Here is a 415,763-nt window from a genome sequence, read left to right as displayed (position 1 = left end):
GAAGGTGAAGTTGTTACTCTTTTTTAAAATAACGGCTATAAATATATATGATCTGTATCACCACTTCTCTCGTAAGTTTGCAAGCCAAAGCGTATCTTGTTAAGATAAGTTATGGATCTTTGTATGGCAGTGGTCTAGCATCAAAAAACGAAAAAAAAAAAAAGGGGAAAAAAGCTATAGAAAAAGTTGTCCAGCTATGTTGACTGACCGTATGCAGCGAGGACTCCTGCTCAAGGCTTAAATCTACCTTCCTGTGGCAGATTTACTCTGTACATAAAAAGGACGTTCAGTGTTTTTCCACAGAGCACGCAGACACTAAAAATATTCTCCTCAATAGTTTTAGGCTGCACATGTCAGTGTGAAAACACCTAGTTAACATTTACTGGTTCTAAACAACTTATAAACATAGCCTGGCTAGGTATTTTGCTTTATAAGTAAAATATTTCAAAAAAGCATAAATTGGTTTAAACAGATAAAAACATAAGACATGCAAATGAAGGCTTAGCAATAAGGACCACTCCAGTAACATTAATATGAAAACTACACTTAGCAAGGACAGAATGGATTGGGTACTTACAACATAAGAAAAAAGAAAAAAAGCTTATAATAGTAAAATTGCCTTATTTTTTTGCCAGAATTTACTATTCCTATACCTATATTTAAAACGTTACCTTTTAAGCACCAAAGGAGTTAATAAAAATGGCCAGGAATCAAGTGTTTAACACAGGAGATAAATCTCTCAAATTTATTTTTCAGCCATCAGAGCTGCTTAAAGCTTAAAAACCCCCAAAACAACGAAAAAAAATATAAAAATCATGTATTTACTTTTTTTTTTGGTTGGCAATCGAAATTGTTAACTGCTGACATAGGGTGTGCCGTGACCTAGTTACACAAGACAAAGATGGATCCCGAATCATAAGGGAGGAGAGAAAAAAAAAAAAAAGTCCGCATTAAATTTTTTTTTTTTTTTTGTTAAGGGCTTGGCATTATTTTTATAAATCTTCCTTCTTCAGTGGGTCGTCTGGCACCCGCGCTATGGAGGCTCCCACCACCGCGCGCGGTGCGGATTCACATGGCGGATTCCCCTCTTTGTGGAACAAAGGAAAAGCCCAGTTTGGCCATTTCGCTCCACTGCAGAAAAATGGCTGCGGGTCCCGCGGCCCTTCCTTGGCCGCTTCTGCCGCGCGGCGCTTTTACCCCGCCGTCTAATAACTCAGGCCCCATGGAAGCCGCGCTCCCATTGGCTGCGCCCGCCGCGCTGCCCCGGCCGCAGCCAATGGCGCGGCCGCTCGCGGAGCCGCCGCGGCCCCGCGCCCCGGGACGGCCGCGCCATGCGCCCGCCGCGCTCCGCCCGGCCCCGCGCCCGCCGAGCGCCGGGGGCACCGCGCCGCCCGCCCGCCTCTCGCACCGAAAACAAAATGGAACCTCCCCGCTGATTGGCTGCCGACGGCTCCGGACCTTTAATAAGCAAAACTGCTTCCCCCCCTCATCCTCCATCACACACCCCCCGCCCGCCTTGAGTGTGTGGCCACCCCTCCGCCGCAGCAGCGCGGCGGGTCCGCGCTCCGCCCGCCCCCGCGGTCTCCCGGGCTCGCCGAAGTCTTTCCCTAAAAAAAAAAAAAAAAAAAAGATAGAAAGCAAAGCAAAGCAAAAAAAAAAAAAATCCGACCAACTTGTCCCACCTATAGGTCCATCTTGTTTAGAAACAGTTTGCGCTAAGGTAAATGCAGCGGGCAGATTCCACTCGCCCCCCCGCATGCCGTTAGCCCCGCGGCGGGGAGGGGAAAAAAACCCGCGCGTCCCGGCGGCGGCCCATGCGGCGGCGCTCGGCGGCGGCGGGGCGGCGGCGGGCGGCCGCGGGCCGGGGGCTGCGCGGCGCGGCCGCCGTGAATGTGCAGGCGGCGGAGCGCGGGTAGAGGCGTTCGCGGCGCTCGCAGCGGTGTATTGTGGGATCCCGGCCGCCGCCAGCAGCGAGCACACACAATATGTGGTGGCTCGCGAAAACGGGAGGCAGGAGCCTGGCGGGCAGCCCGCGCCGGTAACCGGCCCCATGTGAGACGGGAGCTCGCCTTTCGCCGCCCGGAGACGATCGGCCGCCCAGCGCGATGTCTTTCCGAGAGACCAAGGCGGGGGAAAAAGCCAAGCACCCTGAAGATCATGGCAAAAAGCAGAGTTCAAGTGAGACTGGGTCTTTTTTTTTTTTTCCTCTTCTTCGTTTTTTTTTTTTTTTCCTTCTCCTCTCCTCCTTCTCCCTCTCTGCCTCTTGTCTGACTGGGGTGGAGGGGGGACCCGGCTGGCAATTCCCCCATTTTGGGGCTCGCTTCGCGGTGGATTTCCTCCCTGCTTGGGTGTGTAGAGCGGGCGGCTCGTTTAAAAAAAAAAAACACACCGAAACGAAGAGGTCTTTGTTAAATATTTTTTTTAACTTTATGGTTTTCCGTGTGATTTTTTTCCTCTCTTCCCATTCCCCTTCCTCTCTCTCCCCTCCCCCCCCCCCCCGTCCAGGTTGGATCAACGGAATGGAGAACAGTACGCAAGCCAGCACTTCTGTCGAGAAAAGAAATCACCATTGGAGAAGTTACAAGTTGATTATTGACCCGGCTCTGAAAAAAGGACAGCACAAACTCTACCGTTACGATGGGCAACATTTCAGCATGCCTGTGAGTGGGGGGCTCCCGGGTTTCCCTCACTGTGTTGTGTCTCCCCCCGCCCCCCCCGCCTCCGTGTTACCGGCGTTTTGGGGGTTGGGGGTCCCTCCGGGTCGTGGTAATCCCCGCCGTGTGTGGGAGGGGGGTCTTGGGGGGACACGCACAGCCACCAAAGTTACCGCCACCTGACACTGTGTATTCAACTGTCAGGAGCCCAAACCTGCGGCTTTTTCCTGTGTTTCCAATCTGTGTGCATTTCCCAGCAGTATTGCAATTTGACACGTGTGTGTGTGTGTGTGCGCTTTCGCCTTCCCATGAGACAGCCCGTGCTTCCTTGGGGTTTATTTTTTCTTTTATTTGTGTCTTAAATTTCAAGCCTTATTATTGCTGTTTCTGTGTTTTCTCTCCTCCTCCTCCTCCTCCTCCTAGAACTCGGGAATCGCTCCTGTGGATTGTGTCAGGGATCCCAGAATAGGGCGAATATGGACCAAAACTAAGGAGTTGGAGCTGTCTGTCCCCAAATTCAAGGTACTGCCCCGAATTTTGGTTTTAGCTCTGTCTTCTTGTTTATCTGGTAGTGAAGCCTCAGTTCCAAATAGTTTAATGGACCATTTAAATGACAGTCATATTCCTGTTAACATTGTTATTTAGCAAACTGTTTAACAGTAATCCTCTTCTATAAGGATAACGAGAAATCAATGCATCTGTCTAACGAGATCACTTGAAGGTTTTGGAGCTGGGGCTTTTTGGGCGGGGGGCGGTGGAAGGGGGCTCTCCACTCAGTGCTGCTCAAAATACATCTTTGTAGCCCAGAAAGGAGCCGGTTCCAATGAATGGCTGCGGCAGCAGAGCCTCTGCTCAGCTCTGAGCTTCATCCCAGAGCCTCAGAAGCGGTTTTTTTCCCCCCCAAAGTTTGCAGGATGTTTTAACCCTCTCCCTCCCGTGCCATCCTTAGGCCCTCCCCCACGCTCATTAAACAATGATGATTGTTTGTATCGCTCCCCACCTTGTGCCCGTTCCAGATTGATGAATTTTACGTGGGGCCAGTGCCTCCCAAGCAGGTCACCTTTGCCAAGCTGAACGACAACATCCGCGAAAACTTTTTGGCCGACATGTGCAAGAAATACGGAGAAGTGGAAGAGGTGGAGATTCTCTACAACCCCAAGAACAAGAAGCACCTGGGCATTGCCAAAGTCATCTTTGCCACTGTCAAGGGTGCCCGGGAGGCTGTCCAGCACCTTCACAACACCTCTGTCATGGGCAACATCATTCACGTGGAGCTGGATACGAAAGGTGAGGAGGCACATTCCGGCCTCACGCGTTTTGGGGTTTACAGAGCCCCTGACCATCCCGCTTCCACCACGGAGGCTGTTGCAGAGGGCAGGAACCTGGTGATTAAAAATACGATGAGAGCCGGCAGCGGGTCTGGTGTCTGGGGCCTGGGCGAGTCACGTGGAGCCAAATGTGTTGTCTGTTGCTAAGAGACAGCCCTGTAATTTGCAAAATGCTGCCATTCTGCCTGTCCCCTGCCCGTCCCTGTCCCCGCTCCCTGCTCTCCCATGTCCCCCATCTCCCTGCCCCAGGCTGGCCCCTCTTGGCCACCTGCCGGGGCTGCCGGACCCCGGGACACCCGCCTTTTGCAAACTTGGGCTTTTTGGGCAAGTCCTGGTGGATGCTGGGACCCGAATCCCTGGGTTCTGGCAGCGGCAGCAGGGCTGGGTACTGTCCTCTGCGTGCCTGGCATTTCATTGATACTTAGAGCACACTGGAGGCTGGGGCAGCAGAGTGCACACGCAGCACTTGTCAGGGTGTGCGAGTGTGTAAGTGTGAGACTGGCTCTTAAAGCGACAGGAACTCCCTGTCCTGGAGTAACCAGCTCCCAGCCTCACACCCGAGCCCTCAGGAGTCCAATAAAGTTTCTGGAAGTGTGAAGGCATTGTGTTTAGTCTGTTCTCTCTCCTCCAAGCGTGTTAGGGAAGGGCTTTGCTAAAATCTGTCTGAATTTTATAAAATATCTAAAGCTGAGGAGGTGTAGATCTGTTGCTGCTTGTACTTCCTTCTAAAGGTGGCATTTCTAGTTTAAAACTGACTTGCTGCACTCCTTCTTGGGAAGAGGACATTGCTAACACCATTTTCTTAAAAATGCTGTTATTTTTGTTCTGTACTAAAAGGTTTCAACAGTTTAGTGCAAGACCAGCACAGCAGTCGGTGTGCCACATGTGATAGACTAGAACAGGATGTTTGTTGACATTACTGACCACTGTTAGAAGAGAAATCACAGTAGTGGTATAATATTTTCTATTGTGAGCTTGACCTTACATGTGTATACTTTGAAATTCTAGTATCATTAATTTTTACAGACAGGCTCCTTCCCCTGCTTTTAAATTTGAAGGTAAAAATCACATTTAAGAACAAATTAACCATCTGCAGATTTACTAATGTAAGCTAAAGCTGGCTCATAAGCGGTGGATGTCTTAATGAGAGTAATTTTAAGCAAGCTGATTGTACTACCTTCCTCCTTGTTCTCCTCCATTTGTAAACTACTCTGCAAGTCTTGACCAGGCAGCTGTTCCAGAAAGTTTGCAGCACATCAGGAAAATGAGGGGGGTTTAGTCTTCTGTTTCCTGGGAGAAAACACTGAAGTCTGTTTTCAGATTGCATTTCTGGGAGGTTTTTTTTGCCAGCTTTATGCTTCTAATGTATTTTTTTCACACAGTTGCTTCTCTTTCATTCTAAAAGAGTAGGACTGTCAGTGTGCTATAATCTGTCAGAATCAAGTAAAAATGGAATTCCTAAAATAGCATTAGCAGGTTAGGGCATACTTAAAATATATATATCGGTTTTAACATTTCTTTCTAGTATTTCACTCTTCAAGAGAAGGAAAGGTTGGTTAAAACCTTTGTTTTCATAGTGTAGAAAAATAAATATTAGGAGCGAAAGTGTCATTTTTATCTGTCTGGAATGAGCATAGGCCTGGGAATCTGAAACTAATAAATCCAGTCTCCTCATCTAAGACAGGCTTGTTTAGAGCAACTTCTTTGCCTCAGTTTATCCATTTATGGGCTGGACACAATTAATAATTGCCTGTTTTAGAGAAATAGATAGAACTCATTTCACATTCATAAACCTCTTTGAAACTGTAACTTTTCCTGCATTATATTGGGGATTCAGAAAGAATTATGAAACTTTGTAACAATTACTGTATATTTTTTCAAAAACCAATGAAAATAAGCCTGACACTTCTATATACACGGCATTGTGTTATGTGTAGGCGGTGTGTGTTAATATTTCAAGCATATCTTCAAGCTCTTGCAGTGAAAAGATCTATTTTGTCACGACTTCAGTTGAGCTAAAACAGTTTATGTAGTTGAGGACGGCCCAGGACTTTTGTGAAATGAGATTTGATACCCAAATAACCTCATCTGCAGCATTTGTTCAAGATAAGTAAGTCTTTCACTACACAGAATTGTGCTAAGGGGTGCTTTGCTTTTGGATTTTATGGGGTGATTCACAGGGAGTTTGAGGTTTAATCGTACAGGACTTCTGCATGAAAGTAGTCCTGGTTTGGGGGAGATATTGCCTGAATTCATTTTCTGGGCTCAGGTGCTGGGTCTGTCCATTTTTCTATGTATTCTTTATCTTTCAGAGCAAAATTCAGACAGTTTCAGGGTTTGATTCTGTTGCCTTTGAAGCTGATGACAGATTTCTTACAGACTGCAGAATAAGTAGGATTAAGTTTTTGTAGTAACGAAAAATTCAGTATTGAGAAACTGGGTCTTTGTAGACTTTGGGAATGAAAAGGCTGAGGGTCAGTAACACTGTATGGGACAGTTTGCTTCTCTGGCTTTGTTCTTCTAAGGATGTTACTGACTACTCCTTAAATTATGGGGGGGGAAAAAGGATTAATTGGTGTGTTTTGGAAAGGCAGCATTAACGGTTTTGTCCTCAGCATTCCCATGCACCGTGTTTGCATTAGTAACAGGCAGTTTCTACGAGCAAGGTGCGCAGGGAGAGCTTTCTGAAGAGGCTCTGGGTGTTGGCAGAGGCTTCTCCCTTGGGTGAGAGTTTCACTTCTCAAGTCTGCAAGCTATTTGCTTGGCACTTTGGAGAGGAGGGAAACGGCTGCGCTCCAGAGAGCATGGTAAGGAGCAGAGCTGCCAAGCAGGCTGAGAAGAGGAAAAAGGATTTAGAAACCTCCTTGTCTTGGCTGGAGAAGGGAGTGTCTGACTTCTCTTGCCCAGCAGATTATTTAAAAATGATCCCTGGGAGCTCAGAGGTGATAACTGCTCCTCTCTTGCATGGATGCAGCGGGCTGGGAGCGATAGCAGGGTCATGTGGGTGTCAAGAATGTGTATTTTCACCAAGATTGTATTATTCCTGTTTAATCAACTCTCACATTGTGGTCTGTGCAGGTGAGACCCGCATGCGATTCTATGAACTGCTCGTTAATGGTCTTTACACTCCTCAGACCCTCCCTGTAGGCACCGAACAGGACGTGTCCCCAACTGGGAATGAAGCTCTCCAGGTAGGTGTGCTTGGCTTTTGATTTCTTTTTAAGAATAACTTTCTAGAAAACTCCAAACATTAAAGTTAGCGTTTTAACACTTTTAATTTAGCTTCTTTTTCCTGTCTTGCCGTAGTTCCAGTGGATGTTGCTAATTCACATTTAAATATAACTTGCTCATAATTGCCATAGCAAATGTACCTCTGAATCAGAGCATGTGGCTGATCTGTGTCTCCATAGCACGGGAAGTGCTTTTTGTCTTTCTGAGTGAAAAATGCCTCCAAAACCGACAGAATGTGCCCTATTAACATCAGAAATTCCTGCAGTTAGGACTGGATCAGATCTGTCCCTGAGATGAGATTATTCCCTTGAAGTCAGGGGAATGATTTACAGTGGTACATTTGGCCTGGTGTCTGTGGTGTGTAATCTCAGCGCTCACGGACTTCAGCCTTGCTTAAAGGCTAAAAGGTGGAAGGAGACTGAGCTTCAATAGTGGCATCAATTTTCCAGAATCTTAATTAGTTGCTGGAATCAGCTGTTAATAAAAGCAGTGGGCAGAATTCCTGAGGGCTTCCAGGGGTCCCTCGATATTTAGGGCACAATTCTCTGCATGGCTTCGTACGATTACCTGCTTCCCTGCAATCCCCACTGGGATGAGAGGGCGAGGGGGAAGGGAAGCCTGTTTGTGTGAAGTTGTCAGCCAGAGAGGCTGACTTGTCTAAATGTACTTTGGCTCCTCATTGTGACTTAAGAACCCACTTTAAGACATCAAATTTGAAAGAGATTTGGCAGGGATTTCTTTTCTCTACTTCTCTGTGCTCTTAAAATGTCACGATTTCATTAATTCTGAGATCAGGCATTCTCAGGACAGGTGAGAGCTATTCCTTGAACATGGAAATTCCATTGATCTGAAAAAATAAATTTCTCCTCCCACCAGCCATCCCAATATCACCAAGGCAAAATCTCAGTATCTTTTTAATAAAATCATGAAGAGGTTGGTTCTTCCTTACCTCCCAGCAAGGTGCTTTTAAAGGCAGGAGGGAGGCAAGTAATGATTTTGCTGGGAGCCCTGCTATGAGCAGGGCCTGGCTGCTCATTTCTGCTGGTTCCATATCTCAAATAAAAATAGACAGATTTGTTCTTACTCCTTTTTCAGGGTTAGCAGCAAATTGATGGTATCCCCCAAAGTAGTCCCTGCTGTAATTATCTTTTAGATTGTTTCTCTAGATGCTGTGTTTTTGTATTATATTATTATCCTGAATTGATTTTTTCCCCAATTATCACCAAAATTATTGCTTTGTGGGTAACTTCAGCTGTTTTGCATCGTGGTTTTGACACTAGAATCCACCAACAAACTTATTTGCTGTTGTAGTTTAGTAAAATACTCCTGACAATTGCCTTCCCCCTCATGCAGAGCAGCAAAGACCTGACAGTTCTGCAGTCCCTGCCTCTAGGTCATGTACAAACCCCACTGAAAGACAGTCTACACCAAAGGTGCAGAGATGTGGTTGTTGTCAAGAACCAGCCACGTGCTTCCTGCTCCTTCCTGTGGGTTTTAGAACAGTTGAGGAAGAAACTTTCCTGATGTCCATGTGGTCATGGTCTCTAGGGGGTCACACCAAGAGCAAGTGCACACTGTTGAGTGGGTGAGACGTGTGTGAGCACAGCAGGCAGGTGAGGGCTCAGCTTGAGTTTGCTGCTGGCATGTTCCACGCAGGTCATTTTACAGGTGTGTCTACCTGCCTGTGCTTGAGAGAGGAGCAGCCAGCCTGTAGCCTCACCAGTTTGCTGTCCTGATGTGATTTTGGGGAGCTCTCTTGCTACCAGGGGGATTCTCACTGAGCTCCTGCTTTGCATTATGGAAAATTGATTCCGGAGCTGATGATTAGTGTGGCACTGTTATGACTCAGCAGAGTCTGAGTTGGAGCAGGGCTGCTCCTAGAAACCCCCTGAACGTGCCTGTGGAGTGAGTTGCAGAGCAATGACTTGGCTGCTCTGTAGGTTTGTGGGGTTTCAGTTTCAAATGCCATAGTCAGTAGTGCTCTGCCTGAGCATTCATCTTCAGGAAGGGCTTTAAAAAGGTGCTTTTGGCAGTTGAGAACTTTTTATGCCTTTTATATGTGTAGCCTTCTCCCTTGTTATAGATGAATGTTTGGGAGAGAGGCTGGTGGGGCAGCTCTGCTGCAGAGGTTTGGCTGCAGGCTGGCAGTTTGCTGCTTTGTATGTTTTGATTTGTTCACAAAAAAAGATAAATTGGTAATCTCACATCTCAGACTTGTTAAATTTTCTTTCCTATATGCAATTTAGACAAGCCTTACATAGTTGATAGAAATTGGAACTCCTTCAGATAAAAGTGGTGTGCAAGTCTCCTGTTCACCTGATGCACTTGGGTGTAGCTTATGAGGAAAACTGTCTGCTTTCTTCTTCCTCCTCTTGCAGACAAGTTCCTCTTTGCTTGCCTTTTTCTTTTAAATCAAAGGGAACTGTTAATAATGGATAATGGTTTGTGTTTTCAGGGACTCTGTAACCTATTTATTTTTTGGTCGTGGAAATCACTGCGAACTCTCGGGTACTCAACTCCTCTGAAAACCAAACGGATTAGACAAATGTCTCTGTAAAAGTGTGTGTTTAGGTGCTTTTCTCTGTTCTGTTTTCACAGTTGACGGATTCCCTGAAGCGCCTGAAAGACAGTAACCTTTCTTCCACGGGCTCCTCTGTTACCCCAAACAGCAGCACGCCCTTCTCCCACGACACAGCCTATTCCAGCTGTCGGCAAGACACCCCGAACTCGTACAGCCAATTCACCCCGCAGTCCCAAGGAACACCTCACACCCCACGGTTAGGGACGCCGTTTTCCCAGGATTCCACCTATTCCAGCCGTCAGACAACGCCTGTGTACCATTTTGGGCAGGACAGTGGGTACAAACCCAGGAGACATGAAACAAAATTTACGGATGCCTACAACCGCCGCCCGGGACATCAACATCACTACGTGCACAACTCGGCGGGTGTGTTCCGAGGCACGGAGCATCAGTTCAGTACGTACAAATCCCATCAGCAGGAGCCAGTTCAGTTCTCTCACACTCCTCCCCTGAGCCACTCTAGTTCTTCGAGCTACAAATCTGCCTTCTCTCCCTACCAACCACCAGCTGTATTTCCCCAATCCGATGAGCAGCAGTTTCCCCAAACTTCCAGGGAAACAGAGTACCGGAGACCTGCGCCCCCTCCCACCGAGATGGTTGTGGAAAGCAGTGCTGCCCCTAGCATCGATTTTGTCCCAGTGAAGGAGAAACCAGAGGAGCCTCCGCCCTTGCCCGACTCGAACTCTGTTCCTGAACCGAGCACAGCATCCTTCTCTCAGACTCCAGAGAGGAGCGAGACCCCTGGCACCCCCACCATGGAGTCTGAAATGCAGCATAACAGTTTAGACTCAAGGATTGAGATGCTCTTGAAAGAGCAGAGAACAAAGTTACCCTTTCTTAACGAGCATGACTCAGATAACGAGATCCGAATGGAAGGTAGCCCTATTTCCTCCTCTTCTTCCCAGCTCTCTCCCATCACACCGTACGGTTCAAACTCTCAGCCCGGTTTCAGGGGGCAGACGCCTTCCTCACGCCCTTCCAGCACGGGCTTGGAGGACATCAGCCCAACGCCGTTACCTGACTCCGACGACGACGAGCCCATCCCTGGGACAGCTTCTCTGAGTCAGAATTCCCGGGGGACATCGGAGGCCAGCATGACTCCCAGTGATCAGCTGGGCAGGACCTCCAAAACTGAGACCTCGGAGGCTAAAGAGATGGTGCCTGGTGACCAGACTCCAACGTCAGAAAAAATGGACGAGGTGAGTGAGCTGGAACTGAGTTGTGGAGCTCCGTGCTTGCCCCTGGAGCTGGACAGGGCAGGGGATTGTGCTCGTCTTTGTGTCTTCAGAGCATGAGGTTTCTGGTGGCTCTTCCTTTTACTCAAGGCAGCTGGAAACGAGTTAGATGTGACACAGAGTGATGGTCTTAACTTGCCAATCTCCAGCTTTCCATGTTTATAATATCAGCCTGCTGCAATTTATAGCTTCAGGAGAGCTCAAGGACTGCACAAGCCACCAAAGTTTGGCCAGTGCTCACGCTGTGTGAATGTCCTGAGTGTTGACAGACACTTAAGCCACTAGAGGAGTTAATGGAGCACTTTCTGCCATTGCTGTGGTCCCTGAGCAGGGGTGTGTATGTAGCCACGCTCTTGCTTAACGGGGCTTTCATGTTGCACTGAAGTATTGAGTGTATACGATGTTTGAAAGCTCTCCAGCTATTTCTGCCATCTGGTTCAAACGGGAGACAGTTGCTGGGTTTTAATACTCCCTTTGCTCGATTGGAAGGGGGAGGTAGTTGACTTGTGGGGGATGTGCTCCACTGAGTCTTCCAATAATAGAGCAGAGCTCGCTGCCTCTGCTGGGGCATTTGTGGCTGAAAGAAGAGGGAGAGCGGAACAGTGTGGAGTGGTGCCAGCAGACAGAGGAATTATGTTGCATGGCCTGTCTGTTTGGGAGGTCTTTTGCAACAAATGTGACTATCACTGCAGTGGACGTGTGGGTCCTATTCTGCTGTGTCAAGGAACAGTCAAAATACAGATCTTTGCAAATGCCAGGCCCTTTCTCCTCAGTGTTTGTAATGGTCATGCAAGGGAATGAAACTGCTGTCCCTGCTGTACAAGAACGCTGCAGTCAAGAGGGCTGGTCTCGTGTACATGTCCCAAGCGTGGTACATCAATTTAATTTTCTCATGAAAGTTTGCCGGGGTTAAGCTGGCAGAATAGATTTCCCTCCAGTGGTTTGCAGTTATGAGGTTTTCACCCAAGAAGCAGCTGCATTTTGGGAGAGGAGGAGCTACTCTTGTAGCTGTGGGCTTTGCAGAGACTGGAGGGAAAGCTCTGCAGCAGTAACAGAGTGCAGGTCTCAGTGCTACACAGTGAAAACAGTGTGACCGCGCTGGATATTTTGTTTTTTCTGCGGGCCTTTCCAAACCTCCTTGTCCTTGCAGTTGCCAGTTTAGCGTTTGAAACAATTCAGCTGCTTGAGTTCTCATTCATCATTGGGGCTGGCCCAGGCTCCCCTCTTGGGAGGCAAGTCCCTGGCCCGTGGGGCCTGATGATGTGTTAATTAGGAATGGAGTTTTGATTCCTTGAGCTTGGTCTGGCAGGCCTGAGAGGGGATACTCTTGGTTTGCCTGAAAAACAGTGAGGAAGACATGCCTCATCTCCTGCCTTTCTGGGTTTGTATTTGCTGTCCTTGCTCTCGTGCAAGTGGGTTGCAGCCAATTCTGAGTGTGTTTAGGAAGGTGGGTGGATGCCAGGGGGGTGTGTGGGGTCAGGCACTTTCTGTAGCGGACACTGGTGTTGGGGGACTGGCTGGGGTGGGATGTTGTGGGCTGTGATGTGGGGCAGCAGTGCTGATGTTGAAGCCCTTGTTAAGTCTTTGTTTCTCCTTAATGAGATGCTGGTGTCAGTAGTTCACATCGATGGTTCTGTGATACAAAATGATGTAAATGTGTCAATCCTCTGCAGAAGTCAGAAGGGTGATAGCAGGGTCTCCATGCAGGTCATTGCTACCTTAACTATCTCCTCCCCCTCCAAAAAAGTTGATGTTTGAGCTGTTTATTCAAACCTCCTCTTGGTTACAAATCACACTAAACTATTCTGGCATGTTTGAAAAGTTGCCTGTGTCTTTCATTGCTCCTTGTGATGCACAAAAAACAATCTCCATGTGTTTTTGCTTCCTTCCCCTGTCCTTCTCCCCCACAGTTTTTTTGCTTTAGAAAAAGGCTCTGCTGGCTTTCCTCTCTCTTGCTGAAGGAGCAGAGCTGAACAGTGACTTAACATAGGCTGAAATTTGAGCTGCAGCTTTCCAACTGAGTTAGAGAGGGGCATTGAGTCTGTCTAAGGGCTGGAAAGCTAAACCTCCGGCTTCAGCCTATTGTGATACCACTATTCAACTCCAGTCCTTCAGAGAATCCTCCAGCAAAACAGAGGGAAGGCAGACCCAAATATTTCTAGTGACTGTGTGGCTTGGGGAGCGGAGCAGGAATGACGTATTAGTGTAGGGAAGGCTCATTAAGTATCATAAGGAAGCAATAAAGGGCAGAGAGTTTGAACTTCTTATTTACTTCATATTTGGCTCTTCAGGGGTCGGAGCAGCCCCAGGCCAGCTCTTTTGGGCGGGTGCTCTAGCTGGGAAAATCTCAGGATTCATAAGGATGCCAGCAGAGTTGCAGGGAAGTTTTTCCTGAGGACCTCATCCTGTTTCCCATCAAACAAGCAGGATTTTTGTCAATGATTGCTAATACAGTAACATCTGCTCTGTAGGTGAAGCGCTGTCAAATCATCAGGCAAATTACCCCCCCCGACTTGCCATGAGTAAAGGAGGTACAGCCCAGCCCCAGCAATTGCTCTGATTTATCGTGCAAGACCCCAGAGCTTGATTTCAAGATCCGGTATGATACTCCTAAGCCAGAGTTTGGCAGGGAGTTTGGGTGTGGGAGAGGAAGGACTGTGCATCTGTCTGCAACACCTACCCCAACTAATCTGGGAGCAGTGATTAAGGTCTGCAGAGAAAGTCCTGCTAAGCTTAGCCAAGGGACAAGGCCGAGGTGTGGAACTGAGTGGGATGTGGGCAGTACGAAGTGAGGGGAGGAAAAGAATCATTTCCAAACAGCACAACCTGCCAGCCAGGAAGACGGGGCAGAGAGGGCTTTTTCAAGAAACTAGAAGATGGCAAAGAAAAAAAAGGAAAGAAAAAAAGTTGAGCTGCATTGTGATATCAGGAAATTTTTGAGGGTAGCAATGTCCAAACTTACCTTCCTGTGTGCTTGAAAAGGTAAAAAGGAAAGAACTGTAATAATTTCTTTTCACAGGATCTTGGCTGTTTCAGAAGTGCAAAGATTAAGTACATACAGTTTGACGTTTTGACATCCCATCTGAGCCAGGTCTTGTTTTGGCTTGGCTTGTGACAGGAAGAGGCCCTGCCTTTGTGCTGGGGAGGGTGACAGAATTGCAGCGAGTCACTTTGTTGTATATTGATGATGTCTTTCATGTTTCAGCTTATGAATGTATCAGTTTGTGTGCATAGCCAGCACGTAATAGGAAGACTGTATGGTTGACAATGGTATTCTTCTAGATGTATAAGTACGAAAGTACTTTTTAATTGAGGGATCAGCAGTCTCTCGTCTTCCTGGTAGTTTGGCTAAGCACTGAGTTACTGTGGAGGGAGGAGTGCCTTGAAAACGCCAAAGATCATCATAAAAACGAAGATCCTGAAATGTGAACGAGGCGAGAGCAGTTCTGCTGTTTGCTGTGAATTTTAGCAGATGGGTTGGGGAGTGAACTGAAAGTCACACAGTGCACAGCAGCCCTGGAGACCCCGAAAGCCACTGCTGTCACCAGCTGTCTCACCCGGCTGTTGTGAATGCTTTTAATGCCATGCTGGGTGCTGAGGTGCCTCTTGCAGGACAGTGTCAGCATCCCTGTGACAAGCTGTGCAGATGCAGGGTCCTCTCACAGTTACCCAGGGAGAATTTCTGAGCTGGGCTTACACACAGACGACGTAGGTCAGGCTCAGCCCTACAGGAAGCTCTGCTGAAGTCTCTGAGGTTACATCTGGGCTGAATTTGCACTTGGTGTAAAAGTATCTTTGGGTTCTTGTGTGGTCACGGCCAGAACTGGAAGAAATTTATGTTGAAGTGTCACATTGTCCCTCCGGACCCTTAGCAGGATGTGATGACATTCTCCTCAAGACACTGCCTCGTGTCTTGTGTGGCTCCTTGCTGCTGCACCCCCATCCAGACCGGGCAGTATTTCAGTAGCTGGTAAATGATTCCTGCAGGGCCAAATTCAACCTTTAGTTGTCACGAACACTTGTGAGACAAACCAGTGCCCCAGTGCCATCGGGCAGCGAGAGGAGCTGCCAGGGGTTTCGCTGCCAGCAGTGCCTGCAGTGGTTGCCCCAGGAGTGGTCTGTGCCCCTTGGAGCTGAGCTGGGCAGGAACACATCTGCGTGCCTGCAGAAGGATGTTCTTGTCCTGTACCCTGCTTTCACCCATGGGTTGTGTGGGTCAGAGGCAGCCCTATGTTCCTGGGACTTTGGTGATGGGTTACATGGAGCCTCCTAGGGATGAACGCAGTCGCACCCTTCTGAGGGATGTTTCTGAGCTGGATGGTGCATAAGTGATTTATTCAAGGTAAATGCACATTAAGGTTGTGAAGGTAGAGCCTTAAGAGCCAGGAAATTTGATACCTTCGTTTCCACAGTAACTGTGCAAGAGCCCTTATGCCCATAAGTAGCTGTTATGTATGTATAATATATATGGGTACACCTGGGATCCAATTTACAGCTGGAGTGGGATTCATCATTCCTGGAGGGAGATGGGGGGAGTAGATGTGGCGAATGGTTGCTCTCAATGTAGTTTTTTAATTGAAGAAGGGAGAAAATCCTGAGAGCTGTGATTTATGCCCAGTCTCATAAACACTTTTTCAAATTTTCCTGCCTCCTGAGCTCTTGTGAATGCAATCATGCCTGACAGAACCGGTTCCTAATGGAAACTCAAAAAATAGGTGTATGTTATGACCATGACTTTCCAGCAATGCAGCCAGCCAATGCCCAGGCAGCAGAGATTTGGATGACTGCTGTGGTTTTACATGTGAATTGCACTAGCCATGCTCAACCTGTGAAATTAAAATGAGAGTGGACTACTTAAGCTGTGGGTTCAGCTCTGCCCTTCCTGACCCACTGCACAGCAGCAGCAAGAAGCCACAGGGACTTCAGGGGATCTTGCAGAGTTTAAGCTTGTTCAGAAAAGAAAGACGGCACACAAATCCCTCAAAAGGTGATTTAAATGTGACACTACACTGATACTGGCCCCTTTGAGAGCTCAGAGATCTGTTCAGCCCCTGTGTCCAGAGGAGGGAGCAGACTGGGGCAGGACTGCAGCCCTGTGTCCTTCTGGGTTGCTTGGGGCTGAGGGTCAGTTCCCATATAACCTGGCCAAGGTAAGGACATCCAGGCTCCCGAAGCAGTGGAAGTGCAAGGTGTTGTTATCTTACCTTTTTTTTCAGAGCTGATACTGGAAGACCCCAGGCAGGGACTGCTTCCTTGTACAGCGGTTCATTTACCACACGACAGCCTGCTGCTCCTGCAAAAATTTGTAGAAAGTAGAGAAGTCCGTTGTGTTTGCTAACTTGTTTCACTTTTGACTTTTTGAATTTGGCTCAGATTCGATTCTTGGAGTGCTTGCAGAGTGGTTAGCAGAGCAGAGGGCTTGACCAGCCAAATATGTTCAGTTGAGGAAGCAGTAGTTTTAAAGTCACTTTTTCAGAGCAGGATTGCATAGGATTCCCCTGGTGTTCCTAGTGATACACCCACTCATACATGTCTGCTTGTTGGGAGGGGGAAAACCTGAACGGAAAAATATTTGGCTGGTTTTGGTTTGTTTTTTTTGGATACTTAACAACTTCAGTAGAGTGAGAGAACATGTCTCTTGTTGATAACAGAGCTGAAAATGGTGAAATGCTCTGGAGTGTAACTGAAAAATAGAAAGCGGGCTGTGGTTGGGAGGCTGAGTGGTTCTTTTACTCTCACACCAGGCCAAGGCTTTGAGGCTTTTGCATTTTGCATACCTGATAGAAATGACATTGCCATTCCTTTTTATAAATCACTGTTGCTGACAATGCTCTCACCACTCAGTTCCTTCTGTTTTGCCACCAGTGACTTTCTGTAAGTTTTCAGTTCCTGGTGGGCTGGCTGTGTACACTTGAATTGCTTGTTAATAGGCAGAGCACTGCTTGTTTTGTGTTTGTGTAATCTGTAGATGCTCTGCTGCACTGGAAACTTAGATCCAAATTACACTGTTTAACCATAGCATATAGCTGAGGGTGCAATAATATCTGCAAATCTGAGCTCTACACACCATCCACAGTTAGAGAACCCTTGGCATCTTCCTTTTGCTGGTTGCAGAGTTCTTCCTATTCTTTCCAGCACTCAGGTTTTAGCAGTGACGGTATTGAATGTTCAGATGTCATAAATGCAGGCTGTGAAGCCTCACATTGAAGTGACACGTTTTCCTCACAGTTTCTCCAACCCATTATCATTCCAGTTGTGTTTCGCATCTGATGGTCGTGAAAAGTGACCAAGGGAATGCAGACAAGTTGCTGGATGGCGACGTGTGTTGCAACATGCAGTGACACTGAGAAAACGTGCCAGTGTGTTAGGTAATCAGTAGAAATATTGAGAAGATAATTGCTGTTAACATATTGTGCTGGCAGCCGCCAGAACAGCACTAATTTCTGGGTCTGGTTTTGAAGAAGCCGGAGCAGCCGCTGTGTTCTATATGTGTCTGTGTCTGACACAGAGCACTGAGCAGACGAGTGCTTATTCAAATTTCTGCTGGCTGGTGCCTTTCCTGGAGTCCTCTAAATAGATGCAGTTCATCAGTAGAATGTTTTTTCCATATTGCACCGATTTTGAGTCCCGTGACTTTGCCGCCCCCCTTTCTATTAATTTTAATTTTCAGTTTGGGGTACTTGTTTGTACCTACTGAAGACGGGGCAAAACTCAACATGAAACTCGTGAGTTCGTTAAATCTGCGCATCACGTACCTGCCCACGAGGGCTCCTTTGACCCAGACGTGTTACTGCTGTCTCAGGATTTATTGTGAAATTTGCAGTGCTTGCTTTTGGAAATGCCCATTCATCATGAGCATGAAAGATAGCTCAGATTTTGTACTCCTAAAAACAAAGTATTTAAAAAAAACCAAAAACCAAAAAAGAAATGGTAAAGGGAAAAAAAAGTATTTTAAAATGTTTTTTTATTTGCATAGCACTGAAATAAAATCAGTATCTGCCCCCATACGTTTCCAGTGGTGCAGACAGGCCTTGTGAGGTCAAGATATATAAATACATAAAATAGCAAGACAGCAAATTGGGGTTTCTCATTTCTCTCCAGGTTGCAGTAGGTGGAATAGGTTTGCTCCTCGGGCTGTTGCAAAAGTGTTGCTTCAGGAGCAGTTTGAGTAAAGGAAGTTGTTGGTGGCTTGGGCTCCGGCAATCGCCCTGTGCACGGAGGGCACCGTGAGCCTGCGCAGCACAGCCCGGGGGGAACCGAAACTGCTCCAGCACGGGGCTGGCAGCAGTTCTTTGGTTGGGAGGGTTGGTTGCAAAAGGGTCAGAGAGCTGGGGCTCAACTTCCAGTTTTCCCTCGTCAGAACTTGGGTGTTTCGACTTCGTCGCTTTTCAGCGGCGTTTGGAGTCACCGGCTGCTCCGGACTGTTTGGAGTGTTTGGAGTCTGTGTTTGTGGGGAGTTGACAACTGTTTACCAGGTGCAATTATCACACACCTTTGACCAGCTCACCTGTGCTTTGCCCAATCTCTTTCTCTCTCCATATCAGGCAGTAGGTCAGGGACATAGTTAGGAAAAAGGCTCTGAGATGGTGAGGAGGGGAGGAAGAAGAGAAGCAAAGATGGTCTCCCCAGTCCTTCCCGTCTTTCCTCCTTGCTTGCACCTTCAGCCGTTCAAGGTGGAATGTCCTCAGGCTCGCCACTGCCCACATTCCCTGTGTCAATGAGTGCAGTGGCACGGAGCCTTGGGAAGAAGAGGGCTAAGGATGGTGAAGAATGGATGGGGTTTTGTTTTTCCTGGGCCTTTTGCTGGCCTGATCAAGGGATTGGATATCTGCTGCTTTTGTGGGTGGTGTGGAGTGGGAGTTGCTGTCTTACATCCATTTTTTTTTTCCAAAAGAGCTGTGTTTTGCAGTGAGCAGATAGAGTTTTGTGCTGCGTCCAAGTGGTGCGTCCTCCTCCAGCAGTGCAGGATTAACATGTGTTGCACACACCAGGGAGACATTCCCTTTGGAGCCTGGGGAGGGATTGCTGAAGTAGGCAGCTTTTTTCCAGGTTTCCCTGTTCCCAAAGGAGCTTGTTATTTCTGGTGCCTTGTGTATCCCAGGCAAAACAAAATATATCCATTTCAGGTGATAGCAGTTGTTTGGTGGAAGCAGGAGCTGGTGTGATGTTGGCACATGGCTCTGGGGACCGTTTCCCAATCCAGCTCTTGTTGCTAAGCAGTTGCCAAACGTGGCATTTTGGTCAGCAGATGTGGCTGAGAGTTTCCAGTGCAGATAATTGACATATTGTCTTTGAAGGATGCAGATAAATGTGAGCAACTGTTATCATGGTGCTACAAGCATTTTGCTATTGTCAGGGAAAAAAAAATACTTGGAAAATGTGAAAATACTTTGTACTGCATGAAATTATTCAAATTACAATAAAACATAAAGGCCAGTCTACTGGTGGAATGGATGCCTTGGAGATGTGCAGGAAGGATGCATTTTGACAAGGGAATCTCAACAAATTTATTGCTTGGTAATACAGTGTCAGGTGGGATGTACCTCCCAAATAACCTCAGAAAAGTGTTAACAGCAGATGGTTTTGCAGTCCTGAGGGGTGTTCCAGGCCAGTGAGAGGCAGGTAGGTGGTGTGGGTTTGGTGGCAAGGGGCAGCCTGGCCCTTGCAGAGCCCCGTTGGAGGATGGTGTCCTGATGCTGGAACTGCTTTTAGATTCCCTGGGAGCTGGCGTTGTGCCGGGAGCACCCAGCCTGGCTGCGAGGCACCAGAACTAAGCTGTGATCCCTGCTGGGTTGGAGGCTCAGGCTGCAGCTTGAGGAAGTCTTGTTGCATGACTTCGTCTTGGCTCATTGCTGGGGCACATGTGCTGCAGGCAGAGAAGTGGCTTTTGGCACAGTGGCTGTGGGGGCACAGTCCTTTGGTGGCTTTTGCAGCCCAGCTCCTCTGGTTGTGTATCACTGTGGGGTCTCAGAGAGGGGGAGGCAGGCAAGAGAACATGAGGAATTTGGGTTTGCACTGTGATGTGAGGAACATGGGTTTTGGGGTCAATCACTGAACAGTAGGTAAAGCTTCCACATGCCTTCTGTTCTTGCTCTGAAAGGGTTTATGTGGAACTGCTTTCAATGTCCCAGTGGAACTTTGGATGGTACCATGCATTAAAAGAAAAAAAAATCCCAAACTCAGAAGGGCAGCTCTGAAGGAGTCTGACTTTGAGTTGCGATGGAGCTTATGTGAGGACTGGATTTTATTGTAAGTGAATTTGGGGCTAAATGTACAAACGAAATTGTAAGAAGGAGGAATGTTGGACTCTGGTTATGACCCAGGTTTTGCAGTACTTTTACTGTTTTAACTGAGCTCTGGAATCAAGAGCATTGCACAGCGCAGTTGTTCTAGTGAGGCACAACCTTAGAATCACGTCCAGTGAGATGTATTGATGATGGTTTGTGCTGTAAGTACCACTGTGCAGCTCTGGTTCTTCAAAAGGTGCTGAGACTAAACTGTCCTAAGTAATAAACTATTAGTTGCAAACCACCAAGCCAGCTGTTCCTGCACAACTGCTTAAAAAATAAAAAGATGCCCGTGCCTTCCAGCTGGTCACCTGGATCAGTGAGCCAGGCATGGAATGCATGAGCACAGAGCTGTGTTTGGCTGGTTTTGTGCCTTTCTCACAACTATTTCACATAACTCTTCAAATGAGTAACCTACCTTTTCGAGTCTTCATATGTAACTTCAGACTAGGGAACCAATCTAATGGGAAAGCTGCTCTAAAAATTACAAGTGAGACTTGTGGGATTGAGAGGGGTTTAGATGTGTCTGCTCAGGTCTGGGCTGTAGAGATGCTGTACTGCCCTGTGCTTCTGCAGGGCTTTGTGCTCATTGCCAGCATTTTAACAAAGCTCTTTAAATCAGCTATTAAGGAAGTGAGTAGAATAAGTGTCACCAACGTGGGGAGGAGGCCTGAAAGAGCCTGAGGGCTGGAGTGGTGGGTCTGAGGAGCAGAACATGGATCACCTGTCACTGGCTGCTGCTAACAGGCTCTGCCCATGTGCATGCAGTCCTTTCACTTGAGCAGTCACCTGTGGGAGAGCTTGATTACAGCTCTGCTGCAAGAGAGAACAGGAGAGACTTTGGACTAACTCATGAGTTAGCAAGGAAAAGGCACATCTTTATCTTTCCTTGGTTGTCTGTGTTGGGGGTTATTTCGTCTGGGTTACTGGGAGTCCTTCAGTGGGAGGTCAGGGCAGTGGGTGCCATCACAAGCCCTCTCAGAGCCAGGCTGTGTGTGGTGATGCTCCCCTGGGGTCCCTCATCTGCTCATGACCAGCAGATGAACAGTGATCTTGTTCAGTAGTTGCTGGTGGACCTGTCTTCCACAAACGTCTAATCCCTTTTTCAACCCATCTGTGCTTGTGAGCCTGCAGTGTCCTGTGGCAGTGAGGTGCACAGCTCAGTTTTGTTTGAGGTGCAAAGCGTTTCCATGTGTTTGTTTAAACCTCCTGCTTGCTAATTAGGGGACAGGTGGGGAAATGGGCATACTTTACCTCTCCTCTCTTCTTTGCATATTTTATGCCTGCATAAATGGCAGTGGGAATGCAGCCCAGCTGGGGGGTATTTCCACTCTGGTGCTTTAGAACAGTTGTGGTTGCATGATTTGTTTTGCATATAGTGGGGATAGTTTAATAGTAAAAGTTTGATATCTTCTAAAAGGCCATGAGAAATGTCATCTACTGCACGGAGATTATTTTTGTTAAGGGATCAGTCAGCAGTTGGCAGCCACAAGGGTTATGTTTCCATCACCTGAGAGGAGTGGTATGGGGAAAAACTTGTGTTTCCCTCACTGAGCAGGTTTTGGACAGGGACAACTTGAAGGTATTTCTGGCTGGATATTGCTCTAGGCTTCGTCTTAGAAAAAGGAAGATTTTTAATGTGTTAATTAATATGTTACATTCCTCAGCTGATGTGCCTGATTGTCTCCCCTCTGACTGCACTTAGTTAAATGTGAGTACAGCAAGAGAGGGAAAATCTAAGCAGGAAATAAAGCAGTGAAAAATTCAAGATGCCTCCAGAGAGAAGAGAAATGTTACCAAAGGGGAACTGTTTCTTGCTGGCCTCACCCTTACTTTTGAGGAAGAACTTCTCTACTCAGCTGCTGGAAATGGGCTCCTCGGAGTGAAGTGTCTCCTGTGGTGTAGCCAGAGTTTAATGCATCCACAGAGCTTTGCTGGGAAGGACTTGTTAGGCTTGTGTTGTAATGCTCAGAAAATGAGGAGCCTGCTAAGCTCATTAGGGTACCAGTCATCGTTTGTGGTCACTGCTGTGACAGTCTGGCCACAGCCAGAGAGGGTTTGTGTCACCTGAGCCTCTCGTTCCCTACACAAAGGTTTTGTGCCTTTCTCACTCTATGGCTGCGTCCCAGAGACCTGGAGTACCTCCACCACCTCCACTGGGGGCCTCATCCAGAGTGGGTAAATGCTTTTTGTCACTCAAGATCACGTGGACTGCCTGAACCGGCTTCTCTGCAGTGGTTTTTCTGGGAATTTCAGAAACACAGCAGATGTCCCATTGTCCTCTCTGGGATGATGGCAGTGCCTGTCTCCAGAACAGAAAGCCACAGGTTTTCTTATTTGAAACCATACTGTGTAGCCACCATGACTGCAGTCAGGATGATAACAAGGTCCTACAGACCTTGTTAACAGTATGTTCCCTCTTTCAAGCTTCCTTATTTCTTTTCAAATAGCAGGTACTGGGCTACAAAAGAGCTGCTGGAAGGAGAGTAGTGCTGAATCTGTGTGACCTCCCAGGCCAGCAGTGGAGGGCTCAAGAAATCTCACCAAAAGTGCTCACGAAAGGTTCACATAAAAATCAGGACTTTAACTCTTTCCCCTTGCTTGTTGCACACTTTTTGGAGAGTAAAGGTGTACTTGTTTGGAAAGGGCTCTTTTGGGATTCCTCCATCAGCTGTGGGCTCCTGGGTTTTCTTGCAGGTGCCAAAACCACTTGGGTTTCTTTGCTTCCCAGCCACGTGGAGAGATCAGGACTGCACCTGAGAAATTCAGGGCAAGAGTGGCTCAGGCTCTTGGAGAGGGGAAGGAGAAGCCAGGCTCATCATTTGGGATGCCTCTGGAGAAGGGAGGCGGGTGACTGAACTGCTGCCGTGGGATATACTAATGGCACCTGGATCTGAGGGCGGATGGCAGTGAGCAGGAGAGCGTTACAGGATGATACTGATCAATGATCTGACAAAACCTCTTTTTTTTTACCTGTTGTCCTTCAAGTCCTCGATTTCTTAACTTCTGCCCTCTCTTTTGAGAAGACTCAGCGTTGCACAGGTTGTGTAGTCGACATCCAGGTCTTGCAGATGAAACCGCTGTTGATACTAACACTGAAATGCAGAGAGCACTGAACAGGGCACTGAAAATGCTGCCCTAACTGTGATAGCCACGTGATTTCAGATACTCAAGGGTGTAGTAATACTATGTAAAAGGGGAAGAGTGTCAAACTGGTCTACTTCTGCTGATTAGAACTTGTTTAAATACAGTATATGTACAACCTATTCTTCAACAGGCTGCTATCAGCTGAGAAGCTAGACTGTTTTCCAAGCTTATCTGCTTTCTTATCATCTTCTTGGTAGCAAGATCTGAATTCATGGTTCCATTTGACCTAAGGTTTAAGTGTGAGGGTGAGGTCAGGGGGATGGCATCTGAGCTCCTGCCTGGCACTGAACTGTGAGGTATCTGTGTACTCTGCACATGCAGTTATTGCAGGGTTTTGTTTTTTTTACTTATAGGTGGACTCTGATCTAATGTTGCCAGTTCCCTTTATCTTTGATTGCAAAGTACCTTCTGCTCTTTAGAAATGTGGGTGCATTTCTGCGCACCAGCGTCGGGAGCGAGACAGAGCATTACAGAATCATTTGGGAAATGAGTTCTCTGTATACAGGGTGATTTCTCATAACTTGTCTGCTTTTCTTTGCATCTTTAGTAAAGGAGATGCTGCCTGAAGCTCTTCATCTTTTGTGTGTGGACAGACCTTAAAATAAAATCTATGGATAATAGCTGAGGTGGCAGAAAATGACAGGGAAGCCCATTGCATGCTTACCACTGCCTTTCTCTTTTCCAGAGAGACTGTTCAGTTCCTCTGTTGGATTTGGCTGGTTTGTTCCCAGGACTCTGTATCACTGAACCTGGTGTCTGAGAAGGGCTTTACCTGAGTAAAGCCAGTCTGGCTGTATGAAAGTCTTTGGGAGAAGCAGAGAACATTCCCTGACTAATTTATCTGTAGGGGGTATTTTCTTGCCACTCTACCATCCTTTTATGCATGACTTAGCTTCCCAGCCGACTGAAGCCTTTGAAGTTAGATTGCAAATAGCTCTTCAGCTGTCCCTTCCCCCCATCTAAAATAGGGACACTACAACAACCATCGCTGTGGAAAGAGCCTTCCTTGTTACATGGCTCCCCAATGTTAACACCCCCCTCTTTTCCTCCTTCCTTTTCCCTACCTCCTCCTCCCCCCCCTAAAGAAACCTTTTTTTCCCCCCTTAATAAGATCTACTTAAGACTTGAGGGAAAAGGCCATGGTTCCATGAGATGGTAAATCCAATTTTAGGGTGTTTCATATGTGATGAAAAACACAGTGGCCACATGACGCAGCCCCTGAATTGGCACACATTCGCCCTGCCAGTTCGGATTTGTTCACATAATGCAGGAGGGGCGACTGTCCAGCCTCACATCGGGGCACACACGGGCTGCCCAGGCATCCCTGAGCTTGGGCTGGGGGCCGCTGACTCCCCACTCGTACTCTCACTGTATTTTGTGATCTGCCCAGTTGTCTTGTCTCAGATCTGAGCAGTCTGGGGGTCTGGAAGTTTCCATTTGAGTGTGGACCCAAATGTGTTGTGTTGGCCTGTCCATGCAGACACCAGAGAGCGTCTCTTGTGCATGGGAAGCCCAGGGGCAACGTCTAGCTTCTCCAAATATCCCTTCTTTGGTGACCTTGCCCACAGGAACCAGTGTAACCACGTCATATGCCATGAAGTTTGCAGTTCAGAGCTTCCTTCCCCTTTCCTGAATTAAGCCATGCCTTTTGTGGAAGGCAGTGCACTTGCTAACAAACAGGGCAATCCCCTCAGTGAGTTATTGCCCTCTTTGCCAGTTCATCTCTTCAGGCTTTCTGCTGAGGCAGATCTGGCAGTTGTTCTCCCACTGGCTTAGTTCCTGGCTCAGAGGATTGCTGTCCTAGGAATTCGTGTTGAAAACTGAACTATGGTGCTGTCTTGCCAAGAGAATGGATTTTTGAAAGTACTGAATGGTGGTTGGGTCTTCTCACACATGAGTCTTCGATCACATTTCTCAAGTGGTTTTGTTTCTGGATCAGTGAAGATCTGGTTATCTCAGACCACACTGCATGAGCTTCCCATCCCTGTCCTCTTTGCTTCACCTGGAGTTGTCTGTCCTTCCCTGGATTGTTTGCTAAGTGAGAGAAGTTCTTAGCCTCATGGAAATGCCTAGAGGCTGCCTAAGTGGGTGTTTCTTACTCCAGAATCCATTTCAACTTCTGGAAGGAAGAATCCACGCATCGTTTCCTACAGCCACTGGAGCTTCTCTGTACAGTCAAGTGAAAATAGTCTGAACCCCTCCTGTTCAATCGTTGCATTAATTTGCTCCTGTTTTTCATGTTTTGTTGGTGTGGGTCATTTCATGCCCTGGGTCACATCAGGGGCCTTAGATCAGAAATACTGATTTAAGCTACTGCCCCTTTCCTTTCCTTGGAGACATTAATGTTATTGCACTGTCCTGTGAGGAGACAGAGGATAATCCCCTCTGGAGTGTGAAACAGGTCCTTGAAATGTCAAGACCCACCTCAGCTGCTCAATGCACGTGAAGGCCTGCAGGAAGCTGGAGGTGTGGGTTTGCCCGAGTGTGGGATGCTGTGTTAGGCACTGCTGCCCGTCCTGCAGGACTCATTTTAGCTCATTTTGTCATCTTAATTTTCTGATGATGGCATGGACTGTTGGGCAGCCTTCCAGCTCTCCTGCTGTCCTTAAAACACAAGTCAATTACTTCTGTTCCTGGTGTCAGGAAGTACTGGAAGTGAGTGAGGAGACCTTTTCTCTTTGTGAGCATTAGCCCCACGTGCTTCCCCCTCTCAAGAGCCCTTCCTGCTGTATGCTGAAAGCCCAGTTGAGCTCCTTCCTTGCATCCTTCCAAATCCCAACTTGTGGCATCTCTCCACATGCAGGACGGTCTAATTAGGGACCAGCACCTGAGGCAGCACATTGTGATACACAAACACAGAATCTTGGTGGGATTTCCTGACTCCTGCCCCTCTCTTCTGGGACTGACAGAGACTTGTGGGGGATTCTCCCGCTGTCCTGTGGTTTGAGGTATTGACTCAAGAGTTCCCTCTTGGCATTAGAAGGAAAAGTAAGTGGCGTAAGTTGGGCTGGTGTTTACAGTGCTGTTTGTTTACAATGAGCACTTGGGTATTATTGTCACTCGTTTTACTCGTTGGGCAGCCCTGTAGGTGTGGGGAGGATTGCCTGTGCCACAGAAGTGCTGCAAGTAAGTACCAGACCAAAACACAACCTGAGCCAAGACTGTGTGTGTGTCAGGTGGGACATTGTCATGGTAGGGAGCTTGAATTCTTTTTTTCAGGTAGAGAGAGGTTCTTTTGCAATCGGTAATAGACGAAAACACCCAAGTAATGTCCTGTGAGAAATCCCTGCTCCATTGCAGCCTTTGTGGTGCCCCTTTTTGTGGGACACAGTGTTGAGTCCATCGCTCTGATCTGTGTGTTTGCAACCTTTGCCTGTGAGTTAATTTACAAAGCACTGTATAAATACGTGACTATATAAAAACCTTGCAGTCTTCTGTTCTGCAGACAGAAATACATGTTGCTGGAGATATTTATAATCACTGATTTGTAATATGTAAATTTTTCCATTTGCCTTTTACTGAGCTGGGCATTTTATTATAGTGCAAACACATCTGAGAGCTGTCTTGTCCCAATTAAAAGCTGCTGTGGTTGCCATTGAGGGCTCTGACAGCAGCAGGAGGATGGGAGCTCTCTCAGCTGCTCAGAGGAGGTGGAAAGACCTGACTAACCAAGGGGGAGGAGGCAGTGACCTAACTCCAGCATCAGTCCAGGCTGTGGTGGTGGTGGGCTGGCCAACACAAGCCCCCATGGGTGCTGGTGACAGCACAGTCACCTGAGCAGGTTTGGAGCTCACCCAGGACCGTGCAGGCAGCAGATTGCTCTGTGTTTTTGTTGCTGCTGTAGCTGAACTGCTGGCAAACCACCTCGAGTGGCTCTGCCCTCCTGTCTTCCACCTCTGCAACCCCAGCAAAGCACCACCCTTGCGTTGTCCCTTCAGAGGCAGAGCTGTAATTATGGTTGGCAAAGTAAAGTCACTCGTGCCCATTGTAAACGCGGTGCCGAGGGTGCCTCGGTCCCGCCTGGCACCGCGAGGTGTGAGCGCTCAGCAGGTCCCTCTGCCGTGTCATCCTGCCCAGTGCTGCTCTCCCAGCAAGCCGGGAGGGCAGCTTGGAGCCACAGCTCCTCTTCACGTGCTTTGCCAAGAACACATGGAGCCTGCAAGCTAAAAGCAGATTAAAAATGAACAAAGCAACACCCTCTGAAGCCCTCGCTGGGCTTGTAGATTTTGGGCAGCAAGAGGTATTTGCTCTGTTATCAGAGTGAATGGTGAGATTCTTTGGGCCAATCTTGAATGAGCTTGTCGTTTTTTGAAGGAGTTTTTAATTGAAATTGTGTCTTTGAGGAAGAGTTGGGGGTGGCTGGTTGATGTCCTCAGGCTTCCTTTTTGTTCTGGGTGGTGGCATAAGAAATGTGTCAGGTTTGAAATGCCTCGTTCTCCGTAAGGAGTCCGGGAAGGGAGAGCTGTGTATTACTGGGCTACTTTCACCAGGAAATCAAGGCAGTAGTGCCATTTCCCTTGTCAAATGCAGAGCACAGACCATGAGGAGCTTGGTGTGAGCCCAGTGTGGGGAGACTACTGGATCTGGGGAATAAGAATTTGGAGGGACCTGGAGTCTGTTCTTGACTCCGCTAGTGACTTGGTGTATGACCCTCTTTGGTCAGTTGTTTTCTCTGGAGGCTTTTTTTTCCTTGCTTTTTTTGTAAAAATACACAGTTAGACTTGATCACTTGTAAATTGTTTCAACCCTTAGATGAACTCAATCCAAAACCAAGTGATGAGTGTTTAACCAGGTTATGAAAACTTTTTGTCCAAGAGTCACTTTTGATTTTAGTTTTGGCTTTATTGAAAAACATTAAAGCTAATGCCCTTGTATTGTGCTGAATGCCATTGATCCTGCATTTCATTATTTTGGTGCACCACAGCTCAGCCAGGCGGTGTCAGAGTAGTTGCTACCCTACCTCAAATATAAGTAACTTGGTACCCAGCAGAATTTTTAAGTGAAATTGGCTGTAAGCTGATGGTATTCAAAACGTGTTCTGAAATTCTGGGTAAATTCTCTATCAGATGGTCTTTTAAAAGGAAATGGAAGCATGTGAAGTTCCTCTGCCTGTAGGAAAGGTACTGAACAGTGTGTACAGTGAAGGTACACATGCAAATGTTAGGATGTAGTTTCTTCTTTCTGCAGGTGTGAACATTTGCTTGCAAAATGGGTGTTGCTCTGAGGTGAGATCGATACCCTGCATGCAGTGGCTCTACCCTGTCACTGTGCAGGCTGATCCAGGAGTGGCATCCCAGGGTGTTCCCTCATTTAATTCAAGAGGCTCTGCACACTGTGCTGGTGTTAAAGGTGGCAATTAGCATTTTGGGTGAACAGTGAATGAGGCCATTTATAACCAGTTACGCTGACATGAATCTCTCCCAACAAATTTGCATCATTAAAACACCTTTGGAGAAATGTGTCATGTGTATAATTAAATACCTGTTTTGCTAACTCTTAATTTAATTAAGGCAAAGCAAAGATGGCAGCACAAATTAATTTAGCTGGAAATGGCTTTTCTCTCAGTGGACTGAAGGAGGTTTTCTGGTGGCATTGTACCAGATGACCTCAGAAACAGGCGGGTGAACTGCAGGACTGACTGACACAGATTTTTTGACAGTGATGGCCATGACATCCTCATGGCACTACATGTGTCATCTATCAGCTCACTTTTTTCTGCTTGTGAGAGCAAATAGGGAGGCCAGCTAGAAGGGGTTTCTTTGAGAGGACAGCATAGCTACTTTTGAGCTACTGAATACCCTGAGAGGTATTCAGTCATAACCGTAGTAAATCCAGGTTCAGACAGGTGAATGAAAAGAAATTCATAGAACAGAAGATATTTCTATGTCTCCCCTTGGTTTTCTGTCTCTACCTTGTTCTCTTTCACTTGGTGCCTACATTTTCCCCCCTTAGATATGACTTTCCTGTAACCATTCATCCTCTTTAAATATTCATTTCTCTTAACTTTCTTTAAAGCCTTCCTTGTAGATGATCTTCTTTTGGTTTGACCTCTTTCCTAACCTTGTGATTCTTCCCCCCACCCTCCTGTGCCTTTTCTGATCTTTTTCTCCCTGTCACTTAATCTCTTTCCCTCTCCCTTTCCATCTTGCTTGGGATAAAACTGGAGCACAGACTGTGTGAACTGTGCAAGTGCAGGTGAGTTGTCAGCCCAGCCCTGTAGGAAGCAGGGAGTCTGGTGTTGCTTCCTGCACACCCATCTGAGCACCAGAAGAATTTAAAAAAAAACTTTTAAATTTTCCAGACGTGCTGGTTTTTGCTTTAGCAGTTCTCATTTCAGCTTAAGTAAAAATAAATGCCCGTATGAATGAAGGAAGCTCTGTGCCCTACAGCATGGAATCCTGCTAGTCCTGCCACCTCTCTGCAGTTTCAGGATTGGCTTTTTCTGTGTGGTATTTCCTTCAAGAGGGAAAACCAAGCTCGTTTATCAGGCAGGATTCATTGGTACTGAGAGTGGGTAAAGGCTGGTGTGGCTGGGAGTGGACTCTGGGTGAGCACGAGGGGTCTCCTGTGGTAGGACTGGCTGAGATGGGCTCGGGGCTGGTGGTGCTCCAGGAAGGGATGATGTGTTGTCTTGGACAGGTCCTTTGGGTCTGGTACTGTGTGCTCACCAGAGACCAGTCCTGAGCTGTGACTCACACTGGTGTTGGGTGGCTCTGGGAGGGTACAGGGTCCTACACGAGGGACTGGGGAGAATTTGTGGCCTGGCACTACCTGGTGCTCCCTTGAGGCTTCATGAGGTGACTTTTCTCCATACCCCATCAGATGAGATGAATGTGAATTTGAAGCTGATTTGGTCTGTCTTTGGTAGCCTGAACACTCCTGACTTTCTGTTCAACGCTGACCTTTAGCATCATCCAGCTTTTGCAGCTGGAGCCAGTGCTTTTAACAGGGCCTTTTTTGTTCACTTACTGAAAAACGGGGTCTGTTTCACAGGAAACTTGTTTACACCTGCCACAGTCATCTTTGCTCTTCCTTTGCTCCTTTCACTGGAGCTGCAGCAGTTGAAACTGCAGAATGTCCTTTCATTCCCTGTCATTCTCGGCGTGGGACGTGACTGCAATAGAGCAGCTGGGGCGAGGATGCAGGGTGTGACACCCACTGGGGAGTGTTAGCCAGATGTGGACACCTCGAGGGAATGATACAATTGGGCTTTGGAAAGACTGAAGTGCAATGGATTATTATTTCTACTTCATTTTTCAGCTGTTCATTTCAGGGTTTTCAAAACAGCCCTTGGAGTCCTCCCTGCACGTAAAGATGCACTGAAGTGACTCTGTGACTACAGGAGAGTCCCCTCTCTGCCACCATTAGCAGAGAGTCGACAGCACTTGCTCGGGGCTTGCCAGGTGAATGAGTGTCCTTGCTGGGCATTTTCAGACCACTAAAACTGCGAGAGGCTTTTTGGGGATGCCCCACACATTCCTCCGTGAGGCTCCGGGTGCTGCTGCAGCGGAATGCGGGGAAGGCAGGCGAGGGGAGGTGCCAGGACGGAGGATTTGCACAGCTGCTGCTGCGAGCGCCGTGCTCAGCCTGCTCTCTGGCGGTGGCTGCTGTAGCAGAGATGACCTTTGATAAAACATGAAGTGTTTGGTATGATTTGGATAGTTGTGGTTGCTCAGCTTCACCCAGTGGCAGTTCATAGCAGAGTCAACTCAGCTGTTCTTTCTTTTGTTCCCGTACCCCAGTGCGAGATTCACAGGTTAAAAATCAAATCACAGCTGCTTCAGGGAGAGAACTGCCAACAAAGCCTGACAGACTTCAAGAAGTGTTTGGACAACGCTCTCAGGCATGTGCTGTGACCCTTGGGGTGTCCTGTGCAGGGCTCAGAGTTGGACTCGATGATCCTTGTGGGTCCTCTTCCAGCTCAGCATATTCCATGATTCTGTAAAGGCTTCTTCCCCAGCAGCTCTCCCCAGAACTTCTCCAGTGTCTGACACTGCTCTTTCCTTTCAAAGTGGGGTGACTGGTGGGAGAGCAGACGGGAAAGGTACCTGCTGGCACAAGACATGGAGAAAATAATAAATATTTCTGGGATCTACAGTCAAATTTGGCTGAAAGCAGCCATCAGGTTCCAAAACTCTTGCCAGGATTGTGACAGAGAGAGGCACTAGCAGACCACTTGATGGTGTTCTTTTCCTGGCTTGGCTGGGCTGGAGCCTGCAGCTCCCAGAGCAAGCAGGAGGGCTCTGGTGACATGAAGATGGTCTTTACTGAGATCAGCAATGTGAGAAATATTTTTGGAGAAGGTTACTGGGACCCTGTCCTGTCTGCTGTCATCACTCTAGTGAGAGATCAGCCCCATTCCTGTTTCCTAGATAAACTGTCAGTGTGTGGATATGTCTTCCAGCAGTGTTGGGTTGCTGTATTTCTTATTGGGGTTTGTTTTAACAGTACCTGAGGGGTGGGACAGTTATGCATGTGGATTCTTGGTGCTGGAGACACCTCGAGGACTGAAGTGCCTGTAGGACACAGTGTGCAGGAGTGACCATGTGCTGTTGGGTTCCTGAGGCTTTTCTGTTTTACAAGACTTAGTCAGGCAGCTTTGAGACTTCAGAGCAAGCAGGAACCCTCTGTTTCAGTCCAGTTTCCATCCCTTTGGCAAAGGAGGTGGGACATAGTTTTAGCATTTTCTATACCTCTGTATTTCTTATGGCTAGGAAAGTAATCCTTTTGCCCCAAAACATGACATATTCTATGTCTTTGAATCCCAGCATTTATCACTTTGATGTTTAAAAGCAATTTAACAAGATTTGTGGCTCTTTTTTTCCCCACCTGAATTGCTGTGGTCTAGTCGAGACAACTTTTAGTAGCAGCAGCCATGTGGAAGTGTTGTCTTCCCTCAATTAGAGGTTAAGAGTTGGCAGCAAATGAGCCATGGTTTATAATTAAAAAACAGGGTAATTCTTTGTGCATGGAGAGACCAAGGAATAAAAACTCACGGTGTAATGTACCTGTCAGTATTAGATGCAAATGAGAGAGAATGTGTCTTGCAGTGAAAGACATTTGAATTGTGTGTATTTTGCTGAGCATGGGAGCAATTCCTACTGTTCCATAGAAGCTGAGGGTTTTGTTCAGTTTGTACTGATGCTCTTTTAGAAGGCTTTTACCTCACTGATTCCTGAGGTCTGACATGGAAGAGAAAAGCTTCAATAGGCACCAGCTGCTCGGGGGCCTGTCTTTTCAGAGCATCGCTGGCTCGCTTTCCCCTATTCCCAATTAAACTGTGTGTTAAACTTAGCTTTTGTTTGAAGCATTCCCGCCCTGTGGTGTTGAACATAAAAGGAATGTGCTGGTCACCTTTACTCTCTCTTTTGTCGCAGGGTCAGCATTCCTCAGGGGAGGACATGGAGATCTCCGACGATGAGACCAACCCAGCGCCCATCACCAGCGCGGAATGTGCCAAAACCATTGTGGTGAACTCCTCCGTCAGCAACACGGCCGTGATGGCCCCGTCGATCCCCCCTCTGCCACCACCGGGATTCCCTCCTCTTCCTCCTCCGCCTCCTCCCCAGCCAGGCTTCCCGATGCCTCCACCGCTGCCTCCGCCACCTCCACCCACCCACCCCGCCGTCACCGTCCCCCCGCCGCCGCTCCCGGCCCCTCCCGGGGTCCCCCCGCCGCACATCTTGCCTCCACTCCCTCCCTTCCATCCTGGCATGTTCCCTGTCATGCAGGTGGATATGATAAGTGTCTTGGGCAACCAGTGGGGTGGCATGCCCATGTCCTTCCAGATGCAAACTCAGATGCTGAGCCGCATGATGCAGGCACAGAACACGTACCAGTATCCCCCTTTCATGACGGGCCGGATGCAGTTCGTGAACCTCCCTCCCTACCGCCCTTTCTCCATGGGAGCTGCTCTTGGCCGTGGGCAGCAGTGGCCCCCACTGCCCAAGTTTGACCCCTCGGTTCCACCACCGGGGTATGAGCCGAAGAAGGAAGATCCCCACAAAGCCACTGTGGATGGAGTCCTCCTGGTCATAGTGAAGGAGCTAAAGGCTATCATGAAAAGGGACCTGAACCGCAAGATGGTTGAAGTGGTGGCGTTTCGGGCATTTGATGACTGGTGGGACAAGAAGGAACGTCTGGCAAAGGTAGGCTTTCACGTGCTCTCTGCTAGATCCTAAACTGTTCTTAGTGCTTGTGGCTAGGGCATGCATCAGCAGGGGTCTGGAAGTGATTTTAAAAGAACCCACAGCCCTAAATTGTTATGGTAACTAAAACGGAAGGAAAAAGTAAAGCCACGGAGTAGCTTTGCTGTGAGGAACCCCATTGCTGGAGGCTGCTGAAATGAAATGGGAGACACACGTGTCCCTGTCCCTCACCTGGCTCCATGCATGCCCGTGGGGCTGGTCTGTGTGCTGGGGTAGGCAGCAGCACCAGACTCAGCCTACCGGTATCTGGAAGGTGCTCAGTCACTACAGGCACCTGCCTGGGGACAGCTTAGCACCTGGATATTGAACCTGGCTTATTTCCATCGTGTCACTCTGTATATGCAGGTATTTCATGCTGCTTTGCCATCAGAACCAAGTTTAGCTCCAAAAAACTAAAGGAGGAGTGTTTGAAAGCACCAAGTTTTGTGTTCCCCACTTCGTGTGATGAGGTCTGTGGGTATTTCCAGTTCTCCCACCTCCTCAGTGCATGTTCACAGCAGCAATTAACTCAAAAGCTGAGCGTTGGCCAAATACGTGAGGAGTTCCAGGGATTAGTTAAGAAAACAGCTTTGCATGAATCATCTGATCCTTTCTCACCCAATTTGAAGTGTACCTCAGCCAGGAAACAGCTCTGTGATCTAATGTGTGGTGAATTTGTCACTACCAAAAAAAAAAGTAACACTGCAGAAAGGTTCATGCAAGCCTCAAAATCACCGTTACAGTGAATTATTGAAAAAGTAACAACAAACCAAGCCACAGCCTGCAGATAGATCTTGTGTCTCAGATGTCAGTTTTCAGAGCAGTACCTTCCCCACCTGCTTTTGTAAACCAGTTGCATGTTAACTCTAGTGCCTGGGAGAGCTGCCTGGCTTTCTGGAAGGTTGGTAATGCTGTTGCTTAACAGCTGTTTTATGACAGTGTAATTTGCTCTGGCTCAGAGCTGGGCTGGTGTGACATGCAGCAAGAAACACCATCACTCTTCTGACTAATGCTCAGAGCTTTTCCCCCTGCCAGCGAGCGTGTGCTGACAGTTTTGGAGGAGGCCCCCGAGTTTCCAGGGCGATGAAGGAAACAGATCCAGTACATAGTTGCAAAAGCAACAACTGAAATACTCAAGAAATTGTTTTAAACCAGACATCTGCACTGAAGAAGTAGAAGCAAGTCAAGGCAGATCTTCAGGCTCTTTTACACCTCAAGCTATGGCTGGATTTGGCATGTTCCTCCCTCACCTGGAATTTGTAACCCGCTTTGGGAAGGGAAGCTGGCTGTACCACAGCAACTCGTCACAGTCCTTGCCACAGGTTATGTTGGATGTGAGCAGTGTAATTGAAAATAGGAAACTGCTGCATGGAAAACCACGTGTGCTTTCTGTCCAGGAACAGAGATGCCAGAACCATTTCTGCCCCAGGGCGCTGCCTGGAAAGGCTTCTGCCAGGCCACATGTTACTGTTGTGCGGAGAAAAACCTCACAGGTTTCAGAGCCTCCTTTCTCTAGGACTGGGCACCCCTGGCATTGGAGTGAGACAGGATTCCTTCTCAGCCATAAGAAAATTAAATACAATTGTTCAGCTTCAACTGTCCCTCTCTACTGTGTATGTGTGAGGATGAGCCAGCTGGGCTCCTTGGTGGCAGCTGGAGGTCAGGTCTCCACGTGCTTTGCCATCACACTGATTTTGGCTGTTATATTCTATCAAAGGAATCAATTCAGGCAGCTGATTGACTGCCAGGAGGTATCGTGCCATAGGTAAAAGGTGGGAAAGCCCAAGGATAAAGCTGGTGTCCCGTGTCAGACAGAATAGAAAATTTACAGGGAGCAGGCTGTGAAGGAGCACGTTGCTAGAGAAGGCAGCACATTCCATGGGCCTTGTCTACTACCTAAGATAGGGGAAAGCTTTTCCCTGTTCCCAAATCTAGTGATGGGTTTGGGTTTGAAAGCCTGAGTAAAATGCATTAAGCAGAGTGCCAGGAATAACCAGTCATCCCTGGCCACGGAGTGCTACCGCTTGGATTCTCTGCTCAGTATTCCCATTAGTCTTATCCCTTATTAGCAGGAGAGCTGAGCTTAGGCTGCCTCCTCGGTGATTACAGCCCACTCCAGCACACGAGCTCTGTTAGTGTGTAAGAAAAAACAGCTTGTTAGATGGTGTTGTGCCATGGGCTGATGCAAATGAGTGTTACCTCCAGTACCCTTCACTCAGGAAGAGGTGGCAGAGCGTGATGTGCCACCACATGTAATGCTCTCCTAGCTCGGCCACCTCTCCACAGCTGCAGGGGTCTGAATTCCTGCTTTTCCTTCACACCTTAGCTCTGATGAAATGGGATTTGTTGAGGCTGTATGTCCAGTGACCAAATTTTGTGTTTCACCCGAATATTTTGATTTTCCTGTTCCCAGTACTGGAGCCTTCTGACAGGTTTTGTGGGCTTGGGCTGTGGTTGCTAAGGAAACACAGGGATGTGTGTGATTTTTGACGCACTATATTTTGCCTTACACTCAAAAGAAGGAGGGTCTTCCCCACTGGAAGGTCTGGAGTTGCTTTCAGCTATGTGGGTTATCGAAGGAGGTAGATAACACACTGGCTGACTTGCCTAAAGAACACTCAAGTTACTTGTAAGAGGTGTGTGTGCAGCTCTGTTTGCTTTCAAGTATGTGGGGCCATGTGGGGCATCTTCATATGCCCTCAAAGAAACGGATGCCTAGGCAGGGCAGTGATATTTTCCAAACTTTGACTGTCTAAATGGCTTCTAGGATTTGTGTCCTTCCCAGGAAACTTCCCCTCTCAAGTGTGCTTTCTCTGTTGCAGGCGTCTCTCACTCCAGTGAAGTCTGGAGGAGAAGTGGAGGAAAAACCAAAGCCGAAGGATCGAATCGCATCCTGTCTTTTGGAGAACTGGAACAAAGGAGAAGGCCTGGGATATGAGGCAATCGGCCTGGGCATTGGGCTACGAGGGGCCATCCGGCTGCCATCCTTCAAGGTGAAAACAGAAAACTGGCATCCTTATGCTGACATTCCCCAGAGGAGCCTTAGGAGGACAGGCCTGGCTGGGTTTGTGCCCCACAGCCCTCAGGCTGTTCACTCTGCTCTGTGTTCACTCACAGGGTTGCTTCTGACATCACTGTAACCCCCCAGTACCAGAGCAAGGACCCTCTGTCCCAGCCTTACTTTTCATCTTCCACCTGTGTGAATTGTCTGTAGAGGGTTTTCCTGCTCTACAAGAGAAATGGGACATTTGCCTGTGTTTAGGGCACAGCATTTCAGCATGGTTGTAAAAATACACTTATGCTTGTAGTGCTTTACACAGTTACTGTTTTGTGTGGCAGTTTGGCAGCTGAGTCTCACCTGAGGCTGGTTAAACTCTGTCTCCTGTGAGTTTGCAGACTGAGACTCACCAACATAGAGTCACCTATTTTAAAGAGCATTTGCGTAAAAATTCAAAGTATCTTAAAAAAAAGTGGGGTGGGAGAGGGTAGAGGGCTTCTCTGAAATTAGGATTTTGAATGCACAGAAGGTGCTAGTGAAGATTTGGAATGAGAAATTCTGCAGTCTTTATTTAGCATAAAACTTGCTTTGAGGTACTTTAGGATGCCTTAGGCTTAGGCTCTCTTTCTGTTCTGCTACATCTCAGACACATGGATTTGTCAAGAGTTTTCTCTGTCATCCTCAAAGTACCTGGTGATGACATGCCCCATGCTGGTACCCAGAGTGTTTTGATGGAAATTGAAGGGGTAGAATTTCATTCGCAGTGAAATTCTGTTTGCAAGCAAATAAAGGGATCAAGAGCTGGGAAGTGGCCCTTGGTTTCTGAGTGTAAGTGACCGTGGCAAAGCAAAGAAGTGGTAATTTGCTTAAGAAGTTGATTTCTGCTGTTTCTAAACTTTCAGAAATGCTAATTGTGTCCTTTGTTCAGGTGAAAAGAAAGGAGCCACCTGAAGCTGCCTCAGCAGGAGATCAGAAGAGAATCCGGCCTTCTACTTCTGTCGATGATGAAGATGAAGGTTTGCAAAGCACATTTGTGTGAAACACAAGAGCAGATGCAAACCACACACAAGCCGAATCCCTTTAAACTTCACAGCAGTGTCCTTGCTTACAGTTGAACACAGAGTCAGGGATCTGAGCCAAGCCCTGCTCCTCACAAAGCTCTGAGAGCTGGGAGATGGCTCCTCTGGGTTCAGTTACCTTAAATTCACTGGTGGGAAATTTAAGACCCACGTTTTAAGAATAACTTGTAATCTATTTTATCTCTGCTGGGCCCCAGCAGAGGGAGCTCAGGTGGGTTCATGGACTGCTTGGGGCGTGTAACAGTTTTCTCTGCATTTGATTTTAAAAGAAAACAAAGGTTTTTTGCCAGAAAAATCTATTTGAAAATATCTTGACACTATTTCCTACAACCAGGGAAGAGTAGAGAGAAGGTAAAACTTTGAATACCTTTTGTTTTGCATAAAAGCATGGATTCAAGTTAAAATTGATTCAGACTAACAACTGGTTTTGAAGCCAGAGTATAGAGGGAGGGTTTTGTAAAACTTAAAAAGGCATTAAATTCAGGTTACCTATCCTGACCTCAGTTGTGCCATGTCTCCTGGCTGTTCTGCCTGGAGTGTGTCAGCTTTGCCCACCCACATTTTGCCATCAGCACTCTGCACCCCTGCACTGTGACATTAGCAAGTCCCTGTAAGCCTGGGGACTGTCACTTCCATCTTCCCAGAGAAAAAGTTTCCTTTGTGTAGTTAACTCTTTCCCTCCCTTGCGAGGTATCTGATGGCAGTTTCCATCCTGTTTTTGCTCCTCAGAGTCAGAGAGGGACAGGGATGCTTCCGATACCACATCTGACCTGTCAAAGAAGGATGGAGAAGCAGTGGGGCTGAGGCGGCGACCAGCAAGGCCGTTGGAGCTCGACAGTGAGGGAGAAGAGGGAGATGAGACATCAGGGAAGGAGGAAGAATCCTCCTCGGAGAAGGAAGAAGAGCAGGAAGAAGAGGGAGGCTTGGTGAAAGCAGCGCCTGGCAAGGTGTGTTGGTTTGTGACTGCACTTTCCGTGCTGTCTGTCATTAAAAGGGGGCCTGATAATGCCAGATGCTGAAGTTCCCTTCTCTGGGAGATGAGTGCTGCTGTTGGGGTCTGTCCTCAGAGAGCCTCTGTAAAGGTCATTCCCTCTTCAGGTTCTCTGATCAGCCTCCTTGGGAGCCACTGGTGGCTACTACAGTGACAGTCAGGTCACAGGGTCAGGCACTGTTCATTTTTGGCAATGCTTTCTTGCAAAGGAGGAAGAGGAGGAGGATGAGGATGAAGATGATGAGGATGAAGATGACGATGACGAGGATGAAGATGAGGAGGAGGAGACGGGCATAGACACAAGTGACAAGGAGGAGGAGCAGGACTCTGAGGAGGGTAAGCAGTTCCAGTGGAAGCAGCAGGGTCAGCTGGAATCTCCCTTCTGCTCTTGTGAGCTGATTCTGTTACTTGTGCACCTTCTTTCACTGAGAGCAATTTTATACAAGATGTAACAGGTATTTTTAATTGTTACCTGCAAGACTTCACGATCCCTCAGTCTGTGGGTCCTTTTGCAGCAGCTCTCCAGCCCCTGAGTGATCTCAGCCCAGCCTGGCAGGAGGGCAGAGTCAGCTGAGTGTGTGCTCGTGTTATGAAACACGAGTGACTGGGAGGAGAAGGGACCGGATTTCAAACAGGGGTAATTTGGCCACTAATAACTTTCTGTCCTACCAATCAGTTCCTGCTCTGGAAGGTGGTAGTTTCTACTTTTCAAATCTGTTTGTAAAGGCAGCAGAAAATCTCAGTAGAAGGTACAATCCCCATGAGCAAGGTGCCAGGCAGCACTGTTCATGGAACTGCCTGCTGTATGGTCACTGCTATAAGCATCCAAAGGCAGGATTTATAAATCTCTGCAAAAATAAATAAATTGAGAGGCCACTCCTTCAAACCCACACGCTGCTGTTGTTGCTGTTTCCACGCCCTTACAGTGTGGAAGGGATATTTGCCCCTGATTTAGGCCAGAAAGTGGAACTAATGGTAATTTGTTCTTGTAGATGTAGCAAGTCCCTCATCTTCCAAGGCTGAAGTTGAATCATCCGATGAAAGTGAGGACTCCTCTGAATTCGAGTCAAGTTCAGACTCAGATGATGATGATGAGGATGATGATGATGATGAAGATGAGGAGGAGGAAGAGGAGGAAGAGGTGACTGAAGATCAAGACCGAGAAGCCATGGTTGCTGAGACAGAGCATGAACCTACCGGTCATGAGATTCCTGACGACGAGAGGGAGACTATTTTGGAGCTGTATCCTGTGGATGACTACATGGATGCAACGGGCTTGGGACTCGCCGAGCCAGCTTTGGCAGTGAAAGATGAAGGCCATGAAGAAATCAAAGCAGGGGAAAGTGAATGTGGCCAAATCACAGGGGCATCTCTTGCTGCTGAAACTCTGAAACACTTGGTTATGGAAAGAGACCAGGAGACAAAACTTGCTCTCTCTCCCATCTGTAGGCCAGGTATGCCTTTCCATGTGCCCTGGCACAGTTTACCACATTTCCAAGTACATTTTCTCACAGTATCCAATATGCATGGGTTTGTATTTCTTATGTTCTCTTCCTTCCTCTTGGCTCTAGGCTGGGATTATCTGTACAGGGAAAAAGGTCTGTGCTGAACTTTCCTTCCTAGTAAGGAGCTTTACACAAGCCATCTGCTACTAAAAATACTGTGGTTACTGTATCCAGAATCTTATCCTGAGCCAGTTTAGTGTCCTACAGGAACCGAACAGTTGTCATCGTCCAAGGGTGACGGATCGGGTGGTGGCTGAAGCTCAAGATAGAAAAGCCATGGCTGCTAAAACAGAACAGGAGTCTGTGCTTACTGTGTCACTACTGGCTTTTTTTTTGGTTTAGTAGCAAAGCAGTTTGTGACAGGGACGCTATATGGGTCTGGTTTTGCACTAACCCTTTCTAGAACAGGTCAGTGTGTAGAAAGGACACAAATTTGGGAACACCTGCACTTGGGTACCTTCACATGTGGAATGAGCTTTCCTGGTAAGCTGTGGGAACAAGCTCAAATTGCCACATTCTTCTTGAGCAGCCCAGACCCTTCTGAGAAGGGCTCAGACTCTTCTCCAGCCACTCTCTGGTTCATTCAGCACAAATGAGGAATTCTTCCCTTCCAGTTCTCCAGGCATTTTCACCTCCTTTTGCTCTCCCACTTGAAAATGTTATTTTGAGCTGCCTAACAAGATTTCACCGATGATTCCTTTTGGACCTGGCCCTAAGTGAGTAAATAAACTCCAGACAAATGAGGCTGCTGCAGGGAGAGCAGCATATAAATTGCCTCATTGATACCATCTGAGTGTCTCCTCATTCATTACAAGGGCTTCCCGTTTCCTTCGTGTGTTGTTCAAGAGTGTTCTGCTCCTCCCTTCACCACTCCCTCCTTGGAGAGCTGAGGGTGCTCCTTGGCCTTGCAATGAGTTTACCTTCCCACATCAGACAAGCTGATAGCTCGAGGCTCCAGGAGCTCTCTTCCAAAGTCCTCGCCCCACAATCCGCTGAATCTTTTTATGTCTGTACAAAAGGTTGTCAGGGATTTTGAAAGCAGAAAACCTTCGTTCTGGTCTGTGTTGTAGCTAATCCTCAAATTAATAGTGCGGGTTTTTTATGGTCCATTAGGAATGCCTGTGGTAGTGTCTAATTACTCCACGCTCCGTGCCTCCAAAATGTAAAGCATTGGCGTTTTTAAGCCTCCCAGTGGAATTGAGCTGTTCTCTAACCGTGGCATCTTAAACATGCCTTTACTGGCAAGTGGAGGCAAAGCTCTTGATTTTCCTCTCTTTTCCCCTTTCAGAGGAAGAATCCGAACCCACTTCCATGCTGGAGCCAGAGGTCCAGGAAGGTCCAAAGCCTGAATCTCAAGATGAGGAGGCGACGCTCTGTATTTCCACTCCAGTGGGAGTCTTCGGAGAACCTCTGCCCAACAAAAGCAGCTTCTTTGGCAAATCTGACGACAGCAGCTCAGAAGCTTGTGCTAAACCAAAGCTGCCCTCGGCAGCGGAGGAGGACGAGCGGCTGCCCCGCACGCCGGGACGGGAGGTGATGATCCACTCGGAGACTGACACTCTTTTGCTTCCAGCCCACAAGGTGCCATCCTCCATGCTTCCCTTGCCATCGACTCCCGGTAAGGAGGAATCTTTAGTCCCTCCAGAAAAGTTCCCTGAACAATTAATGGTGACCAAAACGTCTGTGGAAGAGGAGATTCCGAGGACTCCTGGGCGGGACATTTTGGCCAAGTCTTCACACCCTCTTGCAAAGTCGCAGAGCACGGACACTGTTCCAGCCACGCCAGGAAGTGATGCTCCCCTTACAGGAAGCAGCTTGACCCTCAGTTCCCCTCAAGTCCCAGGGAGCCCCTTTTCCTACCCGTCCCAATCTCCTGGCGTTAACAGTGGCATTCCTCGGACTCCTGGGAGAGATTTCAATTTCACGCCCACTTTCCCAGAGGCTGGTGCTACCATTCCTTGCCTTCTGTCTGGCAAGAAACAGTCAGAGGATGAGCTGGATGAGAAACCCTTTAAAGAGCCTCTTGGTGCTTCCCTTACGATCAGCATGAACAGTGTTCCTTCTCCTATCCCCTTCGCCAGCCCCCCCCAAGCAGATTTCCACATGGACATGGGTTTGCCACCTGATGAGCCAATACCTGTAGCAGCCCTGCCGTGCATGCATGGAGATGGAAGAATGCCCATTGAGGAATGCAAGGCAGAAGTAAAATCTGGTTTGCTCTCACCAGAAGTACCCCCTGGGGCTTCTATTCTTCCTCCCCCCCCACCACCTTCTGTTCTTCCCAAAAGGAGGCCGGGTCGGCCAAGACGGTCACCACCCTCTGTCCTCTCCTTGGATGTGTACTCAGGCAAACCCATAGAACCTCCTCCCGTGCCAGTGGCCTTGGTGGAAGGTCCTGTGGGCAAAGAGCTCTTGAGTGGACATCCTGATGCTTACTATGGACTGAAAGACCCTGAAGCCGTCACCCTGGACTTCAGGAATGACGGTTTCCATGAGAAAATAGCAGCTGAGACAGTTGCGGAGAAACTGCCATTTAAGGAACTGGAGAACCAGTGGAATGAAGACTTCAAGGAAGAAGAAGCTAAACCTAAAAGGCAGTGGCGAAGGCAGAAGAAAACATCTGAGGACCTCCCGGTGATCCCTTCCCCAGAGTATTCCCCACCCCGGCCTCAGTTCAGGCCGCGCTCCGAGTTTGAGGAGATGACCATTTTGTATGACATTTGGAACGGGGGCATAGACGAGGAAGATATCAAATTCATGTGTATCACATATGACCGCCTGTTGCAGCAGGACAATGGCATGGACTGGCTCAATGACACCCTGTGGGTATTCCATCCTTATATCCTTTCTCAGCGTTACACAGCACGTGTGAGATGCACGAGATGGTCACTGGGGAGGACTTCAGGTGCAAAGGACTAATTTTGTTGGTGGGAGAAGCAGTTGCTTACGAGAATAGCAGAGGGGATTTGGGGCTGTTTGTTCTGCGAAGCTGCAATACAAAAATACTGCAGAAGTGGCTGTTCCTGCTGCATGTTCAGACTGGGACTACAGGGACCGTCTGTAGGCACCTCTGCTGGGGAGGTTTCCTTCCTAGTTGGAGAAGCTTCTGTCTGCACATAGCCAGACTTTTTTTCCAGCTTGGCTGTGGAATTTCTGGTCTGTACATACAGAGCTTTCACTTGGGGCTAAAACTTGTTGTAAAAATAATCTCCACCATCTGTGCCCACAATGCTGAGTTAAGAGTGGTTCTAGCAGCTTTTTAACTTGCATTGGGTTTGAAATACTGATAAAATCACTGATTTCTAAGTGGCTCATTAGGGCCAGACACGTGTCCAGGACGGATGGGGAATGTGCTGCTGGTGCTGCAGTGAGGAGCACATGTTGCACCAGCTGGTGCTGGTGGGGAAGGTCTGGCCCCATCCCCTCCCTCCCTGCCCCTGGTCTGGCAGTCAGGGGCTTTGAACCTTCGGGAGCGTTTTTGGGACACACAGGCTGTGTCAGAACAAGACTGTGTGTGCAGCCACCAGGAGTGATCTCCAGAGCAGAGCCTAAAAGGCTGTCCTAAAAACCTCAGAACTCTCCAGTACTGTTTTTAGGAAGGATTTATGTGTTGAAGAAGACAAACACACCACCCCGTGTGTTGCTAGAGATTGTGTGGAGTTCAAATTTCTTGTCCATTGCTCCCTGCAAGACAGGAAAGCAAAACCAAAAAAACCCAAACTGCTTAAAATAGTCAGCGATAACTAACAAAACCCACAGTGTAAATCTGTTTCCCTGTTGATGAAGATTATTGTAACAGCAAAATCATAGTCACTTTTTGAACCTTTTAAAAATCACCTGCAGCCAGTTGCTGGTTCATCCTGTGCCACACTGTGTGATGGATGTGAAAGTTCCTGCAGGTTCACCTGCTTTGCAGCAAACTCACACTCAGCACTCTGGTTTTGAGGCCATCACCTCTTGCTTTTTATGGTCCCTCTGCTTCAATTTCTGCTGTTAAGGATATGTTTTTGGGTCAATCTCAATCATCATAGGCTTTATGGCTATGTTTTTGGGGTGAGCTGGAAGTAGTTTTGCTCCATAGTCCTTCCAGAAGCCAAAGCCCTGAAGGCGCCTTCAAACCTGAAGGTTTGAAATGTGTGCCGAGGGTTTTCCCCTTCCCATCAGGGTCTGAAGGGACTGATTTACCGAGATCTCTCCAAGCCCTTTGGGGTGAGGAGCATCTCTTGCCCCTCTGTGCCGCTCCTGGCCCCGCTCAGAGGGGAATGTTGCTGCTGTGAGGTCCATGTGGTGTCCTCAGAGCTTGGGGTGGCTGCAGGGAGTTCCTGGAGGTAGAAGAGAAGCGAGTCACTCAAACCAGAGCAAATGGTACATCCAGCTGCTGCCTGGGTACGTGGTGGGTGCTGTGGGGAAATCCTTTCTCAAACAGGTTTCTCTTGACAGCTTAACCTTTAAAAGTTAAATTTTTCACTGTTTCTTTGCTTTAGTTTCCCAAGGCATGTGACTAAGAAGGAAAGGCGGTGCTTGGTTTTCCTGTGGGCATGTGGGCTCCAGTGATGGTTTGGTTTTTTTATTTTTCAGTAGTATTGTTATTTTTTGCAGCCCCCCCAAACCCTTCCTAATTGTCCAAGCTCCCAGTGTTAGCTCCATGTAACTGTGGCAATTTAGTCTGGTGTCCGCCTCTGGCTGTTTTCCTCCTTAACTTCTTCCCACCTACTAGCTTTTCTACCCCCAAGAAAAAGAAGCGGGACGATGGGATGCGGGAGCACGTGACGGGCTGTGCACGAAGTGAAGGCTATTACAAAATTGATAAGAAGGACAAACTTAAATACCTCAACAATAGCCGAGCTTTTGCAGAGGAGCCTCCAGCTGACACACAGGTGAGGAATCCTCTGCTCAGTGCCAGGTGTGAATGGGATTTGGTTTTATCAAGTGGGTGCTTCCTGCCTTTTGGCAAGGAGGGAGGGGAAGCTGTTGCTACGCCTGTGTCAAGTTGATCACCCAGGAGCTGCATGGGAGGTGTTAGTGTTTGATGTCACATGTTCTGTGGTGATGTGTTGTAGCACAAGGCGTTGCTGACAGGGAGCCTGCAGGGTGTTGGGTCAGCTTTGATCACCCATTTGTCCTCTCAGGGTATGAGCATCCCTGCCCAACCTCATGCTTCCACCCGGGCTGGTTCCGAGAGGCGATCAGAGCAACGCAGGCTCCTCTCCTCCTTCACTGGTAGCTGTGACAGTGACCTGCTCAAGTTCAACCAGCTCAAGGTAGGTCACCCCAGGCTGCAGATTTTGGACCCAGGGACATCCTTTCCCTTCTTGTGCTGTGGCTAATTCAGGGTTGGGGTTTTGGGGTGTTTTCTTCATGCAGTTCCGGAAGAAAAAACTAAAATTCTGTAAGAGCCACATTCACGACTGGGGCCTTTTTGCTATGGAGCCCATTGCAGCTGATGAGATGGTGATCGAATACGTGGGTCAGAACATCAGGCAGGTAAGCTGGACTGTGGGTGAAATGTGAGCAAAAACCAGCCCTGGAAGAAGTGTATTCCAGTGGGGGTTGGAGTTCTGCTGTAAGGTGTCAGCTCCGTGGGCTGCACAGAGGTTGACATATGGTTTGGAGATACAAGGGTGGGACTTTAAACAACCCATAAAAACTAAGCAGTCAGGAGAATCCTTCTTAAGAAGCCCACCCTGAGCTGTGTTTTGAGTTAGGCCTGTGTTCTCTTGGGGTGACTGTGATCATATTAAATGCCTGTTGCCTGGCACAAGCACAGCTCAGGTTGTGCAGGTCGCCGCTCACAGGGCACTTGTGTGGCGTGTCCTGACCCTGCCCGTGGGGTTTCCTGCAGGTCATTGCTGACATGCGTGAGAAGCGCTACGAGGACGAGGGCATTGGCAGCAGTTACATGTTCAGGGTCGATCACGACACCATCATCGACGCCACGAAATGCGGGAACTTCGCCCGGTTCATCAATCACAGCTGCAACGTGAGTGTCGCGTTCCTGCGTGGGGCTGTGCTCCGGCACACTGAGGAACCCGGGCAGTCCTTGGGCTGTTCAGAAGTGGCAGGGGGTCACAGGGTTATGATTAAACGTTAATGAGCTGCAGCGGGTCAGAGCAGGGTCTAAAGAAGTGTAAAGAGATTGGAGAGACCTGAGGAATGACACACGTGGAGGCAGGGCACTGAGAGTCCTCCTGTCCCTGCTGGACACTGAGGAAGCATCTCTAACAAATATTTCCTTAAAACATACCAAGTTTTAGCACTGTTATTCTGTGGGAACAGTCTCCTTATAGTGTCCACTTGGGAAAAGTATTCCCTGCCTTGGCAGGCAGAGAATCTGCTTTCCCCTCTGCTTCGTGCTGCAATCTGCCCTCAGACTTGGCTGCCTGGCCAAATTGTTAAGCACTGAGCTGCTCTTAACCTGTGACAAATTTGGTGGAGCATCATCCAAGCTCCTTTGCTCCACAAATGACTGGAATGTGGATATTTTGGAGCAGCACAAGGAGGGCTGCTCTATTGTCTGGCTCCATGCCTCCCTCTCCAGGCTTCCCCTGGATCCAGGCTCTGGAAGCATGGCTGAGGCTGTCAAGGGGAAGGACTGTCTTGTTTTATTTTATCTTGGAGTAATTGTGTGGAGTCTGGGAACCTAAATCATTACCTGTTCTGTCACCCTTGCAGCCAAATTGTTATGCTAAAGTGATCACGGTGGAGTCCCAAAAGAAGATCGTCATCTACTCCAAGCAGCACATCAATGTGAACGAGGAAATTACCTACGACTACAAGTTTCCAATTGAGGATGTAAAAATCCCATGTCTCTGTGGCTCTGAGAACTGCAGGGGAACCCTGAACTGATCTCAAGGTTTCTCGTCACACTTGCACCTTCGGCCATGTCAAAACTGTGGTAACCAGGTGTGGTTGCACTTTGCCAAAAAAAGAGGAAAAAAAAAAAAAAAAAACAACAAAGAAAAAAAGGAAGAAAAAAAAATTTAAAAGGATTAAAAAAATACTTAAAAAAAAAAAAAAAAGAGGAAAAAGAGAAGAAGAAAACCAAGCAAGTTTCGCACTTCTGCCGGATCATGAGCGAAAGCAAAAAGCGCACACGCTTACGAGGACTGTTCACGTTTCAGGTGCTCTTTCCTTTTCAGATCCAACACGCACACAAAAAGGTGATAACCATTTTGTGGCATGGTCTATCCAAACACTAGCTTCTCTGTTCAGTCCCTACAGTAATGCTCCGTAATGGGATAATGGTACCTTTTTTTTTTTTTTTTAATTGTTGTTATAAACCTTCATCTTTTCATAAATGCTGCTACCTTTTTCTCATCAGTTTTGTTGGTTGAAAAAGACATTCAACGTTTAAATGTGAAGCAGAGACTGAAAATGCCATATAGGGTTTGTTGGGAGCTTGATTGGCTGAAATTGCACAGATTTCTCAGAGTAAGCTGTAAATAAATGTAAGGTTGATGTTACAGAGCAAGCCAGAGGCTTGAGGGTGTGTGAATGAGCGTGTGAGTGTGCTTGGGGGTGTGTGTGTGTAGATATGTCCACAATGAGACTAGAGGTGAACTGTCCTGCCTTTTTGTTAGGGATGAGCCTGAACAAATCCCCTCAGCCAGACCCCCGGAGGCAGAGTCGGGTCAGCACAGACCTCAACTCTCGGCCTTGGGCTCGTCTCTCATTTTCTATGCCATGCTGGTCTATGGGGGATCCAAACCTCTGCACCCCTGCGTGAGAAATGCTTGGATACTGCAATCACAGTGAGAGCTGGAGTCAGTCGTGTAGCTGTAGCATCGTGGCACAGCGTGTGGCCTTTGGGGATGCCCATTCCTTGGAGATGGGTTTGTCTTGCATGCAGAAGAGGCTGAGATTAAGGGGAGAACTCAGCTGTAGAAATTCTGCCCTGCTTGTAAGCAAAGATTATGGCCCACGTTTGGAACAGGATTTTCTTCCCATAGATGGGAAACAGGCTGATGTGTGTCTCGTGTTCACTTTTCTCCCTTTCATCTGCATTTCCCTGCCCTTTCCAGTGTTTAAGTGGAGTATTTGCTCTGTATTTGAATGTGGGAGATCCTCCTGTGATAGGAGCAAGCTGTGCTGTGCCGCTCTCCTCCCTCTGTTACTCAGTAACTTGGCCTGGGGGTGGTCCCATCCCTCCAGTAAGATCGTGGTAAAAGTGTCCCTGAGAACAATCCTGTCCCCCCCCATCTACAGCATGGAAATGATGAATGCTTCTCCAAATTTGGAAGGCATGTCTTGAAATGATTTCTCGGTATATTTTGTCCTTGTGGATGTGCTGTGTTGCAGTTCTTCAAGGGGTTCCATTTAAAAATGGGGCAAAACACCAAAGAAATAGTTCTTTGGATGTGATCTGGAAATGTTATGTGAGCGTTCAGGTATAGACAGGATCAGTTTTCCAACTTGCATTGAATTTCTCCTGCTTTAAAAGTAGAGATTAGCTGTACTAAACCCTTTTTAATTGGCTTATAAGGGGAAGTTGCAATGTCATTATGAAATGGGAAGATTATCTGCATAACTAAACATCTTCTCCCCACAGAACCAATTACACAGCTGTTTTCTTGTAGCCTTTCAAACCTCCGTGAGCAGAGGTTACAACCTTGCAAAAGAGGTTCCTGGAAGTTTTTTCAGCTGTTCCATGGAATTGCCAGGCCTGCACTGCTGAGTGGAGCTTGTAATGTAGGTTAGACCTCTGCATCTGAATTTCTTCTTCAGATAAAAGGCCTGAAAGGGCAGGAACACACAGACTGCTCCAAACTGCCTTAATACCTCCTGTATTTCTGTCTGAGGGTGAGCAGATTGTTGCTGACAGTCCATAGTCTCATCTCTGCTTTTGTTTTGGTTTGGTTTTGTTGTTTCCCCCCCTTCTTTATAAATCTCTCCAGCAATTGGGTATTGGTGACCCAGAACCTAAAATTGTGAAGCACAACTAGTTTCTGTCACTGACTGTTGGTTGTAACTGCAGTGATGGCATTTGGGAGTTAAACCAGCTGCTCGGTTTAGTTTAGTTTTGGGGGTTTTTTAAGAAGGTTCATTTTGTTGTGTTGAGGCTCCAGTTGGCATCTCTACAGCTTGGCCTTTGACTTTCAAAGCTTTGGAAATGCACAGAAGTTTCCTGTGTCTCAGAACTGAAGCTCATGTGTGCAGCATTTTGGCCCATGGCCTTGGCCTTATCCCTCTCTGGTCCATCCAGCCAGTGCAGTAACAGTGGATTTGTGGGGGTGAGAACACCCCAAATGGCCCAGCCCCAAGAACCTGATGGCAGTTCTGTGTTTCCCAGCATATCTGTGTGCTCTGGATGGGATTAGCCCCTGCAGTTTGTGGTGAGGAAGGCGGGGAGGAAGGTCACAGTCACCTTTGGGACCTTTCGCTGCATTTTTAGGAGCACCAAAGGGATTTGGGTGCCAAAGTCCATGAGCACCTAAATCACTTGGGTACTTCTGAAACTGCCTGTAATCCATCCCTTTTTAGGATCCTGGACAAATAACGTAAGGTTTTGTGAGAGCTGAGCTCTCAGTAGTTCCCCAGAAGGAAACAGAGCTGTTGGATTCATAGCACTTCTGAAAAATCATGTTGGTCTGGTCTCAAAGCCAAACCTGAGGCTTCTCTTTTCTTCCCTGTAAATCTTGGCTTGCAAAGTCCTACCTGGGATATTTGTCTCAGACTGGGAAGCTGCCCCAACCCCAGAACAGATCATTTTATGGTGAGGACTGCAAGTCCAGTGCAGTGATTTCCATGAGCGCTGCGGGTGCCTGTGGCTGCCCTGTCCCTGCGGGGTCTCCTTGGGCCAGGGGAGCCCTGCAGCCACAGATGTGGTTTGGGAAGGCACCCCTGGAGATGCCTCTAATCCCTCCAGGTCCTTTGGCTTGTACTTAGCAAGGGGTGAGATGAGAGGAGGGCAGGAGGTGTGTGGTGCACGCACAGCCTGGGTCACCCCCAGCGTTGTTCTCCCGCGCTCAGCACGGGCACCCCGGCACCCCATGGAAACACAGACAAGGACTAAAGGGAAACCTCACCAGCACGTGCTGCTTTCAGAGAGACTGAAATGGTTTTGTTCACTGAAAAGCCTGTCCCCAGTTTATTGTCACTTAAATTGAAGTCTGAGACAATAATGAGAGAGAGAGACATCGACTGTGCTCCCTGCAAAATTCCACCTCGCTGGGAGAAATCACCCGGGAGAACAATGCAAAATTTTGGAAGGAGAGCTTAAACCTTTAGTTTCCCGACAGGAAGCTGGTGTGAGTTCAGGGTGCAGGTCCCTCCACGGTGGCATCCGTAGGAAGTGCTGCCCAACACCTCCGTTGATCCGTGCAGTTCACACCCACCTGCAGTCCCAGGCTGGTCCCAAAGTTGGTCTGTGACTCTCGTGGATCCAGGAGGGGAAGGGGCTCATCTTGCAGTTATTTATATTGTATAGAGCAGCTTATTTCTACAAGGAAAAAAAGAAAACCAACATTTTTAAACTTCAACAAATTATACAGTAGTTTCAGTTCCAGTTTTTGTGACCTTTTTCAGGGATCATTTCAGTGCATTTCTGTATAAAATAAAAATTTAAGGAAAAAAAAGGATTTTGAAGTATAAAAAAAAATGCATCCTCTGTACATAGGCAAACTCAAGAATCTTCTCTTCAAACACTGTTTCTTGTAGAAACATGTTGAAATTTTTTTGCTGATTTCTTTGTACTTCAAGAGCATGTAAATAGTTTATTAAAAGTGACTATTGTAATTTGGAGTTCTTTTTAAACAGATTCCAGCTCTAAATCATGTCGAGATGGGGAGGAAGAAGGACTGAGTATAGCAAAGGAGCTGGTGGCATTTACAGCTTGTGTCAAGCTTTGTATAATGTAAATTCTGTATAAATATGAGGGTTTTTTGTCAAATAAATAGATGAAATTAGAAGCATTAAGAAACTGAAGTCAAAAAATTGCCAAGTCAAGGCTTCTTCTTTCCCCTGACCCCTCAGTCTGAAACCTAACGTGCAAAATCTATTTATTTCAAGCGAGGAAATGTGTACAGTCTAATAGACACCCTAAAATGTATTTAAGCAGGTTTGCAACTGGATTTTTTCAGTTTAATATTTGTTTTGTTTTTATGAGTTTCCTCCTTAATTGCCACTGTAGGATTTGTCCAACTGAAAAGAAACACATCGAAACGGACACTCTAAAACAACGGGGCAGTTTTAAAAGTGGAAGAACACCCAGCTCCCAATCCTTGCAGTTTTCTGGTTGTTTTAATTCCCAGCGTGGAAATCAAGAGGCCTCCTTTAAAAGTAAGCAGGTCAAATGATTTGCAATAAATGGAAAAAAAAAAACAACTTATTTTTTTTTTTAAGTTCCTTAAAAAAAAAAAGGCAACAACTCTGCTTTGAAGATTTAGGATTTCTGCTTTTTCTTTCGTTAAGCAAATTTATGACTTTAGGGATGTTTTGTGCATATAGAATCTGTCACCAGTATGTATCTTGTTTTGAAGAAAGTGTTTTTGTTGTGGATGTGTCATGCTGTATATATTTGTTCATATTTTTGTGAATTGAATACTATGTACCATTGTATTATAGTAACTTTTATAAAGCAAACCATAAATATACTGACTTTTCTTACAGAAAAATTATGTTGTGCTTAATATATAGCCAGGGCAGCTTTTTGCTCTTAGACCTGTGTTGGGAATTGTCAGAGCTCAAGGAGGCAGATCCAGAACAAGAACAGTGTGAAGAACTGGTTTTCAGCAAAGTTTACCAAAAATACTAATTCTGGTGAGCAGGAAACGAATTTAGGTGACATTATATTGCATGAAAGAAATATGCAAGTGAGTCAAGTCTATAAACTTAAAGAAAAATGTCCCAGTATTAAAAATCCTTACAAACACAGCCCCCCTGCCAGGAGTCCCAAACACATCTGACCTCAGGGCAGGTGAGGGGTCCCTGCTCCTCCAGCCTCTGCCTTGGATTTGTCTGAGTTCATATCCTTCTTTTATTTATTTATTTATTTATTTAACTTTACGAAGGCAAAAGCCCTTAACCACGAAGCAAGGTGTTAGTGATGCTGTAAGGCTATTGGGGCCAGAGGTTTCTTTCTTTTTAAATCAGTTTATTCAACTTGCAAGGAGTTGGACTTCGATGATCACTGTGGGTCCCTTCCCGCTCAGTGTGATTCTGGGGAATCTGAAATGAGTTCTGCTCCCTTGGGCCAACGGGAGGGGGGAACCGGGGGAGCTGCTGAGCTTTGGCAACAGGGGGTCACAGTGACCTCTCTGAGCTTTACAAAAACAAATACCTGGAGCAGACGAATGGAATGGCTGGTGGGGGAGGAAATGGAAGAGATAGGACAGAGCCTGGGCTGCAGGTGATTTCCCAGCTCAGCTCTTGGACTCCATAGGTGACCACGGTGCTGGAGGGACAGGGCTGCAGGACAGCCCAGCCTCGGGGGGCAGGAGGCAGCAGGACTCAACCTGGAAGGGCATGGATTGGGAAGGTGGAAGGATTCATGTCTGAGGAGCCCATTCTGAGCTGAGGGCTCAGGGTTTGAGCAGCTTCCATGCTGGGAAATGGGGAGCAGCAGGGTTTTGGAGGGAGGATGTGCAACAGTGGGGAGACCTGTGGGCCCTGGAGACCCCGGGATGTTCTTCAGCAGCTCTGGGCTGAGGTTTGTGACTCCTTGGGGAGCACTCGACCTGCAGCCCCAGCTAACGGGGTAGGGGGGCTCCAGCCCCCACACGTGGACTCACCAGGCACTTGGGCTGTGTCAGAAAAGGGTTTTATTGTGTCAGTGAGGGAAGTGCCATGCAAAGGACAGTGACAACACCAAAGTGATGCCCAGAGGGGACTTTGCACAGGCAGCCATGATCTGAGCCAAGCAAGTGCTGCCAATGCTAGCAATTACTGCTTGAAACACGGGATAAACCCCAACCCTTCATTAATTTGGGAATTTGCAGGTATTAGAGCAAGTCTGTTGCCTTTGGAAGACTGAAACATGTAAATTAGATTAATTCTCATTCCAGAGTGTTGTAGCTACCCTAAAACTGTTTATTCTCCAAATTTAAGATTTAATCTAAAAGCAATTAAAACAAAATGTTAAAAAAGAGATGCAGAGAAAGCCACATACCTCTGTGCTTTCCCAGCTTCCCGCATAGCTAAAATTAAAACTTTGGATAGACTAAATTTGGGCCCTCCCAGTTATTTCTTCTGTCTCCCTCCATAGCTGAGTGTCTTTGGCACATGCCTTAAATCTGCCCTTTGTTAAGAATTGGATGGTTTGGATCAGATTAAGCTGCTTTTAAAGTCTGTTTACTATTTCCCACGCCCCGGCTCCCAGAAAGCCACTGGAGGGCAGCGCCAGGGCTGGGTCGGGGTCAGTGTTGAGTCCTTTTTCACGTCCAACTTGGCAGTGGCTTCCCTGGGTTTGTGACACTTAAGTCTGGGCTATTTACCAAACCATGAGCTGTTTCCCAGTTTGCTTGGGAATCAGCTCTTTGGGGACGAGGGCAGCACTTCTTGACGCCCTCTACATGCGCTTGGTCTCCCCGTTGGGCTCCAGGATGGTCAGGTTTCCTCTGGCATCTTGATCCATTTCTATTGCTTCAAACAGAGACTTGAAGTTCCCGGCACCGAAGCCCTGTGCAGACAACAGTGTTCCAGACCAGGGGATTTGGAACTGGCTGGGAAAGAGCAGCACTGAGAGCTGGCTCGACATGGGGCTTGATGGCCCTGAGGGCTCTCAGCCAGGATCATCGAGAGATCCTCACACCCACCTGGTGGTTATGCCTCTGGATCACCTCCAGAAACACTGTGGGTCTGTCTTGAACTGGTTTGGTGAAGATCTGGAGCAAGTAGCCTTTCTCATCAAAATCCACCAGGATTTTCAGTTCCTGGAGAAAAGAAGCAGGACAACAGCTCAAAGGCCCAGAGAGGAGCAAGGGGGTGTCTCTGCATCACTCATGTCCCTGCAAAACACTTTGAGGATCCAGTGCAGCCCTGAGCAGACCTTTTCCCTCTTGGGCTGCTCTGACTCACCTCCAGCTTGTCAATGTTCTCCTTCACTTTGATTTTGGCAGTTTTGAGCCTCTCCCGCAGCACCTGGTAGTAGCTGGAGGGCACATCCATGAACTGCATGCCCCGCTGCTTCAGGTTGGTGATCTGCAAGGCACAGGACACCCGGCATGGGTCAGTTTGGGAGTGGTTTGTGCCTGGAGGGTGGCCTGGGACAGGCAGTGTTTGGAGCCAGATGTTTTCCCATGATTTTAGGCAACCTCATCATCTCGCTTCAGGCACCGGGAATGTGAGGGTCCAAGGTGCCCTCTCCGGGCAGTGCAGGGAGCTGACCAGCAAGCAAAGATGCTTCATCCCACCTGACCCCCCCCATACCTCTGGGGGCCCTTTGGTCTGGAGAGGAGCCCAGACCCAGTGCTCAGCAGCAGCAGGGCTCGACCCAGATGTGCCCCTGCCCCAGCTGAGGGCAGGTGTTGGGCTCCGGGGGCTCAGCCCATCAGCCCCGGCTGCCCGAGCTCTCACAGGCCCCCCACTGAGGATGGAGATGCCCTTGGGGGCCCTGCAGACCCCGATTGCTTTAAGCTGGAGGGATGGGTGTCTGCCAGCAGCTCACAGCTGTACACAGGCCCCTTTGCATGGACTCACTGGGCAGTTAATCCTGGTTGTAAAACAACCACGGCACAGAGCCTGTTTGCTCTGCCCGTGTCCTCACACCCTGGTGGGGTCACAGTCCACCCCTGCCCTGTGACAGGGCTGTGCCCAGAGGTGCTGGGGCAGGACAGGCTGGGACAGGGGGTTCCTGGGGGCACTCACTGCCGAGATGATGTCAGAGGTGTTCAGGGCGATGTGCTGCACTCCGGCCCCTCCGTAGTAGTCAATATATTCCTACAGGGAAAAGATTTTAATGACATTTTAATGACAGAGCAGCTGCAACTGCAAAGGGATGGGTGTGGGCTCGAAAACATGAAGGCAAAATCAGCTCAAGGGGACCACAAAATGACAGAAAGACACTGTTGATGAGATCAGGGATAAACTGGCTCTGCCTGGTGGCTCCCCCAGGGTTTGGCAGAGCCAGGATTGCTTTCCAGCAACCACCGTAGCACAACAAATCTGCTCCAAATCACTGACCCTTGGTCCCTTTTCCTTCACCAAAGCCCTGCTGGCAGTAGAGGCATCCAGATGGATCAAACACCAGCATCTGCTCACCTGAATCTGGGATTTCTTCTTGCCTGGTGCTGGCTCGTTAATGGGCATCTTAATGGTCTCCTCGTAGTTGGTGACCACGATGGAGCGCAGGGCACTGAACTCGGTGTGCAGCTGCTTGTCATCCACCGACCAGAAGCGGTGGAAGAGCAGGTTCTTCTGGTACCTGCCCAGGCCACAAAGGGCACAATCAACCCTCGTCCTGTCCCCACACTAACAAAGCTCTCTCTGGCTTAATTAGCCTCAGCCACCACCATGGAAGTGGTGAGAGCAGCAGAGCGGTGCTGTTGCTCCATCCCACCTCCCACCAGACCTCCCCATTCTTACCAGTCTGCCACTGGGACCATCTCGAGGTCAGGCTGGTTCCCCACGACATGGTCAACAAAGCTGAGCTTGGCACTCGGTCTGTGGGGGGAAGCCAAGGGGGGTCTCAGCCGAGCTCAGGGGCACCCCACAGCATGAAGGGCTCCAGGGCAAGGCGGTGGGGACCTGTCCAGCTCCTCAATGGGATATCCATCCCACCAGCACGTGGTGACAAAGAGCCAGCCAGGACCCTCTAGAAAGTACTCACAACTTGGGCAGCAGGGGGTCCTTAAAGAGGGGCGGGTGATACCCGGGTAGGAACAGGCCCTTGTAGTTGAGCTTTTCTATCAAGGTGTGGGTGGTGTCACCGTACTGCGAGAGGGAAAAGCAATTGTGTGGTGGCCTTGTTTATTTTGAGACCTCTCAGGTTCAGCCTGCTCCATGGGCCTCACTCTTCCCTGCCACTTACCGTCTGGATCACCGCAAACTTCACCTTCCCAAATTTGTCCTGCTCCACCCAGGGCTCCTTCACCACCACAGCTCCGCGCTCCTTGGCTTTCTGGACAGGAGAGAGACCCACTCCTGCCACAGCTCCCCTGCGCTGGGGGGAGACATCCCCAGGCCCTTCCCTGCCTCCCCCCTCCATTTCAGGGGGCTGTGCAGGAGGGAGTGGAGGGGCTGCCTACCTGCACGATGAAGTCACAGTCCTCCACTTCGAAGGCGATGTCCTTCACCCCATCGCCGTGTTTCACCAGGTGCTCCCCCATCTCTGCCCGGAGCAAGAGCAGCCGTGGGTGAGCAGAGCTGCTTTGCTTCCCCCTCGGCCACTTCCCACTCCATCCCCCCCAGGACACCTACCCTCATTCCCTGGGTTGAGAGCGGAGGAGAGAACAAAGATGATCTGGTGAGGAAGAGGAGGAGAGGTGAGGGTGGAGCTGCAGCGGTGGGGCTGCAGCCCCAGCCTGGGGCTGAGGCATTGCAGGTGATGGGTTTCATGGTGCAGACAGGGTTTGGCAGCACCCACCACCACCTCATCTTCCCCCGTCCTGACAGTGGCACCTTTGCCAGGTGTACCAGCCCCCTTACCTTGTCCTGCTTGATGACATGTGACACCACCTCCCTGCTGCCGGTCTCCAGCCCCCGGTATGCCAGCTCCTCGAACCCCAGCTTGTTGCAGTAGTAGGATGCAGCCTGTGGGCAGGTGAGAGCCACCCCGGGTGAAGCTGTGGCACTGGTGGTCCCCAGTTCCCACAGGGCATCTCCCGGTTCCCACAGGGCTCCTCCTGCTTCCTACAGGGCTCCCCATGGCCAGGGCAGTGCCAACAGCCCATGGGGAATGGCAACTGCAGCGTGTGCAAGTCACACACATGCAAGTCACACGTGTGCACGTGTGTGGGGGGTGTGTGTGTCTGTGTGCAGGAGCAGCCCAGCTTCTCTGCCTCCCTCCAGCAACCCAAGGGGAACAAGCTGAGGCAAGAAAGGGCCCACATTGAGGAAAAAACCCAAATTCAGGGGGAAGTGCTGCCTCCAGAGCCTCTTGTACCCAAGGCCTAACCTAACCCAACTGAGAGCCACCACCACTCACGAAACATTTCTGCTCATCTCCTGTTCTGCAAGGTTGGGTGAAATGCAGTTCAGGTTTGAAGCAGAGGGATTTTTAACTCCCCACAAGGCCGAACAACTCTGTGGGCTCTGGTGCCCACAGCCCGAGCCCGGCTAAGTGTGCTGGTTTGCACACCCCAGGTCCTGCCCCGCACACCCCCGGCAGCCGCCCCTTGCCTTGCGCAAGGGCCACCAAGGCCACGAGCCCCGGGGGACAGGCACTGAGCCAGGGACGGGCTTCGGGACTGCGGCACATCCCTGGCCCGAGGGGCTGCTGGGACGAACCGCCCCCCCTACAGCCAATGCCCGGAGCGCCCGCCCCGTCCCGGCGGGGCAGGTGCCCGCGGCCACACGTGCCTGGCAGCCACCACCTCTCACCTGCTTGGCATTGCCGACCCAGAAGGTGATGGAGTGGAAATGGATGAAGCGGCCTCGTGCGGGCTAAGAGGAAGGGAAAACAGGGCTGGGAGCTGCTGCTGCTGCTGCTGCTGCCCCCCCTCCCGCAGCACTGCCTGGCTCCAGGGCAGGGAGAAGTGGCAACTGTGACCCTGCAAATGTGTCTCCTGCAAATGCATCTGAATTAACTGGGTGGAACAACCCTGAAACAGCCCTTTTCCAAAGTGCTTTACAATCAAGTCCCGCAGGATTCTGCACTGCAGGTTAGAAGGTACAAAGCCCTGGCTCACCTGGAGCTACAGCCATGGTCCCGGTTCTCCCAGTGCTCCCCACAATTGGCCACCCCAGTGGGCTGCCCATCCGTGAACCCCAGTGTGTCAAAGATTATTTCTGTACCAAAAGCTCTTAAACAACCAACAGTGCCAGGACAGATTCCCCTTAGCTCTGCCCCCCACCGCCACCCAGCCACAATGGGCACGGGTGGTTGGAAGCACTAAAGAAGAAAAAGGCAATGAAAAGATGCAGCATTTGGAAATAAACGTTGCATGAAATGAGGATTCTGCTTAAGCTTCGATCTGACCCATCATCTCCCATTTGTCACTCTCCTCCCAAACCAGAAGGAAACAAAAAAAAATTCAATTTTTAATACTAATTTACAATGAGGAGCTTGTGAGGCCCAGCCAGAACAGTTTTACTTCTGATTTTACCAGGTAATCAAGGAGTAAGGAATGGGTATTATCTGCACTAACACATCAGGCAGTGGGGCAGGACAGGGGCACGATTCAGCTCTTACCTTTTCTCCCTTGTCTGTGTAAGACGTCTGAAAGAGAATCAGAAAAGAGAGACGTTAACAGGTCATGTACTGCAGCCCCTGTGGAGCTGAATCCAAAGGTCGGGAGTGAGGAGCAGTTCTGCTGCACCACTTCCAGCACAGTCACTAACAAGTCCCAATTCAAGCAGAAATTAAAGCTCCTAAGACCTTCCACACCACGGAGCCCTGAATGTTTAATTGAATCCCCATCTGCTGCCCCCTCACCATTTTTGTGACCTGGCAATGTGGCAGCAGCAGAGAGAGCCCGAGTCCGGAAGGGCATTTAATATACTGGGGGACGGGGGAGGCTCCTCCTCTGCTCCACCTTCTCCCACCACCAACCCAGGGATGTGTTTGGTTTGGGCTGGGAACTGCCAGCACCGTCCGGGGGGTGGTGGGTGACACACTGGGGCCATGCCACAGGGTCCTGTGCGACCCTGGCTGTGGAGGGGGTGTGTGTGCAGGGGTGTGTGTGTGCAGGGGTGTGGGTGTGGGTGTGCAGGGGTGTAGGTGTGCAGGGGTGTGGGTGTGCAGGGGGGTGGGTGTGGGTGTGCAGGGGGGTGGGTGTGCAGCACGTGAGGCTCTGCTGACCCCACAGCCAAACCTCTTGCCCCCGTGGGTGCTGGGCCACGGTGGGTGATGCAACCACAGCAGCACATCCCCCTGCCCCCCCCACTGCCCCTAGGGACACTCACCCCATCATGGGGATGTGTCATCCTGGCCAACGTTGAACCAGGACAGCCTGCAGAGTCCAGTTGTGTGTGTGGTGCCTGGGCACAGGGGCATGTGGTGCCACTTTCATCTCCAGCGAGCCCAGCGCTGCCGGAGGCCCCAAACCATGGGAGCAGCAGGAGGAGGGGACACAAGGTGGCCCTGCCAGGGGAGACACCAGTGTACTAACACCCCACAGCTGGAAGTGGTAGCAAGTCAGGCCACTAGCAGGGCCAGGGGGGATGAGCATGGGGGACTTCGGTGGGTGCCAGTGGCATGGAGGACAGGTGGAGAGGTTTAGTGGGGCTGTCCCGTGCTGCCACTCTCCCTGGGGGACATGGATGCTGTGCACCCCCCAGGCACGTGTGCACTGGCTGGAGAGGGGCCAGCAGCAGGAACAGGGTCACTATAGGCAACAGCACAGCTGTGCCACTCCACCAGAGTCACCACGACCAGAGCTGTGTAACCCAGTGGCAGTGACACTGCTGTGTCACCAGATGACACCATCACAGCTGTGCCACTCTGTGTTATTGCCACTGCTGTGTCACTCGTGGCACCACCACAGCTGTGTAACCCTATGGCAGTGCCACTGCTGTGTCACCCATGGCACAATCAGAGCTGTGTGACCCAATGAGAGTGACACTGCTGTGCCACCACATGTCACCATCAGAGTTGTGTAATCCAAGTGACACCGGTACCGCTGTGCCACCCCACATCACCACCACAGCTCTGTAACCCTATGGCAGTGACACTGCTGTGCCACCACATGTCACCATCAGAGCTGTTAAGTGGCAGTGACACTCTTGTGCCATTCCCCGTCACCACCACCACTGTGCCACCACATGCCACCATCAGAGCTGTTTTACTCAGTGACACTGCTGTGCCACCCCATGTCACCACCAGAGCTGTGTAAGTGGCAGTGACACTGCTGTGCCATGCCATGTCACCACCCCTGCTCTGTAACCCAGTGACGGTGACACCGCTGTCCCACCCCGCGCTGTCCCCACCGCGGTGCCACGCCGCGCTGTCCCCACCGCGGTGCCACGCCCTCCCGGTCCCTCTGGCCCCGCCCCCGGCGCTCTGGCCCCGCCCCAGCCCATCTGGCCCCGCCCCGGTCCCTCCGGCCCCGCCCCCGGCGCTCCCGCCCCGCCCCCCCGTGGTCCGTCCCGGCCGCCGTCGCTGCGGGTCCCGCCCGTCGCGCCCGTCCCGGCCATGGCGGAGCCCGGCGGGGGCCGCCCCGTCACCGTCAGCGACGTGCAGCAGCTGGTGCGCAGGAAGGACGAGATCGAGGCGCAGATCAAGGCCTGCTACGAGCTGCTGGAGGGGGTCGGTGCCGGGGGCGCGGCGGGACGGGGGGGGCGCGGGGCCGGGCAGCGCTCCCGGCCCCATCCCAACCCCATCCCGACTCCATCCCAACCTTCTCTTCCCTCGCAGCAAAAGGGCGTCGGGATGCACGAGCCGCTGGTGGACGCCGAGGGCTTCCCCCGCAACGACATCGACCTGTACCAAGTGCGCACCGCGCGGCACAACATCATCTGTGAGCGGGGAACGGCGCGGGGGGCCCTTCCCGGGGCTGGGATGAGCCGGGAGCTCGGGATGTGTGCGGGAACCCGGGGTGTGTGCGGGAACCCGGGAGGGCCCCTGCTCTGTGCCGGCCCCTGCGCTGGGTGAACACCCTGGAACGGCGGCGACACCCTTTAATTCTCTCAAACCCCTCCATCTGCAGCCTGTTCCTTGTAATTCCTCAAAATTACCTGCGCTGAGCCTCTTTCCCAGCGGTTCTGCTCAGTGCTCGGAGCTGGCGGATCGGCTGAGTCAGTAAACGCTTTTGTCCACGTGTTGCTGCGGCAGCAGCATCAAAATTCTGCCTGTGCTGTGGAGCCCTTTGGGATCAGTGCAGAACAGCAAAGCTTTTCTGGGGTGTTTGTAGGATAAACTTTGGGTAAGAAACAGCCTGGCGTTTGTTTCGTCCCTATGCCCTGTCTTTGGGGAGGGGTTTTGCTCTCCGTGTGTAACAGTAGGTGACGTGATGGAAAGAGAACTTCAGCTTTCACTGTGTTTTCAGGGATTGTGGCACTCCCGGCCCTGCTGCCCTCATGTGTTTACCAAAATTTGTAGGGTGGTTTTCTCAGCGTCTGATTTTGGCTGATAAACATCTGCCAAGCTGGCAGGAGGCCCCAGCAGATAGACCAGGACCAGCAGAGGTTCTTGCTGAGCTCAGAGACACCCAGAACACGGTTCTGCAGAGGGACTGAGAGGCCTTGGGTGGAACCTGCTCGTGCTCCCTTGTGCTCACGGTGTCACCCACAGGTCTGCAGAACGATCATAAGGCCTTGATGAAGCAGGTGGAGGAGGCTCTGCACCAGCTGCACGCCCGGGAGAAGGAGAAGCAAGCCAGGGATGAGGCAGAGGCCTTGGCAGAGGCCATGAGCCAGAACCAGAGCCTGCCACAGCCCTTTGCCAAAGTGAACGCTGTGACCCCGGGATCCCCTGCCAGTGTCTCGGTAGGTTGGGGACAGCTCCTGGGGGAGGCTTTGTCTGGAGCCAGAGAGAAAACATAGCTGATGGCTTGGTCTGTCTCTTGTTAGTAAGTGGGAATGAGCTGTAGGTTTGATTAGGGTGTCCCCCCTTTGTTTGGTCACACTGGGGTGTCCTGTGCATAGAGCAGTTGCTGTACAGGAACGAGGTGGGTGCTGTCTCAGCTGTATCTTGGCACCACACAGCTCATCCCACGCCTCACTGACCATTCTAGCCTTGGTATTTTTTTCCCATAAAATAGGACAGAGGAATGAGTACTTCCCTCCTCCTATGGACATGGAGAGGGTGTGATGTAGTTCAGCTGCCTGAGTGGTAAGAAGGGTCATAACACCACTCTGTGCTGGGTGCAGGTCATGCTCCTGTGTTACTCCCTGTGTTATTACCTGCCTTTGGAGAATGCAGATGCTCATCTCTCTTTCTCTGTCCAGGGACTTCAGGTTGATGACGAGATTGTGGAGTTTGGTTCTGTCAATGCAAACAACTTCCAGAACCTGCAGAACGTTGCCACAGTGGTGCAGCACAGCGAGGGGGTGAGCTCATTTCTGCCGTGACTGCATTCTCTGCCTGGCTCTGTTAGCCACAGCTTTTTCTATGGAACTTGGATCTCTGGAGCTATCATTTCTCTGTCAGAAAGAGTGTCAAGATTCAGTCTGTGCTGTTGTAGCCTTGTTCTCTCACAGCATTGAGCTAATTGCTGATGGATGGGAGAGCTGAGTGGTGTGTGCTCTTGGCTGTGGGCATCGTGTTGTCCCTGCAGCAGCAGCCAGCATTGCTGTGCCACCCTTGTGGACTGGCCAAAGAATCTGCCACAGCCTTAAGTGCTTTATAGTGGAAGTGAGAAATTTCCTGGAGATGTCTCCGCACAAAACACTCTCTTCTTCCAGTTACAGCCATAGGAATAGGAATGGGTGCTGCTGCAGAACAGCTCCCTGGGCTTAATGTTCTGGTGCTTCAGGAAAAGAAGGAAGAAGAGAGCTGACTTGCTGATGGAAAAATGAAATATTTCTTTTAATTTTTATTTTTTTCCTCCCTTTCAGAGACCCCTGAGTGTGACTGTGATCCGTGGTGGCAGGAGGGTGCACGTGGGGTTGACTCCGAAGCGCTGGGCTGGGAAGGGCCTCCTGGGGTGAGCTGATGTTTCACTTCCTAGAGGGGATGAGGCTTTCAGCAACTCAGAACACGTTTCCTGAGCAGGGCCAGCTCTGGGCTCTGCCCTCAGTGTGTCACTGTGCCCTGTGACAGACTGGGAGCTGGAGGTTTTGCACAGGAACACAGGGAGTCAAGTTCCATGGGAGGAAGGTCTCAGGGGCTGGTTTGTCTGGTAGAGGAAACCAATGGAGGAGGGTTGTGGAGGGTCTGATTCGTCCCATGTTGGATCTCTTGTTGGAGAACTGAGATTTTCATGTTTCCTTCTATTCTTTTCTTTTTCAGCTGCAATATCATTCCCCTGCAAAGATGACCATCACTTAGAAAACAATAAAGCTGAAGCTTGTGCCTGCTTTCTGGACTCTGATCTGGTTTGAGAACTTCCCCACGTGTTGTTGCTGTGACCTCTGGTCCCAGAGCCTGAAGGGGTTCTGGCAGAGCAGGGCCTGCCTGCAGTTCAGAATTGCACTGGTTGTCAGTGTAGAGTTGCAAGATGTGGATTCTCACCTCTTCTATGTTGTAGCACTTTAGAATAAGGCCCTAGAGAGACCCAAACCTCTCTTGATATAGGCTCTGAAGAGCTTGAAATGCTCTTATTTGGTGATAATGGAACATTCCCTTTTTCCCCCTCTAAAATTCCTCACTGAATATCTTGTAATACCTGCTAAAAACTTCTAGAGCACTTTTTGATGCCTCTTATAGTAGATGACAGGTAAGAAATACGCAAGGTTGATACTTTATCTTCCCCACATTACCACAATTTTTAAAGTCACTGAACATGCTGGAAAGATTTTTGGAATGCCCAGTTATTTTCAGTCAGTGAGATAAGGAATAGGGGTTATAATTCTACTTTTGTTTACTTTTAGTAGTTCATGTTGTTATGATAAAAGTGCTCCTAATCTGGCTTCTCTCTCTCTTTTTTTAAAACTTTTTTGTATTTATTTGTGGGAGTTGGCTTTGGAGTGTTGTCCTGGTTCCAGCCAGGACAGGGGTTACCTTTTTGTGCCTCCCATTCTCCTCTCCATCCATGGGGAGGGGGGGAGTGAGGGAGTGGTGCTGGGGTGTTTTCAGTGGGAACACTAAATTGGGGAATACCATTCCTAACCCACAACAGGTTTGAGGGGATTTCGGGGATGACTAGTTTGTTTTAAGCTTGTTTCCAGTTGAACTTCAAAATACTCTCCCAAAACAATAAAGCTGAGTGTTGCCTCTCTCCATTCTCGTAGAAGTTATTATTTGGGGCAGAGTTGAGTGGGTTAAATGCAAACCTGCACAGACACAGAGTAAGGACTCCTGACCTTGCAGAGCCCAGGTAAGCTGCACGCCCTGCAATAGTGCTTCATAAACAAGTTTTGGCATAAGTAACATATCACTGGTAAGGAGCAATTTTGTAATGATTAACAGACCAGAAACAGACTGAAAAAGTGGACTATTAGAGGTGAGAACAAAAGCAGCATGTGTGAACAAGCCTGATGCACTGAACACGCTGCCTCCTTGCACGTGGCAAGAGATGGGGAGTTATGGTGGTGCATCCCACTCTCCCCCCACCCAAGGAGGGGTAAGGACCAAAATCTGCTTTGGTAGGGACCAAATCCTGCTCCTGAAGCTGCAGAACTCCCTGATTGTGCCACAGAGGAGGGGTTGGAGCAGTCTCTCCAGTTCGGGGAGATAGTGGGAGCTGATAACAAAAGTCCTTTCTGCTCCCAGCAGGGTGCCAGGCTCTTGCTGCGCAGAAGGAGAAACATATTAAGTTTAGAAATTGTTATTATTTGAGCTCAACAGCAAGGCTGGGTCAACAGCTGGGAGCACTTGGAGCTGATTATCTGCAGGGGTGAGGCCAGAGCGAGGAGGGATCCCTGGGATCAGGGTCCCCTGTGCAAGTGCCGTCCTGGCAGAGAGCTGGGGATGATGGGAGGACCTGGCAGGGGATGGGGGATGATTTTTCTTGCTTTGACTCCACTTTTCCTGCTCAGGGGAGCCACGGGAGCACAGCTGCCTACAACTCCCTGGGGGGTTATTGGGTGAAGATCCCTCGGGGCGGGAGTTTGGTCCCAGAGGGCTCCCAGCGATGCCAAGAGGGGCTCTGTCACAGCCAAGAGGGGCTTTGTCACAGCCACGAGCAGGATTTAGGCTCGGGCAGGGCGAAGGGCCCAATGTGTCCCCCCTCCAGGTCCCTGCCTTGGGCGGGGGGTCAGTGCCGCCTCTCCCTGCAGCCGGTGGGGTGAGGAGGGTCCCCCCTCGTCTCCCCTTCCAGCCTCTCTCCCCGTTGTCTCCCGGAGCAGCCGCTGGCGCAGCCGGTGCTGCCGGTGCGGCCGTTGCCTGGGAACGGCGCTCGGAGCCAAAGGGACGCGGGGATCGGTGTGTCGGTGAGCGAGGGGGTCCCAGGGGAGTCTCCAGGCCTGGGGGGGGCTTGGGAACGGCTCTGTGTGACCCCGGTGACACCCGCGGGGTCCCCGAGCGGCTGTTCCCGAGCTCCCGTCCTGCCCGCCGGGGGAGGGTTTTCCCAGGGCCCCTTCCCGCTCCCGTGAAAGTTTTCCGCGGACAAGGTTTTGGTGTTGGCTCGAATCCAGACCCGTGAAGCCGGAGATGAAGCAGCTGCCGCCCAGGAGCTGCCCGGCTGCTTATGGGGACTGGGATAAAACCCATCCAAGGGGTCCACGCCCGGCGCGGGGAGTGGGCGGGGAGGGAGCCTGAGCTCAGCTGGAATAACTGGGGCTGTGCTGGGCTTGCTTGTGCTCAGGGGGAGTGTTACTGAAGCTGAAAAGGGGCTCTGGGACCTGTTTCCCATCTTCACAGGTGCCCTTTCCTCCTGCTGTGCCCAGTTCCAGGTCGCTGTGGTGCAGCCAAGACTCTGGGGAAGTGTGTGTGGGGGAGAGTATTCCAGAGCATCTCCACATCCCAGCTCCCTGGAAGGACAGTGCAGGTGCAGGTGGATGGTTCGTGTGAAGTTACACCAGAGGAGCCCTCTGAGGGAAGACCAGGAATAAGCAGCGAGCTCAAGATGTCCCAGGACAGACAGACGGCTCAGGAGATGGGTGAGCAGGTGAGGGCAGTCCCGTGGCAAGTCCTGCCCGAGACAAGATCTGGGGCAAAATCTGATGGAAACAGAGCCCCTGGATCCAGGATAGTGTCTCCCAGGTGTGGTTTACCCCAAGACATCCCAGGGGAGGGGGTCTGGGGTCTTGGCAGAGGCAGCATCTCCGAGTAGTCTCAGTCCAGCGTCAATATTTGCTGACACTTGAGCTGCCTGGAGCCACCTGAGCGGGAAGGAATCCGGCTCCTCCCTGTGCTGAATGAAATGTTATCTCACCTCCCTCGAACCAGGAACTGTCCAAGAGGGGCTTAGACCTTGCAAGAGATATTGCTACGGGAAATCCAGTAGTCCAGCAGGGAGAGGCAAAAGCTGGTGTGGATCCCAAGAACAAGATTAAGTGGTCAGTGGTTAAACTGGGGAACCCCTGACCAGGGCTGCTGCCAGCTCTGTCCCCAGGGCTGGTTAATACATTTACTGACAGGCTGAGGGGTGAAGAAGGTGGGGGGCTGAAGAAGGTGGTGGTGGGATTTTTAGCCTCCCTTTCTGTCTGCTGGCCGGGCTGGGATTGCTGCAGAGCCCTTCACAGTCAGCTCAGCCCCAGCTCCAGGACCCGATTCCCCTGGTTTTAACCTCAGTTTGCCATTGCTCCCTCTCCAACCCATGACTGTGTGCCCTGTTGCAGCAATGAATAACCATTGCTGGGGGATAGTCAGGGGGTGGACATCAGAAAGGACAGAGTTCACAGGACCTACAGGTTAGTTTTGGAGGAAAACCTGGGCATCTTAGCCCTGGTGATAGGAGCTGAGGAGGTTCTGATGTGAGGTGCAGGATGCTGAGGAGGTGCAAAGAGGCCAAGGTTAGATGTGCAGAAGGAGAAGCAGCAGCTGTTGGGAAACTTTCCATGGAATTTTTCCCCCCCCGGTACAAATCCGTAGGCAATTTGGACAGGAGCAAAGGAGTATCTTTGTATTGGAGCCTACCCTGAGAGTGATGTAGGTTGGATCTGAGACGTGCTGGGGTTCGTTCTCACTACCTGCAGGGCAGTCCCCACCCAGATCAGCCCAGGAGCCAGCACCCACCAAAATCTCTCTCCCTTTCCAAGGATCCCCTTGCTGCTACCAAGGAGAAGGAAGGACCACCAGAGGATGCTGGAGCAGAAGAACCATTGTGTCCCCCATCAACTCCTTCAGGGATGGGGATCCTAGACATCCTGCCCCCCAGCACCTGGGCTGGGAGCCAGGATGCCCTGGGGGAAGACATTGCTAGGACATCATGCCTGAAGGGTGCTGGGCCCCCTAAACCACCCCCAGTACTCTCTGAGCCCAAGGGGGCCATTTCCAGCCCTCACTCAGGCTGCAGGAAGCAGGACACACAGCAGAGGAGCAGTAAGGACAACCAACATGATGGCTCTTCCAGCTTGGTGTGGGGAGCCAAGCCAGGGATGTTATTCCAGAAGGACAGGGAGAGCAGCCCTCACTCTCTTGTGAGTACCAACGAGTACAGTGCCGCTGTGATGGTCCACATGGCACCTGGTGCTCCCACCTTGCTCTCTTCTATCACCCCACACACCTTGTGTGGCTTTTTTGTCCTGTCTGCTAAGAGCCAGGATCTCCCTCTTCCCTGTAGAACCTGTCCTGGGTGTTTGGCTACAACAGCCGCCTGGCTGTGCACGACCTGATGGACGGGGAGGACTGGGTGCTCCTGTACGTGTCCTCCCACACAGTGGTCATCCACGATGTCCTGGGGAACAGGCAGTACCACCTGCAGGTCTGGCACACAACCCATGCGTCTCCTTCCTCCTCCTCCCCTTTTCCCAGACTCCTTCCCTCTGGCTCTTCTCCCAGTGCTCAGGGGTCACCTACAACTTTGCCCGTGCAAAGGGGCGCGTTGGTTTGCTCGCGCACTTGTCGCAGTTCCCAACACGTGGTGGTGGAAGGCACTTTGTGTGGGGTTGCAGCAGTGATCTCGTGAGCAGAGCAGCTTGATGGATGCTCTAAACAGCCCCAGGTCTGGAGCCTCCAAGGCTATTTGCTGCTTCCCTTTCCCAGGGCCATGCAAATGTCATTTCTTGTCTGTGTGTGAGTGAGGACAAGCGCTGGGTTGCGACTGCTGACCGAGGGCCAGACGCTCTGATCATTGTGTGGGACTCCTTCTCTGGGTAAGCTCCCAGGAACCTCCTCTTTGGAAACCCCCTATGTCTAGTAAATCACTTAGGACTGACTCCAGCCTCAGCTGAGGGTGAAATGGGAGAATACAGGGACGGACTAAAGCAGCAAAGGAGCCAAAACCAAACTTCATTGTCCTCGTATCACCCACACCCACAGGACAATGAGATGGGGCAGAACTCCCCCAGACTAAGTATATCACATCTCCAAGCTGTAGTATTTTCTTTAAAAATCCCTGGTGAGTTGTTTCCCAGCACCATTTACTTGGGAGGAAGGGGACACTGAGGACCAGCCACGGTGCTGGCTGCTCCCACAGCAGCACTGGTGTTTGTAGCCTCCCTCCCTCCCTCTCTCCTTCCCTCTCTTCCTACATCCCTTCCTCCATGCAGACCAGGGTGGGCAGTGCCGCAGATTTTGCCAAGTGATTGCCTTGAACCCCTGTGCTGCCTGAGCCCCCAGGAGGTGTTTGCTCCGTAGGGTACCGGTGCGCACCATCTTCGAGAGCCACCCGGGGGACGGGGTCTGTGCTATCGCCATTTCCCGGGATGCGAAGTATCTGGTGACCATTAGTGCTGGCACAGTGCAGGTAAAGAGAATATCTCCTCTTCCACGGCTTTCCAGGATAGAGCCATGGAAGTTTTTCCCAGTGCAGCACAGGGGAGGGGGGAATTCGGATGGGGAGAGCAGAAGAGAAGGGGAGTGGGTTTGCAGAGTGATGGCTTGATTTTGCTGAGCCATTAGAAGACAGACCTGGATTTCATTAAAGTCAATGCTGCAGAGTTGAGAAAATGCATCTTAATTTGGGATAAAAGCCTCTGACTTCATCACTTTCATTGAAGCAATTTCCAGCATTATTTCCTGAAATTAATCTCTCTGCTTCCAGGCCATGCTGGGTTTTACCCTGCTCCAGTCCCTTATGCCCCACCATCCCCTGCAGCAGGGGGGGAATGGGGTTCACCTGGCTCTCCCAAGCTCCCAGAAAGCCACATGTGTTATCTGGGCTTTTCTTCCCTTCTCTCCCAGAGAGTTTGTGTTTGGAGGTGGACTTTGCCCACCGAGAAACCCCTGTGCAGCACAGAGCTGAGGCCTGAGTTTGGGTATCAGGTGAGTGACCACAGCTGAGGGGGGCAGAGAGGCTGGACTGGGCAGAACTGGTCAGAACTGGGCAGCCCCACCCCCCTGCTCCCATCCAGTATGGGGCTGCTGCTAGATACTGGCTGGAGATGGGAGGGAGGATCACACCCCATCCCTGGGGTAACCCAATGCGATGGAGCATCCCAGGGGGTCATCCCTGCTCCTCTGATGCCTGACAGACACGGGGTGCAGAGGGGACCCCAAGGGGGGTGTCCCCGCTCCCAGAGTAGGGAGCACAGGGAATCTGCCCTCTGTTTTCAGTTCAGTGCAGTGGAGAAGTGGTTTTTGGATAAAAGCAGATGTTTTGCATGGAAGAATAAGCAGAAAGCATCACTCAGCTTGGTGCTGATGCAATTCTCACCTTTCAATTTCAGAATTATGTAATTTTTAACCCTCAAGATCCCCATGAGTTTGTCAGCAACAGCAAAACCCAGGTGATATTTTACCTGTGGGTAAGTAGGGACGTGGACAGTTGTGTTTCTGGTACCAGAAAGGAGGTGGCAGGAGGGGAACATGCTGGAGAAGCAGCACAGGCTGTGGGGTCATGTGTCTGCCCATGACTGGAGTCACACTTTGGTTTGCAGAACTGCCCCTGCCCTCACCCACCTTGCCCTCCCCACTCCCTGCCCTCTCTAGACTCCAGGGTGGTCTTGGCAGAGTGTAGCCCTCCCTCTATTCCCACACTGGGTCAGTCCAAGCTGTGGCAGGGATGCTCTCCTCCTCTCCCACTCCTGCTTTCCTGTGGGCCCTCATGTGCCTCGTGCCAGTCAGCAGCTTTTGGAAGAGGAGCAGGTAGAGGGAAAGGGTGATTTTGTGCTCTCTGGAAGGTCTTGGAGAGCTTTTCTGCCTCAGGAGCCCTGCTTTGGTCACCACGGTGTGGTGCCAGTGCCCAGGTGATGGAGAGGGGACATGCTGGCACTGCAGAGCACAGCTCCCAGATCCTTGTCCTGGATGTTTTCTCTGCTTTCCCCAGGGTGATGCTGGTTTGCAGTATGGAACACCGTTCCTGAGCAACAAGGTGAGCACAGGGGGACCACAGCATGTCCCCCTCTTGGCTTTCCTCCTGGCAGCAGCACTGCCCCTTCCTATCTCTCTAACCAAAACCAGTGGCCGTGTCCCCAGCCTGTCCCCCTCAGTCTCTTGAAGGGACAAGCCAGGGTTGCCTGAGCTGAGGTCAGGATGCGCCAGTGCATCTTCTCCTGGGGCTCTTGTCTCTGGTGGTCCTGCCATGGGACAGGGAGGGAATGTCACGTGAGAACCAAGCAGAAACATCCCTGCTTGGGAGGGCAGAGCCAGCACTCAGGATGAACACATGGCCTCGCTGCTCTCCCTGCAGACCTTCAGGAGTGTGGTGGGACGCTTCAGCCAGTCAGTTTTCCATTTTAACAACTCCCAAGCTTTGACGGGCACCTCGGCCGGGAAGGTGGTGGTGTGGGATGCGGTTGATCCCCGAACTGACCCCAAGGAGCAGCAGGCCAGGCCTCTCGGAATGACCCCCACCAAAATGGTGTCTCTGCAGAAGGAGAGTCTCACCGTGCTCCAGGTGTTGGAGAGGTAAGGGGGAGGCCATTTTCAGTAGCTGTAGATACAGTCCTTGTGTATCTCAGCCACAGCAGCAGCAGAGAACTACAGCCAAGTGTTGGAGTTCTAAGTCTCTTGGCAGCGTGAGAGGACCAGGAAAACTCTGGAGGAAAGTGCTGCTGGTTTGTGTGTAATTTTCCGGGGATGGATTTGGCTGGGGGGAAAAATAAGGTTGAACATCACGGTGATGTGATGCCAGCTCTGCTGGGCTGGCTCAGACACTGGCTCAGCCTCCTGGCCGTCACCGGCAGAGGGAGCAGACAGCCACCAAACGCCGCGACAGCTCTGGGGACAGAGCAGGGACAGGGCAGGGTCACAGCCTTGGGGACAGGGCAGGGACACCCAGGGTCGCAGCAGAGCCGGTGGTTTCTGCACAGCCCTGGGCTTTCCCCCGCACATCAATGCAGGGCTCTGCTCGTGTCCTTGTGCCGAGAAATGGGGAAGAGATTTCCTTCTGCCTAAGGGTGCTATGCAAGAAATATTTGGGAGTTGTCAATCAGTGTGTTGGTTAATAACTTTCCTTTCCTTGCAGCTGTATAGTAACAGGTGATGTGAAAGGGCACATTAAATTCTACGATGGGGAGCTAATGCTGCTCAGCCTCTACAGCCACAGCAAAGTGGGTCCCATTCGGTCCCTCTCCTTCTCCACAACCCTTCGTGATCCTCCTGATGCCTTCCCAGCCAGAAGCTGGCCCTTCCTCACCAGGTGAGTGCCTCTTTACAAACCCAGGTCCTCTCCTGTGTTTGCCCTGCAGCTGAAAGCCGGGGAGGTGTCAGTGGAACCTGGGGAGGTGGTTTGTAACAGCTTGGAAGGTGGTCAGTGAAAGCTGCCCTGTGGGCTTCTGCCCGGTCTGGAGCAGGTTTCAACCCTGTGCCCAGGCTTTTGGGCAGGACATGGACAGGGAGGCAGGATGGAAAGGAACGTGTCCCTTTATTCCTCTTTTCCATTTGAGGTGTTTGTCCCACCTACCCACCAGAGAGAAGCATGGGGTCTCTCCTGGGCATCCCTCTCTGCCTGCAGACCACAGGCATCTCCTAGCAGCTGTAAACTCCAGAGGGGCTCCAGCACATCCTAAATTCTGAACTTGATGTGATGCCTTGGCACAGACACGGCATCAGTGCGGGCAGGGTGATGATCAGCTTCTCTGTCACATCCCCAGCACACCAGGCAGTGCTAATGCCGAGCCTCCAGCACTCTCTGGGCCCCTTAATCCCCCCCTTAAGCCCCTCCCATGGATGGCTATATCCAGTTGGATTTTATCATGGCTTGCCAAGCTGATCGGGGCAGTGGCACCAGTGCTGGGTTGCACCACCTCAACAACACAGGAGCTTGGGACAGCCCCAGCCTGGTCACCAGCCCCTCTCTGTCCCTCTGTGTGATGTAACTGTGCCTGAGGATTTATAGGGAGTCTGCAGGCCAGATGAAGCTGTTGTGTGGCTCCATCCAGCCTGCAAACCATATGTCTGTCACTCCCGTTCAGGCTCTCCTGGCAACGTCTTTTCTCAGCCGCACGTGTTTTCCAAAGAGCCATGTGGGACAGATTCCTCTCCAACCTGGAGCAGTGCCCTGGGGAACGGTTTGGTTTCCCTGTCTCTGGTCCCTGTTGTCTCATCCCTCCTCCTGGGTTGCTGCTGCAGCTCCTGCCGCTTGCAGCTGCTCTGGGCAGCACAAAAGGCAGAAAGTCAAAGGGGAAACCTTGAGCCTGTTTGTCTCGGCAGGCTGGTGGGATCAGGAATGGCTGGAGAGCCCAGCTAAGGCACAAAAGAGGCACAGAGTCCATCAGTGCCTGGGCCAGATGTGCATGAAGTGATGGCTGTCACAGGCCAGCTGGCAAAGAGGCTGCTTTTCCCCACTCGTGCAGCCACACCTCTGTCTATGCAACTCCAGGATTCAGCCTGGAGAAGACTCCAAGGAGACCTTATAGCACCTTCCAGTACCTCAAGGGCTCCAAGAGAGCTGGAGAGGGACTTTGGACAAGGATGTGGAGTGACAGGTCAAGGGGGGAATGGCTTAATATTGACAGAGGGCAGAGTTAGGTTGGATATAGGCTTAATATGGTCTAGTGGAAGGTGTCCCTGCCTGTGCCAGGGGGGCTGGAATGAGATGAACTTTAAGGTGCCTTTGTACCCAAACCAGTCTGGGATTTCTGTGTGGTCCTCTCTTATCCCTTTAACTGGGTCCAGACCCTCAGACCTCAGCCAGACTGAGACTATACATATTTGTGCATAATTATTCAGATTTCTGCTTCACACATGCCCAGTGCCACAGCGAGACCCTCTCTGCTGTGTTGGGTGAGCAGACAGGAACCATCCTGTCTGTGCTGTGGGACTGAAACTGTCCTCTGACCTTGTCCGTGGCAGGGTGGTCAATGTGGAGCCACTGACAATGGTGGCGTGGAGACACGTGAAAAGACTATTCAGAGTATCTTGAATTGCTCATTTGTCTGTCTCACACACCAGCAACTTGCAAACAGCAAAAGCTCCCCAGATGTCATTCGTCTTCTGGCTTGCCCAGCCAAGTAGAAAATGGACCTGGCTCCAGTATCTTCCTGTGACGATTTCCCAGGTCATGAATACAAAGTGCCACCTGCCCTCCAGGTCAAGGAGGGTTTGCATGTTGCATATCACAAAACATAAGGGATCGTCCAACTAAGTTGCAAAAAGAGACTGATGTGTAATATAGCTTGGAGGGACATGAGCCAGCGAGTCTGATTCATCAAATTCTGTTTCTCTCACGCTAAACAGGAACTTTATCCTTTCAACCTCTGATGCAACTGTGTTCCATGTTGCAACAGACAGCGCAAACTTTGAAAAAGTCCTGGAAGAGGCGAAGAAAGCTGTGAGTGCCATCGCCTGTCACCCGCAGCAGACACTGGTGGCCGTGGGGAGTCCCTGTGGGCTGCTGAAGCTGTGGGACTACCAGCACACCGAGTACCTGGCTAGCAGGATATTCCCCGAGGCTGGCATCCAGTGCTTAGCCTATGACCCTGAAGGTATCCTGGCCTCGTGACCTCCCTGTGTGACCTCCTCCCGGGCACTGGGCTTCCCGGGAGGAGCGGTGGAGCCGTGAGAGTTTTCTGGCATGTCTTCCAGGTTATTTTCTGGCCGCTGGTTTTACTGATGGAAGCGTTCACATCCTCGATGCGATTTCCCTTCAGTCCAGCTGCAAGGAACTCCGGTTCTCGCGGGGTCCTGTGACTCACATCAGCTTCTCTCACAATTCCGAGTACCTCGCGACCGCTGTAAGCTTGTTTTTTCCGCTCGGTGATTTACATGCGCTGCTCGTCCTGCAGCTTTGGGAGGGACTGGGAATTGCCGACCCGTCCTGCAAGGCACGGAGGGCTGTTCCTCCCCCGAGGCTTCGTGACTCTGAAATGCTTTTCCTGGCTCAAAGAGTCACTCTGTAAAAGCGTCACCAGTCCCAGCTGCTCCGCAGAGCCGCTGCTGGCAGCGTCCCATCGCTAACTTTAGTGACAAGTCTTAGCTCTGTGTCCATCTGTAGGAAGGGCTGGAGCAGGGATTTCCTCCTGGTTGGTGCTCTGTGAGGGGGGCTGCTCCCTCCATCCCATGTATCAGTGTCAAGGCAGTGTTGAGGCAATTTGGCACAGAGATTGTAGCAACTGGTGACGATCTGTTCAAAGAAAAGATTCCCCTTTCCTGCACATATGCCAGGACACAGCAGTGGGAAGCATCTTCCTTGTGATTTCTGGGGAGTCACAGAACTCAATTTACTGCCCCTCTGTGTGAGCACAGCAGGAGATGGCTCGGATGCTCCGGCCAGGCTGAGGACTGCTGTGGTGCTGCTGTGGTGCTGCTCTTGGGAGCAGCTGCCCAAATCTGTCTGGCCCAGTGTTTTATCCTGGCTGTGACTCTAAACCTCCTCATGGGACTTCAAAACTGAAAGGGCCAAGCTAAGCCCAGAGAGGAAGCAGGGGATGAGTGTGGGTATTGTGGCTCGTTGACCTTTGTGCTGTCATTGCAGGATGAGAAATACTCAGTGATCGTTTACAAGAAAGTCCTGCAAAACGGGCGCAGATGCTGGGAACACCTGGCAGGGCTGGACTCCCACTACAAACCCATCCGGAGCATCCTCTTTGGAGTCCAGTCAGGCAGCAACGAGCCCAGGCTCCTGAGCCTCGGGGAGGACCGGCAGCTGGTGGGTGGATGTGAAAGTCTAATGGACAGTAAAGATTTGTGGTTAAAGTGGCAGAGCTGGACAAGGACATCAAGGGAGACTCCGTGTGTGGTTCTGTGGCTCCCAACCCTCTCCCCACCAGCTCGATTGCTGGAGGTTGTTTCTCAGCCTGATCTCAGGGCTGAGGCTCTGCTACTGCAGGCTTCTCCAAGAGATGCTAAATCCAGTTAATCCACAAGGTCCAGGGTGCTGGCAGACCACAGGGGAGTTGTTTCCTTTTCTTCCCTCCAGGTTGAATATGACCTGAGCAGCAGCATCAAGGACCACCTGGTGGTCACACACAGGGACCGGGTGGAGCAGAGTGCGGTGCCCTTGTGCTTGGCCTGGTACCCACAGCTCAGCACCGAGTCCTTTATCCTCACTGCCAACAACTGCTACAAAATGAAGCTCCTCAACACGACAACCAAAATGTGCAGGTAGAGGATTGATTCAGGCCTACAGCTGCCCGGGACCCCCATCCTGACCCTGTGTTCTCCTTGGTCTAATGACCACCCTACTCCCACCCATGAGAATGTGTTTGTACATCCGTGATGCAGATCTTGGGATGACCCCTAGGTCAGTTGAGTCCACTCTGCTGTTCACTACTATGTCATCTAGTAAGGCTGTGGCTTCAAATGGGTCTTGGTCTGCTCATTGGATTTGAGACGCAACTGTTCAACATCAGATAAAGAGACAGGAATCCAGATAAGCAAAGCACAATAATCCTTGAGCACTAAATTAATTTCTGAGCCCCAGTGTGGTCCCTTCTAGCCAGGAACCCTGTCCTGTCCTGTTCTCTCAGCCAGTAGTACAAAGCCTTTGCACCCCCACACCTCCCATATCTACCCATCCTTCCACACAGCAGCTGTTTAGAGAAGGAAAGTGCTTTGTGAGCTCTAGAATGGATAAATATGTTGTTTGCCTTTAGAAAGACCCTTCTGGGACCAACCTATGGCTCCCCATTGGAGAAGATACAAATCCTCCCAGCAACAAGCACTGCGGACCCCAAGCAGTACTACCTGGTGTACATTACAAAGGACAAGGTATGGAGCCCCACCTGCCCCAGCTGTACAAGAGCCACCATTTGCAGAGCTGGTAGTCCTTCAGGAATTTCACTCGAGGTAAAACCATGTATAGGCTGGTCCTGCCTGAGAGCTGAGCGAGCTCCTGGGAGGAGGAGGCAGCACTGCCCCAGTGTGCAGTGCCCCAGGCCTTCTGTAGGACCCCCAGCCCTCCCAGACTCACTCTCTCTCTTTACAGGTGGGCTTGCAGATTTTGCCTGTTGATGGCAACCCCCACAAGTCCTCAGCCTTCATTTGCCACCCAGATGGTGCCTCTGACCTTGCCAGCTCCTATGACGGGCGTTACATCTTTACAGCGGGGGGGAGAGACTGCACTGTTATGAAATGGAAGGTCAACCTAAGGTGAGTATGGCAGGAAGGAGAAAGGAGTCCTGTTACCACTTCCCACAGTTGAAGCAAATGCTCTCTAGCATTTACACTGAAAATGGGGCTTTTGTCCCGTTTTTGTGCCAGGTGTCTGTGTCCAGAGGAGTTAAAGCAGGCAGAGTGGTTGGTCATGGAGAGTTTCTTTGCAGGGCTCTCTTGAACATGGGTCCTCTGGAGGCAGGTGATAAAGTCCTGCAGCTTCTCTCTCCTTCCACAGCATGTGCCCACGACCAGGCCAATAAACTGCATCTGGCAAGGGGGATCATGAGGTGGAGGACAGGCCCCAGCACTCATGGAAGCAGGAGACCCACGACTCGCTGAGGGGAGCAGGAGTGAAGGCTGGCAGCATCTCTGCTCAGTCCTGTGGGCTGCCAGCTCCCAGACACCTGGCATGATACTGGGGTCATTAATAGCTTAGTAAGAGTTCAGCATGGTGGGCACGTGTGACACTGGGGATGGGGGCATGGCAGTGGGGTCAGCTTACATTGTAATGACCTGTTGGGCCCCAAGCAGCTGTGTGGGGTGTCAGCTAAAACAGGAGGGACACATTTTTGGAGGGTTTTGTTCCCCTCCATGTGATGCATCTGCATAGTCATAGTGGGGATTAAGCCAGCAAACCTCGCAGGGGATGGACATAACACATATAAAATATTCCAATCTGGGAAATGGTACCCAAATGGTAAGAAGTTGGGCAGAGGATTCTGTGGTCCTTGTGAGGGCCTGGCCAGTGTGATGGGAGATTGTCAGGGTTAGGCCAGGACCAGAGCAGCAGTACTGGCTGCAGGAGGAGTGCACGGGGTGACTGCTCATACAAAAGTGTCTGCTCTCCAAATGGGATAGGCATTTGCTGGGAAATCCCCCCTGCATTTGAAGACTGGATTTAGACAAGCCACCTTAATCCTATAAAGCTTTGCTTACATGAATAAACGAGCTGCAGTAAATGGGGTGGCTGGAAGAGTGAAGGCAGCTCTAAAAAACAAGGATCTCCAGGCTCTGGCCTGGAACATCCCCGATGAACCCTGCCAGGCTTCTCCCCCCGTTCTCTGCAAGTTTTCCTCTGCCAGCTCCCTCAGCAGCAGTGCCAGACGTGTGCTCCCATGTGGCAGCAAAGGCAGGATATATATTTTGGTTTCTTTGCCTGTCCAGGACGAAAGCTACTGGTTGTAGCACCTGTGCAGGGCAGAGGGTTCCCCTTTGCGGGCGTGGCTGCAGGTGCCCAGGAGATACACCTGACATAGAAAGGAGCTGTGAATGACAGGAAAGCTCCAGGCCAGCATGGAATGACTTCACACTTCAGGGACTGGAAAGGGAGCCTAGTCCATGGCAGAGCTGGGATAGTGTGGCATGATCTCTGTCAGTCTGTGCTGGCTTGTTTCTTTTAAATCCTGCACATCACCCTGCTAACACAGAGCACGTCTCCTGGTTTCTGGCAAATCAACCCCATGGGAGCTGGCTTTTAGCTCTCTCTCCTGTGTTTGCCTTTTGGTGTGCACCTGTGAAACCCTCACCTTCCTAGGACAAAGGCTTTGTGCTTAGGACATGTGCTGGTCCTGCATAAAACACTTCTTACAGGTACCACTCGCTCTGAGGAAAGCCCAAAGGGTGCTGAGCCAGCTCACCTTCATGTGCCAGAACAAAGGAAACCTGGTTGGGAAAGCAATGGGTTTATTTATTTTCTTTTCCACTTTGTATGGCTTAAGCAGTCGGGGGTCAGGATAAGCGACATTTTAAGGAAGGCAATAGAATATAAATGATCCTTCTTTATAATGGTTGGCCAGGGTCCAGGCAACATTGAATTTCTATGTAATTTGTTTTTTGAGCGAAGTTCTTGATGAGCTAATTATCATTTTATTGCTGCTTCTGGCATCTCGTGCATCTCCACTGTGTTTAATACCCAGATAACTTAATTATGAAAAAAGCATGAAGCTTGCAAAAAAACCCCAGTGGAAGCAGCACTGCCGAGGTGTGTGAGAGCTGCAGCCCTGCTGCCAGGCATGGGGTATATTATGTGGCAATGCTACGCCATGGTTGCACTTCCAGGCTTGGTTTCTCTTTACATCTGCACAAGCCAAATGGATTCTTTTGGCTCCAACTGCCTATGAAATTGAAACAAAGAGGTGGCTACTGAGGCGCTTGCAGTCTAATGCCGACTGCACCTGCGACACCGTCACCCACCACAGCTCAGGAAGTGGAGTAATGGATTGCACTGAGTTATTGGGGAAAAACGTGTTAGATCAAGGAACAGGGAGCTTGGGTTTGTGTGGTTTATTGCAAACACCAAGCCCCGGCCTTCTCTGCATGTTCAAAATGCTGATCTAGCTAATTCATCTCCCTCAATGTCTCTATAAGGAAGCAGAAAAGCTAAATGCCAGACACTAAGTTCAAGTCCATGGAAAAGCTCCTGGCTCCCAGCCCCGTACTCATTCCACTAAACAAGAGGACCATTCAGTAATAATTAATTCCCACACTGTGCTATTGTATGTAAAACCTGTGTATGAAATATGCTGTAGAAGTGCAGCTGATGATAAAATAGCACATGGTTCAAGGCAGTGCTTTTCTTTCCTGAATTCTGAGGCCCAGGGATTTTATTTATTGAAAGTGTATGTGAACAATGACTAGAAAGGGAACCGTGAAACCTCTCCTCACATGAACCCTTCCTGTACCTTCTTTTCTCTACTTCTGCCAGTGCCTTGGATGCTGCTGCTTTCCTGGGTGGGGAGGACATGATCCCATTCTACAACCTCCTGGATGGTGGCAGAGAAGGCGAATTCTTCAGGGTAATTATGCTCACTGTGAACACCGTCTGGCCACATCTGGTTGGAGTTTAAGATTCATTTATACAGGCCAGCCATTCCCTTATTTTTTGTCCAGATCACCTTCAACAACAATCCCATTGATATGCCTGTTAGTAAAACCTAAAAGGAGCCTTATCTTCCACGTCTGTTGTTAACTGATCTTCACAGTATTCTTTTGAATCCCTGGCAGGAACTGGAAGACTATTTTTACTATGCACAGATATGCAGCCAAGGTACGAATACACTGGAGAACAGACAGGTGTCAATGCACATTCCCTTGGAGGAAATTCCTTCTGTAATGAGAGCAATAGGATTTTATCCATCAGAGGAAGAGGTTGGTCAGTTGTTTTTATTGTTGTTATTAAAAGAAAAAAGAGCAAGACTGATTGCATTTACCAAGTGTCCCGAGGGCCATATTCTGACCATTGCCATGTTGGATTGCTCCAGGGTATATTTGTTGGCTTTCAATGTATTTAACTGGTCTGCATCAATACAGTAGTGGTCAGAATCTGGCAGCAAATTCCTCAGAAAGTAATGATTCCTTGCTAGCAAGTTGGGAAACCACCGGGGCTGAGCAAACCTGGAGCCTGATGGTTCAGAAGCGTTCAACAGGACAACCTCAGGGTCTTCTGGAGGTTGGGGGCTCTGCCACCACTTCAGAGGTGGGTTTCTTCAGAAGGTGAAAGTAGGGGAATGAATCTTCCTTTGGCTCCCAAGGGCAGCAGCCTCCAACCTTCCAATGTCCGTGGGTAAAGTGCTTTGGTCCCTCTGTGACTTGTACTAGTGGCTGAGCAGCATGTCGTTGGTAGGATGTGATTGAGTCCCTCCAGGTTGGATGGAGACTCAACCAGAATGTCCTATATGTGCTACCAGTGTGGGTGAGAATGTCCAGCTCAATGCAGTCACTCATTTGGATGTTGACAGAGCCTCTCTTTCTTGTTCTGCTTGGGACTGATGAAAGAATGATTTTAGATGAAGACAGTGGCGTTTACTCCCATGGAATGTAAAGTTCTTTCACTAACAGATAAACCCTGCAGAAGCTCCCTCTGAGGTTGCCTTTAAGGTTGCAACAGCAGAGCTTCCTATCAAACATTTCTCAGGAGCTTTTTAGCTTCACATTTAACAGCAGACAGACACAACTGTTAATAAGGGTGCCGTTCCTTCTCCTTTTGTGGCTGTTTCTCCAAGGCAGTTTGTATTGTATACAAACCTCATTTGTAATGTGTAACCTGACAAAAGGGTAATTAAAGCACATACAAAAAAAATTACTGAATCTGATGCAAGGAGATTTAAATAATGGCCTCTTTGCACCAGCCACAGTCCTGTCACTGCAGAGGGGTTCTCCCCAGGGAAATGGTGCATCACTGAGCTCCCTTCATCTGCCCGCAGGGGAGGTTGTTCATCTCTGCCATGGCACATGAACCCACAGGCTGCTGAGACGGTGCTGTGAGTCAGTGCCACCCCATCTGCCCAGGGATGCTCTGCCAGGAGAGCCAGCAGATGGGAGGCAGGACCTTTGTCACAGCTACCATCTAACAGACGTGCTTTGGAGCCCCCACAACCAGCAAATGTTTGTCTGAGCCAGAGCTGCTTTGCCCTGGTGTCAAGCTGTGGCATTATCCCCTCATACTGTGTTAGAGCTTTTCCTTGGGTTATTACATTTTTGCCTCTTGGGGACAAGGAGAATATAGTCCCCTGGGACATGTCTCTGAAAGAATAATTGATAACCCCTCCCCGCCTCCCACCCCAAATTAAAATATAAACAGCGTTTCAGGCATGGAAACAGAGGTGCTAAGCTGTTGTGAAACCAGGCAACCTACAATCTGCTCCTCGAGGCAGGCAGGACAGTAATAAAATCCAGAAAGTTCGTCTCTCTGGAGTGTTTTAATATAGGAAAAGCAGGAGGGAGAAAAGGCAGCTTGGACTGACTAGCAAAGCTTTTGGGAATTGGTGTTTTTCTTTTGTAGTTCAGTGGGATTGATATAAAACCTAATCCCAGCTCAGCCAGAGCTGAGTGAAAATGACTGTTCTTGCTTGGCGTGACATTCGCTACAAGAAAAATATGAGGCTGAGATTTCCCTCTTCCCCAGGCTTCATTCAGTGGAAAAACTTGTGACACAAGGACAAAGGCCCAAGGCTGAATGCAAAGTCCTCCCCGGGGAGATCTTGCATCAGCCTCTCTTCCCGGGGAGCAGCAGGCTTGGTACGTGTTGGCACGGGGAATTCTCCCGGCGTTTCTCTGCTGCCCCTGTACCTCTGAAGGGGCTGCGAGTACAATGAGGGCATGGAGCAGATGCTGCCTTTTGGACACACATCTGCACAGCTGCCAGCGGGGCTGACTCACAGCACCAGACTTCAGTAAAACCACCCAGCATGGCCAGTGCTTGCTGTTTGTCCGAGAGGAGAGTGCAGGCTGTCAGCCGCACTGAGCATGTTTGGATTTGGCTTGTGCGGTGGCAGAACCTCACCAGACACGTGTCAGAAGGGGGGAAGATTGTTCGTGCCAGCCAGGGTGTGCAGCCTGGTTACGTGGGGACTCTCATGCACGTGCTCCTGCAGCAGGGATGGTGTGTTTACCAGTTTGTGGTTTGCCTGCCCGCTGTCCCCAGAGTGGAGGCGCAGCTGTGGCAAAGGTTCCGGTAACAGCTGCAGAGTCACCGAGTGCCCGTCATGAGAGAGGAAATCCAAAATGACAACGTGCGTGCTACCCCCATCTTTACCTTATGTCATCATGTCAGCAAGTGTGTAACTGTTGGCCGTGCCCATCCTCAGCTGCCGAGTGCAGCTTCCCACTGGGATACCCACTGTGGTACCAGTATGTGCACGGTTATGGTACATCGGCATTCACCAGATCGGAAACTGGCCCGATGCTCTGCAAAAAATGTGTAACAATCTGTCTTGTCTTGATCTTTAGATTGAAGAAATGATAAATGAGGTAAAATTCAGCAAGTACATGGATGGTGGAGAACAAGTGACAGAAATCAATTTGGAGGATTTTATCAAACTTTATATAAATCATCGACCTGCGCTTGGCTTGTCGATGAAAAGCCTACAACGAGCGTTTCAGGTTCTTGGTTATGATAACGAGAAGGGAGACAAAGTTATTGACAGAGGAGACTTACTGTCTCTGCTTCAGTGCAGAGGTGAGTTATTTCGCTTCTAATATTAGTTTTATGCTTGCTAGTTCTGCCTGCAATTTCAGAACTTATTCACTGCAGCAAAAAATTAATCTGGAACTATAGTTTGGTAACCAGGGCAGGCGTGGGGAGCCGCTTGCTTTAAGATTTTAAATTGAATAATCACATCTATTGTCTCAGCTGCTCTTCTTTTACTGCTCTGGAAATCTCTGCTGGCCTGAAGTATCTTGGCTGTCAAATGATGAGTATGGATCTTGGTAAAATGTATCCTTCTTCCAGTATGCCCTTATCTGAATCACTGTTCTCTGTTACAGTCAAGCAGGCTTTGGCAAGGTAGTATAAAACTGATAAAAAGGGCACAAGAAAAGAGGGATGAAATTAGTCAGTCCTGAACTGAATCTGTGTGAAAGACTGAAAAGATGTGATGGTTTAGTTGAGCTGAATCAGGAAGAACATTGTAAATGCGTGTGTTAATATAACTGTGGCCAGTGCCATAGAGTGGTAAATAACAAACTTTTATTGTCTTACTCCTGGTGTAAAAGTGCAGCCGAGCATTAAAACAGGTAAAGGGAAATGCTGGTTGACTCAGTACATCACCTGGTAAGACTCCTTGACACAAAGATCCTTGGAAACCAAGGATTCAACCAGTGTGAGAAAGGTTAGTTATTTATATGGATGGTGTGAACATCCGTAAATAGATACATGAGATAGCACAGTTTCATAACAGATCTATAACCTCATGCTTCAGGGCATGAGCCAACCGCTAACTGGGAACAAGTGCCATGTCCACATTATTCCAAGATACTAAATCAAGACTTCTCCACCTTTCTCTTCCTCCTCTATGTGAAAATGGCTACGCAGACTGTGGTCTCTGCCAGGAATTCTCCAGCGGGAATAGAAGCTCAAGCAATATAGCCTAAAGTGCAATATAGCTCAAGTGCAATACAGCCTAAAGAGCTGTCTGCATCAGAATTTCTCCCTTTGATTAACATTTTTCCCCAAAATGCAACAGAGAGGCCGAATCTCCTTTTGAACTGTCCTGTTCTGTTTGTGCACTGTTCCCGTTCAAATTCCTTTCTAGTTTTTGTGCTCTCGACCCCATAACCCACGGGCTGGCCTTGCTCTGTTGTGTACAGGAGAGCAGATGACCGAGGATGAGCTGGCCCAGTGTCTGACCACCCTGCTGGGCAGGCGACCTGGGAGACGAGGATCTGAACCAGACATCTACGATCCCTCAGGTACAGGATTAGCATTCCACACAGCACAGAAGCAGGATTGCTTCAATTCCCAAATGGAACAATTTAAATTTCAAACCCATTTACCCTGTTAGGCCAAGAGAGCTGTCAAAACTGCTCAGACAGGATTGCAAAAATAGTCACAGAGCTACAGATTGTCCTTCATCCACGCAGCAATCACACGGGTGTATCTAAAAATAAATGGACAATGAACTATAACTGGGGCCTGACAAGATTACATTGCTGTTTATCTGCTGGCTGGAACTGAAATTAGAAACACACAGGGAAATCCCAGAGCTGGTTTCACCCAGGCAGCAGTGCCCATTGTAACAGAGCTGTTGGTAACGACTGCATTTGTCTGCAATTTATGTCCCAGTCCACACCAGTCTGGAACAGCAAATTACGGCATCGATTTCAGCCAAGTGGCTGTATTTAATTGCCCATTGTAGTTGGAACCGCATTTTCGTATGATTTGTGTCCCAGTCCCCACCAGTTTGGAATAGCCTCTGTTTAGGGTCATTGGAATGGGCAGCACAGAGCAAAGGTGCAGCTCCCAAAGGGAACTGCCTGGTGCTGCAAAGCAACTTCGAAATCCCTGGATTCCTTAAGGTCCTAAAATCACATTAAATTGCTGGAGTGTAAAAGTTGTCCCATGACCCCTCTCAGGCAGGGACTTGCTGCAAGGTGAGACTTGCAGATTCGACAGGTTCCTGATATAAATACATAAAATGTTAAGCAAGTAAACCATCACTTTTTATGGTTACTTCACTTACAAATTTTACTGACCTGGAAAGCCATTTTTATATCACTACTGTGTGTCTTGTGGTGGTGTTACTGCTCTCCAGGTGCAGCAGCTTTGATTGAAGAAGAAATTCCAGAAGAAATCACAGCAGAGATATTTGCTGCTGACATTCTTGGCTTACCTATTGCTGCACAAGAAAAAAAGAACGGAAGGAAAGAGGCGAACCTCTGATCTACAAAGACTCGGAATCACAGCTGCCACAAGGTTTTCTGTTCGTTCCTTCTTTCCAGACTCCTCTCCTCAAATATCTGCAAAATTTGTGTTTTATGTTTATTAGAAAGTAAAGGTCACATAGTTGCATTTCAGTCAAACTCTAGAATAAACCCCCAGTTTAGCACACGCCACAAACCTGTAATTTCCCACCTATGTAGGGAAACACTGGGGTGGCTGTAGAATGAAGCAGGTGGCCACCCCAGCCTTGGCTGGAGCCTTCCTAGAATTTATTTCAGGTGGGTTTATGCCAGATGCAGTCTATTTTCATTATGTTAAGACAGTATTCATTTGTGAAACCTGACAGCAGAAGAGCGATGTAAAAGTACTGTATTGATTAAATACATTGATAAATGCTTGGATGGGTTAGAATGGATCTGTAATTATAAATCCAACAGACCCCGGTAAAGAAAGGAACGCTGTGATGTACATTAAAATCAGGTTTCCCTTTTGGCCTTTAAAACTGACTTTTTCTTTCTGAAAGTAGTAATTCCAATTAGTAGTGTAATACCAATGGGACGGCATCGCACTGTGTGTATAAACAGCATAATGAGGCTGATACAAGTTGCTGTAGAAAGATCAGTGAAGTGCTGTTGAACACGGCTTCCTTCTTTACATCATCCTCGGCATCAATTTGAATAATAATGTAGGCCCTTAAGAAGCGTTCCTTTCAGAGGCAATGTTTTTTAAACAGAGATCGCTGTTGTGTACTGAGAACATCTGTGATTGTACAATTAGCAAGAGCAGCAAGGTGTGCACTAGGGGGAAGTTAATGAGGGAGTCCAGCAGTAACAGGACCAGAGAACGCAGGTCTGTGACAAACGTCCTGCAGAGCATCACCTCACATGTAACTCTGCCCCTTTACCCTTTATGTTCATGTACTTCCATGGATCTGTGTTGGAGCTGATCCTCCACTGCTTAAAACCAGTATAATTCCACAAAAATCATTGGAATTATTTAAGGCAGCTGAGAAACGTTATAACCACTGGGGGGAAAAAAATCAAAATGTGCTTCTTACAGGTTATGTTATTATTATGATTTATTTATCCCATTTAAGGAGGGATATTTTGCTAACAGAGCGCATCGCCCATCCCTGCACTCGGGGTCTGCCACAGCAACTGGCACAAGGGCGGGATGTGTGTCTGTCACACACAGAGCCCCGGGGCTGCCCTGCACAAAAATAGGTATTATTTCTATGTAAAGTGCTTTGAGCTTTCTAAAAGCCCCTCCAGTTCTGCTTTGCAATAAAATTTAGTTTTGCCCAAGATGCTGTTAGACTGCACTGGTTTATCACAGAATCCATCAGGTTGGAAAAGACCTCTGAGATCGTCGAGTCCAACCTGTGACCGATCGTCACCTTGTCAACCAGACCCCATTATTGAGTACCACGTCGAGTCTTGGATTAAACACCCCCAGGGACGGTGATTCCACCACCTCTCTGGGCAGCCCGTCCCAGTATCCAACCGCCCTTGATGTGTTGAGGTGACCTGAAATTGGACAAACTTTTAAATTTTAAGTTACGGCCTGAGCACGGTGGAGGCGGGGAAGGAGCGTTGCCTTGCGCTCCAAGGGAAAACCGTGGAGTTAAAAACCAGCAACGGGAGCTCTGGCAGCGCCGCGCGCGCGGGGCCGGCGGCCGCCTCCGGACTCCCGCCCGCGCGGGCTCCTTTCCGCCGGGGCACCTCCTCCGCCGGTCCCCGCTGGGGACGGCCCTTTGTGGCCGCGGCGTCCCCTCAGCCCCGAGGGCAGCCCGCGATCGGTCCCTCACACCCCCGACCGCCCTCCCCGCCACCCGCCCTGCCCTCACGGCGGCCACCGCCCGCCCCCGCCCCGCTCCTTCGCTGTCGGCGCCGCGCGTGCGCGGTGCGCGGCCCCGCCGGGCAGGCGGGCGGGCGGAGCCGAGCGGAGCCGCCGAGCGCAGCCGCGCCGAGCCCCGCGCAGCGCCGGCATTGTGCGGGCGGGCGCCCCGACACACGCACCGCAGCCGCCGGCCGCGCCGAGCGCCGCGTTCCCCGCCGAGCCCGCCGCCCCCCCCCTCCCCCAGCAGCATGTCGGGCCGGTCGGTGCGGGCCGAGACCCGGAGCCGGGCGAAGGATGATATCAAGCGGGTGATGGCGGCCATCGAGAAAGTGCGCAAATGGTGAGCGGGCCGCGCCGCGCCGGGACCCCCCGCGCCCGCGTCCCCCCCGCGCCTCCCCGCGCCCCGCGCCGGCCCCGCGCGGGGCCGGGGCTCGGCGGCGGCCGCGGGGGGCGGGGAGCCGGCGGCACCCAGCAGCCATTTCGCTCCTCCGCGAGTCACATGAAGGCGGCGGCGGCGTGTGAGGGCGAGAGGCGGCTCCATTGTGCGGCCGAACCCCCTCCCCGCCGCCCCCCGCCGCCCCCCGCACCCCCCGGCCCATCGCACACCCCCGCGGGTCCCGGGCCGGGCGCCACGGCCACGGGCGGGCGGAGAGTCGGGCCCGGCACCTCCCGCCGCCTGCCCCGACAAAGGGCCCGGGGAGCGGGCCCGGGGCTGCCCCGCCGCCCGCGCCGGGGGGAAAGAGCGCTCCAAGAAGTGTTCCGGGAAGAAAAAAAGCCCCACAAAACATGTTAAAAATACCCCCGTAAAGCTCCCGAGAGTTTGTTTTGGTTTTTTGTCGCTGCCTGTTTGTTTATTTATTTTACCTCCCAAGTTCCCGAGGTTTGCGCGTAAAAGCGCAGCAAAGCCGAGCGCGATCGTCTCCCACCGGCGCTCCGGGAGAGAGCGCGAAACTGCCCCTGGAACCTCCCTTAAATCGTGTAATGAAAGGTTATACCCCGACCGAATAAGTCCTTTTTGTTAGGCCTTCAGCTTGTTTTGGCCTTTTCCCGCTTTTGTCTCTTTTTTTTTCGGCTTCTGTTAGAAAAACCCTCACGAGGTGTTGAGACAATACAGCGAAGCGGTCGCTGCCGTGTTCTGCACGGTCGGTGCGGGGACCGGGGATGGGATAAAGAGCAGTGCCAGTGTGACTCAAGAGTGAATCTCTCTTCCAGCAAGTTGTGACCGTTCGGTAGTTTTTGTGCGTGTGTACCTTAAAATACTTTCTGTAAACATACGGAATCCACGGGGAAATCCCTTGGGTTAGTGTTGATCTGCATCACTCAGCTGGTTTGTACCTGGTGAAATCAGGGGACACTTCTATTGCAATCCTCAGCTCACGCTTTGTTTGCGTTAAAAGAAGAGGGGGAAATACAGAATTGAACGTGTTCGTTATTGGGGTGAAATGGATTGTTTAAGCTTTAAATGGCCTTGAGCACGGGAACGGGCCCGTTGGCGTGAGCCAGACAAAGAATCGGGACGTGTGTCCAATAACGCCGGGCACGAGATGTGGATTTCAAAGAATCCAGCCATTGTGTGGGGAGCCAGAACAGCCCGGGTGCTTTCAGGAACTCTCTTCTACTCGGGTGGTGTTTTAAGTGCAGTTTGCTGACGGCTGGGCCAGCTTTGGAGGGTCAGAACAATGTCCAGCGGTGTGACAGGACTTTTGTTCCAACAGGAGCGTGGTTGGGTGTGTGGGACTGTTTTGTCTGTAGGTATTTCATTCATGAGCACAGCACGCTCCCTTTGAATCCTAGTTTGCAGAATTCAGAGGGCAATGCAGACAGCAGCTTGGCCATTCAACAAAATACCTCGTTTATTTATTTTTTCTTGGCAAGGGCTCTCTGCCATCATGTCAGTTGCTATGGCTCTCTCTGTAAAACAGAAATCTTACGGTATAAATAGGTTTTTCTACACGTTAACCCTCATGAGAGACAACTTGCTTTAAAGGATTCCTGTGTGGAATCATGCAATGTTTCTGTTGGTTATTGTCAGAAGTATTGATATGGCTTTTTGCGTGTGCACCCCACAAGTATTTACATAAACCAATTTCCTTATTTTTAAAGGAATCATAATTTGAAGGTGAATTCCATGATTCTCCCTCTACACCTGCAGTCAAGTACAGTGGGAAATTAGCAAGAGAGATTCTGTGTTTTGTGGTTTCAGTGCTTTGAGAAGACTTGGCTTGTTAAATTGAACTTTCCACACTGGCAATTCCTGCATCTTCAGAAGAGCCACATCGGCAATTTCCAAGTGTGCAGTTTCATTTGCATAATAGAAGCAATTTGTTGCCATCCACAGCTCTTCTGTGGAAATGCAGCCACTGAAAATTAAAATACCTTGCACCCAACATTTCCTAGGACAGAGTTTTGTGAGACTTGCGTGCTCGGAGTGCTGCGTGCCAGGGATGAGCAGGGAGGCAGGCGGGGCTGTGAACTCATCTGAGCAGACAGGGGCTTTATCCAGAGCTTTATCCACCTGGGAAGGTGTGCAGCACCTTGCTGCGTGGTATTACTGAATCCCTGTGCTGCCACGTCTGTGAACGTGCCTGCTGGGAAGCAGCTTCCACCAGAACAGACTTCGTTCCTTAGGAAATTAGTGTTCTTGGACAGCAAGCCCTTGGATGCAGGTCCCTTCTTTTCATATCCATCTGCAGCACGTGGCACTTCTGGTTATTAGTGGAACTTAGTAGTAAACAGTGAAGTTGTTACGTTTTTATCTTGAGATTACTGTAACCTTATCTCCTTTGTTTAAACCACTCTTGTGAATGAGCATCTGTTTGGGAAAACACAGAGCACGTGGCTTAGGGAATTCGTGGTTACGTTGTATTCGTGTGGCAGAAAAGTTAAATTTCCACAGTAAGAGAAGAGTTTGGGGTTTTTTAACAGTACTTATAATTTTTCTTCAAGTCTGTCTTAAAAAATTCTGAGATTAATTTTTCTCACTGGATTGTGAAAGGTACAGGGTTGGTTTTTGTCTTAAAGGTTGATGAGTACTTGTAAATTCTAAGTGGGCTCTCAAGATGAGAGGGGCAAAAACTATTGTGCCCTCAGCCAGCAATAGAAAAATACTGGAAACATTCTTGGGTTTTATCCAAGTCGGATTTATTAAATGCAGGAAAATACAGACATTTACTGAAAGACAAGTAACAGGCAGGAGGCATAAGTGGTAGGATGTCTTGGGAGGCAGTGAAATAATTTTCATGGGTATGTAGCGCTGCTGGACCTTTGGACAACTGTGCAGACATGTGAGGATTGAGGTCTGGAATACCTGGTGGGAATGAGGAAAGCTCACTGCCTTGTCTTTGAATTCTTTGCAGAATCCTTTGACCTTTCTCTGACCCATCAAAGCCCTAACCTGGGGGTAGTGGTAGCACCTTAGGAAGAAGAGGTGAACCTGGACAACTGATGAAAGAAAGTACTTGGAGAAAGTTGAGGAGAAAAGTCCCCACTGGCTGTGTTACCTGGTGCCAATGGTTGGGATTGCTGGCTGTGGCTACTTAGAATTTCTGGGCAATGCTGCTGTAGCTTTTCTGTTCACTGTCTCCATTCAGACTAAAATGTTTTTGTGTGGTACGTAATGCTCAGAGATTGAGCTTCTGCAGGTTTTGCTGCTCACGCTTCCTTAAAATAGGCTTTTGCTCTGAAATGTAGTTATGACATAGAACTTGTTAACATGATGTCTTTGGAAAAAAGCTGTTTGCTACTCCTGGATCACCACCCTGCTTCAACCTGGCTGCGTTGGCTCTTTTGGGTTTCCTGCTAAGATTTCAGTTCAAGTAGTGGCAGTTGACGTAAGAATACCCAGTGTATGTGTGGGAATGTACTGAAGTTTTGTAGTGGCCCAAACACCCTGTTGCGATGCTTGAATTATGATACTTTTTTTTCTGTCTTTGATTATTTCTCTCTGGGCCAGGATGTGCTCTCTGACTTCAGTGGAAGCTGAGGTTAAAGGTAGAGTTTTGGCATGTGTAAATGGTTCTCTCCACTGCTAGAAAGGTGCTTCTGGCCACGTGGAACCAAGCAGGGCTTGCTTTAAAATGTGCTGGCCTGTGTAAGGTACAGGGGGCTCTCAAAATGTGCCGTATTTAGGGAAACTCAGAGGGAAGGTGTCTGTAACCACCTGTCCTTGTCCAGTCGTGCTGCATGGCTTTTTATTGTGTTTGCAGCGTGGTCAGTATAAACACCACGTGTGTCTGGGACTCCTTCCCGTTAGTCACTAGACAGACATCCCCACAGCAGTGGGTGTGCTCAGGAAGGCAAGCCTGCGCCTCAGAAAGTCAGTTGTTGTGCATCTCACAGCACTTTTTGTGTATAATAATGGCATTTTCTTTCCCATTCCCCTCTCTCCTTTGCTTGATCCCACAGGGAGGTCATAATTCTGTGATTTTCACCAAACTCTGTTGCAATGCAAGTGAGTGTGATGTGATAAATTCAGCATTATGACGTCACTTCGTGATCACCAGCAGAAGATGGGGTATGTGGGAGCAAATCCGTGTGTAAACGGACATCACTGTGATGGATGAGAGCCACAGGAAAAGGCCAAACAAGTGGGAAAGCCTTTTCTTGAGTGATATATTGGCAGCAAAGGCTTTCTGTGTCTGTGCCATCAAATGTTTCTGGCACTCACTGCTGCTGCAGAAGCTGCCTTGACACTTTCTGTATAAGTGTAACGTACACTGTTGTCTTTGCTCACCCGTATATTACTTTTATACGTGGAATCTGATACTCATCTGTGGAGCTCTAGTGTTATTAAACAAAATATAAATATATTTAAGAGTCTTGGGCTCTTTAGAGTGGGGAATTGAGTATATAATGATGTAAGTTCTGGGATATTAGTATGCCTCAGGCATAAGCACTGAAGAAGTGTTGATACTAGTGCTTACTCTATGTACCCTTGGCTGTCCTTTAAATGCTGTGCAGATACAGTTCAGAATTTAAAAATGCTTTAACACAATTTCAGATAGATGTAAGGGTTTGTTTCTGTTGGATTGGTTAGTTTCTGAATTTACTATGACTAAAATATTGAAGATACTTTTCGGCGTGGAAAATTAAAAGAAAAAAGTATTTTTGTGGATATTTAAAGTTTTGCCACTTTCTGTTGTTACTCCTGATTCATTCATGGAGGAAGAGGAGAGGTATTAAAACAGGCAAAATTATTATTTTTTTGTAAAGCTGCGGGGTTTATCAGCTAGAAGTGGACAAGTAAAGTTGATCGTTGCCACATTTTTAGCCTGATAAACTGTCAGGTTGATGGATTTCCATTAGGCACCTTTTCCAGTCCACCAGTCAATATAGAGACCAACCTGTAGGAATAACAGAGGGTAGTGTGATAACATATTTTGCCTAGTGATCACTTACCAAAGGTGGAATAGGTGATGGGGTGGAATTCTGCCCAGGATCTCGGGATGAGTGGGTGCAAATGGGGAGAAACTACTTCAGGTCTCACAAGAGGCTGGGCACAGGAGCTCAGGAATTCCTCATTTCCACTCCAGTGCTGGGTCAGGGAGGGTATTTTGTGGTTTGTGCAGCATTTCCCAAACTTCCTGCCATGGGGCAGCATCAGTAAATTGTCAGTTCTCAGGGAATGAGAAGGAAAGTCCCTGACCAGCAGGTTGGGATGGTGTCTATGCATGAGAGATTAAAAAGAGTGGTCAGAGTAGAACTGGGTTTGGGGTGTTTGTTTGCTTGTTTGGATTTTGGGTTTGGTTGTGAAATGCAAAGGCAGTAAGTATTACACATAATATTCTAAGCTCAATTTACAATAAACATCTTTAATCTTGAAGTCATTTTACCCTGTTGATCTCAAGTGTCTCAAAGTCATTGCGTTTCTCTGTTAACAAATTCGTGTTTGTGCTGCAAATGATTTTATTACATTTTAGAGGAGGTTGTCTTCTTTTTTTCCTACTGATACTTTCGTGGTCTTAAACCTTCAATACTGTAAATGCTCACACGTGTAAAATATTTGCATAATAGCAGTGTGATGTGGGGTTTTCTTTTCAGCCCTGAGTGTTTGCAGGACTGGGATGTCGGTGTACTTCCATCACAAAATATCCTTCTTCCCATTGTTGTCTGAATTACTGTGTATTGAATTCAGTTAAAAAAATCCCTGTAGCTGAGGGTTATCAAAACTTAAAGTGGTACTTAAGAAGCTCAAAAGAATTAAAATGTCAGGGCTAACTTTAATACTAGAAGGAAAAAGTTACTAATATAGGTTTCCTCCTGTGTTCTACAGTCTGTCCAGTGAAGATGCTGTGTGAGGCTGCTTTGAGATGCTAACAGGTATCTTGAACTTTTGGTTTTCCAGTGCAGCATCTCTAAGTAATATTTTGCTGTAGGAAAAGACTAAAATCTTGATTTTTTATTAGCATTTATTCACCTCTCCCCACACCCAAAACAAAACCCCAGCTGGTTTTATTTCCATAATTTCAAAGGTTTTCCTAAGTAGAGATAAACCTAGTTTGTCTTGTATCCTTAAAAAAACCCCAAATTATGCCATGATCATCACTTCACAATTAAGTATGTTCTCATTATTGACATGCCCTCATCTCCACTGTCATTTTTATCGCATGTAGAGCTCCAAATTAGAGTGAAATTGGATTTTGACATACTTTAGCCACCTAGTGTACCCAAATGGTTGTATCCCAACACAATGAGGGGAAATTGTACTCCAGGAAGAGCAGTGGGAAAGAAATAAATCTCAAATAGTTTTGGACTTAAGTTAAAATCTCCTTATAGACAGATCCAAAATGTATCAAATAGTCCTATATAGTTTAGGGGTTTTTTTTAATTAAACAGGAAAATGTCTCTTCTAAAGGGAAAATAAAAGATTGGCTTTAGTAGCTAAAACAAATAGGAGGATGTTTGTGGCTGCTTTTGATTCTGGAGGTCCTTTCTAAAAATGAAGCTATCACACATTTGGAGTCACACCCAGCTTCTCCCATCCTGCAAAAAACATTTTTAAATCTTTTTAACCTATAACTGGATCCCAAATCTATTATTTAAATGTGTTTTTTGGAAAAAAAAAATGCTTCAGATCTCATGCCAAATTAATTTCAGATGTTCCTGAATATTTAATGGAATCGCTCTTTGTTGTTAACTTCTAATCGATCCATTTGCAGAGCTGCTTTACAAACCCAGGAACCAGCAGTGGGAATCTGTGACCTGAAAACTGATCACAGGCACGGGATGAAATTTCTCTGGCATTGTGGACCTTCTTTTAATATCCTGATGGAGAGAGCTCAGGGAATTCATCCCTCACCCAGGCGCTGAGCATCCCTTCGCTCTCCGCTGTGCCCCCCCGAGGTGGTGCCGCCCTCCAGCCACATTTCCTTCACAATTTGTCAGTGTCACCATTCACGGCTGGCAGGGCCTGCACAGTGCTCCAGGTTATGCTTTTCCCTCTCTGGTAGCCTCAGCCTTGCTTTTCCAGAGAGCTGGGCTCTCCAGAGTCTGGATTCTGCATCACGGCACACGTTGCTTCCAAAGAGGCTGTTGTTCCTATGGCTGGAATTGCAGAGCTGTCTGTCAGGGGTGTGGAGTGAATGTTAAATTGCCAGCAGCAAATTTCTGCCCCAAAATAAACCTCAGATGGTCAAAATGCATCTAGATTTCTGATGCCATTAAACAGCTTCATGACAATCAAAACACACTGGTCTGTCTAAACCCTCTTCTGCTCTTTAGAAACTGAAGTGAAAATTGTAGGCATTAAATCTGCATTTTCAATTGCTGTTCTTCTTAACTGTACCTTTAATCCAGATCTTATTACTGCTACTGCAGTTACCCAGTCAGGTAACAGCCCTGAGAAATCTGGAGGGTAGCAGTGCTCTAACAACTTTGTGAAATGAAAAGAACAATTTGCACAATGCAGTGCTAAAGACGATGTAATAGAGATCATCCTACTTAATAGCCTGTTTAAATCCTTGACAACTTACAATAGGAGATCACTGTCTTCTGAATTCGAAGTTTAACTTCTCCTGCATTGTAATTTTCTAGGGAGAAGAAGTGGGTGACAGTTGGCGACACATCCCTAAGGATTTACAAATGGGTCCCAGTAACAGAGCCCAAGGTCGATGATGTAAGTATATCCTGCAGTCTCTGCTTTCTCCTTGTGTTTAGGGAAAATCCAAAGAAATATTCTTGGTCTTCTCAGAGCCTTAAGCTAAGGCTGGTGTGGGTCTTGCACGCTCCAGGGAGATGTTGATCTCTACGGAAAGTGATGTTGATGGGTCAGTGGGTGAGTCTTCCTGGAGTCAGCTGGGATCAGTTCTCAGATAACTGTGGAATATTCAGCTTGAAATTGATTTTTTAAACCTTTCTCTAATGTAACAACTGGGAAGTTCAGACATTGACCATTTTCCCTCCTTCTACTTGATGTTTCAGAGGAAAGTAGCTGGTTTGGAACCGGGCAGAGTATTCTCTGTTTTGCTCAAAAATAGGTGCAAAACACTGATGTGAGGGCAGGAAAACCCTGTGGAACTGAGATGGCTTGTATTAAGATGTCCAGCCCAAGTAATACAGCACAAACACTTCTATTGCAATGTGTGTTTTCTCTTCATAAATGTTCTGTGTATGCATCATGTTTGTGTTCTTAGTGTGCACTGTTCATGTGGCATAAAAATTACTGTAAAAATCAAAGTGGGTGGGACTTACAAATTGATTTTCAAAACACTGCTTTTTTTAAAGTTGAAATATTGTAATAGAAAACTAATCCATGATATCATAGTAAAATAATGATGCAACAGAATATATATGCCAAGTTTGGTGCTCCTTCCTTGGGCTTCACGTGCTTTTACTTTGTTTCTTTCTGTGCCTTTGGTTGTCCCACATATATCAGTGACTGTCAAAGTTGTGGGAAACCTCTTGGGTTCTTCCAGTGCTTGAGCAGCATCTCTGTGAAGTAACCCCTTAGGAACTGGGAAACCTTCTTTACAGAAATCTCTTCATTGTTTCTAGTTGTCAAATGTTAGGTCTTGATTTTTTTATTTATAATACATGGGAGGGGGGAAGTGTGCTGTCTATGTGAGAGAGAGTGCAAGATTTAGGATATTTAGGTTCATGGCTTCTGAAAATCATTTTCCTGCAGTGAAGGTGTTCCTGCAGGATGGGTGCTGTGGGACTTGGAAATAGAATTTCTGAGTGAGCTTCTGGATGAATTTTCAAGGTCACTGGTACCTGAAGTCAGATTCCCTGTTATGAAGAATGGGTTTATATAATGGTCTCTGTGCAGTTTAATTGTGTTTTCTGAGCCATCATCTGTAGGTTGAGGCTCCAGATTTGCTGAAATTGGGACACTTGTTCAAGACCAGTTACTTTGGTGTCCTACAGTCACACTCTTTTCATGCTGCAGTTGTTGCAGCATTGATGTCACAAGGCTTCTGTCTTCTTGCTCTGGAAGTTCTCACAAATAAAACAAGTGCATGTATTTTACAAATAAATACCAAGCAGGGATAATTTTGGCTATTTAATTTTGTGGACATTCCTTTATATCCAATTTCATCCACTGTGAAGGAGCAGACAGTGTATTTGCTTTTCACTAGAGTAGGAAGATGGGACCTTTCCTGTTTCAAATGGAAGTTGTCTTTGATTTTAGTGAACAGAGATTAGATTTCTTCCCCCCTCATGTGCTGTTCCTAAGACACTTTGACATTTCTCTGAACTACAGTTAGCTGGGCTCTTTTCCTCCTATTGGGTCTGGAAGGCTGTTCTAGAGCCTCAACACTTTGATGGTTAAACCTTTGTAAAACACTTTGCAGCTTAAATTGCTTGCTGTCATTTTCAATATTTCTTTTGTGGCAAAAGTGTCTTTACTGCCTTTAAAAAAAATAACAAAACCAAACCTGAGAGATATTATGACCTCTCTGAACTTTCATTTTGCAAAGGTAAAGAAGTCCATGTACTCTCACCTCTGTTTTGTATATTAGGGAGTAAAATCTGACTTCTCTGAAGAAAAAACACAGTTTAGAAATAAGCTAAATAATACGTTTAAAATAAAGACAAAAGTCTTTCCCAGATATCACTTGTTGAATTTCTTCTGCAGTCTTAGACAATATTTGATTGTGTTTTAGTTCCTTCCCCTGTTGGAAGACGCTCTCTGTCCAAAAGGATGGGTTGAGAGTGTTCTTCCTGGAGTCAGGCTTCCCATTGTGTCCTCAGCAGGCAGCAGGATCCTCCAAAAGCAGTGCAGCTGCTCCTTCTCCTGGGAGACTGATTACGTCACCTCCTAATTGGAAATGCTGCATCCCTCGGCAGGCGCAGAGTTCCCACGTGATGGATCCACGGGCTCTTCCTTTGTTTTAGTGCTTGTGTTCTGTGCTGGGGTCGGTCCTGAGCAGGTTGGGACCAGGTGCCCACGCAGGGCTGTCGTGCTTGTGCTCTTTGTTTCAGGCCAGTCTGATTTTTCTTAATCCATCTTTTAGTTAGAATGAAGAAACAGCATTGGTTGTAGGGAAGGAGGAGACCTCTGCAGTGTTGGTCTTTGAGAAGGAGGTAAAAAGCTGTTTCTTGAGTGTAAAATTCACGATCTTTGTCATTCCTGTGGTGCACAGTGTCTTGGTGTGCTCTTGAAGCTTCCTGATAGGAAAGGGACAATGTGCTGGGTTAGGTAGTGGTGTGTTCATACACATAAACTACACAGAGCAGAGCTGGGAGCTCAGAAATAGGGTGTTTTGGTGGATCTCAGCCCTGCCTCTGATCAGGAATATTATTCCCTGTTCCTGATGTAGCAGAGATTCCTTTGACCTTGCTTCTGTAGCTCTTAGGGCTGAGTACAGAGTTGGCAGCAGCACCTGCCAAGTTCTCAGAGTCTGTTGCAGCAAACCCTTTAATCACTGTGCCTCAGATTCCTGTGTGGAGAACCAGGAGGGTTTCTGAGAACTTCTGTGCTTTTTACAGAAATGGTGCAGTTTGAAGATGAAGAACAGAATCACAAAATAGTTCAGGTCGGAAAAGAACTTTAAGATCATGTTTAGTGCTGTTGTTAGAATTTCCCATAAATCCTAGTGTTCTGTGTCAAGAAGAATGCAAATGGGAAAACAGCCCTGCAATTATTGGGACTAATGCATTATTGATAATGGCAGTTATTATCACACTGGCTTTATTTCTCACTTGAAATTAAGAGGTGCCTATGGAAGTAATGAGTGATGAGGGTTTTATACTGCAACACGGATTTCTCTTTGTGGTGGTGGTATCTCATTTGTGTGTGATGCCTTTTGTTTTTCAGAAAAATAAGAATAAGAAAAAAGGCAAAGATGAAAAATGTGGCTCTGAAGTGACCACCCCAGAGAACAGCTCCTCCCCAGGGATGATGGACATGCACGGTGAGTGGGAGAAGGGCAGCCCCAATTCCCCTCCTGCACTGCTCTGCAGGTGTAAGCCAACGACATCAGATCCTCCTATGTGTGGGCAGTGTGATGGAGTCAAAGTGAAAACAGCATCAGATGCTTATTTGGTACCTTGGACTTCTCTCCTGTGGATGTACTAACAGTTGTTTAAACCACATTTTTATTTGGGCTATGGGGGGGGTGGAATTGTTAGTGAAGCAAAACAGAAAATTAGAAATATCTACTTTTCAAAATACTACACTGAGGTGAAGTAGTAACTCTGTCGAGTTTGCTGCTTGAAGAACCAAAAAATCCCCAAAGCCTCAGTGGTACCTCCTACAATTAGTGCAGGTTTTGTACTTATTAACTCTGTAACTGATTAAGGTCAAAAGAATTCTGCAAGAGCCAAGAAGGCAAGCTGTGGTTCTGTGTTGTCTTCCTTCTTCTTCAGCCTGATGAAATTAAGTGCTTAAGGAAATATTTTTTGGCTTGCCAGTCAGGCACTATTAGGTCAACTTTATTTTATTTTTTTTTTTTTAAAGTGTGACTGTTGAGTGTTAACCTGGTGTTTATTACAGAGGAGTTTGCACAGCTCAGCTCTGTTTCAAGTTTTTACCTTCTGGCTGTTTGGATAACAATTATGGCTGAGAAAACAGCACTATTTGAGCTGATAAGAAGGGATCACTCTTTAGTGGGTTGTAAATTTTTCATTTCAATTTTATTTGCATTTCTATTGCCTCCTGGTTGGTTTTTGCAGTGTTCACAGCAAGTATGGTCTTGCAATTAAAGGATTGAGCAGGATTTTCACAGATCTGCATTAATTTTTCATCTGTTTCAAACTTCTTGGCCTTTTGCCTTGGTCAGGTCATTTAATTTTTTTAAGTCTTGTTGCTCTCATCCACAAGGTGAATATACTACTTGCTTTTTTATCATATATAATTTATATTTTTAAGGCAGACTGTACAATTCCATGATAAACTTAATCTGATCTCTGACTACAGAGACAATATCTGTGCTGCAGAAACTTACTGTGATCCAAGTCTTTGAGGGCTTGGGAATTCCCTGGACAATTATCACTTAGAAACTATTGATATTGGGACTGGATGTTATGTTTTCTCTTGATGGGGTTTTTTTGAGGGGTTTTGGGCTGGGTTTTTTTTGACCTTCAGGACACATTTCAAAAAACATCTGCTCATCTGAACAATGGAGTGATGGGTATTTGTAAATCTGAAGTGTGAACACTTGATTAGCCCTTAATGAGACTGTCACTTCAGTTGATCTGGTTTATTCACACTGCAAAATTCTGGGTTCTTTTGGATGAGAGCTGAGTAAAACACTCTTGGTTTTGATGTATAAAATTAGTTTGAACCTGTTTTTCGAAGTTTTCTGATTTTTAGTAACTGCTAGAAAACTCCTTAGGCTGGTGTGGAAAAAAGTTGGATGTAGTGTTAGTCTGAATGCTTGGACTTGATCCCTAATGAGCTAAATTATATCATGTGTTACCAGGGAATAACACAGGAAAAATATGGAGGAATTAAGGTTTGCTTTGTGTCTTGTCACATTAAACTTCCTTGTTTTTCACTCTTTTGTTAACAGATGACAATAGCAACCAGAGTTCAATAGCTGATGCTTCTCCAATAAAACAAGAAAACAGTAGTAATTCAAGTCCAGCACCAGAGCAGAACTTGGCAACACAAGCAGACGGCACTGAAGTCAAGTCTGACGAAACTCAGGCAGAGGCAAAGGAGCAGCCTGGCTCAGAAGGTAAGCTGGGAAGGCCACCTTCAAAGCCAAACAAAAAAATGTTATCCTTTAGTGTGTCATTTATTTGCTTATCCACTTTGAGAACTGAAAAAAATAACATTTTGAAAGAGATGGTTGCTGAATTCTCAGCATTTATGTGAAAATGGGCCACAATGTCTCTGACTTCCTGATGATCCTTCATACAGCTGGAAAGGTCACATTGACATTCAGGGTCTTTTCAGAGAGAAACAAAATACTTGGTTTATTGTTGTCATAATCTCAGCCTTGAAAGAAGGAATAATTTATAAGTGAAAGAATTCTTCATCTTTGAAATGGCGGCTGCCATGTAATCACACAAACCCTGGAGGGTATTACTTTGTGTAGGTCTGTGAGTGTTTGTTATCTAGGAAGAAAGTGAAATAGAGGTGAGATAATTTGAAATTATTTTTTAAAATTGTCTCAACTATAATGTAAGCTTTCTTTTTTCTTAACCCTGCTAATTAGTTATTCAGAAGTGAGCTCTGAATTCTGTCCTAATTTTCTAAAAGCATTACAAGATTGTACTGCCGTTGTGCACAGATTAAAAATACATGTGGGTTAAGAGATTGTTCTGAACCTCACTCTTTAAATGGTATTTTAGGTAATTGAAAAGTGCTCTGTGTTTATATTCATGGAAAGATAACTTCCTTCGTCCTGTTATAACAGATAAAAGATGTCCTTAACACCATTCTAATGATTTGGTTGCAGAATTCTTCCCATAGCAAAGCAATTAAATTAGTTCTTCACTCAGTATATCCAGTGACCAATTTAAATTTAGAGCCTTTATCTCAGTAATGCTGGTGGTGAAGTATGTTAAATACTGTCATTGTTAACTGGGGCTAAAATTCGACAACAGAACTGTCACCAAATTGAAATAAATCAGAGCACCATTTCCTTCAAAGAAAATCTCAGCTTGCATATTTGGCCACGTTAAATAGTAAGAGTTTACTCCCAGGAGTAACACTGGCTGAACCTGGTGATGTGAAGTCGTTACAAAGCTCCCCTGGCTAAATTTAGGTTCAGGGAAAATCACACCCAGTCCTCTGGATTAGCTCCAGTCAGTTACTGTAAAATGAAAGGGAGATATAATGGTAAAAAAATGCCTGTTGTTAATGTGGGTTTTTTTCTATTGGTTATGTGCTGTGTTATACAGTTTAGTAAACGTTTATCTACCAAAGGGATCAATCAGAGCCCTGGAATTGTGACATTATTCAACTGGACAGGGTTAAGGACCTTGCACCTCCATCTCACATTGCTCCACTGAAATCAGGAAGGTTCTTTTAAGTCAGGGGACAGTTTGGGTGGGAGGAAATGCCTAAGGAGGACTTCTTAAACCAAACAGGTGCACTGCAACCAGTTTGCTGTGTGAACAGGCATTGGGACTTGGCTGTTTAAAATACAGGTCCCCTTGCCCAAAGGTCAGCAGCAGCCCGAGTGTATTGTCGGGAGCACCTGGAAGAGAACAGTGGCCATGAGGAGTCTGTGGTGGGGAGATGGGCACGTGGCAGAGCTCCTCAGCTCAGTGTCTGCTGAGACAGGCACTGCAAAAATTCAAATTGAAATTCCTTTTGACCCTTGGGACTTGTTTCTCTATCAGCATGGAGATGCTTTTCTGGTGAGACATGGACAGGAAGAGGATTCTGACCGAGTTTACTGAGTGTGATCTTTGAGATGCTCATCATGGGCATTGCTTGAACTCAGAAATGCTTGTGATGCTTTTTATGCAGTGTGTCACAAAAATATCCATTACTCACTGGTTATGTCATCTTTGTTAACCAAATCTGTCCAGAATTGTTTTGATCTTGCATTGCTCTTCATCTGGAATAAATTCAAGTTTCTTGGGTCAGGGATCTATGGAGGGATCGCTTCATAAAACTTCACACACACTTCTGAGAATTTAAGTCAAAAAGGATTTTTAAATGAGTTGAAGGAAAGAATGGGGTCCTTAAACTGTTCCTGAAGTGGATACTGGAGGAACTATAACTGACCTTTTACAATCAGAAGGGTTTGAATAGTGAAGTTTTTTGTTTGGTTTGAGTTTTTTTGTTGATTCTCTGCTTCTGGACACACTTTGTTAAACTTCCAGGGATCTTTAACCTGTGAAGACATTTAAAGTGCCCTGGCCTCTCTTGAGTGAATGGATGCTTTAGCCTTGAGTATTCTGTAAGTCATGTTTTGAGAGAGAGAAGGGTTTAAAAAACCAACTAAACAAAACCAAAAAACCCCAAAACAAAACAAAACCCAACAACAAAAAATCCCAATGAAAATTGAAAACAGGAACAGGCTGGGAGACTTCTCCACAGCTGTGCACCAAAATTAAACATTCTACAACCTTAATGGTTAAGCTAGTTAGCTGAATTTCTAAATTCTATCTTAAAGTAGTATCAAGCAAAAAAGTGGATTTTAAATATATGGCTGAATTTTGATCCAGGTAATTTTATTCTCTCCCTAGCCACACAGTTTTAGACCTGTTAGTTATCACAGTTCAGCCCTTTCTGTAGCAGCCTTTTCCTTCTGCTTTGGAGGAAGTTTGTTTGCAGTCAGTTTGTGTTGAGACTTGTTTGCTGCTGGCCCTGGCACTGCTGGGTGAGGGTGTGTGGGAGCCTGGCTCCCTCTAGGGTCTGATCCCAGGGTTCTGCTGCCGGCACTGGGAAGGAGAAGCTCTGCCAGCAGCCACGTTGTGATCCTGCACTTGGAGCTTAATTCACGATATTCACACAGTTATGTATGTTGTCATTAACCATTACACGGGGGTGAAATGCGTGTGCTTGGGATGCTGCTGATGGGAAGCCATCCTAAAAGCTTCTGCTGAATGCTTTCATTTGTTTGCTTAAAATTGTTTCTTGAAATTTCAGATACCTCTGATGAACAGAATTCACAGTCTTCAATGGAAAATTCCATGAATAGTTCAGAGAAAGCAGAAATTCAGTCCTCTGGAGAAAATGATATAATTACAGAGGCATCTAAAAACTCTCAGGTAACTTAAAGTGCAGAAGCCCAATTACTTGGATTTTGGAAAACAGTATTTTTACTAAAAAAAAATGTAAGGAGGCCAGTTGTATATTTAGAATAATTTCCAATTTCACATAATTGGAACAGTAAGACCAGATTGGTCTGTTTGACTTTTTGGTTATTAAAAACCAGTCTGTGTTTTGTAATGGAATAAAATTTTACATTAATAAATTGCTTGGACCAAACCTACTGAGCAGGCCCCTTTGAGGACCATTCAGAGGTAAAATGCCTTCTACAAAGGTAAATGCATAGGCAGTTAGGAAAGTTAATTTTTATAGATTCAGTGGATGAGATGTTTGGATATTTATTCGCTGAAAAATTCTGGGTAGGTGGGAGAAAGAAATTATCCTTTTAGGTGTGCCCTTCTCGGGGCAGGACAACTCCAGATCCTCAGGGAGCACTGCTCCATCCATTGGTTTTCCTGTGGGTCAGTGGTTTGTTCCAGTGCACACCTGGCACTTCCCCAACCTGCCTGTTCTGAACTATAGAGGTTGCTCTGGCTACAGCAGGAGAAAAGCCCCGTGTGCTTGGGGCAGGGTGACCCTGCTGTTCCCTGGAATATTCACTGTGGTTTTTAGCCCGGAACTAAAATTTTGCCCTTTGTAGACGACAACAAGTGTAAAGATGTCGAGGTAAGAAGTAAGTAGAGGAGTGATTTCAGGAAGCAGATGCACTTGGGAATGTTGTTCTGGCATCCAGGGATGCTTTGGCTGTCACACGTGACATTTTCGTGCTGTTTGTTTGATGTTTACGGTGCCTCAACTTCAGTGCAATGATAACGTGGCTGTTTTTCTTTTCCCCCTCATTAAGGACTCTGAAGGAGTGCCACCTTCTAAAAAGATGAAAGTAGAGGCTTCCCAACAAAATGTTGAAGAGATTTAGACTATAGATTTTTCTGGTCAGATTTTATGTAAGGTACATCAGTGGGCTTAATTATAGAACAACCTTACTTAAGCATCTTCTCTTGGATGAGGACAGAACTCCTAACTTTTCAAGTTACCAAGCAAAAATCCAAGAAAGCCTAACAAAGGTTTAACTTCTCAGACACTGAAAACTTTTTCCTGTGAAACAAACATTGAGAACTTTTAAGTTACTGTCTCTGAAATGGTTGGAGTAAACAACTCAGGAGGGGTCTACGCACTGTTTCTAAAGTCAAAATTACAATTATGTTGCTGCTGTATTTTTTTTTCATTTCTCTATTTAACATTGTAAGATATTTAAGGATGGTACAGGTCAGGTATTAGCTTTCATGTGAAGTTCATTGTTCTGGCGTGATGTCTGCTTTTGTTTTGTGCCTTGTGTTCTGAAAACAGTGCTAACTTTTAAAAGTTGTTTTGCAACTGTCTCCTTTGCAAAGTGGCCTATGTTTGTATAATGCCATGTAGTAAGGCTTTTTTTTTTCTTTTTTTCTTTTTTTCTTTTTTTTTTTTTTTTTTTTTTTTTTTTTTTTTTTTTTTTTTTTTTTTTTTTTTTTTTTTTGTTGTTTGTTTGGGGTTTTTTGTTTCGTTTTTAAGTTTTAAATCCCTGGTGCTTAAATTTTTAAACAACTATAGATCAGGAAGCCATTTTCACTCTTGGAGTCCAAGGAGAAAAAGGAGCTTGATGTTTTATTTTAGCAGCTGTAGTGGAGATCTTTTATTGAATGCATGGCATTCGCAACTGTAAATTTGGTCTTCTAAATACTTAACTTCATCAGAAGTTAACATGATCTGTTTACCATTTATAGTCCAGATCTGAATATATACTATAACACAGGCACTTAAAATACTTACGTATTAGGTCCAGATCTCTGTACTGGGTACAACTTTACAGAAAAGTTCCACTATGTACATAAATAGGATCAAAGGGATTGATGCACAGTCAGTTTATTTTCAATTGGTCTTTTTTGATATCATGTTTTCACTGAACTGGATTTCATTGTACTGTTTCATTATGAGATGTTTACTTCTGTGTTCCAGGAAAATACTGTATTGGGGGGTTCCTTTTCTCTTTCAGCAAGTCTTGTAAATAAGCCTTGTTGTCTCCATAGTCCCCACATCAGTTAGAAATGTTCCTCCTCTCCCAACTAAAGTGTGCTTATGCTAAACTTGATGGAAAAGCAGGAGGTAGGTGCAACTCCCTTAAAATTCGTGGCGAGCAGAACCATCTGCATCAGGTCACAAGGGTCTGGTCTTCCAGTGGGCTTTGTACTTCCAGGGAATAAACCCCCGGTGTCGGTGGAACCGCTCGTTTCCCACTTCCATGCACACACACACATCCATCCATATGTACATACTGCTGGATCAGGCCCTGACTCTGTCCTCACTTGGTGTGGGAGATGGAACTTGTAATTTAAACTATGATCTCACAGCTCTGGAAATGGTTGCGTGTAGTTTGTAAGCTGAAAACTGTAAATACTTTTTTAGGTGAAAAGGAGAAATTGCTTCCAGTCGATACATTTTCATGATTAGCTCTTCATGAAGCTTATTTAGGTTGGGATTCTCCAATAGTGAAAATGGCTTGCACTTAGACTACTGCATTACATTTGCAATTACCACTTTATTAGGAAAAGCAATGAGGAATTGGGGGGAGGGAACAGAGGGAGGGAGGAGTGGGGAGCCAATACTGACCTTCCGTAAGATGCTTGTAGGACTGAACTCCACGTAACCTATGACACTCAGTTTCAGAACTTTTCCTTTATGATGAAATAAAACTTTTTTGGATTTTAACTGAATAAAATCGGATTGCAAATCATTCATGAAAACAGCGTGCTCCCTAATAAGCTTTTGGGATTTCTGGTCTGATCATGAAGTCCGTTAACATCCTGAAAATAAGGAAATGAGGAGCCAAAAACTGAATTTGCACAATATATGCAATGAAACGGTAGAATTCTCTCTTGAATTGTGTGTATGCCTAAAATGTGGATAACTGGTCCATGATGATTGATTTGTATGTATATTACATTCAGATTTAAGTGATATTTTGTGAGAAGTTCTATTGATATATTAAATGGGCAAATCTAGAAAGATTCAAACTTTTAAAATATTTTTGATTTACTAACTTTTTGTTGTTTTTAATGCTAAAACAAAACAAATCTGATGCCACCTTTGACAACTAGTCGAGTTTACTAATCCCTCTCTTCAGGTGCATCGCAGCAAGTTTTTAATTTTCATTTTGTAGACGTTTCCAAGGGAGTAAATAGACTTTTCATTTAGGAACTAATTCCTGTACTTTAGGAAGAAATAAAATATATAAATAGCACTAAAAATACCTCAAATTTTTCATTAGATAGAAGCATTTATTGGCATTATTGACATCAACAGGTTTAATTATAAACTTCCTTTTCTCTCCTGTGGCTTCTGCTCAGAACTGTTCATTGTTCTGTGGCTTACAAGACAAGGCATCATAACCATCTTCCCTAGAGGCTTTATTTCTGAGGTAGGAATCCTTTATTTACAGCTTACAGAGAATACATTCAGATCTTTTATTTTAACCAGAGATTCTAGTGACAACAGACAACTGAACAAGCAGATAGATTTGGGTTCCTTAGACCTGTTATTGTCAGTCTCTAAGGGAAGAGACTTTGACATTATCTGGTATGAAGAAATCCAAAATAGTGTATAAGACTGTTATTAGTCTTTTTTTGAAGTGCCTGATAACATTTATGGGCCAACGGATGTGATTAAACACATTTTAATGCCAGAAAGTACAGATGGGACCAAACCAGAATATGGAATTCAAATCCACCTGAGGTTTGAAACGAGATCTAAATCCAGCTGGTTTTGGCTTGGACCTATCTCTACCCGAAACTTGTTTTATGAACTCACCGTAAAAGGGTTTATTGAAAGCATTGAGAGGTGGAGCAGGAGGAGAGATGTAATTTTCTTCAAGATGACTGAAAGTTCTCATACAGCTGATGTTTTAGAAATAGTGCAAATATCAAGAAGTGCTTCCTTGCTACAATGCTGAATGTTGGAGCTTCAGTTACAGATAAATAAATAAAAAACTAAAAAAGAAAAAAAATTAAAAAAAAAAAAAAAAGGAAAAAATAAAGAAACTAGAAGCAAGTAAGTAACTTAGCTGAGTTTGTGGAACACGTGGGAAGGCCTTCCGGATAAGCGATTTACTCAGCCAAACATTTTATAGCAGAACTATTCCTTGGAATTTTTATGCTTGGGAAAGTAGTTGTTAAAACATTCCAAAAAGTGCTGGCACTTACAAAACAACAAAAAAAAAAATAAATCAACAAGGCAGTATAAAATATCGGTTTTGGGTGGCTATCTTCATACATAAACATTGTCATGTTTTGGAATGTTCTTTATATCTAAGGGCCTGTTAGAAGGTGTAAAGAATTTTGTTTTCTTCAATACCTAATCGTTTTCCATCTTATGATTTGTGTGTGTGTGTGTTGTACAGCAGTATAATTTTTCACTTATTTATTCCATCGGTAGTTATGGTTTGTACAATGTACAATGGTTTCATTTCAAAAAAAATAAAATAAAAAATCACAACACGAATGCTGTGTGAATAATTTTTATCAAGAAACTTAACCTCAGTTTGTTTTGCTTTGGTTTTTTTTTTTAATTTACAATAAATTTCTGTTTTTTATAAATGGCATTTTTAAATGTTCATTTGTGGTGCTGTCTTGTTTGGTAATGTGTAAAATGATTCACCTTTGAGCAGTCCAAAGGTGTCTTGACAGTGTGGTGGGGCAGGCGGCGGAACAACAAACAGAATAGATATGGCCCATGTAATTACAGCAACCTGCAGAATAATGTGGTAATTTAAGGTAATTTAAGTACCAAATTCCTCGTTTGGTACTCAGGTTATGTGTTGCAGTAACTTAAATTGGAGGGAGGAGGGAAGGCAGAGTGTGGAAATGTGCTTCAGTTTGGATACAAGCTCGAGTCCGGTGCTTGCAAGGGTAAAACTCCTGAGGAGTTTTGGAAAGATTCTTTACATTCAAGGTGGATATAAAGTGTCCAGCTTATTTTTAGTGTTCTATGTGCTCTGTCCCAAAGTGGCCTGTGGTTTCCACAGGCAGCTGGACTGCCCTGCTGGCTCATTGCTCCCAGAGGGGCGAGCCCAGCCTGCCTGCTCCCAGTTGGGTTTGTTCCCTGCCTTGCATTTGCTGGGGTGCTCATAACATCCCCATTAACCCCTACAGTTCACTAATCTGGGAAGAAACTGCAATGTAGTTGGTTTTTTTCCTTCTCCAGATCAGTGAATTGAACTAACAGACGTATATAAAGGAGTTACATACAGGGTGGAACTGGAGAGAGAGAATACAGGTTGCAGCAAGGATGTAACTCAAGATGGGTCCCAGAAGGAAAGGCCTCTGAACAGGTAAGGCTTGTGCCAGGGAAGGGCGAAGGAGCAGCAGGAGCCTGGAGCAGGGCACACACGGGTTGTCCCTGTGGTTTTCCTGGGAGCAGGACGGCCAGCAGAGCCTGCCCAGAGCCTGCAGCCAGCCCTGTCTGAGGCTGGGAGGAAGCTTCCCTGAGCTCTTTCCCTCATCAGTATGGGAATGCTTATCTTCCTGTCTGTAGATTTAGGAGGATAATCTCTCACCGCTAAGTAGTGTGGAATACACTGTGGGTATGTCTTTGAACAGCTTGAATGTCTCTGCTCACTGTGTATTGCAGTGCAGTGCTAAGTCCTCCTCCTGTGCTAAAAGCCTTGTTAAAGGAACTGATGTTCCTTGATCAGAAGACATCAGAAGACAGAGGCCTGTGTTTCACCTCTTACTGGGGATTGATGAAAAGAAACAGTAAGAAAAAACATATTCCAAAGATGCTGCTGGGGCCTCTTAGTATTTCCCTGTGCTTCCTGGAATTCCTTACTGTGGAGGAGGAGTGGAGAACAGGCAGGCTTGACCTGGTACTGATCAGCTAAATGCTGATCTTAAGGCAAACCAAGAGGTCTGTTTCCAAAATAACTGGATTTATTTTAAGGGATGCCCCTATCCTTGCACCTGACTAGAGGAGAAAACCTTGAACTTTATGAAATGTTAGTTGTACCTTAAGGCTGCTGCCTGTGCCATAAGTGATGGTTGGTACTGTTACTCTTCCTAGAAAATTGCATTGTTACCTAAATTTATTTTGACAAGTTATCCCTTTTTTCCTATGGGATGAAGCCTGCGTGGCTTGCTTAGAATTAAGTGAGGTAAATGTATAGGCTGTTGTCATCAAAGTGTTACACAGTGCTGTTACTGAGGTGTCATGATTTTTTTAGTTCAGGTTTAGTTCTTGAACTACATGGAAGACTTAAAATAGGTATTGTAAAACTGTGAATGTTGTTTTGAAATGTTTGTGGGTTTTTTTTGTACTTAAAGTATTCTCAGTCAGAATGCCTTGCTGGGAGATAGCTTTTTTTTTTTCTATTTTTTTAAGCAAATGTTAATATAAGGTAGCAAGAACCAGCTTTGAAGCTAAATATGACTGGCCTTCAGAATTTGAGTCGTATGTGATGCTAAGTAAGAACTGCATGTTGGTTTTGATTTTTAAAGATCTCTAAGAGAGCCCTCACATGATGTGGCCGTGCCTTCCTGCTGCTTTCATGTGTGGGGGAGTGTTTGACCTACCACTCCTCCCCTAAACACAGTGATCAGCCTTGATTCATGCTAATGGGGAATGCTGGATCATTGCATGGGCGTAATTGGGATACTGCAGGAATGCTCTTCTTTGCATGCCCAAGACTTGCTCTCAATCTCTTGAGTTTCCCTTGATCTTATTTCTGGTTTTACGAAGCAGAGAATGTAGCACGTGGCAATTCAGTGTTTGGAGGTTTTTTTCCCTCCTGAGCATGGCTGTGTAGACAAGCCTGTTTTTTCATTTTAAGTATGAGGTCCTAGAACTGAAGTAATATTCACAATTTAGCATCAATGTTTTGGAGTATGGCATGTAGGATAGCTCTCTTGATGATGGAGGTTTGCTCTACAGAGGACACTCAAGGCTTCTTCTCTTGACTTTGTGTACACATAGGTACAGGTATGAGGTTTGTGCTGTAGGATGCTGCTCTCTCCCCTCACCAGCCCTATTGCTGTGCTTTCATGTTGACCTACAGGATCCATTGTTTTCTTTACGCTTTTTTAAGAAGGATGAAATCTGATCTTTCCTTCCCCTGGAAAGAACAATTCCTTCCCCAGAAGGAACAATTGTGGTTCCTTCACAGGTGCCACCGAGCAGGTACCGTGGGGTATGAGCCACGAGCCTGGCAGAAGAAGCTCCGTGTCCTGCCCTCTCTCTGACTCCAGCAGTGCTTGCTGCAGGTCTCCAGCTTCTTCTCCAGGTGCCCTGGCTTCTTGCAGATGGCTTCTGAAAAATAATAAGCAATTTAGTGTATTAAAGACAGTTTAAATTAGGTACTTTAGCACAATTGCTATTTCGTCAACATTCTTCAGCCAGTTCTGGACTATTCTCTACATTTCCATGTTCCTCACAGTCCCTTAAGTTTAGGAATGTTTTACAGAATCACAGAATTGTTGGGGATGGAAGGGACCTCTGGAGATCGTCCAACCCCCCCGCCAAGGAAGGGTCACCTGGAGCAGGTGACACAGGGACATGTCCAGGTGGGTTTGGAATGTCTCCAGAGAGGGAGACTCCACACCCTCCCTGGGCAGCTATTCCAGGGCTGTTCCACCTCTATGGAAAGAAGTTCTTCCTCATGTTGAGGTGAAACTTCTTGTGTTTGAGTTTATGGGGATTTTTTTAAACTCCTTGACCTGCCACATGAAGTGCCCTGCTGGCTCATTTATACCAGTTATGCTCAGCAGGAGCGGGGTTAGGGTCAGGGTTAAATTAATTAGGGCTTAATTAAACCAAGCATTAACTGCCATCTCCCAGCAAGGCATTCTGACTGCGGCTATCCTAAGCACAAAAAAAAAAAAAAAATTTCAAAAAACATTTCAAAACAGCAACAGCAGCGGGGACAGCGCAGCAGCACCAATACCTTCTGCTTTTTTTTGTGATCCCGGTGGAACCCCGGGGGGTGGGGGGTCCCTTGTGGGCTTCGGGGTGGGTGACGGTGACCGGGATGGGTGAGGATGAGCCGGGTGGGTGAACTGACCCGGGTGGGCCGTGCCTCCCCCGAGGCCGCGTCGCCTCAGGCGGGGCCGGTGCCACGGGGGCGGCGGGGTCTGAGGGGAAGGGCGGCGGCGGGGCCGCTCCGTCTCCTTTAAGCGCGGCGGGGGCCGGGCCGGGGCGGGGCGGAGCGGGGCGGTGGCGGCGCAGAGCGGGCGGCGGGCTCGGCCGGGCGGCAGCGGGGCCATGGCCGCCGACGTGTTCATGCGGCCGGCGCGGCTCCTCGGGGCGGCGGGGCCGCTGTCCCCCCGCACCGAGCCCGACGAGGACTCGTCGGACACGGACGACGGCGGGGCCTCGCCGGGCGGGGGACGGCGGTGCGGGCCGCGCCGGGGGCAGCCCCCGGGCCCGCAGATCATCCACTCGGGGCACTTCATGGTCTCGTCGCCGCACAGCGAACACCCGCCCAAGAAGGGCTACGACTTCGACACGGTCAACGAGCAGACCTGCCAGACCTACCAGTTCGGGGCGGCCCGCGGCGGCGGCGGCGCCGGCGGCCGCCTCAGCATCGACGCGTCCCTCACGAAGCTGTTCGAGTGCATGTCCCTGGCCTACAGGTACCGCCCGGAGCGGGGCACGGCCGCGGGGAAGCCCCGGCGGGGCCGGGCGGGGGCACCGCGCCGGGGGCCCGAGGCCGCCGTGAGGGGCGGGGGCGCGGCCCGGGCGTCGCCCCTCGTTGGGGACCCCCCGAGCGGACCCGAGCCGAGCCACGCGCGGGGGGTCGGGGCCGCTTTTGTGTTCAGTGAACTTGGGGGTCCCCGCGGGTTCTTTCCTTAGGTCTGAGGCCCGTGGATTAGAGGGGGCCGGGGGGCTGTCACTGCGTCCCCCCGGGATGAGGGGTCAGGGATGGGGGGCGAGGGGTGAGGGGTCCCGGCTCCTGGTGCCGCTGGGAACCCTCAGCATCCCACGGCCAGGCTGGGAGCGAGTGGGAGCCTCTGGTGCTGAACAGTCCCTGGAGAAACCCTTAAAGGGCAAAGTGAACCCTCGTGCCCCGCTCCATGTGAAACCCGGCCAATTTTCCTTTTTTCCCCTCCCCAAATTTTATTTCTATAACAAATTCAAGCCAGCGGGCTCTGTCGCTGTTTCCTTTGTTCCTGTGGTGGTTGCAGCTGGCAGCAGCACTTCCTGGATTTATCTGCACCTTTTGCTCTGACTTCAGTTGTGCTTTTCATCTCTTCTATAAGGCGTTATATTCACATTTATCCCCTTTGTCTGTCATCCAAAATGGAGGCAGAGCTGTGGAATAGAAGTGTTTTGGAAAGATGTGTGTCTGCTGGAGCCTTTTGTTCCGTGTGATATAGCAGAAATTGGATCCAATCTGATGCTCTCTGCTGAGCGTATTTTGGAAGTTGATTAAAAGGGATGATGGAAAATGCCTCTGAGCATATTAACAGAAATATTTATTTCCATTTATAGGAACCACGTTAGCTTACTTAAAGAAAATTAACTTTTGCCTACTCCAAATTCCTCTTTTTAAGTATTGCTCAATGAAGGGGAAACAATAAATCTATCTGTTCTGTACAGCACTGAGAAGGTGTAATGTAAGTAATCTTCAAATTTTTATAATATTTGCTGAGCACGGTATTAGTTATTGGCAGGAGAGCGAACCTCGGATAAGGTGTGTACAACAGTGGACATAAATACTTTGCACTTCCAAAAGGAGTAAAAATGTAAACCTTAATGGAAAATTAACCAGTCTGCCTTTATTGTACAAGCTGGGAGGAACATGCAGAGGAACCACAAGTATTACAAGGGCCATAAAAAGACTGCTCATGTGCAGCTGCTCATCGGCCTCTATCAGCTTTGTTTTGTTTTGTGCTTCTACTTGTGTGTCCTTGGGTTTTGAAACTGAGGATCACATCTAATGCAAAGGAGTAATTCTATTACACTTATTGACAGTGCTGAACTTGGATGCAGATGTGCAAATTGAGCACCAAATCTATTTTAGAAGAAATAATTTTATCCTGCTTGCTGGTGGTAGTATGAGACAAGGTGCAGAAAATATCTTCTCTGAGGCTGCCAAAGAAAAGCACATTGTTAATGCTTCTGTGCTTGGGTACCTTAGGGTTTGCTTAGTTGCAGCCCTGAAACGTCCTGCTCAGATCCAGCCTGATTACTTGATGGCTTTGGGATAAATTTTTAAATCTGCTCAACAAACAGACTGTGAACTTGGATCTAAAAAGGATTAAAATAATTTTGGAAAGTCTGATTTGGGGTGATGAATGTGGGTATGAAATGAAGAGCCATCTCTGTTGAACAGTTGATTTGTTTAAGCATGTAGGTTGTAGGTCTCTGTCCATACTCTCCTCAGGGAACATACTCTCCTCAGCTGCCTTTTGTGCTGTACTTCAGGTTGGGTTTGATCCTGGTTGGTTTATGGGGATATTTCGTGGCTGTTGCCTCAGCTGTACCTTTCCCATTATGTCAGATCCAGCACTGACAAAACACTCGGATTCTGTGTTAACATTTTCTGTGCTGGATAGAAGTTCACTCTAGAAAAGAACTGGGGGTGTGGAAACCAAAACTGTAGCACAGAAAGGTGCAGAAGTGGTTTTTTTTGTTTTGTGGGGGCACGAGCTGACTCCCCGTGTTTCCAGAGCTGTGTTAAATACGATCCCAGGGAAGCTGCTGTAACGGAGCTCTCTGTGTAATATTTACTTACACGTGACACCCCTTTCTAGTATTTCAGTGTTTAAAGTTTTAAAGAGAAGCAGTAAAATGTGTGTTATCCATTAACTTTGCTGACGGACTAGAAAGCAAAGTTTTTCTAGATTACCTCGGTCATTACCTTGGTCATTACCTCGGGTGGTTTATGTTTGAAAGTGACCAAATTTATGCTGAGTCACGGATGTGTGGTGTGGTCTGGGCTCTTTTAATTATAATGTAATTTATTTATTCTTTTTAATTTGGCTTTCTGCTGTTAACTGTCAGACTTTCTATGATAAAAAAAAAGCCCTTTCTGAACACCAGAAAAGTGATTCCCTTGTGCCTTCGAGCAGTACAAGCCTACCTGACTCTCATGTTCAGCACAGCTGTTTCAGTCACGTATCCAGTTGCACGGCTTGAAAAGTCTCATTTCAGATAAGCCATTCCACAGGGGAAAATATGCCTATAGCATAGTCCCCTGTACAGTGAGCAGGTTAAAAACAATTTTCTAAATCAATAAGTTGCTTATAAACACTGGGGTTTACAACAGGTGTCACGCAGACTGGGCTTTATCTAAATGTCACCCGTTTTTCTCCTGAGATTGATTGTGGGAGCTGTACCACACTGACAGAGGAGAAAGGACATTGGTTTTCCCCTCTTAGCCCCTTCATCTCAGCTCTTTAAAACAAGGTGACCTTGCAGACCTTGCTGTGTGTAGGTGGCTAGGATTGCCCTGTGGCAGGCAGGCCACTGTAAAGGCAAAAAGATCTTAAAAAATGTGCTTTCCAAAATGAAAAAGACCTTTGACACTGCTCATTCTAATGAGAAACTGTGCTCGTGGTTGTATGACCTGCAATATGCAGAATTAAGTAAAATGATATGTCATCTTGATATTTAGTAAAGGCCTTTAATAGTAGCTTTACCATTATCCAAATAGTTACATTACCCAGAAATAACTTCCCAAAGCAGAACTGTATTCAGAAATGTTCCAGCAACAGCATATCGTGAAGGGGTTTTTTTCCTGAGATTGGGGCAGAAGAATTTTTTTCTCTTAGTTTTGGAGACCTGTTGTCTTCAGTGGAAGAATCCTGTTCAGCTCCATGTGGAGTGTGGGCTGAAGGCTTAGGCTTATGTGACGTGAAAATTTGTGCTTTACAAAAGGGCACTGTAAACCATTTATTGCCCTAAGAGGCTGGAATATGGGACAGTGGATTTTCCTATGGAAAACTCTGCTTTGGGAACAATGATGTATAGTTTGTCTAATGTTCAAAACCTGAAATAGGCACTTGGAAATGCAGATCTGCATATTCTGAACTGCATGTGGAACTCTGAAAAATGTGTTAGGAGTCAGTGACCTTGTGCTAATTTGTCTCTAGGACAGCAAGGTAAATCCTGGTGGAATGACTAATGTAATCATTGCAGGGAATAGGAAATATTGCTCTTGGAAAAAGTAGATTTAAGACAATTCTTCTGTTATTTTCTCTGGATGTAGAGTGGATAAGTGACAGTGCAGATTTCAGTCACCCTTACCCAGTGTGTTGTATACGTGCCCTGTAAAGAAATAAGAGGCTGATGAGGCTCTGGGACCCCATAAGTCATTAATTTTCTGTATGAAGATTCCCTTCTTGTGCACTGCCTGGGAGACAATCTCTGCAGTAGAGAGGATGGGCCACTCAGTTGTGTGTGGTCATGTAGGTCATGTAAACAAAGCACAAGGTTTATTTTAGGAATTATTAACAATACTACTCGCACTCACACTGGGTGATGTTCTTTTTAAACTTCTGTTACATATTATTATGTCAGTTTGTGCCTACCTTAGTGGTGGGGTTGATAGGGTAGATGAAGATGACTTTGTGGGCCCAGTTATTCTTGAGTAGCCTCAGAGTTCTCTTGTCTCCTGATAAGAGCTTAAGCACCGTGCCAGGTGTTGTACTTGAGGTAAGAGTGTTAACACTGGCATGAGATACTTGTCTAAAGCCTTCTGGGTCCTGCCTGTTAAAGTTGCATGGAGCAGGAGAGTGGGGTCTGGGAACTGGGACAAAGGCTGCCTTGTGAACAGCTTACCGGGTCATTTCCAGATTTTATCTCTCCTCTTTGGCAATATGACCCCTTCGCTTCATATAAGCCAAAAATATTCCTTTCCTCAGTGGACTGACATTAAGGGTCAGCTTGTTTCCAGAGCACCTTTGCCACATATTCTTTGTTAATGCATCATGTGTTTGGGGAAGTTCTTAACAGTGCTGATGGCAAGTTTGAGATTAAAAACTTCCAGAATTTAGTTACATATTTCACATGCTGCTTTTAGAAACCACTCTGATAAAAACACCTGTATTCACCCTGTGAATGAGGCCAAACTTAAACAGAGTTGCTCTGGTATAAGTCTTTATTAACCATAATAAAGGTCCCTTCAAAGCAAGGATGCTGTATTCAGGGTGCAATATGAACCAGGACGTTGGTTCTGAGCCTCTTACCCTGCTTATGTCAAATGCTTGATATAGTCACAAGCTTTTAAGCTCTGAGTAAGATGCACTTTTAAATTCCACCTTGACAACCTTGAACCTGGGGACAGTTTGAAGAATGATTGCTGAGCTGTTCTCATTTCAAAGAAGCATTTCTTTGCCAAAGTAAACACTTAGTAGTGGTAGTGTGAGACGGCCTTGGTTCAGATTAAGGTCTTGGTGTCTTCAGGGCTACACATGACTAAAGGAAGAACAGACAAATTTGGCAGACAGAGGTTTGGATACAGGGACAATTTTTTTTGTGTTGCTCCTGGCTATTTTGGTGGTTCTGCAGGTCCCAAGCTGTTAGTGGTTTCTGTGGGCCTGGTTGTGCAGGGTGTTACTATAGAGGTATGTGCACAGTAGTCACGTTTTTCATTAAAAAAACATATTGTTGATATCATCTTTTGATTTGCCATGTACATGTTTTGGTGTAGTTTTCATCTGGTGTTTTCGCTCAGTAAACAGATGTTATTTCCTGGCTTAAATACAACATAGATTTCATAATCATAATTTTTGATGGATTGCTGAAACAGGGAAGAGGGAGCTGCTTTGTCCTCAGATTGCCAGTTCTCAATAACTGTTGCATGCTCTGAAAAAACTTGGCTGAACTGTTGAGATTTGGCATTACTTTTAGTGAAGATTTTGTGCTGCACGTTTATGATGTGCTTTGAATGGAGTTTGATGGCAACAGAAATTCACACCTTGGTTTCCAGTTCTCTCCCCTTTACCTGTTTTAATTTCTTTCTACTGAGTGGCAGGAGGAATTAAAGCCAAGAAACCCGAAATTCAGGTCTTAGCTTTACTCATGTTTTTCCACATGCCCCTTTAGTAGGTCACTGAATCATTCTTGTTTGTTACTTTCCCATGTGGGGGAAAAAAATTTCCATTCTTTCCGTTCTTTTGGAAAGCAGAGTTGATATACAGTCACTTGAGCAGCTGCTTATCTGACTGTGTGTCCTTAAGCTATGATTAGTCTTAATCAAACAAAGGGGTATCCGGTGATGCTGCAAGCTGGGAAGGAGTGGGGAGGAATAAAGGGAGCTTTGTGGTCGTGTTGAGCTGAAGGTTGGGCATTTCTGGGATGTCACAGGCTTGAAGTAGAGAGTAAATTCTAAATCGTTATGTGTGGGTGGGATTTTCCCCCTAATAACGGGTCTTGGATCTGTTGCAAATCAGGAAGAATTGAGAGGACAAGGAATGAGGGTGGAAACTCACTGAGATTTGGAGTGATATTAAGAGGATCTTTGAGGAATGCATTGAATGAATTAGAAGGGCCAGGGTGAAGCCACACAATGAGCTGGATGGTGCTGACAGAGGTCACAAGGATGGAAACAGGAAGGGGGGGCAAAAAGATACTGTGAAGTTCAAGTCAAACAAAGGTTGTCTCAGCTGACTGAGTGGGTTTGAGCCCGGGTTACAAACTCCCTGAACTTGTGTGAGTGAGGAAATGTTCAGCAGGAGGGTTGGATGGAATGGCAGGGAGGAAAGGGAAGTCTCTGGGGATGGTAGGGACACTGTGGAGAAGAAAAGAGGTTGGAGCTGTACTTTGAGGAGATCTGATAAAGAGGACAGATGTGAATGAGATGAGTTGGGGAGAAAAGATGTCGATGTTCTGCTCTTCAGGGCAGGAGAAATATGTATGAAAGGGAAGAATATATGGAAAGTGAGGGTAGATGATTAAAGGTGTGCTTGGAGTCAAAGTCCAGCCTTTATTCCCCATGCTTTGATCTGTGATGGGAGACTTAGATAGCAATCACTTCAGGAGGGTGTGCCTGATAAAGGGAGGGAATGAGGTGGATGGACCCAGATATGGAAGTCATGGATGATCACCCAGTAAAATAGGGGTAGGAGAGCTGGGGTTCCTGGTTTGGCTCTTCTCATGCTGCCTTGCTGCCTTTTGCTATTAGAGAGAAAGGGGTTTTTTAAAACACAACAACAGCAAAAAAACCTTATCAGTTAGGAACTTGGACCAGTTTGGGTTTAATCTGGTATTTTATTTTTAATTAGTAGACTACAGACTATATGCTTGCTGCTTCCTTTCTTTGTATGCAGAAATTACTGGTGTTTACAGTTTCCCTCATCCTTTGATATCCTAATGTCATTGGCACAAGCAGTTTCTTGAAAGACAAAACTTCTAAGCTTCTTCTGAGGAAGAAGACAAGGTTTCTAAACTCTTTGATGGCTATAGAAATATTTTACAGCTTTCATACAATTTTCCTTTGGCTCTGGGAAGGAAACCTTTAACATGCCCATAAAACAATTACGAAGATGATTAGGAAAAGTACTTGTTTCAGTTGCCTCCAAAGAAAATAGAGTTGGTTCTTTGTTTTTCAGACAGCGATGGAAAAAACTGAATCTGATTGTTTTTAGTGCAAGCTGGGGTTACACCATTGTCACAGTTTCTGAAGCAGGAAGGCTTGAAAAATGAGGTTAGGAAAAGCAAGGTTTTCCAGAAATGGCTAGAATAGAAATTCTAAACATGGTCTTTTCAAATAATTTTTTGTTTGTTTGCTCAAATGGGAGCTGGAAGGCCACTTTTGATTGATTGTTTTTGAACATAGAAGAGGCTGACTTGGTGCCATTCCTGATATAATTAATGTGGCCATCCCTTTGTGAGTGAAGAGCAATTGCCGTCGGAAACGTTCCAGTGCGCGTTTGCCACAGCTTATTTACTTTGTGACACAAGCACAGAACTCTTCACTGGCCCTTGGTTTCTTGGCTGTTGATCTTAGATAAATCAGCTACTGCTTTTTCCTCCCTTTCTCCCCTCTAAAAATGACCCAGACATTCTCAACACTTCAGAGCTGCAGATGTGTGTGCTGACCTTTTTGAAAAGGGGAAACAAAGGCGTGAGGTTTGGAAGTGAGCTCACATAGGAGTCTAAAAGGAAGCAGTATCAGAGATGACACTTCAGCTACAAACTTAAATAATGAAGGAGATAAATGGAAGGAAGATTTAGGAGGGGACGAGGAAGATGTGCAGCTTATTGACACCTCTGTTAGAAAAGTTTCTGTAAGTGATGAGGAATCCTACAGATACAAATCACAAGGTAATAAAACCAGACTGATATTTTAATGGTAATCCTAATACTCCTGGAAGGCAGAGCTCTGCTGAGTGCCTTGGGCATTCATGGAACTGCCTGTGAAAAACACCTGCTCCCTGCTGTGACTGGTGTCTGTGCTTCTGAGAGGCATCATTGCTCTCATCCGAAGAAGCTTCAATATCTGGAGCATCACTCTGGATTCACGAGTCTGGTGCTGATGGTGGCCTTTTGGAGACTCTAGAAAACCCTCCCGCTTTTAGAACAGCGGGAGCTGCGTTATGCATAGAGGAATTCGGATTTTTCACCTGGGGAGAGGTGTTTTGTTGGCCTTGGAAGTCTAAATGGTGTCAGCTTCCCTGAGCTGTCAAATGGTTGATTGCATTAGAGGCACCCCTTTCTGCAGGAGAGATTTGCTCCAGGCCTCAGGAGGACCCTGCCTGTGAAGGGACCACCTTTACTCTGCCGGCAGGAATGACAAGGGCTCCTGGTCTGCTTTCCTGCCTTGGCTGGATGTGCTGCAGTTCTGGACTCTGCCTCCCTGGGTTAAATGTAGCGTTGGATAGAGCAGATGTTCACTCCAACTCCCGCAGGGATAATGTTTATCTTACTGCCATTCCCATACATGTGACAATCTCTTATAGGTCCCTTGCAGGCTTAATGCCTCTGAGGAGCAAGTGTGAAAGGAGAGCCTGGATGACACCTTGGCCATTCTGTGTGGTGTGAATGACTGGCTGCAGGGGAATTACCGTTCCCTCTCTGTTAAGCAGATTTCAGTTTGTGCCTTAAGGTATGGAAACTGTGTGCTACTTAAGAGCAAGCTCAGCAACAGTTACCTTGTGGAAGACTAGTATTTTTAGTTAGGTTGTGAGCTATGTTGTCAGATGGATAATAGAAAATGGTGTTGGAAAGGACCTTAGGAAGCCATTTAGGCCCAGGGAAAAAATTCCTTCCCTTGGCTGATTATCCAGCCCACTTGCAAGGTACATGTAGATACAAAGCTCAGGGTGTCAGGGGTGGTTCTCAGAGCTGCTTTGTCGCCTTTGAGACTGTAAAACAAAAGGTGACAGACCAGATGGGAAGAGCTTGCAGGCCACTGCAAAGATTATCTTGTAGCAGGGTATTAGTGAAAGAATCTGATTTGCTCCTATTAGTGATATGTCGGTGTGTTTTGGCCAGGCCACTGCTGACCCCCAGATAACCCTTGGCCCTGGCAGGGTTTGTGACTACAGTGATGTGAGGAAAGGGTTCAGCTGGGTAAGTAGCTCACCATGGTGCTTAATGAATTGATCACTTTTCCTGAAAAGCACAGAAAGATTTTAATGACTTGTTAGAGAGCTTTTTGTCCTTGGTTTTGTGTTCATGCAGCACATTATCTACAATACTAATGTACAGTTAGAGGCCTTTTCATCTCTCTACTTCTAGTTTAGCTGATTGTGTGGTGCAAGGAAGCACTGGATACAGTCCTTTTTGCTATATTAATGTCCTTTTTTACTGTAATATTTTGTATATTTAAATGCCTTCCTACATACAGAGATACATTTATCTTTTTTTAGTTATGATGGGAAGTTTCTGGATTTCCAGGGTATCTTTATTGCTCAATTATACCCCAGCAGAGCAAGCAGAGGATAGCTTAATGGGTAGAATACATCTGTGGTGTTTGTATTATTGCAGATTAACAGTGTGTCCCTCTGCATTCTTCCAGTGATTTGGGAAGCAAAGGAGAGAATTTTGGGGGGGACAGTTCAGAGCAGAAATCAAAGAGGTGAGGCTGCTTTGAGCCAAAGGAGCAAAGGAAGAAAGGTTGAGAGATCCCCCTTTAGTCCATTAAGAGTTGTCCTTATCCAGGTACAGGGATCTGATTTTGCTACAGCTTTGTTTCTGCTTCAGCTTGAAAGGGCTTCTTCCATCTCAGCTGGGAGATGGAAAGGTGGTCTCATCTTTGCTGGTGTTGGCTGGGGTTTACTTGTACTAGGGTTGGCTTGTGAATAAGAACAAGAATTGAAGAGTTGAGCCTTAAGGGTGACTGAGGGGTAAGGAGAAGATCCAGATAGCCTTGCACTTGTGCAATAGGTTTGCCCTTCTTGAGAAAGAGGATTGCTGTTACTGGGTTTGGGGGTGAGACAGCAGCTGCATTGTTTATACTTGGGTCTTGCAAATCTGGGGGGAAGGTGGCAGCCTGCAAGTGTGCCCTGCTCTGACCCCTCTGTGTGGTGTGTCTGTGGTCCTCCCTCAGCCTGGCTTGCCTCCTGTGCTGTATCTGCCCTGGAATTCTAAGAGAGTCCTGTGTATGTGGATGCTCCAGAGGTAGCTGTGTTGGGAGCTTGTGTGAACGCCGGAGCGTTTGCTGCCATTGGAATGGCTGTGCTGAATGCAGGGCCGTGGGCTTGGCTGTGTCCTGCCGGGCTGGAGGAGCAAAGGAAGGAGAGTGTACAACTGTTTTGTCCTGAAAAGTTTGTGTGCCTCTTGTACCGCTGCCCAGAACAGAACTGCAGAAGCACATGGAAGCAGGATGAGGCCTTTTCTTTTCAGTGATCCTTCCAACAGTGGAGCCTGTTACTCCTCAGAGATCGGGGTTGTTGTCTGCATAACGAGATCCGAGCAAACATTGCAGAGGCACCAAGAAGGCTTTGCTTCTGGGATCTATCAAGTTTGTTGTTTTCAGAACTCTCTAGCATGGGATGTTTACTCGAAATCCTGGCTGTCCTTTCCCTCTGCCACTTTGTTTACTCTCCCTTCCCTCAAGGTCCCATAGTAACGGGTGCTCTGCCTGCAGCAGTTCAACAACAGCTGAAGTGACCTTGGCCAGCATGGCCAGGAGACCTCTGGCCAGGCTGCAGGGGCAGGGACTCCTCTATCCAACAGCCAGACCCTTCCCCAGCTCACGTGAGCTCCTTGTCCAAAACACTCTTCTCATCCACATGGCCCTGCCTGTGCCAGGGACTTCACTGCCTTGGCATCGGAATTCTAATGTAGGGCAAGGGTGAGACTCACTCCATGCAGCCAGGAGTGATGAGACAGAGCCCAGGCTGTGTGGTGGTGCTGCTGTATCTTTGGAGCAGCTGGAATGAAGTGACACTGGGGTTTCACAATAGTCCTAAAAATAACTTGGGCCCACTGCATTTAGTTATGGTCGTGTGAATACGCTGTGAGAGCCATCACAGGTTGCTCTGCTAAATTCTACTTGCTGCATCTTGCATCCAGATTTTAGGCTGCTGTAAAATCTGTTCACTGTTCGTCCTCACTGTTGACACCATTCCCAAAGGGACAGAGACCAAATGGAGCAGGAATTGTGGAAGAGCTTCTCAGGTCTTTGTGATTCTTCTTTGAAGCCTGTGACTGCTCTTGATTATCTTTTTATCATGCAGACTTTTGCTTTTGGTGCTGTGGGGTGACCCTGGATGTAGCCTGTGCTAATTATTGAAAGCCTTTACTTTGCAGTGTGTTGGAGGCAGAAGTGATGAGCAAGGTAAGAAAGGAAAGTCATGCAGGTAAAAAAGAAGAACCTATTTAAAAAGTTAAAAAGGAAATACCTGGACTTGTAGGTCTGGCAGCTGTTAGAGAAGAAGTGCCAAACAGGAGGAGGCCAGGGAAGATCTTACTGCATTCCTGATCTACCAATCACTGCATATAGCTATTATCTGCTGCCACGTTTCCCAGAGCAAAGAATATTGTCATTTGATATGTTCTAGGATGGTTGGTCTCTGCGCATCCTGATGAATTTCTGCATGTTTATATGGGAGCTGTAGTCTGAGTAAGCTTCCCCATGGCAAGTCAAGCTCTGTTAATAATAATTACAGTGACAGCTGTGCATCAGGAGAACTCCTGGTATTCAACCAGTGAAGTCCTGGTCCTGCTAAGCTGTGTTGTGGATTCAGGAATGGGCTCTGAAATTTGCTTGTCTGTTAGCAGCACATGAAGGGCTGGTTCCATGTCCTGCTGCTCCCGTTAGCTTGTTCTGTACCGTGTCCAAAGAAGGTGAAACTGTTTCGCTCTCTGAAGTGCTGCAGAGTGGTATCTGCACAGCTCACTCCAGCTCTCTGTTTGCTTGGTAAACATCTGTCCCTGGGGATGGAGGTTGAGTGAACTTGGATACAAAACGTGGTGGTGGTGTGCCAGATGTGGGAATGCAAGAAACAGTGAAAGGGAATGAACTACTTGCTTTTGCTCTTTATAACACAGCCTTTGGGAAAGAAAATTGAGTGGAGGGGTTGTAGAGAGGGGAACAAGTTTGTGACCTGGAAACACATACAAAAATGACTTTTCTGGGTTTGAGGATATGAAACTTTTAGAAAGGAAGGACTAAGTCAAAGGATTTGGATATGGTTGTGAAATGTTGAGATCTGCTGCAGAGCCAGAGTAGTTCTTTGCATGTTGTCAGCTTATTTCAAATTAACTTAATGTTGGGATGGGAGAACTGACTTGATCAGGAGTACAGATATCCTCAAGGAGGAATCTGTATTCACTTCAGGTAATCAGCAACCACGCTTGACACCTAAAACCTGTCGAAAATATAGAAAGCAGAGGTTGTGAAATAGCTGAGAATCCAAACCAATCTATCCAAAAGCTGGGGCATCTGAGTCATCGCAGTGGTCACCACAGTGGCTGTTCCCTACTAAAAATGTCATTCTCCCTCCCTTTCCAACGCACACACCTACTAAATCAGTAGACGTATTGAACTCACACAGATATAGGGGGGAAAAAAGTGTCTATAAACACAGCAAAAAAGGCAACTATGTAAGCTATTCCAGTCACTGTTAGGGAGAGAGTTAATGTACTTGTTAATATAATTTTCCTTTACAGTTGAGGGGGGCTGGTTGTTGGGAACTGGCAGCAGAGTCACAGGAACGTGCTCGTCCTCTTCTGACTCCTCCCCAAACACCTGCTCGTGTCCAGTGCTGGGGACAGTACTGGGAAAGCTGGACCTGTGGCCAACCTGGAGAGGTGTTCTTACAGCTCTTGCTGAAGCAGGACAGGTCTGGTGCCAAGTGCTCGAGCGAACTGGGCAGTGTTTTGGTATCAGCTGTGAAAAAATTCCAGGCAGCATTTGGTCTCTGGAAGCTGTCAAGCCAGTGTGTGTTGCTGCTCTGTTATATCAGCCCTGTTTGGTGCTGCTGCCCTCCCTCACCATCTGCCTGAATATCCTGGATATTCTGTGGTGTTGTGAAAGCAGAGAGCCAATATGTTTGTGACTGGAATGACACTGTGATCTGAGTCATTCCTCCTGTGAGGAGGGGTAATCTCTAATCAAACTGCATGGGAACCAGAGGCATTCCTGAGTTCTGGTCTGTCTCTTGCTGTGTGACACAGTTAACCCTTCTTGGGCAACCTCATTAGATTTCACTCATTTGCTTCATCAAATCAGCAAATGTTATTGAAGAACATGGCTCAGCTTGGAGACTGCAAATGGATGCACAGAATTGTGCAATAAAAGCCAATTCATTACTTTTTCTAATAAACTTTTGGGGGGTGAAGGCTGTTGTTTAGGAACCCAGCATGGATCCCATCTGTTTTCAGTATCCAGTCGTACAAGTAGAACCCTCAAATCTCCAGTAAAAATCTTAGCAGAGCTTAAGAAGCCTAAAACTTTTATTAGCAGTTTTTATTAGCACATTAGTAGGCTTGGTGTCTGAGCTTGGCATGTGGTGATTATGGGCTGGGTGGATCGAGCAGGCCTTGGGAAATGGGGAGACAGATCTTTGGAAGTTTAGAAGGGTTGCTTCTTTCTATAGCAATAAACATGTAAAAAGTGTTATTTACCTTCATTGTGACCTTTCTAAAGGACTCTACAGAGTGAAGATTGAGGCTGCTTTCTTGTAATTTTGGAACAGGGGAAAAACGTGGTTTGAAGAGACTTGTGTGAGGGTCATTGAGTGACTTGTTTGTAGTAAGATTCAGGAAAGTGCTGATATTGTTACATGTTTTACTGGTAAAGTCATCACTTGCTTTGGGACACAAACCATCTTGGTCCATTTGGAAGTGTGTCCTTGGTAAGGAATGGAGCTGCATCAGTCCAGCTGTGTCTTTTAGCTGCTGCACAGGGGGATGGCTTGAGAATTTCTAAACGATTTTGCTGCTAAATATTTAATCATGGGAGTCACTGTGAGCAAAGGAATGACTTTATAAGGGTATAATGCAATAAAATCAAGGTCCTTCTCTGACACTCCCCACATATAGTGAGGTTAAGTATTGTCAGAGCCCTGTGCATGGTGCCCATAACCACCATCATTATAAAGTAACAGATTCAACAGTTCAGCAGGGCTGGAGACACTTCCCTAAGGACAGGGCTGGTCTTCTTTCCATCTGTATGTGGGAACCAGGCATCGCCCTTGGCCCTCCAGTCCTAACGGGGAACAAGAGCCATCTGGGAAGAGTGTGCTGAGCACTGAGTGGCACGAGCATTAATGCTCCCCTGCCAGCCCCGGGTCCCAGTTAACCAGGGGAGGGTCACTCACAGCCTTTCCTGCGCTGCTGCAAACCTTACAGCTCCCATTTGAGCTGGTGACCCAGAGGGGAAGGTTTGTTTTCCACTGCATGTTCTCTGAATGTTTCCCCTTTCTTGGAGGCCGTGTTGTTGGAATAGCAAATCCCAGGGACTTTCACTGCTGCATTTCAGATGTGGCTGCTCCCATGGCAGGAACTGCCACTTCACAGCTCCCTGGGATGTTCACCTCGAATTGAAGGGCTGGTTTTGGTGAAGGCATTGCCAAAGCATTTCTTTGCACATAGATCCAACAAAGCTCTAAGTAGAGACTTTTCCTGGGAGGCATGCATGACCTTTTAGAAGTGCTTTTATTTTTTCCTAAACTCCCTTTCCACATTGTAGGCTGTTGCACGTTAACTCTGGAAGGAGTTTTCTGCCTGCATTACCTTTCTATGAGATTTTGATTGATCTTTCAGTAGCTGTAGTAGTAACACATCGGTTCCTTTAGCCTGCTTCTGTCTCTTATGTAGTTTCTGGTTCAGCTTTTATGTAAACTTTGAATAAACTGTATGTGTTGTTGAAGTCTTGAGTCTGTAATAACTGGATTTGGGAACAAGCCTGGTGTTTTTCAAGCTGCAGGGAGCTGGCTGCAGACAGCTGGTATGAAAGCTTTGTGTCACAAGGGGAGAGCTGGGGGAGCATCTCTGCTTTTGCAAACCCTTAAAGCGCTTTCAGAATAAGATCCCTGAAGTCTTGCAGTATATTTATAGGCTTGTAATGTCGTTCAGAGAGTGTTACACTATCCTCTGTGGATAGAGCTGGTTTCGAGTTTCTCCCTCCCGGTAAACAGCTCTGGGCTCCGGTGCTGTGTGTGCTGCTCAGAGAGCTGTGCTGATCTGTCACACTGATAGGGTTTGTTTGGGTTTTCAGAAGCTCTGTGTGCAAAAAATCTTTGAACCATAATGTAAGTCCCAGATCATCACATCTCGATCGGTTCATTAATCTAGGCTGAGATCTTAATGTTCAAAAAGATTCTAACATGCAGCTCTCTGTACAAGAGGGACCTTGCCAACAGCCATCCTTTCAAATGAGAAGGAAGGTGGAGTTCCTGATCATCTGTATGATGTAGTGAATATTGTGATTCTGAGAAGGCTGATGAAAAACCAGTGGTAGAAAGCAAGTTTTAGGAAGAAGTGGAAAATTTCAAGACACTGTGAGATAAGTGAGTAGGAATCACTTCCCTTTATATTGAAGCTGCTCTAAAAATGGCACTGTTTTAGTCCTGTGTGTCAGGATCTGTTTTCATAATGATGTTTCTGGCAGTTCTTTGTAACTTTATAAATATTATCACTTTAGAAAATGTCACACCCCTCAACTGTCAAAAATCAGGACCTTCAACCTTGGTCCCTCTACGAAACTTAAGCCCAGCAGGGATCGGGGGAGATTTTGGGGAGGGCCAGCAGTGACAGAGGTGATGGTGAGGCCCATTTCTCAGCCTTTTGACTGACATATGAGTGGCGTTTCTTATGAAACTTTTCCTCTTCTCTTGCTGTTTCAGTTCTGTAGTAAAGTGAGTCAATGCTGGACAAATGTCTGAAAAGCAGGAACATGTCTAGAAATATCCTTTGATTTCTGACTGGAAATGAGAAACTATCTAAATATTCTGAACCTTTAAATAACCACTGGCTAAAGAACACTATATCCTCCAAGTCTCCTTGATATTTGTACTGTTCTTTATGTTTCCTTTTGCCCTGTGCTCTTTTCACCCTTTCATAACTCGTACGAAACCTGCATCTGGTGCAGGCATTTCTCAGAGTCCTTCCCAGCTCCTTTGCACACAGCAGGCCTTGGCCCTGTTGTGTTTGGCTTGAACAGGAGCACGAGACTCCTTTCCTTGATTGACTCAGTGGTGGTGGTATGAAAAGCTGTCGGGGGAGATGTAATAACACTCTCAAAACAGGAGTTTTTCACCTCTTGCTTCAGCCTGAGGAGGCTGCAGGATGTTTCCTTGGCAAAGCACAGGTCTGCTGCCACGGGAGCACTTGTGTGCCACAACATCTCCTTGGCCACTTGTGAGTCCAGCATAGACGAGGTTATCAGAGCAAGAGCCCAGGCACTGTGAACCTTCATTTATGCAAATTAATTTAAAGTTCCAAACTTAAATTCAAAACTACTTGAAGTAACAATATAAATAAATGAAGGTTTATGGTGCGTTTGGGGCAGGAATATTTGCTTGTGGTATACAATGACCTTCCCCTTTGCTGTTCCATCTCAGGAGGTGCATACCTGAGCCTGCCTACGTGAAATCAGCTGAGATAACATGTTCCTTGGCAGGTGTTGCAATTCCCATTTGCCGGTGGCTGACTTTGATTTCTGTTTTTGTTTTTCTAGCACTTTTTTAATATATAACGCTCATGATAGAGGAAAAATGCTTGTCTCTTCCAGTGTCTCTGTCTTCAAGATTGAAGTGTTATTTTTAAAAGGAGATTAATCAAGCGGTGGGGACGGTTTGGTTGTTTTAAAATGTTTGCTGTAACTTCAGCACAGAGCTCCCTCCTCTCCTTTGTGGAGTGTGGGCAATAGGACATCCTTCCCCTTGCCCATCCCTGGAGGGAGGATTTCAGGTAAGGAGGATGAACCAGGTAACCAAGCAAATGACCTGCCCTAAATCTTGCTTTTAAAATGAGCACTGTCTGGGATTAAGTATCCTTGGGCTGCAGCTGGGATTAACTGTGTAGGTACAAATAGGAAGATGCTCCAGTGTGGCCTCCTCGCCAGTCCTACACATCCACTTTGTGTAGAAATGTTTTGGTTTCTCTCCCCTGCCTCTTTGCTCCAGCACACAATGCATATAATCTGATTCTCTGAATGAACCTTTGTTTGGGGAAATACTGTTAGTTTTGGCTCTTGGAGAGCTGAGCTGACAGGCCCAACTCCCTAACAAAACAGATCAGAGATTAAAAAACAAACTAAAACCACGCCTTTGAAAAAAAAAATGCTGGGGAGAAGCCAAAAAGTTCCTTTTCTGTGTTGCTGAAAAAGCTAATCTATTTAGCTACTGTAGTATCAAATCAGATTCTCTTTCTGTTGCTTAAATTAAGAACCTCATTACCATTACCTGTAATAAAAGGAAAATCCTTACACTACTTAAAAAATTGCATGACCATGTACAGGAAGGAACTGGGGGGAGGCACAGAGGGCAGTGGGTTTTGACCAGGGGTTAACAAGGCAAAAAAGAGGTGTTTCAGCATAAGGGCAGTGGGAATCTGTTACCTAAACAGGAAAATATAACACATTTCTGTAGCTTGTTTCCGTAAACTGAATTTACAAAATTCAGCTTGGAAAACAAAATAATTTGTTTATAACCATAGTACACCAGACCCCAGTGGTCTGTAGGAGAAGTGATTCCTGCAGGTCTGCAGTAGCTGCTTTTCAGGGTATGTGCTGTGCTTGCTGGGAATACATATTTGGGCAGCAGGGACAGGCCTGTGGAATCTAAACAACAGCGCTGGGAGGTTTGTGTTTAAATTCCATGTAGAGATCTTGGCCAGGTGCTCCCTGAGTGCAAAAGGAGAAATACCACCTCCTGAGCTGGAGAGCCAACTGTAGATTTTCCTTGTTCCTGCAGTCACGACACGTGAAAGATGAGAGGCTGGAAATGAGGATTTTATGTGCAGAGTACAGTGGTGCATCAAAAAAATCCACGTCCCACTTCCAGTGCTGTCACTCACACTTTGTAGCCACAGACGTGTAATTCAATGTTTCCTTATTTTTAAGCACAAAATCCTGCATTTCATCCCTTTCAGGGTATTTTAAAGAGCTCTTACTTTGTGCAGCATTTAGTTTGCTACAATCCCAACATCACTTGCCAGCTGAAAGTCCTGCTCAGCAACATTTACATGTCATGGTGTGGAGAATGAACTTAAATTTTTCTGAATGGGAAAAGGGGATTTTTCAGGCTGGTGTTTACAGCAAAGTCTTCCCTGTTGCCTTCTGTTAGAAGGGGATTTAAATGTAGAGGCTGTGGTGCTGTTGTGAGAGTTTCTGAGGGAGATAAAATATGGGGAATGGCAAGTGGAACCAGAAACAGCTTAATGAAGCATTTGAGCTGTATGAAACCCCTAAGTTCTACCATACTATACCTATAGCTTCCATTTAATCAATATGTATTCAAACCACCTGTTAAGTGGAGAGTATATAAGCTGACCAGACCAGCCTTTTGAGGTTGGCTTGGTTTGGGTAGAATTTATCTTAATATTTTAACATCTCCTTGTCTGCCCCTTCAGTGTTCTTTGTCGAAATTGGTTTCTTTAAACGCTGGTGTTTCTTAAGGCTGATTAGGAATGAAAAAAAACCAAAATTCTCCTGGGTTTGCACACAAATAAATGTCCCTTTCTGCCCAAATCTGGAGGGTGCTCGTGTCATATGGTTTTATACTGACTGAAGTCCATCTGATTAAGGGAGGAGAACAAGGGATTCTTCTGCCGTGAGTCATCTCATATCAGAGCTTGATCGTGCTTCTGCAGAAGTCAGAAGAGTTTTTCATTGGGGTTATTAATTAAATGTTTTTTCAGTGCTATAAGAGCTACTGGTTTAAATTTGAAGTCAGTTTAACAGCTGTGAGTGGCATCTCGTGTGCCCTGTACCTGTTAAGAAAGAAGGTCACCCATCTGCCTTGTCCCTGCTGAGTCAAAACCACAGCTAAAATATCCTGCAAGGTCATTCATTAGCTGGGTTTATTAATATAGAACAAAATGATGAGGTTCTCAGAGGCAAAATTTTGCATGTAGATGGATATTGCCAGGGTAAAATCTGTTTTGTACTATTAGAATACAAACCTTCTCCTAATTACATTTCAGTTGATTGAAGGAAAAAATAAAACATGTTGAAGGGAATCAGGTCACACTCTCACAATGGACGTCTGTTTATTGTACTTTGCTGCAAATGCTGTGATATTGGAAGGTTTGTAATTGTTTTTAAAACACAGCTATTTAACCTGGAGTTTTAAAACTGGAGAGGGTTGTGTTACTGTGACAGCTGCATTATCTGTCTGCCCGCTTGTATCCGTTGGCTCAGGTAGTTCCTGAGCTGGGAAAATGTATGTAACAAAACTTGGGAAGGGACTCCAACTCTCCTGATTGTATCCAGGACTCACAGGTCAAAGCTCCAGCACATGGAAGTGGCAGCCTCGGGTGTCTGCAGCTTCTCTGCTGGCAGCCCTGTGACTCTCTGAAGCACGTTGGGGCCACTGTGTCCAGGGGGAATTCCAGCTCTGTTGACTCTTCAGCTGAAGCCTTTTTAGCTGGTTTGCTGGGATCAAATCACTTGAGGACATTTGGTCTCAGCAGGAGGAGGAGGAGAGGAGGAGGTTTCTTCATGGGAGACTGAGCTGAGCTGCTGGAATGCACTGCACATTATCCACCAGATGGTTTTCAGCTGCTTTGATGTGATGTGTGTGTGACAGTGAGGAAAATAGGAAAGTCACCTATTCCCCCAGCATTGTTTGCATCAGCTGTGCCTCTGGCAGCAGCAACCAGAGCCTGGTTCCCTGGGTGCTCCTCTGCCTGGGCACCCTCTGTGCAGCACCGGCATCCCCAGGCCATGCCACTGGCCACATGCCACAGCCATGCAGCTGTCCTGGCTTGTGCCGGGCACTGGTGGCTCCAGTTCTCCCTTGGGATGTTCTCCTGCTGCCCTCCTTGGAAGCAGCACCTCTGCAGAGCTGCAGCAGCCCTGGTAGAGAGAGGCAGGAGCACATGTGTGCTGATTGACACTCCCAGGTACATGGTGACCACGCTGGTGTTGGGCAGGTTGCTCTGCATTTCTTGCAGGAGTTGGTGTGTTCTTACCGAGCAGGCAGGAGCAGCAGCCAGAGGGGCTCTCCAGTTGTTTGGGTTTTTCCTTGTTATTTTGCTGAAGGCTGGTTTCAGTTAAGCGGCTGCTCTCAGTCACAGTGTTGTACAAAGTAATTGACTTTCCATTGACTTTGGAATTTGGAATAGTGTCTAAACATTGTTGTCAGCTTCATGCTGATTCCTCTCCACTGAGGCTGAAGTCGTTTCACTTATGACCTCAAGCTGGACTTGTGTTTTGCTCCCTTGGGAACTAAAAATAATAATTATTTTAAGAATAGGTTCTTAATCACTTCCTTCTTTTGATGCACTACTTTTGTTTAGCATTTTGTAAGAATGTAATAGAAAATATTTTAAACTATTTGTGTTTTAATTCCAGTTTTAATTAGCTCTTTGAAGATGCAAGGAGTGTATGAGACTTGATTACAGTTCCTTTTAGTCTTTTTATAGAAAAGCATTTGCTCTTGCTATTCTGGGTGCAGATTATTAGAGTTTTGTTGCTTTGGCAAACTGTCGAGTCACACAGAGCTACGAGGAGATGAACATTAAGTTGACAGATTTCTTAGTCAAAGGCATGTGGGCACTTTGTCAGTGTTGGTGATGCATCATCAGTTAATCTGCTGTCTCCAAACTGTTAATGTACAGAGGAAAACTAGGAAAAGATGTGCTTTAGTCTGGATTTAGAAGGAAAGATAAGACAAGGTGTGCAGCGAACACTGAAGGTGATGGGGGAAGTGTTAAACAGGTGGAGATCTGCTCTCTGCCCTGACACAGCAGCTGGAGAACAGTGAGACTAATACTTAATTTGAGGATCTTTATAAACTAAAAGTCTTGAAACTTGGAAATAGGGTTTGGGGAGACGTGTTTTAAGTTTTTACTGTCAGGCAACAACTCACTGGATGGTGCATTTCTACAACCTGTTGCTACAACTGGCATTTTACTTAGTAGTCAAATTAAAAGAGCAGAGTTGGTTTTCTTTACCTGTCACTTGGCTGAAGTCTGGCATTTACTGTTCTGTTACTGTCAGGGTTGGGGGCCAGAGCAGTTGTGGTGTTTGCAAGGGAGGAAAGAAATGGTGAGCCAAATACTTGAAGAAAGTGTTATTTTAATATCCTGCTATTGGCAGCTCTGGCATTCTAGCTGCTTTTGTTTAGGCTGTGAAGACTTTTTACTTGTTTGTAGTATTACAAGTTTTATTAAAAGTTTTCTTTAAAAAGAGCTGCTGTCGGGAGGTTTCCCAGATCAAATAGGACACAGGGAATCATCAGTTCTCCAGCCCCAGCCCTGCCTCTGCCTGGCCTCGGGAGAGCCAAGGGAAGTTCCTGGCAGTTCTGTAGGATGTACTTCCTATTTGCACAGTGATTTTTAGAGCTTATGTGTAAAACAGGGGCTTTTAAGGATAAATAATTCATCCCTGAGTTGATGTGCACTGAGTGTGTGGTGGCAGATTGCCTGTGCTGGGGCAATGGATGCTCTGGTACATCCCTGCAGTGCCACTGCAGTTCCTGGCAGAAACCACTCCCCACTGCCCAGGGGCTCCGTGGTCTCTCCTGAGAGGGCAAAATGTTTGGAGGTGACTGTTCCTGTCACTCCTTTGGGTATATTTTACTACAGATGTCCATAACCTCTTGACCTGATGCTCGTGCTGTGCCAAGATGAACCTGTTTCCTTTGCCTTGGAAGATGTGCAGTTAAAACCACAAAAAACAACAGGGAGAACCTGGAATAGGCACAATTCCTGTGCTTTAGTCTCTGGCTTTAAGTTTACTGTGCTATGAATATTTCCTACTTCCTCTGCTCTGTCAGTCATATGGATTAATGATTCATAGAGGTGTGTTTTGAGGGCTGGGTGGTTTGTGTTTGTACAGTGCTTACTGGAATCCCTGTTACTTCTTCCTTTTTTCCTTCCATCTCCCTTCTACCTCCCAAGATCATTCATACATAAGCCATTTCTCTTTCCAGCCTTGCCTTGCTTTGGAAAAAAACTTACTATTTCTAGCCTGTTGGTGATCCTTTGTGCCCAGCTGTGTTTGCCAGCATTGTAGAATTCTTGGGGTTTGTTTTTTCTTGGGCCAGAACTGGCATTTCATTCTTCCTTTCCAGTGTTACCAGCCTGGAAAACTGAGTGGAACTGTAGAAATGAACTTCAGAAAGTCCAAGCCACAACTGTATGTGACCAAACATTCAAAAACCTCTAGGCCAGGTTTTGGGCTTAATTTTGTGTAACCTTGTTCTCAGTCGATGGAAACTCATAGGTGGGGATTTGGAAAGGTGGGATAAAGGCAAGAAGAAAAGAGTGGGTGAAATGAATTTCATTCCTGCTGAAGATACTTGTGAGACCAGTTGTGACAGTTCTTAGTTCTGAGTTCTTAGTTCTCGTGGATGAGAACATGAAGGAGTCTTGAAAACTGGATGAATCTCTGTCTCCTGGCTCAGTGAGCCGTGGACAGCACATGGCAAATGTTGTCACTGGCCAAGTGTGACTCGTTGTAATTTTTTTCTACTGACAGTTTGGCAGTTTTAGGGAGACACGTTGTCTTGAAAGGAGAGAAAAACTGAAAGTAGAATGATTTGTTGTCTGTTTTGTTTCAGTGGAAGGTTGGTTTCACCAAAATGGAAAAATTTTAAGGGATTGAAACTTCAGTGGAGAGATAAAATCCGTCTCAATAACGCCATCTGGAGGGCCTGGTACATGCAGTGTAAGTACCGTGCTCGTGTGTCACAGCTTCCCTGAGACAAATGGAACAGGAGGGTGGAAATGATTGTCTGGCAACAAGCTCAGAAATGTGCTCAAGGCTGATGTCTCAGAGGGAGAGCCATTGGATCAGGGCCTTTCTAGAGAGGTCCCAGAGGATGTACTGAGTGCTCTGAGCACAGACCGAGAGCTCCCTGTCTCCTGTTGTTGGGAAGGAGCCCTGGCCAGACTCCTTTTCACGTGTTGCCGCTGCAGTTACAGAGGGGGCAGATCCTTCAGGTGCTGAGCACTCACACTTTGGTTCTTGTTTCAGACCTGGAGAAACGCAAGAACCCCGTGTGCCACTTCGTGACTCCGCTGGACGGCTCCGTGGATGTGGATGAGCATCGCCGGCCAGAGGTGTGTGACACCTGAGGGACAGACCACTCACCTCTGGGCTTCATAACCTGATTTCCTGGTCTGCTAGAAATGAGGGCAGCAGAGCAAATCTGTTTCTATTTAGAAGGAACCATTACAAGCAGACTGAACCTGGTTTTGTAGGTTTATCACATTAAGGTGATCAGGGTGCAATCAGAAGGACATTTGTTATCTGTGTGACTTATGTTACTGTTCCAGTTTAATGAATTGTAAATCAAAGAAGTGCAGTTTGATTAGTTAAGATTTTGACAGCCAAAGCTGTCTTCTGGCTGAAAGTTGGTGTGAAATCAGAGTGACAGCTGTTTTCAGGACTGAATCTGTGTGACCCTGTGAGAGTTTTCTGTATTTGATGTAACTGGTGAGATGTGGTTTCAAGACAAAAAGCAATTTCTTTTTCTGTGTCAGGGTAACTTCACAGAAAGAGCAAATATGAGTTTGTGTTCTTTCATTTTTGTACTCTTGTAAACATAAATGAACACTAACATCTGCCCTCTGGCACCTTGCAGAAAACCAGTGAGGCCCTTGATGTGGCAATATGTGACTCTCTCTGTACTGCATAACTCCAGAATAATTTGTAGCTCAAAGGAGTTCCAGATGAGTTTGTGGAACTGTCTCAGGTTTTCAAAAGAACAGTGTTGACGTTTGTGTTGAAAGTGACCCTCGGACACAAAGTTAAGGCTCTCATTAGTCTGCTCTCCCCAGTTTATACACTGCTCTCTGTGACACATCGAAGACCCCCCGTCTTATCCTTTTGTTGCCATTAGTATGTGGCCTGCAAGGTCACACTCCTCCCTGAACTGGACATCAAATTTATATTGCTTTGTGTCGTTTGTAGCAGCTTTTGCTTATGTGTGTGTCTCTGCATGTAACCTTATGGCATTCACAGGATATTCTGTGCTTCACATGTTATTTTCAGAAAATTAATTTTAATTTTTTTTTTTTTTTGCCATTTCTTAACTATTGGCTGTGGTTCAGCTGCTGTGGGAGATGCTGACAGTGCAGCTAGACATCATCTCGTGTTTGGTTTCTGTGGGAAAGATGAAGTTGGTACTGTCAGATTTACTCTGTGATAGCTGAACTCTGGGGCAGCGTGGGCTGCTGATACATGAGCTCAAACAGAATTAGCATGCTTTCTTTTGCATTTTTTATGCCTGAATATTTGCTTGGAAACATGTTGAATATTCAGGCCTTGTGTAATTCCGTGTAATTTGTGGTATGTGTTTGTATTCTCAGGCCATTGCAACAGAAGGGAAATACTGGAAACGAAGAATTGAAATAGTCATCAGGGAATACCACAAGTGGAGAACATACTTCAAGAAAAGGGTCTGTTGGTTCACTTGAGCTTGATCAGTATGTTGTTGCTTTTTGAGTTTTTCTGTCACTTTTTCTAGCATGCAGGAGCACTTAAACCAGATGATAAGCTGGTACAGACATGCTCATCTGATTAGTTCCACTTAACTAAAAATTATTGTGCTAGGACTGATTGTGCATGATTGGGTCTTAAAAGTTTTGCAAAATCAGGTCTTCTGCTGGCACATACAGACCCTATTCTGACTTTACCATCTCTTTTTTTTCCTCCTTTTGCAGCTACAGAAACATAAAGATGAAGATCTTTCAAGTTTGGTCAGGGTAGGTAATGGCATTTGTGCTCGTAGAACCCACAGTAGATAACAAAGCTGTAACATGCAGTAGCTTGCTTTGATTAAAATCTAAGACAAGCATCTTGCTTAAGCCTCAATTAAGGTTAGACACCTTCATGTTCTGTGCCTTAGAGAGATATGTAAGGTTAGTAGCTTAAATTGGATGGAGGAGAGGTTGAATGTAAAGTGCTGTGACAGAAGAAATGAGAATCAGTGTTGTATGCCCAGAGAGATGAACCTCTTTGAGGGCTGGCACGTGATTCCATCTTGTTACTGAGTTGTAACTGGCGCTGCTGCCCTGCTTGTGTAACTGGATTTGTGAGGATGTGTGAGCTACATGTTGCAGATCTTCCTGCTGTGTCCAACTCAGGCAGATATTGTGCCAGGATCCTAAAAAAAGACGGACTTTTTAAAGGAACAGTGGTATCACCTTTTAGTATGTCCCCTCAAGCCCACCAAAGCTGCTTTGGGCATATAAACTGATGATCAGAAACACTGTTCTGTTTTCTGTTTTTCAAGGCAATGCAGTTTAGCTCAGCCTTTAGTGAGGGATGGATAAGCCAAGTCACATTATGTTGTATTTTCTATGGGCTAAATATCAGCACACCTTGTGCAAAGTCAGAGTACAATTACACTTCACTGCATTTCAGAGTTCCAGATACTTCTCCCCAAACAGGAGTTGTTTGCTTTGCATTCTTGCTGTTTGTGTTATTTTTAATTTTTATTCGAACAAGGGGTTGTTAAGCTGTAGGTGCAAAAATACATGTGTAATGAATCAAACAAGAGGGTGTGGATGAAGTTGTTTTGTCTTATGTCCTTCTAGTCAACATCTGGTTTTTGGGCAAAAACCTCTCCCGGCGTGTCATGGTATTTATTCTGCAGAAGTCTTCTGTTGTTGCTCAAACCAGTGAGCTGAAGTTGTTGGTGTATAAGAAGCACCACTGATCTGTTTCAGTCCATTTGATGGCTCCTCAAAGAGAACTTCTTTCCCTAAAAATGTGAAAAATGAGGACTGATTTTATAGATCTGCACCAGGCTGCGGTGGCGGCGTCTGGGCAGCAGCCTGACTTCTCTTCCTTTCCTTTGGCAGGATGATGATGTGGTTCTCTGGCAAAAAAGAAGGTATGGCAGAGAAACCCCAGTCCCTATGGAGGAAGGCAGCCTCTTGGATGCAGACATGCTCATGTCCGAGTTCACCGACACACTCTTCTCCACACTGTCTTCACATCAGCTGGTTTCCTGGCCAAATTCCAGGGACATAGGTATTTCTTGGCTATAGCTGTGTTGCAGTGAGAACTTCTATGAAAAGTCTGGTTTGTTGCTGTGCAGCTCTTGCAGTCTTACCTAAGATATCTATCTTATATTGCTGATACAGAGAAAAAGAGGTCAGAGACTGTAGCTGTCTTATGCTTCATAGGTTATGGAATCCCAGTTATTCATCCAGATTTAACTTCTGTCTTAGCTTCTTGTGTGCTGCTCCCAGCTTTGCCTTCTAATGTTACTGTGAATAATAAATCTGTAATGAGCAGTATTTGCCTTTGTCAGTGATGAAGGCATTGTTATTTATCTCAGCATAGTTGTGGGTGTGTTTTTGAGGGAGCACCTGTGTATTTTAATTTGATTTTGTCCCTTAGAACAAGTGCTGGTCCCATCTGTGAAAAACAGTTCCAAGAGCTATAGAGTTCTGTCTGATGGGACACTGTGCACCATCCTTGCTGCAGGGATGTCTGAGCAACTCCAGAGCAACTGTGGTTTACAGGAATTGTACTCAAGGCAAATGAACTGCACAGTGATTTACTTTAAAATACTGTGCTCTGGTGGTTCAGGTTGTGCTTCCCAGCAAGTTTGTGTTGTGCAGCAGGGGCAGGACAGATTTGGGAGCAGGAGACATCCAGACTTGGCAATCCCCAGTTGTTAGTGAGAGCCTTCGTGTCTCACCTCTTCCATTTTAGTAGCTGAAAGTTTCATTCCCCAGTGGTTTTGATTTCCAAACTGTACTGTAGTTCTGAAGAGAAGCAGATGCTCAGTTCATTTCAGCAGCAGTTTTTCTGTAATATCTTGGCCAAGCCTGGATGTGGAGTCTGTTCATGTTTTAGCCAAATGCTTTATTCCTGCTGCTGTTATTGTGTGAGTGATGGGAAGCTAATCTAATCTGTCTCCTGAATTTTGCAGGACACTTAGGAAATGCTGACATGATTCAACCAGGGCTTATTCCTCTCCAGCCAAACTTTGATTTTATGGATACTTTTGAGCCTTTTCAGGGTAAGAATAATAAATAGTCAATTAATTTCTTTAAAATTGGTGATTGGTGAACTGGTTTTTCAAACAAGAATAAATTATGTTGCAGATGTCTAAGGTTTTCCCATTTAACACTTCTTAGTGATGAAGAGATTTAACATTTTGTTTGCCTTCGAACATTTTATGGTAGTGTTGAGGAAATTTCACATGACATTAAACTGCTGCCATCAACTTTGATGGTTATGGATCTCCATGGAAGTCAAAAGTCACATCTGTTTTCTGGCCCTGCATGCAGCCTGCATCACATAACTGAGCTTTGTGGGACTGCATTGGGGATCAGCTCTTGGCTGTCTGAATGTAGGTGAACCTTAAACAGGGGACTGATTTTTGTGTTGTCCCAGCCTACCTGGAGGCTGAAGTCTGCCCTGAAGAGATCAGTTCCTCTGGAAAACAACAATTCATTGCTTAATCAACAGCAGTTGTATGAAGCAAAAAGGGCATGGTTTCATTATTTGCTAAAGAATACTAATATTCCTGTGAATTTTAAGATTTAGCAATGCTGTAACTTGAGTATGAAAAGTAGAAAATTAATAGGGGACCTTTTATATTTCAGAATTATTCACGCCCAGTCGCTCCAATAATTATTTCCCTTCTGTGTCTGCTGTCAGCTCAGCCACAACAGACAGCAGCAGCCACTCCTCCCAGGTAAGAGGGATTCTCAGTGTTTAAAACAGAAGGCTCTGACATGAGCCATGTGCTCTTCAGGAGGAGTTCAGACATGTCTGAATCAGTAATATTTGTCTTTCCCGTCAGTCTCCTGTCCTGCCGTCGGGGTCGTTGTCCAACACGCTTCCAGCAGGGAACATCGATGATGGACTGATTGCTTCCTCAGTACCTGCTCCCGTCATTCCTGACGTTGGCACTGACCAGTGTTCCAGCATTAGAAGTGGGGGATCTTTCATCCAGCCACCGGACTTCTCTCCAGACTCGTCTCTCAGCGGGCCACAAACTTTCATGCCAGTGTTCCAGCCCCCCCTGCCGCTGCTTCAGCCTGCGACTCCACAGCACCAGTCCCCGCTGCCGGCGGTGCCCCTGAGCCCTGCACCGGCTGCCTTTGCTGCACCAGAAACCCCCAAGTTTGGGCTCTGTGAATCTACAGTGATCACACACACAGCTTCTGCCACGCTGACCAACAACGCCCCTGCCACCACCTTCAGCCAGAGCCAGAACGTCGTCCTGGCCACGCAGCAGCCGGGGGCAGGAGTGCCTTGTAACCTCGCTTTCCAGACTACTGTTGTGCAGGGGCAGCCCCGGCCCCAGCTCCAGAACCAGCTGACATTTGCACTCCCCAAAGCTGTTCCTCTGGCCAGTGCTGGGACAAGGCCCAAACAGTCACAAAAAATAGTGCCTGCTCCAAAGCCTGAAACAGTGTCCTTATTGGTAAAGAATGCCTTCATCACCCCAGGTGAGCAGCACTGTGGGGGTGATGGGTTTCCTTTCTGAGTGGGACTAGCAGGAGGGAAAGACCTTCTTGCTTTTCTTGCTTTACATAATAAGTAAAAATACAACTTGCTGAGGGTGTCCATGGAACCCCTGAATGCACTGGGGTGTGGCCACACTGATCAGTGGGATGCTCTGGACTGCTGCAAGGATTGGGAGCAGTTTGGCTGTGAGTGTGAAAAGCCAACCTGCAAAAGGGGGTCTCTCCTTGTAACAGCGGTGCTGGGCTTGTAGCTGCATCAGCACATGGGCTCTGTGCTCCTGGCCCAGGGAAAGCTCAGTTTAGGTCATGCTGTTGGGATGAACTCTGCCCCTCAGAGCATTCAGCCACCACGGAGGAGGAGATGGTAGGGAGAGAGGTTGCTCTTCCCTAGGAGAGATCAGGAGATCTCCTGAGGGAACTGGAGATCTTTATCTTGAGCAGTCTACAGACTCTTGAGATGCCCTCAGGAGCACATGGGTTTCAGGTCGGAGCACGAGCACCTACTGATGTGCTGGGACCTCCACACTGGGTATGATTTGGAGCCTTTGGCACAAAGCTAAGAATAGCAAGATGAGCAGAGGGAGTTTTGCTTGTGGTGGTTCTTGTGGGAAAGCTCAAGGCCAGAGCAGGACAGACAGCAAGCTTTTTGTTGGGATTATTGCAGGCTGTTTTTAGACTTGTGCTGGCTGGGGGCCAAGTGACTTCAGCCACTTGAAATGAGCAACAATAATTCATGAAAAACCCTGCCTGGAGGAGTATTGTTAAACAGGCTTTACTAGGGAGTAGGTGTGTCTGCTAAGGCCTGATACTGAGCTTACCCACCAAAAAAAAATAAAAATTAAAATCACTGTTCAGGAGAAGAACAGAGCCAAGGATCTAATTCTAACATGTCACTGGAATCAGGTTGGTCCATGATTAATGTACCAGGGTGTTAATGGCACTGGTCCTGTCTATAGTGTGTTATAAAGAGTCTGTGTACCTTCGGCAGTCAAGACAGGCATTTCTCACCTAGTAAAGCATAGTAGGCAACTCATTTTGAGAAAGCCTTTGCTTCTGGCTTTCTTAGTGCTTCCTGGGTTTTTCCTCACCCCATATATCACTTTCCCAATGCTTTACCAGTTGCTTCTAGACCATCACAACCAACGACTTCATTTCTCATCTAGATTTAAAGTTGTTGCTGTTTGTCATTCCTGGTAGTGGTGTGTGTTTGGGGATCACAGTGCTCCTTAAGTACTGGGACACCAAGCTCCGGGGACAAATCCAAGACTTTATATAAAGACTAGAGCTTTATTTTTGGCAATAGAATAAATGCCAGTACTGGTCACTGATGCATTTATGCCTGTCACTTGTGTTCAGGACAAACAAATCATCTCCTGAGTATAAAGCAAATGCCATTATGTCTTGTGTTAGAAAGGGATGCATCACGTCTACTGCCTAGTGGTATTAGGACTCAAAAATCTGTACAGATTGTCTCATCAGGTACAAGACTTCACATGGAGAAGAAGTCTCCTATCACCTCTTCAGGATAAATGTGCCGATTTCAAGAGAAAAGTCTGCAAAAGATGCATGTGTAGGACAGAAACCTGAAACGTGTAAAGCGATTTCTAAATATTGTTGCTGATCATTACAGTTCCCCAAATGTGGAAGTCAGGAATGCCAAGCCTGTGTAGCAGCATTAATGCACTGGTTAAGAGTAGGCACTTGAGCTCAATAGAGATGTTCTAAGTCCAGCTGAACGTCAGTGAACAGTGGAAGGGTTGTGATTCCGGCTTTAGACGTGGGAATGCTCAAAGAATGAGCTCCCTGTGTCCCAGTGACAGAGCTCTGTGCCCGACAGCCCCACGCAAGGGCTGCCACAAGGTTTGTGCAATCCTCTCGGGTAAAGGATGTGCAGAGCCTCCACCTGATTCAAACCACAGTCACAGATGATCAGTCAGGAAGGGGACATTAGATAATCCTGCACTGTCTCCCCGTCCTGCTGCGTGTGCCCTCCAGAATCCTGATGCTAAACTGCAGGCACTGAGCTGTGGTGACACTTCTCATGCATCATGACTTTATTAGTCCGAGGGAGAGCTGAAGCCAATACAGGCGAGAATGAAACTGAATAAATTTGGTTCAGTTTTCTCAAAAACCAGATGGAAGTTTTGTCTTTGCCTGATTCTTCCCTTAGTGACAGTATAGGAGGGTCCATCATGTTCTCTCTGAACTCTGGGCAAGAACCAACTGCACATCTGCCTTGGTTAAATGGAGTTCTTCACAGATTTATGTGGAGACATTTGCTGCTATTCAGAATTCTCTCTAGCTGTCTAAGCACTGCAAAACTCCTGGTTCTTTAGCCTGTTTTCTGGAATTTTGGTGCTGATTCCCAATCACATTTGTTTGTCTTGTGCTTGTGTGTCATCTGAGGCAGCTGTAAAACCAGATAGTGAAAGAAGCTGGTAGAATGAAGTGGTGAGGAAAAGGATTCAATATATATGGAAGGAAGCATGAAGTATTGGATCACTGACCCTTCCTGGGTCAGCAGAACAAGAAGTATGGATGTGAGAGGAGAGGTGAAGATGATCTTCCTCCTGTCAAACCCAGCTCTGACAGAATGAAGACACTTTGCAGCTCCCTGAATTACTATGTACCTCTGTAAATTCACCTTGAAACACTGACGCTAAAAACCTCAGAAAAAACTGATGTATTGGAGTCCTTTGTACTGGATTAAGGGGATTGAGATTAATGGAAAACTGGTGGCATTTTGCACTGCAGTGAAATATTACCAAATAGGTGCCAAATAATCCATCCCCCTGTTTAATGACAAGTTATTTCATACAAAATAATCTCCACTTTTTTTTTTTTTTGTCTCATTAACTATTCTAACTGAATTGTGTTCTTCAGCTGCCTTTCAGGGACAGTCCAGAGCTGTGATTGTAACTCCAGCACCTTTAAAAAGAGAGGGGATTTTGACGCCAGCCACGTCTCAGTCTAATGTTGCAATTGCACCAGCTGGAATTGTCAGAGTAAGGAGAAGAACAAAAAATCATATATTTGTTTTCTAGGCCTGTTATTTGCAAGTAGTGAGAGCCATAATGTGCTCGGGAGGGTAACGAGTCCTCTAAATGACCTGTTACCCAGTGTATGCATTTGTGCAATCAGCATTACGTTTGCTTGTCTTTAATTTAGTTACTTTATGGGCCTGGAAGCACTTTATCGTTAAGATTCCAACAGTGCTGTGGATGGGGATGGCTTGTGCTTTAAGCTGGAAGGAGCCAGGAAAGTCACCTTTCCACTGACATATTGGAAAACATGCCTTGAGTATGTGAGTGGGTTTCCCCAATATGTTGTGTGCAGGAAGATGGAAATAGATTTTAGTATATTATGTTGTTGATGTGTTATAATACTGCTTTAAGTTATGAAAGGACACTGGTCTCCTGCCAGAAGCCTGACTTCGGTGCCTGCCAATTCCTTAGATATTAGCCCTTGTTTCTTGTCGTCAGATTGTTAATCATGTATTAATTTGCTGCTTTTAGTGAAAGGCAAGGTAACAAATCTCTCTCTCTCTCTTTCTCTTTCTTAATCTCTCTCTCTCCCCACTTTCTCCGTTCTCTCATCCCTTCTCTCCCTGTGCCCCCACACTCCCCCCTGCTCTCTCTTTCTCTCTGTGTTTCTCTGTGCTATTTCTGTGCTGTTCCCAGGCTCCCGGGGTGACGGAGTTCCGTAGTAACATTCTGGTTGGTCCAGCACAGCGAGCACCAAGTAGTCAACAAAGCCAGTCCACAGTCTCACATCTCTTCTCTCCTAGTGTAGTCCAGGATGTGTTGGTGAAAGGAGAGCACATCCCTAACCACAGTTGCAGTTCACAAGTTCCCTCACCTACACCTAGTAAGTTAGAAAGCTCTAAGCATTCTCTCTGCCCTGCACATGTAAGTGTGTTTCTGTTGGTTAGGCAGGGTCTTGAGGATCCCTGGATAATCCCCTTCTACCCTGCAGCTTCAGTTGCATCCAGTTGTTTGCAATTTTTGTCTTAAATGACTGTGCAGCGTTCCCACAAACTGTGATTTTGTGCTTCCTGCAAGTGGCTCCTTTCTAAAAGGATGTGCTGTCATAGTCACCAAGAAATTAAACCTGTTGAAAGGCATCTGTGTAGGAAGTGCTGAATAGCTTTGTTGTTCAGTGTCATAACTCTAATTCTGACTGGAGGATCTCAGACACAGTAGGTAAGTGCAAAGATCCTTCTGCATGTGCATTGGTGGAGCTGGTTTTGGTGATTAAATGGCTTGTAATTGTCACCATCATGTCCCAGGCAATTGGAGTCAAATGGGGCAGTCCAGCAGGACGATGGAGTCGCAGCCTACGTGTTCGACATGCCTTTGCTGAACTATGTGTGTGTGAAAGGAGTATTACATCTTGCTATTTGAGGTGTATTATGCTTGTGCCATGAAATTCTAAGCTTTCCCAGCAATCTTGGTGTTTTCTAGCATGTGGTTGCTGCATCAAACAGTATAATTTGGTTACCGACTGCATTTCAGTTCATTTCTGAGTAGAAACTTCTCAGCAGTTACATTTGCTACAGGAAGTTGTTTGTTAATGTGACTTGTGTTTCTTCCTTTATGAAGGCCGGGACTGCCAGAATTCAGGCCAAGCTTCCCCCTGCACCTCTGAGCAGAGCCCCAGCCCTCAGTCTCCTCAGAACAGCTGCTCAGGAAAACCTGCCACTGACCCTACTATGGCTGCATTTAAGGTGTGTGTCCTTTCCTTTGAGGGGCTTTTCTCCTTTGCTGTTTTTTTCTGAGCACGGACAAGAGAAAGTTGTACTTCAGGACAGTAGCATATTTGTGTGTTGGGCTTAGCTTGCTGCTGCATCTGTGCTGCTCTGTTCAATTCAAAATGTCAGTCTTTAATAATCTACTCTGCTCTTCAGGGATGTGTCACCAGAGGGGCCAGGCTTAGCTGTACCTCTGCAGGTCCTTATGGTCATGACAGCAGTTCCTGCTGTGGCTCACAGGAGTGTTGTGACAGGTCTCAGTTTACTTGGTCAAAGGTTTCAGGCTTAGTGTTCTAAACCGTGGCTTTTTGCCATTGTTCTGTTGGGGCTCTTCAGTCTGCAGGGCTCTGGCCATCGCTGGAGGGGAAGTTCTTGACCTGCTGAGTTACTTACATGTCTCCAGTGATGCTTTGCTGCTCCACAGAGAAGCAGCTCCACAGACTCTACAAGTTACACCTGTAAAACCCTTCGAGAATTACTGGGGTAAGAACTCGGCGGTCTAGAGATAGAACCTGACGCTGGTTGTGCCTCACACACGAGCTGACCTTGTCAGAACACTTTCTGTGATGGTATGAGAAACTTATCCACAAAAAAACAATGCAGAACAATCAGCTGCAACCCTCTCATTAGTTCTGTTGTGAAAGGGAGTGTTACTTAACAGTTTTGCAAGTGCCAACCCCTGTCTGGCTTCTCTTGCTCTGCTTATCCTGTGAGTTGGTACCACCTGGATTTCTCCCAGGGCAGAAAGGTAAGTTTAACACCTGCAGCCTGTGATTGCACTCAGTTCTAGTTCTGTTGCAGAGGAGAATCAGAACTGGCCCTTGCTGACCATGCTACAAGTTTGCAGTGATTTGCATGGCACGAATACTCACAACCAGTAGTTGCAGCCTATTCTTGCTGCTAGAGAGTGAGTTAACAGAGAAATAGATTAACAGGGCTAGCTGATGGTGGGAAAGGGGTCACTAGATGGAACAGTGTTCTTAAAAGTAAGAATTCTGCAATGAAATAGGCTTCATAGCCATTTAAACTCAGCTGCTCTGACAGGAATTACTTTGGATGTGTATTGTTAGTAGCTCTTTTGTAAGAAAAGAGAGAAGCAGTGGTATTTGCCAGTCTCTAGGAGTATGTTCTTTTGATCCTCTGCATTGTTAGTTAGATTCAACAGTTCTGTATTGCTAGGTAACATTATTTCAGTTTGGAAAAGCATAGAAGGCACCGAAAATAGCAGTTCTGCTCTTGAACCTGCATTTTCTGTGGTTTTGAGCAGCCACTTCACTGCTTTATTACACCGTTTTCCTCCCTTCCAGAGTGGGGTGATGGTGAGCTACTACTGGAAGGCCTCACTCTGCCAGAAATGTGTTCTGAAAGGGCAAACTATGTTACAAAGAAGTTTCTTTACCCCAGGTTTCCTGCAGCAGAGTCCCAGACATCCAATTCCAAGAAAAAAGTAGGAACAATGCAAGCTGGTGCCTCTGGAGAGGAACCCAGAACAAAGAAGTCCTGGGCTTTTGTACCGTTACGGTCTCTGCACCTTCCTCACACGCTCTCCACCCTCCTGGCACTCACCTCTTGGGCCAGGGATGGCTTTTGGTCTGGAGCCGTTTTGTTCCGTATTGGATTCTGTCTCAGTCTCCAGGCTGTCGGTGACTGGTTTTTCAGGACGGCTGTTGTGCCGTGGCTGTCACATGGGAGTGGTTCCTTACTGCTCCAGCTGAGCTGAACTGAGCAGAAGCCACGGGGCGGCGGTGTGGGCCCAGCTTTGTGTGGGCCCAGCCTTGAGAAGGGATCTGCGGCTGCTCCTTTGTCCTCCTGCATAAATAGCTCAAAGGGCTTGGAGTAATCTGGCAATCCCAGTGCTGAAGCAGAAACTAAGGCTCCTTTTGTAGCTTGAGAAGTCTTTTCTTTCTCTGAATGCCAATGTATAGACTCCACTTCCTCTGCCTTGGGAGCTTCTGTCAATGGTTTACTTAATTCTGCAGCCTGGGGATCCAGGGACTGCAGGATCCTTCTGTGCCTAAAAATTTCTCCCAATTGTTTTCTTTATTACTGACCAAGAAATTTCTATCACAGCCTTGACCCATTCTGGGTCTACTAATCTTTGGTTTTTTGTTAATATAAATACTAGATACTCTACTTCCTGACAACACAACTGGAGCTTAGAAGGAGATGCAGGGTGACCTTTTCTTTCTGCTAAAGCTCTACACAGACAAATAGTATCTTTCAAACAACCTTCATATACTTTGCTGGCAAGTACCAGATCATTTACATGCTGTAAAAGCCTTGAACCTCCAGGTAATATAATATCTTTCAAATTTCCTCCTTGCCAACCTGGCATAGGATGCTTAAAACAGTTGTAGATGTCAAAGGTGGCTTGGTCCACAAACAGTCTTGCTGCCAATTTATTATTAGAATTCTGTCAATGAAGAATTCTGTCTATTAGAACTCTGTCAACAAAGCCTGTCGCAATCTTCCCCAGTAGTTGCTGGGGTGTTCCTCTCTGTCTACATTCCTGTACTTTAGTTCAATTTACTCTTATGTCCTCACAAGTTCTAATTGCATTCATTGGATCTCCAACCACTGTTTGACAATTATCTCCAGCTTTTGCAATTCCAGTCAGGATCAACCTGAGACCGAGCATTGCAGCTTCCCCCTGCCTGTAGGACCAACTCCATGTACTTTGTAACTGTCTTATCCTGCTCAACTGGACAGAACATCTACCCCAACAGGTCAACATTGGCCCAGGATAGATGATATTCAGAACAAATAATAGACAATAATGGTGCCCATCAAGCGGTATCTTCCTTTAACCTGAACATCTGATTCCCCCCCATAACCAGATTCCTGAGGTTCCAGGGGTGATGGGTGTGTACATGGAATGCTGGAGGTGGGGGAGGAACTTTTCACACAGAAATACACCCCCCCCACCACCACTGACTGCAGTGTAAGAGAAACAGGGATAACAGAAACCACAGGGTAAGCAGAGGCAACTGGGAGGAGAAATCAACAGGCAGTGCAGAGGGAGGAGCACGGGGTGGTACAGAGACAGCTCTGCAGGCTCATGGGTTAAATCCCTCACAGTTGCTGCAGCTGAAGTTCTTTGTTAAGGTTTCCATAGGAACATCTGGGGCTGGTGCCTCTGGAGAGGGACTTGGAGCTGAGAAATCCCTGGGCTTTTATTCCCTTACACTCAGCACCTTCTTCACATGCTCTTGACACACCTTGCCCATGGCCCTTGGTCCAGTGGCGGGTTTTGGTCCAGGATCTTCTTGTTCCTTGCTGGATTCTTTTCCTATCTCTAGACAGGTTATTAGCTGGTTTATCTGGACAGATTGCAGCTTTTGCTGACAGTCACAGCTTCCTTATCTTGCAGCTTGCACTGCTCTCTGTCTCCCACAAGTTTGCAGCTTGTGGCCCAAGACTTAGCAACTTTTTTTGCTCATGCTAAGAAAACTGCTCAGACAAAAGTATGCAGTTAAAAGACTTCAGCTAGCTGAACTTAATTCACAAGAATTTTGAGGGGAAGTAAGTTTTTAAAGCTACAAATGAAAATGCTCATCCCTAACAAAGTCTTCATCCTCAGGGTAGGCCGGTGTTGTGGATTCTTATTTATTTTTTTTCTTTTTGTCAGGCTGCCTGTTACATCAGTAGACATTCTGTATGTGTTAGGAATAAGTGATATGGACTGTTTTAAACAGAAAAGCTTCAACAAAATCTTAACTAATTGCATGCCTCAAAAATTGGAATTTGACTTCAGAAATGGTGTAAATAAAAACTTACACTTTAGGAAGGAAACCTACAAAGTTTGGAATTGAATTTAAAACAGTGACAGCTATTTTTTAAAAACCTTAATCATTGACTGCAAATTTATAGTTCCATGGCTTTGACTGGGGAGACTGTGAATGCCCCAAGTCAACAAAAATGACTGAATTTGAATAGCTGAAGTAATCATAGCAGTAGAACAGTAAAGCAGAACAGCATAGACTGAGCTGGTTTTTCTTTATGCAGAATCGAAGGATGAAGCATCTTTCAGAGCAGAAACGAAGGTCTAATATCAAGATTGGTTTCAGTGCCCTGAGCAGTTTGGTGTCAGCCAACTCCAAGTCGGTGAGTACCTGGGCAGCACTAACAGTTTGATGTGAAATGTAAAACAGAGCCATTCTGAAAGACTTGTTAATAAATTTAATCATTTTACTGTTGACTGAGAATGCCGGTCTGCCAGTGAAGATACTTGAACTGAGGGATTTGAAAAGGGAAGGGGAGAAATCCAGGGGTTGTAGTCAGCAGGTGTGTGTGGAAGCACTTCATCTTTCAGACATTGTTGTTCTGCTGCAACTTCAAACATTAACAAGTCTTTGATGAAATAATGCAGCTTTAAAGCCAACAGGGAATGAAGAAAAACTGATCTTGAGACCCCAGTAATGAAGGTGTTTGTCATGTTTGCAGCATAAGCTGACTTTGCATTTACTGTAATGCCACCTTTCCTCTGACACATTGGCTTTTATACCCGTTCTGGGTGGGTCTGGTCCCCAGAGCTGCACTTGAGAAGACTGTGGTCCAGCCAGTATTGTCAGCTTATTGTGCCTGACACAGCCAGAAACCAGGGAGATGCTGCTGGTGTGATGCTGGGCCTGGTTTAATACACCTTGACCTGGGCCTGAGTTAATGCCTGTATTTATGAGCACAGCTGGATAGTTTGGGACGCTGCCACGTGAACCAGAGCTGAGCTCCCTTTGGTCAGCTGAGAGAGGGCAGAGCAACCGTGTGTGTGCTGCACATAGTGCTGAAACATGTCAGTGAGGCACAGGGAGAATGGAAAAGCTCAGGGAGATCTGTAAAACTTTGACACCATTGATACCTTTGCCTCCTGGGAGAAGTCAGGAGCATGGCCAGTGCGGGGGATGTGGAAAATCCCTCTAGGACCCTTCACATCTCATGTCACTCAGCTGCCTTTAAGAACCTGGCCCTGTGCCCACAGCCTGGCAGATGTTCTCAAGGCATTTTTTCCCTTTCACCTATCTTTTGTGCATAGATTTACAGAGAAAAACTTCCTTATTGGTTTCTCGTTGTCAAATGGCTTTGTCCAAATTAGGAACATATTCTGGCTACATTACTTAACTTTGCTAAATTGAAATACAGATTTATCTGTACAACAAAATTCTAAATGTCCTGTAAAACCAGTACTTTTTGAACCATGGAAAATATGAAAGCCTTTTCTGTAGCACTGTTCTTTGTTTACATAATTTTTCAAGGTGATATGTCATCAGAATTTCACTTCTTGACCAGAATAGTGTATTTGAAAGAAACTAGACATGTTACCTTCTGTTTAATAACTTCAGGTTTCCCAAACTAAATAATCTATATTGTCAACTTCAAACAACGCTTCTACCAGCACCATAAATCTATCAGCAGATGTAGTACATCCTTCAGTACTTAAGTAAGAATTGTAAATATTTTTAAGAGGACAGATAATGAAACAAAACATTTTAAATTATTAAAATACTTCTTTCAACAAAGTAGCACAAATGTAATGTCTGGAAGAAAACAACCACTGCAGCCACATTTCTCTGTACTAGAGTTCAAAGAGGAGTCAGAGAAATGAAGGGTTTAGTGTCTGAAGTGTTTTGCTTGGCCTGATCGTGTGTTTTGCACCACAGTGAAGGAAACTTAAGGTGCTGAAACTTGAGGTGCTGAAGCGCTTCTGTGAGTGTTTTGCAGGTTAGGGGCAAACTCTTCGTGTGTCTCACTTTGTTGCAGAAGGTGAGCTCTGTGTTTGTGTTTGGTCTAGATCAGCCATGCAATCACACTCCAGAGAGCAGTAGAATATATTGCTAAACTGCAGCAGGAAAGGACCCAGATGCAAGAGGAAACCAGGCGCCTCCGGGAGGAAATCGAGGAGCTGAACGCCACGATCATGTGAGACCTGGAGAGCTTTCTGTCCTGCTTTGGTTAACAGAGGGAGTGTTTGCCAGGGCTCACACCACGCAGCAGATGGGTGCTGAAGAGCAGTGGAGTTGCTATCAGCTCCAGACTAAAGGCAGAGCTCCTGTGGGATGGGCACTGGGACAAACTGTGTGGATTTTCAGCAAGCTCTGAGCACAAATGCACAACAGTGGCAGCATCAGGGAAGATGTGTCACATCAGAATAATTCTGAGAAGAAGCCAGTGGTGATGCTTAATTTATAAAGCTGTGCTCACTGGTGATCAAACACTCTTACTCTTCTCAGTGGCTTTGCTGCAGTTTTCTTCTCAAATGCAGTCCTATTTTACAGGAAAATAGGATTGAACACATAAGACACAGGACTTGGACTCTGGAAGTTTGTCACTGGCTGAATATAACTCTGATAAATCACTTCGCTTTCCTGCTGCCTCAGTTTGCTCTGTGGGGTTATGATTGTTACATACTACTGTAAAGCACCTTGAGAACCCCAGTGGCTTTACTTCCATCTCCAGAAGTTTTAGGCTTAGGAATGATATTAGAATTAGCAGCAAATCAAAACCTTTTTATTTTTCTTAAAAAGTATGATGGAGTCTGTTTCATTTTATTTTAAATTGATCTGTCCCTTCAGAATCTCCATTACATTTTCTTCTGTAACATTAGGAGTAACTGTAAATATTTCCTTGATTCCTAATGTGCCTTCTCCTGATTGGATGCGCAAAACTACTTTATTCTATGTTATACTTTGTTTTCAGTTTTGTTGCTTGTAACAAGTGTGCGTAGCAACTTGAGAATCACTTTGAATACAGACAAAATTGATGGGAAAACAGTTTGTATTCCTGACTGGAACAGTTACATTTTGTCAGCCTCGTGCACTGGGGAGCCCCTTGATCAGAAATAGTGGGGGTACACACTTTTCTCATGCTCTGATTTAGTCCAGAAGAGAATTGTGTCCTCTTTGGTGGGATCCTGACCTTGGAACATCTTTCCAGTTCGTGTCAACAGCAGCTCCCGGCTACCGGGGTTCCCGTAACGCGGCAAAGGTTTGACCACATGAGGAGGATGTTTGACGAGTATGTGAGGAGCAGGACCCTGCAGAACTGGAAGTTTTGGATTGTATCCTTTTACATCAACCTGCTGAACTTAGAGTTTGGTACTGGGACATTCAGAGCCGAGAACTTGGGATTCTGATGCTGTGACTTTAAGCCAAGTTACTTAAATAACAAATGTCCTCAGTTTTCATCCACATCTGTGCATGGATAGGAATCCTTGCCTTCAGGCTGTCTTGAGGCACAGCTTGTTCAGCTTAAATGTGTGGGAGGTAACTGGAAAATAAAATGCAACACAAAGGTGAGGTACTGCAAGAAATCTTTAGGACTCTGCTGTAACTGCAGGTCTGGTTGTCTTTTGGAAGACCTACACAGGGAGGGAATAGCAAAGATTTCAGGGAAAAAAAATTACAAACTTATACATTCCCCTTCCCCCCCCCCCGCTTTTCTTCCTTTCTACCCCCCTTCCTTTCCTCTCCCCCTTCCCTTCTTTTTTTCCCCCCTTGCCTTTTTCCCCTTTCAGGTGAGTACGGAGGGATTGTCCAAAGTATAATGAGTGTCATTAGGAATTGAGGTTCATTTTTCCTTTGTCTTAGTGTTACAGGTTTGAACAAATATTTTTTGAAATGCTGCAATCCCTCTAGTAGTTAAGTCCATTAAGAAATCCAGTATTTTCTGTGTAGTAGCCTTTCCCAGAGAATGTTTTGAACTCCTCCTTTGATGTCTCCCTTAACATTTGGTGGTTTGCAGTTCAGCATTATCATTAAGCCATTGTTTGAGTCCTTCAATGCGATGGTTTCCACAACAAGCTTTAAGGATCTGAATGAAACAGCACTGGCCTGGTTGGATCAGCACTGTTCTCTTCCTGTTCTGAGGCCAAGTAAGTGAAGTTCCATCCTGCAGCTATTCCAGATCATAGGAAGTGAGACCATATATAATATCATTTCTTGAAAGTCAGAGGATGACAAAGACAGCACATGATGAATATGACTTGCACTTCCTTTTTATTAGCTCAGTGGAAAAATTAGAACCTCTTCTGACTGAGAAGACACTTGGTTCCGTGTTTAACACTGAACAGAAGAAAAAAACCATATTGCTGAATATACCAGAATTTAAACAGCCTTAAACTGCATTTAAATTTCAAATATTCAGCTCTAGTTGGAATAAGTTTGGCAGTGTGATTTATCTCATGATGAAGGAAGATGTGAGATTTATGTTCAGCTTTGGAATGACCTTCTGTTCCTCCTTACAGTTCAGCAAGTATTAAATTTACATTTATAATTGTCAAGGGGTGCAGAAGAAAGATCAGTCAGACTAATGGCTTTTCTTGCTGCTTTTCTGCCTGTTTTTTTTTGCAGTGGTGCTGAACACCCTCCGGCACCTCAGCACAACCACGTCGATCCTGTCGGACCCGTCGTGCCTGCCGGAACAAGCCACGGAGGCCGTGATCAAGCTGAACAAGAGAGCTGGAGAAACCTAACAACCAAAGACACTGAGGTGCTTGTCCATGGGGTGGAGAACCTGCCAGCCCCAGCCTGGTGAGGCTCCTGTCAGCCTGTGCACTTTAGAAAGGGTTCTCTCCACCACCCTGATCGTTCGGGGTGTCCGGCTCTGCCTTCAGCCAACGTGCAACCGATGCAACATTGTCAGTGACGCAGCGTTGTCCCAACATTCTGATCCCTCTCCAGTGCTGTGCTGGCTCCGTTCAGTGAGAAAAACACCAAGCTCAGGTAAACTCAGCAGGTTTGAGTCCTGCAGGCAGCAATATGTCTCCATCAATGCAGCATTTTCATCTGTGTGTAACAGATCTCTATGAAACACCTTCGAGTACTAAGCTCTCTGAAGTGTAAATCCTGTACACCAAGGAATGTGCTCTTCAAGGGGAAAAATTATTTTGATTTCATGAAGCGAAATGTGCTCTTTATTTTGTTTTCTGGTGTTCAGTTCCATTTGTTTTACTTGAATAGAGAAAATTCTTAAACAGGATCACACGAAAAACCAAAGGAGAAGAAAAATCCGTTAACGATGTCAACTCATGGCAAAAATCCTAGAATTAAAATCTCAGGCTGTGTTTTGTGTATTTTTATTTTAATGAGTGTATCATTGCATATGATCAGACTTGCTTTATTTTCTAGTAAATAAAGTAGCTGATTTTTATTCTTTTTCCTGATATAGCCATTGCAAGGGAGTAGCAGACTGTGCAGTAAGTGCAAGAAAGCAGTTTGAGATTGCATAAATTCTCCAATTAGGATAAATTTATGAATTTTATACCAGTTTAATCAATGAGCTGTTTTCTTGCACTCTGCACGGTTCAGCTGCCATCCTCACAAAATGTGCACATATAAAACACATCCATAGGTAAATGTAGTAGCACTTCAGAGACAAGAATTGAGTTTATAAGGGTAAGAAATTGGCTTTTTTATTATCTCAGAAACTATATCAAACCACATGGACTTGTAGTCAGTTTTTTGCTTCTCTGTCTTTTTTGCTTCTTCTTTTTGTCTTCTACCTGAAAAACCTGAAGGACTTTGCTAAACCTGGTCTGTATGGGAAGGTTATGTTCAGCATGAATTATAAAACATGTAAAAATATGTTTAAAACTCAAAATACTGAATAACATTTTTCTGTGACAGTCTCAGCACAGACTGTGCTCTGCTGCAGATAGACTGAGTCTCGTTACAGCAGGGATTGTCCATCCTGAGACAGCACTGGGATAGTCATTCCAGCTGATAGCTCATAGTCTGGAATGATCCTGTGACCCTTGTAATTCCACTTGTGGTTTGATTCTGACTCTTCAGAGCTATGCAAACTGTGGGCATCTCTTCCCTCCTCCCTCCTCTGAGCAGTTTTCTTCCAAGATCAGGCTGCTGGAGGTGATCTGCGACCTGTCCCAGTGCTAAAATGAGGAGCAGCTGGAACATGTGGGGGTTGCACACTCGTAAACAGGCTCAGAAGGTTCTACTTGGGAGATGGAGTTTTTCTCAGCGTTGTCCCCACTGTCATCCACTTGGTGGGCCAAAATTTAAAAGGAAACAATAGGCCTGGGGAGTAGGACTAAGCACAGGGCGTGGGTTTGGTTTTGATTTGTCCTGAGATTTTGCAGCTAATGGCTTTCCTTGCAGAGTTCCCTTCTGTGTGAGCAGGAATGTGCAAGGAGGAGGCACAGAAGGTGAACCTCAGGGCCTTCTCCATGACCAGAGGTACCTTGGGCTGAAGGAGGAAAAGGAGCTGAAGGGGAAGGCAAAGCTGAGTCCCAACATGCCTCCCTGTAGCTGTGCAGACAGATGAGGAGATGCTTTTTTTTTCTTTCTTTTTTTACAGCAAATCTGACATATAATTTGAAGTTTGTGGCACATGTGAAAACCTGTCCCCCTGTGACAGAACCAACAAAAATCCAAGCCTCAGCTAAGGAATGGTTTGAAATAGTGTATAAAGGTTGTCATAGTGATTAAATAGTGAGTAGATTTTCTGGAGGGATCCATACCTAGATCTTTCATACATAATGTTGTAATTAATTAAGCAATACTCTTTGGGATGCATCTGGGTAAGAAGTGTTGAATAGGTAAATTCTTTTTTAAACCAGTGCTTTAAATCCTCCCGCTTTTATCACTGGTTGTGAACTTGATGCCAGTGAAGTCATTTAACACTGTGATGAGCTGGGGAGGGTCCCTCACATCCTTTCCTCTGTGGGCTAAAATCTCCCTGAGATGCACAGATACCACATGGGTGTTTGCATGGCAAAAACACCTCTGGTTTCCTAGCAAGAAATCAGTGGGCACATTGTCCAAGAACTGGGGTTTTTGCTGAGCTTTCAGAGTAAAGCCTCCCCTGCAGTGTTGTCTCCTGCTTGTCAGCAATGATCGTGTGTGATTTTTACCATTTCTAGTATCGATGACGCTGGAGTTTTGTCTCAGCAAGCAAAGGGCAGTACAAGAAATGCTTCAAGGCCCAGGGAAATCTGGCAGCTTAAATCCTAACATCCCAGATCTCACTGGATGGGAAACTAAAAGGGATTTGAAAGGAACAGGAAGGGGTAATTTGACTGAATTGCTGAACATTTTATCGATTCACAGTTTTTATCTGGATGTGGATGGAAAAGCCATCAAGCTCATTGCATCATGAGCTGGTTACAATTGGAGGGAAAGTGCTTATTTTATCAAATTGTGGTGGAGAAACAAATTCAAAGCACTATTGAAAATCTGCAAATCTTAACACAGTAAAGAGAAAAAAAGTAAATCACAGATTGCTTACTTAGGCAAGAGTGTAGGAGGGAGGGAAGGAAAAGCGAAAATATATTTTCCACGTAGTGCAATTACCAGAAATGATGTGGCTGCTCTTCGAAGCAGTGATTCAATATATTTTTGTCCCCCTATTGCTGCAAATCAGAATTCTTTTCTTTTATCAGTCAGCCTTGTGAGGAGAGTGATTTCACTTCATTTGGAAACACAGGAGGAAAGAGCTGGTTTATGTCTCACATCTGAGCAGTAGAACTACTGAGTATGAGAAGAGATGGACCACGTATGTATTAGTTCCTGCATAGTTTCCCACTTTGAACTCCTTAGTCTGTCTTTCTTACCCATTGAGGAGTTTCAATACTATTTTTTTTTCCAAAGTTTAGTAAGACTTTCTCCCCTAACCTAAGGGCTCTGATTTCCTCAGTGTCACCAAAGCAAGCCAAACACACAGTGCCTATATCTGCACAGAATTACAGGTGATGCACATCTGTCTTCAGTGAATTGGTGCTAAACTTTCAGAGAACCCCCATAGAATGGAATGCAAGTCATATTCATTCAAATCCAACATCTTTCACTGAGTAAACAAATGGCTAAATGATTTATTTGTGGCCTGTGATATGCACAAAGTCAAACTGGGATTGTCTAGTGGTTCTTTTCAACCTTGAATTCTATTAGGCAGGATATTGTAGATGGCCCCCACCCCAAACACAAGTTCTGGGCATTATCTGGATTAGTTATTAGCTTGTGTTGTAGTTTTTAGCCTCCTCTTAGCTGGAGGAGTAAGTGGTGAAACTCCAGGCACACGCTAGAATTGAAGGAATTAATGAGTAGTAGGATCACAGACAAGTGCACACTTCATCATGACAGTCTGATCTCTGCACAAAACCAAAGGATTCTTGATTACTACCATTTGAGCTGATTGGAATGTTCTTCCATGCTTTTCTAAACCCCTGGGGAAGGCTTCCTTGAAGGGAGGCTGACCAGAATGTTTCCATCTGTGCCTTAGATCTTGGTGTCGTGGATGCATTTGATTTATCACATCATACATTGTTCCCCCCAGTACAATGCTCTGTGGAAAATTCTGTGAATGGACAAAGTGGGGCTTCCCTGGCTTTTAAGAGGATTTTATCTGTGTCCCTTTCAAACTGAGGTTGTGAGTAATTGTGTGTCTGTATGGAAAAAGTTACACCTTTCCTGCTGAATTCACCACTCTCCTCTCCCGTGCTCACGAGCGCACACACTCATGTACAGGCTGTCAGACCACAGGCTTGACAGAAACCAGAAAATATGCAAGTGCTTAAACCTCTAAATCTGAAGTGGCTTGAAAAAGACAAAGGGCTGTCAAATTGTACTGAAAAACATCATCCCTTTGTATCTTCAGGGTTTTTTACATTCCTTTGTGAGAGTGTGTGTGTATGTGCACGTGTGGTAGAGGTGACAGGGACAGGGAAATTTAGTTTTGTTTGCTTTTAAAACCCCAAACTCCTGGAGAACAGTTTGAGAACAGAGAGAGAAGCTCACTGCAAAAACATTCAGTAAGGTAATGCTTTTGTAGTGCAAATTATATGAAGGTTGTTTCACTTTCTGAGTTTCTGGAGTGAATAATTCTTGCCTTGATGTTGCCAGCTGGAAGATGTAGCTGAAAATAGAATGGGTTGTTAACTGTTTTCACCTTTTTCCTTCTCTTTTTTGCTTTCTTTTCACCTTTATTGCATGGAAAAATACCCACAAAAGGCTGATGACACCCACTTTAGGTTGCTTTAGGGACTCAGTCATACCACTCTTGGAGGACTATGGACAACTGTTGATAACTTTTAGGAGTTTTTTTAATTAGGTGAGACAACAGGAGTTTTTCTGTTACTCCTATATTTATACACTTGAGTTTCAGAGGAAATCATTTGTTTTTTTTCTTTTATAGAGCCCCAGTATTTCCCACAACATCAGTTAAGCCTCAAGTTTCCTTTTGTTTCGTTCTTGGTTGAATTTCCTGCTCATTTACTGTGTTAGAGCAGAAGAGGTAGTACCAAATTGTAGCTTTATCTGTAAAACTTGAGTTCTAAATAATTCAGTTACAAAGAAACACATCTTAGGTATATAATAGAATTACTTTCTAGCCGTTGTCTGAACTTCTTTTATATCTGAACTTTTCCAACATGAATGAGGTTTTCAATCAAAAGACATCAGTGTTTGGAGCAGACCTTTCAATTAACAATACAATTCATAAGTTACTCGTTTTCTTCTAACCTTGTATTTAAATGTGTTTTAAGTGGATGGAATTCGTTCTTGTTAAAAAGGAAAAAAAAATGCTTGAAGGTATGAGGACTTCAGGTTGTGCTCTTGCTTTGCTTAGGTTTCCTGTTCTGTTGCATGACACAACTTCTGTTGTACTGTTGATATGTAGCACTTTTCAGTAGGTCTGTTAAATTGTGCAATGCATTTTTTTTTTTATATTTACAACCAAAACAATAAAGGATATTTTTTGGAAGAAACTGGTTGTAATGCCTTTATTTTCTAACTGGAGGTGGGGAAATGGGTAAGTGGAATTGTTCCTGGGCCAGGGCCAGCACCTGGCAGCCTTTTTGCAGCTCTAAAAGGTGGCAAGAGCTCTTTTTCCCTGTAAATGATGCTGGAGTGACCCTCTGGATCTGCATGTTTGGCATTTGCAGTGCAAGGCTTGTGTATCCTCTGTGGAGCTGCTGAAGTTTGGACTCTTTTTAGGAAACTTGGTGTCCCTTTGGGCTCTTCTTGACTGAAATAATCGACTCACTCTGAGCTTACTTGGAGCTCACAAGTGATTTCTTTTCCTGGTGCCTTGGCCCCCCAGGCTGTGTTTGCTCTGTGCTGGGCTGTTTGCTGTCTCACCAGAGTCAATGTTAACCAGATTAGCAAAAATTGAAAATAACTCTTTCTAGTCATCTCTCCTCTGCTTCACTGAATCAGCTTAAGAGACAGTGGATAACAGGGGCTAAAGCACCATCTCTGCAGGTCCAGGTGTGTGCAGAGCCCTAAATACCCCCTGAGCTTCTCTTTCACCTTTTGCAAAGCATCATTTTCGTTCTGATGATTCCTGAAGTGGTCAGACCCTTATTGTTCATTCTGTGAAGCACAACAGTGAGTGAGCTCATTTGGCAATTTTTTTTTCATTTCTGCACTTCTAACATGCAGTAATTCCCAGGCAGCCCTGGTGTTTCTCTAAGAAATTATTAAGCCTGTAGGTGCTGCACCAATGCCTTGAGCCCTGTTGGTCTTACTTTCTTGCAGGCTTGGATTTGAGTCTGACACATTGCCTGGACAGTGGAGTCTGCAGAGCAGCACTAAGGTTGGATAACATGGTATTCCCATGGAATTGATGTCAGTGTTAGGCACTGAGCTGCTTAAATCCATTTAAAAAATGAAATTAAGAACATTTCATCCTTGCCTTTAATGACTGCTTTTTGTTTTTCCCTGGTAGGACACTCCAGCTCCCTGTGCTTCAGTTGTCACCTCGTGTGTATTTTGGATTTCCTTGCCCAGTGGAAGCAGCATTGAGTGCCTGAGGCTCTAGTTGAAGTAAAAGGTAATAGATGAGTGAAAAGAAGGATTTTATTTTAAAATCACCACACAAGAGTTTGTACTGGTTGATCTTATCCTTGTCGTTGATGCCTTTGACTTAATATTTCTTATGAGAACCTCTGATGAGTCAGGCCTGCAGTTCCAGAGGGTGCAGCAGTTTTTGAACTCTGCATTTAATTTTTCAGAAATCTGTAGCTTCGTCTCACAGAGCATTTTCATAAGAGTAGGCAGTGAAGAGCAGAGCTATTTAACCAGTGGTAAACCAACACTTGAGCCTGACTTCTCTCTTGGCCAAGCATTACAAATGCCAGAGCTGCTGCACATCAGCTCAACAATGCTGTCGGAGCTCTGTGGGAGGAAGCTGTGGCTGGAGAGCAAATTTTCTGTACTACTGATTTAGTGGTGATTTCATGGAGGCTGCTGTAACTTGAGCTGATGTGCCAAATGACAGTTTTTGAAGTGGCTTCTTTTGTGGCTGGTTCTGCTAATCCTCGAACGCTGCCAAAAGTGGATCTGCATTTGCTCCATGGAAATGATGCCAAATGAAATCACTGCTGTAAAGGAATTGACCCTTCAGTGGGCAAACAGCTCAGGGCTCGCTTTGTATGTGAAAGAATGGAATGTAATGCTCACTAGATTTTTTTTTAAATGTATTTTTACCTATATTTGCACTCAGAAGCTCTTCGCTGCCTGTTCTCATCCCTGAGGGCTTCCTCCAGGAGGTGACAGGGCAGACAGTGAAGGTTCACGTTGTGGGATCAGGCAGGGTCGGTGCCGTGGGATCAGGCAGGGTCAGTGCCATGGGATCAGGCAGGGTCGGTGCCATGGGATCAGGCAGGGTCAGTGCCATGGGATCAGGCAGGGTCAGTGCCGTGGGATCAGGCAGGGTCAGTGCCATGGGATCAGGCAGGGTCGGTGCCGTGGGATCAGGCAGGGTCAGTGCCATGGGATCAGGCAGGGTCAGTGCCATGGGATCAGGCCACCTGCCTTGCTGCAGCCCAAACCCTTGTGGCAAAGCACCCGTCTCTTACAGCTCCGGTGAGGAGAACCACAGCTCTCCACAGTTTTGTGCTTCCTATGAGCTCCTGAGCTGAGCTGAGTCAGCAGGGCTGGTGGGACAGTTCTGTGAGGGAGAACAACTCATCTTTTTCAGGTTGCTCTTCCTGTGATGTGAGCTGGGACAGACCATCTGACTCACTTTAACATCTTGTTTGAGCTTCTGAGAAAATGTTTCCCTCTCCAAGGAAAACACTTCCGTGGAGCTATTTATATCTTTAGAAGGTGAAAGAAAAGATGTGCAGAGGAGAGGAAACCACAGGGAGTGGCCCTGTATAATCCCCTGGTTCAGCGAGTGCCTAAGTGGCTTGTGTCAACCATTGGCAGTGGTGATGTCGAAGCCCTCAGGATACAAATGTTTTCCTGCTTGTTGGGGTTTGCTGACCCCACCTGAAAAGGTCAGTAGATGTTGTTTCTGCCTTGGGGATAAACACACCCCCAGGCAGTGATCCTTTTCCATTAAAAATGAAGGCTGTGAGGCTGGAATTGCACCTGCTGGATGTCACCACTATGTGACGTTTCCGCAGAGGTGTCTGAAATTGGGTCCACTGGGGAGGAATTCTTCCCCTGGCTCCAGCAAGGAGCTTGGTCCCCCTGTTCCTCTTGGGAAACGTGTACTTTTCTAGTACCACTGATTCATCCAAACAAGAAACCAGTCAGGAATTTAAGGGACAAAGCTGAAAGCTTTATGTTTATGAATAAAAATGTGCTGTTTCTAGTGTCTTTTAGCATAAGAACCAGAAACAGCTAGTTCAGTTTGTTGTTTAGTAAACAACTAGGCTTTCAGTGCAAAAAAATAGTGTAAAAAAGTATTAGATAGTAAAAAGAGAATCCAGTGACATTGGTTTTATTTAATTTATTTTAATTAAGTTCCAGGTTCTGTCCATTCCAGGTTCTATCCAAAAGTAATGAGAGGAAAGGAGTAAAACCATGCATCTGCTAAGTAGCAAATACATCATTCATCCCTTTCAGTATTAAAATATGAGTTAAAATATGAATAAATATCTATATAAACTATATAATTGCTTAAATAGATTTATAAAAATAGATTAGATATAAATTTATAAATAAAATTCACTAGTAGAGAGAGAAGTAAAAATCTACTGACAATCAACTTCTGAAAAAAACCCTGCAAGGTAAAATATAAATAACATTAAAGTTATGATTTCCTGTTTGCTTATTTATGTCAGGATTGATTAATTAAATTATCCTGACTCACATTAGTCCATCCTTTTTACATGCTGTTGCAAATAGGATAGTATAAATAGTTTTATAATAAATAATATAACTTAAGACATTCATCCTTTAAATTAAACTAGATTACATAGTTATATAGAGTAGCAAGTATTTTATCAATGTTGTTTCTGGCAAACTGATCCCATAACCACTGACAGGTCACATTTAGCCAGGTCTCCAGTGCCTTTTCATCCCGGCGTATTAAATTGCTGCTTCAGAGTACATTTCTCTCGTATTCTGCACAATTTGTTTGTATTTCTTTAAAAACAACCAGATGTAGCTCATTGTGTCTGCCAAGTCCACGGGCTGGCCCTGGCTGAGGTGCACCCGCGGCAGGTCCGTGCTCCTGCAGGTGTAAAATGCAGCTCCTTCGCTCAGGGTGGAGTTCAGCTGATTGAGATTGGCGGCGACAACATCGCGGGCAGTCGTGTTACAGATTGTTTCCATGTCGCTCCCCAGGGTTTGCAGGATGTTGTAAATGTGGTGCAGAGCACAGCAGTTGGCATGGAAAGCTGGGCAGTCAGGTATTCTCTCCACCATGTCTTTGACTTTGGTCTTATTCAGCAGCTGGGTCTCACCTTGGAGTGCTGGAAAGACACAAGCTTCCTGTGAGGGAGGGAGAGCAGAGGGAAGTTATTAATCCCTTGGTTTCCATTTCTCACTTGGGTACACTGGGGTTTTTGGTTGTGGTTCAATAGCTGTACCAACACCTACACCCCTTTGATCAAGCAGGTATTGCACGCTGTCTGTGGCTGTCAGTGTGCAGTTCCTCTCCTCGTGCCCTGCTTGTCTCATTTGCAGCTTTTCTAAGTATTGGTTTTTATTCTTTGCTGTGTGGGCAAAATTTCCTTATGCCGGAGATCTGGTTTGGCCTGAGTGTGTTCTCATCTCTTTTGGCAGAGATGGTTTTAATTTCAGCAGTGAATTCAGAGGAAATGTCAATGTTGATTTTTATCAACACACTCTTGGAAATGCAATCTCAGGAACTGTAATTTGTCTGAGCCATTGACACTTGAGTTCAGTGCACGTTTTAGCATCTCCAGGGAGAGGATGGGTGAGCAGGAGTTTTGGCTAAAGTGCTCAAGAACTAGGATCAGATTGAAGAGCAAGGTAATTCTTGCCATGTTTCCAATGATCTCACTGGATTCCTCCAAAAAGATGCCTCCTCCAAGCCTAGCATGACTCTGGAGACTGAGAAGGAGCACTGGAGGCAAAGTCAGCCATTCTGCAGCTGCTCTGGCCATTGCTCCAACTCTGCCCTCAAATAATGCAGTATCAGTGCTTTTCTTCTTGCATGGAATACAGAGAAGAGACTATTTTAGCTTCTAACCTAAATATTTCTTTTCTGATGGTCTTCCATCAGAAGACCATGGTCTTTTATAATAACTCAAGAGATTTCTCCACAGACACAGACACAGCACATGCAAAATGGTACTTACATAGTATCCCAATAACTCAGTGGCTCTCTTTTCTATCACTGCTACCAAGGGCTTTATCTCAGTGGGAAAACGCTTCTGCCTCTGTCCTGTAGTCATTTTACTTTCTTTTGATCTCTCTGTTGGTGCTGAGGAGCCCAAAGGAACCAGTAAACAGAAGAGGAAGATGGCAAAGCTGTTGATTTCTGCATTCAGACGGAGAGTCAAAAGGAAAAAGAAAAGGAAGAATACAATGATAGGTCTGAACCCTCCGCAGAATTTTTTGCAAAACTCTCTGGGTTTGTGCAGCATGATACATTTTCAAAGCATGAAGTTCCTGAGCTAGTGATGAACATCAACCAATGCACCTCAACAATGTGGAGCAAGGGTAAGGCAGACCCACCTGCTCGGCGTTCCATGGTGGGCCGGGAGAGCTGCTGGCTGGGAGCTGGTGCTGGAGCTGCTGGTGCCTGCAGTGCTGGGTTGGGCCCAGCCAGGCTGCATTTAAGCACCTCGGAGTCCTGCGTCAGTGGCTCCCCCACAGGATTTTTTTTTTTTTTTTTTTTTTTTTTTTTGCTGGTGATAGTTCGGGGTTTTTTTCCCTTTTCGAAAGATTACATCAAAAGTTGGTTCGAGTGCGTCTTCGCTGATTGTGATCTAGGTGCAGTTTCCATAGACATAGGTGGTGTCCTCTGTCATCTGTTTGATGAGGAGTTTGGGATGCTTGGCTTAGCCATCCCATCAAAATCCTTGGGCTCTCCAAAATGTAGGAGTTAGGATATAAACTCTGTTGTGCTTTTAAAATAGACATGGTTGGAGCTTGCAAGCACATTATTGTTGCCCAAAGCCAGCGACCTTCTCCTGCAGGGTCACTGTAAGAGTGGGCCAATGCAGGGAGTGAAAAAGCCACAGGAGGCTTGTGTGCAAGGTAGGTCAGGCCTCCAGTTCAGTGTATAAATCCTTTTGCTGCATGTCTGGAAGACCCTTCCCCAAGGTGGGACCCTCTCATGTAACCCAGCAGAGGATGCCCAGGATCACACCTCCCCATCCCTGTCACCCATCTCTCTAACTCCCCTGAGGTTATTTTCTGTTTCCTGTAACTAAATGCAGGAAATTCTCATACACACCAAACCAGAGGAAATTTATCCCTAGGGTTTGCAAGCACGAACTCAAGAGAGCAGAACTACTGATGGTTTGGGACAGAAAACAGAGCAGAGGAAACCCACATTTGTGACACATCCACACTTGTGGATGCTGTACTTCCCACCTCTGTCATTAAAGGTGTGGTGAAAGGTGATCATAAGTTCAAAAATGAGTGTGTGTCGAGTCACTAGAAGACTTTCAAGGATCAACATCTTGGTATCCAAGTAATCAGTTCTGGTTTCCACGTGAAACAGTCCTTTCTGAAAATAAAAAGCTTGGTGCGTGCATGAACTCCTCCGAAGTGACTGGAACCGGTTCAAGGACTGTTCTCTGGGATGAACTGATTCCCAAGGCTTGAAATGGGAAAGGACGTTTCCCCTGTACAACTCTGCACTCAGGTCCCACCAACCTGTAACTTCAGCCCTTGGTTGTTTGCTTGAGGCCACATCAAAGGAGAGTCCCAAACTGAAGGTGGTTCTGAGGGAGCACTGAGAGCCAAGCAGAGGCAGCCACCTAGGAAGCTTTTCTTCTTGCACAACCCTATTCCCAGGTGCTAAATAATGCAAAGAAAGAGATGAGTTACCGTGGCCTGTGCATGGGGCAGCACACAGTACAGCAGAGTGCTGAGGGAGAGCTAGAAAAGGACAGTTCTAGAAGGTATTTAATTTATTTGAGATTTTTTATTATTATTTGGGGGTAAAATGAGGGAGAAAGAGAAAGAGAGATGTTTCTTTGTGCAGGGCATTCTTTAGGAGCATCCCTACAAAGACAGTGGTGGGTGCAGACGGCTCCTTTCAGGTAGAAGGATGATCTTGGAGGGTTGCTTGTTTGGAAGCACCAAAAAAGCAGAGAGATGCAGCCGGCCAGTGCCCCACAGGAAGATGAGTGGAAGGTGCACGAGCTTGTACATCAAGAGGTCATTGGGCACTGCCAGTCCCCTTCCAGCTCTCCCAGATGAGTATAGCCAGGGAGGACGGACAAGGAAGCTGATCTTCCTCTGAGAGCAGGAATATCTCTTTGTGCAGCACTGAAGGCAGTGGGGGCAGTTATTTTAAATAGTGATGCAAATGAAAGAAGCAGCACTTTTACATCCTTGCTTTTCCACGAAACACAGTTCAACTGCTGCTAATGGTCTTTCAGAGATTTTTAGATTTGACTTCGTCTTCTCCTAAGCTGAGGACAGCAGGTTGCCTGGTCGTTCCGCTCCAGGCAATGCCACCATCTCTTAGCCTGTGTGTGCTCTGTTCATCCTTTCCTGTCCGTACACGGCTGTGAGAAGCTGCTGAGCTGATAAGGCAACAGGTCAGCATCCGTCCTGTAAAACCCGACCTGAGAAGTTCAGCTTTCCATCACGCAACCATGAGACATCACATAAAATCTGCAAGTCATTTGGTGAAGTTCTGCTGACACATGCTGCTGTCAGCTCCCTAAAATGGAATTTGTAGCCGTTGCCTCAACACCTATCACCGGAAAAAGGAAATCAATCTCAGAGCACGGAGACCTGATGCTGACCTGAGACAGCTGTGGCTTTTGTTCCTGGAGCTCACCTATTTTTTTCCAAGTGTGGGAGCTGGTATTTTCAACTGTGAACTTTGTTTTCTGATGGCCTTATGTGGCTGTGATGTCAGTGCCCTCCACATGAGTGAAGAGCTGGGCTTTCACAACTGACTGGGAACCTTCCTGTTTCTTCCCCAGAACCTGAGTATTCTCAGGATATAGGTAAGTGAAATGGCAAATGCCATGTCACAGTTCCTTGGCCAGGGAAGAAGGCTGCTGATGTACCCTGCAAGCACTGCACAAGGCCCCTGGTTGGGAGCAGCCCCCAGAACCTGGGGAAGATCTGGAAAACCAGGGATTTACTCCCAGCCTGGTGAGCTCAGTGCTGTCCCAGGCTCGCTCCACGCTCAGCTTGGAGAGTTTGTTTGGTGCTCGGTTCCATGGCATCCGCGTCACCACCATCTCCTAGCGACAGGGAACAAGTCCCTGAGGCAGGAATTCCCAGTCAGGCCGGGCTGGATGGCAGCACACGGCTGCTGCAGCCTCTCGGCTGCTTTTCAGGAGTACCTGCGGCACCTGGCGCTGCAGGACTTCCCCTGTGGCCTTGGCAGCTGGGTAGGGACAGGGTGGCACAGCCATGGGACGTGGCACAGGGCCTGTGGGCTGCAGGGCTGTCACTGTCTCTCTCCTCTCTGCAGAACAAATCCTGCCTCAGTGGCCACAGGAGCCCCCACAGGGTCCAGCCCGGGCAGGAGGAGGCTGTGCTGGACGAGGAGACCCCCGAGGCGCTGCTGGAGCTGCTGAGGGACCAGCACAGCCCCTGGGCACTGCCCCAGGACTGCAGTCCCCAGGACCAGCTCCTGAAGGAGATGGCCGTGCTGGCACCAGAGCTCGTCCATGGCTCCAAAGTCTACCAGGTCCTCAAGTCCCTGCGGATGGTTGACAAGGGAGTAAGTGCAGGTGCTTGTGCCTGTAAAGGTGTAGGCCAGGAGACCACGTCTGCCTGCTGGGAGGGAAAACGTCCTGGGAAAAAGGACACCTTCCCCATCCCACGGTCTTCCCAGATGCCACTGTTGCTGCTGGGGTAGAGGTACTCCCCCCACCCTCCCCAGGATGTTGTGCTAATCCGGATTACACGTATGTCATCTGGATCAACACATGTCCGTGTCTCCTTGGCCATGAGGTGACTCAGGAACATGTTGGCCAAACCCAGCTCTTTGCAGGTGGAGGAGGTCGATGAGGGTGTGTTGCAGTTCCAGCAGCTGGAGGAGCTCATCCTCAGTGCCAACCAGATCAGCAGGATCACCTCGGCCAACCTGCCCCGAACACTGAAGGTGAGTGAGCAGCATCTCGTGCAGGATGGGGAAGGAGGTCCCATCTGGGAACACAGTGCAAGCCAAACAGCTCCAGGTGTCTGTTGCAAAGGTGTCTGTTGTTCCCTCTGTCCCGGGCAGATCCTGGAGCTCTGCTGCAACACTGTGTGTGATCTGGAGGACCTGTGCTCTCAGCCTCCTCCAGAGCTCCAGCACTTGGGGCTGGGACACAACAGGCTGTGTGGCCCTTCCCAGGACAAGTTCCTCACTGAGGATTTCTGGTAATGCCATAGACTGTGGGCTCCTGAAAGGGAGGTGGGCAGATGTGGACAGGTGACCTCAAGCCATCGAGGTGGCTTTGGGAAGGTGCAGCCCTTCAGCAGGGTCATTGCTTTGCTCTGTCCACTCCCTGTGCAGAGCGGTCTGTGTCTGCTCTCACATGCTCAGTGGTTGTCTTGGTCCATGGCCAAGGTGTGGAATGGGGAGATCACCTGGAAAACAGCCTTGACACCCTGCCAACCACAGTTCCCATTTCCTGGGTAGCTTCCTTTTTCCATGTCCTCCCCAAAGCCCTTGCTGGGACTCTGCCCAGGGAAAAATCTAAAGCTTAGGCTGCATCACCAGATAATGCAGTGGGGTCATTAATGTTTCCTTGACATGTTTTTGAGTGGTGGGGGAGGCTGGCAATGGACCATACGGCTCAGGAATTTGGAATTGGCCTCTTGGGATTGTACCATTGAATTCCCCAGTTTGACTCTGTTTGCGCTGAGGAAACACCATTTTTGTTTCTGTTTTTGCCCCAGGGCAGTAGCTCCCTATCCTCAGATAGGTGCTTGTTGCCTTACCTTCTTCCCTGGGTTCTCTCCTTAGGCCAAACCTTATCTCCCTTGACCTGAGCTTTAACAACCTCACAGATCTGCTGGGGCTGGTCTCCCAACTGTCCAGTCTGCAGAAGCTCCGCATCCTGGTGCTCCAAGGGAACCCCCTGGCTTTCATCCCCACCTACAGAGGCTTCCTCGTGGACAGCCTGCCCAAGCTGTCCATCCTCGATGACATCTACATAGGGCCTGATGAGAGGCAGCAGTTCCATGGCTTGGCAAGGCAGCCAGGTGAGCCCTCACCTTTGAACCTGACCCTGGCATTCAGGAGGGGGTTTCATCGTGGTTGAGCTCAGGGTCCTCAGGGCAAACTCTGCCTTCCTTGTTGCCTCTCCTCAAATGGAGATCCTTCTCTGTGCCTTTCTACCCTGCTAGTACAAGTGGGGAGACAGGCAGAGGGCCCTGCAGTGGTATAATTACAGTCGAGGTAGGTTTAGCCTTAGTCAGGCCCAAGAAAAGGCCACCCTAGTCCTGGAACTGCCTCTGTGTCCCGGTCTGCCCCCAGCTTTGCTTCCCAGACACCATCTGGTTTCAGACCCTGTGCTTCCCTCTGGAGCTGGTGAAAGAGGAACATCTGTATTGGGGAAGGTGGTCCTGTGGTGCTGTGCTGTCTGCACGCAGCAGTGCCACCTCTGCAGTGTGGCACATCCCTGACTGGGACTGGAGCAGGGGGCTGGGGACACCCGGCTGGGAAGCCCCTCTTGACGGCCCTTACTCAGTGAGTTTGTGTGCTGGATGTGCTCTTTGGAGACTAAAATGTTAACCGGGGAGGCAGAGTAGCCAAGCCAGGAGGTGTTTGCATAGCTTTGGAGTGACCCCATGTGGCAGTGGCTTGTCACAGCGTTAGCACAGGGTGGCACGGAGGGGACACTGTGACTGAGAGGTTTCTGCTTGCTCTTTTCCTTCCTCACTCTGGAAAGAACGTGCTGCAGCTCCATGGCAAGATTGTCTCTCTTTTAGAACTAAGCAGGAGTGAAGCTCGAGTGGTTGTGACTGTTGGGGAGATGAAGGGAGTCCCTGATCCCAGTGCTCTCCAGCAGCTGGATGTTGACTCCGAGGCCCCAGTGATCACCTGCAGCTACTTTGTCACCTACGAGTTTGCAGAGGGAGAGGAGGGAGAGGAGCTCGAGGATGAGAGCAACACTGAGGTTGGTCCTTAATTGTGCTCCTGAAAGCCAACAGGCCCAGGAGGTCACAGCAAGGGAGAATCCATCTCCAGGCTATGGAGTGATGGATGTGACAGGGGCAGCAGCAGTACTGGGGACAGAATTCCCATGGGGCTGCATCTGGCAGGACAAATCCTTGCTGCCCATGTTCCCTGTCCCTCTTGGAGAGCCCAGAGCTCTGCACATGGGAATACTCTCATAGCCCCCCTCCTGCTGGCTGTGGCAGACCCCTTCCCTGGCACTGGTGCCCTCTTTCCCATGAGAGTGGGCTGGCGAATGGGATTTCAGGGGCAGCTGTCCCCTGGTCCCAGTGCAAACAAAACCAGACAAGAGATCCCTCTCTGTCCCAGGTAACAAAAACCCACCAGAGTTCCATGGTGACCATGCTGGATGTGGACAGCTCTGCTCAGGACACAGGAGAAACAAAGAACCAGCAGGACCCTGCAGCCATGGAGGAGACAAAGGCTCGCTCTGGTAATGAGGAATTATAAATCCCCGGTCCCAGCACTCAGAGCGAGTTTATGGCTCTTCCTGGCATGTGGTGGCATCAGCACGTCCATTGCAGTGTCAGCTTGGGACTGATGGATAATGAACTGGCACCAGTTGAAGGAAAGGTCTCCTCAGAACTTTTTTGTGTCCCTACACAGCAAAGGTGTTTGTCACCCCTGGAAAGCCCTGGGCAGACACCATCGACTGCAGCTACACAAAGGAGCACATCGCCAAGGACTTGGTGGGGCTGAAGTCCTACCTGGCAGCTGGAACAATTGTGTCGGTTGTGGAGGAGAAGGTGAGTGTGTGGCAGAGCTGGATGAAGGGGAAAGTGCTGCTGGGAGGCCCAGCAGTGGTATCATGTTCCCTCTGGGAGGCAGGCTGGGATGGCAGTGACCCTGGGCCCCCCCAGCCCCTGCGGCAGCAGCTCCTCTCTCCGGGCAGGTGCTCTCATGGCCTGTAGATGCTGACCCAGAAGAAAACTCAGTCATGAATAAGAAGGAACGACAGGACAGTGCCAAGGTAGGGTGCTAGGAGAGAACAATGGCCAAATTATATCTGAGTTGCAAAAATGGTGATGAAAGAACAAGGGCCCTCTTCCTGGATTAGTTTGGTGTGTCAGAGAGTCATCCCTCCATCCCAGACCTCTCCCAAAGTCCCCCCTTGCCAAGGGAGGAAGGCAGCAGCTGTTTACACACATCTTGGCCTGGATGCAGTGGTGGGCAAGGGGCTGGGTTGGGGTTGCTTCTCTCTGATAAAGGGACTCCATCCCTCTGATGAGACCTGTCCCTGTGCTGGTGTCCTGCAGCCTCCTGCCTCCAGGGACAAGAAAAAGAAGCAGCAGCAGCAGCTGCCACGTGAACTCCGCAGTGACCCTCCCATTCTGAGCACCCTGGGCACCACCAGGGTGACCTTGGAGGCCCTGCTGGCCACTGAGGACCTGGTGGCAACTGTGTGTGACTTTGGGGTCCTGATCACTGAGAAACCACCAGAATCACCAGTTCCAGAGGAGAAGGTAAGGAACATGTCCTTGGACAGGGGAATGAGGCAGGGCTGCCAGGGGCAGGCAGTGCTGCAGGTTGGGGTTCAGCATGTCCTGCCCTGCAGCCTGCTCTGTCCTCACTGGCCTGGGCATCCCATCCATCCCTCCACCCATCCATCCCTCAGTTCTCCCCTCCCTAAAATAGGGCTGAAATAGCCCTGCCTAACTACCATCCATCCCTGCTGGCATGGTTATTTAACTGATATTAGCAAGCAATACTGCTGCTTTTTATGGGCTTAGGAAAATATATGAGTTTATTTTTCCATTTGAGAATGTGAAAGCAACCACTCGTGCTTCCTCTGGTGCTGTCTTTCAGCATGGCAGCACATACCAGCTGTGCCAACAGTTTCTATTTCCTGGATTCTCTTCTCAGAGCAGCCACTCTGCTGTGCTCCTGCTCCCCCTCACCTCTTTCCTCTGCCCTGTATATCCCAGTGACAGCACCCCAATGGTGATGGCTATCACAGGACTGAATGAGGGCACTGGATTTCAGCACAGCCTAACTGTGGAAATGTCTCTCTCCACAGGATGAGAAAAAAGGCAAAGACAAGAACAAAAAACCAAAAGAAGAAGGTAGGGCCGGCCAGAAAACTCTGACATCTCCCAAAGGTGATGGAGCCTTGAGCTGGTGGGGGAGAGGGTGGTGTGTGTGAGAGCAAACAGGAGCAGTGCCCAGCCAGAGGCAACCACAGGGCACAGCCACCCTGGCAGGAGCAGGGACTTACATCCTGAGCCTCAGGCTGTGAATGCAGACATTGACTGTGGGGCTGTCAGGATGGACACATGCCTGGACACCTTATGAATCAGTGTCTGAACAAGGACCAAGGCTGGGCTGCTGGCTGCCCTGGGAGAGACACACACCCACCAGCACCGTGTGCCAGGGGAGAAGGGCACAGCAGATTTCTGGGTGAGAAATGTGCTGCCCTCTGTGTCGGCTGCCAAATGGGGACAGTGTGAGGGCTGGCGTGGGCAGCAGGGGGAGGGCTGCCTGGGACACATGATAAGCTCCTCATCCATTTCCAACTCACATCTCAAAGCACTTTGCAGAGGGGATTATTGTTCTTCCTGGCTTGGAGATGAGCTGCACAGAGAGCCCCAGTGTGTCCCATGGCAGGGCTGGGAACAGACCCCAGTCTGCTGTTACCCATGAAGGGACCGCCCTGACCCCAACGGGTGTCCCCTGCCTCCCCATACAGAGCTCACAGGCTGCTCAGCCAGCAGTGTTGCTTAATCCACTGGAGATAAAACTCACCCTGCCTCTTGCAGGTTATTTTTCCTTGGTTTTGACTGCAAAAATAGCAGTGACAGCACATTGGAGGGGTAATGCAAGAGCAGGAGGAAGTGGGGGAGGGAAGGGGTGGTCAGGCAATGCTGAAAAGCTGCTGCTCATGGGTCAGTGAGAGCGTGGAGAGGGCCAGGCCTCCCCAGCACCACTCGAGCTACCAAAGGAGCTCTGTTTCCCTGCTCTGGCATCAGATTTAAGAGCGCAATTAACCCCCTTTCCCAAGAGCTTTAGGCTGATTTCTGTGCCCCATCACCCACAGCAAGGTCCCCATCTTTGGGGAAGATCTCAGAGCCCTGTAGTGTCTGCCCTAGAGGAAACCTGTGGCCTTCCCAGCTACCTGAAAAGAAGAAAACTCCTTGAATTATTGTTCCCCACAAGATATATATATTTGCAATATACACTCAGACTGTTACTGAAGCAGAGCAGGCAGCTGCTGTCGAACAGCTGAAGCTCAGCACTGGTGTTTCTTCCTTTCTCCACCCCAGTCCTGCAGTCAGTAGGAGGTTTTCCTTTCAGCTTGAACGAGGGTGAACCCTTTCTGTGGGGGTTGTGTGGCCGGAGATGGTGTTGGATGCACAGAAGCTGACACAGGAAGCCCAGAGCGATTAGAGGCTCCTGCTTAATTTGGTGTCCCCGTGTGCCTGTGCAGGTGGAGGCCGGTTGGCTGCACTGCAGGGCCACCAAGTGCATGCTTCAAAGTGTGAATGCAAAATTCACAGTGCCTAAAAATGAGCTCCCCCCCCCCCCAGCTTGCTACACCCCGTGTGCTGTGGCCACGTGCTCCGATGTGACTCACAGGAGCACCCCGATTGCGGCTGGGGTGGGCAGCTCGAGCACCTCTGCACATCCTGGATGTGTCTGCACCTCCTGCTTGCTCTGTGAGTCACCAGGTTGCACCGTGGCTCATCCCCTGGACACCACGTACCACCCTGAAGTGGCAGCAGTGGCCACACTCACTCCAATCCCCGGGGACGGCTCCCAGCCCCGTGTCCAGCAAGCTGTGCAGGGACCAGCTCTCTCCCAGCCGGGAGCTGAGGCTGATTTGCATCCCGCAGTCAGCAAATGCACACAAATAATAAGTCCTCTCAGAGGAATTGGGATCACTTCCAGACGGCTCAAAGAGGAAAGGCAGCGAGCTTTGTCTCAAGTGAACAGTTTGCCCAGACATTGAAGGATGTCTTCAGAAGTAGTCTCACGTACGTCTCGTTTTACCTCGCACTCGATTTTCTAGGATCCTTGAAATTGTTTATTTCTGCATCTTTCTTTTGTCCTAGGGGAATTTAACAACAAATAAGTAGCTTGCACCCAGATCAGTTGCCTGCCTAAAGATGCTTTTTGGGCTTCTTACCCGAAGTCATATTCAAATAGATTTCCCTTAAGTGCTGACACCAGGGGCAGTCCCCCTGCACGCCGCTGCTTTCAGGGTGATTTACTATCTCAAGACAGTGACAAATTTACTTCTTTCCACAGGAAAAGGAAAAAACAAAGACACTGCTGAGCTGGAGGAAGGTCAAGAGCTCCAGCCGGTGCCACTGACAGTTCAATTCCAGATGCAGCTGCTTCGGTGGCCCTTTGCAGTCAGTGCCCAGAGCCAGGAGAACGAGGCCGTGGCAGTGGAGAAAACCCAGTAACGTGTCCATAGGCGGGTGAGAAATAAACCACACGGGAACGCTGCCTGGATCCTGGTTGAGCCGAATCGCCAGAGCTGGGAGATCCCTCTGGGTTTGTGGTGGTCTGGGGCTGCTGCTGAGCTTCTGCCGGAGCTGCGGTGGGCGGGGGCTGGTGCGGGGTGTGGAGTGCGAAGTGTAGGTGAGGGGGTGCGTTCGGGGTGTAGGGTGGGTGTGCGGTGCCCGGTGTGCGGTGCCCGGTGTGCGGTGCCCGGTGTGCGGTGCCCGGGACACGCTGCCCAGTGCCAGCCCCCCGCATCCTCCGCCCACGGGTGGGGCCGGCAGGGGCGGAGCGGGGCGGGGCAGCTCCGGTGAGGCGGCGGCGGCTCCGCAGAGCGAGGTGGGGGTTTGGCCGTGCCGGGGGCACCGCGGAGCGGCGGCTCCAGCCCGGTCTGCGGGGCCGGGAGCTCCGGAGCGGCCGCAGCGCTCCCGCCCTCGCCGGCGGCACTGGGACCCGGCGAGGGGAAACACCGAGCCCCGTCCGGGGGGAACGACCGGCGCGTCCCGTCCGCGCCCGCGGAGACCCCGGGAGCGAAGGGCTCGTGTTCCTCTGCCCGGGGCCGGTCCGTGCCGGAGGCTGCCATGTATCCCAGGATCAGGAACCTCGCCCTTTACACCTTCTCCATCACGCTGCTCGCCTGCGTGTTTTACTTGAGGAAAGAGGCAAAGTTGGAGGAATCGTCAGCGGACCAGAAAATGGATGTAGTGAGTCACAAACCGAAGTCTTTGGTTCTGGACAACGCTGAACCCACCAAGTGTTTGCCGAACTTGACCCTCGCCAATTCCTCTCTCGCTCTCCCAGAGCTTCACCGCGTCTTCTTAACGTACAAGCACTGCCGGAGCTTCCCAGTCCTGCTGAAGCCTCCCAGGTGTAACAAAGAGCTGTTCCTCTTGCTGGCCATCAAGTCTTCCCCGATCAACGTGGACCAGAGAGTGGCAATCAGGAACACGTGGGGAAAGGAGGTCTCTATCAGGGGCAAGAACATCAGGCTGGTGTTCCTTCTGGGGCGCTCAGAGGCCAAAATCCAGGTGCCGCCCCTGCACCAGCTGCTGGCTTATGAGAGCCAGGAGTTTGGTGACATCTTGCAGTGGGATTTCATTGACAACTTCTTCAACTTGACCCTCAAGGAGCTGCATTTCCTCCGCTGGTTCATGGAGGACTGTCTGCACGCCAGGTTTGTGCTGAAGGGCGATGATGACGTGTTCGTCAACACTTACAACATCATTGAGTTCCTCCAAGATTTTGACCCTGAACAGGATCTCTTTGTTGGGGATGTGATTGCCAACGCCCGGCCCATCAGGAACACCAAGGTCAAATACTTTGTTCCAGAGGCCATGTATGGAGCCTCCTTCTATCCTCGCTATGCAGGAGGAGGGGGGTATGTGATGTCTAGAGAGACCGTGCGTCGCCTCCAGAGCACCGCAGAGGGCACGGAGCTCTTCCCGATAGATGATGTGTTTGTGGGAATGTGTCTGGCGAAGATGTCCGTGACCCCAAAGAACCACCCTGGCTTTAAGACTTTTGGGATCCAGAGACCTTTCAATGCTTTTGATCCGTGCTTGTACAAAGGGCTGATGATTGTGCACAAACTCAACCCCACGGAGATGTGGATCATGTGGACGCTGGTGAGGGACGACAGCATTCGGTGTGCGGTGTCAGTGGAAAAGAAGCTCCCGCTGAGCCCAGCGGGGTTGTGACTGGTGGCAGACACAGGGTACTAAACTAAAAATCAGGTTGTGGTAGAACCGTGTCCGTTACTAACAGACTGCGCTGGAGCCGTCAGGGTTTGGTTTGCAGTGAGTCATTTTCTGTCGGGGGGTTACATGAAGCAGTTGAATTGTCACAGGGTGGGGGTGGTGAGACACAGCACGGGGGACTTGGCTCAGCTCTTCCCAGCTGGATGGGAGCCAGGGGAAGTCACAACTGCCGTGGGAATGTGAGTGAGGGGTCACCTGCTATGGAGGCTCCACAACACCGGTGTCTGACCGCCGGCCAAATTCAGGCTCATGTAGGGAGGCCAGTGATGACTTAACGAGTGACAGAGACTTGAAATTACTTGAAGGGGTGGAAGAAAGGCCAGTGTGTGCTGCTTGGTCCACTGTCCAGGGCAGCAATCCCACAGCTTCTGCTGGACAGCAGGAGAAAGGGAGTGGAGTGGGTAAGAAAAATCTTCAAAAATGTATTGCCTTAACACAGCAATGATGATGATCCAAGGGACTGGGCTCTGACTCAAGCCTTTTGGTCATTATAGGTTTACTTGCACTGGAAACTTTTGCACAAAGACTTTCTGATCAGGTGTGAGAGGAGCAATGTATCTTGAATAATCACAGTGGTAGGAAGAGTGGCTGTAGTGTCTCATGTTGTGTGGGAGGTGTTTGGTTTTTTGTTGTTGTAAAGGTGGGTACAAATAAAATACAGTTTTGAAAAGTGTTTTCACAGGAATATTCTTGGGTCTCCTGAAAGCTAAGAGCCCTAAAAGCCAGGGAAGGCTGAAATCTGGTGCTGGGTGTTTGCATTCAGGAGTCATTATGTGGAAATGGGTATTTGCCACTTCCTTTCCTGTGAGCAGCTGCTGGTCTCTGCCCTGTCAAGATGCACTGATATGAAAGTGATTAATCTGAATGTGCTGGAGCTACTAATTTGAGGAAAGATCAAATATGGAACTAAGATTTGGTGATACTTTTGTGAAACTTCTCAGTGCCAGGGTGTCTTGCTGCTAGAGCAGAATTGCTCTGCTGTGTGTGAGCAAGGAAGCAGCCTGGAAGCTTTAGGAAAAAAATATAGTGAGTGGAGAGGAAGTATGTGATTATAGAAGCCAGAGCCATTTGTGTTGTGCTGTTGTAATTGCTGTCTCCGGTGCCAGCTGCCCAGTGTTCACCCCACCAGATGGGAGCTGGAGCTTTCAGAGGTGCCTGGGAAGTGCATCCAGGAGGTTTTTGCTTGTAGGACAGACAGGGGCTGCTGCTTGTCCTGGAGAAGAGATCGGGCAGGGCGGGTACCGTGGTGCCCTGGGAGCTGCTGTGCCAGCATTTTTCTGATCCACTCAATGATTCCCAGTGCAAACTCAGGAACAGAGAGCGTGATGTCATGTCTGTTGTGGGTTTAGGTGTATGGGCTAATCCCCAGCTGGCAGCTCTCACTTCCTAATAAAGGGTGAGGGAGTCCCTTCTGCCCCGTTTTGGAGGTGATGTGGAGCCATTCCATGCTCCTCACTCCCACTTTGACTGACTGGCTGGTTCCTGTCAGGTTGGATGTGTGTAGGAACAGCTCTTGGGAAGAGCAGGGCATGCAGTGAAAAGAGAAGTGGGGTGACAACAGGGTTGGGAGCAGGCTCTGAAAAAAAGGGGAAGAGGGAGTTTGCTGGCTTTGCAGACTCCTGGCAGTGCTCATCTGCCTTAAACCCTGTCTCTGCCACGCAAACATCAGAGTGGAGTTACTGTGGCACCCTGAAAAAACACAGCTTGTGTGTGCACTAGGGTCAGGGGCTTGGCAGATGTTCTCCAACTGCAGCAGGTACCAAATGAGAGCAGTTGTGGTTAGAGGCTGACCTGAGGGTGCATTTGGCTCCTGAGGCTTTGGCTGTGCCACTGCTCAAATAATCCTCTCGTCATAGTGGCTTTTTTCCTCATGCTCCCACCCGAAGCAGAGTTTGGGGCCTCCTGGCAGATCAGACACTGGCAGCTCCCTGTGGGCTGAATTCCAGACTGTGCCATCCTCCCTGGATACAGCAGCACCCAGTGAGCAGCAAGGAAAGATGGTTTGTTAATTCTTTTACTACTTAATCTATAAATGTACAGTGCTGTGCAGCTGAGATTGCATTTGTTCCAAAGGCAGGCAAAATGAGACAATCTATGCTACAGAAAATTCCTCCTCAATTTAGTAACAGCCACCTTGATGCAGTGCATCAGATGGTAATTCGTTGTGAAAAACCTGTGAATAATGTGTGTTTTTTACAAAACCTGATTCCAATCAGCAGTGATAAAGTTCTAGTGGATGCTGTTCTGCAAAACCAATTTCCCATTAGCTGTGAAGTTAGAAAATGAGCACAGTGAAAGACATCTGTGGTTTTGAAATCTGAAGTGAAACATTAAGTTTGTGAAAGAGAGAATTCGGATTATTTCCTGAAGCTTGTGCTCAAAAGCATTCAAATAGGTAAAACTCTTTTACTCACTGCCTTGTAAAGAAGTCCACGGAAGTTACCAAAATAATTTTGTTTATAACCACATTATCTTGAAAATCAAACCTCCTTTTGCTTCCTGAGGAACCTCCCGAGGTGTGGTGACTCTTTGGTGACAGAGGATGCTGTGCTGAACTGCAAAACTTCACCAAGAGCCTGAGTAACTCCATGGAAAGTTCTCAGCTCTACAGCAAATATTTCCCCCGACTGCAGCTCAGTGGAATTTGGTGCAGCTGTCAACTCAGACGTTAAAAACTTTGAAGTTCAAACAGAAAACAGGGCTTAATCTCTCACCCAAATGGGCACCTTCACAATGAGATGCTTTTGCACAGTTTAATAAAGGCATCTCCTCACACACATCATTTACTTCACAGGTTAAAACCAAGGTTCTTTAAATACACTTCTTTGGCTGATCCCTAATGAGCTCCCACAGACACATCAAACTTCCCAGCAGAGACACAATTAACACCGGGCTGTCCTTGATAGCAGTCTTCACATTTGCATAGATAAACGTTTAAATAAATGAATCCAAAAGTATGACAAACAAGGTAAGTTACAAACAAAGTGGAGGCCTTCCAAATACCTGGAAGTGACTTGATTTCTACAGCAATCCTGCTTGGGGAAAAAAATGGAATCACGGGCTTATTTCAGCAGTTTTAGACTATCCCACACAAAAGTTTGGGACTGTTCAATTTGTGATTGACTCCCAGATATGCTACAGTTCAGTTCTGTTCAGTCCTCCCGAAGGTAAGGGTCATCACCTGCATCTATATTTCCTAAAATACCCTGTGGCAACGAAGATTCCTCTCCTTGAGCTTTTATGAGCTCCTCTGTTTGAGCTTCAGCTAATTTGGTCTCTGCTTTCTGGGACAGCTGCTTCACTTCTTGTACCTGTGACTTCACGAGCTGGATGTGGCTGCGGGCTGTCACCGAGGCCTGGTCTGCTCCTGGGGGTAAGAATTGAAATACTGGGTTAGAGGGGCACTGGGCAAACCTTCAGTTAAGGAAATGACTGCAATTAGCATCTGCTTTGCTGTGTTTGGATGGTTCTTGGGATGCATTAATGCTCAATGCATTTACTGTCCATTTACCTCAAACAATTTGTCTGCTTTGAGATTTCATTGCTCCCTTGAATTCTCCCACCCCACTGGGATACAGCTGGAGCTGGATCAGAGTGATCAGGTTGTGCCAGTGGGTTTGAGAACTAAGCCTAGCCCAGTCCTTGTGTACCAGGACCCTTCAGTCCTTGTCCTGTCCTGACACCTACAGCAGCAGGAATTCCTGTTGAACATGGAATCCCTTCTCCTTCCATTCTCCTCCAGATTCTGTGTCTTTTTCAGGCACTTCCAGAGTTAGGGTGTCCCTGCATATTCACTGCTTTCCTCCCTTTCTCCACGCCAGTAACTTTGCCAGTTTACCATAAACCAGCCCGTAACTCAATCTCAGAGCTATCGAATCTCTACACAGAGAAAAGACCAAAATTAGTATCTTTTCTTTCTTTAATACAACTGAACTCAGCTAGAAAGCCCTGCTGGACCCCTTTTTTCTGTGGCTCCCTCAACCATGTTTGAACCTGCATTTAAAAATGACTAAACTCTTCCCTCAAATACCTTTGGTCGCCTTTGGTCTTGACCTAAACCACATGTGAAGTTTCCAAGCCTAGTTCTCAGAACGCTTCTACAGACTCACAGCCAAAAAAAGAATGTAAGTTCTCAGCCCCTCTAAAAACCAGGCAGGAGCTGTGGATTGGTAAGTTAAGTGAATGAATATTCTGTGTGTCTCAACTCTGTTCTCATTGAATAAGGGAAAAGGGGAAAGGAAGTGTCAGGGCTCACCTGACTGATAGGCAGCCTCTGCTGCCATCTCCGACAGGCGCAGCGCCGTCATCCAGCTGGACTCCAGCCTCAGGTATTCCTGCTGCTTTGTCTTCACCTGGGAGGAAAACAAGGTATTATTTCACGAGGTGTAACCACCCCCAAGTGCTCTCCCACCCTTGTGAAACGGTGAGAGAGATCAGAATGTTCTGAGCAGGGTTTTCAGAGGCAGAGGGTGAGGGAAGTGGCCACTCACATCAACTCTGGCTCCTATGACCACCTGCCACACTGCATCCACCTCCTCTGAGTTCATCTTCCCAAGAAGATTTGAGTATTGCTTGTAGAGAGACACCAGGGTATAAACTGCCTGCAGAGGAATCATTTCACACAGTCTGCACAGCTCTGATGCTGTCTCACAAAATTACTCTTCGTGTACTTGCTGTACTAATAAGGGCATAAACTGGAATGCAAATACTTTACTCAAATTGGCACTTTATTTATAAAATTAAAACCATATCTTCTTGTTTCAGGCTTAAACATGGCTCACACCATTCTTCTGATGAAACTCAGTTGGTGGCCTTAGAAAGGCAGAGAAGGGAAACAAAATACCCAGGAATAGAGAACTCAGTACACAGGTAAATAGAAATAACTGTTATGAGTTTCTTCAGCCCCAGTTCTGCATTTCAGGGTCATTTTGGCTTAAGTAAAAAGAAGGACTTTTTACATGAGCATGGAGTGAAGGACAAGGGGAATGGATTCAAACTGACAGAGGGAAGGGTTAGGTTGGATACTGGAAAAAATTCTTCCCTGTGAGGGTGGTTAGGCCCTGGCACAGGTTGCCCAGAGAACCTGTGGCTGCCCCATCCCTGGAAGTGTCCATGGCCAGGCTGGATGGGGCTTGGAGCAACCTGGGATAGTGGAAGGTGTCCCTGCCTATGGCAGGGGAGTGGGACAGGATGATCTTTAAGGTCCCTTACAACCCAAACCATTCTATGATTCTATCAATTTAACCCAAAAGCAACAGTTTAACAAAGCTACAACAATTTAACAAAGCTAAAAGTAATTTCCACATCTGGTGTCAAACAATGATCCCATGGCTTCTGAGGGACCCGACATCTTCAACCCCACACCCCTTCGGTTAAATTAATTTTTAGAAGTCCACTTTGAGCACGGTTTAAGAGGCGTAGTTAGTGCCAGATCATTCAGTATTTCCAGCAGTGACTGGTGCCAGGTGTGTGTTCTCTCAGCTCACCTTTGTGTACTCTGTGAGTGCCTCGATGAGGGCATAGGTGGTCTGGGACAGCAGGGTGGCCGTGCTGTCTGTCACCAGGGACACGGCTCTTCTGATCAGGGCATCGTTACTGAGGGACACTGATCCCTGCTGCTGCAACACAAGGCATTTCCATGACCTTTACATCCACTTCCATATGGATATTAGTTAAAGACAAAGCTAAGGGAAAGCCTCACTGCTCTTTATGAGCCAAGTGCTCACAGAGGATACAATTCCAGGGTGAGAACAGGTCTGTACAAGGTTAAACAAGTGTTTTTGAACATTTAACTGCTCCCAGGGAGGGGGTGCCCCCCTTCCACGTTACCTCCACAACAGGGACAGCACACAGGGCCACCCCCAGCCCCAGGGCCTGGTGCCACCGGCCACTGGCACCCGAGAGGCCTCGTCTCCTCACACTGGCCAGGACTGGGAAAGCGTGCCTGGAAATGCAAGGGGAAAAGATTAGCACAAGAAATAACCTGTGTCTGCTGGGGAACAGGGATCTAAGAGGAGAACAACCCCTAGAAGCTGTTCTAGGGGAACTAGTCCGTACCAGGCTTCTGGAATGCAGCTGCATAACAGTGAGTGGGTAAGCTTGTTTCAAATTTTGTACTGTCACTTAATTATTATTACTGAATTATTGTTACTTAAGTGCAAGAAAATAAGACAGGAACAGTAACTAGTGCACTGTTAAGAGAGGAAATCTTATCTGGTATAAGCACACTGCTGGTAGTCAGTAATACTGAAAATCAGGTTAAAAAACATGCTTGAAACTGGTGTTCGGTACATGTAGGCGAGAAATGTGACAGGGAATATGGTACAATCCAGCGACACTCGGACCTCCTGCGGCCAGTTTTCTTTACATCCCATGCCGTGCAAATGTCTCCCCAGGGCCAGGGCCTGTCACCGAAACACTCGAGCAGAAAAAGAAAGGAAAAGCACGGGAGTAGGGAGCATTTCTTTGTTATGCAGCAACCTTCCTGAAAAACGACCGGTCGGTTTTCCTCCTTGCGCGCGCTGTGCGGGCAGCACATCTGGCGCTGCGGGCGCTGTCCCAGCACGTCCCCCCCGCCCGGCCCCGCCGCGGTACCTGAGGACGGAGCAGCAGCTCCGCAGCCACCGCCCGCCCGCCGCCATCTTGGGCCGCCCGCCGCGCGGCGCGGTGACGTCACCGGGGGCGGGGCCCCGGCGGGGCGGGGGCGGGGGCGGGAGCGGCGCGTGCGGGGTCGTGAGGGCGGCGGAGGGAGCGAGGGACGGCGGAGTGAGGGGCGGCCGTCGGGGAGGAACCGAACCCTGCGGCACCTCCTCCTAAAGTGTTAGTGAGCCAGGCATTGCTTTATTCTGGCCGGAGATGCGTAGCGAGTCGTTCCAGGCAGATACATCCCCTTTAAGGCTTTTCACGTGCTTATCCACTTTAACATTTTAATTTTTGGTTCCAAGTCACACCATTCCCTTAATTTAATTAGTGTTCTATCGTTTATTGGCTATTTTGGTCCGCATTCTTTGGACCTCTTATCGTTCTTCCTCAGAGAGTCTCCAACTCTCAGGTTGTAATGTCTTTTTTAATCCCCTTTGTATCTTCTGGTTACTCCAACATGTCTTTGAAGAACCAGAAATTTAAGATCCCCGATGTCCAACCTTTAACTTCCTCAGGCAAGAAAGGAGATTTAATCTCTGAAATAGAGCAGCACACAAGCTCTAAGTGGTGTCCAGGTGTTAAAAAAACAAATGACTTGTGGGTAGAACTGCCTTGTTAAGGTTTAGGGCTGGACATGCTTCAGTGATCTCAGACCTGGGGCAGGTTAACAAAGTGTGAGGAGGAGGAGGATCTCCACTGATGGTGGACACAGGGAATGCAGAATTTATGGGCCACAAACACATGGGGAAGAACCCCCAAGACAAGGAAGAGACTAATAAACCCAAATCAGCAGCTGGGCTGAAACCGGCTCCACTGGGGTAAGAGGTGACTCTGACCGACCCAACAAACCCCCAGACCCAAAACAAGAGAATGACTGAGCATGGCACTAATTCACATGAGAAATAAGAGAATCATTAACCAAAAGAAGACAGAATACTAATTAATAAGAGAACTTGTAGCCCATGAACATTGATTCCTTTGTTTGCCCTTTCCTTGCCCCTGTACCTCACAAAACAGTAGGGAGACGGAAACCTTGTACTGGTTTGGAAGGTCTTTTTCCAGGACTTCTAAATAAACTGACAAGTAATTTCTGTCTCTCTGCCTTCACACCCTTAATTAGGCAGAGTTGGACAAGGCAGGACTTGTTTATTGAGATATTGGTCGTGTTGGAATTGTGTTGCATCCCTCCTGTCCCTCTTTAGACAGGGTGGGAGTCTCAGGAGAAAACTGCTGGGAGGCTTTTAAACATTTCAGGGAGACACAAAGAATCTGCAAGAGCTGCAAAAGATCAGCAAAGTGCATGCAGGTGGATACCTTTTCTTTTAATCTTTATTGTTTTTACATAAGAAAATAAGGTTGTGGTGAGGCTGTAAGGACACAAAACATTTGCAGGTTTGGCGCAGGGGGAAGAAGGGCTGTCCATCCCGTGTGCCGGGCACTGCAGAGCTGGTTGCCTCTGGAAAGCCGGTGGCTGCAGGAGCAAGAGCAGGAGCAGAGCCCTCATTTGAGCACCAAGAAGTAGGTGGTCCAGCCAGCGAGGAGCAGTGCCCCGAGCAGCACCGTGTAGCTGAACAGCACGAAGGCCAGCAGCTCCTTCAGCACCTTGAGGACGTGGATGGCGAAGGACTCCGGCATCGCGCTCTCCGGCAGGTAGGATCCCTGGGGTTGGATGCTCCTGCTCCTCCCTGGCCTGTAAGCACAGGGACAGGGTGAGTCTTCCCGAGCAGGGAGACTGTAATTCACAGTTTCTCCCCAGTGGCTCTGCCGTGGGGAGAAACCCTGTGCTCAGGAGGGTTGATGTCCACCTGGAATGTTGTTAGTGTCTGGTGGGACTCGTGTGCCTGTTCAGAGTCCTCCCAAGCTGTGCAGTGTTGAAAGAGAGTTTGGAATCTGATCAAAGTCTCCCAGTTAGGACTGTTAACAGAGCAGATGGAAATACAGACACAGGCCGCGGGCACGGCTGTGTGGGTGAGGCCAGAGGCTCTTACAGAGTCCAGCTGGCTCCTGGAATCTTTCCCCTGGGGCAGTGGCTGGGTATCCAGGAAGCTTCAGGATCAGAGTGGCCACTGATGGTGCATTACCAACAGCGTGTTCTGATCAAAGTGGTCAATTCCTCCAAGGAAGCCACCATTAATATTTAATGCTATAATTGCATCTAATGGAAATACTGGCACAAACTGAGCCTTTTGTTTAAGAATGACGAAAACTGAGGCTTAAATACAAGTTTGAACAGGCAAATATTTATATCTCACGTTAAAAATAACCTTTAAATGGGAGACATAGGGTAAAACGCTTTAGAATTCATCTTATAGCTTTATTTTAAAGTCATACTTACACTTGCTTTGGAAGTAATTGCTTGATAGTTTAAAATTAAATCCAAACTCTTTCACAAAAGTCGTTGGCTCCTTAGACTTAAAGACCCAGGTGTGAAGGGTCTTTAAGTGTGAAGACCCAGGTGTGAAGGGTCTTTAGGTGTGAAGACCCACCTAAAAAATTCTATCATCTCTCTGATTTACATGTTCTTTTAAATTTTGATCACAACTGTGCCTGCTGAAAAATATCTACGCTCTTGGTCAAGCACATAAAGGGAGTTTAAAATGAGACTTAAGATAAAGCAAACCCAAAAGGATTATTTCTCTTCTAAGCGGTCTAAAGCCAGCCAAAGTAAACTGAATTCTCATCCTGTCACTTAGAATGTTTTTTAAAGGGGTCTTCTGATAGAGTTCACTTTTTGCTGTTGTTAAAGAGTTCAGTCATTTCATTCTAAGCTCAGGCACATGTATATACTATAGGAATTATTTCATTTTTAAAGCAGCCGTGGTTTCCCCGTTGTTCAAGGCACTGAAGTTTTCTATCCACGGGCTTTACGGGATTTCTGGTTACCTGGAGAGATACCGATAAAGAAATGAACTGCTTACCCAGGCTCGAGTGCGTCAAGGTCCTGCTTCTCTCTAGTTCTGTTCTGCAGCTGTCCCTTGGATTTCTGTCTTCCAGGGGGTTTGTGCTGTGGGCTGATCCCGCTGTGATCCGCTCCGGAGCCGGGAGTACCGGGGTGTGTGTGCAGGACTGGTGCACTCACTAGGTGTGGTCAGGGCGGTTATGATACGACACAACGCGTCGTGCTCGGAGCAGCCAAACAGCTCCCCTTCCCCAGGGGGCTGCTGCCAACAGCATTTCCTGGGCTTAAGCACCAGGGCTTGGTGTTACCAGGTCAAAACCTGCTTTGGTTTAGTTGTGGGGTTTTTTTCCTCTAGCAAAATGTGTCATGTTACACTTTGTTATCTGGGAGGCTGCTGTGCCTCTTGCTCTGTTCCCTGGGAGCCTTGTGCTCTGTGGGCCACTCGGGGAGGAGGAGGATGCTCACACACAGCTGGGCTGTGGGCTGTGGGTCCCAAGGGTGGGACTGTGCAGACTGAGTCTGGCTCTTTTACCAAAAGATTGGGCTGAAGGCAGCCTAATGCCTGCACTGTCACCAGGTCACTGCTCTGGTGCCACCCTCGTCCTCCCAGGGTGTCACCCTGACCTTTCAGAGCACGAGCACTGCAGCCCCTTTGCAGTGAGGGGAGAAGGGAGCCAGGATATATGTTTATTTTCAGCAAAACTCCTTTCTGATAATGCTGTATGAAAAGTGAAAGTGTTCGGGGGTAGAGATTGGGTGATGGTTTTTTTTTTGCTTGTAACGCAGACAGCAGAGAGAAGGAAGATCATGTTCTGCAGATCAAATCTCTTGCCTACAAATATATTATGATGTAGAAAATGGCCCCTTAATTTAATTAGGCTCCCTTGTCATCAAATTATTATCCACATGGTCAGCAGGGCCTTGGACAGAAGCAGAACATAATCAGCTGCTCAGGAAGCCTGTTAAGTAGTAATTGCTCCTCCAGGGAATTATCAATGTCAGGATGGCTTTTTTTTTTTGTTGTTGTTTTTTTGTGTTTGTTTTTTTTTGTTTTGTTTTTTTGTTTTGTTTTTTTTTGTTTTGTTGTTGTTGTATAGTTCCAGGAAGAGACTTTCTCTAGGTGGAGTGGCCACACAGCTCTGTGCTGGGACAGGTCTGCAAAAAAATAGGCAGCAGTGTTGGTGATAAATTAAGAGTTTACCAAGTGTCTGGGGTTTCACTTCTGGTGTTACTAACAAACATGTTTTTCTGGTCCAGGTGGAGAGTTAGGTCAACTGGGGAAGTGGGGCTTTATTCACCTGTGGTGCAGCTTTTACACAGCATGACCTCAGTTCACAAACCAGCCTGATCAGGGCTAGACATTTCCTCAGGATTGGTTCACTTTTTAAGATTTAAAAATAAAATAAAAAAAAAAATCTGGAAATTTCGATAGTACAAAGACCCCTCAGGCCAGGCCAAGGACACTGTAAGGGCTGCACTGAGTCACACTGTTTCTTGTTTTCCTCTGCACAGTAACATCTGATTTTTGATCCAAAGCTAATTTAATTTTCTTTTTAAATACTCTGAAACTGCAGAAATAACGTAGAGGAAGGCAATCCATGCTTGCTCCCTGCATCATTGTCAAAGTTGAATAATTTCTTTTGTTTTTTTTTAAAATCTGCATGTTGCCCACCCACCTCAAGTAAAGTCTCTGAAGACCGAAACTGTATTTTTCTTTAAAAGTCAGGAAATCCCACAGATATTTCCAATGCAGTATGTTAGGTGGCAGAACAGAATGAAATTTTGAATGAGTTTAAAGAAAAAACATTCAGATATTAAAAAATTTGTTTTAAGTAATTCAGTTGTCTTGGGGCAGGGGCAGAAGAACACAGCTACCACAGTGCAGGGTTTTATTTATTTTTGTATTCCAGAGAGAGAGTGCAAACACTTCCAAAAAAAGATCAAATACATCTTTATTTTATTCACATAACTGGAGTTAAGCAGGCAGAGGGGGCCATGAAGGGGCTTCATTTGGCAGAACTCAGAAAATAAAACAACATGCCAAAACCCACAGTCACAACTGTGACAACTTGGAAAAATGAAGGTGTTTACTGGGCCACATTATGCAGAATAACTAAAAGCAGAAACGTTTGGTAAGAAAGTGATTTAGGTTGTGGTTTGTTTTTTTTTTAGTTGTCTTTAACTATTTAGGAGTCCCCAGTGGGGGCTGTTAAAGCCTGTGGGTACAGTGACTGTGCCCACCAGGCACCAACACCACCCCTGCTCTGCCTTCCCAGCCTCTGGAAGCTGCCTCTTCTACACACTGGCTCAGCAACACCAAGGGCCCAGCCACCAAGCCCGTGGAAAATTCCATTTTATAAGTTTGAGCCCTACAACACCTTGTGACAGCGAGTACCACCGTTTATAACCTCAGCAAGGGGGTGAAAAAAGTGTCTGTTTTAAACCCGCTGTTTACTGGGTCCCTGTTGTTGCTGGGTTTGGCCCAAGTCCCACCTGGGGAGTGTCTGTGTGTCTTCAACCATCGGCTCCTGACACACTGATGTAATTCATACTCTGGAGTAGCTTTCCACAGTCAGGTGGGAGTACCTGGGACAAACAAGCCACCTCACAATGATCCCTTCAAGGATAAAGTGAAGTAAAAGGCTCAAGGATCAGAGGCACATAACTGACAAACACACCCAGTGCATCCATGGAATGTACCAAGCACCAGAGAGAGAGAGAGAGAGAGACTGGGAATACTGGTATGAAATCAGGAACAGACAACATCCTGCCAGCATCTCCCACTAAAACTAAACTGAAAGAAAAAAAAAGCAGCAATTTGCCAAAGAGAAGGACCAGGGCACATCCCCAGTCCTCCTGTGCTTGGCTGCCAGGTCAGAGCACGAGCAGGGATTTCTCATTCTCTCCCATGGTTTATTCCATCCTTAGTGCCTTCCAGCACTGCTTGTTTAATAGGAAGTTCCACAAATGGCTGGAACAGAAGTGCAGAAGGGATGAGGGTCACTGGATCATGAGCTGGTCTCAGGAGAGCTCCTTTCAGTGCCGTGTTTCTCCAGTGTTCAAGCAGCAGCAGAGCCAGGACCAGACGTGCCTGTGTCACACAGGGCCTCTCGCTTTACTGTCTCTCACCACACACCCTAGAAAGGGGCAGGCTCCAGTTTTTCCATCAAGGATTTGATCCAGGTTGTTCCATTGATGAGCTTTGTGGTGGCAATGACGTACTCTGTGCCTCCATCTTCCATCTGGGACAGGAACCTCAGCGCAGCGATCTCCGCGTACGTCACCCCTCCCAGGAAGAACACCAGAGTGACCCTGTTCTCCCCGTGCTGACCTGGGGAGCCAGGGAAAGGGGCAGGTTGGCTTAGTTTGAGTTTTACATCTCCTGTGCATCAACTGTCAGTCAAACTCAAATGACCTAAAACTAAACTACAGAGAGCAGCTGAATTAGGGGGAAAATTTATTGGGTGAATCCAGACCCTGCTCCCGCCCTGGAGTCTCTTTATAGATGTGCTTCTGCCTGACCAGTTTTAATGCTGGGTAGGTGAAGCTGACATTCTTTGTAAAGTAATTTTGCACACTAAAATCACAGGCTGGAGTTTATTTTAGTACTCTGATGGGAAGTTAAAACAATTTGTCACAGGATGGTTAGTTAGATCTAATACTGCAGAGGGACAGGGAGGCCTGGGCTCTGCCAGCCCCTGATTTCAGTTTGCCTCATTCCAGCCTAACAGAGATGCACTTCTCTTTAAAACAAGGGAAAACAAGGCAAAACTTACGCTTTTTCTGAAGGCCAGTGGGTAACTGCTGCCTCTCCTCAAAATGGGGCCCTGGCAGCATCTTCAGCACCTCCTCGATGCTCCTCCAGCCCGGGCGGGCCAGGAGCTGTGCCAGGCGCACGCTCAGCGGGGCGTAGCCGCTGTACACGTACGAGATGTCGTTGGGGTTCTGGGGGAGAGAGCACGGGGGGAGCAGCAGGTCAGAGCCACCTCACGCTGCAAAACAGCACCACAGAAATAAATTACATGAAAAAAAAAAAGGGTGTTCCCGCTGTGTTCTGTGGTTGTGTGCAGGGCTCGTGGCTGGTTTTACCTGTTCACCAGTTACCAGTGCCTGGTTACCTGTTCATTAACATCATCCATCCACAGGCGCAGGGTTTTCCTGATCGTGGGGTAGTTATTCCTGCCACTTGTCTGAGGTTTCAGCAGTCCAGCTTTTTCCAGGTTGTTTAAAGTCAATATATGTTCATAGCCATAAGTCTGCAATATGAAGAAATCACCTTTAATACCCTGTCAGTAACCCGTGACCAGAGTGTTAAAAAAAAAAAGGCAAAGATATTAATTTAAAAAAAGTGTTTGTTTAAAAGAGTTTTTTAGTTAAGATCTCTCTAGAGTGTATCCCATTTAGAGTGTTTAAAACATAACAGTAAAAAGAGCAGTGATATAAACCTGCTGTATCTATGTAACACACACAAACACCCCCCAGTTACTGCTGTCAGCCCAGACTGACTCTCTGTGTTCCCTCTGTGCACGCTGGAACTCAACACTACCCTGGTTTAAGATGTGTCTGCCTAGAATGCAAGTGCTGTAGAGCTGAGGATTTGATATGGATTTTCTCAGGAATTTATTGATCCAAAAGTTAGAGTCCAACCTGGAGAATCTCTCTCTTGTAATGGTCCAGAACCTTCTGCTTCAGTCCACTGTTGCACACGGATTGCAAGCAAACAAGACGCAAGATCTTGATTAATGGATGTTTTTGAGCTATGCAGTCTTCAATGTAATTGTTAACCTATTAAATAAAATACATAAACTGTTATTTAAAGAACTGTTAAAGTGCCCAGAAGACCTGGAAAGAAAGATCTAGTTTGCTCAGTGTCTCCAAAACAGCAAGAAAGAGGGTCCAACTGTTCTCCAGACAGCTCAGAACCATCTGCAACAGTGACCCAGGTTCCACCTGGGCTCTCCCTGAAGGATGGCAGTTCCACAGTCAGCAGCCAGACTTCCCCTGATGAACTAAAAAATTCTGATGAACCATCTTCAACGTTTCACCAATCCCTCACAGCACACAGTGCCCCTGCCCAGGTCAGACCCCCATGTACAGCTGCATCCCGGGCAGGGACAGCTATTTCAGCGAGGCAAGTCACCAGACATCATCTACATCAGATATTTCCTCTCTCGAAAAAACCCAAACGGAAAAAAAACATTTTGAAGATGTAAGAGTCACTAATTGTCATTATCTACTTACCTTGTCTGTGTCTATTCCAGACATGAACTCTTGCTCCACTGTTAAATTATCGAAGAAATCTTCAGATGCTTTGGGAAAAGAATGAAAATCAACACAACAGCAACAGACAGCTTATTTTCTACTTTTAACCTTTCAGCAGAGATGCACCGGATGGAGCAAAGCCAGTTTTTGCCAGGCTGAACAATGTCCATCAAATCACCTGTCCTCTGGCTGTATTTAAAGCAGCCCAAGGGGGTGCTAAGCACATACTCACTGGTGATGTCCTTGATGAGCTCTGCGATGGAGGTGTGGTTGGCCAGCGAGCTCCTGGCCGCCTGCATGTGGGGCAGCTGGGACACAAACTGCTTGATCTCCCCCACCGTCTTCGCGTGGTGCCTCTCCTGGAGAAACCCATCGCTGAGGTTAGGCCTTGTGCACGTCAGGAACACTGATTAGGTCATTTTATCATGGAAAGCTATTTTACTGTACTCACTGCACCTGCAGGAGTTAGAGATATGTGACCTTTCAGATAAAAGACTTTAAATGCTTTCACTGAAGTCACAGCATTACCTGTAACAGCACTTGGATCACTGGAAGAGGCAGGACATAATACAACAGGATCATCGTACTGTTTGTCTTCCATTACACTTTATCCAACCTTTATCCACCTTTGTCTGACTCCAGCCATCACTACTTGCTCTCCTCCATTTCCCTACCAGGGAAAACTGCCTTTTTCACACAAAGAGGAATTACTTTGCTGGCTGCCAGGAAACCTGGAGCTCTAGGCCAATGCTGTCAGAGCTGGGGGGATATTTCTCCTGGGAGCAGGAGTGAAAGGTGCTGGGAGCTGGGCTGGCAGGCTCTGCCATTCCCTGTACCTGGCTGCAGCAGTGTCCCAGGCTCCGAGCCAGGATGTGCTGAAGCCCCTGCAGAGTTCAGCTCTCAGAGCAGTCCAGAGGTCTGCACTGCATTTGGGTCACTTGCCTCTTGCTGCAACTTGGAATAAAAATAATACTAACTTGACTCGGATGTGAAGGATTTAAACGGGCAAGTGCAGGCAGGACAGTGATAATGATGGAGCCTGCAATCTAAGAAGTCCTCTGCTGGCAATATGCTGCTGTTTCATTATCACCTATTACCACTGACAATTTGTTACAATTCTCTTTTTGTTAACAGCCAGCAGGAATAATCCAGTTTTAGCTCCTCCAGCACCGGTACTGCAGAAGCAAACATATACTAGGAGAGGAGGCTGAGCACTCAGTATTTCAGTTAAGGTACAGCTACCTCATCTTTGATGTGGCAGAGGTGAAGGGACTAAAAAAACATAAAGAAAATACAATCAAAGAGTATAATGAGTTCTCTTGAGAATCCCCATGAAGTCTGAAAGCCGAGATCTCAGTTTCTTTATGAATCATCAACAGGATGTTTTCAAACAAAACCACAAACATGCCCCCCACAACTTTCCAGCTCTGTCTAAGGCGACACATGAGCATGAATTTACAGGTTAAAACTTCTGCAAGGCAACTGTCTTTTCCACATTCCTATTGTTTTTTATGCCAGCCATAATAAGCTGTTCTGGAGTTTTATTGCTTAAAGCCTTTTTTCTGCATCCTCAGCGAATACAAAGGGAAAAGGACCTTTCAGTGAACAGGTAACAAGAGCAGCAAAGTGGAACTGAACAGCCCACTAAAACTGAACTCTGGCCTCTTGCAGAGGGAAGCAGCACCTGACTGTCCTGCAGACCAAGGGATGCAATTCCTGTTGTGGAAACTATGGGCTCACATGGCAGAAGCTCTGAGGAGAAGCAAAACCCCAGAACAGAAGTGTGGGGAGAAGAGGAGGATCCACATTACTACAGGATTCTTCAAAGGAGATTTGACCAACACCTTCCAGTCTGAGTGGAGCTGATCTCATCCCAGGGCAGGGGAACAGACTGGAGTGGCTTCTCAAGACTATCTGTTTTTTTCTCTGCCTGGGGCATTACTCTGTGGCAGCAGCTCGAGCTGCCAGTCACTGCCCTGCTGAGGGCAGACTGACTTAGCTGATGACAAGTACACCCAAGGGATGCACTGTTGGATCCAGGCCTCACCTCAAAGGCTGCTGAGATGATCTTGGCTTTCTTGCTGAGCACTGACCCCACGGCATTGAAGTTCTTGTCGCGGATCTCGGCGTACAGCTCCTCTGCAGAGTTCAGCTGCAGCTTCTTGGGTTCCGTGGGGAGATCCTTCCCACCCTCACCCTGCTTCTTCGGGGCAAACTTCTCAGGAGGGAGCTTCACATAAGCTACCAAATGCAGAGAAACTACCCTTAAAGGACTGGAACTTCACCACCAGAAGTAATGATCAGCAGGCTGTGGGAACATGTCCCCTGGGCTGGAAACAGCTCTGAGCAGCAGAGCAAATATAAACACCCAGACCCCTCAGTGCTTAGGTGTTAATTAAGGAGAGTCTCACTGAACTCACCCCGGGACCTACACAAACACACGTGATCAGAACCCAAGTGCCAGCTGCTTTCAGAGAGGCTTGGATGAGCCCTGCAGCCAGGCCAGTCCAGCAGTAGAAATTAGAGCCCATAAAGGCCTCTCTGGAGTTTTCTTACTACCTCCTGAAGAGAAGGAGTACACTCTGAATGGCCCCCAAAAACTGTCCCTGTCCCCTCAGCGTGACACAAGATCCAGCCAGGCTGGAGGGTGAAGGCACACACTATTTCTATTTGTACACCATGTGTTCTGTGGCTGCACCCACCCAGCATCCAAAATATGCCCATTCAATAACCACACACTGTTCAGCTCCCCTTCCCATCCAAAAAGAGCCAGAGTGGATCTTGATGGGCTCCAGCTTGGGACTGAATCAACCTGCACTCACTTCAGCTGAGCTGCTCCCACCCTCCAGCCATTTAGTGAAGCAGAAACCACTGTGACACACTGCAACCGGCTCCAGCACACGGGAAACCTCCCCCAGGACATGGGAAACTTCCCCCAGGGCACGGGAAACCCCCCTTCCCCACACAACTCACTGTTCTGGATGCCATAGATCTCATCTATCAGCCCCTCGTACGTCAGCTGCGTGGCCAGCGGCGTCAGCAGGTCGACGTTGCGGTCCAGCAACAAGAGGGTATCAAAGACGGGAAATATGGAGTTCTGGCTCCCAGGGAACTCACGCTTCATCCTGATCATCATGTTGGCCACGTGCTGAAAGGAAATCACGTCAGGCTGGTTACAGTCCAGGCCACAGCAGATGGATTTGAGCTCTGAGCCCTGCAAGCACATGCTTGTGCAAGCGTGGGCGCAGCCCTGGGTAAAAAGGAAGAGAATGGCTGGAGGTACAGACTGGCTGATGGACAGGGCAGGATGACACAGAGAAAACAAAGTCCTTCTCTGCTGCTTTCTGCAACTTAGCAAGACAGCAACTGGCCACAGCACTGCCTTCACCTCAAGCTGTTCTCTCACCACAAAAGGTACCAATTAAACCATAGGTTGATCAGAGAGAAGGAAAAGGACAAGTGAGTGTCGTGGCTGGATTAAAAAACACACAGAAGTGCATTTAATCAAACAACCCTTAAGGCAGTTCCAAAGAACAAGATGCATTTTTTCATCCTCACCCGAGCACAGTCGCCCTTCCCAAAAATCTGCGGGATGGTTCCGTAGAGAGCCTGCAGTGTCATCAGCCCCTTTGCTGCATGGTACAGACTGGTCTGGTCACTCTCCAGGTAACATTCCTAAAGAACAAGAAGGATTCTGATAAGAGGTGTTGATCCAACACAGCTGCTTCCACAGCAGTGTGAGGTTCATATGAACAGTTCAGACAAGACACAGGCTGGGAAAAAACTGTGGCTGTTGGACCTTATTATTTGTGCCATTGCTACAGCAAATCATTTGACCGGACCAGACACTACAGTATTTCTGAATTCCACACACAAATCCAGTTTGATGGAACAAGAGAGCCTGAAAGTGACTGCAAGGAGCCTCTCCTGCTAATTAGACCAATCTGAGCACCCAACACTTCATGGTAGCTGCAAGCCCTGACATGTCCTCTGGGCTACACTTCATATGGCAGAGAAGGCCAAAGAAACTCCCAAACCATCCTGTCCCCAGATGCAGCACTGTGGGAACACAGGACACACAGCTGGGATGTGCCAGCTATTAGAGCTCAGTGCAGCTCAGTGCAGGATGAACCATCATGAATTCCTGACTGTGCAGCAACACAAACCGTGCTGGCTCCTCCTGACAACTGAATGCTCCGAGTCAGGAATGCCCCATCTGTGATAACAACAGCAGCAGGTAAAGCTGGAGGGACTGGGTGCAGCTCCTTGTAGTGACTGTTCCTTCAGCGTTTAGTGTGAAAACACACAGGGAAGTTCAGGCTCAGTTCAGGCCTCAGGATCAAGTCACATTTGCTCTGCAAGGCCTTTCCCTGCTGTGCAGGTCCCCCCACAAACCCTCTGAGAGCCGCTGCACTGACACCAACGGCCAACCCAAAACCACAGAGGGTTTTCCCTCAAAGCGCTCACCTTGAAGGCGCTCTCGGACTCCATGGAGAGCAGGTCCCCGTCGAAGGGGATGAGGTCCAGGCTGTACTGCTCGCGGTGGATGAAGGAGCCCAGCACACCCTGCTCCTTCAGCCACTGCTCGCACAGGAGACTGCGGCGTGGCACGAACAGGATGTGGAAATCCCTCTGGGGAGAGCGGCCTCTATCCTCCCTGGAAGAGCCACAGCAGGAGCACTGCACTGGGTTATTATTGCCAACTCCCAGCTTTGCATGTTAAGAGTGTCCAGGATGCACAACCCAGCCGAGTGCAGGCACAGGTCTGGCACCAGGGCAAGGGGACTTGGTTATCCTGCAGTTCCCAAAATGAGCATCAATCCAAGCACGACTCGTTCCAGCTAATTAGAAAGAACATATATCCTCATAAGGAGGAAAAGATCCTCTGCCTGGCAGCCAAAGAGAAGCCCCTCTCTCTCCACACTCAAGCCCCCCGAGCGGCTGTGCTGCAGTTTGGTGTCTGCACGTGGTTCCTCGTTCCCTGCCCAGGTATAACAAGCCAGCCAGTGGTTCAGACCACCCCTGGCCGCCCTCCTCTGCCCGCGGTACCTGAGCACGTTGTCGGTGATGATGTCCATCAGCTCCAGCTTGGGCCTGACGAAGAAGATGATGTTCTTGACGTCGGCCGGGGGCAGCCGGCCCGGCTTGAGCGTGAACATCTTCTCCACCTCATGCTCCTGTGCGGGGGCACGGGCGTCACCCGAGAGCGGCGCGGCCGGGGCAGGGCTGGGAGCCTCCCCCGACCCGCCCGGCGCTTACCTTCAGCAGCGAGTACTGCGCGATCAGCCCGAAGGGCCCGGTCAGGTACTCGTCCCACACGATGGCCTGGAGAGGGGACAGCGGGGTCAGCAGGGGACAGCGGGGTCCGCGATCCATCCCCATCCCGGCCCCGCGCTCCCCACCTTGGACCCCGCGCCCCGCGCCCACCTTCGGTCCCGGTCCCGCTCCCGCTCTGGACCCCGCTCCCCTCCCGGTCCCCGCGCTCCCACCTTGGAGCCCGCGCACTTGTCGAGGAACTCGCGGAGCTCGCGCCGCCCCGCCTCCCTCAGCGCCGTCAGGTTCACCCTGCCCGAGCTCAGGTGCGCCGCCATGGCCGCCCCGCCCGCCCGCCCGCGTGACCGCGGGGCGGGGCCGCGCAGGCGCGCCGGGTTCGGCCCCGCCCGCCGCTGTGAGGGCAGGGAGCGGGAGCGTCGGGGGGCAGAGCCCGCGACCCCGAGAGCGCCCTGTATGGTTATTTGTATCTGGGCCGTGTTAGCAGTAGTGCGACAGCAGGACCAGGGAAGGGATTCTCTCGCTGCTCGGCACTGGAGAGGCCACACCTCGAGTGCTGTGTCTGGTTCTGGGGCCCTCAATGCAAGACAGACATTTAGGGGCTGGAGCGAGTCCAGAGCAGGGAACGGGGCTGGGGAAGGGTCTGGAGCAGCAGGAATGGCTGAGGGAGCTGGGGGGGCTCAGCCTGGAGAAAAGGAGGCTCAGGGGGGACCTTCTCGCTCTCTCCAACTCCCTGACAGGAGGGGGGAGCCGGGGGAAGGTCGGGCTCTGCTACCAGGGAACAAGGGACAGGATAAGAGGAAATGGTCTTAAACTGCACCAGGGCAGGTTTACTTTGGACATCAGGAAGAACTTCTTTACAGAAAGGGTGATCAAGTATTGAAAGGGGCTGCCCAGGGAGGTGGTGGAGTCACCATTCCTGGAGGTGTTTAAGGAAAGGTGGGATGTGGCACTCAGTACTCTGGCCTGGGTGACAAGGTGGGGGATCAGTCACAGGTTGGACTCCATGATCTTGGAGGTCTTTCCCAACCTGTGATCTACAGTGCAGTCCTTGGCTGACCCCGCACAGAAACCCTTAACAATCCAAACAGAACAGAAAGGTAGGAAAGAAAACACTTTTTTTTTCCAAAATATAACTTTAATATATATATGCATATATACACACACACCACACACTCACTATATAGAAGCTGAAAGAATGCAAAACAGGGATGTCCCACAAACTGTTTCAGGTGTGCACAGCATATGGGTTTCCAAAAACCCCCAGCAGCTCCGTTCCTTCCTTACCTGCGCCGGGTTTCCATGTTTCACACCAAACCACAACCCAGAGCTCACGGCACCGAGCAACATCACAGTCAAAGGAGTAAAGGAAAATAAAGATGAAATATTTCTCAACTCAGTCCAGTGTCAAAAAAAAAAAAAAAGCTTAAAAATCTAAATGTACAAATTCAGCCTTAAAATGGTTTAGTGCAAATATGAAAATTAACAGCATATTTTTAAGGTATTTAAATAAGCTTTAATATAACTCTAGTGCTTCATTCCTATACATGTTTTCCCATCAACAGATGCGACAGCACGGAAGCATTTCCTGTTACGGGCGGGACAAACCCAGAACCTGGGAAAAAACAGCATAAAGTCACTTGTTAAATCTTTTATTTACCTTCGTAAAGTTTGTTAAAAAGGGACAGGGGTTATTTATTAGTGGAGGAGCAAAAATTTATCCATTCACTGCCTCTGAGGCGGACGGGCAGGGGGAGCGGGAGGGGCAGAACCGCTGTCCCTTTCCCTGACATTCAGCACACGCAGCTGCTGGTGGTTCCAAAGGTCCGTGGGGGGCACAGGGCCGGTCCCTCCCCTGCCATCAGAAGGTCTCGTCGTCGTTGCACTCGGCCGTCCAGTGCCCGAACACCTCGCAGGTGTCGCAGTAGGGCCGCTCCTCCCGCCGGCTGCCGTGGTGAGCCGAGTGCGGCGGCTCCTCCAGCGCCTGCGCCTGCGTCGGACAGTCCTCGGTGTCGTGCAGGTCGAAGCAGCCGCAGATGTCGCAGAACAGGCGCGGTTTCTTCTTGGACAGGCTCTCCTCCTCACTGCAAGGGCAGCACAGGTCAGGGGGACACGGTTCCTTCACAGGGGAGCGAGGCCTGTGGCCCTGCCCTGCACTGTGAGCTCTGTGATTACTGAGACTGAGGAACCGCCACAGAGCTCAACAAGCAGCAGTTACAAACCCCTCCGGAAGATCTCAGCTCCTCCACCACCCTGCAGTGCCCCCTACACCGTAATATTTACTACACAACACACTCTTTGTGCAAGTATTTGCACAAATACAGACATTTAAAAGAAACACACGTAAACTAGTTTCTCTTTTCCCTGGAGGGATCTGAAGTCACAATATATCAAATAGCTTTTAGTTCTGTTTCTCTGGACTATTCTATTTAGTTCTATTTCTCTCCCCATCCCAACACAGCTACGGCCCCTTGAGAGCAACGACCCTTCTCCTGCACTTGGGAAGGGCAGATCCACCAAGCCTGACAACAAACATGTCACAGTAAGTGAATGTTTGTGATCCATAACCACAGAGAATCATTTGCACCACCAGGAACATCCCAGTGTAAAAAGAAGGCTGGATTCAACCACTGAACTCCAGAGAAATCTCCATCTGTCCCTCCTCATGGCTGAGATCAGGCTGGTGCATCGTGCAGATCCCGACCCGCTGCTACCAACAGTTCCCAAAACGTGAGCCCAGGTTTCCCTTGGGATTTGTACCTGTCATAGTTATTTATCTCCTCGTCGTTGCCATTGAGGGCAGCTTCACACATTCTTTGTATCTTCAAGTTCAATTCCTCGTTTCGCCTTTGTAAATCCACTATCACTGAATTCAGGAAGTCGATCTGGGAGAGCCAAGGACAAGGGCAGTCAGAGGAGCAGGGGGATGGCACCTCCCACAGCCCCAGCCCAGAGCTCAGCACTGCTGAATGTAACCAAGGAGCACTTGGCAAATCAACAGGGAATGAAATAAAGGAAGCCAAGAAGTGGAACCAACCTCGCCCTGGTGCAAGGAAGGGTTGCCATCAGCAGGTGAATTCAGGGAGGCAGAAAACCAGAAAAAGATTGGTGGTTAGTGCATGTTCATGACACCTCCTATCACTGCACAGCTAGGAAGGACATTTAATCACTGGGACTGACACTGGTGATCTAATATAATGAGCAGAAGGTGATTCTATTCTAACCATCTTTCCTAGGCATTTGTTGGCACAGGCCCCTGTGATACAGCAGCACTTCACGTGGTCACTATGACTATCACACTCTGAATCACATTTCTCCTGGTCCCAGCACGTGTCAACTGAGCACCTTCCCTCTCCATTGCGGCCAACCCTCGTTCTGAGTCAAGTTCTGCAGTTGGGAACAAGCCAAGGCCAACATTTTCAACTGCAGCAGCTTAGAAGTAGCTCAGGAAGCCCATTTCTCCAATTTGGCAAGCACCAGATTCAGGTGGGTCATGCCTTTTGCTCATTCACATCCAAGAAACCCTTGGAAAGAAGGCCAGGGAGCAGTGAGTTTGCTCTGCTGGGCTGTACCTCACTGACAGGTCAGCCCTTGCCACCCTTGATTCCCTGCTTCCCCACATTCCCATAATCTGGACTGTTTCTCCAGTACCACTCACCCCTTCGTTCTTAATATTTACCGTCATTTCAGAAGCTGAAGGCCACAAGACAAATCTGCCCATTAAAATCCTGACTGACTGTCAGGACTGTCTTTGGATTTCCCTCCCCTATGGCCCCACTGCTGGTTTAGCATCTCATGTCCACATCCAGTACCTGCTTCTCTCTTGCAATCTCCTCCTGAAGCAGATTCGCAGCGTCCCCTTTAAAGAAAAGAAACCAGAGCAGGTGTAATGTGACACAGGGGGTGGCTCAGGCAGACACTGAAACAGTGTCACAGTCTCTGGTCTCAACCTTCCAGCTGAAGGCACAGACAGTGGGGCAGGTTTTGCTTTACCTGAGGAGCTCGTTACAGTTAAAGGCTGCTCGTTGTTTTCCTTGAGTTTTTGCTCCAAGTTCTTCACCTTTTCCTCAAGTTTCAGTTTGTCAGACTCCAGGGACTTCACCACTGACTGCAGGGTTTTTGCAGAGGCGTTTTCTCCGCGGAGCACCGTGATCTGCAAGAGTTATGTGAGGGCTTGGGCCTTCCAGCACGAAGGCAGAGCACTAAGACCACATCCCTCACAGCCAGGGCTAAAGAGCACCAAAAACACGGGCCAGGAGTCACCTAACTCAGCACAGCTATCCAAAGATTTAATGCTAAGGTTTAACTGTGCCACTTTAAAGAACAATCAGGCAGCACACAAAGCCTCTGCCTGTAACTTAATCAAAATTAGGAACCATTCACTATTCCCCATTTACCTCATGTCTGAGTTTTTCCAGTTCCTCATCTTTTTGTGTGATCAAGGCACTAGTAACATTGATGGATTTCTGCAAGGATGCTCTCTCTTCATCAATTTCTTTTTTTAAAGTTGATTCTCTAAAAGAAAACCAAATACAACCAGAAATCATCTAATGAATGGATAACTGCAGTGGCCTAAAGTAGTTTTATTGAATTTCAAGTATTAAACTACTGTAAGAAGTGGTTCTTAAAAAAAACAAATTACAATTCTGTACTTGACTAGGTTTTAAATATGTATAAACATTTCAGATGTTACAACTGTGGAAACAAAGCAAAAACTTTACCTAGGTAGTACATGCCAGAATCTGCATAGCACCGTATCCATTTGAATTTAAAGGAGCAAGTTAACAGACTGGGGAGATACAGGATAAACAAACACGTTGCACAATGTTCCACAAAACCTGACTTGAGAGTTTTGTTACTTCTTGAAAATTATTAACAAGCAACAAAACAGGCATGCAAAGCTCATTGTACAGGTTGTCATGCAAAGCATGGATGAGGCTGGAAATATCAGCTGGTCCTCACTAATTTCAGTGACATCATCATTTCCTGCACACGGACTTGGAGAGTTTCTGGGCCTTTAACAACAGTTTCAGCCGGAAACCATATGGGACTTGTTTGACTTCGTGGGATAAGGGTTAAAAAGAAATTTTCCAAAGCAGGCACAACCCCCTTCTGTGTACATATGTCCAGTTTTCCCAACCTTTTCCAGGGATCTAATAGAGATACGAGTTCTGCCTAGAATTCCTGCCTCAAGGCACCACAGCTGTGACATCCCCACACTGGTGCAAGTGAGTCTTCCTGACACTACACAGGGATAAATTATTGTCCTCTGACGTGAGGAGTATCACTACAAAACTCCTTACAAGCTGAAAGGTTTTGGCTAAAAAAGCCCCCCAAAAGTTCCTTTAAACACTGTGTTTACTTTTCTCCAGGAAAAACTTGCTTTCCAGCACAGCCAGCAGTGCCCCAGCCGGCTGCCAGCTCTCCAAGCTCCTGCAGGTGCAGGGATCCCAAACCACACTGCTCTCTCCAGGACTGCCCCAGGGGTCAGGATGCTGTGTGAGGATGCTCAGGGCACAGCTATCAAGTTCAAATGGCAAAGTTTTCATCTCTACAATATCTACAGTTAGTGAGAGCCACGATACCCAGACATGAAACACAACAAATCTCCCCTGCTCGAGGGAAAGGGGAACTCAACAATGAGAGCACAATCAATGCAATTCCTTCATTGTTCAGATTGTACTCAGGAATGGAAGCAGCAAGTGGAGAATCTGGGGTTTAGAAAAGCTGAGGCAGTGAGGCAGCTACCAAACAGGAACCAGAGGGTTGATTTGGTTCTGGTTGTTTTGGTTTTGGTGTATTTTCACAATGAGAGAATCAACAGAAGCAGAAACACAACAACTTGCAGACTGAGCAATCTCGCCTTCAAATCCAAGTTATCATCCCATTAATAGAACCCAACAGGGCACTGGCATGAAACAGATCCCCTTTGCCAACCCTGAGTCAGCAAAGCACTAAAGCACGACAGCCGTGTCCGTGTCCTTCAGCAGAATTCCAAACATGCTCCAGCCTAACCCCTGGTTTTCAGTGCTTTGCTGAGCTGGATCAAAGGCACGTGGTGCTGTGGGAAAGAATGTGCCACCAATGCAAGGGGTGCTGCTGACAGAGCAGAGGCGCCCTCTCCAAGCCACAGAGCTGCAAATCCAGGATTTACTGGGAAGTAAACTGTGAGTACATCTGGGAAGCACATCTGTGAGTTGCTGCTCACAGGCTCTGCTGTCCCCAAGACTTCTCCCGAGCTCCCCTGTGCTGAACACACAGCTGTGGGAGGACAGATGGAAAGCCCAGTGACTCAGCTCCTGCTCAGGAGCTTGTGATTTAGCCAATGTTTCCACTTGGTCAGATCTTCCTGGAGAGATCAGGACCAAACAGACGCTCTTTGCACAAATACAGATCATTCGCCATTTATCGGGCTTGGCTTCAGCACCACAGCCCTGAGAGGCTGAAAAAGGCAAACAGTTGGGAAGGGGAGAAAGAAGAGGTTTACAAACTCAATACAGGAGTCTTCAATACTAAAACACAAGGGAAGAGAAACGAGAGAAGAAAAGAGGAGAGAAAACAAGAGGGGGAAAAAGGTCCCTGTGCTGGAGCTTTGGTTTTAACTTTCCCAGGACAGTGCTCCACTGCTCCAGAGGGAGACCCAAAAATTCTGGAACTGAAGAACCTACAACCAGAGTAGGTGGCTGGCACTACCCACTGATCCAGAAGTGTGGAGCACAGTCCACTTCCAGAGTCTCAGCTGGAAGTGCACGATGCTGGAAGCACCACGTGCAGTGGGAGTCACAGAGACAGTGAATGTAAGGAGCAGATGCTGATTGTGAAATAACTGAGCTCGCAAAGAAAACCTTGTGGAAACTTTATTTTATTAGAAAAAAAATTGATTTGGGGAACTTAAATTTTTTTTCTGCCAGTACAATTCCAAACCATCCTCTTGCCAGCCCAGAGGTAAAGAAAACCAGTAACCATGACTTTTTCATTGCAGATGCCATTTTAAAACTGCACTTTTTTGAGGAGGTTAAACCATGTTCTGAGCAGTGTGTGGAAGTCGTGGGGGAGAGGGTTTTGTTTAAACATTAAAAAAGTCACCCAGATTCTTCCCTTACTACAAAAATAAGAAATTCTAAGAATGAAGCAAATACCTTAAAGTGCTACTGGGTAAGCTTTAAAAATGCAAGATAACAAGAACCACATGTTAGAAACATGGAGTAGAAATGCAAAATACTGTAAGGAAGAATGAAATTTGCACCAAGGGGCTTTTTTGTTTTGGTAAAAAATATATAGACTTTTTTTTCATAATACATATATATATATATATATAGAGCTGAGTGTTTTACAAAACAAAAGCAAGACACCAAGGGACAAAGGCAGCCAAAATATGTACAACAACTTTACTTAAAAAAAATTAAAATTATTTATTGTAACGTGGATAGACTTTCTTGAGTCTTACCATTAAAGACACACAGATATAGCAAGGGAAGCAAGGGCAGGAAAGGGAAGAGAGAGGAATGAGATGAGTATCGATAAATAGCGAAGCTCAAAGACAGTCAGACATCAACCCACAGTGAGCCCAACAGCTGAGTAACACAGAACCCCCTCAGAGCCACAAACACCACACTCCTGTCACTCCCAGCTGGGCTATTCCGTATAAGGAGATGCCAAAATAGGGGAAGAGAATTCCTGGGGGTGGAAGGAAGGTGAGGAAACCACCACTAGAGATTTGACCTAACTGGAACACAAAGATGGCTCTGGTTCACCTCAAATTCTTCAGACACAAGGAGGAAATTATCACTCCTCTTGCCACCAACTTCAGTGGAATTTGGGAATTTAGAACGTTTGTTCACTATTTTTATTTAATTAGCTCTTTATTCAGCCTTTTTTTGTGAGCAACTGGTGCCATGTGCTGGCATGTTCTGACTCCCAGTGCCTGCACTTGGAGGCTGTTCCTGTTCCTCATTTTACCCTTTATTGCAGTTTATTCACCACTGCTGAGCAATGTCACAAACTTGGGCATTTCGGTGTAACCCACTGAAGGTAAAATTCACTTCAATTATTTCATAACTGGATTATTTCAGGCAGCTGAGTAAAAAAAGGAGAAGGAAGATCCACAGACCTTCCTTTTTAGAACTTACTAAAGAGTTTGTCTTTTAAAATGTCCTCTGTGAAACAACTGCTGGAAAGTACTGAAGGATTCTTGGTCCCCCCTCTGTCCTCCCTTTCCTCAAGTAACTTCCAGGAGTTACACTGTTTAGAACACATTTTAAAAAGTGTGGCTGGTGATGCAGCTCAGCAGGTTGGTGAAAGCTGGAGGTTCAGCTGTTCACTGGCTCTCTGGGGTACAGCTGATCCAACTCTGACATTCCCTGGGGAAGCATCAGCTTGGGAAACACCCCCTGTGCCTGCTGTCCTTCAGAAGAGGGGGAGATACAACAGAGCACAACCCACCTCCCAAAGAACAATTAGGGAATAAAGAAGGGATGAGTGACACCACTCTGAGCAGCCAAGGATGTGCATAAATACCCAAGTACCGCTCACTGTTCTTTGTTGTGACCACTACAAATCCAGGAAATGTAACAGTTTGTTTTTCCTGGAGCACTCGAGGTGTCGTGGGGAGCCCTGTTGTTTTTAAGGATTGATGTAACTACTTCTGAAAAGCCCCCATTTTCCCCAAGACACTGTGGCACTTGGCCACTGCACAGACAGTCAGTTTTGTGACTTGGGACTGTTCCCTGAAGAGCAGCTTACAAAGGGATGCCCCAGTCACCCAGGACAAATCTCCTGGGATTTAAAAGCAGTGCTGAATGAACTGCAATAACCTCCTGCCACAATGAACTGCACAAAATCATGAGAGCAGCCAGGCAGTGCTGAGTAACTGCTGCTTTTCCTTCTTCTTCCCCTTTTCTTCTAATCAGCACCTCTGTATTTTGCCATTATTCCTTTAGAGCTCGACGACGTGTCAGAGCTGAAAACAAGCTTTTATCAGACTGAGGGACAATCCAACAGTGCAGAGCAGACTGAAACCAAACACTGAACTGGTCACTGCAGGTAAGAATTACCACAGTGGGGAGGTGTGGAACTAAAGGAAACATGGACAATTCCATCTTTAACCCAAAGTATGTGACAACCTCAGCACTCTAACCAGGACACCACAGAACAGAACAGCTCTTGGTTTTGGTGTTACATTTTCTGTAGGACTGTGTGTTAAACACACACCAGCAAGAACAACTTACCTCTTTTTCATCTCTAATAACTGGTTATTGAGTACTGATCTCTCCTCTTCCAGCTAAAACACAAGTACAAACAGACTCCAGTTAATACACTAAGGATTGTTTCCTTAGTACAATATATCAGAGCAACATTATCATCATAAAACAAACATGGAAGAGGCTACAGAGCCCAAAAATCCTCAAAGTAACAGATTTTCTACAGGCACAGACATGCACCCAAACAGAAATTGTTCAGTGACCAAGAGTATCAGGTAGTGAGGGGCTAAGACTGTTAAAGAAAAATAATTAAATAAAGTATTTCCACGTCCTGTGTACAGACCAGTGTGTGAGATCAGTGTTACAGGATATTTCCAGGCCCCCCACACACCAAAGAGAACCCTCTGTGTGCCTGGCCAGTATTGGGGAATTCCTGGATTTGCTGTTGTCCTGACCTGGATAATTGTACCCCTGATCTGTATTTGTTACTGCACTCTTATTTTATTTACAGCTAAACTATTGATCCCCAGAGCTGCTGGTGTTTGTTACCACCCTGTAACTCAGCAAGGCCGCCCTTCAGCCCTCACAGCCAGCAAGGCCTTCAGCTGAAAATATTGTTGCTGCAGGTTCCTGGGATCCAAACTGCCCAGAAACAGAGACAACTGAAAAAATTAAGTACTTTTCAAGCCAAATAATTATTTTTTCCCCACCTCCTCCTTTCTTCTTACTCAGTGGCCAAAGTCAGCCCTGAGAACTGTCGTCTGTAGCAGACGTCCCCCAGCCTTGTCTTGAGAACAGTCTCTGGTGGGATTTCACAAGCTTTCAGGGTTCATCCACAAGGTCAGCAAGACATACATTTATAATGGAAACCTCAGAGCCCTGACAACAGCTCCTGGTCTCTCCCTGAGTGCCTTCTTTCAGCACTTTGCAGCTATTCAGATCGCAGGCACAGAAGGCGTTAAACCAGTTCCCATGAGCAGGCAGGTTGTCTCCAGCCTCCAGCTCTCAGCTAAATGCAGCTCTCTGAGAGAAACCCTCTCCTCCACATTTTCTGACAACTTACCTTCTCCTCTCCTGTGCTGCAGTGCTTTTAAACCTTCCAGCTTTGAGCTTAACTGGGATCATTTTGCTGGGCATAATCACCCAACTTTATTGATACGAAAAAGAAATACTAGAAGGGTGTAGAGAGACTTAATATAAAAAATTCTTAAAGCAGTTAATTTGGGCAGTTGTGCAGTTTCAAACCCCCTGGTTGAGTGGAGGCATGACTCTTGTGGGAGAAGGGGAGAAGGGACCCCCTTCTGTCTCCAGCCTTTCCCAGGATCCTCTCCCTGGCTCATTCCCTCAGAGCAGACCCTGCACACCGTTCATAAAACATGGATATTCCTACACTTTCTCCAATGAACTTCAAATGCCTGGGCAGGTCTGAGGTTCCCAAAATGCCACAACAAATAATTTGAAGCCAGAAAAGTTCCCTGAGCTCAGTATCTGCCTGAATGCGAATCTTTAATGAATTACAATCAGCTAATTATTTATGGATCAATACAGAAGAGCTGCTTTGGTGGGAGCCACTTTAACCTTTAGATGTCCAGATAAATCATTCATGCCACAGGATTCATTAATTTTGCACAGTGTGTCACATGCAGCCACACATTCTCTACCCCAGTTGACAACATACTTGCCGGAATTTATGTGGTTTCCATAGAGACGGCTCAAAATTCCCAAACCCATGTTTGCCCCTTTCTGATGCATTTTACAGGCACCTGCACAGCCTGAGCTCTGCTGGGTTCTGCTTTCCTCCTCACTGCCCTCCCTTTGGGCCATCCTGCTGTGTCAAACCCTTCACTGCCACCACGGCCACTCCTCCAAATCCACTGGAGGATTTTTCATGGGAATATTTTTCCTGCTCCCCACAGCCAGCCTGAACCCAGGGAGCCCAGAGCCTGTGGCCACTGTGCCTGAGCACGGCCTGACAGGAGGTGTTGGGATACCTGGGATACCAAAGGCCTCTCCCAGGCTTTTGGGAGGCCCTGCTGTTCACCAGACCTGAAGACACCACAGCCCAAATAGCACATTTGGGAAATGCAACAGGCAGCATTCCCATGTTCCCAAGATTCAGATTACAGCTTCCTCACAGATGAAGGCAAAGAAACTGTGTCTCCAAGCTCCAGCAGATCTTCCAGATCTCGGAGCCATCTATTCCCAGGCAGAACAGGCTGTGGTGCAACTGGACTGACACTATTCCAGTTTGCAAGGCGATGGATTCATCCCTGTGCTTCCCAGATTACAGCTGTCTGTCCTGGCAGTGAGAGAAGGGGCCCTGCTGACAGATCCATAGTCAGCAGGATGCACACAGCAGGATGCTGGAGGTCAGGGAAAGCAGGGAGGCCCTAGACTGAGCTGCCAGCCCATGGCTTTGGGGCGGAGGGATCCCTTCCCTCAGGGCTTTCGTGCGTCAAAATGCTCAAAGATTTGACCGGTGCTGCCGAATCCTTTCCAAGTTACAACTCTCCCTGAAAATACCAGGTTGCCTCAAGGATTCTGAAATAATTTAGGAAAGCCTGTGGGAGTGGGGAGCAGCTCCCACGGGCTGTTTAGGACCTTTTCTTACCACCCCACTACTCAGATGCAGAGTGAGTCAGTGCTGAGCCCACACGTCTGGGACTCTGCTCATCATCTCCAAAGGCTCCTGAGGATCAAGGAGCCTGAGCTTTACTCCTGTCAGCAGCTCAAAGGATTTAGGAACCGGCCAGAACTGTAGTCACTGATCCTCAGTACTTCCAACCAGGACTCTTGGGGGAAAAATCAGCCTCTTGGCTTCAAAAAATGAAGACTGTTGCAGGATCCCCCTCCTATGCACAGGTGCTATCTCAGAAAGGCAGTACACAAACCCGTCTTCCATGTTCTTCCTTTTGGGCAAGATCTTCCCAAGATTCCTTCAAGGTGTGCCTGTCACTGGAACTGCTGCACAAGGATTAAACCCACCACAGTAGTGGCTGTAAATCTGGGGTTTTTTTGGCAAGTACCAGTGATCCAAGTTGGGTAACTAAGCCCGTACTTCAAGATTCCAACAACATGTTCAACATATAATAGCAAAAAATAAAAATATAAATTTAAGAGAGTCTGTTTCTCCCCATAAACTGCCACCAGAAAAGGATTTACATGGATTCCAGTCCCCCAGCACCCCCTGCCCAGCTGCAGCACAGTCCAGGCACGGTGTGAAGTTTGAGCAGACACACGCACAGCACTTCTTAGGGACAGAGTCCAACCAAGCACGTTTACACAGTATTCTGAAATACATCCTAAATACTCCTTGTTTTAGTGGGGAGAGCAGGAATAAGAGAATTAAACAGCTCCATTTCCTTAGTGCTGGTCCATGGCCATTTCCCCTCCTGACAGAACCAGCAAGTGCCTGTTAATTCCCTTGGCTAGAGCACGTTTAATTTATGCTCATTCCCAAGCCTCCCAAGGATCCCTCCGGGGTTACATAACCTTCTGTCAGCTGCACTTCCAACCTCCCCGTGCAGGTGGCTTCCACATTTATCTGAAACATTCCCAGCACGGCTCATCCTCCAGGCACCGACCTGCGGCACAAGGAGCTCGCGCGGCTCTTCCCACCTGGATCCGGGAAGGCTCCGGCCCCTCTCACCTTCTGGTGGCTCGTGACCTGCTCCCTGCTCCTGCCCAGCTCCTCGGCCAGTCTCACGTTCTCCTCCTGCAGAGCCTCGAGCTGCTGGGACTTGTGAGCTGCTGCCAGTTTGAGCTCCTCGCTGCGAGGACACAGAGAGCATCGTTACCATAGGAACGGGACAGGCAGGGAAAACTGGGGGAGAGAGGCAGCTCCACAGCTTGGAAAAACACATCCAGGTCACGTGTGGAAGGGAGCTGGGATAGCGGGACAACCCAGGGCTCGGGTTAACCCCGGGTGCAGCAGCACAAAACACCTTTTCCTCTCTGTATCAGGGTCTCGGAAATGGGAGGTAAGTCCAGATTCCAAGTTCTGCGTGTTCCCATGGCCAGCGAGGCTTGGATTTGGGAGCACAGGGGAGGGACTGACAAGTCTTGGCAAGGTTTGCAGCCTGGGCTTTCACAGAAGGGAATTTTGCAGCCAGAGGTAAAACAGCAGAATTGCTTAAAAAGCAAAAAAAAAAAAAGAAAAACAAAGCTAGAAAAGGCAACAGGAAAAACCCTTCCAGTTCCACCTATTTACCTACTCCCTGATATCCAAACATTCAAGGATGTTGGACCTTGGGATCACAGGAAGCAAACCAGGAAAAGGTTCTCATCTATTCCATTATTTTAACAGATACAAAACTGAAAATGAGACAAAAGCTGAAGGAAAAAAAGGCTTTGCAGCCTGTGCTGCTACTAAATGTGGTTTCCTTAAAAGAAGTTTATTTTCAACAAATTTTTGCATATATCTTGCATGCTGCCTCTGACACAAGTGACTAACACAAGTTTTTAGATTTGACATCTTTCAAAAAATACAAGAGATCCCCTTCATTTCACTGAACAGTCATTTTTATGACTGTTTAGTTTTTACAAAAAGGAGTCTCAGTACTCCCGTGTGTCACTACTACAGAGCTAAATCTTGACTGGAATATTAAAAATACTTTTATAATAGTGGGAAGTAGAAGAGCCCTTAAGTCAGAAACTTAATCAAGCACTTCAAAACACAAGGATCTGCGGTCTGTTATTGGGCACATTTAGACACAATTCTGATTAACTCTGAGTTCAGCATCTCCTGTGACTCAGATTTTTCAGCCATTTCTTTTACCTGGTCTCACCAGGTGGAAATGCTGTGAAAATCTCCTGGTTTACATATATTTACATACATTTTATATTAATATATATAATATATATTATGTGCATTTATATATATATATAGCAAAAATACATAAGATGTATTTTTATATATATGTAAAATACTTAAGATGTATTTTTATCTGTAATATTTGGTTTGTACCGCTCAGGAAACAAATGCACAGTGGGGCAACAGGAATAAACTGCATAAAGCCATCAAAGAAAAATAAAAGTAGATCCAAATATGCTATAAACAAAGTCACTTAACACTCCAAGTGTACTTGTAATGAAATCAAACAATTCTCTCATGATAAAGATTTTAACATCATCTCGTGCCCTCAGGTGGCAGAAGCCTCCAACAAACAAATTATTTCAAACAGTGCTCCAAGGACTTGCTCAATTCTCATCAGCAATTCAGGAGCAGTGTTCTGATGCCAAACTACTATTTAATTTTGACCTAATACCTGCTTTGTAGTGAGGATACCAGAAAGGCAATACTTAAAACAATCAAAGTTAAATGTAACCCCAAAAATTAACAGATTCAACACTGAAATACTTACAATTCTTTTTTAAGTTCTTCCACTTTCTTGTTCTCCAGATTCAGAAGCTCTTTTGATTTATTAAGTTCCTCTTCATTTTTCAGGTTGTTTTGTTTAAGCATGTCCAACTTCAAGAGGAAAAAAACCTTCGTTACACCAAAGAAACCACACAGTTCTCAGGACATGATGTCCAGCAAAATGGGGCCTGGGCTGGTCCATTTTCCATCTTTAGCCCTTAAATTAATCCAGCCTGTATGTTATGAGACTTTCTGCATGCAAACTGAGCAGCACAGAGAATTCCAAGTCCATTGGGGAGCAGTTTACAGGAATTTGATGTAAAGAGGTAAAGCCCAAAGCCCCTCAGCTCCATCAACTGCTGCACCACTCAAAGCATTATTTGTTTTTAAATGCAAAGCTTGTTGCTAAAATTACCTGTTCCTTGATCTTTATTCCTCTAAGATAACCGGTAAATTCTGCTTTTCCATACCTTAATTTCTGAGATTCAACAGGGTGAGGGTTGTGCCTGCAAGCCCAGGAAATGAATTCCCTGCAGAATGGGACAAACTGTAGTCCATCTATTTCCTGAGCTTGTGTCCACCAGGGAAACACCCCAAGCTTGTGAACCTGATGTGTTCCCATCCAGCCACACATGATATTATATAAGAGATAATCTCCAGCCATTCTCATGGCATTACAGGGCCCTGGGGATTGTTTTTTAATCCAGAAAGTGAACCCCTCCCATATAAACGTCACCATTTCTAATTCTCGAGCCCTCAGATCTCGCTGGAAATCGTTCCCATTTTAGCACATTTAGGGCAGCCCAGCTGTTCCCTACCAGAATTATGGAGCTGCAGATGACAGAATCCTCTCCTGCCCCATCTAATTCTCCATAACTCAGAAGCTGTTCTTACAAACCAGGCCAAACTTTTCATAGAAAAGCATTTAAATGTGATTTACTTCATTCTGGAGCTTCTCGTTTGTCTGTCTCGAGTTCTCCAAAGAGGCCAAAGTTTCAATTTTTTCTTTGTGAATGGCATCCTTCTCCTTGGTCACCTGCTCCACAGCCTGGAAAACATCTTCTGCCATTTTGGCAGCCTATAAATAAAGGGGAGTGGGGAAAAAAGCACTTATTACCAAAGGGACCTCTGACAGCAAAAGATGAACCCCAATACTTCATGCACAGCTCCACGGTTTGCCAGCTGCTTCCCAGTTAAATAAGGACTTCAACTGGGAATTTATTTGCATTTTGAAGCTGCATAAAGTATAAATTTCAGTGGAGAAGATTCGATTCCATGCAGAGACAGATCATAACCTCATGCTCGTGTCAGCACCGAGGAAATCCGTTCCCTGTTTTCCTTCCTGGATTTCTCATTACCACCACTGTGGCTGCTCTTAGACCTCTGACCTCTTTAGACAGTAGTAGTTCAGTAGATATTCACTCCCAACAGTCTGGTGTGTTTTCAGAAAATATGGAATTACAAAACCTCAAAAATTTGGACAGTAATGGACTAGGAGATAAAGCCAATTACGGAGTTATTTTATTGTTCATTGTGGCCTCATGAAAGGAAATACTTCCCAAGGATATTAAAACACTCATGTAGGTATCATCCACAGGGTATCTTGATCCCAATTTGTATTTAAAGTGGTTTTCTGGGCTTTAAGCCACACAAACTGACATTCAAAATCCTTTGCACAATTTGTTGGTGGTGAATACAAAACAATTCTGTGAATAAAAGAACACCAGAGTTGTCAGTGTCTTTCCCAGTCTCTTACACTGCTTTTATCCAATTACATTTCCAGGAGCAGCATATTGCTTTATATTTTTTGGAGTGACTCAAATTTGGAGTTTGTTGTAATTTAACAAAAAGATTTAATCTAAACCTTGTCTATCAATACTCTGGACTTGAAGCTGCAGAGTCCTTCCCCAGAAGGAGCTGCTCAGTGTCTCCTCCCAGATTCAGGGAACAGAGCTTCCTTTTATTCACAGTTTATGTTGTTTTCTTGCACCATTCAGCGCCAACAGAGGCTTTTGTAGTTAAAATATTTAAAAAAAAAAAATAAAATAAAGTGTCTTTCAGGCTCACAACTTGTGACAAACCCAAAGTAACATATTGAGAGTGAGCCCAGAATTCCAGCCTGTTCACATGGAAATAAAGTGCTGAGTGTGCAATGAGGTGCAGAGGAAATCAGAGGTTAGTGCTCAGGATTAGTAGAACTTGACTGTTTAACTATATTTCAATACCTCCAGTTTCTGTGCTACTGTTTGGGCCTGGAGAGTCTCAATTTCTTTTATTTTCAAAGCCAGATTGTTCATCTCCTCCTGCAGCATCTCATTTTTGCCCTGAGACTCCAACAATTTGCCTGAGAGGTCACTGTTAGTTTGCTCTAAAAGTGTAACCTCCTCACACAGCTTATAATAATCCTGGGAGAATTTCTCCTTCTCATTTCCTATTTCTTCCTTACTCAGGACCAGACTCTTCTGCTCAGCCCTCAGACTGTCCACTTCCTCAAGTAACTTTGTTCTCTCCTCCTCCATCAGCTCCAGCCTGGGTTGGAGCTCATCCAGCCTCTGGCAGACACGGCCGTGCAGGTCCTGGAATTCTGCTGCTGATTTGGACACGGAAGCAAAGTCACCTCTCAGCTGCTTCATGCTGGAAACAAGCTGCTCCTTCTCTGCACACAGGGCTTCTTTCTCTTTCATTATTTCCACCAGTTTAATATCAGATTTTTCTTTCTCCTGAACTAGAAGTTCTTTCTCAGCCAAAAATCCCTTATTTTTCTCTCTCAGCTCTTCCACCTCCTTCTCTAAGCAGCTGATGGTGCTTTGAAGTTCCACACGTTCCAACAGGAACGATTCCTTGTCCAGTTTTCTAGCTTCCTTTTCCATGGTTAAGTTTTCTTTCATAGCAGCAACCTCTCCATGTAGTTCCTGACACCTCTCCTGCAGTTCATCCCTCTCCCTGGTCAGCTTTTCCCTGTCAGAGGAGCAGGTCTTCAAGGAAGACGACAGGACCTGCTCGGCCCGTGATGCAGCCGCCAGCTCACCTTCTAACACACCTCTGGCATCCTGGGCCTCCTTCAGAAGGTTGGAAAGGTCACATTTACAGGCTTTTAGCTCTTCATTTTCTACAGTCTTCTCACGTAGCTCTGCCTTGAGGGCTTCGATGGAATCTCGGAGCACAACATTCTCCTGGGCCAGAGCGTTCCTGGACGAGACGCCCAGTTCGTGTTCTCTCCTCAGATCACAAATTGCCTTTGCACAAGACTTGTTTTCCTCAAGAAGCTCTGAGTACTTTTTCTCCAATTCCTCCTTCTCTTGGAGAAGAGCTTCATTGTGCTTTTCCAACAGCAGCGACTTCTGAACGACAGATTCCTTTTCTGAGGCCAGTTCCTTTATTTTCTCAGTGCAGACTCTCTCAGCCAGCTCAGCCTCTGCTGAGGCCTTCACAAGCTTCTCAGCAATTGCCTTATTTTCATTTAGAAGTTCCTCCCTCTCAGCCAAAAGCTTTTGTTCTGATGAAGAAAGAGCCTCTTTCTCTTGAAGTAGCCGAGAACATTCCAAATGGAGTGTCTCTCTTGAGGCTTCCAATTCCTCGAGGAGGTGAGTGAGACTCCCAAGGGAATTCTCCAGCTCCGCATTGTCTTTCCTCACAACTGTGAGTTCCCTGTGCTCAGTCTCCAGTTGTGTTTGCATCTCTTTCTCTCTCACTTTTAACACCTGGTTTTCACTGACTGCGTTGTCCAAACTCACTCTCAGCTCTTCCATGCTTTCCAGGAGCACCTTCTTCTCTGCCTGCAGACTCTGACTTGTCTGCAGGACACTGCTCAGCTCCTCTTTCAGGGCTCCAAGGGTATTTTGAAGAGCTGAGTGTTCCCCCAGGGCTGAATCTCTCTCTGCAGTCACTGCTGACAGTTGTTGCTGGAGCTCCCTTTGATCCCTGGCCAAGGCCTCACAGGAACTTCCCAGCTTCTGGATAACATCATCTTTGTCCTTTATAACTGCATCTTTCTCTTCCAAAAGTTTCCTCTGGTAATTCCCCAGTTCTTCCCATTCCTTGGTGTGTTTCTGACATTCCACACCCAGGGCATCCTTGCTGGCCTCGAGTTCTCTCAGCTGGAGGAGCAAGGCTGACTCTGAGGACCGGAGAGCATCATTCTCCTGAGCTGCCTTCAGGAGGTCTCCCTGGGCTGCCTCGAGTTCACACAGTAATTTGCTTTTCTCACAGACCAGTGCTCCCTTCTCTGTGCTCTCCTGCTGCCTTTTGGCCTCAGCTTCTTCCTTCTGCTTTAGGATTCTTTGATTTTCTGTCTTCAGTTCTTCTTGGTCTTGTTGCATTAACGAAATCTTTGATTCCAGTTCTTTAAGTTCTGATAACAAGGAACCTCTCTCTAATTTTAAAGCATTCCCCTCCTGTGCCAAGGTCTCTTTTTCTGCCATCAAACCCCTCATCTGGTCTGACATTAGTTCAAGTTCTTTTCTGGCTGATGTTAACACAGAGCTCAGGGACTAAAGAAATAAAGTCAGGGAGAAGGGAAAACAAAAATGAAGTCAAGCAGACAAATGAGAAATGTGCTTTAAGGGCAAATAGAGCAATTTTAATTCAAGTTTTAAAAGTGTATACACTGACACACAGTCCCTGTGTGAACTCAACTGCTGGCAGACCCCCCTGGTACATCACAGAACACCTCCCATCCACAAGAGAAGCTTTCAGTGGTATAATAATAATAATAATAATAATAATAATAATAATAATAATAATAATAATAATAATATGATGGTTTAAAAGTTCCTCCATATAAGATTTCATCTTGTTTTTTAAAACTACTCTCAACAAATTGTCTGAATGTAAATTACTGAGAAAGAAGAGCCACAGAATTATTTAATGAGACTCTAAGAAAATTAAAATGCAGGGAGTTGTATTAGATATTGATATCTATATTAGATATTCCAATTCTCAATTTCACCTTCTGTAGATAATTCTCATGATTCTCTCAAAAATATATTGTTATAACCCCCTTAATTCAAACCCCCACAGCAGTGGTGTCAATACTGTGTGTCAATTTATACACTAAATACTTTGCTAAAGCATAAACCAAAGATTATAGCAAATAACTGATGAGGGATGAAAGCAAGCAGTAATGTCAAAGAAACAGGAGGAAAAACTAAAATTACTGAAGTCAAGCTACACACTAAATAGATGCAGATCTTATGGGACTGTACTACAGAATGAAATTCCAGGGGTGCAGCACTTCTAAACGAAATGGCTCACCATGTATCTTAAAATTCAACATTTAAAAAACCAGGGAATGACATTTGGCTCCAAGTGACTGTGCTGAGCCACATTATCTCTGAGCATAAATTGTTAATATCAAAGAACTGGATTTCATCAATTCTTGTGTAATTTAGAGAAGAATTAACAACAGTTAGTCCTGTGTGCTTCTCTTCCCCATCCCATATCCACCTACCCTGGAAAAGTTCAAAAAGGAAAACACTGCAAAAATCTTGCTATGAAAGGTCGAAGCAGAAAAAACCCCCAGGGACTCACTGAGACAGAAGGATTTCAACCTTAGATTACTCCCAGAGTAACAAAATACACCTACTTTGGCCTGTTCCACCTCCTTCCTCAGCTCCTCGGTCTGTGTTTCCAGCTCGGTGTTTTTCCTCTGGGCACTTTTCAGAGCCTCCTCTGCACTCAGCAGGTTCTGCCTGAACCCCTGGATTTCTGCATCATGTTTGGCCACCAGCTCAGAATTTTCTTTTTCATACTTTGCCTGAAGATCTTCGTACTGAGTTTGGCTGGTCTGGATTTGCTTTTTCTGGTGGCAGATGAAACAGGCACAGGTCAGGCAGCAGTGGGACGATGTCCCACGCACAGTTTGGTGCTTTTAGAGTCCTTACCATGTCTGTCAGTTGATCCTGCAGATTTTTCAGTTCTGCTTGATGAATCTGGAGAGTTTCCTGCTGACTCTGCTCAGCTTTCTGGGCTGTTTGCTCCACGTTTTTCTCAAGCTGAGCAGCCTTTTCATTTGCTTTTGTGAGCTCAAGTTGTATTTGCTCCAACTGCCTGGAAAGCCCAAATGAAAGGACATCACTTTCTGCTGACAGCACCACAAGCACAGAGATGAAAGAGTCAGAGTTATGCTGAAGTTCTATATCCTGTCCAAGCACTTAGAAAGAGATTTAATTATTTAACATAAAGAAAATATTTTGCTAAATTCAATATACACAGGGGAGACCAAGCACTTGCTCCTTACTCGTGTGCAGAGCAGCTGCCAGAGCAACCCCCAGTCTGGGGGTTTGTAAAGGTAAAGAACAACAATTCCCATTTGGAAAAAAACACATTTTCTCTTGCTAGAAAAAATGTGACCCAAGTCTTTTATATATCCAAATAAACTGAGCTTATCAGGCAATCAAGTAATCCTGAAGCACAGTGACAAAACAGTCTAGGTTACTAAAAAGGTCATTTACTCTGGGCAATGAGAAGACATTATATAAGAATTTTAGAATTATAAATGTTTGATGCTCTTCAAATCACTCCCAGGAGCCTGTTTTGATTAATTTAGTTTGCTGGAATAAGTTCACTTGTCATATCAATGTGACACTGGGGAGCATCTTGTTCAGATATTTACAGAAAAATCAGATGAGGAGCTGGGAGTGTGGGAGTGAGGAATTAATGTCACAAAGCTCTGGCAGAGAGGAAATACCAGCAAATACCTTTCTTTGGAGCGCAGCTCATCGTTCATCTTGGTGAGCTGGGCAGAGCTGTCCCCTGAGGACTTCATGATCTCTGCAATATCATTTTCAAGTTTGGCTTTAGCTTCCACCAGTTGCTGCTCTCTCTCTTCTCGCTCCTTCAGCTTCCTCTCCATCTCTGGGCAAAACAAAGGTTGTTAGGCTGGGAAATTTAAGAGGAAGGGTAGTTATGGTGAAGAACCATAAACAGCAATTTTGATGTACAGACCTCGCAAATCGGCCCTTAAAATTAAAAATTATGACTGTTTGAACTTTGAACTGAAGCAAAAGGTTAAGAACTTTTCAGGAACAGTAAAGAGCAACTAGTCATGAACTCTTTGTCTCAGAAGTGAGTCACATCAGGCCATGACAGGTGGGTACAGGTTCTGCTGTGTCAGAGGGTAAGGAAGCACCGGAGGAAGATCTGCACACCCTCCAGTGAGAGCATCAGCAGCTGCTCAGCAGAGCAGCACAGGATGAACAGTGAAGGCAACACAAAGCTACAGTCAAAAAAATGACTCAGTGTGGGGCAGGCACTGCCACCAACAGCCCCTGGGATCCCTTCTCCAGCCCCAGCAAGGCCGTGCAAGGTTTGCTTCAGGGCACAGACCGTGCCTGACTTCTCTCTACGCTGGTTTGACATCGAGAAAGACACAGCAAGGCCTCCTGGGAGAGGGGAAGGAGACACCCAGACTGACACAGGCTGTTTGGTGTCCTCAAAAAGAGCACAGTGCTTATGGACAAGGCTGAGAAGGAACTGTTCATGTTTGTAACCCCCCAGGCTGGTCCCTGAGCCTTTGCCCGGGGTCTGACCATCCCCACAGGGGGGGTTTGTTGCAATGTCAAACAAGAATTTAAGTACTGATTTAAACACACTCAGGCAGCAAATCCTGGGCCTTACTGCACCATCTCCTGAGCATTATCATCACTGCTGGGTCACTGCTCACAGCCCACAACAGCTGCTTTCTGCCCACAAGAAAGCCCTTCCTTTGAAGGCACAGGCACTGGGGGAAGCATTTTACCGACTACAGGAGGCACAGGAAAGCACAAAGCTGATGCAGTTTTCAAAACAGCCCATTTTATCCTTCCTTACCAGTCAAACCAGACTTGAGCTGTTCCAGTTCTGAAGACATGAGTGTAAACTGCTCTTCTTTTTGGTTCAGTTTTGTCACTGTTTCTAGGCAAGGAAGATTTTGAAAACAAAAGTTAGTAACTACTTAGATGCAGACAATTCCACCTGCTTGTCAGGACTGTTACTCTTTAGAGGCTGCAAGTAACCCTGGCCTTTCCACAGCCACTGACAGTGCTGGGCCACCAGGGGTAAATTTAAACACCTCTTTATTTTGCATGTAACTCCTGCAGCTTTTCAGCTCTGTTCACTTCAGCAGCACATACCTTGCATAGCCTGTTGAACATTTTGCGCTTCATCAGCTGCACTAGTAAACTTTTCTTTCTGGAAAATGGATAAAAACCCAAGGTGAGGTTTGGTGATGACAGTACAACTCAACCACTGACTTTATTTTAGGTATTTTTCAAGTACAAAATGGAACAGTGTTTGCTCCCATCATAAATAGATCTGAGGTTTCTGAATTACAGTTCAGCACAGATTGTTCAGCAACAGAAAGCAAGATCTTCTCTTGCTTTGGTTGCAAGGAAGTCCCTCAACATTCAAATAACTTCTCTAGGGTAGGAAACCTGATTTTGGGGTCTCTATCCTTGCTGCTCACAGGCTGCACAGTGACATCTGTGATCCATCTCTCACCAGTGTTTTCCAGCAGGCATTGATGACAGACAGTGAAGAAAAAGGGGGATATTGAGGAAGACAAGTGAGGCTCTTCCACCAACTCTGAATATTTACTATTGGCCATGGAAAGTAAAAACAAAAAGCCCATTTTTTTTGTTACTACTCTGGTGTAGTTCCTCAGGAACCCCCCCCTCCCCAGGTAAAGAATATTTGGAAATTTAGTTAAATTTACAAAATAAGAAATCAGATGAAAAATGTCTTAAAAAACCATTTGTAAGAAGTGTGTAACAATTGCTAAAACACTTATAATTAAGGGCCATGTGTTCCTTAATGAGCAGTCCAAAACTCCAGGCTGCTTTTGATTTAGTTTAATTTTAGTTTAATTCTGCAATCCATAAACTGGTGAGTTTTATTTACACAAAACTCTTGCTAACACAGGACTCCAGTGAAATGCTCTTTTCAGCTCCCATTATCCAGGAACCACTTCCTTGCCTTCTTTCCCTGAGTAAAACAGCTTGGAAAGACTTTGCTCAGAACTGATCCACAGATTTCAATGACACTCTCACCATGAAAACCCAAAATCCAAAGAGTAAAGTCAAAATTTTGGGGTTTTACTCACCAAAACTTGAAGTTCCTTTTCCAAAGAATCTTTAACTTGATTTACTGCACTCAAGTTTTTCTCAAGGTCAAGAAGCTTTTGCTCTTTGCCCTGCAGTTCTGTGGCCAGATTACTGGCCTAACAAAGGGGATGAAATGGAGTAAAATAAAATGACAAACATGAGTGAAAAATCAGGAAAATTAAGAGATGAATCTGAAAGAAAAAACTATAATATTAAAATCACTTTAAGATGAAAAATTAAAAAAAACTGAAAAAAAAAGTGATGTGTTAACTGAGCGGAGCTGATTTCCACTGATGACAGAAACATCATAACACTAATTGCATTTTGGAAGAGATTTGAAATCATTAAAATGTAGTTTTTTGGAATCAATGGTGAAGACATTTAATGTCAGCTGCTTTTGAGTGCATTCAAAGTTTCAAACCAAACTTACAGCATCAGTTCAATCAGTAGTCTGGGTTTTTTATTGTTTTAATTTTCTTAAACTGATTCATTTGGGCTTCAGATCAACCCACAAAGCGGGATGGAATTTTTCCAAGGGTTCTGACCACTGGGGTGGTGCACAAACCCAGTGTAACCTCAAAAAGAGAGTCAAAGGTAGAAATTTGGTATCTTGGAACCATCTGGGCAGGGTTTAGGAAAGCTCCTCCCAGTCACTTTCCCGCTACTCTCACAATTAGAGCTCCAGCTTGTCGGGTCATGCACAGATTGAGGGGGAATCCCAAAAATTAAATGGTATCTCAGCACTTTTACCATTAAATGGTATCTCAGCACTTTTATCATTAAATGGTATCTCAGCACTTTTATCCCTGGCTCCAGGGGTGGGACAACTTCCAGGCACTGAATGGCTCAGCTTCGAAGAGATATTTCATCCAAACCCGAGGAAAACCTTGGTCAGATGTATCCCACTGCAGACTGGGGCTCAAAAATGCTGTGAACCAGGGCCAACAACATCCCTGCAGACCCTGGGCTTGAGGAAAAGCTCCACCAGGATCTTTTTTGCTTCCTTTTGTTTTTAACAACCTCTTCCACCACCCTGTCAGATGAGGGGAGAGGCAGTGAAGGGAACATTCCCCACTGAGCCCCAGGTCACTTTGCCTGAATGTCACCAAAGTTAAAGCCTCAGGATGTGTGGGATCTCCTCCCAGATAAGCCAACAAAGTAACTTTTCCATAACAGGAAGCTCTCAGTTTTTCAGCCTGCAGCAAGAAAGTGCAGAAGGAATCTTTTCCTGTTGCTTATTGCTGCAGAGGGAGCACTAAAAACCTGCTGAGACCCGACCCAGACAACGCTCCCTCTAAACCTCCTCAGGTGGTACCAAGATACACAACCAGTAAAACTCCTTTTTCCTGTGATGTATTTGCAGATTAAAACAGTACAGATGTCAAATAAAAGCAAAAGCAAAAGAAAAGGATGGATGTTGATACAAACCTGGCTAATTCCATCAACCTTTTCAGTCTCTAAAGTCTGAATTTGTTTCTCAGCTGCCTCAAGCTGCTTGCTAAGTTTCTCGATTTCCAATTTACCTTCAGAATTGGCTTTCTGAAGTGCAGCAAGGTCCAAAAGCTTTTCTTCAGCAGCTTTGATCTGTGGTGTAAGACTATCAATAACTTTGGTTTGTTCATTGTACTTGGCTTGCAGTACCTCTAGCTCCTTTACCTTTATCTCAGCTTCCTGTAATTTGTTTAAAGTGTCTTCCATTTCTACAAGATGCTGATCTTCCACACTTTCCAGTTTGGTCTTCAGGCTTTCCAGGCTTTGCTCTTTCTCCTCCGTGACTGCCAAGAGTTTTGCTTTCAGTGACTCGACCTCCTTCAAATGCTGAGATCTTTCATTCTCCTGCTTCACTTTGAAACTGGACATTTCACTCTCATGGTCCAACTTCATCTTCTCAATCTGAGTCTTTAGCTCCGCAAACTCCGCTGTCTGAGCCCCCACCCCTTTGCTGAAGGACACTTTCAGTTCTTCCATGGCTTGCTGATGGGAGGCAATTGCGGATTCCAGCTTGGATTTCCACAGCTCTATCACCTCGGAATTCTCCTTGTTGGCGTGATCCAGCTTGGATTTCAAGGATTCATTTTCTTTTGCCATTCTCTCGTTTGAAGCCGAAAGGGATTTGATCTCTCTCTGCAGGGCTTCCTCACTGATCCCAAACTTCTCCCGCAGGGAGTTCACCTCGCTCTGATGTTCTTTGCCAACTGCTGCCATTTTTTCTTGTAAAGAACTGATTTCTTGTAACAAGGACAGAGAAGTGTCCACGTCATCCACGTGTTTACTGGAATCCAACCTCCCTCGGAGCTCAGCCACTTCCTTCACCCTCAGGGCCAGATCCCTCTCCAGCTCCATGATACGGGATTTTTCCGACACTGTGGCCACCTGTGATCAAGAGTGTTTTAAGAAAAGAAGAAAGAATTACCAAAGATACATTTAACACAAAGACACTCAGGCCTCGCTGAAAAGAATCCACTGAGTGTTGCAAATTGCTTTAAAAAAAAAGAAAAATGTCCACAAGTTTGTATTAAATACATATTATATTCTCTCCAAGGATGGAATTTAGTTAAATCCATTTTTCTGAAGTCACCTAGAAATAACAACTTACTGAACAACTTACAAACTGCACTGATGTATATTAGCTATGGTTAACAAAGTGTTTCTCAGAACCATTTTAAGCAGACTGGGAAAGAACAGAGAACCTCGAGGTCTTTACTTGTTGAAATAAGGCCTCCAAATTAATCTCATCCCAGCTCTGAGATGTCAGAGAAAATTACAAACACATTTTCAGCCTATAAATCCTCTGAAATTCCTTCCACATCCACTTAATTGTCCCTGAAAAAGTGTCCTCACTATCCGAGCTTTCCGCTGGCTGTTGAAGCCACAGCAAAGCTTCCACAATTAATTCTAATTAGAAAGTTACTGTTTCAACCTCCTTATAATACCAACATCCTGAAAAAAATATTACTTACCTGCAATTGCTCTTTAAAAGTACTTATTTCAGAGTATGTTCTTGGCTTTCTATTCATCCTGGGGTTTTTATTCATCCTACCTCAACTTCAAGAAAATCCCCATGTGTGAGCATGAATATATGTGTGTGTGTGTATATATATATATATTATATCCTTTAGAATTGACATCTGCTGAACTTCTGACTTGGGATGAAGTATATCCAGTAATATTTTAGCAGGCAACAGTATTACTAATGCTACTGAGATATCCATTAAAAGATTATGTCATTGGTGGGAAAAAAGAGCTAAAAAGCCCCTGCAAACCATGATTTAGCAAAGCAAGAAGTACAGCAACTACTGAAGACCTCAGAAACCAAGCCCCAAACACTAGAGTTGTGTTAAAAGGATTGGCACATTCAATCTTACTTTTTTGGGGGTTTCATGAACTTTGCTACATCTTAAAATGAACCAGTGAACATTTCTTTATGTCAGTTCATGGTCCCACTTTGCTACTTTTATGTCAATTCATGGTCCCATTGTGCTACATTTGGAACTGAGTACGAATTTTGCAGTTGGAAGGCATCTTACCTGAATTCCTCCAGGAGAGAGGACACGTGTACAGGCACACACATACACACACCACCAAAATAAAGCTAATTTTTGAAGTGTTCCAGCTCTATGGCAGGAGCAGGGACCTGTCTGAGCCCGTGTTACACCCAAGACGTGTCACCAGGAATCTCCCCCACACAAAGCAGTGTCGTTATCCAAAGAGTGAAATCCATTACCCTAGTGTCTTCTAACTCCCTCTGGAGTTTGTCAGCTTTGGTCTTTTCAAAGAGCAGGCTCTGTTCAAGCTCCTTAATGCGGGCATGCTCCAGTTTGGTCTGCGTCTGTTAGTGAAAAGGGAGAGGAAGAGACACAACGGTGCCACCATCACATGCCAGCACGAGAGGAGGGAGCCACATGCAGGCCGTGCTGCCAGAGGCCTCTACCAGTGATGAGCAGAGAGGATGCGGTGGAGAAAATGGACAGGGAAATGCTGTGGATGAGGAACATGGGCTGAAGGGGTGGATGGACTGACATGGCAAAATAAATAAATGAATAAATAAGTCAAACGGAAATAAACGGCAAACGGAGGAATGGGAACAAAAAGGTTTCATGCAGCTGAGTAGGAGTTATTTATCAGTACATGAGGTTTTCGGCACAAATTAGAGTAGTTATGTAATAAATATATATATATGTGCATATATATCCCTGCCTGTTCTAACAGGATGGTCAGTCCCTTTTCCTGTCATCCCTTTTAATGTGCTGGGTTTATTTTATAAATAATTTATTTACTAACCAGGGGACAAAATTCCACACTGAGGCTCATGTGACAAATCCAAACTTTAACTTTCTGGGGTTTTTTATAGTAGCTGTCTCTCAAGTCCCAGCCATAAAACTGCTTTTAGCCAAGACCTTAGAACATGAAGGTTCATTTGCCACTGTGGTTTGAATTCTTTGAATAGAAAGAGAGGGGTTGTCTACCACTCCAAAACCCTCCTGGTTTTTCCCTCTCCTCTTCCAGGAAGGAAAAGCAACAAGTACTTGTTTAAGTAACAAGATTCCCCAAAAGCAGATAAGGAAGTATCAGCCTGGTTGCTCTGCAGTCACGGAAGTCTAAATATATTGAACAAGATGTGGAAGTAAGGAAAAAGAAAATAAGATCTTTGGAATTCTAAGAGGTTCCTAAAGAGGAGCAGGACACAGATGAAACTAAGTGAGCAAGTACCTCCTGCCTTTTGCTTACAAACAGGTGGAATTGTTAGCAAGAACACAGAATATTGGATATTCTGGATATTCAGTCCCTCTGTGCTGGGATAACAGTCCCAGAACACCACTGAGATCCTGAAGGATCAGCCCAAAAACCAAGTGATCACCCAACTTCTCTCCTTTGGAGAGCAAAGATGTCCATTTTTGATGGAAAAATCAGAATAGGGAAATCAGGAGTAAAGAGAGGATTAAACCAGGAGTGCACATGCAGAGTTATTCTAACACATCATCAGCCTGAGTAGAGACTGAGAACACTAAGAATGCACAGGAAACCAGTTTCAGCCTTGAGAACTTCCTATCTTGGCTGGGGATGCAGCAGAGGAGGCAGCCTGGGATAAATTTTCCTTTAAAACTCCTCTCTTCTGAGCTATGGAAGCAAGGGGGCTGCTCAGGGCTTGCAAGGCCATTTCTGCTATTGAGCAACATAATTTTCCTACATAATTCAAGAGAAGCTACAGTAAAATCAGGCAGCTTTGCACACTAATTGTTCAGATGGTTTTTATCATCTCTCCCCTTTGGCATTTCATACCAAAAAGGGAAAGAAATAAGGGGAGGTGGGCACAGAAACATTAACTGGCTACTTGCACTTTATATCTAGGGAACAGCAGCAGGAGCTCAGAGGAAAACAGGCAGGGCTTGTGAAGAAACCAGCTGAAATCCTACAGTTAAATGAAGGCTATTTCAGGATCCTGGTCAGTGATGCCCCTACACTCTCCAGTGGGTTGCAGAGGTTTGGACCCTAAAGAATCCAATGGCACATTCCCCCTGTCTCAGTTAATGGGGATTTAGTCACTACACACATTCCTTCCAATAAATGCCGGAATTGCTCTGAAAGCAACATGCACACAAATACCAGAGTCGAGGTTTCAATAACAGATTATGCAGTTAGTGAATCAGTAGAAGCATTTTCTGCACACAATCTGTTAACATGGGATGTCTCTGCACATTGAAGTGCCCTCTTACATTGTCAGGGTCTTCCGAAATCTGCCTCTTTCGCTATCAGTAAAATTAAAAACAAACAAACAGAAATGTTTCACCTGCAGACTCAGCACTACCATTCCAACACAAGCAACAGGATACATTTCATCAGCCTGAATTCAGTTTAAACTCCAAGTTATTGCATCTTGACAAACCAGAGGCTTTAAGATGGTTTGTCACAACTATCGATTGATTTAACAGAAAATAAAAAACTCAAATATTTCCACGGACTAAACAATAAAAGGAGCATTCTATGAAGAATCTAGATAGGTATCTTAAAATGAATGGAAGACTAAAATAAAAGAAATGTTATATGAAATGAATAATTTTCATAAGGCTTCACTTAAATCATAAATGTTTTACAGTAACATAAATTAATTACATTTGTATTTTATGCTGTGCAAGAAATTCTAGTATTTTTCTAATTCGACAACAACAGAACAACTAAAAAGTATTCTGCTTTTTAATTTGAATTTTAGGATAAAAATTGGCAGTGTTCAAATATCTGAGAGCAATCCTTTAGTAAATGTTTTCTCTTCTGACTGTGTAATAACACACTGTGTTTAGCCCAACATTATAATTATACAAACAGGAGAAGGATAAAAGCTGCACACATGCATTGCTGTTTACATTTTATGGGCAACTCTGTCAGGATAAAACACTCCTCATCAATTCATCTTCCCTAAGGGAAGCACAGGGATTACTCAAAAATTTGATCAAACAGGACTAGTCTTCAATATTCATTTTTAAAGGCTTAAATATTAACTTGCAATTTCATAACTTCAAAATGATTTTTTGTTTGTTTTGGTTTAATATCAAAAGGTAGAACTTTCTATGAATTAATTTAATTACTCTGAACAACTACAGCCATTGCACTGCACAGCCATTGCAGAAATGCATGGAATTTGGGGTGCAATCCTGCAGTTTCAGGACAATTAGTTTACCCAGGGACTGCAGAAGTGGATATTGCATTTTTTAATCATTCCTGCCTTTCTCTTCCAGAGAAAAGTGCTCTTAACCCACACTAAATGCATTCCTGTGCCCTCCTAAATATTCTGTTTACAAAGCTGGAGATGTTTTACCTCGAGGTCTCCTTTGGTAATGGATTCTTCTTCCACACGGAACTGAAGGTCTTCGACTTTCCTGTGGGGACAACTCATTAAAATTCAGGTAACTTTGGAAGAAAAATGCTTTCAAACTCATTTTCAGTGGAAATCAGAACTACAGGGACATCACCCCAGCAAAGTGCCCGAAAAACAAAGGAGAAATCTCTCCCAGGGAGCATCAGAGGGAAGGAAAAGGGCTCCCTTTAAACAATCACTGACAAAGGGAGGCACGGGCCTTCCTGCAACCCCGTAAAGTGTATTCTGTTGTATTTGCTGATGAATTAAAAAGGAAACCTTTAAGTCATCACTGATTCTCTCATCCTTTCACCCTTTAAGTCATCACTGATTCTCTCATCCTTTCACCCTCCTGCATGTCCTTGAGAGAGTGACCCAACTGAACAGTCTGATCTCACATTCCATATATTCTACCATTCCTCAAAGAAACAGGCAGAAATTTAGGAGACATCCAAAATATCCATAGGCCTGGATGTGTGCTGGGCACATTGAATCCAGTCTCCAGGACAGAGGAATATGTTGGGGGTCAGGATGAACTGCAAGATGCAGCAGGGGAGCACAAGCCTTGCCTTGTCCACACAGGAGTCTCAGAATGGGATCAGGGAGGAGAGAAGCCAAAATCTGACTTAAAATCAAATTTTTAAGAAGTTATTGCTTCCCTCCCCTGACTCTGGTATATCCCAATGAACAAGGGGCCAGATCTCCTCCTTTTCCCCTTGATCTTTCATCACTAAAATGCTGCAAGGGAAGAGACAAGGATGTCTCCTTTCCTTGGAATTACACACACAGCTTGGCTGACAGATACAGAAATCACTGCTGCAGACAGAGTTACAAGTGATGGGAGTCTAAAACAAAAGAATAAGGATTTAGGACTGGGAGTGGGTCTCACCAGTGCTTTGGGAAACAGGGCATTAAAGACTGACTTTGGATCACTGCTGAGACTGACCCGAACACATCACACAGAGTGAATAAGGCTGGAGGGGTTGGGAGAATATACAAATAATTCCAGATCAAACTCGACTGTTTGTTTTGAAAATTCTGTTCTATTGGGTCCCACGAAAAGGCAGCAGGAACATTGTAAAGGAATTGCCCTTTTTACCACTGCATTTTCCAGCTGTGACCTCTGGTTTTAGGCCCCTCAGAGAGGCCAACACTGACTGGCTCGAGGGGCACACACTCACTGTGGGTTTCTAAACAGACTTTACTCTTCAAAAGTATTCCAAACCCACTAAATCAATTTATCACAATTTCCTCACCTAACCTTGACCCAACAATTTATCAGACTATTTCCTTTCCCAACCCCACCTCACCTATTTGGTAATCTCAGTTCTTTCCTCTAATGGTTATGAAAGGGAATTAGAAAAGGCATTAGAATTAATGGCTTTGATGATTTGCCTGCAAGAGACATCCCCTATATAGACACAACTAACAGTAATGAATTATTCACAAGAGATTTAAATGTAAATTCCTAATCCAGAACTGTCAGGGAATGAGATGATCAACCTTTTCATTTGGAAGTGGAAGAAAAGTGTTTCAAAAAGATCAGGTACAATCCATTAATTTCATATGAGGAGGAATAAAATATAGTAGAAAACAATAGTGCAAGTATTGAGTTGGATAAAAATCAGTTATAAATAATAGTTTTACAGCCTCTGAGCAAATCCACTTTCTTTGGCTTCCCCTCTCCAAACTGGAGGGTGGTTTTGTTCTTTATTAAATTTTAACAAACTGCAATATGATTTTACACAGTAATTGCCCATCGTTCAAAATCTGCTTCATATCTGAAAGCCACCAATGCAAAGTCTGATTTAACAGAATTAATTCCTGAAGACATTTTTGGGTACCTTTTCTCTTCCTCGAGCTGATTGAGGAGCTCCACCTTCTCCCTGTCAGCTGCCTCCACCATGGCCCGCAGCTGGTCCATTTTTGCCTCCATCTCCAGAACGTGCTGAGCAACAAGGAGGAATATTATGGATTACATAGATATGGCTGTTGTTATTATATGGGTATCATATTGATTTATATGGATATTATTATTATATATATTGATAGAATGGATAACTTTACTTTTAGAACCCCACCTCGTACTCCCTGTTTAGGAGCAGCCCTCACCCCCTTACCCGGTCGTGTCCATCCCGAACCAGGGCCAATTCCTGCTCCATTTCCCCCACATGACTCGTGGCTTTTGCCACCTCTGCCCTCTCCAGGTCCCTCTCTGCCAGGAGCTGCTCAATGTGCTGCTGCTTCTCCTTCAGGGCCTCCTGCAGGGCCGTGGTTCCCGAGATTTTCCGGGCGTACCGGGAAGAGGTTTCTGTCAACTTCACAAAGGAAATCCATTAAAAACCACTCTGCATCCAGGGAAAGGAAACTGGGGTATCTCCAGACTCTCCAAACACGGGGTTAGTAAAGCAAATGCTTCCTGTGACCTGCTGTACCTTCTCCTTTTCCATCTAAATGACTTTATTTTCCCCAGTTTAACATTAAATGACCTGACAGTTGCTTGTCTGACACAGAAAAATAGCAAGAGCCCTGAATAGCTGAGCAGACTGTGAGACTCCAGCAATTTTCAGGGAAGTTTTAGTTTTCCTAAAAACCGATGCACAAGAAATCTGCTGTGTCAGAACTGATTTCAGGAAATCTTGTTTCCTTAGCAGCTTAACTTTTAAAGAAAAAGTCTCCAAATTATTCAGACAATCCTTTTAACTTGAATGGCCACCAAATGTTCGTGTTGCCTGAGAGAAAGAGTTGGAAGAAAGACGGGATTTTAATTCCAGAGGTAATGGATTACAGCAGCTTTGTGCTTTATGGCCCAAATCATGCAAAATCCCTGGAGCACAACAGAGGCAAAATAAGCAAATATATTTGAGACCTTTACAAGGTGTAACTTAGAGGATCACAGCATGTGGAATAAAACACTGAAGTCCATATTTATGCTTGTCCTCATGGATTGAGGCAGCTCCACGTGTCAGTGCAGTGATCCCAAACTAGAGGGCACTCTGCAGCTGCAAGTGCAACTTCCACCCTGGATTAAGTAATGAAGTCCCGGTGTTTGTGCCAAATAAAAAGCCTTTTTGTGGTCAGGTATTAACCCCAGTGCCCTGACCAGCTGCTGACCTCTGTAATCTGCTTCAGTCCTGCAGGACCAGGGTAGGTCACCTCTGCACCTGCCGGTCAGTGGGACACTGTCCCAGAGAACCAGTTCCACACCACTGGGAGTCACCTCCTGCTAATTAAATGCAATTATGGACTTTGGCTTAAAAAAAAATGAAGAAAAAATCTAGGGTGACCATGGAAAAACCCAACTATTTCTATGCTTTTCGTTGCCTTAAAAGAGACTTCCCAAAATTCAGCTTTCCCAGATTTCCGTCTTCCTGCTGCAACCCAAGATTAGAACATTTATGTAACAAAACAACTTTAAAAGAATCCATAGTAAGTGTATTAGGTGGAATTAGTACTGTTAGAATTCACCTGAGCCACTGCACTTGGCAACATTTAGCCTTTATGAATTCACAGATTAAAACCAAATCTAAAAGAAAAGAAAGAGGCTTTTTGTCAGCAAGGACCTGGCAATTGCTACTTCTGGATTTCTCAGCTGACTCATCTCTTTCAGTCTCTTTTGCAAAGAAATTTTCTTTCTTTACAAAGAAAATTTGGAGCATTTCAGACAATCTGAAGCTTCCTGCTGAATAAAACAAGTGAGGTCCGTGGAAGCTTTAGCTCAAACACAAACCTCTTATGAGAGAGGCAGTGAAAATGAACAATCGATGGAGATTCCAGCCAGAGACCGGTTTGGTGGTGCCATAAGCCCCTTTCTTATCACAATCACTCCGTTAGCCTGAATTAAATATTCCAAATATTTGATACATGTATTAAATATTCAAATCTCCAGGGCTAGCTAAGATTTCCTTCCCTCGTGCATGCTTTGAGTGGAACCAGCACAACTAACGGGTGCCGTGCTCTGCTCTAGTCTCGACGCCGACCACGGGCACGTGGATTCCTATGGATTCCTGCACGTTCCTGTGGATTCCTGAGGGAATGGGGAGCATGCAACAGAAAAAGGAGCTTACTAGTCCTGTACGGCTGGGCTTGCTGCTTACGGAAGAGGCCACGGAGCTGAGGGAGCTGAGGGAGGAGGCGCTGGGGCTGCGCTTCAGGGCCGTGGGCGTCGGCAGCACCTTCCGCACGGCGGCCTTGGCCTTGGCCGGGGTGGTCGAGGGGAACCCGATCTTGGTCACCTTGTGCACTGGGGCAAACAATCCATACTTGGGCTGGCACTGGAAGTACCTTCCAAAAAGCAAAGTAAGGAGATGAGAGTATAAATCAGCTTCTTTTCACACGCACGGTCTGGCTTCACAAAGAATTCCGCATCAGGAGCCTGAAAGTATTAATGGAACAGCTGGTGTCTCTCATCTACACTACACTGCAATCATATTTTTTTTGGAAAAGGGATTTTGAAAGGCTGAAGCATGATTATATCAGACTTCAGAAATTCCACTTGAGCTGTAGCTCTATTTCCTAAAAAAATTCCATTCAGAGTCAGTTTTACACGCGTTAACTTTCCTCTCCCTCTGAGCTGCCAACAATATGTGACGGCTGAGAGTTAGAAATAAGCAGATTTTAATTAGATCAAGTAGTTTTATATCACATACATACTCTTTATGCATATTTGATTATACAGAATATATATCTTTGATTACATATAAACAAACACCACTTATAATTTTAAGTTGTGATCACCCATGTTAAGGTGGAACAATCCTTGTAAAACCTCTTTTTAAGGAGGTAAAAGACTGTTCCTTATAGCAAATCAGAAAGAAAGTCACTGTGGTGTGAATTAATGCTTTCTAAGTGGGACTTATTGGAGGAAGCAGCTCCACTGCTCCCAGCCTCTACAATGAGGCAACTGTTGGTACAGGAGCTTTCACCCCTGGGATTCAGGAAGATTTCCTTTAAGTACAGCTCTTAGATATCCAGAGATTTTCTTCACTGAGCATTCAGAAACCAAGCAGGTGTTCCAAATGCAGGAAATTGTGCTTTCCATTAGCAGGCTATGAATAAAAGCCACATGGGAGTAGGAGAGATCAGCTCATCCCATGAATGGAGGGCTGGTCCGGATTTTCAGAAAATTCATAAAATTCAAGTCATCGTGTACCACCCATCAGCAGACACTCAGGTTCACAGCCTCCCTGCCTTGATTGAAAAGTTTCATGGAGATATTAAAAACCAAAAGAGACTGCAGAGAAAAATCTTAGAAGGCAAATGGATGATGGACCAACCTCGTTCCAGCCACGGCTCCATCGTTCTTTCCCAGGGGCTCATCCAGCTCCACTCCACACCACTCTCCTTTAGCAAAGTCTGTTTCTCCCAAAAAACGCACAACTCCGGCTTTTGTCCCACCAACCTAAAGCAGGAAAACACATCTGCATTTAATGCATTTCCAAATTCAAATACCAAATACAACGGAAAAGCTTCTGGCGTAACCACGTGCACAAAGCACGTTAATCATGTGACCAGTTCTGATTTCAAAATGCAGATTTTTTAATTTGTGGGTTTGTTTTGATGTGGAACAAATACAGATCTTCACAACCAAAAAGAAGAAAAACTGAAACAAAAATCACTTTCTTAGCATTTCTGTCCAATTTGGTATTCAAAGTCTGTAATGACTGAAGGCCACAATTCCAGCAGGTGACTTGATATGTCTGTAAGACCAAAAATACATTAACAACACCCAGTATAACCTGAATACTGAACATACTGAACAGATATTTGTTTCAAACAAATTTCTACCAGCAGATAAGGATTTCTAAGAACTGCTTATTTCTTACTCAAATTCTCTGAGGAAAAGTAAAAGAACTGAAATGAGAAAAAAATCCTTTCATATTTTCTCTAAGGAATAATTCAGATAAAATACACAGAACAACTCTCTTGTATTTAAATCTGATATAAAGCACAATGTAGAGCACTTGGCAGAACTGGAGACATAACCACATGAATCCTTAAAATGGGAACAATCATTTCCTTAATCTTTTCTTCACTTTAAAAAAAAACAAACCAAAAAAACCCCCCAAACACTCCTAAAGGAAAGCCTAGAAATCAGCTGATTTCAAACTTAAAACCTGAAATATTCACAGCAATTCCAATGACTTGCAGTGTCTCTGAGCTACAGCTTTTTATAACACCCAGGGAGGGAAGAATTAAATGAAGTGAAGGAGGAAAAGGTGTTGTGTGGCCACCAGTTGCCAGGAAGGGCCAGCAGCCAGAACTGCAGGGCTCTTGCAGGTCACAGGGACCATATGTTGTGCCCTAAATTTGTGGAAATCTGTTCAGCCTGAATCCAGCATTGTGAAAACAAGGAAAAGGTAATGAAAGCTCTTCAAGAGATTCCCAGCATTCCACGTGGAAAACACAGCAATGGCACTGAAAACGTCCCTTCGTGGTTTCCAGCACACGTTATCCAACGAGGAATATTTTGTGGCCTCGGCAGAGAGCCTGGATGTGACCTGCTACCAAAATATACACTAAAAAGTAAACTAGGATTGCACATCATTTTTCCATAGACATTCTATTTCTGGGGGGAACTTCCCAGGATTAAAGGAGAACAACGAGCTTCTTGTGCTGTAAATTAAGGTGAGTGATCACAGCACAGCAGAGAACTCACACCAATGCGTTTGGGAAGTCTGGCAGTTCTTTTTCCACACAAACCTCAGAAAAACAGGGAGAATAATTCTCCTTTTTTGATATTACTTCAGTGACAAAGGTGACAGAGGCATCTCTTGTCCCTGTTTAAGGTGGCAGCTCCTTCTGTCTCATTAGAGACAGTCTGGAAACAACCTTTAGCTCTTGCTTTAAGTGGCTCTGTAGCAAATTATTACTCTCCATGGAATAAAAACACACAAAGTTTACAGTTATCATGACTCAGCCTAATATAGTAACTAGTAGAACGTTTGGTATCTGGTGTTCTTGGCAGAGAACACACAAACTTCCCCTCTTGGAAAACAAGCACCAGAAAAAGAGAATTGTAACCAGCCCAAGAGCTCCACAGAATCCAGAGCTCTGTGGCACAGTGGTGAAGAAAGAATATATAATATTGTTAAAGGATTTCCTGGGAAGAACTAGTCCTTAAATTGAGGGATATGTTATTCCCCATCAGACATAATCTACTTTTTCTAGAGGATAAATACCATTATCCTAAGTATAAACATAAAAGTAACATTTAGCTGAGTAGTGTGAGAGAAAAACATGGGTGTTCCAAGTTTTCCTTCTCCTCATTCCTTTTCTAGTAAGTTTGGGCAGTTTTTTATAATTTTTTTTGTCTTGTTTTGTTAGGTGTTTTTTCTCTATAGGTAAATTTGGAAGACATCTTTAGGTGAAAAGACAGGCTAGATGCTATTTCCCTGCTTGATTTTGTACAGTTTTCTGCCTGAAAAAACCAAAAGTTAAATCAAAATAAGCTCTAAAAAGCCATGAAAGAAATCAGAAATCTGGAAAACCAGAACAATGGCCCAGACAAGGAGCATCCCCTTAAAGACAACAGTCAGGTTTGGGGTGACACAGAGGATTCCTCAGCTCCTTTTCCAGAACCCTTGAGCCAGGCCAAGGAATTTTATTGCTGTTTTGTGGAGTGTGTGTTCTGTGGTGATTTTTTGTAATAAACAACATAAATGAATTACCTAAAGACACCCACTCAGCACCTTTCCATGGGCAGGGAAGAGGGGCAGGCAAGGTGAGAGCTTAGTGGAATAGGATCACTCCAAGCAAAGGCTCCCGGGGACAGGAAAAACTGCTGCAATCTGTTCCCTCCAAGCCACACTGTAAATAAACCTCCAGACCAGGAATGCTGGCTCCAGGATAAGGCAGATTAAACATGGGTGCAGAATATTCATCCCTTTTGGTTTCATCCCTTGGCCCTGCTCATCTTCCACATTTAGTAATAAATGTCCAGAGTTAGTCTGAAGATATTCCATTCAAATCCCAAACTGGGAAACAGTCTGGAAGAATTCAGCACTGCCCAGTGCCTTTGGACCTGCTCCAGCCATCCCAGTGCCTGGCCATTGGAATTGTGACCCAAGGCCTGGTGGGAGTGAGCAAAAGCAGGAATTCTTATCCCAGAACATATGGGGATGCACAACGGGAGCTCCCCGGGAGGAAGAGCAGAGTGACTCGTCCTGTCACCATGGTGCTGCCTTATTTTAGAACAAGACACAAGGAAGAATGCCAAGGAATTTTTGGTTTTTTCCAAACCTAGTCCGGCTTCTTGGAATAACCAGTTCCTCCATTTCTGCTTGCTTTCTGTGTGCCCTCACCAAGAGCATCAGCAAAGGGCTGTAAATGCAGTTTTGCTGAGTTTCAAGCCAAAGCCTTCAAAATTTCAGCTTTAAAACAAGTCAGCACCGCTCTGGAAAGCCTGAGACTACTCAAGGCTTCCAATCATTCCCAGACATCTGCCCCAAACAGTCTATTTATTATTTATCTCCAGCTGCAATTAGTGCCCTGCATGTGACAACACAATAATCATAATTTATTCCCTTGGTAGGACAATGTGAGGTGCTACTGGACAACACAGGAGGGTAAAGGCTTTTCACGATCAAAGTTGCTGTAACATTAGTGCCATAAAGGGGAAAAAGATTATGACATGATTATACTGAACTGTTCCTACCAATATGAAAAGAGAACTGTACTTACAGAATTGTAGTGTTTATTATAGAAACATTATTTAAAAATTATATAAGAATTATAGAAAAAAGAAAGGTAAAAACCCCAACCTCGAACCAAAAACTGATCTACTTCCCATGAAGGACTAAAAATAAAAAGCCCAGTTTCTAAAAGAAAAGGAAAAAAAAAGTTTATTAGAAAGTTTCTAAAAGTTATAAAAAAATGGGACATCACTACCAGGAAGACAGTTTTCCATGACCTTCATTCCTGCTAAGGCAGGTCACTGAATAATAGATAAAGAACTGCCAGAGCTTTTTTTCAGTTGCCACACTCAATGCAGACAAGTTGTAAAATACAGATCAATAACACAGCAGAGAATCTGGGTTAGACCACAGGTCACTGTGGGGTGAGGAATCTGCTTGGAATTCACTAGTGTTACATCAAACACATAAAAAAGTGATTAAATTCCATTTACCCAGTTCTAACTAAACTGACATTAATTTGCTGCAAGGTAAAGTGAAGTAGCAAAGTGGGTTTGTAAACCTGAAGTGGTTAAAAATTGCCTCATGAAAGGACACATCTAAGCTTGTGAAAACCTTTGCAGAGCCACATTTCCAAAGATAAGGAGAAGCAGGAAACAAATAAACCAGTGTAATCCAGGGAAAAAGAGAGGGATGGTCTAAAAAATGAGAGAGGTCATGGAAAAGAGGATTCACTGTCTGAACACTGGAAGTGTAACAATATCACTTACACCCTGAGAGAGGGAAAAGGTGAATAACAATTGTTCTGTCTCCCCTTCTGCCTGAGCAAGTGCTTGAGGTGACTCTTGGATATTTCTGCATTTCCAGGACCATTCAGCACCCACAACATGCTTGGAAAAACAAAACCCATCCAGACCCACCACATGCTGCCTGGATCCACTAACCAGGTTCTCTTCAGAATCATCTCTCTCTTGTTTCTCAAAATTAAGCAGAACCTTTTCCAGTTGGCCAAAGAAATTGCATTTAATTGATCTGTTCACCCACTCAAGGTCAGAGGGAAGCACGGGATCGTCTCCTGTGCTCTGCTGGAACAGGTCCTTCCATTCCACCCATTCCACCTGTAATTAACCCTGTAACTGTGCTGAGCTCTGTGTGGGACTGTTTGCAGAGCTGATATCCATCAGGAAACACTTCCACTGACAGGATATTTTCATAGTTAATCTCTCCATTGTTGCAAACACATTTAAATTTTAAATAAAACAAATGTGACTGTGGCCTTCAGCCCCTGGCTCTCATTGTGCTTTGAGCTGGGAGATGACAGAGCTCCTCAGCAGGTACTCCCATGTTCTAAGCAGGGCACCTCAATTTTTCCCTTTGTAAATTAACAGCTTAAATTCTTCAAATCTTTTATTGCAAGATGCTTTCTCTTGCTTGAGTCATTTTACAGCTCTGTTCTGAATTCTGGTCAATGTTTCCAAGGGGTTTTTTAAATAACTAAGGATGTAACTACACAGAGTTTTAAATATATCAATAAAGGCCAAATTAATTTTGAAGTTACTGTTAGGTAGTGTTCAAAATCTAAATAATAATAATAATAATAATAATAATCCCACCATAGAGTGGAGTTTTCTCCATTAAATCTATAGTGCCAAAGAAAGAAGCAAATTGTGTTTGAGAAACCTGCCATGTTTTAGTTTGTCAACATCTGGTTCCTCTTTTAGTTTTTACCTGTTTTTTCTCTTTGAGATTAGACAGATACCAGACAGACATTTGCTTCAGATTATCCTATTTCCTTTAAAAATATCTACATAACATCTGACTCTGGATCAAGGCACGACTGAGCAGTGCCAGAGCATCTCCTAAACTTCAAACTGGGCTCCATAATTCAGGTTTTTCAGCCCAGCAATTCTGTGAACAGCAGGATTAATGGTGTCAGTTCTCCTGTGGCATCAGAGATTATGTCTGAGTGACTTCACTCCCTAAAAATGCTGCTTCTATTGATGGGAACAGTGTTCAGAGGAGCCTCGATCATGTGGCTTCTCTGACGTGCAAAATTCTGTGAAGGCAAATTGCAGCTTTTCCAGAATTGGTGGTTTTGAGTCTCCACCTTTTCTTGGACTGTTTCCATGGAACTTGGAAGAACTTTTTAAATCCTCTCTATTTCTACCCAATTTGGTTGCAGTCAACTAAAAAGTTCCAAAGTGAGGCCAAAGTGGGCAAAAATAAGACACTCCCACAGACCTTGTGCTACCACACAACCCTTCACTCCCACAAGAAAACAGGGTAGTAACTACAACTGATGTGCAACTGAGATTCAATTCACTCAATCAACTCAAAGAAAGCAAAAAAAAAAAACTTCACAGGAATTCCATACTACAAAAGCCACAAGTAAATTCAGCACCACAAAGAAAAAAAAAAAGGCAAAGACTAAAATTAAGTAAATAAAGTGTTCCTTCGCCCATCCTGTGCTGAAGTGACCAAGGACAACATGTTCCTGGATCTCATTCCCCTTGGGAAGGCAGGGAAAAGGGAAGCCAAGGAGTCCACACACAAAAAATGAATTAACTATTACCAAAGCACGTGGAAACATCATGGATTGTTGCCATTACATCCCAGGAGCTCACGTGTAATTGGAAGTTAAATAAGGAGTTGTCACAACAGAATGACTCAGTTAAACACAGCTCACACTTTGCTGTAAGATAAATTTAACATCTTATTTGTCTGTGAGCAGAGAGGTAACAATATCTCCTGAAAAACGCTTACAAGTAACATTTAAAGAAAGCTGAGGTTTGCACAGAGAAAAATCACCCAATGAATTGCAGACAAAGCCTTTGGACACCCTTCATCCCTCAGATATATTCTCATATTTCATGCTCTGGCAGCCACTCAGCAAACTAATCTACATTGTACTTCACAGCACCCAAATGCTGTGCCTAAGTAGACATACATAAATATAAGAATTACTTTCATCTTGACTTAACATGACAAAGCCATCAAAGCACCTCATACAGCCACCTCAGCTCCAGGATAAAGCACAAGTGTGACTGAGCAGTCAAATACTGGCACAAAACAACCACACGTTGCCAACTTCCAAATTTTTCTTCCTTTTCCATCCTCATATGCTTTGTGCAGGGTATTTTTGCACTGCTTTAACTGCAACACCATCGCTGAATATTTGGGGTTTTAACAGTGATAAGATTTTTAAACAGGCTAAACTCGGAAGTGCATTTTCTATTCAGGATGTTACAAAAGAACAACAGAAAAAGGAGATTTTAAAAGCTCCACGTGGACAATACAGGATTATTGCTGCAGGGAGAAACTCCTCTCTCCATGTGAAGTTTGTTTTTCCCTTCCCTGCCTTTAAGAGCCCTGGAATGTAATCAGTTGGCAGCCTTACGTCATGTTTACTCCCAGATAGGTTACATGGGTGGAAACAAATCTGCCAATAATCTGCTGTCAACCCCTGCCTGTGCCATCACCACGGAGCTCAGGAAGGAAGAACAGAGCAAGGGGGAACGCAGGGAAGGAGGAGAAATTCGATGTCACTCGTGCACAGAGAAGAACTCTGCAGAAAGGCCACACCAGCAATGCCTGTAAAGGGAGTTTGCAGTGGTGGGTGACCATATGGAGGGAGGCCGAGGCCCAGCTTTACAGCTCAGCTCCAGGAGCAGCAGATTTGGCAGCCTGGGATGAAGCTGTAACTGGTTAAATGAATGAAAGCACTTTAATCCCTTGAGACGGCTCAGGCCCCTTAGGTTGATAAGATTTTTATTTATTTATTTAAAATGCAGCATCTGGTCCCTTCAGGAAAAAGCTCTCAAAGCTGCTTCAACTTTTGGTACAGGCAGCAGTCCCCACACAAAGCAGCTTTTCCCCTTTTATTAACAAGTTTCGTTGGGAGTTCTGAGGGGTTTGTTTGTTTGTTTTTAAAATCAACTTTGCATTGGGCTCTTAAGACATCCCAAGTGTTCCCAACACCGGGGCAAACAGGTTCTCTGGCTGCAGCTCAACCAGGAAACCCAAACTGGCTGAGCCTGAAAGTCATTTGTTTTCTGAATTGCTTTTCTGTTGTTCTTTCCCCAGCTGGTTTAGCACCAGCACGGCACTGCCACCAGCACTTCTTGCCCAGGAATTCTTATTCATACAAGTTCAAATGCTGAAAGTGGAGCCTGATTTTCAGCAGGAAAATCAACCTGGCACTGTGTCATTGACCCAGGAAAGGCTGGGTGAGGGCAAGGAGGGAAGTGCAGATTTCCACATCAACATTTCCTATGTTACAGAATCCCCAAATACGAGCTCAGGCTGCCCAGAGTTAATGTTCTAACAGCTCAATCACATCCAGATTCCAGAACATACATCATATGTTAGGAATGGAAATTATGCCTAATACAGAGCTGTTGGAATGACTCTTTGCATTAATAACTTTTCCCTGGTTTCACCATATTTTTATCCAGTAAAAGTTATACATCATTGCACCAAATGAAAAGCTGAATGATGAGTTACACATCATAAAACACAGTTCTTTTAAATGTCCACTTCATCTACCAACATTTCCACACATTAACATGAAGCATTATTAGTTTCTTGTTGGTGAAAGGGAAATTAGGCACATGTTGCTGAATATGGCTCAGATAAACTGGGATTTGAGGGAGACAGATTTATCCTCAGAGACTCTCAAGACAGCAGAGGACAATGTGCAGCTTCAACTTAATCATCTTTGAGCAGTAAACTACAGAAATCAAAGGATCTCTCCTTTCCCACTAGAACACCCATTTGGGGCTATAATACTTCAGCTTGTGTATTCCTTTAGTTTGATTTGGTTTTGATTGGCTTTGACTCCTCTGGAATCTCAGGAAAGAGAAATCCTAAGACAATAGGACAAGGTGAATTTCTCCATGATTGTTATATTTCCCTCAGGGGCATTGATGTCTCCCAGGAGTTATTTTTCTGATGTTTACAACTCAATTTAACAGCCAATTTACTGAACATGTCATCTTCAAATTGAGGGGAAAACACAAGGAAAGCTGCAGCTGATCGTTGCAGCAAATCCACAAGTATTTTTCCACAGGCATCCACAGAACACAGCTCAGCTGACACATCCCATACCTTGGAGCACCGGCTGTTTTGATGGCAATGAAATTTTTCTGTTCTAATATAGAAGGTCTTTTGGGAAAAGAGGTTTTCTGCTCCCTGAAAAAGCAAGGCTGCTTGTTTTCCATCTTTTTATCTCCACATCTATCACACTGTTCAGCACAGCCTCACATGAGACTCTCTAAGCCTGGTTTTGGGAATATCCAGGTGATCACCTCCAAGCTCTATTTGTTTTTTGCAGTGGAATTTCCTTTCTCTGATATTTCTTCTTCCTCCCCCCCTCCCTCCCCCCCAAGTCTGGAAATTTTATTTCCTTTCTTCTCTGGAATTTCTTTCCCTCTGAATGAGTGTCCCAAACAATCTGTAGGTAACCACTATTCTTCCTAAGTTGTCTGAATTAAGATCATGTAGGGCACTTGTCTTCATATTCAAATAAATCAGGGATATGTGCATGGGAATCTTCCTTTATTTAAAGGATGTTATTATTTAAATCTTTGTATTTTTTAAAGATATCAGTTCTAAAGAAATTTGAGGGGACTCTAAGACGGGATGACGTAGCATCAGGTAATTCTAAGTGCACAAAACACTGGTGAAACAACTAGAGATCAAAGAAATAAGAAAATAAGCCCAAGACATCTTTTCTACCCACATAAAACAATACAGAACATGCACCAGAGCTTTAACTCTCAAGATTTAATCAAAACACCTCACCCCAACATCACTGAGGCAGCATTTGCTGTGACAACACACAAGTAAATGTGAGGAGCTGACAGATGCTTTTCATGGGGAGGAACAGCACAAACGTCTCAGGAGGAAAAGGAAAATGTTTCAACAAAGCTCAGCTGTTGGGAAACATCAGTTGGCCAAGCCTGAAATGCTTTGAACCCAACATTTCAGGTTCAAACTTGTGCCAGGTTTACATCTGTGGAAAGCAAAAAGGAGACCAAGTTGAGATGTGAATTAGTAAATGTTGTCAGAATGGCCCCTCGATAACCCAGGCTGGGCACAGAAACCAGCTTATGGTTTGACCTTTCTCACTGAATGATCACCCAAAACCAGCCAGTTACTGACAACTAAAAGAAACTTAAAATCATTGAACTGATCCCTTCAAGGTGACTCCTACTAAGTATATTTTAGAATCCAAGTTAGAGGAAAAAAAATAACAGACTGAAATACTTTGGTGTAACAATCACCACTCCCCAGCCTGAGATCACACACTGAGATCAATAAACCTGAGCCACATCTGAAGTGCATTCTGGAATGTAATCCTGGCTTATGAGCTACATCTCCCCATCTACAAATCCGCCCTGAAGGACATAATTTTCCATTTAGCTATTTTAATAAGACTCCCAAGTGAGCTTTTGTCTATCCTGAATCCACTGTTGTGCTGAACTGCAGTGCTGCACAGCTGGAGGTTCACCATTTTCAAGGTGTAATTCCCAGCACTTGTTTTCCCCACGTGCCCATAATCATCATTACTAAGAACCTTCACGAAATATCCACCAGCAGCTGCTCCAAGCTGCAAGAACTGAGGAATTTTGCAGCATTTACTCACTGCAGCCCTGCAATGGTACAGTCAGACTGGAACATGTCTTGTGGCTGTGGCACCACATTGTCACTTAGAGGGGAGGACACAACCTCCATCCAGCCTCTCATCCTCCTGGGGAACATATTACTGCAGAGTGACTGCTGTCAGCATAAATAAACCCAAATTACATGGAGCATTCCAGTTGGATTTATACCTCTGCTGGAGCAGGAATGGCCAAGCAAGTTACAGCAAGTGACAGGCAGGGCTTTCCCAACAATCAGTGCTTGAGGACAGTTTCCAGAATTACTCAGTGACACCTCAACTCTCCAGTCCACAGTGCTGGATAGGAGTGCAGTGGCAGGGAATAAAATTATTAACAGAAGAATTCAGTCAAGTTTAGCATTATTTGCACTAACCTGGTGATTTAATATATTTACGTCTGAATTATTGTTAGATGATGAGAGCAGAGTCTGGGATCTACAACAAATAATTAGCACAAGACCCAAAAGTGTTAAAAACCAGCAGACAAGGATCCTGTCCCTTTAACATTCCTATTCCAGAGTGTTTTATACTGGCACAGAAATTACAGATGTGCATCACCAACATGCTGTTGCCTCAAAACCTCAAACTACCATTTGATGACTCAAGAGGAATACTTAAGGCAAACAGAGGTAGCAGAGAGGATGAAATACTAAGTTTAACCTGTCCTACTTAACAAACAGAATTTGGGACCTTATTATTATCAAACTGTGGCACTTAGGATGTGCTTTTTCTGTAATTTGCACTAATTAGATACAGGAAAGTTGGAGCGATGCCTTCACGGGCACCGGAAAACTGTCCCACCCAAGGAGGACACCCCAGAGGAGCCGAGGAACAAAGAAACTTGAGAAAGTTTCACAAAGGTCCTTGAGGAAAAGGCCAACAAGTGGTTAAACCCTGATTCTGTCTGGAGGACACCAGGGCTGGAGTCTCTGCCAGAAATAGCCAGGGATAAAGGGTAAATCTTTGTTTCCATTGGCACTCCAAGAAAACACATCTCAGCCCAAATCCAGCTGTCAGCCAACCCCTGCCCTCACTTCACCTTTGTCTCCTTCTTCAACTTGGCCCTGTGTTTTAAGCTCTCTTTAAACAGAAAGAGGAGTCAAATTCTTCCTTTAAAAATACAATAAAATTTAAATATCAATCCACCTTTACTGCTGAGTCATTGTCTGGTGGGGCAATGCAGGACAAACAATAAAATCCACGAGAGATTTTTCTACACAATGTCCTTACAATAACCCCAAAATGTCTTCTATGCCAGGACACCTGTACCTGCCCTTGCTTTTACCTAATGGAGATTTTAAAATTATATTGTAAATAACAAGAGATTGTATCAAAATAACAGTGAGACAATTCTTCAGCTTAATACACGTGGCAGGAAATCAAACCTCAACTCAGATGTTACAGTGATCAGAGATCTGCTGAGCACACAAGGGCCATTCCAGTTACATTTGCAGCTACATACACAGTCTTTAAATTAAGAATACAACACAAAACAACACACCACCAGCTTTCCACTGCCTTTTCAAGCAAAGGCTACTGTTCCAAGGCAGGGTTTCCCACTTTTCTTGGAGTCTATCAAATCAATCATCACAAATGCTCCATGCTCTATTGCATCGATCCAAATTACAGGCTTACACCATCATTCTAGGCTAATTATTTAAATAAAAATGTTTAACAAAGCTTAGCTCCCTTTTAAAAAGGTGAAATGATACATCAGCAGAAGCATTCAGGGTTCTGAATTTGGGAAGGGCAGCCAAGTAACGTGGCACATCACCAGGAGACACGAATTCCTGGGTGAGCAGTGGCATTATGTGACTGATCAGTGGCATTATGTGACTGCTCCTGTTGCTGCCCATCACCACTGAGGAACAATCAATTATTGACCCGTTTGCTTTCTAAAGACATGACCCTGGACAGGGCAAAAGAGCTGCATGGAAGCCTCACATGCTTGGTTTATTATTTACTGTGTTGTTCTTGAAGATACAGAGAGATAAGCTACAAATATGTTGTTAAATACTCAAAACCACAACAGATTAAAACCTGCCAAATTAATCATTTTCTCTTGGTATTGCAAAGACCTTCCTCCAGCGGGCAAAGAGCTTGTTCACAGCAGACACTACAGAAAAGAAAACCAGAGCATAAATTTCCACCACCTTGACCAGGAAACAGCAGGAAAGTTTTGAATATCAGCCAAAATGATAACAAACCAATGCAAAGCAGAGCCAGAGGCCGCAGGGGAATCTTACCAGAACTCGATCTCCAATTTTGAGCTCCCTTTCTCCTTTCTTGAGCGATCCGGCCTCGGAGAGGTTTGATATGGATTCACTGGCAGTCTTGGAAAGATTGCTCATCTGAGCAGGAGTTGCATGTTCCTTAGCAGCAAGCGGGGAGGTTTTCTGGGGAATTCCTGACGGGGGAAGCGCAGCAGCAGCCGAAGACACGGCGCTGGCAGCTGATGTGGACGTGGGGGAGGTGGCTCTGGAAGGGTGAGAGGTCTGGGTACCGTTGGCTTCATCTTCTGCCAAAACCTTCCTTGTCAGCTTGGATGGTCTGGTAAATATTCCCCTCAAGGGCTCACACTGGAAATAGCGAACTCCGGCCACGGAGCCGTCGTTCTTCCCGATGGGCTCGTCCAGGACAATCCCTGCCCACTGCCCTGGAGCGAACTGGGTTTCTCCAAGGAACTGGATGTAGCCGGGTTTGTTCCCGTTGACCCAAACGCGCTCCCCGACCCTGAAATCGTCCACAAACTCCTCGTGTGCATCTGCAGGGGCTGGGCCTGGGGGCTTCTCACTGGGAACTGCCTTTTCTGCTGCAGCTGGAACCAGGAGAAACAACAGGAATCAAACACACTGATATTCCAAAGAGCATCGTTACTCAGTGTCAACGCATTTGGAAAAGCAGGGAGAGCACAAATCCAAATTTTCTTATGAAAACTCTGGAATGCAGTAATTCAAAAATCTAAGGACAGAGACACTGCATGCATTTAATGAAGGTTTTGGTAAAAATCTTGTGGAAATCACAAGTCTCACCTCAAAAACTACCCAAGTATTTTTACCATGACGAGGTTTCCTCAGGGACAGCTTGATCACAGTCAATTAGTAAATTCAGAGGTTTTTGCAAATTGTACGTTTAATTTTTCAGACCATAAATACAAGCAAAAACCCCTTGGTGTAATGAGTAAAAACAGTGTATTCTCACAGCATTCAAGCTACTTTTTTTTAGAAGACCAGGGGAAAATTCAGAGAGTTGACTGTTCCTTACCAGCTGCAACAGGTGTAGGTGTTTTCAGCAATGTACCCCCGTGCTTGATGGTCTTTGAAGGAGCCTTAAGTCCACTTGGTTTTAACATACTCATCTTTTTATCAATCCCAGTGTTTCTCCCCCTTGTCTGTAGCAACTATCTTTTCCCAAACATGGATAAAATATATTCTTCAAGCTTTTTCAACTCTGGAATAAACCTGTATATAAAAAAGTAGACATGACATAAAAATCAGTATTTGAACTCCTGCAGAAGGAATTTCCATATACACAAAGTCTGTGTATGAAATGCATTATAAAGTTGCTTTACAGTAACAACCAAAGCATTTTAAATGTATCTTTTGAAGGCCATTTCCTATTAAAACACACCAAGTCTGAACTGAAAGCATCAAAATAACTCACTTTGCTGAGTGGTGCTGTTTCCATCGTGAGATTCAAACTAAAAGTAGTTTATATCTCATCTTGAGATTTAAACTAAAACTGCCTTTCCTTTTTAAGAAGGAAAAACAAAGCCCTTAACAGCATAACTAACATTACACATAGATTTAATCACTCCACATACTGACTTTAAAGTCCTCTTTTTTTCAAGTGTTGCAATATCCCAGCAAAACCAACTTGAGAGTGGAGAACTGCAAGGGAAATCAAGGGAATCAAGAACTGCAGGATAAAAAGAGTAAGGTTTTTATGTGAGATTGGAACTGAAAAGCTAAAATTGATCAAGAGCTGGATGATGACAAGTGGAAAGCAAACACCAGCTCAGCTGTGTGAGCTCAGATCACAAGATCCTCTGGCTCCCAGTCCCCAGCTCTGAGGAGGAGGGACTCTTCCCAACATTGCTGGGACAGAGCCCTGCTCCAACTTGGAAGCCAGCTAAAAGCTTTTCAGGGAACTATGTGCTGCCACAGAAGCATCTTCCCTCTGATCACAGAGGCTTCAGAAAGCCTTTTTCACCTAAAGCGAAAAATCTGTATTTTTTTTCCTCGCTATGAATTCAAAGCTGAACTTCAAGGCGACAGTTCTGCCCCATCTTCAAAAGAATAAATGTTCTGCATGAGCAGTTTGGCTGTTTGCTGAGTTTTCTCTAAGACACTGCCAGAACAGCAGTGCCACTGAAACAGCACCTCAACAAAGACCTGCAGGGGAAAAAAGGAACACAGTTTGCTCAACTGTTTGTTCAGAACACGACAAACAAGAACTACAAAGCAGGGCTCGGTCCTGCCCTTTACTCAGTGTTTTGGCACCTGTCAGAGCACAAAGCTGGGCAGCTGCACAATTCCCAAACCATCATTCCCAGTGCCCAGAGGTGCAGGCTGGGAGCACAGAATGGTTAAAGGGAAAACGAACCTGGCTGAAGGAGCAGCAGGAAGACTCAGGGGATAAACCAAGCCTGTCTTTACTGCCAGTCTGAGCTGTCCCCTCGTGTATTATTAACAGTGTTTGTAAAAATCAATTCACTGTGGAAAGGAAGTGTCAGGCACACTCTGCTTTGGGAACCTCAACACCAAAGAGAAACATTCCTTATGCTGTTTCAACACCTGACATGCCAAATTCAAGGCATTTTCTAAGGCTGCAATAATGTTATATTTTAACCTTGTGTTTGTCTACAATTCCAGTTCTGCTCCATGAAAATGATGGTCTGAAAGCATCATATCTCCTTACGTTTTGTTTTAGATATCTTCTAAAATTGTACTTTGCTCTTACATGCCAAGGACTTCTTTTATCTCATACATGTGCTCTCTACCTGTCCTTCCTCAGGCTGCAGGCCCTGTTCCTTCCAAAGCCAGGATTTCCAGGCCTCCCTTACATTCCTCAACCCATCCAAATCCATGGAACAGAAAAACCGTACACGATAAAGAAGGATTTGGCACAAATACAGGCAAACAAGAAGCATCAAGGTCAGGTCTTTTTAGTTCATGGTCTTTTCTGTCAGTGCCAAACACTAAACTGATGGAAATTTGGGCTCCCTTAAGGAAGACTTCTCCTAAAGCCAGGAAGCTGGAACTGTCCTAGAGCATTCTGACATCCTTTTCCATACTCTAACTCTTTTTTTGCCCAAAAAGAGCATTCCAGCACCACATAGGTAATAACCATCTACACTGAGCAAGGACAGGTATATCACAAGAAAACACACACTAAATTACCACTCAAAATTACATTTTTCCAGTTTCAGGCAATTATTTATTAATATTTATTAATATTTATTAACAAGTCTCTGCCCAACAGAAAGTTAGAAGGTTCTAACACAGCGTTTCTTGGCTCAGGGAACTCATTCATGTTTTAATCTTGCCCTCCCCAGTCATGGGTTATATATTTGCTGTGTCATTTGCTCTTCTCAACACCAGGCCTTCAACTAGGCCAGAAGTAACGCAATCCCTGTGCCCTGGTTTCAGAGTTGCTGAAATCGTAGCTTAATTCCAACAAAATAAAAGCTAAAATTATAGGCAACACATTTTGGTAAATGACTCCCTTATTTCCATAGTTAAAAAGCAACTTTGGGTCTCAGGGAAGGACCTTCACAGCAGCATTGCCTCATGGAGCTTATCAAACACTGAAAGCACAGAAATTGGCATCAAGTGATTTTAAGAATTACACACTCCAGCATTTCCTAACAGGCCCCAGATGTCAATGATCTCATTTTAGTTCAAACAGAGCAGCTCCCCACTTGTCCCCATTCCCTCCTTGAATCCATCTCAGCTCTCCTGAAAAAGGATCTTTATAACCAACAGGCAAAGTATGAACTGTAAATGGTTCAAAATATCATCTCAGGAACCTAAGGAAAGGTCCAGAAAGACTCTGATAAAATATTCTACTACAGCTCTACCAATTAGTAACTGAGCATACAAAGACTTTAAACACAGGCTTTACAGTTGTGCCATTATTGGAAATAAAGGATTTCACACAACATGAAAATGTTACATTCTCAAATTAATTGCAATTTTTTTTGTGTGTGTTGACTATCAAAAATTACCCAATGCAGACAAGAATCCTTGCACTGGCCCCTTAGCTGATTAATAATATTCTTTTCTATCTTTTACAGACCTCTAAGTGCACAGACCAAAGCAATCCATAAGCAACAGGTTGAGAACCATTGGTGTAAGTAAATAAATCCTACTAATGTGATAACAGATATGAATTCTGTTGGCAAGCTGATATTAAAAATAAATAAACAAAATCTAACCACACAAGCTTGGGTTATAAAAGCAGAGTATTTCCCAACTGCTACAAAAGGAATTCCTATAATAAAAAGAAAGCAGCTGTCCAACCTTTCTTTCAAGACTATTTTCAATAACTAGCATTCCAAAACCAACTAAAATATAATTAAATAAGAAAGTAGGGAGAAAAGTTAAAGTCTAATCTACTTAGCACTAAAGTCATGACAAGAAAATAAGAGTAGCAATAGAATCACAATAGTTTAGAGTGGAAAAGATGTCTAAAATCATTAAGTCCAGCTGTTCTTTGAGCTTAGTTAAACCTGATGAGCTCGTGGCCACAACTCTCTCCCTCCTCAGCACAGGTAGTGCCAGACTTAAAAGTAAAATATTTGAAACAGTGATGACAATTTAAGGAAGGAACATTTGCCAACATCTCTGCTCACAACTCCCAGGGAACAGATGCAGTGTCTCCATGGAGAGAAGCAAGTTGTCCATCCCTTTGGTGCAGAAACAAAGAGGATATTCCAGAACAGAGCAGCACAATGTTTGAGTGGAGTCAGGACAGTGTTTAATCCCTGCTTGCTGTGGGCAGACACACCAGCCTGGCTCTGGGCAGGGTTCTCTGGGGCTGGAACACCACCCATGGTTTGTTTGGATAATAAACTAAGCCAATTATTTTAACCCATCATCACCCACTACGGGTCATGCACAATTTCTTCAAAACATTTCACATGAAAAGATTAATATTTAACTTTGTTAACACCATTAACAAGCTAAATACTGTTGGAAAATGCCTGGCAATGCCAATGCATTTCTAAGCATCATTTGTTAGTTGTGCTGAGATTAGAGGTGCTTTGCAAAATACATTCAGACTAACAGATAAAGAGTAAATATTCTAAAAGGGGTTTGCAGAATAGGTGACTGCTGAAAAATCTCACAGGGATCTAGAACCCATCAGCAATCCCTGTGGCATCAACAGTAGGTATCTAAAATCAAATTCTGACCATCCCATCAAGACAAGGTGACATGACCAAAAGAGAAAATCCCTTCTGTAGAAAAGCTAAATGGAAAATATATTCCAAAGGCCACCACAACACAGTAACTTCACTTTCCTGGGAGAAAGACAAACTCACCACAAGAAGCACCATGTTTGAAACAGTCTGAGCAGCATTTCTTAAATATCTGTTTCATACTCTTGTTCATGCCACTGTGGCCAAGCTGGCACAGCTCATGAATTATTCCTCAAGTGTTTTGAGTTTAGAGAAAGTAACTTGGAATTTTGAACCTGGAAAGTTTTCTCCTCTGGTCCATGAGTTACTCCAAGAGCTCTGACCTTTCACAAACACAACTCCTAAAATTATTGCAATCTTAAAACTAAAGCACATAAACATCTTCTGCCTGATTCAGATCTAATTCCTACTACAGCTCCCCCAAGTCGTATTTGCAGTCTCCTGGGCTGATATTACACTGCTGCAAAAAGTCAGTATGCATATTTACAAAATCACTTCATGCCTTTAGTTGAATTTATTCACATACAATTTAAAAATACAACCATTCTGCTTTGAACAAAATCAATGCCTTCTCATTGCACTGCTGGCTGTTTGCTGCCCCTTTAGGAATATTTCTCTGTGTGCAAGAATGTGTCAGATCACAGAGCCCAGTTACTGGAAGGTTCAGATGGGAATGAGAAGAATTCAAGCTCAGCAGGTCCCCAAAGTGACCAGACTGGGCCATTCCCACCAGAATCCCTACAGGAGCAATTCTGGATGAGGTGGCACAGCAGAGATATAAACTGCAGAAAGCAAAAGCCTCACACACTCTCCCTAAACATTTCCTATTGCCACCACCTTTGTTTTGTTTCCAAGGGGAATACAAGGATAGTCCTCCCCTACTTCATATTCCACAGCCAGATTCCTCGTGTTTGGAAAACTGCAATGTCAGCACAGAGTGAGAGAAAAGCTGAATCCTGGAACAAAAATCTTCCTGATCCTGATTCCTCCTTTGCTGCCTCCTGGGTCTGTTGGAGGTTATTTTTTCCTGGGCAATCAAAAAGGCTGAATCACCATTTTGCAAGCGTTGGGTTACATTTACAATGAAATATTCCCCACAATATCCACTCTAAGTGTCTCAGATGCAGAGTCAGATCTGTACAATTACAAGTTGCTAAACCAGAAGGCTGGATTCGGAAGCCTCCCCTGCCTTAACTTTACAGAGCTCCTCTGGAATGATGAGCACACCTGGTATTCCAGGCCACTCACTACTGAAATACAACTATTTTGGAGCAATGAATTCCCATCGAGGTCCCTTTGCATTGATCCACTGAAATGGGGGGTGAACTTCCCTCTGACCCTCAGCAAACTCCCCACGTTTTGTCAGCCCTGTGCACTTACTGAGTGAGCAGCAAGTCCAGACTCCAACACCCCAGAAAGCACCGCAGGCATTTGTCAACAAAGCAAGGCACAAACTGCAAATTATTGTGGTGCTGATGGAACATCTCTGCCCTGGTCACTGCTAAACCAACCCCAATATGGCTCCAGAACTTAACTGCTCTGTTCAGAGATGACACTGTGGCATTGGAGGCATCTTCAGGCACCATTCGAGTTGAAACAAAGAGACTTTGAGAAAGAATTTATATATAAACCAGAAAATAAACTGAATTAAGAACTGAAAGATTTCAATAGAGTAAGGATTGACATCTGATTACTCATTCAACACAGCAATTAGAGAAAGGGAGCATTTAAAAACAGTTTTATTTTGTTTTCCAGAAACCATTGATTTTTATGTCAATTAATCAAGTAACGTGATGACCTGAATATAGTTTTCAGATACATCATTACTATGAGAAAAGACATTATTTAATTCAATGTTTATTGTGCCAAATGCCATCAAATCATATTTATTTGGGTTAATAGATGCTCTGCTCACTGCCAGCATCAAAACATGTGGGCTGGTATGTGCCCATCAAACCAGTATTTTGTACTCACTTTTAAAGGTAGAAAAAAAATTTGCATTTAAAACTCAGCTGATCAGGCAGGGAAAAAAAAAAAAGTAATCCAAACCTTTCAGATCTGTTGTTTGCAGATACTGGTATAGGAAATAAAAATGTAGTAAGAAAATAAGCAAGTGTCTCCTAATTTACACAGGATCCTTCACACATTCTGCTTCAGCTCATTCCAGCCCAATCCAATATAACCATCCCAGGAACTGCAGAGAGGTAAACCTTCCCAAAGGCACCCACTCATCCTACATGAACCTTAAAGCCTCCGTTTTTACACTGTGTTTTTAACATAAATATGAATTTCAGAGGAGACAGATTCTTGAAGAAGTGTATCTCTGGTTAGTTTATTAAATTAACAAAGTGAAAGCAATTCTTGCTCTCCTGAAGTGCCCTCACAGTTGCTACCAGGATAACCAGGAAATTACTGCTGCATGCAAGTTCTAGTAGGTCTTTAGTCTAACTCAAAGCACAGTTTGCTTTTGCTGCCACAAAAACACAAAGCCAGAGGCTGCAGCCATTTGGGCCCTTTGCCCAGGGCTGTGACACAGCTCTTCTGACAGTGCCACTGAGGTGATGAGCACAACCTGCAACAGAGAGGGGCTGACAAATCTCACCAACTGAAATGTACCTGTAGGATCACAGGTCCTGGAAAACCCTTCACCTCTGGTTCTGAGGACATTGCTTTAGGTAAACATTCCCTAGTCTGAAGCAGCCAGTGAAACAAAGGCACGCAGGGATGTCCCCGCCGGTCCCAAGGCTGTGACACAAACACTGTTCCTTGTCATCACCAGCCCACCATCAACCAACAGCACAGCACGGGCTGAGGACACCCCACAAACAGCTCCTGGGCTCCTGTGCCTTCTGAGAGTCAATCCTGCTTCCTTAAGAACTCAGAGGACACTCCTCCTGCCTTGTGCACTGAGAGGGTCTGGGGAAGAATGTTTGGGAATCAATCCAAACACCCCAAACACTGTCCCTCATTTAAGACATGGGAACCCACAGCTCAACCAGCAACTTTAGATTTGTTTCTTAACTGAGATCAACAGCAGATATTGTATTTATCTACCATGGAGATGGCTTGAACTGTTTTCCATATTAGTTCAAAGATCCATACTATATTCAGGACCAAAGACTTTTAGAGTATCTTTTAACATCAGACTTAGGGAAGCCAGGCCTGCCCACAAATCTGTATTTCTGCTTCGATTTTGAACCTGCTGGGATAATTTCAACTAAATAAAATAAAAGGTAGGAGATCTTTAAAAAAATACATAACATTCCTGCAAGTTTTACAGAAGTAAGTGAACTAGGAAGAGAGAGACTTGTGTTCAAGTAGTCTTGAGTTTCTCCCAAACTTTAGACCAGACCAACTAATTTCTGAAGTAACATGAAAACCCAGAGTATTGCTGTCAATACATTTGGCAGCAGCAGGTTTTATCAGTTTGCTTGGAGATAATACAAAATTTAAATATAATACAGTCAGGAAGGCAACCATTACTGAGACCCAAATCCACTGAAAATTAGAAGGTTTTAGGGACATTACTAAGTTGGTAAATAAGACACACGGTTCTTTTTCTACCTTGGGAAGTGCAGGATATTTGCTGCAAATTGTATAAACAGGATCCTCCCAGCACATGCCTGGGAAAGGGGGAAGGAGGGGCAAATTCCTATAAGTAAGAAACTGCAGTAAGAAGCAGCTGAATCAGATCAAAGATAGTAAGAGGCTTAGGAGCTGAAAGCATCAGTCAGATATTACAGCAATGCTGTGAGGAAGGTAATTCATCAAACCTTCTGCTCTGCCTGTGCATTTTAATTCTGCATCAAGGACATTTTAAGTCACCTCACCTTATCATTCTAGAATCTGCTCTGCTCAGTCACATTCCTAAATGCCTCCAGATCCTCAGTAAAAAAATAAGCCATTGGAACGTGAAGACTGCTGAATACAAAGCAAAAAAAACCCCTATTTTGGGCTGGCAATTTGCAGGTAATTTTTTCTCAGTCTATTGCTATTTCAAACACAGTCTGTTCAGTTGCTTTAAAATGATTCCTGCCATCTTTAATTAATCAGGAAGAGCTGATGGCTGTTAATATGATGCAAACTCTAACACTTCAAGTTGCCACTGAACACATGGATTATAAAAACATCGCTGCTATGGTCTATTAAAAGATCAGAAAGCACATGATCCTCCTCAGCACATCATTCCCTACAGAATGAGTCAAGGACTGAGGAGTAGAAAAAGTTTGCAACTGAGAAAGTAAATAATTACCACCTTGTAATTTTATAAGCCCATTATCATGACTATCTTTCCTACATTTTTCCAAGGGAATTCTTACCTTTCCCAAAAATCCTCCATTTTGATAATAACAAGAGTAATTTGACTGTTCACACTGACTTCTGATGGTGACAAAACACTTCAACCACCTCAGTGAGTGCATTAATAAAATGATCACTTTACAATCTCAGTCACAATAAAATGATGATTTTGGAATAGCAGAGCATCAAGTTTAAGTTATTTGGAATCTAAAGTTCAAATGAAACTCCTGAGAAGGAAAATACCATCTCCTGTCAGCCTCAAACCCCAGAGCACTCAAAGACACAAAGGCTTCTCCTTAATACAATTACAACTGAAGCAGCTGAAACAAAGATGCTGCTTTTTATAGTAAGGATTTCATTTTGATAGACTTGGGTGAAACTGTAACTGTTTCACACTCGGGGAAAACATCAAGTCAGCAGTCCCTTTTTAGCTCCCCATGTTCTGAGCCTTTTAAATTAGCACCATGACTGTTGTGGGGCTGGCAGAGAACAAAGTACAAGCCCAAATTCAGAACTTAGATAAATATTGCTGTGATTGAGTGGATGCTGCTGCCAAGGGGAGCAGCAGAATGAGAATGTCAAATAAGCTAATTCTATAAAATACTGAGTTCCTCTCTTTGCCTTGCAATTTCCTCTCATAATAAGTTAAAAATATACACAGTAAGGTTATAAAGATCAGGGGAATGAATAGCTTTCAGTGGTGTTTCTTCTGGAATCAGTAGTCTTATGAATTAATAGAATGTATTCTATTCACCCAAGAGTCTTCTGTCTGAGTTTGTACAAACAATTGATGAGACACTCCAGGTGGAAAAACTCTAGTGGGTGTTAAAGTAGAAACTTGTACAGCCTGTTCTGAGATCCATCTTCTAAATCCTTTGCAGCCTTTCGGAGGCCTGGAGCCAGATCCCAGATCTGGGGGTATTTGGAAGGGTCAGGCACACGAGAGCAACACCACTGCAAAAATAAAAGTGTGCGGAGGACACACACCTGGACAAGCACTGACATGGCAGGAGGTGTTTGAATCATCAGGGAGCTGCTGCCAGAGTTCTGCTGGTCCAGAATGAAATGGTTGCTCCTGCAGAAACTGGAGCTGAGATTACAGCTAATGCAATATATAATTGCCTTTCATTAAATAACAAAGCACCAGCCAGCTGAGGCATTTCCAAACATGCTGCTCCAATAAGGATTCCGGCGAGTTACTTTTCATACGTGCCAGCAGAGCCAGTAGTCCCCAGGGAATGCCAAAGGATTCAACAAGAGCTGCATTCATTCATGGTCGTCATGTTCAAACATTAGAAAACTTGCATTCAACATACAGAGCTAACATTTGACCCCAGTGTTTTAGAAAAGCAGTTCTGAAAAATCATATTGGCAAGGCAGATCACTCTGCTGCTTTTTAAGGAGGATCTGTTTTGAAATGGTCTCAGTCCCTCCCAAGAAAAATTTTAACAGGGCTAAAAGGATAAAGGGAGGAACACTAAAGGAGTTATACAATCTGCCCAAGCTGAGTGAATAAAGGCAAGTATTTACCCAGGAATATTCACACATTCAGAAGATGGTAAGGAGCTACAACTGTAACTCAGGAAATCTCCAGGAGCTCTAGGAAGTCATAGCAATCAGCACAGAGAGCTCTCCTCCTTCCTACAGTATAATCACATGAGGAAAGAGGCTGTTATTCCCTACAGGATACATCTGGGATGAGGATACAAGACAGCTGCTTTTCTGCCCTCACTAGAAAGCTGAGATCTTCTCTTTAAGAGAAACCATAAAAATTACATAAAACTATTTCTTTCGCCAAATAAAATCTCCCTCTTGATCCCTAAAGATACAGACATTTGAGGTCACATTTCCAAGCTTTTCTGTTCCAGCCAACTCATCCCTCTCCCTCCAATACACACAAAACTTTAGTGCACTCAGCACAGACAGAAAACATTCCAGCACGTATGGGCTGGAGGAGAACCTTGAAATCTCACCATTTGACACCAAGAACTAACAATCCTCAGCATGTAAATGAAGAGGTTTTGTACCTGAGCAGTTACACATTCCTCAGACTAGGCTATGCTGCTGTTGGGTGGAGGGGAGGTATTTGCTTTGCTGTCTCCCTACATGTTGCAGCAGGTGCACACAGACACACACGTCACAAAAACCTCTCTGTCTTTGCTGGTTTCAGAATTACACCCATATTTCTGCTCTTTCTTTGCAAAGCAGCCACCAGAAAGGCATTTCCTCTTTTGCACCTCTTTCCTTCCTTCTTCCTACTTGTCAACACAGGTATCACATGTTTGAAAATCCTTCTGCTCAAAGATCTCAAAGCAACCTGTGAACTTCCATAAAACCCTGCCCATGCAGCACACGGAGTAAGTGAAGGGGTGGGGAGGGACAAGTCTTCATTTCACAATCATATTTTCAAAGATATACAATCCCAGACTAAATTTTCCTCCCTTTGGAAGACATTCTTGTGGTGTTGGCTTCTGTTTGTTTATATTTTTAAAAATTATTTAAACCACAAGATCAGAACAAAGATGCCAGGATGAAAGGGAAAACTCGCTGCTGATTTTCATGCAGCAGGAGCCACATTACCATGTGAGTAACAGCAGCAATTACCTTGTGCCCCATTGCTGTGGCACAGAAAAGGGAGCACTGCATGGCCTGAGGAAGCAGCTCGAGTGCTATAGCGGGAAGCAGGAGGGGCCTGGAGCAGCGCCTGTTCCCGGGAATCCCGCAGCTCTAACGCTGGCTAGAACATGGCAGCGAACTCTGCTGGGCCACCTGGGGGGACACAAGGGCAGCTCACCTGGATATCAGGAGCTTTGGGAACAACACAAGGATGGGGAGCGGGCAGAGAACAAAACCAAAAAAAAAAACCAACAAGGTAAATTATAAGGCAAATCGTTCATCAGTGAAATATCAGGATGTAAGTGCAGGATGCTGGGAATTGCAGGTCAGCATTTACCGAGGAATAGAAGGAATATTCACACCTCTCCTCCCCAGAATCACCCGCTCACACCACCAAGAACCAGACACAGCGCCGCAGTTTCCAAGGGCGAGCCCCGAGCAGGGCGCGCAGCCCCTCGTGTCCCACTTGCCCCTCACAGCCCACCGGGGGCGGCGGGGGGCGAGGCCGGGGAGGCTCCAGCCCCGCCGGGGACGCCGCTCCCGCACCTTGCCGGGGCCCCGTCCCGCCGGGGGCTGACGGGGGTGAGGCGGGCGAGCCCCGGCGCTGGGCTCGGACCCGGCGGGGCGGCCCGGGCGGCACAGCACGTGTGGCGGCCGCTCAACAGCCCTCGGCCCGCCCGGCCCGGCCCCTCAGAGCCCCCAGGGGTCCCTCAGCGCCGAGTCGCGTCCCCTCCGACCCGCCCCGCGCCCGCCCGCCGTGGCGCCCGGACGGGAAGCGCGGAGGCCCCAGGGCGGGAGGCGGCGGCGGCTCCCCCCGCCCTCACACCGCCGCCGCCCCGCGCCGTCCCACCGGCGGCCTCCCCCGGCCCCGCGCCGCCGCCTCACCCCGCCAGCGCCGGGCACCGCTCCTTCCACCGCCTCCTTCTTTTCCTGCCCCGGCTCCTGCTCCTTCCCCGGCTCCCCCTCTGCAGCGGCGCCGCCCCGGCTCGCAGGAGGCGGAGCGGGGCGGGCACAACGTCTGCGCCCGCCGGGGCGGGGACTGCAGCAGCAGCGGCAGCACCGGCGGCGCGGCCGCGATCCCCCCGCGGCCCCTCCGCTGCCTTTGTCCGCCCCCCGCTTTGTTCGCCCCGGGGGAAGGAGCGGCTCTGCCCGGCCCTGGCTCTGCCCGGGGAAAGGCTCGGCGGTCCCGGACCCTCCGCCCGGGGAGCGCTGCGGCACCGCCGGGCTGGGTGGGAGGGGGAGAGAGGGTGGGCACAGACAGGGAGGTGTGAAGCGCAGAGCTCTGCTGGGTGAATAACTTCACTGTCTGCTGCTTCTCTCCATTTTCCTTTTGTCCTTTTGACGCCCGGGAATTTGCCATCCAGAGATCTGTCGTCCCTTCTCTTCCTTTCGTGTTTTCATTGTGTTTGTGAAGCAACACATTGGAACCTGGCGTTATCCCGCTGCTGAAGTTTAAACAGCTGGAGCAGCAGCTCCAAAGCCATCAGCACCCATTTCATGCCGATTTTCAAGGCTGAATCAAACAGCTCCGCTCCAAACAGGAGCTGGTTTTCACCTCCTCCAAACAGGAGAGCCCAGCCAGGGCTGGCCTGTCCCTGCCGAATTCACCACAAAGCAAACCCCAGTTTGCAGCCTGAGAGCTCGCTGGGTTTCTGCATGATGCCATTCGAACAAAAGGGTGATGAGAAAGCAGTTCCATGGCTGGGGACTGATTGCAATTTGTGTCTCATTTTGGCTTCGCTCTCTGGCACTGACCCAGCACAGTAAAGCACAGAATGGTGTGACACAGTCCTCCAAATAATGGGTTTCAACTACATCAGCATTTAGCAATGTTTGCTAGAATTTCACTTCCTAAATGTTAAATAGAATCTCTTGCCGTGGCCATTAGATGGTGAAACAGATACTGGAATCCATGTACAGCCACCCCTCTTTCTCCCTGCAAAATTTGATAAAAGTTTTGCTGAATAAGGACTTCAGGATTTAAATATTGGGTTGTCTCTAGAAGTGCAGAGCCAGCAAAGAATTGCATTTTTAAAAATGACCATCCAGCCACTGGCTACGGAAATAACCCCTAACACAAAACTGCAATTAGAACTGGACAGTCAGACTAACTTTACAGAACTTGCCCAAAATATTTGCTGGCTTGAGAGCCACGGGGGTGAACCTTTGTGCTTGCCATAATTTTCCATCATTAATTTGAGTTTTTTGTCTCTCAGCTAATTTGTCACTGTGTAAGTCCATTTCAAGCATTTGCAGTTCAGTGCACAGCATTAAAATTTCGTAAGCAATTTTAGACTCATGTATCCAGAACAGAGCACAGCAACAAGTCAGCTTGTTATTGAAGATGGAAGCAAAGAGTTGTAACCTTCGTGCTGTTATTTAGAACTTGTAATAAAGTGGAAGCAGTAACTGTGGTGAAATAAAAAAATATGGTTCAAATGTGTAAGTAACTCTCTTTGCTCCCTCGTAAGGCCATGAAAAAGTAGCTTCAGAGCAACTGTAACTTAGTTCATCCCAATTAGGGATGGTTGGCAGCCCCTCTGTACCAGTCTGCACCAGTAGGTCACAGCCAATTTGGAGGAATCATTATAAAAAAGATGCTGGTATTATAAACCACACTCCTATAAAGGATTAAATATGATCAAAAGCTGGAATGTCTTTGATTCCAGTCCTAGTGGCTCTTATTTTCTGTTCTGCGTGATCAGATCAGTCAACACATAATATATAGGCATTTTCCTACCTCTATGGAACAGGAATTGCTGGATGCTCCAGGGAAATTCAGGATGCTGACATAACTGCTGGCATCCTGGCCACAAGTACAAGGCTCACTTTAGAATGAAAATTGTTCTCTTCAGTAATGGGAACACCAGTTGCAATTGTTTCTGTCCTTTTTCAGATTTCTGAAGGGTCCAAAATCGTTGAAGCTTTCTGAATCACTGAAATGTTGTTCCTTAAGAACTGCATTTAAAGATCTCTTGACTTATGAAATCCATTTTTCTATTCAGTGGGATGTATCCACCCAAGTGGGAAGATTTTGAGTACAGGATTTTTATTTCATCTGGATGAACTCTTCAATATGTACATCTGGCAGCTCCTCTACAGAACTGATGGTCACATCTGCTACAGAAAAAGCAGCTAATTGCTTTTTCTTTTCTTTTTTTTTTTAATCACAGAAGTGCTGCTTCAAAAATCCCAGCAAAGGAACTTGCTCTGCTATTTTCTGGAGTTTCTTTTCCGTAAAGGCTGCAAGTGTTCCCATTCCTGATGTGCTGTGTTGGGTTTGTGTGGCCAGGTTTTGGTAGCTGGGGGGGACACAGGGGTGGCTCCTCTGTCCAGTTGCAGAGGGCACTGATGGAGTGGCTTTGGTGGGCACCTGGTGTCCAGCCAAGGTCAACCCACCCCATGAACTTCCTGGCTTCCCTCCCTACATCAGCCACACCAACCAGCAGCAGCACAAAAAAGCTCTTCAAACCCACGTACTTTGTTGTTGTTACACAGGACAAGCTTTCATCCAATTTTGCATTGTTTGTTCTACCCAGTGTGGGTAAAACAACAGAAAACAGTATTTAAACTAACGAAAAGAGACTCCTTTCTGCATGGTGGTTTAAACAAGATGCTTAAACTAACAATAAACGTTCATCTTGATGTGTTTCATTGCACAGATAACTGAGAACCCAGTTTGTCAATAAAGAGGGACTATGCAAATCATTCTACCACTTATGGAAATACCAACAAAAGCTGAATTCTCACCTACAGAGAAGCAAAGCAGAAGGATTTTGCTCCTATTGAGTGATGAATTCTAAAGAAAGGATAAATAAATGCTTATTCAGTCATACAAATATACACTGTAAAGAAATCTTATGTAACATCTTTGCTGCCTGTAGTTAACTAAAGTTTAGGAAGTGCCCAATTGTCACACAGTAATTACTATGCCATTTAACCCATCCTGTTTTTAAGCTTCTCCAGGGATCACGACCAGTTCCTACCTCTGACTCACCCTCTGCCACCCCCAAAATGGGGCTGTGACTGGATTCTTAGGAACAGCATCAATCTCCAGTGGCATTTTTACTTCCCAGAGGCAGCACCACAGCCCTGCTGCAGACTGGAGGTACTACGAGTTCCATGGCAACTACCAAGGCATGTGGAACACTTTAATTATATTGGAGCTTTTTCCTCCTCTTCGTTTTTCCCTTTTTTTTTTTCATCCCCAGCTATGCTGCCTTAGAGTTTGCAGGCAAATAGTTATTTTTAGCAGCTAACACATCTTTCAGATCTCTGCTAGAATCTCAGCTAGTTCTCTTCTCATGACGTTTTAAGCACTGAGAATTAGGTTGTAAAAATGCAAGTTAAAAATTTGAAGCTTTTTAAGAGACAACTTCCCACCTGATACCCAGAATATTTGGCAGATTTGATTTTGTAGATGTGCATGAGCATTTTTAAACACTTTTGCTGTTCCAAATGCTGTAAACACCAGGACTATGCTAACAGGGATCTGTGGGAAAATTTGAGTGATGCCTCCTCACACTATACCCACCTCATGATTTTATTACTCATTCATTTTAAGCTCTAATCTAGGTTATTATGCCACACCCATCACCATGGGAATGGCACTTAAAAGGACCAGAAATACTTTACTATTCAGCTTTTCCTCAGAACTTCCAGTGTGATCTGATTGCAGTTTCAATATCCAAACCCTCTTTGAGGAGTTCCAGCTGACAGATTAAAACCCTCAGTAATTACCAGTATCTTCAGTGCAACAATATGGAGCCCTTGACAGAAGAGTGAATTACAGATAAATGGGAAGGGAGCAAGTTAAATGCATTCCTAACCATGAGAGAAACAGGAGGGATAACTCCCCATCCCTAATTAACTGTGTCTTAGAGCAAAGGTAAATAGAGGAGGAGTTTTACTTACTGGTTCTGCACCATTTTCTCTGACTGCCTCCTCCACAGAAAGGACCATTGAAAAGAGAAGATTTAAAAGAATAAGTCAGAAGACACCTCTGAGTGCCCCAAATGTTGTATGATCACCCTTACTTCAAGTTAATTCTAAAATTAAACCCAGAAATTACACAGTCCCTGCCACAGGCTGCCTGTGATCAACACATGCATCACAAAAATCTGATTTTAAGAAAAAATAAGTATTGCAGGAACTTCTATAGAAGTTTTCTTTACAATTTGAAAGGCAAAGGAACAGCAAAGGAAATTATTCTAGTCACAGCTGGTTTGTTTATCTACTCTAATCAATACTTAGGTGATTGAGGATGAATTTGTTGTGAACAAAGAGGTCACACAATTTTCATCTTGTGGTTTCTGGGAGCAAGGCAGAAGCACGTGAGTATTGTCCTGCTACAGCAGCAGCATTTTATAAGAGCCATTAAAAAACCATCTTCTGAGGTGTGGAGAGAGAAGTGGATGTTTCAAATATGAGCAGCTTCACACACCCAAAGGTGTGTGCCCTGGGAATTGTTACCTCATGCCCTGCATCCCAGTATCATCACGTGGGAGTGATGCAGCACAGGAGCTCGGGAGGGTTTGTGTAAACTGGCATTACTGGATTTAACTCCAGGGAGGAGGAGAAGGCCTGGAGAGTTTTTAACTCCATGGGAGGAGGAGGCCTGGAGAAAGTGCCAGATCTCCACCTGCTTCCCCAGAGAGGTTCCTTTGCAGGTGTGTAGAAGGTGGAAGCAACATATTGTTGGTCTCTCCTGTTACAGAAATGCTATTTCTCCTCTAAATTAGGAGGAAAAAGCCTTTCCTTTCAGCACATACAATGAACATTTACCTTGAGTTGCTTTCCAAATGCAGCCACATAAACTGAACTGGGGGATGCTGCAAAAAGGTTTTTCAGCCTCTCAGAAGACAAGCTGTTCATATATAAAGGCACTTTGGGTTTCCCTTCCTGTAAAGTTTACAGGAAAAAAAAATAAATTTAAAGGCTTTAACTGCAAAAAGCCTGGGCTTCCCTCAAACATTGAACTGCAGAGTGTATTAATATCACAGATTTTAAGATCTTTGGCCAACATGCACTAACTGCAAAGCTGAGAATTGTAAAGAATTAAGTTCAGTCTGATGTTATCTTACAAAAAACACCTTTGACGTCCCCCCTTCACAAGTTTTTTCTTAGCTACTTAAAAATGCTTTGGTTTACTCCGGTTTACTTTGGTTTATTATGCATCTCACTTGGCTGAAGTGGCACTTCACTTGGGAAGACTTTTCCTGCGTTTATGGAAGGCCAAATGCTTTACCAGCTCCCAGGAATAGTTTCATCGATCTACTGCTCCCTCTCTTGGCAATGTGAGTAAGGTACAGTCACTTCACCTACAGCTCCCTCTGAAGATAATTGAGAAGGGGAAAAAAAGTGTTAATCAGCACAAGTATAACACTTCTAAGATTCAAAAGTGGGCAACTCTTCAGCTTATAAAAACTGGATTTTATGGCAAGGCTCTATTTAATAGCTAAAATAATTTTAGCAGCTCCTTGGTTATAAAAATCTGAACCCAACAGTTGTGGCCCTTCCAAAAATATTTAATTTTATTCATCCTCATTTTGATCGGCTTGTTTTTCTAATTATCTTCAGCAGCTAAATTTCAAAAACTAGCATATTGCTGCTTTAGGACTCCAATTAAAAGCTCTTTACCTAAAAGCCCATTTATTAAACCTCTGTACACAACCATGAACATGTATGTACAGCAAGTTTACATGAAGGATGATGGTACAAAAAGTACAGTGATAATTAAAACAGACCCACATAAATAATTTATAAAAATACTTGAACCGGTGAAAATAGCACTGTAATCCCCCATTATCTTCATCCAGTTGCCAGGACTCTGATGTGGGAAATCTTAACATTAGACCTTTTTAAAAACATTCTGAATATATTAAACTTATCTACAGGATAATTAGCAAAATGTATAAAATGTAGATTATTGTACAAAGGACAGATATTAAAAAAATCACCAATCCACCTGAAACTCAAGGACAATATAAATCTTAGCCAAAGTAATGAACACCAAACCACAAACTCCTCTTTTTAGAGTGTTGAGTATTGGCAAGTAAAATGCTCTTAACAAATCAGCAGTCCTGTTATTCCTTAGTGGAATTTGGGAAAATTCTACATTTTCTGGCTGCATTGGTGGTCCTGGTCAATGTGGAAGCTCTGCACTGACTTCAATTCCAAGGAAGAACGGGGCAGAAATGTATTTGTCAAGATTTTCCCACCAGAGGATGAGGAAGGTCATCTGAGTTTGCAAAACTGGAGGAGGAAACAGAAGGAAGCTGGGATTTGGACATAAGAAAACAAAGGAAGACCAGTTAAGGTTTAAGTCTTTTTCTTTTGCTGGTTTCTTGGGGAGTTTTTTAACACGCTCCTTATCCGTAGATAAACCCCTGTGGACTCTGCCATGTTTTCAAACTCAAACGGTGTTATGCCTTCTGCAAACTTGCTCATGTCAGGAACAAGACTGTATTTTTTTGCAGGTGATTCAGTGCTTGTGGCCACTTTATTCCCTCCTGTATTTTCCCCATCATCCACCTCAGGGTTGGGAGCAGGAATGGTGTTATCCAGCACGCCTTCAGAAAACGCATTATCGGGATCTTCCTCTGTGTTAAGTAAAGTGTCTCCTGGATTAGGACTAGTTAGAGAATGTTCATTTTCTGGTGTCTGGTCACCCATGTCAGAAAACTCAGTTTTTACTTGGATCACCTTCTCAGGTGACTTGCCTTCTGCAAACTTGCTCATGTCAGGAACAAGACTATATTTTTTTGCAGGTGATTCAGTGCTTGTGGCCACTTTATTCTCTCCTGTATTTTCCCCATCATCCACCTTGGGGCTGGGAGCAGGAATGGTGTTATCCAGCACGCCTTCAGAAACCGCTTTATCAGGATCTTCCTTTAAGACAAGTAAAGTGTATCCTGGATTAGGACTAGTTATAGAATGTTCATTTTCTGGTGTCTGGTCACTCATGTCAGAAAACCCAGTTTCTGCTGGGATCACCTTCTCTGGTGACCTGCCTTCTGCAATGAGATCCACCTCATTCCTGGATGGTGAGGATGTAACGGAATTCCCAGTTATAGGTGTGTCCACAGGGATATCAGAGTCACTGTTGGTGCTCTCTGCCTGCTCCAGAGCTGCCCAGATCAACCTCTGCTGTTCCTCCAGCTCCTCCAAGGTCAGGGTGTCCTCATCCATGACAGAGTCCACTATTTTTGGCTGAGGAATATCACTGGAAGGGTTCAGTGGAGCAGTCCTGGGCACAGGGGAGCGGGTGGGTGTTGAGGGCTGAGGGGGGGTGAGGGGGGGTGTTCCTAGGGGTATGGGAGGAGGGGTGGACATGGATGGAGATCCAGGTGGCAGAGGGGGTTGGAACTGAAAACTGTTGGGAGTTTGGGATCTCTGTGCCGCTTCCAGATCTAGAAAGAGATTAAATGACACCTGTTAGAACCTGAAATCTGAGACCAGGACAAGACTCAAAGTGTCCCTGTTGTGATTAACTACCAGATTTATGTCTTCTCATCCTTGAACGAACTTTGTGAAGGTTTTAATATCCACCAAAATCATGGGTTTTGGGATTTTTACTCTGCTACTTATTCAAGGAAAAAAAAACCTCTTGAATGTATTAAGAACAAACTCATTCCACACTGAAGGATTCCTCGCAGCAGATCCAGAAGGAAAGCCAGAAGTTTCTCCAGCTCTTTGAACATTTAAATAACACTAAGTCCTCCTTGAGATTGACTCACTTTTTAAGAAGCTGAAAGCTTGTAACTTCTATGTTATTTCATCCAAATATTTAAAGATTTAGAGGTCTTCTGTGAAGAAGTTTTTTTGGGATATACCTGAAGTAAGGAGATCAGAATTTGTGACCTAACATTGCAATTGCTCTGAGCACCCCTGAAACCTCCTCCTTGGGATGGAGGATCTGACAACCCCTGTGACAATCACAGCAACCCAAAATGCTCATTGCAGAGATGCCAAATGCCACTGGGTAGGACACAGGTGGCACATGTCAGCACTGCCATTAATTACCACCAGAATGACCACTGACACGCTGCCTCCTCCTTTTAACTCCGGCGTTTTAATTCAGAGCAAGTTATTTTGAAAATAAAAATGGAAATTAGGGAAAAAAAAAAGTGCAGAGCGACTGTACCAGAGTCCAGGTCCATGTCAGCTGCTGCTACCTCCAAACTGTCTTCTCTCTGTCGTTTTGAATGACGAGACTTTGACTGAGGTGCAGCCCTTTTATTGCTGGATTTTCGACTGAGCTGAAATTATCCAAGAGAACAAAAAGAATTAGTATTAAACTGTACAGGGTAACATTTCCAGCTATAAGAACCTACTTAAAGGGATTTTGTAACTATATAAAGATTTAGGGACCCAGAGTGTAAACAGACATTGACATTTGAGGGATGTCATGACTATGGTAACTAAGCTTTTCATTATTAGGGGAATCTGGAACTAAGATAATTTTTAGGCTGGAAAAGTTTATAGCAATCTTTTTTCACAACTGTTTATAAATCAGTGCAAAATATTAACTAAATAATGGAATTTATTCTAAACATGAAGCAATTTTGGTAAAACAGAGAAGCCAGATCAGCATTTCACATCCCTTTGGTGTCAACAAGAAACTGTCCCCTTGTGCAAAAAATGCAGATATTAAGCAAGAAATCATTAACTACACTGACTGCATGACAACTCTTTTTGTTTATAATAACAAGGAGATACATTCACCGCCTGCAAATTAGAAAGGTACTGAGCAAAAACATCCTTCTGCTGAGAGGGCTGCATGGGGATGGAACCAAAGATCTGCCACTCCTACAGCAAAGAGAAAAAAAACAGAGAAATAATGTTGCATGTGGTTGGTTAATAACACAACAGTAAAAATTAAAGGAAACACTAAGAGATTAACAAGACAAAATGAATTTCTCATCAAAAGCCTCATTAATCAGAGTAATAACTAGATTTGGACATTTGTAACACAACTACAAACTTCCCCTTGAAATAACTGTTCAGACAAAAAAGGCTTATTTTAAAAAACTTAATTTTTAGTGAAAACTTGAAAAAGCTTGAGAATAGAACTTTGGTTAAGAATGAAGAAACACTAAATGGGCAAATGTAAAGCTGCAAGTGCTCAAGTGGTTCTTTTTAATGCACAGGCATTACATCAGTGACCAAATTCACCACCAGCAGGTTAAAAGGCTTTTGAAAATCAAAGTGCAGCACCCACAGATTTTTTTGTGTGCTCTCAGCTTAGGAGAGCACCCACTATGTGGGTCTTTGACTTGTTTTTGTTCTGGTTGTTATACAGCTTTGCAGAGGTTGTGCAGTTACTGGTCTGATGCAGTTTCTGTGGCTGAAATTGTAACACCCACAGTAATTTTCCTACTTCACCTTCAGAAAATTTACATGTAGGGAAGGAACAGCCATTCATGTGTGAAGTTTTGTGTTTAAAAAATACTGAATTATCCTTCTGGGCTCCTGATGGTCTCATAATGGAATTAACCCCCACAGAAGCACTGTCAGACCTACCCCCAGGACTCATGACAGGTATCAGTCAGATTGATGTCCCATAAATTACAGTCCCCAGCCCCAAACCAGGGGCTTCAAAATAAGAGACTGTTGAAAGAAAATTGTCAGGTGCAAAATATAAAACTAAAAGCATTTACTGTCACTCAGCATGTTATTTAGAAGGCAGAGAACAGGTACTTACATCTGGGATGCCACTGGGAGTGGATATATTAAAGCCTGGATAATTTACCAACTTGGAGACATCGTAAGTGATACCTTTGTGTTGAGGAGACTCTTCATCTTCTCCATCACCATCACCTGTAAGGAAATATAATTATTAGTGATGTTAATTAAGAACTGAAAGTTACTGGAAAAAATCCACAGGATTTAAGAACGGGGTTTTGGAACGTAAGTATTGGTAGAAGGTTTTGTAATCCACAAGGGCAGTAACAGTGACCAAATCCATCAGGTACCTGCATGAAGCTTCCCCAGAAACCCAGCTGGGGATTCCTAAAACCCCTGCTCTTCATGTACCACTAATATCCTCAGAATTTGGCCCCAGGGACAGTTCTGAGATGCAGAATAAACTTTGGCCAGAGCAAAGAGCTGATAAATTACTTTCTAAGTTGGGTTTCAAGAAACGCGTTGTTTGCTTGCTGGTCTTCTTAGTCTTCCTATATACAAGGGAGTTACTGAACTTGAGAAAGTGTTATGATGCCAAGAGAAAAGGAAATGATGCCAATAACACCAAGGTTGTGGGTTTGATCCCAGTATGGGCCATTCACTTAAGAGCTGGACTTGATGATCCGTGTGGGTCCCTGTGATTCTGTGATGTGCAAGTCCTGCGGAGTTTCACAGGAACTCCAGGTTCTAACGGTGAAATCACACTGACAATCTTCATCTGTGCAATCCAATCATACAGAACTTGTCTCACTGTTACATCACAGCTCGATAAAGAAGGAGCATTTTTACAAGACCAGAAAAACTTGATTTGCAACTTTCTCCCTCTTGCACGAGGAAGACGAAGGTTTACAAAGCAGTCACTTTACTGTCTCCTGGGTAGGGTGCAGCCAGAGGACAGCAGGCATACTAAAAGTGCATTCCAGCCCCACATTCCTCACCTTTTCCATCATAAAGAGCAAGTCCTGAGTGCTCCATCTCGGCCTCCTTGAGCCAGCCCGGGGGATACCCCAGCTGGCGCATGCGGTAGATGAAGGGAGGGAGGCTCCTGTCGGTGACACCGAGTGCATCCTGGAGGACCACACTGAGCAAGAAAACAAACACAAAACAAAACAGAAAACAAAATTACAGCAAATTCTGGAATTGCTGACAAAAGGTAGTTGAACATTTTCTGCATTTTACACTGTCGAGTTAAACCAGCTGAATTTTAGCTCAAACTGAGTTGCTTTTCAATCCCAGCTGTAACTATTTTAGATCCAAACCAGCTCTGATATTCAGTATAACTTTTTGCATTTCTCACATGCTTTAACAGAATTAATTCTACACCAAGAATAATTTACTTAACCTGCTACTTCTGATTCATGTCACACTCACAACCAGCAGGGTGGAACTCAACACTCAATTTACTGGGGGATTTTTTGGAGACTGCCACATAAAACTATGATTCTTTTAAACATTTTGAACAGAGAGGAAGGGACACTCAAAGCTCCAAATTTTCACAATTTTGCATGCTTTTTTTAGTTTATTAGGATCATCATAAACCTGCAATATGAGAAGTCAAAGTGGAACATTTGTCTCCCTAAATTAGGGAAAGGACCACGGGAAAGGGGAGGACCACCAAGCTGGCGACGAGTTTTCATCTGAAAAATATCTTTGCCATTTATTAAACAAGATTCTATTTAGCAAATTCAAACACAATAAACCCACAGTTTGAAAATCTGGCACTCCAGAGGTCAAAAGGGTATTCCAATGGAGGGGAAAGAGATACCTGATCACTCCTGGCTTAAATTTTCCAAACCTCTCTTCTACTTCTTCCTCGTGGTAACGCTGCTGAAAGTTCTGATTGCTCGTGTCCCCACAGGCTTCCAAAAACTCCTTTCTCTTTTCACTTATCCGAGCTGCATTTCGTGGCTTAAAGACAAGAAAATTGGGAAGTTTAGAGTTAAAGTCACAATTTATATATATTATTACATATTACTGTAATATTTTACAACATCAACCGGCACTGCCTGCCCTCCTCATGCTCAGTTTGTTGATCACACAGCCCAGAGATACAACCAGGTGTAATGGAAACCACACAGCAAATCCCAGGAGTATTTGCCCTGGACCTGGAGAGCTCTGAAACAGGAGGAGATTGTTCAAAGTTAAAACCTTTTGGGTTTTATTTGTATTTCTTGTCCATCTAGCGAGAGAATCTGACTGAAAACTTGCTGATAACTTCAGATTTCAATAAGAAACTGCTACTGGATGAAGCAAAGTTTCCCCCACAAATAAAAAGAGGCAAACCATGATGTTACAACACGAATTTCCCTTCTGATTTAGTATGTTAGAATTTATAATATGAGCAGTATAATCTAATCAATAAATGAATAAAACCACTCATCCATTCTGATCCCAGCACCTCTAATGCTTTTTTAAATGAAACATTTCTTGGAGAGCAGCAATCTTTGGAATACTGGTGATGACTTTACCTGTGGACAGTCTTTCATTTGATGGTCTTCAGAACCACAGTTGAAACAATGAGGTTTGGGCCTGCTTAAAAAATGCACAACAAATTAAGCCTGAAAGCAACTTTGCAGTGTTAAATGAAAGCACTTCACAATTTTTGTTCTTGACAGATTTTTAGGTTTAGACTTCCTGAGAAAGAAACCAATGAAAACCTGGAATGGAACTGCAGCTCCCTTCAACTTTCATTTTCCTTCTAAATTCATGCCATGACAGCAAACACTTGCAATATCACTGGAGGGGAAACCAAGATTTTAGAGAAAGATTTCTTTTCTCAACATTCATTTTTACCCAATTAGGATGAGAACCAGAATGGAGATGAAAGGGTGGCACCAGAATAAGTGTCCAGGGCCACTCCCCAAACACTCCAACCTCCTGAAGCCTCAAATGAGATCAAGTGAAGTGTCTCGTGTCTCATCTTCACTCAAACAGGAACCTTCTGTGGGGATCCAAGTATTGCATCACTGTCCCATACCAGGGCACAACCCTTCCATCTGCTTTCCATTCAGTAATATTTCTAATCAAACCACTTTAGCTCAGCATTCCCCTTTATCTTTGAAATTCCCACTAAAAGCTTTCCTGGTCTTCTCTGCATCTGAAATCAGGGATTTTAGATGCTACAAACACCAAACCAGTTGTCAGCTGGAAACTGAATTCACTTTGCTTCTTACCTCTCATAAAAACTACACAATCATCCCTGAGATCAGTTAAAATTCTATTAATTAAATAAGTCAGACAGGAGTTACTCCATAAAACAATAAGAATTATGACAATACACCAGTGTAAGGATGACAAACTAATCACTAAAAAGACAAGGAACAGAGGAACTGAGTATAAAATTCACAAAGTTTTCACACATTGACTTTAGGCCCTTCCTAAAGAAAGTCAGTAAAGACCCACAGACTGCAAAGCTCAGCTCTGGTTTAATTAATTTAAACTCATTAAGTATGTCCAATGGTTCATTAACTGGGGAATAATCACAGAGTACATCTGAACTCTTCAGTTCAAAACTTGATATTTAAGAGTAATACAAACCTTTTGGGTTTTACTTGTATTTCTTGTCCATCTAGGGAGAGAATCTGGCTGAAAACTTGCTGATATCTTTAGATTTCAATAAGGAACTGCTACTGGATGAAGCAAAATTTTAATTTTGTTTAAAATATCAGTGAAAACTTCATAATGCTTTGAATACTGACTTTTCTCCATTAAGTTACAGATGGGTCCTTGATATGAAATCCAGAGTATAAACTATAAAATAATATCTACTTTAAACTATCTGCTAAGATGAGCTTATGCTGTTTCCTCATGCAAAGTTTGTACTCAATATCCAATTTTGCTCTTTATCAGCACTTTATCAGCTAAAACTAAAATTCTCTTGTTTATAGACAGAAATTTCAAGGTAATAATTCTGAAATGCCTTACAGCAATCTTATTAAAAACATAACATTTTGTTTAATCTTAATAAAAAGGTCACATTTTGTTAGAGCTTCAAAAGTGCACGTTGAGTGCAGCACTTTGGTCATTTAGAAGCCAGCACCTGATGCACCATTTCACTCAAAAAAGTGCTGGTTTAGGCTTAATATCATCTCTGGGAGCTCTAAAGAAAGATGCAATAAGTACATTTAAAGAACAATATCAAAGTTAAGCTGGAAGACATGGAAGGCATTTTAGGAGAAACTCCCCTGTTAGGAATCTACTCCCTTCATCCAGAGGTTGGGGGATTGTAAATTTGCAATCTCTGTTCAGGTACAAGCAATTTTTTAACACCAGGAAATGACCTTTATTACAACTTGAGAAGTAGATACTGCAGAAATGAACTGGGAAATTGGTTCTTGTCCTGAATATTTCCAGGGCTGAAGCAATACTGGAAATCTGGGGATGATGTTACTTCAGAAATTTCTTGTCCCATTTGTTTTTGCCATGGGAGACTACAGTATTAAAAAGTATTTCAACATTTCCCAACTTTTTTGGACGTTTTCCTCAACTCCACCTTTCAACCAGTGGCTTTAATAAACAGTAAAGAATCACATGGATGCATGTTAAGAGCATTCCATAAGTCCATTTTAACAAAAAACCATCTTACAGGATATTTGAGTTTGCCAAACCCTTTTCTTCTCCCTTTTATAGAGGCAGAAAACTTATTCAACCTGCAATGAGTTGTCATTCCAAACCTAATCAGGGACTGGCCCAGGAAATTCCTAAATTCACAAGATGTATTTATAGGCATAAAGCATTCACTCTTCCCAAGGATAAGGCTAAAAGTCAACAAGTCAATCATATCAAAATACTTATTGCTTTTGAGTGAAAAAGCCACTAATGACTCATTAAAACCTTCCATCTCTAATGACTGATATGGTTTCAATAGAAACATAAAATCTACTGAAGAGAATTGGAGTTCAATTTACCAACTGGAATTCTTTGGCTTTGACAAACAGAGAGAATAAAGATGTTTTAGCAAACAGGATACTTTGGGATTTCCCATCCTTCTGTCAGCTGTGGATTCTCATTTAATATGGGCTGTCCCAGTTTATCGAGACAAAAATTGGTAAAATACACAACACTTCCTACAACCTGCAGAGAAAAAGTCAGAGAATTGTCAGAAATGTGTCAGTATTTAGGTGAGATCTGTAGCATTTCTATAAATTCACACTGCTTGAAATAATTGCAGGCTTTTTCCCCCATTCTGTAAGAATTTACAAATAACACACACCCACACCTGGACACATAAGATTTTTTTCACTGATGTAGCCAAAACATGCTGAACTTAAATTTGATTTCTCAGTGTAACAGCAGTGAACAGATCTTATTTTAATGGCAGTAGAATATGTAGAATGAAGAGTCGGACCTACCATGGAAGAGCACAGTCAAAAACTTACACTAAAAGCCTCTTTCATTTTTTTAGCAGAAGATGAGCTGGCTGTTTTATAGTCCTCTTCCAAAACAACACTGGAGGGCTGGCAGGAAAAGCAAAAATCAAAAGAATTAACTGGAAATAACGGTAAATAGAAGAGCTCCTGAGCTAGTGAAGTTTGGAAAAGGCACAGAATGTGGAGTTCAGCTGCTGTCCTTTGGAGATGTCCACATTAGTCATGATGCTTCCCAGAGTCCAAAGCATGACACAGCTCATTTCTAATGCTTCCTTTGATGAGAAATACTCTGCACAACAACATCTTCATTCTCATCAGAAAGCTCAGGGGAAGATGGAGGGAAATCTGCCATTCCACTCGTTTATTCAAACTGAATGTTGGGTAAAACTCAGAAATCTAAACTAGGAGAAGAAAGTGTAATTTTTCAGATTTTGTTTGATATTCTCTTATATATGCTCAGAGTTGGGCCAAACACACCAGAAGAGGATGCATTAAGTTTATACTTTGCAGTCTTTTCTTGATTATTTAAACCAACTTCTTAATTTGCCTTGACTGAAATTTCAAAGAAGCATTTCCACAGGCAGAAAAGATCTTTTCTTTATCCTGGGCTCTATTTTTGGCACAAATGGTTACACAACATTTGTTTGTTACTTGAGCTCAGTTTTGTTACTATTTAACAGCACAGCATTTCAATATCCCCACTGGAAAGATGTGAGAGAAGGAACATCTCAGAACAATTGGAATTTGGAAATACCTGGGGTTTAGCGTTCAGGTGTTTTTTTTCTTGCTCACATTTCTTCTGCTCCTCATATCTCTGAACTAAGCTAAAAACAAAATCTTCAATTTCCTGGCGGTACCGCCTGGCACAGAGGGAAGGAACCAGCACAGAGACATCAGACACGAGCAAGGCTCAAACAAAGGCCAGATGGCTTTTTTTTAAGCATTTACCACTTCTTAAAGACCTCAGAAAAGAGGCAGTGAAATTCTTTTCTGTCCCATTCCCACCCTCATCCGAGGTGAATACAATCTGTTATTTGAGAGCACCCTGGATGTGGCATAAAATCAACTCAGGCAGGGAAAATTTAATTTCCTGCATTTACCCACAACATTCCTGAAATTCAAACTGCTCTTCAGACTCACCCCGAGATCGTCGAAGCGACATCCATTTCATGAGAGTTTCAGATATTCAGATAATTACAGATATTGCTAATGAAAGCAATATTGCTTTCATATTGCCCATTATTCCTTCTCCCTTTCAAGTTTAGCAGTTTATGTTATTAAATAAAAAGTACACCCATCCATTGGGCACAGCACTAATATACCCAAATGAACAAAAAAATTCCCATTTCCCGTAAGGATTGTTTTTTATTTGGCAATACTTACTTAGAAATGACATTGTTCATAAATAAAATCTGCAAGAGAGGCCCATCAACTTTGGAGTTTTCCACTGAGATTCCGCTAGGACAGAACAGAGACACAAACAATGGTCACAGTGAATATTCCCCATCTGTTTTATTCCACAGGTAGAGGAAGGTTTGGCCAATACAAGTTTTATCCTTTTAAGAAGTTCCTATCCACTTAATCACCCTCCTTTTAAGCAGGTTGGCTGGTGTGAAGTGGAAAGAAAATAAATTAGAACATCACACTACAAAAATACTCATATTCTGGAGGAACAGAAATCTATTCATGCTCTTATAACTGCAGTAAACTTATAAATGAGATCTCTTATTTACTGAAATATTTGATTGAACTTTACACTAAAACTGTTTCCCTAAAGGCCACATTTCATAAAGAGTCAGATACACACAAATAAATTAAGTTACAGTGACACCAACTAAGTCCTTGATATTCAACTTCAAAAGACTTTTCAAGAACTGAAATGGCATTTTAGAAGCCCGATAACTGAGCAGGGACTAGGACATGGAAAGAAGGTTTAAAAAGATGTGGGAAATTGTTATCTCAGACAAATTCTATTTATATATACATATATATACATATACACACATATAAATATCGGCATTAACATACCTGGGACAAGTCAGAATATTCAGCTTCCTTTTAAGTTCCCGATGTTAAGTTATGGTTAAGGAATATGATTTTCTTTGGAAGACACTCCCCCCACCTTAATTACCAAACCAAACAAGAAAACACTGAAGAAAAATTTTCCAGACTAACAAATAGGATTTCAGACCCTCCTTTTCACCACACAGGAGATTATTTACAAATCCACTTTTTGCTGAGGAAACACAATAAAAAGAAAAAAAAAATACGAAAAAGCAGACCAGCTGGGACAATCTCAACAATGCAATTCATGCACAGTGCACTAGGGCTGTATTAACAGATTTGTAACACTTTATTTTAAAAAACTCTGTCATCACCACAAAACAAAAGGCAACAGTAATACACCCGTACTTGTAAATGGGAAATAAACGACAATACCCGTTTCAGATCCCACTCTGCTGCAGTGGCAAACCCAAAACTCCTTTAGGGAACCCGTCGCAATTTAACAATTTAAAATTATTTGTAGCTACGCTAAAAATGGACTGTCAAAGTGAACACACAGATGTTTCTTTTCCCTAGGAAGACAGAAAGCAGGAGTTCAGCGACAGCCGCTAAACAGTCAGCCCAGGACTCAAGAACTGAGCCTCCTCCTGCGGCGGAGCCGGCGCGGGCCTGAGGATTAAAGTTTTGGGGGGAAGCTTCCTCTGAGGAAGCCCAGGAGAACCGGGCACGGCTCCCTCGGGCGGAGCTCAGCCCTCACCGCCCTCCGGGACGCGCCCGGGCCCCGGCGGACACCGAGAGGTCTTTCCCCTCAGAGGAAAAGCCAGATCCCGTGAGGGCCGGGCCCGTTTGGCCCGGAAGGGAACCGGCGGCGGCAGCAGCGCTCCCGCGTCCCCCCGGCCCGGTGCGGGACCTGCCTGCCCCCCAGGATATTCTCCGCCCGCAGCCGATGCACCGTCTCATCACGGTCCCGCAGCCGCTCGTAGAGCTGGAGCAGAGCCACGGGCACGTCCAGGGCGGGCGGTGAGGGCGACTCGTCCTCGCCCTCCAGCTGCCCGAAGAGCTCGCGGTCCCCGAAATCCACCTCAGCCGCCATCTTGGGCCGCCACAGGAAGGGCGGGGCGGGGGCGAAGGGCGGCGGGAAGCGCGGGAGGCGAATGGCGGGACTACGGCTCCCAGCATGCACCGCGGCTCCGCAAAAAAACTGCAGGGCCTCACGGGGGCCGCGGTGCGCGCTGGGAGTTGTAGGCGGCGCGGGCCCCACTACACCGTCGTCACCAAACGAACGGAGGACTCGCTCCCGCTTTTGTTACCGGTTTTCCTTCTCTTCTGAGGGGTGGAGACAAAGACTGGGCAGGAGCTGCGCGACTATTTTTAAGTAGATTGTCCTACACTAAAGTCCCACACTGCAAATCTTATTTTGCCCACTTCAAAATAACCAAAGCAAAACTGACAATCCTTAGATTTTCCAGACCTCTCTTGGAGATTGGTCCACAATACAAATTAACATAAAGTAAGACCTTAGAGAAAAAAAATGTCTTTATTATTAACCAGTTTTTCTGCACTGGATTATGTGCCTATTGGCCCAGACTGCTAAATAACATCTACACAATGTTTCTTTTCATGTTTCAAGAATTGAAAATAACTGTACAAGGTTAAAGTACAAAAGTACACAAGACAGTGGACACGAAATATCCATATATGAGTTTATCCCATCTGCTGCTTGTTTGAAAAGTAGAACTTTTAACTAAAAAATACTGTCCTTCTCTAGTTCTGTCAAGTTTAATGGAAGTGGGCATAACCTGATTACAACACTAACACCAGTATCACTAATCTGATATTTACAAAAAAAATCGTATTTTTCAATAAATTAAAGTCAATGCAACACCCATGCTAGCTTTTTGGTGAACAAGGACCCAACATGTGAACAAGAACCTTCCACAGTCCCAAACTTCAAAACTGTTTTATGTTTTGTTATCCTTTTTCAAACTGCATCCATTCCTCTCATGGAAGATGTGAACCCCAATCCCATTCCTCGCTGTGTATGAGTCTGTGATCTGGCCATTTCATACTGTGCATCCAGATTTCTGAACACCTCCTCCTGCTGCTTCAGTGTTTTGTAACTCTCCTCATCCACGGAGCTGCAGCCAGCTTCATCCTCGCTCTGCAAACAGGGAGAACACGGACATCAGCTCTGGGGGTTCAGAGGCTGCGTCCTAAACATGACTGTTCTTAATAATTATTTCAATAGTAAAGAAAAATTAAATAAAATCAAATTTTAATAAAAATTAGATTAGTAAGAATTCAAGCATTTGAGTTGATTTATTCAAGCCTATTGAAATTTATTTGAATTTATTGCAGCAACATTCTATTCTCTGTCAAGAACAGAGGCCTTTACCCAGTTCCTTTTTCTAACTAATTTAAATAAATGTCTCCAATTAACTCATCTGTGCAAAGAAATGCTGCTTATCAGATTATGAATATTGGTTACAGCCACAACTGTTGTTCCAGACCACAACAGTTGCTCTGTTAGCCAGAAACATAATGATATATTCTACAATTTTAATTGAATCAGATCTAGATGCTACTTCTGAATTTAATAAATACCTAAAGTTCATAACTACATCATGTATTATTAGGTACCCTTATTGGGTAAGGCAGACTTTAAAATAAATAGAGAAATCACTATGCTACAATTAATATATTTGATTACATTCAGAATTCTTTACCTTTATGCCCATCAGTTTTCTGAACTTGACATTTTGGTCCTTGTTTCCAAAATTTAGTTTTTCCCATATTTCTGCAGATTGTGACTTATCCTGTACAGGGTAAAAAAAAAGATGTATCAACTTTCAGGCAAGTTTCCATTAATATCACAATACAGTAGCAAGCAAAGAAGGTGTTGAAATGAGCCCATTCTGAAGCACAACTGGAAGTAAAAGGTTTCCAAGTGTGACATTCCTGCAGTATCTTCCCAGGAACGCTGAGAGGGAAGTCTCCCTAACCACAGTGTCAAAACCAGAGGTATGTTCCTTCCTTGGGCACACTGTACTTCTTTCCAAAGATCTGGAAACCTTGTCAGAATTCCTGCTTGAAGTGAATTATGGAAAACCAAACTTGCTGATTGCGATTATACACAGCATAATTCAGGAAGAACTGCCTGGAAGGCATTCAGGGTTGTTCTTCCCTCCCTTCTGCCTCCCATCAATGCCATAGGAACCAGTTTCAGTTTCTCCCATCTTATGGAACAGCCTGTGACAAGCTAAGGGAGTTTGTTATGTAACTGATGCATGGTGGTACCTCACCTAAACAAACACTTCTGTACCAGCACAGAGTCAAAAGCCAAAACCAGAAATATTTTCTCAATTTTTCCCATAGTATCAGCAGGCAACTGATATCAAGAGTCCAACTCTTGATTTTAAAATTTTACCTCAGGCTGCTGTTAAAACAGGGAAACTTCCTGACAGGTATGAAAGTAATTTTGCTGGAAATAACACTAATAAGAATCTTTAAACTGCACGTAAGATCCTTCCAAACATGTTCACGAAGGCAAAAAAAGCCAACATTACCCCTTCCTTTTTGCCCTGCCAAAGCATCTTCCGTTTCTTCTCTTGCTCAGCAAATTTCATGGGGTTCACTGCTGCTGGGTTGTAATAGCTGGGAACAGCTATTCCAGTCTCTGCCAGGGCCTTGGCCTGGAGTGCTGCCATCTGAGCTGCCATTGCAATCTGAGGAGTCACTTGTGTTCCCGACGCCAGGAGAGCAGCGACGTTAATGACGGAGCCCCCGGTGGCTGCAGCCGCTGCAGAAAAGGAACTTGCTGTGAATAAGTTTGGACTTTGAGGAAAAAAACCTGACCACCAACCACCCCCCAAACCAAACAAAAAAAGCCTAACCCCCCAAATGCTTCCCTTCAACGAAAATAAGTTGAAAATGCACAAATAACAAATGCACGATCAAATAATGTTGTTTGTAAATTAAGAAACACATCTCCAGTAGTTTTAGTAAACCAGAAGTGAAACTAATGTACCCCAGGGTTCTAAATAGCCCTGAGCAGACAACAGCCTTCAAACTCTGATGCACAAAGGGTCCAATGACCATCACGAATCATGTACAGGCCTAACTACACAACATTTCCATTGTACACTCAGTAAGTGATAAGAAAATCCTGATCATTTTTCTTGGGGTTTTATGTTTCTTATTTTTGGTTTGGTTTTGTTTTTTTTCAAACATTTCTTCCTTCTGGTTGCTGTTCTTGTATATGGACCAAGTTAAGATTATACCAAGACAATCTGCCCCTTTGTTGGACAGGACTGTAACACTCAGCTCATAATAACATACTCTCAATAAGCCTATTCTTACTATCTTTCATTCACACTCCTGTTAATGAATAATATAATACACATGAACTACCTGCAGCCATTTCCTGTTGCTTCTGTTTTTCAACCATTTCCTTCTCTCTCTGTTCTTGCAGTTTCTTTGCTCTTTCCAGTCTAGAAGTACACGAAAATAAAAATATTTAGACATGCAAAAATCAACATCAGGAGCTTATTTATGTCCCATATCAATAAAATCCTAACAATTCCTGACCTCCTGGCTAATGCTTCCTGTGCATCCATAGCTGTGTTCCGTCCCCGGAAGGGCGGCGGGCTGGGACTCCGGCTGTGACTCCTGCTGAACCTTCGGGGCTTCTCGATTCTCTTCTTTCTCTCCCTGTAACCAAATTTTACAGTTGCTAAACCAATCAAAGGACATATGGAGCTTAACATTTCATAAAGGATTTCATCACAACACTACAAGTTTGCTTAGTGATTAATTTGGAGAGCTCTCAAGAGCTTTCACAGGGATTATGCTAGGACAGTGTAACAGCCAAACTCTCCTTGCAACACAGAGCTAAAACTCAAGTTTCCAACTGTAACAGAATGCCTGATTCTGGACATTCTAATTTCTAATTCTAATTTCTGGTAAAGTCAATTGCAAGAGAACTTAAAAATAATCAAGTTAGAAGAATGCTTTAAAATCACGAGACATCAAAGCATATTAATAATGAGCATTTTGAAGAGGTCCAGGTTAAGAACTGGAATAGTACTTAGGGAAATTATTATTACTCTCCCCTCTGCAAGCTCTTCCCTAAATGTGCTTTGGACAGCTGGCTGAAGGAGGCTGCCACACTGAATGTGAATGTGAGAGACCTGCTTTAAATATGTGATTTGCTCCTGAGAAGACCAGATTGTGCAGAGAACTATGAACATGAATTATCTGGAACCTGACCATCAGAAAAGCACCCAGTTAAAATGTATTTTTAAGCAAAATACCAAAATATTCAGTTCAATTCTCCTTGAATAGCCTTCTCCCCACCTCATCCCAAGCAGAAGTCATTCTCAGGACATATACACTTCATCCCATCTAAACAACAGCCACTCCAAATACACATATAAAGTACTATTAGAGCAGTTCTCTGTGCCAGGATCATCTGACCCATTCTGACCCATCTGACTTAAGGGCTAACTGGAGGTAACAGAATGACAACAGCAACCTTACATGGCAGTCAGGTACTCTCTTGCTTCTGTTTGCACCTTGGGCAGCATCTACAAACACCATGAAGTTACAAAAAGATCCTTGTTTACATGACATATCTGGTAGAATACAAAGGAGGCAAGACTTATCTTTTCAGAGAAGATGACAAGATGCAGATTCAGGCACTGGGAAGTGACAGATCTGCATTCCTGAGATAAGATGTAATGCATGTTTCAAAGATACCTTCATTTTCCCGGGCTGACTACTGTAGTTTGGTCTTGTCTTTGGTCTGATGCTTTATTGCACTGGTAAACATCAAGGAAATAAGTATTTGAGCTTTTGTATTTAAGTATTTCCATTTGAAACAAGCAGATGGTGTCATGTTTTCCACCTAGCATTTAGGTAGAGCCATAGCATGAAAGAACTGCCAGGAGGCTCTACACAAAAAGATTAGTTTAAATGCCAGTGAGGACTCAGATCACCTGAAAAGCTGAGCTTGAGATTATGCAAAGGACCATCAAGAGAAGGTCAAACTCTACTGTTTGCAAATGCTTCTGTCACACAAAAACCACTGCATTTCAGGAGTGAGGGAATTTATGTTGAGATGCTTTCCACACCATGTTTATCTGGCTTGTGGAGAGTTTTCCTTGGGGTTTGCTCATAATTCTTTTTCCAAAAGCTTCACCCGAGCCCAGAACTTGACAAAGTGTTCCACCTACTGTTAAAAAAAACCCTCTTATGCCTCACTTACTGGAATTCTCTAGGATTTGCAAGACAAAAATAGTACTTCAAAGGATTCTTGAGACTATCCAACAAGGCCTGTTTCCAGCTGAAGAAATTCCTAAGCTGTGACTATCTCTTACTTTCTCTTCCCACATTTGATGTTCTGTTTCAGGTAATTTGAATTCCACTGCAGCAGCAAAAATCTATTCTGGGCTGTGAAGTTTTCATGGAGCCATTAAACACAATGTTCAAAGTGACTTTTAAAAACAGTCAGTGCACATTACCTACAATAACTGGAAAGAACAGAGAGCTGAAGCCTTGCACAACATGCTGAAGGTGGCTTAAATCCCACTAAATATAGGTAACGTGTACCAACTGCAGACCCAGCTCTACTCACCCCAAAGCTGGAAGTTTGGTAGAAAGTGAATGTCAAAATAAAACACGACACAGGCCACGTAATTCAACTACTTCTTCAAAAAGATAAGTCTTCTCAACAGTTTCCCAAGTGATGTTGTAGCATCACACGAGTGTGAGATTGTTAAGTCTCCAGTGATCCACTGTAATGCTGAGTAGTCACAACCAAGTTCTACACCCTTTAAATATGCAATTTAAAACACTACTACATGAACTGGAACACTGTCAACGCTTCCTTGGGAGCTCTGGAGGGTCACTGATTTGCATTCAAACTACTTCCAATGAGTAGGAGGGAAAAACCAGATCTGTAGTAGTCATTCAGTCATATTTCAGCTTAGTCATTCAGAAAATCCTACAGGGCATTATGAATGCAAAGGCACACACAGACAGACTCAGAACTCTACACCACAATACTGATTTATCAGCACTGGAAAACATTTCCTTCTATTCAGTGCTGAAAACCTCAACTCTAGCATATGCCAAGTGAGGTATGGATGTCAACTCTGTCAAACAGACTCACAGTAAGCCAATATGTCTCTAGCTGAGTGTTTCAATCTGTGCTTCTACAGTTTAAGGAAGAAACGGAAGCACCCAAGATAGGGAGAAAAATTAACATCATAAATATTTTCAAGTTGAACTTGACAAAGAGGAGTTAATCATTAACATGGAAGAGTACATTCAGATAAGAAATAGTCTACCTGATTCAAAATTCACCTGAACATCACACTCACTGTGCCACTTCACAGAAAACTTAAGTCAACTTTGTGGAGCGCTGATCAGGATTAGCTTCTGATCGTTGTATCTGCTCTGACAGCCTGTGACTCCCAGTTAAACTTTCCTTTTCTGATATATATATACCCAAACTAGAGGGATAAATACAGCAGTACACCAACCACATTACTGTTGTATCCAACACAGGAAAGGGTCAGCTCTATCTTATCCTTCAGTGTTTACCACTCAAATACTATTTCAAGTAGGATATTGAAATGCTAAGTTCAGTTGTGATATAAGAAACCAAGAAGAGCTTGAGCTGTGGCAATTATTACTACTCAAAATACTATTTACTTTCCTTCTTTACTATTTACTTTCCTTACTTTATGAGCCAAAAGTTCTAAAATGATATTTTATGAGGTATCTCCAAAATAACTAGCTAAGCATTTTTAATTGCTGACAAGAAGTCATGCTATGAAAAGCTGGAGTCTGAGCTATCCAGGACAAATGTTTCTGTAAGAGCATGTGAACACCCAGCCCTTCACCCACTGTATCAGCACAGCTGAGAAAAAGCCAAACACGTTTGGCTGCACTGAACAGACAGGAACTGGCAAATCCACCACTCTGCAGTACCTCAGCCCCCCGGAGAACGTCCAACCAAACGCACCACCGAGCACAGAGGGAAGGTAACACTCACCTGCTTCTACTCCTAGTTCTGCTTTTACTTCTGCTCCTATGTCTGTGTCTGGATCTGGATCTAGATCGGGATCTGATCCGCCGTTTCCTCTCTCTGCTGCGGGATCGGGATTTTTTCCTATCACGGCTTCTACTGCGGTGACGTCTGAAACACACGGCCCAGATTCTTACAGATCTTCCCAGCTTTAACTGCAACTTCTACTTAAGGACTGACACACAGGTCTGTCACCACAGGGCAAAATGCATCAGGGCAGGGTGGGGAGACTGCAAACTACACATGCAAGAGTGTGTGCCTAGAGCACATTAATGGGGAAAGAACCGAAGGCTCCCACCGGCCACAACAGGGGAACTACATAGTTTGTGTACACAATCATACTCCAATATTGCTATTTGTAACTGTTCACTGAAGTGTACATCTCAAAACAAACACAAAGCCAAACTAATCTGATGCAGGAGCCTTAAATTTGAGGCAACAAAACTCTGCTCCTCCCCATGGTATTCCAAGACAGGAAGAGATGCCCAAACTTCAGCTTGTGAGTCACATCATCAGCTCATCATTAGCTGAAGCTTGTTCCTTGACATCCTGTTTGCTGCAGATCCCTCTGCTAAAAGCCAGAGCTGGCCAAAAGTTCTGCTGGCAGCAACCTGTTTGTCCCAGGGAATTCTCCTGTCCTTGGAGTGTGCTGGGTGGGCTACCAGGCAAGGAGGACTGGCCAGCACTGCCCCTGGAAAGCTTGTGATTTAGGAGTAAAGAGCCATGACACTGCTCAGGTGCATTTGCTTTCCAGTCACTGACAACAGGGCACGTTTAGGAGGCTCTGTTAGAAGTTTCTATACCAAGTATAAACATGAGACACATCCCCTATACAAAGCCTTGGAGATATTTTGTACTTTTACTCAGAATCAATCTGCAAAAAAACCAGCAGCAAATGCACCCAATGAGAACTGAAACAAGCAGCCCAAACCGACGCTTTAAACCAGGTCAGGGAGGGATTTGAGCTGTACTTCACAAGCCTACACTAATTCCAACCACTGCTTTTGCAAATGCACTTCCAGAATAATCCCATGTACCAACTTACCTTTCCCGAGACCTGGATCTGGAATGACTCCTCCCTCTGGATGACTTTCTCTCCTTGCGTTTATGTCTCTCCTCACCATTTTCAGATGAATTTAGGCTCTCTCTGCCCTTGTCAGAAGAATGTTCTTTGTCATTGTGGTCTTCAGATTTGTGCTTCTTGGAGGACTTCTCTTTGGATTCATGTCTTCTTGCCTGTTTTAAGAAGAAGTTGGTTCTTTCAGGAAAATAGTGCAACAAAGAGAGTTAGTATGGGTATCAGAAGATAAAAATGATAAGTTGTGATGCAACATTAGTAACCTTAGGAGTGTGACTCAATCATGAGTGATGGCTGCTTTGCCTAATGCCACCAACTACCCAAAGCTGTAAAAGCATCCTAGAATTTTTCCCCCTTTTCCCTCCTCCCCACTGTCTATAAAGGATTTCTAGAGCATCCATCAAGGTATCTTTACAGTGTTTCCATATAAGAGTTCACAGCATTGGAACAAAAACAACTATTGTTTTCAGTTACTGTCTCCATTCCAAGCACATAATAAGTTCCTATCTTTAAGAACCTAACAATGTATGAATATGAATATATATAAACACTCACATTTGCAGTGAATATTTAATATTTGCCTAACCCTTCCATACAGAAAGTTCCTTAAATCCATACATAGTTGCAGACGTACTATTTTGCTTTTAGAACGAAAAAATATCTATTCATCATCAGGTAATTAATTTTTAGAGCAAAGCTCTTTTCAGTCAGCAAGTAACTTCCAAGAGTTTTTAAAAAGCAAAATATTAAGTTACATGGTTGACATCCCATTTTTGTAGTTAAAGCTAACACGCATCACTCAGACTTCCCCCAGCAGTTTTAAATTACAGCTATGCTGCTCCACTACACCGCAATTTCTTCCTGCAGTGCCTCTTAAAAAAAAAGATTCCTTTTTATAGCTGCAATGCCAAAAATATTTAGCAAGGTCAGGCCAGATTTTTGCCAGTGTCTTCCTTAGAGACTAAGTCGTGACATCAACACCCTTTCTTAATATATCCAGTTTATTCTGAAATCTTCCTACAAAAAAGCATAGCCCACTTAAGTCTTATGCTTAAATAATGTTCTGTTTCAAGTCACAAATTAAGCATGATACATTCATTTTAGATAAACCCCAATTATTCAAAAGTTTTGGGTTTTTTTATAACTCATCTAAACCTATTAACTCCTCATAAAACCTTTCCTACAATAACTCTCTCTCAAAAGAAATAAGTCTGGAGAAGATGCTATAATTAGCTCATACCCACTTGTCCAAGTCTTTCTGACTCCTTATTAATATATACCCACTTATAAATATGTTCTTCAAGTAAACAAGAACATTAGGTATTTTTTCCCACTTTTACAGTGTTTTATTCTAAAGTCCTTTAATAGTACATAAAAACACATCTGCAGGTTACCTGTACACTAACTTTAAGTATATATTTACATAAGTAGTTGTTCTGATATACATATTAAGAATTACTGATATTCAGTATTTAGTCTACAGACAGAGCTTAATCTTGCAAATGAGTGACAACAGCACACCTACTGTGGGACATCATTTCTCATCTGTTCACTCTGTGAAACTTAGAAGCTGCTGTGTAAGATCAGATCCAACAACATGGCAAAACACTGCACAGGATTTTAAGTGCTTTTTAATCATTAAAGAGATGCTTAGAAATTTCTCTTTTAAATCCCATCTTTCAGACACATACTTAGTAATAAACCACCACTATATCCCATAAGGATTTAAGATATTTTTAAGGGAAATATGAGTTTGAATGACTAATAGTTACCTTATCATGAAGTAGGCTTATAATTTTGCTATCTGAGTCTGCAGCGTCTTCAGTTCAGTCTCTTCGCGCATTAGCACGCTGAGTATGATTTATTATAGAAATGTTATCATGTGAGCTGGACAAGAGATTATTCAATTTCACAAAAACTCGCCTAGATTTTGCTTTTCTTTCCTCCTTTATTTTTTTTTTTTTAAACAGAGCTTCCATTGGAATGAGGGAAGGAGAAGTTCCTGACCCGGGTTAGAAGTTAAAGTCCCTCATCTGTCCCCACATGGCTTAAGCTTCTTTGTGACTATTTGGATGCTCCTGGTTTGCTTGTTTAATCTCTTCTCTGATGTGTGAGCCAGTTATTTTTAAGGTGTTATTGATGCTGTCTCTTCTCACTCCCCTCTATACACACACACTTTTATTTAAGAGACAGCCTTCTGAAATTTTTGCTGCTTCTGTCCCATTTCCAGCTGACTCAGCTTGTCTGTCAAGTTACGACAGTTTTCACAGCTAAAAGATGCAATAATCAGAGCTCAGTCAGGTGGGGAAATATTTTTAATAGCCTTAAGTAGATGGGTATGTTTTATTGAAAGTCCTGAACATTGGCCAGGAACAAAGCCACCCAAGGCTTTTGGATAATGGAAGCTCTGTGAAAGTCATCAAGAACACCATTCTACTTCTCCACATGAACTCTTTCTTTTGGCTGTTTCCACAAAAATAAAAAAAAAAAAGAAAGAAATTAAGTTACTAGTTTCTGAAAGCATTTTTCTATCAAACTATTACCTTGTCAACATGATGGCTGCAATCATGCTTCACTATGAAAGGCTCTCCATATCCATTTTTAAGCTTTAAGTTCTCAATTTCTTGTACTTACCATAAAGTCATTTCTATAGGTTTACACATATGTGCATTACTACAAGATACTTTTTACGATGTACAATTACCTAAACACTACAAAGTGCTAATTACCTCTTTGCTTCTGCTCCGGCTTCTGTGTTTTCTTCCTTCGGTATCTGGAGAAGAAAACATTTACTGTCATTTACCAGGTTAAAGAGGAGATCACCTGGCTATGATCTTTCTAGTTCCTTTCAGTTATTCCACCCCCCAAAGCCAAGAGTTAGAAAACAAACAGCACTGTTTGAGTATCTACTCTGCAAACTCTGGTAGTCCCAGTTCTTCGCATTTACTTAAGCTGGGACAGTGACAAACTAACCCATGTGCTACTCCAGTCACATTCTTTTGCCAGGTACCCTTATTTTTGTTCCAACTATGCAAAAGTATCCCAGTCTAAGCATTTATAACTAAAATCAAGACAAAATAGCATCGGTTTCCCCTTTGTGATCCAATCATGTCCCCCCTCCCCAGCCCCCTCAGCACTGACGAGAATTTTTTCCTCAGCAGTTTCAACAGAACACATTTAAGACACAAAACCAAAGTCAGCAGCTCAATTTTTTTCCCCAATTCTAACGGGTTACCACAGCTAAGTCTGCCTATTTTTTCCAAAATGGCTTCAAAGAGAACTCAGTTCTCCAAGCAATTTATGCTTTAATGAAAACCATACCTGACTTCCGTCTTCTCTCCCTTGACCGTGAGCGGGATCTGGAATAATGATGCTTTGATGTTCTGGGAGAACCAGAAGAGGCATCCGATTGTTCCTTTTTCTTCTCTCTTTCTGGAGAGGATTTTTCTGGGGCTACTCCATCTCGTTCTGTGTCACTACCCTGCACACGAGGACAGAATGTTTAAAAACCAGAAGCTTAGGGCTGAAAAACTGAGAAAAACTACTTACTTTGTACTTCCTCTGAAGATACACCTCATTTTTTTTCTGCAAAGACAATGCTGTGAGCAGCCATCCCAGAGTTAGGCAGTAGCTTGTAGACTTGCACTTCACTGTGTATAGACTGATTTTTTAAGACTTTAATAAAGAGAACTAATAGAGAATAACATTTTACTCTCTCACTACATTAGATTGTACTTTACTTTTTCTATGTGCTTTTGAGAGTATCAGGAAGACTAAACTGTGATGCACAGTTTTCTCTAAATGGTGTTTGCAGGTCAATCACCTTTTCACATTCCCATTACTGAGATTACTCAAGGTCACTGCTGACCAACAGATCTAACTGACCTCACAAAATCCCCACATTATTTTGAAGCATGGAATGAACTTTGAAGAGAAACAAAATTAGGTGGATTATGTTAGTGTTAGACAGCTAATTTCTAAATGAGGAAAAACCTCAACAGTATCTCTATGCAAAAATCTATTTGTGTGTGAGCACATACAGGTCACTTACAGCTGTTCCAACAATATCACATTTTTCTTTGCTAACAAAAACAAGATGTTCCCTCCACTGATGTAGGAGGACTAAACCCAGAAACTTATCTTGTGTAGTCAAGACTACTTTGATTCCACGTAAGAGAGGTAAATGAGTTGAACTGGTGTACAGTGCACTGAAAGGAATGGAATGGAAACAGGACACCCTGAAAAGGTGAATGTGCCCCATTAATGCTTTCACAGTTTCACTGCTCTCTCGTGCTCTGATCTCATCAATGCCAGTCATAACCAAACCTTCTGAGCATCCTGTGGCTGCAGGAGATGTCACTAAGGACATTACTTGACCCAGAAATGCTGTTCATGAAGATAATTTAATGTAGCAGAAGACCTGAACTTGCAGTTTTCCACCAGCTGCAACTGATAGAACTGTTTGCAAACTGAACACGACAGGTGAAAACCTCTCAAAATTTGGTTTATATCCATTACTTTGAAAACAAAGCAGCTACTTTTCCTTAAACCTCAACAGGTTGTCATTAATATATTGTGTATTAATGGTAGAATTTCTTCATTACATGCAACAGGTTAATATTTGGATTTGTATTTCAGCTGTTCCTGTTTAATCTGTTCTTTATTAATTTACATCTATAATAACATTTCTCTTTAAGATATAAAGCAGCTGTTCACTTCTCCATTTGCATGGTACACACAAATCTAGCTGAGCACTGACAGCTTAGGACTGGACCTGCAGCAGAGCTTTAGTCCCAGTGACACTTCTGAATACTATTAATGCCTCACACACCTTCCCAAAAACTTTAGCACATTAGACAGATAGCAGGAAGGACTCCCCTATTTGTCATCACGATACCTGGCATTCCACACCTATCTATCATCTGTTTATCTACACCTTCCCCCTCCCCATCTAAGGTTTCAAAAAGTCTCAGCTAGAAGAATTTTCAAAGGAATTTTAAGATGTCTACATATTTACATTTTGAAGTTACTTGAAAAAGAGAGAAACAGTTCAGAGTGTAAGTTAGCTGGGATCTTAAACACATTATCCAGCTGAAACTGAGCCCACTGACACCTTTTCAAAGGCTCCAGTCTCATTATCTGCACACAGTGCTGCTCTTTAATGCCCTTGTGCTCTGCACCTGAGGGAAATCTCAGTGCAACAAAAAACAAACCAGCAATAAAAAAGCTGCCAAAGTTCAGTGAGATTATTGTCAGTTCTTAGATTGGCCACAGGCTCAGTGTTACTTTGAACAAGCCACTTGCCTACACTTCAGAGGAACCTCAAAGATAGTGCCTTCAGTCAGTGCAAAACTACTTAATTCTTCAAGTCCTTTTACAGGAAAACATCTTAACAGGTTAAGCTATATAAGCAAACCAAAAAAAAAATCATAAAAAAGAGATTCGTTTTCTCCAGAAGTTTAAGTTCTCCTCTTTCTGTTTCACCACAAATTGAAAATTTGTTTCAAATTTTCAAAACAAGAACTTTTAGCTACCAGGTTAGACATCACAAAATGCTCCAAGTCAACTTTAGAAAGTTTTATCACTTTCAACCCTGCTTTGTTGGTGCGTTTTTATTTTTGCACTCAAGACTACTGAATAACCTTTGAAAAAATTAACCACTTTAAGTTTCATAACTCTTTGGTAGCTCTTACTGGTTCTTCACTTCATTAATGGGTCAAACACCTTTATACGTTACCAGGCCACGTCATTTTTTTGAAAGAGAATAAAGCTGCACTCCCAAACCCTTCTTGAACATGAGGGGCAGTGGTAACTACAGCAGAGGCGCTTCTTATCGGTATTGATTACAGAAAGCAGGATGGGTGTGAATAAGTCAAGAATTATATATAAGACCTGGGACCAAACGCAAATAATAGGGCAAGGAAAAAATAAGCGAAAACCGAGCATGGCACAGACACCAAATCGCTCCCCTCACAGAGAACCTGCGCGCCACAGTCCCCATGAGAAACGCCCGTATCTCCACACCACTTCTCCCCGCAGCTAGGGAACCACAGCTCCTCGATTTCAGGGACTCTTCTTCTCTTCCCGAGCCCGGAGCAGAAACTTCTGGAGCCCGGGATCGCGGCGGCGGGTGCAGCGCGGCTGCCCCTCCCCGAGCCCATCATGGCGCCGCAGCCCAAGGCGCGGCGGGCGCCATTTTGTGCCTCCGCGCACACGGCTCCCGACCCGGCCCTCCCCGGCTTCTCCCCCCCCGCAGCTCCTTCCCCGCTTCCCCCCCTCCCAAACCCCGCCAGCGGCCGCCGCTCACCGCCATGACCGAGCGCCCGGGGACCGCTACCGGCCCTCAGCACGTCCTCGGAGAGGCTCGACCTCGCTCGGCTGCCGCGGCAACAGCGATCGAAACAGCCCCGCCCGCCCTCAACGCAGTGCCCGGATGGAGCGAGGGGCGGGGAGGGCGGGGGACCGCGGTGCCTTGTGGGCCGGGGAGGAGCGGGCGGGATCTCGGGGACGGCGCGGGCGCGTTCGCGGGAGGTTTGGCCGCCGCCGCTTCCCGTAGCACCCGTGCCGGCTCCCGCCAAATTGAAACCTGGGGGAGCGGCCGAGGGGGCGCCGTGAGGGGATCGGGGTCCCTGAGGGCACGGGGGGGTGACCGGTAAGGGATCGGGGTCCCTGAGGGCACGGGGGGATCACCGGTAAGGGAACGGGGTCCCTGATGGGGCGGGGTGTCACTGGTAAGGGGATGGGGGTGAGGATGGGTGTCACTGGTGAGGATGACCCCCTGTGGGCACGGGGTCCCTGTAATCAGAGGATGGGGGATCCCTGAGGGCAGAGGGTCCCTAAGAGCAGGGGATCGGGGGCTCTGAGGATAGGGGGTCCCTGGGAGCAGAGGATGAGGGTCCCTGAGCGGGGAGGTTTTCCACCGATGAGGGGATGGGGGTCCCTGTACGTGGGGGTCTCCACAGCGTGGCAGGGAGGGCTCTGGCCCTGAATTTTGTTCCCGAAACCTCTTCTCGCCAAGCTATCTCCAGCCGGGCTGGGATCCACACTGTTTACCCTGTTCTAAACACACGCAGTTCACCGTGATGAGGCTTGTATAGTCCTTCCCCTCGGCACAGTGCCACGATAATGAAATCACTGATTTGTCTGTGGTCGTGTAACTCTCTAAGGCTGTCTGCTCTGCAACACGTTCCCTAAATGTTTATCCCAGGGCGAGATGTGGAATGACATCGAGATCCTGGTCAGCGATGACACAGGGAGTGTGCAGCTCCCTGTGGGTTTGGGACAGGAATGTGGCACTGCATTATACCAGGTGGATACACTGCTGCAAATCACATCTTCAGAAAAGGTACAATCCACTAGAACTGTGCTTTTATTTTTCTAAAGGATCACCAGAACGTCTTTGTCGTATTTTCTAGAGTGTTACCGTAACAACCTTTCTCTTCCCAGGTCTCTGTTAACCCACAGCTCCAAGGGTGCAGCTCAAGGGATGGCAGCATTGTGGTGGTTGTTGACAGATCAGTGGCACTGCTGGACAGCACCAGGCTGTCTCTTCTGCTCCACGTTCAGTTTGGTAAGTTCATTCCTCTGGAATTCTGCTGGAAATGAAAACTGGCTTTTAAAACACAGCCTGTAAAAGGAACTATTGAAATAAGTACCTAAATAATAAAAAATTCTGCTTCTCAACACATTGAACTAAGTATTTCTGTACAATTTAATTAGAATGCTTCCTTAGCTTTTCATTGAAATGGGAATAATGGATACCAAACCCACTCCCTGTTTCCCTTTTCTGTACTTTCTTTAATCAAAATAGTTTGTTTTAAAGGAATCTGGGACACTGTATTGTCCAATTCCTGTGTTTCAAATGTGAATGTCTGTTCATAAAACCCAAATCTTAATACCTGATGTTTTGCCGTGGAACTTTTCAGATACTAACGTGGATGTAGTTGGTATGTGTCAAGAAAAACAATTTCTTGTGGTTGGTGAGAGAAGTGGCAATTTCCATCTTATTCACATTCCATCCAAACAAACCTTGCTAACTAAGGTACAGTAACTTTTGTGTTTGGTTTTGCTGAAAACCTTTTGTTCTCAGACTTTCTTGAGGTTTTCTTTATCTTTCCTCCAAATGTCAAAGTATAAACATTCCTGTGTTTTGAACACACATTCTAATCAAACACTAAAAGGGGCACTTTTCTTCCCATGAGTAATGAACAAGGAAAATATATTTAGGAATTGCATGTATAAAAAACCAGTAATTCATGAAAGAAAAAAAGTTTAAATTCTGAGCTGATGATCAATATTTTCATTTTTTTAAAATAAAATACAGAGTAATAGTCTTTATACTCTTTCTGTTTAGATTTTGGTTGAAAATTCTTCAAGAGAAAAGGCTTACTTAAACCTCTTTATTGTAAAAGATAATGCAGATGCGGGTAAGAATTGTGTGATTGTTTTTCCCCCTTGTCTGAATTCTTGTGATTTTGTTCCCCTTTATTATCTCTCAGGGAAAGAGACTGCAAAATAAATAATACAGGAAAGCATGAAGAAAAGTACATTTAATAAGTGCAATGCAAAGCAAAGCTGTACCAGATTCTTTGTCTCATTAATTATTTTACAAATGTCATAGAAAACAAAGATTCAGAACTCATTATCTCTATTTTCAGGCTGTGCTAAACATGAAAGTGTTCAAAAAGAAAGAATTCCTTCTCTCTCCTTCTATCAGACTTCAGATTTTAGTATTCTCTTCCATAAGCTCCCAGCCTTGTTCTGTCACAATATGATGTATTTAAATGTGGTTTTGCCATGAAAGCAGAATTTGCAGTCTGATGGCTGCATACAAAAATCATCATTTCAAACAAAACTTATTCTGCTCTTTGTTGAAGATGACAAAATTTTTGTTTAAAACAATCTGATCTACTGGTAAGATGATTTTTTTTTTTGGTCAGTTAGTTCACTGTCCTATTTATAAGCAAGTATTCTCTTTACTTACTCTTGAATATTTAAGTTTGAAATATTTGTGTTGGGTTTTTGTAGGTGTTTATCACATGTTCATTCTCACAAGCAATGGATGTTTCTGCATTATGTGTCTCCCACTTGCCAAAACACAGGAAGGTAGGATGAGCTACAAACCAATTGGGATTTCATTGGGACAGGGAGAGCTGTGTTATAAAAGCTTTTCCATGCCATTTCTAATGGGAATAAATTACTGAGTTGGGATTTTCTGTGTAATCTTAGTTTGTTTTTTAAAGGGAAACCAATACACAACTAAGTCTATAATAAAATTATTTTAGTATTTTGCCAGTAATTCTTTTATCTCAGTCACTGCTTTAGAGAACAGGATTTTAAGCCATAATCTTAGCTGTACTTAAGAATATTTGGAATCATTTAAATTGTTCATGCTGTATAAATATAGTTATTAGTTAATTCTCTGTAACTCAATGCTGTGATCAATAGAAACAGACACTGCCAAAGATCCTGGGTGAAGTGTTTTTCAGCATAGTCAGGTTAGGACTAAACTGTCCCATATGATGTTTAGTGGCTTTTTTAAATTTTGAAAAAGTTTATTTAACACTGATTTTATTTTTTTTTCTATTATCTAGCAATTGAGAAGATGGACATGACTACAGCAAAGAAAGTAAGACATACCTGCAAACTGGTAACATAAATGCAGAGTTTGTGACAAAACTTGGCACATTTCATTGACTATTTACCAGTTTATTATTCCAGCTCATAGTTGTGATTGACACGTGGAGAAATGAGCAGTTCAAGGTTTTATCCACTGATGGTATAAACAACTTCTTTTCTTCCCCATTTGTTTGGGTTCCCTTCATCTCAAGTTACAAGGACAGATAAAGTCAACTTTCATTTCCACGGAGGAGCATCACGGCCTGGCCTGTCAGGACTTTGTGATCAGCAACACCGTGAACAAGATCCACCTGATAATTGGGGTGAGTACTCAGGATGTGTTTGCAACACTTGTTATGTGATCAGTGGTGGTGGTTTTTGATCTGCCACAAACTTTAGCTTTAGCTGGTTAAAAAACTGATCAGCTTTTTGCACTGACTCTTTTGCCTTTCGTCTTCCTCACTGTCAATTTAAAGGTTATCAGTTGTGCAGCCTGTCTGTAGGTTTTTTTTTTCCTCATAAGAAAATAACTTGTCATTTCAGAAATTACTTTGTTATGATGGATGAGGGGAAAATATTTCCACTCTGGTTGCCTGAGCTCAGTAAATCACTGCTTCCTGGTCTGAACTGGCTGGACCACTTATAGTCTCATCCTTGAGCTCAAAGATAAAGCCAGAGTTGGAAAGAATCTTCCAGTCAGCTTCCCATTCAACAAAGGCTTGCTACAATAACAAGGTCCAATTTAGCAAAGCTTTTAAGCATAAATTAAGTAGAGGAACTAATAAAAAAATTAAAATAATATTTCAAAATGTTATTTTAGACTAGAAACAAGTTTGGTTTTGAAGCCTGTTGAATTCAATGTGATTTTTCTCAGTGGGTCCAGTGTAATTCCATTCGGCCTTTATGTTCTATAAGAATGGAAAGTGGGGTTTTTGAAATATTTTTTTAAAAGAACCATAAACCGTTGACTGTACCAATCACTGCAGTAAAATCACAGAGTCACAGAACATGCTGTGTTGGGAGGGACCCACGAGGATCACGGAGTCCAACCCTTACCTTGAAAGGAGAAAGGAAAAAGATTAAATTAAAAATAAAGAAATTAATGTATTTTTTCTGAACATCAATATAGGAATCAAGTGTAAGTTAGTTTTGCAGCTTTACAAGTTAAAGAGCAGTTGTCAGTGGTCAGTTATCTACTGTAGAACCCCATTTTCCTCTGCCTTCCCTCCCAGGGTAAAGGAGATCACGTGCTCTCCAAATGGGAGGTGGACACTACCAATGCCCTGGTGTCTCTTCAAAGTTTTGCAGATTCAAGTCTGATCAAAGGTAAAAAGGGTTTTTTAGTTTTATAGACAAGTGTAGAATTCGTGTTTCATTGCAGAAAATAACAATTTTCAGTTATTTCACTGTTTGTAGTAAACACACATTTACCAAAGAGAACACTTCTTGTAAAGGTACAGCCAAAATCGTGCTTCAGAATTGCAGAGTTTAACTTAGACATGGCAATCACAGTTCTCTTTAAGCTAAACTTTGCACAGTCCTGGGAAGTTCCATGAAGTTAAACATCCATAGGCATCCAGTGCTTAGTTTTATGTTTGCATATGTTTTTGTTTCAAATATGTTTCCCAAGAAAAATAATAAATTAATGTGACTATTGTTACTTTTTAGGTGCTGCAAAACTTCAAGTCCTTGACAATCTGCTGTTTGTTTTAGATACAGAGGTGTGTGCAATGTTTAGTCTTTGTTTTACAATGTTCTTGAATCAGCTTCTAAACATATTTTTAAAATAATAGCTTTAAAATAGAGTTTCTATAAAATAAAGATGATTATATTTACAGAGTATCTTGATCTTCCTGTTTGTTTGGGTTTTTATTCTACTCCTGTTCATTCTTTAAGCTATGGAATATGATAATATTTTGTTCAAAAAGTAAAAAAAGTCTTCTATGAAGAAAATCTGAAATCATATCTGATTTTGTTTTAATCCAGAACATCTTAAGCGTGTGGGATGTTTATTCTCTTACTCTAATTTGGGATTGGCCTTCAATACATATTGAAGAATTTCTTCTAACTACAGAATCAGATTCTTCTCAAGTCGTGTGGTAAGTGAAGTGTTACAGCACCAATTCTGAAAAGGGAAAAGTTATCTGGAGTTACAGGAAATGTGCCACAAACACTTGCTTTTCTGTGGCAGTGAATCTTTAGAAACCTCTGTTGAAATTTTTCTAGTCAGCAGTCAAATAATTGGACTGTAGGTATCCTCAGCTTTGTGTCTTAGAAAAGAAAACCTTGGTGCTTTCATATTTTTCTTGTCAATTTTCTTGCCAAGTAAGATTAAAAGACAAGACTCTTGGCTCTTTCTATTGCTCTGTGCCAGTTTAAAAAAATTAAAATCAGATCTATGTGAAAAGCTTAAAATATCAGAAGATAAATATATGACCTGTACACACTAAACCATCTATTTTTGGGTGCATTGCAGCATATTTAAACTTACATATTTCCTCAGAACACTCAATTTTCTAGAAGTCAGAAGCAAGAATATTTCATACTTTTAACATGAGATTCATACAGCATATTTTGCTTTCTTTTCTCTCTCTCCTTCTGTAGGGAAGGGCTTGCCAACCTTAAACTGATTGTCATGACAATACCAGATAACAGACAGGTATGATCTCTTTAGATATCTCTTTATAATCTGTGTTTCTGTCTTTTATTCTGTTCCTCAACTGTTATGCAATTGCTCCCAGGAAACCAAAAAAGGGGGAGGAGGTGAATGGCTAAATGCTGGGAGCACACAGAATTCTCAGGAGCTTAAAGTCCAACCTGAAATGTGACCATCTGTATTTCAGGATATAGAGTGAGGGCTATTGGGATGTGACCAGGGCAAGCTGTCCTGCTGTTTGGGATTTTTTTTATGGATTATTTGGGGTTTATTTGTTTGGGGTTTTTAACGGTGAGTAGATAAGGGAGAGCACCAAAGTTTGCTACTGTCTTACACACGGCGAGAACTGATGGAGGCAGGTTAATCAGGACAGCCACAACTCACAGCTGAGGTGGGAAGAAGAGATTTTTTCCATCCTTGCAGGGGCACAAATACTCTGCTAAGTCCAAACTTAGCAGGGGCAAAAAGCTCAGCAGCTTGAGCCTTGTCTTACTCACACACCAAAGCCAGGCTGGGTTTTTACACTTCTAAACTGCCTCTCTCGTCTCCCTTCCCCCCAAGGCTGTGGGAAAGTGCTTTGCAGTGTTTGACAACATTCTGTTATCTTCCTTGAGAGAACTGCATTTCTTTCAACGCACAGAAAACAACCCAAAGGAAACACAGTGTGAAAATTCCCACACTAAAACTATATTTTAGCATTCCCAGCTGCAAAGTTATCTTGAGGGAAAACAACTAAAGAAAGAAAAACACCTCCTCTTCAGATCTTCCTCTTTCAGCCCCTTCCTTCTCACCTACACCTTCACAGATCTCTTCAGAGCAGCATCTCTGCTGCATTCAGCATCTCCCTCCAGGTGCAGCACTGAAAGAGAATGTCAGGATGAACATTATACATTTTTTTACATTAAATTAAACCTGCCTAATGATACATAATGGGCCCAGAGAGAGAGAGAGAGGCAACATCTGAAGCTTCATTAAACTTTCTCAAACTGCAGATCTGCCTTCCATAAAAACTTACAAAAATAACCTTCCCTCTAACTGCAGCAGAATTCAGAAATGATTCTGCAAACCTCCCTCTGTCACTAGTGTAAGGAAAAAAGGTAATTCTGGTTTCTTTGTTTGTTTTCTCCTTTTCTTTTTAATAGATGAGAAGTCTAAAATTTTTTGCCTTGCCCACTATGCAACTGCTGTATTCTCTGGAAGTATCTGTTGTTTCATCCCTTGTTCAAAGTGGGATTTGCACAGTAGGTTTAAATGATTTTCTTTTTGTTCTTTGAAGAAATATAATTCTCTTAATACATAGAAATACTGAAGAGGTACCACATTATTCTTGTTAGATTGGAATCAACTTGTGCTAGAAATTGTGCAAGAACTATACAAAGAAAAATTTAAGTGATGTCCCCAAAGGATGGGGAGAAATACAGTATTCTATGGCAAAATGAACAGTTGAAATTTAGGCCCAGGTCTGCTGCAATATTTAACTGTACTGTCACTTGTTCTTGCTGCTTTTACAGCTAAAAACTGTGTGAAATTTTAAGCTCTCTAAGCACAGAAAAATGCTCTGGATTTATTTGGAATTTATTTCAGTTCAGATGAGAGAATTACTTCTCTTACTGTTTAAACAGCTTCCTTAAAAAGACATTTAAAAAACCCAACAAAATTTTCTGAGAAAGAAGCAGGAGTTTGTTTCTAGATTAAGACACACTTGACTCATTACAGTTGGGCTTTCTCAGGGCTGATTTCCTTCCCCACCTAAGGATTTCTGTTTCTGCATGTTCCAGGATACAATTTACTTCTTGGAAGGAATTCACGAAAAGCGTCAGATGTAAGATAATATTTTGTTTCTTACCAGATCATTGTTATATAAAAATGGCAATTATTAACTATGAAACAGCCCTCTGTGGAAGGAAGCTCACTGAATTCCCTCTCACCCCCAGGCCCTCTGAAGATCCAGTTTCTATAGTTGTGATGAGGAGTTTAACTGAAGCCTTGCCAGAAAATAGGTACTGTTTTCTGTGAAACACTAATTTATGAGCTTTTTTTTTTTTTAATCTGTGCTTTGGCACTTCTAAGGAGTGGTTTTACTTCGCTTTTTCACCCCCAGACTGAGTCGTTTGCTGCACAAACGAAAATTCACCGAGGCAGAGAACTTTGCTATTCAGTTTGGACTGGATGTTGAGGTAAGCTGCTCAATGAGAAATACATTCGAGATTAATTAGTACAACTGAATTGATGAGTAAACTTCTTGCCCTATAGCCCAACAGAAAATATTAAAAATATTACAAATACTTGGATTGTTACTTTACAAAACTACTCGAAAACTAATTCAAAATTAGCTGACTATGAGGTGAACTATGTTTGTATTGACAATAACTAACAAACCTTGCAAGGAGAAGTGGTGTAGAAGTACATCTTCTCATCAAAATAACTGTTGCTGGATCAGGACAAGGCACATTTGCAGGAAACTGTTGCTTAAAATAAAACAAAGGAAGGAAAGTGAACAAAAGTGTAGAGTTTGTCATTTGAGGACTGTCTGCTTAAACTTAATTGCATCAAACTGAAACTGTTTATTTTTTCAAACAGCTTGTATACCAGGTGAAAGCAAACACTATTTTAGAGAAAATGGCTTCAGCTTCTGTTGGGAGCTATGGTCAGGAAGTCTGGCTGGAACTTGTGAAAGAAGCCAAAGAAAATTTGCAAAAAATTCAGGTTTGTTTTTATTTCTACCCTCTTTCTCTACAAAGTAATTCAAATTCTAAAGGAACTTGGAATTCATTTCAGTTGTTTCCTCGTGCAAACAGGACAGCCAGTTTGTTGTGAATTACTGCATAAATGCTCCATGGCCTCTGTATGAAAGCACTCAAGAAATGCTGAACTACGCCAAAGTCAGAGTAAGGGCCTTTATTTCTTTAAATTGCCGATGATCCTTGATTCCTATTCCATCCTTCTGTACCACTTGAGAGGGGAACAGACCAGCTACAGTCAGTCAAAAAGTAAATGCATTATATATTCTGTGTTACCAAACATGAAGGAGCAGCAAGACTTGTTCCAACCTTGTTCTTGCTGTTGCCCAAGGACCAAAAATTGCTTACAGTTTTATTTTTGCACCAGAAAGCAGGTTCTAATTCTGAGTAGCAGTCCTTTTATGTACCTTTAAAATATTAATTTTCAAACTAAAGCTTAAAATAGGCCACCTTTATTGTTTTCATTATTTTAGCCTTTCCTGCTGTATCAAACAGAATCAGAGAGATGCACATTGTCTGTCTAATCCTCCATTCATGCAGAAATCCAATCAGATTTGATTGGACCAGGTTAGACCCCAATCTAACTGTCAAATAAAGACCTCAGTTGGCAGAAGTACTAAGATTTCCCTCATGTCTCTCAAATTGGTGGTTTTGTCTGGCATGTTCTGAGCTGTCAGCCAAACCATCTCCTGTATTTGTTTCAGATCTTGAAGAAAGATGAAAGAACCACTGCTCCATCATCTGATGGGGCTCCAGTGTCCATAACTGAGGTGAGGACAAACTTCCTGGACCTGCAGTATCATAGAAACCATTACAATGTAGAGTTTTAAAAACTGTTTACTGTTGAACTTCTAAAAAGTCTAAACAAGATCATATTTTATAGCATGAAAGAGAACCACAGTAATGACATATTCACAAATGAGCCATTCCTTCAGTCACAGAAAGATTCCATTTCAGATGCTCCATAAATTGAAGGCAGAACCTCCCTTAAACTGCTGTTAGGTATTAAATTTTGTTTCTGGCTTAGTCCTGTTGGAATCTGGACAGGCCTCACCTGCCTTCAAAGACAATCAGTGTAAAGTGTCACACAACTGAGATTTTTGATTCATGCTTTGTTAAGAAACTTACATATAGAATCAACTGAAATTCTTGAAAAGTTTTTCTTTTCCTCCATTCTTCCTCTTTGTGATGGTTGTTCCAACCCTGTAATAGCACTTTTTGGGAAGTCACAAATTGACCTTAAATCTCTTGTCTGCACTCAGGTATTGAGAGCTCAGGCAAGGCTTACAACGTTCTATGGAGCTTTTGGACCAGAGAAATTCAGGTTTGTTTGTTGAGGTTTAAAGCAAATTTAATCCTAATGGTTAAATATGTACCACTGAAATGAAATTTGAGTTAACTGAACTTTAAACCCTTCCTTTTCTCCTTGAAGTTTCCCATCCTGTGCTGTGGGGAAGGGAGAATGAAGAGAGCTTGAGTCATCCTATATGTTGAAAACCTAAATTATCTGTTGCACATGCACTTGAATAGATTTTTTTCTTCAGTGTGTATGGGGGAGAGTGATTTTATACAAACACAATCTGTTGTCTCTTACAGCTCATAGTACTGGGGAGAAAAGGTTTGAAGTTCTTCCCCGTATTTAATATTGACATATAACCAAGTTTCTTTCCCTCTCTCATTTTTAGTGGAATTGCTTGGACAGAGTTCCTGAATAACAAAGACATGTTCAAGAACATCATTTCTCAGCTGGAAGAAGGACATCTCTCTTGTGCACAGTACCTGTGGCTCAGGCACCAGGTGAGATGGCACAGACACCTCTGGAATTTATGGAGGGGGTTAAATCTCTTCAATTCTCCAGCCTTATTTCACAGCCAGACCAACCTGGTTACAAAACAGCTCCTCAGAGGGGCAAAGGTCTGTGGCAGAGTCTCATCTATTACCACAATGATTACCTGTTCACCTGCATCCTTGGCAGGCTGAACTTACTGATCTGGGACTAAAATGGTCTTTCTGATGTCAGAATACATATTAGCAGGTCTTAAGGAGGACGATTCTTTGATTTATTCTGTGGTGCCTGTAATCAATCGTACATTTACTGTCTTGCAAGCCCAGCTCTCGGAATTTTTAGTGGACATTTGCTGCCTGCCTTAAAATCCTTCCAAAATCATCACAGTGACTCCTTACTCTGAATAACACATTCAGAGTAGTGGCTGTGGGCTGCTGTTATAATTTGAAATGCAGGACTTTGAGGTCCATGCTGTTGTTTTCTTAAAACAGAACTATAGAACAAGTCCTAAAGGAACAGGACACTAATTTACAAAGAAATTGCTTCTATTAGGTCTTTTTTTAAGAAGACCAAGCTCTAGTTGTTCTTATTAGGGCTGCTTTTTTTTATTCTTGTCAATGATTATTGAGATTTTCTCTTTATATTTGTGAAATTTACTGCTGCTTCCTATTAGTGAAACAATTTATAAAGTATCAGGTAAACATCTACTCTATCTGACTGTAATTGTTCTGCTTTAATATTTTAGGCAGATTTTGAAAACAGCTTTGATGAGCAAATGCTGAAGGACTTGCTTAGTGCCATCCCTTTCACTGTTCCTTTGCATGAACTGTGCTTGTGGCTTAAAAATATTGTGATCCCCTTCTCAAGAAGAGTTGTGCCAAATGGACAGGTAAGACTCACTGAATTAATGCAAAATGTCATTTTCTCAGATAATTTTTGAGTCAAATCTACAGATCTATTTTTGAATGTCAGGATCTTGATCATCTGTCATTTAAAGGGATTCTCTTCCCTACTGTTTATATCTTGAATGATTTCTTTTAAAAAAGACATTTCTAATGGCAATTTTTGCTTTGATAAACAGCATCACTCTATTTATATCTGTATTTTTTTTAGAAAATATTAGCAAAGTGGCTGGAACAAGGTGCTCGAAACCTTGAGTTAACTGACAAGGTGAGTCACTGCAGAAACTTTGCATGTCTTGTATTTCTATGTATTTCTGTATGTACAATATAGTTTGCTAATATCAATTATTTTGGACAGGCAAATTGGCCAGACAATGGACTCCAAATGGCAGAGATTTTTTTTACAAGTAAAAATCAAGGTGAAGGGGGACTGCCAACTTTTGGCCACTTGACTGCTTTGGTAAGAAATGTAACAAATATAAGAATTAGCTGAGAGACTTCAGAACAGATGCTCTGTGCTAGAACTGGAATGGATGATACTTAGGTCACTATTGTTTTAGGCAAAGATTGACTTAATTCCATGAAAGGAAGGAACCAAGTTCCAATTTTCTTGTATTAAAAGATTAACAAAATGTTTATGACACCTTTTAATAGTCATCTAACATTTCACTACTTCTAAACGCTGTTTCAGAGATGTGGTGACTGTGAAGAGATCCAGAGGTTAAAGAAGCTGGTAAATGATTTACAAGAATTGATCAATCTGTACAGAAAATACAACTGCAGGCTGGCACTCTCTGATTTTGAAAAGGTGATTCTACAGACACTTCAAAAAGTGCTTTTGAGTAGTGGGTTGTTCTGAGAAGGAGAAAAATCTTGGAGCGTGCAATTTAAGATCAGACACAAGAGGAATCCTGGTGGACTGGTTGGTTAAACTGGTGTTCATCACCTGCTAAGACTTGATACGTTTGTAACAAATTTTCTTTCAGCTCTGGGCATAAATATAATGTGACAAGATACTCTGAGAAGGTGTGGCTCAAACTCTGTGATCTGCAGTTCATTACATTGTGGAGCAAACAGCAACAGAGAAATTAGAGATACAAGCCAACAAGAAGGGGCTTAGTAAAAGAAAGGTTTTCTTGGAACTAAAGAGGGTTGTTTGCTCTTGATATCATTCAATGGATTTCAGTGGCCTCTGGATGTGGAGTTATTTAGAAGAGATGTTCTGTGTGTGATGTTCTAACATGGTGTTTTTCTGTTTGCTGCTCAGGAAAATGCAACTACAATTGTGTTCCGCATGTTTGATAAAATTTTGGCACCAGAGCTCGTCCCATCAATTTTGGAGAAGTTCATCAAACCCTACCTGTGTGAACATAATCTCCAGAAAGATGAACTTCTTCTACAGTACATAAAGGTATCCAGATTTTCTTCCTTTTGAAGGAAGTTGGTTCAGCATGAGTAAGCAGAAAACAAATCCCATGACCATTTCTGTTTACACTTGAATTTTTGAAGGACAAGCTTTCAGATCAGCTTATTCCTGTCAATGACCTTAATGACAGTAACTATTTCAGTATGAGGCAATAAAAGATACAAGGGGAGTTAGCCAAATCTATCCCTCAACGTCCAGGAAACTTTACATTTTTGTTTATAAGATAATCCTACTAATCTTTATCTGTATATCCAGGATTTGCTGGAACCTTGTCGGACACGGTCCATCTCAGTGTTTGAAACTGCATGGGAGGCAAAGGCCATTGCTGTCATTGGCTGCATCTCTGACACAGATGTAAGTATATTCTATGAGAGAGGCATCAAGTGACTCCAAAACATCAGTTCAGACTGAAACATCAATTTTACATGAGCATCTGGGTACATTTTTACATGAGTGCTACGAGGGGAAACTAGCGTGCTGTCTTTTTATTCTATTTTAGTCATCTCCCATGTGATGTTCTTTGAGAATTAAATTGTAGTTTTGATGTCAGCACATGGAAAACTCACCGAGTTTAATATGAAACTCCAGCTCCACAGTGTTGGAAATGACTGAGCATTTTGTAACCTGGGTTGACACCTCCTATTATCATATTGAATGTCCTTTACGTGAGTGGAGATGAGGCAAGGAAATAAACCCCTTGCCTAAAGGAATCAGTCACACGTGGACAGTCCTTCAGGAGATTTGAAACTGCTTTGATTTGAAAAGGAAGCTGTTTCTGTTCCTTTTCCAGCTGAAATTTGATGCAGTTCTGCAGCTCATGGGCAGTGCTACAGTCCCATGGAGTGCAGCAGTGGAGCAGCTGGTGAAACAGCACCTGGAAATGGATCATGGCAAGTAAGAAACATCCACAGGCTACACTTGGGGGGGGAAATACTGTGTCTCTGATGTAGTATGATGGTTAAATCACAGAGCAAAGACAGTAATAAGAGTCTAATTTGTCCACAGGGTGAAGTTACTGCAGGACAGTTACAGACTAATGGAGATGAAGAAGCTGTTGAGAGCCTATGGGATAAGGGATACAAATCTTTTAAGGGACAACGAGATGATCATGGTGAGTAATTGAGACTTCAGGCCTGATTTCTCCCAGGGTCACAGGGAACACGACCTGGTTGTTTTTTACTTTGTTATTTTCTTAACATCTCCCCTTCATTAGGAGAAAATGTGAGTATTTCTGGAAAAGTTCCTTGGCATCCTGAGGAGCCAGATGAATATTCAGAGTTCCCAGGTTAATTCTCTCCCCAAGCCCAGGTTTGTCCCAATTACACTTCAGTCAGGTTTTCTCCAGATGAAGGTTTGAAGCTTCCAAGTAACTTGCTTGGTACGAGCTGTACAGTTCCAATGGTGAAGCAGTGTGGATAAACTAATTCCTGTGTTATTCTATACATCAAGAAACTAAAGTCCAGATCTGTTTTCTTCTGACAGATGCTTGTGAGATACATTCTTAAACAAGATACCACTACTTCTTTGGAGGATGCCTTGAAAATTGTAGAAGCATATGCATTACCCACTGGGGAAGTCTACTTTCTGAGGATGATAGACCTGATTGACAAAGAAAGGGTATGGAAATACTTCATGTCAGGTGATTCTGGAATTTAGACAGTGACACCTATTTAAAGACAGGGGCGAGTTGTATTGCTTCCTCAGATCCTAAAAGCACTTTACTTATATATTTTTAATTAAAATTCTAGTTATTCTACACCTAACTGCCTATACTCAACATTGAAAAGGAGTCCTTTGTCAGAGTTTTATCCTTCATTTGTGGCAGAAAAGGATGAAAGTTATGACTTACAATACACAAGACAAGTTTGGATATGAAGTCTCTACATATTATCACATACTGGTTTTGCTTACAAGGGTTGCACAATGGCCAGTTAGGTATCAGAGCAAGGACATCCACATAACTGAGCTTTTCCAAAAGCAAATGCCCATCTCTTTGCATTATTTCTGGTTTAATTTTGTTTGTTTGTTTTTCTCCCTTCAGGGAGAGGAATCTCTGACTTTGTTAAAGTCTCTGACTCCTGCTGAAGCTGAGGAAGTTGCAGAGAGATTGACTATATGGGGAAAACTGGTGTTAAAGAACAAACCAGATGATTCTGAAGAGGTACCGAGTCTTTTATGTAATAGAGAAGTTATTCTAAGTGCTATTCTTACTCAGATGCTTAAAAAGAGGTAGGGGATGCAAATGGAAAAACTGTGTCCTCCAGCAAAAAAGGGATGAACTGGTGCTGCTTTGAGCAAGAGGTTGGACTGGGGCACCTCTTGAAGCCTCTTTTAACTTGATCTTTTGCACTATATATAATTTTTTGTTATTTTTAAAGGCATCTCTGTGGAGTAGCATGGCCATCTGAATTCAATCAATAGTTTATAAATCCTGCCTCATTATTATTATTATACCTCTAATCCTACGTATTTTCCAGTGCTTTCTTTAGTCCTTGGAGAACATCTGTTTAAAGACTGTAGGTGTGGCTCTGCCATGCACCAAAGTGTGTTGCAGCTTCCCAGCTGACATTACACCTTGTCTCACAACCACAGAAGGGAATTTTTGTGAACAGTTGTTTGGGGGAGTCATTCTGGGCAAGGGAAGGAAAAAGAAAGGGAGAAGGGTGGATATTTCCAAACCCCTGTGAGAGCTAACAGACTGTGTGGAGCAAATACATAATTACACCTAGAAAGTATTTACTGTTTCTATAAAGGATTCATGTTTACAATAACTTTTTGTTCCCTTGCTTTTCAACTGGTTGTATCTTAGACTTGATAATTGTTGCTGAGGATGTTTGGAGAGCATTACAAAGTGTTTTAACAGAGTTGAAGCCTGAGGGTTACTCTGCTACCAGCAACATTTTGACCAAAAAAAAAAAACCCAAACCCATTAACATCTTCCTTTCCTGCAGCAAAAAGCACAAATGTTTATGACCAAGACACTCGTGGAAGTGCTAAAATTCCTGCTCAACACTCAAAAAGGTACAACTTTAACACCTCACATGTTGTTTGGAAATGGAATCAGAGAGTAATTGGTTTTCTCCCCCAACAGACAATCCCGTGAAGGAACATGAACATGAAGCAAACCTAAAGATGTTTGAAACACTTGCCACCCTGCAGGTAGGTAACTGATAGCTTCAAACCACTTCTGTGGTTATTCCAGATCATTCTTACCACATGGGTTATATTCAAAATTAACTGTATTTACAACATACATGCAAAGGTTGGGTTTAGTATTGACTTCAAAGAGATTCCAAGGCTACTCCACTGGGAAAGTTCCCAATTAGAACTCAGTTGTCTATTTAAACCAAAAATTTAGACACTCTCCCAAAGTCTTAATTGATAACACTGCAAAGACTTCATGATAGAGTACTGTGAAGATCTTAGTATGGGAGGTACACTTATATTAGTTAATACAGCTTTTGAGCATGGGGTTTCCTTCAGGTTTTTTTATTTTTCTTCTCTACTGCCTGGCAACATCCTCTAATTTATTACATAAATCAGTAGTTGATAGAAACCACTAAAGTCAACTTTGTACTGAAATATTCCTCTAATGAAACAGATAATGAAAACATTTTAATAAAAAAAGACCTCAACATTTTTAGAGGAAGTGATGTGAATACAAATATACAATTGTTGTTGTCGTTGCAGGAATATTTTGATATCTTTCTCTCAGCTGAAGAATTCAGCAGCCCTTCCCTGATGTCTGAGCTTCTTGAGCACCACATAAATGCTTATGAAAGTGCCAGATCTGCAGCAAAGACTAGAAAAGTGCAGCCAATGAACTGTAACTCAGGAGATGGCAAAGCCCAGAACCCTCTCAGTGAATCCAGGCTGTACAGACTGGCTTTGCTCCTGCAGGTGCCAGAGCACGAACTGGGAGAAAAACTGGCCTTGAGGGCTCTGGATGCTGGAAAAGTTGAAGTTGCTGTAAAAATATGCAGGTAAAACTGCAGAGCTTTTCAAGATCCTCACTTTCAATGGGCTTTTCTGAACTATTTCTTATACTTTGCAGAATTAAGTATGTGTAGAGCAAAGGAAAGGGTTTTCTGTTTTAGTTCTTTTTTCTAAAAATGAGTGTTTAAGCAACATGCTTATTGTTTGTATGCACTGTTGAGTGTGGAATTAAGCCATTGTCTCTGAAAATTGCCACTGGTTTTTGCCATAACATGATTACTCAGTAAAAAGATTCCCTCTCCTTTTATAGAGTAAGGCCAAATATTAAATAACTGTTATGATAATTGTTGGCTTAACAGAAGGAAACTATTGCACACTGACTGGTTTTTAGCTGGTCTCTGCCTCATGCTTAGGTTGTCACATAATTTAAACTTACTACCTCCTCCCCCCAAAAGAGATCAGATGAAAGTGTGAAATATATTTTTATTATTAATGTGTTTTAGGTATTTCAGTATCTCAAAGGTAACTCCAGTGTGCTTTTCACTTCAGTCACAGCAGTGAGTGAGCTAAAAGGGAGTTCAAGAATTAGAACAGAATGTGGCCTTAAGTAAAAGCCCTAAGAACTACTGGGTTTTTTTAACATCCTTTTCTTTTTTAATAGGGAGTCCTATGAAAATCACTGCAATGAAGAAACAGGGAAGCTCCTGTTTTCAGTGGGTCAGAGGCTTTGCCATATGTTGGGAGCTGATGTTCCAATGATCCTTCCCACTGACATGAATCTCCCAGCAGTGATCCATGAGCTGGCCTGCCAGGCAGCCACAGTGTGTAGTGCAGGTAATTACTGTGATCTGTTATTTGTGTTCATGCTGGGAGTCCCAGCTTCCCAAACAGCCACCAATAAACCTGAAACCAGAGTGACTTTCTGTATAGGCACCTGTAAAAAGAAGTGCTGCAAAATTGTTTCCTCCTAATAGGACATATGAACCTTCTGTTCATGCTGATAAACTTTATATTTTTACAGATTTGCTGTTGGATTGTCTGGAACTCTGTCAATACACTTTGATTGCCAAGGACACCTACAGACAGTGCCAAATAGATGAGGGATTTACAGCAAAGGTATTTTCTGTACTGTCCACTCTAGGTGTTATTTTCCCTCTCATTTCTCCAGCAATATTCAGTCAGAAAGCAAACAACAACAACAACAAATCCACACAGAGCTCTACAAAGAAAAATTTCCTCAAATATGAGTGTATTCAGCTTAAAGAATGATTTGAGTCCTAAAAGCAGTGCAGCTGTGGGACAAGCACAAGTAGCATTCTCCACTTTCTAAATGCTGCTGAAAATATTAGTGATTTTATTGAAGAACTGCTGCAAGAGAGCTGACTTGAAAGTGTGGCAGGGAGGGCTTGATTTTTAAATACATGCATTATGTGAAGGCATTGCCAAGAGTTTTGTAAAACTGAGATGATCAAGTCCTTGAACAGCATCTTTGTTTTTTGTTTAGGTCAAGCAGTGCTTTAGGCTACTTGAAATGAATGGGCTCTTACAGCTGGAGTGGAGCAGAGCTGGGCAATGTTTGTGCACAGAATGTTGCTTTTCTAAAAAATGATCCATTTGAAAAATGTTTGCTTGTAATATTTGGCCAAGAATGTTTATGAAAGCCTCCATTAAATTAATTAAGAAAGCATTTGGGCTGTACAGCTAAATAACTGCAACATGAAAGAGAAATGGGGCCACTCAAGGGAGGAAATGTGTTTATTGCTACTGGCCTTTCAACAAAAGTAGGAGAGTAAAATCCATTTTCAAATAGAAGGTTGTGTTCTATTCCTGGATTCCAAAACTGGAATCTCTTGTAACACTGAGTTTGTTAATAGACTTATTAACTCTTCTTTTTGTTGAGTGTACTTTTGACAATGTTCTTATTTAGACAACATCCTTTGGAGGGGATAAAGATCCTTATGAAGAGTGGACCTATGGTGACTTCTTTAATGAAGATGGGATAGTCCTTGATGCACAGACAACGATGCCAGTTACATATGAATTTATTTCTTCTGTTCTGCCCCTTTGTGGTAAACTTGCTTTCCTGAACATTGAGTCTGTGTTTCTTACTGATTTTTATCTAGAAATGTAACTAGTTCAGGGGGTCTGTGGAAATTATCACCTCAGAAATCTCAATTAGACAAACTCCTGGAAGAAATATCCACTGGGGGGTGTAGAATTGAAAGGTGACTTTGGGTTTTATTCTGGCTCAGGAAAAATCTGGGTGACAAATGCCTGAAGTCTTGGAGAATGTTCTGGGAAGTGTCACTATAAGCTTGTACTGTTCCTATGATCTTCTCTAGATATTCTGGCAGCCACTAATGGCAACAGGATTTTATCAAGAGGAATTTCAGCTCATTCTAAAATTGTATTTTACACCACTGCAGATACAATAACTCTTAAAACTTTAAGTATTATAAATCGAAATCCACAACCCTGTAGGTGCTGACAGAGATATTCCCCCTAGAAAATCACTTCTGACCAGGCACAGCCAAAAATAGCAGCAAATGGCTCTGAGAGTTCACGTGTCTTTATTTTCTGCACTGTCCCTGTAGGATTTTTTTAAGTCCTGCCAGACTTCCCAGTGTTGCTGAGATCCTGGCAAAGTGCTGATGTTATTTGTCTGTCTTTCAGAGGACAAGGTGTACCCCTTGGAGTCCACCAGCCTGGCAAACCGTGCCTTTGTTGAAGGTATCACAGAATGCTTTGGGTTGGAAGGGACCTCACAGACCCCTTCATTCCAACCCCTGCCATGGGCAGGGACATGATGGCACTGACAGTGTAAACCAGACACTGGAAAACATGAGGTTTAAACTCAACCTCCACAAGCATGATTAGCTCTTAGGGTTTTTTTTTAATAGGTGCCTAAATGTTCATTTAAAGCCATATTTTGGTTCAGCACAGGAAACACCAGTTTGGGTGGTAATTCCTACCATTCCACCACGGGATTTTGAGTGTGTCAAAGGCTGTACTTCAGTCCAGAAGTACTGTGAGCTGGGATCATCAAAGCCTGCCCAAGAAGATGACTTCTGGTCAAAAACTTCTGGGTTTTGAACTAAAATAAGAGTGTATTAAATCAAAAGCTCTGAAAGTTTCAAAGGGAACTAAGGCTGATCCCGTGTCCTAAATTAAACAAGGAAAAAGAAAAACTGCTCTGATAGGAATTCCAAGAACAATGTGGTTAATACAAATATACTAATTATTTTCTGGGGTTGTTTTTGACAGGCCAGAACCTTCTGCTGGCAGTTGGAGCTCCCCTGAGTGCAGCAGTGCAGACCCTGCTGGAGTGCAGTCAGTGTGAGCTGGCCCTGAGGCTCATGGTCTGTGCCTTGGGGTCCTGCCTCCAGCACGGCATTTCCAACACCATGGACCTGGCCCTGAGTGAAAAGGTAGGGCAAGGACAATGCTGAATTCTGAGAGTCAATCTTAGAAGTAGCCCAACAATTAACAAGGTTAGAGCAGTTCTATAAGGATTTGGGAGGTGTGGGAGAGGCCCTCACCACAACCCTTGTGTTACCACCACTCAATCAGATGTTGAGCCAGTTTGTGAAAGGAGCTGGTGGTTTCTCCCCTATTTTTCATGGTCCTCTTTCTCTTTGCAAAGTATGTTCAGACCTAAAGTTTCATTCCTGATCTAGAATGAACAGATGAGTAATGGTTTATGATGTTGCTTTATCATCGGTTAGCAAGGGAAAAGTTGTGAGTAGAATATTCAAGAAACATTCCTCAATTCAAAAGCACTTGGAAACAGAAATCCTTCTTCTGTCTAGAAGAAATCTTTGCAAGACCTTAAATAAATCAGCACATACAATTACCAGAGTACCTATTATTACTGTAGTACCTGTTATGCTGTAAATGACAAGAGAGGTTGAAGACTTAGAATTTATTTTTAATTGTGGTGTGTTTTCCTGATAGCTATACAGTGTCAGCACACTTGCTGAAACCAAGACCTTCCTCCTTGCTATGAAAGAGAAATGTTCTTCAGTCATCAGGAGCACTGCCCTGACCTTACTACACAAGGTAAGAGTGCTCTGGAAGGGGTAAGAGGGAGCCCTTTCTCTGCTCTGTCTGGAATCATTTTGGTTGGAAAAGACCCTTAAGATCGAGTCCAGCCATTCACCTAAAACTGCCCAGTCCACACTAAACCCTGAGCACCAGGTCCTCTAAACACCTCCAGAGATGGTGACTCCACTCCCTGCTTGGGTGGATTTGAGCCTCTTGTGGACTGGGGCTCTTTGACCCTGTACCAGTTGCTCTGCTTCAAAGGTTATGTACAGTGAGAGCCTCAACTTTGGGGGATCCTGTAGAGTCCTAAATTATAATAATGGCCTTTTTGATCTGTAGGTACACTCTATCTCATTTTAAATCCTGGGTTAATTTGTAGACTTTTTCTAGTTGGGGTCAGTTTTTAAAAAAAGCTATCTGCAAAACCTGCAATCCACCGTGTTCTAAGGCAGTTTAGACTGAGGGAACTTACTTTTAGACTGGCTCCAGGACATTTAGATTCTAAGTTCTAAAACCTGAAATACATTTTTATTCTTTTTTTTTCCCTTCTAACTTATAGTCACAACACACCTCTGAGTTACAGAGTACTTTCTGTGTTACACTTTAAAGAAAGAGACCTATTTAAATAAATTCCTAAAGTTTATAAGTTTTTTTTTCCCAAACCACAGGTGTTCAACTGCCGTGTCATAGATCAGACCCTGGCACTGGGGTACTGCACAATCCTGCCCAAGGAGGAGACGTTCAAGAAGCTGTGGGATGTCATAAACAATACCTGGCAAAATTACAGAAAAGTTCTGGTAAATTCCCAAATCCTTGTATTCCTTCAGCAAACAGAGAATGTTGAGAAGTTTCTTTTAGAAAGACACCAACACTCTCATGTGGTGGGGCAGGAGTTTGCCATGACTAAAGGTAGAGCTGTTGGAACAAGTTCCTCTGTATCACAAGTTGTGCACAGGCAGTTGCTGTCAATACTCAACATGATTTTTAAGCCCATGCATTGGGTTTTAGCTCATCATGACTCATTCCAAAGCTTGGAAGCATTTATTTCAGGTCCCATCATATGTTATATCTACATCCTATTTGGGATAAGCTGTTCTCTGACAGCAGTTGTCAAGAATGGAACTAATAAATAAATATATTAAAATGTAAAGGAAGATGGGAAGTAAAGCATAAAGAAATGGGGAGGGAGAGTGATGTTAATTTTGAGAAAATATATCTAAAAAGTACCTCTTGTATTAGTTTCTACACCACTCAGAAAATATTCTGGAGAAAGTTAATTTTAAAGTAGCTTTGAACTTCCAGCTCAGGAGGTGGAATAGTCCTGTCTCCTCCTGTGAGATTTGTTTTCATTTTACACAGTTGTGTGATCATCTATGAATTGTTTTAAATTCCTCTAAGGATTTAGACCTTAGGGTTCCCAATTTTCAGATTATTTATTGGACTTGTATTCACTTCCCTTCTCACTCCTTTCAGGCAGTAGCTCTGGTTGGAGCACAACTTGCTGACCAGTATGGTGAGGCAGAAGAAAAGAAAAAATTCCAAGAATTGGCTATTGATGCAGAATGGGGTCTCCAGCTTGGCAAATTTGGTGTAAGATTGATTTTATTTATTTATTTTAGGGGCTTATTAACTAATCAGTTAATAATGTCAGTATAGTCTGAGATTTATGGTGGGTTTTACACAGATTTCACATTCAAATGTAGGCACAGTTGGGACTGATTTTAATTTTTCAATCTGCTGAAATAAACCTCAGAAACTGAAATGCAATAATTGAGGGGGCTATAAAAGAGCTTTGGAGATTTTAAGTGTTATTTGGCCCAGGGGATAGTCAGCAAATGCACTGCTTTTTCCTGCTCTAAAAGTGTCTGGATTGAAACTAAAGAAAACAGAAAAGGTCCACTATATAAGGAATTAGTCCCAATATTGTCTAAAAGATTTTTTGAGAAGAGAAATTGTTTCTTTACCTACAGATTTCTTTTGAGACTGTATTTAGACAACCACCACTGAGGAAGAAAGAACTCATAAGAATGCTGGTCCAAAACCCAGAAGTAGACACAGGTCTCATCCTAAACTACTGCAGGTACTGATTCTCTCAAATTAACTGTACTCAATTATTGCTGTAATAATAACCATGACCACTGACTTCTATTTTAGTTTAAATAAACCCTAATTAATACCATATGCAAACTGTTCTTTTTTAAAAAATATTATTCAGAACACATCCTGGTCTTGCATTACTGTATTCCTGAGGAAAAACCAAAGCTCACAGAGAAAATATTCTGGTATTTTTCTAGTACTTTCCTGCTGGACAGTGATGCTGCACTGCAGCTTTGCATTGAAACACTCCTGCTCCAGAACACCAGCACAAGTCAGGAGGAAGGGGACTCTGCAGAACACAGGGAGAAGCAACCTCATTCCACACTGCTGGCCAGAGCCCTGGAAATAACTCCTCTGCTCAAAAGCACCAAAGTCCTGGTCACAAACCTCACTGGAATATTGTACAAGGTAAAAAACCAACCAACCAAACAAACAAGGCAATCCAAACCCACACCAAAACAATCAAAAAGAGTCCCTGGAATCTGCATTTCAAGTGCCCTGTGTCACCTGAATGACAGATTAATAATTCCTCACAAATTTGAAAAGGTTATGTTTTTTCCCCAAGTTTTCCTAAAGCAGGTAAAGGTTAAGTTGCAGTTTTCTGCTTCTCTATAAAAAAATTACAGCAACATATCTAATTTTCATTAAAGGCAGGTAGAGTCTTTCACCCCCACTTCCCTTAAAGAAACTACCAGAAAACATCAAACAAAAAAGTAAGATCTAAGTATCACAGTTCCATATTAAAAATAGGTGAGGAGTAAAAAAAAAAATTATATGTTGGGATTTGGTTTTGTATTTTGGGGTTTTTTTGTGGCTTTTTTGGAGTTTTTTCCCCATCACTTATTGCTTGGTCTTTCTGCAATATCCTGATAGTTTTTTTAGGATTCAGGACTATGAGGTGGGAATCTTTTTGTTTCAAAGAATTAGGCCACGATGCTTATATTGACATAATACTGAAGACAGTACTGATGTTACAACAGTTGATATTAAAACTGGGAAAATCTACTCACTTGTGTGTTTTTATAAAGACAAATCATGCCAGGCCTTTTCAAATAGACCATTATTTTGAACAGCTGGATCCTTATGACTATGAAACCATTGAAATTGTCCTGAGGGTGATACAAAATGCTGATGAGAAGAACACCAGCATCCAGCTCAGCCAGGTATGGCCACGAGTGTCCCTGTCACCCTGCCAGGGCATCTCTGTTCTGCTTTGTCTATTTATTAGCTATTTATTTATTCACCACTGTTGAAATTCAGTGAATTATCCTCTGTACACGGCTCTCCCTCAGAAAACAGAATTCAAGGAAGTCATCTCAGCAGTGGCTCATAACAAGGATAAAAAAAATCCCCCCATGTTTACCAATTCTGCCCCAGAAAATTGCCTCTGGGACTTAGTTTGTTTATTTTTATTTTATTTCTTTTTTATTCCTAGGCTTTGAGCCTCCTCAAACATCTGGGATCTTATCAAAGAATTTCTCCCCCTGTAGACCTGGAACACCAATATGTTTTAGAGCAGGTGAATCCCTTGTCTCCAGCTGCTCACACCAGGCTGCCCTTCCACCTGATATTCTTCAGAACTGCACACTGTTTCTGGAACATCATATGTAGGTTCAGTGTTTTTTATGGTGTTATATATATATATAAAAAATTCCCTTTCTTTGCTATCTGACTACTTTAAATTTCTACAGTATATGTTGAATATTAACTGTAATTGTTAATGCAGTTTTCATCTCGGGTACTTCTGAAAGCATTTGTGCTCCCAAATCGCCACCCGGAGGAGCTGAGGGGATAGAAACAATGCAATTCGTCCTCAAATTCTTTCTTGGGACCTCCCAAAGACCAAAATTATCCATATATCCCACTTCCCAGCCTGGATAACAAAGATCATTTTCCTTCTCTCCCAATGGAGGTCCCCATCTACCAATAAACTAAAAGTTCTTAATTTCACAGAGAAAACTGCAAGTGGACTGGGACACTTTCACAAGCAACTGTCTTTCTCCTTTCAGCCCCAGAGCTCAGTGAGGAATCCTTCCCAACCCTCCTGCTGATTGCCAAACTAATGAAGGTAAAGTAGCATCTGGAAAGAATTTATTTCAAAATTATTGCCCCCCACCCAAAAAAAAAAAGGAGCTTTCATCTTTCTTTTGCATGATTTTGGCCTCACTAGAGAAGTTCCGACGACTCTTAATCCCCTTCCATGTTTTCCCAGGTTTCCCTGGACACCTTTCACATGTCTGCAGCTCGCTACGTCTTTGAGAAAAAACTGAAACCAAAAATCCTTGAAATGAGAAGCAGTGGCTGTCCCTCAGTGGTGAACAAGGAAACAATCAAAACTGTGCAGACCATCCAGTCCTACCTGCTGGCCATCGTCAACCCGGAGTGGGCCGTGGCCATCGCCCTCAAGATTGCCCAGGAATTCCCAGCAGGTGAGGCACAAACGGGATGGGGGGAGAAACTGGAAAAGAACAGGCTCGAGACAAGAGCATGGGACTAAACATGTGTCCAGTATCCTCCAGTGAAACCCTGGAAACTTTGAGATCAAAAATTAGTTTGTCTCCTACATCCAGTTTTCTATCACAGTATCACTATTAAATCCTTTTTTTCTCTCTTTTTATAGAATCCCAGAATGGTTTGGGTTGGAAGGGACCTTAAAAACCACCTCATTTTCCCCCCTGCCACGGGCAGGGACACCTCCCACTAGACCAGGTTGCTCCAAGCCCTGTCCAACCTGGCCTTGTTGTCCTGCTTAAAGTTTCTGCACGTTCATACCATCTCCAGACAAGTTTTCCCCCAAAAGCAAATATTTCAGCCCAATTTAAGCTGGCTTCTCTATTATCTGAATCCAAACAGATATGATATCTTTTTGCTCTTCAGGCACAAGAGCTTCCCTAACATTTTAAACAGCTTCTAATTTGAATTCTTTGAAATAAAATGGATCTAATGTGTACTGTAGGAAGGATCCATGAAAACTTAATTTATTTACTTCTTTTTTTCTCTTTGAAAAAGGTCCTGACCAGATTCAGGCATTGAAATTCTGTCTCTATTTGGCTGACAAGTGGCTGAAGAACACCACAGCTGAGGTAATGGGAAACAGGACTGCTGTACAGTTCAGCAGTTATGGTAGTATTTTGATTTTTGGTGTTTGGGATAGTGGTGGGTAAATTGTACCATAACCAACCCTGATATGGGAAGTACTTTAGGGAGAGTGACCCCCCAGGAGAACCCTTTCTGTTCTGGAACATTCTCCTCTTCACAACCTTGGAGGCTGGACAAAAAAATAGACAGTCTTAAGGAAGAATAAGTTGTTCTTTCCCCTGTTTCTGTGCATTTTTCTTGCTGCAGGAGAATGAGTTGGAATCTGTTCCAGCTGTTGGATCAATAACATGATTAACTTTTACTTTGAGTTCCAAGATTCTTTAGCTTTCTGTGGTGTTATATATAAAGAAAGGCTGCTTTGACTTGATTCTCAGGTTTATTTTCACATGGTTGGGAGGGAAAGAACCTCAGCCCTGATTACAAATATCCAAATTTCTGTGGAGTTGTTGAGACACCATGAACGCTAAATAGTTCTCTGTACTATGCCACATGTTAAAACAGAATTGTGGCAAAATTCTACTGTAATTCCAGAGGCCAAGATTTCAATATTAATCTTTTTCCTTCTCCATTTTACCTCAAAATATCCTAATTTTACACACTGGCACTTATTTTAGTTGTTTTTTTCACAACATACCTTTGCCATTTCTTCCAAGATACCTTTCCTAGCAGAGCAGAAAGCCCAGATGATTTTTCTTGTGCTTTTGAGTAAAAGAGGCTGTTTTATGTAAAACTGTGGTGTTTTTGCTAAAGGATGAGTCCCATGGAAAAGCAAAAGTGCTGCAGAAGAAGTTACATATGCAGTACAAGCGAGCAGCAACAGAAAATGTTCTCATAACACACAACCTGAACACGGGGGAGCAGATCAAGTCTGTTGGGAAACCAGCCTATCTGATCATTTCCCTCTATGAACACCACAGCATAGACCAGAGAATCCAAACTCCCACTGGCAGAGATTATCCAGGTGAGGATCCATAATCCAGTTTCAAAGGAGCAAAGAGAAGCTCTTTAAAAAGGGCTTTAAAAATGCATGTTTGGAAATCCATTGTCTCTGCCTCTTCCTGTAGATATCCACATGGCAGCTGAGGAGATAGCTGAGATTAATGACCTGGATATGAACAAAATTCGGGATAAACTGCTGGAAAAATGGCTGTGTCCAAGCACACCACCCTCAGAAGTAAGTCACCACAGGAGATTTACAGGCCACTTACACAAAATATGGATTTTTTTTTTTCACTTGACCTAAAAACTAAGGTTATTTGGTGGAATTCACCTTTAGAAGCCATGAAGCTATTTAAGATTTCAATCCCTTTGTAACATTGCACAGTAATGTCTCTGGTGAGACAGACTTGAAATGCTTTCCTTTCTCTCTGTACAGAGATTAAAATCTTACTTTGGTGCTACAAAAGGGTTGTGTGTTCAGCCTAAAGGAGTAAAGCAGCTGTAAATACATCAGCCTTAATTAAGAGATCGTAGGGTTTAAGCAGGGATATGACCAAGCTATTTATCCAAACGGAGAAAACTCACAACTTTCACTTCTTTTTACAGAAAACTCATGAAATCTTTGGAGAAGATGAAGAAATCCGAAGGTGAGCGTGTTGTCTCACATAAAACATGGTGAATTATTTTTAACTTGCAAGCTAAAAATAGCTTTTTCAAGAAACCTTGTGAGGTTGTGCATGATTCAGAACTCACTGTTCTTATTTTTGCTTTCTGGTGGCATCAGTTTTGAATCATCAAATTCTTATTTATGTCATGGAATGCCATTCCCAATAAGTTACATCTGTGCTTAAGAGTAGCTATTTGGAGATTTTTCCCCTCCTTTTCTATATCCTTGGAATATCATATCCTTGATCTCCTTGTGACAGTGAAATATTTACATTTCAATGACTAGTGGTGTGTTGTGTTTCAGTAGCTGTGCTGGTACTAAAAGCAAACCTGTTTTTGCAGAGTTATTTACCTGCTTCAGTCTTGCCCAATGGATTACAGTTCAAGATTGCTTTTTGCAATTACAACTTCCACCACATCTGTAAGTTGCTGAATTCTAATTTTAGCTTGATGCTCATGAAATTTTTACCTCTTATTAAAATCAAGTGCTGTCTGCTTAACTGCACAGGCTTCGACCTGAGGCCTTTGGATCTGCAATTTCAATAGTTTATAGATTTGTATGAGCTCTGTGTTTCTCCCTCTCCAACAACCTTTGGGGTAAAACTGTGATTTTCATGGAATTTTGCTATTGACTGTCAAGAGCAGCCCTTGAACTCTGGGTTTTCTAAATTTATTGCTGATATTATTTGAAAACAGCTTCATTAAACATATTCTGGAACCTGCTTTAAGCTGGTGTAAGACATTGGCTCACTTTGGCAATTAAAGCAGAGTGGTAAAATTCTTTTAGCAGAGCCTTAAGCCCCAGTTTTTCACTCTTACCAAATGTATTTGTGATACTACATATCACAAATAGTCAAATATTCTCTTTTCACTGTGTTTTTTTCCCCTCCTCAGCCCATTGGTGTCTCTCAGCTGACCTTTGCTCACAGGAGCAGAGCACTGAAGTGTCTGCTCCACTTGGCAGATACCAACACTGTGGAATCACTCTTCAAGAAGCCCATTGAGACAGTAAAGTAAGATGAATTTTCCTTAAAACATCCCTTAACAATAACATTTTGTTGAAAAAAAAATCTCTGTGCAGGAATGCACTTTGAGTTGTAAGAGTTACAGTAACTGGTTTATCTTTAGATATGATCCAGCTCATCCATCATTCAGGTGAAAGAGCTTTCCCTAAGCAATTACCAAACAGTTTTTTACTTCATTAAGATCATAATTATAAATACAGGCTACGTATTTGTTATTAAATCAACAGAAGGACACTTTGCAGCACTATCCCAAGGTTGAGCATATGAATTAAAATATAATACTCACAGTAAATCTCATTAACTCCTGGTTTGGGGGTTACTTTTTTCCAGGTATTTTCTAAGGTGCTGCATTTATCTGGCAGAGTTTGAAATCCTGAATATTCCATATACTTATGAATCATTCCATAAGAGTCCAAAGGAAGGAATGATTAAAGGGCTATGGAAGAATCACAGCCACGAACCCAAGGTAGGATTTTTAAACCCTTTGTGAATGATTGAGTGTTTGTTACACATTGTGTGGATTTACACTTTTGTGCAGAGCTCTGCTAAACAGATGTTGCTTCAATGTACTCTGGAAATGACAGAGAAAAGCTTTACCCTTCCTACAATTAGAAAATCAAGTGATATCACACACAAGTGGGTTTTTTGGGTTTGCTCACATGTGTAAATTCATTTTGAAAGTGGCTTGTTCGTGGATTTTGAGGAGTTAAAGGTCCTGGTAATGCTGTAAAAATCTCAAATGCCACTGACAAGCAGGAAAGGTTTGAAGGCCATGAATGTTTGTTAAAATACAGCCTGTCCTTGCTCTCCCTCAGGCCGTGAGACTGGTGACAGAACTGAGTTTGGACTACAAAGTTTATGATCCCCAGCTGTGGAATGGCCTCCTCCAGAAACTCCTGGGCTTCAACATGGTAAGGAATTGTTAAGCAAGGTGAGAAAAAGGCTGGGTTTATCCACTGGTTTCAGAAGAACAGGACAAATACATGAACTGCAAACTTCCTGTGACCAATTATTGATAATTTACACACTTACTTTGGGCTCTGAGATACTGAGCTGGTGAAGATTTGAGGAATTTCTGGTTTAGCATTGACTTTTGCTCTTAAATTGTTCCAGTTTCATTTTTTTAAAGCCTTTCAGATGGCAAGAGCAAATCCTATGGTAATAAATTGAAAATTTCCTTCACATTATTACAATTTTATAACATAACATGCCTATTTTTGTGTGCAAATACATACAAAACTGTGCATATATGTATTTACATGTGTTTGTATATACATATACGAAATCATGACCCCTAAAATGTATTTATAATTATAGCAACCCTGATTGTTGTCATTCAGAATCTTAATTACCTCTGATTGTCAAACTTTATGTGATGTTGCTACAGCCTAAGGAGGTAACAGATGTACCTGGCAATGGGGTTGATGATTTAATTTACTTAACTATAAAGCATATTTCCATATGTATCAAAAGGTACCTTGAGGAACTCTAAGTTTGCATCCTACAGACAAAACAAGCATAATGTAGCTCTGCAGATTATTGCCAAAGCTTCAAAAACACCCAACTATTTTAAAATCAATTTTCTTTTCCAGACTCAGTATCTAAGAAGAGTTTTGACAGCAATTACTGGCATTCATTCATTATGGGAGGTAAGTAAATATCCTCTGACTTCTCATCTTTTTCTTACTTACCAGGGATTTAGTGTGTGTGTGAACCTTGAAAAGCCCCTTTTTGAATTACTATTTTTATGTACAGTGCAGCATGTCAGTAAACACTGGACAGAAACATTTTGCCAGCAGTCAAAATATGGCCAAATCTGAGACTCTGAGATAATGAAAGCAATGTTAGGGAATAATTCACCCAGGATAAAAAGGAAAGAATATTGAGATGCTTCCTTCCCCTGCAGGGGGGTGTTTACAACACACTTCTAACTAAGTGGATTTGGTTGTTACTTTACAACTTTGTTGCCAACAGATTCCCAACTTTCTCCGGGCCTGGCGCAGTGTGGTCCTGTCCCCCTTCCTCACAGGTAGGGCTGGGATTGTCTCTCCTCCTCCTGCAGTAACTTGGTTCTATATTTACTTTATCATGTTCTCTTTATTTCTTAGCTTCATGTCCCCCCAGTCCCAGCCAGCTGGAGGAGTGCTGTGAGTGCTTTGTGATGCTGCTCAAGTAAGTGGACAGTCCCTCCCACAGTTTAGTTCTAGTGGGAATGCCCAGTTGTGATTTCTCACCCTGAACATGCAAAGGAGTTCTGAGAACTGGGGAGCCTGAGGCACAAGGAAGAACCTTTTGCCTCTTTTGGGAAGGACAGGACAGAAACACAACCAGAAATTCTGACCATGGACAGCAGGTGCTGCAACTCAGTAGCTGGGCTGTGGAAACTCAACTGGGAACTGCTCTCTGAACTGGGACTGGGATAAACCAATTTATCTGCCCAGTTGCTGCCCCAGGACTGTTCCTGTCCTGATATTTTTAAAGGACTCATGGTCAACCCTGAAAGTCCAGTTAATATCTCTTACCCAAAATACAGCACATTTCCTAGAACATAAACACAGAGTATAAGACAGAAAGAATTCATTTTCCTCTAAAGAATAAACCTGACACAACGAAGATCTATAAGCTGCAGATCTGCAAGCGTGGTTACCTTATGGTATTAATGTTCCTAAAAATTCTGTGCATAAACCAGTCCTGCACTGCCTTTACAATGTAAAAAAGCACAAGAAATCGTTATCTTATTCACCACAATCCTCTGATTTGCTCAAAAGAAGAACCAGAGCTCAGAGGGCCTGACTTGAACAAAGAGTTAATTAGGATTTAGAAATGGTTTGGGTTGGAAGGGGCCTTAAAGATCATCTGGAAAGGGATCCTCCACTCCTGTGCACACACATCTGAACCAAAGCTCTGCTCTGGGCAGTTGCCCAACAACTCCCCTCAAAACAGGACCTCAAGTGCTTAGAAAGAGAAACTGGTGTTGGGTTTTTTTTTCAAGCTACAAAATCCTCATGGATTTGTGTTCAGTGAAACTTCAACTTGTTTGACCATTTCCAAAATTAGGATGAGGTAAAAATGTATTGCTCTACCTGGCTTAAAATTCCCACAGCACTAACCCATCCAGCCACAGATACCAGTTGAGAACTTCCCTCCTGATCTCCCTCTGCAGGTGTCCTGTCTTGGCTGACCTGGATGTCATTGGAATTGCCAAACAATACTCTCAGCTGGACCTTCCAGCTTTAGCCTTGGGCTGCCTGTTACTGATCCCTCAGCCTGAGAAGAGAGAGCAGCAAATTCAGGTAAACAATAAGTTTAGTGTCCTGTCTGTGCCAGGGAAATGCCTTTAAGCTTGCTCTGTAAAAGACAGCCACTTTTCATTCCAGTTTATTTAAATGCATCCCTGCTGGCAGCTGCTCAGCATTTCCCACTCACAAAGGCTTCTGAAAGGGATCATGTGAATACTTCCTTCTCTTGAAGCAAACCCAGCTTCAAGTCATCCTCAGTAGCTTTGTCATATGACTTTGCCTTTTGAGAAGTTGAGGGTGTTTTATGGGATCCCACCCAGTGATAAAAACCCAGCAAAACCCAAGCCATAACAAACTGTAAGAGAAGTGCTGAATCCTACTTTGGAAGAGTGTTGAGCTGAAAGCCCCTGACTTCTAGGAAAGATGCTTGATCTGCACAAATTGTGATGTAAAACCTTTGCCTTAAGGCCACATCCTCACCCATCCACAGATCTTGACAGTTCCCTTTCTCTTCTCATTTGTTCCCATTAATTTATGCTCCACATTGTTCTCCAGGTGAACCATATTTGCCACGAGCAAACTGGCACCAGGAAAGGCACCTTAAATCCTTAGACTTCCAGTCATTAAAGTTACATTCAGAAAGATTTTCCCAAATCACAGCATTAGTGCAGGACATTCACACTGCTGCCAATGAGTCCAAAAAATCTGTAACAGCTACAGCAAAACACCCTTTGAGAGTTCAAAGCAATACTTTCAGTCCAACCACACAGCTCCTGGTTTGGTAATTCCACCTTTGCACCTGTAATATCAACATATTCCTTGTTCCTGAATGAATCAAATACTTGCTCTGAAGGGAGAGTTTCTACTTTAATCAGTCACAGAATATTAATGCTTTGTAACTTATTTTCACCAGGGTTTCTTATCAACTTGTAACATGGAAACTGTGCTGCAGCAAATAGATGAACACATGGGCACTGGAGAAGTAGTAGCATTTGCTTCTCAGGTAAATAAATAAATAAATAAATTTATTTGCCATTGACTTGGAGGCTTTTCTGACAGATAAGTGTACACAGAACATTTTCCCTCCTCTGACTTTGTCCAGCCTTACTTACCATAATACTCAAAAAATATGAAATACTTGTAAAATGCATTTTTGTTTCTGTTGTGCAACTGAAAAACTTCTTGTGTCCATGCCCAGTGCTGAATTCCAGGCTGCCCCTGTTTGTAGGGCAGAAGGGGTTGCAGCAGCACCACCTTATTTTTCTAAATAAATATTTGAAGCTAAAAGGCCAAAGGGCTTATGAAAGTGCACTCATCCCCTCTCTGAATCTGAAATTAGTCTTCTAAAACCTGCCATTTCACAGCACTTTAAAAAAAAGTAAAAAACCACAAAACCATATAATAGAGCCAAATAGGAAAACTCTGAGCTCATTCAGAAATACAATTTCTTACATTTAAAATATTAATATTTTTCATTACTAAAACTTAAATCTACAGATCAGGTCTTTGGTTTTGGACAGTATCATAAATAAGAAGCTCTATGAAAAATTCTTGAAAACCAAGTATTATCCACTGTTGAAGCAACACCTGACAAACACTCACAGAATTAAGGAGCTGGTGGATTATTTTGCCAAAAAGAACAGGTAAGTTAATAAAAGGTAGAACAGGTGCTGCATTACTGGTAACTACAGAAACTGAATCTCTCCTTTATTTTATTTTCATCTATTTCAAGCCACAGAGGTTTTCTAGTACTTATTATCTAAGGACTAGTCTTGCTAATTTAAATAAATACAAATGTCATCTCACTACTTTGCAGATTTAAGATAGAGTTTTACAGTCATTCAAGACCAAGTAACAGATTGGTGAGCCTGGACTGGCAGCAGATCAAATGCAGCTCAAACAGAAATAAAAAAACAGTGAAAAAGCAAACACTGCCCTTACCTTGAGGTGAACCCAGCTCAGCAGCATCACAGAGTCACAGCAACAGGAACACTCAGGAAAAATAAATGAGCTGCCCCTACTCAAGACTTGGGAATTAGTCCTTTTGCCACCAGGTTTCAAGAGTTAAAGTACCTCTTGTGCTCAGTTAAATAACACAAAGGGCCTGGGGTGGGTCTCACAGCACCTGGGCTCCTCTGCTCACCTGGGAACACTCATGTCAGAGCCCAAATACTCAGCATTGCAAGTCACTTGGTTCCCAGTTATCCCCCAGTCACACTGGGACAGGAACCAATAAACACTGAAATTCTAATATATATTGGTTTTATTAAAGGCCAGGCTCGTCAGGGCTTGTTTTCCTCTACTGGGGGAGGACAGGAGCCATCTGACTTCCAAACCAGGGAACCATGCTTTATTTTTCTACTCCAGTGTGTATTATGTAAATTTAAGAATTTAAGTTAAGCTTTTGAGAGAGCTTAACTGGACAAAGTTGAGAACCTTTTGCCCTTTACAGCCTTGATGAAGCAACAGCCCTGATTCAAGAGTATCAAAAGAAATGTGGAAACCCTGCCCTGGCAGACACCCCACCATCTGATCTTCTGAAGGTAAAAGAAGCCACTTCTGTACCTCAGGCAGTACTTTCTCCTTTTTTTTTTCTAAAGAATTTCACTCAGCATTTCATAAAAATACTTTTTAGCTGATTAATTTTAGTAAAATATATTGTATGTAATAAAATCTCCATCAATTCAAATAATTCATTTTACCTGACCCAAGTCTGTGCCATGCTGAGCATCACACTTCCAGGTACTTCCACAGCTCTTCCCAAGCCCTGTTAATATTGTTCTTTTCTCTTCCAGATGTACCTGAATGGATCAGAGGAGGCCTGGAACAGTCCTTGATAAGGTCTTGATTTATCCTTTTCTTCCCTCCCTTTCCTGGCAAGAGGAGATCTGTGCACTCACAGCACTCAAAAGAACATCAGACTAAAAACTCAAAGCTTTTACCAAAAGCTTCCATGACCTTTCCACATTTTTTCAGCTGTTCTAGGCTGTTTCTCCTCCATCCTGGTCATATTCAGCACTTTAATTTTAGGAAGGATGAAAGTTTATTTCCTTTACTTCTGTATTTCCCCACATTCCTGCTGTCAGGATCACTCTGAATTCATTCACCACAACGTAACCTTGCACAATTGGGATAAACTCTTTTATAAAACTGTCAGGGGTGTAGTTCATGTAAAATACTTTGTAGATAAACTGTAAGTTTAACTATAATGAGCAGAAATAAACTTCTGTATCAATTTTGGCCTTACAGCATTCTGTAAACCTTTTTTAATGATGAGTTTGTCAGTAAATTGAATTCTAGTCACTCACCTCCCTTAAATAATGTGTGCCAAGGTTTTCTTTCCAGGTTTGCTCTGTCTGCAGCAGGATAAAGCAACAGGAATGAGCCTCACTGCATGAAGTGCCAGTTAGAGGCTCCTGAGACACCAGCCTGAAATGCCTGGTCTGTGTCCAGGGAAAAGCAGGTTTATTTTGAATAGAAAGAAGTTATTTAGTTAGCTCATGACACAGAAATAAGGGTTCTGTGCAGAATTTCCATTCTACCTGCTGGAAAAGCAAAGGCCAACATCTAAATGTTCTGCTGTAGAAAACAAAGATCAAACTGGTTTTGTTGGGAAGTTACAGCAGTTGTGGGAAATGGGAGCTGTTAAATACCTTCAGTTCCCTGCAGTCACTGCAATAGAAGAGCCCAAAGTTCCACTTGTCTTGAACAACCAACACTTCCCTGCAGCAGCAGCTCCTGTGTCACATGGAATTACATTATTGAAAGCCTCTGGACATGGAGCAAAGTGCACACACAGGTAGTGTCAGATGGGAGCCACAAATAAAGGAAAGCCTCTCTTCACTGGCTCTAGATTTAATGAGATTATTCATTTAAGACTCAAACTTTCTACAGTGAAATTATGAGGCAATTGTAACACTTTCAGAATCTATCAAGCCATTTTATTCCTTTAACTTAAATTGAGAATGTTAAATTGAGAAAATGAAATGTAAACTGGATTCTGAAGCAAACACAGCCTGGTCCCAGAGCCCTCAATCCCTTTGCTCCAGTATCCCTTGGAAGCTGGACACCAAACCACAGCACCAGGCATTTCCCAGCCAACCACAACTGCTGCATCTTCCCCCAACAACACTGCATAAAACTCAGTTTTTCTATGAAGTGGAGTTTATTACAACATTAAGGAACAGTATTTGGACAGTTATTTTAATGGAATATTTTACAAATCCATTCATACAGAGAAAAGCAAACACAATGTTGGTTAAATTCATTACATTGTTGAGCTGTTAGCAATAGGTGCAGGGCTGTAAACTAGCAATCAAGTATTGGAACTTGCAGTTCAGAATGAGATGGTAAAAATACCAGACAAGCAAAAGCCTTTTTAAGACTTTTTGTACTCAATTCTTTCTACTTTCACATCATCTCCAATTAGTTGATAGACATATGTCACTACTGTAGAAGCCTGGATATCCATCAGCACAAATGAGGGAATGATGTTGCTGGAAAGAGAGGAAAAAAATAATATTAATTGTGTCTATAATCTCTTCAGCAGTGCTTTTACCACTACTCAGCAGAAATCACTTAAAGAAAAATGGATATTAATTCTGAAAGCACAGAACATCAGATCTGAGGCTGTATTTTACTCTCATCTGTTCAGTCAAGGAGATTTAGGAAGTACAAGTATCAACCCTTCTTCTCCCTGACATTTAAAACACAAACATTAACCCTCACCGTGAGTTTGTAGCTCAGTTTTGTTCCCAAAAAACCCTCCCAGAGTTTTCCCACACTCACTTCTCTAAGGCATGGTAGGCTCCTGTAGCTGATCCAGGGTTGATATAGAATTTGTTTTCATGTTCAAATGCCTCGAATTTGTGTGTGTGCCCTGAAATGAGGATGTCCACATCAAACTGCCTCTGGAGCAGGGCCAAGCTGGCCATGTCACCCCAGGGAATGACCTGGTGGCCGTGGATCAGCCCGATCTTGAACTGTCCCACAGTCACCACCTTCTGCTCGGGGTAATTCAGGTTCTGAAAATAAAAACCAAGTATTAGATGGACACACTCATATCTAAAAATTTATATCTATATTCAAAGATTTATAATTAAGAACAACAACAAGGAAGAGAAGGGGAGAGTTTCTGACCTCATTTCATCACCACTTTTAGTTGGATGAACCCAAATATTGCCTTTAAAAGACGCACAAAACCCGTCATTCCCAAGGGAGATCAAAGTACCTCATCAAAGTCCCCTCGGACCACGTGGACATCCCCAGCCAGGGTTTTGAGGTAGTCATAGGTGTCCTTGGTGCAGAGGTTCCCTGTGCACAGGATGTGTTGGATCTTCCCAGGAACCAGCAGCTTTTTGAACTTGGCTGGGAGGCTGTTGCATCTGTGGGGAATGTGGAGATCTCCCAACACCAGCACCAACTTCCCAGGATCATCAAGGGGGAGAAAGATCATTACACACACTCATTAAGGCAACAATCATTAGCAAAAAGCATCTCCTGCAGTTTCCCAACTTTGCATTTTGATGGAAAAGCTACTAAAATAAGAATGAGATGGCGATGGAATATTGCTCTGAGGGAAAACAAGGGCCCTCACTAAACCATTACCTTAAAAACAAGGCTACAGAATCATCTTTACTTTGGGCAAGACACAATAACAGGAATGTGTTAGTACTTCAGGTACTTCACACAAAATTGGGAACTACCACAAACTCTCTCCCTTTTTTTCTCTCTAGCACAGACCTGGCTAAACCGAGGCCACTTCCCTTAACTCTTCATCCAAGTTTTTTCTACTTTAAAAGACTCCTGTTTTCTCCCTTATAAAAAACATGAAAAGTATTAAAAGAATATTAGAAAGCAGCAAATCTGCAATGTGTTAATAGGTGACAGGAAGAGTGTTCAGAGCCCATATTTTAGGAACCACTGAACAGAATAAGGCTGAAAAATAACCACAAATTACAACCAGGGCACTGCAGAGGAGCCAAGGCAGGTTATTGCACAGAGGGATTCTGTTACCATTTATATAAATTTCTATATATTCACAGCTTCAGTACAACAGATACAAGAAAAAAAATGGAATGGGGGCTTCAAAATTAAGGATTCAGGTGATGCAAAGCCATAGTTTAACACCACAGGCTTTAAATCTGCAAATAAAGAATTAATGCAACTCAGCAATAAATTAAGTATGCAAAGATCAGCTCTAGAAAGCAGGGGATGTTATGGCACTGGGAAAATGGGAATGGTTGTCTCCAGATCCAGTGTTAACTTGATAAACAGCTCTACATTAAAAATGTTTGTTAGAGAGACAGTTCCTAAAATAACAACCATCAATTTGTAAAGGACATGGCCCAGATATATTTATATATATAAAAATAAATATAGCTAGGCTAAGAAATGGTATTTTTAAATATTTTTTATCTATTTTGAGGCCATGCAGCTACCTTCTTGCTAACAGTCATCACGAAAGGCAGGAGGAACTTGGGTGCCTTTTTTGCTTGGTTTTGGGGGTGGGGTTTTTTTTCAGATTAAGAACATCTCAGTGCCAGCAAAGCCATTTTGGAGACAGATGGGCTGAAGTATTGATAAAGCAACACCAGAGTTCTTTAATCAATGAGTGGCCAATTCAAAACTAAACCAGGAGAGGAAAAATTCAAAAAAGAGACACATTTTTGATGGTCTTTTGAGAATTCCCAGTGAAAAATCCCCCAAGCAGGGTCCTGGGAAGGGTACTGGGATGCAAGTTAAAAGTGGGTAACTGCGATTTTAATATTATTAATCAAAATTATTTGATTAATAAGTGGCAGTAGATAAGATTGTTTTACTGATGCCTGAGGGACTTAGTTGTGCAATACCAGTTATTTGATGATTAATAAAATTATCCTGCTGCTTAAAACACACAACCCTGAACTGTCAGGCCCCATATTCTCCCCCAAAAATCACATTGGAGCTCCCATAATTAAAGAAAAGCTACAGTAACCAACCCAAAATGTTTAATCATCCCAGGGATCTGCAGCATAAAAGAGGCAGAGGATGTCAAACCCCCTGGGTTTTACCAGGAATTTGGGTGTGGGTTGAGCAGCAGCCCCTAATTCACCTGCCACTGCCACGAAGGAGCCCCTAATACCGGTATTAGCAAAGCCAAGGAGTAACTTACTCTGTGCCCGGCCTGAGTGGGATGGAGGAGTTGATTGCAGACAAGGGGGGTGGAAAATATGATCAATGTTAAACGAGAGGAAGCAACAGAAGAGAAAACACAGCCAAATGAACGCGCAAATAATAATTAATGAATCGTTGATGTTATGAGAGAAGCGTTAAATTAAAATAAAAAAAAAAATTAATTAATGCGATTACGGTTAAATTAATACGGATATAAACGGGGCTCCTGCAAGGACGGCCCGGGACCCCCCGCCCGCCCGCCCGCTCTGCGCCAGCCCCGCGGGAGGAGGTGATCGCGGGGCCCGGGGGGTGCCGAGGAGGAATTCCCGGGGGGAATGCCGGGGGTTCCCGGGGTTTGGGATTCCGGTGTCCCCCCACTCTCACCATCGCGGCCGCTCCACTCCGGCCCTCCCGGAACCCGCCCGGCACCGCCCCCGCTACGGCGGCTGCGAGCGGCCAACACAGCGCCCAACGCGGCCGTGTCCCGTCCCGCACCCACTGAGCTGCTTCACACGCGTGGAAAGAGCGTTCTCCGCGGAAATCCCTGTTCATTGGCTACAAATTGCGTAGTTCTCTTATTGATTATTATATCTCCTATTGCTTAATGATCCTCTCGCTTCTCATGCTAATTAGTGCCATGCTCAGTCTTTCTCTTCTCCTGGGTCTGGGGGTTTCTTGAGTCGGTGGTCACAGATCCCCCTGCCAGAATCACCTTTTACCCAGTTGGACCTGGTTTCAGCCCAGTTGCTGAGTTGGGTTTATTAATTTCTTCCTTATCTAGGGGGTTCTGCCCGAGGTCGTTGTGGTCCATAAATCCTGCATTCCTTGTGCCCGCTCTCAGTGGTACAAAGTGGTTCATCCTTCTCCCCTCGCTTTGTTAACCTTGCCCGGGTCTGAGATCACTGGAACATGTCCAGCCCTAGACCTCAACAAGGCAATTCTACCCACAAGTCATTTATCTTCCTAACGCCTGGACATCACTTAGAGATTGTTGGCTGCTGTTTCACCGATTAAATCTCCCTTCTTGTCAACTAGGCTTGAAAGTTACAAAGATCAAACATCGAAGAACATCCTTACTTAAGAAAAATTTTACATATTCCATATTTTGCAATGCTGGTGTGGCCTCCTCTTGAGTTCTGGGGTCAGTTTTAGACACCACAATATAAAAAATACATTGAAGGTGTTAGTGAGCGTTTAAAGGCGGCCACGAGGGTGGGGAAGGGCCTGAGGGGAAGCTGTGTGAGGAGGGGCTGAGGGCACGGGCTTTGTTCAGCTGGAGGAGGCTGAGGGGAGACCTCATCCCAATCCACAGCTTCCTCGAGGGGCAGAACCCATCTCTTCTGACCAGGGACAGGACCCAGGGGACAGCTGGAGCTGTGTCAGGGGAGGTTTAGGTTGGATCTCAGGGAAAGGTTCTTCCCCCAGAGGGTGTCGGGGAATGGTCACAGGCTCCCCAGGGAATGGTCACAGCCCCAAGGCTGCCAGAGCTCAAGGAGCTTTTGGACAACGCTCTGAGGGACAGGGTGGGATTGTTGGGGTGTCCTGAGCAGGGCCAGGGGTTGGATCGATGATCCTTGTTGTCTCTTCCCGCTCAGGACACTCCATAATTCCCTCATTCCCGGCCCCACATCCGGGCCCTGCCCGCTGGCCCCGCCCCAGCGGCGTTTCCCGCCCCGGGCCGTGAGGGGAGGCGGGGCGGCCATGAAGTGCGTGATTGGGGGGGCGCAGCTCCGAGGTACCGGGGTGCTGAGAGTCCGGGACACGCAGATCCCTCGGGATTTGTGCGGGAAACAGGGAGCCCAGGGCGGGGCCGCGAGCGGGACCGGGCGCTGCCCTCAGGGGCGGCCCCGAGGGCGCCGATGCGGAGCGGGACACGAGCCCTGGAGCTGCCGGGGGATCCACCTCCTCCTCATCCCGCAGGACACGGGAGATCGTGGGGGATGTGCGGCCTCTGGGAATTGTTCAGATTAGGGAGCATAGCGCTGGATTTGGGGACTCCCAGGTGGAGAAGCCATGGCTTGGCCGAGTGTCTCCCTGTGCACTTCCAGCGGCACAGTCCCCTCCTGGATATCTCCCTGTGCGCTTCCAGAGGCATAATCCACTCCTTGGTGCCTCCCTGTGCACTTCCAGAGGCACAATCCACTCCTTGGTGTCTCCCTGTGCACTTCCAGAGGCAAACCCGCACTCCTGGGTGCAGCGCTCTGTGGAAAAGGCTGCTCTGCCCCTGCCAGAGGCAAATTCCAGGACCCCCTGCTGGGTCCTGCCCTGTTTCTCAGGGTTCCATCTCCGCAGATATCCCACTGCTCACAGCTTCCCAAACTTTCCATCTGCAAAATACAATTTCTAAGTGGTGTTTGGTCTGACTGAATGAATTTGGGGTGACATCAGGCCCCAGGGGCTGCAAAGGGACAGATGACACTGAGGTGCCTCATCAGAGGCAGCTTCCAGAACATCGAGGGTTTTGTGCCAATGAAAAAAGAAAAAAAAAGTAACATTTTCTACTATCAGTTTTCTTTCAAATGTGTAGGAAATCTGTAATGTTGCCTCATAAATTATTCTTGGGGAAATGCAGTACAACCTTTTTATTTTAATTTAGGATGCCTATTACACTGTTTTCTTTCCCTGGCAGTGTTTGGAAGAGCTATCCATGCCATAGCACGTATTAGTGATGAATTTTGGTTTGACCCCGTAGAAAAAGGTGTAAGTGAATTTGATTTATTCTAATTTAAAAATCTTCTTTGGAAGCCCAACATTTATGTTGCTGGACATTGTGTTGTTTTCCTAGAGGGGCCCTTCAGCCTGAGTTACACTCTATCCCAACTTCCTCCACTTTCAATATGGACAAAAGCCATATTTTCTGTAATTGTAATTATGCAGATTCCAGCATGGAATATTCCTTCTTACTCTGCCCTAATATCCTTTGATTTTTTGTGATCCAAGCTGAGGCTTGTCCAGGACATCCAGATTATTGCCAAGGGGTTCATTTGTGCTGTCACAGGTCAAAAGGTTTGTGTTTTTTACCACACAGAAGCTGCCTCTAAACAACATGTTTTGTACTGTTGTGACTCAACAGGAAGAACACATCCATTAATGCCTTTGATTAACCAAACACAATTTCCAGCAGAATTAGGGTTTTCTCTAGAGGTTTCTTAGTTAAAAGTGACCAACTCTCCTTTAACTCACTGGAAAATCACAAGTGGAGATAATTCCATTTTATACCTGTGGTATTGAATGGGTGTATCACATTCCATATCATATCAAGAATTCCTGAGGTGTGAGAAATGTCTTTGCTTATTTGTATGGATCATGTACAGGAAGATTGTTTTAGAATAAACTCAGCTCCTTCAAATGCCTCAAACACAAGCTGAGCTCTGGGTGTTTGGGTAACTCACCCTTCAGGGCCACTTAAACACCCACAGATTGGAATCCCATCCCTGTATTATACCACTGACTGCTGGCTGGTAATAATGAAGGTGGGAAGTTTGAATGTAATTGTGTTCCTAATAAATCTGTATTTATTTTGAGATGTACATCTCAGGGTTTTCTGGTGGTTCTAAAGCCCAGAGGAGGCTTTTTTTAAGGTTCAATATTAAATAGTTTTGAGTTAATACATTATTTTACTTCTACCTCACCAAAGGTTGGATTTGATGATCTTGGAGGTCTTTTCCAACTTTAATGATTCTGTGGTTCCATTTCCAGCTTGCCTTAAGATCAGTGAATTCCTCGAGGTCAGCATATGCCTATGTCTTCTTCTCATCCATGTTTTTCCAACATTACTGCTGGACAGCTGTGTCTGATCCCTGTCACAAGGAGAAGGAGTTATCCCTCCCGTGTAAACTGATAGTTAAGGTACATCTCAATGGGTTGGTACACACAGCTTTGGAAGCAGCAAATTAACCCCATTTCCAGGTGGAATTCCGGGGGGGGAGGAGAAGGAGCTCCAGATAAACCCTACAAAAATAGGGAAATGATACTGCAAAGTTGCTTGGTGAGTAACCTCTGCACTGCTTGATTTTATTTTTATTTTTCCCAGGCAGTTCTCCCCGTATTTAGATGTGCAAATGTGCTGGGAAGGAATGTAGAGAAGTGCAGCATCTCTACCAGCCCCAGTGATCATCACATCACCTTCCAGCTCCTCTGCAAACACGGTGGGTGACACAGGGAGCGGCTTCACGGGGACAGGAGCAGTTTAAAACCACGGGGCAGCACAATATTTATTGTAGTTATTAACTGAACATTTTGCCGAACACTTCCAGCCTCTTCACGTCATAATTTGTGTTTGTCATGTTAACATTTATCATATACAACTTCTAAAGTGAAGTTATAACAGGCTTTATCTTCAGCTGACAACATTTTGAATCAGTCTGCATTAAATTCTGAGGGGAAAAAAGCACATTATGGGAAGGGAGAGAAATCCTGGTCTGGCAGCTGTTTGAACTACAGGATTTACTGGGTCTTTCCACTTCTAATGCAGTTCTTCAGCACAGGAGCAGGACTTGGAATGTTCATCAGCATCAGCCTTTGCAAAACTCACAAAGAAGCACCATGTACCAACACAGAGCTGTGCTGTGTCACAGGCAGTGCTTTATATTATTAAAAATCTATCTTGTATTACTGATAATGGGGTAATATATTGAATTAGGTCCCCAGACAACTCGGCTCTCTTTAGCCCAGGCTTACCCACAAACACACAGAGGTCTGTAGGGTTTGCCTTTTGTATTTCACTCCCATTTGTATTATTTTACCAGTTAAATATTGAGGGCTTTTTTCCTCTGCATTTGTTGCACTTTTTGCTGTTCATTTATTTCTTGTGGAGTCTTAAAAAACTCGGATGCTGGATGGGCACAACTTGGATGGCAGGTGAATTCCATTTTCTATTTATTTCCACATAGCTCAGTAAGTCCCTTGGTTACTTTCTCTATTGAACAATTAATACTTAAAAAAAAAATTAAGATTACAGACCAGCATTGATTTGTGTTCATTTCCTCTATATTTAGGTGTTGTAAAAACATATAACCTGACATTTCAGGAATGTGATCCCTTGCAGGCTGTTTTTGCAAAGCACATGTGTCCAAACATCCTTAAAGTCCACTCCAGGTAACAAATACAAAACCATTCTCTGAGTTTTACTTTCTGATGGGAGTAACAAATGCCAACCTGTGACAGATTATTTCAATGCTGAGTGACATTTTACAGGCTGCTGGCTGATGTGATGATTCACTTCCCAACCAGCCAAGAAGAAATAACCTTATCAGTTACTCCAGTGAAAGTTTGTTTCAAGAGTTACACTGAGGAAGACACTGGTAAGGAAATTCAGAATATATGAACCAATACTTGGACTTTTAGCACAGGTGAACTCAAGGAATAATAGCTGTCATAAGTGGGGAATGCATTTTATGGTTTAATGACACTTTTAAGAGAGGGAACATATATAGAGAGATTTTAAGTCATGCTGCCACCCTCTGGTTTTAATATATTTTAAGAAAGCAAGTTTTTAATAACATTTTCTGGGTGTCAGTGGCAGATATCAGACTGAGCAGCCAATTGAAATAAATTATGCCACTTGCTGTAGGCTTGAAGGAGGTAATTACTGTGCTGCAAGAGCAGGAGCAGGGCAACTGCCAGGGAACAGGGGCTGATTTGGGGTTTTAAAAAGAACTGTTTAAATCTGAACACCACAATTAGAGAATTGATATCATTAGAGGGTGTATTTTAGGCTGAGGACAGTACAGGGTGTCAGCTGGGCTCACACTGTCACTGCCATGGTCACATCTCCAGGAGGTGGAGAACAAATCTGCAGATTCCTGGAGTGTGACTCAAACTAATTTTAAAGATATAATCGTGTTTTTGAAGTAGAGGTTCTTGGATATCATATAATAAAGGGGTGCTTTTCATACTTGTTACTACCAAAGCTGAGGACAATGACCTAGGAATAGTCTGGGAAGAGTCTATAACACTCCCTTAGCAGCCTTGCCTTCCCTGGGGGTGTTTGTGCTGCTCCAGCCACTCTGGAATTTTTCTGAGTGTCTCAGACTGTTCCACATCAGGAAAGCACCTCTCATGTTCTCTTCACACACCAATTAACAGCCCCGGCCTAATCAGCTGGTAATGAACAACTGAATACCTGGAACTGAAGAGCCAATTTCCTGTTGCCACTCCCGTGCCAGGAAAAGATGGGAATTTAAAACAAAGAGCCTCAGTCCACCCCTCTGTGCTCTGATGATTGTCAGCGAGTTTGATTAATCAGTTTAAGTCAGGCAGCATTTTGGGCTTCCCAACCCTGCAACAATAGGCAGCTGGGAATATTATTTGTGAGGGATGCCTGTGGATGGAGCAGATAGACAAGAACAGCAGCAGGTACAGGGTTAGATCACACATCAGGACATGGAATGGGTTCTGTTAAAATCCATTTAAATCTACACAAAGTACTGTAAATAAATGGAGGATTTCATTTTACTTAATTATGAAATAAATTTAGATAAGCTAAACATTTATTACTGTTGATCACTATAAAACCACAATTATTCAAACGATGCTGATGTAAAAACCTTGGGGCCATAAGCATAGTTTTGTTGAGTTCAAACTTCACTCCTGTGAGTCCCTGATTTTGTTGTTATCCCAAACAGACTTTTCCAGGACAATGGTTACTGAGATTCACCTCAGTCCAGAGGAATTTGACTACTTTCAAGTTGGAGTAGATTCTGAAGTGACATTTTGCCTTAAAGAGTTGAGGGTAAAGTAAGACTTTGTCTGGAAAATAAACCATTTCCCATTACTCTGCCTGACTGGACCAGGACACTGCAGGATGGTCCCATGGAATGTGTGTCCCACCAGCCCTCCTGACAGCAGCAGGATTTCACCAGCTGGTCAAGGATTAGCTTTAAAACCCAGGATCCTCAGGGCTCTGCAGAGCCCCTCAGAGCAGCCTTTGGAAGGCAAACAAAGCTTTTCTAAACCCAAACTGTGGTTTCTGTGCTGGGCAGACACAGCTGCCCTGGAGAGTTCTCCATGCAGAGCCTCCTCTGGCAAAGCTCTGGCAGGGAAGGCAAGAAATTATTCTGGAAGCAGCAGAATTTTACCCTCTTTTTGCCAGTAACCAAGAGCTGGGATAAACTTACATACTAATATTAATCTTGTGGGTTTAAACCAGCACTTAAGCCCCCACTCCTTCTTTTCCAGGGCCTGCTGGCGTTTTCCGAAGCCACCGGTGTTCCTGTGTCCATCCACTTTGACAGATGTGGGAAGTAGGTGTTGGGACACACACGGGTGGGAGCCCTGCAGTTACAGGAGGGTTGTGTCTGCAGTCCCTCAGGGAATATCGACCTGCAGCAATGGAGCACATTTTCATTCCATTCCAAAAGCCATTTCTGACCTGTGATCCCGGAGTAAGGAGTTTGTAATTCCACAGAGAGCATTTCACCCAGGCACTGCCAAGGCAGCCTTGCTGCTGGTGTGTAAGTTCCCTGGACACTGGAGGCCCTCAGCTGAATGCCTGCAATGAGTTATTTAGCAGTTAAAGAAACATTTTCTGAATAAGTATAATTTTAACAATTACACATTCAGAACTCTCACTGGGCTATAACACTGTGTAGCATTTGCTCCCTGGGGCATTAACCCTGTAATGGGAGGACACCTCTCCTTCCTCAGCAGCAAACACAGGAGATTTCCAGCTTTCCAGAGGAGGCATTTTTTAATCCTTATGTAGAATCACAGGAGCTGTGTCTCCTCCCACAGTGTCTGTAATTCCATGTGCTGTGCAGTCTCCCTGTTTGTGTTTAGGCCCATTGCTTTCAGCATTGAGGACGTGCTGCTGGAGGCCAGCTTGATCCTGGCCACCCTGTGTGAGGCTCAGAAGGAGGCAGATTCCCAGGAGCGCTGCTGCCCACAGCAGTGGGGCAGGTAAGGGGATGAAACCCTCAAGTTTTCACAGGGAAACTGTGAACCAGGTGGGTTTAGGAACATCTCAGCAGCACACACAGCAATAAAGGGGTCCCAGAGGGAGCATTCCATAGTAACTCTGCTTTCCTCATCTCCGCAGGGTTTGGGTGCAGCAGGAGGGGTGGGAAGATACTTGCTGAGAATCTACTCTAAAGCCATAATCTTTCCATGAACAGAAAATCACGACGTTCTGAGGAAAATGTAAAAGCCAGTTACTAACCCACCCTACTCTGCCCAATGCAGCTCAGAGACACTTCCTGATAAACCCTCTGGGGATGAGCCCAACAGCACAGACATTTCCAAAAATCCCCAGCGGGATGGGAACGCTCCCACCAGTCCTGTGGCTAAACAAGAGGTAAAAAGCATTCCCAGAGTCACGGGGAGGGATGTGACAGGAAGAGCAGGAACACCCACGGCCGAGGCAGCAGGAGAGGCCACGGAGGCTCCTTATCAGAAGGTGAGGGGACTCCCCATCCCCTGAGCAGGGGAAGCACAGCTGGGGTTGAGCTGAGCACCCTGTGCACAGGGTGTGTCACACCACGTTCCATTCTGCATCTGCTTTCCCATGGGATCAGCAGAACCCAGCAGTGTCATGTTTAACATGGGGGAACGCTCCCGGGGGCAGGTGGGTCTCTCTGGGAAACGCTGCAGACTGAAAGTGGCAAAAGCTTCACAAATAATTAATACTTGAATTCTGTATCACGTGGCTTCTTACCTGTGTAAATACTGCGTTTTCCAGTTCCACTCCTTGTTTTTTGGAGCTGTTTCCCACAAGGAGAAGGATGCCACGGGTCACACCTTCCAGAGCTTGGCGACAGCCAGCGACACCGAGGAGGACCTGGGCCCCTTGCAGAGCTCCCCGGTGCTGTAGGGCACGAGGGCTTCGGGCCCAAGGACAGGCTTGGGCACTGCCTGGGAGGGAAGGGCAGGGCAGGCCCGCAGTCGGTGCCTGCTGCTGTGACCCAGCAGCACAGACTGTTCCAGAACTGCTGCTGCTCTTGGACTGTCCCAGATTTAGGTCACGACTGACTCAGCTGAGGTTTGTGTGTTACGAGTTCTGCAGGAACGGTCTGGGGGTTCTGCTCTCAGAACACTCTCAGTGGAGACTGAGAGTCCCACAGTTTGAATTCAAACCCTGTTACCACTTCAGGCAAATGAAGCTGCTGTTCTAGTTAAGGGTGCTGGAAAAATATCCCATCCATCCCCTCTGGCACAGCCAGACCCAGCCCAGCTCCAGGATAACTCAGGGTTTTACAGAAACTCTGTAGAACCAGCGTTTAACTGAACGACCCAAGTTGTCACAGAACCACAGTTTAAGAAATAAAGGTTTGTGTTTCAGACTTGAGTTAATTCTTTTCCCTCCCCGCGTCTCTTCCCCAAGTCAGGGGCAGTGCAGTATTTCCAAAGTCACACAACACCAAAATTCCCAGTCTTTGGTCAATTAGAAGATCATTATCTTCCTGCCAGACTGTTGGGTGTCACTCAGGTGTGGATTTGAGGCACTGCAGGGGGGTGACAGTGACTGCCTTCCCCCCCAGCACTGGCTGTGCCTCTGCACCACCAACCACCTCCCCACGGCAACACACAGAGGGTTTGCAGGCAACTTAACTTTAAAAAAGCACATTTTAGTATAAATACTATATTTATTAAATATCTTTACAATTCATTTAAATGTATTTACAGAACTATTCCTGCATAAGTTATACCTCAGACATGAAATTCACATAATTGCCTCTTAGGTAAGCATAGATGATAGTCTCACTTTAACAGCAACAGAAAAGCATCCTCAGGTACAGACTCACATTTGCTTCATGGTTTCAGCCACCTTTGTCAGGAACTGCATACAGTGGATTCCACACACACCAGCTGGTTCCCCCCGGAGAAAGGATGTCCCTTCCTAAGACATGGAGATTCCATCACTAAATCCTCCCACCTTTGCCAGACCTTCTCCTCTCCCTTCTCCTCCACTCACTCGTAACTGTCTGGTCCCAAATCTGCTTTCTGGTTTTGTTTTCAGCCTGACCTTCTCGAGAAACACAACGAAGGACATTTGGAGGGAACCTGTGTGTCACAACTCTCCTAGAGACAGCCAGGAAAGCAGCAGGAACCACAGAGCTTTTCAACTCACCACATCCTAGCCCTGCTTCACCCCAACCCCTCCTAATGCTGCTGGAGCAATCCCAGCTTCCTGGGGGACAAACTCCTCCTGACCCACCAGCTCCCCAGAAAGAACAACCCTCTGCAGCAGCTCCAAGCTCCGCTCGCTTCCAAGTCAGGGAACACCTTTCTTGTCCATTCCCCTCGGGAACATTCCCACTAACCTTCCCCTAGCAAGTGTTACTGCTTCATGCATTGCTGGGAATTACTTTGATAGGATGGGCCCTGTCGTTTCCTTCTCCCAAAATCTCTTGTGCGCAGACAGCGATAAGTTCGTAGGAAAAACTCAGGTTTGATATGTTCAGAGTGCACGTCTTAAAAAAAACCCAACACAATCAAGCATGTGATAAAAATATCAATTCTTTATAATACAGTATTGCTTTATAAACAGATGGAAAAGCTAAAAGCTTTACTGGTCTTTGGTGTGCCTGGTGAGGGAAAAACTCATGATTTGTAAATCAAAATCCAAATTTGTTCTTTATGAGAAAAAACAAAACAAAACAAAACAAAAAAACCAACAACTCATGGTGTGATATGAGGCAAAGGGCTCTGTGGGTACAGACAGGGAGCACAGCTTGGCCTCACAGGCAATTCCAGACCCTGGTGCATCCCTCTGACCCACACACTTTCCCCAAGGGAAAGTTCTGGAAAGCCGGGGGGGAAACACCAGGGCTGGGAACTGTGCTGAGAGCAGGTCAGAGCAACAGCCCAAGGGCTCCTGAAGGGAAGGTCAGGGGACACAAGAATTGATCAAATCTGCTCTAATCCAGAAGCTGAGGGGAAATACTGGCGGACAAAATGTGAAGACACCCAGATTTGGGAGGGCAAGGCCCCCCCAAGGCGAGGAACAAAGCCCTGTGCTCAGTGAATACATTCCTCGAACAGCCAGCCAGGCACAGCTGGGCCAGTTCAAAACAAGGACTGACAGGTTGTGCAAAGTTCTCCACCACTCACTGCTCATGTGTCACAAAACTAATTAATTTCTCTTCATTAACAGAATCCTCCCCATACCCTCACCAAAATCCCATTTTGGTCAAGTTAGGGTAGTTAAGGCATTTTGACAAGTAATTACAAGGTGATTCAAAGTAGATCCCTAACATTATGCCAATTGAGGAATAGCAGATAAATTACTGAAGAGCTCCCAAATTAATCACTTATTATAAATGAAATGCCTGTTACAAGCATGATGCATTGAAATATAGTAAAATGACATGTACATGGTACATGTTAAATGACCTTAAATAAAAGCTTGACATAGTTACGCAAATATACAGTACAAGTCCACAAAAATTCTTTAAACAAGTTGAGGTAACCTCAAACTTAAACAGTTTTAATACAATAAACCAGGTAGTAAAAATCTCCTCTTGAGAGCAGGAAAGATTCCTTACTGACCAAGTTTAACTGCACTCACCTAAACAGCAACATTACCCGACTTTTTATATATAAAAACATGGCTTTAATTTATTTCTACATACTTTTCTACCGGCAAAAAAGTTAATGAAAAACTGACCAAAAATATATATATCTTTACAGCTCTCAGCTTTTGTATGAGCCTCAGGAAAGGAAAAGGAAAAGCTGGCTGGAAGGCGGGGGAAACAAACGTGAGCTACTGTCATTGAAAACGAAATGTCATATTGCAAAGTGGCTGTTAGATAACTGTAAACATCATTAAGGTTCATTGAAACCCCTAAACTTTAGTTACTGAAATGTAAGTTTTGCTGATTATTCATTAAGTTTCATTTTCGTACTCGCTGCCGCAGCAGAAGCAAAGAGGTGCCTGTTGAGTCAGAAAGGATGAGCTGGACTTAAAGTGGTGCAGCATATTCTGTTCTACAAGCAATGGCGATTATTAACACAAATTAGGCTTCATCAACGACAGGATTATCTACCCAAAGTGAGGACGTTGGGAGTTGAGGATGAGCTGTTCCTTGTGCAACCTCCCACCGGAGCATTTCCCACCAGGAGATGGGTTCAAATGCTCAAAGACCTCAGCTGTGGCCAGCTCGGCTGTTTGAGACTGAGCTAGAAGTCTTGTTTAATAAAAATAATAATTATCCACAGCCAAAACATCCAGAACCAGGCCCATTATGGACGAATGATCTGCAGAACTTTTTTTAAGATCACAGTTAAGCACCTGAAATCACAAAACACATTTGCATCCATATAACTTGAACTAGGTTTGTTTGAAATCTCGTACTAGAAAAGGTTCCTAAGGCTGACACCATGGATGGCAAGAGCAGAATGTTTACAGCAGTTATAAATCTCCTGAAAACTGGAGCTCAGGAACACGAAACCTCGGCTACCACTGGAACAAGACTATGCTTTATGGAACTGGGGCTGTAACACACCCTCAACAACAGCGAACGTTCCTAGGAAAGAGTAAGATGCCCTCGTGCAGAGGGGTTACCTATTGATCTACTCTGAAAGATGATCAACCAATTCTACTCCTTGGAAAGTCCCATCTCCAGTGCGGGAACGCCGTGGGATGGATCCTGCCCCTGGCACGGACAATGACTAAGCTCTGACAGACGCTCCAGGCCTTGAGCTTCTTCATCTCTTGCTGGCAGAGCAAGACCAGTGTTCTACGAGTGGTTCTTAGCAAGGACTCAGCTGTCTCAGGACGGGCGCCGGGCTCGGGGCCAGCTGCCCAGGGCAGGAGGGAGGAGGGATCAATCCTGCCAGCAGGAAACCGTGCGGGGCTCCGGGAGCGGGCCAGCGGGCCCTCAGTCTGTGTACTCGGCCACGATGGACAGAAGGACGGTGATGTCATCTGGTTTGCCCCCTGCAGTGAAGGAAAACATCACTTATTTCATCAAACTCGTCGTCTTCGCATCATCTGGGTCATTTCCCGTGGAAAATTCTTTTAAAATCAAATATTCAAAGCCTGTTCAGTGTAGACACCAGCTCTGCTTCCTCCATCTCCTTTCCAAACGAGGGGAGCAGTGACATCTAACACGGCACAAAAACACTCTCCTGTTCAGCTCCAGTGAGATCAGGCTGAGAAAAGGAGGTCAGAACCTTGAACACTGGCAGCTGGCAGAGCACAGAGCCTGTTTTCTAGCAGACTACTGAATAAAGGCAGAAAACACCTGACACTGCACTGTTACAAGGAAACTGCCATGAAGTCAGATCTCCTCAGGAATTTCCACTGTAAATCAAACACCACTTTAGCATCTTCTCCAGCACTGTATTACCTCATGTGTTTCTAAAAGCTACTTAGCATTTTTAGTAGCTACTTTTCAATCCTCAACATCCAGAGCAAACACTCAAATCCTGGAGAAATGGCTCAGGAGAAGTATTTTGTTACTGGGAAGTCACACCAGGGAATCCAGAGATCCGCAGTTTCACTTCTCAGTGACTGAGCCTGGAGCACCAGGGAGCCCAAGCTCTACCTTAGGAAAGGGGCAGGAAATCCTGCCCTCTTGATAGAGAGATAAGAACATCTTTACCAGCAGAATTATATTGAGTTATTTAAAAGAAAAAAAAACAATAAAAGAAAGGTGTTTGCTCAGGCTCTGAGCTCTGCCAGGTGTCAGTATCTTTTAGAGCCCAGAAGCAGAACCAATGGAGAGATCAGGATGGGGATGCCAATGGTACAAGAGTCACAAATTTCAACCAAAAAACAAACCCAAAAACTATCAAAGATTGGGCAGAACCTCAGCTGAAATGCAGCTGTAAGAGAAGACTTTAAAAAATAAAAAAATTCAACAAAAGCCATCCTCACACATCACCACCCACACATCCAAATCCAAGAACAAATCAAGCACAGTTTCCCCAGGAGCCTGGGGCAGGAACGTACATACTGGGTTAAAAATAAAACCACCAGTGCGCTGCGTTCCCTGGGCTCCAGCTGCTTCCCCACGGGAGGCTCCTACTCCAAATCCCACACGAGCCTGGTGCTCTCCTGCCAACCACGTTTCCTAACGTTCTGTTCTCCCACTGTATTTTGAGACAACAGAACTTCCCTCTGCTGAAGGTTCCTGGGGGATGGCAGGGTGGGAGGAGGCCGCTCTCACCTCTCACGTTCAGTCCGTTGTCGCAGGCGAACTGCGCGAAGGGCGACATGTACGTGGGGTCGTAGGCCAGCTCGTGCGCCTGCTCCGCGATGCTCCGGGCAGTCTGCTGGATGCTCTCGTAGTTGGAGTTCTGAATTCAGCAGGAAAAGGGTTTATTTTTTATGAGGAAGTCTCCAGGAGTTGGTTTGCTGCTGCCTGTCCGTTTTGGAGGTCACTCAGTGCCAGGGCACTAATTATCAGCCTCCCTTGCAAAGAGAGCCCTCCCCACAACTGTGCAGCTTCACGAGCCAAGGCCGGGCCTCAACCCCCCACCAGCAGCTACAAGACTTGGGTTTGGAGGGTTTACAGAATTTACAAACTTAGAAAACTAATACTCAAACCAGACTCAGCTGAAGGAAAGGGGACATTTGGAGCTGTCCCTGCACTTCACCTGCAAACTCCCACTCGTGTTTTGGTGAAGTGTTTATGCTTTACCTCAGGTGCAATTCCTGCACCCCTGACCCTCTTACCCCAATCAACAAGAGCACACTTGGGGAGAAGGGGCACTTTAAAAGTCAGATGACAAAAAAAGCACAAACTTTCTCCAGGCTGCATTTTAAGGGCCTGGTTTTAATTCAGTTTCAATAACTCTGCTGCTTCACTGCAAGGCTTGTCTCGCTCAGGCCAACATGACAGACAAGCACTGCTCTCTTAGTCTGTAACCGTTCTGAAGTGCCCTGTCATTGCAGGAGCCTTCCCCGCAGGTTTGGGAATTAGCAGGCGTTTATGTGATTAACTTTTGGCTGAACCCCTCGGGGAACTCCGGTGCCTTTCCCAAACACGCCAAAAGGTGGAGCTCAGCCTTCTTCCACAAGGGAATTCCAGCTCCAGGGTCCGCCCAGGACAACCCTTCTCTGCCCACAGACAGGGCTGTGAGGTGGCTGCAGCCACACGGGGTAGTGACTTGTGTAGCTGCAGGATAAGAACAGGCCAAATTCTCTGAAAACCACACTGTAATTCTCTATGTCACTCTTATTTGCATTTCACAGCAAAGTAGTTTCCTGAGGGAGGTTATACATATTGATATCTCCTTAAGTATACTTTCCTTTCTGTAAGTAAATAGCCTTAAGCTAAATGTTCTCACCCAAATTAAAATATTTTAATGCATTTTTACTATTTAAAAAGAACATTTGTGGTCACTAACCTGGGAAAGTTGCCAGGATTTTTTTTTTTAACAGAACATTAAAGATTTTCAAGCACGTGCAACCCACAGTTCAGACAGCACACACTCCATTAGAATTCATGATTTACAACCCTTCAAAAAAGCTGGAAATTATTTGAAGTGTGAGCTCAGCCCCCAAACAACCTGGGAGGAGATGCTCTATTTTCATGTGTAGCATCTACAAGCTGCAGGTGCCGTGTGTGACGAGCTGGCCAAGGGCAGAGCCTGGACTGAACATTTCCCCCTTCCCTTCCCAGTTATTGCCATGGAACCAGCTGCCACTTGGGAAATTTATGCCCCAGCTGCTGCCTCTGGATGCAGATCCAAGAGACAGAGCTTTGGGGTCAGCATCCCTTCCCACTGCTCACATGGGGGATTATGTGAAAAGCCTTTAAAGGATTCAGGTTTAGCAGCACAAAAGATGTGAGGGATTGAGGAATCACACACCCACCTTCAGCTTCTTTAACTCCTGCAGGATCATGTAGTCGGGCATGTTGTCGAACAGCCCGTCTGTGGCCGTCAGGATGATGTCCCCGAGCTGCACATCGAAGGACGTGCTGTCGGCAGCCTCGGGGCTGGGGGGGGACAGGGAGGGGACAGAGAGGTTAAAAAGGACCCCTCACACCCCCCAGGGAACGTCCAACAGCACAGCCACAGCTCCTGCACGTCACTACAGTTTGGGGCTTTTTGCAAAAGAAAGGAAGAATCACTGACTGTGGAGCTTCTGCACCAGCCCGGCCTGGCCAGGGAGCTCCAGCACAGCACTGGGACTGCAGACAGGTAAAACTCCAGCTACTCCACCAAGGATTTGCAGTTACAATTCCCAGATGAACAATCCTGCAAATTAATCTGCTTCATGAGTGCATCTCCATGGAAACCAGTAAGCAGAAGGGCAGCTCAGGGCTTCCTCCTGCTCATCTTAAACATGTAAGAGAGCAATACCTGAAAGGACAATTCATAATGGCCCAAACAATTCAGGATTTTGAATCACTTTCTAATTCAGTGGAATAAGAAATATGTCTACCAGGAGACCTCAGCCAGTTGGAATACTTGTGTCTAAGACATTAGACAACAGCAAGAGGAGAAAACACCCCATTTGGCCATGAATATTGCTGCAAAATCTGATTCTCTGAGGCAACATAAAAACAAAACTTTCATTTTTAAAGACTCTTCAGGGGTCTTTAAAAGGAGAAACTGCTGCCTCTCTGCCAAAACACAGAGAAGCTTTGCTCCACTGATCTGCAGCCTCGGGAAGGTTGATGGAGCTGAGCTTGCCTGCCTGTGCCCATATTTAGCCAAATTCCCCACTGAACTGGGACAACAAATAAAAAAGGGACTGGAGAAGCGTTTCGGTGAGGCCCATAAGTACTAATTAACGTCAGGAACAGCACAGGAACCAGCCAGAACGCTGTAATCATGATTCACAGCTCAAGTGTGGGAGCACATTTATCTTGTGCTTTTCCTTATTATGGGATGACTCAGATTACTTGGCTTCCCTGACTTCCACTGGACATGACCAATTATCCTTCTGCTTTTTGGGTTTTATGGTCTTCCTATGGATGACAGAGAATCTCAGAAAAATGAAGACTTTTACAGCTCTGGAATTTCAAATGTCATTTAATTTTAGTCTGACAAAGAGGCTGGATTATTGAGGGGTTTAATTTCAGAGTTCTACCCTGGTTTCCTCTCGGCAGTTGTAAGATGAGGAAATAAAGCCACAGGCAGGAACGGTCAGGAGTTTCAACAACTTTTAACAACACTTTCAAAAAGAGCTATTTTGGCACTGAAGTCATAACCTTCACTGCCTCAGCCTTGAGACTTCAGAGAATCACTTAGGCTGGAAAAGAGTCTTAAGATCACCGAGTCCGAACCTTGCATCAAAGACTTGAGCTGGATGCCATGGCCACTGTCTGAAGATCCTGTTGCAATCTCCCTATATTCAGATGACAGAGATCACTTCAATGAGTGAATAACCATTTCTGAGAACTGTATATACTTGGACTCAATGATCTCAGAGGTCTTTTCCGACCTAATTGATTCTATTTTAACACAATTTGAAAGCTGATTTTTAAAAAATTTATTTCATATTACTGATGAGGGTTCACAAAGCCAGGGTGGATCAGCCTGACATTCTTAGGGGAAGACATAGGAACAAGCCAGCCTTTGAAAGGACTCATTTCTGTGAACAGATTGTCCTCTCCTCATCCTCTCATTCCCAGCCTGGTGTTCTGCCAAGCAGTTTTTTTGCTCGTTTTGGTCAAATACAATATGCTGAGGGAAACAGCTACTTGGAAACACAACTTACAGTCACATGTCCCTCTACTCTATTCTTCAAGCACTTGCTACCTCAGTGCCAAGATATCTAAATTAGCTACTCCAAACAGTCTCGAGGGAGCACAGACAGGGATTGGAACTGGTAAGAGCAGCCACTTGTCCAGGATGACCAGCACACACACCAGCTTTAGCCACTGACATCTCCCCATGGATCAGGACCATGGGAATAGGCCAGCATGAATAACCATTAGCCCAATAAACTCGTGCTCTGCAGCAGGTACAAAGTTAAGTACAAGGTGATAAATGTTCACATTATCAGGTGTGGACCTGACTGGATACGAGCTGAAATCCTACAGGCCAGGAAGAGCCCCCCCAGCAAAACTGCAACTTCCTGGAAGCCGCTCACACGCACAGATTAAACATTCAGTTCCTTCCCCACCTTACCTGTCACTTAAGACAACTCCTTCTGCTTCTGGAGGAGCTATTGAGAGTTGGAAGGGAGTGTTGAAGTAATGCTGCTGTTCATCAGAGCGATGGACAACTTCTCCTCCTCTGACCACCAAAAACCCGGAGTCCCCCAGGTTGGCTGTGTGTAAACGGTGACTTGTCCTGTCCAGAACCACGATACAAGCTGTGCTGCTCCCTGCAAACACAGCGACTGCAGTCAGCCTCACACAAACTGCTGCTTCTCCCACTGATTTCATCAACAGTTCAATTATTCAAACACTTATCAAAGTTTAATAATCAGGAGAAATGGAAATGCTCAATAATGCCACAACTAATACAAAATAAAGACAGCAAAGCGCTAGAAATCTTTGCAACGCCATGTCTGATTTTTGTGTAGGACTCACTTTTCCTGCTCTGATTTTGGTAAACACATTATGCTGACAAATACCTGTTTTGTTTGGCTTATTTACAGTTTTCCAACCCAACATATGTCAGCACATTCTGCTATAGGACTGGATTTACAGAACTCACATAAAATACTGAAATTCCGAAATCATGGACATAATAGAATTCCAGCAGCATCCATGCAATGCCAGGTGCTCTCCACACAGTTTCACTCATCAGCTGTAAATAAACCCCACTAAGTAAAGAATGTTTGCAATTAAGTGTTAGGTCCTATTGCACTTCTCTGCTCAGAACATGAAAATGCTGCTCTTCCCAGCCTGGCTGTGCAGAGCCTGCTTCACATCCTCAGGAGACCAACTTCCAAAGTGTAAAGAAAACATGTTTCAGAGACAAACACTATTCCAGATTAAAGTAACAACAGGAACATGTCAACCATGCTCAGAACTATCCCAGCTATGCTTGAGGGCACCGAGGAATTCTTGGTTCATTCACTGGGAAATGGCCACCAACTGTGCTTGGTTGCAAGCCACAAAAACAACTGTGTTGCAAAGAAACACATCCACAGAGTCCTTCAGAGCAACCAGCAACTGCTCCATTCCTGCAGACAGGACAGGACAGCACATCCACAGCAGACATTTCCTTCCTCAAGAGTGAGATACAGCTAAAGCCTTTCTTCTTGACTTCTGTCCCATATCACAAGTCTTCATCTTCTATCCTGTGTTCCTCCAGCAGGATTTTCCAAGCACGGCTACATGTTGGACAGACCACAGGCTTGCAAGGAGCTAAGCTCAGGATGAGCCTTGCTAGTGCACAAGTGCAGCTGGCTCCAGGCATTGCCTGTTCCACACATTTCCCTTTCTAACAGAGTTCCCTGCAATGCACTTGCCCTGAATTTGTTCTCTAGTGAACACACAGGACCTTCTCCACTCTTACAAAACAGTACTACACGAAAAGCTCTGATTTTAGATGTGACAGTGTCCAAGACTGTTCTGCAACACAACAGTGTTTAAATAATTGGCACAGTTTCCTCCCATTTCGGTTTTATTTTATAATATTTGCTGGATTCAGTTCTGATGAAGCAAGTATCCAGGCTCAGAGCACAACAGCAAGGAAAAGTTACTGCCTAATGAATCCTCCTTAATGAAGTTCTCTCCCTTCCCTTTATTTTAAATAAACTCTAAATGCTCATTGCTGTGGTAATTCCAGGGTTTTATTCCTCCTTCTAAAAATACTGTTCTCTGTTAAAGGAGAAACACTAAGGATCATTAGTTTCAAATTCTAACTCTATTAGCAGAGTGTAACCAGGAGGCCATGTGTGGAATGCAGATCTTGTGACTCAGCACACGCTGCTTTTCAGCCCTGCAAAGGTCAAGCCCAGCTGAGCTGCCTCCGTCTCCAAAGCCGTGGGGAAGCTCTCTCCAGTGGCCCACTTTGGAGATCACTTACAGCTACATCTGCTTTGCAGAAATAAGCACCATTAACCACCCCAAATCCTAATGTAATTACTGAGCTCTGCTATTTTGGTGACACTTAAGGTCACTGCTGAGGTTCCAACCTATTCTTTAGGCGTATAATGCGAGAACATCTGCTCCCAGCTCAGCAGACAAGTTAAATATAGCTCACCCTGCACTCCTCTGGCACAGGAGCTTAAGGTCAGGTGAGCCCTGCACATATCACACAGGGCAACACTTTCTTGGTGCACAGGAGGGCTCATGTCCTTTAGAAAGTGTCCCCTTTGCACGGTTGTCAGCTCAGGCCAAATGGCACCTCTCTATCTGCTCCCATTCCCCAGGCAGCTGAATGCCCTGTCTCACATCAAGTCTGACATAGAATATGTGAAGCATCTACTTCAGATGGCTTTCAGAAAGATCTGTAATGAATCCCCCACAAAGATTTATAAAAATAATACTCCCAGAGATCAGATGATATAAACTACTGAGATCAGCCAACTGGGGTTTGAGTTCACTAGACATAAAAGGCAACAGGAGCAGTAAGGCCAGGAATGAGCAGAACTGCATCCAGTTATTCTCAGAAAATATTTTTCCTTGCAGAGCTTAAGCAAAAAGCCACAACCAACCATGAAGAGTTTTCAGCAGAGAACAGTTATTTATACCTCCAAAACACAGGGTGAGCACATGTGCCACAGCGTGTTCTGCTGCAGAACTCGCTCTGCAAACTCTGGTGAATTCACCCTTCACACAGAAAGGCAGCTGGCCTTTCATTTTATATATATATACACACACACAAATACTCCCTGCATTACTAAATTAATTAAAACAGCTTTTAAACACACAAGAGAAATAAGGATGCCTCCAAATTAACTGAAAACACAGAAATAAGAGAAGTTGACTGCCTGTAGATTTGTTGCAGAAGCTGCCAACAGATTTCAAGCAACTCTCACTAAGTCTGTGTGTAGGTAACACACAACCCAGATCGAACTGACAGATTCCTGGTGTCTTACCAAGCAGAGGTACTTTGTTCTGCAGCAGCTCACAATAGCCTGCAGTGAGAATCCCGACAGGATTGCTGGGAACGAACCGTCCTTCTTTCACTAAACGTTCACACGTTCGCATGAGAGTCCCTGAGAACTGAGAGGGGTCAACCCCGTAGTCTCTCCAGCCACCGACACCATCTGCCACCCCTGGAAGAGAAGAGAAGAGGAGTGTTACATGAACAGCAATGCTTTCCAAAACAAGGGGTTTAATTATTTACGTCACTTAGGATATTTAGTAACTAAAAGGTAGGACTCGGCACCTGCCTGAAAAACAGTTTGGATTAGCAACGAAATTTGTAAGTATTTGTGAGATAACTGCTGACATCACCTCCCAGACAAACCCTAAATATCATCTGAAGTGCTGGAAAAAAGGCAAAAGTCTAATGCTGAGGATGAGGAGGCTGACTCCACTAGAGAAATAGGGAATTTGGGGGGGAAGATGGGAATTCAATCCCATTAACCTTTGATTAGCTCATTAGAAAGGAAAAATTAAATGTGATGGTTGTTAAGATTTTAACTAGTACAGAAATGATAAAGAAACTCTTCCCCACTCCCCAGCAGCCCAGTTTTTTCTCAATGCTCATATGAAAAACAATACTTTCTATTTGGTAATCTCAATTTCCATGTATCCCAAAATCCATGTAACCAACACAATGCTGGGACCTACCCCTTCCAAGGAGAATTTGTTGCTTACGGCTTCAGCCAAGCAGGAGAATGAAAACTAACTACAATCCAGTCAATTTGCATTTAGTTATTCTAAAAAACTTGGATCAGAAAATTTGAGCAATTTTGCCAAAGCTTTGGAAACTTCTGAGCAGCTGCAGAGGAAAACAGGGAAGGTGCTCATGGAAAGGGGGTGTTCAGAGGGAGGTGAGCAGCAGACATCATATTCTGCAGGTCATTCAGCTAGAACTTTGAATTTCCCCCAAATGATTAAAGTAAAATACTGCTGAAGGCATTATTTGAGATTAAAATGTTACTATGTAAAAATCTTTCCAAAAATCTTTTTGATCCTCAGCACGGGACGAACCCTTTCAAGCCCAGCTTGTAATAAAGCTAAAATGTGTTCATGATAAAAGCACAAAGGGGGAATTTCAGAGCTCAGATTGTGCTGAAGGACAGTCTCCTCAGGAAAAAAACAACACACTGCAAGCAAAGGCATGAAAATGTGAGTGAGAAGCTAAAACTCAGTTTCCTCATCTCCCATCGCCCTTCAGATGGGACACGGGCTGAAACTGAGACGGAAGGGTTGGAGCCGACCTTGGTGTGAACTATAATCTGCCAGGATTCTGAACAGCCCATCAACATTAATCAGATTTCTCCCTAAAATAGTGCACAACCTTTTAGACACCTGCTTTGTCCTTTTGCTTTCGCAGAAGAATATTACAGGGATGCGGATCCCTGCATTCATTCACCCCTTGGGACCAGATCCTGGGAAGAAGCTCTGTAGGACCCCAGCATTCTCGAAAACACCTTTTCTGGAGTCTTCAAGAACAGATTAATCCCCTCCCTACAGGTCTCACAACCTCAGGTTAATACTGGATTGACCCTTTGCTTCTGGCTGCCACACGGACAGGTCTAGAATAAGAGATCACAAAGGAAAAGTTCTAGACCTAGAACTTGAAACAGAAACTCCAGGTTGGATGATGGTGCTTTACGTGAAGTTACCAGAGAAGTTTGTTTTTTTTAACTTCCCTTTAAGATGGACGCAATCCAGACTGTGCCTGCTTCACTCTGCACTGCTTCACTGACAGCAGGGGAACGCAAGGAGAAGATGCTGTTTGACAAGTGCCCAAAGCTCTTGGCTCCCAAGGCAGTTCCAGAGAAAGCTGGGCAGAAGTTATGGAGTTCTCTCAAGCAATCCATAAACACCTTACATTAGTGTTGGGAAACACGGGAACAGAAACACTACAGCTCTCTGAGACCAGAGAGCCACCACAGCAAGCACCTGAGAAGGGAGTTATCAAAACCTATTCCATTTTCAGAGGAAAAATAAGAGTGTGCCACCTGATTTTCTTTGCTCACTTCTCACTCCAGGCAGGAAATGCAAATCCATGCTCATGACAGCACATTCCATCCTCTGTCTTGGGCCATGAACTGGCTTTGTCTTTGCCTTCCTGTCTGCTTTCTGCAAGCTATGAACAGCTTTGAGCACGTTCTGCCAGTGCCTTCCAAAGCAATCACCCTCTAGACATCCCCGGGCAGCTCCTCTGCCTTTAGAACAGACTGTCTGCTTCCCAATCCCCAGGACAGCTGGATCCCTGCTCCATCCCAGCACAGAAGTCAACGGGACCATCACATTCAGGAGCAGCCCCTGGAGGCTGCTTTCACTGGGACACCACCATCACACCTCATCTGCTCAGCAACTCACGTGGCACCAATTTTGGTCTTTCCCCAAAGGCCTTTTTTTCCTACCTTTTTTTTTTTTTGAACTGTATCCCTTAAAGATAATAGGTCACTACATTTGATGTAAGCTAAATGACCTTGTTGGCTCCCCAAGCATCCAACACCACCAGAGCAGTCAAATGCTTCCTCCTGCTCCAGCCCTGAGCCAGGAATTGCTGATGCCACCAAGCCCAGTGGCAGAACAGAGGCCAAGTCCAGCCAAGAAGCCCCACACCACACAGGGACCTCTAGAAAACATCCTCCTTTACTGCTTTTTGCCTTAGAGGAAGGTTTTTACAGTCCCCAAGATCTCCAGCCATCCTGTCCTGCCAGCCTTCAGCATGTTTTTAAAATAAAAACAGCATCTTTACATTCAATATTCTCTATAAACTAAACAGTTTCATGGGAAAGGAATATATGATTTTGAATCAGACTGAGTAAACTGCTGCTGAAATAGAGGAAATGTAAAGGAGAATAAAGTTTAAGAAAACTTTGTGGTATTTGATTCACAGCAAACAAGGAGCAAAACTAGTGAGATATTCCAGACTCCAGAAATAGCAAGAACTGAAAACTCAACTTTTGATGTAATACCATGTTTTCCCTCTGTCACCAAAGGAAAATTCAAAGGTACTGATATTGGCAGGATCATTACCAAGGAATAATGCCAAGCTCTATTTATTTCTGTTATCATTGTTTTCATCCAAGACCAAAAAAAAAGGTAAATATTCAAAATAATTACCTTTAAGTGAAAAAGATTACTCAGATTTTTCTTTTCTTACATTTGAACCATAAACCATTGTCTTCCAGTATTAACCATGTTACAAAGTAGGAATTCTCAGGACATTTAAGACAAACTGCATGGCGGGGAGCTGCTGAAACTGAGCTGTACACAGTCCTTGGGGTTTTTTCATTCAAGCTATTCAGTAAATGAGAAAATTTTATAGAAGGAACATTCCTGTGGCTATTCCCTGTTCAAGCCCAGGCAGAAGTTACACAAACATCCACGTGACACAGAGCAGTGCCTGCAGCCAGATGAACCATCCGTGTAAATAAAGCAATTGAAAATTTCACAATAAATTACTTCAAAAGAATAAATACTTCTCCAAGATTTAACTATACAATGGAGACCTTTCAGAATCTCTGAGAGTTAATACCCCACTACCTTGCCTTCTGCTGGAAAACACACATATATTCCTGCCAGATGAAATACTTGCTGCATGTGTCAGTCCAAAACAAAGCTTCTTCCAACTTCTCAAAGATTCCATGTATCAAAAGCTCTCCCAGAGAAACACTTGTCACGAAGTTACAAGACAAAGCCCAAGCCTCTGATGCTGCGGCACTGACTAAGCCAGGGAAGATCTTGGCAGGGAAACTTGGGAAAGCTGATTTCCAAATGCTGAAAGCACCTGGGATAAGATACCAGCTGAAATGCAAATGGGAAGTTGTTTTTCCTGCCAGCACACACGAGGTTCACTGCAGGAGCCCAGGAATACCCAGCCAGTGTTGAAAGCAGCAATATTTGCTTTTCACCACATACTTTTGTGAGATCCAGGTGTTCTGCCTAGTTCAGAAATATAAACTACATACAAATATAAACTAAACAGGCTGAAAGTTCATAACAAACCCACCATACTGATCAAATCCTGTTTAATATAAATAGTGTTATGAGGGGAAGTTCTGGCTTGCTGGCAAACGTGGTCAGAGTCCAAAAGTACCACCCTGTTCCCAAAAATCTCTTGGAAGATGGATACTTTCAGCCATTGCATCAGCCAAGAATAAAACTCACACAGAAGCCCCAGGCAGGCACAAGTGTGTCAGCAGGAACTGCTCGTGCATGCAACCACAATTAACTTGGTAAGACACTCCACACATCCTACTGAACTTTCCATTTTTTGAGATCCTCACCTGAAATAGCAATGAATCACTGACAAAAGAACACCAAAAGGATATATTTATGGCTGAATTAATTCTGCATCAAAAACAGAAGGCTAAAATGGTAAAAAATGGGCAATCTGCTGCACCACACAAGTTCGAAATACAGCGCCTAATATTTGTCAACATATCAGAACTGAGATAAACTGATAAGATTTCCTGTTTTATCAGTGGTGACATAAATCACACACCTAGACAGGTTCTCCATCCAGAGCACGTCCAATGCTCCAAGCCAGCAGTGACCCTCCAGCAGCTCCCCTGGGATCTCTCAGAGCCAAAGGGTGTCTGTCCACACTCCCCTCAGGTTTTGAGAAAGAAATAACTCAGTTAAATACAAATCCCTAAAGGCAGGTTGTGTGTGACTGCTAATGAGTTACAAAAGGAAAGGTTACTTATTCACACTGTTACAGTAAACCTTAAACTACCCTTGCATGACACAGAAAGGTTTTGAGAGAGTAACTGGGTGAGTGACAACAAGGAACAAAAAGCAGGAGGCAAAGTGAGTGAGGTTGTTGAAAAACAAACTGAAGGAGAAACAGGGAACTGCAATCATTAAACTGTGTATCTACTCCTGGGAAAAAGCAACAGTTCCTTTTATCTATTTCCACCCTGCTACCATCCACTTGTTCCTGAAACAGGTTTCCACCAGGTAGATCTCTTCCCTATTTTATTTAAGCCTAAGGAATCACTCGGTGGATTTGGGGAGCTCCAGGAGAACACTAAATTATTTTTTGTAAAAAATTCCCTAGTTATAACTATTTAATCTCAAGGTGTTCAGCAAGAATGGAACTGATGAGAAGGGGGGGCAGACACTGAAATCCCTGCCAGGCTGAACAATCTCAGGCTCACAGCACAGTGAGGATGAACCAGAGCAAACAGCAGGAGATTTCTGCAACGTTTCCTGCGACACAGGTATGACTAATCCTCACCTCCTGCACTGTGCTCAGTTAAATCCCTGATTTCCGAGACAGCCTGCTTTTCCTTCAAGCCAAGACCCACATAAGAATAGAAAATTTTCTGCTATCGACAAGCACCAACAGCATTTACAGTTAAAATAAGTGTTCAACTGGAAATTCTGATCAGAAACGTTGTGTGCAACATCCCTGCAGATACTGTGGGGTTAAAGAATAAGCAGACTGAAGTTTCATTCTCAGAGGTTCCACTCGGTGCCACTCAGGAACAGGTCTGCTGACATGTGGATTGCACTGACAAGAATGTGACTGATAATGGGATGTTTCTCAATCTGTAGTTTCCTTACACTTACGTTCCCATGTTACACAGAAAATTCCACGTGGTCTGTTACAAATTAAGACACCACAACTGTTTGCAAATCACTGATCACTCCCTCTGAGGTGCCCTGAGCTCTCCCACTGCAGTAGGTGAAAGGCTGCTCTGAGGGAGGCAGACAATTTGCCTCCTTTAGTGTGATAAGTTGTGATAAGGCAGCAATGTCTTTAATAGGTATGATACCAAATAAACCACTTAACATAGTCCTCTGTAACCTTCAGGCATCCAAGCAGGAATCCCTTCCTCCTCTACAGCTGCCAGAACAACCTTGACATTTCACCTACAAATCCTTTTACTGTTGTAGTTTACTTTCCTTGATGACAGTGAGACTAACAATATTCCAGGGGCTTTGCCACTCTGGAGTTTCAGCTCTTACAAAGGCTGCTGACAAACTGAATTTTCAAATGAAGTGCATTTCCTTTCAGTTTAGAGTAGCTGCCCTGCAGCACCCACCCACTCCCCCCAAAAAGAATTCAAAATCAAGATTTGCAGCAGATAGAACAGTTGTCCAATTTTAAATCTGCAGTGGACAAACAGTTCTCTGCTGCCAGACAGTTTTTTCCTACTCCTGAGGGACAGAAATAGTTTGGAAGACGAGTGAAGTCTCACTGGCTACACCCAGACTTGTCCCCAGCACAGACATTGTATAAGTGATGCTGTCACGGGATGCAGCATTGGCTGCAGCAATGTTTCAATAATGAGTCACACAACAGCTTGGAAAATCCATAAAAAACTAGCAAAGACATCGGGAGCCTGATAAGGCAGGAATAAGCAAGAGAAGGCAAAGCCCAACAATAAGGAAAAAAACCAATCAGCAGCACGAGACAGCTCAAAATTCCTAAAAAAGCTTTAATGTTTACTCTGGGTAAATAAGTGAAATGGTTATAGAACTGTTCAAGTCCACTTTAAAATTTTGGGTTGTCCCCTGTGTACTAAAAATTCTACTCTCACGCCAATGGGGAAAACCAGAGCTGTCAGCTCCTGAAGAGTTTTGGTTTTCAGCTTGGAAAAACAGTATTTCTGTCCTCAAAAGTTCCAAAGGCTTCAGACATGAAGCAGCACAGAACAGCTCCCACATCTCCATGAGATATCTGAATATTCTGAGGATCTGAACACCCAAGACACTGATAATGAATGTACAAAAAGGTACAACATGGTACGAGCAGCAGCAGAAGGGAAACATAGGCCTGAATCATAAAGCTCTGGAGATAACATCAGCAGTAAAGCCATTTCCTTTTCTCAGGGGGATCCCCAAGGAAACACTGGTTCTGAGCTTCTTGTTTCTCCCTGGGCTCAGAACGGGAAGAAAACGTGCAAATTTGACAGGTACGTCCCAGACAAAAATAAAAATGAGAGATAAACCCCTCAAAGAATTCAAGTGCACCAGTAACGGGCCTTACCAAGCATTTAACAACTACAGAGGGATGGAAATAACCTGAATCTTTAAGCTTTCTGCTGATCTTCCTGTGAAAGGATAAAGCTCAGCCTACAAGACACTGTTAATGTTCAGCCTTTAGACTCTACAGCACAGCTACAACAAAAGGAGTGTTTAGCATTTTGATTCTGCTATAAACACACTGCCAAGTCAACTTTTGTTTGACCCAAGAAAATGAATCCCCAAGCACTCGTGCCAAAGGACTGGGAGTAGCTCTTTCACTGCTCCACCACACCCAGATCCATCCCACACAGGCCAGCCCTCCACACACTGGTTCTAGAAAACACTGGCACAGAAGAATTTCAAATAAATTATCTGCCATGGCTTTGTCACTGGTGACTACTAACTCCAAGTGATACACTGGAAATTTACTGTTCTCCAAAAGCACTTACTGTGTCAAGTGTTCACTTTGGCTCAAACCACGTGAGCCCCTTCCTTAAATGCCAAAAAATTAAGTAGGAAACCCAACAGTTCAGCTCAGCCAGTTTTGTTGAGGTGCAGAGTTGGCAGGTATTGAATTAGTATGAAATTTATGAGAGTCTTTAAGAAAATCTTTAAGGAACCTTCGATTTGTGATGAGAGTAAGAGGAATTGAGGGCAGAAAACACTTCTGGTGCTGAAACTCTCCCTGCAACAGTGCAAAAGAGCTGGCTGAGAAAGGGAGAGTAAAGAGATGATCACAGCAGCAGAAACAAGGAGAAAACTGCTGCTTGTAAACTTGAGAACTACAGATGAAGAGAAAGCATCAAATTAGAGGTGTCAGAGCCCACCTGAGCATTGCTGGTTTTGCAGAATGTACAGAGATCTGGGTTTTTTGGTATGTGCATTAAAAAAGTAATAAAGAACTAACATGAAAATAGCCGTACAAGGGGAAAAAAAACAAACCAAAACAAACCCCCAAATCAACAGTTTTGCTATTTAAATTATTTTCTTCTTGGGACTTCAAACATCCTGGTGTGCTGTCCTCTTTGTTGTTTGATCCTTAAGTGGAGCTACAATTCTGTTTGTTTCCAAGTTGCCATGAAAATTAATGCAAAGACCCAACTCAGAACTGCAACTCTCTGTTGATTCCAGCAGGAAGACAAGACAAGCTGTAGGTTCACAAGCTGTAGTAATTACCAAATATGGCCAAAAAACCCCAAACATCATCAAATGGGGCTAAATCTATCTTTTCCCGACACCAAGAGCCCACCTTGAAGTAGAAGGATATTCTGCATTGCTCTTAAGGGCAAATACCAATTGCTCAGTTATTTATCAGTGCTGGCCTAACATGAACTTTAAAGGCAGCCAGGGTTGGTCACATGTTAAAGGAAGGGTGTCCAGCAGCTAATTCTAATTAAAAAAAAAGTTTCTCTGGAACAGGCACAACAGAGAAGATGCAGTGTCTAAAATGCACTGCCCAGTTCTGCACATCTCCCTGGAAGCTGTGGCATCACTCTGACAGTAACAGTTCCTTTGGGAATAACCAGCAATACTGTTACCCAGCACCAAGTTACAGCTTCCTGCAGAAAATATCTCGGCTCTATTAAATAGCAACCAAGTTACAACGACAGGAATCACCAAGCACTCCCACATCGTGAGATACCACAGTGTAGCCCCGGTTTTAAAGAAATAAATAAAAAACAGAGGCAGGGGGGAGGAAGCTTTTTTTTTAAGTGTCAAAGTTTTAGTGACAATTTGCTTCTGGCAGTTACAGCACAAGTAACTTGTGCAGAAGATCAGTCAGCCAAATTCAACCTTGAGCACACAGGAGAAAGGTCAAGCACTGTCAAAAGCAATGCTGCCCATGGACTGAAGATTCCATTGGTTATCTATAATTTGAAGCCTTACGATTGATTTCAGCCGTGAATCCAAAGCAGAGAGCGCAATCAGGCCAGAGCAAACACCGAAACTGAAGTTTGACATTTGATTCCAGTCTCAATGTCACTTTGCCTTTCACCTGACAAGGACATAGCACACGCTAAAATCAGGAAGTGTCTGTTCCAGTGATCTTTTCTGCGAAACTGCAGTGAATATCCGCAGGACTCGGTCAGGTTTTAAAGGCAGACAGAAAGTGAAACGCATCAGGAGCTGTTTCTGTGACTTTCGGAGCCGTTGGGCCTTACAGGCACCCACAGGTGAAACGGCCAGGCTGGGCCCGCACACCCGGCACACACAGCCCCGCAAGCCAAAGGCAGGTTGAGCTGCAGCAGAGAGCTTCCTCGGGAAGCTAAAAAAGCGAACTCACGCTGACACTGCCTAGCAGAACCAGCTCCTTTGTCTGCGAGCAGAGGCTGAGCCGCTCGCCATGTGCGGAGCAGGGAGGGAGAGGGAGAGAGAGGGAGGGAGGGAGAGAGAGGGAGGGAGAGAGAGGGAAGTCAAAGCCACCTGAGCCCCCCGGCGCGGGCACTCACCCAGCACATCGGCGGTGCGGTGCCTGGCCACGAAGCAGGCGTCATCCCCGTAGCACATGCCTTTCTTGAGGATGCCCTTGCGGAAATCTTTGCCGAAGCCGCAGCTGGCCGTGACCAGGCTGTAGTCGCGGGAGTCGGTCTGCGAGAGGCCGCCTAGGACCGCCCGCGCCACCAGCCTGCCGTAGGAGAGCACCGAGAACATGGCGTGGGGCGCCCAGCAGCCGAGCGCCAGGAACGCGGGGAGCCACCGGCGCAGCCGCCTCCTGCCCGCCGAGCGCCCGCCGCAGGGCGCCAGCCTTCCTCCCCCTGCCCGCCGGACCGCGCCGGTGCCGCCCCGAGCCGCGCCCACCGCGGACCGCGTCCCCCGCGGTGCGGCCCTCGCTGCCCCTCACGCCCCGCGCGCCGGCCCCTCACGGCCGGGCTCGCCGGCAGCGCCCCCGCTCTTCCGCGCCGCCGCCACTTTCCCCCCCCCCGAGGGGGGTCCCGCTCCTCCCCGCTGCCCGCGGAGCTCTGCGGGCTCTCTCCGGGCTCGCCCCTTCCGTCCCTCCCGGTGCGTGCCCGGTCAGAGTCGCCCGCGCCGCCCCCGCGCCCCGCCGGCCGCCGCCGCCGCCATCTTCGCCGCGCGTGCTGAGCTGAGGGCCCGGCACTGGGCGGGGCGCGGGGTCGGCTCCGCCCCCCGGCGCGCGTGCGCGGCCGGCCCCGAAGGGCACCCTGTCATTGGCTGTCCGCGCCGCCTCATTTGCATGTTGCGGGACAATAACAGCGGGCGGCTCCCGGCGGCCCCCGCGACCCCCTCACAGCGACCCCTCGTCGCGGCCCCCTCACAGCCATCCCCTCGCGGCGACCCCCGCGGGCCCGCGTCTCGAGCCGCCTTTTACCCGCAGTTATCCCAATTAACGTTGTCGGCCCCTGTGCCTAACCCAGATACTGCCCCTCCACGCCCTCCGCGTGTCTCGCGTGCCCCGAATAACTCGCAGGGAGTGCTCCGGCCGCTCGCGCGTTCCGGGTGCCCGGGGACAGCGATGGGAGTCACGCCCCGCAAAAATGTGGGTTTGAAAGGGTGACTCGCCCTGTTGGTTTAGGGACGGAGCCAGCTCGTGAGAGGGCTGGCAGGAGAGGTTTCTGTGGAAGTGCTTGATAGATTTCTGTGGAAATCCATGGGAGTGCTGGGAGTTAAATCCATTTTGGGTAAGGAACGTGAAATGCCAAATAAAACCCTCACGACGTGGCCATGGCATGCAGTCATCACTCAAAACCCACTAAAACTACATTAATCGTAGGTGAGTTAACAAAAAAAAAAGTTAATTGTAGGTGAGAGAGACAAAGCTCTCAGCTGTCCCCCTGCACAACTTCAACAGCTTCAATGCTATAGAGACCCAGTGGGTTCAAAAAGACCCAATTCCTTGTTTCCCACAGCTCAGTTCTCTGTGCTGCTCGTGGGTGTGCAAAAGGGCCTGTTGTCCCTTTGGAGGTTCCCAGCAGGCAGCTCTGCAAATTAATTTAATTCCTCTGTGTACACACACATCAAGAGGCTGCTGCCACTTATATAACTTAAGTAACAAACAGGGGTGTAAACACGGCAGAGGCAGGTGTAAAACCTGCACCCCGAGCTGCTGCAGTGAACGGAAGAGCCACACTCCATGGACCCAGCCCATGGGAATGCTGCTGAAGCACCATCTTTGTCACACGGGAGGCATTTCACTCTCTCTGTACCTTGACAGAGACAACGTCTTTCCCCTTACACTGCTAAAGGCTTAAGCAAAGCATGAAAGTTTTCCAGCTGGAGCTGAAATTGTATCCAAAGTTATTAAAAATTAATGCTCCTGTTAGAACAGGGAGAAGGAGAGTGGAGGGAGCACAAGGAGCAGCCCAGTCCCCGTTTGGTGGATTAGGGAACACAGCCACATGTGCCAACGTGGTGGAGATAAGGGGGTGCTGCTGCCCAGGCCTGTCAGGGTGTGAGAGCAGACAAACAAGGTAGCTCTCCTCAGTGCCTCGCCCTCTGTGACTTTATCAGGAAAGGGAAGTACATATTTTCAGAGTTTCCCCCACAGAATCATTCTTTCCCTTCCCTCAGTCTCAATCTTCCTCCTCCTTGTCCAGGTCCTTTCTAGGACAAGTCCAGCCTGGCCTAAGCCCTTGTTCTGCACTTTGCCCACAGTGACCTTGAGGCAGCTCACCGTAGTGCAAGGTGGTGTGTCCCACAGCAGCTGGGCTGTGCTGCTCAGCCTGGGAGCCCCCACACACTTCTAGCTAAACTCAAGCTCTCCATGCCTCATCCCAATTCCCAGAGCTGGATGGGATGCTTTCCATGCCTCTTTGCCCACCAGCCCTGACTCACAGGGCTGAGAAACTTGGTGTGAGCTCAGGGCTGACAAACACACTTGGCAGAGCAGAACTCCATGTTTCAGTGAGGGCTCCAGAGCCAAGGCACACCATGAGCAGTTCACACTCCTCCATCCTTGGAAATCCTTGGAAAACCTTGAAAATCCTTGGAACACCTTGAAAATCCTTGGAACGGGCTCTGCAGGGAAGTGGTGGAGTCATCATTCTGTGAAGTGTTCAAAAAACAAGGAGATGTGGCACTTTGTGATATGGTTTAGTGGCTATGGGGGTATTCAGTTGAAGGTTGGACTTGATCTTGGAGGTCTTTTCCAACCTTAGTGATTCCATCATTCTATGATTCTATCCCAGGCCAGCCACCCAGGTCTGTCCAGACAGCCAGAAGACCTCATAATTTACATGATAATTAGTAACCTTTGCTGAACTCTTTCACACTCCTGCACACTGTACCCAGATGAGAAACTGGTTTTCATTCAGAGGATCACTGGGCTCCTGTGACACAAAACCCAACTATTTTTAATAAAACAGTTCAGAACTGGTTTTCCCCCCTGCTCAGTGTCAGTGTGGATAGTTCTCCCTGTAAATCCCTCCCAGCCCATGCCCTGCTGCCTCACTCCGGTGTTTTTCTTGTACCCTGAGGGTCCATGTTCTGCCAAGTGATATTTGTTTAAAATTCCCCAGCGCACAAATTTGGCACAAAAACTGGAGCAAAGGGCATCCCCCTGGTTACTGCAGCTGGGTGGAATCTTCCCACCTCAAAGTCCAAGATCTATTTACATCAGCCCATTTAAGCTGCAAAAGCAAAATGAACTCTTCCTGCCAGGCTTGCTCAGACCAACAAATGCACAAAGCAGAAGTGCTGCACAATATAATCAACTGTTGGAGGCACAAGCAGGTTTTCAGCTGGTTTTAAAACTGATTCACTTGGAGCTGACGTCAATCCTCTCTCCCAAGTATCTTAGTCCTGAGATTGAAGCATGATAAATATTACCTGTAATGCCATCTGCCCTACAGACAGCCCGGGCTCCTCACTATTTATTTAAGGGCTAATGTTGTGCTAGACCGGAACACAGTTTATTTCAGCCTGGTTTGACTTTGTTTTGACTCTAATTCCAAATGCCTGTCCACTTGAACTCTTAGAGTGATCTGTCATATGGCAAAACCAACATCAGCCTTGGAAAGATGAAGTTCAAGACAGCACAGCTGCATTAAACACAAAACTCATGTGAGAAGGACAATACCAGACTTCCCACATGGAAAAGTCAAGAGAAGAGGCAGAGGCAGAAGATCACCAGCTAGAATTCCAGAATGGTTTGAGTTGGAAGGGACCTTAAAGATCATCTTGTTCCTCCCCCTGCCATAGGCAGGGACACCTTCCACTATTCCAAGTTGCTCCAAACCCCATCCAACCTGGCCTTGGACACTTCCAGGGATGGGGCAGCCACAGCTTCTCTGGGCAGCCTGTGCCAGGGCCTCCCCACCCTCACAGCCAAGAATTCCTTCCCAGTATCCCATCTAACCCTGCCCTCTGGCAGTGGGAATCCATTCCCCCTTGTCCTGTCACTCCATGCCACATCCAAAGTCCCTCTCCAGCTCTCTTGGAGCCCCTTTAGCACTGAAAGGGGCTTGAAGGTCTCCCAAATCCCAGCTGTCCAAAATCCCGGAGAGCTGATTTATTTTCTGTACCAGTTTCTCAATTCCTTTAGAACCTCACCCAAGTCACCCTATAAAATACAAAATATTGTAGTTTATTGGTGACTCTGACTTTTGGTCAGTGCTAAAATTGTTATGAATGACATTAAGCTGAGAAGATATATTTAGATCAAGTAATGCACATCCAAAACTGTTTCCTCTTAGGATTTTCTCCTCATTTTAAAAGTCTAAGATAACAGGAATTATACCACTTCCTAGAGAAGCTCTTTTATTATATTAACTCTGCACTTTTTATCACTAAAACCTTCCTAACAAGTCTGAACACCTCATCCATCATAATTTATGAGACTGTGGTTAATAAGCTGATTCTACTCAGAGTTTAAATGTCCAAAAATAAAATTAAAACATTTAATCAAATGATACATGTCCATGGGCAGGACAGGTATTGGTGCACTGTTCTGAAAACTCTAGTGCCCTCTGTTCTGAGGAACAGCAATCATTTTAGCTGTATAAAAGTAATTAAGTTATTTAAATCTCAAGTAATTTAAAAGGAAAGGGCTGTGGTGAAAGTTCTATGGCTAAAAACCAAAGTTTACTGTGAATTATTACAATAAGCTTGGATGAGAGAAACTGAAATATAAGTAGTGCTTTTTGCTTAGTCTTAGCATTTCATCAGACATCGGTGTTAGTTTTATTTGTGTTTATAATCAGTTACAGTTACTTCCCTGGATTTACTTGATGGGACTCAATCCTGCCATGTTTGCATTGGAAATGCCACGCTGTAATGCTTAAATGCACATCAAAATCTTGCAGCTTAAATTATAATTAAAATAGTAATACAGCAAATCCCTTAAGATGCTTTTTAATAGACAGCACCCTGCTGCATCTTCAACTGCTGCATCTTCATTTTCTAGGACCTCCCACACGAGGATCACAGTGCCCTCTTTAATTATTAATTAACTCATGTTGACAGGATAAATTAAAATCTCTGTGATGGAGAACAAGCCTTATTTATTGATGTCCTGATCTTGTCCTACACACTTGGAGTTGCTCTTTGGAGCCTGTTTCAGAAATCCAACATAAAGGTGGGTTTTGTGGGGGAGTGGTGTTCAAACGGTTTTTCTTAAACATGGGTTTTTATTTTGCTTTTCCTCTCTCCATGACAAAGGTGGGGGGGTTGTATTTTATTTAACTTCCTTTCTGCAGGGACTTTGCATTCTGCTTGTGAGTACATATTTCTGGAGAGGCTTCATGACCCTATTGAACAATCACATCCTACAGCTGAGGAATTCAGAGTCGCTCACTTGAACACCAATAAAGAGGGAGCTGAAGTGACACAGCAGCTTGTTTGACCTCTTACAGCAAATACTGGAGATGGGTTTTTAGGTGAACTGTTGCTCTGAGTGAAGCCCTAACACTTCTGAGAAAAGAAAAAAGGTCATGAGTAAAACAGATTAATTCCATCCTACTTTGCTATTGAACAGTCGCCCAGTTCTATTTCAATGGTAGATGCAGGAAGAATTAATACCTCTTTATTCATCCAGCTCCTGCCCACATTCATCCAGGGTGCAATCTGTGCTTTCACATTCCAGCAAGGCTTGCTTTTCATCTTGGAGTCTGGTCCCTTGTGCACCATCAGCTTTGCCAAGTAATTCTGGATGCAAAAAGTATGTATTAAATTCTATTTTCCCTGGTGCATTGTCAACAGCCCTTTTTTAACCGATTTTAAATGCATCAGAAACATGTAAACTAACAAGTTCTAATATTAATTATCTCATGGCACTGCAGAGGAACAAGAAGACAGAATATAACCAATGGTGATAAATAAACCAAGCACCACTTTCCCTCCAAGCCTGTAATCTAAAATCCAAGTTTCCAACTTTGCAGGACTTGTAGGATTGCTTTTCTTTTTGTTTCCCTGCTCTGGGACAGTGCAAGAGATGGATTTTTAAAGATCCCCAGGATTTCCTCAAATACAGGGCTATATTCCCTTGGATGGCTGCAGCCAGTCCTGACACAGCCTCAGTGAGAAGAAAAAAAAGAGTCCTATCGTGCCATTTTTACAATTTCCTTTCAAAATGGAAGTGTCTTGAAGTCACTGTTGCTCTCTAAGCCTGAAAAAAACAACAAACCCAACACTTGTAACATCATTTTGACCACCTGGCTGAAAGGAAGTGCATGGATGCTTCCAATGGAATCCAAAAAACCTCAGGAACAGCAAAAAACAAAGAGACTGAACACACCAGTTCTTCATCCCCAAAAGGAAAGGTGAACACAGAAACTTTGGAACAAGGAACGCAGGCTGGAGACCCAGTGAGGTTATTTTGGGACGGAAGGCACACACAGCTCTGAGGTACAGCGGAGCACAGCGGATTCTCACCTTCATGTGACCATGTCCTTGGAGCAATGAGGTGTTTCCAGGGGAAGGAGGACTCCAGGACTTTGCCACGTGACATGGAGCTGCTTCAAATCCAGGTTAGCAGCGCTTGGAGAACATCAGAGCACCCTGGTGGCCTCACACGGAGTGAACAGTCAATGCTCTTGTGTAACTCATCGCACCCCTGGGGGGAAGTGGACAGCGCAAAGGAGGGACATTATTTCCATTTCCAATGGATGAAACTGGAATGTTAGAGCTTTTAGAGCTCAACCATCAACTCAGCACAAAATCATGTCCCCAAGTGCCACATCCACACGTTTTTGAACACCTCCAGGGATGGTGACTCCACCATTTCCCTGGACAGCCTGTTCTGATGCTGGACAACCCTTTCCATGAAGAAATATTTCCTAATATCTAATCTAAACCTCCTGCCAGGGAGCTGTAGAGAGTGACAAACTTTCCCCTCAGGTAATGCAGAACATAAACTCGATGAAATTTCATTTTAAAAATTAATTTCCTTGTTGAACTGAAGCCTGGATGTTACATCTGTAAAGTAACCCTGATCACTAGTCACTCTCTAGCCTACTCTTCCAATTTACTATAAAAATAGAATAATTTAGAATCATTAGAATCATTAACCATTTAGGTTAAAAAAGACCTCAAAGTTACCTGCATATATGGCAAAATTTCTAACCAGCTTAATGAATGAATATACACTGAGCATGAAGGACCCAAGGCATTTTCAGAAGGAGAAACATTAAAACTTCAAAAATTAGTTTAAGGAAAGATTACTAAAAACACCGTTGCAAAAAAACGTGAAATATAGAATTTTTTCTCTCACAAGGCACCATTCCGCACACTTTTTTTTTTTTTTTTTTTTTTTTTTTGCGTGTGGCCTTCCAGCAGCTTTTCTCCCCAGACCTCCTTCGCGGTTCACTACACCAGAAACCTTTTCTGTGGTACTGAGGGGGCAGCACCCGATCCACGCCGGTCTGGACTGTTCCTGAGGGCGCTGGGTGGCACAAGCGGCTGCCTGACACCACCGCGGCGGCCATACCCAGCCAAAGCCCAGCGTGCGACCTCTCCCCGCGCTGAGGGGCGATGGCGGAGCCCGGAGGACCCTGACAGACCCTGATAGACCCTGAGGTTCCCCCACCCCGGCCGCCATCTTAGCCGGGGCGCGGCCCTTCCCCTCCGCCCCGCCAAGTCTCGCGAGAGGCGGGGTCGCCCTGCCCCGGCAACCGTTGCTAAGGGCGGCCGCCATGGCGGCGCCCGGGAGAGCAGCCATTCCCGTCCACACCCTTCTCTTCATCCTCCTCCTCCTACTCCCGCCGCCGCTCCGGGCAGCGGAGCCGAGCGAGGAGCCCGCAGACACTCGCGGTGCCGCCCAGGCGCGGGCCCACTGCGTGCCGGCCCCGATCACGGACGGTGGGTGCCCTGCGGGGGCTACGGCCCTTCCCGGGCGAGCGGAGCCCCGCGCGCGGCCTCCTGTCGCCACTGGGCCCTTGGTGCCTCTTTCCCTCCCCTTGCAGCCGCCCCGGGGCTGGGAAAACTGCCCGGCTTCTCCCTGGGCATCTCTGGGGGTTGCTGCAGCAAGATGTGTCCGTCACATATCTGAGCATCACCCAGCCCTGTGTGTGCCCGCGGGTGTAGGGCAGGGTCTCCTGCCCCTCCAGCCCCTGCTCTGAGCCCTCCCCCGCTCCCCGCGCAGGGTCTGACCCCGCAGAGGCTCCCCTGGATCTCCTTGGAGAGCTCCACGTGCCCACTTTGCCCCCAGATTCCTCATTCAGCCCCAGTGCTGCGGATACATTGTCATACCAATATGTAAATAAATCGTTGTTACTGTGCTCTCAGAAGGTGTTTTCTGCTGTCTTATTGGCTACATTTTAATTTAACTTCTTATTTCCATCAGTTCAGATTTCTATGGATTAGTTGCCAAATGAAACCTGTCCCAGTGCTCCCTCCTTAGGGAAAAGAGACTTAAATTCCTAATCTGGGAGACATAACCTTGCAATCTAATCATTCATGTTTAAAATGCTCTTGTTCACGGGGTGAACTAAGGATCCCAGGGGTAAACTCAGCCAACAGAACAGGGAGAACTTCAGAGATTCCAGGAAATACCTGGATACTGTTCAGGTGGTCAGAGAACACTTAGGAAGCCGTAGAGAAACAGACAACAGTCCAACTGAAATAAAAGAATTAATTATGAAAATACCCTTTGAATGTCTTGCCTATAAAACACTGAGCTTAATTTTCCTCATTCTGTGCTGTTCTTTTGTCAAGATTTATTATAGAACAACTCTCAAAACAGTTCAGTAGAGTAATATCTGTTCTTTGCATTTATAAACTTGAAAACCTAAGACTGTTCTAAGTTACCAAACATCTTATGGGGCCTGTTTACAGAATTATTAACAATTCTTCTCTCTGTGATTACAATATTTCACAGCAGCTAAAGACAGAGAGAAAAAACAGTTTCAAAGAAGTCAACTCTTGTTATGTTGGCACATCAGGGAAGTGTTTTACTGCTCAATGCTTATAAACATCTCACTCTTTCAAAATATTTTATATTTCTTCCCAGTAAATCAAAATTAACACCTTCTTGTTTGTATCTCTTTTTTTTTTTGACATCTGCAGGGCTGAGTATATTTTCATGCCTTCAAAATTCCTGTTAGGTTGGGTTTTTTATTTCTCACTGTCAGATTTTAGTGTCTCAGTTTGCCCATGTGTCCCAAATAGATTTTTTTCTAAGGATGGCTTTTAAAAATACCTTCAAAAAAGAGCAAGTGAGTTTGGATTTGCCCGTTGTCCGAACCAAGTGGAGGTGAAGAGTGAGGGTGCTCGGGAGCGGGCTGGGAGGTGTGGAATCCCAGTCCCAGTTCTGATTTCATCTCTCTGCAGTTGCCAGGCTGTGTGTGTGTGACCTGCTGGTGGCACAGTGTGATGTCAACTGCTGCTGTGACCCCGATTGCAGCCCCGAGGAGTTCAGCCTCTTCACTGCCTGTTCAGTCCCTGTGGTCACGTGAGTGGATAAATAACACTAAAACACAAAATCAGGGCTCTGCCCTCTCCTCTCACCAATTCCCAGCCCCTCCCTGCTGCCATCCTAACTCCACTTTCGCCAGATCTTCCTGCCCTGGGACTGGAAACCTTTGGCCCCAATACTTAAACAAGCTCCCTTATTTTAAAATCATTAAATGAGAAGTCTGTAGACATAGTTCTTTCAAATTATTTGAGAGAGCTCTTCACTAACTTGCAGCAGTTGCTAAATATATGGTTGCATTTCACAATTTCCCAAGTGCATGCATCCTGAATGCTGCAGGTTCTCATTCCCCTCCTAAAAATTTCCAATGACCTTCAACTACAAGGTGCTGCCATAAAATAGCACGTAGTTATTGGTACTGGAACCATTCTCTGGATGCAATCAATGCTCTTTGTGTACAAACACCCATTTCTCTTTCCCTTATTCCTTCTTTCCTCCTGGGCTCCTGTCTGTGGACACTCAGGTGGTGATGCTTTTTTAGAGGGGAAAATGATGTATCTTTAGACTTCCATTAATATAATGAAGTGCCTGGAAGTTAAGGAAAATGGTACCATCTGACCACCTCTGTAGGTCATTAGCAATTAATCAGCAACATCTTTGATTACATTTGTGATATCAGCTAAAAACTTGATCAATTCAGAGCTTTTTGAAGTCGTGTGAGCATTGTTCTGGTCTTACAGTCACCATCCCAACCTGCTACCTCCCTGCCAGTCTGTCACTTCAACACCACTAAAATTTAACATTATACCAATAAAGTAGAGCCAATAGTTGTTTCTTTGCTGTTTAGTTGCTCTAAAAACCCCTTCATGTCATTTCTTCTTCTCAAAAAGGAGTTCAGAAAGCTCACTTCAAAATCCTAATGGAAAAAAAAAGATCTCTTGGTGAACTCTGAGAACAATAAGTGCAGCTTTTCAGCCCACCTTCTGTATAAATTATGCCAATCTGAGCACTGGGGTTTATTCTTGGTGCTTTGAAATTTGAATTAGCAATCATGCCAGACTGTGGTTTCTTATTGTTCTTGCACACAATGACTCCTGCCACCCATTTAGAGATATTTATATATCAGAAAGGTCTAATCAACACCTTCCTGAGTGACACTTTAATTGCCTGGAGTGACTGTTCTCTCTTTGTCAACTAGAAATGCCTAAAATGAAGTTGTGTTTCTTTCCCCAAATTCTTTTTGTGTGAAATGTTCCTTTTGCCTGAAAATCCAGGGGATTTTTAATGTCTGCAAGTATTGTGCATCTCGTTATTTACATCTGGGTTTATATATATTTGTATATTTATTTAGTTTGGCTGATCCCAAGGAAGAGGGATCCGTGTGGTCTCTGAAACAGCAGGAAAAGGAGTTGATTTACGATGAGATCCTACTCACAAGTGATCCACATCATGGAAGAGTTTAACTCCAGGCTTCCAAATTTCTAGAAGCTGTTTCACTTCCCAGTGCCTGTCCTTGATTGCTCCCTATCCCTGCTGAAAACTGGTTTCACAGGCACCCTCAGCTTGGATTTGCAGCATGTGGGACACTCCAGTGCTCCCAGGGCCTGAACTGGCACATTCCTGCACTTCTGGGCTGGGGATGAACCCCTGGCACAGCCTCAGACACTTCTCCCCGACTCACGGGGCTGTTCCACCTCCTGTTTCTCACTCTGCCCTTCTTTTACATTGACCTCAAGCAGGACTCTTCCCACTCCCTGCCCAAAGTGGAGATTATTCCCATATCCACAAAACTGACCTTTTCTCCTGCCCTGCCATCACGTTACTCTAAAGCTCAGACTTCCCACTTGGATGTACCTGCATTTTTGGTGCCTCAACCATCTGGATCCCATCCCATTTGTCATTTTAGGTCCAATATTATCCCTGGCAGGTTCTTCCCTGTTTCTTACCTTCCTTCATGTTGCTGCTCACAGTTTTCTCTGCTAAATACCACATGTGAAAGAATTCTGTGTTATTTATTACTAAGCACAGAGTATAAAACAACAGGAGCCTTCTAAGGCTGCATGATTATACAAATTGTGTTAAAACAGTAATCTTATGCTTTTTTTTTGTGATGCTGCTTGAGTACGTGGAAAGAACTTTAAAATCTGGTCAACACTAACTTCCAGTGGATCATTTATTTATTATTCTTGCTTGCAGAGGTGACAGGCACCTGTGCAGGCAGAAAGCTGCTGTATATTCTCTTGATGTTGGAGCAGACCCACCAGAAAGGATATTTCAATTAATTGACCAAGTCAACCCCAGTATTTTCTGCATTCATGCTACAAACTGTAAGTAGAGTTGTTGCCACTATTACACTATAACATTGTGATGTTATTTTTGTAAGCTCTTTAGATACCAGAAAGAGACTAAATTTAAAACTGTTTCTATTTTATTAAACCTCAGAAAACTGGTGATTCTGCCTGCTCATGGTCCTTATGTTGTGATCCTTTCACTTGTGAAACCACGGACTTAAAACATCTCATACTTTTAACTCGTCTCTGTTGGAAAAAAAACATACAGTTTTGGGTGCCTTTTTTTTTAAAAAAATAATTTATCATCTCCTATAAATCAAATTTAAAATTGTGTCATGGAAAAGTGACTTCCCAATCCGATCCAAATCTGTGGTACAAATCCTTTATGCCCAAGTTTGAAGTGACTTGCAGGGCAGTTAAAAGTGATCAGCACTATGTCCTCTTAATTTAATTATGACTGTGCAGTAATCACCTGAATATTTAGCATGGAAACTGCAGACACTAATTGACATGTGTGGTTTGGAAATTCTGCTGTTAGAAACCAGGATTTTGAAAGCCAGGGACTTTCCTTATGATAAAATTTGTGCTTTCATGCATCCGGGCGAGATGAATTAAGGTTTTCTCTTAAAGATTAAGCTGCATTGGTATTTTTCTATCACAGAGTTTTTAACCACTCCAGAAGGAGAAATGGTTACTAAATACTGTTTCTGTGTCCTTTATATCCTAAAAGCTATCTTATGTTTTAAATGTTTGGGCAGATAAACAAGCACTTTACCTCAAGTCCCCTGAAATGCCAACTCCAGAAAATTTTGATGATTTGCTTAATGAGTTTGGGAGTGCTGCTTTCAGTGCTGAGCCTGAGAGCTGGAATACGGACACAGATGCTCCAGACCCTCCTGATGCAAATGAAACTCAGAGATATGAGGTAAATAATTATCTGATTCAATAAGTATTAGATTGTTCCATAAAAGAACAAGGCAGCATTGTTTGCATCTGCTTTTAAATAGTACAGCTCTTCTGGAAGAGACAAAATTTATATTAGTCTTTAAATATGGACATGTAAAAAGCAGAAGTGTAGTATTTTGTGTTAACTGAGAAAGAGAACTAGATTTTTAAGGACTTTGAAAATTAAGTAGCTTTCTTTTGCTGTACCAGTAGCTTAAAAACTGATGCACAAAATAGTATAAATTATTGACAGATACAGTGGAAATAAGCACTTCTTCTATTCATATTTATTGTTAATGAAAATGCTGTAAAACTCTGATGGGCTGAAACACACCTGTGTCCCTGAATCCGTGGTTTTTTTGGCAGTATGGGGTTCCTGTACAGACAGAGGATGCATTTCTGAGACTGCCAAGTCCTGTTGTCTCCTCCTGGTGCTCTGATGCCAATCCTGCAGGTTGGAAAACACATTTGAATTCCATTTTATTTGCTTTAGAGGATCCTGCTCTGGCTTGAGATTCGTCAGGCAGAAAGGTGGCACACCCCTCAATGTAAATCCAGATAAAACGAGCAAATTATTTTCAAATAGCTTCTGTTTCTCTGTGGTTTTTAGACATAGAATGAAAGTTGTTTTGCATCTCTGTTGAACATTCAAAGTAAACCCCAGAGCATCTTGTTGATGGGCTGTTTGTCCACCAGTAAAACACCCTATTTGGCCTAATTGGTTTAATCAAACAGCACAAGGGTGACCCCATGAGGGAACAGGGTATTGCAGCCTTTGCCAGCTGTCCCTTTGTACACTGAGGTCCCTTTCTCAAGTCCCACTTGCAGGCTGGAGCTCTACATTTTAACCTTTCACACAGTTCCCTCAAAATCTGCAGAGGCAGGAAAAGAAAAATAAAAACCATGAGCAAACCCACACCTGCATTTCCCAAACCCCACTGTCAGCGGGGTCTCACAACAGTCCTGGTGGTGACTGGAGGAGAGCTGAGGTCTCTTGTGAAACAAAAAACCTTATGGGATCTCAAAAATGAAGGAATAAATCTTTTTCTAGCTTTTATGAAGCTTCAACTGCTTGTTAAGAAGGAATATTTTATCTCATACCATTTTGTGAGAATATAAGAAAGTATCATTCTTTGTATCCTTATCTACAGTAGAGGTGACATTTACTTTCACTTTTGCTTGTACTTAAGATTCTTATAATGTTATTTATTTCTGCTTTTCATAATTACTCTTTAATTTCCTTCAATACTTGGACCTTTTTTTTAGGGTTTTTAGTAAACCAGGCCACAAAATGCATCAGATCAGTAAGTGTGGAAAAATGTGAAAGCATTCAAGCACTTAATATGCTGTTCTACATCAACTCCAGCATTTTGGCAGTAAGTATGATTTGAAACAGTTGTACAGCTGCCTGTTGATATTACAGATCTTTTTGAATCTGCAGAATTAAGTAATGTCTATTTACTAAAGGATATGGTGTTTTATTTGGATTTTTAAATTGTGGGTTGGGAAAAAAACATCTCCCTATACAACAGACTTTTATACAGAAAGCCTTTGGGAATGTTTTTACTTCAAGCTTTGGTAACAGAATAATTTTCTGTTCTCTGCTTAGCCAAATATAAATAATATAGTCAAAGATGAAATACAGAATAATAGTTTTGAAGAGACAAGCTCCCTGAACCAGTGCTTGCTGCACTTTCATGCTTTTGTGCAGGTTCAGGCTTTTCCAAGAAGCCTGTTACCAGAGTGCATAATTCCAAGAAATCTGAGTTTTAAAGAGCTGGTAAAACTAAGGTTTAATCCTCTGCATCTGTCCCTTTCCCCCAAGCCTCACTTTTGATGGCACACTATACTAAACCTCCCGTATGCTCCTCAAAGAACATGACTTTTATCCCACAGACAGCAAATTTGTTTGGATCTGCCAACTACCACATCCAGTCTGTGGTTATTTTTCAAAGCTAAGCCTGCTTTTCCCTCCCTTTTTGACCTGGAGGATGATGTCTCATGTATAAATAAATCCCCTTTGAGGATATTCAGGAAGACAAAGAAATCACTCCTGTAAAATTGAACCTGAAACCCATCAGACCTTGACCCGATGGCTCCTTCCAGAAGCCGAAACTCTTCAGGAAACAGCATCCTCTCTACCATTAAGGTGTTTTTAATCTATGTGATTATTTAAATTGATTTAATTAGCAGTGAGTGACTGCTTAAAGACCCCTTCCAGTCTCCTTACAGATTCCAAAGGTGCCAACAGGAAAGGAAAGCCACTTTCACAGGTGGGATCATTCTCCTGCTCATTGAGAACCTTGTTGGAATCATGCAGGGATTGCTCACAGATGTTGGCTTTTGATCAACCTGCTGGGGAAGAAGTGGAAAAAACTGCCTCAGAAGGGCTTTGAGTGTTTCCATGTCCTCCCAAAATTAGAGTTCTCCTTGGCTGCAGGACCAGGAGAGAACAAGGATGGCCAGGCCAGGCTCCAGCAGTGGAGTGCTTTGGAATTTGAAGATGAATTCCCCTTCCTCAGTGGAACAGTGAGGAATAACAGCCATATGCTGCTTGCCAAGACAGTGGCCCAGCTCAGGAGAGGTCAGTGGGTGTCAGGAAGGATCAGATGCAGGAACTGGACAAGGCTGAATAAATGCTGGAGTCGCTCTGTAGGGAGATCCCCTTCCCAAATGGAGCTGAGGGTGGGATGTGACATCAGAAGATGGTGGTACTGGGGACAGTGTGGCCACAGGGCAGAGCAGGAGCCCTGCCAGTGCCAGCAGGTGGAGCTGCTGGCCAAAGAAACAGCAAACCAGTAAGCCAGGGAGCCTTACTGGGAGCACTGGGACAGCAGGGCGTTCAGAAAGCCCCATCCTCACTGCTAGGAAGGACAGCTGGAGCAGGAGGAATGTCTTGGTAATTGTTGCAGTTAATCTGTTTAACCAGTTTATCTCTACCCTGGCCTGTCCAGCAGATCCCAGTGGGGGGTGGTTCTTGGAATCCTCTACCAAGATGCTTCCCACCACAGTCAGTGGGTACTTGGAGCTGCCAAAGCAAAGAGCTGCTCCTGCCCTTCCTCTCCTCCCTTCCAGGTGGGAAGCAGAGTCAGTGGGAGGCACAGGGAGGCTGTGCCAGCGACCTACAGAGCCATGATCCATCACCCCAGTCATGGATAAACACAATTCCAGGAATGGTGCTCATTCCCTCTTCCCTAGTCAGGAATAGTGATGCCCTGAAGGACAAATCTAATCTTTACAAGCACCTTTCTTTATTCACAGAGCTGGTTCTGACGGCTGAGCTGTACCCTGGGATGATAAATATGGGACAGACTCTGCCTGCATCACCTCCAGAGCTCCAGCTCTTGGGAATGTGTTCCTGGATGAGTCACTGCTCTCTGTATCCCATCAGAATTCTGCACAATTGCTTCATGGTCAGAGTCCAACTCTTGGTCCTGTCCCAAAGATGTGACTCAAACACTCATTGGGAAATCAGAAAAGTGAAATTTGATGAAGTGGTGCTTTATGAAGGTATTTTTCAGACCTGACTGATGACCTTGGTCCAATACTTCTGCTTTTCCATGAAATATTGGTGGAAATTTTCGTGCTGTATAACAAAAAGGAGACTTGCTTCTCATTTTTTGGTTTAAAGAGCATGCAACTATGGAATTCTCACCATCAGAACAGGACAACAAAAGCTCTTCATTTCTTTGGGAAGCACAGCCTGGCCAACTTCCTAAACTGGAGGTCTGTGAATAGTTCCAGGACTCAGAGGAAGGAGGGGATTGGATTATAAGATTTTTTCCACTGGCCACAGAGAACAGCAGTTCTTTTCCTACCTCTGGATACTGTGGAGTGTATCCAATCACTTCCACAGTGTGAAAGTTATTGTAATGAGGGAGTTAAATAGGCAAAAGAGATAAGCCTTACCTGCTTTGATTAACTGCTACTGTGATAGGTCTTACCTTTGCTATTGTTTTAATTTGGCCTTTTATTCTTCCCTAGGTGCCCAAATCAAGTCAGATGGTAAGTACCTTTCTAAATTAGCTGGGGGCAAAATTCTTAGTTATAGTCATTGGAAGTTTTTCACTGACTTGATCAGAACAGGGACTTAATCCTTAATATTTACAGTAAAAAAAAATATAATTTGCCATCAGTAATGGTACTCAGCAACAGCAAGATAATATGCTGCCTGCAAACATTCAAGCCTGATATATTCCCCTCATATAAAACTTTCTCTTTTTAAGTAAATCTCTTTATTTACTTAAAAATAGATCCTTTGGTTGACCTTCTGCAGTATGTGTAACACAGTAATTGTTCAGAGAATTACTGACTGTGGGACAGAACCAGGAAGGGTCACGAATACAATAACACAGAAAGAGCCAAAATTAATTATACCCACCTTCAGAACTGACCTGAGTTTGTTTTCCAGGTTAATATTTCTGTCCAGTCCATAGTTGTCCAGTCCCTGGATGGAATGAGGACTTTACTGAAGGGTGCTGATGTCCTGAGGCTCCCCATGATTTTGGATGAACTGTGCTTAAATATAGTCCTTGGGGTAGGTCTGACAGCCCTTGTTGGTGTTTGATGGGAGGAATCTCTGCAGCAAATCACTTCTGATGCATGAATTGCAAAGCTGTCAGGAAGGCCTTGAAGTTCCCATGGATTGTGACATCCCCAAAGCAAATGTCACAGGAGAGACACCGAGTTTGGGATAAAAGAGAGTGTTTTGCAACAAAATAATAACTATATGCAACATTTCAAGGAGAAATCCTTGAAAGGTTGAAATCCTTGTCTGTCATTACTGTGTGTATATGACAAAACAGACAATAACATGAGTGTAGAATCTGCTTTATGCTTGGTAGAAGATGATTTCAGGCACACTGATGGCACAGAGAGAGGAATAGATGTTGCACATCATCTCATTTTTTAATCTTAAGTAGATGAACATTGTGTTTATGCTTAAAGAAGTCAGTTTTGAAGAAGCTCTAGAGGATATAATATATCCCCACTCTGTAGTTCAGAGTTTCTTAAGCAAGGAAGAAATAAAACACTTGAATAATTTTAGCTTCATTTTTTCCCCCCCTAGTTTCTCTTATGCATTTATTCAAATGAACATCTAAAATGTTTAATTTTCAGGTGAGTTATCACATTACCTACACGGACACAGGAGAAATAATAGAAGCAGCTGCTGCTTTTGTCTTGGGGGCAATTACCAAAGAAGCACTTTCAATCCAGCAGAGCTTCCAAATCAGCTTCACTCAGGTAACTGTGGAGATGTCATGGGTGACTTGTTGAGAGACATTTAATTACAAAACTTATTAAACTTGAATCAGAACAATTGTGAGCAGCAAGGTAAAGTATGACTTGCCCTGGATACACAGAGGAGGCAGCATTTCAGAGCTGGGCAATAAAGGCCTCCAAAGTGTCACATTTACAAGCCCCATCTTGTGGCTCTGTATCCAGAGAAAGCAAAGTCTGACTTACAGCCTTACTACTCATCATTCCAGGCAATAAATAGTCCTAAAATAACTGAAATATTTCTGTGTTTTCCAGCCCTTTCAGTGCAGGGTAAGATCTAATCCTGTGTGTTTGCATTGCAGGTAGACACAAAGCCAGTTCCTCTCAGTGGCAATCCTGGTTATGTTGTCGGGCTGCCTGTGAGAGCAGGATTCTGGCCTCAAGGATATCCTTTCCCTGCTGAATTTCTGTTTGCAGCACTTGTTCTGGTCCATCTTCACAAACCCTTTCTAGCCTGGACATCTGTAAAATATATCTGTATAAAAGAGTGGTTTTCTGGCTGTGTTTTAGAAGGGAATGACTCAGTCCTGACTGCAGTCTCCTGGGACTGTGTAGTGAGTGGATTTAGACCTTCATTGCACACCCTGGTGCTTCACACTGTGAGAGGAGTCTGGAGCTATTACAGCACTTTCAGATGTATTTTAAGGATATGATTAAGGATTCTTTTTTTGTCCTGAAACACATGAAGTGCTGAATTTCCCTTTAACTGTGTGTTACATCTGGCATCACTCAGAGCACCAACAAACCCAGCCAGCTCTCCATCCTGCAGAGCACATCCACCCAGGACTGCCTGGCAGCACAGGGAGCCAGAGCCCCCGTGTTATTTGGTTATAACATGATCTCAGGCTGTAAGTTACGGTAAGAACTAATCTTTATTTTTAATTTAGTGCTTTTAACCCTCTGACAACCTTTTGCCTCAGGCTCTGTTCAGGTCCTGGCTGTTCCTACAGCTGGAGGAGTATCAGGAACGGAGTATTTAATTCTAAAAAATGGCATTTAATTAACAATGGTCTTTCTCTTGAAAAGATTGTGGCATTAGCAACTGTAGCCAGAAGGCTTGAACAGAGCATGGGAGCAGGAGAAATGATGCCTGTGCCAAACCAATGGATTTTGCTGTAACTCATCTCTTTTTTGTTTTGTTTTGTTTTCTGGAAGAATTACAGCAGCTATGAAATGCCAGCCTTTGGCACAGACCCTCCTGGATGTACTGAAGGGCCAAAACTTTCCTGAGTATGTGGCCTCATTTGGGAATTCCCAAGCCCAGGATGTGCTTGACTGGGTGCCCATAACTCACCTCCACATCTCAGAACAGGTGAAAAGTCACACCACCCTCCACCTTCACTCTCACTGTCCTCTCTCCTCTGTACCTGTAATGCAGCACCAGCTCAACCTTCCCAGCCTAAAAATGCAGCAACCAGTTAGAAGAAAAAATATGGGAGGGAAAAAATGCATAAACAAACTGGAGGAAATTCCTGGAATGTTCACAAATGAGGAGTTTCACTCTGGCTGTAGAAGACAGGGTTTATTTTGAATCAAGCTGCTACCCTCTTATGGCTCAGGACAACATTGGGTGCAAAATGACTTCTAGCCATAGTTTAGTCCTACTCTTCAGAGGGGATGAAGCATCAGAGGTGAGGTTGAAAGAGTGAAGTAACAGAATCACTGTTTCTCCTCTTGCACCAGGTCAGGGTAAGAGAACAAGAATCCTTTGAAGCACAATAGGAGATGACACTTTGTGTATAGGTGCCTTGAATGCTTTTGCAACCAAAGAGTGAGTAATTTCTGTCACCAGAAACGTGACAGTTCAAGAAGAAATGCCTAAAAATAGTTCAGCTTGTTGGCTTCAAAATTCTGCCCTGGCAGAGTCCAGGATTTTCTGCTGTCCCACCAATATTCCTACTTTGTCCCAGCCGAGCACAATCACCAAGAGCCAAATCCTGCCTGAGGCAGGACAGTCCTGCTGAAATGCAGGTACAGAGTCACTTTTATGGAGAATCTGCAGGGGCAGCAAAGGCTGCAGCACCTCTGCTGCCTCCCCAGAGAGCTTCCTGGGTCACCCTGCCCCTTAATAACAAGAATAATTAATTAATGAAGTGGCTTTTGTGTAAGTCAGACAATGAGAGGATTTCTAACACTTTGCAGAGCTCGTGCCAAATTCCCGTGTCCTTTGGAATAGAAGTGAAGTGGACTAAATATGGATCCCTGGTCAATCCCCAAGCCAGGATAGTGAATGTTACAGCAACACTCACCACCATCACACTGAAGCAGGTATGTAATTAAATTACAGGGTTTAAGATAAAACAAAGGGCTTGTTTTCCTGTGTGCCAGTGACCCAGATAATCTCTTTATCTGAAGGCAGCACTTCACATTTATTCCACCCAACAATTCTCTTCCAGCTCAAACACAGCTGTGGCTGCTTGCCAAAACCCTTCAATAAAAATCCATACATCATTAATGAAAAGAAACATGGGACTGTATATGGAAAAAAAAATTTACAACTGACAGGTGAAAACGTAACCCAGACCAAATAAACCAGTCATACAAACAGAAGGCTGAAGCTAATTCCTGTTTGTATTTTCATTGCAGCTTCCCTCAGGAAGGGAAAGGACTATTCCTGTAACAAGTTCTGTTGTTTTCACTGACATTTCCTCACCTGCAGAGCCAGGCTATAAAGCTTGGCCCACCATTAACATCAAGTTACCCTTTGATTTTTTCTACCCATTTGTCTAAGGTAAGCATTCATCAAAAAACCCCCACATTTCTGCTTTTTGTGATTTTCCATCCAAGGTTTACCCAGTCACTATGATGGGCCATGAGTTTCATCTAAATTGTAGATAAACTGGGCTAAAATCAGTCAAAAGAGAAGGGGTGAGACCTTGTGAGGGTTCTCAGAAGGGTTAAAAAAACCCACATTAAGTAGAAAGTTCCAAATTATAACTCACTGAGAGGAAAAAGGGTCCAGATATGAACTTGCTGGTCAGCACATGTGCAGCCACCAGCCTTCCAGCACATCAGATCCGTTCCCTGCCTGTGGGGGCAGGAGGGGAAGGGACCCAGCACAGCTCCAAAGGAAACCAGGCTTCATTATCCCATAACAGCAGAGTTAAATTGCTAATTAAAGCAATCATGTGCTATTAGATAAGGCCTCTGCTTTATCTACCCCCATACATGAATAAGCCACATATTTCTGGCTATTTCCCCACCACCACTAATTAATTACCTTTCTTTAAAAATCTGAACAGTTCAGTTATGCTTTGAGCAAAGCTCAGTGGCCCTTCCAGCTGAGTCTGCCTTAAATCCATTGGAGACACCTTTCAGAATTCCCACTCATCGAATCTGACTCTCCAACTATCAAACAGTGTCTCCACGGGGACCTTCCAGTACCTGCAAATGCTCATGTTGTGCTCGAACACCAACCTGATCCTTTAGAATTTGCTTTTTAATGGCTTTTCTGGAGCCTGACTGTTCCCAGCAGTTCCACTCACCTACATCTGTTCTGACATGTTCCAGTTCTTTTAACACCTTGATTTATGAGCTGTGGAAACAAAGAACTTTGTAGCCCAGTGAACTGAAAAGGGAAGAAGGGATGAGAAAAGCAGTATCAGACCTGGGACCTGCTGGTGGAACAAGGCTCTGTCTGACGTGGGGTGGCACATGTTTGTCTCTATTTTGGGGCTGATTTGATTGTCAAGGGAAGGAGTGGCCTGTTGGTGGTTTTGAAACAAATGTTATATAAATAACAAAGTGGCACAAGCAGCAACAGAAATGAGGAAACTACCAACAATATGAGAAGAATGGTTGGCAAAGATATGTATATTGATGATGAACAGTCAGCTGGTGGAGGAGAAATTCTCTTTTCAAGCCTGAGTTCTTATCATTTCTACTGCAAGTTCTACAAGATGTTGCAAACAAAGAATGGTATCACAGAAAAAATGAAATTATTTTAAATAAGTGGTACTTCTATGGGTGTGTAGCTTGTAAAGATGTGTCTTTATTAAATTATTTTGCAATTTTGACTGTACAACTGTACAAGAAAGGGGAAAAAAAATTGTTGTTTACAGGGACTGTGTGTAATTAATTTTCCAGCAAAACTCTTTTTGCAATCTCAAGGTCTGATCAAAGTGTGGTCAAATAGAAAATGTTTATAGACAACACAATGCAAGAGGAAGTAAAGAGACAGAAAAACCTTTCAGGTCAAACTGGTGGATTCCAACACTGCACTCTCCAGGCAGAATTCCCACCTTGGAAAACTGGCCTCCTACTTTGGCTGGCTGAGGAGTCCGTGCTGCTTTAAGATGTTGTTCAGCCTCTCGATTTCTTGCTCCTGTAGGAGACAAAAAGTCAAATCATTAATATCCTTAAAATAGCTCCCCAGATTCCCACAGATCTTCCCACTGCTGCAGGAAAGCAGGACAACCTGGCTAAAGGAAGTAGGACAGAGAGAAACATCACTCCTTGGAGGAGGAGCAGCTCAGGGAACTTGGGTAGGGCACCCCACACTTTCCAGTGAGGAAACCATTCCAACAGTGCCAGCCTTGCACAAGGATCCCAGGCAGGTAAACTCAAATTAAAAGTGGCTTTTTACCTTCTCTACACAGCTGTGTTCCAGTTGTTCCAGCCTTGTTGCAAGTTTCAGGTTGGCTTGTTTTAACTTGGACACTTGTTGTTCCGAGCGGGTCTTCACCGATAAAATTATTCCTGTGGAACAATTCCCAGGGGATTTGCTTTACATTGTAAAACAGCCACGAGCAGAATTAACAGGACACAGGGTCTGTGCTCAAGGAGTTAAACATGTTCCTCTCCAGTTTAGGTTCTGTCATCTTCCAACCACCCTTCCCAAGTGCTTTTCTTAATGAGGAGGATTTTAAATCAGCCACCCGAGGGATTCGGATGGGGATACTCTGCTGGGAAGAGGCAGAGCTGAATTAATCACTCAGACTGTCACTCAAATCCTGAATTTGAATGTACTCCCTTGGCAGAGCCTGAGGGGGATGGAGCTGGAAGCTTTGTTGTGTTTTAGCAGGTTTTAGGTGTAGTCAGGACCTGCTCTGACAGCAGAGCATAGCCTGGGGCTCGTGCCCTGGAGCTGATTGCTGTGGCCTGGGGGAACAGGACATGGAACATCCCAATGGATCAGGACACGGCTTAACCCAGTGGAACAGGACATGGCACATCCTCAGATCCACCAGGTTTTGGCTTCACCTTGCCCAGCTGCATTAAGGACACGCCATGTCTCACCACGGCAGAGGTGTCACTTCTCTACAAGCACCATTAGGTGATGACATGTGAACTCAGCCCCCACACTAAAGGCTTTTTCTTGCCATCCTTTTCTGAGGGGGGAAAAAATAAATCAGCCTGGTGGGAGCACGAAGAACATCCTGTTCCTCCTCCCCGACACGGCTCCTCCGGAACAACGCACAGGAGGCACTGGGGGGTGTCTGGTTCTCGTGCTCCAGGCAGCAGGTTTGGGGTTTTGGGGTTCATTGCTCAGGGGACAAAGCATTATTTGCATTGGTAACATCTACCAGTCCCCAGCTGGTGTAACCCAGTCCCTGCCAGGGGCACTGAACCGTGCCAGGCACAGACACGGCGCCCGAGCGTGGGGCACGTTCCCTTTGTTCCCTCTGTTCCTCCAGCAAGTGCAAAAAGCTGGTGAGGAAACCAGGAGCAGCCAAGAATAAAGGGATTTTCTTGTAACAGCAACCCTGTTTTCTGCTGTAAGAGCCCGTGGCTCCCAGGGCTGCAGGCAAATCCAGTTTCTCTCTGACTTTCACTCTGAACTGAGAGAAGCCACAAGCTGCTCTCACATCCTCCCTCCCTCCGGCTGCTGCCAACCAGGCACGTTCTCCCCATCCAAAGGGCAGTGAGGGCTGAAAACAGACACAGCCCCAGCCATCCCCTCCTCTGATCCCTCTGTGCCAAATACAGAGCACTCACCAAACCTGAGCTGGAGGCACAGGACAGCAGTTGGGCTGAGGTTTCACGCAGGAATTAGAGATAATCTCATCGCTACATTTTTTGGAATCCCAAAATTCCTTCCCCAAGAAGGAAGAAAGTGTTTCCAGCTATACTCTGAATTAACATCTATTTGCAACAATTTACGATTTCCACAGCAAAGTCACTTAAGTCTGATTTCTATTTTTTTTCTTTTCTATTTCTCTTTTTATGGTAAAACTTTTGAATCCGAGCAAGAAAGATCCAGGGTGAGACAAGGACATTTCCTGCAGCATCCCTGGAGGGGATGGAGGAGTAGCAGCAGAACAGAGCATTAAATCCTACTCTGCTGTAGAAGCAGATGCAGGAAGACAGGGGCTCCCCTGTTAAAACATTGCCAGAAGGATCCTATAGTGGAAACTTAGGATGTGAGCCATCCTTCTCCAGGATGGACAGCCAGAGTGTGTGGCAGGCAGTGGTGCTGGGAAACTGGTCCAGGAGGTGTGAAGAGGAATAGATTATGAAGTTTTTTAGGGGGAATGTCTATCCCTGCTCCAAAGAAATTGCAGCCTGACTCTGGCCACACTCCAGCAAGGAAAACCACAGGGGTGGAACTCCGAGTTCACCGGGAGAGCAGGACCACGGGTCTCACAGATGGGTGTGAGGAGAGAACAAAGACACGAGCCCAGGTAATTCAGGGGAGGTGACAAATCCAGCCCCTGGCCCAGGACACCCCCTCACCCACCGTTGATGATCCGGGCCACCCTCCAGAGCCGCAGCAGGATCAGGAGCCCCACGGCCTCGAACTCGTGCTCCCGGAAGATGAGGACGACGTCGAGCACGAAGGACACGACCACGACCACCCCGTCCAGCACCTCGAACTTGTGGTGGAAGAACTCGCGGCGATACACGAACACCTTGAACCCCACCTCGACCAGGAAGATGGTTAAAATGGACAGGGAGAGGTAGTGGAAAACCTGGGAAAAGGCAGCACAAGCTGAAGGTAGGAAGCGGGAAACCCCCCTGTGTGCACACGAGCAGGGCAGGATGGAAAACCTCCGCTGCTCGAGGGCACGTCTGGTTGGGCTCTACAGGGAGAAGGGCTGGGGACTTCTGCTCTAAAGGACAGAGTATGTGGCAGCCTGTGGTGCTGGGGAACTGGTCCAGGAGCTGTGAAGAGGAGCAGGAGGAGGGTGGTGGGAGTGATCCAGCTCTGCTGCAGCCCAAGGAAACCCGAAGCTGCTGCAGGGACTGGCATGAGCTGAGCCAGGTCAGCCCCACACACCCCTGTGAGCCCCTCCTTTGTGTGCTGGGACCATCAGGTCGGCAGGGCTGGAGCTCCAGGTCCTGCCTTGCCCAGCCAGCCTATCCAGGGGAGGCTCTGAGCCGCCAAAGGGAGGGAAATCACTGTTCATGGTGACATTTCCCCACACTTTACCTTTGGGGTTATGTTATATTTGTCCGGATGGATGATTTTCAAGTCCATGAGCAATTCCCCAAGAACCAACAAGGCATCCAGGATCACCAGCCAGACAACCCCAATCTGTCAGAGGAGAAGAACCAACATGAATCCCCTCCCAGCACAGACCACAAGAGGAGCCATTGTGGCCCTTACAGCTGAACACACCCCAACACCCACAGCCCTGATTCAGCTGGTTGTGTTTCATGGAGCTTTCCATTGCTCCCACTCCCCCTGGATGGTGGGTTATTCCTGCAAAGTCCCACTCCCATGAAACCACCTGGCTCCCCATAAACCCAACCACCTCCCAGCCCTTGATGTGTGGAGCTCGAGACGGGGAGCACGTGCTGGTGCCGCAGTGACCCGGAGGCACCGGGGCCTGTCCCTGCTCAGGAAACACCTGCACCCACGGGAGCAGCTCAGCTCAGCTCCCACAGCACAGCTCAGCCAGGGGCTCACGAGCTCAGCCTCGCTTCCTGAGCTCCATCCCACACCTGCCCTTGGCCTGGGCTTGTTCTGCCTCACCTGAAACTTGTGGGAGCTGAAGAGCTTTTTCATCATGTCCTGGAAGGAGATGTGTCTCCTGGCGGGCTCCACCTTGATCTCCGAGTCCTGCTGCTTGTCCCCATTGTCCTCCTCCTCCTCCCATTTCTGGTAGTCGTTGCTCCACTGCACGGGGTCATCGCCCACCACCGTGAAGTGCTTCAGGTACCTGGACATGGCTCTGGGTCAAGCTGGCATCACCCTGCCAACTGAGGGACAAGAGCAGAGCGTCACCTCCCCACTCAGGGTGGACCAAAGATGCCAAATCTCCCGGTTTCACCCCAGGGAGGGGACAGGACCGTGACCGGCCCAGCTGACGGGAAGTTGCTAAACGCTGGGACCGCAGGTTTTGCATCACCTCCCCCTCCCCCGGCACCACGAGGAGCCCCCGCCGCCCTCCCCAGCCCTGTTTGTGCCCCATCTGCTGCTCCACAACGAGGAACTTCCTCACGAGTTTTTTCCAAACTTCTCCAAGCAAAGCATCGATTACAGGAGCAAAAAAGCACCAGCCCTTATCTGGCACCTTGTGATGCAGGTGGAGGCAGCTGCCCTTGTGTTTCTGTTGGACACTGATCCACAGAGGCTGTTGGTCAGAAGCCAAGGGGAAAAACAGCCATGGTTTCCCTTCATTACCATCAGGGACCCCTGTTACTTCAGCCTTTGCAGGTAAATCAAACAGGTGATCCCCACGTTTCAGCCTGGCTGGTGGGTGACACTGACCTCCCCATCTCCTCTCCCTGCATCCTCCAGAGCCGACCTCATCCTTGGGCATCCCAGTTTCAGCCCATCCCTGTGGACACCCTGTGAGGGGCAAGACCACCCAAGTCCTAATCATTAAGGCCACACTCCAGCAATGAAAACCACACGGATGAAACACCGAGTTCGCTGGGAGTGCAAGACCCGGGGGTCTCACAGATGGGCTGAAGGGCTGCAGGAGAGGCTCCTGCGTTCCCATCGCAGCCCCCCCAGCTCTCCTTCCTCTTTGGGCAGCCCGGCGAGACTGTGTGGCCCACAAACCCTCCGAGATGCGCTCCCGCCGCCAGCACGACCCCCATCCCCACTCCGCTCCCGTCCTTTCCCGGAGCCGCCCGGGGGGCTCAGCACAACCTCCCCCGGCCCAGCCCGTGCTCGCCCTGCCCTCGGCTCCCGTTGGGCTCCGCTCCCAGCGGCGGTGGTGCCGGAGGGCGGGTGGGCTGCGGCCACTCCGTCACCTGCCGGGAGGACGGAGATGGTCCCTCGGTGCCGCCACAGGGGCAGCACCTTCGTTCTCCGTCCCCGGGCACCGAGCGGAGCCCCGCGGGGAGCGGCCCTGGGCATCGCCCCCCGGCCCCAGCATCGCCCCCCAGCCCCGTGCGGGGCGGCCCCGGGGCCTGGAGCCGCCGCCGGCGGCGGGTGGAGCGTCCCGGACCCCGGGGCTCCCCGACCTCCCCCATCCCCAGCCTGGCGGAGCGGGACGGAGCCCTGGGGCGGGGCGGGACCCCGGGGGAAGGACGTGGCGGCCCCCGCTGCAACCCCCCACCCCCGGCCGGCACCCACCGCGCCGAGCCCCAGGGACGCCCCGGCCGCCCCCCGCTACCCCCGGCCCCGTTCCCCTCGGTCCCCGGTACCGTCCGTGCTCGTCCCGGCTCTGCCTGAGCCGCCGCCGCCGCGGGGCCTCCGCGAACCGGCCCCGCCTCCCCCGGACAGGGGCGGCCCCGACCCCGCCGCCTCCTCCCACCGCGCCCGGAGGGGCTCCAGCGAGTCCCCCCCATCCATCCCCGGGTCCCCCATCCATCCCTAGGGTCCCCCCCATCCATCCCCGGCGGTCCCGTCCGACATTTCCCCTTTCCGCAGCTTTTTTCCCCCGCTCAGGAGCTGCCGGAACAGGAGACGCCGCCGGATGGAGTTTAAACTTTTTTTTTTTCCACTGTTTTTAAACTTCTTTTTTTTTTTTCCTGCCCGACACAGCGAGCAAAGCTCCAGGACGGTGGGAAGTTAAATCCTGAGTCTCTGCCGAGCTCAGAGCGCGGCTGCTGAGCAGGGACACAGATCAGTCTCACAAAGTTGGTGGAGGTCCAGGGATTATATGAATATAAAACCCAGGAATCAGGCCTGGTTTAATCTGCCTCCATTTATAGGCTCCTGTTTGGTCAGAGGCCTCTTCATGTTTAGGGTTCCACTCTGGCTTCCAAAAACAAGCTGTTTTGGAAATGTCCTGAAAAAACCATCAGCTGTGAAAAGCACCAGGAACCCACCTCTGAGGCATCTCTGCTACAACAAATCATAAATATTTCTGATTTTCTCCAAGTAATAAACATCTCTCCAGTTTTGCACTTTTAAGAACCCCAAGACCCTTTTGGGAAGGGTTTCCTCCCAGAGAAACCCTAAAACTTTTCCTGGAACCTAAGTATTTTCTAGCACCTCATCCCCGAGTGCACAGGCCCATCCCCATCCTTCTCCCTGGGGAATAAACACAGGTAACACCCTCCTGGAACTCCAAATGCCCCATCCCTCACCCTCCCCCCAAAACACCCACTTACAGAGCTGAGCAGAGGAGTGGGACAGCAAAGGCACAGCCCTGGAGCCGCAGCAGGGAGGTTTGTCCTGGGGGTTTCCAGCTAATTTGGGCATTTTGGTCTCAGCTGAGTCCAATAAACACCAACACAATCAGCCAATGGTGGAAGATCTGCACCTGAGGCTCTGCAGATCTGATCCCCTTCTGGGTAAGGACTGTGGATTTTAAGGAGAAAACCCCACCAGCTTCTGCTTCCCTATGAGGGACATGTGCCCAACCTCCCCACCCCATGTCCCCGGAGACCAGAACAGGTCTGAACACTGCAAGGAAAATGGATGTTTGGTTGTTGAAGTGCTCCAGCCTGACTTGACTCCAAGCTGAAAGCCACAACAGCCCTGACACATCCCAAAGCAAACCAGGAACAGGCAATGGTGACCTGTGTGGAAAAACAGCCTTTCCACAGCTGGATGGCAATGGGGACACTCTTTATTTTGAAGAAATTAGAGGAACACGTCACTGAGTGATACCCAAAGCAAGGGAGTGCCTCAGATCTTACCACTCTTTCCAGAGCACAAGACAGGGACTGAGGAGAACTTGGGTTTGTCACAATCTCCAGCTACCTGTATTGTTATGGAAAAAAAATCAGGAATCAGCATCTACTCCTCCTTCTGTCCCTCCACTGATTAAACAACCCAACCCCAACAAACGGGCATAAAACATGTCCCTGAGCTGTCGATCACAACCTGCAGTGGGATCAGCAGCTCCTTCCCTTCCCAGCCCTGCAGTGGGACAGGACCCGTCCACCTCCACCTGCACCCTGGGAAGCTCGAGGTGCATGACCCACCCCCAGGGAATGCAGCTGGGCAGAGAACACAGCCCAGAATTGGCACCTGTGTCACCGAAACTGCCTTTGAGGAGAGAAAACAAGTCACGGAGGACAAAGGTGTGACACAGCCCGTGCAGCAGGGCTGGGGAGTGAGGGGTGACCAGGCACAGCCCAACTCACTACAGCAGTAACAGACCACAGGACATTGTACAAGGAGGGAGAAAAATTACAGAGCCCCAAAGGAAACCACAAGTGTGATTTAAAAGGTGAAAGTCTGTGAGAAACTCTTAACAGGTGATCTGTGACACGTGATAAAAGGAGCTCATCGTGGTTAGCAAGAGGTTTTTGATTAATTAGCTGCTGTAGAGGGAGGGGGAAAAGGTCTTCAGAGCAGGAAAACAGCTCTTTGATTCAGAGAAATACATTAAAAAATAAAATCGTTGGCTGGGTCTGGCCAGAAAACTTATTTGTGTCAAGAAAGTCCCACTCACTCCGAACGTGGAGGGGAACTGGGTGGGACAGCAGGACAGAGCCATGGGGGATACGAGCTGGGCATTCTGCGACAAACTTGTTCCTCAGGGGATGCAGCAGCACTGCAGCTGTTGTGGTGCTGGGAACAAGCCGCCTCCTCTGAGTGCTGAACATCCCACAGCATTTTCCACAGGGCCACAAGGGACCCAGGCTGTTCTGGGCACACCCCTCACCCAGCAACACCAACCCACCAACCGTGGCAGCCGGCCCACACCAGCACTGATAAAGTTTACCCAAGTTCCCCATTTCACCAAGAACTCAGTTCTCTAATTATGAACCAGAGGAAAATGATCTTGCCCTCAGCTCTACCCCTCCTCTCAGAGCAGCACTTGTGTTCAAGGCCAGCCCTGCTCAGTGCACACAACAATGAACACGAGCCCAGCGTGGCCTCCCACGCCCGTGTGCGGTGCCGCGAGCACAGGCTGTGACAACACCAGCTCTGACACCGCTGTCACCAACACGTGTCACTGGGGGAGCTGCACCCCCGGGGGGGACCCAGAGCTAAACCCAGCATTGCTGTTTAAATTCCCCCCTCTTGCAGCTCGGACAAATCCAAACCGAGAATCCGTGGGTTTCCAGAACAATTTATTTCTCTAAGTCAGGCCCTTGGAGAGCAGGGCCTAGGTTGTGATAAACCAACACGGAGAAGATTTAACAATTTCATCATTTAATAAGTGATTTTCACTACATGGTATTGTACACTGTCATCTGTTCAAAAAAGATCAACAGCTTTTAAAAAACAAGATTCTGTGAGAGATTTATATAAACTGGTGATCAAGAGTAACACCTCTGGTTGGCTTATCGAGTTTCTGGGTTTCTTTGTAGAACAAAGTCTTTAGGCTGAAATGCACAAACCCCTTCCAGCAGATCCTGAGCCATTTCTGTCACTCCCAGAGCCATTTCTGTCCCTGCCCTGGGACTGCTGTCTCAGCACTATGATCTGCTCCATGGAACACAAGGAAACTGTACAAATGTGTTCACTGTGAGCATGGACAAGTGTTTATGTGCTATTTCCAGCCAGGACTTCCTTTTCTCTCCAAGAGGAAGGTGTGGATGGGAAGCCCGGCCAACTCGGCAGGGGGGTCGTGTACAAACGGGTTTCTAAGCAAACTTTGGCTTCAGGAAAGAGACACAAACACTTAAAATAATGGCTTTAATTGTCATTTGAAGTATAAGGAGAGGACCGTGTGTCTGAATTAAATATACATCCTACCAGTGATGCTGGCAAGGTTGAAGGTTATTCCTAATGTCAACAGCAATAAAAACTAGAGACAAGACAGTAAAAGAAAAGCAATCCCTTTAAAACAAAATTTAACGTAAAAAAAAGTTCACAGTGGTTTGTATAAACAGTATGTAATCGCTGACAGGAACAAATCTCTACTCTCACAGCACACGAGTGCCCTCTTTAGATCCTAAAGAACAAGATTTACACTACTCATGGTACAGTCCCAGCAGCCGTGCCTTACCCGGCTGGCAGGGGATGCTGTGGAGCTGTGCTGCTGTAACACCGACAAAAAGGGGACTTTGAAACTCTTTTCCTGGGAGGGACAAAAGTCTTTCATTCGCTGTTACAACCAGCAAATGCCATTCATCAAATGGAAAAGGAAAACCACAAACACGTTATCTATTTTGAGCAAGCTGAACAGCACAACATGACAGGTTTAAAAATGGAGGTTATAGACTATGATACAAGTCCCAACAAGGCAGAGCCAAGTGACTATTTCTTGGCTTGTTTTGTGATCATACCCCTGGGAGGTGTTACGGGTCTGCTGGAATTGGGCTTCTTCTTCTCTGCAGGTTTCAAGATCTGAAAAGACAGTGGGGTCATTTAGCAAAAGGCTTTAGCTGTTTTCCAGTCAAATTTCCAAATTCAATAATTCACTCAAAGGTGTTATATGGGTCTTCTGGACAGGTCTAAACGTGCCCAGAATTCCCTCTCTTTCCTGCTCTGAGCTAGGCCAGGGCTTGGAGCAGCTGATCCCAGAGCCCACACTAGTAGGACCAGGCTGACAGCCAACAGCTTTGCCTGGGTGATTTAATTCCAGGGAAAACAGTTCATCTAATCACACCAGCACAGGCTTATCACATTTTTGAAGACGTGACTGCAAACACTGCCCTGTCTACATGTGATAGCTGTAAAGACTTATTTGGAACTATTATTGGTTTTTAACAATAAAGCATTGGTGCAAAATTCCACGAATTTAACATGTGACCTCACTAACTAGGAGGTAAAAACGTTTAGCTACTGTACCTGGAAAGAGCACATTAGTGTTTCATCCACACTCATCATGGCACCCGCGTTATCAAATTCTCCACAGTAATTAGGGGCAGAAAAGAGAGTTACCAACTGCCTTTTTGCAAAAAACTCGTATCCGTCTTCAACAACCTTTAGAGAGAAAAGCACAAGTGTTAGTCTGGGCAGATTCTTCCTGCCAAGGTGCAAAGCAGCTTTACCAGAGGATGTGTTTAAGGAGCATGGGTTCCAAACTTTTACATCAGAACAGGAACATCACAAGAACCAGTTCAGCAACAGAGTCCATTAGCATTGAGAAAACCCTTGTTCAAGAGTCACAGTTTTTATGCATTAAAGAAAAATGTTCATTACAAGGGCTGTTAAACACTGGGACACATTCAGAGATCCTCACAGATATTTACAATTTGGCTGGACAAGACCCTCAGCACCTCGGGCTGAGCACGTGTGTGCAGGGCTGGACCAGGTCCTCCTGAACCTAAACTATTCTCTGTTTTAAAGTACAAAATGACAATACCTGATGAGCTCTACATATGAGATCCAAATCATGTTTATGGAGAAACTTAGCAACCACTTCAGCACCAAAAGTGAAGGACACTCCTCTGTCATTTTCACCCCAGCCCAAGACATCCTTGTCAGGGTCAGACCACAGGAGGTCACACAGGAGACCTTGGTCTGGTACGTCAGTGGGCCGCATGATTCGTCTGATCTGCTCCATCGACTGCAGGTCTGGTGACAAACCTGTCAGAGGTAAGACACACACACACACACAGAGTCCACATGTCAGTCCAGCTCTGCTCTGCAGGACTGACGTGTTCCTTCAGGACAAAAATACTCCGTATTCCAAGTGATTCACCGCTGCCATTTTATGCAGTTCAACGGCGACATTAAACTGGCATTTTTTTAATCCAGTGTTTGTTTGAAGGCATTTGTAACAGAAGACAAGTCACTTCCTAGGAGATTTACTGGAAGCAAGATAAGCAAAGCCATTTCCATGTTTTACAGGATTACAATAATCTCAATAATATTGTGCAAGTGTCTGATAAAAGAGCTGTTAAGTAAAAGAGGCATTTACACCAGAAATCACAGGGTATGTTTACTGTGATGATCAGGCCTAGTAAGATGAAATACAGTATCAAGCCAATCTCACATCGTTTTTCACTGATGTGTGTCCCTGGGCAACTGTAATGGCTGGCAAGTGATAAAACATTTAAGGTGCAGTACGTATTTTAAGCCCTCAAAAAGCTGCACGGAGCAGGTATCACAAGGCACAAGCCCATCTGTACAAATTAAACCTGCCAGGTCGTAGAGGGCTTTGAGCAGCCTGACCTGGTGAAAGACATCCCTGCCCGTGGCAGGGGGTTCTACTCAGTGCTCCTCAAAGGTGCCTTCCATCCCACACCACTCTGATTCAGAACAAACTCCTAGTCAGAAGTCTACAAACCCCTACAAGGATATTTTACTCTTAAGGAGAGTCTATTAAACACATGTTTTAGTGGAAAAGGAAAAGCAGATCATTGTGTCCGAGGCTACAAAACTGCCAAGCTCTGTGATTCACAAAACTGACACTCATCAAGCCCAACCCTTCCTCCTACAGGGGCCAAGGAAGAGAAAAATCCCTGAAGTTTTGAAGCTTCAGCAATGTAAACATGAAAATGCCACGACTGATACTGAGTATCCAGTTCCTCAAGTATCACCTAAGGACACGACTTACCCCCGTGACAGCAGAATATTTTCTCATCCACAATAGCTGCAATTGGTAAACAGTTAAAACAGTCTGTGAAGGTTTTCCACAGCTTAATATTGTATCTTCTCTTACCTAGAAGAGATTTGGGAGAAAAAAGTCAATATGTTTTCTAACACCACAACCAACCTAACATGGCTGCCTTAAGTTTACTGAGACTTGCAAAGGTCAGCACAAAAGCCTATACACAATTTATCTTCTGACACCCACTGACTTATTTCATTGCTTCAAAGACAGTTGCAAAGGTCTCTCACTGTGGTAGAGCTCTGAGAACAGCACAAGTCTGTTCAACTGGATGACATTCCCCCTTTGGTAGCCAGGCTCTCCAGTCCCAGTTTTGCTTTGGAAAATTATCCCTTAGAGAATTTCAGAAAATCTTGCCGTTTCCTTCAAGGGAAGACAGCAATTCTTGAAAAGCAGATTTTCTTTAAAATTCTGCTTTACCATATAAAGTCACTCTCAGCAAAGAAACGGGACTGAAAAACGAAACAGGGACTGAAAAACGAAATTGCTACAGTTTTACGAATTTCAAAAGGACTCTCCCAACAGATACAAACCCTGAACATTTTTCCATCTATGACTAAGCCTGTGATTAATCTCTGAAATACCACACACATCTTTGTTTCCTCACTGGAGGAGAACAAGACATGGAGAGCACATCTTGTAAGCTGCAAGCCAAGTATGTCGCACCACACAAGTTGTGACGTGCTTCAGCGCACAGTTAATTTAACAGTATCATCTCCTCTATATCATCTGGATTAAGTCATATCCTTTGAAACATGAACATACATTTCTATTTCACAGCAAAATTGCTCGTTCTGCTCTGGTGATGTCTCTGTACAGCCCCCATCAGACCCCCCCGGCAGAGCCAGAGCCGGTGACGGCACAGCCACACCGTGTGTGTTCAGAAGGAGTCCAATGGTGCCAAAGAAATACCAGCACTTCCTTCATCACCAGGCTGACACACTGCTCCAGGTAACACCTCCTGCAGCTGAAGGCACCCACTGACACACCAAGGAGCTGGTGCTCAGTCCAAGCACGGTCACACTGATGGCTGCACAGCTCTGCCTCGTTTAGGAAAGGGGACACTGGTTTTGGCCAAAGCAACAGCACAGGGTACAGCAGGGCTGTATCCAGGGAAGGGCCACGGCTGGGGGTTCTTTTTTAACACTACAGTGTTACAGGTCCTAATAGGAAATAGGTGTCAAGCACTGTAACATAACCACAGCAAGACCAGCCCTCCCAAGAATACAGCACCACCCCTCAGACTGAAAGAAAGAGATGAACTGTTGTGAAGAGCACATCAAGTTACATTCTCTCATCTCTCATTAGATGACCTTATCTTCTGAATTTTACCACTGAGAACTGTTAGTTAACATAGCAGCCAATAAATAAAATTACCCAGTTGGTTGCTGATTTGTATGTGAGGATCAGACTCCCAACAGGATCAGGGAAAGGACACACTTCCCTTCCTAAAATGGGTTAATGGCCCCTCTAAAGAGCACATGAGAAGGGGCACTGCAAATTCAGAAAGAACCATCTACCTCTGCAACACCGGCACCTCCTCCCCTGCTGTCTGCAGCCAGAGAGGCTGTTACTGCAACATCTCTGTTACTCACATTCATCATAAAACCCATAAATTCTATTGATGCTGGCACATTCATGGTTCCCTCTGAGGAGGAAAAAATTCTCTGGGTATTTGATTTTGTAGGCCAACAGAAGACAAATTGTTTCTAAAGATTGTTTTCCTCTGTCAACGTAATCTCCGAGGAACAGGTAGTTGCTTTCTGGTGGAAAACCTCCATATTCAAAGAGTCGGAGCAAGTCATAGTATTGTCCATGGATGTCACCTGCAACGAGATTCAGACACAGCACAGAAGTGACCCTTCACTACCTTCTCTGATTTATTCCAGAGAACATTATAGATGCTTCAGAAAGAAAAAAGCTTGCAGTTACATGCTGCCCATAATGTACTTAAAATTACAGTAAATATATGTAAGATCATCTCATTTTAAGTTTGACATCTATGCAATGCAATGGTTAACAGCACAAAGAAATAGCAGGTAGCTACTTAAAAATGTTCCCTTGTATAAAACAAAATGAAGGTTCCAAGAAACCAACTGTGTTTTCTGGAAACAGTAATTCAAATTCTAGCAGTGAAGCTGCATCAAAAATGAAATTGGTATTTCTGCCTTTAGTTTAAATCATGGGTTTGTTTCTGACAAGCAGAATGCTAAATCATGATTTTAGACTACCCATGTTATAAATATTGAACAAGCTGCTTCAATTTGAAGTAAGTCCTCAGTGTTAGAGTAGGATAAAATACTGTTTGCTAGAAGCTTTCAAAAGTGCATTTACTGAGGCTTTTATGTTGACATTCTTCATTCTTTTCGCATAAGCAGACATGTACGTGTGTGCAAAATGAGCACTGCTGTCTGCAAGCGTGGTGAAACCAAACTAGAAAGTAATTCCAAGAAACGGGACAGAAATTTAAGTTTGCAGCAGGATTTTAAAATATTGTCAACGCTGTACAGCAGCTACAATAAACTACTGCAGTTCCTCACTGTTTCCCCTTGTTCAGAATGGGCCAAACGTCATTTAATGGATACAGAAACTCCTTTCCAAAACTTCCTGTGAATCCCTTCCCCAAGACCTGGTGAAACTGGACCAGTTACTTTTTGGGTTTGGAATATTTTGGTTCCTGCATCAACTCCCACATGTCACCTCCTCCCCATTCCTCTGCCCTAGGTATCCAGCAGGGTTTTATTTTCCCTTTTGCTACAATTACTTATTAGTTCCACTGTTAGTAAGTGAAAGTAGCATCCAGTATTTGTTCTCTAAGGTCTGCATTGACCTGACACAGACCCAAAGACCAAACCAAAAATCACAGTACTCACCACAGATTTTCAGGGGAGCTTCAAGTTCTAGCAGAATAGGCTGACTCAGAAAGATTTCTCTGGATTTCAAGCACAGTCCTCTAATTTCATTCTCTTGGAGTTGCACGTTTTTGCCCGGTTTTGATCCTCGCACTGTCAGAAGGAGTCAGAAGTCAGTTATCAAGAGCAGCAACACCCCCAGGGTTCTGTTAAGAGCCTGACTAAATGCCAGTGTAGCACTCTAGGAGAAGGTACCAGGGTAGGATGAGGCTGCCGAGGTGAAACACAGGGCCATGCTGCAGGGAAAGGGGAGCGTGTCTCTTCCAGGCCTGTGTTACTTTCATTTAACAGAATTCATGGCTCAACACTTCCCCCCTTCAATGTCACATTTTAAATAGCAACAGTTTAGTTCTATTTAGCTATAAACCCAGCTCAGACAATGTGACTATATATATTTTATTCCTTTAACGAAGCAGTTACACACTTGAAAGCTGTCTGAACCTGAGAAAAGGGCGACTGCCATTGGATCAGCACAGCACAGCTCAAATGTGTGAGCTCCCCTAAACCAGCACAGCACCTGGCCCAAGAGAGTGCCCATAAATCCTGGACTGCCCCGTTCTATGGTGTAGATGCAAAGGTGGAAGATAAAGGAGCACATGACTGGAAGGTCATGACTATAGTTAAGGAAACAGTTTTGGATCACAAAGACAAAACATCTCTCCTTATCACTGCCTTTTGAGCACAGTAAGACAAGTGAGCAGATCTATGTCCCACCCCCAGGCCACTTCACCCTCTCAACTCCCCTCCTTCACACCCCTCCATTATCTCTTCAATCTCCCCCACTGCAACAATTTATAATAGTTGGTTCCCTTTTATGTACATTAAAGTCTCCTGCTCTGGACAAGGACGACAGACTGGCCTGAACAAGTTTCACACCCCCCTTTGTGTTGCCCAGAAATACAAAGGACATTTCTACAGCAGCAACTATGGCTCAGATGGCACACAAGAGCATTTATCAGGGTTAGGATAAGACTAAACAAAAACATTTCTGAGTATGCCATTAGTGGTGAAGATTATTTTTATTTGGCATCAAAACCAGAAACATGGAACACTGATAAAGCTGAAGAGGAAAAAAAGCAGTAAGAGCAGCAGTCATTGTCCATGATGTAACCCACTGGTTTAGCTGTATCAAAGCCAAAGGAGCTGAGAGCTTGAGCCTCAGCTGCCTGGAAATGCTCTGCCAACACCTCCAGAAACAAAATCACTACACTGGTAAGGCTGCCCAGTTAAGGTGACTTACTGTGAGTAACTCCTATTGCACTGAGACTGAAGAATCTATGCCCCATCCAAAAAGGTTTGGTATTTAATTGCAAAAAAAGCAAGCAACAATCCTTCCAAATACCTATGCAGTATTATCTTCCTGAATTCCTAAATAACCTCTTCGCCAGCTACCATTTCAGCCTGTTTAACCCCAGTGAGAGATGTGGAAGGTGCAGATGACTCAAATCCCTGTACTGCCACTGTGGGCCTTGTGCTGTGTGGAGCCAAGTGAGAACTGCAGCAGGAAGGGCGGGGGGTGCTCGGGGCATGTTTTGGGAACAGCACGAACAGACACAGTTGTGTTCCAATTCCTCATTAGCACAGAAGCTTCCGACTTCTACGCAAGCCCCTGATCAGGAGCAGAAATCATTGTTCAGTCAGTGTGGATCTTACCCAGACCACGAATAAAATAATGACTGTGCAATATCCATACATAAAATCACGTGTCAGATACAATCCCTACCAACCCTACAGTGGTACTGCTAAAACAGTTCTTCCCCGACTGCCAGAGACCCCAGGCACGGCGGCACCAGCTGCCCTACAGAACCACAACACCCTAAACCACACAACCTGTCCTCAAACAAGCTTCCAAATTAAACCTTAGTTCAAATTACAACGTATACTGACAGTGACATGATTGTAGGTCAAAAGTCATGGCTTTAACACTGTTATCTCTCAAGCAATACGTGCTCCTTTATTCTGGAATTACCACTGCACTTCATGGCTTCCATTAAAATATCCGAAGTAATGAAGCATAAAAATGGAAGTTAAATCTTTGTCACAGCAGTTTATCACGCATGAGGCTTTTCATCTACACAGTCATTTTTTCATCCATACAGTAATTTTCCAAAGACTCCTGAGCAACAAGCAAGTCACTCAAAATGCCAAATATCCAGAAGCTATAAAGAGCAGAAATTTTTAGAATTAAGAGTTAAGCTCGCTGAATTATGAATGTAAAACTGATTTCCCCCTAATCCTAAATTTTACCAGCCACCTTTGTTTTCAAGATAATACAATATATTTGTATTTAGTTTTACGAGAAGCCAAAAATCTGATTTTCCATGATTTTGGTCATGTTAGAAATTGCTAAAACTGAACCCTGTATTTCACATCCATAAATTAAAAAGTACAAAATATTATACAGACTATGTAATGCACTGAGTCACTAAAGCTCATGAATAAAGCATATGCATTAATTTTTGCTAAAGATTAAATGAGGATCTGAAAACTGTTTCAGACACAGGTTTTCTAAGTTTCTTCAATACATTTTCGTTGAACTGGTATAATCCTCATGCTGTTTTAGTCACCTGCTTCTAGAAAACCGTGACAAGATGAAAAGGTGCTCTGCTGCAGTTCCCAAACTCAGTAGGACAGTTTGGTTCAGCTCTGCCTGCCAGTGACATTGTCACCACTGTGTCCAACAAGGAACTGGCACAGAAGAAATGAGTGTGTTCAATTCCTTCTAACATTGACCTGTATATCCTGAAAAGCTGGGAAATAAAGTGGGTTTGGCTTCAGAAGAATTGAATATGCAGAACTGCATGTTGGTTTGAGGAATCTGTATTTTTAGTGCAAAGATTTTCTCGTCCACAATGAAAGAGCTGGCACAGAAATGCAGGATGTTTAGTCTAATGACTTCTTAAAAGGTTTCTCTGAGTCTTCAAATTACTCAGGTCCTCTAAGAAAGGCAAAAATAATATACTATGAAAAATCTGTTTTTGTTTACAGTTTCTTTTCTCTGCTTTGCATCAAAACAAGGCAGCTTGCAGAGACCAGACAGTACGATACTAATTGACAGCTTGGTCATAAAGTCAAAAGAGCAGCTCAATAGTCCTGTACAGGCACATTTGTTCTTTCAAAGCACAAAAAATAACCTCTCAGAAACAACAGTCTGGAGCTGACAGTGAAACAAGCTAAAGATTAATCAACTGGGGAAAAAAGTCAGCCCATTTCAAGTAGTATTTTATTTGTGTCTGAACAACTGCTGCAGTATTTCCAGACAGCAAAATATTCCCACCCTCTTTTAGGCAGAGACGCTCCTGTTCTTAAAAATAATTTCTTGGGAGCCTAAATTTCAGTGTCCAGCCTGGGCAGCTTCCTAACAAGTAAAATCTTTTCTACTGTACAAGTATGAGAAGTTTTGGAAAAATAAAGCTCTCCACTGGATGGAAAAGACTACAGAAAACATCCCTCCCTGGAACCTGGAAGATCTCTAGAGAAGTACTGCCGAGAACACAGGTCCCACTATTAAAACTAATGTTGGCTTCCAAGACAAGGACAAAAACTGCCAGAAAACAGCAACAGACACCAGCTCTAAAATTAGCGTATTATAAACGGTGCAGTACGGCAGGCGCCCAGCAGAGGGGGAAAAGGAAGGAAAAGGAAGAAGAGCGAGAACTTAAGGCACCCCTGTCATTTTGGTGAGAGCAAACAGAGCGAGTACAGAGCAAGTACAAAGTGTAGCTGCAGCTGCCAGGAGTTACAACACCACCTGACATCCAGGAGAACTGTTCTACATTTCCTCGGGAAGGATAAATGGGTCAGGAACTGACTGTTGTAGATCTCACAGAGCACAGACTCCTACCCCACATCCCCTCCCTTTTCCAACACTCACTTTGGTGCCACAGTCCTTTACGTCACTCAAGGTTATTATGAAAGGGATGATAATTAGGAAAGTATTCGAAAATAGCAGAAAGTTCAACAATGCCAGAAATTTCAGTGATCCAAACATCTCATTTCCCTTCAGTGCTGCATTAAAAGAAGCAGCTGAAAAGCTGCCAATTGAAGTGAGAAAATTAACCTGTCCTACAGAAAATGTTTTAGGGAAAACATTCTATCTGCAGGTCAGTTAATTTTTTTGGCTTATTAAACAAGTCTCTCAGTTTTACCATATTTTACATTAAGATGCCTGCAATCCCAGTGACATTTCCAAAAATACTGCAGGTTGGTTTTAATCTTTTTAGCAGCTCCCAATGACAGTTTCACAGTCAGTTTTGCACCACAGGCACAAAGGGAATAAATAACTTGAAAGTGGTTGATGTAAAAAAGGTTTTACTTTACTGCAGGCACTACCAGCTTTGATCAGATCACTTCAAATTCAAAACTGAAACGGAAAAGCAACTCCTCTGTAAAAGCCTCTAAAAAGAAAAAGTTCCAGTCTGCTTTCTAGTATGTCAGAAGTTCACAGCAGTGTTATCAAATGGAAGATTCTGCCTGACTGCAAATTTTTCATCTTGTAATGTACTTCCCCATGCAGACAGATGGAGAGCAACAGGTCACAAACACTGATCACAAACACTCAGAGATGACAAATTCCTCCACTTCACTGCCTGGGCAACAAGCACTGAATTTAACAGACTTATTTGAATCCATGGCACTGATAAGAATCTAATCCTCAGTTCTGGAATCGAGAGTTTCTATTTCCCACTCTTAGAAACTGCTGCACCACAGCAGGAAACAATTAACATTAAGCTACACAAACTATGGAAAATTATATGTTTAGAGGTCAAAAAGTGCTGCTTGTCTACGAGAAACCTCATCACAGCATCCCAACTCACCCACAAGTGAAACGTGAGACATTTCAGGTTAACATCTCTGAGAATCAGACTCCCATCTCAGTACACAAAGCTAAAGAACAAGCAACCCCCTGCAGACCCAGTTACTGCTGTATTTAGCAGAAAGGTGAAGAAGAATTCAGAGAACTGTATTGGTAAGAAATGGTCTTCTCTGTTGTCAGCAAAAGTTTATCCATGCTCTTTAGCTCAACTATTTTTAATAACTCGATGATAATCTTCCCCTATTTAAAGCAAATTAGAGAGAGTATGTCCTTGACAGCTCTACACCGGGCTTTACTGGGAATAGAAATCTGTGGGTGTATAAACAGAAATGTTTGAGGATTTAAGAGTCTTTTTGCTGATTTTAGTGCACTAACCAGGATTTCAGCTTTCAGAATGGCTGCCACCATTCTATCCTTGCATGGCTTTCTGCAGAGTAGCCTCCATTCATCAGTTAGTTTTCCCTTAGTGCTTGCAGAGGATGCAGCACAGGAAAGATTTTCAGAAACACATTTCAACTTGGGTTCACTTATGTCTGCTGACATTACTGTTATTTTACCCTGTTATTTATCGTTACCATGGTAGGACTAATGCACTTCAATCTTGTTTTCTAAATATGTTACTGTGAGCTCCAAACCAGACCCTACTTATCTGCAAAAGCTGCCAACTCACTCGATGAAGGAAATGGATAAGGGGCTCAGGTTATAGGAACACCACCTGCCATGACACAGAAAGGAAGCCACACTCACCCTCAGGGAATCGGGATTTGTCACTCATTCTTTACTGGGAGCTGAGCAGGAATTCTGCCATTTCCTGGAACCTTTTCCAAGACCATAGAGGTGCCACTGATTTTTCATCTTACAAGGAGCTTGTTTCGGATCTTGTCTCCTGGGAGTTTTGACTCAGCACACACACAGCTGCAAGCTCAGAAGCACACTTGCTGCCCACAGCACTCCTGCCAGAAGGGCAGTAATTTGCTCTCATGTTTGTCCCTTCCTATTCCTCAGGAAAGTGAGTTATGTCCATCAATATTCAAGCCTTTATCCACTCTCAAGGACACTTAGGAAACATTTTAATATTCAGTGCAGGATATTATCAGTTACTATATTTTAGAGGCCTTATTCTTGTGATTATTACAGTTACTAAAAGTGACACCCTGTACTCGTGAGATTGCTCCCAGCAGAACATAACTCTCGTTAGTAAAGAAGGGAACAAATATAAATTCAACTCCAGCAAAAACAGATCAGCATGTTCAGTGTTTTAACTGATCATTTTTCCAAGGTTGAGAACAATGTTACTGATGCTTTTTGTGACATTTCAATGCCAAACAGCTCTGTACTATAAACATGCAGAGCAAGAAAGACTCTTCAAATATTTACCTAAGAATGAGAAGCTGAAGTATATACTTCCAGGCCTTTTAAAGAACAAACTAATCATTTCAGCTAGCCAGCCTAATGTGAGTGGGAGAATATCCACTATGTGGGGGGAAAAGTAAGAATAACATCATTTGACCAGAGAAATCAGGATAGAGAGCAACTAAAATCCCTCACAAATACATTATTAATACCCCATATTAAGGACAAAAGCAAGAGTAATTTATTATTCACCCTTCACTTTGCCTCAACCATTAGAATCACTGCTTCTTCCAACAGTGCAATGCTAAGGCATATGATAAAACAAAAACCTGCCTGTGTTTGCTCATTGATTTCCATTGTTTTTCCAAGTATCTTCTTAATACTTGGATTTGTTACCCTTAAAAAGGGATAAGCCCCCTGTTCATACCCTTTACATTTCATAAGCAAAATCACCTAAAGCTAACCACTGTAAAAATATGTAAGTATTTAAGGTTTGAAGAGAGCTAAAATGAAATATCAAACTGCTCTAAAATTAAAGCTTGCACAAGGATTTCAGCAACTCGGTTTGTGATCTGATTATTAAACGAGATTTAAAACAGTGGTTTCATGCTTGAGTATGATTTTAATCTGTGTGCAACCTTGTCTGAAGGGGAGATCACTTGAAACAGGGCTCAGGTATGGGCACATCACACTTTGTAAACTAACATTAATCAGTGGTTCTTCCAGAACTGCACTGAAAAAGTATGATTTGTTTGCTCTAAATTTAAATAGGATGAGAATTCTCACACATGCTTCAAATATTGTTCCCCCTTCCATTTAATACCCTGCAGATCACCACCTTGGAAGCTCCGTCCTGTCACCTACCTGGCCAGACCTTAATAATTTCAGGAAAAGGATGAGTCAAGTTAATTTTAAACAACCCAAGACAATTGCACAGTGATTTGCACAACTTAACACTCTATAAAAAAATGCAGTGTTTGCTAAAATGCACCATCATTTTAGAAAAAAAAAACAACTATAAAAATGACACTGTCACAAAGGTCAATCACTACTCTCTGTCTGGCAAAGATGTTCATAACAGACATTTAATAAAAGCAAAAAAAAGCACTAGCACAGGTCACTAACACTGGTAATTGTTTCAAATATTGAAAGACAATCATTGCCTCAAGGAATCCAAAATCCCTTCTGAAATATTAATAAAGGACAAAAATTAATTTCAGTTCTGGCAGCTGATGCAACCTCAGGTAACATCTGTAGCTGAAGGAAGCATCTGCTAAAAGATGTCAGTAAACCTTCTGAAGCCTGATTTACAAATTCTTATCTGCTCCAAAAGTCTAATACTGATATAAACTGGGTAAGAACTTAAATTATTGACACCGTATATCTCACTACTTTTTGAAACTTAACAAAGAGGAATAATTCAAAATCATTCAAAATAATCCTCTTTCTAGGATTATTTTATTCCATCCTTTTGATATTAAGAATTTACACTTTGAGAAAATGGCACTAGGGAAAATCAGTAAGAATTGTAACCAATACCTGCAGTAAAACTGGGCATGTATTAATATGTCACCAAACATATGACATACAAGACCTGACATTTACAAGTTGTACTACTGGAGTTTCAGGAAAATCCTGGTCTAACTTTATGAAGGGAAGTCTTTAAATAATTGAAACCAGGGGAGTTTAAATTGGTAACAGGCAAACCCCAAAACGGATGAGAGGAAAAACCTCATTTACTTTTACTTATTCAGTAATCCCATAATTCATCCATAGGATTTTTAACTCCAAATAATTTCTAGAATAGCACTCTTGTTCCTCTGCCTGACCTTTTGCTATCCAAGCATTACACAAGCAAAATCCTGTAAGAAGGAAAGTGTGTAAGAAAGACATTTCTTCACCATTTGTCTCAGCAACATTCCAGATGACTTTCTGCCAAATGTTAAAAAGTTAAATCCCTGACCAAGCTGTTCAAGTGTGAGTCCAGATGAGATGCCTGCCCTGACACACATGAAATGAGGCTGGATCAGCAGAGCTTCCCCCTCTGAATAATTATGATTTTCCTTGATGCCTGGAAGAGAATTTTTCACCGGTGACTTCTCAGCCTTTTGACCTAAAATCAGTCAACCCCAGTCCAGTGCTGACCCCCTGCAAGCGAAAAAATGATGCTGGAAACACCCCCTGCTAAGGTTTTCCTTTGATTTAGGAACTCCCAGGCAACTCTTTTCACCCCCAAAGCACCAGCAATACCAGACAATAAGCCCTTCCACAGACTGTCTGAAAGACCAAAACCCAACCCTCGATTCACACCTAAAACCCCACCATATGTTACGAGTTAAGAGCCAAAATCCTGTGGCAGCGTTAATGCGAGCAGCTAATCAAAGCTAAACCCAGGGTACACGGCAGATCCCTCCCGACTTGCTGAAAAGCTGCCGAAACACTCTTTAAACACGCTGGGTCTTATTTCCAGAGCCCCCCGACTGCCCAGCCGAGCCCTGACCCCATGTGCATGTGCGAAAGGCAAGGAGAACGCTCCCGGCTTTTTAAAACACCTTCCCACGAAAACAATACTGAATTAAGCATCCCCTCAGAGCTGCAGGGGGACAGCCGGCTGGTCTCAGCATCGCACGGGGGGGATCGGGAGGCAGAAACACGTCGGAAACACGCGGGCTGAGGGGAAAGTTGGGGCTGGGGGGGCAGAGCCGGGCGGGGAGGCGGCGGCGGCGGCGACCCCGGGCAGACAAAGCGCCTCAAGCCCCTCCATTTTGGTGCCCCCTCAGCCCCCGCCGGGCGGGCGGGACGCGGCGCACAGGCCCGGCCGCCACCCCCCCCACACACACCCCGCCGCCCCGACCCTCACCCTCCAGCAGCCGTTGGATGATGCTGTCGATGTTGAGCTTGTCTATATCCGCCATCGCCTCTCAGTGGCCGGGCGGAGCCCTCCCCGCCGCTCCGCTCGCGGCTTGGCCGGCCCCACGTCTCTCTCCTCGTTCTGTCTCGTTGTTGCCCTTCCTACTGTGCGCCTTCCCTCGCGCTCTCCCTGTCCCCCCCCCCGCCCGCCCCCTCAGCGCAGACCCAGCACCGAACAAAATGGCCGCCGTCCCCTCCGCGAGCGAGCCCGGCGCATGGATACTACGCGCGCGAGGCGCCTCCCCGGAACCGTTTATAGGCCGGGCGGGAACAGAAGAGGCAATGACGGCCATCCGCGGGATCCTTCCGCTGCCGGCAGGAGAAGTAGTGCGGCGGTGCCGCCTCCCGGTGTCGCGGCTGTCGCGACGGTCGCGTTGTGGTGGCTGTCACAGAGTCACACAATCGATTAGGCTGGAAAAGACCTATGGGATCGACCGATGAACCTATGACCGATCACCACCTTGTCAGCTAGACCGTGGCACCAAGTGCAACGTCCAGTCTGGCCCTAAACAGCCCCAGGGATGGTGACTCCACCACCTCCCCGGTTCCAATGTCTAATCGCCCTCTTTGTGAAGAAAGGCCGGTCCCATGTAGGGTCCCTGAGGACTTGGGGACTGCAGGGAACTGGAAGGGGCCACCATCGCCTTCACCTTCTTCCTCCCAGCCCCACGTGCCCCACATGCCTTGTCCCTGCACACCATAAGGGAGACAGTGGCTGCAGGCAGGGTTTTGGTGCTGTTCACCCCATTTTAGGGCAGGGGGAACACATCCCTCATATCCTTCACCTCACACCCAGCCACCGCTGCCTCACAGCTGGAGGTAATGTGGCCTGAGCAGCCCTTTGGCTCCTGAGCACCTTCAGACACGTGGCTCTGCCCCTGCAAATACTTCAGAAACAAGCACACAGCACTTTAAAAACCCTTATGGATGAAGAAATCAGCATCCTCGTCCAAAAACATCCTGCTATTTTATTTCACACATCTACTATTTTGTTCTGTATGTAGCTACAGCTTGGCTACAAACAATTAAGTGAGATTGTGCTCGTGACCTGGAGTGCGTTTGCCAGGGCTGTGCGGGCCCTTCCCACTGTTCACTTTGCATCTCTGATTGAATATTGTTTAATTGCTTTATTTACTCCTACTTTAATTTGCAGGGACGGCTGTGTCAAGCTCTTTCCTCCTCCCCTCCCCTCCCTGCATGGATTGCTCCCGCTCTGCCTGGCGGATTCCTCCTGCCGACAGTTATACAATATTCATTACGGCTTATTGCCGTGGTGGGGCTGGAGCAGAGTTCAGATCCATGAGGGCGATAAAGCAAAGGACTTGCAGTCTCAGCACACCTCAGGTCTGCGGGAGGAAGGAGATAAGAGGATGCAGAGTCTACCTGAAACACAGGCTCTTGCCCCTTGCCATCGCAGCCTCAACGCTCGATTCCCCCGAGCGAACCTTATCGTAATGAGCACGCCCAGGCTGATATGCTAATCTTAGTCACACTGGTGTAAACCCAAAGTAACCCCGCTGAAAACAATAGAGTTACTTCAGATTTACTTCAACGTGACAGCCTTTGCAGATTTACATCTATTTTTGTGCTGCACCTTCCCGGGGAACGGCCCCCTCCGGCTCTCGCGCCGAATGCTTTCTTTCTCTTTCAAATCCTTTCTAATTCTGCGGGGCGAGTTGTTCTCTTGGACTTAGCTGAATTATTTAACAAGGAAAATTGGTCGTGTGTTTCCAGAGGAACCTTCCTGGCCTTGTTTTCCTTCCTGAAAATACCTTCTTCTTATGTCATCCTGGGGAGCTGTTACCCCCTCTCCAGGGACAAGTCATTTGGGGATCTGAGCACCTTTAGTGGGGTCCTGAGTTGCTTTCAGTCCTGTCAATGCTCTGGAAAACAGGACGGTGGGGGAGAGCTCAGCAACCCAGGTGCAACCCAGGAGATGTACTTGGGAATTCACTGGAAACTCCAGTATTTCTGGAGGGAAGGATCCAGCCCTTCAAAAGACATTGGTCAGGGCAAAGAATCCGCCTCACTTGCTGAACCATATCAGGCAAGGTCCAAAGCACTGTCAATTCTTGTTAAAAGAGGCGTAGCCAGGAGGAAAGAAGAGAAATGACACATAAATGTGAATCTGTTGAGGCCTCGTCATCACCTTGATAACCAACGAGCCTTGTTACAGCTCCAAGTCCCAACGGCAGCTGCCAACGCCCGGTGTCCTATTTGGAGGGGCTGGATTTTTGCTTAGGGTCTTTCTCATTCTCATAAAAAATAAGGACCCTTCCTTAACAGCCATAAACTCTGTGGAGAGCCAGAGGTATTAAAATGCCACTACAAAATTATCTTTTTAATAAGCCAACTTTTCTCTGCTGGAAAAAAAACAAACCTCGCCCCATGCCCTGATTAGAAAAGGGACCCAGCCAAGGTGTTATAAATATCCTGAAAGTATTTTGTTCTCCGGTGTTGCTCACAACAATGATTTGTTTCTAGAGGGGGAACACATTTATTTCCAGAGAGGGAACAGTCAGGGAAATCCCTTTGTCCTTAAATTCTGCACATGGGCTTTAAACATTCCCTGATTTTGAAGCTCATTGTTCATATACCAGCATCTCCACCCCTTCTTTCTATTTGTCTACAATTTTCATTCTGCTTTGCTAAACACATGATGATGTATGATTTGCCTCACTCACAGCTCTGAGACCTTTGTGTCTTTTCCTCCTTCCCCCCACTGAAATTCCGCAAATGACCACTTTGGTAACATTCCTTGGAAACCTCCATGTAAAATATCTTTCCCCAGTGATTTGTCCTCACTCTCTTATGCACATGCTGCTTTGTTATTGCATGGTTGCTAATAATCTGGTTAAGTTTAATATTTATCTATATTATATGTATGATACCTACCTATGTGCAGGAGAAAAATGAGATTTCATTATTGTTATGCATATAAATATATAAAAATATATATACATATATATACTGTGTGTATAATACATATTTACACTACATACACACACACATACATGTATGTATGTGCAGATAATAACGAAACACTCCCTATTTTGTCCCTGTCCATGGGCAGGTCCTAAGAAATCCACACTTCCCCTCGCCTTAAATTACACATTTGCTAAGCCTGTGAAATTCAGTGTGTTTGTGTACATTTCAAACAAAGCTCTACATGGGCTGTTCAAACACTGCCAAAACAAGACTGGGTGACTTGTGGGTCAGATGTTATTTTTCGTAACCTGATCCACAGCCAACACTTGAATGTTTTCATAACTCCTACTGTTTGCATCCAGATTACCTGGTGTTACAATCAAGATAAAGCCTTTCTGCACCTGCTTCTTGCTTCTGACATCTGAAACATTTTGCTACCCCCCAAATTGTAGCTGCTGCAGAGTTTTGGGAGTGGAGGGTGCCAATCTGTCAGACAAAAGAGGAGCAGCTGGAAGAGCCGTGAGGATGAGCTGGAGATGGAAGGGTCCGTGTCCTGTTCCAGAGGGAGCTGATGACGCACGGACTGGAGTTTTCTTAGTGTCATGTTTTATTTACAAAACACGCAGTGCCACGATCTCCCTCCAGCAACGAACCCCGTGGATCGTGAGGGACCTGGCGAGGAGCTCGGGGCTGGCGGATGCTCCCGAGCCTCCGGCGTTGCCTTGGGGCTCTCCGAGGACTCAAACCAAGTGCAGAAGCTCAATGAAGCCTCATTCCCAGACAAGCAGCAAGAAGATTCCTGCTGGAGACTCCGTTACACTCTCTCTTCTCACGGATGTACCCAGCACACCAGAGCCAGGCCTTGATTCCCACTGTTTCCCAGCCTCAACAGCTGGTTTCCTTCTGAAATCTCCCCCCCAACAGTCAACAACAATGACAAGCCCATCTCAAGTTTGTTAAAATTTTTGATAACTGATGTTAAAAGATTCAGCTCAGAAAATTTAGAGACAGGTTATTTGGACATGGAAGAAATATGATTTGCCATTCCTTCCCCACGCTATTTTTTAAAATTTATTAAAAGTTGATGTACTTCATGGGTTTCTGAAGAAAGGCATTTTCAAATGGAAAACTGGTGAGCTTTGGAAGGCTCAAACTGGTAGAAATACTACCAATAAAATCCTTCTCATGTAAAAATGTCATAAGTCACTTTTTTTCTAATATAGCAGTGACCACAATAGGATTTTTCCTGCTACAACTGTTTGGATTAAGAAAACACAGCACATACCACCCTTCTGACATGAATCTGACTTTTAGGGCTACACCAGGCACAAGAGCCATTTTGATGTGTCCTGTCTGTGGCTGGGCATCCCTGTCAAGTGTGATGATTGCTTAGAAAAAGAGGAGAAACAGCTCCAGAGGAGGCTTTGTCCCACTTTAAGTGTAGAACAGCCGTAGCGGATCAGTTGACGCCGCTTTGGCACCGAGTGGAGCCCCGTCCTCCCCTCTTTGTCAGGAATCTCTACACTCGGCCAAAGCGAGTTTCATAACCAGCTAGAAAGTTCTTGAGGGCTTCCATGGGGCTCGGCTGAGGGGAAAGGGAAAAACATGGGCAGCAACCAGTGTTGTACATCCAGCAAAGGGCCTTCTCAGCCCTTTTCCAGCTGGTTTGTGGTGGGGTGAGGACAATCTGTCTTTTCCCTGTGCTGGGGGGGCAAAGGCGGCTTTGGGAAATGGAGCTGCTTTGTACACCTGGATGTGGTGGTACAGAGGGATGGGAGTTGTCCCATGGTGTGGAGCAGACCTTGCAAAACAAGGAGAGAAAACTGCTTCTCAAAGTGGGACATTTTTGTGCAGCTGCAGTGTCATGTGGCTTGAGAAAACACCTCGTGGATGTTCCTCATTGCACAGGCCAGAAATGCCATTAGCAGCCTGGACACGGCCTCAGATTTTACCCCAGCACAGCCCCGCTCCCAGGCTGAGCTGCTTCTCTAATTAAACCTGATGGAAAAAGAGGATCAGGAGGGCTGTCACAGGAGTGGGAAAGTGGAAATAGGATGAAAGTCTGATGATTTGCTGTTGGTCAAACAGCTGCTGTGTCTCTGATGCCACTGCAGACCCTGGCAGGAGACACATCTCTGAATATGAGATACAGGAGCAAGAAAGAGATCTTCCACGTACCTTAGAGATCCCTAATTCCACCGAGGATTTGGAAATGCAGGTGAAATATGTGGGAGACCCTACCTGCATGTGCCTGAAGGAAGGTGCACCTGGGACAGGTAACAAATGTTCAGAAGGCAGTGGCTTGCTGATCCAGGTTGTGTTTTCCCTTATGCTCCTGAACATCCAGAACAATGCCACTGACGGCCCTTGGACACCTGGAATTTCTGCTTAGATGCAGCATTTGAAAACGTGGTCCACTGTGGAGGTAGCTGCCACGTGTGCTTATTTATTTGTTTCTATTCTCACCTCCTCCTTGCCTGGCAGATTTTCAGGAGCTGGGCTGCTCTTACATAACATTACGCCAAAATTGGACTCAGAGGGATCCGTGGCTGGAATCACCTTTGATCCCTGGATTCCTTTCTGTTTTATCTGCACAGTTTGGGCACACCGTTGTGAGCTGCCGGGATATCCTCTGCCCTGGCATCCCTTGGGACCAGGTGTCCGGGACATTCCAACAGTCCTGCCTTTGTCACAGCTGCCTTGTGGCAGCAAATGTGGTCCCACACTGGCTCTCCTGGGCACGCAGCCGCTTCCAAGAGCAGGTTCTCCAGGCTTCCAAGAGAGCATGGCCAGAGTTCAAGCCTGTTTAATTAATGGTAATTATCCGATTGAGGGACTGCGTATGAAACAGATTAAACCCATCTGGAATCCTCAGCCTGAGTCGTTCTGAGCTGTGCTCTTGGCTCAAAAACCTGCACCCACATCCAGAGGATGCCTTAAGCAACTTGAGGAATCCCTCCTTCTCCTGGAATGCTCTCTCTCCTCCACGTCATAGGTGGCTTCATCCAGGCAAACTGCTGGAACCCCTTGGAGAGGATGTGGGGGCTCAGCCCAGCAGCAGAGAGGGTGGACTTGATGGAAAGGTGGGCAAGGCTCACCGTGGCACCCACGTGCTTTGGGTGCTGCTGGGAGCTGGTTTAAAGCAAACACAACCCGGGGAGCTGCAATCCCATCTCAGGGTGATGGCAGAGACAGATCCAAGGGGATGGAGCTGGCCTCTCTCCCACGGCCATCTCCAGCCAGGTGCCTTTGGTGACAAATCATGAGTGTTTGGGTTTGGATGTGGTGACAAATCCAAGTGCTATGAAAGATAGTGAGCACAATGGTGGGGTTTAGCCAATATATTGGCCTTTTACATAAATGCTCTGTGCACATGTTCACTGCCAGGCAGCAGGTGAGACCAGAGAGTCAGAAACATTAATCTGGGTGAAAAGGAAGCCTTGGAAACTTGCCACTTTTGTTTCAGTCCCTGCTCCCCGGGAGCTCAATTTTCCCCGTCTTTCCCTCCGTATTTTATTTCATGTGATTTCTTTGCACTTTAGAAGTAGATTGCCTTGTTTGCAGTAAGATTGCCCTGCATGTTTCAGGCTGGGACTGGGTGAGATTTCAGCATTGCATCAGCTCTGGGTCAGCCCGTCAGACATGGATGGCTGATGTTAAACTTGTGCCTCGGAGTGAAAGGCTGTGGGCACGGACAGTCCGTTCCTTCCACCTGAAAGGTAAAATAAAGATCACAGGATGAGTCCAGGACAGCTTTGATGATTCAAGGATGCATTCAGGGTTCAAATGTATCATTACATCTTGTCACCAGATTCCCGTCCAGGCAGGGAAGAGACACCCCACATATGAGTCTACATTCCCTATGAGGCACAAGGCTCCCAGTGATACTGCATGTGCAGTGTGGCCAAACCTGATGCAGGGACAGGTCCCTTCCTGTTATGCATGAGGGGGAAAAGTGGATTTTGAGGCCACGAGGCAGAATTTTAGAAGGAAAGTAGTTTGGGAAAGTTTGTGCATGCCTGAAATTATCTGATTTTAACTTGAACCATTGTAGCTTCTCTGGCAAACCTCTTCAGAGGGACACTTCCCAGCACAACCACTTCTTCCCAGGTGGTTCAGCCTGAAATACAAGTCTCTGGAGGTGAAGGAGGAACATCTCCAGAGATGGAGAAATCCTGCTGGGGATCAGAGACTCCTCATGCACTGCACACTGCTTCTCTGCAGCCCCCACCAAAGGGCAACACCTTGGTGGTCTCCAGCCCTTGGGCTCCACTCACACTCCTTTTCCAATACCCTTTGACTTGCCTGCAGAGTTCTTGCTGTGAATTTAACTCTTCTAACAGTGGAAGGAAACAGTGAAAGCTGGATTCACACCACAAGCTCCCCAGGAGAGGGGCCTCACTGGGCAGTGCCTGCGTGGGGGATGCCTCACCCCAGCTCCCAACCCAGTGACCCCCCCTCTGCCAAGTGCTACCTTTGTCACTTCTCCCAACACAACCTCAAACAAGAGTTGGGTGGTTTTTTTCTCAGTAGCATGTAGGTCACTGCAGAGCCGTAGGGATCTGACAGCTGACATTCATCCTAGGGTTTGGATCCGTGTGTCAGGGTTTCTGGAGGCGATAGAAGTGCAGTTGCTGCTGACACCGACTGCCTTTTGTGTGGCTTCAATGAAATGTCTTTCTTGGCGTGGGATAGTTGCCAGAGCTCTTTTTTTTCTTCCTTCTTTTTCTTTTTTTTTTTTTTTCTTAAAGAAATGGTTTTATTTAGACGTATATATAGAAAAAGTCCCACCTGGATTGTTGCAAGGGTTTCAGCTGGAACATAACAGATCCCATATTCTTCTATGAAAAGGTGAGCCGTATTTTTCAGCTGAACTTTTCTCTCTTTTATAGATGTGATTTGGCACACACGAGGCAGAAGCAGAGGCAAGGTCACGGCCCTTCCCAGCTGAGTAAGGAAATCCATGGCACGTGCCGGGACCAGTGATATGGGGGAAGAACTTGGGGTGGACACAAGCTGACCCTTGGCTGACCCCCAAGACTTGCTCATCCCTGGGGTCTGTGCAGGAGCCCTGTGGTGACTTGAAGACCCTGGAGACGCCTGTCCTGGATGCTGTGGAGCCTGCCCTGATGATGAGGTGCCTTCACAGCCTCTGGAAGAGGACCCATGAGCACATGCTGCTTCTCCCAGTCATAAAATCCCAGAACGATTTGGGTTGGGAGGGGCCTTAAAGCTTATCTTGTTCCAGCCCCTGCCATGGGCAGGGACACCTTCCACTAGACCAGGTTGCTCCAAGCCCTGTCCAACCTGGCCTGGAACACTCACAGGGATGGGGCAGCCACAATTTCTCTGCTTGGTCTTCACTGCTGTTTCAACCCAGATCAACACCATCTGTCTCTCTTTCCACAGCAGTGTAAGTGTGGGCAATAGGTTGAAACAAGGCAAGCAGCCACCATTGCCTGTGTCTTCCTTCTTCCTGCACCATTTTAAATTTTGGTTGCTCAAATGACCTTTTCCCGACCTGGGTGTCCCCCTCCCATGCTGCCTGATGTCCCTTGTGCTGTGACCAGGTTCTCCTGTCCCCGGCGCCATCTGTGAAGGAGGAGGTGAGACAAGCCAGCAGCTTTTCCCTGCGGTGTTACATTGTTTGACCACAGACACATTCTAATTAATTTAATTTTTTTTCCCAGTTCGCATTTATTTTTATTATGCATTTACTTATTATCAAGTGTGCATATTGCAGTGCCTTCCTAGCCCCAGCTAGTGAATGGACCCGCCCCGTCTCATCCAGACTTCCAGCAGCAGCAGGAGATGCCAGAAACGCTCCCGGAGCCGAAGCACTCTGGCAGCTTAACATTTGCATGAGAAAGCAGGGAGCGGGGAGGGAATAAAACCTAAAGGTGAAGAGCCATGAGTCACTTGGTGAAACTGCAGTACCGCTGCTGAATTCCCCGGGGCTTAAAACCAAGCTGCAAGGAGGGATTGGGAATCCCAGGGGTGCAAAGAGCAAGGATAACAACACACTCGATACTGCGGTGGGAGCTCGGCCACGCTGGCGAGCTCGTTTCTGTTTGGTGTTTTTTACTGTGCTCTGATTAATGTGGAAACTATCATATATGCCCAGGCTGGGTGAACACATCCCTGTGCTGCCACTGATCCTGCTCTGGAAGTGGCTTTCGGGCTGCGGGGTGTCCCCAGCTCCCCTCGGGTGCAGTGGGAGCATGAAGTGATGTTTTAAATCCTCTGCTCACTGCTCCGGGTTCTCCCAAGCACAGCCTTTAAATGCTGTGCTGTCAACTGCTTGATTAATTAATGCTCTTCTGTTTCACTTGTTTGATGGTGATGTTCAGTGATGTGACTGAAACTCAGCTCCCAGGGCAGGGACAGGCTCATGCGCTCCAACAGCCTGAACGTGTATTTTTAGTAAAACAGTGTTTTCAGCTCAGGATTTGAAGTTTCCGGTCATTTCCTCGTCCCTCTCTGAGTTACACACCAAGTCCCTTCCGCTGTTTATTGCAGATGTTGAGGGTTAAAATAACCTGGGAGTTAAATGCTTGGCTTTTGGAGGGAGAAGGAAACGAGCAGCTGGATGAGCTCTCACTGCTCATCGGCACCAGAGCTTATGGCAAAACTTCCAGGGAGCTCCAGTTGATATATATTATTATAGAAATAATGTCTTGGAAGAGGCACACTCAGGATTTAAGGCCATTCCACATTATTGCTCAGCTCAGCTGAAAGAAGTGTGGGGTCACTTTGTTATTCTGGCTTGGAGATGAGCACAGCAGGGCTGTCTGTCCATCCATCAGGGCTGTCTGTCCGTCCATCCATCAGGGCTGTCTGTCCATCCATCTGCCCGCCCAGGGCTGCTGTTGGTTTGTCCCAGGCCCCAGCAGCAGCAGAGGGGCTGAGGGGTGAGCTGGGGTAAGCCAGGATGTCCCGCTCTATTCCACTTCAGCAAAAATTCCTTTATGTGTCTCCTTGCCTCTGCCTGCAGGCAAGGATGGAAGCCAGGAACGCTGTCAGTTGTGTTTGTCCTGCCAGCACCAGCTCACCTTGGAGGTGTCAGCCCTGCAATGGTGCTTTACCTGCAGTGCCTCTCCACAGTCTCCCGAGCTGGATGATGGCAGGGACCCTGGTGTTTCCCTCCTTACTCCTCAGATTTCCAAACTCTTCATCAGTCACTAGACATCCAGAGTGCTGAGAAGCGTCAACACACAGATGGGACAGGAGTCTGTGGGCTGCCAGTGCGGTTGTGGTTTGGTATTTGCCAGCTCTGCTCTGTGCTGGAGTAGACTCCTGTCCCCTGGCAGGACCAGCTGTGTCCAGGGTGGATCTTGCTTCCAGAGCAAAGGAGCTGCTGAAAAATCTCTCTGCCAGACCTGGAGCACCGGTTTGCTGCGGGCAGAGGGAGCAGGCTGAGCTCTCACCATTAGGACACATGCTCTTCCCGCTCCGGTGGGTCCGTGCTTAACTCACCGTCAGTCACAGAGCGAGGACACGTGTGGGGACAAGTGTGTGGCCATGAGGGGCCTTCCCAAGGCGTCAGGCTCCTGCGTGGGATCGGAGCGGCAGAGCTGGATGGGACCAGACAGGTTGTCGGGAGCACTGAGCATCACAGACACCGCGTGGCCTCTGGAGCTTGGGGTTGGGTTTCTCCTCCCTAGGGATGCATCCCAGGGTGTGAAGCCCCCATTTCTGAGGCACAGGGGTCCACAGCCCTCCTGGTGTGCCTGGCAGTGGGAGCAGCAGGGATAGAGGGACCGTGTGGCAGCGAGGCATCATCACATGGTGCTGGCTGCCTGCTGCATCACCTCACTCACTTCCAGACTTGGGGATACCTATTTTCCTTGGAGGGATAGATGGATGGGACCAGCTGGGCAGAGGGGCTTGGGTGCTCTCCTGCCCTCACTGGGGATTTCAGAGCCTGTTGGACCCTTTTGCAACCCAAAAGAGGATTTTCCACCAGCGAGGGCTGTGCCTGCCCTCCGAGAGCAGCACATCCAGTGACGTCCTCTCCTCCTGCAGGAGCAAAGAGCTCGGCAATAAAAATGGAGCTGGCGACAGCACTAATTGCCTGAGAGCCAGCGTGGCGGGCTGGGATGGCACGCCAAGGGGCTCTAAAACCACAGATGGGTGCCCAGTGGGATGTTCTGCCAGCTCAGAAGGAGATGGGCAAGGGGGAGCCGGGGAATACAGTGCACAGGCAGGTTTTGAGAAGCAGCACAAGTTGAGCTGGTAAATTATAAAATGCCACACTCGAGGTCTGTTACATAACGTCCCTTTACAGAACCTGGGAGCTAAATATAAAAAGAGAGTTACATTTTGGGCTGGTGTAAAACGATGCTCCAGAATGGGTTTGTGTGGGAAGGAGCCTCTGCAGCTCAGCGAGGAGCGGAAAGGCTTTCGGGACCCTGGGCTTGCTCCCAGCCTCCATTGCTTGTTTTCTGTGCAACCTTGTGAAAAGCTTGTGCTCCCCAGGTCTCAGTTTCCCTCTCTTTAAATCAGGAACAATAAAACCTCCATTTCCTTGCAGCTGCGTTGTCAAGATTAATTCATGTTTGCAAAGTGACCTGAGAATCTATAGAAACCCGAACAGTATATCATTATCCCGATCTAAACTTGGCACAGAGGATCAGCGGGCCAAATTCCCCTCCCACACTGGATGAGAAGGGGTTGTGTCAGCAGAGCCGAGAGGAAAATTCCAGCCGCTGTTCCCAACCAAAAAATCCAGGCGAAAAAAGCCTTTTCAGGCTGAGACCATTTTATTTCCCTTGAGGAAATTCCCTCTTCATTAGCTCCGAGCAGAAGGATCAGCTCCCACACAAATGGGCTCATGCTGAAGTGCGGAGGGGGCTAAAGGGAGCTTTGGATGGCTCATCCTTCCTCTCTTGGATGACAACTGGTGATGGTGATGGTGATGCCGGGCTCCTGCAGCTCGAAGGTGACAAAGCCAGGAGCATCTCCCATGGGAAATGCAAGCAGGAGTGGAGCGAAGTAGAGATG

General features: G+C 45.3%; 20 protein-coding genes and 2 long non-coding RNA genes across 55 annotated transcripts; 10 read left to right on the top strand and 12 right to left on the bottom strand.

Moving 5' to 3' along the window:
- The first annotated feature begins 1,925 nt into the window (after nucleotides 1-1,925).
- SETD1B (SET domain containing 1B, histone lysine methyltransferase) lies at nucleotides 1,926-47,151 on the top strand. The gene is made up of 18 exons (XM_027739779.2): nucleotides 1,926-2,178; nucleotides 2,506-2,660; nucleotides 3,078-3,176; nucleotides 3,671-3,941; nucleotides 7,061-7,173; nucleotides 9,812-10,993; nucleotides 32,841-33,611; nucleotides 36,473-36,643; nucleotides 37,577-37,664; nucleotides 38,457-38,674; nucleotides 38,928-39,054; nucleotides 39,711-40,172; nucleotides 41,512-43,062; nucleotides 44,934-45,100; nucleotides 45,353-45,484; nucleotides 45,588-45,707; nucleotides 46,066-46,203; nucleotides 46,896-47,151. The coding sequence occupies exons 1-18, from the start codon at nucleotides 2,106-2,108 to the stop codon at nucleotides 47,067-47,069; spliced, it is 6,012 nt and encodes a 2,003-aa protein (XP_027595580.1). The 5' UTR covers nucleotides 1,926-2,105; the 3' UTR covers nucleotides 47,070-47,151.
- A 5,812-nt stretch (nucleotides 47,152-52,963) lies between these two features.
- HPD (4-hydroxyphenylpyruvate dioxygenase) lies at nucleotides 52,964-61,060 on the bottom strand. Of its 3 annotated transcripts, none has more exons than XM_039380319.1 (14): nucleotides 60,993-61,060; nucleotides 58,510-58,536; nucleotides 57,699-57,761; nucleotides 56,805-56,909; nucleotides 56,577-56,619; nucleotides 56,405-56,487; nucleotides 56,188-56,277; nucleotides 55,987-56,090; nucleotides 55,743-55,820; nucleotides 55,419-55,581; nucleotides 55,026-55,097; nucleotides 54,237-54,359; nucleotides 53,975-54,091; nucleotides 52,964-53,838 (listed from the first exon to the last, which is right to left on the bottom strand). In XM_039380319.1, exons 6-14 carry the CDS (start codon nucleotides 56,483-56,485, stop codon nucleotides 53,728-53,730), a joined length of 939 nt encoding a protein of 312 aa, XP_039236253.1. In that variant the 5' UTR covers nucleotides 56,486-56,487; nucleotides 56,577-56,619; nucleotides 56,805-56,909; nucleotides 57,699-57,761; nucleotides 58,510-58,536; nucleotides 60,993-61,060; the 3' UTR covers nucleotides 52,964-53,727. The 3 variants fall into 3 exon arrangements, with proteins under 3 accessions (XP_039236253.1, XP_039236252.1, XP_027595581.1); XM_039380318.1 differs by lacking the exon at nucleotides 60,993-61,060 and adding an exon at nucleotides 59,223-59,350; XM_027739780.2 differs by lacking the exon at nucleotides 60,993-61,060 and adding an exon at nucleotides 58,753-58,809.
- Nucleotides 60,410-64,139, top strand: PSMD9 (proteasome 26S subunit, non-ATPase 9). The gene is made up of 6 exons (XM_027739793.2): nucleotides 60,410-60,564; nucleotides 60,673-60,775; nucleotides 61,549-61,742; nucleotides 62,205-62,306; nucleotides 62,814-62,902; nucleotides 63,208-64,139. Exons 1-6 carry the CDS (start codon nucleotides 60,451-60,453, stop codon nucleotides 63,233-63,235), a joined length of 630 nt encoding a protein of 209 aa, XP_027595594.1. The 5' UTR covers nucleotides 60,410-60,450; the 3' UTR covers nucleotides 63,236-64,139.
- Nucleotides 64,140-65,195: 1,056 nt separating this feature from the next.
- On the top strand, nucleotides 65,196-85,902 carry CFAP251 (cilia and flagella associated protein 251). Of its 3 annotated transcripts, none has more exons than XM_027739789.2 (22): nucleotides 65,196-65,288; nucleotides 65,745-65,965; nucleotides 67,059-67,439; nucleotides 67,583-67,723; nucleotides 68,005-68,114; nucleotides 68,599-68,707; nucleotides 69,145-69,225; nucleotides 69,630-69,707; nucleotides 70,229-70,273; nucleotides 70,592-70,809; nucleotides 71,369-71,542; nucleotides 73,582-73,829; nucleotides 73,930-74,078; nucleotides 74,819-74,992; nucleotides 75,263-75,447; nucleotides 75,939-76,131; nucleotides 76,271-76,434; nucleotides 79,145-79,235; nucleotides 79,444-79,587; nucleotides 82,168-82,396; nucleotides 83,527-83,628; nucleotides 84,471-85,902. In XM_027739789.2, exons 2-22 carry the CDS (start codon nucleotides 65,924-65,926, stop codon nucleotides 84,596-84,598), a joined length of 3,186 nt encoding a protein of 1,061 aa, XP_027595590.1. In that variant the 5' UTR covers nucleotides 65,196-65,288; nucleotides 65,745-65,923; the 3' UTR covers nucleotides 84,599-85,902. The 3 variants fall into 3 exon arrangements, with proteins under 3 accessions (XP_027595590.1, XP_039236251.1, XP_027595591.1); XM_039380317.1 differs by having other exon boundaries at nucleotides 65,719-65,965; nucleotides 75,939-76,053; XM_027739790.2 differs by having other exon boundaries at nucleotides 65,719-65,965.
- A 631-nt stretch (nucleotides 85,903-86,533) lies between these two features.
- On the top strand, nucleotides 86,534-103,768 carry BCL7A (BAF chromatin remodeling complex subunit BCL7A). The gene is made up of 6 exons (XM_027739763.2): nucleotides 86,534-86,777; nucleotides 94,469-94,550; nucleotides 97,695-97,791; nucleotides 99,391-99,558; nucleotides 102,432-102,553; nucleotides 103,399-103,768. The coding sequence occupies exons 1-6, from the start codon at nucleotides 86,686-86,688 to the stop codon at nucleotides 103,468-103,470; spliced, it is 633 nt and encodes a 210-aa protein (XP_027595564.1). The 5' UTR covers nucleotides 86,534-86,685; the 3' UTR covers nucleotides 103,471-103,768.
- Nucleotides 103,769-105,844: 2,076 nt separating this feature from the next.
- LOC113997699 lies at nucleotides 105,845-111,284 on the bottom strand. Its single transcript, XR_003544191.2, has 2 exons — nucleotides 111,108-111,284; nucleotides 105,845-109,883 (listed from the first exon to the last, which is right to left on the bottom strand). It is a non-coding gene; the product is annotated as an uncharacterized LOC113997699 (long non-coding RNA).
- Nucleotides 110,835-160,454, top strand: LOC113997697 (MLX interacting protein). Of its 5 annotated transcripts, XR_005563192.1 has the most exons (20): nucleotides 110,835-111,205; nucleotides 133,703-133,809; nucleotides 134,119-134,204; nucleotides 135,456-135,545; nucleotides 135,810-135,851; nucleotides 136,953-137,124; nucleotides 138,035-138,124; nucleotides 138,714-138,805; nucleotides 138,914-139,565; nucleotides 142,467-142,588; nucleotides 143,264-143,450; nucleotides 144,185-144,309; nucleotides 148,339-148,437; nucleotides 150,119-150,246; nucleotides 151,261-151,384; nucleotides 152,068-152,197; nucleotides 152,676-155,835; nucleotides 158,814-158,871; nucleotides 159,004-159,108; nucleotides 160,258-160,454. XR_005563192.1 is itself a non-coding variant. In XM_027739762.2 (17 exons), the coding sequence occupies exons 1-17, from the start codon at nucleotides 110,835-110,837 to the stop codon at nucleotides 152,795-152,797; spliced, it is 2,739 nt and encodes a 912-aa protein (XP_027595563.1). In that variant the 3' UTR covers nucleotides 152,798-158,041. The 5 variants fall into 5 exon arrangements, 1 of the variants encoding a protein (XP_027595563.1); XR_005563193.1 differs by lacking the exon at nucleotides 158,814-158,871; XR_005563195.1 differs by lacking the exons at nucleotides 158,814-158,871; nucleotides 159,004-159,108; nucleotides 160,258-160,454 and having other exon boundaries at nucleotides 152,676-153,047; nucleotides 155,723-158,041.
- A 5,501-nt stretch (nucleotides 160,455-165,955) lies between these two features.
- On the top strand, nucleotides 165,956-173,297 carry LRRC43 (leucine rich repeat containing 43). Of its 2 annotated transcripts, XM_027739695.2 has the most exons (12): nucleotides 165,956-166,066; nucleotides 166,150-166,401; nucleotides 166,675-166,785; nucleotides 166,906-167,045; nucleotides 167,635-167,873; nucleotides 168,603-168,790; nucleotides 169,159-169,282; nucleotides 169,456-169,595; nucleotides 169,742-169,819; nucleotides 170,106-170,312; nucleotides 170,867-170,912; nucleotides 173,095-173,297. In XM_027739695.2, the coding sequence occupies exons 1-12, from the start codon at nucleotides 165,971-165,973 to the stop codon at nucleotides 173,253-173,255; spliced, it is 1,782 nt and encodes a 593-aa protein (XP_027595496.1). In that variant the 5' UTR covers nucleotides 165,956-165,970; the 3' UTR covers nucleotides 173,256-173,297. The 2 variants fall into 2 exon arrangements, with proteins under 2 accessions (XP_027595496.1, XP_039236250.1); XM_039380316.1 differs by lacking the exon at nucleotides 169,742-169,819.
- Nucleotides 173,298-173,501: 204 nt separating this feature from the next.
- On the top strand, nucleotides 173,502-175,722 carry B3GNT4 (UDP-GlcNAc:betaGal beta-1,3-N-acetylglucosaminyltransferase 4). Its single transcript, XM_027739798.2, has one exon. The coding sequence runs from the start codon at nucleotides 173,874-173,876 to the stop codon at nucleotides 174,987-174,989; it is 1,116 nt and encodes a 371-aa protein (XP_027595599.1). The 5' UTR covers nucleotides 173,502-173,873; the 3' UTR covers nucleotides 174,990-175,722.
- Nucleotides 175,723-177,047: 1,325 nt separating this feature from the next.
- Nucleotides 177,048-181,725, bottom strand: DIABLO (diablo IAP-binding mitochondrial protein). Of its 3 annotated transcripts, XM_027739799.2 has the most exons (6): nucleotides 181,644-181,725; nucleotides 180,879-180,993; nucleotides 180,536-180,667; nucleotides 179,540-179,650; nucleotides 179,305-179,401; nucleotides 177,048-178,416 (listed from the first exon to the last, which is right to left on the bottom strand). In XM_027739799.2, exons 1-6 carry the CDS (start codon nucleotides 181,688-181,690, stop codon nucleotides 178,202-178,204), a joined length of 717 nt encoding a protein of 238 aa, XP_027595600.1. In that variant the 5' UTR covers nucleotides 181,691-181,725; the 3' UTR covers nucleotides 177,048-178,201. The 3 variants fall into 3 exon arrangements, with proteins under 3 accessions (XP_027595600.1, XP_027595601.2, XP_039236272.1); XM_027739800.2 differs by lacking the exon at nucleotides 181,644-181,725 and having other exon boundaries at nucleotides 180,536-180,664; nucleotides 180,879-181,588; XM_039380338.1 differs by lacking the exon at nucleotides 181,644-181,725 and having other exon boundaries at nucleotides 180,879-181,586.
- Nucleotides 181,726-186,465: 4,740 nt separating this feature from the next.
- Nucleotides 186,466-195,443, bottom strand: VPS33A (VPS33A core subunit of CORVET and HOPS complexes). Its single transcript, XM_027739796.2, has 13 exons — nucleotides 195,342-195,443; nucleotides 195,112-195,177; nucleotides 194,902-195,029; nucleotides 194,320-194,509; nucleotides 193,411-193,527; nucleotides 192,826-193,000; nucleotides 191,900-192,093; nucleotides 190,085-190,211; nucleotides 189,832-189,899; nucleotides 189,238-189,375; nucleotides 188,709-188,846; nucleotides 188,367-188,535; nucleotides 186,466-187,921 (listed from the first exon to the last, which is right to left on the bottom strand). Exons 1-13 carry the CDS (start codon nucleotides 195,441-195,443, stop codon nucleotides 187,728-187,730), a joined length of 1,806 nt encoding a protein of 601 aa, XP_027595597.1. The 3' UTR covers nucleotides 186,466-187,727.
- A 1,316-nt stretch (nucleotides 195,444-196,759) lies between these two features.
- Nucleotides 196,760-256,235, bottom strand: CLIP1 (CAP-Gly domain containing linker protein 1). Of its 9 annotated transcripts, XM_027739705.2 has the most exons (29): nucleotides 256,130-256,235; nucleotides 244,171-244,367; nucleotides 243,153-243,724; nucleotides 230,889-231,013; nucleotides 229,710-229,896; nucleotides 227,733-227,930; nucleotides 227,457-227,560; nucleotides 225,574-225,634; nucleotides 224,477-224,509; nucleotides 222,487-222,591; nucleotides 220,191-221,135; nucleotides 218,762-218,878; nucleotides 217,794-217,851; nucleotides 217,492-217,575; nucleotides 216,381-216,537; nucleotides 215,565-215,730; nucleotides 215,267-215,482; nucleotides 211,908-214,172; nucleotides 210,623-210,760; nucleotides 209,687-209,793; nucleotides 207,973-208,093; nucleotides 204,351-204,403; nucleotides 202,263-202,283; nucleotides 199,521-199,638; nucleotides 199,117-199,276; nucleotides 198,936-198,982; nucleotides 198,161-198,166; nucleotides 197,884-198,008; nucleotides 196,760-197,207 (listed from the first exon to the last, which is right to left on the bottom strand). In XM_027739705.2, exons 2-29 carry the CDS (start codon nucleotides 244,262-244,264, stop codon nucleotides 196,985-196,987), a joined length of 6,606 nt encoding a protein of 2,201 aa, XP_027595506.2. In that variant the 5' UTR covers nucleotides 244,265-244,367; nucleotides 256,130-256,235; the 3' UTR covers nucleotides 196,760-196,984. The 9 variants fall into 9 exon arrangements, with proteins under 9 accessions (XP_027595506.2, XP_027595508.2, XP_027595512.1 ...); XM_027739707.2 differs by lacking the exon at nucleotides 224,477-224,509 and having other exon boundaries at nucleotides 229,680-229,896; XM_027739711.2 differs by lacking the exon at nucleotides 211,908-214,172 and having other exon boundaries at nucleotides 229,680-229,896; nucleotides 256,130-256,234.
- A 5,633-nt stretch (nucleotides 256,236-261,868) lies between these two features.
- ZCCHC8 (zinc finger CCHC-type containing 8) lies at nucleotides 261,869-274,411 on the bottom strand. Of its 2 annotated transcripts, none has more exons than XM_027739718.2 (14): nucleotides 274,234-274,411; nucleotides 273,328-273,370; nucleotides 272,683-272,757; nucleotides 272,054-272,159; nucleotides 271,309-271,386; nucleotides 270,900-271,003; nucleotides 269,468-269,533; nucleotides 268,399-268,462; nucleotides 267,696-267,838; nucleotides 266,869-267,011; nucleotides 265,950-266,065; nucleotides 264,971-265,054; nucleotides 264,390-264,504; nucleotides 261,869-263,655 (listed from the first exon to the last, which is right to left on the bottom strand). In XM_027739718.2, the coding sequence occupies exons 1-14, from the start codon at nucleotides 274,394-274,396 to the stop codon at nucleotides 262,565-262,567; spliced, it is 2,391 nt and encodes a 796-aa protein (XP_027595519.2). In that variant the 5' UTR covers nucleotides 274,397-274,411; the 3' UTR covers nucleotides 261,869-262,564. The 2 variants fall into 2 exon arrangements, with proteins under 2 accessions (XP_027595519.2, XP_027595520.2); XM_027739719.2 differs by having other exon boundaries at nucleotides 268,399-268,459.
- A 410-nt stretch (nucleotides 274,412-274,821) lies between these two features.
- On the bottom strand, nucleotides 274,822-288,669 carry RSRC2 (arginine and serine rich coiled-coil 2). Its single transcript, XM_039380337.1, is given in 11 exon segments — nucleotides 274,822-275,464; nucleotides 276,030-276,119; nucleotides 276,870-277,102; nucleotides 277,714-277,793; nucleotides 277,891-278,013; nucleotides 281,363-281,506; nucleotides 282,441-282,631; nucleotides 285,203-285,246; nucleotides 285,795-285,954; nucleotides 288,455-288,642; nucleotides 288,645-288,669. Coding segments are annotated over 11 exon segments (1,458 nt in total). The 3' UTR covers nucleotides 274,822-275,284.
- Nucleotides 288,670-289,100: 431 nt separating this feature from the next.
- KNTC1 (kinetochore associated 1) lies at nucleotides 289,101-323,893 on the top strand. Of its 2 annotated transcripts, XM_027739698.2 has the most exons (64): nucleotides 289,101-289,125; nucleotides 289,681-289,818; nucleotides 289,920-290,043; nucleotides 290,399-290,514; nucleotides 290,827-290,899; nucleotides 291,501-291,578; nucleotides 292,067-292,101; nucleotides 292,304-292,414; nucleotides 293,324-293,417; nucleotides 293,760-293,812; nucleotides 294,078-294,190; nucleotides 294,696-294,750; nucleotides 295,890-295,988; nucleotides 296,526-296,569; nucleotides 296,682-296,747; nucleotides 296,849-296,924; nucleotides 297,328-297,453; nucleotides 297,546-297,635; nucleotides 298,193-298,258; nucleotides 298,751-298,812; nucleotides 299,174-299,285; nucleotides 300,020-300,163; nucleotides 300,388-300,444; nucleotides 300,535-300,636; nucleotides 300,868-300,984; nucleotides 301,444-301,587; nucleotides 301,858-301,956; nucleotides 302,393-302,496; nucleotides 302,608-302,713; nucleotides 303,085-303,219; nucleotides 303,644-303,763; nucleotides 304,554-304,623; nucleotides 304,694-304,761; nucleotides 305,293-305,585; nucleotides 306,200-306,372; nucleotides 306,560-306,654; nucleotides 307,466-307,607; nucleotides 308,212-308,268; nucleotides 308,803-308,966; nucleotides 309,493-309,597; nucleotides 310,251-310,379; nucleotides 311,056-311,172; nucleotides 311,553-311,662; nucleotides 311,877-312,087; nucleotides 312,753-312,842; nucleotides 313,115-313,286; nucleotides 313,689-313,747; nucleotides 313,892-314,108; nucleotides 314,689-314,762; nucleotides 315,529-315,739; nucleotides 315,843-315,952; nucleotides 316,324-316,364; nucleotides 316,726-316,804; nucleotides 317,278-317,396; nucleotides 317,739-317,874; nucleotides 318,224-318,319; nucleotides 319,001-319,057; nucleotides 319,383-319,437; nucleotides 319,517-319,580; nucleotides 320,572-320,701; nucleotides 321,561-321,650; nucleotides 322,145-322,290; nucleotides 323,100-323,190; nucleotides 323,443-323,893. In XM_027739698.2, the coding sequence occupies exons 2-64, from the start codon at nucleotides 289,687-289,689 to the stop codon at nucleotides 323,482-323,484; spliced, it is 6,666 nt and encodes a 2,221-aa protein (XP_027595499.2). In that variant the 5' UTR covers nucleotides 289,101-289,125; nucleotides 289,681-289,686; the 3' UTR covers nucleotides 323,485-323,893. The 2 variants fall into 2 exon arrangements, with proteins under 2 accessions (XP_027595499.2, XP_027595498.2); XM_027739697.2 differs by lacking the exon at nucleotides 289,101-289,125 and having other exon boundaries at nucleotides 289,460-289,818.
- Nucleotides 323,894-324,793: 900 nt separating this feature from the next.
- Nucleotides 324,794-328,369, bottom strand: VPS29 (VPS29 retromer complex component). Of its 3 annotated transcripts, none has more exons than XM_039380315.1 (5): nucleotides 328,298-328,369; nucleotides 327,801-327,812; nucleotides 325,878-326,069; nucleotides 325,436-325,671; nucleotides 324,794-325,143 (listed from the first exon to the last, which is right to left on the bottom strand). In XM_039380315.1, the coding sequence occupies exons 1-5, from the start codon at nucleotides 328,352-328,354 to the stop codon at nucleotides 325,026-325,028; spliced, it is 615 nt and encodes a 204-aa protein (XP_039236249.1). In that variant the 5' UTR covers nucleotides 328,355-328,369; the 3' UTR covers nucleotides 324,794-325,025. The 3 variants fall into 3 exon arrangements, with proteins under 3 accessions (XP_039236249.1, XP_027595535.1, XP_027595536.1); XM_027739734.2 differs by lacking the exon at nucleotides 328,298-328,369 and adding an exon at nucleotides 328,187-328,212; XM_027739735.2 differs by lacking the exons at nucleotides 327,801-327,812; nucleotides 328,298-328,369 and adding an exon at nucleotides 328,187-328,247.
- Nucleotides 328,325-337,080, top strand: RAD9B (RAD9 checkpoint clamp component B). Of its 5 annotated transcripts, none has more exons than XM_027739730.2 (11): nucleotides 328,325-328,368; nucleotides 330,432-330,502; nucleotides 331,502-331,651; nucleotides 331,836-331,950; nucleotides 332,800-332,899; nucleotides 332,999-333,105; nucleotides 334,429-334,535; nucleotides 334,982-335,046; nucleotides 335,582-335,701; nucleotides 335,984-336,197; nucleotides 336,480-337,080. In XM_027739730.2, exons 3-11 carry the CDS (start codon nucleotides 331,562-331,564, stop codon nucleotides 336,609-336,611), a joined length of 1,050 nt encoding a protein of 349 aa, XP_027595531.1. In that variant the 5' UTR covers nucleotides 328,325-328,368; nucleotides 330,432-330,502; nucleotides 331,502-331,561; the 3' UTR covers nucleotides 336,612-337,080. The 5 variants fall into 5 exon arrangements, with proteins under 5 accessions (XP_027595531.1, XP_039236247.1, XP_027595530.1 ...); XM_039380313.1 differs by lacking the exon at nucleotides 328,325-328,368 and adding an exon at nucleotides 328,516-328,553; XM_027739729.2 differs by lacking the exon at nucleotides 328,325-328,368 and adding an exon at nucleotides 329,393-329,537 and having other exon boundaries at nucleotides 333,035-333,105.
- Nucleotides 337,081-337,363: 283 nt separating this feature from the next.
- PPTC7 (protein phosphatase targeting COQ7) lies at nucleotides 337,364-358,788 on the bottom strand. Its single transcript, XM_027739782.2, has 6 exons — nucleotides 358,167-358,788; nucleotides 348,702-348,881; nucleotides 345,833-346,031; nucleotides 343,566-343,689; nucleotides 341,914-342,043; nucleotides 337,364-340,679 (listed from the first exon to the last, which is right to left on the bottom strand). Exons 1-6 carry the CDS (start codon nucleotides 358,366-358,368, stop codon nucleotides 340,621-340,623), a joined length of 894 nt encoding a protein of 297 aa, XP_027595583.1. The 5' UTR covers nucleotides 358,369-358,788; the 3' UTR covers nucleotides 337,364-340,620.
- A 1,269-nt stretch (nucleotides 358,789-360,057) lies between these two features.
- On the bottom strand, nucleotides 360,058-365,712 carry LOC113997671. Of its 2 annotated transcripts, none has more exons than XR_005563196.1 (4): nucleotides 365,489-365,712; nucleotides 364,543-364,723; nucleotides 363,691-363,816; nucleotides 360,058-360,717 (listed from the first exon to the last, which is right to left on the bottom strand). It is a non-coding gene; the product is annotated as an uncharacterized LOC113997671 (long non-coding RNA). The 2 variants fall into 2 exon arrangements; XR_003544174.2 differs by lacking the exon at nucleotides 360,058-360,717 and adding an exon at nucleotides 363,516-363,582.
- A 74-nt stretch (nucleotides 365,713-365,786) lies between these two features.
- On the top strand, nucleotides 365,787-387,757 carry TCTN1 (tectonic family member 1). 4 transcript variants are annotated; one of them, XM_027739740.2, is made up of 15 exons: nucleotides 365,787-365,967; nucleotides 367,438-367,558; nucleotides 369,716-369,846; nucleotides 370,569-370,735; nucleotides 371,122-371,209; nucleotides 372,022-372,131; nucleotides 374,740-374,760; nucleotides 375,167-375,292; nucleotides 375,874-375,999; nucleotides 376,338-376,420; nucleotides 376,753-376,893; nucleotides 377,191-377,347; nucleotides 378,178-378,303; nucleotides 378,622-378,766; nucleotides 379,278-380,628. In XM_027739740.2, exons 1-14 carry the CDS (start codon nucleotides 365,802-365,804, stop codon nucleotides 378,763-378,765), a joined length of 1,707 nt encoding a protein of 568 aa, XP_027595541.1. In that variant the 5' UTR covers nucleotides 365,787-365,801; the 3' UTR covers nucleotide 378,766; nucleotides 379,278-380,628. The 4 variants fall into 4 exon arrangements, with proteins under 4 accessions (XP_027595541.1, XP_027595544.1, XP_027595542.1 ...); XM_027739743.2 differs by lacking the exon at nucleotides 379,278-380,628 and adding an exon at nucleotides 382,228-387,757 and having other exon boundaries at nucleotides 365,802-365,967; XM_027739741.2 differs by having other exon boundaries at nucleotides 365,802-365,967; nucleotides 379,546-380,628.
- HVCN1 (hydrogen voltage gated channel 1) lies at nucleotides 380,003-385,659 on the bottom strand. Of its 2 annotated transcripts, none has more exons than XM_027739747.2 (6): nucleotides 385,579-385,659; nucleotides 383,954-384,180; nucleotides 383,408-383,512; nucleotides 382,715-382,946; nucleotides 380,621-380,733; nucleotides 380,003-380,359 (listed from the first exon to the last, which is right to left on the bottom strand). In XM_027739747.2, the coding sequence occupies exons 2-6, from the start codon at nucleotides 384,146-384,148 to the stop codon at nucleotides 380,294-380,296; spliced, it is 711 nt and encodes a 236-aa protein (XP_027595548.1). In that variant the 5' UTR covers nucleotides 384,149-384,180; nucleotides 385,579-385,659; the 3' UTR covers nucleotides 380,003-380,293. The 2 variants fall into 2 exon arrangements, with proteins under 2 accessions (XP_027595548.1, XP_039236274.1); XM_039380340.1 differs by lacking the exon at nucleotides 385,579-385,659 and adding an exon at nucleotides 384,495-385,215.
- Nucleotides 386,934-404,043, bottom strand: PPP1CC (protein phosphatase 1 catalytic subunit gamma). Of its 2 annotated transcripts, XM_027739746.2 has the most exons (8): nucleotides 403,783-404,043; nucleotides 394,715-394,846; nucleotides 393,437-393,667; nucleotides 391,788-391,892; nucleotides 390,591-390,814; nucleotides 390,074-390,208; nucleotides 389,569-389,629; nucleotides 386,934-387,085 (listed from the first exon to the last, which is right to left on the bottom strand). In XM_027739746.2, exons 1-8 carry the CDS (start codon nucleotides 403,835-403,837, stop codon nucleotides 387,069-387,071), a joined length of 960 nt encoding a protein of 319 aa, XP_027595547.1. In that variant the 5' UTR covers nucleotides 403,838-404,043; the 3' UTR covers nucleotides 386,934-387,068. The 2 variants fall into 2 exon arrangements, with proteins under 2 accessions (XP_027595547.1, XP_027595546.1); XM_027739745.2 differs by lacking the exon at nucleotides 386,934-387,085 and having other exon boundaries at nucleotides 388,391-389,629.
- Nucleotides 404,044-415,763: the final 11,720 nt, after the last annotated feature.

This window comes from Pipra filicauda, unplaced genomic scaffold, assembly GCF_003945595.2.
Source record: "Pipra filicauda isolate LSUMZ 115617 unplaced genomic scaffold, ASM394559v2 scaffold192_size1418226_pilon, whole genome shotgun sequence".
Lineage (NCBI taxonomy): Eukaryota > Metazoa > Chordata > Aves > Passeriformes > Pipridae > Pipra > Pipra filicauda.
The sequence above is the reverse complement of the archived record's forward strand: the minus strand, read 5'-3'. Positions and strand labels throughout refer to the sequence as shown.

Excerpts from the sequence above, each read along its gene's own strand:
- SETD1B (XM_027739779.2), top strand. The coding sequence starts at position 2,106 with ATGTCTTTCCGAGAGACCAAGGCGGGGGAAAAAGCCAAGCACCCTGAA. Across the intron at positions 39,055-39,710 it reads GGAGCAGGACTCTGAGGAGG|ATGTAGCAAGTCCCTCATCT; the intron begins GTAAGCAGTTCC and ends TTGTTCTTGTAG. Across the intron at positions 45,708-46,065 it reads TGGGTCAGAACATCAGGCAG|GTCATTGCTGACATGCGTGA; the intron begins GTAAGCTGGACT and ends GGTTTCCTGCAG.
- B3GNT4 (XM_027739798.2), top strand. The coding sequence starts at position 173,874 with ATGTATCCCAGGATCAGGAACCTCGCCCTTTACACCTTCTCCATCACG.
- CLIP1 (XM_027739705.2), bottom strand. The coding sequence starts at position 244,264 with ATGAGTATGTTAAAACCAAGTGGACTTAAGGCTCCTTCAAAGACCATC. Across the intron at positions 221,136-222,486 it reads GGGAGTTAGAAGACACTAGG|GTGGCCACAGTGTCGGAAAA; the intron begins GTAATGGATTTC and ends TCTTGATCACAG. Across the intron at positions 217,576-217,793 it reads TGTTCAACAGGCTATGCAAG|AAACAGTGACAAAACTGAAC; the intron begins GTATGTGCTGCT and ends TTCCTTGCCTAG.
- VPS29 (XM_039380315.1), bottom strand. The coding sequence starts at position 328,354 with ATGAACAGGGATTTCCGCGGAGAACGCTCTTTCCACGCGTGTGAAGCA. Across the intron at positions 325,672-325,877 it reads TCCGAGGGGACTTTGATGAG|AACCTGAATTACCCCGAGCA; the intron begins GTACTTTGATCT and ends TTTTATTTTCAG. Across the intron at positions 325,144-325,435 it reads GCCTACCATGCCTTAGAGAA|CAACATCATTCCCTCATTTG; the intron begins GTGAGTGTGGGA and ends CTCTCTTTCCAG.
- CFAP251 (XM_027739789.2), top strand. The coding sequence starts at position 65,924 with ATGTCCCAGGACAGACAGACGGCTCAGGAGATGGGTGAGCAG. Across the intron at positions 65,966-67,058 it reads CTCAGGAGATGGGTGAGCAG|GATCCCCTTGCTGCTACCAA; the intron begins GTGAGGGCAGTC and ends TCCCTTTCCAAG. Across the intron at positions 68,708-69,144 it reads TTAGTGCTGGCACAGTGCAG|AGAGTTTGTGTTTGGAGGTG; the intron begins GTAAAGAGAATA and ends CTTCTCTCCCAG.
- ZCCHC8 (XM_027739718.2), bottom strand. The coding sequence starts at position 274,396 with ATGGCGGCTGAGGTGGATTTCGGGGACCGCGAGCTCTTCGGGCAGCTG. Across the intron at positions 268,463-269,467 it reads ATACAAGTAAAACCCAAAAG|CAGGCCCAAACCTCATTGTT; the intron begins GTTTGTATTACT and ends GCATTTTTTAAG. Across the intron at positions 265,055-265,949 it reads CTCCCAGTGGCATCCCAGAT|GAGTGGCAGATCTTTGGTTC; the intron begins GTAAGTACCTGT and ends TCTTTGCTGTAG.
- HPD (XM_039380318.1), bottom strand. The coding sequence starts at position 59,243 with ATGACACATCCCCATGATGGG. Across the intron at positions 56,910-57,698 it reads GGGTCGGCAATGCCAAGCAG|GCTGCATCCTACTACTGCAA; the intron begins GTGAGAGGTGGT and ends ACCTGCCCACAG. Across the intron at positions 54,360-55,025 it reads CCTCTGACATCATCTCGGCA|ATCACCAACCTGAAGCAGCG; the intron begins GTGAGTGCCCCC and ends TGTGCCTTGCAG.
- DIABLO (XM_039380338.1), bottom strand. The coding sequence starts at position 181,130 with ATGCAGCTGCATTCCAGAAGCCTGGTACGGACTAGTTCCCCTAGAACA. Across the intron at positions 180,668-180,878 it reads GTGCTGTCCCTGTTGTGGAG|CAGCAGGGATCAGTGTCCCT; the intron begins GTAACGTGGAAG and ends CTTGTGTTGCAG. Across the intron at positions 179,651-180,535 it reads CACTCACAGAGTACACAAAG|GCAGTTTATACCCTGGTGTC; the intron begins GTGAGCTGAGAG and ends ATTCCTCTGCAG.
- LRRC43 (XM_027739695.2), top strand. The coding sequence starts at position 165,971 with ATGGCAGCACACGGCTGCTGCAGCCTCTCGGCTGCTTTTCAGGAGTAC. Across the intron at positions 166,402-166,674 it reads TGCGGATGGTTGACAAGGGA|GTGGAGGAGGTCGATGAGGG; the intron begins GTAAGTGCAGGT and ends AGCTCTTTGCAG. Across the intron at positions 170,313-170,866 it reads CACCAGTTCCAGAGGAGAAG|GATGAGAAAAAAGGCAAAGA; the intron begins GTAAGGAACATG and ends CTCTCTCCACAG.
- PSMD9 (XM_027739793.2), top strand. The coding sequence starts at position 60,451 with ATGGCGGAGCCCGGCGGGGGCCGCCCCGTCACCGTCAGCGACGTGCAG. Across the intron at positions 60,565-60,672 it reads GCTACGAGCTGCTGGAGGGG|CAAAAGGGCGTCGGGATGCA; the intron begins GTCGGTGCCGGG and ends CTTCCCTCGCAG. Across the intron at positions 62,307-62,813 it reads TGGTGCAGCACAGCGAGGGG|AGACCCCTGAGTGTGACTGT; the intron begins GTGAGCTCATTT and ends CCTCCCTTTCAG.
- PPTC7 (XM_027739782.2), bottom strand. The coding sequence starts at position 358,368 with ATGTTCTCGGTGCTCTCCTACGGCAGGCTGGTGGCGCGGGCGGTCCTA. Across the intron at positions 342,044-343,565 it reads AGGAGTTAAAGAAGCTGAAG|AACTCCAACTACGAGAGCAT; the intron begins GTGGGTGTGTGA and ends TGCTGAATTCAG. Across the intron at positions 340,680-341,913 it reads CAACGGACTGAACGTGAGAG|GGGGCAAACCAGATGACATC; the intron begins GTGAGAGCGGCC and ends CCTTCACTGCAG.
- TCTN1 (XM_027739743.2), top strand. The coding sequence starts at position 365,802 with ATGGCGGCGCCCGGGAGAGCAGCCATTCCCGTCCACACCCTTCTCTTC. Across the intron at positions 369,847-370,568 it reads CTGCATTCATGCTACAAACT|ATAAACAAGCACTTTACCTC; the intron begins GTAAGTAGAGTT and ends ATGTTTGGGCAG. Across the intron at positions 377,348-378,177 it reads ACCTCCACATCTCAGAACAG|AGCTCGTGCCAAATTCCCGT; the intron begins GTGAAAAGTCAC and ends AACACTTTGCAG.
- KNTC1 (XM_027739698.2), top strand. The coding sequence starts at position 289,687 with ATGTGGAATGACATCGAGATCCTGGTCAGCGATGACACAGGGAGTGTG. Across the intron at positions 311,663-311,876 it reads CTCATCCTAAACTACTGCAG|TACTTTCCTGCTGGACAGTG; the intron begins GTACTGATTCTC and ends GTATTTTTCTAG. Across the intron at positions 319,058-319,382 it reads GCATTCATTCATTATGGGAG|ATTCCCAACTTTCTCCGGGC; the intron begins GTAAGTAAATAT and ends TGTTGCCAACAG.
- HVCN1 (XM_027739747.2), bottom strand. The coding sequence starts at position 384,148 with ATGTCCAGGTACCTGAAGCACTTCACGGTGGTGGGCGATGACCCCGTG. Across the intron at positions 383,513-383,953 it reads TCAGCTCCCACAAGTTTCAG|ATTGGGGTTGTCTGGCTGGT; the intron begins GTGAGGCAGAAC and ends CTCCTCTGACAG. Across the intron at positions 380,734-382,714 it reads GGTGGCCCGGATCATCAACG|GAATAATTTTATCGGTGAAG; the intron begins GTGGGTGAGGGG and ends ATTGTTCCACAG.
- PPP1CC (XM_027739745.2), bottom strand. The coding sequence starts at position 403,837 with ATGGCGGATATAGACAAGCTCAACATCGACAGCATCATCCAACGGCTG. Across the intron at positions 391,893-393,436 it reads TTATGGGTTTTATGATGAAT|GTAAGAGAAGATACAATATT; the intron begins GTGAGTAACAGA and ends AATCTCTTCTAG. Across the intron at positions 389,630-390,073 it reads CACTAATGTGCTCTTTCCAG|ATCTTGAAACCTGCAGAGAA; the intron begins GTACAGTAGCTA and ends CTGTCTTTTCAG.
- RAD9B (XM_027739727.2), top strand. The coding sequence starts at position 329,504 with ATGAAGTGCGTGATTGGGGGGGCGCAGCTCCGAG. Across the intron at positions 331,652-331,835 it reads CGTGTAAACTGATAGTTAAG|GCAGTTCTCCCCGTATTTAG; the intron begins GTACATCTCAAT and ends TATTTTTCCCAG. Across the intron at positions 331,951-332,799 it reads CCAGCTCCTCTGCAAACACG|GTGTTGTAAAAACATATAAC; the intron begins GTGGGTGACACA and ends CTCTATATTTAG.
- VPS33A (XM_027739796.2), bottom strand. The coding sequence starts at position 195,443 with ATGGCGGCGCACCTGAGCTCGGGCAGGGTGAACCTGACGGCGCTGAGG. Across the intron at positions 195,178-195,341 it reads ACAAGTGCGCGGGCTCCAAG|GCCATCGTGTGGGACGAGTA; the intron begins GTGGGAGCGCGG and ends TCCCCTCTCCAG. Across the intron at positions 189,376-189,831 it reads CTGGAATAGACACAGACAAG|GTTAACAATTACATTGAAGA; the intron begins GTAAGTAGATAA and ends TTTATTTAATAG.
- LOC113997697 (XM_027739762.2), top strand. The coding sequence starts at position 110,835 with ATGGCCGCCGACGTGTTCATGCGGCCGGCGCGGCTCCTCGGGGCGGCG. Across the intron at positions 137,125-138,034 it reads GCCAAATTCCAGGGACATAG|GACACTTAGGAAATGCTGAC; the intron begins GTATTTCTTGGC and ends TGAATTTTGCAG. Across the intron at positions 152,198-152,675 it reads TCTTCCTGTTCTGAGGCCAA|TGGTGCTGAACACCCTCCGG; the intron begins GTAAGTGAAGTT and ends TTTTTTTTGCAG.
- BCL7A (XM_027739763.2), top strand. The coding sequence starts at position 86,686 with ATGTCGGGCCGGTCGGTGCGGGCCGAGACCCGGAGCCGGGCGAAGGAT. Across the intron at positions 86,778-94,468 it reads ATCGAGAAAGTGCGCAAATG|GGAGAAGAAGTGGGTGACAG; the intron begins GTGAGCGGGCCG and ends GTAATTTTCTAG. Across the intron at positions 102,554-103,398 it reads AGGCATCTAAAAACTCTCAG|GACTCTGAAGGAGTGCCACC; the intron begins GTAACTTAAAGT and ends CCCCTCATTAAG.